The following is a 556,526-nucleotide window of genomic DNA, read 5'->3' as shown; positions in this document are numbered from 1 at the left end:
TCCGGATTTTGAGTTTTACTACAAATATAAATTAATTTTTCTACTTGAAAGCTTTTCTCCCAACATTTCTCATAAATAATCAAGCGAGCATTGATTGACAGATCAGGCTTCCTAATATTGCCTTTCCCTTTTCTAAGTGAGCTGTTCTACTGACATTTTTGACAGATGAAAACGACTGCTTGCCAACATTGTCAATGATATGTCGAGTAAGAAACTGGGTTCTTCTATGTAGTTCTCTAGTCTCCCATTTTTCTTACTCTTCCTTTTCTCTTCAGTCATGGTTCAGATGAAACAATTGCAAATGACTAGGAATTGTCTCTCTTCCCTCTATTATGTTCGTGTATGCTTTGTTTAGTTTTGTAAATTCAGTTTTTATTAAATGGTATAAAAGATGCTACTACTCTGATTCCTGGTCCTCACAGTTATGACACCATCTTATCTAATTTGCTCTACCACTAGGAAGCCTGATCCCCAGGGCCCGAACCTCACTAACCTGACTCTATTTGGAAGAAGGGCCATAGGATATCATCATCACATCCTGGCTAAAAGTGACCAAATGGCCCCCTGGGATACCACGCATTGTCTCAAGGGCTGAATTATAGTATTGTGGTCTAATGAATTCTGGACTAGAATCTTGGCTTATCAAAGAGGAGTGGACATCTGGATCCTGAGAGAGTATATGGGGAAACTGCTACTCCTTTCTCCCAGCCTGTGTGCCTTCTGGAAGGCTGGAGTCATTCCCTAGATCCAGAGATAGACACTAGGTTCTGGCTGGGCAAAGCAGCATACTTCATGTTCTTGACCACAGTTCAGGGATAAGCATATTCTCCAGGTAAATCCGATAAGAATTAGCCTTTTGTAGCAATTACAAGAAAAGAAGGAAGTATTTCTGCTGAAGTTGTGAAGAAGAACAAAGTGCTGGAGGGGCACCTGGGTGGCTCAGTCAGTTAAATGTGTGCCTTCAGCTCACGTCATGATCCCAGGATCCTGGGATTGAATCCCACATTCGGGATCCCTGCTTGGCTGGGAGGCTGTTTCTCCTCTCCCTCTGTTCATGCTCTCTCTCTCTCTCCCACAAATAAATAACACCTTAAAAAAAGAAAGAACAGGGGCGCCTGGGTGGCTCAGTGGGTTAAGCCGCTGCCTTAGGCTCAGGTCATGATTTCAGGATCCTGGGATTGAGTCCCGAGTCGGGCTCTCTGCTCAGTGGGGAGCCTGCTTCCTCCTCTCTCTCTCTCTGCCTGCCTCTCTGCCTACTTGTGATCTCTCTGTCAAATAAATAAAATCTTTAAAAAAAACCTATCTTATTCACAAAAGTTCTTTAAAAAAAAAAAAAAGAAAGAAAGAACATAGTACGGGAGCTTCTGTTGGCCATATTTGCCACCACTTGAAGAAAATACGCTGTGAATGAAGTCAACTAGGAGAAGGTAGAGCCAAGGAATAGATTAATGCCTGATCGAGTTATCTGAACACTGCCCAAATTCGAACTATTCCCTTGACTTTTCAGTTATAAAATCCTTGTGCTTTGACTCCATTTACAAGCAGATCTAAAACAGGCAAATCTCATTCGTAGTGATAGGAATCAGATCAGTGGTTGCAAGAAAAAGTGAGAAGTCATTGACAGGGAAGGTATACAATGCAAGCTTGTCAAAAGTCACTTGACATGTATGTATGGATCGAATTCTGGACTCTATTCTCTCCAAATAATCTTGTGTCTGTTCTTGCACGAATACCACACTTTGATTATTGCAGCTTTCCAGTAAGTATCAAAATCAGTTCTTCTCAAAACGCATGTAAACTATGATAGGTGTTTTTAATTTCCATATAGATTTTAGCATCAGCTTGTTAATTGGAGAAAATTGACTTCCTAACAATATTGTACCCTCCAATCCATCAACACGATGTATGTTTCTATTTATATAGCCTTCCATAACTTCTCTCATCAATACCTTCTAGTTTTTAGTACACAGACACTGTACATATTCCTACTAAGTGTATCCCAGATACTTCAAGTTTTTGATCCTATTGTAAATGGTATTTTTTATTTCAATTTTTAACTTTTAGTTGCTTACACATAGAAACAATGCTGATTTGAGTACATTGATCTTTGTCCTGCAACAATGCTAAATTCATTTATTAGCTCTAGCAGTTCATTGGGAGGTTATTTAGGGCTTTTGTACACATGATCATGTTGTCTGTGATGAAGACAGCCTTCCTTCTTCCCTTTCATCTGTATACCCTTTATTTTTCTCTTGCCTCTGGTACAGTGTTGACTAGGAATGAGAGAACTCGTATCTTAGCATTGTTCTTAATCCTAGGGGGGAAATATTTTGTATTTCATCAATAAATATGGTGTTAACTATAGGATTTTCATGGATAACTTTAATCAGATTGAGGAAGAAGTTTTATCCCAGTTTGCCAAAAGTTTGGAGGTCTTGTTGCTTTGTCATATTTTGTTGTTTTCTCATAAATGGGTACTTAATTTTATCAAATACTTTTCTTCACACATTCATATAAACATATAATTTTTCTCCTTGCTTCTGTTAATGGGGTGGGCAATACTGATTGGATTTTCAAGACCTCTAAATACTATAGTCTATATTTCCTTAAAACAAGGACATTCTCTTATGTAACTATGTAGTACCGTTATCAAAATTAGGAAATCAGTATTGATACCATGATCTCTAATCTACAGACCTTATTACAATTCTCTCATTGTTCCACTATTGTCATTTTGGGGGGTCCAGGATTAAATGATCACATGTTGTGTAATTGTCATACCTCTTCAGTCTCGTTTAGCCTCTAACTGTTGTGCAGTCTCCCTTTTTCACTGTCTGATAATTTCGGAGAGTGTCGATGAGGTATTTTTTAAAATGTCCCTCAATTTGGGTTTGTCTGATGTTTCTTCATGATTTGATCAGGTTATACATTTTGGGAATGATGCAAAGGAAGGGATATTATGCCTCAATCCGCACTGCCGCAGAAATATGTTGTTTTGTCCTGTTACTGGTGATGCTAACTAAGGACTGCGACATTTCTCCACCATAAAGTTGCTATTTTCTCCTTGGTAATTATTCTTCAACTTATAGTGGAGATTTTTAAAGACTTAATAACCTGTTTCTCACCATACTTTTGTCCACTAATTTCATCATCCATTGTTTATGCTTGCCTGAAACAATTATATCTGTGATGGTTGCAAATAGTGATTTTCTTCCTTTCTTTTTTTTTTTTTTTTAAGATTTTATTTATTTATTTATTTATTTATTTGAGAGAAAGAGAGAGACCAAGAGAGCAGCCAGCGCATGAGTGGTGGGGGGCAGGGTAGGAGCAGAGAAAGAGGGACAAGCAGACTCCCCGCTGAGGGCAAAGCCTGACACAGGGACTAATCCCACAACACTGAGATCATGACCTGACCCAAAATGAAGAGTTGTCACTCAGTAGACTGAGCTACCCAGGCGCCCCCAAATGGTGATTTTCTAATTCCATTATTCCTTCTACATTTATCACAGTGTATTGGATCATGCCATATGAAGAACCTTTCCTTTGTTACCCACTTACTTATTTGCTTATTTACATCTAATGTATATATAGATACAGATATATCTGTATTTCAGTGTATATAATCTATACATACATACTGGCTATAGTATATCATACTATATTCATACATACATAGTATGAATTAATGTATTCTTATTTTATTTTATGGATTTTGGTCTATTATTGTCATTATTTATTTTGCTCAAATTGATCAAGAAAGGAGAAACCTCTTTTAGATAGATGCTCTGAGGGGCGCCTGGGTGGCTCAGTGGGCTAAGCCTCTGCCTTCGACTCAGGTCATGATCTCCGGGTCCTGGGATCAAGCCCCATATCAGGCTCTCTGCTCAGCCGGGAGACTGATTCCCTCTCTCTCTCCCTGCCTGCCTCTCTGCCTACTTGTAATCTCTCTCTCTGTCAAATAAATACAATAAAGTCTTTAAAAAAAAAAAAAAGATAGCTGCTCTGAAGGGCCTGGGTGACTCAAACAGTGGAGGGTCTCTGAAGGCATGAGGGTTGTTTCTACAAGCTGAGAGCAAGCCCTCTGACAGCCAGAAAGAAAATGGGGGTTTCAGTTCTCATTCAAAAGGAATTACATTCTGTCAACAAACTGCCTGAGCTTGGAAGAAGATTCTGAACCCCAAATGAGAAAGTAGTCTGGCTGGCCCTTGCTTTCCACTTCGTGAGACACTGAGCGTAGACCCATTTGAGCTGTGCCTAGACTTTAGGCCTACAGAAATGATGAGATAATAAAGGCGTTATTTTAAGTGGCTAAATTTGTGGGGGGTTTTGGTTTTGTTTTGTTTTGTTTTGGCAGCAGTCATAAACTAATACAGTGTTTTAGGTTCCGCTTGTGCTTTCCCTGCCCAAGCTCTGAAATCAGTCATCTTTTTCACGAACACTTCCAACAATGAGACAGCCAATAATAAGCTTGGCTAAGAAGACAGGAACAGACATTTCTCCATAGAAGACATCCAAATGGTCAACAGACACGTTAAAATATGCTCAATATCATCAGCATCAGGGAAATACAAAGAAAAACCACACTGCGATACCACCTCAGCCAGAATGGCTAAAATTATCAATGCAGGAAACAATAGGTTTTGGCGAGGATGCAGAGAAAGGGGAACCTTCTTACACTGTTGGTGGGAATCCAAACTGTGGCAATCACTCTGGAGAACAGCATGGAGATTCCTCAAAAAGTTAAAAATAGAACCACCCAATACCCAGCAATTGCACTAGTGAGAATTTCTCCAAAAGATGCAAACATAGTGAATCAAAGGGGCATGTACCCTAGAGTTTATAGCAGCAATGTCCACAGTGCCCAAAGTAAGGAAGGAGTTATATAGATACATATATACATATATGTATCTATATAACTTAACCATCAAAAAGAATTAAAATCTTGTCATTTACAATGACATGGATGGATGGAGCTAGAGTGTATTGTGCTAAGTGAAATAACTCAGTCAGAGAAAGACAAATACCATACGATTTCACTCATATGTGGAATTTAAGAAACAAAACAGATGAACATAGGGAAAAGGAAGGAAAAATAAAATAAGATGATGAAAATAGAGAGGGAGGCAAACCATAAAAGACACTGAACTCTAAGATACAAATTGAGGGTTGCTGGAGGGGAGGAGGGGAGGTGGGGAGGGGGGAAGGGGTGACTGGGTGATGGTCATTAAAGAGGACACGTGATGTAATGAGCACTGGGTGTTATATGCAACTGAGGTATCACTATATTCTAACTGGTAACTAATAATAAAGTAAATGTTAACTAAATTGAATTTAAATAAAGAATTAAAAGAAATAAGCCTGGCTATAATTTTACATATATGCACATATATATACAGTCCCTCAAACATGCAGGCACAGACATGCATAAATACTCTCTATAAATATGAACAAAAAGATAAACCCATCTCTATCTAGCTGTACATGCCTTTAATCTTTTTCTCTTGTTTAAACTTTCATTGTTTCGTTTATCAGTTTTAATGGTATACTTTATGTCTATTGCTTATGTAACAATTAATAAACTTATTTGATTTTCCTCTTTCTCTTTTCAAAGAACCATCTTTTAATTTCATTGATTTTCTCTGTTGTTTGCCTTCTATTTCATAGATTTCCCCTTTATCATTTATTTCTTTTATTTTTTGTTTATTTGCTCCCATTTTATAACTTCTTTTTTTAAGATTATGTTTATCTATTTCACAGAGAGAGAGAACACAAGCAGGGGGACTGTTAGAAGGAGAAGCAGGCTTCCCGCTGAGCAGGGAGCCTGATGCGGGGCTCGATTCCAGGACCCTAGGTTCATGACCTGAGCCGAATGCAAACGCTTAACGACTGAACGCCTATTTTATAACTGGTGCCCCTATTTTATAACTTCTTATATAGTGTCCCTATTTTATATCTTGTTATATAGCTCAAGTTTGAAATAAAAGATCTTTTTTTTTATGATGCTTTTAAAGCTAACTTTCCGTCTAGTCATTGCTAATCCCACAAATTTTGTTATGTGTGTTTTCATGATCATTTGGTACACATATTTTCTATTTTCTCTTATGATCTTTTTGGACTGATGACTAGAATATGTTTTTTCATTTTAAATTATTTGGGGTTTTGATATTTTAATTAGTAATTAATTTCTATTCCCATTGTAACTGCAAAACAGATTTTGTGTGATGTCAATCCTTTGAAATGGATTTAATTTTTCAAAGATAGATATATTTATTTATATATTTATTTGAGAGAGACAGGGAGCACAAGTCAGGGGCAGAGGCACAGGGAGAAACATACTCCCTGCTGAGCAGGGACCCCCCCCAATGTGCGGCTCTATCCCAGGACCTCAAGATCATGACCTGAACTGAAGGCAGACCCTTAATCAACTGAGACACCCAGGCACCCCAACACTTTTAAATTTTTTGAAATGTGTTCTATGTCCCAGCATGTGACTTATCTTGATAAATGTACTGTACACATTTCAAAAGAATATGTGTTTGTTAGGTGGAGTGTTCTATAAATATCAGTTGGGTAAAATTGATAGTGTGGTGAAGTCATTCTTATTTTTAATGATTTTCTGTCTACTTATTTATAAATTACTAAGAGAGGAAAATTGAGATTGCCAATTATAATTTAAATTTGTCTATTTCTCATTTCAGTTCTGTCATTTAGCTGTATGGCTTATAGAGCTATGTTATGAGGTACATACATATTTAGGATTGCTATGTCTTTTAGAGAAATTGATCTTTTGTTCTTTATTTTGTTCTTCATGTAAAATACCTTTATATTTTTGGCAATACTTCTTATACTGAAGATTGCTTTGTGGGATATTAATATAGCTACTTCATCTTTCTTACAATTAGAGTTTACACAATATGTTTTTTCATTATTAAGAAAAACAGCTTCATTGAGCTATAATTTACATACTGTGAAATGGACCTCTTTAAGGTGTACAAGCGGTTTTTAAAAAAAATATTGTGCAACTAGCACCACCACTTAATATTAGAATTTTTTTGCCACCTCAAAAGGAAGCCCTGCACCCACTAGCAATCACTCCCCCTTCCACCTAGTCCTTGGCAACCACTAATTTACTTTCTGTCTTTATAGATTTGTCTATTCTGGACATTTCCTATTAATGGAATCATATAAAATGTGACCTAGTTTGGCTGGTTCTATCATTTGGCATGTTTTTCAAGGTTTGTTCATGTTATAACATGTATTGATACTTTATTTGTTTTTATAGCTGGGTAATATTAGAACTATAATAAACTTTAAGTTATATTTTATGGATGGTATGAGTTGGAGTTCAACTTCATTGTTTTACATCTGAATATCCATTTATCCTAGCACCTTCTATTGAAAAGACTATTTTTCCTTAATAAATCACCTTAGTATTTTTCTCAAGATCACTTGACTACAAATGTAAAGTTTTATGTATTGATTATTTTGTATTTTAATAATTTATTAAAATTATTTATTTCAATTCTCTTCCATTGATTTGTTTATCCTTATGCCAGTATCACAATATCTTGATTATTATTTTGTCAGAAGTTTTGAAATCAGGAAATGTGAGTCCTTCAACTTTCTTATCTTTAAAGATGATTTGGCCTAATCTGGATCCCTGCATTTACATATAAGTTTTGGATAATTGTGATTTTCTGCAACAACAACAACAACAAAAAGACAACTGGGATTTTGATAGGGATTGCACTGAATCTGCAGTTGAGAAATACTGTAATCTTAACAATGTTGAGTCTTCTGATATATGAACATGAACTACCTTTCTCTATATTTGGGTCTTTTGTAGTTTCTTTTAATAATATTTTATAGTTGGGGTGTCTGGATAGCAAAGTCAGTTAAGCATCTGACTCTTGGTTTCATCTCAGGTCATAAACTTGGGGTCATGAGATCAAACCCCTGTGGGCTCTGCACTCAGGTTGAATTCTGTTTGAATTTTTCTCTCCCTCTGCCCCTCCCCATTTCTCAAATAAATATATGCTTAAAAAAATAACATTTTATAGTTTTCAGTATGTAAATCTTAAACTTCCTTTGTTAAAATATTTCTAAGTATTTTTAGTTTTTAAAGCTATTATAGATAGAATTGTTTTCTTAGTATGATTTTTGGACTATTCACTGATAGTGTTTAGAAGTAAACAACAGAAATAAATTTTGTATATTGATTTCATATCCTCCAATTTTGCTATATGTATTAGTTCTAATAGTGTTTTCATAGATTTCTCTTTTTTTTTCCCCCAAATTTTATTTAAATTCTAGTTAGTTAACATATAGTGTAATATTGGCTTCAGGAGTAGAATTTAGTGATTCATCATTTACATATAACATCCAGAGCTCATCATAACAAGTGCTCCCCTTTATACCCATCATTAGCCCATCCCCCACGCAGATATTTTCACAGGTTTCTTAGATTTTCTATATAAAGGACCATATCCTCTGTGAATAGAGGTAGTTTTATTTTTTTCCTTTTCAATTTAGATGCCTTTTATATCTTTTTCTTGTCTATCTTGGCTAGAGTCTCCAGAAAAAAATCTTAAATAAAATCTTTCTTTTTTTTTTTTTAAAGATATAACCTATCTTTTTCTTTAAACTATGTTTAAGGTAAATAGCATCATAATTGAATATTGTTATATTGATATGCCATTCTTGGCCTTTTAAATAAAAGGCCTTTTATTTCTTTTACATTTTACATGATTTTTTGGTTGCAGTCAGTAGTATGATGTTAAATGTGTTTTTCTAAGAAATCACAACTTTCAGCATCTGCTGATTTCCATTATGTAAATTTTGCCACCAGTGCTGGTCTCAAACTACCAACATGCTATCACTAGATGGAAAATTGAGAAAGGTATACATCATTCACTTTCATGAAGTACCATCTATCAGCTCCAGCACACCACTGGTTTAATACTACCATGTTTCTTGTTTTGTCTCCCTCCAATTTTAATTTGTTTCCTCCCCACCCCCAATTCTATGCTTTATTATAGGTTGAGTTGTCTTAGAATTCTATTCAATCTTTTCTATTGGACTATTATCTCTACCTCCACATTCTACTTTTTCCAGTAATTGCTCTAAGGTTTCCACTAGCCATATTTAATTTATCATAGCCTATCATCACATACTATTGTATCATTTCATGCATTACATAGGACCCCAATTTATAAAGGCATATTTCTCATTTCCTCTCCCTATCCTTTTTCTTCTTATTAATTTCTTGTTAATTCTATTTCTAAAAATGTGATTAATTACAAAATTGTCAGTGTTTTGGTTCAGAAAATCAATAATTTTTTATATAACTTAAAAATAATAAAATATATTTTATATTGTCCCACATATTAACCATTTATGACATTTTTTATTTTGTGTGTATTTGAATTTTTATTTAGTAGTATTTTTCTTTAGCCTGAAAAACATCATTTAAGATTTTTTTGTAGTATGAGTTTGTTGACCAAAAATTCTTTCAGGTTTGTTTGTCTGAGAATATCTTTATTTTACTTTCATTTGAGTGATCTTTTGACTGGATATAGATTTCTAATTTGACACATTTAGTTTTCTTTTGGCATTTTAAAAATGGTTTTCTATTGTCTTCTGCTTTGCATTCTTTCTTATGAAAAGTCAGTTGTATTTCTAACTTCATACCCCTGTATGTAATGTGTCTTTTTATTCCTCTGGCTAATTTTAAGAATTTTTCTTCATAACAATTTTTTTAAACCAATTTTCATCATGATATGCCTTTGTCTTGATTTTGCACCTTGGAGTATGTTGAACTCTTTAGATTGTTGGGTTAATATTTTTAATTATATCTAAAATTTTTCAGTTATGTTTAAAAAAAACTTTTTTTTTCTCTTGTAAGTGATAGATATGTTTATGGCATAGATATGGGGATGGTTTCATGGATGTAAACTATCTCCAAATTCATGAAGTCATAAACATTAAAGATGCATAGTTTTTTATAAGTACTTCATAGTTTAATAAAATATAAAAAAAAATCTTCTGACTCTTCCCTTTTCTGAGTAATTACACATATGTTAAACCATTAGATATTGTTTCTTGGGGAATTTATGCTTTGTTGTAGATTTATTAAAAATAGCCTGTGTTATAATTTACATATCATAAAATTCACTCATTTTAAGTATATAATCCAAACACATGATTTTGTAGATTTACAGAGATGTGCACCACTACCATGATTTAATATTAGAACATTTCCAACATCCCAAAAAACAATCCTGTACCTATTTACAGTCATTCCCCTTTCCTACCCCTAGAGTTAAACAACCGCCAATCTACTCTCTATCTAGATGATTTGTCTTTTCTTGACATATAAAATAAATGGAATCATACAATATGTATTCTTTTATGCCTGGCTTCTTTCACTGAGCCTAATATATTTGAGATTTGTTTGTTTTCTATCCGTCTTCTATCTCTACCTCAATTTTGATAGTTTCCACTGTACTGCCTTCACGTTCACTTTTTCTTTTTTTCCGTGCAATGTCTAATACATTAAGTCCAGTGACTTTTTTATTTCAAATATTTTAATTTTCAGCTCTAAAAGTTTTACTTGGGTCTTTTCTATAGTGTCTATTTCTTTTTTCATTGTATACCTGTTTTCCTTAAACTCTTGGTTATATTCATTATAGCTGATTCACAATTCTTATCTGTTGATTTAATTGTCTCTATCATTTCTGGGTCTGCTCCTATTGACTTATTTTCTCCTGGCTATGGGTCACATTGTCATGCTTCCTTGCAGTTCCAGCAGATTTTTATTGTATGTCTTCTATTGTGAATGTTGTGTTATTGAGTGTATGGATTTTGTTACCTTTCTCTGAAGAAGTTTGAGTTTAATTCTTGTGAGCAGTTGATCCTTTGAAGTCCCTTGATTTTCTTAAGGCTTGTTTTAAAGCTTTGGTAGGGCATTTGTAGCATAACCTAGATTGTAATAAAGCAGAACTTTTCTAGAGCCTTTACTAAATGCTCAGTTGTTCAAGAATGTCTCTCTACTCTGGCTCAAGTACAGAACTTCAATGTCTTCTAGTTCTGTGGAAGCTATAGTGGCTTTTCAGTTTATAGTTCCCTGGTAGTTGTCTTTGTCTGCCCTCATTGAGTGTCACCCTATGCATATAGAGATTATTATTTAGTCAAACACTTAAGGGACCCCGATGAAGATTTCTGGATTTATTATTGTGTGTAATTTCCATTCTTTCACTTTCTGTGGCACAATTGCTACCTGCCTCAGCTTCCCTAATCTCTGATCTGTCTTCTTAGCCAGTGAGACCATTGTAAGAAATCTCCAAGGTACCTATGCAGGTCAATGAAAAACAAAACATTGAGACCCAAGTCGTAACTACAAGTTCATGTCGAGATTTGTCAGTGTATCTCCCTCCTGTTTATATTTTTACCTTCATTCTCCAAAGATAAGCCATTCCTTTGCAAAATTATTTTTCTTCCAAAAAGAAATTATTTTCAGAAGGGGGTCACACTTGATTTAAGATAATTATTTGGAAAATATTTAAGTACACATGATTTATCTTAAAATACTTTCTAAAGGGAAATTGTATTAGCTAGATAATTACATAGGTTCAGCGTAAAGTCTTTGCAGCTTCCCTCTATCAATGCAGTAATAACATTAATGCTAATATTAGCTAATACTTAAATAGATAGATGATGTGCCAGGTAATCCAAGTGCTTTACATATGCTAACTTGTTTAAGAAACTATGAGGTAAATGTTATAATTACTCAGATGAAGAAACAGAGTTACAGAGAGATTAAGGAATTTTTCCATGGTCACACAGCTAGAATGTTTCAAATATATTCTGAATAAACTTTGGAGACGGTGCCTCTGTCCTGGGCAAAAAGCAGACTTCACTAGATGATGTAATCATTTAAATTTACAATCCCTTTTGATTGCTGGCTAAAAGCCCAAACTCATACTCATACCTAAGGAAGCTCTTGTCAGATTAAATCAACTGGAGTGCTGCCTGCATTCATTGTATAAGACTTGTATCATCATAAACATCCTGTAACTGAAGCCAGAATTTAGGAGAAGAGTACTCATTCACATCAACAGTGTTACTTGGATTGAAAAAGTTGGGATTTTTTAAAAAATTAGCATTACAATAGTTTTATTAAAGACATTGTTCATGTCTATTTAAATGGAAATAACATTCTGGGTTGGTTCACTGAAAGAAATTTTCTCTTTTCTTACAGGGTTGGAGGTTCAGAGACTTGGAAAGTAGTTCCTTTCTGAACTCTTGGCAGGAGACAAATCTTTCTTTCAGCACATAAAATCTCAATGATTGAATTGTGTGTGTGTTAAAAGCCCCTAGAAGAGACTTGCTCATCTTATTTGGTAGAGAATCTACGATAGAGGCAGAAAGTAGTAGCTAAAAGAAGAGAAAAAGAAGGTGCCCCTGACAAAAGTACGGATTCAAATTTGGGAAATGGGTGACCTGGGATATTTATACCTTCTTTGGAAAAGAAGAAAGTATTTTCTAGTGCATGTTGGGTTCGTGCACAACCAAACTAGAAAGAAATGTCACTTCATTGGGTGAAATCTCCCAGGAGCCAAGTTATGGTAGATTGGAAAAATGTATGAATTCTCCTAGTGCTAGCAGAGACACTATGGACCCCGATTTGCCAGGAATACCCAAAGCATCTCTATAGTGGCCTGAAACCCAGAGTATTCATTAAAAACTTTCATATAGTACTGGGTAGGGAAATGCCTAGTAGCTACAGGCAATAGTTAGGTTACAGAAAATTGGAAAATGTCTTGAAAAAGTGAGAAATGATGGAACCATGGTGCATCTTAATGTCAACTTGATGCATTTGTAAATTTGTGACATTACTAATCTATGTACAAAAGTAAATATAATTATATAATTATAAAATAAAGAAGTAAATTTCTAAGAAGAGCATGTGAATTAAAATGAGTTCAACATTTTATTTATTTATTTATTTATTTAAGGTGTGCACACTTTTTCGAACTGGTCTTGTCAGTGTACAGGGAAGCGCCTGGCTGCCTCGTGCCTCAACTCCACTCCCAAGGAAACCAAAACGCCTTCATGAATCTTAAATTGGAGGGGACAAAAAAGGGGGAAGCCATGATGGCAGACCATTCAAAATAGAACAGAAAGAACAGTTTTTAAGGTGAAGATTAAAAAAAAAAAATTTGGACTACATAATTTACACAAAAGCAATTTTATCACTCTCCTGTGTGGACTTGGGTAAGAACTGCCCCTTCTCAGAGAGAAATGGAGTGGCTTTTGGGAAGGCAAGGGACTTCCTGTAACAATGCATCTCACGATATTTGGAATGACTATTAAAAAAAAAAGTACAATCAAAGTCCTCGGCCACATTGTAGAATTTTGGGGATACTCGTTCCAACCAACTGCTGTCACCTTCACCATTCCAATTTTTAAATCCTGAGTTGTGCCAAAAAAAAAGAAAAGAAAAAAAATTGAGAAAAAGAAAACGGAAAAAATTTCAAAAACAAAAAACAGTAATTAAAAAAAAAATGCACACAAATAAAGCCATGCCAATCTTATATCGTTTTCTGTGCAAGTTAGGTTTTATCAAGAAAGGGTGTAACACCAACTAAAGTAGCAGTCCGCCTAGAAGCATTTGCGGTGGACGATGGAGGGGTTCGGAATCGTCATACTCCTGCTTGCTGATCCAAATCTGCTGGAAGGTGGACAGCGAGGCCAGGATGGAAGTGGAGTACTTGCACTCAGGGTGGGGGCGATGATCTTGCTCTTCATCTTGCTGGGCGCCAAGGTGATGATCTCCTTCTGCATCCTGATGGCAATGCCTGGGTACCTGGTGGTCCCGCCGGACAGCACCGTGCTGGCGTACAGGTCCTCGCGGATGTCGATGTCACACTTCGTGATGGAGTTGAAGGTAGCTTCGTGGATGCTGCAGGATTCCATGCCCAGGAAGGAAGGCTGGAAGAGCACCTCTGGGCAGTGGAACTGCTTGTTGCCAATGGTGATGACCTGCCCATCAGGCAGCTCATAGCTCTTCTTCAGGGAGGACCTGAAGTCCGCAGTGGCCTTCTCCTGCTCGAAGTCCAGGGCCACATAACACAGCTTCTCTTTGATGTCATGCACGATTTCCCGCTCGGCAGTGGTGGTGAAGCTATAGCCGCGCTCCTTAAGGATCTTCATGAGGTAGTCCGTCAGGTCCCGGCCAGCCAGGTCCAGATGCAGGATGGCGTCGGGCAGGGTGTACCCCTCGTAGATGGGCACAGTATGGATGATCCCGTCCCTGGAGTCCATCACGATGCCATCGTGGCCAGAGGCGTACAGGGACAGCACAGCCTGGATGGCCACATACATGGCCGGGGTGTTGAAGGTCTGGAACATCATCTGGGTCATCTTCTCACAGTTGGCCTGGGGTTCAGTGGGGCATTGGTCAGCAGCACGGGGTGCTCCTCTGGGGTCACACGCAGTTCACTGTAGATGGTGTGGTGCCAGATCTTCTCCATGTCATCCCAGTTGGTGACAATACTGTGCTCGATGGGGTGCTTCAAGGTCAGGATGCCCTTCTTGCTCTGGGTCTCCTCGGGCACACAGGAGTCCTTCTGGCCCATGCCCACCATCACACCCTGGTGCTGTGGGCACCCCTCGATGGAAGGGAAGATGGCTTGGGGGGCATTGTCACCTGTGAAGCCGGCTTTGCCCATGCGGGAGCCGTTGTGGACCACCAGAGCAGCGATATCGTCATCCATGGCAAACGGGGGTGGTGTAAACTGGTGGTGGCAGTGGCCAAGAGGCGAGGGTGAGGGGCCTGTGTTCGCAGGGTGGACATGGTCTCGGTGGTCTCAATATCTTATTTTTAAAGAGATTTTATTTATTTGAGATGGAGAGAGACTGAGAAAGAGCATGAAAGCGGGGGGTGGGGGAGTGGGGGAGGAGTGGAGGGAGAGGGAGAGAGAGAATCCCAAGCCGACGGTACTCTGAGCATTGAGCCTAATGTGGGGCTTGAACCCATGGCCCTGAGATTATTACCCAAGCAGAAAACAAAGAGTCCAACACTTAACTGTGTCACCCAGGCACCCCATAGTGTATGTACAAAAGTAAATATAATTGTATAATTATAAAATAAAGGAGTTAAATTTCTGAGAGGCATGTGAATTAAAATGAGCCCAATATTTTAGATCACTATAATTTAAAAAGTCATTTTCTGACAATCATAAAAATATTTTAAATTAATAGAGCTATTTTCTAAAATCTAAGTCAACAAAAACTCGCACTGCAATTTTAAAGATGGATTAACTCATCTGAAAATAGGGCAATTATTCTGTGAATTTTAATACATATACAAAGTCTGTTATGTACAGAACATGTACAGAAGCCAGTTACTTGTAATGCAGATCAAATCTGCCCAAATGAATTGAAAAACTTCATTTAGAACATAGTAAACAAAAAAGCCAATATTAGCCAGTATGTTATTGTTGAGATATTGTGAGTTTGGAAATTGTTAATAAAAATTAAATTACTGGAACTTAAATATATCTTTAAATTTTTAATATTTACTTAAAAGGTGTTTTAAAATTAACTTTTATTGTTTCAATCCTTGAATTAACTTTTCTCAGCAAGTAGGCATGCCCCATCTACTTATTTACTGGTTATTTGGGTCTCCTGCCAATTGGAGTATTTCTAAATGTGGAACATTTATACACACTATTCAGGGGTGAGCTGTTGGACTACAGCTGCCCATGTCTTCATGAAATAAGTATCAACTGCTCTGCCACACTGAAGATACAAGTGACAGGAAGTCTATTTTCTCTTTCCCAGGTTAAATTAAAATTGCTTAACCTCCTACATTCCAGATGAGAAGGAAATCCTACCATACATTCCTGGGACTCTCTCAATCTCTTTGCTCATCCAAAAACTGTTGTAGTTTCTCATCCAGCAAAGAGATCCATTTACTTTCACTTCTACCTGGAGAAGAACTTTGTGTCTTAAGATCTGCTGTTGCCTTGTGGTCATTGCTCCTTGCTGCCACACACTGTCCCTTTTAAGAGTCACTTGACAGTCCAGAGATGCAGGGAAGTTACCATCAACCAATTTCTACCAAGCTCGAGGTCAGCCTAAACTTTCAAAGGAGGCCACATCTGTAGGTGGCCTTGACCTAAGGTATCTTCTCTGGAATCCCTGGATATCATCTAAGTGCCCATGTAGCTAAGTCTTCTGTCCAGAGGTGCTATGCTTGAGCTGATTAGAAGGTCAGCCCATGATAGAATGTGCAGCAAATGTCCCTTCTCCAGTCTCAGAACTTCAGGGAGGCTGGGGAAGAGTTATCTAGTCTCTGTTCTTTACTAACAAGACACAGAGAGCTCACTCCATACCCTTCTTTAGGAAACAGAGCTTGCTTGTCTTTGAGAAGGGCCCAGATTATTATTATTTTTTTAAGATTTTATTTATTTATTTGACAGACAGAGATCACAAGTAGGCAGAGAAGCAGGCAGAGGGAGAGGAGGAAGCAGGCTCCCCACCGAGCAGAGAGCCCGATGCGGGGCTCGATCCCAGGACCCTGGGACCATGACCTGAGCCAAAGGCAGAGGCCTCAACCCACTGAGCCACCCAGGCGCCCCGGGGCCCAGATTATTTTTAATGGGAAGTACTTTCTCCACTGCCCTGATCAGTCATTCTACCCAGGATAATCCAAAGGAACTTCTGGCATCTATCTTGCTGAAGCAACAAGTAAATCATTTCTAGTACTACCAACAACACAATTCAAATCAGAAATTATATCTTCAGTGGGTTGCCTCATCACTTTTATAGTATTATGTGGTAAAGAATCTTTAGGTGGCTCTCTAATTTTTAAAATCTCTACTGTTTGCAATAAACTACTTATGCCATCTCTTAGGTAATGAATTTATGTAACAGTTGTCGATGTGACCTATTTTTGGCTTTCCTGGTTGGGTATAGAGCTGAAAGTTCAGTAGAACTTTCTGTAATGATAGAACTGTTCTAAATGTGTGCTATTTCATGTGGTAGCCACTAGTTACATTAGGTATTTGGAAAGTGGGACATGCAACTGAGAAACTGAAATTTTAAGTTTATTTTAAATAATTTAAGTCTAAATAGCACATGTGGCTAATAGCTAATGCATTCGATGGAAAGAGTATTTATTTGCCTTAATTACTCTTTGTGAAAGAAGTTAATCAAAATGCATTTCCAGAGTGAGCTTTTTCTGTAAATTCTGAGTTTAAATAGATTCCTCTTTACACAAAACAAAACACTTCTGGCATTTTAAAAAAATGTTTAAAATATATATTTTTGTTCTTTCATCAAAACAAATCTAATTATAAACTTTAGAACCAGATATTTTTGCTGGATAAGCCTTACCTATTGGCCTTTCTCTCTTACACAGTGTGGCTTTTATAAGTTAAACATTTGCAGTGGTAACATAAATAATTTCCCTCCAAAATTAACACACACTGAATTTTGAGTGCAGAAAGACATTCTCCACCCTCCTCAGCCCATCTTTCTGTCAACATAACCTGTCTTACAGAGCTGGTCTATGAATTGATTCTTTTACGAAATGTGATTTTTTTGCCTCTTAAGAATAAGACCCTACTGTGTAGAGAAATTGAAAATTAAAAATAAATGTGAACTTGTGTTATTTCTTTGGATTTACTATCTTTTTGACAACTTGCCTTCAACTAAAACAGGACTGAGTTTTGTTAATAGTCTCATCCAAAAGACTCAGATTTCTGTCCCACCCAAAATGCTAAATATATATGAAGCTTGATTGTCTTCAGTAAAAGGTATTTCAATTTACCACAAGGCCACAGTTTTGCCCAGGGTTATTTTTAAGAAACATGTTCATATTGGATAATTGCATCCTCTGCCACAAGGGCTAAAATTAGTTTCCAAAGATCCATTTTTCTTCTCTCATACTCACTGGGACCCCAGTCTCTGAAATTATTTTTTTTAAATGTCTGACAACTCCGGAATAATTCCAGTGTTCAAACATTATACATTTTCGGGTAGCTGAAAAGTGAATCTGCAAAGAAAATGATTCATTTTTGCTCTGTGACAAAAAGGCGAAGGAATTTCACTTGGAAAAACTATCTATATATCTATATTTAGGGAGTCTGATTTATGCAACTTGTAGTCAGTAGAAACAGTCTTTTAAGAAACAGCTGGTATACCTGAATCTTCTGTAAACTTGCTTTAAAAGCTGGTTCAGGAAGAACGTGCTTGCATAGAGTTACAAATAATTTTCTACTGGAAAGAAAAATTTCAGCTGATTTAAAGAATATGCTTTCCCCTTGACTGTCTACTATAGTGGCCTGAGAGATGAGCCGTGACTATAATAATTTATCCAAGACTTCAAAGCCACTGTAGAGTCTATGCAAGTATCATGTAAGATCATGCTTAATTTAAAATGCCTGCTACTGAAGAAGTAGAAGCATACATCAGAGTTGGCATCAAAAATGTACCAAGAGGGATATGTGAGCAAACAAATGCCAGGAAATTCAGGCTGATGCCTTAGAAGTTTTCTCCTGTGGGTCTGAGTATTAAAGAGAATTACATACTGGAGGAAGTATGCTTGTACCAAAAGGCAATAACACTGCATCACCAGGCTGGTCTTTGAGCCCAAATTGGGATTGATTAAATCTCTCATCCACACAATACAGCTGGGTAGGAGCAGATAAGAGACACATAGATATGCATTATTTATTTCTGTTGTGCTTAGCACAGTGGGATCTGTGCCCTTTACAAATTAACTACTTAGTCGCTGAGCTGGGTAATCCAAAGTCAGGGAAGGGTTTGTTATCTCTGTCTTCACCAAAGAAGCGACAGAAATAAAGGGGACTCAGATCACAGCATGAACTTTGCCTAAGGAAGGTGATAGACTTCCTCAAGGAAGCAATAAGATATGAGAACAAATCTCGGAGAATTGCTACAATCTCTGTCCCTAAAATATCTCAAACAATAGGACACCCACCCTTTGGTAGGGATGCCTTATTAAACATAGCTTCTTTGGAAATAGGGGCTGTCCTGCAACTCAAGTTGAGAGTTGCCCATGTGTGGTGAGATGTCCTGAGGTGTCACTGCTGTCTTCCATCCTGGGTGCTAGTACTGTGCTCCCTGCCACAGACTGCTTGGCAACTGAGCTGACAGAGCTCAATAATTCTTGTTGGATCAAATGGGTAAATGTAGAAAGAAATGAAGTTATCTACTGCTACCTATCAAAATTACCCTGTTTTTGGCAGCCTAAGACACAAACATTTATTATCTCAGAGTTTGTGTGGGTCAAGAATTCAGGAGTGGCTTAGTGAGGTCGTTCTAGCTCTTGTGAAGGTGTAGTGAAGAGGTTGGCTGGGCAGTAGAAGCAGAGATTAAGGTTCTCTGTGTTGGTAAGAGTTTGGACACTAGCAGTGCTTGGGTGACTCAGTTGGTGGAGTGGTTAAGTGTCTGCTTTCAGCTCAAGTCCTGATCCCAGGGTCCTGGAATCAAGCCCTGAGTTGAGCTCCCTGCTCATTGGGGAGCCCGCTTCTCTCTCTCCCTTTGCCCCTCTTCCCTACTTGTGCTCTCTCTCTCTCTCAAAAAATAATAATAATAATAATAAAATTTATCTTAATTACAAAAAAATATAAGTGTTCGGAAGCCAAAGGTGCAATTGTTAAGGATAATGAGTCAGGGACAGTGAAGCAACGGGTAGAGATCCCAAATTTAGATGTACTCAGAATTAAGGCCAGAGGAAATGGAACCATATGTGGAGTCTGAGCAAGGAGGAGTCAGAATGTCTAAGTGGAATGAGAAAGAGCAAGAGGTGAGCTAAGCAGCAAACACATAGTATATGACTTGGAACAAAGCGGGCAGGAGGCTAGATCAGCTGGTAAGAAAGGACACTAGGCTGGGAAGTACCAGCCAGAGCAATGTGATTTGGGTCTTTGCTGCCCCATGCTGGTGTTTGCTTCACCCGGGTAATAGGGAGAGGCTAACAGGACAAGATAGGCAGAGAAGTTGTTAGGAGGTTTAGAAGAGGATTGTTTTGACCTTGAGAGCCCTGCGTAGGTAGTTGCTTATTCACCTTGGGGTAGTTCTGCCCTGTTTCTCCCTTGCATTTCCATTGATACAAACTGAGTCCAGCTCCTGACCTTGCTGGAGCCTAGCTATGGCATCATGCTACTGTTTCTGTCACCATGGGATTCTGAAAATATTTATTTGCAACTCCTACAGATGGAACATAAAATCAATAAACATTGGGCTCCATCCCAGTCTTTGAAAATATGTCACCGTAAGAAATGTGTAGCGGAGCCTGGGTCGTTCAGTTGGTTAAGTGTCCAACTCCTGGTTTCAGCTCAGGTCACGATCTCAGGGTTGGGATTGAGTCTGCTTAAGGCTCCAGGCTCAGCACAGAGTCAGCTTCAGATTCTCTCTCCCCTCCCTCTGCTTCTCTCCCTGTTCATGCTCTCTCTCTCTCTAAAATTAAATAAAATCTTAAAAAAAAAAAAAGAAATGTGTATAGATCAATGGAACAGAATAGAGAGCCCAGAAAAAGACCCTCAACTCTATGGTCAACTAATCTTCGACAAAGCAGGAAGGAATGTCCAATGGAAAAAAGACAGCTTCTTCAACAAATAGTGCTGGGAAAATTGGACAGCCACATGCAGGAAAATGAAAATGGACTATTTCCTTACACCACACAAGAAAATAGACTCAAAATGGATGAAGGGGGGTTGCGAGTCAAGATGGCAGAGAAGTAGCAGGCTGAGATGACATCAGGTAGCAGGAGATCAACTAGATAGCTTATCTAATCATTGCAAACACCTACAAATCCAATGGGAAATCAAAGAGAAGAAGAGCAACAATTCTAAAAACAGAAAATCGATCACTTTCTGAAAGGTAGGACCTGTGGAGAAGTGAATCCAAAGCGATGGGAAGATAGACCATGGGGGGAGGGGCCAGCTTCCAGCAAGCAGTGGAGCAATGGAGCACAAAATCAGGACTTTTAAAAGTCTGCTCCACGGAGGGACATTGTTCCAGAGGCTAAACCGGGGGGAAGCCAATGCAGGGCCAGCGTAACCCTAGGTTCCACGGAGTCACAGAAGGTCCAGGGGTTTCTGTGTGTCACAGAGCTCGCAGGTATTAGAACGGGGAAGCCAGCTAGAGAGACAGAGCCGAGGAGTGAGCTCTCAGCTCGGGGTTACCTTGAACCGGTCGCAGCCTGGGTGAGCTCAGAGTGTGGCCGGAGGCCATGGAGACAGAAGCGACCAGGCGCTTTTCTCCAAGTGTGAGCAATTGAGTGCTTTCCCCCAAGCACAGCCAGAGGCCAGGGAGAAGGGGACAGTTGGGCACTTTTCTCTGAGGGCGCACTGAGAGCGGACCCGAGCTCTCGGCTCCTCCGGGCCAGAGACCAGGAGGCCGCCATCTTCATTCCCATCCTCCGGAACTCTATGGAAAACGCTCAGGGAACAAAAGCTCCCAAAAGCAAACCCGAGCAGATTACTTAGCCGGGCCCCTGGTTAGGGTGGTGCAATTCCGCCTGGGGCAAAGACACTTGAGAATCACTACAACAGGCCCCTCCCCCAGAAGATCAACAAGAAACCCAGCAAAGACCAACTTCACTCACCAAGGAAAAGAGTGGAATTCCAGAGGAGGAGGAAGCAAATCTTATCTGCATAAAATGACAAGGTGGAAAAACTCACCACAAAAAAAAAAAAAAAAAAAAAGAGCAAGAGGCAGTACCAAAAGCTGGGGACCTAATCAATACAGACATTGGTAATATGACAGATCTGGAGTTCAGAATGACGATTCTCAAGGTTCTAGCCAAGCTCAAAAAAGGCATAGAAGATATTAGAGAAATGCTCTCCAGAGAGATAAAAGCCCTTTCTGGAGAAATAAAAGAACTAAAATCTAACCAAGTTGAAATTTAAAAAGCTATTAATGAGGTACAATCAAAAATGGAAGCTCTTACTGCTAGGATAAATGAGGCAGAAGAAAGAATTAGTGACATAGAAGACCAAATGACAGAGAATAAAGAAGCTGAGCAAAAGAGAGACAAATACTGGACCATGAGGAGAGAATTCGAGAGATAAGTGACACCATAAGATGATACAACATTAGAATAATTGGGATTCCAGAAGAAGAAGAAAGAGAGAGGGGAGCAGAAGGTATATTGGAGAGTATTATTGTAGAGAATTTCCCTAATATGGCAAAGGGAACAAACATCAAAATACAGGAGATGCTAAGAATGCCCCACAAAATCAATAAAAATAGGTCCACACCCCATCACCTGATAGTAAAATTTACAAGTCTTAGCGAAAAAAAGAAAATCCTGAAAGCAGCCCAGGAAAAGAAGTCTGTAACATACAAGGGTAAAAACATTAGATTGGCAGCGGACCTATCCACAGAGACCTGGCAGGCCAGAAAGAACTGGCATGATATATTCAGAGCACTAAACAAGAAAAACATGCAGCCAAGAATACTATATCCAGCTAGGCTATCATTGAAAACAGAAGGAGAGATTAAAAGCTTCCAGGACAAACAAAAACTGAAAGAATTTGCAAACACCAAACCAGCTCTACAGGAAATATTGAAAGGGGTCCTCTAAGCAAAGAGAGACCCTAAAATAGTAGTTCAGAAAGAAACAGAGACAATATACAGTAACAATCACCTTACAAGCAATACAATGGCATTGAATTCATATCTCTCAATAGCTACCCTGATTGTTAATGGGCTAAAATGCCCCAATCAAAAGACACAGGGTATCAGAATGGATAAAAAAAACAAAACCCATCAATATGTTGCCTACAAGAAACTCATTTTAAACCCGAAGACACCTCCAGATTTAAAGTGAGGGGGTGGAAAAGAAGTTACCATGCTAATGGACATCAGAAGAAAGCAGGAGTGGCAATCCTTATATCAAATCAATTAGATTTTAAGCCAAAGGCTATAATAAGAGATGAGGAAGGAAAATATATCATACTCAAAGGATCTGTCCAACAAGAAGATCTAACAATTTTAAATATCTATGCCCCCCACATGGGAGCAGCCAACTATATAAACCAATTAATAACAAAATCAAAGAAATACATCAACAATAATACAATAATAGTAGGGGACTTTAACAGTCCCCTCACTGAAATGGACAGATCATCTAAGCAAAAGATCAACAAGGAAATAAAGGCCTTAAATGACACACTGGACCAGATGGACATCACAGATATATTCAGAACATTCCATCCCAGAGCAACAGAATACACATTCTTTTCTAGTGCACATGGAACATTCTCCAGAATAGACCACATCCTGGGTCATAAATCAGGTCTCAACTGGTATCAAAAGATTGGGATCATTCCCTGCATATTTTCAGACCACAATGCTCTGAAGCTAGGAAATTTGGAAAGAACCCAAATACATGGAGATTAAATAGCATCCTTCTAAAAAATTAATGGGTCAACCAGGAAATTAAAGAAGAATTGAAAAAAATTATGGAAACAAATAATAATGAAAACAGAACAGTTCAAAATCTGTGGGACACAACAAAGGCAGTCATGAGAGGAAAACATATAGTGGTACAAGCCTTTCTCAAGAAACAAGAAAGGTCTCAAATACACAACCTAACCCTACACCTAAAGGAGCTGGAGAAAGAACAAGAAAGAAAGCCTAAACCCAACAGGAGAAGAGAAATCATAAAGATCAGAGCAGAAATCAATGAAATAGAAACTAAAAAAACAATAGAACAAATCAATGAAACTAGGAGCTGGTTCTTTGAAAGAATTAATAAGATTGACAAACCCCTGGCCAGAGTTATCAAAAAGAAGAGAGAAAGGACCCAAATAAATAAAATCATGAATGAAATGGGAGAGATCACAACCAACACCTAAGAAATACAAACAATTATAAGAACATACTATGAGCAACTCTATGCCAACAAATTCGACAATCTGGAAGAAATGGATACATTTCTAGAGACATATAAACTACCACAACTGAAGCAGGAAGTAATAGAAAACCTGAACCAGTAAGGAGATTGAAACAGTCATCAAAAATCTCCAAACAAACAAAAGTCCAGGGCCAGACGGCTTCCCGGGGGAATTCTACCAAACATTTAAAGAAGAACTAATTCCTATTCTCCTGAAACTGTTCCAAAAAATAGAAATGGAAGGAAAACTTCCAAACTCATTTTATGAGGCCAGCATCACCTTGATCCCAAAACCAGACAAGGATCCCATCAAAAAAGAGAATTACAGACCAATATCCTTGATGAACACGATGCAAAAATTCTCACCAAAATACTGGCCAATAGGATCCAACAGCACATTAAAAGGATTATTCACCACGATCAAGTGGGATTTATTCCAGGGCTGCAAGGTTGGTTCAACATCTGCAAATCAATCAATGTGATACAATACATTAATAAAAGAAAGAACAAGAACCATATGATACTCTCAATAGATGCTGAAAAAGCGTTTGACAAAGTGCAGCATCCCTTCCTGATTAAAACTCTTCAAAGTGTAGGGATAGAGGGCACATACCTCAATATGATCAAAGCCATCTATGAAAAACCCACTGCAAATATCATTCTCAATGGAGAAAAACTGAAAGCTTTTCCGCTAAGGTCGGGAACACGGCAAGGATGTCTGTTATCACCACTGCTGTTCAACATAGTAATAGAAGGCCTAGCCTCAGCAACCAGACAACAAAAAGAAATTAAAGGCATCTAAATCGGCAAAGAAGAAGTCAAACTATCACTATTTGCAGATGATATGATACTATATGTGGAAAACCCAAAAGACTCCACTCCAAAACTGCTAGAACTTGTACAGGAATTCAGTAAAGTGTCAGGATATAAAGTCAATGCACAGAAATCAGTTGCATTTCTTTACACTAACACAAGACAGAAGAAAGAGAAATTAAGGAGTCAGTCCCATTTACAATTGCACCCAAAACCATAAGATACCTAGGAATAAACCTAACCAAAGAGACAAAGAATCTAAACTCAGAAAACTATAAAGTACTCATGAAAGAAATTGAGGAAGACATGAAGAAAAATGTTTCATGCTCATGGATTGGAAGAACAAATATTGTGAAAATGTCTATGCTACCTAAAGCAATCTACACATTTAATGCAATCCCTATCAAAATCCCATCCATTTTTTTTCAAAGAAATAGAACAAACAATCCTAAAATTTATATGGAACCAGAAAAGACCTCGAATAGCCAAAGAAATATTGAAAAAGAAAGCCAAAGTTGGTGGCATCACAATTCCAGACTTCAAGCTCTATTACAAAGCTGTCATCATCAAGACAGTATGGTACTGGCACAAAAACAGACACATAGATCAATGGAAGAGAACTCTATGGTCAACTAATCTTTGACAAAGCAGAAAGGAATGTCCAATGGAAAAAAGACAGTCTCTTCAACAAACAGTGCTGGGAAAGTTGGACAGCCACATGCAGAAAAATGAAATTGTACCATTTCCTTACACCACACACAAAAATAGACTCAAAATGGATGAAGGACCTCAATGTAAGAAAGGAATCCATCAAAATCCTTGAGGAGAACACAGGCAGCAACCTCTTTGACCTCAACTGCAGCAACTTCTTCTTAGGAACATCACCAAAGACAACAGAAGCAATGGCAAAAATGAACTATTGGGATTTCATCAAGATCAAAAGCTTTTGCACAGCAAAGGAAACAGTGAACAAAACCAAAAGACAACTGACAGAATGGGAGAAGATATTTGCAAACGACATATCAAATAAAGGGCGAGTATCCAAAATTTATAAAGAGCTTAGCAAACTCAACACCCAAAGAACAAACAATCCAATCAAGAAGTGGGCAGAGGACATGAACAGACACTTCTGCAAAGAAGACATCCAGATGGCCAACAGACACATGAAAAAGTGCCCCGCATCACTCGGCATCAGGGAAATACAAATCAGAACCACAATGAGATACCACCTCACACCAGTCAGAATGGCTAAAATGAACAAGTCAAGAAATGACAGATGCTGGCAAGGATGCGGAGAGAGGGGAACCCCCCTGCACTGTTGGTGGGAATGCAAGCTGGTGCAACTACTCTGGAAAACAGTGTGGAGGTTCCTCAAAAAACTGAAAATAGAGCTACCCTATAACCCAACTATTGCACTACTGGGTATATATCCTAAAGATACAAACGTGGTGCTCCAAAGGGGCACGTGCACCCAAATGTTTATAGTAGCAATGTCCACAATAGCCAAACTATGGAAAGAACCTAGATGTCCATCAACAGATGAATGGATAAAGAAGAAGTGGTATATATACACAATGGAATACTATGCAGCCATCAAAAGAAATGAAATCTTGCCATTTGCAATGACGTGGATGGAACTAGAGGGTATTATGCTTAGCGAAATAAGTCAATCGGAGAAAGACAACTATCATATGATCTCCCTGATATGAGGAACTGGAGATGCAATGTGGGGGGGTTGAGGGTAGGAAAAGACAAAATGAAAGAAGGTGGGATTGGGAGGGAGACAAACCATAAAAGACTCAATCTCAAAAAACAGACTGAGGGTTGCTGGGGGGAGGGGGCACAAGAGAGGGTGATGGGGATATGGACATTGGAGAGGGTATGTGTTATGATGAGTGCTGTGAAATGTGTAAACCTGGCGATTCACAGACCTGTACCCTTGGGGATAACAAAAATAAATTAATTAATAAAAAAATAAAAATTAAAAATAAAAAAAGATACGTGTAAAGAATTTCTCTTTTACTATTTTAAAAACAATTGAGAAAATCAGCAAGTGGAGTGGGTACTAGAAAATGTTAAGTAATCACTGTTTTTGTTAATTTTTTAGATGTGATAATGGTATTGTGATTATCTAGGAAAATGTCATTGGTGCTTAAACTTCTAGAGCCGTATATTGGTATCTGGATGCAGTCTCCCTAGAAGATCCCTAATTTTTAAAGATCTTGGTCTGAAAATTCTTTCCCATATTCTGACATCATGTATTTGACAACTTCAGATGGGGTACAGCCTTCGTCCTGATCCGTTCTCTTTTCTCTGCCTCGCCCTCCGAATCCGTAGCTGCAGCCAATCTTCCAACCTCTGACGTGGATATTTGTTTCTAAATGATGGTCTGGCTTCACTCCTTAGACCTGGTATTTGGTATTTGGCTCTCTATTCCTGGCTTTGATGTTTTGCTTCCTTTGTCAACTATAATATAAGCTTTTCTTCTGGCTATATGACATGAGTTTTCCTAATCTATCTTTGGACTTTATCTCATAGTTCGCGAGTGTGTGTGTGTGTGTGTTCCTTGCTGGATTTGCCAAGAATGAGGTGAGATCTTCACAGAGATGACCATGCTGATTTCTCTGAAGTCTGAAGTCTATCTGAAATATGCCGCTCTTCTTTGTGTTGTAAAGTCCATGTTTCTCCTTGGACCCCCCATTAGTTTTGTTTCCTATCTGAATGAAGGATGCTTCCTATACTTAACTTACTGGTTCAGCAAAAATTACTGAGACACACTGAGTCTAATGAATGACTAAACTTAACATTGCTTGTAAGATCAGCTCTACTTGTTTCTTTAGTATTAAGAAACATATAAGAAACATTAAGAAACATATTAATCCTGTGACCCCAGATACCAACTTCTGGATTCTATCCTCCTGTATGATCAAATTATGCCATAACTTCTAACAAATGTGTGTAGGTTTGCTGACTGACAGACAGTGCTTCATGGAGCAGCTGACTTGACAAACTTTTGATCCTCTCAGATCCAGAACTTTTACCTCCAAATGCCAACAGGCAAATTCATAGAAAGAATGGTCCAGATCAATCACACTGAGAGTAGCAAATTCTTCACCGAACTATTAAATAGTAAACTCAGAAAACCCAAGGGCACTATGGAGTAAGCAGTAACATCTCTGGCATCTGTATTAGCAATTTGCATTTGTACTTTCTTTGGCCGGAGAGAATTTCAAGCAGCCCCTGTGGGCTCACCCAATTCCAGGCTCACGCTTACATTGAATTCTGGGACACCGCCCCATCCCCCGATTCCAGTGAATACTGATGCTTGAAACAGCAAACACTGAGGCCCAAGCAAAGAGGAAATCTCTCATCCCTTTTTTACCCAGGAAATGGTTTGTATTTACTTGACCCTAATAAATTCAGTTACAAATATTCACAAAGTTTATTTGGTCTGTAACTCATTTTACTAGATGCTGGAATGCTGGAAAGAATTTGTAAAATTTTTTTAAAAATTTAAAAATAAGAAATAGTCCCACATTCTCAAGGTGCTTCAAGCTTAATAAAAATTTATACACATGATTACTATATAACAGAGAAAGGTAAGAGCTCTGGGAGAACCCAAAAAGACCCCAGGGGAGTTCACCGAAGGAGACAGTGGTGCAGAAAAGGGATGTGAGAGGCTGCATTGAGCACAGGCTGCAGTGATGAATGAGAGTAGTGGCAGCAAAAAGAGAGAGAGGGGTGTTCTTGAAGCCAAGGGTTGGCGAACTTGTTTTGTAAAGGGCCAGGTTATAAATATTTTAAGGTTTGCAGGTCACATCCAGTCTCTACTGTATACTTACCCTCTTCCTCCTCTGCCTTTTAAACATGTAAAAACTACTCTTAGCTGAGGGTGCTGAACAAAAGAGCCTGTAGACCAAATTCCTCAGGGCACAGCTTGCCAACCCCTGTTGTAGGCAGCATGAGCAAAGGTGTGGACGTGGAAAGCAAGGGTGTGTTTCCTACGGCTGAAGGTTATGGAAGCTTGAGGGGCAGGGGAAGTGGGAGATAGGAGAGGAAACACTGGTTAATCTGTAGAGCCTCGGAGGCTGGCTATATGTTCGTCAAGCAATAAAGAAAACTGGAGGTTTGCAAGCAAAGAGAAAAAATGACAGAGCTTCAGTTTTGGAAGATTAATTTGATGAGAGTATGCAGAAACGGAATATTGCGGGGGAGATGGGAACAACAAACAGGAAAAAGGGAACGAGGTGTGAATTAGGATGATAGTGACTGAAAGGGGGAGACAGACAGGAGGGGCAAAGCGCCTTTGTATAAAGGAAAGAAATAAGTGTATTATTCTGGAAAGTATATTCAAATAAACAAAGAATGGAATTATGAATGCAAGGCTTGGTAGAACCAAATGAATCATGAATACAGTCATTAGTAATATAAGATTTCACAATGTCACTGTCAAGCTTTACCCCACAAACTGGAATTTTGATTCTCGGACTGCTGAGTGCAGCAAAGTAATTTCCCATCAAATTGACACCTGGCCTGGTGAGATTCTCTTAGAGATCTATCTGATTGTCGTCCAAGGATTTATTAAAAACCATCTGTCATTGAAGATGGCCACGTCTCAGGAGAAAAACAGACAAGAGCCATGTAGGAAAATAAATTCAAGAGAAAAAGAAATTCAAATGCATTTCTGAAATATGAAGAAGAAAACAAATGAAGCCACATGACTAGAATTAATTCATAAAGCTAACAGTTCAGCTCCTCTTTTGCAAAACTGCAGAAAGAATGAATAAAAATTGAGACCTGACAAGATCTGCTATCTCCAAAGGCCAATCTAGCCTTCCAACCTTTCTCACAGTCTTCAAAGGATTTTCCCCAATAGAAGAAATAGAAACTAAGTGCCTGTGCCTTTCTGTCATCATCTAGAACGCACACCCACAGACACGCCTCGGTATAACTCTGTACCCGTCCTGGCATCCCACAGCTCCCTGAGAAGACTGCTCTCTATCAAGAGCAGAAAGAACTCTAAGGGAATATTGGAGGGGCTGAAGAAAGAGCCCCAAAGCTGCATATGTAAGAGGAAAACATGAGAGTGAAAATAGTTATATTGAAGAGATTAAACAGAAACTAGAAAGTGCTACAAATATTCTGTTCTCATGGGTATTTGAAACTTTTTCCTAGGACCTAGAAATGACTGCGTCTTCAGAGAAACAAACCAGAGCAGTCTCCTAGAAGGTTTTAAATGATTATTGGTTATTGTGATCACAATCTATAAATATTGGGAGATTATTCTCCTCAGGAGCCTCTTGGGCAGGCGACTAAAAATAAAAATTCTTAGAAAGACTTAGGAACTTCCTGTCCCCCACAAGTACTGAGTAGTTTGGGATTTCATTTAGTGAAAGTGGCTTCCTTTCACATATCAAGAAATTTCATGGAATAATTTTAATGAAGATTGGTTTTTTCATTTAGCCTATATGGCTAAAAATGGCCAACTTAAAAACAAACAAACAAACAAAAAAACCCATGTTTTTTCCTGTTGCTGTAGGCAGCTTGCAAGTCTGAAGCAACAGTACGAGCTCATTCCAAATGCAGAACTCTCCAAGAGTTATGCCTTTTATTTTTTTTTTTTAAGATTTATGTATTTATTTGACAGACAGAGATCACAAGTAGGCAGAGAGGCAGACAGAGAGAGAGGAGGAAGCAGGCTCCCTGCTGAGCAGAGAGCCCGATGTGGGGCTCGATCCCAGGACCCTGAGATCATGACCTGAGCCAAAAGCAGAGGCTTTAACCCACTGAGCCACCCAGGCGCCCCAGAGTTATGCCTTTTAAAAGAAATAAGACCACCTTCACTGTTGAAAGTATTGTGAATTGTGGGTAATGATTGACGAGGGACAATTTGTGCTCATATCCCAAAGCGTAAACTCCTCCGAAATCTTTGCAGGTCTATTCTCTCCTTTCAAAGAAGTTCATCTCAAATGAGTACATTCATTATTTTCTATTGAGTACACCTAGCCACCAATTACATGAACATGTATTATAAAAATAATTGCTTTTCATCCTCATTAACAAACTATTAGGAAGAAAAATGATGGAAAAGTCATTCAACATTGTATTAATTCTACAACAGTATTTCTAATGAATCCTCTTATCAAGTTATGTGTAGAAAAAAGCATTTCCCTCACCATTTTCTAGTGAATTAGCCAGCACTCAAACAAAAAGATAGATACCCCCGTCATGAACACATTACACAGCATTCCCCACGGACGATGGAAGACTCTTCAGTATCTGGGGGGGGGGGATTAAATCTCGCCCTCCCACGGTTCCTTCTCACAGGCTTTGTAGAAGATTTAATTGAACCTGGCACACCCTCCTAGATTTTCTACACAAAACTCACTATTTATTCCTTTTTGAGTCATTACAAGAAAGCTAATGCATCCTGTAGATTGCATGTGCCATAAAGCTGGAAAGAAAAGGAAGTGCTCTCAGACAGCTCCATAAACCCGCGGGGAGCAGACGAGGGAACAAAAGCCTTGCACCTGTGCTTTGCTCCAGCCCTTTCCCTCTGGTGGATCTGATTCCCCACCCCCACTATCCATCTGTTGCTACAGCTGAGCCCCAGTCATTTCCTGAAGGAAATGTTTATGAGGGTGCCACCTGATTGACTTTCACACCAGTTCACCCTACGCACTTTTGGATTGGGGCCAGTACGTCATAGTTGGGTTTCTATCTGGGGCGTCTGCTTATCCTCATCAATAATTTGGGACCAACAACATGATGTCCTAGTGGGTTGGTAATCTGAGAAGCTTCTCAGCTACCTTTTAAGTTCACTAGAGGTAAAGCAAATCTACTTGAATCGGTATTATTAAGTCATTACCAGCCACGTGCAAGAGAGAGGACACAAGCCAGCACAGGAGGAAGTGTCAAGGGGATCACGGAAAAGGACCCACCCAAGTGGAGAACCAGGGGCGGATTCCCTACAGGGGATTCAATGGAGGTCAAGGAGGTAGCAAATGATTCAGGGTTTGGCAGGTGGGATTCTATGAGGATAAATTCACAGCCGGCAACATGAGAAGAATTTGGGGGAGACTGTCACAAGCACTCCATTACCATAGTGGTTTTCAACTCAGAATCATGGAGAAGGCTTGTGAGAGCACATATAGTGAATTCCACACCTCCCCCACCCTTCCTGATGGAATAGTTTCTGAAGCAGACTGAGAAGTTGCATTTCTTTCTTTCTTTTTTTTTAAGTTTTTATTTATTTATTTGACAGAGACTACAAGTAGGCAGAGAGGCAGACAGGGAGAGAGGAGGAAGCAGGCTCTCCTCGGAGCAGAGAGCCCGATGTGGGGTTCGATTCAGGACCCTGGGATCATGACCTGAGCCAAAAGCAGAGGCTTTAACCCACTGAGCCACCCCGGCGCCCCGAGAATTTGCATTTCTAACAAGTTCCCAGGTAACACTGATGCTGGTGGTCTAGGGATTGTCCTCTAAGAACCCCTTGGCACGAATGGAGCCTGACTGTGACTGGCTGGCTAAGTAAGGAGTTTGGATCTTACTGTGTACTGGGAAGTGTTGCAAAGTTTTGGAAGAAGTTGAGGTGAATATGGGAAACAAGAGAGGTGTTTTAAGAGAATACCTGAGGGACGCCTGGGTGGCTCAGTTGGTTGAGCAGCTGCCTTCGGCTCAGGTCATGATCCCAGCGTCCTGGGATGGAGTCCCACATCGGGCTCCTTGCTCAGCAGGGAGCCTGCTTCTCCCTCTGCCTCTGCCTGCCGTTCTGTCTGCCTGTGCTCGCTCTCTCCCCCCCCCTCTGATAAATAAATAAAAATAAAAATCTTTAAATAATAAAAAAAAAAGAATACCTGAGAATACCTCAGAAAACAAAAGGACTTGTCACAAAAGATCCTTCCTGTAGGTGAGGCCCAGGATTTTAGGACCCTAACATGAATGTGGAAGAGGGACGAGCAAATTAAAAGAAATGGTGCAAATACCAACTCATTCATCTGCCCTTCCACGAACCTGAATTTCAGGACACATTTGCATAGGATTTGACAAAGTCATTTACTACTAAAGCCTCTAAGCTAGTGGCTATCAAAATTTAGGGCAAGAGGCTCACCAGAGATGCTCATTAAAAATGCAAATCCCTTTCCCCTATATATTCAAAAGAACTCAGAGGGGCTCTAAAAGATATCTGTACCCCTATGTTCCTAGCAGCATTATCCACAATAGCCAACAGATGGAAATAAGCCAAATGTCTATCAACAAGTGAGTGAAAAATCAAAATGTGGTATACATTCAAAGGAATATTATTCAGTCTTAACAAGGAAAAAAAAACTTGACACATGCTGCTGTGCGGATAAATCATGAAAACGTTATGCTAAGGGAAAGGAGCCAGACACAAAAAGACAGGTATTGCAGGCTTCTGCTTACGCGGGGTATCCAGAGTAGTCTGGTTCATGGAGGGGGAAGGTAGCAGAGGGGCTACGAGGCACTGGGGAGTGGAGGAAAGGGGATGTTACTGTTCAATGGGCATGGAGGGTTAGTTTGAGATGATGAAAATTTCTGGAGATGGGTGGTGGTGATGGTTGCACATCCGTGTGAATGTATTTAATCCCACTGAACTGTACACTGGAAAAGTGTTCATATGGAAAATCTTCTGTTATGTATATACAGACAGATATTTTGTGTGTATGGATATAATCATAGTCTCCAGCTCTAGTACGTACCCACACATACCGTACACACACAACTCAAATGCCTGAGGCAGCCCTACAGCTGGAGATTGTGACTTCGCTGGTCTTGGTGGGGCCCAGGCACCTGCACCTAGCCCATGGCATCCCAAAGCAGGTATTGGAGGAGAACCTCCATCTCAGCTCTAGGGAAAAACAGCTCCTTGAAATAAAGTCTTTTGTGAGTAAGAGGGTAGGGTTCCACTTTAATGGGAGAATTCTCCAGGTACCACTTAGACCAACCAGAAGATTCTTTTTCCTGCCTAAGGCCATAGGTGTCCATAACATTCCTCCGGCTAGAAGAAATCTCAATAGAAGCCCTCATCCAAGACTCTGCTCCCCATTAGAGGGCAGTGACATAGGAGGGTCACCCCTCCTGCAATTCTTACATTGCATGTGTTCTTTAATAACGCCTAGAAACAGAAACAGAAAGAACAATATAAACACAGATGATAAATTTTGTGTACTTGCTGCAGAATGCCTGAATTTTATGCCTTGAACTTTGTACGATTATTGACTGTCTGAGAGCTCTCCACAATGAGTATTAATTAATGTGAGGCAGGAAACAGTCTAGCAGGAAGCAGAATGGAATATAGATGAGGATAATGGAGGTTAGAGACGCAGAAACAGGATACTAAATGTGAGCTGGGCTCTGCATTCGGACCAAAATGGAGATACCACCTCAGCGACTTTCTGATGATTTAAACCTGGAAACACAGAGATTATTTATGTCCAGCCTGAACTTGTGCATTATATAATTCTAGTGTAACACAGATTTCTCCTGTGAGACTCTTTCTGAATTGAGAATTATTAGATCATATGGGATTCTCCAATCATGCCAATTAATGATTTAGGGAAAAGAACTCTGAGTTCTAATGGAAGAAGAAAGACAGGAAACAAAAAAATGAAAGAGGCTTAGTATGTAAATGATTGGGCAATAAAGCAAAAGGAATTTTTTTTTCAATTTTTTAAAAAATTTCTTTTCAGCCTAACAGTATTCATTGTTTTTGCACCACACCCAGTGCTCCATGCAATCCTCTCTAATACCCACCACCTGGTTCCTCCAACCTCCCACCCCCCCACTCGCCCTTTCAAAACCCTCAGATTGTTTTTCAGAGTCCATAGTCTCTCATGGTTCACCTCCCCTTTCAATTTCCCTCAACTCCCTCTTCCTCTCCATCTCCCCTTGTCCTCCAAGGCAAAAGGAATTTTTAAGTGTTTTTTCATAACATGTGATAGATGTGTGATATGAGGGTTAATGCTATGTGTCAAGTTGGCTGGGCCTAAATATTTGGTCAAACATTCTGGGTGTTTCTATGAGAATGTAAGAGGAAGTTAACATTTAAATCAGTGATTTTTGAGTCAAGCAGATTGTCCTCCATAATGTGGGTGGGCCTCACACAATCATGTGAGGGCCTGATCAGAGCAAAGACAGACCTGTCTCCGGCCAAAGAAGATTCTCCCACAGATTATATTTGGTCTTCACCTGCAATGTTAGTTTTTTCTGGTTCTACAGGACTCTGCCAGCCTTTGGACTCATACTTCTAGGTCTCTAGCCTGTCAACCTCTCCTGCAGGAATAGGAATTTTGGAATTGTGAGTCCCCATAATTGTGTAAGCCAATTCCTTGTGATTAATCTGCATATATACATAGATCCATACATAGATATATACATAGATCCGTACATTCATACACAGATATACAGATGCTATTGATCTGTTTCTCTGGAGAACCCTGACTAATACAGGTGGTAGGTAAGATCCATGAATGTTTCTAGTAAGTTAGGAGATGTAAAATGTATGATTGTGCTGGTTTGACATTCTTCTCATCAAGAGGTGAGATACAGGTCCCCTTGAACCTGGGTGGGCTTGTGACTGTTTTGTCCAGAAATTATAGCAGAAGTTCACCATGCAATGTCTGAATATCAAAGCCATGCAGCCTTCTCCTTTTTCACTCAACACATGCTATTGGAACCCGATGGGTCCATGCAAGTATTCTGAACATCCCAAAGCTGCCATGATATAAATTAGCTCAAACCATGACAAGAGACCTTATCTAGCCTCTCTGGGGACAGCCCCAACTGAGCTCAGCTTTCAAGTTGTCTTGGCCCAGGTGCCAGAAATGAGACTGAAGAAGTTTCTAGATGATTCTAGCTCCCACTTATTAAAGTCTTCCCAGCTGAGGCCAGACGCTGTGATGCAAGCCACATCTTTTTGCTGAGTTCTGAATTCTTGGTCTGCAGAAGCCATGAACTTAATAAAATGGTTTATGCTACTAGGTTTTGGGGTGGCTTGTTAGGTAGCAAGAGATCATTAGAACAATGGCACCTACTGTTTTAGGATGTATAAATGTCACTGATTTCTTTTTTATGTATCTATCGTATCTATTGCTTTATTTTAGTGAACATTAAGGAGTTTATAAAGATTTTCTAGGTATGCTCCTAACCTTGGCCCTCTAATCTAATTCTTATTTAAATTCAGTCACATTTTCTAACTTAGGAATCTTTAAGAATATGATCTTGGCAGAAGAGGAGAGAAACCTAATTTAAACTAATATATATTTGTTGTTGTTAGCAAACTGAAATAGTTAATCCCTATTTTCTGTTCTTTTCAACTTTTCTTTTTGTTGTATTTATGAAATGAATTTTTAAAGTGCATGTGATTACTACCAAGGAAAGTTAGCCAATCTGGTGCTGATGCTACTTGCATTTGGAAATACCATCTCACTGTCTATTTATCTGGAAGAAAGGAGCATAGATTGTTAGTGGGTTTTACAGACCCAACTGATCTTGGCACTTTCAGCTACAAAGATCATCAATCTTCTTCAGTGCAAGAAATACCAAGTCCTGTAATATGCAAATTTGAGCCTAAAATAGCTAAGAGAAAATAAGTCTTTAAAAGCACATATCAACTACTGTGGTAAATATTTTATTATCCTTCAAAGTGTAGTTACATAACAATCAGTGGTTTGTAAGAGTTCCTTTAAGTTAAGTTAATTCAACTACATTCATAACTTTTTTTTAAACATTTTATTTATTTATTTGACAGGCAGAAATCACAAGTAGGCAGAGAGGCAGGCAGAAAGAGAGGAGGAAGTAGGCTTCCCGCTGAGCAGAGAGCCCTATGCGTGGCTCATAACGTTTTTATAGTGTGTCTGATACTTGACTGGACCAAGTGATGAACATTTGAAAGTTGATATACAGAGGGGCACCTGGGTGGTTTAGTCGGTTAAACATTTGCCTCAGCTCAGGGCTTTCTGCTCAGCGGGGAGCCTGCATCTCCCTTTCCCTCTGTGGTTCTCTGTGGCTTTCTCTCAAATAAATAAATAAAACATCTTTCAAAAATAAAATGCAAGTTATTATATAGAAACTGACCTTGTGAATCTTTTACCATAATGAGCACAGTTAGATTTGTTCACTCAAAACAACTACTCAGTTGTGCTTGGTGGAAAAGTACATTCATGTGAAAATCTAGGAGAATGACCTCTGAGTCCACAGAGCCTTTATGTCAGACATAAAGGAAATACTTCCCTAAGTGATGGGAAATGCATGCTCTCATTTCTTTTTCTAAGACGTTCTAATAGTTTCAACTTGACAGGGTCCTTTCTGTGTTTTCAGCTTGGTTGGTCACAAAACAAGGAAAAGCAATTCAAAACAAAAATACACTCCCCACAGAACTGGCTTATTCTGGATCTGGGCTCTTAGACTGGATAGCTTTGTATTATTTTGAAATGTTATTGAATTTGTCTCTTGCTCTAATTTAAAAATTTTATGAAAATGACTGCAGTAGATTAGTAAGCAAAATAGGCCAGGCTACACAAAAACTTCTTCTTCTTCTTTTTTTTTTCTCTCAGTTTTGTTTAATACTCTGAAGTAAACTTTCTTTCTGCCTTAACTTTCTGAGTAGCCTTTCTTTCTGCCGACTCTTCATATAAATAACTGGGTCCTGGGAATTCCGCCTCCCTTAGGATCTCAGTGGTCTGCAATTCTCTGTTTCGTATCTCACTGCTGTGATTTCCAGAAGCAGGAGGTGCCCAAAGAAGGCAAAAGAAAGTGGGATTTTGGTTCCCTACTAGCAGGACTACAGCACTTCCTGACCTCGGCGGCTGGAGCCTGGAGTCCTTGTCTCTTGCTAGTAGGTCCCTTTTCAGTTATCTATTGCTGTGTAACCAACTTTCTCAAAATGCAATGGTTTCCGATAATCATGGTTCCTTCATGGTGAGGTGCCTCCATGCTCCTTGTTCTCACCCCAGTCCACCTCTTCCTCTCTCTTTCTCCCACTCCCTGCTTCACCCTTCCCCTCCTCCCTCACATGGGCTCATTCTTCCGGGCTAGCTGCAACATGGTGGCTGGGTTTCTCATGCAAGAACTTTCAGAGTAGATGGGTTTTTTTTTACCTGGCCTCTGGCTTCCTCAGAGAGGGTGTTCCAAGGGACAGGACTTGGATGCTGTTAAATGTGTAAGGACTGGGCTCAGAAACACGCACAGCATCACTCTGGTAAATTCTATCGTTTAAAGCAGTCGCAGAGTCTGCCCAGGTTCATGGGAGAGGATATAGACTCCACCTCTCTGACTGTCAAAAACTTTAAGGCCATCTTCAATCTGCCATGACTCCCCATCCCCTTCAACAACTGGTAGGAGACCTGCTGTGTTTGACTAGAACTTTTCAAGCAACTTGATACAGCTGTGCCTGACCCCAACCATGTCCATGCTTTATTCAACAGATCCATGCACCAGTGCTGAGGACTGCCCAAACCTTTCTCATGAGCTTGCTACACTTTTTGGGCACAGTGCTCCAGCTGCCTAAATGCTTTCACAAGCACAGCCACTGTGGACAGTGTCCCCAGTCATGCACAGTCTTGCCTCACTCTCTGTAACCAACATCTCTGTGTCTGAGTTTTAAGAGAAATATTTTCTTAAAGTGCATCCCTTCTTCCACTAATGGTGTCATTATGATGTCTGATTGGTGTCTGAGGACAACTGCTTAATCAACAGACCAGACCAAGTACATATCAGTTTGCTGAGGCACAGTTGTGTCTGTGTGCACATATGCATTAGATGGCTGTGCTGGGGATTACTGCAGTGCTTACAGGGAAAAAAAAAACCCAAAAAACTAGGGGATATCAGTGATCACATAATGCTACTATCTGTAGTGCTTTACAGTTTTCTAACAACTTTGATATACTACCCCATGCAGTTCTTGTGATTTTGACAGTTGGTATTACTGTTAAGAACAAACAAACGAACAACACCACCACCAACAACAAACCCCAACACTTTTGGGGATGTCTGGGTGGCTCCCAAGAACAGTCTGTTGGGGATCTGACTCTTAATTTCGGCTCAGGCTATGGTCTCAAGGTCCTGGGACTGAGCCCCGTGTCGGGCTCTGTACTTAGCCGGGCATCTGCTTCTCTTTCTCTCTCTCTCCCTTTGCCCCTCTCCCCACTTGCATGCTCTGTCTCTAAAATAAATAAATAAATCTTAAACCAAACCAAACCAAACCAAACCAAACCACCATCTCCTTTGGAGAAGATATAAATAATAACAGCACATGCAACGGTCTCCTTTATCTTCACAGCTATTACTCATTCATTCATATTTATTCATTTATGCCACAAATATTTATTGAGCATTGGGCACTGGAGATAAAATGGTGTGAGAAAACAGATGTGTCTGTTCTCAGGGAGCCTACAGTCTACCAGATTGATGTTAATTAAATCATCTCACAAATGAGTATGAATTTAGAACTGTGATCCCTGTCTGGAAGATGAAGTCCATGGCGGTTTGAAAGCAACAGGTGGCCTACTCCCTGAGGGCATGGCCGCTGACCTGACAGCTGAGGAAAGAGGAGGCATTTACTAGGGTAAAGGATGGGGAGAGCCCATGTTCCGGGTGGAGGGGGCAGCTTTTGGGAAAGCGTGGGGTTGGTGTGGGGGAGAATGGTTCCTCCCAAGAACTGAAAGAAATGTACTGTGCCTAGAGCACAAGCCCTGTGGGGTAGGATTAATACTAATCCCATTTTACAGATAAGGAAAATGCAGACCAGACTGATCATACAGCCAGGAAGCGGCAATAGCAGACCTCGAACAGAGTTCTTCTCCTTCCTCAGCTCCCATTCCTCCCTGTACGGCTTCCTGTTTGAGACAGATCAATGTCAGGCCCACATCCGAGGGGCATACAAATGTAGCACAGCTAGGGCGGCAAACCTACCTCCAAGGCAAGAAAGCCTGGAGTTGCGGAAAGCCTGAGCTGAGAATTTTGAGTAAGGCCGCTGAGCTCCTGTGGAGAGCTTGGAGAAGGAGAGCAGTTCAAGAAGAAGGGGGGGAGGCGGAGGGGAAGAAAAGGAACAAGAGAAAGGAGGAAGAGGAGGAAAAGGGAAGAGAGGAAGCAGGTGAAGGAGAAGGGGAGGGGGGGAAGCAGCAGCAGCAGCAGCAAGAAAAAAGAAAAAAAAAGTTGGGGGGTCTTGTTTTGTGATTAGGATTCTGAATTTAAAACAAATATAGGTCGGGGCACCTGGGTGGCTCAGCGGGTTAAAGCCTCTGCCTTCGGCTCAGGTCATGATCCCAGGGTCCTGGGATCGAGCCCCACATCGGGCTGTCTGCTCCACGGAGAGCCTGCTTCCCCCTCTCTCTCAGCCTGCCTCTCTGCCTACTTGTGATCTCTGTCTGTCAAATAAATAAATAAAATCTTTAAAAAAAAAATTTAAAACAAATATAGGTCCATCAGTCCACTAATCCAGTCACAACTAACTATAATTCTAGTTTATGAGCAGCCTAATTTGTCACACTTTTCCTCCTCGGTGGTCTTTACAATTAGGATCCATGTTCCTCTGAATAAAGCATTTGCACTTTTGTCTCCTCTGGAAGGTAGGGCTGAAAGGACTCAGTGAGGCCTCCAGTTCCTATTCTTCATAAAATGGCAGGTCTTCCAAGTGTGCGGTGAAACCCAGAGTTGGGTAAAGCAAAGCCCATCAGCTCCACCAGAGAGTGATCAGTTAGGGACTTGGGAAGTGGGAAGAGCTAACCATGGGATTAGAGATCCTTAAACGGTGATGGTTAAAATGCAAATCTCCACGCTCTATTCCAGTCCTATTGAATCAGAGTCCCTGGAAACAGGGTCTGGGAAATCGAATTCTTAACATACTTCCAAGGGACTACTAAAGGATCTATAACAGGGAATGAGATCAAATTAAAAGGAAGATGCTCCCATCTGATGTCAACCATAGACAGTACCCCAAATAAAATTACTGACCGAGCTCAGTCAATCCACAATATACATTATATGATACATTATAACAAAGTGTTGTTTTAATCCACTAAATTTGGGAGTGGTTTTCTCTGTAGCCATAGAAAACTGAAACCCAACCTCGGTTTCCAGTTGGCAGGCAGTTCTTATAAATCTCCAAAGACTCAGAGACTCCGTATGTGGGTCTATAATTTTCATTACACTGTTTCCAGGATCACTGTGGAAAAGAAAACAGCATAAAGAATAGGGCAGGAGGGATCTCTCTGGACCAGTCCTGAAAATGGGATGTATTGCCTCCATCCACATTTTTTGGGCCAGAACTCACTTACATGGCTACACTGAAAGGCAAGGAAGTTGGGAAAGATAGTCCATGAAGAAAGGAAACGGATACAATGAACAGCTAGTCAGTCTCTGTCTCCTGAACTGTTCCTTGTGAATTTCTTTCTCCTTGGGTGTAGGGGTAGAAGTAACCAAAGTAAACAAATATTCAATGTATTAGTGTCTTCTTGTTCAAACAGTCCTGTCACATTGTATTTATTCTCCCTTCCCCTGACCATGACCAAAATGATATCCGGGTGTTTGAGGCTGGGAAATGGGCAACCTATATAATCTTGTGGCTTGGGAACAAGGGAGCCTCAGATCAGGTGGCTTTCAGAGAGAATTCTGGTTTGCATCTAGAAACTGAGCCTCTCCCCTCACAGAGTCTGGACCTGTTTGGCATTTATGGATGTTATGCTCTTAACTTCAGAGCTGAAGTTAATGGTTTAGCCCGTCTCTGCCTTTGCCAACCTCTTAGATAAAACCCATGATTGCCTGTAGTTCAGAGACCCTCTTAGAACGTCCATGTCCCCTCAGTAGGGACACAATGGACACAATGGAATATCTGCCTTCCAAACTCCCCAGACCTTCATGCTTCTTATAGGATGTGGAGACTATGGAGCCCGTTGGCTTGGATCCATTAGCTTGGACATAATCTACAAAGAACTGTAGGAATCCAGTGTGGATTCACATTAAGTACCAGAAAATCAAACACAAGAACAACAACAACAGACTCTGGGGACTGGGGACTGGGATGGAGGGTAAGGAAGGGAAAAGTCTTTCCATTTAGGAACTCCTCTGCATGGCTTAAGTTTGAAAACTCACATGCAGATAATACTGTAATGAGAAAACACAAATTTTGAATTTCAAAACAAAACAGAGGCATCCCCGTCAATAAGGAAATGCTTCTAGAAGATAAAAATCGTTAACTCAAATAGCCATCTCTAGAGGCAAAAATGAAGTAAATGTATAGATTCTGACTAGGAGGCGTATCCATGATAGTGTTAGGTGACAGAGGAGAGTTAAAGAGCAACAGACGTAGGACGCCCATTTATATGAAAATTATACATGTTCACACCTAGAGTGATAGGTCATGTGTGTAAGGACCCCTTTGTGCATCCAAGACAGAGGTCTATGGGATAGGCCTCCAACAATTTGGAATGGAGAGAAGGGAAGACTTCTATTTTTTCTATTTCATGCTTGTCTCTCTTTTACTTTTTTAAAAGACAAACACATACGTCTTAGTTATAACTTTTCAATGTGCGTTTGCCTTCTGGCATTGTCTCCTACAAACAGTGTAGTGTGCAGAAGTCAGGCCACCTCTTTGCACCTCAATCTGCCTGTCCTTGCATGGAACTTGCAGCCACTCCCCAGCAGTATGAGCAGATGACAGGCACCGATGTATCCCCGCGGCTTGTTGGGCTTCTCTACAAATTGCCTCCTTTCCCTTCTCTCCTTTCCGAGTGAGGAACGGCAATCTGGGTGACTTGGGAAGAGGGGTGGGTTAGGGGGTGGAAAGTTGGGGGGTGGAGGGTGGAGGAATGATTCAGACAGTGTTTAAAAACAGCCCTCGATGCACATGTATGCCATCATCAGCTCCTAGATAACAACCTTCCCCTTTACTGCAATTTTCTTCCCACGCCCACTGCCACCCATTCTCTCCTAGACTCCTCTTTGTATTTATTTTAACCCAACGTTATCTGTATAAAGTGCACGGACATTATCACAATGTTCCAAGATGAAATAGCCCTGTTTTCATGCTCCCCCAGGTCATCCCAATAGGCAATGGTGACGGCTTGACCCAGGAAGCTTCTGGAATACAGACTTGACTTTGTAACTTTTTCTCCAGCGCCTATACCATGCCTGACACATGGTAGTTACTCAATAATATATACTGAATGACTCCTAAAAAAAAAACATTTCTTGGCCCTTTCCATAATATTCTGATTGCTCCTATGCCAGGACCATAGCTAATTATGATAAAAAACATTTTCAAGAAAATAACACATCTAAAACATCTAAGACATATTTGCTTATTAATACAAATGTGCCTCTAATTGGTCAAAGTTCAGACTGGGGGGTTAGCCATGTGGGGAAGGAGGAAAATGAAATATTTCCAAGTCATTGCATTTTTCTTCCTATAAGTACTGGCGACTTTAAACAAAGCCAGTCCCAGGGCTCCAGGATTCTTACTTTTGGTAACTGTTCTGAGCGTTCCTTGTTAGTCTTACCTCTGTGGAAAAGAGACTGGGAGGGTGGTATTTGGTTGGGACCCAAATCCAATCCTACTTCAGTCATGGGTCATACTGCTGGCCTCAAGTACCTGAAGAAGATACCTATCTGTGCAGAGAGAAAAGTCAGACAGTTTCGACACTTTTCATTGCCATAAGGATTTTAAACCCATCCCCAGTACAGAACCCTGGTAAGCTAGATTGGACTGCATTGATGATGCTCTGTGTCAATGGTAGGTGTAGACCTTTGGAAAGCGGGCTGAAAGCTTCTTCCTAAGACTTGACCTCCTGGTTTTTATTTTATTTATTTTATGAATTCATTGATCTGAGAGAGAGAGAGAGAAAGAGAGCATGAGTAGAAGGACAGATAGAGGGACAGGCAGACTCCCCACGGGGTGGAGAGCAGGGAGCCTGATGCAGGGCTTGATCCCAGGACCCCTGAGATCATGACCAGAACCAAAGTCACACACTTAGCCAACTGAGCCATCCAGACACTGCTGACCTCCTGTTTTTAAATCCAGAGTCCTTGAGAGGAGCTACAGTACCACTTCCTGCTGTCTCTAAATTTTCTTCCCTACAGCTGACTCTGGAATTGCTTGGTTTGCCTTTGTTAACATGACAATAATTACAGTCATTTCCATTAATTGCTCCCCATTTGAGCCTAATTGCCATGAAGTACAATAAAAATTATGCACATCATTCAATGTGCCATATTAACTTCAGACTTTATTTCACTCCAAAATTAGATTTGGTTCACTTTCACATATTACTGCTCACATGGTTTGGTTATATACACATTTTTAAAATAAAGAATAATGTATATCAACAAGCCAAATCAATGAAACCAGTAGGGAGCCACATAAGGAACTGGGACCAAGAATAGAATGTTGTCCTCTGTTTCTCTCTCTGGAACTCCTTTATTCTTCTCTTCTGACACTCTTCTTTGTTTCCCATGGACAAGGTGGAGGATCCTTTTTCACAGGGGGTTCCTAAGTTTGTATGACCTCCATTCAACTGACCAGCCTCTACTGGCAGCTTTCTTTGAAGTTCAATTCTAAATTCCCAGGAGAAGTAGTCTGGGTAACCCAGCCTGGTTGACTATTTCTGGTTTAGTCAACTGTGGCCATTTGATGGGGTAAAGTAGTTCAAGAAGAGCTTCAGAGACTCCCAACCTGTGGCTGGGTGGGTAAGTGTGGGGGTGGAAGGAACTTCGACTTCCATGAGCCTTCTGAAAATTGGGAAACTGGGTGATAAGGAATAGAACCTGTCTCTCAGAGTGTCGGCGAGGTTGCAAAAGGTGTTGCAAAAAGCAATGTTCGTAGAAGACCTTATACATTTCTGGCATATAGAAAGCATGAATATAATATTAACCATTATTGTTGTTACTATCTCTTTGGGTTCTGAAACTATTTTGAGGTTGGGGAAAGATAGATAGATAGATAGATAGATACATATATATATATTTAAATCCATAAATTCCACGCCCAAATTTATACAAATAACCCAGGAACCTCTGGAAATCATCTCAAAAAGCTGTGTTTATTTTTTCTCCAAAAAACTCTGAACAGCGGCTGAGGAATCCTCACAAATTAGATCCAGTTTTGGAGAGCTTTGAAAACACAGCATGTAATATTTCTCTAATCCAGCAGAGGGCAGGCTTCCCAAAGGTAAAGACTTGCAAGCCATTGTGCTTTTCAAAAAAACAAAGGTGATTTCAAAGAGAGCAGACTGTTGACTTTCAGAAATTCAGTTACTACTATTGCCTTCAAGAAATAAAAGAAATAAAAAGCATCAAAATATTTTTAAGACTCAGCAGAATTCCTGGCTGTGACTACAACACCTTCTCGCCACACAAGTTTGGGAAATAAACATTAGTGTCCCCATCCACTCCTTGTCTCTGCTCCCTTTCTCCCTGTCTTCCTCTTCTTGTCACCCTGTCATATGAAAACATTTTCAGGAAAAGTACTTGTTATTAAATTTTAAAGAAATTAAAAATCCTAAAAATTTCAGTTCACTGCAAACACAAGGAGTGCCTGGGTGGCTCAGTTGGTCAAGCATCTGCCTTCGGCTCAGGTCATGATCTCAAGGTCCAGGGATCAAGTCCCACATAGGGCTCCTTGCTTGGTGGGGAGCCTGCTTCTCCCTCTACCTCTGCCTGCTGTTTCCCCTACTTGTGCATGTGCTTGTTCTCTCTCTGTCTCTCTCTCTGTCAAATAAATAAATAAAATCTTTTAAAACATACACAATAAAAAATTTGACTGTTACTGGGGCACCTGGGTGGCTCAGTTGATTAAGTGACCGACTCTTTTTTTCCACTCAGGTCATGATCTTGGGGTGGTGAGATTGAGCCCCACTTTGGACTCCACACTCAGCAGGGAGTCTGCTTCAGATTCTCTCTCTCCCTCTCTCCTCCCCACTCTCAAAAAAGAAGGTGATTGTTACTGAAAGTGGCATTTAAATTTTCAGATGCCCTTCCAGAACTCATATTTTAAAAAGGTGGAGAATTCCTTGTTGGAAACAAGGGTATTGAAGACAGACAGGTCTGGGTTTAAAGCCTGGCTTGTTTATATACATATTACTGTCTCTGAGGCAAGTTATTGGCTCTGTAACCTTGGGCAATTTACTAAGCTTTCCTCTCATCTGTAAAATGGGGATAAATAATAGAACCTATGTTAGGGTTATGTGAGGATTAAAAAGGATAATGCACGGAAACCACAGAGTGTTTAGCATGTAAAACACATTTAATAGTCGTTGCTATTATAATAAAAGATTTCTTATTTTAATTTTTTTAAGTTTATTTATTTATTTTTTTCAGTAATCTCTATACCCAGCATTGGAGCTTGAACTCATAGCCTAGATATCAAGATGCCCACTGTCTTCCAACTAAGCCAACTGGGCACCCTTTCCAAATTTAAAATTTTTTATTCCAGTGTAATTAACATACAGTGTTATATTAGTTTCAGGTGTGCAATTTAGTGATTCAGCAATTCCATACATCACCTGGTATTCATCACAACAAGTGCCCTCCTTAATCCCGATTCCCTATTTCATACATTTTTCAACTCACCGCCCCTCTGGTAACCATCAGTTAGTTCTCTGCGGTTAACACTCTGTTTCCTGGTTTCACTTTTATTTTTTTCCCTTTACTTATTTGTTTTGTTTCTTAAATTCCACATATGGTGAAATCATATGGTATTTGTCTTTCTCTGACTTATTTCACTTAGCATTATATACACTCTTGCTCCATCCACATTGTTGCAAATGGCAAGATTTCATTCTTTTTTTAATGCTGAATAATATTCTATCGTGTATATATGTATATACACGATACCACATCACCTTTATTTACCTGTCAATGAACATGTGGGCTGCTTCCATACCCTGGCTATTGTAAATAATCCTGCTATAAACATCAGGGTGCATGCATCCCTTTAAATTACTACTATTTTGGAAGTAAATATCCAGTGGCATGATTGCTGGATGGTAGGGTAGTTCTATTTTTAGCTTTTTGAGGAACATTCATACTATTTTCAGGAGTGGCTACACCAGTTGGGATTCCCTACAGTGCAAAAGGGTTCCTTGATCTCCCCATCCTGGCCAACACCTATTGTTTCTTGTGTTTTTTATTTTAGCCATTCTGACAGGTGTGAGGCAAGATCTCTTTGCAGTTCTGATTTGCATTTCTATGATGATAAGTGATGGTGAGCATCTTTTCATGTGTCTATTGGCCATCAGGATGTCTTCTTTGGAGAAATACCTGGTCATGGCTTCTGCCCATTTTTAATCAGATCATTCGCTTGTGTTTGTTGAGCTGTATAATAAGTTCTTCATATATTGTGGATACTGACCCTTTATTGGATAGGTCATTTGCAAATATCTTCTCCCTTTCAGTAGCTTGCCTTTTAGTTTTGTTGATTGTTTCCTTCACTGTGCAGAAGCTTTTTATTTTCATGTAGTCCCCCTAGTTTGCTTTTGCTTTTCTTTCCCTTGTCTCAAGAGACTTATCTAGAAAGAAGTTGCTATGGCCAATATCAGAGAAGTTACTGCCTGTGCTCTCGTCAAAGGTTTTTATGGTTTCAGATCTCACATTTGAGTCTTTAGTCCATTTTGAGTTTACTTTGTGTATGGTGTAAGGAAGTGGTCTTGTTTCATTCTTTTGCATGTAGCTGACCAGTTTTCCCAACAGCATTTGTTGAAGAGTATGTCCTTTTCCCATTGGATATTCTTCTTGCTTTGTCCAAGATTAATTGACCTTATAATTGTAGGTTTATTTCTTAGTTTTCTATTCTGCTCCATTGATCTACATGTCTATTTTTATGTCAGTACCATACTGTTTGGATGATTATGACTTTGTGTTATAACCTGAGGTCTGGAATTGTGATGCCTCCAGCTTTGCTTCTCTTTTTCGAGACTGCTTTGGTTATTCAGGGTCTCTTGTGGTTCCATGCAAAGTTTAGGATTGTTTGTTCTAGTTCTGTGGAAAATACTGTTGGTATTTTGAAAGGGATTGCATTAAATCAGTAGTTTGCTTTCGGTAGTATAAATACTTTAACAATACTTTTCCTTCCAATCCATAAGCATGGAATGCCCTTCTCTTTCTTTGTGTTATCCTCAAATTTTTTAATAAATTATTTTTTAAAAATATTCTATTTATTTATTTATTTTTATTTGACAGACAGAGACCACAAGTAGGCAGAGAGGCAGGCAGAGAGAGAGGAGGAAGCAGGCTCCCTGCTGAGCAGAGAGCCCAATGTGGGCTTGATCCCAGGACCCTGAGTTCATGACCCAAGCCAGAAGGCAGAGGCTTTAACCCACTGAGCCACCCAGGCGCCCCTAATAAAGTATTTTTAAAAGACATTATTTATTTATTTATTTGCCAGAAAGAAAGAGAGAGTACAAGTGGGAGTTTCAGGCAGAGGGAGATACAGGCTCCCCAGTGAGCAAGAAGCCGATGTGGGGCTCGATCCCAGGACCCCAGGCTCATGACCTGAGCCAAAGGCAGGTGCTTAACCAACAGAGCCACCCAGGTGTCCCTTTCATAAAGTAGTTTTTACGGTTTTATTTTTAAGTAATCTCTACACCCAACATGGGGCTCAAACTTCCAACCCAAAGACCAAGAATTGCATGCTCTACTGATTGAGCCAGCCGGGTGCTCCACCTTGTCTTGCATTTTTTTTCCATCAGTGTTTTGTAGTTTTCAGAGTACAGGTCTTTCACCTCTTTAGAGTTAAGTTGATTCCTAGTTACTGTACTATTTTTGGTGCAGTTGTAATTCTTAATTTCTTAAGAAATTTGCAGTTCTTAATTTCTTTTCTGCTGTTTCATTATTAGTATATAGAAATGCAATAGATTTCTGCACCTTGATTTTGTATCCATGACTTACTGAATTCATTTATCAGTTATAGCAGTTTTTTGGTAGAGTCTTTGGGTTTTCTGTGTATAATATCATCTGCAAAAGTGAAAAAGTTTTTCTTCTTTACCAATTTGGGTGCCTTTTATTTCTTTTTGTTGTCTGATTTCTACGGCTAGGACTTCTGGTACCATATAGAATAAAAGTGATGAGGGCAGACACCCTTGTCTTGTTCCTGTCCTTAATGGAAAAGCTCTCACTTTTTCTTTCCTGTTAGTATCATGTTAGCTGGGCTCTTTTTTATAAATGGCCTTTATTATGTTGAAGTATGTTCCCGCTAAACCTACTTTATTGAGGGTTTTATTGTGAATAGATGTACTTTGTCAAATGCTTTTTCTATATCTACTGAGATGATCATATTTTTTATCCTTTTTCTTATTGATGTGATGCATCATATGTTGATTGACTTGCAAATACTGAGCCACCCTTGCATCCCAGGAATAAATCCCACTTGACTTAATAAATGACTTTTTTAATGTATTGTTGATTTTGGTTTGCTTATATTTTGTTGAGGATTTTTTGCATCTATGTTCGCCAGAGAAATTGGCCTGTAATTCTCTTTTTTTGTGCGTTGTCTTTATCTGATTTGGCATCAGGGTGAAACGGGCATCACAGAATGAATTAGGAAGTTTTCCTATTTTTTGCAATAATTTGAGAAGAATAGGTATTGACTCTTTTTTAAATGTTTGGTACGATTTGCCTGTGAAGCTGTCCGGTCCTAGACTTTGATTTGTTGGGAGTTTTTTGGTTACTGATTCCAACTCTTTGCTAGTAACTGGTCTGTTCAAATTTACTCTTTCTTCCTGCTTCAGTTTTGGTAGATTGTATGTTTCTAGGAATTTATCCATTTCTTTTAGGCTGTTCAATTTGTTGGCATATAGTTTTTCATAATATTCTCTTGCAATCGTTTTTATTTCTGTGTTTCTTATTTCTCTCCTTTCATTTGTGATTTTCTTTATTTGAGTCTTTCCTCTCTCTCTCTCTGTTGATAAGTCTGGCTAGAGCTTAATTAATCTTACTTTAGTAAAAGGCGAAAGATTTATGTGATCTGAAGAGTAATCTTACTGATCTTTTCAAAGAACCAGCTCTGGTTTCATTGATCTCTTCTATTGTTTTGTTAGTTTTTATACTATTAATTTGGTGCTCTGATCTTTTTTTATCTCCTTCCTTCTACTGGTTTTAGGTTTTGCTTGTTCTTTTTCTAGCTTCTCATGTGTAAGGTTAGTTGGGGTTTTTGTTGTTGTTGTTGTTTTGGTTTTTTGGGGTTTTTTTTTTTTTTTTGCAACTTTTCTCTCTTCTTGAGGTATTGCTATGAACTTCCCTCTTAAAACCACTTTTGCTGCATCTCAGTGGTTTTGGACCTTTGTGTTTTTATTTTTGTTTGTTTCCATGTAGTTTTTGGTTTCTTCTATGACTTCTTGGTTGACCCATTCATTATTTAGTAGCATGTTATTTAACCTCTAGTTATTTGAGGTCTTTCCAGATTGCTTCTTGTGGGTGATTTCTAGTTTCATAGCATTGTGATCAGAAAAAATACATGGTTTGAATTCAATATTTTTGGAACTTGTTGAGACTTGTTTTATGGCCTACTATGTGATCTCTTCTGGAGAGTGTTCTATGTGCACTTGAAAAGATGTGTATTCTGCTGTTTTAGGATGGAATATTCCAAATACATCTGTTGGATCCACCTGGCCCAGTGTGTCATTCAAAAGAACTGTTTCCCTGTTGATTTTCTGTTTGGATGACCTGTCCATTGTTGTAAGTTCACTCTTAACATCCCCTGCTATTATTGTATTAATATTGGTTCCTTTATGTTTGCTATTACCTGTTTTATATATCTGGGTGCTCCCAAAATAGAAATTTTATTACAGTGTCATTATTTTAATAAATTATTATATTGATATGATGCTATATTACCTTCTTATTATGTTTTCATAATGGTCCCATTTTATCTCATACATGTTAGGCAATTTCTGGAGTGTTGCCTTTATGTCTGAACTGGAGGAAGGGAGCACATTTTAAATGGAACACTGACATATTAGAGAGAACACAGAAGAGAATGGATGGGGATGTTTCTAGAAATTATCATATGAATTGAAAGAGTTGTGGCTATTTAAACTTGAAAGTGTAAGATTTACGTGGAATGTAAGCACTATCTTCAAATACAGAACGGCTGAAGGAAATCCTGACTGAGAGGCCTGGATAAGAGCCTAATCTTCCAGAACAAGTGAGTTGTGCATTTGTTTCTGTTAGCCACCAGAGGGGAATTACCATCCCTGCCTCAGTTCATGTTTATTTCTCAGCTCGGGGGTTCTTGGAACAAATGTATTGACAGAACCATGGTTCAAATTCTCAAGGGAAACTTCTTTCCCCAGAGCCCAGGCCAAGACAGAGAAGCATCTTTTATTGTCTCCTTGAGCCAGTGGATATGTTTTTCCTGATTCATCCTTTCACTGTCAGTATGGTCCTTGCTTCAAATTCTGATCATGATGCCTTTCTATAGCTCTAATATTTTATAGTTTGAAGAGTTTCTCTTACGTGAACATTTTCTTTGATTGTCACCAGAGCTCTGTGAAATACATAGAGATTATCTTCCCCATAACAATTTGTTTAAGGTATAGGTAGACAAGACAGGACTAGAAATAATGTGATAGGCTGGATCATATGATGCTAATTCTTTAATGTGAATTACACTCGTTCTCAAGAGTTTGCCATACTGCCTTCAATGTCAGTATGCTAAATTCTTTGGTTGTCCCTTTTGGATGCTATGGATCTTTAATATAGAATCTCTGCTCTTACTTGGCATGTTTAACACACCTTAGAGAAGAAGATTAGTGTAAGGACTCTGGTAGCTCTTTATTCCATTCCATGGCTCAAACACTATGTCTTTGGTATTTTAGTGCTAGATTATAACCACAATCAGTTACATTTAAATCACTGGACTAACTCAGAACAAGCATATTTGGAAAATAGTAGCTGTGAGAGAGACAAATTGGGGATTGGGCCTGATCTTTCAAATTGTTGTTACTAATGTAAGGAGAGTAGGGACAAAATTTTAATGACCAACCAATTAGACTAGAGCAGCAATAATTACAGGGGGCCAAAAGTCTTGAGGTCCTATAAATGTAGGTTCATAAAGCAGCTTTCAATGACAGCATATAAATTCCTTTCCACCCTCTTTTTTTGTTTGTTTGTTTGTTTTAAAGATTTTATTTATCTTTCAGAGTGAGAGAGAGAGGGAGAAAGAGCACAAGCAGGGGTAGCAGCAGAGGGAGAAGCAGGCTCCCTAATGAGCAACGAGACCAATGTGGGACTTGACCCCAGATCCTGGGATTATGACCTGAGCCAAAGGCAGATGCTTAACCAACTGAACCACCCAGGCTTCCATTTCCACCCTCTTTTCTATCTTCAATCCCAGGTAACTGCGCATCCATTATAGAGGCCAACATGCTATGTGAGGACATAAGGGTTGCCCTAATCATCCGCCAGCCTCTTTTTTTTGGAGTAGTCTTCTCTCTATAGGAAAGAAAGTTTTTCTGGCCCATCACTGAAAGAAAATGTCTTTAATTTATTTCTTCCATGTTTATTTCACATAAAGGCTCTACGTCCTCTGGGATCACTAAATTTAACCTCAGCTTGCTTAATGGAAACATTCACTGAAAACACTGTATTGGCCTAATTGTATTAATTGATCACATTTGTTCTTTCCATAAACACCACTGCATATCTTCCCTTAGAATTTACAGAAAAACATTAAAATAGCCAGAAATAATGAAATGTGCAGAATAAAAGAGCCCATTCTGGTTAACAACAGCCAACAAATCATGCCAAAAGCCTTTTTACTCTCTCTGGCCTAGCACTGTACAAATATGATTGTGTTAGAAAGTGCTAATAACTACTAATGATATCATCTGTTAAGGTGAATGCAAGATGGGATGTACCATGGTAGGAAATAAAAAGGTATTAAATCTCATGATTTTGGAAGGAGTCATGTGATTATGATGTGATTTCCAAGACAGTCATGTCTTCTGAGTGGAAAGTTATCAGAAACAGCATATTGATAAAAGATTTTGGTCTCATACAGTATACATGTGTAAATACTGTGAAAATGTCACAGGGATGGTAAGTACAGCTCTACTACATTTAACTCAACGGAAAAATCCAACTAAAACATTAAAACAACAATTACTCCCTCTGATGGCTAGAATTTTTATAACAGAGAGGGAGGATGACTTCAACAAAAATAGCTGGATTTATACAGTAGGAGCTCAGCCAGCACTTGAGCATTCCTCCACACAAACTCACCACCTCAGTGTTTGCCAAAGCCTGCCTTTTCTCTGCCTTGATCCCGAGTGAATTTTTGAAGTTTGTGTAGGAAGCTCCCAGATTTCTGGTTTCACTCCTATTTTCAAGGTAACATTCCAGCCCTACTCAGATACTTCTCATCTCTCAAGAAAATTTATTTCTACCAGAGTGTGATGTTGGTAACAGTTTAAGTATCACCTTTTTACCTGTTCTAGGGGAATCACAATTTAACAGAAATAAAAATTCTAAGTTAATCGGGGAGCAGAACAGTGTCTAGTGTGTGCTACCTTTCGTGTAAGAAAATATGTAATAATCTACTTTTATTTTCAAAAATAAGCAATGAAAGAATGAGACAAAAATCCAATAAAATAGTTACCCATGCAGCACAGGAGGAAACTGGGTAGAAAGAATAGGTACGAAGGCAAAACTTTGCTGAATCCTTTGTTATGTGGGGTTTTTTCCTTATTTAAAAGATTCTATTTATTTATTTGATAGAGAAAGAGAGTACGAGCACGGGGTGGGGGGGCAGTGGGAGGAACTTCCTCCCCAATGAAGGGCTCCATCCCAGGAGCCCGGGATCATGATCTGAGCCAAAGGCAGATGCCCAAACAACTGAGCCACGCAAGCGCCCAGTGTTACATAGATTTGACTTTGGAACAGAGGTGTGCTAGAGCTAAGTCACACCAACTAACAAGAGCCAATTATTAAGTTGGTAAGAATTCTATCAAACAGCCATCATTAAAAATTAGATTATATGAACTTAATATTAAATAAATTATATCAAAATAAAGATAATAAACACTAACAACTTATCAATCTCTAATTATTTCACTACATTTTACTATTATTTACACTACCGTAATTATTGTATCTGTATGGTAGAAATACATGGTGTTCTACTGTGCTCCCCCCAAACTCTGTATTCATCACTGTATTCAGTGATGTAACATTGGTAGCTTGAAATCAGTCATGGTGGTAATATTTACACCATAGAAATAGGCAAAATCAGCGCTTTTATTCCAGGGAACCAGTTGTTAAATATTTATCAGCACACTGTTGCTTTGGAACCATTTAATATTTTATATAATTTAAATGTAAAAGTAAATTTTAAAAAGAGTAATCAATAAAAACAAAAAAAACCAAATTTATCGAATATATATTATTTAGCTACCATAATATTCAAAAGAAAAGTTATTTCAAGGGCTTTAAATCTCTCTCTTTTTTTAAAAGATGTATTTGTTTTAGAGAGAAAAAGAAAGAGCGCACGTGAGCAGGGCAGTGGGGCAGAGGGAGAGGGAAGGAATCTCAAGCAGACTCCCCAAGGAGCACAAAGCCAATGCAGGAATTTTTTAAAAATGAACATCAGTGAGCTGTGCACAATTTCAAGTAGCCTAGTACAGGTATAATTGGAGTCCTTGGAAGAAAGAAGAGAGGTGTGGGAAAGAGAAGTATTTGAAGATATCATGGCCAAAATTTTTCCAAATTTGATGAAAACTATAAACCATAGTTCTAAAATGTTCAATGAACTACAGCCACAAGAAAAAAATAATACCACAGCACATAGTCAAATTGCCCAAAACCAGTGATAAAGGGGAAAGTTTTTAAAACAGAGTTTGAGGGGGGGAAAAAAAGCACATTATGTACTGAGGGAAAAAAATATCTTTCATATACCCTCTAGTCCATGAAATTTTCTCATTGGAAATAAGGTGAGCAAGAAAGTGAAGAAGTATCTTCAAAGTGCTGTAAGAAAAAAACTCTCAACTTAGAATTCTATATTGCAGTAAAAATATAGTGAATAGATCTATCATTCCCAAAGTTTACTCATACATGAATCTTAATCAATCCTCTTTTATGCCAATCTTTGCCATTCCCTCCTCCTGCAACCCCCCGCAATCATTGATCCTTTCTCTGTCACTATAGATTAGTTTGCCCTTTCTAGAATTTTATATAAATGGAATCAGATAGTATGTATGCTTTTTGTCTGACTTATTTCACAAGGCATAATTTTTTCAGCTTTCTCCATGTTGTTGCATGTGTGACTGATTCACTCTTTTTCATTGCTGGATTGTATTCCATTTTATGAATTTACCACAATTTCGTTATCCATTTGTTCATGGGACACTTTGAGTTGTTTCACTTTTTGGCTATTACAAATAAAGCTGGTGTGAACATTCCTATATGACACATGCCTTCTTTTAGGTTGAATAAGTACCTGGGAATAGAATGGTTGCATCATATAGTAGGTATTTATTTAATATTTTATGAAACTAACGTAAAAGCTGTTTTTGAAAATTTCTTCATGATCTAGTGAGATAAGAATAATTATTCCTCTCTTTGAGATGAGGAAATTGAGTTTCAGAGATATCACGCTGGTTTGTTCAATGTTACTCTGCCAGTGAGTAGTAAAATAAAAAAATAAACCTCGTTCTCCCAACTCTATACTTAGAGAGGCTTTTACCAGACATCTACATTCTTAAAAACCTAAAATCTCACCACTCATCTTAACAGGATCAATACATTGTTACAAGAGAAATAGGAAGTTGGATACCTGCTGTTAGGACCATGCTTCAAAAACTTATTCCATGAAACTTTAATCTACAAGATGATGTGTGAACCAAGGGTTCCATGGTCAAAGAAGTTGGGGAAGGCTGAACCCATTAACCACCCCCTCATGTAACTCATCCTTCACACTGGAAGATGAAGGAGATGAGAAATTCTATACTAACAAAAACCATTTTTATAAGTATTTTCTAACCATTTTTGGGAATTTTTTTTTTTTTGCCTATGACTTTTTACCAGCTAGAGCTTTTAACTCCTATCAGGCTATTATAAAATCTATAATAATAAAAATGCCTTAGAGATGTAATAAAATTTAATGAACTTAGAGTTAGGACTTGTCAGTAAGAACAACAGTACGGTCCCTTTCACCTGGCTTTTCAGGCATCGTGAAAGAAACAAGTAGAGCCACAAGTCTTGGAGAGGAAATACTCTTGCATCCAGGTTCTTGCACTGATTGCCTAGACACAGGGATTAAAATTTTTATTTTTATACTGAATTAAAATCTATTCAGGATTTTTAATATCAAGCTGAGTTATTCTCTGACATTTTGAACTTCCCTAAACAAAGACAATTTTTACATCCAAGCCACTTCAGAGTTGATGAACAAAGTGTTGAAACTGGAAGGGCATATCTTTTCTAGGGTGCTGCGTCTTACGGGGCCGCATGCCATGAAGCAAAGTGGAAAGTTAAGAACAATTTGTTGACCTCAACTGCCTTTTCTCTGCAGGAATGAAATTCTATTAAAAACTATATTCCAGGCATATTTGTGCTTTAGGAACAAGACATCAAATTTTTATCCAGACTGCCCTGATTGTTTCTTGAAACTGCCATTGTCCTTGTTTTGACATGTAACTCCTTTATTTGTTAAAAGAATTTGCCCCAAATCAAAATAGAGAGCACTGCAAAATCTAGAAAGAATTCATTTACCAATTCTCCCTGATCACCTACATTGTCAGTGACTTCACGGAGTGATGGCCAGCGGGCAGCAGAATGGCAGAAGGGGGGGGTAGAAAGAAACTCTCTATGCAGGTTATTCTCCATTTGCTCCTGTGGACCCATTCTCTATATTCTCCAGCCTGTCCTGTGCCTATGGAGGCTGACCTGCATGGGTTGCATCCCTCCCTCTGACTTCTGATGGGATCAGCCAATGGGAAACAGCCAATGGAAAACAAGGGACCCCTTCTGTCACCCCCGTGCACCCTCTTTCCTGGCTGTGCTCAGCTGGGCTTGCCTCCTCTCCCTCACCATGCTTCTGACAGGTGACTGCCCTCCCACAGCTCTGCAGCTCGGTTCAATTCCCCTCCCCTGACCCTTCCAGGCTAAGGGATGGCAGTGGCTTCCCAGTGTTGCTCATCCTAGGGTGCCTCAGCATCCCTTTTTTTTTCTCTTGACTTCTGTCAATAGTCCCTTTATTAAAGTTCACCAGTTCTACCTTTGAACGTGCCAATCGTTTCCTGTCTGAATTCTGACACATACACCTGTTCTGATGTTAAAATTAAAATTCTAACCGATTTTTAAAATATCATGTTATGCTTTGGCGCACGTGGGTGGCCCAGTTGGTTGATTTCAGCTCAGGTCGTGATCTCAGCATCATGAGATCAAGCCCCGCCTGGAGCCCCATGATGGGCTCCGCACTGGGCGTGGAGCCTGTTTGGCATTCTCTCTCCCTCTGCCCCTCTCACCCCCTTTTGAACAGGGGTGCTCTCTCTCTTAAAAAAAAAAAATCATGCTATGCTTGAAAGTTGTGACACAAAAGTCTTTCAAATTAGACGTCCTGTTTTGAAAGGGGAATTTTTAAAAAATGTAAACATTAAACCTAAGTTAAGTTATTTCATACTGAAATGGTAAGTCCTAACTTTTTCTCAGTGGGTTTTGGGAAAGAATTTTAGTTACTCCGACTGACTGTCAAGTGTATCTTGCCTTCTGACTTTACAGAGTGTGCTCAGGAAAAGTTCTAGGACATGCTGGCCCCAATCCAGGCCACCTTCCCACCCCTACCCATGCTTGCAACTCCTCTGGATAAAGGACAGTTTGTTGCACTGCATCTGAGCTACACCTGATAAACTGGGGCAAGCCAGAGAGCTGGTGCTCTCATACTCCATAACTTCTTCCAATTATTTTTTTTTTCCATTTCACCACCTATTCTCTTGCCTACTCATTTCCATTTCCTGTAAGAATGACTTGTTGTCTTTTCCCTTCCCCCTTCCCTCTTGTCACTCAATAACCCAAATCCCAAGAGGCTCTAAGTCTCAACCACATGGATTCCAGCGCGTAACGGTAATGTGTAACTAATGGGAGCTAACGATCTCAAGTTTGCAAATATTTTAATTAAAAAAATACATTTGAGTGAATTCAAGCTTCCTCCCTCAAATAATAGAACTCTCAATCATCTGAAATCCATAATGTTTCCTTGAGTGGGAGGGAAAGATGTGGAATTACCGCTAATGTATCAGGAATTAAACGTCACGGTCAGTCTTGCCTCTCCATTACTGATCCACATTTAATAGCTCTAGCCATTACAAATAATTGTAGTGTTTTACTTCTGCACACACAAAAATTGTTTTTGATTCATTAAAATCTGGGCATGCCTGTGGGAGTGTCACATATTTAAATGTCATCCATCAAGTGAGTTGTATTACAAAAAAGGTTAAGCACAGCTGCTCCGGGGAACAACTAAGACAAATCCCATTACTGTAGGAAATCCCCGGTGAAATTTGAGAGAGAAATTCTCTATTGTAATAATTACATTACTACACGCATGGTCTTGAATGGATCCTGTCTTACCTGCTAAAAAGATCATCTCCTCTCCCACCCCTTTCAACATCTGCTTATCGAAGCCCTTTTTTTTCCCTATAGCATCTGAAAGAATTCCATATAGACTAAGGTTGTTAACTTGCCCCATTATGCTTCCTCTCTTACATTCTCTCAAGTGAAACAAAGTAAATCGCCCTATTTAAAAGTAATTTCTACCCCCAACCTGGGGCTCGAACTCATGACCCCGCAATCAAGAGGTACCATGTTCTACTGACTGAGACAGCTAGGTGCCCCACCCTATTTTCAGTCTTTTGAATTCATCAGTCCAGACTTTCTGATGTTGACATACAATTGTTTGAACATAGTGTGTATGTTTACATTAATTTTTTTCAAGCAAAATGCAATTTAATGGGACCCAATATTAAAATGCTAGGTCATGTCTGCACCCACTGTGCAAAGGAATATGCTAAGACTAGAGATACATATGTTTTCTATCTTGTGGACTGGGGAACTGAGCCTTTTGTTGTTAATTGAGCTGTCATATTAAAAAAAAATTATTTACTTATATGAGAGAGAGAAAGAGAGAAGACGAGTAGGGCGAGAAGAAGAAGGAGAAGCAGGCTGCCTGCTGAGTGCAGAGCCTGATGCAGGGCTCCATCCCAGGACCCTGGGATCATGACCTGAGCTGAAGGCAGACACTTAACCGACTGAGCCACCCAGGTGCCCTTGAGCTCTGTGATTAATATTTCTCTCTCCACCTTTGATTTTAGTGGCTTTGACATCTTAAAAGAACTGGTGGAGGTGAGGAAATGGGTGAAGGAAAAGTTACAAATAAGCTAGTGGAAAATGTCTTCACCCTTATTTTGTATAATCACCTGCGTACATGTCAACTCATTACCTACAGTTAATTTGTTTTTAAATGATAAATTTAGAGACTACTAATAAATGTTTCATTTTCACAGGTAGAGCTATTCTTCTTCTCGGTATTCAAGAGGAACCTCCGAGTCTTAAGCTTAAAGGCGATTAGGCAAATGGTTTCCAAACTTGAGTGTGCGGTTTTGTTTTCTCCACAGGAGGACGTCAGGCACTAGAGTTCTGAGGACTTGTTAGGGCCTGACTTGACTGGCTGCAGCAGAGGCCTGCGAAGAGCCCACTCTGTAAGGAAGGCTCTGGCTGGGGAAGGCCAGCTAGGTGGCGCCACTGAGCAGCAAACGCTGGGAAGAGTCTAGGGAGGCAGACAGGACACAGAACAGAGCACGTAGTACATCATATTACAGACTGGAGGTGGTTGTTAGGCACAGCAGTTCACATCAAAAAGGGCCCGCAGAGCACGTCCCCACAAGAACATGGCTATGAGGAATCTGGAAGGAGCAAATTTCACAAAGCTACATACCCAGCTGGGAGCACAGGGGACACTAGGCCCTGGAGCATATGGTAAGAGAAAGACAGGGCCAGTCTTAAAGGTATTGACACCCAGTGCAAGAACCGGAAGAGACCTATTTGCAGAACTGGGAAAAAAATTGGAATTGGGGCTCAGAAATAGATCTTGTTATCAAGGTGGGACATGAGGGCAGAGTAAGAGAAGCAAGAAAGCTAGCAAGGCAAAATTCAGAGTTTCACAACAGGACTCATTATTTCCTTCTACTTAAAGTCTGATTTGATCCTAAAAGAGAAGGCAGTATCTTCAGACCTGCAGAAACTTCTTCTCCGGGCTTAAAAAATCAGTTCCCTGACCTTGTCTATGACACTTAATATTAGTCAGGATTCTTGAAAGGAAGTGACAGAAATCCAATTAAAATTAACTTGAAGGGACCACAATAAAAGGAATTTATTGGTTCATGTAACTAGAAAGCACAGGGGTAGACCTGGCAGTTATAAATACTGCTGGAGCCTTTACTTCTACTCATATCTACCTAGGGGTAGGTTGATAGATGTTTTATTGACTAACACTTGGAAGAAAAACAGTTTTATGTATGTACATACATATAGAAGCTTATTGTAAATTTTATTAATACAAAGGACTTATAAATAATAAAATATATAATACTCTTCACATAAATTTGATATAGCTACTTTTTTCTCATAGAATGCTTTTGTTGATTTTTGTCAAACTTTGGCACCTATAGCCAAATGCAGTTGTTTTTAAAAATACATATACTTCTGACCTGGATGTTAGTTGATATTTTCAATTACAGGAAAGATAAAGCTGTAAACTAAATTGTGTCCCCCACAAATTCATGTGTGTAAGCCAGTTATGGACCGACTGTTTGTGAAGACACAATGGGAAGTCTGTCATTTGCAAGCTGGGAAGGGGAGCTGGCACTTTGATCTCAGACTTCCAGCTTCCAGAACTCTGAGGAAAAAAAAAAATGTCTGTTGTTGAAGTCACCAGTCTAAGGTACTTTGTTTCAGCAGCCTGAACAGACTAAGAGAAACCCCTAACCACTAACATGATTATATTTGGAGATTAGGTCTATAAAGAGGTAATTAAGGTTAAAAGAGGTCATAGCAGTGGGCACTAATCCTACAGAATTTGTGGCTTCATGAGAAAAATAAAACATCTTTCCTTTTCTGCATGTGAACAAAGAAGGGATTGTGTGAGCTCATAGCAAGATGGAGGCTTCCTAGAAACCAAGAGAAGAGGTCTCAAAATAAAACCTATGTTGCCGGCACATTGATCTGGGACTTCCCAGCCTGCAGAACCAGGAGAAATAAATGATTGAGTTTATGCCACTCAGTCTATAGTATTTTGTTTGGCAGTTCAAACCACCTATCCAGATAAGAAAGATGAAAGTGAAACAATAAATACAAATGTGGGAACTTCACTCTTTTTGCAATGAATGACTTCTTTGCTGAATCAGACTATAGTTATTGAATACTAGAATAATACTTCTTCATTTCTTTCTGCTATTTATAATATAACATCTTTAGATATGGCACACTTTTATGTTTAATCAGCATAACATTTTCTTTGTAACTTTGTTAAATCTAGAGACAGAATTAGCCCTGTAAACTAAGCCCTAGTCCTAATCTGGACTGCTGTTTGTTTGTTTATTTATAATAATAATAATTCTTTTTTAAAGATGTTATTCATTCATTTGAGAGATAGCGCGTGAAAGAGAGCATGAACGGGGGAGGGGTGGAAGGAGAGAGAGAAGCAGAAGCAGACTCCCTGCTGAGCAGGAAGCTCAGATTTGGGGCTCCATCCCAGGACCCTGGAATTATGACCTGAGCAGAAGGCAGCCGCTTAACTGACTGAGCTACCCCGGTACCCCATTGCTTGTTTTTTAAATAAAGTTTTATTTGAGCATAGCCACATTTGTTTATGTATTGTCTATAACTGCTTTTGCACTGAATTTTCTTAAGTAAGTAGTTCTGATAGATGATATGGTCTGCAAAGCCTGAAATGTTTACCATTTTCCCCTTTACAGAAAATATTTTGCCAATCTCTGTCTAGAAAATCAACCCAATAATAAATTAAGCCTTGATTTGTAGTGTTTGTTAATTTCTATGGTGTAAATATTCCAACCATGCTGATTTCAACCTACCAAGGTAAATGTCATTTATCCCACAGCATTGGGAGGAAATGTGTAGTAACACACCATTATGTAGTATTTCCATCATTTAGGAAGCAAAAGCCATAAATAACCCTGAAAGCATAGATAATAATAATAAAGGTAGTAAAACAATGAAGAAATGATGAGTTTTGATATATATTCCCTTTGTATTCAATACTATTTATGGTTTCTATTAATGGTAAGTTTCATATCATTTTTTTAAAATAATGACTCTCTTCAATGAATGACTCACAGATTGCATGAAAACTTAACAGTTGGCTCTCATAAGCCAGTTTGAGCTGGTTTCAGCACACCATTATATGCTTCTTTTGGCATACTGACCTCACTCTCTTCTTCTGGCAACAGACTCCTTCTGGCTAGAAAGTTGACAACTGGCTGCCCCAAGCCCACATCTTACAGCCTATCATAACAAAGATATAAAACTCCTGACCCTCAAACACATAAATTGTATTAGTCCCTGGACCAATTACTCTGGATAGAAGACTGGGGCAGATACAACGACAGATAATTTCACTAGGATCATAGAATGAGGGAGGAACTTGTTCTTTTTTGTAAAAAGTGGTTCTAGGCATAGAAAAAGAAACTAAAATTAGTTCCTTGCAATCCTACTTGTTTAACTCCAAATGCTCGTCAATGTTGTAATGTGGTACCAAGAATTAAATACAATACTTGATTGAGTAATGTTCGGGACAAAATACGAAGGAGAGAAGTACTGCCCTAGATGTGTTCATCATTATTCTACCAATGCAGGCCTAACATGCACCCCCTATCTCAAAATCTATTAACTCCTTTAATCTGGCTCATGGTGACACTTTAGTCCATATAAACACCCAACATTTTTCTTAAGATCTGCTCTTAAGGTATTTTCCCCATGATCAAGATTTGAAAACAAATAAACAAACAAAAGGCACTGAACATTCTTTTAGTCCCAATGTGGAAATTCACATTTCTTTTCTCAGTTGTTATTTATTTCAACCTATTTTATCAATCACTTGAGACATAATATTTTGATTCTGTTATCTGGTATGTCATCTATTTTCACAAGCTTTATTTTGCTTGTAAGTTATAATTATTTGTGATTTCCATGTCTTCATTTCAGTCATTGTTAGTTCTTTAATAGCAGAGACTCCTTTGAGATACTACTGGAAGATTCTATTTTACATTGCCATCTACCCATTAAATAATAATCTTTTACAGTGAGTATTTAAATAATTACCAATCCAATCCATGTACCATTATTGTGTTGTAAGTTCTGTATTGTGCATAAAGATGTCAGGAGGGGCCAATGTCATAAGACAATTATATTTAATTATTTGAACAATAGTCTAGAGGAATTATCATGTAATTAATATGATTATTATTTTGGTTTTTTTCCAGTAACATTTTTAAATTTTTTAATTTTTTCAGCATAAAAGTATTCATTATTTTTGCACCACACCCAGTGCTCCATGCAATCTGTGCCCTCTCCAATACCCACCACCTATTATTTTGTTTCTTGTGAGAAAAAATAGGATTAGCATTTATGATGTTGATTATGGGTCTAAAGTACATCATGGTAAGACCTATATAAAGTCCCTTTCCAGAAGATAAAAATTTAGATGTAAAAATGAGAGACCATATCATGATATTGTCAAATTTTCATGAGGCATTCTTTAATAAAATATAGTGAGGGGCGGGGCGCCTGGGTGGCTCAGTGGGTTGGGGCCTCTGCCTTTGGCTCCGGTCATGATCCCAGGGTCCTGGGGCTCGAGCCCCACATCGGGCTCTCTGCTTAGCGGGGAGCCTGCTTCCTCCTCTCTCTCTCTGCCTGCCTCTCTGCCTGCTTGATCTGTCTGTCAAATAAATAAATAAAAATCAAAAACAAAACAAAACAAAAAAAACATAGTGAGGGACTTGCTCATTGAAACTGCCTAAGATAAGTTGACAATGTCTCCACAGCTCACTATTTCTGCCCTATAGTTCTTCATAAAGAGGAACAAATATCTCCATTCTTTGTGGCACTTGCTTGTGTCATGGAGTTCATGTGTGTTTGTGAGCAGTAAGGGTTATTGTTGGCAATGGGTAGGGAGTGGGCTCCCTGACTACATGTATATTCTGATGAAGAAATTCATCCATAGGAAAACATCTTAAAATAGTTTGAATAAAATCTGTCGTTGTTAACATTGTCTTAAAGAAAAACAAGTATAGTAGAAAAATTATTAAAATTATTTATTTCTTTAAGAAAATAAAAGGGCAACTTTTTTTTTTTTTTTAAAGGGAGAAAACCTTGAGCAGACTCAGCCCACAGCCCAACATGGGGTTTGATCTCATGACCCTCAGATCATGACCTGAGCCAAAAATAAAAAATTGAAAGCTTAATCAACTGAGCCACTCAGGCACCTTAGAGGGCAACTTTGATTTCTAAAATTATCTCAGTGATTTTAAAAAGAATCAAACTTGGCATAGCCAAGGGAGAGAGTGGGTTGGTGTAAGGTTTGGGGGTCACTCTTATTTGACAAAGTTCTACAACCAAACAGACCCCAGAATTGGACTAAGTTTCCTCCTGGCTGTGCACGGTGACACCCCTCCTTTGAGACAACAGGCGTCTGTGTCTAGCTTGCTGAGGAGAGAGGGTCACAAAGTAGCAAGAACTTTACAGGGAAAATGTCACAATCATGTGTCAAACTAGCATCACGCCTCATCGGGTGGCACAGACCGACTCTTGTCCGTCTTTTGGGATCGCGTCACTTGCTCAGGTGTCCTTCACTTTGCATCTTTTCACATGACCTTTCCAGGTCAGATATTCTCACAGTGCTTATGTACCTACATTGGTCTCTAAAGCTGCTTCCCATTGTCTTGCTTTCTTTTTTCTTCAAAGATTTTATTTATTCATTGACTTGAGAGAGAGACAGAGTGAGAGAGACAGTGGAGGGAGGGGGCAGATGGAGAGGCCGAGAAACATGGGCAGACTCTGAACTGAGCGGGGAGCTCGGCGCCTGGTTCGGTCTCACAACTCCGGGACCGTGACCCGAGCTGAAAACAAGAGCAGGACACTTAACTGACTGAGGACCCAGGCATCCCTGCTTCCCCACTTTCTTTCTAGTTGAGATAATTTCTGGTAACTCTGTCAGCATTTTGCCTTGGACAGCCTCCCATCTGTCTTCAGTCATGTTCCTTCGTAGGCTCAGACAATGGATCATGCATACATTTCCCTTAAACGCTCTAAAAGCTGCTTTCTCAAAAGTCCAGGGGAATGCTTAACCACTTGCAAGTTCTCCCCTTCCTTATCACGACTATGTGATTGGGCCACTTTCCCTCATGACTCCTGTCACTTCCCTATCCTTGACCAGTCTTCCATGTTGTCTAAAAGTACAGCCAGTGTATCTGTTTTCCTCTTTGTTTTTCCTACTCTACCAGAGGAGAAACTGCCAGCAAGCTGGCCAAGGGTGTATTAGATGCTCCTTTTTAGGTAGAATAGTATGTCTAGAAGAAGGATGATACTTTCCAGCCTTCCATTACTAAATATAGCCCCTATGTTCTTCTGAATTTCACATGGTTTTATACTTACTTTTTTAAAAAAAGATTTTATTTATTTATTTGACAGACAGAAGATCACAAGAAGGCAGAGAGGCAGGCAGAGAGAGAGGAGAGGAAGCAGGCTCTCTGCTGAGCAGAGAGCCCAACGTGGAGCTCAATCCCAGGACCCTGAGATCATGACCTGAGCCAAAGGCAGAGGCTTTAACCCACTGAGCCACCCAGGCACCCCGGTTTTATCCTTTCTTGACACAGCTCTTTCTTTGGATGTTTTTTCGAACTTAAAAAAAAAAAAAATCCCTTCCAATACCTTGTTCCAAGTGACAGTTTTATTCCTTTGGGACTTTGTACACCCATAGGATTATATTTACTTTTCTCTGTGAAGGATCATATTCATTTTATCCACTGCCTATGTTTTGTGAAACTTACTTATGTTTACATTACCAGCATGAATAAGAGTGCCTGACACATGATAAGTTGTCAATAAAGGCAAGTTGAATAGAAACAAACAGGTACAGACACATACGAAGCCTTAACTAATTTTTAAGACTTGTTTCCCAGGTGTATTTTCTGGACAATAATTGGGCTCTTTCTTTACTATTTCTCTTTTCTCTCTATGTCATGGGCCTACCTTTTATCAGTCTATTAGTTCTGGAGTTTAAGTTTGCAGTCCTAATATGTGCTTATAGTGTTACTAGGATTCAGAATTACCTTCTTCTCCTCAAAGAGCAATATAGCAATGACTTCAGAGAGCACTAAAGAGAAAGCCATGGTGAAATTTCATTATAAAACAGAGAAAACAGATTTCCATGATTCTTTTAAGAAAAACATCATTCTTCGCGTTATCACATGAGATATGTGCCTGGTTTTCAGGAGGCTGTCTTGCCTGAAAGAAAGAGGAAGGAAGAGGAGAAAGAAAAGTGTGAAGACTCGAAAGTTTTATTCTAAGATACAAATAAGTTACTGTGGACCATGTTCCTAAGAGAAAGCTACAAACAACTTTTATAGGAAAATCAACAAGAACCTCATTGAAGATTCAGGAAGAGTTGATTGTTCCTACCTACCTAAAGAAAAATGACATTGCGGGCGCCTGGGTGGCTCAGTGGGTTAAGCCGCTGCCTTCGGCTCAGGTCATGATCTCAGGGTCCTGGGATCGAGTCCCACATCGGGCTCTCTGCTCAGCAGGGAGCCTGCTTCCTCCTCTCTCTGTCTGCCTGCCTCTCTGCCTACTTGTAATCTCTCTCTGTCAAATAAATAAATAAAATCTTAAAAAAAAAAAGAAAAGAAAAGAAAAATGACATTGCAATGCAGAATAGAACAGATGTCATTTTACATTTAGCAAAGAATAAGTCAGAGAGGAAACAAAAAAAAATGGTATTTTAAGATGAATTGAGGAAGGGAAGAAGGACTGAAAGGAGTAGTGGAAATATGGCAAGTATTTGGTCTGAGGATCATGTCAGAACTCTGTTTTTTTCTTGTTCCTTATCAGTGAACAATATCTTTTAGAGTTCACATAATTTTACAGAACAATTTTCTAGGAAAGCATTTGGTTTCAGAGCAAATAAATCATCGGAAATACTTATATGATTCAGAGTGAACTTCTAAGTTCGTAAATGAAGAAATGTCATCATTGTGCCCGTGAGTAAATTTCATCTATTAATGACGATATAGTCTGGTTATTCCTGTCTTCAACAATTTTTCTTTCCCATTATGACGTCCGTGGGCATTGGCAGAGCTCGGTCCTTGACTTTAACTCTTCCTTCCTGCTGCACTTTCTTGGAGGTCTCCTTGTCACCCCCAGACTTCATCATTGCCCCCCAGACTCATACCCACTACTTCCACACCCATAACTGTGTTATTGATATTTCCTACTTCCATGTCATGCTGTGACCTCAAACTCTTGGTCAAACTCACATCACGTCTCTCCACCCTGCTATGTGAGCTTTTCTTTTCTTTTTATAAAGATTTTATTTATTTATTTGATAGAAAGAGATCACAAGTAGGCAGAGAGGCAGGCAGAGAGAGAGAGAGAGGAGGAAGCAGGCTCCCTGCTGAGCAGAGAGCCCGATGCGGGACTCGATCCCAGGACCCTGAGACCATGACCTGAGCCAAAGGCAGCGGCTTAACCCACTGAGCCACCCAGGCGCCCCTATGTGAGCTTTTCTTTTGGCAGGTAGGGAAGTCATTGGGAAATTAATTGGTAAACAAGGGGCAGATAGCAGATCCTGCCATGTTCAGATGGGGACTTAAATGACAGATGAAAGAATCCTCCTCTCTGTTTGAGGACTGCCTGTTCTGGCCTTTGATCCTGAGTGTTGGTGCTATTTCTTCTTCATAACTCTGACCTGGTAGGTCGCTTTTCTTTTACTTTGAGGTCTTAAAACTACCCAGGACCAACCAATTAGTCTGATCTTGCCTGCTGATTCCTTGCTTGGCTCATAAGTCAGTATGCTACCATTAAATAAAGAAAAAGAATATATTACATATGTTTGTATATTCACAGAATATTTCTAGTAGAATATACAAGAAATTAGCAAAAGTTGTTGCATCTAAGTAGAGAAATTAGGTAGTTGGGGCAAGGAAAGAGAGACTTGCTTGTCAATTAAACCTTATTATAGATTTTAAGTTTTTATTCTTCTCCTCTCCCTCCTCCTATTTCTTCCTCTTCTTTTTCTTTTTCTTCTACCACTTACATGTATTATGTACTTTTAAAAATTAAATGAAAAACTACATGCCTAATTGTTAAATGGTCATTCTTTATTCAGTGAAAAAATAACTGAGCATCTCCTATATGTCAGACACTACTGAATAAGTAGAATTGCCATATAATCCAGCAATTCCACTTCTGGGTACATAACCAAAAGAACGGAAGGCAAGGACTCTAAGAGACATTCATGCACTGTGTTTCTACCAGCATATGAGTAATCACAACAGACAGAAAGTGAAAGCCACTCAAGTGTCAATCAGTAGATGAATGGCTAGACACAATGTGGTACATACATACAATGAAATATCATTCAGCCTTAAAAAGGAAGGAAATTCTGACACATGCTATAACGTGGATGAACCTAGAGAACATTATGTTCTGTGAAATAAGCCAGACACAAAAAGACAAAACCCCATATAATTGCGCTTACGTGAGGTACACGTGCAGTCAAATTGATAGAGACAGAAAGTAGAACAGCAGTTGCCAGGGGCTGGGAGGATGGGGGAATGGGGGGTTATCACTTACTTGGTGCAGACTTTCAGTTTTGCAAGATGAAAGGGCTGTGGACATGGATAGTGGTGATGGTTGCACCTCAGTCCTTAGTGCCACGGAACTGCACGCTAAAAATTGGTTAAGAGAGTACATTGTATGTTGTGTGTGTTTTACCACAACTTCTAAAAAAGTAACAAGCTAATTTCACAGAGTACAAGTAGTGTGAGGAAAACAAAATAAGGTGACAGGAGAGGAAGTAATGGCGTCAGTTCGCAGAAAAGGCCTCCCTGAGAAGATGGCGTCGGAATGAGACGGAAAGGAAGGCAATGAGCTGGCCGGGAGAAGGTCTTGGGCAGCAGAGCCGGCAGAGCAGCAGCCGTGTGAGGACTACCAGGAGGGAAAGAGCTTTGTGTGTTTGAGGGGCAGAAAGAAGGTAAGACGAGGCAGGGCAGGTCTTGTACAGGCCTCACCACACAATTCAATTCAGCAGCTCAACACTGTCAACTGACCATACTTACCTCTTCATATTGAGGGGTTCTAATCACTCTTACGACTCCTTACCCTTCTTCCAGGATCATCAAGATTGAAATTTCTTTCTAATGAGTTTTCTCAAGAGTCTAAAAATGGGAAAATGTGGAGGCCTGAGGCCAGAAATGATCCCAAATGTCCTGAATGTAGGCAGACAGTGGGTACCAATTTGACTCAGCATTGAGTTTAGGCTCAGAGGCATCTCTGATACTCAGTTTCCCCCTCTGTTAAAGGGGTTCATTAAAACACCTTCCTTATAGCATTGTTATGTAGATCGAATTAATAATGAATAACTAGTTATAAAGTAGTGCTACTTATACATTAGTTATTATTATGCTGTTGATTTTCTGGTCCTGTCTTACCTCTCTTAAGACTGGTTCTAGGGGCACCTGGGTGGCTCAGTCATTAAGCATCTGCCTTCAGCTCAGATCATGATCCCAGGGTCCTGGGATCCAGTCCTGCACTGGGCTCCCTGCTCAGCGGGGAGTCTGTTTCTCTCTCTCTTACTCCCCCTGCTTGTGTTCCCTCTTTCTGTGTCTCTGTCAAATAAATAAAGTCTTAAAAAAAAAAAAAGACTGATTCTAGCTATCTCAAGGGTTATGAAAATAAAATTAACAAATAGTTATAAAAGAAAAGATGTGACATGGGACAGTTTGAAGGGTACCCAGAGAGGAGAAATGGCAGGATATAAAGTATCGACTCTGGCAACTCTAGAAAGTTTGGGCTCTGGAAGGGCAGACCCTGGGCACCACACATCACACACATGAAGCCAGGCAGTTTGTCTCCTCTGGACAATTTGCTGAGATCAGGCTGTAGAAACCTGGGCTTCTACTTTTCTGTGATTTGCTGCTGACAGAGAGGAGAACGGCTTAAAAGAAATGAGCTGTTGATATTTGCGCCTGTTCAGGGAATGAATTTTAAATGTATCAAGGAACTTCATTGGTGGGGGAAACTGAGAAACATTAGTATGGATGAAGGTAAAAACCTTTTAGTCCCCAACATTTTGACTACAGAATAATGTTTTGGGGAGTTAGGTAGTGCTTTGGCAATTTTTCAACATACTGTAAATTATCTTCCCAATTTCTGTATTAGCCCCACCTAGATAATCTTTTGAACTTCATACAGCATGAATGATTAAATTGTCATAAGACATGTCTAAGATCATTGTCTACAGAAAAACACCTTGAGCAAGATGTACTTGGATACACTCAGAACATCTTGGGCAAGAGATGTGCTTAAAGTACATGCGGTGGCACACAGCTGACTCTTATTAAAATGTAAGTCCCGTGAGGCACAGGCCATATCCTCATTGGCCACTCTTGTATCTGCAGAGCTTGTCACAGTGTCTGGCACATAACAGGTCACCAATAATATTCGTTGAAAAAAATCAGCAGGTGAGTTAATGAAATAAAGTATAGGCAATTCCTCAAGTTTCCCAACTTCAAAGAAGAGTCATTTTTCTTCGGAAAATGGTGGTTCGGATCACAAATTTATTGAATAAATGCCCCTCATTTCAAAGGATGTTGACTACTCAACCAGAGGCTGCCTCAGGATTGCTGGGGGCACAAAGGACAGGCCGGGTTCTGCGGGGAAGAGAAATCTCTAAGTACCTGGTCAGAAGAGCTCTTTTCACTTGGTTTATACACGGGGAATATGTGTAACTTTGATTTGACAAAATTTTGGCCACTGAATTTAAAATGTGAAAAAACACTGCTTTATATAGCTGACCCTGAATGATTTAATTGGGCCATAAGCAAATAGACATTTACTAAGAACTGTGTGAAATAATGATGAATAAATAAATCTATATGGAAAATTGTACAACATTCCCTGAAACTTTCCTACCTCTCTTTTCCTTTGACGAATGTTGAAACACCAATTATCTTCTTGCCCTGTGCTGCCTTCTAGGCATTTCCTAGACTTCTCTCTACCACTTCTGATTTGTTCTTTCCATTGAAAAATAACGAGTCATGAGTTCACATTCCTTTAGTGTCTGTTTTCCATTAAGTAACAATGAATGGTAATAAGTTTCCCAAGTCCCAGTAGATGAGCTACTAATCCTAAAAAAAAATTAAAAAATAAATAAAATCTTTACCAGAAAGTCCTTAAGAAATGGTTCTTCTAAACATGGATCAGATAAATATTTGGGGCCAATTTCTCAGAGCTCTGAAATCAGTCCAGTTGGTCAGTTGCCCAGAGTGTGCCTGGATAGCCTAAACTATAAAGCAGCCGTCTTAGAGGAATTAAACACCTCCATGTATCAGAACTCTAACCTCTCTACCCTTGAGAGAAAAATGTTCTCATCAGAAATCTTTTGCACAATTACATTCTTTTCTAGGGGTGAAACTATTCCTTACATTTTCCCAGTGATAACAATCCCACCTATTAACATTATGATTGTTTTTGCTAAGATGATATAGCTCAGAAAAAAAAAATGTCTTTGTAAAGGTTCCCAGGAAACTAGAATGTTGGCAAGATGTCATTGGGAGCAGCATGAAAATGCTGGGCAGTGGGAGGAGGTGGAGAGGGAATTTTGTAACAGGATTTCAGTGCAGTCAAAACAGTATCCACTATGCAGCTGAGGTTCTGTGAAGGCTGGAGAAAAACCTACACCAGAGACATGGTTTCGAACACACAAGGCAAAGGCAAAGGCAAAACACTGCCAGGCAAAGGCGGCTGGCTGGACTGGAAAAAACAGCAACACATAAAGACCGAGACATGAACTCGTGGAGCTAAATAGTAATTAGTGACTGGATATTGAACAAAGACTTAATTAATATTCCCATGTTACAAAAGAGCACCTGCAACACACTGCACACTCAACCCTCTAATGAGCATGAATTCATGTTGTGCTCTTAAGAGAATAAGAGAAATTGCTCCTGTCATTTGCTTTATCGATGGTTGACAAACGAAATCTATGTTGTCTGTTTTGGGAGGCTTTTGTTGTTTTTGTTTTTGTTTTTTGTTGCTTTTTTTCCTGGCACGGTTATTTCCCAGGCCTATTAATCACATTCATCTCTGGCGAGAACATTCTCTAACTATACAGATTATCATCAGGGAGTATTTTTCCATCTCGTATTGTATAATTCAGAAGGTGCCAATTTGATATTACCTGAACAACAACAACAACTAAGGATCCTTTTTCAATGGAAGAAACATTACTTTCCTGATTGTTAACATTCACAGGTAGTTAAACAAAAACACACTGATCATGAAGTTCTGTTTTTAAACACAAGGCACACTTAAACTAGAGATTATTCTATTATTATCTATCATTTGGGACAAGTTTTAAAGGCATCAAAAGCCACGTATCTTTAATGTGAATATTAAATTTTGGTGAATTAGCATTTGCACCTGAACATCTTTATTACTTATTTTATTGCTAATGGCCTTTGTTGACGTATAGTCATTGAGACTTAGCACAATACATTAAAAAGTATTTCTCACTTTAAAAAGTGAGAAAATGGATTCAACATCAACAATAACTATCTTGAACAATACTTTCAGGACTTTTTGTCAAGTAAAAAAAAATGTAACTATAGCAGAAAATAAAGCCTTGGTAAGAGAAAAGAAAGGAAATAAGAACTATAAATTCACTAATTCCTAAAAATATCTTTGGTTTGAAGTAAACATATTTTTTGTTAAAAAAAATGACAAAACCAAAACATAATCATTTAATCTATTTTGGCATAAATACTATAATCTAGTTGACACTTTGAGGGAAATTTACAATTATACTATAAATAAACTATTAAACTAATGAGAACAAGGACTTCTAGGAAACAAATAGTTCTTAATAATATTAAACTGCTTTTAGAAAGCATGATAGAATAATGTCCTCCCAAAGATATTCATGTCCTAGTCTCTGGAACCTATGAATATATTATCTTTCAGGGCAAAAGGGACTTTGCAGATGTGATTAAGTTAAGGTTCATGAGATGGGGAGATTATCTTGATTACACAGGTGAGCTCAGTGTAATCACAGAGGTCCTTGAAAGAGGGAGGCAAGAGGATCAAAGTCAGAAAGAAAGATATGACAGAGGAACCAGAGGTTGGAGTGGTGCTCGTAGAAGATGAAGAAAGAAGGGGTACGATGCAAGGACTGTAGGTGGCAGAGGAGACAGAAAGGGCCAGGAAACAGATCCTCCCCTGCAGCCTCTAGAAGGCGAGAAGGACACAGCCTTTCTGACATTTTCTCTGCAGCTCAGTAAGTCTCATTTCAGACTTCTGATCTCCAGAATTGTAAGATAATGCATTTGTGTTGTTTGAAGCCACTCCATTTGTGGTCATTTGTTACAGCCCCAACTGAAAAGGAATACACAAAGCCTATGAAAAAACTGAAATTTTCTCTGTATTCCTACTTCCCAGTGAGAGCCAATATGGAGTTCTTCTGCATGATATTTACAAATACTTTAATAACATGCACTTTTCAAAACTGGGGCTCCGCTTGGTGCAGCGGTTCTATCTAGTTTGATGCTGGGTTTTTGAGGAATTTTTTTACTTATTATTTTGCCACTGATGTTTCTCTAAAGCCCACATATGAATTTTTACCATTAACTTTTGGTGGAAGGGGCTATGTGTGCGCAGTAGAAGGGGACAGGTAATTGTAGAGTCTGTCTTAAAGTGGCCAGTCCAATTGGTGGATATTTAAGGTGACTTTTTCTTCATTTTTTTTTTTTTTACTACTCTAGGAAGTATTTGATGAACATTCTTACTAATCAATAACAACCTAAACTAAGAAGTTCAAATGGAATGCAGTAAAAAATGTGCACAGTAGAAGGGGACAGGTAATTGTAGAGTCTATCTTAAAGTGGCCAGTCCAATTGGTGGATATTTAAGGTGACTTTTTCTTCATTTTTTTTTTTTACTACTCTAGGAAGTATTTGATGAACATTCTTACTAATCAATAACAACCTAAACTAAGAAGTTCAAATGGAATGCAGTAAAAAATGCTAACTACCGCTCCATTGATAGAGCTTCATGATTATTTAAATTGCTACCGTGGTATGTTTCTATTAGTTTCTTGTTAGTGATCTTTGAGAAATTTCTGGCCTCTTTATTACTTCTTTAATGCATCTTACATTTTAAGGTCCCTTCCAGATGCTCATTTAAAGATTGCATGCACACCAGGTATATCAGTGAGGTTTCTTGATATCAAAAACAGACACATTGATTATGCAGAATATAATTTAGTCAAAGAATATTGGGTAGCTCAAAGAATGGCCAACAGAGTTGAAACTAGTTTGCATGCAAAGGCAGCTTTGGAAACAACTCAGCTAGCACCCCAGCCATAGCCATGTTAACATACTAGCCCTACATCAACTTCATTGCTGAGCACTCATCAACATTTCTATACACAGATACTGAATTCAGATGTAGGCACCACTGCCACTGTCTCTTCTATTCCTCTTCTTCCTTCCCCATTTATGAAATGGACATGGCTACCAGAGCCACTGACTCCAAACAAGGTTTACTCTGTCCCTGTTTCTTTGGGTCAGCCACTCCCTTTTAAAAAATCTGGGCATGGGTTGGGAGTCAAGATGGAGGAGAAGTAGCAGGCTGAGACTACTTCAGTTAGCAGGAGATCAGCTAGATAGCTTATCTAAAGATTGCAAACACCTACAAATCCATCAGCAGATCGAAGAGAAGAAGAATAGCAATTCTAGAAACAAAAAAACAACCACTTTCTGAAAGGTAGGACCGGCGGAGAAGTGAATCCAAAGTGACAGGAAGATAGACCCCGGGGGGAGGGACTGACTCCCCGCAAGCGGCAGAGCCCCGGAGCACAAAATCAGGACTTTTAAAAGTCTGTTCCGCTAAAGGACATCGCTCCAGAGGCTAAACCGGGGTGAAGCCCACAGGGGTCAGCATGGCCTCAGGTCCCACAGGGTCACAGAAGGATTGGGGGTGTCTGAGTGTCGCAGAGCTTACAGGTATTAGAACGGGGAAGCCGGCTACAGAGACAGAGCCAACAGTGAGCTCACAGCTCGGGGACATCTTGAACCGGTCGCAGGCCCGATGAGCTTGGAGCGTGGCCGGAGTTCAGGCAGACGGGAGTTACTGGGCGCTGTTCTCTGAGGGCGCACTGAGGTGTGGGGCCTCGGGCTCTCGGCTCCTCCGGGCAGGAGACCAGGAGGCAGCCATTTGTATTCCCTGTCCTCCGGAACTCTACGGAAAGTGCTCAAGGAACAAAAGCTCCTGAAAGCAAACCTGAGCGGATTACTCAGTCCGGCCCCAGGAAAGGGCGGCGCAATTCCGCCTGGGGCAAAGACACTTGAGAATCACTACACCAGGCCCCTCCCCCAGAAGATCAACAAGAAATCCAGCCAAGACCAAGTTCACCTACCAAGGAGTGCGGTTTCAATACCAAGGAGAGCAACAGAATTCCAGAGGAGGAGAAAGCAAAGCACAGAACTCATGGCTTTCTCCCTATGATACTTTAGTGTTGCAGTTAACTTAATTTTTTTTTCTTTTTAATTTTTTTTCTCTTCTTCTGCTAAAATTTTTTTAACTTTTACCCTTTTCTTTTTTAACATTTTTAAACTAGTTATCTAATATATATATTTTTTTCTTTTTATACTTTTCTTTATTCGTTTTCTTTTTTAAATTCTTTTCTTTTTTTCTTTCTTTCTGAACCTCTTTTTATCCCCTTTCTCCCCCCTCACGATTTGGGATCTCTTCTGATTTGGTTAAAGCATATTTTCCTGGGGTTGTTGCCACCCTTTTAGTATTTTACTTGTCCATCATATACTCTTATCTGGACAAAATGACAAGGCGGAAAAATTCACCACAGAAAAAAAGAAAAAGAAGCAGTACCAAAGGCTAGGGACCTAATTAATACAGACATTGGTAATATGTCAGATCTAGAGTTCAGAAAGACAATTCTCAAGGTTCTAGCCGGGCTCGAAAAAGGCATGGAAGATATTAGAGAAACCCTCTCAGGAGATATAAAAGCCCTTTCTGGAGAAATAAAAGAACTAAAATCTAACCAAGTTGAAATAAAAAAAGCTATTAGTGAGGTGCAATAAAAAATGGAGGCTCTCACTGCTAGGATAAATGAGGCAGAAGAAAGAATTAGCGATATAGAAGACCAAATGACAGAGAATAAAGAGCTGAGCAAAAGAGGGACAAACAGCTACGGGACCACGAGAGGAGAATTCGAGAGATAAGTGACACCATAAGACAACACAACATTAGAATAATTGGGATTCCAGAAGAAGAAGAAAGAGAGAGGGGAGCAGAAGGTATACTGGACAGAATCATTGGGGAGAATTTCCCCAATATGGCAAAGGGAACAAGCATCAAATTTCAGGAGGTGCAGAGAACACCTGATAGTAAAATTTACAAGTCTTAGTGAGAAAGAGAAAATCCTGAAAGCAGCCCGGGAAAAGAAGTCTGTAACATACAATGGTAAACATATTAGATTGGCAGCAGACTTATCCACAGAGACCTAGCAGGCCAGAAAGAGCTGGCATGATATATTCAGAGCACTAAACAAGAAAAACATGCAGCCAAGAATACTCTATCCAGCTAGGCTATCATTGAAAATAGAATAAGAGATTAAAAGCTTCCAGGACAAATAAAAACTCAAAGAGTTTGCAAACACCAAACCAGCTCTGCAGGAAATATTGAAAGGGGTCCTCTAAGCAAAGAGAGAGCCTACAAGTGGTAGATCAGAAAGGAACAGAGACCATATACAGTAACAGTCACCTTACAGGCAATACAATGGCACTAAATTCATATCTCTCAATAGTTACCTTGAATGTTAATGAGCTAAATGCCCCAATCAAAAGACACAGGTTATCAGAATGGATGAAAAAAACAAAACCCATCTATATGTTGCCTACAAGAAACTCATTTTAAACCCAAAGACACCTCCAGATTTAAGGTGAGGGGGGATGGAAAACAATTTACCATGCTAATGGACATCAGAAGAAAGCAGGAGTGGCAATCCTTATATCAGATAAATTAGATTTTAAGCCAAAGCCTATAAAAAGAGACGAGGAAGGACACTCTATCATACTCAAAGGGTCTGTCCAACAAGAAGATCTAACAATTTTAAATGTCTATGCCCCCAACATGGGAGCAGCCAACTATATAAACCAATTAATAACAAAATCAAAGAAACACATCAACAATAATACAATAATAGTAGGGGACTTTAACACTCCCCTCACTGAAAAGGAAAGATCATCTAAGCAAAAGATCAACAAGTAAATAAAGGCCTTAAATGACACACTGGACCAGATGGACAACACAGATATATTCAGAACATTTCATTCCAAAGCAACAGAATATACATTCTTCTCTAGTGCACATGGAACATTCTCCAGAATAGGTCACATCCTCGGTCCTAAATCAGGACTCAACCGGTATCAAAAGATTGGAATCATTCCCTGCATATTTTCAGACCACAATGCTCTGAAGCTAGAACTCAACCACAAGAGGAAGTTTGGAAAGAACCCAAATACATGGAGACTAAACATCATCCTTCTAAAGAATGAACAGGTCAACCAGGAAATTAAAGAAGAATTGAAAAAAAATATGGAAACAAATGATAATGAAAACAGAACGGTTCAAAATCCATGGGACACAACAAAGGCAGTCCTGAGAGGAAAATATATAGCGGTACAAGCGTTTCTCACAAAACAAGAAAGGTCTCAAATACACAACCTAACCCTACACCTAAAGGAGCTGGAGAAAGAAAAAGAAAGAAAGCCTAAACCCAGCAGGAGAAGAGAAATCATGAAGATCAGAGCAGAAATCAATGAAATAGAAACCAAAAAATCAATAGAACAAATCAACGAAACTAAGAGCTGGTTCTTTGAAAGAACTAATAAAATTGATAAACCCCTGGTCAGACTTATCAAAAAGAAAAGAGAAAGGACCCAAATAAATAAAATCATGAATGAAAGAGGAGAGATCACAACTAATACCAAAGAAATACAAACAATTATAAGAACATACTATGAGCAATTCTACACCAACAAGTTTGACAATCTGGAAGAAATGGATGCATTCCTCGAAATATATAAACTACCACAACTGAACCAGGAAGAAATAGAAAGCCTGAACAGACCCATAACCAGTAAGAGATTGAAAAAGTCATTAAAAATCTCCAAACAAACAAAAGCCCAGGGCCAGACGGCTTCCCCGGGGGAATTCTGCCAAACATTTAAAGAAGAACTAATTCCTATTCTCCTGAAACTGTTCCAAAAAAAAAATAGAAATGGAAGGAAAACTTCCAAACTCATATTATGAGGCCAGCATCACCTTGATCCCAAAACCAGACAAGGATCCCATCAAAAAAGAGAGCTATGGACCAATATCCTTGATGAACACAGATGCGAAAATTCTCACCAAAATACTAGCCAATAGGATTCAACAGTACATTAAAAGGATTATTCACCACGACCAAGTGGGATTTATTCCAGGGCTGCAAGGTTGGTTCAACATGCGCAAATCAATCAATGTGATACAACACATCAATAAAAGAAAGAACAAGAACCATATGATACTCTCAATAGATGCTGAAAAAGCGTTTGACAAAGTGCAGCATCCCTTCCTGATTAAAACTCTTCAAAGTGTAGGGATAGAGGGCACATACCTCAATATGATCAAAGCCATCTATGAAAAACCCACCGCAAATATCATTCTCAATGGAGAAAAACTGAAAGCTTTTCCGCTAAGGTCAGGAACACGGCAGGGATGTCCATTATAACCACTGCTATTCAACACAGTACTAGAAGTCCTAGCCTCAGCAATCAGACAACAAAAGGAAATTAAAGGCATCCAAATCAGCAAAGAAGAAGTCAAACTATCACTCTTTGCAGATGATATGATACTATATGTGGAAAACCCAAAAAACTGCTAGAACTTGTACAGGAATTCAGTAAAGTGTCAGGATATAAAGTCAATGAACAGAAATCAGTTGCATTTCTTTACACCAACAACAAGAAAGAAGAAAGAGAAATTAAGGAGTCAATCCCATTTACAATTGCACCCCAAACCATAAGATACCTAGGAATAAATCTAACCAAAGAGGCAAAGAATCTAAACTTAGAAAACTATAAAGTACTCATTAAAGAAATTGAGGAAGACACAAAGAAATGGAAAAATGTTCCATGCTCCTGGATTGGAAGAATAAATATTGTGAAAATGTCTATGCTACCTAAAGCAATCTACACATTTAATGCAATTCCTATCAAAGTACCATCCATCTTTTTCAAAGAAATGGGACATATAATCCTAAAATTTATATGGAACCAGAAAAGACCTTGAATAGCCAAAGGAATATTGAAAAAGAAAGCCAAAGTTGGTGGCATCACAATTCCAGACTTCAAGCTCTATTACAAAGCTGCCATCATCAAGACAGCATGGTACTGGCACAAAAACAGACACATTGATCAATGGAACAGAATAGAAAGCCCAGAAATAGAACCTCAACTCTATGGTCAACTAATCTTCGACAAAGCAGAAAAGAATATCCAATGGAAAAAAGACAGCCTCTTCAATAAATGGTGTTGGGAAAATTGGACAGCCACATGCAGAAAAATGAAATTGGACCATGTCCTTACACCACACATGAAAATAGACTCAAAATGGATAAAGGACCTCAATGTGAGAAAGGAATCCATCAAAATCCTTGAGGAGAACACAGGCAGCAACCTCTTCAACCTCAGCCGCAGCAACATCTTCCTAGGAACATTGCCAAAGGCAAGAGAAGCAAGGGCAAAAATGAACTATTGGGACTTCATCAAGATCAAAAGCTTTTGCACAGCAAAGGAAACAGTGAACAAATTGAAAAGACAACAGACAGAATGGGAGAAGATATTTGCAAACGACATATCAGATAAAGGTCTAGTATCCAAAATCTATAAAGAGCTTAGCAAACTCAACACTCAAAGAACAAGTAATCCAATCAAGAAAAGGGCAGAGGACATGAACAGACATTTCTGCAAAGAAGACATCCAGATGGCCAACAGACACATAAAAAAGTGCTCCATATCACTCGGCATCAGGGAAATACAAATCAAAACCACAATGAGATATCACCTCACACCAGTCAGAATGGCTAAAATTAACAAGTCAGGAAATGACAGATGCTGGCGAGGATGTGGAGAAAGGGGAACCCTCCTACACTGTTGGTGGGAATGCAAGCTGGTGCAGCCACTCTGGAAAACAGCATGGAGGTTCCTCAAAAGGTTGAAAATAGAACTGCCCTATGACCCAGCAATTGCACTACTGGGTATTTACCCCAAAGATACAAACGTAGTGATCCGAAGGGGCACGTGCACCTGAATGTTTATAGCAGCAATGTCCACAATAGCCAAACTATGGAAAGAACCTAGATGTCCATCAACAGATGAATGGATAAAGAAGAAGTGGTATATATACACACAATGGAATACTATGCAGCCATCAAAAGAAATGAAATCTTGCCATTTGCGACAACATGGATGGAACTAGAGCATATAATGCTTAGCGAAATAAGTCAAGGGGAGAAAGACAACTATCATATGATCTCCCTGATATGAGGAAGTGGTGATGCAACATGGGGGCTTAAGGGGGTAGGAGAAGAATCAATGAAACAAGATGGGATTGGGAGGCAGACAAACCATAAGTGACTCTTAATCTCACAGAACAAATTGAGGGTTGCTGGGGGGAGGGGGGTGGCAGGAAGGGGGGTGGGGTTATGGTCATTGGGGAGGTATGTGCTTTGGTGAGTGCTATGAAGTGTGTAAACCTGGCGATTCACAGACCTGTACCCCTGGGGATAAAAATATATTATATGTTTATTAAAAAAAAAAATCTGGGCATGTATTTCTCCTGGCTAAGCATCTATTAAGGCTATGACCTTACACTCAAGGGAACCAAGAAAGAAATTCTTCCACATTTTAAGATTCTACAGTGGGAAACAGACTCTGTCTTCTACGAAGTCTCAAAGTACATTAAGTCTCCAAAGACAGAAGAGGGTCTTCAGATACTAGGTAGATAAAAAATAATCACATATGTCAGCTACATATGATAGTGGATCTTTGGCTTCTTGACTTTTTCTCCAAAGGACTGCAAGACTTGGTCGAATCTGTGGTCTTATCCTTCTTGGTCTAAAATTAGAAGGTATGGTAAGTCAAGGGAACCAAGAAGCATATTTAATCACAGGAGAGACTTCCAACACTATTTTTTTAACCTTGATTTATTGCATGTTTCAGATTACAACTCCTCGAATATAAGAACATATTGTGTATTTACAGATGAAAGGATATACTGTTTTAAACATGCTTCAAAATTGTATGGAAGAATGTTAAGAGGATGAAGAGTAGATGAAATAAGACAGGTCATATATTGATAGTAGTTGAAACTGGATGATGAACATTGAGAATTTATTAAAATATCCTAATGTTGTATCTATTTGAAAATTTCCATGAAAGAATAAGGAAGAATAAATTGTGTAAAGTCATATTTATTCAGGCATATATATATTTTATATACAAATGTTTCATATATAAATAAATATATATTAAAATATATAAATATTTTTAAAATATTTATTTATTTATTTTTAGAGAGAGACAAATAGTATGCATGTGGTAGGGAGAGGGAGAGAGAATCCTCAAACAGACTCTGCACTGAGCACTGAGCACAAAGCCCAACTTCAGGTTCAATCTCATCACCTGAGCTGAAATCAAGAGTCAGATGCCTAACCAACGAAGCCAACCAGCTGCCCCTAAGCATATATTAATTTCAGTCATTTTATGAGGGCAAAGAAACCTTGAGTGGTTTTCCAATGAAGAGTTCATCTATGTCATTTCTATGGTATCATCTTATCTTATATGTCATGATCTAGGAACCATTTGGCTTTCACTTGGAATGTGATGAGATGGGCTTGGTTATTCCCTATGCCTCATTCTTCCATATGCTTGAAAAAGTGAACGTATCTCTAGCTTTTGAAGGAAGCAGACTGGCTTTCTGTCATTCAAATTTATGCCATAAATTCTAAAACTTTACTCAACATACTTAAGTCTTTCCATTTTTAAAAACTAGAACTTCTTTCAAAAAACAGTGTTCACAAAACTCAGTTTCCTCCACACATATCTATTCCAATGCCCATTCCAAGAACACCAGTACCCAAGCAATTTTAAGTGTTCTCTATGGGGAAAATATCCAAGTTTCCTACTCTTTTCTCCATTTCTCTTCAGATAGCATTGCAAAAAGATCAATTTCTTCCTTGTCATGGTCACTGGCTTTCTAGCACAGGGATTTTATAACCTAATAGAGAAATGAACATTCTGTTTTTTTCATTCTGGCTTGAAATTTGACACATACTTTTACCAGAAGAAAGTATTTTATACACATTGAAGAAGGGAAAGAAGTCATTTAATCCTCTTGTGTTTTCTTTGAAGAGAGAAAAAAATTAATTTGGGTGAGGATGATGCTCAGGAATTCTGATGAAAAACATTTATCAGTGGACAGAGAAGTGAACAGACTTTTAAAATTTCAGTACTATTTCCCGGCCTTGTTTTTAATATATTTTGCATTTGATTAAGAATGTGGTAGGCAGGGTTGAGAATTTAGGATTTTTTAAAGCAAAACTGTCAAAGGCTGAGGTCAATCTATAAAACTCTATAGAGGAAAAAAAAAAAAAAGGAGGAAGGAAAGGAGAAAGGATATACCAAAATAACTGGCAAGAATGCCTCCCGGTATGAATGTCTGCAACCTTATATTCACAAAGTAAAAAGCATTTTGAAGAAACTCCATCACACATCAGTTAATCTCTGAAGAAAGAAATCCAGAGATATAGCTGCCCTCCGGTGTGTACATTTCCCCCCTGAAACTGAACTGGTTTGTATGCAAAGGCAAAGTCGGTAAAATGATGAAAGATCAGAATGGGAAAGAAAAGGAGAGAATTCAGAAATGTCACAAGGTGGTAAAGGGCCTATGGAAAACCTCAGCGAACATTTAGAATTTTGCATTTAAACTAAAATGCATGTAAAGGACAAGTTAAACAGTCAGAAAGGTCACAAAAAATTACGCAGTTTGGACAGGTGGGGAACAGAGTAGAGCTAATCCAATCTTGATCTCCAAGACAGATGAAGGTATGATAACAAATGCAGTGGCCAAGAACAGGAGCATTGCAATCAGACACATGGGACGCCAGCAGCTGTTGGCTATGTCATCTTGGGCAAGTTGTTCAACCTTTCAAAAATACCGATTTACTTTTTTTTTTTTTTAAAGATTTTATTTATTTATTTGACAGAGAGAAATCACAAGTAGATGGAGAGGCAGGCAGAGAGAGAGAGGGAAGCAGGCTCCCTGCTGAGCAGAGAGCCCGATGTGGGACTTGATCCCAGGATCCTGAGATCATGACCTGAGCCGAAGGCAGCGGCTTAATCCACTGAGCCACCCAGGCACCCCTGATTTACTTTTTTATAAAATGGGAAGAATAACTTTGCCTAGGGGCGCCTGGGTGGCTCAGTGGGTTAAGCCGCTGCCTTCGGCTCAGGTCATGATCTCAGGGTCCTGGAAGTCCTGGGATCGAGTCCCGCATCAGGCTCTCTGCTCAGCAGGGAGCCTGTTTCCTCCTCTCTCTCTCTGCCTGCCTCTCTGCCTACTTGTGATCTCTCTCTGTCAAATAAATAAATAAAATCTTTAAAAAAAAAAAAAAAGAATAACTTTGCCTATACTATGTGACTGTTTTGAAGATTATATATAATAATGCTTAGAAGATTCCTCAGAGAATAGTAAGGCTTCAATAGAAGTTATTACTTTTTTTCTATTATCATTATGTCTGGTCTTTACATTGGCCTCCTTCTTGTTTTTAGCCCACCCCAGGAGTATTTGTGCCTTGGGGCATTTGCATAGTATGTTTTCTTTGCTTATAATTTTTACCTCCAGATGTCCCTGTAATTCACTCTCCAAATCTTTCACAATTTGGTACAAATGTCATCTGACTATTTAAAAATGGTCATCTGTCCTATTTAAAAGTGCAAATAATATTCTGCGCTCTTTTCTCATTCTGATTCTCCTTACTTTACTCTACCTTTTCTCCAAAGCAGTTATCACTTTCTAATGCTGTAAAATCGATCTACCTATCTAACCTACCTGCGTACCTACCCACCCCTCCATCCTTCATCATTCATTCCATTATCTATGCATTATTTTCTCCTCAGTAAAATAGAAGTCCACAAGGGCAGGATTTTATTTGATTATTTTTATTGATGTATGCCTAGCATCCAAAACAAAGTTGGAACATAGAAGGGGCTTCATAGATTACTATTAAGGGGAGGAGTGATCAGCTTTGTCAAATAAAGCTATCCTCAAAGTAAAACACTACTCTATTCTCTTTTCCTATCCATTGGCTTTTGGGGACTTAGTTCTTCAAGTTTGCTCTTAATGTTTATGTTAGCTATACTGCACTTTTATCTTCCATCAGAAATGAGCATATAATAGGCTAGTCATCCTTTAAATGACCATGCCTTGGGGCAGCTTGGTGGCTTGGTCAGTTTGGCAGTCAACTCTTGTTCTTGGCTTGGGTCTTGATCTCAAGGTTCTGAGTTTAGGCCCCACATGGGGCTCCAGACCCAGTGTGGAGCCTACTTAAAAAAGAAAAAAAGGAAAGAAAATGCAAATAACCATACCTCATTCACTCTTCTAGTAGGCTACCATTTTTCAAAAACCACTTACTGCATTTATTGACTTTCTGAATTGATTACTAGGGAAAAATGGTTGTTGCTTTTCTATGCGAGAGAAAGAACAAGTCATAGGAACCCATCTGTACATGGCCACCCTTCCTTCACTGCCAAGAGAACTCCAACTTTCTAGCCTTATAATTTAAAAGATGAGAAATACAGGGAAAAGATATCCCTTTTAAAGGACTTTGGATTAGGTAGAGAAAGGGAGATGGAAGGGAATAAGATACAATTACAGGAAGGCAATAACAAATGCCAACCATTTTTAGATTGTTTACTATGGTCCCAGAAGCTGTAACTAACAATTAAAATATATTACTTTATTTAAAGTTTCTCACACCAAACCTGTCATGAAGTACTATGGTTATCACTATTTTATAGAAGAGGAGGTGAAGCCTAGACAGCTTCAGTAACTCCTTTAAGGTCACATGGCTGCAAGAGGCAGAGCCCAGATGCAAAACCTAACTTCTCTGACCCCTGAGTCTATGCACAACCACTGTGCTATCTGTATGTTTATGGAGGACGGAAAGGAGAAATTTAGATATATCTTTGGTAGAGAGCTAGGGGAAGGTATTATTCCACCTGAGGCAATTTTATTTCAACAACAACAAAAATGCTGGTAGTTTTCCTATTTCAATCATTCATTCATTCATTAGTCATTAATTAATTAATCATTATGTACTGAGAACCCAAAAAGTATAAGGCACTGAGAGATACTTTGTATGGACACAAAAGCATATTAGACATTGCCTCCAGCTTCAAGTTAGAGAAATAAAACACAAACTTAAAAAAGGTAATGATGAAAAAGAAATAATAGCTTAATTCATTAGAGCAAGTGTTGGTGAACTTTTTTGAAAAGACCCAGATAGTAAAATATGTTAGGCTTGTGAATCATATGGTTTGTGTGGTAACTACTCAACTCTGCCAGTAGAGCACAAAAGCAGCTATAGACAAAGCATAAATAAATGAGTACAAATAATGTACAATGCATAAATAAATGGCTGTGTTCTAATAAAACTTTATTTACAAAAGCAGTTAATGGGCTGCAGACAATGTTTTGCCAACTTTTTGTTAGTAAAATTCCAGAAACAATATATATAGTAACTTTCTGAATGAACTTCTGGGATATTAGGAATTCTAGGAAGTTCCGATATGGGAGAAAAAGTCAAGTCAAAGAAGATGTAAATGGGAAGAGACAGAGGAGGAGGAGGAGGAGAATCAGGAAACAATAGTGTCACAGAAACCCAGGGAAAGGGATGTGTGATTCGTTATGGTGAAAGGGATTCATTATGGCTAAGGAAGACTTCATGTAGGCCTCAAAGTATGAGTAGGAATTTTGAAAAATGGGAACATCACAAGAAAGACATGTTAGGTATGGTTGCCCATTGAGCATTTTTTGGATGAATCTGTAAAATAAAGATCTATGGGGAAGAACATAATTTTGCGTGGAAGCAAAACTGACTCTGAAGAACCTGCATTTGAAAAAGTTCAGGGTTGGAGCGCCTGGGTGTCTCAGTGAATTAAGCCTCAGCCTTTGGCTCAGGTCATGATCTCAGGGTCCTGGGATCAAGTCCCACATGGGGCTCTCTGCTCCATAGGGAGCCTGCTTCCTCCTCTCTCTCTCTGCCTCTCTGCCTACTTGTGATCTCTGTCTGTCAAATAAATAAATAAAATCTTTAAAAAAAAAAAATGTTCAGGGCAAATGTAGATGCCAGCCCCTTCCTCCTCTGCGAGGGTGGAAGGCCTTCTTTTCCACCTCTCTAACTCAGAGAGACTGACTGCATCTGACTTCCTTGTTGCCCGCCCCCCAACCTGAGCCCTTGGGGGCTTCCCCGCACTCCCCCCCTGCCCCCTGCCCCCTGCCCCCGCCTTCAATTAAATGACAGACAATCCTTTCTCTCCATGTTTGTGTCCCTGAGCAGTCAGCTTTACCATGCTGTATTTTAGACAATCTATATTTCTTCATCTTAGTCGGTGGGTTTTGTTGTCCTAAGTGTTTTTTCTTTTTTTTTTCTTTTGATTTTCCAATTTGTTTGAGGGAACAAATAACCCAGATAAATAATACCCCTAGGATTTTTGCTTTTTGTAGTTATGTGATTCACAAGCAATTATTTTGTACAATTACAGGATGTTAGCACTAGAAAGTCTTCCAAGATCATTTAGTCTAATTCATTCCTTTTACATTAAAAAAAATAATAATAAGGCACTTGGGGAGGGTATGTGCTATGGTGAGTGCTGTAAGGTGTGTAAACTTGGCGATTCACAGACCTGTACCCCTAGGGCTAATAATACATTCTATGTTTATAAAAAATTAAAAATATTATTTAAAAAAATAAGGCACAACACAGGGGAAGGGAATCCCAAGACCTCACAGTTCTTACCACTCTAGATAGTTTTGTTTTGTTTTTTAACTTCTTAATTAATCTCTTTATTGGGAAACTCAAAATTGTATGCTGAAGTATAAAGCAAAGGTAAGTATTATAGTTACTGAACAGACATGTAATCACTAGAACAAAAACAGAACAACGCCAGGCCCTTCTCAAATACAATCTCTTACCTCCTTCTTCAGGCCACCAGTAACCTGACTTTTTTAACTGTGCTAAAATACATGTAACACAAAATTTACTCTTTTAAGTGTGCGGTTCAGAGACACTAAGTACGTTCACACTGCTGTGCCACCACGTCACTGTCCATGTCCAGAGCATTGTCATCATCCCAGACTGAAACTCTGTTCCCCTCAAACAGTAACTCTTGGGACAGTATTGATAAAGAATTTCTCAACTTTCCTGGAGCTCCAGCCTTTCCAAAGATAAAAAGGTTTTAAAGCAACACGGATTTGTGCACCGATCAGTCAAAGAGAGACATGTGGGAGTAGAGAATTTGAAGCTGCTTGAGGCTGTTTTTGTAGTTAGAGGATTTTGAGTGTCTGTGGTAGCTTTGAAAGACAATTAAGGCTGAATCTGATACTGTTTTTATGTTGGGGAAAATGAGACACGAATCCAAATGCCTCGCGCTGGGACATGCCAATAAAATACTTTTCCAGGAGCTCTCTGGAATCAAGAGCGTAGGCTACACAACGTACTCTACTCACAAGTAAGGCTTCCCCTTTGGGCACTAAGGTTAGAGCCACGACCCCTTAGTAACTGACACTAAGCCAACTATGGCACAATATATCTCACAATTTAAAAACAGAACTCCCGTTCCCAGATTCCCAACCTTTTATTGCTCTGAATGAAGGAATGGAATGTTCACAACTCCCCCCTGCCCAGCCTGAGTAGTTTTCATCACAAATAATAATCGTTGTTTTTCTTTTGCCAATCACACAAATGATGGAATTTTCTCTCCTACTTATAAAGTCTCGGAGCAGAGAAAGACCCAACCAAGGAGGAGGTGAGTGAGAATTCCAGAAGGTCCAAGAGAGACGATCACTCAAACTGGGACTGGAGATGCCAGGTAGAGGAGGGAGTGGGCAGAAGTAAGTGGACCTGGTGGCAAACACCATCCCCCTCTCACACCCATTCCTGCCAGGGCATGTGTTTTTAGGGGAAACATAGTTATAGTGAATACCAAGGGTAGCCTGCAGTCTGAAGACAGGGAATAACCAACTGCACATCATATTCTTGTAATACCATTAGTCTTAGAGACAACTATACATATGTTCATATGCAAAGAATCAAGACACCAATCCTGTCATTACCATGACAACGTTGTTCTAAAATGCTTTCCTTCTGCATGAATTAAACCAAGGTTACAAACCTAACAAACAATGACAGACCCAAGACAATTAAAGGCCACACCCATGCTGGCTTGAGAGACTGTGTCCCTGTGTTGGACTCTTCCAAAAACTAAAGCCTCCCCTTCCCAGGTATCTGAGGACTTGATGATCTCTAGGCTGAAGTAGTTTGATTGCATTTGAATGCCTGAGGAAAATGGGAATTCTGTTGTATTTTAAAAGGAGTTTCAATTGTTCTGTTTACCTACAGAAAATGCCTGGGGTTACCACTTTCTTCATTAGTATTAGTAAGTCTCAATATTTTAAAAATAAAGATTACCTCTGCCATTCCCCAGGACACTCCGTTTCAACCTTAATATCATTACTGAGTGACCATTTCTCCTATACTGTTCATGTTTTACCAGAATCCAAATCTTGTTGTCTTTACTTTTTTTTTTTTTAAGATTTTATTTATTTATTTGACAGAAAGAGACACAGCGAGAGAAGGAAACAAGCAGGAGGAATGGGAGAGGGAGAAGCAGGCTTCCCACCAAGCAGGGAGCCCGATGAGGGGCTCTATCCCAGGACCCTGAGATCCTGACCTGAGCCGAAAGCAGGCACTTATCGACTGAGCCACCCAGGTTCCCCTGCCTTTACTTTTTAAAAAAGATTCTCACATATGTTCCCCTTCATGTTGCACTGCCATGATCCCTTCATTCACCAGACCCATTGTAATAACCTCTTGCTTCTCCTTCCTTTATTTTTCAGTATTTATCAGACTTCATTACTAGAGTTTTCTTTCCTTGGGAAAAGCAACCAATCCAAACCTCTAATAGTATTTTCTTTCAGCCTTACCATGTTTAAAGCTTGTTTCTAAACCAGTCTTCTCTTGCCTCCTCCATATTCCATCATTGATATCATCATCATCATTATCATTATCATTACCGGTGTTATTCATTTCTTCTTCATGTGACTCAGATTTTGGCTACTCAAGCTAGCAAGGAGTCAATTTGGGAACAATATTTTCAAATTTGACATGGAGGAATGATGGTCTTCCAAAACCTTTTCTCCTGAGAAGAAACAAAAATGCATAACAAAACTCTAATGCAACAGAAGTAGTAGTAAGGCAGCTACATTGCTAGAACAAGGTAGTTTTTGCAGGCAAAACTATCAGCATGTAGCTAACTGGAGACCTAATGGGAAAAGATGAGTCAGTGATGTTTAAGAAGACCTTGGTGTCAGAATAAGGTCTTCATGTTTATAAACTTGGGTTCAAATAATCTTCTCTTTCTAATTCATTGTTGCAGTCACAATCTTGATATTGCAGTTTTCCTTACTTACTTCAAAGTCTTAAAGACTTTGCTAACCATATGAAGGCAAAAGGCATCTATGATATTATAATATGATTCATCAAGAATAGCAATTAAACCACCCTCCACATATCTGATGGTCAGGCTTGGAGGACTCTGGGGTCAAGTCTTTGTTCTTTGGCATGCTGAGAGGTTTTGACAGGTAATTCCTATTTCAAGAGGCATCCAAGTGCTCAGCTTTGAATCCCATTATGGAAAATGCTTATTTATCAACAATCAGATGATCATTTTCAAATATATAGATAATCATTTCCTTTACAAAGCAGGCAGAGTAATCTTTTAAAAACAGAAAGATGCTTCTGTCCCATCACTTTTAAGAAAAGCATCAAGACCTTGATGTGGAATCCAGGGCCCTCTCTACCACTTGCTGCCTCTTTCCCTCCGCTCTGGTTACTCTTGTCTTTCTCCAGTTCTTCCAATGGGGCGGACCTCAGAGCTCTTGCACACTGACTCCTCTTGTCTAACTCTTGACCTGGCTAACGTTTACTCAAACTCTGGGTTTCAGCTAAAACAGGACTTCTTCAAAGGGGGCTTTCCTGACACCCCCTTCCCCAATCTAAGGCACTATATTTAAATTGTTTCATTGTAGCTCATTGTATGCTTTCTTTACATCCCTTAACACAAATCATAATTGTAAACTATTATACAATTCATAGAACAAAGTCTATCTCCTTGTATCGTTCAGATTTTACCAGAGAAATAGCACTGCCCTGAGTAACATCAAAAGTCAAATTCAATCCAAGGGTTAGACCTTACACAATTGTGGGTGCTGATGAAGTAGTCTATGAAAGGTTGCTTGCCTTGCCTCGGTGGTGGGTCTGAAGTCTTCACGGGTCTATAGGTTTGGCAGTCAGGATGAAATTCTAGGCATGACATGGAGAGAGCAAGGACAAACAACTCAATGAAGACAACTCAAATCCACGTTCATCTCATACTACCTTTGTTTTAGTCTGTTGCTAAACTCTGTTGCAACAGAAATATATTTCCTACAGTTCTGGAGGCTGGAAAACCCAAGATCAAGATACTAGTGGTTTCACTGTCTGATGAGAGTTCACTTCTGGTTCACAGATGCCACCTTACCTCTGTAAGTTCCCATTGTGGAAGGGATGATGGTGCTCTCTTGGGTCTCTTTTATACTAATTAACACCCAAATCTTCATCCCCCAAAACCATCATGTTGGGGAATTTTGAGGAGACACATGCATTCAGCCTGTAACAACCTTCATGATAATGTGGGAAGCAGGCAGAAGAAGCTGGTACCCTCTGCTGTGGAGAAGACCATGTATCTGGCCCAGGACTCAGAGAAGCTGGAAAAGGAGATGAGGCAGGAGCGGCAGGAGCTGCAGGCTGGCTGCCCAATGACAAGATGAGCCAGCAGATCCATGACAATGTGTATGAGTGCAACAGTGCCTCACTTGACACCGGCTTTCAGAGCTGCTACTTCCCTCTCCTCCTCCCTTCCAAATTTCGACATGATGTTTCTTATGCCCAACACTAAACCAAAACCACACACAAATGGGAGATTCTGAGAAGCATGGTTTCAGTTGAACGAAGTTGACACAGTACAAAACTACCCCATCCCTTATTAGTCTGTAAGTACCGTGACACCAGGGAATATATTTTGTATGCAGCACTTAGAATAACTTTCAAAACACAGTAAGTCCTGAATAGGTTGTAATTCAAAGGATACATTCATTAATGAACAAATTTTATTCTTGTCTATGAACAAAATGAACTTGTTCATTTAAAAAAATCATCCTGTGAATTAAAATTAATTCAGGACTTAATTGTGGGTTGCAAATTGTAATTGTGAAATTAGCAAACTTTGACTAGGATACTATTTTAGCAGGGCATTTAATAAATGTAACCACTGATGGTAGCCTAATAATTAGTGCAAACAAATTTGTAACTACCTAAAATTGTTTTGGGAAGTAAATATAGTAAAGTAAAATTAATTTTAAAATGTCACTACAGGGGAGGTCTGGGTGGCTTAATCAGTTAAGCGTCTACCTTTGCCTCAGGTCATGATCATAGGGTCATGGGAGCAAGTCCTGCACTGGGCTCCTTGCTCAGCAGGAGCCTGTTTCTCCCTCTGCCTGACTCACTCACTCTCTCTCTCTGGCAAATAAATAAACAAAAATTATTTAAAATGTCACTACAGACAAAAGGTGGTTTTTCCTCACCTTAATTATGATATACATACTTTTAAGAAATCAGAAAAAAATGACAATTCCTTAAAGCTTCTCAAGATGTAATTGGTGACAAAGAATGAGAATACCTTTTGATGACTGTTTAACACTCTGTTTGAAACTAGCCTAAATGTCAACAATTGCGTTGAAAATTAGGAACCTTTGGTGGGAAAGGGGCCACTCCTATTCACAGATCTTCTGGTACCTTCCAAGGAGCTGAGATATAAAAGGCTAACTGTCCCTCTCAATTTGACTATTGAAACCCCCAAAGATCTGGAGATCCCCATCCAGAGCTGGCCTTTGGCACACTTACTGGTTTTGAAAAGTCAATGTTTGACAACTTTTAGATAATAATTGTTGCTTAATTGTGCTTTGGCTTATAGGATACATTGAAGCCAGTGAATATACAATTTGCCATTGATGAAAACTGAAGAAAGTGTTATTGGTGATGTGTTTATTTTAGTAATATTTAGTTTCTAATTTTAGAAAACTCCCCTAAATTTTTATGATGTGCTAGTGCAGTGATTGAGGAGAAAAAGGAATCATATGGGATTTATCCAGTTTTAAGGATTTCAAAGAAATCCTTCAGCATGTCATTTTAAGCAGGTGAAGACATTTTAGGAAAAGTAACCTACTAAGGAAATGTGAGTTTTTGTATCCTCATTAGGCAAGTTCTAAACAGGGAAGGACCTGAAACACCATCAGGTTTCAAACTGTTATTCATTTAAGCATTCATTCATTGCACAAATAATTTTTAAGTGTCTATTATATACTAAGCACAGGTTAGACGCTAGGATTGCAACAATGAATTAAACATAAAATCCTTTGTCCTTCATTGGGGAGGGTATGTGCTATGATGAGTGCTGTGAATTGTGTAAGACTGATGAATCACAGACCTGTACCTCTGAAACAAATAATACATTATATGTTAAAAAAAAATCCTTTGTCCTTGTGGAACTTAAAGTCTAATGGGTGATTCAGTTAATAAATAATTTCACATATAACTACACAACTGTAATACAGTGTACAATGAGAGGGCTAACAAAGGAACCTAAATTTAGTCTGGGGTTCAGCATAGGTCTCCCTGAAGAAATAATAACTTATTTACTTTCTCAGATACTTAATAAAGCAAAGTGGCAAAATTAAATGAAAATGTTTCAATGGACAGATTTTAGCATTAGTTCTAATTCCATCCATCCATCCATAAAATAGATCCAATCTTTCTAAATAAATTATAAGCAAATTGAATGTAAAATTAGTTAAGAATAATAAAGTACTACATATTCCAAAAATAAAATGATCAGTAGCAGAAATCTATGTATTGTGAATGTTGTTCATCACACTAATATATTTTTTAAAGTGGTAATTTCAATGGCTTTAGAAAAAGCATTTTATAGAAAGAAAAATGCTTATTATTAAATTAGGAAAATAAAGAAATTTCTTAAACTAGTTAAAGACATTATTAAAGATCTCTCAGCAAATATATTTAATAATAAAACTTAAAGAAATATTTCTACTAAAGTCAGGAGACCACATCTACTTGACACTGTCCTAGATGTCCTAGTAAATGCAATAAGAAAAGAAATAAGTAGTACAAAGATTAGAGAATGTATCAGTTAGACTAAATATGACTCAATTTGTTGTGGTTTAGAAATTAAAAGGTGGACCACATTGTTCATTTCTGAAAGGAAGAAAGGAATTAGTCACTATTTGCAAATAATATGTTAATCTTATCAAAATCCAAGGCAAGGAACGGAAAAACTAATTCAATGAATAAGATAATTCAGCAGAATTTTTCTAGCAAGATAAAAAAGGCAACATGAAAGAACTCAATAGTATTTCTTTATATCAATTTTTTGAAAGACCAGCAAAAATTATAAAATGTTAAGAAATTAATTTTTTAAAAAGTTAGACCTTTATAAAGAAATTATGAAACTTTTTAAAGGACATAATACGGAATTTGAATAAATAAAGATTATTTTCAAGGATGAAAGGACACACTTTCATTCTTTTTTAAAAGATGTATTTATTTGAGAGAGAGAGAGAGCATAAACACGAGGGGCAGAGGGAGCAGAGGAAAAGTCTGAAACAGCCTCTGCACTTGGTGTGGAGCCCGATGCAGGGCTTGATCCCACAACCCTAAAATCAGGACCTGAGCCAAAACTGAGAGTCAGTCACCCAACCAACTGCGCCACCCAGGCACCCTGAAAGGACACACTTTCATATGAATATTTCATCAATGAAGCTATAAATTTATTAAGTTCCAATAAAAATTATTTTTTTAGCAAAAATTATTTTTCAGCAAGTCTAACAACCTGAATACAGAACTCATAAAAGGAGTCAAAGCACATGAATAGCTAAGGCAATTTCTGAACAGGAAACACAGCAGTCATACATTTCTTAAATCAAACACAGCAACTAAAAGAGAAAAAAGTGGTAAATTTGACTACATTAAAATTAAAATGTTTACATAGTTAAAGACACTGCCAACAACATTAAAAGAAATGCAACTGACTAGGAAAATCTTTTTGGTAATAATAATAACTAACCAAGGATTAATAGTTGGTTACAGTGAACATCATATTCAATGGTGAAAAACTGAGAGATTGTCCTCTAAGATCAGGACTAAGATAAGGATGTCCACTCTCACTACTTTTATTCAACATAGTACTGGAAGTCCTAGCCACAGCAATTAGACAAGATAAAGGAATAAAAGGTATCCAAATTGATAAGGAAGAGGAAAAGTTTCACTATTTGCAGAAGATAAAACATTATATGTAGACAACCCTAAAGACTCCACCAAAAAACCACTAAAAGTGATAAATGAATTTAGTAAAGTCACAGGATAGAAAATTAACATACAGAACTGTGTTACATTTCTGCACATTGCTAATGATCTTTAAACCTGCAAATATCAATATAAATACATATCAAAAGTAATGCTGAAAAAGAAAAGCAAGCTGTTGGTACATATAATATGCTATTTATGTGTAAAAAAGAAAACAATCCTATGTGTGTTTTATGCTTATCTCTTATATATGCATAGCATTTAAAAGCATAGGCATATTATACATGTACAGAAATATATGTACACGTTTTATATAGTAATATGTAAAACTACGTATAAATCTATTTGAGAGTAGACTGGAAGGAAATAGCACCTCAAACAATCAGAAGAGAGGGGTGTAAGGAACAGGAGGGAATAACCATGGGGACAGGGTTTAAAGGAGACTAACCTATAGTGTATGATTTCTTAATTAACAAACAAAAGACTGAGAGTCAATGAGACAAAATATTAAAAATGTTTAATTCAGAATGACCAAATAAGAGATTTCCTATATTACTCTTTGTAATTTTTTCTCCTTTGACTCTCAAAAGCACAATTTTAAAAACATACTTATAAATTCCTTTTCACAGTGTAAATATGCAGTTCAAAACGGTCAAAGTGTCTTTGGAATTTTCTTTTCTAAAGGTCCCTGATTAGAATAATCAGGCACCTTTCTGGTTGGGAATGGAAAGGGAATTAGAAGAGAAAGTCCAAAGGCCAAGTTCATTATGGGCATTCCCTGAGTTCTTTCTAGAGAACCGAAGCCTATGGTGTGGGGGTAGAGTAGGAGAGAGGTAGAAGAAAGCTTATCCCCAGAGCTTTCTTCCTGCATCCCTGTGGACTCCTCCATCTGGTGGAGCATAGAATGATGCATTCATGAGCAGAAAGAGTAAATAAGAAAGGAGAGAAAATAAGAAGCTCCCTTGAGGCTTAGGTAAGATGTTGTTGACAAGAAATATCACACTCTTTCTGGTAAGAGGCCAAAAAGGTAAAAAGCCATAATAATGTAGAAGAGAGAAGTCCACACAATGTAGAAGACTGAAGTTCTCCCCGCCAGATGGTCTTCTTGGGCATACCCATACATGCTAAATTTAAACGCTGAGTAACAACAGTAGATGACTCCACTCAGCATCCATCTTCTATTATTATAGGGTTACAGGCCAGAGAGATTGGGCTACTACTTTTTTTGAGGCTTCAGCACACTAAAAATGATAAAATTAAAACTAAACTTATGTAATTGTATTATAAAAGTGTTCCTAATTAACAATATTGCTGTTGATACAAATTATAATGAAATATAAGTATGCTAGTCATCCCAACTATAAATTATGAAAACACATCAATTCATAGTGCACTATGAAAGTCTTTTCCAATGGTGGGACAAAAAATGTAAAGGTCTATGATGAATGTCTTTGTCTTTTAACCCTAATAGTGTCTCTGTGACTGTATGTAATACTTCAGTAAAAGACAATGCCAAAAATCTTCAACTAAGTCCCTTCATGAATAAGGAATCAGGCCTAAGAGGCCTTCTTTGGCATCCCTCCCCTCTCTCCTTGTTTTAAATTCTTCTCCTGGGAGACCACTTGAGAGAAATGACTGGGTCTTATTAGTTGAGAGAATGAAGAGAACTAGAGCAGGGCTTTGGCTAAACCAGTAGAAACCTGGCACATACTACAAGTCAACTGGATGGAAAGGTCAAGTTCAGAAAGGATGACATAAAGCAGAGAGGGGCAGGAAGGTCCCCTAAGCCCAGTCAGGTAAGATGCTCAGAGCAGAGACACGTGCCTGGTCTAACTGCCCTACACGGAGCCTGGTGGCTCATGGAATGATGGTGGGATGCATAATGGGGGGGGGTGCTCAACTTTAAACCACCTTCTCTCTGCAAATCATGGTCTAAGCAGCACATTTTAGTCTCCTATTTCATTTTTCTAAAGATTTTACTTGTAAGGGTTAACAATAGTCATGTTCACATTTACTTTGAGAAATTGTTGAAATGCCCTCAAACACAGTGGTGGCTTCTTCTGGGACCCCTACCCCATGAAAACACATACACTGCCATCAAACTAAGCTTCTGACTTAAAGTCTGGGGAAGGAAGCAGCAAAGATCATATAGTTACACTAACAGTAGAGGGCCCAAAAAGAGGGAAGAATTAAGGAATTGTGAGGTCTGGACAAATAGAAACAAAATCTCAAGCCCTGGTCTGTGAACTGTGAGGATCCAGATACAGGGCACCAGCAGTTGAGGGTACAGCTTGGTATTCACCAAAGTTTCCCAATATTCCTATAGCTTAAGTCCAGAGGTGGTCTGAATGTTAGGACCTCCTGAGTAGGTGAAGGAACCGTACAATTCCCATAATGTATATATACATCTCTTATGAATGCATCCAAAATGTACACATCTCTTATGAATGCATCCAAAGCAGAAAATATACCACCAGGTCTATTAAAGGTGCTCTATTTTTAAAATATTATTAAAAGCATAATAAAACTCTAAAATATCATAGCCTACAAGGACTGTGTCTGAGCAGACTGTGAAATAATCTGATCAAAGAGTCTTCATGGCTATTTGTCTTTTGACAGTACTTTCCTCACGTGGAAACCCAGAATGGTACTCTATTACTAAGAATGGAAGAGAAAGAAAGGCCCAGGGCATCCCATTCCCAAGAGATAATTGATATGAGTTATAACAAAAGAGAAAGTGAATGAAAGCACAAGATGTTTTTCAGTCTTGGCTTTCTACAAGGTCAATAGAATTGTTGCATGCTTGCTACTTTGTTATTAGAAAGTGGAGGACATTCTCCTATTAATTTCCCCAAGTGAGTAAGAGAAAGTTGCAACTGGATGCCTCCCTGTATTGGGAGGCCTATAACATCAAGGAAGAGAAAAGAAACCAATTATGTTGCCAACATTTCAATTTGATGAACCTTTTGTTGTCAGTTCTTTCTAACTTGGGGAGATGGGATAGAGAAGTAAAGTGGGAGAGAGAATAGAAGAGCCTTTAGGGGTCTGGAAGAGGGAACGTTCATCTGCAAAAGTAGAAACCAATGTGAATTTTTGTGAATCTGCTTATAATTTAACATAATCTTAAAAAGAGAATAAAGCAACTTTGATGAAAAACAACAACAACAACAAAAAGCAATCTATTTAAATTAATTTGGACCCTGGTAAGAAAAAGATCTCCTTTGACCTTTGGTTTAAAATTTCTTAAAAAAGCAAAACAGAAAGGGAGGGGTGCCTAGATGGCTTAGTCAGTTAAGTATGTGCTTTCTACTCGGGTCAGGATCCTGAGGTCCTGGGATGGAGCCCCCCATTGTGCTCCCTGCTCAGTGGGGAGTCTACTTCTCCCTCTGTCTCTCTCTTTTGCCTGTGCTCTCTCTCCCTCCCTCACTACATAAATAAAATCTTTTTAAAAAGGGGCAGAGGTACCCCAAAAGGAAGACTACTTGCAGGGAAAGTTTCTGTGAAGAGTTAGTTGCTAGTCAGATTTTAACAGAAAAATCCCCTGAAATTTCTCAAGTTTCTTCCTCTGTGTCATTCTGGGTTGCTGTCATGAAACACAACCAAACCTAAGTTATAGCTGTCTTGGTACCTATACAATAACCACTGAAATGGGAAAAAAAAATTCATTTAGAAAAAGTACTTTAAAAATCCCTCTTATTCCTCAAAAAGTCAAAAATAGAATTACCTTATGAGTCATCAATTGCACTACGAGGTATAAACCCAAGGGATACAAAATCACTGATTCAAAGAGACACATGCACCCTGATGTTTATAGTAGCATTATCAACAATAGCCTCATTATGGAAAGAGGCCAAATGTCCATTGACTGATGAGAGGATAAAGGAGCTGTGGTATATATACAGAATGGAATATTACTCAGCCATAAAAAGAATGAAATTTTGCCATTGGCAATGACATGGATGGAGCTAGAGTGTATTATGCTAAGAAAAATACCATATGATTTCAATTATATGGGGAACTTAAGAAAGCAAACAGATGAATGTGGAGGGGGGGGCAGATGCACACAATAAAACAGACTCTTAATTATAGACAACAAACTGATGGTTACCAGAAGGGAGGTGGACGGGGGATGGGCTAAATGAGTGATGGGTATTACAGATGGCACTTGTAATGAGCACTGGATGTTACATGTAAGTGACGAATGCACTAAATTCTACTCCTGAAACTAATATTGTGCCATATGTCAACTAACTAGAATTTAAATAAAAACTTGATACAAACAAAATTCCCTCTTATAATTCTCAATTAGTGAGTTGAAAATTCAATTTAAAGGATTGATAAAAATGAAATCACCCCCAGTCACCCAGCATCAGAAAGAACTGGCTAACCACAGTTTTATAAGCTATAATTGTCAAAGAGTTGGCATTTTCAATAATTCAGTCCTAAAAAAACAGCCCCATGTTCACAACAAAAGACCCAAAGGCACTTGAACATGGCTCCCCCAGACAGGATAGCAGGTGGCTGCACACCCAGCCCTACGCAGGGAAGTCCAGTAGAGGGAGTTTCCGTGGCTTCTCCCCGACTCATACTGGCAAAGGGGTCAGTGTGCAAGGCTCAAACATGAAAGCAGACTGAGGGGATGGCTTTGAGGAAAGTGTTTAAACTGGCTGAAAGGGAATTTTCACATTAATCAGCGTGAGAAGATTTGGGACCATTTCCATCCCTTAGTTTATGCATTTCTATTTTTTTAAAGCCTCATAAACAAAAAGTTAGAGCCATGATGGTAAAAGATTCAGTTTTTTCCCCTAAGATGATGGGGGTTAATAGAAAAAAAAATGCTTCAAAGAGCCTTTCTTTAAAAAATTCATGAGATCACTTGATCTTTTATCAGGTCACACATTTGTTTCTTTGAGGTCATGAGACGATGTGTTGTTGTTATTATTGTTGTTGTTATTTTAAGAAGGTCTCATGCCCAGTATGCAGCCCAGTGCAAGGCTCATACTCATGACCCTGAGATCAAGACCTGAGCTGAAATCTACAGTTGGACACTTAACTGACTGAGCCACTCAGGTGCCCTGAGACTCTGCGCTATTTTGAAAACACTTAACTAAAATCCCTCTGGAAGCTCTTTTCCTCCATTCTCCCTCCAAAGTGACGATGGACAGAAAGAAAGTGGCTGAGATAAAATAGAAACATATTGCTGAAATTCAAATTCAAAGAAGATTCCATCTAGAAAGAGACTGCAGAAATCAATGAGACCAGTGGTTCTCAAATTTGGTTGCACAATAGAATCACCTATTTAATGTTATTCCAGACTTATTTCAACTCAGCTTTCTTAAAATACATCTTTGATTATTTCTTCTATGTCAAATCTTCTCATCTTTCTGTCTCTCCCATCTTACCACCACTGCCAAATTTAGTCATGGGAATACCTAGACTTCTAAGGACTGATTTTCATTCTCTATCCTATTTGGGACCAACAGCACTCTCAACTCCTTCTCTTTTCATATGAACATCTACAGAGTTTTTCAAGACTCTCCTCCACTTCATGGATGCTAGTGCTACAATATTTATTGCTTCTAATGCAGAATGTAATTAGTAGCAATCTACATTTGTTTTTGTTGTATTTTTAAGGTTAATATATTCATTATAAAATAATTTAAAATATTAAAACTTCATAAATATAAACACTAGATAATACACAGAAAAGGACACAGATGAGAAAACGTTCAATTGAAATGCAAAATTACCTAAATATTGTTTTCATGTGTATCAAAGTAGTGAAGACTCTTAATTGTGTGATGCTTAATGAAATGCAATAGGCATTTTTGGGAGTTTTGTGTAGGACTGTAGATTATTATCACACTTCAAAATACAATTTGACAATTTATGTCTGAAGGCTTTAGATTAATTTCCAAAACCTAGCATTCATTGCTAAAGGAAAAGAGTCAGCCATCTCAATTTGCATCTCTGTCTTTCCTTTATAAATTTCTGTTCCTTTGTCATAATAGCCATGACTCTGGGCATCCCATTAGAATTCCAATAAATGTTTTATGACTTTTTCTGGTCTCTATATTATATCACTTTGTGAGGTATGCATATCTTCTGAGTCTTCATCAAGGAAGAGTCCTGATTTTCACAGGCTGCAAACTGAGGACCGTAATAGCACCCACTTCACAACATTATGTAAATTAAGTGAATTTTTATGGGGAAGGCTGAGGTTGACTAGTTGGCTGGAAATTTTCTATCAGTTCACTCTGTAATTGGAGCCTAAGCTCTTGATTGTCTGGGAAGCAATAGTCTGCAGCAATAGTCTGTTTCCCAAATTTCCTCCCATAGCAGGGAAAAGTCATCATGGACAAATTACATACTGAGCATGCTCTGCTGCTGCCTGGGAGCATGATGGTGACCTTCTGTAAAAGAGGAAATGGAGGAAGACCGAGACATAAAGGCTACAGTTTTTAAGGGGAGACATTTCCCTGTTTTTGCTAGGGGGTGCCAGCACCAAAAGGCAATTGAGACTGGAAAAGTTACCCTGTTACTTGGCAGCTGATGTTGCGTGCATCTCCCAGCAAGAAAGTACCACTGAACTGTGAATTTAGCTGTCTTCCACAGACTGTCTCAGTTTTTAGGCCTTAGTTGCCATACTTGATGGGCTCTTCCTAGCATTCTTGGTCAAGGCAGATTTGTCCAACACAAAGGGCAAAGAAAGACACATTGTTGGATGCTTGGGTGGGTTGGGTGGCTCAGGTGGTTAAACATCTGCCTTTGGCTCAGGTCATGATCCCAGGGTCTTCTGCATGGAGCCTGCTTCTCCCTCTCCCTCTGCTTCTTGCTCCCCTTCACCATTCATGCTCTCTTTCTCTCTTTCTGTCAAATAAATAAACAAAATCTTTGGGGGAAAAAAGACACATTGTTTCTTTCCATCTATGCCATGTAAGCCCTATTTAACTTGGTTCAGTTAGCACAAAGTTGGGATTTTTCAAAAGAAACTTGAATTGGCAACCAGAAGCGGGGAATAAAAACAACTAACAAAATGAAAGCATACAGAATGGGCTGGTTATAGAGTTTCTTCTAAGATTTTCTCTCCCTCTCTCGCTCCCTTTCTCCCTTCCTTAGTTTTTTGTTTGTTTGTTTGTTTTTGTTTTTGTTTTTTTTCCTTTTTTCTTTTCTTCTTGATACTACCAAGCTGGTCCTTGGGAAGTCAAGGTTAAATAAGAGGCTTGACTTTCTTTCCCTATAAGCGGTAGTTGAGCCAAGCAATAGCTTTGCTGCAGCTTATAGACACTGAATCCTAAAACCATTTAAACTTCAATCCTAAGTATTCCATGTCTCATTTCTGCTCATTTTAGTCTGAGTCCGTCTTTGAGATTCTCCATATCCCTTCCACCTTAACTTTCCTGCAATATTTGCGGTAGCTCAGGAATGTGCTTGCATTACTCCTAACTGCCACCGGGTGGTATCTAATGCTGGATCCCATGGTTTACATATTTATTTTAAATAAGTCTGTGATGAAGTCAATTTTGCTTTCTCCATTAAAATATGCCCTTAAAATAGAATGTAAAATGTTTAACCATTCATCGATGACCAGATCTTACATAATGACAACAAACATTTGTATCGCGCTCTGTCATTGACAAAGTATGTTCACATCCTTTGCTTTCATGTTTCTGATAGTTCTTTAAGGCACTAGGGCAGGTATTTTTATCTGCCACACTTTACAGATGACGGAAAGGGTGGGTTATATAGGCCAAGATCACACAGTTACTGAGTAGAACAGGGATATAAGACTGATTGAATCCAGGCAACTTGTTCAACATTGCGCTGTAACGACACGGATAAAGAAGAAACACCAGGAACAGGTTTTAAAGCCCCAGTATTATATACCTTCACAAAATTAACATCCTCCTTATTGGTTTTAACTGTTGAGGTTATGTTCTGGGTGTGGCATCTACATTTTCTATGCGTTCTAGCCTTGAGACCCACAGAGCGCTCACCTGTCTACCTCACAGCTTTAGACAAAATGTTAATTGCCGTGTAATCTTCAGTTTCTCTGAGTTTAATATTCTTCTTTTTTGTCATATTTTGTACAATGAGAGGCTGCCTCTCTTCTTTATTTCCTTGAACAATAAGGATCCCTAAATATGACACATATCTTAAATGATATGTTAACACATGATTGTTTCTTCCTCAGTCAGGAAAAAAAAAACTCCCTAGTAACCAAGTTGCTAAGTTCTCTTAGGAAGCTTGGCTACTGTCAGTGAATGCTCAGATCTATCTTTTCTTCTTAAAGGATCCAAACCAATATTTTCCTTTTGGGGAATTTTATGATGATTTTTAAAAAAATTTTTAAAGTAGTTAAGATGTGATTTCCTTATGACCATCCACTAATAGATTAACTTGTGGCCAGCAAGTAAGATTTCAAGTATATTTTTTAAAAATAGTAGTCATAGCAATTTTTGTTTATTGATCACTCACTAGCTTACAGACATTCTGCCTCCCAGTTAAAATTTTTTGCAGTTTATTTCATCTTCACAAGACCTTTACATGGTAGATACTTTTATTTATTTATTTTTTTTTACGGTGAAAGAATTTATGTTTAAAATTAGCCAACTGGACTGAGTTTAGGCGATCCCAAGTTTGCTGGCATCCTCCAAAGCATCATAGTCAGAGGCTAGTGAAGCATATACCTTCTTCCCTCCATCAGACCTATTTAGGGTGTTGACCTTGCATAGACCATCTTCATAACCCATTTGATCTGGTGTTTGCTGGCCCTCACAAGTGTAATGAACATGGGTGTGCTGTTGTCTTCTATCTTCTTCATAACTGACTTGCTGGAGAGGGGAGCTTGATGGCAGAGCTGCAGTTTCTTGGACCGCCAGAAGATAGGTGACATGTAGATCTTCCGTGTGTGTGTGGGGGGGGGGGGCTGTGGACATCTTTCATTTTCAGCACCACTTTCTTGGCCTTTAGAGCCTTTGCTTAGGCTTCGGCTGTGAGAGGCATGGGGCTTCCGTCTTTGCTTTAGGCACCATCTTCTTGAAAATTCATAGATGACTTTACTATTTGCATTTTCTGGGTAAGGAAACTGAGGCTTAGAGGAGTTCAAAGCCTAAATTCAGAGTAAGTGATAGAGCCGGGATTTAAACCTGGATCTACCAGAACACGAATCTTAGGCTTCCTGACTTCACGTGTGCTTATCTTCAGGTTTCTCCGGCTTGAACATAAGTCAACCCAATTCTTTATTCTTCTAACTAATTAAAAATAAGCATCCCTATCACACTCCCTTTGTGTTTTCAACCATCACCACTCCACCTTTGCATGTTGCTTACAGTAGGGAAAACCCGTGCAAGGCAACTCAGGGGCAGTGGAGTCTAATAGGTTCATGCTGATGATTTTGCTCGATAATTCTAGGTTTTTAGAGGATTTTGATGTCAGAAATTCATTTTCCATATTCCCAAAATCTTAGAATGTAGGTGAGCAAAGATACCTCATGAATAAATGAAACCTCTATTTAATAGCCATCATTCCCCATTTCCTCCTGTCTAACTTAAGAAGGGAAGGAGGTTATCAGGACACAGTATAGCTTACAGAGTCTGAAAAGCTGAACAATCAGGCCTCAGGAAAGGCAGGACATAAAGGATCCCTGGGAATCTGAGCAGGAAGAGCGGATGGACTTTTACTTCACAGTGATGCAAACTGATGGTTCAGCATTCAACCTTCCTGTGTGTCTCCACTTAAGTATCAAATTCCAGAGACGGAAACAAAATGGTCCAGATTGGCCTCCTTCTAATTGCATATATACATGTATCTTCCTCTACGTGTGAGCACTAGGAGACTTTTGTTCAGGGGTGTTAGTCAGGAAAGACCAACCAACTAATAAACAGTAACAAAAACTCAGAAGTCCAAAACCTTGTTGGTCTGGGGGAAGCAGTTTCAGTGAAGAAGCCATATTGCATCAGGGAGTGAATGGGAAGCGACAAAACACGGACAATACAGGGAATGTGACTCTTTCAACAGGTCTGTGCAAAGGCAGCAAGATGTAAACTGACCATGTGTGGGATTAGGGGTAGGAAAGGCTTTTGTGAGTTTGCCTTTAAGATATGGTATCCTTGAATATCTTTGTGGGCTGACATGGGAGACAAAAATCAAGGTCATTAATGGAGCAAGTTACGGAAGAAGGTATGGAAGACTGCTGGTATTAGAAGCACGGGAGGAGAGCTTAGTTCTTAAAAGTAGGAGCTTAGCTTTGAAACAGTTTTCTAAATAGAAGTTTGCAGGGTGAGAGGAAAGGAAAGGTGTTCTAACGCATGGCCTCTGTTTCTCAGTGAAATAGAAGAGAAAGCGATCTGCAGACTGCAGGTCTATGGAGGAACGACTGAACATGGGTGGTGAATGTCCGTGACACTTGCTACAGGGTATGGTTCACTAAGACAGCAGAGCAAGGGAGAACCTTAGTCAAGCTTGAAGCCATGATTGCTGACTTTCCCACCTTCCTCCTGTTGCCTGGTTGTTTTCTGGTTTTTGGTTTTGGTTTTGGATTTTTTGACATTTTAATGCTTATTGGTCACTCTCCCAAAAGGTGAACAAAGAAAGAAAATACAAATGGGAAACAGAAAATGGGAAAATAGAAAATAGAAATGGGAAGCCAAATGTTGCAGATTAAGGTCCAGATGGCCAGACCTTAAAATTTCTGCCTAAGTTTTGGTGGGGGTGGAGGATAGGATGGCAATAGCAATAGCTTGTGAGGTTACCAATGGACCCCCACCATTCATGCGTCTCCATTATAATTCCCAGTTCATGGTTGCTGGTTACCACTCTCGGCGACACAGATCCCCGGCCCAGAGGATGGGACAAGAGCGTGGCCCATCCCCTCAGGTGTAACTTTATCCCACAGGAGCATTCCAGGTTGGCAGTACTTGAGTCCTTGGTATGGCCAAGGAAGGAGCAAGGAAGGCAGCTTGCATGGTCTCAAGGCAGAACTGTCATAACAGCCAATACTTATCTTCTACAGCTGCAAAGGATGCCATTGGCAAGATAAAAGATATATTGGGTTAAGGCCAGGTGATCCTGCATGAGATGCCAGACAAGATCTGCCCCCTCCGAGTCCTTGAAAACTGAGTGTCCATCCTTGGCTTCAGAATGACTGGAATCAAAACATCCCAGACTTCTAGGCAGCGCAACCAAAAAAGCAGAATTTCAAACTGCACTGAGATGGAAGAAGCCATTAGATGATGTAGGAATTAGAACCCCTATCCCACCATTTCCTGTGTGCCATTGGGCAAATTACTTATTCTCTCAGAGTCCATTTTTTTCATAAATAAAAGAGCAATTTTACCATTAAATTAAATATGTGGCTGAAAGCATTATATCGTGAGGTTGGCACATGTTATGTGCACAGCAAGTGCTTCAAAAACTGGATTATGACACCTAGCTTGATTAGAAGTTACAGGCAGGGGTCCCTCTTAGAATCAACTAGAAGATTCCTGCTAAATTCCTCTGTAGATATAATGTAATTAAAATTCAAAGTATAAAGGAGTTAACCTCTCTATCAGAAAAATTCAGCAGCAGCAACAGCAAAAATCACAAACTACAAACAAATAAACAAAAAACCAACAGGCTCTTAGCAATTCACAAAAGCAAGTCCATTCTCCTAAAGACTGAGAATTAGATTCGAATTGACAAGGACATGGTTTTTTGACAAAGCAATGAAAGTACATACAAAAAATATGCAAATGCTCCCATCAAACACCACAGTGACTACTTCGAACTACTGTTAACAAACCTTCCTACCTCAGTGCTATTCCTGTCCTTTCTATTCTTCTTTCATTAGTGACTCATGAAACTTAGCTCCAGTGAACTTGGATTCCTCGCCCTGTCTTCCTAGCTCTGCCTTGTTGCTCGTGTCATTCCATTCATTTAGAATTCCTCCTCCCATCCCTAGGTACAACCCTACCAACTTTCCCATTCAAACATGGATCAGATCTCACCTACTGTATAAAGCCTTCCTTGTCCATACCTCTTCAGAGTGACCATTCTCTTCTCCAAAATCCCAGGGTACTTCTCTTCTATAGAACTAATTTGTCCAGCTTGTAGGCATTTGTCATTCCTGTGGGCTGCTCAGCCTCTGAACCCTTTTCCTATGTTTGGAGGAAGTGGAGCCTGCCTCCTACTCTAGAAGTTGAAGATGCTTATACTCTTTCCAAGCCTCCTTTCCAGTTAAGATAAGGACCCATATTGGAGGCCCAGCCAATCAGATGCACTCATGGTACTCTGAAGAAGCAACGGGTGGTGGGAAGAAGCAGTGGAAGGTGACGCCCGTGGACACAAACCTATGTTCCATTTCCCGAGTCAGCGATGGCAGCAATTCTAGCAGTGGTGGCCGCTCCCCGCATTGTCTGTGCCCTGCAATGGCAGTGGCAGGGTCTTTGCACAATTAGCTCCAAGGTATGATCTGGGCTCTTATGGCTAATCATCTCTAAGCCTGAATCTCCAGTCTTGTAGGATGTCTGGGTCTAGAACAGATTTCAGCATAGTATAAAACAGGAAACAGCTTAAAATGAATGCAAGTCCTCGCCAAGAATTGTTCACTGCTTGTCTTTCTCCTTAGAATCTTGCCACCAGCAATATTCATAGGACTTCTTCCCCCATAGGTCTCTGTAGTCCACGGGGGGGACTTGTGACGTTTCTGGGTTGCTGTGTTTGTTGTTGATGATGGTGGTTGCTTTTTAAGATTTATTTATTTATTCATTTGAGAGCGAGCGAGCAGGGGGACGGGCAGAGAGAGAGGGAGAGTCCTCGATCAGACTCCCCATTGAGCATAGAGCTCGATCTCAGGACCCTGACATCATGACGTGAGCTGAAATCCAAAGTCAGCGGCTTAACTGACTAAGCCAGCCAGTTGCCCTGGATGTTGTAGTGCTTAAGGAAAATGCTGACATTTGGGAGGAAAGCAGAGATGCTGAAACAGTCTCCTACCATGAAGAACTGTCTGGCATCTCATGCCACTTGCAAATGTCCCCTGGGCATTCATGTAGGTAAAAATAAATCCAGTTCATAATTATCTGAACCTAGAATCTGACTCTGTTTTTTATATGAAAACAAAAATCTGAGACTTTTTGAAAGAAGATTGCATTTGCTTTGGAATTACCCCACGAGTCCTTCACTATTCAGGGTTATTACCTCGAAGGTGGCAACTTTGCTTGATGCAACATGCAAAGGTTCAGATTGTGATTGTCACTGCTGGATCTGCTGGCTTCTGCGATTAGTGCAAGCATCTGACTCCATTACGGATGCTCTCGTATCCTCCTGGCTGAACATTTGCATATTGAATACATGTTTTTATGTATTTCATAAATTAGCTCTCTTTTATTTCTCCTGTATTCTATAGGTAGGGAAGTACATTGGGTTTTTATAAAAGGGTTTTTGAATTTCATGATTGTCAAGGTGACACTCTAAACAATGTGTTATAAAAATGAGGTGTTTGATCTAATAAGGTTGCAAACCATGGCCCCAAAGCCCTCTCTTATTTTCCCACAAACTTCTAGCCTACCCCCTCCTACCAGGATGTTACTAAAAATCCACTGGTATAGAATTTAGAGTGTTGTGTTTTTTTTAGATAGCGTATTTTTTTTCTTGTTATATACATGAATAGCTTTAGAAAACAGCTCTATTCTTGCTAAGCTACAACCATAACATCTTGGTTGATATTGATTAAAGGTCTAATAGTCCATTTTAAATGCTGATAAAAGGGGGTGGAATAGGCTTTAAAACTAGCAGACTCCTGGGAACTCAAATCTGCAGAAACTTTATTGGGTGTAAAGGGCATATGGAGACCCAACCCACACTGTGCCCTTAATGACCACAGGAGGGAACAAACCTTTGCTTCAACCCCAGATGCTTAAAAGAATTTAAGTATAAATTGGCATGAGATTTGAAAAAGAAAAGAGTCTCATTATATCCTGCCTTTCTGTTATCAACCATCAAATTCCAGTTGGTGAACTTCTCATCAGAAAGAACTACTTAGCAGTCACCTCATAGTGAGACTAGAGAGACTCCTCAGGACAAGGGGTCCTCAATCAGCTTGAGTACTGATTGTGGATGGAGCACAGCTCTAGCCAACAGTGACCAGAGGTTTTCTAACCCGCTTTAGTGCTCCTCCTGAATGATAAGAAGTATGAGGATGGGGTTGTCTGAGTGGCTCAGTCATTAAGCGTTTGCCTTTGGCTCAGGTCATGATCTCAGTGTCCTGGGGTGGAGCCCCATGTCCGGCTCCCTGCTTCACAGGAAGCCTGCTTCTCCCTCCCCAACTCCCCCTTTTTGTGTTCCCTCTCTCTGTCAAATAAATAAATAAATAAATAAATAAATAAAATCTTTTTTAAAAAAAAAAGAACTATGAGGATGATACTAGGGAGAATATTTCTTGACATTAAAAAAGAAAAAAAAAATCCTGGGGCCCCTGGGTGGGTCAGTCATTAAGCGTCTGCCTCGGCTCAGGTCATGATCTCACCATCCTGGGATCAAGCCTTGCATCGGGGCTCCTTGCGCTATGGGAAGCCTGCTTTTTCCCCTCCCTCTTCCCCTGCTTGTGTTCCCTCTCTTGCTATTCCTCTCTCTCTCTCTGTCAAATAAATAAAAAAATAAAATCTTTAAAAAAACAAAACAAAAACCCAACATCTGGGTCTCGACATTTTTTTTAAATTAGTAGCTTCCTTGCTGGTGATGATCTTAGTCCTATTGTTTTGCCGAAGGGTGTCAGAAAAATGCTTTTCAAAATCTGGTCATCTTGGCATGCAGAAGCAGCATAAGGATTTTCTGAATTGAATCAACCTGTATGTACTTAAAAGGGGACCTAGGATTTTTAAAGAAGACTGACTTTTAATCACTTGGAAACTGTATGAATTAAGATGATTTCCAAAATCAACAGCCTAAGACTTCAGTTTTATTACTCAAGAAATAAATCCTCGACAGATGGTCCATGGGAGTGACACAAATGTCCTGGAGATTTTAATCATACAAAAGTGAATTGTAAAGCCCTACAAAGATGAGAAATATTTTAGGACAAGCTACTAATTGTCACAGCTACCTAGGAAATAATTTAGTACAAATTCACAAACTGTACAATGAATATACTGTGAAGCTGTAAGTTCATCCTGTAACAGCTACTTGCCGAAAAAAGGAAAACTAAAAAACGGGGGGGGGGGGCAATTTCTTAGGATGCTCATTAATAACTGATTTTTTAATGGATTTTACCTGTTTGATGTTGAGTCAATCAGATATAACCTGCGTGACCAAAAACAAACAAACAAACAAAAAACGTTCTTTTTTCAAATATGTCGCATTTATATCCTGGAAATATTTGCTCAAGAGGTGTTTTGAGCCACGCTAGAGAGCCTCAAAGAATCCTTTTATACTAAGCATTAACTCTTGCTTTGTCGTTTCCAGATGGTTGAGTCACTTGGTACCCCTCATCACCGTCCGGTTACCTCATTGTCTTTGTTCAGTTGCTAACCAGAAAGTGATCTGGTGCTTTGTCTGCATCTTCTTGTTTTCATAGCTCCCAGAACAAACTCTTTCTTTTTTGCTCTTGTCAGTTCTCTGAACAACTTGCAGCTTCCAAGACTGTGCAAAGCTGACTTTCACACGGTGAGGACTACCTGTGCCTTGCTGTGGTGCAGATGCTTCCCTTCCAGGAATCCAGCAACGCATGATCACTTGTTTTCTTGACTCACGTACTGACTCAAGTATTTATTATGCATGATGTTCGGGGGATGTTGGGAAATACAAAGATGAAGCCACCTCATCTCCAGACCTCAAGAAATTTACATTATGTTGCACAGGAAGGAAACAAATTGTGCTAAATGCTATAGAACTGCAGTGTCCAATAGCTTAACCACTAATTATTGATTACTGGCATTTGAATGTGGGTAGGTTGAATTGAGATGTACTGTAAGTATAAAATATGCACTGGATTTTGAAGATCCAGTGCAAAAAAATACAAAGCATCTCATTTTTATATTGATAATATGTTGAGGGGATAATATTTTGCATATCTTCGGTGAAATAAAGTACATAATTAATTTAACCTGTTTCTTAGCACTTTTTCTATGTGACTACTAGAACATTTTATAATTACATATGTGGCTAGCATTGATATGGAAGTTTAGAGGGAAATGGAAGAATACTGTGTGTGTGTGTGTTTGTGTGGGGGACGGGGTGTGGCAGGGGCACATACAGGGGAAGATGCTGATCAGAGAACCATCCAAGAAGGGGTAACACTTGAACTAGCTTTTGCATGTGCAGCGTGGAACAAAGACAATGCTGTGTAACAGGCAAGGGACCATCTCTGGCTCATATCTCAGCTCCTCTTAGAAGCTTGTTGACCTCTAACTCTTGATTTCTACATAAAAAAAAAAAAATGGAGCTGGTGATGCCTATCTCCTAAGATTGACCATGATGAGGATTATAATGAGTTAATGTATACAAAGAGATTAGTACAGTGCATAGAATAAGAAAAAGTCCTCGATAAATGGTACCTAAAGTTACTAGTCCATGGAATATCAGCAGGGATGTAGGATGATTTAAAGGATGTAAAAGTGACATTTCACATAAATGCCATTTCCTCAGCTACTGTGCTAGAGATGCCACCATTAAAGTCTTGGCTCTTCTTAAATCATTGCTTATAATCTGAGCGAATCTCAAATTCTACAGGAAGCAAAACAAAGATACATTTTCCAGTTGATTTTCACTGTCCCCGTTCCTTGCTAACTTTGTAACACTTTATAACATTTTAAATTTTTTAAAAAAAATTTTGTGCAAAGAAGAAGGCTGAAAGTGTTAGTGGGCTATTTTCTTTCTTTTCCCTGTTGATATTCTTGCTCATTGGACACTATTCGGTGGCCCACATCCAGCTTCATCATAATTATGGATGGAAACTAGAGCAGATTCCAAGAATGATGGGATTGTCATTCCATTAGGATACAGGAGAAAATCAGCACATCCCCAAGTTCCCATTAAAGCAATCCTTTGAGGGCTTTATGACACTCTGATACCTTACTGCAATGTCCTGAAAAACTAATATTAGACCACCACGCGGCAGGTTACTTAGAGAGTAATGGACAGAAGAGGTCACTTTAATTGCATATAGAAGCTGGTGTCTCTTAAGTGCTTACCACAGGGTTGATTGTTGTAAGTATGCCAGATATTCGCTCGGCAAATATATTCTCTTACCCATCCTGAGTTTCCAGCTTTAGGAATTTTAAAAGGACCTCTTCTAGAGGGGTAAAATCAAAGTCTATATGTGACTTGCTTCAAGTCAAACTCTATAGACCTCTGGCTTCTTATACACTGGGTTCCTGGTATATTTCAACTTCTTTCCCTCCACCCCCGGCTATTTGTTAGGAAAGCCAGAAAAGGGTGTCCATTGAGAACCCTCAATCACTTCAAAGCTGTGCTTAGTAATTGCCTTTACTGTTATAATAATTAGCATTTAATATTATTGAGCACTTTTTGTGCCAGGCATTATTCTATTTCTTCTAATCCTCATAACACCATCATGAATCACTTACTGTTACCCCTTACCTTAGTTTTTATTGTTGTTTTAGGAATTACCATAAAATTTAGGGGCTTACAAAAACAATAATCCTTTATGATCTCTTACGGTTTCTGTGGATCAGATGAAGCCTAGTGAATTTGATATATCTCTATACCATGAAGTCTGGGGTCTCAGTTGGAAGACTTGAAGGTTGGACCCTGGAATCATCCAAAGGCTCATTCTCTGACATGTCTAAGTAGTTGATGTTGGCTGTGGGTGGAGTTGTTGATTAGGACACCCACAGGTGGCCTGGGCTTCCTCAAAGCATGGTGACTGGGTTAGAAAGGTAAGTGTCTCACAAAAGAGAAGAGAGAGAGAATACACAGGTGCATTAGGCAGAAGCCTACTGCCGACTGTGACTTCACTGACTGTCACTCACTTCTGCCAAATTCTTTTGGATGAGGCAATTGCCCAGATTCAAGGGAAAGGAATATAGATCCTGTCTCTTGATGAAGGAATGTCAATGTCAGTTCATGAGAATAGCATGTGGGGCAGAATACACATCAGTGCAGCTGCCCTTGGATGGCTTTTGGAAAATACAATCTGCTACACACCTATATTTCATAGATGAAAAAGAGGCTTAAAGGGACTAAATTGCTTGTGATCATTCAACTAGTAAAAAGAAAGCCCAAGAGAGAAAGCTGCTGGTTTCCAGAATCTATTCTAAAATAAAAAACAAAAACAAAAAACTAAAACAAATCACTATGCTATTATATCTCCCACCCCGAATTCTTTATAGCTTTCAACCTTAAAAAAAAAATCTACTTTAACTACACAAATATTTACTTATTTAAACAGTGTGCCACAAATTTCATAAACCTAGAGCAGTGGTCTACGGCCATACCACCCTGAATGCGCCCGATCTCGTCTGATCTCGGAAGCTAAGCAGGGTCGGGCCTGGTTAGTACTTGGATGGGAAACCTAGAGCAGTGGATGATAACATGAATTCACAATAATTTTAAGGTCCAAGTTACAAGAGCTGAAGACTTCTCTCTTTTCTTAGGAATGTTTCCTTTTCTTTCTTACTATTTCTAAAGCTCCTAAAGATGCCTACCGACTCATCTTTCCTCCAAGCCACTATGTAATAGTTACCAAACTGTTTCCTCTGCCAGTGGTGGGACTTCTGAGAACATCAGGGAAAAGGGAGCTGGATCCTTTCCTTTCACTAGCTGCTGAGGGAGTCAGAGGGGAGCTGGTTTTGCACAGGGTTGGGAACAATGACCTTGTTTCAACTCTGGGTCACACGTTTTCATCTTATCTGGACAGAAGAGCAGTGTTGCCTTTCCCAGTGGTGGGGTCACGTGGAAGCCATCCATTCAACTTAGCCCCAACACCCTTCTCATTCTTCTATCACTGGTGTTAGTAAAACAAAATAAAACAACTCCCCAATTCCAGGGCTATCCAAGGACAAACAGTAATTCAGATCTCCAAACTCACTCCTGGAAGGGTTAGAAATATTCATCTTTTTCTTTTCTGTGAAAAAACTGCAACAAAATCTATAGAAAGAAGCTTAGCTCAACACCAAGCATAAACTCTTTAAGGACAAAACAGGGGTCATCCAATTATTGGGGACTTCACGGTTTCTGGGAAAACCGTGTCAAACATGACCAAAAAAGGTCTGGCAGACATTTACTTTTTACATATCTCTCTCAAAGAACTAGTGAGGTAGTTTTCCCAAAGCAAAAGAGGGATTAACCCAAAGACAAATTCTCTAACCAGAGCTGTGAAAACAAGTTTTCCCACCACAAGTTGGTCACAGCTATAGTTCTTCTTGTATGAAGGGAAATTATGCCTTAGACACAGCCCAGAAATGGGAACTCAGCTGTGGGAGAGGTAGAAAGCCTTACATTCACAGCTGGCCATCCTCTTATGGTATTAAGATAGAAGCAGCAGCAGAAGTAGTAGTAGCAGTAGTAGTAGTAGTAGTACTAGTAGTAGTAATGAAGAGGAGGAGGAGGGTAAGTAGAGTGGGCAGGAGTGGAGAAATAACATATTGAATTCTTACTAAATACTGGCACTGTGCTAAGTGCATTCAGAGTTCTCCCAACAGCTCTGTGAAGTATGTGAAATACCCCTTTTATAAAAATACCCCCTTTTTCAGATGAGGAAACTCAGACTTAAGGACATAGTGAGTTGTCCAAGGCCATATAACTTATAAAGAGGTGAAGCTGAGCATTTTACTCAAGCATTCTTATTCCTGAATTCTTATACTATTCTTATCAATTGTCTCCTACCCCAAATTTGCTGTTAGTTGTTGTTTTCCTAAGAAACCTAATTAGACCAAACTTCACTAAATACACACTATGTGCATAAATCTTCACTAGGCCCTTGGGTGATAGAAATGAAATAAGACCTAGTTCCTGTGATGAGAGAACCAGTAGTTTAATAAAGAAGACTCTATCCATGGTGTGAGGGTTCTCAGGGTTCTGTGGCAATACCGAGTAGAGAAGGATTTGTTCTAGCTCTGATGGAACAGAACCTTCTTGGAAAAATTCCAGAAGGTAATTTTTTGAGATGGTAATTAGCTTACAAATGCAAGTTTGACAGGTAAAGAGGAAAGGGATGGGGTGCCTGGGTGGCTCAGTTGGCTAAGTATCTGACTCTTGATCTCAGCCCAGGTCCTGATCTCATGGTCATGAGTTCAAGTCCCATGCTGGGGTTTGATGGAGCCCAATTAAAAGAAAGAAAGAAAGAAAGAAAGAAAGAAAGAAAGAAAGAAAGAAAGAAAGAAAGAAAAGACATTCTAAACAGGGGAAATAATATAAAGAAGAATAATTTTAAAAGAAGGGCTGGTACAAATACATGGCACAAGAGAGGACGACTGGGTTATTAGTAAAAAGTTATATGGTTTGGGTAAACCTCAAAGGTGGATTAGGAAAAGAGAGATGAGAAGCCAGTTGTGATGGGCCCTGATTGCCAACAAAAGAGACTGGATTTGTTCTACAGCCAAGAAGAGGCATGCAGAACCTTTTGTAAAGAGGTCTGAAAGAATGATATGGGTGTTTCAGAGGCCAGGCAGCTCCTATAACTCCTCTGATGGATAAGACTTCTGGATGCGCCTCGCATACTGCCAGGCTGGTTGGGAGAGCCTCAAGGGAAGACTACATGCACTGGGCAGAAATCCAGGGAGAACTTGTCTTTCATCTCCAGGTTTTGATTCTATTTCCTTGAGTTGGATTTTTGTGGCTTTGCCTTTCAGATGGCTCTCACTAGATATTTTCCAACGACACAGGAAAAGAAAGGCTGAGATTTGTGCTAAAATTCTCAACCAGAGGCCTAATGTTGACCATTGGTAGTCATTACTAGAAGGGACAAAGGTTTGCAAGGTAAAAGACATGTGTGGGAGGAGAGTAAATCTGCCCCTTGTCTGAAGGGGACATAGGGAAGGATGGGGGATGGACGTAGGGTTACTTCACTGTTGTGGCCTTTTCCCTGGGTCTTTGCAATAGCATTTGTTCATCTTTCCTAGTCTTAAGGAACTGAAGTGAATTCCTGTTATTCAAAGTATAAGCTATGAAGTTTTTCTACATGATTTTTATTCCTTTTTTGATGGTGAGATTGTCCTCACTGAGCTCTAGGAATAGTTGAGACCTCGCTAATTATTTCTGAGCATGGTGTGGAGTCCAGAAAATTGATGCCTGCAATGACCATATTATCTTTTTATCTTGGCTAATCTTAGAAAGCCTGAGCCAAGGACTCTACTTGTGCTTCCCACTAGGATAGAACAGGTGAAATCAGATCTCACAAGGAGATAAAGCAAGCTTTTTCATCTCATGAAAGATTTTTTTTCAAACTCTCTATAACTGACAAATGGTCTCATTTCCCTTGGGCCGCTATGTTTCCCCTTGAGTAGCTCTAGTATGCAGCTTGAAAGCTAATCCATAGATCAAAAGAGTTTTTGGTTGGACACTGAATGAGGGTAGTATAGAAGGCAAAGAGAACCACATCCAGAAGTTTAAGTAAGTTAAGGTTAATGGAGGACATAACATATACATGCTCACTGGTGTAAACTGTTCACCAACCAGAAGATAAACTCTTGGGTTCCACGGCCCAAGGAAAGTCAAGAGAAGAGGAGAAGTAGCAGAAGCACAGGTGGACATGAGGTCACGGGTGGGCCTAAGAGCCAGGGGGTGGTGACCTGCTCAGGGGGCCTAGACTTCCTGTTTAAGAAGTGTCTCAAATGTAGGGCACCTGGGTGGCTCAGTAGGTTAAAGCCTCTGCCTTCGGCTCAGGTCATGATCTCAGGGTCCTGGGATTGAACCCCACATCGAGCTCCACATCCGGCTCTCTGCTCAGCATGGAGCCTGCTTCCTCCCTCTCTCTCTCTGCCTGGCTCTCTGCCTACTTGTGATCTCTGTCCAATAAATAAATAAAATCTAAAAAGAAAAAAAAAAAGAAGTTCCTCAAATGTAGACACTTGACCTTATCAAATACAGGTCAAAACAGTGTAATATCTAGAGTTCTAGAGTTTTGCTGAAAGTCAAGGGAAGAAACATTCCATACGAGCCTTTAGCATATGTGCCAGACTATATCACCCGCCGTGCTCTATGAATTCATGGTTTTTTTGAGAATTTAAAAAAATATTTATTTATTTATGTATTTGAGAGAGAGAAAGAGTATTCACAGGGAGGGGCACAGGGAGAGGGAGAGAGAAACTTCAGCAGACTCCCTGCTAAGCTCAGGGCCCATGTGGGGTCGATCTCACAACTATGAGATCATGACCCCAGTGGAAACCAAGAGTTGGACTCTCAACCGACTATGCCACCCAGGGGCCCTTGAATTCATGCTTTTTAAAAAGGTTTTACAATCATCTTATAAAGGTGATATTATATTGCATTGTATTTTGCATCTGAAAGTTTCTAACATGTCAGTGCTATAATTCTATAGAGCCATCTTATTCTTTTCACTTATTTTAATGATTGGGAGCCTCAAGGAACTGAAGCGAGCAGAACCTCCTTGATGCCCCTGAGCCCTGAGTATGGGGAAGCTAAGGAGGTTCCCCTCCTCATTACCTTGGTCCCAGTCATAGAAGAAAACACCTGCAGCACACATTATTGTGTGTCAGTATTTAAGCTGCCTGTTTGGGGTCCTGCTGTCAGCACTGAGCTGCCCATCTTCCCTGAAGCTCTCTGTAGCTTGTTCTCATTCCCAGAGTATTTAAAGGTTGGTCTATGAATATTTGTTAAATCTACTAAAAATGAGTCTCTATGTGGTGGAGACAGCACAGATGAGGGTTGAGCTGAGAACATTCTAGCCCTGGGGAATGAATAACACTGCAAGTCCTGCCAAGTGCTCAGCTTGGACTGAGTTTCCTTCGAATCTGGTCAAATTTGCGTGATCTGACAGCTTCAGTGCAAAGGTTTGTGTGTTTCGGTGACTGTGGGTCCTCACGCAACCGTCTTGAGCAAATACACGAATTCTGTGTTGCCTACACAGGATTTCCAGCTCCTTTCCTGGATGAGGCCCAGAATAAATTTTTTTTTTTTGAATGTTCAAGAGAAGTTAGTTGGGCATTAAAAAAGAAAAAGGTCTGCATTTCACTCCTTCAGTAATGATTCACTGACCAGGCCTCAGGTGCCAAATGGCTGTTCAAGGCATGGGGCAGAGCTCTGAGTAAGATGGCAAGGGCCCTCCTCTCCCAGAGCCCATTGCTCCAGGTGGAAAGACGGTAACAAACTAGTAAATCAGCAAATGCACAAGATGATCACAGGTGGTCCCAAGTGATATGACAGCAATAAAGCAGGGCTGGGGTACAGGGGGTTTGATATGGGATTGGGCAGCAATTTCAGATTGTGTGGTCAGAGCTGGCTGCCAGAGGAAATGGCATTTGAGCTGAAGATAACGTACCTGCACGGAGAACTCTTACTGTGCCCCCTAGCTATACGGAGCTACTTGATTCGAGAAGAATTCCAGGAGGAATGGCAATTATCTGGATAACATTCAAGACTTTTGCTTAACATCAACAGTCTTATACATGGTTCATTATTCCGCAGTTCAACCAGCATCCTCTGAGGACACTGACTTTTACTTTTCTGAAAGGGCAGCCTGATTGCTCCTTGGTGGTCAGGAGCTTAGCTAGAATGACCTTGTGTTAGTTACAACCTTTTCCCTCCCTTCATTTTCCTTGCTATAATGATTTTTTTTTTCCTGGAAGATTGTTTTGTTTGAGGGCTGATGACATCAATGAAACTGATTGCACAAACCACCAGTGAAAATTGGTCTTGCTGCTTTATTGTGACATCTAAAGTCTTCTCTGTCCACTGATGTAGCCACTGAGTAGGGAGAAACACCCACAAAGTGGAAGCTGACGCAGTAGCAACGAGTGGCCTCTTGCTATTTAAAGATGCAGGGCATTTCTGAGCTTTTCGTAAGGGAATAATTAAATCACTGCAGGTAACAAAGAATTAATTTTGAGGGATATTAAGCACCCTTAATTAGCACATTTGAGTTTCGTTTTCCCACAGGGAAAATATTCTCATGGCAACTTGCCAGGTCAAAGCTTCTAAAACTTCTGCCTAAACTTAGAGCTGAAGTCCATTTTACAATGCAAATGAGCACTGAAAAAATCTTTTAAGCCAAATCATTCATAAGCATTTAGGTTCCAGGGCTTTGGACTTTGTTAATAATTCTGTGGCAACCACTGGGAGGCCTTCTGAAAAATAAATAGCTGGTAAATTCAGAGTACCCAAATCTTCTAATAACTCACATCTGTGCAGAGGATTTTTTTTTTTTTTTGATTGTTTTCTTTTTGTTTTTTTGGGGGCAGAATTTTGAAAGCTTGTTCCCTGCCCCCCTGACAAATTCTGATTATGCTATATTTTAATCACATTTTAAAGTTAAAGTGAATTTAGAGATCATAAAAATTCAAGACAAATATAAACATCTCAGCCTAGACCCATCCATCACATGAAGCTGTATGCTTACAACATCACAAGCAATTAGGGCAGAAGAAAGTATTGCAGTTTATTGGTCTCAAATTGAATTAAATGAGATCGATTAATTCCTTGGGATATTTATGATATGCTTCTCCTACCTAGGCATCAGTGCTGCATCAAATTTAATTTAACATTGAAGGAGGGCTGATCTGTTTGGTTATTATGTAGGTTAATGTATTTTTTTAATTTTTAGGGGGAATGATTTTTAAAAATATGTGTGCTTTCCAACTATGAACATTGCAGAGTTTAATTTAATGTATGTTAATGATTGCCAGGTAATGATTATTTTAGACTTGGACATGAACATTTGCTTTAGATGCACTTCTGAAGGCAAAACTAAATGATGAACAACTACTGCGAGTGAGTTACCTTTGAAATTCTACCCTACTTCTTGGATCCACATGTGAGAATGAACTTTAATAGTTAATGAGAGGAAGAAAGAGCACAATCATTTTAGGTAGTATCAGTTCTCAAAAGGTTTATAATAGAATGATTTCAAATGTCTGATTTCTCAGTATTAAAAATGTCACAAGGGGTACCTGGGTGACTCAGCGGTTAAGCATCTGCCTTCGGCTCAGGTCATGGTCTCAGGGTCCTAGGATCCAGCCCCATCTCTGGCTCTCTGCTCAGCAGGGAGCCTGCTTCTCCCCCCCCCCTCTGCCTGCCTCTCCCCCTGCTTGTGCTCGCTCTGTCTGTCAAATAAATAAATAAAGTAAAATAAAAGTCACAGAAAAATGTTCAAAGTGCCGGGAGGAAAGCTGATAAGTAACAGATACTGCCAATATAACCACGTGGCCTAAGTTCTTTGATTTTGTTCTCCGATGGGATCCTGTAGGCAGCTAGCAACGTCTTCCCACATGGCCCTTTGAACATTTCAGGACTTGTTACAGGATGAAGCAAGAAGTGATTTCTTTAAACTTTTAAATTTCTCTTCCATGCTTCTGACAGTAATTTCCTCCTGCTTTTTCCTCTCCATTTTTTTTCTCTTCATTCCTTCTTCCCTCTGCCCTCTAAAGAGTGTAGAAGTTTGAGACTGAGGAGGTCCTAAAATATGAGTGCACTGACTAGTGTTTTTTTTCTAACTGAAGAAACTTCTTCTTCTTTTTTTTTTTTAAAGATTTTATTTATTTATTTGACATACAGATCACAAGTAGGCAAAGAGGCAGGCAGAGAAAGAGGAAGCAGGCTCTCCGCTGAGCAGAGAGCCGGATGCAGGGCTCGATCGTAGGACCCTGAGATCATGACCTGAGCTGAAGGCAGAGGCCTTAACCCACTGAGCCACCCAGGTGCCCCCTAACTGAAGAAACTTCTTAGGGCGAGGCAGATTCTGGTTTTTATCCTTGCCCTTCTCTCCATAGTACTTTATGTGAATTCTGAAATATTCAAGGGAACTTGGAGGACATCATTTTCCAAGTGAGTTTCAGAGAGGAATACATTTTCCAATATCTGTAACAGGTAAATCTCTACCTGAGCACATCCCATGATAGGAAGTTCATTGCTTGATAAGGCTGCTGATTCATCTTTGTTCAGCTTTGCGTATTTCTTTTTTCTTTTTTTTTTTTTAAGATTTTTAATTATTTATTTGACAGACAGAGATCACAAGTAGGCAGAGAGAGAGAGAGAGGAGGAAGCAGGCTCCCCGATGAGCAGAGAGCCGGATGCAGGAGGCTTGATCCCACAACACTGGGATCATGACCTGAGCGGAAGGCAGAGGCTTTAACCCACTGAGCCACCCAGGTGCCCTGAGCTTTGCGTATTTCCTCTATGGAGATGAAATCAGTTTTACGGATATTTTAGCCTATTGTCCCAAGTTCTGCCCTCTGGATCTGCACAGAGCAAGTCAAATCACCCACACTTTGACAGCCTTTCCACTATTGGAACACACATATTGGAACCCAAAACCTTTTATTTTCCCATGGTGACTGGAATACATCTGTCCTCGTAGACTATTCCCTGCTCCACACACTTGACTAAAATTCCAGTTTCTTGACCTCCTCAAATTTAAATCTCCATAATTTCTCAAATTCTCTTTAGCTTATATCCTCCAGATTCCTTGATTGTAGAAGCTTCTTGGATCAAAACCTAGTCTCTTTACAAATTTCCACAAAATGTCAACGGTTCTCAGCAGTTTGGGCCTAACATGTTTATGGCAGCTTAGCTCATGAGGATTCGCACAGCCGGGCGCAGGGCCTCCGAAACCTTCCTCCGCTCCTCTGTCTTTCCCTTCCTTATAATGTCCTCACCCTCTCTGCTGGGTGAAAATCCATTCCAGTAATCCGGGCTGTGGAGAATTTAGCCTGCCTTGAAGGTAGATTATCTCAATAGAGCCTGTTCCTTCCCTGAAACAGTGCAACTTTCACTGTTGTTACAGTTTATAATATTAACTGCTTCCATTGAAATGTTAAGCACTTTGCGTGACCTTATGTTAATTTTAGTTTAACCCCATGTGGTAGATAGTATTATTCCCTTTGCTCATGGGAAGAAACTAAAGTTTCCAGAGGTTGGGTAATTTTTCTAGGGAAAACGTGGCTATTATGGGCAAAGCCAGCATTTCAACTTATTTTTCTTTAAACTCCAAAACTTAGCATACCTAACATATATATAAAATGTCCCTTTTAGATTTCCATACCCCGCATTATCCCAATTGTTATTCTCCGGATAAATTCTTTTTTTTTTTTTTTTTAAACCAAAAAAAAAAAAAAAAAAGAAAGAAAGAAAGAAAGAAAATTATTCCTTTTAAAGTTTGGTCTCCTAAAATACATTTAGTCCTCCAGGTGTGAAGATAAGGAAGTAATTAAGGATTACAAACACCAGCCAATGGATGTGCTTGACTTGCCCATCCATTGGTTTAAATGAAACAAATAACACAACAAAAAAGCAGAAAGTAAGAAGGAAAAGGAAAATCTACATAATCTCTGGTCCACCTTTTTTTTTCTTTCACCTGGACTGTTCCATCCATGTTGTTACCTATCTGACCCCTAGAGACATTTACTTTTATAATCTCTACTTTTTTATAACTTTGTATATTTTTGCCATCCATCTTGGATTTCATAGTAATGAAATGGCTGTAATTCTTCTCAAAGCAACTCAATAGACCCATGGTTCATGCTAATTCCTAACCCTGCTATGGAATGAATTAAAACTACTGTTTGACATGAAATAATTTAGCTAGTAAATGCATCTAGCTAACCACCCAGTCTCTACATCTACTGGCCATTCTGTTCTCTGCTTGCCTTTACATTTTAAATTTTACTTAAGAAGCTATATGCTATAAGGTTATTCATGTTCTGTAGAATTCATGAAGATTCTAGGATTTAAACTTCAAGAGTTTTAGTTTTTCTGGTGTCTACACAGCTGACAATTCCCATGATGCCTACTGTTAAAAAATTTTTTTCAGGAATATCTGGTCACTCTTTCTATGTCTGAATGGAAAAAACACCGAATTTCCCATAAATCGCTAGGCAAGTGTTTGATCATTCTGTAGGCAAGTTAATTTTTTTTTTTTAGGATTTATTTGTTTATTTATTTGACAGACAGAGATCACAAGTAGGCAGAGAGATAGTGGGGGGAGCAGGCTCCCCGCCAAGCTGAGAGCCCGATGCGGGGCTCGATCCCAGGACCCTGGGATCATGACCTGAGCTGAAGGCAGAGGCTTTAACCCACTGAGCTACCCAGGCACCCCTAAACTTTATTTTTTTAACTGATGCTCACAGAGGTCAGAAATGCCTGGGTGACAGGGAATTTCACTCAGAGATTTTCCTAATGCCTTCTATGTGGTTAAATACAGAGTGCTGTGTTTTGTTCAAGGTGATGTGATTAGATTTGAATCTTGTTCTTGAGTTCTAGGTCCATCTAGCCAACAGAAAGATATGATCCCTATTATGCAAATGTGAAACCTATGGAGATTTTGCTACACGCCTCAAGATAATGTCTTCATTAAAGAAAATGAGTGTAGATTTAGGATAGTTTTGCTAATCACAGCAAGAAGGTTACATATGCAGACGAAATGATAATAATATTCATAGGTGTGCCAAAATGGAATGGGTCAATCTGTCAAACAGTGAACTTCCTATCATCAGAGATGTTTAATCATAGTTTGGATAAGCACAGAGAGTGAATTGTATTTATTGGTATATAAGGCCACTTCCAACTCTGAATTTTTGTTTCTATATAAAGTCAGTAATTTCAACAGTTTAGGTTATTTATTCCTCTCATAATTTGAGATGACTGGCTGAGTTCTCTGCTTCTCTTTGATTATAAAAACCTTTGCATCATGAAAAGTAGAAGTCAGGCTGTAGCTAGTAAATGAGATGCCTTGCCTCCTAAATGCTGTTCATCTATACATACATGAAAATGGCACCATGGCGGACTATACCTAGCTGATGATATCTATGAAGTTACAGACGTGTAACTAAGGTGAACAGAATTCCTAAGTGGAAGTCCACAGTCAGAAAACCTGGTTGTTTCTCACTTACCTTTTGTTAGTTTCAAAGCACATGTGTCATGTATAAAACGTTGGTGGGATGCCAACATAGCACCAGTAAGTTAAAGAAAATTTCAAGAGGGACATTAACATTTAAAAAGATGTTGATTATTACAGAGAAGACAGAAAACCCAGTGGGTGATTTGGTTTAGCTAGGAATGCAAGAGTAATTGACGGTTGTCAGGATCAGAGAAGGTTTTCCAGAGACAGGAGCTGTCAAGGTCGGGGAGGGAGGAGAAAGATCTTCAGACCTCCAGTACTTGACATATTTGTAAGAAAGACTGTGAACATGGGAAAGAGCAGTCTTGCTGGAGAAGTTCCAGCAAATAATGTACATTTAATTTCTGTCCAGGTTACAAAACCTAACTAATGCCATAACCCTAGGCTAACTCCAATGCTCTAAGGTAAACGCTCTTACCCTTTTCTTAAGATGCCAGGAGATGCTGAGTTTTATGCATTGCTATGGGTTACTTGCATACCATGGGGATGAATCCTACTGCTTCTTGCCCAGCCCTCTTCCTAAATATCATGTGAATGAAAACCCAAGAGACTACTATCTGGACAGCAGAAAATGAGTGTAGATTTAGATTAGCTTTGCCAACCACAGCAAGAAGGTTATATATCCAGAAGAAATGACTGCAGAAAAAAAAATTGGCAATATTTCCATACTATTCCCAAAGAAAACCAATTTTCTTTGAAATTAAGGAGTTGTGGGGCACCTGCATGGCTCAGTGGGTTACTCCTTTGCCTTCAGCTCAGGTCCTGATGCCAGGGTCCTGGGATCGAGCCCCACATCAGGCTCTCTGCTCAGCAGGGAGCCTGCTCCCTACCACCCCCCCTGCCTACTTGTGATCTCTCTCTCTCTGTCAAATAAATAAATAAATAATCTTAAAAAAAATAAAATTAAATTAAGGAGTAGAATGTGTTTGGTTGAATGCTTAATTTTAGCACTGTCTTATACTTTAAGCAATAAATGAATTTTTCTGTATATTTTCGAAAACCTGCAGTAATCAAACATGTATTATGATCTAGGCATCATACTATAGAGTTACTTATATGATATGATCCTGGATAAAATACTGTTCTCACTAAAATAAGAAGTACGTGGGAGTATTCCTTTGCCTCATGCTAAAGGCCATTTGTAATCTAGCTTCTCAGCCATGTTTTGCTTGTCAGCAAATCCTCCTCACTTTTTTCTTTTGGTCATGCCTTTTCAAAACCTCCTCGTTCTTTGAAGTCCTATTCCATTTCTGCCTCTTCCTCAAAGCTTTCCTTGACCTCTTCAACACAGAAGGTTTCCTTCCTCCTTTGAGCAGGAAGTCTTTGTTATCTGCAGTCATGGGCATTTATCACACACCATCTCATGCCTTCAGGAGTGGTGCTGATGTGTAAGATCTGGCTGTTCATGTGAGTACGTTCTGCTCCCCAAGTAGATTTTGTGTTCTTTTTTGTAGAACAAGCCCTACGGTTTTGGAAATTCAGCTAAACTGGCTATTCTCCTGCATCTAAGAGGTGGACCCAGATATATGTGTGTGTGGGGGGGGTAAGAGCTGGGTGTGTGCCTAAGAATGAGAAGCAACGCTTAGTTTTGTTGATATTTCCCAGTTGCCTGGAAAAAAGAGGATATTAAAAAAAAAGAAAAAAGAGGGTATATTCTCATATGATATCTCATATGAAAGATCTGAAACACACTTTCCTAATCTGCAATGTAGGCAGTGTTACTCCCTACCCCCAACAAAAAATTTTTTCACCTTTTCTCTCTCCTTATCTCTTCCATTTACAGACTATTAGCTTTTTTGTTGAACTACAATCATGTCTGATGTGTAAATTGTATTTTGGTTTCCTGGGGCAACAATTAGAAGTATTTTCTGTAAAAGCATAGTGGCCCCCTTGGGAGGTGTTTTTATTGTGACTTCCACTGGGGCCAGAACTGAGGTCAGCAAAGTGTTCAAGACATGTATGCTTAGAGTGAAGTTTTGTATGGTGGGACTCCTTTGGATTAAAATAACTGCAAGCCAACCAAAAAGGGAAATTCACCATGAAGATATGAGACTGTTTCATGGAACCTAAAGATGAGAAAATGTTGACCTTTAGGTATCATATGGAAATAAGTCTCTTATGTTCAGTTAATTCTGCAGGTCTGCTTTATTCCTCTTTCTTGGTGCCCACTAGCTTCTGCTTTTTCTATCTATATGATGAAGCATGAGGCTAATAGCTTCTGAGGTTGAAATCCTACAGTCCAACTTATAGAAAAAAAAAAATGCCTGCCTTGATTCATGCCCTAATACCTGAAGAAGGACTTCAGTTACCATCTTGGGCCAAGAGTCCACCTCTGAACCAATAAAATATGGTCAGACATGAAATGGTATTTTACTATATTGTATTTCTGGGGTAATCATTGGATGGAGGGTGGTAAGAAGGGCCTGGAGCCTGCAGGAGATATGCTGTGTGGATAAAAGAGTAGAGGTGTGCTAACTGTACATGTGCATAGAGGAGAAGAATTTACAAACCCCTTTCCACACGTTACATAATGGGAGCCCCATGACAGTAGCGTAGCTCAGGCAAGACAGTCACTATTGGTACACAATCACATTACATTACAATTACACATTCACATTTTACATTCCAAGGGCATTAGCAAGCTTTCAGAAACTAAGGTAAACTTGTGCAAGATTCACAAATAAGCAGAAAGTTCTCTTTCCATTGTTCAACAAACTTACCTTTCAACATTGTTCCTGAAACCCCACCACCTTCTCAAAGGTAATGAATAGGAGAGTGACACTAACTTAGTTTGTCTTCTCTAGAAAAAAGAGCAGTTCCAGGGAAGTGTAATTTCAGGGAAGCAGGCAGGAGGGAAATGAAAAGTGAGAGAAAGAAAGGAAACATAAGGGAGTGAGTCACTGAGCTGGCCCCAACTTTGGAATAAGGTGATTGTTTCTTATCGAAAATTGTATATTTTCAGGGAGGCTGTCTGAAGCTACCCTAGGTGTCGCATGGACAGGGGAGGGAAAGGAATAAAAGTTAATCCACTAGGTTCTATTGTTCTTGGTCAAAGTTCATTTTCCAGAGCATTAACTTACCCACACTTCCTGTTGCATATGCTTAGAGACACAGCAGAACCTACTGGACAGCAGTAGTCCTAGGGTGGAAGGAAAGATACTGTTAGATCAAGCATAAGAATGATAAGAAGGACCAGAGGCAGCCATGAAGGGAGTCTCTCTGGCTCAGTAGACCAGTTTCCATTATGAACTGGTCTTCTGCCACAAAGGTGACAGATGACCTTAGCAACTTCCTCTCTGTGGCCTACAAGAATGCAGTTGATGCCAAGGCATCATCCTGAGGACTTCAGCAACATATCAACTAACTGTCCAGTCTCAAGTGGGAATGGTGATACCTACTCCTTGATGAAGACTTGCTTCAAGGATACATCTCCTGTGCTACTTGGGATTCAATCAATCCCCAAATTTATGTCCACGCTATTCTTCACATGAGTATGCACACATTTAATAAAATTATTTATTCAGATTTTTTTCTTCTCCTAGAAAGATTTTTGTGAGATTGAGTAGTTTGACTCATTAATTCAAGTTTACTGAATACCTACTATGCGCCGGCACTATTTTAAGGAAGAGGGATATAATAGCGATAGGCATGGGGGCACCTGGATGGCTCAGTTGGTTAAGAGGTTAACTGTCTGCCTTCAGCTCAGGTCATGATCCTGGGGTCCTGGGATGGAAACCCGCATTAGGCTCCTTACTCTGTGTGTGTGTGGGGGGCGTCCTGCTTCTTCTTCTTCCTCTGCCTGCTGCTCCCCTTGCTTGTGCTCTCTATCAAATAAATAAAATCTTAAAAAAAAAAGAATAATGATAGGCACAGATTTTTGCCTTTTTGAAGCTTACATTTTAGTGTATGTGTGTATGTGAGACTAATAAAGAAATAAGTAAAATATATGTTGGGTTACATAGTGATAATTGCTTTGAGTGAAAACAAAACAGGAAAGTTAGATAGGATGAGCGGGGGTGGGAGTGAGGCTGCTGTACCAGCGGGGGTGGGGAGTGAGGGCTGTGCCTTAACCAGGGTAGCCAGGGAAGGCTTCTTGGAGTAAGTAACATTATAGCAAGAGTAGGTGTGGATATCCAAGTGTGGGGCCTGAGTTGCAGAGAGAGAGAGAAAATCAAATGTACAGGCATTAAGGCATGCTGGATGTTTCCCAAGAAGGCCAGGGGTGACCAAAGCAGAGGAATGGAGAGGCAGATGAGAGAGAAGAGAGTAGATGAGGTCAGAGAATTAACATGGAGCCAAATTATCTTGGGACATTGAAATATCTTCAACTTTCACTTAGGGAGGGATGGGGGAAGCAGTAGGGCTTTAAGCACAGAAGTGAGCCGACTTCCATTTCAACAGGATCACTTTGGTTGAGAGCAGATTGCAAAGGGATAAGAGTTCAAACTGGGAGTCAGGAGGCTACTAGTGTGACTCAGGTGAGCAGCGTTGACTGGACCAAGATGGCAGCAGAAAAAAAATGATGAGAGATGGAGCTGATAGAATTTATTATGAATAAGGAAGGACATCCGAGGACATTAGAAATCAATCTTTAGGAAGATAATTCCGGGTTTTTGGCCTGAGCCAAGATGATAGGAGAAAACAATTTTAGGGGCGAGATTAGTAGTTTGGACAGCAAATGGCTCCTAGACATTGAAGTGGAGTTGCTGAATTGATAGTGGATTTAGGAGACTGAAATTTAAGGAGGAGTTCATGATTAGAGATATGAATAGGGAGCCATCAGTATGACACTGAAGGCCATGGACTGGGTAAGATCACCAAGTGAATATAGGTAGATAGAAAAGTGAAGGGGATAGAAGACCGACTCTGAGGTCATTCCATTCTAAGGGGTTAGGAAGGTGAAGAGGACCAACAAGCATACTCAACATACCTGGCCACAAAGTAGGAGGAAAACCAGAAGAATGTGGTTTCTGGAAGCCAAGATATGGAGGTGTTTCAAGAGGCAGGGGCTGAACAACTTGGCTACATGTTGCCAATGTCGGTATTGAGAACTGACGTTTGGTCAGCAACATGGAGATCACTTAGTGAGCTTGAGCAGTTCAGTACAGTGGAGAGGGGCAAATGCCCAGATGGAAGTTCAACAGAAAATGGAGGAGAGAGAAACTGTAAGGAATAAATATAGGCAATTCTTTAGTTTTGCTTTAAAGGGAAGGGGTGAAATGAGGGTGGTGGTTGGCGGGCCGGGAGAATAAAGAAGTGTGTGATAAGCGCCTATTTAAATGCCTCTTGGAAGTGTCCACTACAACCCACTGCCAGAGCCAGGCAGAAAAGGAATGATTATGAAAAAAATGAACAAAATACCCCGAGAACCAGGTCTACATGGGCCACTGAACTGACTGACCCCCATGGTTCACTGTATCAACGGGGAAATGTACTGTGGGAGTGAAGGCGTCTGGGCTAGGCCTTAGAGACCTAACACCATACAGGTTTCAGATTCAAAAAGTAGAAATAATGAATCTGTCAACTAGCAGAGTGGAGGCTCTCTACTGACCCATGTGAAACCGAAATGTGGTCCGGTGGCATTTTCCGAGAGGTTCCTTTAGAGTGCCAGTTTTAAAGAATGCTGAGTTGCGATCATCATCCTCATCCTCACTATCATTAGCAAATAGCACCTATGTGCCTAATTTCACCTACCGGCTCATAAGTTAAAATATAGAGCCTTGTTCCCTGGGGGGGGAACTGGTGTGGTGGTGAGCAGTAGTACAAGAGGCCAGAAGGCCGGGGATAGGTAGAAGGCAGGAATCTGGTAGAGGCCGACTCTTACCAAACCATCCCGCCCCAGTTCCTGATTTTCACCCTGCCTCTCCAAGCGCGGGAGTGCATGGCTCTTTCTCTGCTACTTCTTCCTCCTTTGCTCCTTGAGTCCCCCACTTCTTCTTTTGCTGTTCCCTCTCAATGCAGGGGTGGTTCTGAAGATCGGCTCCGACCCCTACCTGCCTCCCCACCGCCTGTAGGCGCGCGGGAAACGGACGGAGACCCCTGCCTGAAACTCCAGTGGGGGCAGGAACCGGCGTTCTGAGCATGTGCGAGCAAGCCAGGAGGCTAGGGCGGATTTGGGGGGCCTGGCCCGGGTCGCAATCCTACGCGCGGAGCTAGAGCGCGGGGATCGCAGAAGCGGCCAGCACTCCCGGGAGCCGAGCTTCTGCGCCTAGGGCGCAGCGGCTGCGCCCTACCCTCCGGGCGTGGGCGAGCTGGCCGCGTGTGCCTCCCTGCTTGACGCGTGGGCGAGCCAATCAGGACGAGCGGCCCAGGCAGCCATGTGACGGGCGAGGCGGCTCCTTTCCCCAGCGCGGCCAGAGGGAGGAGAGAACCGGGGCTCGCCGCGAGCCTTCGAGAGCAGCGGTCGCGGAGGCGGCAGCGGCGGCACAGGCTCGGGCCAGCCGCGCGCGCATCCCTCGGCGCCCGGCGCGGCGGAAAGCTCGGCGGGCCGCGGGAGCCCGCGATTGGAGTGGACAAAGCAAGATGGCAGGGATCTTAGCCTGGTTCTGGAACGAGAGGTTTTGGCTCCCGCACAATGTCACCTGGGCGGACCTGAAGAACACGGAGGAAGCCACCTTCCCGCAGGCTGAGGACCTCTATCTCGCCTTCCCCCTGGCCTTCTGCATCTTCATGGTGCGGCTCATCTTCGAAAGGTAAGAAGGGCTGGAGCGCGCCTCCCCTCCCCCTACACACACACACACACACACACACACTCTCTCTCTCTCTCTCTCTCACACACACACACACACACGCACACGAACCCGCGCGCGCACATTCGCGCGCACACGCACACTCGCGTGCTCTGTGGCGCACGCACCCGCGCCCCCAGCGCTCGCGCTCGCTTCTCCCAACCTTTGTGTTCGGGAGGGGGCTGCCGACCCCTCAGCCCGGCTGCCGTTCGGGGAGCCTGGGAGGATCTGGCTAGCCTACGGATTTCCTCCGGGGCGCCTGGGAGGGGCCGCGGAGCGTTGGGGTCGCCGTCCGCACTCCTCCTGGGCCGGCTCTCTCCCCGCCGCGAGCGCCGGCGAACAAAGGTGAGCGCCGGCCGGCCTCGGGACGCGGCGCGCTCGGCGGGGCTGGCCCCCCTCGGCCCCGCGGGCTGCGGCGCTGCCGGCCAGGGCTTCCCCGCCGAGGCTCGTCGCCACCCACCTGACAGCCTGGAACGTTGCGGACGCGCGGCCGGGAGGGCGGAGGGACCGTGCCCACTTCCAGTCCTTTCAGTCCGGCACGCGGATTGTCGCGACGGGGTTTCAGAAGAACTCGCCGGGGACTCGTGGGCTTCCGGCCGCTGTTTAGTTTCTGTCAGTGACCCCGAGCATCAGGCTCACCGTCCGGGGAGAGAGATGACAATAGTTTTCAGGCTCCCAGCACTCCGGGTCATTAGCGGTTTTCTTAAAAGAGGATCTGGCAGGACGGGTGCACAGCCTGCAACATGGTGATATTAAATAGAAAGATGCTTCCTATGAATAACCGTAAACTTTTGTTTTGTACCAGAGGCACTTAAAACATTTTCAAGAACTGTTATGTATCGTTTGTTTAATTTCCGGATTTGGTTAGTAGCTCCCTTGTGTCATGAACAAACTTGTGTTACTCTCACTGAATCAGGCTTAGTCACAAAACTCGATTTTGCGTGCTGCGCACTCCCGGCGAGCTATTGAAACAAAACCAGGACAGCAGCACGTAATTCTCTTCCTCAACTGGAAACCTCGCCTCCCCTTCCTCTCCCCTCCCAGCCCCCCATTCATCGGTGAAGGCTGAATTTCTTAGATCACAGAGTTGAGACTCCATTTCTCACGTCCACTCCACCTCTCTTCCCCAGCCAACTCACCCTTGACTTCGTTTCTTAAGCTTTTGCTGTTATTTTGTTTGCTGTGTCTGTTTGTCTAAAACCGCTGTTGAGGATGGCAAAATTTGTCTTTTGTGTCATTTGTTTCTGGAAATGGCAACAGAAAAAGCTTCACGGGAACAAAAAGTATCTTTTTAAGGAAGGTGTATTTTTCAGCGGGCGATATTGATGCTTCTGAAGGAAGTCAAATGTTCACATGCAGGGACTGAAATGCACAAAGGAACAGATTTACAGACCTATTTTAAAATGGTTGAAATCCAGCGCAGACATCTCATTGATCCTATCTAGCGCTGAGACTTACTGTGAAAAAGTGGGTGTGTTTGCAGGTTAGAGTTGCTTCTAGAGCAAATGTTTACTTACAGAAAATAACTCCAATCTAACTTTGCAATCTCTCCAAGAACAGCCTCTCAGGAACAGCAGGTTGTGCCGGGTTGAACCTTAGTAGAGGCTCCTTACACAGTTGTCTAAGAACATCTGATCACTTCTGCCTGGGCTCACTTGTAATCAGCAAATGCACTTGAAAGAGGTGTGTCGTCTTCTGTTTTAGATAACAAAAGCACATTAGCTAAACCTATATGCAGAAAGCTGTTTCCATTAGGCTGAAAAAAAGTAAATTTGTGCTTAGACTTTCTCTGCCATAAAAAAAAAAGTAAAAAACGGATATAATTTAAGTTGAAAACTGGAAGTTTGTTATTCCTCTTCCTGACCATTTTTTTTCTTTCTTTGCGCAATCCCATGACTTGACTTTGAGTTTATACAAAAGGGTCAGCTGCTTTCAACTATCAGTCACAGCGGAGGTCCTCATATTGTTAGGTAGAGAGTTTTCTAGTTTCTTTCAGGCCATTGATTCAAATAGAAGTGAATTTAATGGCCTGTAGGGAAACTGAAATTTTGTGATTAGTGTTCAGAATACTAATCCTTTTATGGCCCATATACCCAATGATGCTACTGACTTTTGGAAGGGTGTCTACTTTGTTTTTTCTTAGGGTATCGACAGCTCTGTCTTTAACCATTCAGACTCTCAAGTCTCTGAAAATCCAAGGGTATGGTTGTATCCAGAATTACAAGTTCTGCATGTTTCTCTTCTCACACCTAAATAACACATTCTGCCGTCCAACCTGTGGCCTGCATCTCAGCTTCCATCAAGGGCCTGAACTTGAATCAGCTGATATTGTTATCATTGGTGCGACTCATTTTTGGTACCTAACATGTTGTGCTTAAATCTTTGTTTTGCAGTATTCTGTAATGTATAACGTGACTTAAAGAAGCTTGTTATGCATCCCTTTGTAAAACAGAATGCTTTTATAATAGAAATAATTCCTTCCAGATTCTGTTCCTTTAAAAAAAAAAAATTATTTTTCACTTTTTCAGTGAGCCTGGCTGGGTCAATGGGGGCAGCATGCAACTGTTGATCTTGGGGTCATGAGTTTGAGCCCCACTTTGGGTGTAGAGATTACTTAAATAAATATTTTAAAACATTATTTTTCTTTGTTATTTTCTAGGATTCTATTCTTTTCATGCTTCTGTTGTCATTTATTCCAAAGCTGAGAGCGTATCTGAAATATCTCATTATCCAAGATCTTTATGTCCATTAAATGGGGTCTGTAATGCTCATGTTGAGTCCCAAATTGTGAATTTGCATACCTTCTCCTTAGTCTGACGTTTTTCTCTTTCTAAAGAGAAACACTAAAGAATGGACTGGATTGAGGTTTGCTCTGTGGAACAGGCTTATTTTTTTGTTTGCACTCCACTCTTGGGGTGTTGACAGTGGAGGCGTTGGTGGCCAGAATGATGCTGTGTTATGGTGCCATATGGGCAACAATATGGAGGCCCAGCATGGTTGGTTAAAAATGGAGCAGCCTAAATTCAGTGATTTTTGGCTGAGTCTGTGAATAGCCCTAAGCTTGGTGGTTTTTAGCATAGCCCGTATACTGTACTTAACTCTGTGTATAACTGGAAGGGCCACTGTAGATATTATTTGATTGACAAAGTAGAATCTGTTGTTTAAAAAAAAACACAAAACTTCATGCTTTCTCTTAGAATGAAAATTGTAGGGTATACTGTTAGGTAGTTAGCTTGATGGCAAAGAACAAAATATTATTTATTGTTTTACATTTTTAAAGAATTTTAATTTCAGTATAATTAATATATAGTGTTATATTAGTTTTAGGTATACAGTATAGTGATTTAGCAGTTCTGTGCATCACTCAGTGCTCATCATGACCAAAATATTATTCAATAATGTATCATTACCTATTGATGAATTTTTTTGATTTAGGCTTAATAAGCTGTTCTATGGAATTATGATAAATGCCTTCATCCAAATTCACTTTTTAGAATGCATTGCTGGGGGCACCTGGGTGGCTCAGTGGGTTAAAGCCTCTACCTTCTGCTCAGGTCATGGTCCCAGGGTCCTGGGATCGAGCCCCACATTGGGCTCTCTGCTCGGCGGGGAGCCTGCTTCCTCCTCTCTCTCTCTCTGCCTGCCCCTCTGTCTACTTGTAATCTCTGTCAAATAAATAAATAAAATCTTAAAAAAAAAAAATGAATGCATTGCTGTAGGGGTGCCTGGGTGGTTTAGTTGGTTAAGTATCTGACTTCATCTTAGGTCATGACCTCAGGGTCCTGGAATTAAGCCTCCCGAGTGGGCTCTATCCATGCTTAGCAGGGAGTCTGCTTCTCCCTCTCTGTTTGCCCCTCCCTCCTGCTCACATGCTTGCTCCCTCTCTCTCAAATAAAATCTTTTTAAAAATGTGTTGCTATAGTATTAATAAATGTTGGATTAAAGTTCTGCTGAATTTCTTTTTGGGAATAAAAATTCCTTGAGTTATTGTTGTAACAGGTAATGTTAATACACTTTCTTCCATGGGTTTAGGAGAGAGATCCAGGAAGTATGGATTGAGAATCAGAATGTTCAGATTCTAGTCAAACTTATCTCAAACTGGGGCAGCCGCCTAAGTTCTCTCTGCCTTATTTTCTCATCTATGCAGGTGAAGCAGATGGCCTTTGCAATCTAAGATTGCTTTTGTTCCCTCAATTATCCGATTTCTGTATTCCAGTATTTCAAACTTGCTAATATCTCATAAAACTTTGAGCAGGCTAAATGTCATTTTTTTGTAGGTGGAAGTAAGTCTTCTAAGAATAAGGAGATTTTTTTTCATGCAAGTATTTTAGTCAGTGGTTTTTGTTTCTTATATTTTTCAATTACGATTTGAATTAAAAGAATTATTTGGGCTATTATCCTACGTGATCCAAAAAGCTACGGTATTTTGGAATGATCAACAAAGACGATTCTGCAGAGAAAGTCATTGCTCTCTTTAGATAGACCCTAGAATCGACCGGGCACCTCTTGTGATGACTTGATATGAAATGAGATACTCATTCCTGTCAGGTTGGCTCTCAAAGTGCCAAGCTATGTGAGAAGTGTCACTATTCAGGAATCTGACACCAGCCAAATGACCTGCTGCCCTCAGTCCTTCAAGGAACAATAGAGTCTCAGTAGCATGAGAGGGAATGTCTATCCAGTGGGCTTTTTCTTATGGATTTACTTAGTAGCAACCTTGGATGAGGCTGGCTAGAAAAGAGGGGAAGGGAAAGGGAGGGAGAGAAAATGAACGAGAAAGTATTCCTGATGGTTAGAGGGGCGAGGGGAGGTATGAGGGAATGTCTGCCATGAAAAAGCAGACTGTCAGGTGAGTTTGATTTCTGAAGCATATTCCTGTAATGTACCTTGTAATGAAGAGACTGTTTTCATCCAATATATTTTGAAAGAATTTGTGACTGACCAAATGTTTCTGTCCCCTTAGAATTCATAACTTGCAATCCTAAACACCAAGGTGATGTTGTTAGGAGGTGGGGACTTTAGGAGGTGATTAGAGCCAGGGGGGTGGAGCCTTTGTAAATAGGATTAGTGCCCTTATAAAAAAGGCTTCAGAGAGCTCCCTGCCTCCCACCAGCCACTTGAGGGCACAATAAAAAGATGGCTCTCTGTGAACCTGGCAGGTTATTCTCACCAGGCACCACATCTGCTGATGCCTTGATCTTGGACTTCCCAGGCTCCAGAACTATGAGAAATAAACTTGTGTTGTTATAAGCCACCCAGCCTATAATATTTTGTTATAACAGCCTGAATGGACCAAGACAGAGTATTTGATAACAATTTGCATATGATAATGGTTTTTCTCATGCAATTGGTCTTGGATATTTAACTCTATAAATGTACGGGTTTCGCTTGTTAAGTATAGTGTGATTCAGATTAAAACTATGGACACCTGCTTTGCCAGACTGGCGTTAGATGCAAGAGTTGGGGTCAGACACAATAGGTTGCTCCTGTGGTTTCTGACTGGGAAAGGAAAATTGGATTACAGTGGATGCTTTGTTGGAAAACAACGGAAAATCAAAGGGATGGTATTCTTTGCAGATCTTTAGTACAGCTTTCTTATCTTGCAAAATAAAAGGTTTGCATTTGCAGGATGCAGTAGTTTAGCTGTTTGAAGGAGATTGATTTATGGATAAAAGGCATCACAGTACTCTTAATGGACAGTGCCTTAGAATGGTGAGGAAGGCAGGTGAGATAACTTTAAATTATCACAAATTATTTCATGTCATCAGAGATTAACAACACTAGCACTTTGAGTTCACTTACGACTTTTGAAAACATCTGAATTCTTCATGGATGGGGTTAGGTTTTTTCTTTTGGATTCTAGTTTGTAAGTGGTTTCTCTTCAATGATGTAGAAAAGCAGGTGTCAGTGGAAAGGAAATGGGGTTTAAGGTGAATTTCTTCTATCAGCACACCTGTCCCATGGCTTATAAGAGATCGCTGTGCTGTCCTCAGGCTCTGTTCATTTGTTTCACTTACCTCTTCACACTCTGTTGGGAAACCTGAGAATCTGGGCCCATTTGGCACTACTGTGTTTATTAACTTCTAAATATTTATTACATGTGCTTAAATTCGCTCTTCTATCACCAGGCCAAACTAGAATTTCTAAAGCGTTTTGTCATCTATTTCTTACAAAGTCATGACTCTCAAACTTTTGTTTTATTTTTTTCCCTCCCTCCCATCTTCATTTGATCAGTTCATTTCTTAGACACTTTTGAGTCGGGAAAATGGGGTTCCAGATTTTGTTTGCCAGTAACTAGTTGTGTCATTTAATGTTTCTAGGGCATTTTTTTTTTTAATAAAAATAAATAAACAATTGCTTCTTTGTAGCACAAGGATCCTTCTATACTAGTGATGCCCTGAGAACACTTATTCTTAACTAATATTTTATCTTTTGCTCTTTGCCCCTCCCCCCTTAAAACAAACAAACAAACCCCGATTTCACAAACTCTTTCTTTGTCACTCTTACCTGCTCTCATAATCTTCACAGATTTCCTACACCTATGCTTTGGTTTGATTGAACCCGAAATGGTAATTCTCACAATGTCTTTTTGGGTGGTGGCTCATTAGTACTTCTCTGCACAATTGAGTGCCAGGGTACACAGTCTGAAGCTTAGGACTTTGTGCTTACCATTTTTTCCCCTTACATTTGACGATTGTGAATGACTGCAGTTTTTAATGAATAAGTTTTTAATTTTAATTTTGAAAGTAGTAATAGTGACTAATATGTGTTTCCTAATAGGAGTTTATTACTTTATATCATCGACTTCATTTAAATCTCTCCTAAGACCCGTGAGGTAGACATTGAGTTTCCCAGTATTTCACAGATGACACTAAGGATTGAGACTTTAGGAGTTGTACCTAGCTTCACACAGCTTAAAATAGCAAAGTAGGCATTTGGAACCAGGTTTCTTGATCTCCTAGTAATTTTGATGATCTATTTTATTTTAATTTTTAAGATTTTATTTATTTGAGAGAGAGCACAAGCAGGGGAGGAGCATAGGGAGAGGGAGAAGCAAGTTCCCCGCTGAGCAGAGAGCCTGATGCTAAGGTCTGTCCTGGGACTCTGGGACAATGATCTGAGCTGAAGGCTTAACTGACTGAGCCACCTAGGTGCCCCTGGTGATCTATTTTAAAGCAAGTATCATGAGATGATGTCCATATACCACAGTTCCTTTAACCAGCCTCCATATTGTTGTTGGATATTTAGGCTGTTTCCAGTTTGTGTATATAAATCTCTCAACTCTTGGAAACATCCTAAGGAACGTTTCCTAGAAGTGGCATTTCTAAAACTCAAATGGTAAATATTTTAGGGTTATTGATAGACACAAATTTCCAGATTAGTATCCAGAAAGTTTATATTCGCTTGTACTTCCTTATCAGCATGGAAAGTATTATCATTTGAAGAAATTTTTGCTTTGCACATTGAGAAAAAGTTACTGTTGTATGTTTTGTTATTCATGATGATCTTATTTCAAATATTTACTAATTATTTGTATTTCACTTTCTGTGAATTCATGTATCTTTTCCTATTGGGATGAGCCTTCCAACTTTTTTGGTAGGAAAGTGGTGGCTTTTGAATTTTTTTTTTTTTTAAATGCAGAATTGTCTTGTTGTAGTCTGTTTCTTGGGTCTTCTATTTACACTTTTTGTTTCTTTCTCCCATAATCTGAGTGATGATCAGGCAGAAAGTGTCCCAGATTCTACACAGTGTAAGGGCTGCAGTCAAGAGGGTGTATGATATCCTGACTTTATTATGGAGGATAAGGCAGAGAGAAAGGGCTGGGAGGAAGTTTGAAGGACTAAGAATGAATGGATTTTTATGAAGGCAAACTCAGAGATAGAGCCTAAACTCTTGTATTGTTTCTCTGAATGTTTGGTTAAAAGGGACTTTTAGACACTAATCATTAGGGAAATACAAATGAAAACCACAGTGGGATACCACCTAAAGTCTCAATCCTTAGTGTCATCTGTGAAATATTGGGAAACTCAATGTCTACCTCATGGGTCTTAGGAGAGATTTAAATGAAGTCGATGATGTAAAGTAATACTATTATTACTTTCAAAATTAAAATTAAAAATTTATTCATTAAAAACTGCAGTCATTCTCAATTGTCAAATGTAAGGGGAAAAATAGGATGGCTGCTATATAAAGAAAGAAAGAAAAAGAAAGAAGGGAGGAAGGAAGGAAGGAAAGAAAAGAGAATAGAAGAGAAGACAAAGAGGCAGGAGAGCAGACAGGCAGAAACAAGCAAGTGTTGGGGAGGATGTGGTGAAATTGGAACCCTGGTGGGAATATAAAGGGGAGAGCCACTGTAGAAAAGAATATGGAATATCTTCAAAACATTACATATTGAATTATTATGTGATCAGCACTCCTACTTCTGGTATATGCCCAAAAGAATTGAAAGCAGAGTCTCAAAGAGATACTTGCACACTTACGTCCTTAGCAACATTATTCACCATAGTCAAAAAGTGGAAGCAACCCAAGTGTCCATTGACAGATGAATAGATTAACAAAATGTGGTCTGTATATTCAGCACAATATCATTCAGTCTTAGGGAGGGAGGAATTCGGACACAGGCTAAAGCGTGGATGAAACTTGAGGACATTATGCTCAGTTGAATAAGCCAGTCACCAAGACAAACGTATGAGGTACCTAGGGTAGTCAGATTCATAGAGATGGAAAGTCAAATGGTTGCCAGGGGTTGAAGAGAGGTAGCAAGGGTGACTTGCTGTTTCATGGGTATAGAGTTTCATTTTTATGAGATGAAAGGAGTTCTAGAGCTGGATTAGATTGGTGGTGATGGTTGCTTCCTGCTCCACGTGAATGTACTTAACGCAACTGTACACTTAAAAATGGTTAAGATGGTAAATTTTATGCGTATTTTACTACAACTAAAAAGAGCAGAAAAATAAAGAAGATTCACTGACTTAAAAAAAGTCACTGGAAATAACTGGTTTCATTTTCTGGGCTTGACAGTTTTCTAGTTAGGAGCAAACATCCCAGTCCTCTTGATTTCATATTCATTAAGCACTGTTTTGTTTTCATGTTTGTTTTCTTTTAAAATGCATAAGCCACTTGCAGACTAGGAGAGCCTTTCTCTCCAGAATCACCTGGCATGGTTCGTGGGGAGGAGAGGGGTGATGGAAGGAAAGTTAAAGTTCAGAGGACACTTACATACCCTGGGCCTTTTGGGATGGTCCTTCAACCAGACAGCTGCCTGCAGTCCATGTGTCAATATGACAATTTAGTGATAGTAAATTGGCAGCTGCAGAAGAGAATACAGCGTCTTTAGAAAAGCGCACTGCACAGTTTCAGAGGATTTAGCTCTAGGATTCAAGTAAAGGCATCCTAGTGAGTTCACAATCCGTTTAAAGCAAACCAGGATGATAGGATAAAATTCTAGTAAGACAAGTGGCCTAGGCCACAGATCTATCCAATGGAAGCTTTTCTCGGGAAGATCAGATCCCACCCTCTTCTTGGTCCCTCACTTTATTTTTTTAAAGATTTATTTATTTGACAGAGAGAAATCACAAGTAGACAGAGAGGCAGCCAGAGAGAGAGAGAGAGGGAAGCAAGCTCCCTGCTGAGCAGAGAGCCCGATGCGGGACTTGATCCCAGGACCCTGAGATCATGACCTGAGCCGAAGGCAGCGGCTTAATCCACTGAGCCACCCAGGCGCCCCGGTCCCTCACTTTAAATTGACATTGGCTTTATAAGCAAATAATTTAAATACTCAAAAATCTGAACATGATTTTACTCAAATGCTGCATACTATAAGGTAATCAGTAGTAAGCGTAGGCAGGTACCTATTACTGAAAAGTAGTTTTCAAAGTTTATGCTAATGCTTGGTCATTGTACAAAACACTGCCTCCTATAATTCATCTCAGAACATTTTGGCATTTTGTTTGTTTTTTTATGAGAACTTTCTTTTTCTCCCTATTAGCCTTCAAAATGGACTTCTCTTGAACTACTCCTGCTTCTCATTCCTGCTTTTGCCTTTATTACTTCAGAATTGGATTGTGGAGGTTGTTTTGGCAGGGGTGGGGTTAGAGATATGCAGATGGTTTTTCATTACAGGAAGGATGCATTCCTTTACTAGGTAAGCTTGTTCACACAATGACCTGGAGTAACATTTGCTGGTGACTTGCCAACCTCTACATAAATGTCACATCTTACCTTTGAGGCTTTCAGGTTTAAGAGCTATTGTTGTTGTCCTGATGCTGTGATTGGGATTCTGCCCACCCCGCTAACCGCTCCTCTAAAGCCCCTCCCCCTGCTTCCTCCCTCCCCTTTCTCTTCTTTCTCTCTTCCTCCTCTCCTTCCTTTCTTCCTTTAAAAACACAAGCAGGTCTTGAGTAGCTCAGTGGTAAGAGTGGGGGTGGGGATAGAGAAAACCGTAGAAAGTCTTGTCTAGGGACACTTGGGCAAGCCTCAGGGTAAAAGCTGCCAGCTAAGTGGCTCTGTAGATCTTGTCTTCATAGATCACCATTACAAAGCAGAATAAAGTGACTTGGTGGTTTAACCAGAGTGGCAGTTTTGGACACAGCTTGAGTGAAGGGAAATTGAGAACCAGGCAATCCGAGCTTAGGCATTATGGGCATTAAGAAAATATAAGGGCTCTATTGCCAGGGGCTGTGTATATCTTTGAGGATTTGGGTAGACTCAAGGGTGATAGTACATTCAAACTGTTGCTGTTTTGGGGCGCCTGGGTGGCTCAGTGGGTTAAGTCTCTGCCTTCAGCTCAGGTCATGGTCCCAGGGTCCTGGGATGGACTCTCTGCTCAGCGGGGAGCCTGCTTCCTCCTCCCCCTCTGCCTGTTTTTCTGCCTACTTGTGTGCCCGCGCGCTTTCTCTCTCTCTCTCTCTGTCAAATAAATAAATAAATAAATAAATAATTCTTAAAAAAATAAACTGTTACTGTTTTATACATTTATTGCAGTTAATTACAAATGTACTTTCTTAATTCCGAGAATTAAGAGGAAAATGGATGGGATATTACAAAGATTATGGAATTTGGGTTAAAATCCAAACAAACACTGCCCTTTATCAGCTGTATAGTAGTGGATAGCATATTATCTGAAATTTGATATCCTCACTTGGAAAATGGGGAATATGCCTACTTGGTGATATTGGAAGCCCATCTGGGAAAATCTATTTAAAGGGGTCTCAGTAAAAACCTGTTCTTAAAAATACACATTGTATAAAGAATAATTGATACCATAGTACAGTGTTTAGTACTATGAGAAGTAATGTTCTGTAATGTGATTTAATGTGTTAGGTGTGTGTGTGGGGGGTGGAGGTTGAGTTGAGGGGTAGAGAGAGGGTGTAGTTTGTGGGGACAGAAGGACCTGTTTACATATTTGATCCTGAAACTGGAAGATTTACTTGTTCTGTTGAAGAGTAAATATTTAGGGTTTTAGGCAGGCATGGGAGCCCTAATCTCTTTAGCACTATGCCTATTTAGGGAGGAGAATGCTTCTTAGCCTCTTCTTCTCAACTGTTAATATTGATGTGGTTTTAGGCCAGAGATTTGCTTGTATTTGATGGCAGAAAACTATTTCTAATGGTGGGATTTTGGACAAGTGATGGGTAGCTTTTTACCACTTGGAGCCTGAAGCTTTCTTGGGGGTAGGTGGTGGGGAGCAGGGTTGTGCCTTTGGAGAGGGCCCAGGACAATGGCCTTTCTTGGACTGAAGTTTTCTCAGGAAGCTCCCTTTCAGTGGAGGGATGTCTTATGCAAAGATCCCAATCTCTCCCTCACTGCCCCATCTGGTCCGGATGGTTCTTTTTTATTGCACATAGACTCTAGGGAAAATTGATTGGGTATCCAGTTGCTGGCAATGGCAAGTATCACATTGGCCATTTTTATTGATTTAAGGACCTGGGCTGAATTCTGGACATGTCACGTACAGCTACAGATCTAGGAGCAAAACACTGATATATTTTCATGTTCAGTTTACAACTCAGAGGGATGTTGTAAGGATTAAATGAGATAATGCATTCGTTGTGTTTAGAGCAATGCCTAGTTTATAGAAGTAGTTTCTCCTCGTTCTTCAGGTTTATTCAAGATGCACACACATGTCCTCCTGACTCCCCGAAATCGCTTTCTGAGTAATTGTTGGAGCCCTGATTTCCAGAAATGAGGATTTATCATTAGATTTCTGAAAACCTTCCCTGGCATTACCTTTGTGTCATGAACATACACAGTAGACCTCTTCTTTCTTTTTTTAGTGGTTGGGTTTGGGTTTTACTTTCCCTATTATCTTCTCCTCTGTCTCTCTGCCCCTGACTCACTCTCTCTCTTCCCGTCTGAGGAAGATTCTGGATCTTCCAGTTCTAGTTGACAGCACACAACCCTTCACAGGATAGTGAAGACCCGGGCCATGCCCTCCTCACACTCATGTAATGCACTTTGCTGAGATTGAATATTTATCGCTCGGAAAAGTTTTTCTTCTAAGAAGAGGCTCCCCGAAAAAGGAAGCCTTGAGACTGATAAGTCCCAATTTCTTTCAGAATTGTAAGCCTCATGGATTGTCTTTGATCCCTATTCAGAAAAAATTCAGTCTAGCATCCCTGGGATCATATTTATGAAAATAACAAATATATGCATTTTTTTTTCTGGAAGAGAAACAGCACCCGAAATTTGAACTTGCATTGGTGTGAACATGGCTAACCTCGCCTGACCAAATGAGTTGAGAAAGCGGTTGCAGCTGCTTTCTACTATAGGCACTTTTCTGGCTCTGAACAGCTTAAAAATAATTTGTAAGTAGTTTGCTGTATCAATAATTTAACAAGCCTGTTAATTTTTTTAGGCATTGATAGAGGGTATCTTAGGATGATCAAATATGACATTTGTTTTGGGTTGTCTTTTAAATGAGGAAGTAAGGCAAAGACACAGTGCTATCGAGTGACAAATTACCCCAAACTCCTATTTTAATTCAGTAGTAGTTGAATAGAGTCAAAGGAAAGGAAACGGAAAACTCATTCACTTAAAAATAAATGGGTCTGTTGTATGTCAGACCCAGGTGATGTACCAGAACGCGAAATGGTGGTGGGAGACAGGGTGCATTACTTTTAGATTTAACAAAGAACAATAAAATCCACTAAAAGTTGATCTGCTTTTTACTAGCACCATGTGAAGCTAGTTCTAAACACAGAATGGTAGAGTGTAAAAAATACCTCTCCACAGGGTGCTTGGAGGGCTCAGTCAGCTAAGTGCTCCCGTCATGGTTTTGGCTCAGGTCATGATCTCAGGGTTGCGGATCAGGCCCCATGTTGGACTCTGCTCTCAGTGCTGAAGACTCTCCCCCTCTCCCTCTGCTTCTCACCCTGCTTGTGCTCTCTCTCTAAAATAAATAAATAAGATCTTAAAAAAAAAAAATACCCCGGAATGCTTGGGTCGCTCAATCAGTTAAACGTCTGCCTTCAGCTCATGTCATGATCCCAGGGTCGTTGGATCGAGTCCAGCATTAAACTGCTTGCTCAGTGGGGAGCCTGCTTCTCCCTCTACCTGCAGTTCCCCCTACTTGTGCTCACCGTCTGTTTCTTTCTCTCAGTCAAATAAATACATAAAATCTTAAAAAAAAAAAAATACCCCTCCTCGTCAGGGCACACTGACTGCCATTGGCCCTTTCTCCAGCCTTTTGGAACCCCCCCCTCCAGATGCTGTTTCAGAGCACAGATGTTCTGACAACCACACTTTGAGAAACTGGCAGAGCTAAGAGGCATCCCCTCCCATTTCATATTTTAGGATTCTGAAGCCTACGGAGATGAGGTGACTTGTCCTGTGCCACCCACCTCCGTCCTGGCCGGGCCTGGTGGCTCTGCACTCTCACAGTGCCGTTGCCGAGTGATCGGCTGGTTTCAGTTCCTCTGGGGCTCTCCCAGGAAACGCTACAGTCCAGGAAAAGCTGGAACGGTTGTTCAGCTCACCTGATTGTTAAACCCATGCTGGTCTGGTCATCAGCCAGGGCTGTTCTCATGATAAAAATGGCTACTCTGTCTCTCCCTGATGGTGAGCGGGTGGGGGAGTGGTGGAAAGCAGCTTCCCTGGTGATTGAGAGGCACTGCCTGCCCACCGTCAGTTACCACGTTTCATGGCCTTTTTATTCCAGGTGACTGAAGGGCCCCCGTGGAGTGTAGGTTGGAGCTCTGGAGGGCAGAACTCCGTGTACAGACACCCGGGGCCAGCTGTTGGTGTGGCGTTCCCTCCCCAGCGCATGCATCCTCTATCATAAAGCGTATATGCAGCGTTTTGTTTTCCTTCCCCTTGCACCCAGGCTTCAATGGCTGCCTGCGGGATTGTAAAGGCACCGGGGAACCAACAAAAATAGATGTACCGGTGGCGGGTTTTCACCAGCAGTTATTTCTGAGGAGCATTGGCAGTCAAGTGGTTTTCTATGCATGTACTTTGTGTTCGTGGTTTTGTTGAGTCTTAGGCTGTGTGATGCTCCCTTCTGCTCGTGTTAGGGACCTGTGGTGTATTTGACATCACTGGGCTCTCAGGAGTGAACTCTGCTCACTGTTCACTGCAGTGAACTCTCTCTTAAGAGTTGAACAAGGGAAGTGTTAAAAAACGTCAGTGCTCAGACATTGCTTTGCTCAGAGGTCTGCTTTAGCTTGGGTCTCTAGGCAGGTAGTGGGGCTTTTGAGGCAGCTCCTGGGCCTGCCCACCCCCCATCTGCCAGTGCAGTGGTGCAGAGTTAAGCCATGTAAGTTTGGGTGCAGGGCACCTATGTACTACTTTGAGACCACAGCTTATCATGCTTTCAGTGCTGACTCCCTTTTGCTTAGCACTTCCATACCTTCCGTTTACCCCTTCCTCTTGCACAGACAAAGACCCTCCTCTGTGTTCAAACCTCAGGTAGCCTGGGCAAACCGAATCTCTTGGTCCTGAGCTCTGGAGTTACCGGCTGTTCTGTTACCGCTCACATGTCCCAGGGCAATAGCAAGTTTGGTGCAAATCCATTTAAAAGGATAGTTACCAAGAGCTGTCAGCTCATACTTTGCTTATTTAATTTTGGGGGCTTAAAAAATATGCAATAGATAATATGGAATAAATGTTCTTTTTGTTTTTGAAAATAACTTCGTGGTTTTGGACTTTTTTTTCTGATTAAAAAAAAGAAAGAAAGAAATAGAACTGGTTAAGTTCCACAGTTGCAGAACAGAGGATTATTATTTGGCAGGAGTTGAAGATGTAAACATGTTCCAGTAAAAGCAGAACCAAACCTGTTTAGCCTTTCTCTCCGTCAGTCTCTGTTCTCTTTCCCCGCCAGTGTCTAATTCTTTACTCAGGGGTCAAATCTAAGGAATGTCAGTTCTTTCAAATTGTCTAAAGCTTTTCTGAATTGGATGCATTTGGCTACTAGAAACTCTTATGCCCTACTTAAAAAGCCAACCTAAAAGAGGCAGGGAGCTGCTCTGAATGGGAACTGCTAAAGTAAGTAGTGTATGATAATACATTTTGGGAGTTGACACAGATTATACTTAATACTTGCCGGTGGAACGAACCACAGTCCTTTTGGCTCTGAGGTTCAATGTTTGAATTTGTGGAGCGAGTGAGACCGAGAGAGAAAGGGGGAGAGAGAACACACACACACACACACACACACATACACACACACTACACACGCACACGCTCTGCCATGTGTATACAACAAAAGGGAGCAAAGAACCCTGACTTTGGCTTAAAATCCCATCTTGGTGGAACCCTAGTCCAACAAATACCCATTAGAAAGCCCTGCACTCAAAGGTGCCGTCGTCACTTGCTTAACAAACATTCATACAGTGTTGTTAGAAAAGTGCTTCATTTTTCCTGAAACAAGCTTTTTATTCTTTGCAGTGTGAAGATAAGAGGCAACCCTAATTCTTATTCTATACATCAAAACCCAATGTTCACCTGAAGGTCATTGGTTCTTTATGAAGGACTTTGGTACTTGCCACCAAGTGTGCAAGTGTGTGCATAGGCTTGGATAAGTGCGTGTGTTTATGTATAAAATCTGATTAGTATCTGGTTATAAAATTGAATAAATTAAATAAATTATTTGGAAAGGAAAGAGCAGGTGAGAAAGTGAGAGAGAGAACCTCTGTCAAAACACTCCTTTTCGGGACGCCTGGGTGGCTCAGTTGGTTGAGCAGCTGCCTTCGGCTCAGGTCATGGTCCCGGCGTCCTGGGATCGAGTCCCACATTGGGCTCCTTGCTCCACGGGGAGTCTGCTTCTCCCTCTGACTCTGCCTGCCACTCTGTCTGCCTGTGCTCGCTCTCTCTCTCTCTGACAAATAAAATCTTAAAAAAAAAACAAAAACAAAAAACCCGCTCCTTTTCTTTCCCATCTTATGTAGTGAGAATGTTTTACAAGGATATGCATTAATAAAGGAACAAAAATATGGTATTTTTACCTCCTTTTTTGTAAGAGCAAGTTAAGGATGTTAAGCAGGGGATAGGCAAATAAGTTTGTTGAAATGCTTCTGTATCCTGTTTCTTGAATGTGGAAGGTTTGAGATTTGTAGTGTGAGACAAGGAAAGCAGAGCTACCATATACTTGGGATTTGAAAAACCCATGTATTTCAAATACTAAGTAATTACAATCTAAAGATGCTGTATTTGTTTAGAAAATACCTTTTTTTTTTTTTTTTTTAAAGAGTGAGAGGTGGGTAGGGGCAGAGGGAGGGTAAGAGAAAGAATCTTAAACAGGCTTCATGCCCAGTGTGCAGCCCTGAGATCATGGCTTGAACTGAAATCAACAGTCGGATGCTTAACTGACTGAGCCACCCAGGTGCCCTGAAAATAAGGTCTTTAAGACTTGCTGTGTTTGTATTTTTAAAATTATAATCACCCTAAACACATGTAACTTTTAACCTGCATTTTTTTTTTTTTTTAGTTAAGTCCATCTTTCTATTCAATTTGTTCATTTCTTTTCTTTAGGAGTACCAAGTATAATATGTTAGATTGCTTTAGTTTGCCCTTCATATCCACCTCTCCTCTAGAATCATTTTAATATTTTTTTCCATGTGGTTCTATTAATCTTCCTCTAGCCTATGTGATAGGTATCTCTTTCATTCATGCTTATTCTGTTTATTCTGTTGCTTTTCATGTTTAATCTTTTCTTAATCTTTACCTTCTCTTCTATGGCTATTTCCATTTCCATTTTTTTTTTTTGGGGGTAGTTTTATGATCACTTTTCTGAACCCAAGTATCTCTTCTTTGATTTTATTTCTTTATTTCTCCCCCCCCCCCACTTTTTTTTTGTGGGGGGGATGCAAACATATGACCTGGAAAGTCTTTAAAATTTTTGTTTGACAACATCCTATATTCCTGGGGTTATTATTTTCTGTTTGCCTTCTGCTTCTTACTATTGTGTGATTTTTATGCTTATGTTGTTCTAGGTCCTACACATGCCCTTTAGTCAAAAACACAGAAAATATTGGATGATTTTCTGCTTATTTTATAAAGGAGAGAGTACCATAAAACCTGCTTGTTAAAATTTCTTATTGTTTTTGGACTTATAACATTATTGAATTGTTTTCTTTAAAAATAATATGGGGGCACCTGGGTGGCTCAGTCAGTTCAGTGGCTGTCTCTTAGTTTTGGCTCAGGTCATAATCTTGGGGTTGTGAGATCCAGCCTCCCACTGGGCTCTGTGCTCAGCAAGGAGTCTGCTTGGGATTCTCTCTACTTCATCTGCCTTTCTCCCACCTGCTCTCACTTGCTCTCTCTAAAAATAAATAAGTAAATCTTTAAAAAATTAGCATGTTTCATTGATGAAACTCAGTATTTTGTGATTACCTTTTCATATGAGTCTGAAATGTTCAAATGACCTTAGCACTACAGTTGTGTACAAGTTCTCCAGATCCTTTTTGAGCTCTGTGGTATAACAATATTTTTTCCAAATTTTGCATGGTAATAGAATGGGATAATGGGATTTTCACATTAGTTTTAAATGGGACTTCTGAATTTTTTCTCCCCTGTTTTGGAAATGTAAGACATAATGTACAGTGAATCTCTTGTTACAGTATTATCTTGGCAGTAACTATTTGTTAATTTCTTATGTATTTATTTGTGGATTTTTAAATGTTTCTATGTCTAACATGATTAATTATGCTATAAAACAACTAGTATTTGGAACATTTTAACATTTAAAAATGTAAAACCTCTTACTCCATTTAAAAAATTATTTTAAAAATCTTAGTGTTGTATATCTTTATCTCTTAAGAAACTCCCATTGCAGAAAAAAGCAAAAAATTTTCATTTTCACTATTTTCTCAATTCAGCTGTCTTCCCTAGATGTGAGTAGTATTAGCACTGATATGTATCTTTTTGCAGAAACTTTTCAATGCATCTACCTACCTACCTACACACAAGGAAATACAAAGTTTAAAACATGAATGATATACTTTAAGTCCTGTTCTGAAACTTTTTTTTCCACTTAATATTACATCTTGAAGATTTTAAATGGTTGGCGGATATAGAGCCATTTTATTCTTTTTATCATAATTGCATGATATCCCATTGTTTGGATGTTACATGATTCTTTAACTGTTTTTCTATGGAAGTTATTAGAAACAATGCTATAGCATCATTCTTGTACAGAACTGTTTTTACTCAGCTGTATTTCTATAAGCCAACATAGAAGTAGAACTTCTAGGTCAGATGATTTACAAAGTTAAAATTTTAATACATGCTGCCAAAACCTTTTGAGAAAAATTTTTATCAGTTTACCAGCCCCCTCTCCCCAACCCTGAATGAGAAAACCTCCCCATCCTGGTGTAACTTGCTGCAAATGTGAAGTAATTTTGACAAACTGCTTTATCTATAAAGAAAATAACTTTTTTATTTTACTTTTCTTTTTTAAAATTAACATATTATTTGCTTTAGGGGTACAGGTCTATGATTCATCTGTCTTACACAATTCATAGTGCTCTTCATAGCATATTCACTTCCCACTGTCCATAACCCAGCCACCCCATCCACTCCAGTAACCCTCAGTTTATATCCTGAGATTAGGAAGTCTCTTAGGGCTTGTTTCCCTCTATGGTTTTGCCTTGTTTCATTTTCCCCTCCCTTCCCCTATGATCCTCTGTCTTGTCTCAAATTCCTTATATCAGTGAGATCATATTGTAGTTGTCTTTCTCTGATGGACTTATTTTGCTTAGCGTAATACCCCCTAGTTCTATCCACATCGTTGCAAATGGTAAAATTTCATTTTTGATGGCTGCATAATATTCGTGTGTGTGTGTGTGTGTTTGTGTGTGTGTCTGTGTCTGTGTATACACACTACATCTTCTTTATCTGTTCATCTGATTCATCTGTTGATGGTCATCTAGGTTCTTTCCGCAGTTAGGCTGTTGTGGCCATTGCTGCTATAAACGTTGGGGTTCATGTGTCCCTTTGGGGCATATTTGTACTTTCGGGTACCGTATTTGTATCTTTGGGGTAAATACCCAGTAGGGCAATTGCTGGGTCATAGGGTAGCTGTGTTTTCAACTTTTTGAGAAACCTCCATACTGTTTTCCAGAGTGGCTACACCAATTTGCTTTAGCTGTTTCAACATGATGGCATATTCAAAGAACAGCATGTTGGGGCTCTGGCTGGGAAGGAATTTTAATATCTGCCACGAAGACATTTTCACTTTATTTTCTTTAACCAGAGAAATGGGAATAATAACCACAAGATACAATGAGAAATTCACTGACGTTTGTCATTGTGAACTTTGTGGCCTCTAGGGCAACAAATTTTCATCTCCTACTTTTACACTCTAACTCTTTGCCATTGGCTTACTTAGCTAACAAAAATGGTGAGTAGTTTTGCTACATTCTTTACAACAAATAAAAGGCAGTCACTGGTATATTAAATGTTATTATCTTGTGCAAGAAATCGTGAAGGAGGAAAGTTTCTCATATGAAGTTTCATAATAATTTATTATCTGAGTAGTAATTACCTTGAATTACCTTGTAATTCATCTTCTTGGACAGAAAAACTTTCAATCAGCAAATAACAAGTGAAAGTTCAATGAGTAAATGAGGAATCTAGAACTCAAGAGAAGATTTAATCAGTAGAACTTGGTTATATTCCTAAGGATAGCTGACTGTCCATAACATCCTACCTCCTAGTTACCATGTTAGCTCATTGTGTCTTCTTGTTTAGGGAAAGGATCTGTTCTTAAACCTGCGGAATGGCACTTGTTAAAATTTCTTGATGTTATATAATATTCAAATATACAAAAAAAAACTTAAAAAAAAAGTAATGCTATGAACATTCTTATTTCCGCCACCTGAAATTCAATGATTAGCATTTTATTGTATTTTTTCTTTACACACACAATAAATTGCAGATATTATGACACATCACCCTTAAGTACTTGAACATGCATTTTTTGCCTAAGAAGAAAGATATTCCAGGGTGGCTTTTATTTATTTTTTTATTTTTTAAAGATTTTATTTATTTATTTAAGAGAGATACACAGCAAGAGAAGGAACACAAGCAAGGGGAGTGGAAGAGGAAGAAGCAGGGTTCCTGCAGAGCAGGGAGTCTGATGCAGAGCTCCATCCCAGGACCCTGGGATCATGACCTGAGTGGAAGGCAGATGCTTAACAACTGAGTCCCCCAGGTGCCCCCCAAGGTGTCTTTTAAAAAGTAACTCTTTGAAAATGAATTTTACATTGTATTTTATGAATACAATGAATTCATACATTGAATTTATGTATTTTTTTCTTTTTGAAATGTATAGCTTCAAAGAAGTAGAAAAATTATTATGGACAAGGTTAAATTACAAGGTAAAGAAGACCATAAATTTAGATTCAATGACAAAATTTAATGACTGTATAAAAAATAAGGCTAGAAGTGATACTTCATTGAAAGATTTATAGGTGATTATATGCGATATTTTGCTTCATATTTCATGGAAGTTTTGTCCAAGGGCTTGAGCTGGTAAACCATAAGTTTATGTGAAGTAGCTAAGTAGTTATTCATGAATAATATTTCTTGGCTTTAAAAAAAAAATCAATGCAAAGCACATAATGACTTACAAATCAAGTTGTTGGACTCATTTACATCAGGCAAACATTTCTCAAGATTACTGATTCCTGCCCCTGGTGTAGTGTTTATAGTTCTGTGGGTCATGTTTGGTCTTGAAGCACAGTGGCTTCCAGTCTCCACATCAGACAATCAAGATATAGTTACCCCTCAGAATGCACGTTCGACTCATCGTTGCTCTTGGCTAAGTAAGCCTAAGGCACTGAGCTGGAAAGGATTTGAATTTTTAAAATACAAGTTAGTTAAATAAAGGTCACAAATCGATATCACGAGGTTAAGATTATAGACTAAAAAAATTATATTTTATAATTATTATTATTCCCATTTCTCAGATACAGAAAGAAAGTAGCAATAGAAGTTAGATCATCTTCCCCAAACTGATTTTTGGACAGAAGGACTCTTAGCATCCAGCTTTTGCATTAATTGTGCTCCTCTCTAGACTCCTCCTCCTCCTCCTCTTCTTCTTCTTCTTTTAAGATTTTACTTTTTATTTATTTAGAGAGGGAAAGAGCATGAGCGAGTGAGCAGGGGGAGCAGCAGAAGCAGAGGGGGAGAGAGAATCTCAAGCAGATTCCATATTAAACAAGGAGCCTGACTTGGGGCTTGATCTCATGACCCTGAGATCATGATCTGAACCAAAATCAAGAGTCAGAGACTAAACCAACTGAGCCACCCAGGTGCCCCACAAATCTTTCTTTTACTTATCCTCCCATTATCATCACTGTGCCCTGTATAATTTTTGGGAAGGAAACTGATAAGGAAAAAGTCAACGCATGCTTATTTTGGAAGTACTGTCAAATGGTAAAATATGGTATCTAATGAAAACTGAAATTCCCTCCTCAGAGATGGCCATTTGCATTTATTTTCTGGAAAATTTTCTGTGCATATGCAACCATCCCTATCTTTCTATAAATGATATTTAATACAAACTATATATACTCTTGTACTTTTTCACTTAAGTGATTATGTGGACTTTTAATGTATATATGTGTGTGTGTGTGTGTGTGTGTATGTAACATATATAATACACACAATATATTTATCATAATTTGTTTAACCTGTCCCCCATCATTGTGTCTTTAGGTCATTTCCAATCATATGCTATTAAAAGCAATGCCACATGGCTCTTTTTGTACATATGTCTTTGTTTACATTGGAATTGCTTACGGATAGATTATTAGCGTGAAGTTGCTGGGTTATTTTGAATTTTGATAGGTATTGTCAAGTTCTCTTAGGCAGTTGCATCTGTTCATATTTCTACGAATTAAGGAAACTTTCTAATAATGACGTGTGACTGAATTTTCAAATGATTGCCAGTTGACTATGTGAGAAATGGTATCATTTTTTTTTTTTTTTAAAGATTTTTTTTATTTATTTGACAGACAGAGATCACAAGAAGGCAGAGAGGCAAGTAGAGAGAGGCGGGGAAGCAGGCTCCCTGCTGAGCAGAGAGCCTGATGTGGGGCTCGATCCCAGAACCATGGAATCATGACCTGAGCCGAAGGCAGAGGCTTTAACCCACTGCGCCACTCAGGTGCCCCAGAAATGGTATCATTTTAATTTACCTTATTTTTAAGTGAAATTAACACATTTTCATATATTTAAAGCTGTTTTTAGTTTTCTATGGATTATCTGATGGTTTTGTCTTTTGGGGGAGTCTTTGTTGTTTTTTACAGACTTCTATGCAAAAATAAATCAGCTGTCTTTCATGTATATTATAAATATTTCTTATGTTTTTAATATGTCTTTTGACTTTCAGTTATGATTTTGGGGGGGGGTGGTGCTGAAGACTCTAGTTTTTATGGGGATTATAATCACTGATTGCCCTTGAGAACATTTTCTCTTGAGCTAGTCAGTTTTCCCAGGAAGCAACCCTCCTACCTGCCTGAAGGCTGTGAGCCTGCTGCGTACATTTTGAGAGCAGGGCAGTGAAATGGAACTGGAGGTCCTATTTGGTTTGCAGATTTTCACTTCGTCCAGTTTTGGTCACTGTGCTTAATGTCCCAAAGGTCAGATCCTCTGTGACTTAACCATCTCTCCTCTGCTGGGCCTGGGGAGAATGGTCAGTTTGCATTGAGGTCTAAATCTGTTTGACTTGTTCTTTGTGCACACTTTGGACTAGTCCTTCTGCTCCAGAACCTCCAGAGGTATCCAGTGCCTACAGTTTTTGAGTGTTTCTGGCATTCTCTACTCTGAGGACTCTCTGCTCAGAGTACAGACAGCAGACCAGCAGCCTCCATCCATATCCCCCGGGAGCTTCTTAGAATGTAGTCTTCAGGCCTGAGTTCAGACCTGGTGGGTCAGAATCCACACTCTGGGAACACCAGGTCTTTCTTGTGCATGTAAGAGAGTGGGAGGTCTTTTTTTTGACTCCTGCATTCACTTGTCTACCTTTCATTCCAACATCTGGGTTGATCTCTCACCTGTTACTGTCGTCTTTCGTCCTTTTGGAAGTTTACCTTGTTCATAGTGGTTTTATTGGGGTTTCAAGGGTTTCAAGAGGGCTTAGAGGTTAAAAAAAATATTTACTATGTTTAACAAAAATTCTCTCTTCTACTTTTTTTTTTTTAAATGTTTGAATCTTTGTTCCTTGTTGAATGATTTCATTTTTCCTTCTAATTGGCTAGCCAGTGTCTTAATATGATTTATTAAGTAATCCGTCTTTTCCTCTGATTTGAAATCTTGCTTCTATCATATGCTGAATTTCCATTGCATTTGACTTTTTATTGCCATTTTATAATATCTCTTACTACCTGGTAGTATTCATTCCTGTCCATTTTTAGAAGACAAAAATATAAAACTCTGAGTTAAAATAAGTGATTTATTTCCCATTTATTTGATCTTCATTTTTATTCAGTCCATTTTTATGTTTACTTATTCAAAATGATAGGGTCATCAACATGTTCTAGTTTCTAACTAGATTTTTGACATACACAATGTAGATGTGCCTTTTCATACCCACACGTGCGCATGTGTGCACACACACACAACTTTTTCTTACAGATTTTATTTTCTTACATATGACAAATGGGAAGTCTAGGACAATTTGATTCCTAGGAGAATCTGTTTCTTCCCATCTTTTGGGAACACTGTTAAATGCAATAGAAAGTTGTACTGCATGAATGTGTGTGACAGGCGGCTTGTGAGCTCTGGTTACCTTTCCTCAAGACGGACATGTTAACTGCTCACTGAGGTCTTCACTAGTGGGCCTGCCCAATGCCTCTTGCATTTGAATTCTACCACCACTTATTGGAGCTGTGACTCTGGGTAAGTTAAAGAATCTCGCGGATTCTGAGATGGAGATAATATTAACCTTTCAGATAGTTAGGATTGGAGATAATTGCAATAAAATGCTTAACCAAATCCTTGGCGCATGTTAGGGACTCAGCCAATGGGTTCTGCTTCTTTAGATTTGTGAGAAAAGAAGACGTGGATGAGTCTTTCAGAGTGTTTTAATCACAAGGAGCATGGGACTGCTCATTCCAATATGCTGGTAGAATAAAAGTGTATCTAGAAATCTTCCCCAGTGTCTTTGCCTTAGAATACGTAATGGAGTCTCAGTTGTGTGTTCACGGGAGGAAGAAACGATACAAGTTAACAACAGTAGATAATATCTTAAGCCTGTATGTCCGAGAACTCATTTGACAATTACCTTTGTCAGATACAGTAGAAGTAGAGAATTTCATAGCTGGAAGAGAACTTTGAGATTACAAAACCCTTTAATTTCACAGATGAGAAACTAGATCTGGAGGGATAGTGACTCACTCAAGATCACATGGTGGTGTGAGCTTAGCGGTGGAGGTAGAATCAGAAGACAGACACGGTAGCTCTTAGTTCTGTGGTTTTCATTGACTTTTTATTTTTTTTTTTAAATTTAATTTTATTTTTTCAGAGTTCCAAGATTCATTGTTTTTTTTTTTTTTTTATGATTATATTTGCAAAGGTCCTATCCAAAGCTGCTGATGTGCCTGAGAAACCGATGTCTGGGACCCCCATCAAATGTGAGGAACGGTACATAAGCTTGGAGGCATAGAAACACTGTTGAACTTCTGCTTTCTCTCTTGAGCATTTTTAGAGCCAGATACTCTCCTCTGACTGACAGGCGCAGCTTCAACTGTGTGAGACTGGGGTGCGGGCCAGGACATTTGGGGTGAGAAATAGGACTGGAGCAAGAGTAGATACATGCTTACGTCAGAATAAAACGGTAAGTGGGAAGCCTCAGATAAGCACAGTTGGTGGGGGACAGAAGTACTTGTATACAAGTCCTGGGTACCGTGTGGATTCCATGTCGGAAAGACAGGCAGGAATAAAGCCTAAATGCATACCATGGGCAAGGGCAAGATGTTAGAAAGTCAGGCTTGCTGGTGGGATGTAGCAGGAAGCTGGTAGGAAGGACTCATCCCTTCAGCAGAAGCTGAGCACTAACCTGAGCCCCACACTGAGAGGTGCCGGCAGTAGGGATCCTGTCCTGGAGAGCATGTGGTCTGGAAGGAGCAGTTACTTGAGCAACTGTTTTGCCTTTGCTCAAAAGGCTTTTGTGTATTAGTCAGATGGGGTCAGCTGTAGCTGGTTGGGGTTTCTTGGTGTCAGCATTGAATGGAGAGAATAAGGCAATTTCTGGGCAGTTCCTGACTGGTCATTAGCTTCAGGTCTGAAGCTGGCCTTTAGGATATCACACGGCTCTCAAGCTCCCGTAGCTTTGCTCTGTAATCCTACACACTCATTTTGCTTTTGACTTTAGTGTGGAGAAATAAATGCTTAATCTGTTATATAAATTAAGCAGGAATAACACTGAAATCATGGCCAAGGCTGAAAGGCCGGTTGTTTACCCAAATACCGATTCACTTATTGAGCTAATAAGTCATTCATATGTAAATGTGAACATCTATTCTCTTGGGTCTTGAGGAATTTGAAATAGTACCCCCATGAATAGATTTGATTTAGAAGTAAGTTTGGGTTTAAAAGTTATTTCTCTTCAGGGAAGAACAAGTTAAGCTAAGGTTGAGTAGACCTAAAGAAGGCATTAAAAGTATGTTTCAGAGACGTTCAAAAAATTCTGTGATGGAGGCCTTAGAAATTTATGAATTATTTTGATTTGTAGAATTCATAGGTAGAGCATGAAGTGTTGAAATAAATTAAGGCATTTAGACTTAAATCATAGTATTTTGGGGAAAAAATTAAGTGAGGTTTTAAGTTTGGACTTAGGGAATCTTCTATAGGGTTTATATAGACTTAATTGAGATGAATTCAAATGAGTGTTAACATCCCATTTGTTCACTGGATTTATAATTAGTTATGGTGGATTAGACCAATGGACTTGGAAGTCACTGGGAGAAAAGGCACCAAGAGACAAATGAGTAAGTCTGTGCTGTTGTTGAAGTCATTAGCCCGGTGCAATTTGCTGCTGTACCATTCTCACCCAGTTCAGGAATGTTGGATTCCCAGAAGAATAACACAGTACAAGTTGTGCCCTTAGTTTTCTTTTGCGCGATGAGTCATATTTTGAGTGGTCTACCTTCTGTTCCACTGTAGTGCATAATTCATGCAAAAAATCTGATTTCAGCTGTGTCAACTTCAAAGGGTTGCAGTCGGGTATAAATCTGGAAGGACTTGCTCAGCGAAGAGTTTCTGTTTTTCATTATACAACTGGAGATTCAGACTATCTTTGATCAATTTAGTGGCAAGGAGCCAAAGCCAGCTTTTCAATTTGCCAGCCTTATTTAATTAAGCCTTTTGTTTTCCTTGAATCTCAAGAAGCTCTCTGGAATGAAGGCTGTGTAAATTCGACGTAACTATCTGGTTTATCTTTGTAAGAGCTAATCTTTAAATTAAGATAAATATAGAAGCATGTGATGATTGGAATAGTTGCTAGCAAAAATATTCATTTATTATGAAATTTTTTGATGGTTTAATCGATTGTAAGCTCCACCATAGCCCAAGAGATGGTGGGATTGTGTCTGTTGCATAAACATTCAACATAAGATAGTTTGGATACCATTAGAAGTCTGAAAGCAGGGGTAAAGAAAAGCAGGGATAGGTTAAAAAAAACTTAGTTCCCTGGAACAGAAGTGGTGCCTGCAGTGTTGTCCAAACAGGAGCAGTGATGCTGTGAGGATTTGTAATTATGGCCAGTATTTATTACAGCTGTGCTATCTGCCAGGCACTGTTCCTAGAGCCTTCCTGGATTATCTCATTTAATCCTCACATAAACTCTGTAAAGTAGGTACTACTTTTACCTCTTTTTTATGGATGTGGAAATGAGGCTTCTGAAGGTTCAGGAATTTGTCCAAGATCACACAGCTTATGTTTCTCTTATGGAAACTGCGCCCAGCATTGTGCTTGGTGTGAACAGTGGAGGCTCTGTACACATACCAGTTGGCTGATCTTGGGTGGGCTGCTAGTTACTCAGGGTTCTTTGAGCTTTGACATCTTCTTCAAAATGTCGGAAAGAATGGAGAACTTGCTTCCCAGGGTTTTTGTGGCAGCTGAATTACATAATGTATCTGGAGGTGCTTTGTAAACTAAAAATTATTATCCAATAAAAATTATTATCCAAAATAAGGTATTGTGGTGAAGAAGAAAGCCTAAGGAAGGAAGGCTTAGATTTTTTTTTTTTTCCCACTGAGAAAACAGATTTCTTTCTGTGTTGGTTCAGAGTTGGCACTGGATATGAGTTTTCCTCCTTCCTTTGTGAAACACGTGAATGTCCTATCTTTGCCATGGTGGAAGACAGGATCAAAAGATAAAATTCTTTTTTTTTTATAAACAATGAATCTTGGAACACTGAAAAAAATAAAATTAAATTAAAAAAATAAGTCATAGGCATAAAGCTTTGTGATCTTAGATTAGGTAATGGTTTCTTAGATATAATTCCAAAAACACAGGCTAAACAAAAAAAAATTGATAAATTGATCATATCAAAATTAAAAAATAAGATTTTATTTTTTTACTTATTTGAGAGGGAGGGTGTGAGCACATGAGCAGGGGGAGGGACAGAGGGAAAAGCTGAATCTGCGCTGAACAGGGAGCCCCATGATGGAGGCTCCATCGCATCCCAGACCCGTAGGGTCACGACTTGAGCCGAAGGCAGATGTTTGACTGACTGAGCCACTCAGGCTTCCTCAAAAGGTGAGATTCTTATCCAGCCATTCTAGCATTTATGAGCATGAGGAGCTCCCTGAACCAGGTGTACCAACATAATTGGTTATAGTGAAGTTAGAGAAAGGAAGGTAAATCTTATTTCTAAATTTATGGACTTCTAGAACTTCACTGGTCATGAGAGTCACCTGGAGGGCTGCAAAAACAGATGGCTGGAATTTCTCATTTATTTTTTTGAAGGTTTTATTTATCTATTAGAGCAAGCACAGGTGGGAGTGGGGGAGGGGCAAAGGGATAGGGAGAAGCAGGCTCCCTTAGGAGTAGGGAGCCTGATGCAGGGCTCCATTGTGGGGCTGGATCCCAGGACCCTTAGATGATGGCTTGACCCAAAGGCAGACACTTAGCTGACTGAGCCACCTGGGTGCCCCTGGAATTTCTCACGTAGTAGGTCAGCTTTAGAATTCTATTCCAGTAGGTTCCCTGGTAATGCTGCTGGTCCAGGGACCACACTTGGAGAATCACTGGTGTAGAATTATCTCTGTGCATTCAAAATATTGTACCACTGTGTTCATAGCTAAAAGTTAAGCCCTGCTTATTAAAAGCATAATCAGGAGAAAATTCTGCATGTCATTTAACACAACAGAAGTACTGTTGTTTTTAGTACTAGGCTTTTCACAAATCTTAAGTAGAGAAGAAAACAACTCTCTATTTTAACCACACCAGTGAGGTGATAGGTTCCTTTGTAGACATGTAATGATGAATTGTCCTAAGTTGAACACTGTGCCTTAACAGCTGAAATCCTTAACTATTTGGTGATGGTGTTTCGGGGGGAGAATTTATAGTCACCTGTTTTCAAGGCAAGTATGTGTGTGTGTGTTTTTTTCCCCTTCAGAAAACAACAGGGGCTTCAGTGTGTTTTCACCTAAAGTTTCTCTCGTTTGAGGCATTCAGCCTATAAGGCTCTTTACACGTTGGTATTTGTAGCCATATGAAGAGTCGTCAGAAAGGACCCCGGCTCTGGCTCTAAGAGATGTGAAGAGAGGCTTTTTCCTACAGATAACATCCTTGAAGGCTGAAGTAATGCTTCAAGATCCCTCACAGTGAAGTAGAATGCATTTTCTTCATGAAGTCAGTGACCGAAGACAGCATAGAAAGTGATAGGCCAGCTTTCATTAGGTGGTTTCTATTTCAGCCGTTTGCCTCATACTACAGTGCCGGCTTATGAAATTGGAGGAAATTAAAATATCCTTTGGTGTCATTTAAAAAGGAGGAAATTAAAATATCCTTTGGTGTCATTTAAAAATCTTAACCCTTAGGGTACTTGGGTAGTTGGTGAAGCGTCTGACTCTTGATTTCAGCTCAGGTCATGATCTGGAGATCGTGAGATTGAGCCCCATGTCGGGCTCTGTGCTGGGCGTGAAACTTGCTTGGGATTCTCTCTCCCCCTCTGGCCCTCTCTCCACTTGCTCACACCCTCTCTCTAAAAAACAAAACAAAACAAAAAAACCACAAAACTTAACCCATAAGCATGAAACACAGACAGACACACACACGCACAAAAGACACACTTCCTTGCTTTACAAAGATTAATAGGTTTTATTTTTTGAGCATTTTTACATTTACAGAAAAGTGAGTGGAAAGTACTGAGTCCTCGTATCCTCCCTCATCTCTGCCCCCGACCCTCTGCAGCTTTCCTCCTTAACATCTTAGAGTACTTTTGTTAGAGCTCATGAGCCAGTATCAATACATTATTTTATTTTATTTTATTTTTTAAAATTTTATTTATTTATTTGACAGATAGAGATCACAAGTAGGCAGAGAGGCAGGCAGAGAGAGAGGGGGAAGCAGGCTCCCCGCTGAGCAGACAGCCCGATGCGGGGCTCGATCCCAGAACCATGAAATCATGACCGGAGCCAAAGGCAGAGGCTTTAACCCACTGAGCCACCCCGGTGCCCCATCAATACATTATTTTAACTAAAGTTCAGTCTTTATTGGGGTTCACTCTTTGTTTCATCCATTTTCTGCATTTTGATAAATGTATAATAACATGTATTTATCACTACAGTATCGCACAAAATAGTTTCATTGCCTTAAGAATCCTGAGCTCTACCTGTTCATCCCTCCTTTCCCCTGAATCCCTAGAACCACTGATCCGTCTTCATAGATTTGCCTTTTTCAGAATGTCGTGTAGTTGGAAATCATAACAGTCTGTGGCCATCTTTCACTTAGCAATATGTATTCAAGGTTTCTCTATGTCCCTCCCCTCCCCCTTTTTTTTGTAAGCTTCTTAAAACTTCTTTGGAAGTAATTTCAAAACAAGAGCAGTGAGAACAGCACAAAGAACACTTGTATACTCCTCACCCAAGTTCAGTGTGAGTTTTTCTATTTGCTTCATCTCTTGTTCTTTCTTCACATTCATGCATATCATTCATGTTCTACACCAGTCACCTCCGAAGAAGGACCGTCTACACAATCACAGTAGTTACCATATTAAAAAACAAACAAACATCTCTATCCAGTCTCCTGTCTGTATTCCAGTCTGTGAATTGACCCCATTCTGTCCTTACTGTATGGAACATTCTTTTTTTCTCTAGTACAGTATCCAATCTAGAATGATCCCCAGATTTTACTTACTTTTCCCAGCTTTTTTGAGACATAACTGATGCATGAACTGTGTAAGTTTATGATAGACGTTGTTACAACTTGATATATGTATAGACTGTGAAATGATTACCATGGTGTTGGTTAACACGTCCACCTCCATGCTTTTTTGTCGCTTGATCATTCATTTCTTTTACCTTTGAATAATATTCCATTGTCTGGGTTACCACAGTTGATATGTCCATTTACCTGTTGAAGAATATCTTGGTTTCTTCCAAGTGTTGGCAATTATGGATAAAGCTGCTATATAAGCATTCTTGTGTAATTTTTTGTGTCGATGTAAATTTTCAACTCTTTTGGACAAATACCAAGAAGCATGATTGCTGGACTGTATGATAAGAGCATGTCTGGTTTTCTGAGAACCTGCCAGAATGTCTTCCCACATGGCTGTACCATTTTGTATTTCCAGCAGCAGTCATGAGAGTTTCTGTATACCTCCTCACTCAAATTTTGGGGTGGTGTTAGCATTTGGATTTTAGCCATTCTAAAAGATGTGTAGCAGTGTCTCGTGTGTTTTAATTTGCAATTTCTTAATGACGTATGAGGTGGATCATCTTGTCATATGGTTATTTGACTTCTGAATATCTTTTGGTGAGGAATCTGTTTAGAACTTTTGCTCATTTTTTAATTGGGTTGTTTTCTTTTGTTGAGTTTATTAAGAGTTTGTTGTATATCTTGGATACTGGTCCTTTATCAGATATGTAGTTTTGCAGAGATTTTTCTCTCTGCCCGTGGCTTGTCATTTCTTTCTCTTCACAGCGGTTTGTTTGTTTGTTTGTTTGCAGAGCAGAGGTTTTTAATTTTAATGAAGTGAAACTTACCAATTTTGTCTTTTGGATTTTGTTTTTAGTCTTAAATCTAAAAAGTCACCTCTGAATTAAATATCACCTGGATTTTTCTCCTGTGTTATCTTCTGGGAGTTTTATTGTTTTTGTTTTTTACATTTAGGTCTGTGATCCATTTGCAGTTAATTTCTATAAAAGGTTTGTGTTCATCCCCCCCCCCCCCTTGGATATGGATGTCCTGCTGCAGCACCATTAGTTCAAAAGACTGTCCTTTCTTTACTGTATTGCCTTCGCTTCTTTGTCAAAGATCAGTCGACTGAATGTGCGTGGGCTTATTTCTAGGCTCTTTAACACCTTGCTTTTTAACTGTAGATTTGTAGTAGTTGCATTGGGTCTCTCCTGTTGATTCTTCTTGACTCAACTGCTGACGCTCCTGCTTCTTCGTGCAGTTAGCCTGTCACTCCTCCGGGCGTTCCTTGTGATGCAGTGAAAGAAGAGGCCAGTATTTCACTTCTCCTTGTCTTTAGCCACTTACTTGTCACAAGCTTTCGTTGTGAAAGTCAAATCTATTTTCATAAATGAATTTAATACATTCCACACAGTCCTCTTAATGATTTTTATAGGATGGTTTCCAGGGATGAACTGCATCGGAAAAGTGAGGGATGCCTATCTGGATAAAAGTACTTTGTGTCTGTCTGTTGCCTCATTTGTAAGATGGAAATAATACTCCTCTTACATAGAGCAGGGTGGTTTTTTTTTTTTTTTTTAAATCAAATCACAAAATATTTGTGCAAACACAGGAAGAGGAAGGGCAGTGATGATCCATTTGGACGACATGGTTTAGTTTTTCACTTTTCTTTGTCTTCATTTTATACTTTCCCCTAAGAAAACCAGTCGTTTCCCCTGGTTTTCAGTTATACCTGAGAACTTTACATAAAAAAACCTGATCTGTGCGTTGTAGACAATTGATGAATTTCCATTGCAGAAGTTTCCATCCTCTTGCATAATCATCAGTACCTTTTCCTCTTCCTCCTTTTCCCTCCTCCTCCTCACCTTGAGAACCTGACTGGGGGAAAGAAGGTGAGGGGCTTGTAAGGCTGTAATGTCATAGTGAGATTGGTTAGGTACAAAATATTGTTTGGAAGGACATCTATCAAGTATAAGCCCCCAAACATGATTTCATCGTTATAATGTAAGATACTGTGATAGACATGATCTGCTTAATCTGTTGCTTATCTTTATAAGTCTAATAAAACTTTAAGCAGCTTATCTGTCTATGTGCTATACAGTCTTATGCTTGCTTTAGGCTTGATTATTCAAAATCTACATTTAGCTGCTTCTGAAAATATATTTTTTCCTAAAGCTTCTTACGTTATTTTTCTTTTCCCCAGCATTATTCTGTAGGCCACCTAAATTATAGTGAGAAGCCCATGCCATTCATAAAGTCTGTGACATTTTCTGTGTACATAGGGGATGTAATATACATTAATACATAACAAATATATTAACCTTTTGCATTGATGTCTGTCTTAGGTGGTAAGTTAATGAAGAACAGGGGTATGCTGATAAATTTCATAAATCATTGACAAACATAGTTTAATACTCTGCAGATGGTTTCACAAGTCATGAGAGAATAGCTTCTGTAAATAGATGTTATTAATATAGAAAGATTAAGAGAGGCAACAATAGGAGTTTGGTTGAAATGAATGTAGCCATTCTGGTTTTCTTTTGCTTAGAGAGTACATGATATATGTTTTTATCCTTTGCTTTTAATCTGTTTAGGTCTTTATATTTAACAAGTTTCTTATAGGCAAGAAAATTGCCTTAGTTGGTTCTTACTATTTTGAAAAATCCCGAAAATCCCTGTCCTTACCTGGGTGTTGTAGATAATTTACATTTAATATAATTATTGATATGATTGGACTTAGATATACAACTTATTATTTAATGTATGTCTCTTCTGCTGTTTGTTCCTGTTTCCCTTCCTTCCTGTCTTCTTTGGATAATTTGAATCTTTTTAGTATTTCATTTTTATTTATTTATTTATTTATTTATTTTGGGGCTCTCTTTGGAAAAAATTTTCTGGTGGATGCTTGAAGGTTATTATATACATAAACCATCACAGTCTACTTGGAGTTAATATTGAACTACTTAAAGTAAAATGTAGAAATCTTACAACCGTGTAGGTGCCTTTTTCCTCCCCACTCAACTTTATGTTATAGTCATGATATGTATTACACCTATCTATATTGAAAACCCCACCAAACCATGGTACAGTTTTTACTTCCAACAGTCATACAGACCTTAAAGAATTTTGGGGAGATGGGCATTTATATTTACCCATTAGTGTATTATTTCTGTTGTTCTTTACCTGGGGAAAACCCTAGTTTCTTTCTGGTGTCATTTCCCTTCAACCTGAAGCACTTCCTTTAGCATTTCTTTTAGAACATGTCTGCCAAAAATGAATTCTGTTAAGTTGCTTTGTCTGAAAATATCATTATTTAGCTTTCTTTCTTTTATGATTTTATTTATTTATTTTAAAAGATTTTATTTATTTATTTCAGAGAGAGAGCACAAGCAGGGAGAGCAGCAGAGAGGAAGAGAGAGAAGCAGACTTCCTGCTGAGCAGGGAGCCTGATGTAGGGCTCGATCCCATGACCTGAACCAAAGGTAGACACCGAACCAACTGAGCCACCCCGGTGCCCCTCATAATTTTATTTTAAAGTAATCTCTACACCCACTGGGGGGCTTGAACTCACAACCCGAAGATAAAGAGTCACATACTCCATTGACTCAGCCAGCCAGGCACCCCTGTTGAGCCTCTTGAAGTAGAATTAAGGAATATAGAATTCTTGCTTGGCAGTTTTTTTCTTTGAGCACTTTAAAGATGTTCCATGGCCTTCAGGCCTCTCTCATTTCTGATAAATCTTCAGTCATTCTAAATTATTATCCTCCTGTATAAATGTGTAATTTTTCTCTAGTTGCTGTAATTTTTTTTCTTTAGCTCTACTTTTTAGCAGTTATTTGTGAGTATCTAAGGGTGGTTATCTTTGTATTTATTTTTGGGTTTATTCAGTTTAGTGTTTGTAAGCTTCTTGTATTTGTAAGTTTGCCTCTTTTAATAACTGAAAAGTTTGGGATATTATTTCTTTGAATAGTTTCTCCACCAAGCTTTTTCTGCCTTTTTTCTAGAACTCTGGTGACATAAATACTAGAAGTTTTAATATTTTTGTCTTAGGTCCCCCAGTCTGCTTTTTTTTGAAAAATTTCTTTCTTTTTTCTTCACATTAGAAATTTCACCAACTCTTCAAGCTCACTCACTTCTTCTGTTATCTTCATTCCTCTTTTGAGCCATTCAGTGAAATTTTATTTTGGATGTATTTTTTTATTTCTATAATTTCCAGTTTTTTTTTTTTTTTCTTCTAATTTCGAATTCTCTGGTGAGAACTTCTATCTTTCCAATCATTCTATATCCTCATGGAGGATATTATTATAGCTGTCCTCTGGGTCATCTCAGGGTTAGAATCTGATTGTTTTTTTCCCTTGGGAACTGGTTGTGTTCTCCTACTTCTTTGTATGTGGGATGATATTGGATTGTAGCCCAGACATTGTGTATTTTATGCTATGTAGATTCTGGGTCCTGTTCTAATCTTCTGAACAGTGTTGTTTTTTATTTGTTTTTTGCAGGTAGTGAACCCAGTTAAATTCGAACTGCATTTCTGTCTCACCTCCCATGGGTAGTGACTCTAATCTTAGTTCAGTTTTCAGAGCCTTTGCTGTGCCACTTGTGGTCTGTCTTGTGAATGCACAGCTCAGGGTAAGGCCAGGAACTGTGCAAAGTTTTGTGTAGAATTAGGGAATTCCTTTCTGTATCTTCTTTCTCTCCATGATTCCCCCCATACTCTAGCCTGCAAGGGTCCTTTTTCCAAGTTCCTCTGATGGGAAAGGAGTTTCATTTGGAGTTTTCTCTATTCACACTGTTGCACTGCTTTGGAACTCTGTGACTTTGTCCTGGTATAGGACAAAGCTGCCAGAATAAAATAATAATGATAAAAACCTGGCAAATTTACCCCCTTTTAGGTCACTCTCTACGTTTTGACTCTCTTCCACCATTCACCTTTTTTGGTTACTTTTCACAGTTCTCAACTAGATGGGTTTTTTGTGTTGTGTCCAGAGTTTTTACTTGTAAAAAGCAACAGAGAGAAGTTGTAGTGTGCTTAGCGCCCCCATAAAGGAACAGAACTCTTCTGTTTTGTTTTTTCCTCACAAAGAATCTCTAACCTCAGAGGGGAGAAAGCCTGATGATAATGAACATGGTGCCCATATATTTTCCAAACGAGCTAGCAATGAAGATCCGTATTTTGTGAATGAATGACAGTTTGGCATCAAGGTCACTTAAAGTAGTAACTTCCTTCCTTTCACTATTTTGTGAGATGCAGGATGTCTTAATACTATGTAGAGGTGGGTGACATTCTCTGAGAGGAAAAACTTAAGTCCAAAAGGAATTGGGAGGGGGAGAAGCGAACAGCGTTGGTGAGGTGTGTGGTCTGTGGGTAGCTGCCAGTCGCACCAAGGTTGGAGCCCACGAACTGACTCCAGCTAAACGCCACTATCCCCTTATTTTCCCAGAGGGCTGTTTGAAAGAAAGCAAAGTTGGCACATTTATCAAAGAAGATTATAAGGAGGAAAAGAAGATTAGGTCAAAAGTATTTAAAATTAAGGTGAGATTCTTCCTTCCTTGAAAGTAGGGTTTTAAGTCCACATTTGGCTGTATTTCAGCACGAAGGTAGTCTTGCAGTGTTTGTTTACTTTAAACTTAGTCATTTTAGAGTGACAATCTTAATTTCTTTACCCTTGACTGTAGAATGGGGCAAAAGAAACTCCTATAATTCTGTCACTTATGTTGGTATATTTCCTATACTCTATTTCTTCTTATTTAATCCTGGGATTTTTTTTTGATTGTGAATGTGATAAATGCTTATTGTAAATATTTCAAACAATAAGAAAGTATACAAAGTAAAAAAAAGCAAAAACTGGCTCCCAGGCTAATTATTCTTTTTGTTTTGTTTTGTTTTTAAAGATTTTATTTATTTATTTGACAGAAAGAGAGAGAGAAACTGAGAGAGGGAACACAAACAAGGGGAGTGGGACAGGACGTATCGGGCTTCCTGCTGAGCAGGGAGCAAGATGCGAGGCTTGATCCCAGGGTCCTGGAGACATGACCTGAGCCAAAGGCAGACGCTTAACCCGCTGACCCACCCAGGCATTCCCCAGGCTAAGTATTCTTAATAGTGTTTCAGGAATTTTCTAGTTTCTTTTCTTTTTAAAAGATTTTTAAAATTGATTGAACTCACAACTCCAACATCAGGAGTCACATGCTCCACCAGCTGAGGCAGCCAGGCACCCCTTCTAGTTTTTTATTGGGAAGGGGATATGGTTGAAATTTTGCCATGTTGACAAACTCTTGTCCTGTCACTTAAGATAACTTTTTTTTTTTTTAATTTTTATTTTTTTTTTTTTTAAAGATTTTATTTATTTATTTGACAGAGAGAGATCACAAGTAGGCAGAGAGATAGAGAGAGGAGGAAGCAGGCTCCCCGCTGAGCAGAGAGCCCGATACGGGACTCGATCCCAGGACCCTGAGATCATGACCTGAGCCGAAGGCAGCGGCCCAACCCACTGAGCCACCCAGGCGCCCCTTAAGATAACTTTTTTAACCTAAGGATTTTCATCATTTTTACACATAATTTAAAACTCTTCCTAAATTTAATTTTGTTTTAATTCTTTTTATTTTATTTTATTTATTTATTTTTTTTAAGATTTTATTTATTTATTTGACAGACAGAGATCACAAGTAGGCAGAGAGGCAGGCAGAGAGAGAGAGAGAGAGAGAGAGGGAAGCAGGCTTCCTGCGGAGCAGGGAGCCTGATGCGGGGCTCGATTCCAGGACCCTGAGATCATGACCCGAGCTGAAGGCAGCAGCCCAAACCACTGAGCCACCCAGGCGCCCCATAATTTTGTTTTAATTCTAAAAATTCTGTATCCCAAAGGTGTAGATTATGTATTTCGAAGGCTGTTAACTGAATGTTAAAATTTCCTCTCATTCTTCTTCTCATTCTTACTCCCTGGTGGGAGTCAGGAGTCACGCTCTTCCTTCTTCTGTGGTTCACAACTGTCTTATGCATGAAATACACATGCGGTATTCTGTAAAGGATACTTCACTTTTTGTCCTTTTTCTGAATATATGTAAATATTTTTAGAAGATACTATTTCTCCATTTGTTGGAAACCCCTTGCAAACATAATTTTTCATCACTGCAACATTTCTGTTCTCTTGAAACAGTATTTCGGTTGCATTCCATTTTTCTTGTAGTACTTTTAAAACAAAGGAATAGTTTTTTTTTTTTTAAACAGGGATATGTATTTTTAAAATTTTAAAAATTGGAATATCATTGACACACAGTGTTCCATGAGTTTCAGGCGTACAACTGGGTGATTGGCCAAGTCTACAGGTTATGCTCTGTTCACTATCGGTGTAGCTCCCATCTGCCCCCACACATCTCTATCCCAATACCACTGAGAAATCGTTTCTTAATCAACCCCAGCAGCCTCTCAGATCCATATTCTCTGAAACATCTGATCGTTTCTAGCCATTTTGATAAGATAACTTGTGAAAACACCTGGCCTGGCCCTTGGAATGAGGTCATTACTTATTTTTACTCTTCGTCTCTTTATTCCTTTATGCTTGGGCTGCTCACCCACTGGCACAGGGCAGCTGTGAAAGGGATCAGTTCTTCGAACGCCGCTAACCAGTACGCCTTACAGTCCTACCTCGAGCAGGGTGCTTGGTATTAAGTGACTGTTGTCTCTGCGGTAAGGCGTCTGCATCTGACAAGACACCTGTGATGAGTACTTAAACCTCACAGTGTAAAATGCAGAGGAGGTCCAGTTATTAAGATGTGAGGAGAACACAGCTGTGGAAGGGATGGAAGAAAGTCAAGTAGTTTGTCCCTGACAAGCAGGTATTGCTAGGACCGCTCACACCTCGGGCGACTCCTGCGGTGGCCTGCGCTGCCCCTCTCAGAGCCACAGCGGCCTCATCTCTGCAAGGAGAATATTATTAGTTATTTTCCAGGGTTTTGTGAGGACTCAGTGAGAACCCTGTGCATGTTTCCATCATCTTCCACCTTCTGGCTGTGATTCTTCGTCACTTGTCCATTGTGGCATTTCGGCCATTGCGAATCATTACCTCTCGTTTGGTCTTTCCTGATCCTTTCTGGCTAGGAGGTCAGCGCCCAAGAAGGCAGAGACGGGTCTGTCTTGCTTTCCAGTAGATTCTGCAGGGGAGAAATACTTTTCTTCCTTTCCAGGTTCTTTGACTAGCTTAATAATTACATTGACATAAGGTAGATAAACAGGAGAAAAACAAATGTAATTTTGTCCTTCTGGGAGCTCATAAAAAGATGAGACTCAAAGAAGTGACGCACGTCAGCAGCTTTTTACCTTTTAGGCAAAGAAACAATACGTTTGTGAAGAATTAGTGAGTCAGAGGTGTTTGGGCTAGGGGTAGTAAATTAGTGAAGCAGTAACAAGATTTGTTTATACAACCTTGTCTGCCCTAAACACTCTCTCTCTCTCTCATGTTAAGGATGTGTCTCTTCCTCCTGGGACAGGGAGGTGCTTCAGGGTCTGTGCACAGAGGCAAAAGCACATCTGTCACTTTCCTGTGGAAGATGTAGTGCCTGCTTTCAGGGGGACAGAGGAGGTTAGCGTACCCTCTTCGCACCGCCTGCCTCTTATGGAACTGTAATTCAGAATAATCAGTATGTTGAAATGGGATATTAGGGAGTACTGTATTTTGTTCCCCTTCAATTCCCGGTATTTACCTTTGTGCTTTTTGTAGAACTCGGGGGTTAAGAGCCACAACTCTCCGATTCCCTCTGCCCCCACTTTTTTTGCTCTTTGACCCTAGGCTCATTACTAAACCTCTCCATCCCTCAGTTGTCTCATCTGTAAAATGAAGACAAAAATAGTGTCTCTCTCAGGGAGACTGGGTGGCTCAGTGGGTTAAAGCCTCTGCCTTCGGCTCGGGTCATGGTCCCAGCGTCTTGGAATGGAGCCCTGCATTAGGCTCTCTGCTCAGTGGGGAGCCTGCTTCCGCCCCTCTCTCTCTGCCTGCTGCCTCTCTGCCTATTTGTGATCTCTGTCTGTGAAATAAATAAAATCTTTAAAAAAATAGTGTCTGTCTCTTTGGATTCTTATGCAGATCAAATATTTTATATTAGAACATGCACCTAACATGCCGTAAATGCACATAAATGTGTGTTAAACAAAAAGCGGTTTCTCAATACCTCTTACATAAGATAATGGGTGGGCCTTTATCAGTTATCTCTGGGAAGCTGGGTGGGAGAGGCATTGGCAGACGCTGAGCTCCCCGGAACATTGTCATCCTTGTGCTTGGATTCAGTCACTGCTTTGGCACGTGGTGCTTCACAAGGAGGACTGAACTCTTGCGGTAAAATGCACTTATTTGCAACATACTCACCAAGAAATACAGCTCTTTACTTGTTATAGTTGGACTGTCAACTTTCTGAAGTTTATTTCGGGCAAGTCAGTTCTAATGACTTACTGCTGGAACAGTAAAATATATCCCTTCTACTCTAACCCTCTCTGACCTTTGCAGTCAAAGCTGAAGTGTTTTGTTTTAGGACAAGATAGTAGGAGATCACCTGGGTTTTCAGTATTGCAGTGCTTATCCCGACGGAAGTCAGAAAGGCGAGTCGGGTGCAAAAATGCAGTCTACTTTTCCACTTTCAGGTTGTACCTGTTTCCTGGGCTCGGCTGGTGCTTCAGGGTCTGTGCACAGAGGCAAAAGCACATCTGTGAAAACCGTCAAACAATAAAGATAACAAAACAAAACAAAATAAACTGAACAAAACCAAACCTCGCAAGAGGACAAAAGGCCAGTCCTTCCTCATAGATCTTAAGTCTGATTGCAGCCTCTGAAGATATTTTTGTGTTTTGGACATGATGTCAAGAGTACTGAAATTTGACGTTGAGAAAATTTAAAAAAGCATTTCTTTCCCCAAAGTAATTGCAACTAAGAGGTACCCATTGCTTTCGTGTTCCCAGTGTGTTTTCACATATATTCTCTTAATCTGTCCTATAATTCTTTCAGGAGAGCATTATTATTGTCACTTTGACTTTATAGTAACCTTATTTTATTTATCTGTATTCACCCGCTGGAAAAATTCAATAGGTAAGATAGGGTATTTAGCAAAACACAGGACTCCATTCCTGCCCTGTCCCCCAACCACTGAGATTGTGCTCCTGAGGTCGCCAGTGTTCATGCCTGTTCTTCAACCTGTACACTTTGCCTTGACAAACACACACAGCCTTCCTCCCATCTCCAAGCTCTCTGTGAAAGCTAGCACCACATTTGATATGCAAAACGGTGCTCCTTTCACTTACTGTGTGTTGTAAAGATTATCTCATGTTGGGGCACAGAGACCTGCCACATTCTTTACACCAGTTGCTCAGTCTTCCACTTTCTAAGAAATCTCCCACTAGATAACACCGAGATTATTTCATTCTCCGCTCTACAAAACTGCTGCCGTGGGTCCTCTTGCACATAGATCATCTGACTCGTGTGCAGTGGTGTTAGTATAATCGTTTTTTAAAAATTACTTCGTTGACGGAAGACTGGAAAGCCATAATGTTCTTTGCAGTGCCATAAGATAGTAAGATATTATGTAAAATAAAAAGATTGGTGCTGTAGTAGAGATTTTCTTATCATAGACTCGTATAGTGAAGTGATTGAAGAACAAAGTGGTATGAAAGGGGTGTCTGGCTGGCTCTGTCAGCAGAGCATGCAACTCTTGATCTCAAGGTCATCGGTTCAAACCCCACTTTGGGCGTGGAACCTACTTACAAAAATTGGTAAGAGACACCTGGGTGACTCAGTGGGTTAAGTTTCTGACTCTGTTTTAGCTCAGGTCACGATCTTAGGGTCGTAAAATCGAGCCCAGCATTGGGCTGTGTGCCGAGTGTGGAGTCTGCTTGTCCCTCTCCCTCTTCCTCCTCCTGCTTGCATATGTGCTCTCTTTCTCTCTCAAATAAACAAATAAATAAATTCTTTAAAAAATGGTAAGAAAGCATTCGATTGTAGGAGAGGGGGTCTTGTCTTTTGGGCCCACACTCTTGCCAGCCCTGGTACACCATTCCATAGCATGTGTTGAATTGATAGTGGGTGCATCTCTTTATTTCTCTGCTTCTTGCCTGCCTGCTCATAGAGTTTCTGTGCGAGTCCCATAGCATATGTAAAAACATATTTTTGAAAACTTAAACATACTGCCTGTGAGATGTTATTTGTAAGAGTACTTAGTTATCTCACGTTTCTTAATTATTTCTAGTTGTGGCCCTAGATTGGAGAGGAATCCAGCAAACACAATCAGAAGACATGTTCCATGTTGGAATTTTCTAGATTCGCTGGAGGTTTCCATTGAAATTGTAAAAGGAAAACTATACTTTCAGCCTCATTGCTACTGAGTGGATGTTGATGGACCCCATCTAATCGCTCTCTGACAATTTGGAACCATAATTATCAACACTAATTAATGTTCATTCAGCAGTGAGTTTTTTAAAACTCTTAGTTGTATTCTGTTCTACAAATCCAGAAACATGTGTGCATGTACATGCATGTGGGTGTGTGTGCTGACCTGATGCTGATATCTATAGTTTTCTTATTGCCTCTCAGGGTGAGAGCTGTTGATTCGTGCCAGCAATACACCCGCCTCTACAGGGCTTCTATCCAGTCTGCTGTTTTTAATCCAGTGTAGGCAGAGAAATCAGACCTGGATATTTCATAATTGTGGCCAACGTAAAAGTAAACTACTATGAATCACAGTCTGAAGGACGCATAGGTAGCCTGGGAAAGCTTTCTCTGAAGAGAGCCAACTAGAATGCTCTTTTGGAGAAGAGAAGGTATGGCAGACAAAGAGGCTCTTCTCAGTATGAAGATAGTGACTGAGTTAAAAACAATTTTGTCTAGTCATAGGAGAAGTCATTGACGTGGATTTAACAATTCAGCAAACATTGATGGAATACCTTTTACGTACTCATGCTTTATGTGGGGCAGCTAGCAAACCATGAACAAATACAATGTGTCAGGTGCCAATAAGTACCATAAAAATAAATAAATAAGGATGTAAAGAAAGAGAAGGAAAAGGAAAAAAAAGAAAAAGGAGGACAGATACGTAAATATATGTATATCGGATTGGGAGTACTACAGATGAACTTTTATACAAGTAGTCAGAAGAAGGACTCTTTTATTAGAGACCTTTGACCAGAAACCTAAAGGAGGTGGGAGCAGAGGTGGGGGGTAAAAGCAAGTGCAAAGGCCCTGAGGCAGTACCTCTATGAGTGATCCACAAAAAGGAGGGGGTCAGTGTGGCTGTGCCAGGTAAGCCCTGTGGAGAGTAGGAGGGGAAGTGTGTGTGGCAGCAGCTGAGTGTGTAGGGCCTCTCACAGGGCTCTGAGACGACTGGCTTTTGTTCTCAGTGACACAGCAAGCTATTGCTAGGTTCTGAGCAGGAGTTTTGAGTAGCAATGACATGAGCTTTCTGACTGGCTGCATCAAGAGACCTTAGATATAGGGAAAGCAGTTAGAAGGGACACATGTGAAAACAGCAGATGACAGTGGCTTTGAAATATCAGAATCCAAGGATGCCTGGGTAAGTGGAGGAGATAGTTAGGGAGGCCCATATGAATAGTGATGGCAAAGTGCAATGGATCTTAAATGAAGGTTTCTGGTGGTACCCCCACCCCAACCCTGCACCCTGAGCACTTCCCAGTGTTCTGGTCAGTGTCTTCCTGTCCCGATTTCTTCCCTGCCAGAGGTTAACCTCCAGACAAAAACATTTAACTTTAATCTGCAGACTCCAGTTTTATAAACATCACAATTCTGAAAATAATCTTGTTGCTTAAAAGGTTTGCCAGTATTGGGACACCTGCGTGGCTCCATCGGTTAAGTGTCTGCCTTCGGCTCAGGTCCTGATCTCAGGTCCTGGGATTGAGTCCTGCATCCGGCTCCTTGCTTGGCTGCTTCTCCTTCCGCCTCCTGCCCCTCCTGCTTGTGCTCTCTCTCTCTCTCTCCCAGCTGACAAATAAATAAAAGTCTTAAAAAACAAAACAAAACAAAACCTACTGCCAAAAAAAAAAAGAGAAAGGTTTGCCAGTATTTAAAATCCCATTCTAAGGTTATCAATACCTTCCTTACTGAATGTATTGATGTTTTTAAATTTCTAGTTCCCTGCCCTCCACCTCTCTTTCTCAGAACTGCTCTTCTGGCTTCCACAATTTTGGAGCTTTTTAAAAAAATTTTTTTTTTTTTTTTTAAATTTTGCAGCTTTTAACGCTGTTTTCATTTTTTTTTTCTTTCCCTGACCCTTAATGAGTGTGTCCACCAAAGTCATGTCCTCCACCCTTCGCCGTTCTTTTTAAGCACTCTTCTGGTGAGGTCATTACATTACTTCTTTAGTTTTAACCATTCTTTGGCAGGGGTCGCAGAGTCCCTCCTCCAGCTCTGACTTGTCGATTCTGTGTTGGACTATATTTTATTAAAACTGATTTCTGTCCCCATTTCTCTTATGGTGCTTCTATTCTTCTTGTCTCAAAATAGAGCCCATCCTGACATATTTTTCTGCTCCATTTCTTTTCCAATCTGTTTTCAAATCTTATAGATCTTTTTTTTGGAGTGGCTTTCCGGTTTATATTTTCTTCTTTCCGCATAGACACTACGGCCCCAGCATTACGGCTTTACGCACGGACTCCAGCCATAGCCTGTAGTGGCGAATTTTGCTTCCAATCTCTCTGAGCTTGAGTCTTTCTGGCATCATAGCCATAATTCATTTAGCAGATATTATTTACTGAATGTTTATTATATGCCAGGCACTGTTGGAGGTGCTGGGGATATGAAACAAGCAATAGTCCTGCCTTCAGGAGCTTACCTTTGAGGGTGCGGAGGAAACAGTGAGCCAAGTATGTAGAGAAATACATGCATTTGGTGGTGGTGGTGGTGCTCAGGGGAGAGAAAAAAGGCAGAGGAGGTGCTGCGGTAGAGAGTGCTCTGGGAAGAGGTTTGTAGTTTAAAATGAGGTGGCAAGGAAGGGCTTCCAGGGATGGTGACTTATTTTACATTTATTTTAAAAAATCAAGATAGAGGGGCGCCTGGGTGGCTCAGTGGGTTAAAGCCTCTGCCTTTGGCTCAGGTCATGATTCCAGGGTCCTGGGATCGAGCCCCGCATCAGGCTCTCTGCTCAGCAGGGAGCCTGCTTCCTCCTCTCTCTCTCTGCCTGCTTCTCTGCCTACTTGTGATCTCTGTCTGTCAAATAAATAAATAAAATCTTTTAAAAAATATCAAGCTAGAGTAGATTTAACGCAAACTTTTAACTGCTGCAGCAGATTCTGAGTGTTCAAGTCAGTGGTGTTAAGGTCATTCACACTATTGTGCGGTCATCACTGTTGTCCATCTCCAGACGTTTTAGTCTCCCCAGACTGAAACTCTGTACCTGTTAAACAATAACTTTCTGTTTACCTCTCCCTTCCAGCCCCTGGTAACTACCATTCTGCTTTCTTCTATATATAATTGATGATTTGGGGTACTTCATGTAAGTAGAATCACACATAGTTGCTTTTTCCTGCCTTGCTTATTTCACTTAGCACAGTGCCTTCAAGGTTCATTCATGCTGTAGCATGTGTCTTTAAGACCAGGTAATATGTTGTATGTATAAAGCACATTTTGTTTATCCATTCACGTGTTGATGGACATCTGGCTGTTACTACCTTTCCACTCTTACGAAGATGTTGCTATGAACTTGGGTGTACAGATATCTCGTTGAGTCCCTGCTTTCAGGGATTTGGGCTATACACCCAGAAGTGGATTTGCTGGATTGTATGGTAATTTTATTTTTAATTTACTGAGGAGCTGCCATATTATTTTCCACAGGGGGCACACCATTTTACCTTCCCAAGAAGGTAACTTTTGAGTGAAGACACAGCGAGGTGAGGGAGCAAGCCAGGAGGGTTTCTGAGGAGAACACCCTGGGTGGAGACAACTCCACTGGGGAGAGCCCTGAGGTGGCAGCATGGCTGCCATGTGCAAAGCTTGGTAGGGAGGCCAACGTGACTGAAAATGAGGGAAGACGAAAGAAGTAAAAACTGAGGTCACAGATGGAACAGGTTCCAAATCATATAGTGCCTTGTAGGGCCGACTAAGGACTTTGATTTTACCCTCAGTGGTATGGAAAGCCCTCAGAAGATTATATCATATTAATCTTTCTTAAGTCCTTCTATCATCATGGCCACAACACTATCTTAAAAATCAGTAAGGCTTCCTAAACAGGTAGACTTCAGTCCAAATTGCTGTAATTCCAACCTGTGTAACCATATATCCTGTAGCTTCCTGTTAGCTTGTTCATGTGTACACTAAGGCTTACATCCTCTCCCACTAGTCATATTTGCTTGTGCTTGTGTGGCTCACATGCTTCCTTCGATGTGGAATTTCCTCATTGTCTTCTCCGCTAGTTCCGTCCTTTCGTGTTTTCACTGTGAGCTCTTTTTTCACTCAAGAGCTTGTTGCCCTTACAGTCACTGTTTTCATTTAGTACCAAGTTACTTTTGTTTCATGTTTTTATCTCCAGTTAGGTGATAATGACCCTATCAAGGGTCATTTATTATAGGGCTTTAGTTTTCTCATAGTAATAGGATAGTAACAAGCAATTGTTATTTATATGTATAAACCCTCCCCCACCCAAAAAAGGATAAGCTGAGGTGGCCACGCAGCACTTGTACAGTAAATGTTTGTGGATAGGTTGATTCTCTACTTGCCAACGAGCATATTGTGGTAGTTCATATAGGTGATAAAATTAAATAGGTGCCAATCATGCCTGTTTCACTAGGTATCTAAATCAGCATTTTATTTATTTATTTATTTTGAGGGGGTGCAGGGGGGAGAGGAAGAGGCAGAGAATCTCAAGCAGACTCCATGTCCAATGCAGGGCTCCGTCTCACATCCCTCCAAGCATGACCTGAGCCTAAATCAAGAGTCAGTTGCTTAACCTACTGAGCCACCCAGGGGCCCCTAAATTAGCATTTTAAAGCTAAAACCTAAAGGACTATCTTTTAAAAATTAAATTATTTAAGATTTTATTTTATTTCCAGTGTGATACTATCTTTATATTTGTTGTACCATTTTTTGTTTTACCAAAAAAATTCAGCTTGCCATCATGGAAACTGAAACCTGCCAGTGACACACTCATCCAATTATTAGAACTTCAGAGAAAAGCAGTGGATTAGGAATTCCTCATTTTAATTTTATGAGTTACTTAAAAAATTAACAACATTTTGCAAAGTTTTAAAACATTTGAGACAACATTTGTTTAAAAACCACATCACATACTACAGAAACTGAGTTCTACTCAGTGTGAGTTTTTTACTAGCTCATGTCAGTTCATGCTTTCTAACTGTACAGCCTTGGGACCAACTTTGGACCCTAGGTATGTGCCATTATTTTGTGTTATAATATATGGCCTGGAAAGGGTTTGGTGAGTTGTTATCAAAAGGAGCAAGTCCTTCTGTGGCAGAATAATTAAATCATAAGTATCCAGCAGGCACCAACGAGAATAAAACATTGTGAACATTTTGCCAGTCAAGGTCATTTCTTTTTCATAAGGAGGTAGAACACCATGGAGAAAATTCATCTTCATCTTCAGTCTCAGACCCTTTCCCATCCTCCAGTTCACTACTATCAGGAATTTAGTACCTCTTCTCCTAATCAGTTTCTTATGCTTTTGCATATTAAAGTGTATATTCATAAATTAATAAATTCCCTATTACTAGCATTTTAAAAAATTATCTAAATGTTATTACAGTTACCTCCAGAGAAATAGAACTAACAGCCTATCTATAAATAGATATTTAGAAGAAGATCTCTGTCAATCTATCTATTCATCTATCTTTCTCAAGAGCTTTACTGTGAGAAATTGGTTCATGTGATTATGGAGCCTGGGAATTCCCACGATCTGGAGTTGGCAACCTGGAGACCCAGGAATGCTGATGGTGTAAGTTCCAGCCTGAGTTTGAGCCCAGGGGCAGGAGAAGACCCATGTCCCAGCTCGAAGACAGAGCGAAAACTATGCAAGTGATACAGTTATCATTGTATAACCTGTTTCTCTGAGGCATTCTTTGATAGGGATATAAGTTATTTGCTTTAGCTAGTGTATAGTAATTCTGTTTTATGAATATAGTCTTTTATTTATTCATTTACTAATTGTTTAATGAGTAAATGTTTTTTTACATCTCTGAGTGTATAGTAAGGACTCCCTTCAAAGACTAGTACCCCTTGGCTATTGGCTGTTAATTACAGAGTCCCTCACAACTGAGTGGTCCACATTACGGTATAACAGATGGAGAGCGACAGTCCCGGTCATTGCGGGAGATGGCAGGAAGGAGCACAAAGCCCAGTGGCTGTCTTTGGAAAGCTCTAGGTTCAACTGATGAGTCCGATTTGCCAGATTCATGGAATAGACTTCATAGGATATTTTTCTCCTACTTTTGCTCCTTCTGATGCTGTTCACCAGCTGATTCTCTTTGTCTTAGTTCAAACTCTTCAAAAAAGATCTGACTGGAAAGCCAAAAATAGAGTAACTTTCACAAGGAATAAAGCATTTTTCCATTTAAAGCAGATTTGAGCCAATTAGAATGCTAACTGTTCCTCTTGCAAAGTTTTAGTGGCTAAAACTTTAGTCTTGTTTTCATTATTGACATTCTTGTTTCCAATTACATACATGACCAAGGTTATTTTTTTTCCATCTTTTTTTAATTTTATCCTTTGATTATGGAATATTGCCACATACTGATTTTTTTTAAATTCAATTAGCCAACATATATTTTGAAATTAGTTTCAGATGTAGTGTTCAGCAACTCATCAATTATGACCTAGAGTATAACAATGTATATTTTCCCCAATTCATTACTTTTCAAAATATTACCTTTGAAATGATTTCAAACTTGTAGAAAAATTGCTAAGTAGAACAAAGTACTCTACCCTCAGATTCCCCAGTTGTTAATTTTTTACTGGATTTACTCTCTGTGTGAGAATGAGAGAGAAAGAGTGAGATCATTAGTCTTTTTTTTAACCTTATAAGAACAAGCTGCTGACCTGATGTCCTTTCTCTTCCAAGCACTTTCAATGTGTCTCTTCTCGGTACGAGGATGGTCTACACAGCCAGCACGCGGCCCTCCAAATGACAAAGCCAGCTTGGGTCCGACCCTCCCATTCAGTTTGCCGTGCCAATGCCATAAACTCAACAATGGCTCTTTTCCTTTCTGGTCCTCAGAAGTCTGTATTACCTGTAATTCTCATAGCTCTCAAGAGTCCTTCAGTCTGGAAAATTTCCTCAGGCTTTCCCTATCTTTTGTACCCTTGACAGTTTTAAGAAGCATAAGCCTTTCATATTGTAGGGTTAGGGTCTTTCTGATATTTTCTCCTGACCAGACTCAGTTCATGTGGTTGGGGTGGAATGCCACAAAAAGGATGCGGGGTTCCTCTCAGGGAGCCGTGTCAGAGGCACACGATGCTGGCCTGTCCTGCCACTGGTGATCTTGACCTTCATCACCTGGCTGTGTTGGTGTGCCAGATTCTTTTCAGATTAAATTTACTATTTTTTTTTCTTTGTAATTATCAGCATTTTGCGGGAAGGTTTCCTAGAATTTTGCTAGCATCTTGTGCTTCGTCAGATCTCCACCCCTCCGTATCCATGGACAACTCCCGCCTGAAACAGCCACCCCTGTGACAGCTGTCACAGGGTGCTTTCTATTTCTGTGATTTTTAAAGCATTTATTAGCTGGCATTCTGCTCTAAGAAGGATCTTTCTCTTCCCTTCCCTCCCTTCCTCTTTCCCTCTCTCTCTTCTTTCCTCCTTCCACCTGCCTTCCCTGAGAGAGTTCTTTGGTATTCATAACTATTAGAGATGTCATATTTGATGTTCTTGATGCTGTGCTTTAAGCCCTCTGGAGAATAGGTACTAGGTAAATTTAACACACCTGTAATAAATGAGCTGACATAAGAGGTTGTGCCCTCTATTCTTAGTTGCCTATTTAAAATTGTAGCACTGAGCCTGAAGACACTTCGTTCTTGGTTTTTCTGTTTGCTATCATCCGTCTTTTCTGATTGACCCTGAGCTACTGTGTCCCAAGTATTTGGTAGCAAAAAGAATATGACCTGTACCTGAGAAAACACAAGAGCTGATAAATCCTTTCTCGATAACTGATGGTTTTGGGAAACATTGATTTGCAATAAGGTTGTGTCATCATGGGGTGCCTGGGTGGCTCAGTGGGTTAAAGCCTCTGCCTTCGGCTCAGGTCATGATCTCAGGGTCCTGGTATCGAGCTCCGCATTGGGCTCTCTGCTTAGCTCTCTGCCTACTTGTGATCTGTCTCTGCCAAAGAAATAAATAAAATCTTAAAAAAAAAAAAAAAAGATTGTGTCATCAACTAGAATAATACCATATCTTGAGAGTACATAGTATAGCAATCTATAGGAGACTCGGCAAAGTGCATGTAAGATAGCAGTCTTCTTCTTCTTCTTTTTTTTAAAAAAGATTTTATTTATTTATTTGACAGAGAGATCACAGGTAGGCAGAGAGGCAAGCAGAGAGAGAGGGGGAAGCAGGCTCCCTGCTGAGCAGAGAACCCAATGCGGGGCTCGCTCCCAGGACCCTGAGATCATGACCTGAGCTGAAAGCAGAGGCTTAACCCACTGAGCCACCCAGGTGCCCCTAGCAGTCTTCTGAATTGATACAGTTGGGTTGTGCTAAGTTAAAATTGACCAGTAATACATAAAAGGTCCGATTTCCTGCATCCTCAAGCCAGTACATTCTCTCAAGTCAAATTCACTTTCTCCCTGGATAATGCACGAATGGACCCTTCCAGTCTGGCTCTGAACCATCTCTCCTCCTTTTAAGCTTTTATTCTGCCACTTAAGTATCATCCACATATCCTTTAGATAACTTAATGTCTCAGATCAGGTTGCTGTTAAGTGTTTTCAGATTTAGGGGCCATTTTGCTTCTTTAGGTGATGTTGTACTCTTAGGTATCTTGGGTTGATTTTAGAGTTTATTCTTCAGATGGGAATTAAACTGGCTATCAAAGAGTTCAGATGAACTCACTCTTGGTAGAGTCTTCTTTAAAGATAGATTTTATGCCCTTATTTGGTTCCTGAAAGCCTACCTACTGGTTGACCAAGTATTCTCCGTTATTGATCACAAATTCAAACATTTTAAAGCAGTTTTGCCCCAAATGGTATTCCTTTACTTCTTATAAAACAGCAAAATCACAGAAATCAACAACCATTTTCTCCTTTTATTGTAAAATCACTTAAAAACCACCTTTAAGTCCATCCCATTAAGATAACTTGTTTCATTTTTTAGCACGTTCATATATCATAACATTTATTTTCCAATTCTCTTCCCACATTTATTCCAGTCTTCGTATTGGAAAATAATACATCTATAAACGAGGTAACATTTAGAGAGAACAGTAATGTCCAGAGAACTGTGTTCACTCCTTTTCCCTACTTGCTTATGTGGTTTATCACTATTTCTTGTTAAATCAATAGTCACTGTATATATTTTCATCAATGTGTAAGTATTATTCTGTAAAACCAAGAACTATGATTACATTTCCTTCCTTGCTCAGCTTTTTGCCTCTTTTTCCTGAGGTTTATGATTTTAAAATTTATATTGCTTACTTTCTCCACCATCAACATGGCCAACTTTTATTAAGGGATTAAAGTGCCAAGTAATTTCTAAGTGGTTTGCAGTCATTGATTAATCTGGTCCTCACAACAACTTCTGGTATGAGAATTACTACAGCTGAGTCTGAGGAATAGAGATAAGCGAAGTAAATCGTCCAAGGTCATACAAGTGCTAACAGGTGGAACAGAGATTTGAACATAGGCTGCTTGGATATGGAGGCCATGCTCTTGGTCACTCTCCTCTTCTCTCTCTCCACAGATTCAGCCAAAGTACTAAATTACTTGTTTCCTTTGTTCTTTTTGCCTTTCCCAATCTGGACTAATTGATTCTTCTAGGTCTGCTACACAGCTACTTTCTTGATTTTTTTTTTTTTTGATGTTAATTATTGAGTCTTTTGTTTCTCTCCTGGTTGGATCCACTATTTCCTGGATCTTGTACCTTCCTTTTTTATGGTTTATGTCCACATTTTGCTATCATATCAGTAAATAACTTTCTACAGAAGGATGCTTAAAAAGTAAATGTCTGGGTTCTTCTTCTTCTTTTTATTTGCTTTTTCAAAAAGATATATTTTTAAGAATGTTTACATAATCTCCATACCCAAAGCAGGACTCAAACTTATAACCCTGAGAGCAAGAGTTGTATGCTCTCCTGAAGGAGACAGCCAGAAGTGCCTTCCCTTTTATTTGCTATATATCTGTCATCTCTCATTGAGCAGATAGTTTGGCTAATTCAAAGTTTCTGAGCTGAAAATAATTTTCCTTTGAAATTTTAAATGCATTTCTTTGTTGCCTTTTTGCTTACATTGTGGTTGATGGGAAGTCTACCAGTCTGATTCTGTAACCTTTGTATGTCTTATTGCTTGTTCTGACATTTTTGCTTGGACAAGAGTTGGTTTTCCATTATGCTGAGAGTATTTGTCGGTCCTGCCAGTCTGAGGATTTAGAAATTTTACCTTTCTGCAACTTCTGGTGTTATTTCTTTGAAAATATCATTCTTTGGTAGTCCTGGTTCTTTTTTTCTAGAACTAAAACTCTTTCTAGTTAGCTGGAGCTTCTCACTCCTCAGTTTCTCTTATTTTTTTTCTTTCATATTTAAAGTTTTATTTTATTGGAGTATAATCTCCCTACAGCAAAAGTCACTTCTTTTATTGTATAGTTCCTTAAGGTTTGACAAATGCATACAGTAGTATAACCACTATCACAATCAATCAAGATACAGTTTCCACATTAGCCAAAAGGTAGAAGCAACCCATGTGTCCCTTGATGGATGAATAGATAAAATAAACAAAATGTGGCATATATAGCTATACTATCTATCTTAGAACAATGGTATATTATTTATCCATAAAGAGGAAGGAAATTATTTTTTCTTCTTTCTTTCCAAGTTTTTATTTTAAATTCTAGTTAGTTAATGTATAGTGTAATATTAGTTTCAGGAGTAGAATTTAGTGATTCAACATTTACATACAATACCCAGCGCTTATCACAAGTGGCCTTCTTAATCCCCATCACCTATTTGACGCCCCTCCTGCCCCCGCCCACTTCCCCTCTGGTAACCCTCATGTGTGTTCTCTATGGTTATGAGTTTGATTCTTGGTTTTCCCTTTTTTCCCCTCCCCATGTTCATTTATTTTGTTATCTAAACTCCACATATGAGTGAAATCATATGATATTTGTCTTTTCTTGACTGACTTACTTTGCTCAGCATAATATACTCTGGTTCCATTCACATCATTGCAAATTGCAAGATCTAGTTCTTTTTGATGGCTGAGTAGTATTCCATCGTATATATCTACACCACATCTTTATCTGTTCATCAGTCGACGGACATTTGGGGTCTTTCCATAATTTGGCTATTGTTGATAATGTTGCTGTAAATATCGGGGTGCATGTGTCTCTTCAAATTAGTATTTTTTTTTTATCCTTTGGGTAAATACTCAGTGCAATTGCTGGGTCATAGGATAGTTCTATTTTTAACTTTTTGAGGGACCTCCATACTGTTTTCCAGAGTGGTTGTACCAGCTTGCATTCCCACCAACAGCACAAGAAGGTTCCCCTTTCTCTATATCCTCACCAACACCTATTATTTCCTGTAAGGAAGGAAATTCTAATATAAACTACAACATGGATGAAACTTTACAATGTATTCCTAAGTGATATAAGCTAGTCAGAAAGGACAAATACTATGAGTCCATTATATGAGGTACCTCAAGCAATCAAATTCATAGAAACAGAAAGTAGAATGGTACTAGGTAGGAGAGGGGAGAATGGAGATTTACTGTTTTTAATGGGCACAGAGTTTCAGGTTTTTTTTTTTTTTTAAGATTTTATTTTTTTATTTATTTGACACAGAGAGATCACAAGTAGGCAGAGAGGCAAGCAGAGAGAGAGGGGGAAGCAGGCTCCCTGCTGAGCAGAGAGCCCAATGTGGGGCTCAATCCTAGAACCCTGAGATCATGACCTGAGCTGAAGGCAGAGGCTTTACCCACTGAGCCACCCAGGTGCCCCCAGAGTTTCAGTTTTATAAGATGAAAAGAGTTCTGTAGTTGGATGGTAGTGATGGCTGTTTAATGATGTGAGTGACTTAATGCCATAGAACTTTACACTTTAAAAATGGTTAAATGGTAAAAATTTTTGTTATGTGTATTTTATTAAAAAAAGAAAAAGGCAGGACAGACTTAGTCTCACTTTTGCACTCCCAATTCCTTCTCTTATATTTCTTCTCTTAAAAAATTCTTCATGTATTTGGTCTACATTCTGGAATATTTCATTGACTTTTTCTCCCAGATCTATTAATTGCTTATAAAATTTCAGCAATCATAATATTTTAAATTTAAAAGTATTTTCATATTTTTTGGCTTTTTTCTAAAGGACCTTGCTTATATATTATGCATAGCATGTTTTTTTGAATTTCTATGAGAGTACTACTTAAAATTTTTTATAGTTCTTTTTTATTTTCTTTTGCTTCTTCTAGGAAGTCAGTTTTGGGGGATTTCTCTCTTTCTCTCACTTTTATCTTGCAGTCTTTCCTCAAATGTTTAGTTCTCTCTCTTGTTGTCCCACATATATGAGATGGGCATATTAAAGGTAATAAGCAGCTGTGTGTACATGAATGAAGTCTGTTGACTTTTTCAAAAATAAAATTTTATTTGAAAATAGTAAACAATAGAAAAACTATAAAGATAATACAGAGAATTCCCATGTATCCCAGCGACTGTTTCCCCTATTTCCCCCATCCCTTGCCTTTTCTTTCTGTGCCCACTCTTCCCTTTTCCTGGTTGGGAGAATCTTTCTTTGCCTCTCTGGGTGTCTTGGGGCCCGTCTCCTTGGCCTCATGGGGTCTCCTGGGGGCTGTCATATCCCTGGTTGTTTATCTCCCTGGGTGCTTGGGAACTAATCTGAAACTGGCAGTAGTCCCCCCTCCCCCTCAGCCTTAGCATTGGTGGGCCTGACAAGGAGGCTGGGATTTATGTCCATAGCAAGGGTCTGCTTCAGCAGATCCTTGAATCAGATGATGTGCCCCTTATGGTATTTCTGCAGGGTGGAAACTTTGATGGCCTCCATCGAGGTGCCCTGGTGACAAACTACCAACTGTATTTGGAATTCACCATTGTTTCCACAGGCGTTCTTTTTTAATCAAGGAAACAATCTAGAAGACTACATTGCACAATTTATTTTTAAGTCAGAAAATCTCTTGTTTGAGCCACATGCCTGTCATAGAGAAACAAAGGGCATACATCTTTTTATTCCTCAATGTTCTCTTTCATGTTCTTTTATGTGAATAAATAATTATTGCTCTTAGTTTATAACTCACTGATTCTGAATATAAGCTTTGGGAAGGCATTCTCAAAATGAGTTTTCTAATATTGGAGAGGAATACTTCAACCTTATTAAAAAAATTCTGATTAAAAGGTTTTGTTTTAATTTTAACCTTTATAAAAATGCATTTTACTTACAGTATATGGGTATATATAAGGACATGCACACAGTGGTACTCTGTCAACGTGTTACACTTCATGATGCTCTCATTGGTGAAAGGCAGGGCTCAGTAACTAAAAAAGCTAGAGATGGGACAACCTCCTTAAAGGCTTCTTGGGAGGCAGGCATTCTGATTTCTAGTCCCAGACCTTCCATGTATTGTTGAACACTAATATGTAAAAATCAAGGAATGTCAAGAGGGCCTTGACATTTCAAGAGTTGTATTAGACAGCCCTGGACTGGAACTCACAGGTGGTGTAGTCTCTGCCTTAATCTTGTATTTCAGTCTCTCCACAATACCTGCAGCTGGATAAATTCTGGTTGAATGCTTCCAGTGATGAGTATTCTGGTTATCTAGTTATCTACCGTTGCATAATGAACCACATCAAAACTTAGTGGCCTCACACCAAAGCTTATCATTATTTCTCATGGTCCTGGGCTTGAAAGGCTCTGTTGGGAGGTTCTTGGTTGGGTTTCCTCATGCAGCCAGAGTTAGTAGGAGGCGAAAACTGAAGATAGCTGAAGGCTTCCTTGAGCCACACATTTGACACCTGGGCTGGGAAAACTGACAGCTGTGAGTAGTGGAGGCACCTCTCCCTGTGGTTTCCAGACAGTTAGCTAGGACATTGTCATGGCATGATAGTCTCATAATAGGTAGGTGTTGGCCTTGGTAGTTGGCTAACCCCGCGGCTGTTCTGTAGGACGTAGACAGTTTAGTAAGCCTTGGGCCCAGACACTGGCACAGCGTCACTTTTGATGCATTCCATTGACTAAAGCATTCTCAGAGCCTCCCATACCTGAGCAGAGGGACCACAGACCCACATCTCTCGAAGGGAGGAGAATCAGAGATTATGTGTCCATCTTTAATCCAGCCACCACAGTGAGAAATTCATTACCTCTTGAGAAGTATATTGGATTTGTGGAGAGCTCAAGGTGTTTAGGCAAGAAGACATCTGCTTCTCATATGAGAAGTTGCAGAAGTTACAAGGTGATTTAGGCCTGTTGGATTATTCCATCCTCTTCTTTAGAAGCCTATATTTTAACACACACGTGTACAGACATATACACCCACTAGCTCGGTTAGGCCCAAAGGGAAGAAGCATGTGTACTTTTCTCTAGGAACCTCCTTTTCTCCCATCCTCTTCCCCCACCTCCCCCAGAAGACACCCAAACTTCAAATTAGCTTCCTTGGTAATACTGATGATTTCTTTAAATTACAGCACTGAGGATTCATAAACAGGTAAAGTATAAACCTTGCCCTTAAACAACTAGAATCAGATATAAAATAAAGTGCGTGGAAGTGGTACGTTAGTGCTGTGATCAGTTAAGGAGGGTGCATGGATGGCGGGGGGCAGTATTGCTAGGCAGGAGTTAGACAAAGTTTCAGGGAGAAGTGAAACTTCTAGCTGGTTTTAAAAGATAACAAGAATAAAAATAGTAGTAGTATAACATTAACTGAGCTTTATGGGCCAATGCCGTTTATGTATATTAAGAATTTTATGTATATTAACTCATTGAATGCTCCCAGTGACTCTGTGAGGTAAGCATTACGTCATCCTCACTTTATAGCAGAGGAGACTGAGGAATAGAGGGTAAGTCATTTCTCTGAAGCCACACAGCCTGGTAAGTGGCAGGAATTCAGCCATAGGCATTCTGGCCCTAAGAACGTAGCAGGTGGGAATGACGGGCTCTCCGGGAAAGGGTTCATGTTGGAACAGCTGGGGTGCAGTGTGAGGGCTCCAGACAATGCTCTTAGCTGCCAGATCTTTTTCCTTCCTCCCTAACCAACCCCCTTCTCCTGCCAAGTATACTTAAGGCAGTTTCCATTCCTTTAAAAATGCTGCGAAAACTACCAGAAATGTCTTCGCTTTTCTTAATGCTTTTTATATTCCTTCTCTTGAAGCCCTGTTTGAGGCCTTTCCTTTTAATGGGGTATTTCTGACGACTTCAGGTGTTTTTCTTCCTTTTCCCTTCGTTCCTTCCATTGGATACCTCATTATTGTGTGCCTACCATGTTTCAGCCCCGGGTATGCTGAACAAGAGCAAGAGCAGGAAGAACATTCTAGACCATCTACTCATTATACCAAAGAAGGAGAAATTAAGGTGTTCTGAGGTATTGTGAGGGCCAACTTGAAGCATCAAGAGATTTATGATCTTTATTACACTGGAATCCATGTGTGTTCATTGCTGCCTTTTAAATTTTTTTCCACCAATAGTAGAATGCTTAATATTTTGGGAGCTATTTATACAATGGAATACTATAAAGCATAGGGGAGAGAAGATTTTTCCTTCTTCCCTTCTAGGTTCTTTAACTGGCCTAATAATTAAATTGATGTAAGACGATGGGTAGGAACAAAATGTAATTATGTTTATATGGGAATTATACAAAATATAATTTTATATATATGGGCACCCCAAAGAGGTGAGGCTCCCTGACAGGCAGTTGTGGCTTATATGCCATCTTGAGCTAAGGAGAAGTGGGGAGGGATCTGGGACCTCAAAGGGGAGAAAGGCAATTCACAGAAAGCTGGGAAGAGCAAATGTTTGGTAAATTAATATTTTCCATGTGGTGAAATTAAATCTTTTTGATGTAAACAGTTCTGTTTGTTAATAGCTTTCTTTCTGGTACAGGCCCCCTACCTAAATTCTTTTAGGCATTTATGGGGAGGTAAAAGACTGTGCTTGAGTCTGTTGGGCCTTGACTGTCTTCTTGACAGCACTGGAAATGAAGGTACTCTGGTATAGACCACATGGATAAATACCACAAAAATATATAGTTTTTGTATGTTTCCTCGCTGTGTTTTCCAGAATCAGTAGCTGTTTCAGGATATAGTGCTTTCCCTGATTTCAGATTCCACAATCGTTGAAGTGTAGAGAGTCAGCCCCACTTAAGGGCTTCTGAAATTCTTTTTTTTTTTTTTTTTAAGATTTTATTTATTTATCAGAGAGAGAGAGGGGGAGAGAGCGAGCACAGGCAGACAGAATGGCAGGCAGAGGCAGAGGGAGAAGCAGGCTCCCTGCTGAGCAAGGAGCCTGATGTGGGACTCGATCCCAGGACCCTGGGATCATGACCTGAGCTGAAGGCAGCTGCTTAACCAACTGAGCCACCCAGGCGTCCCAGGGCTTCTGAAATTCTTGACTCCTCTTCGTGGTGAGGGCCCTGATGTTTGGGCCAGAACACCATGCTTAAGCCTGGTTGGTCCAGAGAAAGTCCCATGGTTGGGCCGTGCAAGAGGCCAACGGCAGCAACCTACTTATCCAATTGGGGTGGCACTGGGGAGTGGCAGGGATAAAGCTCTGTGGCTGAGTCATGCAATGTGGGGCCAAACCTGGACCAGAAGGCTGTTAGAGACCATTGCTGGGGTTTTGTGTTTGATCTCCCCGGGCTGGTTATTTTTAGAGGAAGTAAATTCTGTTGCTATGGGGATTTCCAAGTTGGCAAAGGGCCAGCAGAGAGGGGCTGCAGGAATCAGAGTGCTGGGTTAACAAGGGTGAGTCCCTGCTGAGGTGCGTGGTTCACTGTCTGTGGACAGGTCTCCGTAGTCCTGGGTTTTGTTTCTGCTGCTGCTATTAAACAGAGTTTTTTGCTGGAGGTACTTGCATACCAGCTCCTTGCACCCGAGATTTGCAGTTGTTGCCTCTCTTTCTTGGGTTGAGTACTTGGTCTTTGCAAGCAGTGTCTACAACACTTGTTGCTATTACCTTTTGTAGATGGCAGTTTCCCGATTCCCTACTATCTTTAGGGAAGAAATGACTGTAGAACACCACTGGGAAACATATCTGTAACTTCTCTATGATTCCTGACTTTGTTCCCCCAACCCCCTCATAAACTTCCAAGGGGTTAATTTCTGAAACCTCAAGTAAAAACCTTGAAGTCATTCATCTGTCTTTTTTCTATAACCTCTAAGTATAGGTTTCAGTTTAGAGATATTTCCCTGGAACAAACATCTCTTTATCTCTTACTATGTCTTCTCTTGTTGATATCTGGGAAATTGTTTTAGGTATTTAGAGTCACTTAAAATTAAAAAGCTTTTCTAGATTAACAAGGCAAGAGGCAACAAATGTTGGAGAGGATGTGGAGAAAGGGGAACCCTCTTACATTGTTGGTGGGAAGGCAAGTTGGCACAACCAATTTGGAAAACGTGTGGAGATTCCTTAGGAAATTAAAAATAGAGCTACCCTGTGGCCCAGCAATTGCACTACTGTGTACTAACCCCAAAGATACAGATGTAGTGAAAAGAAGGGCCATCTGTACCCCAATGTTCATAGTAGCAATGTCCATAATAGCCAAACTGTGCAGAATACCCTTCAACAGATGAATGGGTAAAGAAGATGTGGTCCATATATACAATGGAATATTACTCAGCCATCAGAAAGGATGAATACCCAGCTTTTGTGTCAACGTGGATAGGATGAAGGAGATTATGCTGAGTGAAATAAGTCAAGCAGAGAAAGTCAATTAGATGGTTTAACTTACTTGTGGAACATAAGGAATAACATAGAGGACATTAGGAGAAGGAAAGGAAAAGTGAAGGAAGGGGGTGGAAATCAGAGGGGGAGATGAACCATGAGAGACTGGACTCAGAAACAAATTGAGGGTTTTAGAGGGGAGGGGCATGGGGAGATGGGTGAGCCTGGTGATGGGTATTAAGGAGGTCACGTATTGCATGGAGCACTGGGTGTTGTATGTTAACAATGAATCTTGGAACACTGCTTCAAAAACTAATGATGTATTATATGGTGACTAACATAACACAATAAAAGTAAAAAATTTTTTTTTCTACTAAAACCACTTGAGACTTTTAGAGCATTCTTTCATATTGATAGAAAACAACAACAACAACAAAATTCATGGCAAAAGGTGAAAACCATTTTATAAGGTGGAGGGATGTTCATTGTGTGCAGCAAGCAGAGTTTTTATAGCTCTCTGGACAGACTTTGCTGCCTCTTGCTGCATCAACAGAAAGACTCTGAGCTTACTAGTCTGATCTGTTAGAGGAATGGTAATAAGCCGTAGTCTAGCCTTTCCTCCTACAACTTTTTTTTATAAAGATTTTATTTATTTATTTGACAGACAGAGATCACAAGTAGGCAGAGAGGCAGAGAGGAGGAAGCAGGCTCCCTGCTGAGCAGAGAGCCCAATGTGGGGCTCGATCCCAGGACCCTGAGATCATGACCTGAGCCTAAGGCAGAGGCTTTAACCCACTGAGCCACCTGGGTGCCCCCTAAAATTTCTTTATACTAGAACAGAAAACAATTTGTTCCAGCGTTGCCCCTGAGAAGATATGTTTTTTTTTTTTCACCTTTCTGTCCATGTTTCTGTGTGACTCACAAGTTAAGAACACCTGTTACTTGGTGATGTGTCAGGGTTGAGCCATTTTCTTGGAATGTGAGTTCCATGAAGAGCCTAATGCCTCTGAAGAGTTTGATTCAGATGGAATCCTGATAGCATTTGTGTGGAAATCACACTGTATGATTTCTGAAGGTGGCTCTGCTGGGTCTGGAGCCGTTGCTGTCTGCCCTCTCTCCAGAGGACATGCAGAATCAGCTGCACCTCAGAGGCAGCAGTTTTCTGCCTGTCCTGTGTAGACAGCAGCTTTCTACCCTGTAATTTTTGTGATCTGTTCCTTAAGAAATGCAGCACGAAACTCACTTGGGTGTTGGAATGCTCTGAGTTTAAGTCTTGTCCCTGCCACTTGCCAGTTGTCACCACCTTGAACAAATTAGCCTTTCTGGGTCCCCTTTTTCTCATTTGGAAAATGGGGTTAGTAGCAGTTAATGTTTTACCTGGTGTACAGAATCCAGGGTAATGTATGACTTGCTGTAAGTGGGTCCCAGTCTGTGGTCATTTCTTCCTTCCCTTTATCTGTAGAGGATGAGTTCTGACTTTAGATACAACTTGGATGAAATCCCATCCAAACTAGCTATGTGCATTGTGAACTTTGGCAAGGTGTTTAACCTCTCTGAGCTGCGGTTTTCCAGTCTGAAAAATGGGGATAGGTAGACATAGCGCTCAGTGGTGTTGAGAGGCTTTGTGATATATTGAACGAAGATGGCCTAGCCTATGAATCTGGTAACTGACCCACAAACCGTTTTTCTTAGTAACACACTTTCTCTGTTAGCCTTCTTTCCTTCTCTCTCTTCCTTTGTTTCCTACTCTCTGTCCCTGTTCACCCTTTTCTTTTTGCTTTTAATGCCTTGGGACTTTGGCTGTGAAGTGGAGCTGGACCAGCAGCTGAGGAGTGAGTGAGGCAGTAGTTCTATGAGAGATCAACTTGCCACCTATCCCAGCTTTGTGTTCCCTTCGTCCTCGTATGAAGAGCTAGGGCTAACACACAAAGTAGAAAGCAGTCTGTGCTTTCCACTGCACTGTTATTCTCAAGGGCGATATCTTAGAGCAACAGATAAGGAAAAGGATAGGATAGCAGCTTACAGTGTTCTCATCTGTCCTTTTCAGTTTGACCATGTCATTAGAGGAGTTTGGAAGAAATTTAAATGCTTTTCTAAAAGCTTTTTGACTTCTTAGTTACTAACAGTCATCACAGTCTATCAGGCCCATTTTGTAAAGCAGTATTTGCTCCTATGGCCTTAAAAATTTCCCAAGCTATCCAGGAGAGACAGACCTGTTCCCTTGTCCTATATCCCTTTCTTGGGATGTCTCCTTTCCTTTTTCCATTGCTGCCAACTGTTCTAAGATACTTTTCAGAGCTGATACAGCTTGTTTTTCTATATTTAACTGGATAAAACCATTGGTAATCGCTCTCTCCTTTGTTGACTTTAGAAAGCTCAGGATTGGGCTAAAGGAAAAAGGCATAGAGGAGATAAATACTCTTCAGTCCTGGGGGGCTACACACACGCACACATATACCCACAGATATACACACATTACATAGTCTTATTTATTGTAACCTGAGGATATGGTATATAATTACAAATTAGAGTGACTTCGGGGAGATTTACTTATTTATTGGACAAGAGTTGATTGCTTTGCCAGATGTGTTCTTCAAAGCCATTGAAACAGATATTGTTGAATGGAAGAGAAGAATCTTCCTCTTGGGTCAGTATATATATATATATATATATATATATATATATTTATATTTATATTTATATTTGTTTATTTTTCGGCAGTAACTTCAAAGGGAAACAGTAGGTAGTAGAAAGTAAAAATGAATCTGTTTGTAGTAGAAATCAATTTAGTTAATAAGAAGAATGAGAACAGAAAAAATGAGAACCTTCTAGAACAGTTACAGAACTTGAGGGACCTGTGGGATCATCCGGTGCTTTAGTTTCATAGTTGAAGAAACTGAGTCATAGTGAAGTAAATGAGCTGCCAAAATATCCTGACTGACTTTGCAGCATCATCAGAACCAGACTGAGGCATACCTGAGTCCAGTTCTGACTCCCTCTGTCCCTGTGCATGGACTCCAGGAATGGATGTGTGTCTGCCCACATAGGCATGTGTGATGGAAAAATAATTTAAACTTCTTTGTGACTGATTTCTGATATCAGAAGCTGGAAAATAGGAATACAGTGAAAATTTAGCATTTTAGACTTTTTCCTTGAATAACCGTTAGAATTACTTTTGCCATGAATATGAATTCATTTGATTATTTTACTGAATAGTTAAGTTGTGTGTACTTAAGTATTTCAGGAGAGAGTAAATCCGTAATTTTGTAAATGAGAAAGGACAATTATATATTTTTGATATTTATATTTTTAACGCACAAAAGCACAATTGTATTGCCTAGGTTAGTAATGTCTGTTCAAGCCCAGGATATAAACTAATGATGTAATTTTTAATAATTGAACCATGGGGTCACTGTGGGGAAAACTTTCTAATATGAACATTCTTTTAAAATTTACAGATGATGGAGCACGTGGGTGGCTCAGCTGGTTAAGTGTCTGACTCTTGATTTCAGCTCAGGTTTTGATCTCACAGCGCAGAGTCTGCTTGAAGATTCTCTCCCTCTCCTTCTGCCCCCCACCTTGCCACCCCCCCCCAACTCTTGCACATGCTCTCTCTCTCCTAAATAAAGGAATAAAAATAAATAAGTAAGTAAATAATAAATAAATTTACAGATGGCCTTGCTTTACTATCTTTCAAAACATTGGAATTCTGATCACCAAAGGGAGGGGAGTTGAGGTGGAAAGTGGAACCCACTCAAAGTTCATGTTCATGTAAAGATGTCAGTAAAATAATGATTCTCTTGTTTTCCTGGGTTCCTGTTTCTCATGCTTTTGTCTTAGGAGGAAAGTAATTGGCCCTGTTAAAGGGACGGCTTGACAAGTAATTTTAAGAAGCATGCTTTGAACATGACTAGCAGCAGAAGGAATGCAATGTTGTAGAAGTCAGGATCAGTAGGTTCCAACTTGCTTGTGAAATTGGACTACTATTTTTAAGAGTACAAGTTGTGCCAAGAAGAGAATCTGTAATGAGGCAATTTTGTTGGAGAAATTGTACCATAGCTGACATTACTCTCCAGCTTTCAGGGATCTTATCCCTGGTGACTTTTTTTTGTGTGTGTGTGTGTGTGTGTGTGTGTGTGAAACACCAGCTCGTGGAGCTGTCTGTCTCTTGCAGTTTAAAATAATGGAAAAGAAATGAGGAACTCAAACACATTTTGTTGGCTAATCTTCAAGTGGAGCTGGAACTTCATCTAGCACATGTTTTTATTGACTACTTATGCTATATTTTGAAATTTTAAGGAATGGGCCAAGTCTTCTGTTTTCAGTCGTTGAGATTCCCTTGCAGGTACAGTTTCCAGAATATTCATAATCACCCACATTTTGACTAGAGGTTGACCAGGCGATAATGGGGTTATGAGGCCTGGTCCATGGGATGAAAATAGATTTGAGATGTCATAACATTTTACTTGTAAGTTAAAGAACCAGACTGACCCATCATGGAATAAAGTCAGAATGCAAAGGAATTCTAGAGATCACTCAGGAGAGGTATCTAGCTTCTGCTTGAATGTATCTTAATATCAGGCAGCTAAATAATAATAGTAACATTATATATATATGATATACTATGAAATACTATATAATAAGCATTATTGTTATTTTAATGTCAATAGTAATTAGCTGCAATAGCAGCTGTAATGTTTTTGAGTAGCTTTGTGCCATTTCATGTACCACATATACTGTTTTATGTAATCCTCTAGTAACTGTATGATAGAGCAACTGTGTAGCATTTGAAGGCACAGATTCTGGAGTAAGACCATCTGAATGAATCTGAGCTCCATATTTGTTTGCCATGTGACCTTGGGAAGTTACTTAATCTCTGTGCCTCAATTTCCTCATTGGTAAAATGAGGACTGTAGTATCTACTTTTTAGGGTAGTTTTGAGGATTGAATGAATTTCTTTGTGTAAGAGCTTGGAAGAATGCCTGACCCAGAACTGTTGTGGGAAGTGTTTATATTTTAGAAATGAAGAAACTGATAGTATGTTATTTGATGTGTGACCTTAGACTTGAAGAGGCTGGGCCTCAAAGCCAAGTCACCAACCCGTGAAGCCCCTACCTTTTCTTGACCTTTAAATACTGCTCCTCCTGGGTTATGGCAGCCCGTTTCATTTATGTGCAGTTCTTGTGGATTGAATTCTGGTTGCTTTTAACTCTGTGCTTGTGATCTCAGGTCTATCAAAATATAGTACCCTGTCCTAAAAGATGAGGAAAAGACAAAGTGCAAGCTTGCTGTTTTCCTGCCCCTCATTACTGTTAGCTAATGGGCTTAATGTTTGATAGGTACTGTTTGGACTCCAGATATTTTACGAAAGTAGGAACACCTGGTTTGGAAGTTTCTCCTATGAGTCCAAAGGAACCAGAACTGGCTCTCTTGTTTAATTCTTTGCCTGATAAAGGTCAAGTCCAGGAGGATGCTTGCCAAGGTTAAGAGCATGCTGAGAAATACATGGAATGGGAGTGGTTGTAGTGGAAGCAAAGTGCTAGCTCTAGTTTTAAGGAGGACGTTTAGGCCTTTAATACCTCTTGCTTTGGCTACTGGGGCAAAAACAGTCTTACTCTCCATGGAAAGGAAGAGACACAGGTGTCTTTTTGTTGCTGCTAAAGATCTTGCAGTATTTTCCATTGGAACTGCGATTAATTTAATATTAATAAACATATTAATAAACTACAGAGATTGTATGAGCATGAGAGATCTTCTTGATTATCTGTTGGAAGATAACCTTTAAAGTTTGGGGGGGGGGAATGTTCTTTCTGCTTCTTATTTGGCATGTGTATATGAAATAGTGTTGCCATTAATTCCTTTAAACTAAATTAAAAAAAAATTAAGATGTGTGTCCTTTTTTTAAAAAAAAAAAGATTTATTTATTTATTTTAGAGAGAGAGAGAGAGAGAGCAAGCATGGGGAGGGGCAGAGGGAGAGAGAAAATCCTGAAGCAAACTCCCTACTGAGTGCGGAGCCCAACATGGGGCTTGATCTTAGGGCCCCGAGATCATGACCTGAGCCAAAATCAAGAGTCGGCCACCTAACCAGCTGAACCATGCAGGCGTCCCAAGATGCATGTTCTGGATGCATTGAAGTGGCATGTCAGTGTAGGACAGCAATACTGGAGAGATTATAATTATGAATACTTCTTCAGTGGATGCTTTTTTGTGCTATTAAAATACATAAACATTTTAAAGGACATTAAAGGATGCATTGTAATTTAGTCATTGTTCATTTATTCTCAACTGGAAATCTAGTCATGGGTCCAAATCTGAATATTTGGCTTTATTTTCCCATCTCTGTGCTGTGGGGCAGAGCTGCCTGTACTGCATGATCTGATCGTCTCATGTTTGTTTGCTTAGACTTGTTGGACAATGTAGTCCTGGAGGATGGGGAGTACTGCATTTGGTTCCCCTTCTTAATAATACCACAGGTTCAGGGTTTCATGAAATTGTGGTTGGATTCATTATGTAGTAAGATCATGATTAAAACCCTTCCTCTAAGAATGTAAAAACAGTTTTTTCTGTATATGAGAACTGATTGTTGTGCTCTTTGGGATTTCGGATCATTTCCTAGTCCTAAATGACTTGCTACATACTCTGTGGGGAAACTCTATGTATGTATTTGTCTCTTTCTCTTCCTGCCTCTTGCCGTCCCCCCCGCCCCCAAATCCTTTCCTGTCTTTTGGTGGCTAGCATGTCCCAGAGCCCAAATCTGGGTACCCATGGTAGATGTTCTGTATTTGTTAACTGATCAAAGAATAATTTTATGTACATCATAAATATGGGAAAATGTTTTGGCGTTGGTTGGTATTCACTAGAATGCTGGCTTTGGTAGCATTTTTTCAAATAGTTTTAGTGACCATGCATCTTAAATTACAGAGGCTTGGCGATACTATGCCAAGTAGAGGAAAATATGCTGGGACGTAGGGAGATTTCTTTTCAAAGGGATATTGTCTTAAAATTTTAAAATAAGAAATAGACATTAATGTACAGCTTCAGTTACATTCTGTGGATGTATTTTGGAAAGTCTTTCAAAACCATTCCCTGGTGCTACATGAGTACAATTCGTTTATGTTTATGGAAAGCATTAAAATATTTTCTATTTCCTATAGACGTTTTCTATTTCCATTTTCTACTGATTACTAAATTAGGTTTGACAGAATTGGTTCAAGCTCAACTCTTCAGGGAAATAAATTTGATCTGATAGACAAAACTCAGGAATAACAAAGCTATACAGTCATAACATTGGAAAGCAGCTGAGGAGATCTAGAGAGTTTTCAAAGCTGGGATCTACAGACCAGCCTAGATGCTCATACTCCCTGATAGCGTGGTCATTCATAAGCTAAATTTTCTAATATGTCAATGTGGGGCAGAAGGGAAACAAACCCTTATTTATTCCCCATTGATTTGGTTCAAAATTGGGGCATATTTTTTCTCTTTTTTATCAGAGAGAGAGAGAACGCCTCCTCCGTAGGCCTGATAGATTTATCACAAGGATCCCACGAGATAAAAAGAGTCCAATCAATAGTGGCTTTGAAAAACTGACAAGCGCCAGGTGCAGGAGGAGGAGGAGGAGGTGGGAGAGGTAGAGGTGATGATGATAGTAACAGAGCTTTGAGGGAGAGTTTCAGCAAATTACTAATGGGACTTCTTGGGCACATTTGAACAGAGGCACTGTCAGATGACATTTCTTGGGTTCTCACTAAGTCAGAGGTGAAAGATGGGGTGTTGTCATGTTAAGCTAATAAATGACATTAGTAAGGCCAGAAGTTGAAAAGAATTCGGCCTGCAGCTTGGGAGCTCCCCCACGGAAGGTTTCCAAGGTCCACGAGCCAAGACATCACTCATCTCTGACAGGAACAATGGAAAGATCTAAATTAAAAATGGAATAGCCTTCAGAAACCTTCAGGCCCTAAGGGGCTTCACTGAGCATAATTTTCTTTGAATGGAAATAGTTTATAATTTCTTAGAAGCAATTTTTCAAAGGTAAAAAAAAAAAAAAGCTAGGCATATAGAGATTGTTCCTCCCTTTCCAGCTCCGTCAGCAAAAGTCAATTTTGGTAAGTATGTTATCTCTAAGGTTTCTGTGCTGAACGGTGATTGATTTGAGAACACAGTTGGAGAATTTATTGCGAGAATGGTGTGTGTGTGTGTGTGTGTGTGTGACTTCCTAATTTGGAGTCTTGTTGACAAATTGGAAATTTTGTAGCAATGTGTTCTGTCATAGCTACATAGCATTGTTCTTGGCACTGAAAAGGAGCCACAAACCGGGGGTGAGGCAGGCACAGTTGGCGGGGGGACTCTAGTTTGCATGTAATAGCTTGACAAAGCCAGTGGAGACCCAGGCCCTTTCTGTCTTTCTGCTCTGCCATTGTCAGTGTTTGCTTTTATCTTTAAACTATCACCTCTTAATCCCATTATGGTGGCCACTGCTCCAAAAACTAAGCCTTTCACAACAAGCAAGGAAGAGGAAAAAAGAGGCTGAACGGACAAATAAACTTTTATCAGGGAGGAAACTTTCTCAGTCCCTTCCACACCCCCAGTAGCTGCCAGGGAAACAGAAAGCAGATAGTTGGAAATAATATGATTTTTATGATCGTCTGAGATCAGTCAGAATTCCTGGGTAGTCTTCCCAAATAAAAGAGGTGTTTTGTTTGTAAGGAAGGAGGGGTGGTTTGTTGGTGGGGGTCCAACATTGTATACTTTATGGCATGTGCCAGGCTTTCAGAGAAGGGAACAAGTGAGTCAGGGTCTTCAATGATCTCACTACCTGATTGGGAGGGCAGGGACACTAAATGACCAAATGGGCATTCCAAGTGAACTGTGGAATATGAACAGGCAAATGCAAATGCAATACTGTTGCAAGAAGGTTTGGAGGGGGATGGAGAGGTTCAAGAAAATCTTGGGAAAAGATAACCTTGGAGATGGGCACTGAAGTTTTCAACAGGTGTAGATGGGCAGCCGGGCTCTTCAGACCTGCAAAAATAAAAAACCTAGGGTTTGTGTAGCAGGTGTATGAGGAGAGTAACCAGTAGTAACAGTGGAAAGCCCAAACATGCCATGGTGGTGGCTGTATTCCCATTAGACAGTAGTAGACAAATGAAAGTGACATCATGGGTTCTGGATGCCTGCCTGGTAAATGCCAGGTGCTGTGATGGGTGTTTCTCCATATAGACTATCTTCTTGGGTGGATGTGCTCATGTTTCTCTCCTTTGTGTTCTGGTCATCAAAGGGCCACTCCCAACAGCATTTAAAATAGAACTTTGGGGTCGCCTGGGTGGCTCAGTTGGCTAAGCGTCTGACTCTTGGTTTTGGTTCAGGTCATGATCTCATGGGTCCTGAGCTGGAGCTTCACTTCGGGATCCGTGCTCAGTGGGGAGTCTGCTTGAAGATTCTTGCTCTCTGCCCCTCCCCCCACTTGTGCTCATGTGCACGTATGTGCTCTCTTTCTCGCTCAAATAAATAAATCTTTAAAAAATAAAATTAACTTTAAATTCATGTGTGTTTTTGAGATCTGTTGTTTGGCATCTGTAGGTGCAGGTAGTATTTTTTTAAGTTAAAGGAAGTCCCAGAGGACCTCAAATCACAGATCCAGCTTTCTTAATGGGATGTGATAATATCCTGCAGCTTAATGAGCTGTGGTAGGCTTATAATGCTGGTGTTTTACATCAGCTTTGTTTTGAATGATGTTTAATAAACCATACCAAGTTATTTTTGGTACAGTTAGAGCAATCATCGAGTTAATTTTTCCGTATGGAAAGAAACTAATGAAAAGCAGTGGGGATTGTGAAACTGATGGAGCAAAGTCTCAGTCTTCCCAGCAGTGTCCATCCATGTTACCCAGTGCTGCCACATACTGCGGCCAAACAGGCAGGACTGGAGACTGAGGTGGAAAAAGAACAGAGAGGCCCAACTGACCGCTCAAAGAACGGTATTTGCAGAAGGAAAAAAAAACCCTGTGTAATAAAAAGATAAAAAAACAGTGTTACTGCTACAGTACTCAGGGGATTGGATTGACCATAAGCCCAGTGAGTGAAGGGGCCTCCAAAAACTCGATGTTAATAATGTCTTCTGGTTGTTGACATTTGGTACTAGAATGAGAAAGCTGATACTTTTATTTTTCTCTGAGTTACTATGAGACCCTTTGGATGTATACTGTAGGTATATAAACACGATCTTTCATGCATTTCCCTGTAAAAGATTTATTTTAACATAGTTACAATGCCATTATCACATCAGACAGAATTAATTGTAACATGTTTTTGTACACTATTAGCAAGATACTTTACCATATAATTTACATGTATATTATATACATAAACTCTGTCTACATCCCTGTCTGTGTAGACATTTACCTGTAGAAAAGAAGATTCAAGAACCTGACATGATTTGAATGTTGGAGGATTGTCACGTGGCAGAAAGTGTGAGATTTGTTGTGTTTATCCATCTTGGTTGGGAAGGCCCAGCTGATAGAGTTATGGAGGGGGAATACCTGGGCTCACTTCCAAGGAATAATTTTCTGAGAGCATTGCCCATGGGCGAAATGGGCTGCTTTAGGTGCAGGAGAATTCCTTCTTTCTTTAAGACTGGTCTCTTCAGGGCGCCTGGGTGGCTCCGTGGGTTAAGCCTCTGCCTTCGGCTCAGGTCATGATCCCAGGGGCCTGGGATTGAGTCCCGAGTTGGGCTCTCTGCTCAGCAGGGAGCCTGCTTCTCCTCATCTCTCCCTCTGTCTGTCTCTCTGACTATTTGTGATCTTTCTCTCTGTCAAATAAATAAATAAAATCTTTAAAAAAAAAAAAAAGACTGGTCTGTTCAAGTCTAAGCTAATGCAGTGAGTGGTTCTCAGGCTGCATCATGCCGCAGACTTACCTGGAGGGCCTGTTAAAACCCAGATCGCTAGTCTCCATCCTCACAGCTGAAGATTTGGTAGGGCTGGGGTGAGGCCCCATGATTTGCATTCTTAATGATCTCTCTGATGCTGCTAGCCTGGGGACCACAGTCTGAGAAGCACTGGGCTAAAACATGCTGTTCAAACTAGGAATCATTTGTGCATAGGAATCATTTGGGGATTTTGTTAAAGTAGAAAATCTGATTCAGTCGGTCTGGGGTTGGGCCTGGGGTTCTGCATTTTTAACTTTCCCCGGGCAACACCAGTGACTAGTGCATGGTGCTTGAGTAACAGGACTAAAGATTTGGCTCATCGGAATGACGATGCCTGAGGAAATGTCAACATCCAGAGAGCAGTTAGACCAGAGAATATCATTCTGAGCTCCCCTGAAATTATTTTATTTTGTAAATCCCCAAAGGAAACAATGAGAAAGTTGAATTTTGCTTAAAAGTTTTTTTTTTTTTTCCCATGGTAAAACACCCTTTTATTACAATTGTCATACCATAGTTACTAACATTTTATGACCCTTCTTTGCAGGTCTTTAAGTAAGAACTCATTTAACTCACTCTATAAGCTTTGCCCCTCGGAAAATACCCATTGATTGAATCTATTCCTGAGCTTTAAATGGAAATGACCTTCATGTTCTTTTATTTAATTGAGCTCTGATATTTACTTGCAGATTTGGTTATTTCTCATAAATGCTCCCACCAAAGAATTTTGAGGGTTTAATACCATTAATCTCACTCACTGGGCTTTCTCATGATGCCACGGGGGTTGTGGTCATAGAAGGCTCATAGTATATCAAGAGAGTGCTAACCTTTAAAAAAAAATAACAAAGATCTGTACCCATCGTTGCATAATACAAAGTTGCATTAAGAAACTGGAAAGGTCTTTCATGGGGAAATGCTTGTTTCTTCCTCAAATGCTGAGTGCATTTTTCTTCTGTTTACTCCGTGTGAGTAAGCTGTGTTTTGCCTTTGCTGCCTTCAGAGTAGTCTCTCCACCCCTTATCTGAGCTTTGTTTCTCATCTTGTGAGCTTCTGTTTCTTTTTAGGTTCAGGTTTTCTGGCAGTAAGGGGATATTCTCACAGAATCATGTGCAGATCTTAGACCAACTGAAATGGCACAATGAAGACCTCAAAAAAGGAAAGCAGATGAGTAATAGCTCTTTAACCTTTTGATGTGTGTTCTTCTCACACAAAGGGAATGAAACCAGCATTTGCCCACCTGTGTGCCAAGCACTTTACACTAACATTTTATTTAATTCCTATACAAGTCGTGTACAAGTCTGGTCCAGGTGGTCTAATTTCATCACAGGAAAATCGACTCAGGGTGCTGAAATAATTCTCTTCCTAGCTCCCAGCTAGTAAGTGGTCCAATCAGGATAGCCTGTCTCCAGAGTTGCTCAGAAAGCCGCTTCTTTCTATATGATGAGGCTTCTTAAAATAAACAGCCAATTCTTTGGAATGCAGATGTTTCCACATCATGTACCAGTGGGGTGACAGCAGAGGGTTTTGAGTAGGAGAGCAAGGGAAAAAAACTCTCCTGGCCAGTCAGTGCCTCTTAAGTTTCTTACCCAGCAGCCACCGACAGACCTTGTATCAGCTGTGCTAAGAAATCCAATGACCATGACGTCCACTTGGCAGGAGCATCCTCAGATGGAAGATTTTGAACATGTGAAGAACACTCTGTGCTGATAATGGAGCTATCATCTCTCAGCTACAAACCCACCCTTATCATTTTATTTATGGTGTTGGGACTGAGGCTCTAAAAACCGCATTTCTCTTTTGCCAGCTTTCTCCCTGTAATTTGTGCCAATACCCTGGAGGGAGGTGGCATGGCTGGAGGAGGGAAATCAGACATGCTTATCCTGTTTACCTCCTTTCCTGAAAGTGTCACCTCAGCAGCAGTACCCCCTGCCCCCCAGTAGAGATGGTTTGTTTTCAGAAATTGATTGTGGCTTCTGACTTTGCTGGGCATTCCCAGAGGTAGCTACGTTGTGCCCCCTCCAGGACATCAGTCCCAGGGGGAACTGCCGCTTCCTCGGGGATCTGGGTCACCTCCCCCAACCTGTACTCTCTATTCCCATACCCCTGGCGCTGCTGACTGTTGTTGCTTCCTCTGTGACATCTCAGGGTTGTCTTTGTGTCTTCTAGTACTCCTATACCAATATAACTAGTTCCTTGGAGTGAACTTTCTCTAATAAAATAGCTTGTGGTTTCTGTCTTTCTGACTCGAGCCTCACAGATACACACCTTCTTAGGGAGAACGTCTGAGCTCTGGCAAGTGTGGCACGAACACACACTGCCTGAGACACACACTGTCCGTCACTGACCTAAGGCAGGTGGGCGGAACTCATGGAGGGACTTGAGGGATTTGCAAACAGATTTGGTAGGTTCACATTTTCACGGCGCAATTCAGTCCTGGGATAGCATGGTAAGTATGAGAACAGAACATGAAATGGTGGCCACTGGAGAGGAGCTGTGTGTTGTAGCATCAGTTCTGACTCTAGGTTTGGGAACGGCACTCTCTGGGTCTCAGTTTTCTTACCTCTACAGTTCTTAGGTAATACTAATTACAAGGTCAAATGAAGTTAAGAGAATTAAGAGTAATTGTTTTAAAAAGAAATAGGCCTTGGGACGCCTGGGTGGCTCAGTTGGTTAAGCAGCTGCCTTCAGCTCAGGTCATGATCCCGGCGTCCTGGGATCGAGTCCCACATCGGGCTCCTTGCTCGGCGGGGAGCCTGCTTCTCCCTCTGCCTCTGCCTGCCATTCTGTCTGTCTGTGCTCGCTCTCTCCCCCTCTCTCTCTCTGATAAAAAAAAAAAAATAAAATCTTAAAAAAAAATAAATAAAAAGAAATAGGCCTTGAATTAAACTGCTAGGATGATCCAATATTGTAATGCTGTCATTAGACTTGGTCTTTGGGTGCTGAGACTGTAGGAGTCTGTAAGTGACAATGGGCAGGGGCTCTGGGAGATGATGGAGACCAGTCACTGAGTACCTGTTCTGTCCTGCACTGTGCTCAGTGTGTTACACATGTGGCCGTTCAGCTTTTGCCATTTTATAGTAGACTGATTTTGCTGAGGTTGGGAGTCATCCATCTTTCTTTCTTTCTTTCTTTCCCTCCTGCCTTCCTTCCCTCCCTCCCCCTCTTCCTTCTTCCATCCCTCCTTTCCTCCCTCCCTCCCTTCCAAAATTTCTTTATTTGAGAGAGTGAGAGAAAGAGTGCACACACACAGGGGAAGGGGCAGAGGGACAGAGTCTCAAGCACACTCCGTGCTGAACTCGGAACCTGGTGCACAGATCGATCTCACAAGGATGCGATCACAACCCAAGCCAAAACCAAGAGTTGGACACTTAACCCGACATAGGTACTCCAAGAGTCTGTTTTCTTAATCATTCCTTATTACTGTCAGTATGTGAATGATGCTACCCTTCATTCTGTCTCATGTGTGAAACAGACACATGATATGTAAGTGGTATTAAAATTTGTGTTAAGCTTCAAATTCATCTGGTGGAAGTGTAGCATTGTGGTTGATCACGAACTTAAATGAAAACTTTATGATACTCTCCTTCGTGAATTGCTGGCCCTGTTTTCAAATTCTGTAAAGCCATCGTGCTATTAGCGATCCACAATCGAACTAAAGGATGCTATCCTAGTTTGCCTGCACACGTTCCCAGAAATCTTCAGTGGTAGATCAGAAGTAAAACCAGGCATCATCTGGTGGTGATCGATGGCCAGATTTTGTGGGTTTGAGGCACCAGTGGCCAGTCCTGCGGCATTGATATCGAGGCCAAACGATCCATGAAGTGTGTGTAACCAGCTGCAACCAGTCAGAGATGTTGGGTGGGAAGAAGAGAGGTGTGTGCTGGCCTGCACATCTAACCCCTTAGTGTACAATTCAAGTTATGGAAACACTGAAGTCATCGTCTTCTGTAAAACAGTGGCAAAAGCAGTTTGCTTCTCCCTTAGAGACATTTGGGATGGTGACTGAGATGAAGGTTGAAAGCCCATGGTGCACTGTGAGGCACCTGGCACACAGAGTAGAATGAAAGGATTAATGCATAGAGGAAGGCTTGGAACTCTTCCGAATCTCCCATTTGGCTTAGAGCCAGTCTTGAGACAGATCTACCAGTGACAAGGTCCCGTAAGACCTTGAAGGCTGGCTGCTTGCAGTTCTATTTGCTCAACAAGTATTCTAAGGAAGATGAGTGATCAGGGGTACTTAGATCCCCATCACAGAGAGGACAGTGACAAGGAAGGTATCCGTTAGAGTGCTGGGGGGTATAGTTGCAGGGAATTACGAGGCTCTCTGGCCGAGCTCTTGATTGGTGAGATGTGTCAAAAGCTGACAGACTGTGCTGAAAGCAGCAGTTAGAAATGGAATTGCTGAAATTGCAGTCAATGAGGTAAAGAGACAGAGCTGATGGAGTGACAGATTCTGTGAGGGGGCAGTTGTATCCCTCCATGGGAGGTCCACAGAGTATCATTCTTATGTACGAAGAAGTGCAGGTGAAAAATAACACCTTACTCATATGTGGGCAATATTCTCAAAAGAGGGATTGACAGTTATGGTAATTTTATCAGTATCAGAATGAAAATATCAGCTTAGTGGTACCATATTAAGGACTTTCCTGACTGCGAGGGTATTTTCATATATAAATACACACTATACAATTTTCCTTACAGATATCTCTAATGCCTTTTATTATTTTTTGCAAAATACAGGGGCATATTTTTAATTAAGACAGGACTTTTTACGAACTTTATCTTTAAAGGTTTGATACTGTGCTTCTTGAATAGTTGCAGTGAGCTTATAATGAAATAAATGTCTGACATCCAGAGTTTTTGTTTTCAGAATTCTGGAAATACACACCAAGGAGAGGCAGTTTTGACATTTCTCAGGTCAGCTTGGGCTTTCCAAGGATCTCAGTTTGCAGCCGATGGCACCTGCTGGCCTTCCAGTTTCTGATCTGCACCTCTGCCGAGGTTGGTGTGGACTAGATGGGCAGATCCCTTTACCACAGCTATTTATGATTTAGCTGTAACTTTTAGAATGGTTCTTGTGATTTTTTAAATACCAACGAAGTCTCTGCCAATGATTATTTATGAATAAAAGCAGCTATTGTCTGAGAGTCTCTTTCTTTCTTTCTTTTTTTTTTTTTTAAAGATTTTATTTATTTATTTGACAGAGAGAGATCACAAGTAGGCAGAGAGGTAGGCAGAGAGAGAGAGGAGGAAGCAGGCTCCCCGCTGAGCAGAGAGCCCGATGTGGACTCCATCCCAGGACCCTGAGATCATGACCCAAGCCGAAGGCAGCGGCTTAACCCATTGAGCCACCCAGGCGCCCCTGAGAGTCTCTTTATTTCTGTAAAGAATAGGATAAGTTAGATTCAGAAAAGAATCCTTAAAGGTCTAGGAAAACAAAAATTCAAAGTTAGAAAAAGATGGATAAGGAAAGATTTATGGGATCCAGCCTGTTTATTCTTGAAGAGAGAAGAATGCAGAATGGCTTAATCAATGTTTTGGGGGGATTTGAGGAGGTTTTGACCCATCTCTCCAGAGGGCTGAGAAAAGAGGAAATGGGTTTACATTTCAGCAAGAAAAAATTATGCAGGAAGAATATTTTGAGTCAAACATGATGAAAAACTAAAATAGGATACCAAAGGAAGATTTTTCTTTTTTTTCTCCCTTTTTATTTTGAAATAATTATAGAGTCACAGGAAATTGCGAAGAAATGTACAGGAGGGTTTCATACCCGAAGGAAGTTTCTGAATGATGTCTTTAGAGAAGAAATCTGGCTTGGAGAAAGAAGACTAAACCAAGGGACATAAGAAGCTCTTTAGTTTAGCGGCTCTTTTATGAATTTTTTGCCATTTCCCATTGCAGGTTGCCAGTCAGCACTGACTAGAGATCCTCCTAATGTGTAAAATGTATGCTTCTTACAATGAAAATTTCAGACTAGCCAGTTGAACCCTGTGATATGAGGTTTGTAATCATTCTTTCAATGTTCACACAAAATTTGCCAAGTCGATTTTACAGTTTCCATTTTATAAATGCCCTTACCAAGGTTCAGAAATACTAAGCAGCTTTCCAAGATTTCATGTTCAGAGCAAATTCACTAGAGATATGGGTTGGATATTGGTTTGTTCTAAAGGAATTTTCCTTTCTACTGTGTGATGTTAGAAAATTGTCTTCTGCATGCATACCCTGTGTGCCATCTTCTCCTATCTCTATTCCTTCCCAGTTGGTCTCAAGATGTCAGTGACTTTGGGGCACCTGGGGGGCTCAGTGGGTTAAAGCCTCTGCCTTCGATTCAGGTCATGATCCTGGCTTCCCGGGATTGAGCCCCGCATCAGGATTTCTGCTCAGTGAGGATCCTGCTTCTCCCCTCTCTCTCTGCCTGCCTCTCTGCCTACTTGTTATCTCTGTCTGTCAAATAAATAAATAAAACCTTTAAAAACAAAAAAGATGTCAATGACTTAGATATATTTTCCAGCATGAGAAGGAGTCTAATTATGGCTTTCATTATATAGATGAGGAAATAGAGAAATTCTGTAGTGTCTCCTTTCCAGTTGGTCTCAAGATGTCAATGACTTAGATATGGGCAGGAGTCTAATTATGGCTTTCATTATATAGATAAGGAAATAGAGAAATTCCTTAGTGTCTCCAGGCAGGGGCAGAAGCAACTTTCTTCCTGTGGTATTTCGGAATTCTCAGTATACTTAGTCAGTATTGGTAACATTTTTCTTGAAGTAATTTCAAGCAGTTACATAGTTTTGTATCTTTTGGTGCCCCCATTGACTTGAGTTTCATCCTTTGTCTACTTGACAAGGTACTGAAATGGCATTTTATTTTTATTCCACCTACTGTTCTCTTCCTTGTCTCAGTCACAATGGAGTCCTTTGCTTGAAGAACTCTATGGAATTAGCTGGTATGCAGCTGTCTTAGGGCTTTCACATTCAGTTTTTGTGTCATTAAGGTTTTGAGTCTTTCCTGGCATAGAAATTTTTCTGTTCATCTCTATTTTAAAAGAATTTTATTTTTTACGTTTGGTATTTGAAATCTCATTTTAAGATGTAGAAAAATATAGAAAAACATAAAAAAGAGTGTTGAAGTAAGCCACAATCTTTTTACCTGGCAGTAGGCATGATTAACCTTTTAGTATATTTTCAATTTCTTTTATATGTCAGAAATTTATATGTATCAATAAATAGTCACCAGATAAACATTGCTTTACCTTCTGCCTCTGAGCATTTTTTATGTTATTAAATATTGATTGAAGACATTTAAAGTAAATATAAAGCAAACATACATAAAAATTTAAACAATACAGAGAAGTATAAAAATGCAAACCAATCTTATTAACCCAAAAAGATTATCACCATTAATAACTTTTCACTATTCTCCCTAATAAAAGTGTTTTTTAAGTAAACAAATATGATAATACTTGTTTTGTATCTTGCATTTTACATTTAACTATTATGTCTTGAAGCTCCACAAATCTACCTCGTTTTAACCACCTTATAGAATTCCGTTGTATGGATGTGCTATATTTCATGTGTATCCTTCGGGTAAATATTTGTTTCCTGCCTTTCTTTTTATTTCAAGCAATACTTCAATAAACTTTATTTGTAAAAGTGCCAGTATATCTGTAGGGTAAATTTCTAGCAGGATGTGTAACTAGTAATGCCCACAAGGGCTTAGGCATTTTAATAATTTGTTAAGTACTGGTAAATTCAATTTCTAAGATAGTACCAGTTTGGATACCTGTTAGCAGTTTATGAGAGTTTATGAGAGTTTTTCTTTACTCTTACTAGCTTTGAAATTTAATTGAATTTTAAAAATTTGCAGATATTATAGGTGAAAATGACATGGTATCTTTGATATCAGTTTCTGAAACTGAGTGTGGAGGATCATCTTTTTGTGTTTATTGGTCATTGTTACAAATTTCTTTATTTAATCACCATGAGCAATTTATTGGCATTCTTGCTTCTCCAAATCCTCAGCGATATTTTACCTTATCAGACCCAGCCTGAAAGTTGTAAAATGGTATTGTTGCAGTTTTCTGGTGGTGCTGAATATCTCTTTATGTGTTTATTGATATTTCTGTTTTCTGTGATTGCCTATTTTGCATCTTTTGCCCATTTTTTTCTACTGGCCATCAAAAATCTTAAAAAATACAAAAATTCAGGATATAGAAGAGTCTAGAGATTTTCCTATTCAAAACTTTATGACTGATTTATTTGAAGCTTTGGAAATATTACCAAGGGTGATCCACAATTCAAGTGGTAAAGATCAAGAACATGGAACAATGGATAATTATCCCATCGTGACATGAAGAATTTAATCATTCAGATTCATCTTTGCTTGAATCTGTATTGTGGTAATTGGACTTTGACCAGAGTTTTGTGCTGTCAGAAAGGGTCTAATGGCTATTTCCTTAGAGAGTCTTCACAACAACAAAAAGTAGGAACACTTAGATCTCTGTTACGACTGAATACCATGTTATACAAGGATATGTAATTTCTTAGGAGACATTCAGAAAAGGAAAATAAAGAAGATTACTAAATATATACAGTGTGATCTAATTTTTCATAAAAATACAGTAAAGAAGGTATAAAAATACATAAAGTGTATGGGGGAGAGGTAGCAAAAGAATGCTCAAATACCAATAAATATTCATCTTTGGGTGATAGCATTTCTGGTGATTTTTAATATTATTAGGTGTTTTTTGTTACTTTTATGCTTTCTGTACTGTACACCACTTTTAAGTCCACAAAAGTTACAGAAATGAAGGCCCAGTAGAATTTTGGTGCTTAATAAGCATTTCTTGAGCTCTAGGAGAGCATGACTTTTATACAAGTGGTAATTGTCTTGGCCTGTCCATAATTCTCTTTTACCCCTAAGTTCATTGTATTTTTATGAACTACACCACCTTTATCCACCTGAGTTTTGTTGCCCAACAAAGGAAACAACAAAAGAAGTATGGTGCTAAATTATTCTGCTAAAACATAGTGATTTTTTATTTTTCAGATTTTAATCCATTATGTGTTTTATTTTATAGCTGTCATTCCAGTGTATATATAGCTTGAATTGTTTCCTGTATAAAATGTGCCATTTTTGTCTGGCGACTTTCAATGTTTTCTCTTTATATTTGGTTTTCATCAGATTGGCTATGATTTGTCTAGGTTTTCTTTGTTTCAAACTTATCTTTTGGGGTTCTTGAGCTTCTTGAAACTGTATATCTTTTATCACATTTGGGAAGTTGCAAACTATATTTTTTTCTAATATTTTCTTTTTTTTACCCACTCTGTCTCGCTTTTTCCCTAAAACTCATATTACCCATATATTAGCCTTTCAAAATTGTTCCACAGTCCTCAAAGTCTGTTTGTTTTTCCACTGTTTTTTTACCCCCTCTTTTCAGATTGCATGGTTTCTATTGACCTACCTTCAAGTTCACTGAATGTCTTTCTATGTGTTTTCCTCAAAGTGTGGGTCATATTTACTTTGCTTTTCATCAACATATTAGATAGTATCCTGGAGTTTGAAGGTTAAATTGTGGAGATTCTAGATTTTTTTAAAATATTGCCCTGAAAAGTGTTGATGTTTTTTGTTTACAGGTGATTTACTTAGTTGGATTCAAATTGTAGTCTGTCATGCCTTCAGTGGACAGTGGCTTTGGCCTCCGTTCAATTCTTTAAATCTTCGCTCCTGACTGCTTTCAGTTTACCTTGTATGTACATAGTTCAGAGGTCAGCCAGAATCATGCTTGGTTATACACAGAATCAGGGATTGGTTTCTCTGGCTTTTCCCCTTTCATGGTTCCCTCGTCAGTCTCTGATTTTCCCAGGCTCCTTCCTCTGGTTCCTACAGTTAGAAAGAGAGTGTGTTTTGCTATCAGTGTCTCATCTGGTGCTATGACTGTGTCTGTTCTCAGGGGAGAGCTGCAAAATAAACATAAATAAATAGACAGGGAACTTACTCTCTGCTGGTTGCTTGCTCCTACCCTGGCTTATTTTCAAAGTCTACTTGCTCTTATTCATTCTCCTAAGTCCCTAGGTAGTTTAGTTAAGGGGGGGAGCGTTTTGATTTGTATGTTGTACAGAGTTTTTAAAGATGAAAAATCAGTGTATTAGAACCTCATTCTGTCACATCAAAAACAATTTCTTTTAGTCTTAATTGTGGATTTATTATAGCAAGTCAAAGATACATAAAGATATAGACAAATCCCACAATGAGGCACTAAAGCTAAAGAAAGAAATTCCGCTCTGGGTGCCTGGGTGACCAGTCAGTTAAGCAACTGTCTTCGGCTCAGGTCATGATCCCAGAGCCCTTGGATTGAGTTGCACATTAGATTCCCTGCTGATGTCTGCTTCTCCCTCTCCCTCTACCTGTCCCCCCTGCTTGTGTTCTCTCTCTCAAATAAATAAATAAAATATTTAAAAAAATAAATTCTGCTTATCACCTTTTTATTTTATTTATTTTTTTTAAAGTTTTTTTTTTTTTTTTTTTTTAAATTTGACAGAGAGAGGGAGATCACAAGTAGGCAGAGAGGCAGACAGAGAGAGAAGGGGAAGCAGGCTCCCTGCTGAGCAGAGAGCCCGATTCGGGGCTTGATCCCAGGACCCTGAGATCATGACCTGAGCTGAAGGCAGAGGATTAACCCACTGAGCTACTCAGGTGCCCCACTTATCACCTTTTTAAAGTTGTCTTTTCAGGGCAACCCTCCTATGCTATTGGTGGGAATGCAAGCTAGTGCAGCCACTCTGGAAAACAGTATGGAGGTTCCTTAAAAAGTTGAAAGTAGAGCTACCCTATGACCAAGTAATTGCACTATGAGGTATTTACCCCAAAGATACAAATGTAGTGACCCGAAGGGGCACCTGCACCCCAATGATTCTAGCAGTAATGTCCACAATAGCCAAACTATGGAAAGATCCAAGATGTCCATCAGCAGATGAATGGATAAAGAAGATGTGTGTGTACACACACACACACACACACACACACACAGGAGTATTACACAGCCATCAAAAATGAAATCTTGCCATTTGCAATGACATGAATGAAACTAGAGGGTATTATGCTAAATGAGATAAGTGAGTCAGAGAAAAAAAATATCATATGATCTCACTGATATGTGGAATTTAAGAAACAAAACAGGGAATCATAGGGGAAGAGAGGAAAAAAATAAAACAAGACAAAACCAGAGATGGAGATAAACCATACCTTCAAGCATAGAAAATAAACAGGGCCGCTGGGGTGGGGGTAGAGTAACTGGGTGATGGACATTAAGGAAGGCATGTGATGTAATGAGCCCTGGGTATTATATAAGACTGATGAATCACTGACCTCTGCCTTTGAAACCAATAATACATTACATGTTATTTAATTGACTTTAAACTAAACAATTAGAAAAAACCACTGCTATAGGAAAAAAAAATGTCTTTTTAGCAGTAGAGATAATTAATCTACAGTTTCACATTTTTTCTATGCTCTATCTCTTTTTCTTTTTTTAAAGTTTTTATTTAAATTCCAGTTAGTTAATCTACAGTATTATATTAGTTTCAGGTGTATAGTATAGTGATACAGTACTTCTATACATCACAGGTGCTCATCACAGCAAATGAATGCCTTAATCCCCAGGACCTGTTAGACCCATCCCTCCACCCACCTCCCCTCTGGCAACCATCAGTTCTCTATAGTTAAGAGTCGGTTTTCTTGGTTTGCCTCTCTTTTTCCTTTGCTCATTTATTTTGTTTCTTGAATTCCACATATGAGTGAAATCATATGGTATTGTTTTCTCTGATTGAGTTATTTCAGTTAGAATTATGCTATCTCTAGCTCCATCCGTGTTGCCGCAAATGGCGAGATTTCAATCCTCTTTATGGCTGGTTATACTTCATTGTGTAAATATACATCTTCTTTACCCATTCATCAGTTGTTTTGGGCTGTTTCCGTAATTTGGCTATTGTAGATAATGCTCCTAAAAGCATTGGGGTGCATGTATCCCTTTGAATTACTATTTTTGTATTCTTTAGGTAAATACCTTGTAGAGTAATTACTGGGTTGTAGGATAGTTCTGTTTTTAACTTTTTGAGGAGCTCCATACTATAAAAAGAGAATTTTTCTAAGTATTTTTTAACTGAAATCTTTATTGAGATAGTTATAAATTCACACGCAGTTTTAAGAAGTAATACACTGGGATGTCATACACTCTTAATCCAGTTTCCCCCAATGGTAACATTTTACAAAACTATAGTATAATGTCACAACCAGAATAATGATAATGATATTTATAAAATCTATTGAACTTCTTCTCCAGGTGTACTTATACTCATTTGTGCATGTGTGCGTATGTGTGTGTGTGATTTAATTCTATACATTTACATCATACTTAGGTTTACGTATCCTCCATTGCAGTCTTACAGCTGTTTTGGAAAGTGCAGGAAATGCTAGAGTCAGAAAGGACTGAAGTCTCTGGCTATGTTCCGCACTGAAGGTTACATGGTGTTAAGTGGTTAGAACTGATATTTGCCCTCTACACATTCATTTATTTTTTTAAAATTAATTTCCTTTAACATACTGTAAACATTTTGAGTGCAATAATCACTTTGTATTTTGTTGTACCTTTAGCCATACCACAGCCCAGAGCTTACTTTGGTGCTCTGTGCAGAGATGTTCAATTCCTGTTTAAAATACAAATACGTATGGTTAAATATAATTAAAAAGTAGAAATATCTTAGGTATTTCCTCTGCTTTTAAACCAAGACTAGTTTTTTTTTTTAAAGCTCCTACCCTATTATGTTCCCTTGCACATATGTTCTACTACATGAAAGTACTTTATAGATGTTTGATCTTGAGAAAGCAGTGTTGCTACCTTTGATAAAGTAATTAGGTGAGCATTTCCTTATAAAGGTAATCATCAAAGTTTGAAAGAACATATTTCCTTTTAACTATTGTATTTGTAGGTACGCCTCCTACCCCCACTTCCATCTATCTCTCTGTCCCTACAAACCTGTGAAAGACCGCTTTTTTTAATTTATTTCTGTTAGAGGCAGCATTGGGGGAAAAAACCCTCAAAAAACAACAACAAAAAGCTTTTCTCTAATGAACCATGATGCTAGGTAACAAAATTATGGTAGCTGTGTCATGGGTTTTATTTTTTTTTTATTTTTTATATTTTTTAAAGATTTTATTTATTTATTTGACAGAGAGAAATCACAAGTAGACGGAGAGGCAGGCAGAGAGAGAGACAGGGAAGCAGGCTCCCTGCTGAGCAGAGAGCCCGATGCGGGACTCGATCCCAGGACCCTGAGATCATGACCTGAGCCAAAGGCAGTGGCTTAACCCACTGAGCCACCCAGGCGCCCCTATCATGGGTTTTATTTGATGTCTCATACTCTCTCTGAAGAAACAAAATGCCCAGCAGAGATTCACAAAGTCTTCGGGGAACAAATGCAAAATAAAATGTCTATATTTTCTTACTCTTAGGGATACTCAGGAAAATAAGCATTGCTATGGTATATTCAGAGGTGAAACAATCATCCTCTGCATTGCAACTCTAACTCTTTAGAAGATGGAAAAAAGACCATGTACTGGGACAGAAGGTTGTTAAAAGGATGATGGCGTATTCAGAAAGGAAATTTGAACAGTATTTTAAAAGTTGTGGGACTGGAGAAGATGAGGGAAGGCAGGGGAGAAATTTGACGGGGAAGAGTAGAAAGCAAGTTGATGTTGGCCCTTACACCAAATTTATCTTGCCATTTTATCTCTTTTCCCCACTCTTGCTGGTCCTTGTATTTTTTCACACTCCAATCATAAGGAGGAGGCAGAAAACTACAAAGCAGGAAACTTGGTCAAGAAAGCAAGTTCTGGACTCTCCTTTGTGGGCAATACCTATCAAACCTCATTATTTTCCGTAAGCTATCGCCAGAGTTCCATGATTATTATTCATAGTGAAGACCTAGAATGAAAAAGATTACATGTTTCTTTAAGAATGTAGGGGCATGGGTAATATGTCTTAGAACATATTTAGAACTTAGAACAAAAAGAATTGAGAATGCATGTTTGGGGGAAACTCCAGATTCTAGAACACTTACATACTAAGAAAGGATATTTTTTCTAACTTGGTCCCAGAGAGCCCAGCAAAACAGATATTATATCACATTTTCTGTGTATATCTTTCCTGGGTTAGGTTTGCATGTACAGTCTTCCATTTTTCTGTTTGAATAAATGTCTTCTCTTTAACTTCAAATAGGACCCAGTGAGATATTAAGTGGTGTATGTATGTAAACTTCATTGGTCCCACCTAAAAAAAATTCCTTTGTCTGCTATTCTTTAATCTTGTCAACAGATATTAAAGAAACTTCATGATCTGTTTTGTACACTCATTAGTGATTGGATTTGGCCAACATTAATATGGGTAATACTTTTCATCTGGTATTATATTATTTTGTATTAGTAGAAAATGTTAAATGTCACTACTTGAAAGAACATTCACAAAACCTTATTTCTGGAACATTTAGGCTAAAACAACTCTTAAAGTTGTAAATGTGTAAAATAAAAAAAACCTTAGCGATGTCACCCTACCTTTGGGGGCCCATGCCCTTTCCTTCTCATTCGCATATCAGACACAACCAGAAATGAAGCTCTATCTTCCCATTCTTCTTAACATAGTCATTCGTGTCGGATAAAACAGTGCAGCAGATGGTCGTAATCATTTCAGACTTTTCAACTTGTCTGGGACATCATGCTGTCTGACATTGTTCATTACTCCATATGAGAGAGACAGAAATAACCACAAAGTAGGAATTTTAAGAAGCCATAAGGAATTGGTGCTGAATATAGTGTGCTTTGATTATAGAAGCAAAACAGCCAATTTTATGATGTAGGGGTGATCAAAGGTACATTTCCCATGTGTCATGAGATGGTTAGTAAATACTTTCTCACAGCAAAAATGTATGAACAATGACAATTGCTAGCCAGATGTTAGTAAGAAAAACATAAATTATATCATTTAAAAATGATGGTTTGTTTTGCTTCTCTATTTTACTTATGTACTTGTCTTTGTCATTTGATGGTCTTTCTACCTGTTCAGTCTCAGAACTTAAGGATCAGGAGATTTACATGTTTTTTTACTGTTACAGCTGGAAGACTAAAGGAGAGAAAAAAGTTAAATTGGTTTTGTAGTGACCAACATATGTGTGGCAGTAGTGTCCACCCAGCCTTTTATGGGGACAGCTGAGTATTATGTAATGAATTGGTGACGTTAAGAACAGTTATAAAAAAAGTAACTTCTTCTGTTTTTTTTTTTTTTTTTAAAGATTTGTAGCCAAACCATGTGCCATAGCCCTCAACATACAGGCCAATGGACCACAAATCGCCCAGCCAAATGCCATTCTGGAAAAGGTCTTCACTGCAATTACAAAGGTATGATTGTCCTTTTGTACAGTGTGAATTATCGTGACCACCATTCTCAATCTGAAATCATTTAATCCCTTCTCTCCTCCTGGGTTTGAGAACGAATGGCCCAGCCTTGTGCTGGAAATTAAGCTGGGAAGAAGCTGAAGAAAAGGAGACGTGTTTGAGACCTGTTTGTTTCCTCTCCCATTGATTTTAGAAGCTTGTCTGTAAAGAACAGTCTAGATTGGACAGTGATCAGTCTAATTTTGTGCCTCTAATTCTGTGACATGAAGCAGGACGTATAACAGTTGGATGGGATTTTGTGGAGCTGGCTGGGCAGAACTGAGGACTATAATGAATGTACAGGGATACATACCTTGGAGATATCGTGGGTCTGGTCAGAGACCCCTGCAAGAGTCAGATGGATATTTAGGTTTCCCAGTGCATATAAAAGTTATTTTCCACTGTATAGCAATCTGTTAAGTAAGCAAGAGTATCGTATCTAAAAAAAAAATGTAGTTACCTAAATTAAGAAATACTTTATAGCTAAAAATGCCAGCCATCATCTGAGCTTTCAGCAAGTTGTGACCTGTTTTCTGGGTGGAAGTTCTTGTCTCCATGTTGATGGGTGCTGACTGATCAGGGTGGTGGTTGCTGAAGTTTGGGGTGATTGTGGCAACTTTTTAAAATAAGACAGTAATGAAGTTTGCTGCATTGATTGATTCTTCCTTTCACGAGCCATGTGTCTGTAGCATGAGTGGCCCGTGTAGCAATGCCTTTCAATAGCATTTTACCCGCTGTTGAACTTCTTTCAAATTGGAGTCAGTCCTCTCAGCCTCCACCCACTGCTTTATAAACTCGATATATGTACTACTCTAAATCTTTTCTTGTCATTTCAACAATCTTCCCAGAGTCTTCACCAGGAAGAGATCCCATCTCAAGAAATCACTTTCTTGGTTCATTCATAAGAAGCAATCTCTCATCCAGTAAGGATTTGTTGGGAGAGTGCAGCAATTCAAATAAAGTACTAACAAAAAGGTTTGCAATATTGCCAGAATGACCAAACCATGAAACAGAAACACAAAGTTAGCAAATGCTATTAAAAAAAAAAAAAAGTCCCCAATAGACTTGTTCGATGCAGGGTTGCCATAGACCTTCAATATGTGAAAAATGCAGTGATCTTTGTGTGTGAGAAAAAGAACCCATCTGCTTCTCACATTGTCCTCATGTTCCTGTAGTTTCGATACTTAGCAGATGTAAACATGAGGGAATAAATGGAGGACGGGAAAGTTGCAACATGAAAGAATAAAGGACGGGACTGGAGAGAGAGTTCTAAGCTATAGATTCCCTGTGGAGAAAGTAGGGGAAGAGGTCGTCACTGTGGTGAGTTAAAGTCCAAAGTAGGGGCAGGAGGAACAGAGCAAGGCCAGGGGAAGATTGGCGCCTTAAGAACAAAGAAGGGAGGAGAAAGACCAAGCCACAAACTGTCCAAGGCCATGAGGAAAGGAAGCACATCACAGCACCCAAGCATCTTCTTACTCGTATCTCTCTCTTTATCTTAATCTGGTGGAGATGAGAAAGGTCAGGTGGGGTGTAACATTCTAGGAGAAGTGTCGTGTGTTTGTACAGTAAATGGTTCATTTTCACTTTTTCATTTTCCCGGGAAAATTACTCAGGCTTCTGAAATGTGGTTTGACAGCGTTAAGCAAGTTTTATTCCTATTTTGGTATTTGTATCGTTAACCATTGGTATTACTTGCCTCTTGTCTGAAAACTATTCAGCTATTCAAACATTTTTGTTTATCTTATGGTCTTCTGCCAAGATTCACGAGGATTCTCTCCTCTGTTCTTTTAAAAATGGTATTTTTCCTGGAGAAGTAGAAGAAAGCACTAGGTGCTTTTCATATCTCTGCTGGGAAGAAGAGAAGAATGTATGAGATTTTTCGAAGAACTCTTCTTCTGGAGTTTTATGGGCTGATTTTAGATTGCCAAGTTCTAACCCTAAGGGGCACATATCTTACGGTACTTAAAGGAAGAAAATACTAAGAAAAAACTTGTGTTTTCATGTAACATATGAATTTACTGCAGGAGACACTTCTTTCCCTGTGAAAAAGCAGAAGTGTAGGAAGTTATCAGGTTTTTAAAATGAGATTATAATATACTTTGAATTATAAAGTGAATTATAATTCACTTTGTGAACTCCTCTAAGTGCATAATAAAATGAGTTTTCTACCCAAATGTGATGTATCCCTTTAGAAATTCTGCAGTGGACATTTTATTCCCTTGCCTTATGTTTATTATGGTTACTGGAGAAGTTTCCTCTATAAAGGTAATAAAAGGATTTTGCAGTCAGGTTGACTGCTCTAGAGAATATTTGCTAATTTTGAACATACTCTCTTACTTTCCAAGGTGGTTCTGTTGGGCATTTTTATGTGATTAGAGCAGAAACCTCATGTCTTAAACATAAATGCAGCAAAATTTGGAACAGTTTTTCCCCTGAATTCTTTATAGTTGTCCAGTGTTATTTCTGATATGAGAAAGTAATGGGTCAGGTGACCAGAATAGAAGGAGTAGCACTCAGAGGGTCTCAGCAGTTTTCATGTATGTTTGAGTGATCATCCCAGCAACTGGCCTTGACCATGATTTCAGGTCACCTTTGGAGAAGGGCATGGTTACCGTCTTTCAAATGTGTAGGGATGCACTCTCAAAACTGTTAAAATAGAGGCGCCTGGGTGGCTCAGTGGGTTAAAGCCTCTGCCTTCCGCTCAGGTCACGATCCCAGGGTCTTGGGATCGAGCCCTGCATCGGGCTCTCTGCTCAGCAGGGAGCCTGCTTCCCCATCTCTCTCTGCCTGCCTTTCAGCCTACTTGTGATCTCTGTCTGTCAAATAAATAAAATCCTTAAAAAAACCCCTCAAACCATTAAAATATACTCTGTATAGGACTGGCTACATAATTTGTGGGGCCAATGCAGAATGAAAATGTGGGGTAGCCCGCATACCTACCCTTCTCTGGCCAGGGGTGGCGAATTTGAGACAGGCTTCTCCCCTTTTCATGAGCCTACTACCCCAATCCATGGTACAGGTAACTCCCAACTGTATTGCAGTAACTACACCAGGACACACTTGGTACCTGGAATGGGGTGAGGAGGAGACCTGTCCCTACTGATTCACCCACCAAATACACAGGGACGTGCCAGCCTAGGGTGCAGATGGCTCTCTCCGTGTCCCACACTGAGATACTGTGCAGTAGGCACACCCACCTCTTGCCCTTTCCATGCTTGCGCCAAGGCAGCAGTAATCACTAGGCAGAGTGGGGAGGGGGAGGAAGCTGGGGAGCTTGGGGAGCCAGGGAACAGAGAAATGAGTTCCCCAGAACTTGTCAATGGGAAGTGGTAGGACTGTGTATGAGCTAAGACTGAGCTCCTGACACATGTTCCTCTGTCCCACTGGACTTCATATACAAAATACCAGTCCTGTAACAAAATTATTAAGAATTTTGAGATAACAGCCATAGAACTTGAAACCCCAACTGTAGGTCTTTCTGAATATGCATCCCTTTGTGACCACACTGGTCACATGATGTGACTGTGTAGTTCTCATCTCTGTAATTATCTGATGAATTTGAACCCCTTTTTTTCTTTAAGAATCTTTCCTTTTGAGGTGACATCTGTTTGTTTCTGTGTATATCTGGTATAAAAAAATTTGTGTGTGTTTGTGTATTTGTTCATTTATATTTATTTATTACATTTTGGGGATTCTCGTGCCATATTATTGGCATATATCTATAATCCTAATAGCTTCACTTTTCCAATCAAATCAATTCGTGAGCCACTGAGGGAAAAAATATATATATATGTCAGCTGTGAAACCAGGTTTTATGATCCAGAGAAATCACATCATCATCCACTTTTGTTATGTTACCCGGTATTTAAAAAATTGTAGGCATATGTTTCTCCCTCTCCCTCTGCTGATCCCTCTGCTTGTGCTCTCTCTCTGTCAGATAGATAAATTAAATCTTTAAAAAACAAAAGGAAATTAAATGAAACAAAAAAGAGCTAAAAATAATCAGAAATGTAGCTCAAGCAGATCCAGCATCTGAAAAAGCAAAGAGAATAACTATTGAAAGATATAATTCAAGAAAAAATTTTTAAAGATTTTATTTATTTATTTGACAGAGAGAGACACAGCGAGAGAAGGAACACAAGCAGAGGGAATGGGTGAGGGAGAAGCAGGCTCCCCGCCAAGCAGGGAGCGTGACATGGGGCTTGATCCCAGGACCCTGGGATCATGACCTGAGCCGAAGGCAGATGCCTAACAACTGAGCCACCCAGGCACCCCCAAGAAAATTTTTCTAAAATGAGATTTATTTTAATATGTTAATGAATATGTAGTAGAAAATGGAAGTTTTAAAACAAGTTTTAATTACTGGACTTGAAAAATAAAAGAACGAATTCTTTGAGCAGTCAAGCAAAAAATCAAATCACTTATTTAAGAAAAACTATCACCATGACTTTGGTCTTCTTTATAGCAACACTTCCAACATTTTCAAGGAAAATGTGAACTAAGAATTTTATGTTTAGGCAAATTGTTTTTATTCTTGTTTTATTATTAAAACAAAACAGGTTTTGTTTTTAAAGATTTTATTTGGGAGCACAAGCAGGTGAGTGACAGGCAGAGGGAGAATCCGGCTGCCCACTGAGCAAGGAGCCCGACGCAGAATTTGATCCCAGGACCCTGGAATCATAACCTGAGCCAAAGGCAGACACTTAACTGACTGAGCTACCCAGGCTTCCTAGACAAACAGATTTGAACATGCAAAAATTTGGGGGAATTGTTCTCATGAGTCCTTTTGAAGAAACTATTATAATCATTTATTTTAGCCAATGAAGAGGTTACTAGAGTGTTGTTAAGGTTTGAAAATATCTAAAGTGTTAAATGTGAGGGTTAGGATGACAAGACAGAATGTAAACATTATATGCTCTCACACTGTAGGAGTGATGCAACTAACAGTATTTGAGATGAGGAGGGGGGAAAAGGCGGGAGGTAGAATAAATTCACTAATTGCGTAGTCTCTAATAGCTGGGAGTCAAAGCAAATCAGTTTAAGCAGCCAAATCAAGTAATAGAAGTATAAGCATATTTAACAATACAAGAGTAAACTGTGAAAGAGATAAAAATTATTGTCTAATGTTGGGTGGGAGGGGAGAGGAAATTTGCTAATTTTAAATATTGCTCATATAGAATTATTGATTGAAAACAAACAGAAGAAGATATTACAATTATGGGTAACACCTAGAACAAAAATTACTTACAAAAAGGAAGTAAAATAAAACCATATTTGGGGGCGCCTGGGTGGCTCAGTGGGTTGAGCCTCTGCCTTTGGCTCAGGTCATGATTCCAGGGGCCTGGGATCGAGTCCTGCATTGGGCTCTCTGCTCAGCAGGGAGCCTGCTTCTCCTCATCTCTCTCTCTGGCTGTCTCTCTGCCCATTTGTGATCTCTCTGTCTGTCAAATAAATAAATAAAAATCTTAAAAAAAAAAAAACCATATTTGGTTTGCCAAGATTAAAAGTTTTTTTTAATCAAAACAACATAACAATTAATTTGACAGAACTATAAAGAAACTTATCAGTTATATCAATATATGTAAATAGGTCCACTCATCTAATAAAAACTAATTTAGGTTTGGGTCACGTAGCTGATAAGAGATACCTGATAAGAAAAAGTAATTACAAATATTGAAAATAAAAGTATGAGTAACAGTATATACACAAATACAAATAATAAAGTAGGATTTTTATTTTTATATAGAAGTGGAATTCAGGCTAGAAAGGATTAAGTGAAAAGAAGAATTGGCTTTTTCTTGCCAAAGGATACAATTCATAATAATTATGAAGTGGTTATGACTAATATGCATTGTCACTGTACCCATATACTCAAAAAAAGAATGAAAGAAGAAATAATTTAATAGCAAGACATTTTAATTTACCTCTGGGTCATGAAAGATTAAGTGAAAAAAATGTAAAACAGAAGATAGAAATTCTAAGAGGCATAATTAATGAGGAAGATTTAAGTGGTACATTTAGAACCCTGTATTCTGAATATAAAGACCATACTTCCTTTTGAAATATCTTTTAAATACTTACAAAAATAACCTTTATTATATATATACAACTGTAATAAATTTTAAAAATAAGTACAACTTGGGACGCCTCGGTGGCTGCGATTGAGTCCTGCATCAGTCTCCTTGCTCTGTGGGGAGACTGCTTCTCCCTCTGCCTGTGGCTCCCCCTGCTTGTGCTTGCATGCTCTCTCTGACAAACAAATAAATAAATAATCTTTAAAAAAATAAAAATAGGCATGACTTAGTAATACTAGAATTCAGAAAACAGAAAATTCCTTGCTTTCTTAATCAACTCTTGGATAAAAATAGAAATTCAGAATATTTGGTAACAGAGGGGATGAAGACATCACTCATCTGTACTGTACCAAAGCAGTACTCAGATGAAAACTCAAATTTCAACACTTACTTAAACATTAGAAAAAGAACCACAAAACAAATCAAGGCAAGCAGAAGGCAGAACTTAGCAATAAATGCAGAAATTGTGTTAGCAAAGCTATAGAATTGAAAATCAATTCAAAAGTAGTTTTATCTGTAGAAAGTTAGCTAACGCAATTTTAAAAAGCACAAATTTACAACATAAGAATTAACATAATAATCAACAATTGCAGAAATGGAGGAAAATAAAAAGGATGTATTTTTATTAATATGACAAAGAAAATATAAAAACTTGGGTAAAATGGAAATTATTCTAGGAAAATATAACTTACCAACTCTGTGTGTGTGTGTGTGTGTGTGTGTGTGTATGTGTGTGTGTGTATATTTGTGAATTTGCTGAGTCCCTACTATATTTTAGATGAAAAAGATACTAAAAATTTCCTTTTTATTTATAGAGCTTACATTCTAGTTACATGTTATTATCTAACTGCCTATTTGAAAAAGTAAAGGAATCAAGTGAAAAGTTACCACAAACACCACCAGAAAAGATACTATCCCTAGGAATAAATGTAACAAGGATGTGCAAGGGATGTGAAGAAAATTTTCAAACTGTTGAAGGATGCAAAAGACAAATTGGGTAAAGATGCCCGTTGTTCCTATGTTAATTTCTTGAACATTTGGAGTAGGGAAGGCTCTTCTTATTATGACCCCATATTCAGAAGTTATAACAGAAGAAACTGATAAATTCAAACATGCTTTTTAAAAACTTCAAATAAAAAACAAGCAGAAAACCCCATGACGAATTCTAAAACACAAAGACCTTGGTACAAAATACGCAACCTATGTTATAGACACAGATTTAACTGCACTAACTAATAAATGAAGAAATCTACAAATCAATAAAATACCCACAGATCAAGAAAAAAATGTGCAATAGATACAAAAAGATTGTTCATAAAAAAGAAGCATAAATGGTTTTTCTTGTTTCATAAAAAGAGGAAATCAAGTTAAAAATATACTGAGACATGACTTTATATCAGACTGGAAAAAAAAGTTGAGAAATCGGATACTGTACTCTTTTGGCGAGGCATTGGGAAATGTTGTGGGTACTCTTGCTTGTGAAAGTATAAATTGGGAAAATTATTAGTGAGGGTAACTTTTCAATATCTAAAGCAGTTGCAAATGCTTAGGTGTTTGATCTCCAATATTTGCTTCTAGGAATTTATCTCAGTGTATGCCTGTCTAATGACCTATGACAAGATGATTAATTACAACATTGTTTGTAGTAGTGGAAGTCTAGAAGCACCTTAAACATCTACTAACAAGAGAGTGGATAAGTAAATTATAGCATATCCCGACAGTTCCACAAAAGAAAGAGGGCATTCTTTGTTTTGATATGGAAATGTTCCAAGATACATTGTAAAGTAAAAAAACCCAAAGTTCAGAAAGATACATCTAGTATGCAGCCATTTGTGTGACAAAGAGAGATGTGAGAGTACACATTCAAATTTACTTATATTTGCATAAAATAACTCTGAAAAAGGAATTGATTTAATAACTGGTTAGCTAGTAGGAAGGGGGAGAACAGTAGGAATAAAATGGGAAGGTGAAACTTTGCGTAGTTGTTAACTGGTGAACCATGTGAATGTTTGACCTGTTCAATAAGCTGAGAAAACAAATTGAAATTAAAAGTTGATTCCTGTAGGAACATGGTATAGCCAAGGTATGTAGCAGGATGTGAATTTTTTGTCTTCACTATGTTTTAATTAAAATAGACCTACAAGGAAGTGTAGATGGTATCATGAGTACTGACAGCAAAAACATGTCAAAGTACACACCTCCCTGAAAGCTGGCAAAGGACTCGCACAGACCAAAGCCCAGCACATTTTATAACCTCCGTCATAATACTGGAGGCCACTTGCGGTATTCCCTGTGTCTCGGACATCTTGAATTGCTTGAGATGCTTTGAAAAGGCCTCATAGGTACATCCTACCTTTGTAACTTGAGGGTGCTCCGCCTGCCTCCTTTATCCCATTTTTGGTGATTTCCTCTGGTCAGTAACATGGCATTTATAGTAAAGGAAGGCTAGGACAAATAAAGGAATGGACCTCACTCTGCTGAGTTTTGTTGTGCGGCAGGACACGTTCACATAATTGCGGGCAGGGTGGTCTTTAAGCTCGCCAAGAGAGGGGAGAGAGGTAAGAAAGGGGAGAAACGAGTGTTTAGGGAGTCTTAGACATGTTGTTTACATTTGGTCATCACCACAGTCCTGTTTCGGTGGATAAACAACCCTGACAGGGGAGGGAACCAAGGCTGAGAGGCGATTAGAGTAAGCGGTTGAACCTGGCTGTCGCCTCCTGATGCCATAGAAATGAGTGGGAGACAGACTGGTCTCCTCCGATGGCGAGCCAGAAAGAGGGTCTCTTCCCTGTTCGCCAAGTTGGTGTCTTCAAGTGATGCGCAGTTGATGGGAAGGTCTGATGGGGATCTGGTCAAAAGGAAGGACCAAGACGAGGGATAGAAGGGAATGTGTGAGCCGCAAAACAGAGAGAAGAGGAGGAAAGGGAAGACAGGTTTTGTGGGAGAACTGGTGCCTTAGGCTGAAGTGAGGTCTGTTGAGATTACTCCGCTTTTTTGTCTGCCCTACGTTACCTGGAGGAGTGATCATTGGGTTTAGCATTTTTTTTCTTCCTGAGAAAGTGAAACCTTTGAATGATGCCTCTTTGCAAACTCATCCCAACCTAACTCCTTTCCTTGAAGGCTGAGGGCGCTGACTCAGCCAGTTGCCTGTTTCACTGCATCTCTGTGCTGATAAGAAGTGCCAGCGTTAGAGCGAGATTCATGTGTTTCAGTGTTGTTTCCTAATGAGTAACGTTTTTTAATCCTCAGTGGTTATTTATGTCTGCACTACTAATGGAAGGTCTAGGTCCTCAGTAGTAAATACAGAAAATTTCAGTAGCAGGTAGTAAATTGGCGGGGGATGGGGATCTCAATTGAGACAAGGGCAGATGCGTTTATAGTGAAGATGAAAATGATCTTGCTGGTGCCTTGTTTCACAGCATCCTGATGAAAAGAGATTGGAAGGCCTCTCCAAGCAGCTGGACTGGGATGTTCGCAGCATTCAACGCTGGTTTCGACAGAGATGCAACCAGGAGAAGCCAAGCACGCTGAGGAAGTTCTGTGAAAGCATGTGAGTTGCTGTTTTCCTTTTTGAAAGAAAAACCCAAGTACTCTTCCCATCCCTGAGGTTAAAAATAGAGGCTTCCTGCAGGCTCCAGAAGCCCCTAAAAAGGATGCCACCTGGTGGAAAAAGAGTCCACCCCAAAAATGGAGGAAGAGTAGTTTGTAAGAATTTGTGATTTCCACTTTGGCCTCAGTAAATGAAGTTCACTTTCTCGTGGAGTTCCTACGCAGTCGGCGGATAACAGGGACCTGCCGGGGTGTTTTCAGGCAGCCATCTCTGACACAGAACGCTAGAGGTCATTACTGTAACAGTTGCCATTTTACGAGAGGGGACTTTGTCAAGATGTTCTTTCCACTGGTGAAAGCTGAGATGTTAGATGTATTATCAGAGAGTCGGGACGATGTCCCACATTCCTGGAGATTTAAGAAATAACTCTATTATATTCCTTCGGTGAGGGTCATGAAGCATTGCTTTAAGGTGGGGGATGGAATGAAGTTCTCTTCCATTTCTGAAATGTGAACTTTATGGTGTATCAATTATATATCAATAAAGCAGTTAAGACTAATAAAAGACTCTCCAAGAACTAGCACCGTGCTGTTTTGAAATAGTGACACTCAATACACTTACCTACGGGAAAGATAGAGAAAGAAATACTGAAGCACTGAGCACATTTCTAACAAAGGGAAGATACTGGGCCTTGAGCTCATTGGTCCGTTTGGTCTCCATCCTTTGGGATATGACGGTGCCTTTGTCCAACAGGTCTGTCCTTCGGGAGCTTTTTCCTGACCCCTGGTCTTTGGAACAATAGTGCTGTCCTCGATTGCTCCCTTTGTCGCAGGTTCTTGCTGTTTGGGGTTGGAGGTGCCTTTTCAGCTTTAGCTTTCAATTATGCTGGAAAAGTATTTTAGCAATTGCAGCCTAAAACTTAAAGGAGTTCTGGGAGAAATGAATTAGAGACTGAATAATATCCTAAATTCCTAGGGCTGGATAAACATGGGGAGCGTAAACAGGATCTTTAGGAGGTCAGAATATTTATAAAACCTGGAAAAACAACCCAGTAGATAAAATCTGCAAAGCCCTTCCTATAATTGAACGCCGTGGCAGCTTATGGAAGAAGGATTTATGCATCTGGGCTCCAGATCAAAAGGTAGAATTGCTTCCTGGCCTTGTCCCACCATACATGCCGAGGGCCTGGGCTCCGTTGGGCTGCGGGTCTGAGCAGGGGTGAAGCTGGGTCTGGGTGCAGGAACCACATGCTGAAACTCATGTGCCATCTTCCTTTCCTCCAGCTGACTTCTTTGGTAGCTCAGTGCAAGTTCTTTTAGATTATACTGAGTCCACACCAGTTTCCTTACCAGTGTGTATAAGAATTCATCACTACATCTTGTTAAAATGCAGATTCTCTTATCAGTCTGGGATGGCAAATGCAGTTGCATTTTTCACAAGTTCCCAGGTGATGCCACTGGTCCATGAACCACACTTCAAACAGCAGGACTCCACACTAGACCAGAATCTATGTCTTCTCCCCGAATTCTCCCTGAATCTGCATAGTTATAACCAGTTAAAAATATTTCTAAATGATTGCTAAAGACATAGCAAGTGAAGGCACAATGGGGGAAGGGGGAGAGGTGGTACTGAAAGTATCAATTATGATCTTTTTCCTCAAGAAGTTTATTATAATAGTGTCCAAGAGCTATGACAAATACCTGAGTATATGTATATCAGTGGTATTACAAAACAAATAGGTGTGTGTGCTACACAAGTGGTATGGACAGTCAGTAACTAACGATGAGAGGAGAAAGTTCAGCTGTGGGCTAGGGCGCGTGGCAGGGCTGCTGGGACTAGCACTGAGATGGTACTGGTGGCCGTGGACTTCTCTGTTGCAGAGGACCATGCCGATCGATGAACTTTGTTTTGAACCCCTCTTCTTCCTTAACCTCTGGAGTCCCACCAGATTCTCCTGCCTCCCCAAGGCCTCCTGTTTGCATTGGTTATTCTGCATTTTCCCATTTTCTCGACTGGGCTTCTTCTCTACATTCAGTCTTCAACCTCTTATTTTCCCCACTCTCCCTTCCATCCTCTGTGCAGAAGTTATTTCCTCTTGCCGGGTTCTTCCAAAGTCCAGGGTCCAATGAAGAGGTTTCTTCTGAGGCATGGCTCTGCTTTCTCCCAACTGGCAACTCTGACTTGCTTCCCCTTCTGACTTCCCTTCTCCTATTGTTTGCATGCCTCCATTCTGTTTCATGCCGGAAACTCAAACCAGTCATTGACCGAGCTCCATTAGTTCTTTGTAAAGCCACTGCCATGGCCCAGATCTTAATTACTCTCATAGCTCTCCTTATTGTTTATCTCACACTCATGGATTTCTTTCTACAGAGAAATTCCTGAAATGCTGCTATCTTCATCCTTCATCCTATGATTTTTCTGCAACTATAGGAGAAATTATTAGGCTCCTTAGCCTCTTAGCTAGACTCTAGCCTTTATGTGTTTGGTATCAGTCACCCAAAAGACCCTTTCCTTCCAAAAGGTGGTCTTTTCACTGTCCATACTTTGTTCACCCCTGCCCTGGTTTTGCTGTTTTCCTGGCCTGTATACCCATATCCTTTGCCTTGCCTATCTATCCCCTACCCATTCTTCAAACCCCAGGCCCTCTCAGAAATGTGGCATGACTGTTGAGTGTCTGGAACGAACACTACTTCTTTTGAATTTTTAGAGTCCTCATTGTAAGTACGGGTAATTTAATATGGAATCACATGCTTTCTCATGTGGTTATTTAACTTTTCTTAACTTGTCCATATATTTTTACCCTAATTACATAATACTTGCTCCTTTAGGGCACAAGAACCACATCTTGTTTTTCTTGCATTCTTCGCCTTTCCCACCACATATATCCTGCTGAATAAATATTGGTTAAATGACTGTAAGTTACAGTGGCATTATCTTGGAAGGATTTGCTGATCTAAGTTGGCACGCTGCCTCCCCAAATGAAGAGTGCCTATTATACACTGACTTAGCCTAAGATTTGTCTAGGAAAATTATCAAACTATGGAAAGCTCCAATATTACAAAGAAAGAAATCCAGAGGAAGGAATGGGATGGCAAAGGGGAGCATTTAGATAATGTCACAAGGAATAAGGCAGAATTATATTGGTCATTGTAAGTGTGTTTGTGTGTTTTAATTATTTGCTCATCAGTATAAAAAAATGATCTAGAATAGTTGTTCCCAACCAGGGTCGCACTGTGTAATCACCTGGTGAGCTTTTGAAAATGCACACATGCGGCCCTACCCTGGGTTGTCTGAGTCAGCGTAGTAACCCAGGTGAGGTTTGGACATGGACGTCTTGAAAGAAATGCGCTTAGTACTTATGACAAACATTCATGGTTAAGAAGCACTAATCTCTGAAAAGAGAGGACTGCTGTTCAGAGATGCTAAAAATCACATTAGGGAGCAAGACCACGCAGATATGGGACTTGAAGGTCTAGGGCCCAACTGTACAGTTTCTGTCATTTCTCTGTTCTATCTAAATCACTATTTTAGAAAATAGAGTGTCTTCAGGGGAATTGTGTTCCATCTTTCAGCGTATGGAATGGCAGCAAGATGCATGCCAAACAGTGCTTGTAACCATCTGCTGGCATGTCCAACTTTTGGCACACCCATTTCGTGCAGATGAACTGAGTAGAAGTTGTTCAACAAGTAATGTGTTGAAACATTGACATGCTTTTCTCCCCCCTTCATGCTTGATGTCAGTCATTCCCAGCTGTGTTCGTTTGGATGAATTTTCTTCCAGAAGCATTTAAATCTTTATTGGCAACCGAAAGGGAGATTTTCAAGAGGGAATAAAGAATTTATAAAAATGAGGTACCCTGTGATACATTTTTCAGAGGAGCTATTTCTACATGGGAGCCGTGGAACTGGGGGAACCATGCTTTGATGCTACTGAAGCTCTGCCTCCCCACCTCCAACAGTTGCATCAGGATAATAGGAAAGTAAATAATATCTGCAGTAAAAAAATATCCGCAGGATGAAACAGGAAGGGGCAGAGATAAATGTTCAGAATAAATGGCTTCCTTCTCATTTGTACCCTACCTGCGTTCATCATTTTAAAATATTGTACTGTGCATTTAATAGCATCTGCCTGGGAGTGAAAGTTATATATGGCTTTTGCTTAGGCAGTCTCCACCTGACTGGACAGATAAATCTCCCACACGATAACCTGAAGATATAGGCCAAGGAATATTACACTTTACAGATTAGCACTAATTTATGTGGATCGGCATTTGCTCATATGGAACCTTGTTGTAGGATGAGGACCCAAGATTGTCTTTCCTTTAGGAATTTCAATTTAGAGTTGAGACTGATTAAAACTACTTGCAAATGCTACCAGATTTGGATGCTTCTGTTCAGTGGCAGCAGACTGACCAAAATCTGGGCACCTTTTGAAATTGTGACTTTGTTTCTTCAAAGAAGCCCTGTGATCCTAATTGGTGATTCACTGAACTAAGGATAACTTAGCAGAGAGAAATGAGAAATGAGTGGTTTAACGCATTGTCCTCATACTGCCACTCATTCACTGTTTTATTATTTGGTAGATTTTTACTTGGTCAAATCAGCAATGCTGTCTTGTAACCTCAATAAGAAAGTGGAGCCTAATAATTGAGGGGGAAAAGAACAGGGCTGCATGGGCAACAAGCTAAGTCTCATATCCCTTTATTTCAGATCAGCCTTTGACCTGAACAAATGCATGGTGAATATATTCAACAAGTTGTCATTACCCAGGCACCTGTTTGCCAGAGAACTATTTGTAAATTGCTGTAGAATCTTCCGTATGTTCCACACTGGCGAAGGACACAGTTTTGCCAAAGAGAAACTTCAGTTTTGATTATTTCCACCATCAGATCACAGCGTGAACATTATTTACCACCAAAGTTTCCCTGAAGACAGATGCAGTGTTTGAAGGAGTGAATAAGAAAGTATTATCTTCTAGATAAATGGTATCTTCATATTTTTAAGTACTGGGATACATGATCAGCAATGAGTTCATGCTGATCATGAATCTGGAAAAAATTTAATCATAGAATTGGAATACAACCTTTTAGGTTTTTTAAAATTAATTGATTAATTTTCTTAGAGAGTGAGAGATCAAAAGAGCAGGAGCGATGGGAGAGGCAGAGGTAGAGGAAGAGAGAATCTCCAGCAGTCTCCCTGCTGAGCACAGATTCCCACATGGGGCTGGATCCCAGGACCCCGAGATCATGAACTGAGCCAAAATCGAGTCACCCAGGTGCCCCCACCTCTTAGTTCTTGAAGAGCACAAGGTTGAGTTGGTTTTCTGCTATTGTCATGATAGTGGTCGTTTCTCATTAATTCAGAATAGCCCTTAGACCAATGAACAGCATCTTGTCATCCAAAGTACATAGTTACAGGCCAACTTACTGTTCAGATTTGATTGAATCAGTGAATGTCTTAGTGTTCGAGTTTATTCTTGACTATTTTATTTTATTATTTTTTTAAAGATTTTATTTATTATTTGACAAAGAGCGGGAACACAGCAGGGGGAGTGGGAGAGGGAAAAACAGGCCTCCCTCTGAGCAGGAAGCGGGATGTAGGAGCTCCATTCCAGAATCCTGGGATAGGGACCTGAGCTGAAGCCAGAGGCTTAATGACTGAGCCACCCAGGCGCCCCCTATCCTTAACTATTTAAAATGGTTTTAAACCTGTCAATTGTATTCAGGCCAGTTTTAACTCTGGAGCAGAGGTCAGCAAATGTTTCCTGTCAATGGCCATAAAGTAAATACTTTAGGCCACAGGAACCTTGTCACAGTTACAACTGCTGTTATAGCACTTAGACAGCCATAGACCAAGCAAATGTATGTGGCTATGTTCCAACAAAACTTTATTAATAGATACTGAAATTTGAATTTATCATTTTCGTATGTCATGAAGCATTCTTTAAATTTTTTTCAACCATTTAAAAATTTAAAAGCTATTTTTAACTCATGGGTTGTACAAAAACAGATGGCAGGCTGGATTTGGCAAGCGGGCTATAGTTTGCTAAACCCTGCTTTGGGATTACAGTACTCTTAGCAGTTCTTTCAGAGTTTTAGGAAAGAGAATGTGGTCTTACAGCACACGCCACAGTCATCCATTGCACAGAGTGTTGCCATATAATAGAAGCATTGGAACGGTTCTGTAATCAGTATGCCCATCTCTACTATTCCTGGCACATGGTGTCTTGACACCGAGTGGTTGCATTTAACTCAATCAGGCCCTCTTTGAGGTTGTTAGTATTCTCAAGATAGTATTACTTCCCCTACAAAAATTCTGAAGATTGATGAACAGTGTTATAGACAGTCTGCTCTTTTGCCTTGGGTAAGCTTTTGAAACCTTTTCCCTCTTTCTACTGCAGACGTACTGTCTGTGGCATGTGAACTCAGGTTTTCCATTTAGATCAAGCGATCAAGACTCTCTCAGTTCTTCATGGCATATGGCAAGGCCTCCCATTCATGGGTACTGGCTAATTAAAGAAAGCAGATTTTTGCTAAAAATATCAGAGAGGCCAAACTTGGGTCAAGCTGGCTGCATATGAGGTCCTGCTAGTCAGTTTTCTTTAAATCCTACATTGGTCAAGGCTCTGTAGATAATTTTTTCCAAGAATTTTATTCAACATGGAGTTGGATGGAGATGAAAAGAACAGAGGAAATAGGGGATAATTGAATTTATTAGGCCTCATGTTCTTATTTCAGTCTTATCTCCCATTTTTGAATCTATATGCCATTTCTTGTTGTTTAATCTTTTTTTTCTTTTTTTAAAGATTTTATTTATTTATCAGAGGGAGAGATGGGGAGAGAGCGAGCACAGGCAGACAGAATGGCAGGCAGAGGCAGAGGGAGAAGCAGGCTCCCTGCTGAGCAAGGAGCCCGGTGTGGGACTCGATCCCAGGACGTTGGGATCATGACCTGAGTTGAAGGCAGCTGCTTAACCAACTGAGCCACCCAGGCATCTCTTGTTTAATCTATTTTAAAAGTTATTTCTCATTTCATTTTATTTTATTTTAAAAATTGTATTCATTTATTTGACAGAGAGAGACAGAGAGAGAGGGAACACAAGCAGGGGGAGTGGGAGATAGAGAAGCAGGCTTCCTACTGATTAGGGAGCCGGATGTTGGGCTCGATCCCAGGACCCTGGCATCATGACCTGAGTCGAAGGCAGATGCTTAATGACTGAGCCACCCAGGTGCCCCAAGTTATTTCTGATTTTAGAACAAAATCATGAAAATCATTACAATCATCTTTGATTATAGAGGATGTGTAAAGGCGCACATTATGTTCCTAAAGTTTGGGGAAAAAAACACTCCACGGCCTACCACCCAGAAGTACTTTAGCTTTTCCTACTTACTAGGATTATGTTTTATACATGTGCCTGCACAAATTTACATAGATGCTGTGTATCTAAGTTTGGTGCCTGCCCTCCTTGAAATTTCTTTATGGAATCTTCTATATAAGAAAGCTATAGGAACATTATGTTTTATGCTTTACCTTTAGGATCTGTGAGTCATGATTCCCTTTGTATAGTCAGTTGTGCTATAACATGACATACACAATCCTAAAAATCCTAAAAATGGCCGCACTGTGCAAAATTGTACAACACCACGGTATAACACAAGGCTTAGGAGAAAAATGAGTCAGGGCACAACACTCAAAAACTTCATCAGGGGCATTAAAAATCAGATGGAGACCTAATAGAAACAGCACAGTGTTATACATGGTAAGTAGTTAAGAAATGCATAAAGACTATAATAAATATGGTATTTTACCTTGAAAAAGACAAGTTTGCTTGGAAGCTGGTGCTGGTGTGTTGGGCTAGCTGCTATAACAAAATACAACATACTGGGCACCTTGCCAAACAGAAGTTTCTCTCTCGTAGCGCTAGAGGCTGGCAGCCCAAGGTCAAAGTGTCTGAGGGTTGGTTTCTCCTGAGGCTTCATTCCTTGGCTTGCATATATGGCGGCCTTCTCTCTGTGTTCTCACAGGGTCTTTCCTCTGTGCGTGTTTATCCGTGGTGTCCCTTCCTCTTCTTATAAGGACACCAGTCATTTTGGAATAGGACCCTACTCTTATAAACTCATTTAACCTGAATTGCCTCCAAAAGGCCGTATTTTCAAATATAGTTACGTCAGGGGTTAGAGCTTCAACTTGAGAACAAGCCAAAGGTCAGCCCATAGGGGCATTGGGAGAGTTAGTTACAGCTGCTGAGTTTCTGTGATGCAGTAGAAGGGGGATCTGAAATTTTTTTTTTAAGATTTTATTTATTTTATTTTGTCAGAGAGAGAGAGAGAGAGAGACAGCGCGAGTGAGCACAGGCAGACAGAGCGGCAGGCAGAGGCAGAGGGAGAAGCAGGCTTCCTGCCAAGCTAGGAGCCTGATGTGGGACTCTATCCCAGGACACTGGGATCATGACCTGAACCAAAGGCAGCCGCTTAACCAACTGAGCCACCCAGGCGTCCCAGGGGATCTGAAATTTGAGAGAAGACTTTGATAGCAGGTGGATGTGTCCCATAACATGTAAACTGAGGTCACATGGAATGTTTGAGGGGGGTTTGTATGTGTGTGTGTGCAGGTGTGTGTTTTTTGTATTTCCTACAAAATGGCTCAGGTCAACTCAGCACATTTCTATGTTCATCCAGTGTTTCTGGCAAGTGAAATCGTGCATAAGCCAATATAAAATTTGTGCTGTGCTCACCTAACAGTGCAGGATACTCGTTGTTTCACAACCAGCCTTGTACGGCGGGACTGACTACATAGGGTAGTGGTGGAGGGGGGTGAGCTCTGGAGCCCAGGCAGTCTGAGTTCTAGCCTTCCCTCTCAGAAGAGTTTGTGGGATATTTGAGAGAGCTGTTTGGCCTCCCTAAGCCTCAGTTTCTTTATCTGTAAAATGGGCCTATTGGTAGTGCCCACCCCGTAGGGCTGTTGGGAAGACCTTATGTATTAACACATGAAATGCTTAGAAAGGTTTCTCATGCAGAAGGGGGTCATAAATTCGAGCTACCATCAATACCACCACATTGTCTATTGTTAGGCAAGTTGGTGTCACAGGAGCAGAAACAAATAGCTGGTCGTCTGTCATAACCATGGGATGGGAGAACTGTCGGCATGTTCCCTGGTAGAGGCAGCTATGGTGTGTGTTGTTCTGGGAGGAGGCCTTCAAGAAGATGCACAGAGAACAGGTTCTTAATTTAGAACGAAGCTCTTTTCTTCTGTGGAACTCCAAGGAGGCAGCATCACGTGGATTCGCAGGCCTGTCAGCTTGGGCTTTACCTCCACACACGAAAAGGAGGCAGAATCCATGCGAGTTCAGAACGGCAGACCTTTGGCTTGCTGCTGTGGAGCGACGTGACAGAAGTGGATGAGAAAAGGTGTCCTACTTCAGCAGGGATGGATGCCCACTGTGCCGCTAGAAGCCAGAGCTTTTGAAGCACCGCATGAGAAATGTCAGAACACACAGTGAATATCTTTGAACCACAGAGATTTAAAATCTGCCCAGGTGATTCTGAGGAAGACACAGCTTGCCTCTCCCAGTGGGGAGAAAGGAACAAAGCCTGGAGCATAGCGGGGCTGGCCTGAGTGGAGCCACCTCTGCGAGGGCCAGGATGGTCCCACCAGCCTGAGGAGGTCGCCATGGCTTCTGGGGATAAGAGTTTGCGACTAAATGTTATACTTTTTGGTTACCTACCAGGTGAAGGGACCACAGAGGCAATTGATCGAGAACAGATTTGAGGTTGGGAATCAAATATGCCGGGTTCATGTCCAGACGCAAGCTCTTAGTTAGTGAACAATTTAACTTTGCTAGGTCCCAGGTGCCTCTTCTGTAAAGGAGAAATAACTCCTATTTATCGGGTCATTCTGGAGATTAAATGAGAGGGTATAGGTATAATGTGCATCTCTTAGTGCCCGTTTCCCTTTCAACTGGGTTTGCAAAGTTGAATAAGCAACTGTTTCTTTCTTTCTTTTTTTAAAATTTTATTTATTTATTTGACACAGAGGAAGAAAGCACATAAACAGGGGGAGCGGCAGGCAGCGGGAGAGGGCAAAGCAGGTTCCCCACTGAGCAGGGGTCCCCACACGGGGCTTGATCCCAGGACCCCAAGATCACAACCTGCTCCGAAGACAGATGCTTGACCGACTGAGCCACCCAGGTGCCCCGAGGAAGCAATAGTTTCTGAGCAATAGATTCTGCATATTAGTAAAGTTGTTAGTACTTCAGGAAATATCACCTGTAAGTGATAAGGTTCTTTTCTAGAGCCTTCCCGTTGTTGCCTCACCTGTGGGGTGTTCTGGGTCTTGTATCGTAATATGCCATCAGGAGAACCATATTTTAGATTGTTTGAGAAGGAAGCACATCGTTGCTCCCTCTAGGGAACCCAGTCGGCTTCGCCCTCTCTTTTTGTTCTTTTACCCCGTCCCTGCTTCTCTCCCTCCCACCTCCTGCTGTTACAAGGGCAGGTGCCTTCTGCTTCCTCCTGGCTAGTCACCCTTCGGTGATTAGCTGGTGAGGGCCACAGCCCTTTTCAAAGAGTGGACAGGAGGCTTAATGGAATACTCAGCTATTAATAATTGGACTGTAATTATCTTAAAACTTGATACATTGCACATGACTCCTGATATTTGAATATAGCACCTACTAATACAGGAGTGAAGGTGTTTGTGTGTAAGATGGGGGTAGACACCGGACAAAGCAATGGGAGGCCCAGCTGTTCCCCTGCTAAGTTCCCAGGGCTTTAGGGGAAGCAGGTTTTAGAGAGTTACATGTAGACTGTCCCAAATCTAAATTCATAAATGAGCCCTCTATGAGATTGGAAACTTAGCTAAGCAATTAAGGCCAATTACTTTCATTTTAAATGCAAGTCGAGCTGCTGACATTGTCTATAGGGCTGTCATATTTTAGAAAAATCTCTTTAAATCTGGCCATTATTTCTTAGTACCATCTCTTAGCAGTTGCCAGCTGATGAGAAGCTGTGTCTTGCTCTTAGGGCTCAACTGTGTAGACAGATACTGCTGCTGCTCTACAGAGCATATGATGGGAGTGAGGCCGCTGGTGCAGCTTCATACACAGGGTGCGTCCTGGTCCACGGGCAAGGCTAGCCGCAGAATTGGCAGGAAAGGTGAGTGCGCGAGACTTGGACATATTACTTAATCCTACTGGGTTCTGAACTCCTGTATTTAGCCACGGATGAAATAAAATTGTGTATATTCATCTTCTTTATGATCATATAACATCTAGTCTTCTTGCAGGTGTGGTGGGCACCTGATGCTGTAAGCGGCCCAGACCCCAAGCAGGGAGAAAGAAGGCTCATGAGGTTCACGGAGTTTATGCTTTCTTCTGGGTATTTTAATGGGGCTTTGACCGTTCATCCTCACCACCACCCTTTGTATTATGTTAGGTATCACAAGCCCTTCTTAACTCCTGAAGGAACGGAAGCAGGTAGAGTAGAATAAGTGACTCAGCGGCACTCAGCTGGTTAAGTGACAGAGCTGGGATTTGTACCCAGGCTTGCTCCAACCCAGGGGCTTGAGGGAGGAAGCTCAGGACATACAGAGCAAATACAGAAAGGGGCACTTGGGTGTTTTCATCATTGTCTCCTCTCCTTTCCTTTCCTTTCCCTTCCCCCTCCAGTTTGTGAAAGACTGGAATTCAATTCCCTTGCTCTCTTCTTGGCCCACCAGTTGCACTTCTATTTATTCTCCGCTACAGCCCTTCACTAGGAGACTTGTGATTTTCACTGTTTGCTTTTGCCTCCGCTATTAAACTGTCCAGCACCTTGACTGCTGGGACTGTCTTATTCATCTTTTCATCCCCACAGGTCAGCACAATGCCTGGTGCTTTGTAAGACCCCAATAAATGTCTGCTGAATGAATCAATTATTTAGATTAGGGATTGATTAAACCTCTAGGGACTGAAGGGCTGAATTTAATTAAGAAGCACCTCAAGTTTGATGTCTTTCAAAGAGTCCTAGGAAGATCCAGGTGGGAGGGAGGGGGATAAGAAGGGCCTTCTGGCAGAGGTAAACTTGCTGAATTTTTAAGGATGATTACACTGGCCAGGTAAAGATAGAGAATGAGGGTGCCAAAGGCTGCCCCAGGGAATAGAAATTGCCTGGAGAGCAAGATGGACTTGAGGAAGGTCTGGTCAGCATGAGTGGTGGATAGGACAGGAGACACCAAGAGACAGGTGTGACCCTATTGCCAAGTGCAGGCACTGGACAGCTCCTCCTACGCTCTCCTGCCTACGTAATGAGGTCCGCCCGACCTTCCACTTGAAAATGTCTTTGCCTTGCCTGCATTTACAACATTCATGTTTACTAGGGCTTGGCTCATTGACGAATGCAATTGGCTGTTATTACCAGTGCATTATACCAACGTCTGACTCCGTTTGAACCCTTTAATTTTTTTGTTGAAAGAACACTTGCTCATTAAACATCTATGTAGTAGAGATGATTTTGAGTAGCCACCTTCTGTGTTCCTCATGATGTCTGTCTTCCAGCCTTTATCTTGTCCTGTGAAGAGGATAATGTAGTGCATAGAATCAGCACAATGACTTCTCCCCTTTGCTTTCCCACCTCCCATACAAACATGCAAAAATTAAATATCCAAAAGAAAAAGAAAGAAAACTATGTTACATTCTTACCTCACTATTAGCTGTATCGACTGTGTCATATTTTGCAGAGAAAAAAATCAGGGTGTGGGACCCATGATAACGGGTAGCATGCCATTGACTCAGCATTCTGCAGTCAAGGTTCAACATTAAAAAAAAACAAAACAAATCAGGACATGCAGTCAGAAAAACAGGAACGTGCTTATATGGTTTGGAGCAATTGAATATTAGCAATCAAGATCGTCCCAGAAAATCTGGAAAAAAATAATGCACCCATAGGAGATAATTCGCCTCAATTTCCCAAATGGTTACAGAGGATGTTTATGTGGTAGGGGCTGGGTGCTGGGGAATTTAAAGGTAAAAAGGATAAAATTGCTGCTCTCTGATAAGAGTGTGGGAGGGGAAAAAGCACAACAATTTTGAAAAGAGCTGCCGACAAATCTAGCTCTCCCTGGGACCTGGGCTGAGTCATTGTATTGTAACGAGTACCTCTGGGTTAGAAAACGGAAGTTGAGATAAGTAAGAACTGGCCAATGTAAACAGCATCTTGCGAATGCATTTTATGATGATGTGGGGACAGAATTAATATTGAAGTACAAAAAACACTGAATTTTATTTATAGAATTTTTATCTTTCAAACGAACAGTATTTGTCTGTTGATATCCTTGGAATAGCCAAGTGACCATCCTGTATTGGGATTCTGCCAGAACTTCCTACACTGACACGTATACCATCAAGCCTCATTGTGTTTATTATTGTTCTGGGTGCTAGGAGAGTCATTGTGCATGCAAATTCCTTACTTATGGGGGAACTTAGTTGGTGATCCAAGTAAGATTATTTGGTGAATCCAGCTTTCATCCAGAGCCCTCAGTGATCTTCCTTTTCTGCCTTTCTTCTTTGTGGGTGGGAGGGTGGGGGCTGGGATAGGTGAGGGGTTAGAGGGGTAGGATTCCTGTGAGTGCTTTCCAGCTTACATCCGGCTCAACCCAGTGATGGGAGGCTGGGATACTGTTCACAGGAAGACATTCTCAGTGTGTGGGGATTGTGGTCCATGCTGTGACTGGTGAGATCTGAGAAGCTTCGGGCTGCTTCTGTAGCATGGTTGATAAGCCTGTACAGATCTCAAGAAATAGCTAAATACAGAATTTCCTCCAAAGTTGTTCCTTCCATGTACTTTTCAGTGGATGCTCTTGTTTTTCTTCTGTTACCCACTGAGATGGCAGTTCTCAGTGAATATTTTTCTCTCTCATCATGAATTTTAGTTGTGGAAATGCATCCAACTTGAACAGATTTTCATTCTTATTCTGAAATAGGATTTGAACCTGTGTGTATCATTTCAGTTTGATTGATTAAAAATAAAATACTGTTTTATCTTAAATTACGAAGGGTTCATATGAATCCTGGGTAAACCTCTGGTGTATTAAAATCTAAAAACCTTTCTTGGTTCATGGATTTAAGTGTTCTTATTTCTGTTTCTTTTCAGTATTTAGGTGGTTCAATAAGCAATTTTTTGAGCATTTACTACATGCTGGGTTCTGTATCACATGCTAAATGGAAATTAGGACCTCTTTCCTTTTTTTGATTGATTTATTTATTTTAGAGAAAGAGAAAGAGTGAGAGTGCACACATGTGAGGGTTAAGGGCAGGGGGAGAGGGAGAAGAGAATCTCCAGCAGACCCTCTGCTGAGTAATGGAGCCTAACATAGGGCGGGACTCGATCTCATGACCCTGAGGTTATGACCTGAGCCCAAACCATCAGTTAGATGCTTAATGACTGAACCACACGGCACCCCAGAACCTCTTTCCTTGATGGATAAATGACAATATCTCTTTCCATCACCCTCTAAACCCCAATTTCCATAACTGTAGAACAGGGCTAATAATCTTAAAAACCTGTTATTTTAGTTATAACAACTAAAATAATTCTTATAAAGCACCTTCAATATGCCTACCACATTGTAAGAATTCAGGAAAAGTAATTACTTTAGATCAATTTGCATTTCTGTGTGCTAGAGGCTGGCAAAATGAATTGAATTCCCCACCTAGTCAAATAATATCATTCTAAGTTTGCTTAATACCCTAGGGTACCACACTACCATCATGTGTTTTATCCAGTGCTTTATTTCTTTTAAATCCCCAAATATCTGAAGATGTAATTACTTGGTGGATGTGATGTGATGGTTTTGTTGAAGGAACTAAAACTCATCATTTTAATAATTAATTCTTGAGTCTCTATAAGAAAATCTTCTTGGTGGTTGGAGTAAGAACATGGATTTCTGGCTTTTAAAGTAGGGTATAGTTTGAAACTACAGTCTTATTTGTCTAGAACAGCAGGAGGTGGAACTCATGGAGAACTAGGAGGTTTAGATCTTAGGCAAAGAGGTCAGGGCACACAAGGCCCAGCTGGCACAGCAGTCTAGGGGACCAGTCCTACTTGCCTATCTCTACCACTTATCAACTCGCCCAGACTCAGTTTCTTGAAACTTAACTAATCAAAATAGTACTTCAGATTGAAAAATGGGGCCATAACATTGTTCTGAGCATACAGGGCATTCACGCCTTAATAAATGTCAGCTTACGTTATACTAATGATCATTAGTAGTGCTGCCATAATTAACACTGAGGCAAAGAAGGGGCTCCTCTGCATGGATTCACTCTTGAACAAGCTTTACCTTTTTTTAAGAATTTCATGAGGATTTCTAAGAATGGCTTCTACTGCTAGGTGGTGGTGGCATGCTTGTTCCTGCCTTTGCTTATGTTGTCACCACCTCTAGATTCCCTACCCTCCACTCCCAGTACCTTTCCTGCTGCCTTATTGTCTTGACAGATCTCTGCTTAACCATCAGATCTTTGGTCAGCTTCATTCAGCAAACTATAGGCATTTATTAAGTGACAGATTTATGCCAGGCACAGGGCTTGGTGTCTGGTGGAGAGCAGATCTGGAAACAGATCATTATGACTTGTGTGACCTCACCTACTCCAAGAAGGAGGCACGTACTCCGATCTCTTTTTCTCTAAGTAGAATGGACAAGTCCCACATTTGTGTACTCCTTTAATAGTAACAGTAAGAGTTCACCGCTCTTACTTCTATTTCTTTCTTTTTTTTTGAGAGAGATAGTGCACAAGCCGGGGTGGGGCAGAAGGAGAAAGAGAATCTTAAGCAAACTCCGTGCTCAGGTCGTAGCCCAATGTGGGTCTCGATCTCACAACCCTGAGATCATGACCTGAGCCAGAGTCAAGAATCGGATGCTTAACTGACTGAGCCACGCAGGCACCCCACTTATATTTCTTTTTTTCTGCTAGCCTATCAAGTTCTTCATTGCAAAGAGAACATCTTATTTTGAATACCCAACATCTGGGATTGTCACTGCATATGGAAGGTACCCAGTAAATGTTTTTAGGACAAATTAACACATATTTTGGGGTTAATGACCTTCTAGGGGTTGTTTGCCACATTTTTGTTTCATGTATTGCCCAATTCTATTTTGAGTGCTTACTGTGTGCTAGGCATTCCTTTAAGTCCTTGAGACACAGTTTGCATTTCACTGGGGAGAAGATAGTAGATAAATAAGTAAAACATATAGGACAGCAGTTGGCTCAGAGTACTGTGGAGGAAAATTCTGCTGAAAGAAAGATCGGGAGTATTTGTGGGTATGAACATTTACAGGGTCTAAACCCATCAGCTGGCATGAACCTGTTAGGATATGAATCGACTGCATATGAATGAAGTCATTCCCGACAGCATGGTGTTTGAACTAAGGCCTTGAGGAGGTGAGGGAACCTCATGCAACAGAGGAGAAGCAATTGCAAATACCTTGAGGAAGAGTGCACCTGGCCTGTGGGAGGTCTCAGGTGTCTAGGGTTGACACCAGGCGAGGTAAGGTGGTGGGCAGATTGTCCAGAGCCCTGTAGACTCATGGGAAGACTGGGTGTTTTACTCTCAGGATGGAACTCTTGGAGCATTTTGGACTGAGGAGTGATGCAGTCGATTCATATCCTAACAGGTTCATGCCAGCTGATGGGTTTAGACTGGATTTGGGGGAGTTAAAGCAGGAGCTGGAACCCAGGCAGGAAGCTTCTGGGATAGGAAGCAGGCAACTAGCGTCACGCACATTATGGGCTTGTGGCAAGTCCAGAGGTCGCTTCTTTTATTTTAACGAAATAGGAAATGGCAAGAGAGCATCAAGGGAGTAGGAGGTATTAGAATTTTTCGGAGAGAAGAGAAAGTGTAATATAATTGTCTAGAGGTGTATTTATCAATTTCTCTGGCTGGAGTGTGTCTGCACGTGGGATGGTGGGCAGTGAGGGCAGTAAGGGACATGTGTAGATTGCCTTTTTTAGGAATGAGGTGTCAAGAGAGTGCGGTCACCCATAGGTTGTCCTCTCTAATCAAAAAGTTGCTGGTTTGGGGGCACTTGGGTGGCTCAGTTAGTTAAGCATCTGCCTTCAGCTCAGGTTGTGAGCTCGGGGTCCTGGGATGGAGCCCTGCCTCTGACTCCCTGCCCGGCGGGGAGCCTGCTTCTCCCTAGGCTTCTCCCTCTGTTCCTGCTTGTTCTCTCTCTCTCTCTCTCTCAAATAAATAAATACAATCTTAAAAAAAAAAAAAAAAAAGGTGCTGGTTTGGGATCAGCCCTTGCAAATGCAGTGAGTGGCTCCTTAAAGGAAAACTAAGCTCCAAGTGCAGGTTTAGATCCTTGCCTAGGCATGTATCAGACCCGACCATGGCAACTGGTGTTAACCAGTGTTAGGAACTGAATGGTTGTGTCCCTCCAAAATATATATGTTGAAACCCTAAGCCCCAGTGTGATGGTATTTGGAGGCAGGGTCTTTGGTAGATAGTTAGCTTTAAATGCAGTCAGTCATGGGTACCACATTCATTGGTACCTATGTGATGGGATCATTGCCCTTAGAAGAAGAGGAGATACAGAGTTCTCTCTCTCTCTCTCTCTCTCTCTCGGTGCTCGCACCAAGAGCCCACACGCACACACAAATAGATAGTAGCCATCTGTAAGTGAGGAAGGGGTTCTTGAATGAAAACTGAATGTGGCCACCCAGTCCATGTTATTTTCTGACAACAGCCAGAGCTAAGACAACCAATAAGCATTTGCTCATTCTTTATCATTTCCACATTCATTGTTTACAGGAGATGTTTGCTAGGGGAGGGAGGGCCAGTCACTCGCCTCCTTCAGTTGGTCTGCAACTTTGGAAAGACCGAGGGGACAAAACTGACCCATGGAGCCTACTTTGCATATGGTTGCCTTTAAGGAAAATGTCCCCATCTTAATAAGCACTATTGTATCTTTTAGTTCATTATCCTGTGAGCTGCTGAGGTAGTAAATTCTTATTAAATTGGATGATGTTCCATTCCAGACTCCCTTCTGTCCTAAGAAATTCTGTACCACATGCTGAAAATTCTTAAGCTATCACATGGATTTCTCTTGAGCTTTGGATGATTTGATGCATTAGATATTTTTATTTAATTTATGCTTTTAATTTTAAGAAACACATCCAGATATGCCTGCAGCTAGCCAGCCAGTTTTCTAAATCTGCATATTAATAAGAGAGAAGAGAGAGGGGAAAAAAAGGCAGTGTTTTTTCTTTCCCCGTTTTTTCTCTTTATAAGCACATTGTATCCCCATAACGGGTATTAGATCCAACTTTACACCTTTAAAAATAAGGAATTCACTAGGAAGACAATCAAATAAGCAAATCAAGAACTATAAGGAATGCATTTTCATAAAATCCAATGAGTGTAACTTCTTTGATACTTAAAACTAATCTATGCCTCTGATGATTATTTCAAGTAAAATCCCCTTTTTACCTAATATTATTAAATGTTTAAATGTTTGCAAGATCTGGTTTAATGACTCAACTCAAATAAAAAATTATGTGTAAATATAATAAACTTTTAATCCCACTAGCAAGAAGATCATTTTTTCAGTTAATTTTAACTCTTTGCTATCAAGATGCTAATATATGCTCCCAGGAAGAGAGAACAGTGTAATGAATCTCCGTGTATCCATCATACAGCTTCAACTGTGATACACATCCTGCCATTCCCTTAAACTGAAAGTCATAAAAGTTACAACTTTAACAGATAAAACTGTAATATATGGGATGTGGGTACAAGATAATATACTTAATTAATATGCTTCGAGATGAAGCCTCCAAACTAGAGCCTGCCAAGATTTGAAAGTGGCCTGATTGTTTCCGCATGGCCTCAAGTTCACAGGGTTTACCGATTCTTATTGAGCCGTGTCCTTGCAGGTTACGCTTTGGTAAGAAGTAACTGCTGAGAGTTCTCTGCACAGTGTGTCCCAGCATCCCCCCCCCCTTTTTACCTCACACATTTTGTCCCAGCATCCTCCCTAATGCCTTTTTTTCCCTCTGCTTTTACCTCTTTTTCATTTCTTCCAAGTCCAGCTCAGGTGCCTTCTACGAGGTTTCCTCTGATCACCCCACCCCTTGTGGCCCCCGTGTCAATCCCTGCCCGCCCCCCACCCTCTCCCCCCCACCCCACCCGGAGTTCCTGAAGAGTCCTCTCTCCCTGCCTCTGCCCTGAAGTAGAATCTGAACTGGTCACCTTGGCCTGCAAGGCTCTGCATTGTCGGGATCTTGACTGTCTACCTCTCCGACTTCATCTCCTCTCACTAGGCTCCAGTGACATCCGTGCGCTCTGCCTGCCAAGCCCATGCCTGCCTATAGGCCTTTGCACTTCCTGGCCCCTCTTCCTGGAATACTTTGCCCCACATCTTTGTCTGGCTGCTGCTCCTGGAGGCCCCCCACCAAGAGCCCCTTGCAGATCACAACACTGCTTTCTTTCCAAGAAAGAGATACTATCACTTTTGTGGTATTCATTTTCCTTTACTTTCAGTCTTAACCGTTTAAACATGTATTCCAAAACAACATAGGTTCATTTTTTGGTCTGTTTTTAAACTTAATAGGAGTAGAACCATACCGTATGTCTTCTTCTGTGCCTTGCCTCCTTTGCTCAGCAGCGTGCTTGTAAGGCCTATGCGTGCTTCTCTGTGTAATTTTTCCATTTTCACCACTGTATGGTATTTCATGGTATAAACATACCACAGAGTTCTCTCTTCCAACACTTTTGGATATGTGTGTTGTTCCCAGCCTGGCATTAAGAACTAATGCCAGGGGCGCCTGGGTGGCACAGTGGGTTGAGGCCTCTGCCTTCGGCTAGGGTCATGATCTCAGGGTCCTGGGATCGAGCCCTGCATCGGGCTCTCTGCTCGGCAGGGAGCCTGCTTCCTCCTCTCTCTCTGCCTGCTTCTCTGACTACTTGTGATCTCTCTGTCTCTGTCAAGTAAATAAATAAAAATCTTAAAAAAAAAAAAAAGAACTAATGCCAGGAGTATTCTTGTACACATATATCTGGGCACAACATTATGAATTTCTCTACTGTGTAAATAGGAAGAGAATTTGGGAATGTGTAGGTTAACCATAAATTAATGTTCCAACTGGGACATTTATTTTTATTTAAAAAAATTTTTTTATTTTAATTTTTTTTTTTTAGTTTTTAAAAATTTTATTTTATTTTTGTCCTTATAATTTTTTTCTTTCTTTTTTTAAAAAATTTTTAAAATTTATTTTCAGCGTAATAGTATTCATTGTTTTTGTACCACACCCAGTGCTCCATGCCCAACTGGGACATTTTTGTGTGGACCAAATGCTAAATTTGACAAGATTTCAGGAAAATAGGTAATGACGGTGATTTTCCCAGGCAAACTGAGATATTTGGTCCTGTATTAAAAGTATATCTTCAAACTTAGAGATAATATTAATATATTTTCTAAAGGAATTGTATGCATTTATACCCCTACTAGAAGTGTACAAGAATTTCTGTTGCTCTACATCCTCACCAACACGGTACTTTTACATTTTGTATTGTTTACCAGTCTTATTGTGGTTTCCATTTGCATTTCTCTCATTGATGAAATGGAGTTGTGAAGTATGTTTACATATTTTTTTAATGAATCTGTTTGTTTTTTAGCTTGGCTTCAGTTTTTTAGCTTGGCTTCAAATCCCAATGCAAGATTTTAATATTAAGTAAATAAGTAAATAATTCGTATTTTATTACTATTTTATATAGAACTTTTTCTATTATTAGTATATTTTGGATGCAGCGATGATTTAGAAATATGTTTTCCATTTTCAGATATGTGGCCATATATAAGTTATTTTAAAATGATTTTTAGCTCAGGGTAAATGTTTATGCTCCATATGATTTTTCTCCTTAGAAATTTATTGAGATTGTTTTAAAGTCCACTGTATGATAAATGTTTATAATGGTCATTTGTATGGTTTAAAAAAGAATGTGAATTTTGTAATTGCTGGTTATAGTGTTATATATATTTCTGTTTGGTGAAGATTTTAATCATGAGCTTCAACTCTCCTGTGTTCTTACTGATTTTTGAGGGGGGTGGAGAAGGGGTCTACTTAGTCTGTCAATTGCTGACAAAAATGTTGAAAATCTGGTATGATTATGGATTTCTTTTTTTTTGTCATTCTGTCAGTTATTACATTAAAAATATTTTAGGCTATGCTTTTAGTATAAGCATTTAAAATTACAATGACTTCCTGATATATTAAATGTTTTATTAATACAAAGTGATTCTCATATTTAATCATGCTTTTTACCTTACAGTCAATTTTGTCTTATTAATGTAGCTACCCCAGTTTTATTTTAATGGTTATTTGCATAGTGCATTTTTTTCAAATTTTTATTTAACTCTTGTATTCTTCTGTCTTGTTTCCTGTGAATAACATATGGTAGGATTTTGTTTTAATTCTGTCTGAAAATATTTGTTCTCTTTCTTTCCACAGAAGCTTAACCCACATACACTTAATTATCACTTTTAAATGCTTTTAAATCTCCATCTTAGTTTGTGCTGTCTGTTGTTTTGTTCATTTTGTTTCCTTTTCTCTCCTTTCTTAACTTACGCCCTTGTATTTTTATGATTCCATTTTTCCTCCTGGTTTTGAAATTATAGGGTCAATTTTGAATTATTTGGTAGTCACCCTGGAAATTATAATTAGTTTACCTATGTTATCAAAATCTAATGTTAATCTACCGTTCTTACCCTCTTTCCAGAAAATCTGAGGTGTGTATAATACTTTTAGCTCCTATACCCACTCCTGGTTTATGTCATTTTTTTCATGCCTTTTATTCTGTTTTTGAGGCTTACAGACATTATTCATCTTAACGATCCTGGAGTTAATGTTCTTTTTAGATTCGTACACATATTTACTATTTTCTTTGCTCTTCATTCCTTTTTGTACTCAGACCTTCCATCTAGAACCACTTAATACCTGTCTGAAGATACTTGAGGCTTCCTAGAGATGAAATCTCTTAGTTTTTGTTGTCTGGAAATAAGTATATTTTGCCCTCATTCCTGTAAGTCTTTTTCTCTGAGTGGAGAATAGTAGACAGGCAGTTCCTTTCTTTCCTCACAGTGGTGATTTCCTTCCATTGTCTTCTTGCTTACATTGTTCCTATAAAGAAGTTGATTTGTTGATATAGAGAAGTTGACAGTAAATCTGTCATTCCTTTGAAGGTAATGCCTTCCCCTCCACTCCTTTACGATTTACGACTTTTCTCTTAGTCTTATTCTGTCTTTCTGTACTTTCAGTATGCAATGTTATAAGTGCAGTTTTAAAAAAAAATTATTCTTTTGTTTTTTTAAGATTTTATTTATTTATTTGACAGAGAGAGATCACAAGTAGGCAGAGAGGCAGGCAGAGAGAGAGAGAGAGGTGGAAGCAGGCTCCCTGCTGAGCAGAGATCCTGATGCGGGGGCTCGATCCCAGGACTCTGGGATGGTGACCTGAGCCAAAGGCAGAGCCCTTAACCCACTGATCCACCCAGGCACCCCTAAAAAAAATTATTCTTAAGATTCATTGGGCTTCTATGGATTGTTTTCTCATCAGTTCTGGAAAATTTCTCACCATTACCTCTTCAAATATTGCCTCTTCCTTAACCTGTCTCTTTCTGCTTCAACAATTAAATGTAATTTAGACCATCTCACACTATCTTCATTGTGTCTTAACTACCCCTTGGCTGAATGCTAGATATTATCTAACAGAGTTGTTGTTGTTGTTTTTTTTTAAGATTTTATTTATTTATTTGAGAGAGAAATAGTGAGAAAGAGCATGAACGAGGAGAAGGTCAGAGAGAGAAGCAGACTCCCCATGGAGCTGGGAGCCTGATGCGGGACTCGGTCCCGGGACTCCGGGATTATGACCTGAGCCGAAGGCAGTCGTCCAACCAACTGAGCCACCCAGGCGTCCCTCTAACATAGTTTTTAAGTCACTCATTCTCTTATTAATCCTTTCAAATTTATTATTCCTCTCCTCTCAGTTTTTATTCTGGCTATAGTCTTTATTTGCAGAAGCAGTCTTTTAAAAACCTGCTTGGTGACTTTTTATAGTTTTCTATTCTTGGCAGGTACATTTCACCTAGTCTTTTCTTTACAGAAAAAAAACATAATTGTTCTATAATCTGTGTTTGATAGTTCCCTTATTAATGGGTCTGTTACTGATGGTGATGTATGGTACTTTTTTTTCCCCTCTGTGTGCTTTAATTTTGTGCTTCTCTTTGTTCTTTTTTTTTTTTTAAAGATTTAATTTATTTATTTGACACAGAGAGACCACGAGAGAGGGAATGCAAGCAGGAGGAGAGGGAGAGGGGGAAGCAGGGAGCCTGAAGCGGGGCTTGATTCCAGGACCCTGGGATCATGACCTGAGCCAAAGGCAGACGCTTAATGCCTGAGCCACCCAGGCATCCCATTTTGTACTACTTTTTGTTCTTAAAAAAATACTGGTGTGATTCTTGAGGCCTAGAATTTCATCGCTTATGCATCAAACATTTTCAGCTGCTACCAGTCTAGGATCACCTTAAATGAAGTCCGTGGTTCAAGATTATCAGGACCACCAAGGCATAGAGAACTTAGGTTATAGTCATTTGACCCCAACTTCTCATCTTCTCATGGAATTGTTTTCCCATTCCTTTTTTTTTTCCTCTTGGTGCCAAGGTGACATCCCTGCAGTTCTCAGAGTTAAGGGTAAGAATAGGGTTTCTGTATGGCTCATACTCATCCTATGGATGCAATCTTTTGGGTCCCAGCTTAACATGGACATTGCCCTCTATAATATTCCCCCATTTGGGTGGGCTCTTGGCCTTGATTCTCCCCTTTCCTCCTTAAAGCTGCCAAAACAGAAACCTACATTTATTGGCTATGGCAGATACCCTCGAGGTGAAAAGAACTGTGATACTCTTTAAGGTGGTTTTTTGTTTTTTGTTTTTTGTTTTTCTAATAGCTTCTTACTATCTTGTTACTTTGGCTACTTTTAGGGATTTTTTTTTTTAATTGAGAAGTTTAGTAGTTTTTCCTAGGTCGGGGTAGCAAGAAATTGGTCTGAATAGCTAAGTCTGCTATTTCTAGAAAAGGAAGTATTAGTAAGACCTTAAATCTAGTATTACCTACTGAGAAAAAAATTATGTGTGCTCTGCATGCAAAAGTTTTGAATGTCATAAAGGGTTTTAAAAACCAGACTTTTTTGTACATTTTATGTGATATATCATTTTAATATTGATGTAAAGTTAAACAAGGTCAGTTTGGCCTTGTATCCAGTGTGGCTTCCAATTTTAACCACAGCAATTTCCTAAAACTGCACACGACAACTTTCCTAATGAACCAGTGAAATAGCCTTCTCCACCAAGCACCCACAGGGTACAATTATGGTATTAGAGAGGTATTGAGGGACATGGCCATTCAAAACATGGAAGATATAAATCTGCCTACCCTGTTTTCTTGCTTGTATATTAGGCAAAACCTCACAAAAAGATTTTTGCCTAACATGCACCAGGAAACAATGCAGATAGCCTCGCTCTTACAAAGTAATATACAGGCAAATGTAAATTTAATCAAATTTAGCTGGTTTGGGAAAGGCTGGTTATGTGTAGCACAGATTGATCAAGTTTGTAGTGTTAGGTACAAAATCTCTTAGAGGATGGGAATCTTGGGTAAAATTTTGCATCTTAGAAATATACATTAGTGGGCACCTGGGTGGCTCAATGGGTTAAGCCTCTGCCTTCATCTCAGGTCATGATCTCAGGGTCCTGGGATAGAGCCCTGTATCAAGCTCTCTGCTCAGCAGGGAGCCTGCTTCCCCCTTTCTCTCAGCCTGCCTCTCTGCCTACTTGTGATCTCTCTCTCTCTCTCTCTGTCAAATAAATAAATAAAATCTTGAAAAAAAAAAGAAATATACATTAGTGACAACATGGTTTATGAGTTGGTAGAGAAGAGAAGAAAGTAGTCAGGTATGAGTGAGTAGCATATGGGGACTGACAAGCATGTTCTTCTGGTAAGAATAGAGACTTCCCCAGGAAAGAGTTTGGGAAATGAGCCAACTAAAAGTGGTACAAGAGAATAAATCACTTTAATTCTGACATTTGACATACCCAGCCCTAAGTGGATGGGGGCAAAGCCCAGCTGCCACTAGTTTTTCAGCCAACCATAGAATCTGGTTAGCCTCTCTTGCTTCTTTCCCATTTACTTTCTCTTCTGACTTTGAGGAATGGGCTGCAGTTGAACCAGATGCAATGACTGAGACCTCATGGGTGACCTCCCGGGACCTTAGACCGCACCGGTCATTAGGCCTCAGGGAACAGTTCCAAAATAACAGCCCTTAATATTGTTGGGTTCTTTGAACTTTGGGAATAGGATAAGGAGCACAAAGTAGGACCTTCAGAAGACTGGATTGCACAGAATCTGTAGTTAGTTGAAAGGCTGAAGGATTAGCTTATTAAAATAATTATGTGGTTTCCCAGTCAGGTGGGTCATTATTTGTCATCCATGGATATGGAATGCATTCTCTGAGTCAACATAATGAATGCTGACTCTGTGCTGGGGAGTTTGTAGGCACTGTGCATATTTCCTCTGTGGTGATTATTTTAGCAGCCTTCTGCCACCAAAGTCAATAAATTCAACATTTAGTGAATACCGAGTATGGGCCAGGATCTCTACTTAGGTCATCTTAGTTAATCCTCACAACACTCCCATTGGGGAGATGATTTTGTTCTCAATTTGGAAAGGTTAGTAGTGTGTGTGTGTATACACATATAATGAGAGCCAGAACCTGTATGACTGATGCTAATACCTTGCTTCTTGTGTACTTTTTATGTATTGAGATTGTAACTTTAAAAGTGAATTTTAATGGAATTGAATTCCTAAGTATTTCTAACAAAGCTGCCTTTAGGGTTGACTTTCTCTCCCTACAGCTGCCTTCAAGATATTGCTTTTTTTTTTTTTTTTTTAATTCTTTCTTTTATTGTGGAGTCACAAACATAATGAGTACTCCCAGTAAGCAGCAGTGAGACTCTATCTTTAAAAGAAAAATGTTTTTTAGGTCTCTCACCTCCCATTGTTTTTGGTGTTTGTCATAAAGAAAATAGACCCTTCACAGATGGTTTTTCGGTTGTATGTTCACAGAAAAGTGTCACAGTAGAGTCTGCCTGTATGGCCTGTGTGAGAGAGACAAATATAGTGATATGATAGCGTATTAGCTCATCCATGTCCAAATCATAAAGGCACATGTGCCGAGCTTCTGTGGGTCTCACCAAGACTAAATTTGACCACATATCCCAAATTCTTTTTACACAATTTCCCCATTTCACTGAGGATCTCTCCCTTATCATAGAGTCGTATGAACTCTTCAGTTTATACCAAGAACTCTGTTAAAATGGTGTGATGTGATATCGGTCACTTGGGGTTGGACAACACTCTTTGAATCAAAATCTATTCACAGACTTCAAGACATTATTTCATTGATGTGGGAGGTGCTAATTGGCAATTTGCTATGGAGAATTGGGGGCTAGGTCTTTCCTTTTTCCTACCGTACACATTAACAAAAATAGCTGCAAGCAATAGTTTTTTAGTTTGTTTATTTTTTGGTTTTATGGCATAAGGTAAAGTGGTTTAAAGCAGGGCTTAAATGATTTTCCTTTGAAATGGTTGGAGGAAGTAGAAAATATAGAAGTAAATACCCCTAGACCCATGGCTGCATTCCTTGTCAGTCTCTGGGACACTGTAAATGGAAGCAAATGGCGGAAAAAGTTACCAGGATTTTAACTCCTGTATGAAGAGTTTAACAAAAACAAAGGTCAGCTCTATCTCTACTGTTCTACAAAAGGTGGTTGATCCTCCTAGTTGAAGTGGTAGTGAGTGTGCAAGAGGTTTGTGTTCTTTGACATGTTTCAGGAAATACACGACTCACTGCCTCTCTGGGGCCCAGCTACTGATAATGGTAGAGGAACATGCTTGTAGAGTCCTGAGCAGTAGTACCTGCCTGAGTCTGGGTGGTGAGATTAAAACCAGATTCTTGGCCACTCTATTACTGTGTTATTTCCTTCCTTTCGTAAGTATTCACCAAGGACCTGTTGTGTGCTGGGCACCAGGTGTGGGAGAGACAGTAATGGACAACATGCAAGGAACTGAGTATTGACCCTGAAGGAACATTGCGTTCTATATTCTTCCCCTGTCTGTGTCTCTCCACTGCTAAGTGTGACATATTGGTTGAGTGCCGGTCTGCAAAGTCAGCTTCAAAGACTCTACTCAGTAGATGTGTGGTGTTCACCGAATCACGTTGGCTTCGGCAAGGCTCCCTTTCTCCATGTATACTGTGGGTGTAAGGCAGGTCCTGCGGGTCAAGGGCTTTTCTCAGGGCCTGTGGTATAGCAAGGCTCCATGGATATGGACTATACCTGCTCTTAGTGTAGTCATAATGTTAGGATTATAGTCTGGCCTCCGGGTTTGAGGAAAAGGTAAAGGGAAATAAATTGGAAGAATGTGGTTGTTAGGCTTGAGAGAAGAAACAGAGGCTCATTAAAATACAGTTTCAGCCCACCTAGGGAAGAAAGTAAGGTTGATCCTTTGCAAATTAGGACTGCATGTGTCCCTGTATAACTTCTGTCCCCTTCCAGGCATTCTTTTACTTTGACTTTTTTAAGGTTCAGATATTGGATGGTTAGAAAGGGAAACACGCTGTGTGATTCACCCAGGATCTTGTACCATGTTAAGCACAATTGTACCTGAGCCGGGGAACCGAACGCAGGAGAAAATATCTGTAGAAAATATCTTTGTAGAAAATATCTGTATATTGGATAATCCTTCCCAATATTTAGCCTAAACAAACAGTTGCAGAAAGGCATTTGGGTCCTTTAATATAAGTTATCTTGAGTGCTAGAGGCAGGTTAAGGTACTTTCAAAAAAAGAGGAAAGGAAGCTTACCATGTATAATTTCTGTCCTTGTAGATATTCAAAGATGACACACTGACTTACAATTCAAGAAAATCAGAACTAAAACAACATTCCTTTCCTTTTGTCCATTACAAAATGTTTTAGAAAAAAAAATTTGTAAAGCAGTCCATTTATTTGATGAAAGCCATTGAATTGCAGTGAAAATGAGAAGACAGATAATGCAAATCAGATTTCATCTAAATATGTAAAGGAGGCATCCATGTATTTTTTTCCTCTTTATGTACCTTTAGGGAAATTTTAAAAGGTTGTCTTCTCCTAAAAAATAGTGAAGACCATGTTTATTAGAAATGTTTAACTGTGGAGCTACCCATCAGTAGACATGTAAGCAAAATGATGATTTAGGGACCATTCCATTTTGTCATTTTTATTTTCCGTATTTTTGCACAGTATCATTGGACTTGAAGTTGTGAAATCTAGGTTCAAACTCTAACTACCATCCTAATCACTACATGCCTCTGAGGAAATCACTTATTCCAAGCGAATTTTCTGATGTAGAAAATGGGAATAACATTACATATTACAGGGGGTGGTTTTGAATGTGAAATAATACAGTATGTCACATTTCTGTGTACATTCTTCGTATGTTGGGGTGCTTGATAAATGTTAGTTGAATCTGAAGCAGTATGTCTTTCAATTTTGCCTTCTCTGTGCTGGATGCATATTACCCTTCTCTATGGCTCTCATGATACTGTGTGAACAGTTATATTCTGTGGAGGCTGCTACAATGTTATTATTTATTATTTGGTGGCTGAGATGCATCAGCGTAGATGATAGAGATGGATATGAAAACAGTGCTGCTCCCTTGTCTAGGGCCCCTGTGCACAGTGAGTGTTTCCTTGGCCTCTGCCTCCATGCAGAGCGCTGACTGCGTTAAATGTTCTCTCTTATTTTTTTCTGGCCAGAGGTAGTAGCCGCTGTCTGCTCCCAGCTATGAAAACCCTCCTTTGCCTTCTGGACGGGGTGCAGTTTGAGAAAAGAAGCTGTAGTGAAGGGATCTATGGGTTGGGAATTTGCAGACTTAGTGTGATTTGTATAGAATTATTGAAATGAACTTGAATTGTGGGGAGATGAGGGTGTGCACGTTAGCCTATTTTTTTTTTTAGTCTCATTTTTAAAATGCAAAAGTAGACTATAATGATAGTATCATAGTATTACTGCTAAAATTTACTGAGCACTTATTCTGGGCAAGGTACTGCTCGCATGGCTTTATTTTTATTTTGTTTTTTAAAAATATTTAACTGTGGCAAAACACACATAACATAAAATCGTAACCATTTTTAAATGTGCAGTTCCATGGCATTAAGGATATTCACGTTGTACAACCGTCGTCACCACCCATCCCAGATCTCTTTTGATCTTGTAAAACCGAAATTCTGTCCTTGTTGAACTCTGACTCCTCATTGTCTTCCCCCAGCCCCTGGAAACCACAACCTTCCTTTGTGTTGCTGTGAATTTCATTAGTCCAGGTACCTGATACGTGTAGAACCATGCACAGTATTTGTCCTTCGTTGACTGGCTTATTTCACTTGCGAAATGTCCTTGAGGTTAACCCATGTTGTAGCAGGTGTCAGAATGTCCTTCCTTTTCAGGGTTGAGGGATATTCCATTGTGCGAGTGTAGCACATTTTGTTTATTCGTTCATCCTTTAACAGACACTTTGGCTGCTTCCAGCTCCTGGCTCTAGTGAATAATGCTGCTTTATGCTTGGTGTATGAATACCTGAGACCTGGCTTCCACTTCTTTTGGGGACATAGCCAGAAGTAGAAATGCTGAATCGGTTGTAATTCTATGTTTAATGTTTTGAGGAACTGCTACACTGTTTTAAATAGAGACTGCATTATTTTATATGTCCACCAACAACGGACAAGGGTTTCGGTCTCTCCATATTCTCACCAACCCTTGTCTTTCTTCCTCTCTCCCTCCCTGCCCCCCCCCCCCCTCCTGCCTTCTGTCTGTCTCTCTCTTTCATAGACATCCTAATATATGTGATGTTGAGGGCTTTATTTCAAATGTACTAACTTATTTCATCTGTTAACATTCTTAAGGCAGGTTATATTGATTTGAAAGGAGAGAACACCAAGGAGAGTTGGCTAATAAGCCCTGGAGCCAGGATTGAGTCTAGGCAGGATGGTTCTGGAGCCAGAGCTTCTACCACCGCTATCACAGCCTCTCTCATTAGACAGTCATTGCAGCATATTAAAATGATAGATAAGTATTTGTGCTGACAGCTGGAGCTTTTCCCCTAGCTCCAATCCCACACATGCCTGAGAATCAATCTCTGATAATCTTTCCATGTTTCTTTCCAAACATGATTGTATTTATATGCGTATATATATGTGTGTGTGTATATATGTATGTGTGTATACACACACACACACACACACAAATATACATTTGGAATTTTTTTAAGATACTATTTATTTTTTTGAGAGAGAGAGCACACCGAGGGAGAGAGAGAAGCAAACTCCTGCTGAGCAGGGAGCACAATGCTGGGCTCTATCCCAAGACCCTGGGATTATGACCCGAGATGAAGGCCGATGCTTAACTGACTGAGCCACCGAGGTGAATATATTTTATATATATATATATATATATGTAGTTTGGGGTTTTTTTTTGAGATTTTATTTATTTATCTGACAGACAGAAATCACAAAGTCAGAGAGGCAGGCAGAGAGAGAGGAGGAAGCAGGCTCCCTGCCAAGCAGAGAGCTAGATGCAGGGCTCGATCCCAGGACCCTGAGATCATGACCTGAGCCAAAGGCAGAGGCTTTAACCCACTGAGCCACCTAGGTGCCCCATATGTAGTTTTCAAAGGGTTCATGGTTTACACTTTATTTTGGTACTTATTTTTCTGCCCCGCTAGTTAATTAAAGATACCTTTCTAGGTTAGTATATATAGATGTACCTCATTCTGACTAATGACTGCATTTGGCAGAAAGTTGATTCATTTATCATTTTCTTATTGGCATAACCATTAGAAGGAGGGCTTCAGGGAACATTCTTTTTTTTTTTTTTTTTTAATCATTCTCTTTTTTTTTTGGTAATCATCCTCATTATATTTTTTTAAATTTAAATTCAATTAATATATAATATATTACTAGTTTCAGAGGTAGAGGTCAGTAATTCATCAGTCTTATATAATACCCAGTGCTCATTACATCATAAGCCCTCCCCAATGTCTGTCACCCAGTAACCCCATTCCCCCACCTGACCACCCCCTCTGGCAACCCTCACTTTGTTACCTACAGTTAAGAGGCTCTTATGGTTTGCCTCTCTCTCTGTTCTTGTCTTATTTTATTTTTTCCCTCCCTTCCCCTATGGTCTTCTGTTTCCTTTCTTTGATTCCATGTATGAGTGAAATCATAATGGTATTTCTGTTTCTCTGACTGACTTATTTCGCTTAGCACAATACCCTCTATTTCCACCCATGTTGTTGCAAATAGCAAGATTTCATTTATTTTGATTATGTATATATACCACATCTTCTTTAGCCATTTATCTGTCGATGGACCATCTTGGGCTCTTTCTGTGGTTTGGCTATTGTGGACATTGCTGCTTGAAACATTCGGGTGCATGTGGCCCTTCGGATCACTACATTTGTATCTTTGGGGGTGAATAACTAGTAGTGCAATTGCTGGGTCAAAGGGTAGCTCTATTTTCAACTTTTTGAGGAACCTCCATACTGTTTTCCAGAGCGGCTGCACCAGCTTGCATTACCACCAACGGGTTCCCCTTTTTCTGCTTCCTAGCCAGCATCTGTCATTTCCTGACTTCATTTTAGCCATTCTGACCTGTGTGAGGTAGTATCTCATTGTGGTTTTGATTTGCATTTCCCTGATTCTGAGTGATGCTGAACATCTTTTCATGTGTCTGTTGGCCATTTGTATGTCTTCTTTGGAGAAATGTTTGTACATCTTCTGCTCATTTCTTGATTGGATTATTTGTTCTTTGGGTGTTGAGTTTGATGTGTTCTTTGTAGATTTGGATACCAGCCCTTTATCTGATAAGACATTTGCAAGTATCTTCTCCCATTCTGTTTGTTGTCTTTTTGTTTTGTCAGCTGTTTCCTTTGCTGTACAAAAGCTTTTTATCTGGTGAATTCCCAATAGTTCATTTTTGCCCTTGTTTCTTTTGCCTCCTTGCCACAGTTTAGGTCAGAGAGGTTGCTCCCTGTGTTCTTCTCTAGAATTTTGATGGATTCCTGTCTCAGGTTTAAGTCTTTCATCCATTTTGACTTTTTTTTGTGTATGGTATAAGAAAATGGTCCAGTCTCATTCTTCTGTATATGACTGTCCAATTTTCCTAGCACCATTTGTTGAAGAGACTATGTTTTTTCCATTGGATATGCTTTCCTGCTTTGTCAAAGATTAGTTGACCATGGAGTTGAGGGTCCATTTCGGGGTTTTCTATTCTATTCCACTGATCTGTGTGTCTCTTTTTGTGCCAGTACCATATTGTCTTGATGATTATAGCTTTGTAATGGAGCTTGAAGTCCAGAATTGTGATGCTGCCAGCTTTGGTTTTCTTTTTCAATATTCCTTTGGCTGTTCAGGGCCTTTTCTGGTTCCATACAAGTTTTAGAATTATTTGTTCAATCTCTATGAAAAAAGTTGATGGTATTGTTTTTTTCAAAAATTGTATTTAGTTATGTGACAGAGAGGGAGAGAGCGAGTCCACACAAGCAGGGGGAGCAGCAGAGGGACAGAGAGGAGCAGACTCCCTGCTGAGTGGGGAGCTGTATGCAGTACTAGATCCCTGAGCTGAAGGCAGGTTTAACTGACTGAGCCACCCAGGTGCCCAAAGTTGATGGTATTTTGGTAGTGATTGCATTGTATGTATAGATTGCTCTAGGTAGCAAAGGCATTTTAACAATGTATTTTTTTTCCAATCCATGAGCATGGAACATTTTTCCATTTCTTTGTGTCTTTGCAGGAACCTTCTTATGCGCATATTTCATGTTAGTTTTTTTTTGGCAGAATAAGTTCCTAAAATTGGAACTTGTGGGTTAAAGGTGATGGATATTGGGGAGGATATATGCTATGGTGAGTGCTGTGAATTCTCTAAGACTGATGATTCACAGACCTGTACCCCTGAAGCAAATAATACATTATATGTTAATTAAAAAATATATATAAATATACACATAGATGTGTGTGTGTGTGTGTGTGTATAGAAAAAGAAAGCATTCTTTAAAAATGTAATAAATAGTAATAAGTAATAATAAATAGCCTGGGTGGCTCAGTGAAAAAAGAAAAGTAAAAATAAATAAAACATATATACACACATTTTCTGTGTAGTTCTCAAGTTAAAGGTCACTAACACAGCCCAAGACCTGAATGAAGACCTAGCCAGATGGAAGAACTTGCCAGCCTCAGATTTGTTAAACATGGGCAGTCCCTGGGAGAAGACTCGGGAACTGAGCAGACGACTGGAACCCAGCCTGGGAGAGGTTTCAGTTGGTCAAGGCTAGCTTAAGAGTCCAACAAATCATTTAAATATGTGATCCTGTGTGTTTATCCAACTACCAAGAGCTTTCTTGTCATGACATTTCTTTCACCTGGGCAACTGGAAGAGGTCAATTGTCATGCTTCAGAGGATTGGAAGAGTAAAGTCTGTTCTTTTGTTGGAAGGGTATGGATTAATTGGATCTTTTGGTTATTTCTAGCTTAAGCTGAGTCACTAATTTAAATAGGCTATCATATAAATAATGTTATCAGAGTAAAAATAAGTAAAGTAAAAATATTTGAATTAAACGGCTGAACATATATACACCTATGCGAATGAATGTGTACATGTATGTATGCACATGTGTGTATTTTAATACAAGCCTCCTGAAGATGTTTTTAAAGTAAAATTGATTGCTTTTTCGCCCCATTATATTAGAATATATAAAAATTATAGAATTTTGGAACATAAGAAAGTAAAAATGGGGGAGGAATGTTTTAGTACAATTAAAGAATTTTCAATGTATAATTTTATGTTTTTCAATATAGTTGTGGGACCATATTGCATATACAATTTTATCTCCCACTGTTTTAAAGCACTGAACTTGAAAGGGTACTGAGTTAATGACCACCATTGGGCTAAGCACCCTATATTCATTAACTTGTTTAAGTTTTACAGTGCTCCTGTATGGTAAGTTTTGTTTTTGCTCTCATTTTATAGTCAGAGAAATTGAGACTTCCAGAACCTGAGTAACTTCCCCCAAATCCATAACCATTTCCTAGTCTGGTAAAAAGAATGAATCAAGATAACTTCGTGTGTATTCTCTACCTAGAGAAGGATAGGTGTGGTTTGCATGATGTCGCTTCCCATGTTATGAACATCCCCTTGGCTTAAATAGCTATGTAATGTGGCATGTAGTGGATGTCCTAAGAATTATTTTCTTATACTGTTACTATCTAGATCCATTCTTAATGTAGTTTTTCTTATTATTGATGTCTTAAAACCATTCATAATGGCTCAGGTGTTAGGTTCATCTCTGTGAATCATGAACATCTCTATGTATATTTTTTCCCTGTATTTTGGAGTGGCTTGGGAATAGAGTCCAGGTAATTTAATTGCTTACTCAAAATAGCTAAACTTCTAAAAAGATAATGATGATCTTAAAATTACTCATAAATCTTTACATAATATTGCTAGTGCTATTTTCCATTGTCTCTAGAAGATAGCAAAACCTAAATGACTTCATCATCCACAGCATGAAGCTTCACATTGTCCCTAGAGGAAAAATGATTTCTTTACCAGCAGCTGTGAAAAATTGACTGATAACATGAGAGTTTGATACCCAGGTTGAGATTATTGGCATTTAAATGAAATCACACTCGTAAATTATTTGGATTAACAGTGATACCAGTTGACGTGCTGCTTATCATTGAAATACTCTGTAATTCTTATGCAACCACTATTCTTCTTCTTCTTCTTTTTTTTTTTTTTTTAAAGGATTTTATTTATTTATTTGAGAGAGAGCAAGAGAGCACAAGCAGGAGGAGCCCTAGAGGCAGAGGGAGAAACAGGCTCCCTGCTGAGCAGTGAGCCTGATGCAGGGCTCCCAGGACCTGGAGATCATGACCTGAGCCGAAGGCAAACACTTAACTGGCTGAACCACTCAGGTGCCCCTGCAACCACTATTCTTTTTCTTTTTCCCTTTTTTTTTTAAGATTTTATTTATTTGTTTGACAGAGAGAGATCACAAGTAGGCAGAGAGAAAGGGGGAAGCAACCACCTTGAGCAGGGAGTCCGATGTGGGACTCGATCCCAGGACCCTGAGATAATACCTGAGCTGAAGGCAGAGGCTTAACCCACTGAGCCACCCAGGTGCCCCCACTGTTCTTAACATTATCTGAAACTCAATATAATTTACTCGGTAAAACCTTCACTGAGGAAAATTGATCATTTTTCATATTAGACCTCCTTTCTTTCACAGTCACTTAAATTGTACCATTTTAATTATTGGCTATCGTAGTGCCCCCAGTAACAGATTTCTTCCCTATTGAGAGTGTTTATTGGAATAATTTTATTGTTATAAAGATGCATAAAAGCAGATTCCAGAAAAAAATTTTTTTTTTAAAGATTTTATTTATTTATTTGACAGAGAGAGATCACAAGTAGTCGGAGAGGCAGGCAGAGAGAGAGAGAGGGAAGCAGGCTCTCCGCTGAGCAGAGAGCGCGATGCGGGACTCGATCCCAGGACCCTGAGATCATGACCTGAGCTGAAGGCAGTGGCTTAACCCACTGAGCCACCCAGGCGCCCCAGAAAAAATTTTTAAAATTTGAGACACTTGAATTCTGAGAAGTATAATTCAGAAGGAATAGTAATGTAGGCTTTCTGAGCTGTGCTTAGATTTTAGATAGAGGGGACCATGGAGAGAGAAGTACAAACACTTTCTAAAGGAATAAAGTCCTCCCCAGGGATCCCGCAGTGCTGGACTACAAAATGGCATCAGAATAAGGAATACCAGGGTTGAGGTATTCTTTTAAGAATAGGGCCACCCAACTCTTCACTTTGTGTTGGCACTTGTCAAGATATCACATCAAATATAAGGGAGACAATTCTGATGAGACTTTAGATTTTGAAGAGAAGGGATGAGACGAGAATAAAATAAATACCCCGAATGAAAAGAATGTGTGTTATGTCAGGCGTTGTGCTAGGCACTCTATTTACAAAAGGTCCTGGGGCTTCATGTGGAGTGAGAGGGCTCTGGTTGTTATCTTTTTTTAAAGATTTTATTTGTTTGTTTGTTATGTATTTATTTGAGAGAGGGCACGCATGGGCGAACAGGGGGAGGAGCAAAGGGAGAGGGAAAGAGAGTATCTTAAGCAGACCCCTCACCCCCAACCCACACCCTCAACTAGTACAGAGCCTATGTGAGATCATGACCTGAGCCAAAGCCAAGATTTGGATACTTAATCAACTGAGCCACCCAGGCACCCCGGTACACACACACACACACACACACACACACACACACATATTTTTTTTTAAGATTTTATCTATTTATTTGAGAGAGAGCGAAAGCGAAAGAGATCGCAGAAGGAGAGACAGAAGCAGAGTCTCTGCTGGAAGGAGAGCCCAACTCGAGGCTTAGTCCCAGGTCCCTGAGCTCATGGCCTGAACTGAAGGCAGACACTTAAATGAATGAGCCACCAGGCACCTCTCCCTCCCCCGAAGAGCTGTATCTTTAAAGACACAATGGTGTGATGTTTCCGGCCAGGAAAAGTGGATTGAGTCTTGACAGGCAAAAAGTAGAGAAAGGGTAGAAAGAGTATTGTAGGGAGGAAAGAGCAGGTGCCAAGACACAGCCCAGGAAAACCCTGGAGAGCCAGGGTTTTCCCACTGGTTGGAACTCAGGCCTCGGGAAGGGAGGTGAGGCTGGAGAGGCAGATGGTGCCTTGTAGAGAGGGTGATGATGCTTGTCAGTAGAAGTGATGGTTTGTAAGTATATGTGTGTGCATGTGGGCTCTGTGCATATTTAGATGCCTGGGTGTAGGACTTTTGGCAATTTTACTTAGGCTAAAATTGCCAGGAGCTGTGCTGTGTTCTTAATGTCACCTAACTGAATCTTCACAAAAACCCACATAGAGGTACATGTAGTATTTCCACTTAACAAATGATGCTGAGGAATTGGGAGGTTGAAAGAATTGTCTACAATTCTACAGCCTGGATGTGTGCCTGTGTGGCTCAGTCAGTTAAGTGTCCAACTCCTAATCTCACCTTAGGTCTTGATCTCAGGGTTGTGAGTTCAAGCCCTGCTTTGGGGTCCATGCTGCGTGTAAAGCCTACTTAAAAAAAATAAATAAATAAGTTAAAGAAACAAAAACTATACTATAGCCTGGATTTGAACATAGGTCTTTGGAATTTGAATCTTTTTTCCCATGGCTACAATAGAAATTTTTGAAATTTAAAAGTAATATAAGAAAAAAAAACTAGGGGCACCTGGGTGGTTCAGTTGGTTAAGTGTATGCCTTTGGCATAGGTCATGATCCTGGGGTCCTGGCATCGAAACCCATGTTGGGCTCCCTGCTCACTCTCCCTCCTCTGCTTCTCCTGCTTGTGCGCGCGCGCTCTCTCTCTCTCTCTCTCTGTCAAATAAATAAATAAAATCTTTGAGAAAAAAAAAGTAATATAAGAAGCAAAACAAATAAGAAAAAGGTGATATAAATTCATATCCTCCCCACATTTGTACCAATAAACAGTTTTTGAAAGTATTTCTATTTCCCATCTCTTTGTTAATATGATATATTTTAAGTTAAGTACATTATATGAAAAAATGGTTTTAATTTTCATTTACTTAACTATTAGTAAATTAAGTGGATTTCTTCCCTGAATTATTTATGTCCTTTGTTGTTGTTTTTTCCTATTGGAATAGTAATATTTTTCTTTTTAGATATAGAAGATATTAGTCCATTTCCTGTCATTTGTTATAGGCCTTTTGGCTGTAAACAATTTGTTATAATTAGGAATTTTCTTCCTTTTTTTAATGTTACAGAACTATGTAGTTTATCTTGATTTTTAAGAAAATTATCTTGATTTTTTTTAAATCAATAAAGTCTCAGTTCCCCTTCAGAATCTGATAAAAAAAAAATCCCCTCCCCCCCCAAATTTATACATGTCTCCTAACTGCATAAAATTTCCAGTTGTTTGGGCACCTGGGTGGCCTACTCATTGAATGTCTGCCTTTGGCTCAGGTCACCACCCCAGGGTCTTGGGATTGAGCCCTGCATTGGGTGCCTTACTCAGTGGTGAATCTGTTTCTCCCTCTCCCCCTCCCCCTCCTTGTGTTCTTTCTCTCATGTATGTCTCTATGTCAAATAAATAAAGAAAAAAAAAATTCCATTGTTCATGAGACCCTAACCTAAGTTGGACTTCTTGTTGTAGTACGGAAATTCTAGTTGCCTTGCAAACTTAAGTGAGCACTAACCGTTCTTGTGTATGCCTTGGGTTTCTGCTTTATGTGCCAACAAGCTTCAAAAATGGTGTTGCAGGTTACTTTTAGTTGTACTTTCAAATTTACCAGTTATCTGATATTCCTGTTTTATTTTAAAACCTTCAAACTCATTTTAGAGCCTGTGCCTTTAGGCTGATCTTAATGTTTATAATTATTTCATTTCATACACAGATGACTTCCTGAATATTTTTCCTATAATAAAGAAAAAAAAACAAGCTATGTGAAAATACTCTATTATACTTACCAGAGTTATTTCTGAGGCAGTGGTTATAAAAGTTGCTGAGTCCCTTTTTGTTAATATCTTATGCAAATCACTTTGTGTTTGCTTGCTTCATTTAGTGGCTTATTCATAATAGGAATACTTATTATGTAGCAAGCAAGGCAAGATGAATGGCGAAGAGTCATTCATTCAAAACTAGTTACTGTGTTCCTGCACTGCCTCAGGCCCTGTTGTAGTCTCCAGAGACGCCGCCTGCCCGCTGGGGACAGAGCACACAGCCTCTCCCCCTGTGGATCTTCCGCTCTCAGCTCTCAGACTGCACACTATGGAAGTCCAGGCTCCAGGATTCAGTGCGTCTGGGATCCCCAGCAGGTCACTTCATGTGGCGGACCCTTGGTTTTCTTCTTCATCAAATAAAGAAAATAATATAAACTCAACATTAAATAGCTCTGTCCTGTGCTACAGAATATTGCTCAAAGTAGCTTTCAGCAGCTTTTGTGACATTTTGTGACAAGCCCTGGGCTGTATCCCGGTATCCCGGTAATAGAGTGAACCAGCATTTAATGGGGGAGGTTGAGACATTGTAATCGCATATCTTTTCTTATACTCTTTAGTTTCTCTCTTCCCTTCCACCCCTCCCCCCAACCGCCTCTCCTTCTTTATACTCTCCTTACCTGTCTGTCCATTTCTGGACTCCTCAGAGCATCTAGAATCTAGCTCCATGTGCTCTGTCTTCACATAGTTCCACCTTCTCATCTTCCAAATAAACAGGCCCTTTACCCTTTGGCATGCACCCCTGCTTGTTTCTGTGTCTGCTCAGCCCTGCTCTTTTCCCTTCCCCCACTACAGTTGTCCTACCTGTCTTTCAGGGCTCAACCCAAGCCCTTTTATTACCATGAGCCCTCTCTACTATTCTTTCTCACACAAATTTCTCCAAAGACCTTCCCCGTGCCCTTCAATACTAATGATCAGCACTACCCAATTCAGCCATTAGCCACTAGTCAGACTTATTCCCTGCTTGTTTTATGTATCCTTATTGTTTGTTTGCTTCCCAACTAGACCTCCCATTTATGTAGGGTATGCTCAGTGAATATGTGGTGGGTTTTGATTGACTCAGGGTGAGCCCAAGGAATATATTCTCTTACTTCGAGATGAAAAGAGCTGCCTAGTGCTGTTTGGGGGCTTTAAGGATACAGGCTACCAGTTAGCAACTGACTCTGAAGCTTGGTGAGGCATTGTTACTGAAGTGACTATTGCCCTCTCTTGGACTTTAAGCACTGGGCTTACAAAGACGGGATTCCCCTGAGGTGGCCCTGTTGGGTTGTCTGATTAACACTTTCTGGTTGCAGAGGGAGTCCCTGCCTTTTTAGGGAGTATCTTGTTAAGTAAACATCTTACATGAGACTTCTAGGTCAGGACCCGAAATGATCAATGTTGTCTCAGTCCCCCGGGGTATGTTTGTGAGGACTGGTAGTCAAGGCCAGGAGACATCCCACAGGAGTCAAGATGCTGAGGAGAGGGCAGGCTACCCATATATGAGCACCCTTACTTTCAAGTCGTTCCATAGTTGCTTTTAGGAAAGTTTGCTGGATCCTGTTTGTTCGGCTCTCACCAGGGGAAGCATCACACCAGAGAACAGGAAGAAGATATATTTACATGCAGTGCTTCAGAATAGTTCCCCTCTAGTCCGGTCAGGTGCTGAGATCTGGGAGAACATTTTCAGTCTGAAGGGAAGAATTACTGTTTCGTCTGCAATTTTAGCCCACACTTTTCTTCCCTGTGCTTTCTGATGGAGAGTTCTTAGACCAAGGTTAAATTAAATGCCTAGGCTTTTGGGACTCTCAGAATCACTGAATGAAAGAGTGTAAATGCCATAATTGCAGTTACTCATTTCTCCTTTACTCCTTTTTCATTTTCGTTTTTAGTCCTCTATCTCCCTGACATTGTATTATTTATAAGACTAACTTTAACTCACTAACATGAATAACATAGCATTAAAACATTAACTTAAATTTAATGTAAGTCTGGGGTTACTTCTGAAGAGCATCTCTCATCAAACATTATTCTTACACATTCAGATATATTACAGAGAATGAATTTTAATGGCTTGAATTGCTATCAGGCTCACCTTTTTGAAATGCAGACATTAAATAACATCTCCTAATGTTTGAGTCATGTGAATATTCCCTTATAATTGGCAAAACAGCTAGTACTGCTGTTTACACAGTTATTTAAGATTTCCTGGAGGAGATGAAAGAGAAGAATTTTATGTGTGTTCCTTTTGGCAGACTTTATTGTTCCACGTAAGGAGTCTTACGTGAGCTTTGTGTTTTCTTCCAGACGTAAGGGAAAGGTGCCCCAAAGAGAAATACTTACAAAATTGCTTTTATGAGAACTGACAAAATTCTCTATTTATTGATAAGCTTTCTCACATCTGGCTAATAAACTTGGATTCTGTTCATGGATCACAAAAAGAAGAAACTCTGTTGTGAAATAAGTGGGTTTGATTTTGAATCTCAGTGAGGGCATTCAATTCACTGTTGATCACAGAGTTGTGTGAAATGAGATCTTAATAGGCTGGGGGCTAGATTATAAAGAGGAGTTTAGGCCCTTGGGCTAGTTTTTACCTAACTTCCTGGCCTCCCTCAAGAATGCTCCCTCAAGCCCCCTGGGTGGCTCAGTGGGTTAAGCCTCTGCCTTCAGCTCAGGTCATGATCTCAGAGTCCTGGGACCAAGGCTGGCATTAGGCTCTCTGCTCTGCCTGCCTCTCTCTACCTGCCCACTTGTGATCTCTCTGTCAAATAAATAAATAAAGTCTTAAAAAAAAAAAATGCTTCCTTCAGGGGAATGTAGATGGATGGCCCCCGAAGAACACAACTGAAGTGGAAAATGTGAAGTTAAAAGAAAAACTCACAATTTCTTTCAGTGGCTTGCTTTCTTGCCTTTATTTACAGAATGATTGTTTCAGCACCTTGTCCATGTAAATACACAAAATTTGGAGCTAATAGCAATGCTCTGGAGTTAGGGCAACTTTTTTATTTGCATATTTATTTTTGTTTGTTCTAGTAGAAAATTTGAATTTGAGATTTTTTTTTTTTTAACCAAAGCAAAAGTGATAGTCTACCTGGTTTCTTTATAATACAATGCTCTATTCCCAAGTTTTTTGAGCTCTAATAGCTGAGCATTGAATTCTGTATTCTAACTAATCACTGACTCACTTTCATACTCCTGGGAAATTCGTTCTGTTGTTTTCAACAACCAGATACTATAGAGGGGGCAAACCCTTGGATATAAGGTGGGTACCCCAGTTTCCAGTAGGATAAAAAATATTTAGGGCCACCCTGAATACATGAACTTTTGGAGGTATAGTAACATCACATGTATGTTAATAATATATTAATTAATAATGTGTTATTGAGAAATGTCTCTTCTATTCACTTTCATGAAATAATTTATTTGAAGCCTACATTTGTATCTTTGATATCATGTCTTTAATGTTGCTGGAGCTACTTTGGAGTCCTCTAGTACAATGTGTCAGAATATAGTCTCTTCACTCCCATGGACTTTCTTCATGTTTTTGGTATCCATGTGTGAAATTATTTCTATATTTTATTTAAGGCCCTAGCACACATTTCAGCTTTTTTTTTGCTCTCTATTTATAGGTATATATTGGAGATCTTCAAAATGTAACCATTTTCTGTACTGTTTTGTAAAGATTCTATTTTTAAGTAATCCCTATACTGATGGGACTCCAACTTACAACCCCAACGTCAAGAGTTTTGTGCTCTGTCAACTGAGCAAGCCAGGTACCTCCATACTATTTTAAGAGACCTTTAAAAGGCTTGTTTACAATGGCATTGAATATGAATAATTGTGAAGTGATAATCCTATAGATAATGAGCAAGTTTTTATGAAATTTCTTTGTTTTCTTAAAGTAGCTGATTCGTCAGCTGTCTTTCTTTTTTCATTTTTAAAAATTTTATTGTTAGTCACCATACAATACATCATTAGTTTTTTTTATGTTTTTAAATTTTTAAATTTTTTTATAAACATATGATGTATGATTAGCTCCAGGAATACAGGTCTGTGAATCGCCAGGTTTACACACTTCACAGCACTCACCATAGCACATACCCTCCCCAATGTCCATAATCCCACTACCCTCTCCTGACCCCCCTCCCCCCAGCAACCCTCAGTTTGTTTTGTGAGATTAAGAGTCTCTTATGGTTTGTCTCCCTCCTGATCCCATCTTGTATCCTTTATTCTTTTCCTACCCCCAAGCCCCCCATGTTGCATCTCCACTTCCTCATATCAGGGAGATCGTATGATAGTTGTCTTTCTCTGATTGACTTATTTCGCTAAGCATAATACCCTCTAGTTCCATCCATGTCATTGCAAATGGCAAAATTTCACTTCTTTTGATGGCTGCATAGTATCCCATTGTGTATGATTGTGTGTGTGTGTATATGTATATATATATACCATATCTTCTTTATCCATTCATCTGTTGATGGACTTCTAGGTTCTTTCCATAGTTGGGCCATCATTAGTTTTTGATATAGCGTTCTCTGATTCATTGTTTGCGTATAATACCCAGTGCTCCATGAGATACGTGTCCTCCTTAACACTCATCACTGGGCTAACCCAGCCCCCTCCCCCCCCCGAAACCTTCAGTTTGTTCCCATAGTCCATAATCTCTCATGGTTCATCTCCACCTCTTGATTTCCCCCTCTTCACTTTTCCCACCCTTCTCCTAATATCCTCCATGCTTTTCCTTATATTCCATAAATAAGTAAAACCATATGATAATTGTCTTTCTCTGTTTGACTTATTTCCCTTAGCATACTCCCCTCCAGTCCTATCCATGTTGATGCAAATCATGGGTACTCATCCTTTCTGATGGCTGAGTAATATTCTATTGTACTGATAGACCACATCTTCTTTATCCATTCATCTGTTGAAGGACATCTCGGCTCTTTCCACAGCTTGGCTATTGTGGACATTTCTGCTATGAACACTGTGGTGCACATGTCCCTTCTTTTCACTACATCTGTATCTTGAGGTAAATACATAGTAGCGCAATTGCCAGGTTGTAGGGTAGCTCTGTTCTTAACATCTTGAGGAATCTCCACGCTGTTTTCCGAGGTGGCTGTACCACCTTGCACTCCCACCAACAGCGTAAGAGGGTTCCCCTTTCTCCACATCCTTACCAACATTAGTTGTTTCCTGTTTTGTTAATTTTGGCCATTCTAACTGATATAAGGTGGTATCTCAGTGTGGTTTTGATTTGTATTTCCCTGAAGGCTAATGATGTTAAGCATTTTTTCATGTGTCTGTTAGCCATTTGTTTGTCTTTTTTGGACAAATGTCTGTTCATGTCTTCTGCCCATTTTTGGACTGGGTTATTAGCTTTTTGAGTGTTGAGTTTTAGAAGTTCTTTATAGATCTTGGATGTCAGCCCTTTATTTGTAATGTTATTTGCAAACATCTTTTCCCATTTCCTGGGTTTCCTCTTAGTTTTGTTGATTGTTTCCTTCACTGTCTAGAAGCTTTTTATTTTGATGAAGTCCCGCAAAAACAGACACATAGACCAGTGGAACAGAATAGAGACTCCAGAAATGGACCCTCAACTCTATGGTCAACAAATCTTTTACATATCAGGAAAAAATATCCAATGGAAAAAGGCAGTCTCTTCAACAAATGGTGCTAGGAGAATTGGACAGCTACATATAAGAACAAAACTGGACCATTCTCTTACACCATATGCAAAGATAAACTCAAAATGGATGAAAGACTTCAATGTGAGACAGGAATCCATCAAAATCCTAGAGGAGAACATAGGCAGTAACCCCTCCGACATCAGCAAGTGTAACTAACTTCTTTCAAGGCACATCTCCAAAGGCAAGTGAAATAAAATCAGCTGACCTTTTTGTGCATCCCAAACTATCATTGATTGAGATTATTTTGGATTTGTGTGTCTTCATTCAAAGAATACTTCTTTGTTTAAAATAAAGCACTTGTGAGTTCTCTGTCAATAAGAGACTGTTCAAGGACTTGAATATATGGCAGCCCTCTCTATTGGGAGGAGAGAAAAGAAATCCTCAGTATATGTGACACAGTAATTAAACCAAAGATTTTCTTCTTTTTTGTACATCTACTGGCAAAATTGATTATTTTCTTGTTATATGTTCCTACACATTTTTTAAGGTAAAAAAAATTTAGTTGCAAAGATGTGATTTATTGGAAGAATATGGACTTTAAGCCAGTGGTTCCTATATGGTACTTGTAAGACCTAAATAGTTATTATGTGGCAATCCAAGATACCATGCCATTATAGAAAAGGAAACTACAGAATTTAATGGAAAAATAGATCTCAATTCCTAAACAGTACAGAAAGAAAAACTTAAAACTTTGCTTAACAGCATTTTCAGTCATCTTCACATCTCCAGTGTGGCTCTGTCTCTTGATCATAATTTCCATTTCAAATAGTCCAGTATTATAGTGATATGACATTGAAAAATTAATACAAAATCAGGGCATTTTCTTGGGATAATTCTCCCCTCTTGCCCTTCCCACAAGAGAAGCAAGTGTCAGGAGAGGCTGAGGAGAGTAAGTGGGCAGCTTGTACTGACAGTCACTTGACATTTGTATGGCTCTGTAATTTTCAAGGAACTTTTGTGAGCATAATGTAATTGGTCTCAACAACTCTGGAATGTACACTTAGGAGTTAGATGGATTCTCACCTTTTTATCCCCTTTTCCTTTTCTTCTCCTCTGCTTTCTTTTTAATCTTTAAGGAAACTGAGGCTCTGTGAGGTTAAGCAAATTGATGAGATCACCTTGTAGCAGGTAGAAAAACAGAAACCAGGTGGCTTCTCTGAGGAGAGCAAAATTACAGGACAGATACACTGTGGTTTTTGTTTCTTCCCTTCCCGCAAATCCTGTTTCTCATTCCTGTTCCTTCTGGGGACATGTAAAGCATCGTTGCGAATGTGTTTTAAGTGTGATTATCCTAGAGATGCTTCCTGTGAGTCATTACTTGGTGAAGAAAGGCAGTAAATTCTTTTCCTTTCTGTATTTTCCTCTCCGCATTTTCACTCTTGCTAATAATGAGTGTGCAAGTACACTTAAGAACAAAGGAGACATCAATATAGTTTAAAATGAACACTGTCAGAATAAATCTAACTGTGAACCCACAGGGTTTTTATTATATTGCTCTGAAAGACTTCTGAATTTAAGTAGTTTGTTAATCCCCCTCCCCAGATTTTTTTGGCTAAAAAACATTGTTGTCTAGAAGTAATTTTAGGATGACATAATTTGCTAGTTAGTATTCATCTGAGATCTTTGTAGCATTTGTTTGAGACTTTTATATGTAGTTTTACGTACAATACAAGTTTCTAGATAGAGCGGGAGAACCGTATGAAACCTTCTGGGTCATATAGTACCCACTTTATTGAGAACATTGTCTTGAACTTTACGTGTGACACCTGATTGGCAATCTTGGATAAATTTAATTGAATGTTGCAAATATGGAATTCGGAGTATAAGGGTGACGTGAAGCTGATGATACAGAGGTGCGCTCTTTCCCTTTAAAGAGGTTAGGACACTTGTAGTAAGCATAAGGCAACAACAAAAGTGGCTCTAAGGCAAAGGAGAATTAATCAATGCAAAAAGGGATTTCTAAAGTAAGCCCCTCAGAGTTTAGTGGGGAGGGTGGAGGTCAGGTTAGGAATATCAGGACAAGCCTCAGAGTTTGGGATGGGCTCTGGAGAAAGCATGCTGTTTAGGTGATAAATGGAGGCTTTCAGTGGAGGAGATGGTGTGGGGGTATATGTGAGAAGCAAGGACTGAGTTCAGAATGGCAGGAAGAAAATAGAGTAGGGGATCGTGGACCCGGCACTTTCCAAAGAAGAATGAGTATAATTGTGACCATTAGGTGAATTTCAACTTTCTTGTGGAATTTAGGAGAATTTTCCTTTCCCTTAAAGGATTTTTAAAGAAGGAAGGAAAGGAAGAGGGAATAAAGCTAGCTGTGTTTTGAACTTATAGAGATATTTAGCTATGTGAACAAAATATGTAAAGCCTATGATGGTGACTAGCACCTTGCTTCTACTGTGTGAAACTGGATCTGACAGAGAGGAGGCTCTCTTATCCAAAACTCTCTTGCTACCAAGGACTGTGCATGCAGGAGGTACACAAATCTCTACCTGGCTCTTGGCCTGTTTCTCTCCAGCCAATCTTCTATTATCCTTCAAGGGTATACTTCCAGCTTCCTTACAAATTAATTTTTGTACTTGGTCATGCTTTAATGTGTGGTTTGACACAGGGGTATTTGCATTTTTATAGCTGGTCACTCCTTAACCAAAGTTTTTTTTGTCTCTAGTAGTCGACTTCAAATACTGGCAACATAACTGGTGTGGATTTGGAACCAGAATGGGCTTTGAAGTCAGATTCACCTATATTGAAGTCTGGTCTCGCCTCATAGCAGCCTTTCTGGAACCCACTGGTCATTTAGTGATGCTTATCTCATTGGATTGTTGTAATGTTTGTAACTTGCACATGGAGGGCTTCTCTTTCCTTTTCTCCCTTCTCACCATAAGCATTATAAACGATAGTGGTGTCAGGCTAATCATGGGTTTTAACTTATCCAACTTCTCACCTTGTGATTAGGAAACAACCACACCTCTCTTGAAGTGAGAACCACAAAGTCCATGTTGCTGTGCAGGCTTTTTTCACATGTGGCTTCGGCCTTGTGTTTCTGCTACTCTGCCACTTAACATCTGAAGCCTGAAGACACCTCAGTAATATTTAGCTCACGTGGCTTCCTGAGTTGGGATCATTTGTATATTTATTCCATTTTCCCCTTATGACTGGAGGTTTTTTTGTTTTGTTTTGTTTGAAGATTTTATTTATTTATTTGACAGAGATCACAAGTAGGCAGAGAGGCAGGCGGGGGTGGGGTGGGTAAGCAGGCTCCCTGCTGAGCAGAGAGCCGGATGCAGACCTCGATCCCAGGACCCTGAGATCATGACCTGAGCTGAAGGCAGAGGCTTTAACCCACTGAGTCACCTAGGCGCCCTTGACTGGAGGTTCTTGACTATATGTTACTTGAAGGCATCTTTCTGTTTCCTGTGGTATCTAATACAGGGTCCTGTACTCATTAAATTTGGGGCTTGAATTAAATTGATCTGATGCCTTTATAATGCTTAAATATAAATAGTAGCCAAGTCCAGTTCATACTTTTTTGTAGCATTGGGCAAAGTTAACCATCATCTCATCTGTTTACCAATATACTACAAAATACCTTCAGCATGTCTAGAAATATCCCACCCAAACAGATCTCATGGATTAATTTCCTCTCCTCTCCAGAGCAAATGTGGAACTTATTACCATGACATGTGAAGCTTGTCTATCCGTTTCTTCACACTCCCCACCGCCTAGTACTTATTACACTTCAGCCTACGCCCTATGATTCAACCAGGCAGATTGGCCAAATGTACTCCCCTTCACAAAGGTAGATAAAAATATCCATTGTCAGCTGACAGAACAGGTGGCTTTCTCTTACCATCTAGAATTCCAAAGAAGATGTCAGCACAGTCTCCCATAGAAGGTCATGGCCTAATCTGGGAAACAGTTTTGAACCAGCCCCCAGTACAATGTGGCTCTCAATTCAGAATCCCTATTCCTCAATAAATCTTTATTTCTCAATAAAGAACCTCTGTGTCTTTTCTTGATATTAACTTGTGATTTAAATTAAGGTTAATTTGTTATTTCTTGGCAGTGTTGCATGCTCATTTGCTGGTTGCTTGTTGATCTCTGCTTTCTGAAGACAAAGACCAGCAGTGAATTCTGATTAAATAGTTTCCTAGCACAGTGCTCATACAGTCCAGCCATCTCATTTTATAGGGGAAGAAATAGAAAATTCTTAGGTAGACACCAATTTCTTGGCCTTACCTTAGTACCATTTAAAAACAAATTTATTTTACAGGTCTTCTATTTGTGTATAAGTTTGCGGTTTAAAATATAGAAATAGATTATTTTAAATGATTCTAGAAAAGGAGGCATAGATGAAGTAAAATTTACTGCCCTTCTAAGCCACAAAGTCATAAATACTTTAAATGAAATGCCAAGCCAGCAAAGTTGATTTAGACAGGGTTTGGGGAGGCAGTCAGTATGCTGTGTACATACTTTGATAGTAAGAGTGAGACAAAAGAAGATGGTGGTCATCAATACCAAGGGTACTGAATAATATAAGCATTGGTTGGTACTTTTTCCCCCTTTCATTTAACAAGTATAAGGAATTGATTTTCAGAACTTTTTTTTTCAAGTCAAGTGGTATATTAAAAATTAGTTTAGCAAAACTTAAAGAACATGGAAGTATTTAAGAGATATATCTATTAATACAGTATGTACTCGAGACATATCTCAAGTGCTACTTGAGAAAAGGTACATAAATTGTGTATCTGTTACGATACTTACTCCATATAATTTCAGTATCTTCACTGAATGCACGAGTACTAAAATATTAGCCCATTGCTAAAAGCAATAACTTTAATTAAATCCAAGTCTTTATGGCTTCAATAAATTTAAAAAAAAATCACCCACATCAACAGACCTACATATGTAGACTTTTTTACAGAGGAATATGTAGTTAAATAATATTTTCCAGTATCCAGAGTTATATAGTGCCAGTATTCAGAAGGTTTACATTAAGAATTCAGATATGTTGTTTGCTCCCAGGGAGCAGAGAATAAATAATATCTGTCCATGCAATTCCTTCAATGGATATAAATTGACTTGAAATCATTAATCTCACAAGTTAACACCAAGAACAGGGTAAAATCTGATCTAGTAAAGGTCAAAATTGTGTTATTTTCTGTGCATCTGGGGATGGAGTTTGGGGTTTAACCTTGATACTCACTCATTGGGATCTGGACAATATTTGACTCCCAGCCACATCCTCTCAGACCTGAACAGGTCAGCAGCATTCAAGAAGAATGTTTCCTATAACACTGCAATTCCAGGGGAACTCTTTTGGGCACTGAACTATCTCTTAGGCAGCATGAAAGCCATTACAGATTATTTGTTCTGTGAATTTACATTTTTTGAAATTTGTAGACAGTTTGCTTCTGTGTAGTTCAACATTCTTGAGTAGTGAGCTGGTAACAGCCGTCTTCCGTTCTATGGACGGAGACACAGAAGTTCAGCCTCTGACTTCTCTATTACTTAGCTACTGCTCGATGACTTCCCCCTTTGAATATTTAGGTAAAGGTTGTGACACCATAGCATTTTTTCTGAGTGTCTTATCATGTTGAGAAAGGAGAAGTAAAATGTGTCCAAAGGCACACGGTAGGTGGGAAGGGTATGGATTCTCGCTCTGTATTTGAACAGCTCCCTTCCCATCAGCCCCCTGGAGTCACCCTGAGTGACTTAGATGGATGGCTATTTGTGTTTTCTCTTGGTAGGTGAGGGATTCAAAAAGAGCTTCAGGGTACTCCAAAGAATATTTATAAAAATATATGGAGAACAAGTACAAGGAATGATAATCAGCAGACATGTAGGTAGGTCAGTATCTGGGCATTGATTTTTAATTAGTTAAAAAAAAAATCTAAGAATGATTTGGTTAAATGGTACTTTGATTTTACCAGAGATTTTAATGTTTGTGGATGTGCCATATTCACTGAAGTCCTCAGCACCCTTTTACCACCTTCTCCCACATATATGGCCTTTTAAGGCCCTATTCAGTCACAGATATCAGTTAGATAGCTGCTTGTATGTATAGCGTCTGTGATGTGTTTTGTGAAGCAAAGCTGGTCTGCGGCTGTTGACCTCATTCCTAGAGAACCTTGGTCACTAGGAGACTGAGCCAGTAGAGGCTCAGAATGAGAAGATTTCTCAAACCAGGTAAGATTAGGAAATGTTGTTTCGGCAGGTGAGCTTCATCTTTGGCTTGGTTATGTTCTGTCAGGTCTAGTGTTTGTATCTGTGTCTGGCTGTACACCTTTATCTCAGCATTTAGGGCCCAAGATAAGTAGTGAAACAATAAACTTTCCTGGTTTGTGTGGTGGAACTGTGGAGAACCGTCATTAGATATGGTTTGGAAGGAAAGTGGAAAAAATATGGTAAAAGAAGTCAGATGTGTTTAAGGGAATCAGTCTCTCAGAGAAGTCAACAAAGATTTCAGTATTTTTACATCACCTGAAGCAGTTCTTGATTAGAGTGCCTTTGCTTCTAGACCTTTCGCTTAACCCTATTTTCCCTCCAGCTGGAAAGGGGTAAGCAGTATGGCTGCAAAGAACATGGCTTCACAAAGTGCTGATTCTACAGAGCTAATGTGTTTGAAAACATTGGTGTGGTATCATATTCGTGTGTGTGTGTATAGAGTGTGTCTAGACCAGGAGGTGGCAAGTATGGCCAGTTGAATCTGGTCTGCCTCTGCTTTTGTATGACCTGTGAGGTAAGAATTTTTTTTTTTTTCCCCGTTTATAACTGGTTACATTTTAAATGGTTGTATAAGTTCTTACATAATATCTTTCATTTTGCCTGTTGGCCTACAAATCCTAAGTATGTATTGTCTAACCCTTCCAGAAAAAGTTTGCCAATGCCTAGTCTAGGGAGTGATGTCACAGGCATCTCTCCTGATTTTGATTATAACAAATTAAACAAATACCTTTTTGTTCCACTCTTTTAAATTGTTTTTCCAAGGTATTAAAACTAGCATACTTTAATAGAAATGTCTCTCTCTCTTTTTTTTTGCAGTCTTTGCAGGAGCTAATGTAGGGGGCACAGCATTAAAAAATAAAAAAATCAATTAGTAGTCCTCACAATATATTTTGGGAGCATAAAAGGAGAATAGAATTCTAGAATGCCCTCCATGTGAAGCTGTTGGCTCTAGAGCTCATACTGAATGGAACATTTACTTAGTGTTTGCTTCCATCATGGAATACTTGGGGCACCATTTTCTCTCTTCTTCAGTGTGCAGTGCTTTAGAACACATCAGAGAGAGAACCTAGTTGTGAATCATTCTCTTGTGATAGGCAGCCAGGGTCGGCAGTCCTGCATTCAGCCAGAGCTGAAGTATTGTCATTCGTTTTAGCAGCTTTATTGAGGTATAATCTATGTACTGTAAAATTCATCCATTTTAAGGGTACTGCTCCATTATTTTTGGTAAATTTACAGAGTTGTACAAGCATTGCCATCCAATTTTAGAACCATCATCCCACAAAGAATACTTGTGCCCTTTATTCTCACTCCCTACCCCCTTTTTCTCTCAGCCCCAGGCAACCATTAATCTATTTACTGTCTCAATGGATTTGCTTTTTTCTGGACACATCTCATATAAATGGAATCATCCAGTGTATGCTTTTTTGCGACTGACTTCTTTCACTTGGTGTAATGTTTTTGAGTTTCATATATCTCATAGCATGTGCTAGCACTTCATCTGAACGAATAGATCCCATTTTATTTATCCATTCACCAACTGAGTTGACATTTGAATTGTTTGTGTTACTGACTATTGTAAATAATGCTGCTATGGACATTTACATACAAGTCTTTGTGTGGACCTGTTTTCATTTCTCTTGAGTTAGAAACCTAAAAGAGGGTTGCTGGACTATATGGCAAATTTATGTTTAACTTTCTTCTTTTTTGACTTAAATTTATTTATTTATTATTATTTTTAATTATGTATGTTTAACTTTTTAAGAAACTATCAAACTGTTTTCTAAAACAGCTGCAATATTCTCCGATTCCCACCAGCAGTATATGAGAGTTCCAGTTTCTCTGTGTTCTGGAAAACACTTGGTAGTGTCTTTTTGATGATAGCCATTCTACTGAGTATAAATTGGTATCTCACTGTGGTTTTCATTTTTATTTCCCTCATGAATAATGGCAAGTATCTTTTCATATGAGTATTGGAGGTTCATATGTTTTCTTAAGTGAAATGGCTGTTTGATCTTTTGCCATTTTTAAGTGGGGTTTGTCTTCTTAGTGAGTTTTAAGAATTCCTTATGTATTCTGGATATAAATTCGTTATCAGCTATATGACTCAAAAGCATTTTCCCAGACTGTGGCTTATGTCTTTTCTTAATGGTGTCATTTGAAGGGCAGTGTACTTTGAAACGTGAATTGTGAGTTCATGACATGAAAGTGGGTTCCAGTATTTTTCCTCATTTTAATTATTTTACCAAAACTGAGGTTTGTAGGAGCTTGTGGAGCTCTGGCAGTGAATCGGCAGTAGGGTTGGTGATAGCATCACACCTTTGGGAGGTATTCGTATTTTGGATACCCACCCGGTACTGGAGCTCTAGCCAGCTCCGGTTCACCTGATTTCTCTATCTGTTCACATTGCAGTTTCCATTTAGGGTGTGGCTCTCCAAGGTGACTTTAGGACTTCGGTAAAGGAGAAGTAATGCTGGATGACTGATTTCATCAGGAGGTATACCGCCTCAGGGTTTTATCTCTTCAGGCCAAGGAACAGGGTCGCTCCTTTCCTCCTCCTACCTACCTGCTCTCGGCACTCATTCCTTTAAAAAATCTGGTTTCCTCTCAAGATTCCCCTCTGTGATAATGTAAAAAGTGCGATGGGGGTTAGGGGGGAAAGTTGAACACAAGAATTAGCTGTAGAAGTCTCAGGAAGCAGTTAGGTGGCACTCTTAGCCAGTAGATGGGAGGGTTTAGGTATGGGTTAAGGGCATGCATATGCCACTTAAAACACATTGTGAGCTCAGGCAAGCTGCTTGATCTTTTCATATTTCCTTCCACATCTCTCAGGTGGGAGTCATGTTAGCACCTACTTGGAAGGATTGGTGATTTAGATCTCGAAAAGTGCTTAGGAGTGCACCTGTTGGCAGTTCCCCAGTAGGTGGTTGCTGTCATTTTTTTTTCTCATTGCTATTGTTAAATGTTCGATGGAGTACTGTTGTACAAAAAGCACAAGCTTCCGCGTCAGACATCCTGGAGGACATCTTGAGTTCGGTTCCCAGCTCTTCTATTTACCGGCTGTGCCATGTCCCACAAGCTCTGTTTGCCCTCTTGGCCGCAGTCCCGCTCGTTAAAGGGGCAAATACCAAGTGCCTGGAAAAGCTGCTGTGATGGAGCAAGGGGAGTTATACATGCTGCTGCACTTCGTGGTGGCTGGACAGCAGTGAGTGGTCAGTACATGTTTTTGGTCGTCACCTGCTTGTTCTTGATTGTATGGAGGCGCAGTGGTCAACAGTGCCAGAGAATCCTATAATCTTCTGCAGAGGGAGAAAGCGCAGCACGAGTGGGGAAAAAAGAGGGGAAGTTTTGCAGAGAAGTGGTAAGTGAGATCTTAGAGGGGAGGCTGGTCTTGGGCAGATGACAAAGGGTAGTCAAGGCAGCAGGCCCAGATCTGCTGTTTCAGGAGACACAGACATTGAACTCCTGGGGACAGCAATCTGAGAGTGGGCGTTGATTACTGAAAGCCTCGAAGGCTAGACTCCATTCATAACAGTATTTTGAGAAGTCTTCTTTTAAGAACCTCAGTCTGTTGAGGGCAAACCTCAGTTTGCCCTCTATGAATGGGCAAAATCTTAGAGGCAGAGACCACTCCTAGGGACACTAAAAGTTTTAATTATTTACCCATTTAGAAAGAAGTCCTACTGTCCAGGCTTGGTTCTGAGAAAATCTGCATGGCGCTCTTTCACCAAAGACATGCTTGCTTTCCCATCTATCTCTTCCTTGGCAGTGCTACCCCAGTTAGCCTGAGGTTCGACGTGAAAGAGCGTTTGTAATGCCAGGAAATAAAAATACTCTGAAGCATGCAGTGGAACAGAGAAAGAATGTATAGTTATGATGTTAGCGGTTTTATCCCAAATATGTACAACTGATGACAAGAAACCACTTGAGAATCAATCAATTTGCCATCTGAATGTATTCTTCTGCCTTGAATTACACAGTATCGATGTCCCAGGAAAACTATAAATGTATTCTTTTTCTGTAATTTGAATTGTTTTCTTATAACATATTCCATCCTTGACAAGATGCTTTGAATGACTGATTTGCTGTAATAACTAGTGGTATGTTTCTTACTGATCACCTCCCACACCCTCCAACGTTCCACTCCCGTGCCTTCCTTCTTTCTTTATATTTTCAAACTTACCAAAAAAAAAAAAAAAAAAACCGTTTACCATGAGCCCTGGGTGTTATACGTAACTAAGGAATCACTGACCACTACCTCACAAACTAATTATGTACTACACAGTGATTAACTGAACATAATAAAAAACACATTTATGATCAAAACTTTGATAGTGTGATACATATTTTTGTAATAATCATTCCTTGTTGTTTTCCAAAGTGTGAACCTTGATATACCTTTACTTACCCTTTTTTTATTTAAAAAGGAAAGAGAAATAATAAGACTATAGTTCTTTCTGATAAGGGTTTGGTTATGTCAAGAGAACTTTAGCCCCAAGTCATGTTCATTTCAAAAAGATTCCGACATAGGCCTGGCATGCTGAATTATTTCCATGAGCTCTGACTCCAGTATCCCACTAACAAAGCACAGGGAACTCCAGACTCTGAATGGCAGCCCTCTTTCCCCTTGTGTTGAGCAAGTGATGCCATGTGCATTTCTCCCTCCTCTGTGTTAGATTGGGTACACTACTGGGCCCAATGGAGCTTTCTCTTAAATTTATATTCTGTATGGTCTGCTGTATCCCATGACTCTCTCACCCAGCCCACCCAGAGAAGGGACAGGATGTGATGCCATCACTATCTTCTTCTTCTTCTTCTTCTCTTTTTTTTTTTTTTTAAGATTTTATTTATTTGACAGAGATCACAAGTAGGTAGAGAGAAAAGTGGGAAGCAGGCTCCCCGCTGAGCAGAGATCCCGATGTGGGGCTCGATCCCAGGACCCTGGGATCATAACCTGAGCAGAAGGCAGAGGCTTTAAAGCACCGAGCCACCCAGGTGCCCCGATGCCATCCCCATCTTAAGAATTCCAGATCTGCCGTGGAAAGCCTCCATTCTCCAGGCATGTTTCCTTAGTGATACATGGGCACAGTGACCCAGAGATGAAGGTTACTATTCGGATATTTTCGCAGACAGGGAGTGTGGACAGAGGATGTGAATGACTCCTTAGATTAGGTAATGCTTCCTTAGGTTTGCTTCTGTAGCCGCATCAAGAAACTCCTTTGTGGATTGTCAGCCACGACTTACTCGTATTTATAGTCCCAGCATCTTTTAATATGACCTGAAGTTTAGTCAGCCTTCAATATATTGTTCTTAATGAAAGGGTTTCTGTTTGTTGGCATCAAGTTGAATTTCTTTGATTTGAATTCTCTCCATTTTTGCTGGGTGGGCATTCTTCAAGAACCAAGCAAGAGTTCATTAGGCTATTAGAAAATGAGGATGAAATTTTACCCGGGAGAATTCCATGTGTCAGGAAAGCAGAGAATTCTATCATAGCAGATTCATATGGTTTAGAGAATAATGGGAGATTAAAATCTCCCGCCCGTCTCTGCCACATATAAAAGTAAAGCACTTAGAGCACAGGAAGTGAACTAGTAACCTCAAGTGGCATCCGGCTAGCAAGATGTATTTTATTTGGTCTGTGTGGTGTTTTATTTTTAATTGAGTTAATTGCCAGTGCTAAAAGAAAACAGATTTCATAAAAAGCATCTGGAAATATCAGATGGCCATCTTTCTCTGAAAAATGGGAAAAACATGGTAATACTTGAGTTTGCATTTTTTCTTGACATTGGACTGGCTCTTATTTCAATGGGGTATTGAAATTGCCATAGCCTTTGGCCCCATCTGTCCCATTGCCAAGAAACTGAGCACCAGCAGCCATTCATCCTCATACTCAGAACTAAGCCTGACTTTCTTTTTCCTTATTTGCTTGACTTACCTGGTCCCCACAGGATTAAACTTGAAGATCTTGTTTAGAGCCTTTGGGTTTAAAGGTCTCAGCTGATGACCCTGAAATCTGGATATTTACTTTGTGGCTATAAAATATATGCGTACAAAGGAACTTAGGAGTCTATGAATAAACATAAACTCGTTTTGTTCATCTGCACATCTTCAGTGGTCGATTTCTCTGCGTATCCTATCTTATTTATAACACCACATTGCCATGGAAATTCACTGCTGTACTTTCCACTTTCCAGCTCTCCTAAATTTTACTCCTAACATTTTCAGAGCCGCTTGTACAATGTGCAGATTTAGTGTAGTAGCAATCTCAAGTGGTTTTGTAACATTAAATATTAAATAACTTTAAAACTGCAAACAAGGGAAAAATAAGAAGTCAGCCAAATCCTGACACATACATTTAATAAAGAAGCAACAAAGAGTCTCTCTTTTACATGACCTGCTGCTCAAACACTGGAGTAGAATCAGGGCCTCCTCTACACTTGTATACTGTGATTTAGTAGTCTGCCTAGCCATGGGCACTGGCCCCTATAGGTAATCATAACACTTCACTGAGAAATCATTTATTGGTTGCCTTTCATATGCCTGGTATCTACACCTAGTAATGGTGTATACAACTTTGTATATAACTCAGCCTAGTGGTTGTGTTATGGGACACGTGCTATGTGTCTGTGTTGAAAGGCTACTCTGTGTACGTTACAAGGATCACCTCATTTTAAACCCCACGCCTACCCTTTGAAGTAGGCGTTATTGTCTTCCTTTTTATTGATGAGGTTACAGAGGTTAAGAGAGTGCCCAGGGTCACACAGGCTGTATGAAACTAGGGATACAGAATTTCAGCCCTGGCCATGTGAACCCAGCCTCCCTAGTACTAGTCCTGAGTAGATCTAAGATACAGAGCTTTCCCTCAGAGCTGAAAATCCATCTGGTTGTTGGTCACTTAAAAGATAATTAGAATGTGTATTCTTTAACAGTAGAGCAGTATATTATGGAGACAAACACTTCTGCCTGTGTAGGTGGAGACCAGAGAAAACTTCAGAAAGGTCACAGTAAGTTTAGTCGGGTAAAGAGGAAGAGCAGTCCGTCCCAGGAGAGGAGAAGGGTAGGAGACAAGTTACTGAGGCCTGAATGTGAATGGGCTATTCATGAGATGAAAGGCAGCCTTGATACCTAGGAGATGTAATATTTATAGGCAATACATGGAGACAACTGTGTATTCATTATTTCCAAAATTAGGGTTAAGATTAAATCAAACAAACAAAAAGGTAGAGTTCACGTACAATGGATCAGGAATGAAATTTGTTCAGGTCACCCTAAAGAGGCGATCCCAGGCTTGATCAGGGCAATATTTGATTAGCCTCTCTCAGCTAAGGGAAGGATAGGGGCACAGAGACATGATTTCCCTGTTGTAGAGGACATTCCGAGATGCAGGTTGGCTGAGTATGGTATAGCACTGAGGGGGAAAGAGTATTGGCTTCTGGAAAGACTTGGTTTCAGTGGAAGTGCCTCAGGCCATTTTAAGATCATCAACTTTTCTTGTTCTGTTTCTGTGTATTATAACTGGTCTGCTGATTATACACTGGAATTCTTTGAAGATTTGCCTATAGGAAGAGAAGCTGTCATGCATAACAAAAGAAATATTCTGGACTGTATGACTATTCTCTTTCTCATGATTAATCAGTTGATGCCTTGGCTTAAATGTCTGTCTGTGGAATTCAGTGAAGTCTAGCCCACCCTGAGAGAAAGAAAACTAGATGTGCTGCACTGGGGCAGACGCTTGGGGAGGAGAGTGGGGAGTAGGGATGAAGCGAAGGGAATAAATGAAAGGAATGTTTCCAAGTTAGAACTTTGAGATTGGATGACTGATGGGATAGAGCGGTTGAGGAGAAGGAGGCATGAAGGATAGGATGCTGAGAGGATAATAATGTCCTTGGCAGAGATGGAAGGTAGGGACAGATTGGATTTCTGGAATAAAGATAACACACGTTTGATTTTGAAGTTTGAGTCCATGGTGCCTGCGTTGGTGGAGTGTTCCGCCTTTTGGGTGTCCGGAGGCATGAAGCTGGTTAGATGTAGCGACTGCACAGTAGAGGGGGAATGGATGAGTTCAGTTCCAGGGAGCATCTGGAGTGAAAAGGGGCTGAGGATGGAAGCTGAGGTGTCACTGATGTCAGAGAGGAGCACAGGCAATCTGGACCCAGAGGCAGGGAGGCAAGGAGCGGGGGAGAGATGCGCGAAAGAGCAGAGCAGCAGGGATTTAAGCAAAACAGAATGGCCAGTTTTGTCAAAGGCTGTAGGATCAAAGTAGAAGACTTAGACTTCAAAGCTTCAGAGGTCCAAGAGACCTTAAATAGGTCTCCTTGCTTCCCCAGAAAAGAGTGTTCAGGTTGTTCAACATCAACCTGAGGGATCTGGGTGTGATTACAGTGTTTCCACTGGGACAATCTCATGCTTGTCCCATGGTCTCTTGTTTCTTGTTCCTAAGAATAGCTTTGCTGTTAGTGTGGAATACTGTGTAATCCCAGCTGGTAGGAGAGATTATGATGGTGCTTCAAAAGTGGGCAGCTCATTCTCCCCTCATCCCCATGCTCACAGGGAAAAGAGGGTCCTACTTATTTATTACACAGGGTGCTGCCTTGTGACTGTAACCCACTCCTTACTCTATCAGTCAGCACGCAACTTGGATGGTATCAGCCAGTCAGCCAAGAATCTCACTGTGTGTGTTAACTGGGCTCGGTTCCGTCAAACGGCTTATTCTCCTATGCAGGAGTGCGGGTGACTGACTTTTTGGGGAAAAACCTCAGTGATGACAGATTGTTAATCCGATTATGTCTTTTTCTGTAAGAGAGGAATGAGCAAGAACATCCTCCTTTCCAGGTAGAAGATAATAGGTCAGAAGTCTGTATTTGTTTCTGGCTGGAGGATCCTTGACGTTCATGGATTTAACTTTTATTCGTACGTACGTATACACATACATAGACCTGTATGTATATACACATAGACATATATTTACATAATATACATGTGTGCGTGTGAGTTTACACATATACACATACATCAATGTCTATATCTATATGCAGAAATACATATTCTTCACAGACAATTTAAAAGTCCAGGAGGAGAATGTGGCAGCGAATAGGCTAAAGGAGTTGAGGGATGAGAGGCGGGGTGGGCATAGGCAGAAAAAAAGATTAAAAAGAAAAAAAGAAAAAGGTCCAGGAGGTAAGATGTGCTTTTAAATGTTTGCAATGTTTGCATGGGGAGAGTGGTATGTCAGGGCAAATAAATGACGAATGAGCCCAGTCAGCAACAGGCTCCATTCCTGTCTGTCTCTTTCTGTTTAATCTTTTTTGCCCCTTCCCACTGAATGCTTGCAATTCTGATAAATAGATATTTTACTCCCCAATTTCAGATGAGGAGACCAAAGCCATTTTATACTAGAGTCACAGGCAGGTTTTAGGCATAAGTGGAGGGGCCCCACTGGTATTCCTGAATCGGATCTGCTCAGCCCCATATCCATTTATGAGAGGTTTATTAGAGTCTGAAACTGACACCAAACGGGGGTAGCAAAGGTCACACTCGTTTCCTTCTTAAATCAAAAGTACATACATTTTGAAAACTTCAGTAGCATTAGTTCCTGTTTTCTGTTTTCTTATACGATCCCAACATCAGTGCTGAACAAATAGCTCTTTGTCTTCAGTCTCCTTTCATATTAAAACACACACACACACACACACACACACACACACACTATGAAAGCACTTGATGTTCAAGGAACACATAGCATGAGTTTGACTCTAGATGATGATAAATATTTGGCTGTTTTGCTTCAACCACATGCTTAAGAAGCATGATGTTTGCAAGTACATGCTCCAAAGTCCTATCGACTGAGTTTATTTTTAGCAACAGTGTAGCAACAGTGGAGCAAACTTGGTTTTATTCCTTTTTTTGATCTTTATCCTAGGCAAGTATTTGTCTTTTTTCTGATTTCCACAAATCATGGCCATTCACATTTGAGTACAAATGGACTTCTTAAGCTCACAATCGTAAGTTGAGTCTATATTCAAGGGAATTCTGGGAGCAATGAGAGATTTTATAAGAAGAGTAAATGACCTAACAGAAGTGTAATTTGGAGACCCTGATTTTTGGCACGTGTCTTTTGTGCAGATTGCGGGGGACTGGCACTGGTGTGGATGAGGGACAAATGCCAGCGACACTGAACTCTAACTTGCCTGGTATTTGACAAGAGAAGTCAACCCGGAGAGAAAAGGATAGACCCCAGTACAAAATTGAAGAAAGAATCAACATAATTTAACTGCTAAGTAGAGCTTATGAACAAAACATAAGAAAAAAACATCCAGATCAAAGCAGTTAAACCCAAGAAGCTGAACACAGTAGACTTAGAATTAAGTATAAAATGCAAATGATATTTCCAATGGCACTTTGGCCCTAAAAGTACAAATGTAATGACAGGAAAAGAGAACAATTAATTATGATGCTGAGGAAAGGCTGCTTGCTTGGGGTGATGACATGAAGCAAGTCCTTCATGGTTTCCAGGTGTGGGAGAAGGGAAAGACAGTCATTTCATGTTTTTACTGAACCTAGTTCTTATTCACACTCTCTTTTTTCTAATGAACTATTTTAAAATACAGAGACTGAAATAACAAGGACCCACTCTGCTCTCTCTAATCCTGTTTTAACGGATTAAAATATTACAGAAGCAGCTGAAGTTCCCTGGACGCCCCTCTTTGTTCTCCACCCTCCCAAGAGCATCTCTAACCTGAATTTGGTGTTTTTATTCCCTCCTTTATTTTTATGGCATGCATATATATGTATGTGTGTGTATGTATAGGAATATATACATATATATGTATATAAACACACACACATATATAAATATATACATACATATATATATATATTTTTTTCCCTTGAGAGAGAGAGCACAAGTAGGAGGAGGGGCAGTGAGAGAGGGAGAAGCAGACTTCCTGCTGCGTAGGGAGCCTGATGTGAGCTTTGACTCCAGGACCCCCAGATCATGACCTGAGCCAAAGGCAAATGCTTAACTGACTGGATTTAGTGAAGACTATTCTGCTCAAATTAAGTCCCCATTTGACCTGACAATGAAAAGTGAATAGGTTTGACTTACTTCCAACCTCAGTGACTTTGCATTGGTAAGTCTGTTGCTTCTCAAACAGAAACAGCTGAGCCTTTAGCAAATGAGGAAAACCATTTGGAATGACAGAGTAAATTATTGATGGGAGTAGCAATAATTTCAGGAAATGTTTGCTTTGAGACTAAAACTCAAGTCTGTATAATCAGTCCATGGGACAAATAACATCTTTTCTCCTAACTAGGGTATTTCATTGGACTCTAAACTAATCAAAGTTTTGAAAGCAAAAAAAAAAAAGTTTTGAAAGCTATTATGGGAATTTAGATTATATCTCAGAGTTTCCAAAAAATGGCAACTTTCATCTCCCCTTTATTTTGCTTTTTAAGATACCTGGGACATTTTCCAAACTACAGTCAATTTACTTTTTTTCCTAGTTAATGAACATCTCTATTGTATGCAGGTAATAAAGTTAGTATCCCAGAGACAGCTTGAAAGGAGAATACTGACCCAAAGGTCATGTTACAACTTAAAAAAAAAAAAAAAGAATTCTCAGATGAAAACTATCAGTTAACTAAGACTTAGGTCAATCCCTCACCCACTTTCACATACTGTACCCTGAAGGTAAAGAAAACTAAAACTAATCCTTGGATGGAGGCACTTTGGCTAAAAGCCTGTGGAGCAAGAGAAAAATAGGTCTGTATCTGCATCATTAACATGAGTCATTGATGTCTGAGGGCTTTGTTAGACCTATAATTGCCAATTAATTAAAAGGCCTTACTTTGTTCTACAAATCAAAAATCCAGCCAACCAACCAGTCACCCAGAGTTCTGAAATCTGTAGGTGGCTTTGTAAAAAAGTTAGGTGTTGGTTTAATTTCCAGAAGTCTTTATTTATACACTCCTGAACATCATTCTGCCTCCTCAGAGGACAGGCTGTGTGTCAGGTATCCGCTGAGTATTTTCTGGAACTTAGGATGTGGTCATCCATTTCCAGTCTTGACATTAAGGCCAGAGGGCCACAAGATATAGATGGAGACTAGTGTGAAAAACAGGGACACACGTTTTCCTTCACCAAGTTACTGAGAATGTAGGGGAGTGGCACAGTTTTCTGGACCCCAGTGTTCTCATCTGTAGAACAAGGGTGTGGATGGACTCTCTAGTTGTTAAGAACAACCCCAGTTACAAAGAAATAAAAAATGGGGGATGGAGACCTCCAATTTGTGTACACAGAAATATGTTGATGTTATAATGAAACACCGGCAAGACCAAACACTTGGCTTTGGTGAGCTATTATCCCACTTAGAATAAGCAGCACACCAGAATCAACACCAATTCTGACCAGGATTCTGGCTAAGTCATTGCACTCGGAGGGCGTGATTTATATACGCAGAGAAAGGAAGAGACGACAGAGTGAGTCTTACTTGCCCTCTTGCCTTAGCATAGAAGAAGAGCTGAAATGGGGGTGGGCCGCTGTTAGAGTAATTCCACGGGTTTTGTGTTCATGTGCTGAGAGAGAGTAAGCTATGGAGGAAAGTTGCTCATAATACAAAAATAAGCTTTATTTTAATTTTGTATTAAAGTAAGGAGATTTAGTAGTGAGAAGCATGGTCTCTGGTATGAGCCTGCCTGGATTTAGATACCAAATTCACCACCTGCTACCTGTGTTCTTAGGCAAGTTACCTAAGTCCCCTCTCCTTACCTGCAAAATGGAAACGACAGTGGCATCTGCCCGTATGGTTCTCATAAAATGTAAAAGAGATACCACATACAAAACTCTTAACGATGGTACCACACATAAAGTAAGTGTTCAAGAAATGCCTGCTCTAGTCCTTATTAAAAAGTAGATGGGCGATCCGCAGAGAACCTAGGAAGTAGAAAGACAGTTCACCTTGTAAGGAAGACTTGCTATTGAGCTTGAAACCACAATTACTTCACTTCAAAACTTGGTGCAGGTGAACATGTCAGATATAATACAGAAACCCCTTGGAAGGGTTTTAGAAGTCCAGTTGTACTTGACTGAAGAAGTGACAAAATATGAATATGTTTAGGTTGTAGCTTTGTCCCTATCTTAGAAATGTCATCAGCTCTGAGTTTTTAGTAGAAAAACAGGAATTTAATCTACTTTGTACTTTGAGGTAAAAGGGTGGGTTTATGTATTTTAAAGTATCACTATAATAAAATCTACACTAATGTATTTCAAAATATATCCTGCTCATTTATCATAATATTACTTTATTTGTAATAATTTATAAGATATGGTGGCATGATTTATATTAAAATCTTAAATTTTATGGAAGGAAAGATAGAAGCTGTACTTCTCTTCATGTATTTGATAAGAAATGAGTTAATCCTTGCTTGTGATAGTTTAGATGACGGAACGGTTAAAATGAGAAATGTCTCAAAAATAATGAATTCCATACTATATGCTAAATTTTTGTACTCTGTGCTTTAGTTTTATACTCAATAACAATATTTTCATATTTTTCATGTACATTATTTCAGTGTTGACTCTCTTTGATTCCAAATTACTACTATGTTGATAATTTTAAAAATTACATTAGCAGGAGTGCCTGGGTGGTTAAGTCGGTTAAGTGGCTGCCTTCGGCTCAGGTCATGATCCCGGGGTCCTGGGATCGAGCCCCCCTTTGGGCTCCCTGCTCAGCACAGAGCCTGCTTCTCCCTCTCTTTCTGCCTACAGCTACCCCTGCTTGTGCTCTCTCTCTCTGTCTGTGTCAAATAAATAAATAAAATCTTTTAAAAAATTGCATTAGCAGTATTTGGCATGTCTTCCCCCTTTCTTATTTATATTTTCACACAGTTCCTAGAAATAGTTGATAACATTATTAGATTATGGACTACTTTGGTTAAAATAAACTTTAAAATACATAAAGGGAGTATACCTATACCTTTAATAAAAATTCAGATGTCAGTTTAGAAGCTGTTCTTTGCAAAACACAATGTTTGCTTTCCGGAATACAAAGATAAATAAGGCTCCGTTTTACCTACTTGGAACTCACAAGCAAGTCAGAGGTTTGTGGCTGTAATCAAGGATGAGGTAGAGAGGTAAAGGACACACCATCGGAGAGAGACTTACGGTGCTTCCAGTGTTGCAACATTTGGAAAAGGTAGATTCACAGACTAACTAGCATTTGACATAAATCCTGAAGGAGGAATAGTATTTCAGCAGGTAGAGAGGATGATTGGCTAAAATGGAGGATGGCCCCCGGGTAATTACTGTTGACGTTAGCTGACAAGCTCTGTATTATTTTAGCTGCGCTGGTATTGAATAAAAGCACGAGTGCAGTCCTTCCCTGTCTCCAGTTTTGCAGGCACCCAATTTCTCTTGATCAGGAGAGAGAGACTCTTCTCATTATGTGGTGTCCATTAACGTCCCTTGAATTAAAGATATGATTTTAGCTGAATACACTTCAGTGTTCAAGAGTATTCAGTTCAGGAAGAGGTAGCATCCCATAATGGTTAAGAGCTAGGATGCTGGAACCAGCCCGCCTAGTTTCCAGGCTTGGCTGTCTCCTTTATTAGCTATGTGACCTTCAGCATTTTCGTAAGCCATTTGGTCCTTGTTTCCTCAGCCAAAGAAAGGGAGAGCGGGCATGATTATTATAGTACCTACTTTGGTGTTTAGAATAGTTTCACTAAATGACTTCCTATCAGTAAAGTGCTCGGAAGAGCTCCTGGTATAGGAAGTACGCCATAACTGTTGTAAGCAAAATGGCCGCCTCTGCCTGCCTTGCTCTGCCTAGGACGGTGTGCTGAGTTGAGCACTGGGGCTGCTCTGGGTGTTTTCCCTGCTTCATTTTCCTACAGCTGAGGATCCTGGTGCCATTCTTGACCCCTGGCAGGAAGACACAAGACATCAACTCTCCCTACTTTCATGGCACATTTTATTCGTCTTGATTTTGACAAAGAGCCCTTTCAGCCTTGTTGTCTAAGGACAATAAACCAGATTCAGTGGGTGGTCGTTTTTACCAGCATTCCATTCTAATTTTCAGGTTTGATGGATATAAAAGGTTTCCATGTCCAAACAAATGTAGCGGAACACATTGACTTCTCCAGGCAAAAGAAGTGCACTGTAATTCTGTGGAATTGGAGAGGGGGCTTTAGAGTTGCTGCTGGTGTCCTGGTTTTGCCACCTAGCAACAGTGTAGCAACTCTGCCTTGGGCAACCTAATCCCTAGGTTTCTGTTTCCAGTAGAGGTTGCTACCATGCTGAGTCTCCTCTGAGGGAGTCTTTCTGGCATCCTGGGGTGCTTCTGAGCATTGTCCACTGACAGCTGAGCATCCAGCTTTTTGATTCTGCTAACCAGGCTGACACTTACTTTCTCCGTTGCAGACCCCAAAAGAGAGGGTGGTGGTTCTCGCTCCTCTTTTCTGTGGCCTTGGGAACTGATGCTTCACAAAATGCCTCTTCTGCCTGTTCCGTGCTACCTTCATGCAAGGCACAGAGGTTATTTATTTTCACCATCTTTAAGCAGGCTTTAGGCTTTTAAGAAAACCTTCTTTAACTATATTTCCATTATTACCGTAACAACAGTGTCTTTTGAAATTTCTCTGTATGAATAAGTTTAACGCTTCCCTTCTCCATCTCTGCTTTCTAAATGAAAATCCTTATGACCTAAGGATTCATCCCCTGGTTATTGTTAAATATTTTATATGAATTACATTGTCCCCGAAGGGCGATAGCATTTAATTTGCCCATGAAATTTAGGGCAATTATGTTGCTAACCCCAGTCGTTTTATTCCAAAATTAGGCTTTTTTTTTTTTTAAGATTTTTATTTCTTTATTTGACAGAGAGAGATCACAAGTAGATGGAGAGGCAGGCAGAGAGAGAGAGACAAGCAGGTTCCCTGCCAAGCAGAGATCCCGACGTGGGACTTGATCCCAGGACCTTGAGATCATGACCTGAGCCGAAGGCAGCGGCTTAACCCACTGAGCCACCCAGGCACCCCCAAAATTAGGCTTTTTGTATTGTAAAATAATTTTTGTTTGTATCTTGATGGGTTGGAATTAAGCTAAGTAATATTTTAGTAGAGTTTAGTAAGTACGGTATTTTCAGAGCCTTGGTCTGTGTGAGACTGCTTTTCCTGTTCCTTCACAACTGAAAGGCAGTTTGGCTGGCAGTGGGTATCTCTGACTGAGTCTTCTCTTTCTTTTGTAGGTTAGTAATACAGGGGACAAATTGAAGTCCAATTGGACATTTATTTCCTTGATGGTAATTTATTTTCATTTGATTTTTGTGTTGACTTGGTTTTGCTTTTATGCCTGGTACTAAAGAATTTTTTTTTAAACCCAAGGATTCAAACCTTCTGTCAGAATATGGCTTTGACTTGATATAATTTGAAATACAATTTAGTCCGTTTTTTTCCATTCAGATTTTGTTTTTTTTTATACAGTCTTTGATTATTCTATTTCAGTTCTGCCGTCGTGTTTTCTCAGAAACAACTATAATTAGACTTGATTTTTCTGGTCCTTTAGATCTAGTCTTCTTTCATCTATTGGTTCCTTTCTCTGGTCATATGGGGCTGTTTGTCTTCTACATCAATGATTTGATTTTACATAGTACACATCTCCATTTTTCTCTCTCCCCCATGTGGGTAATATTCTCTCCCTTCATTTTTAGAATCTTTGTACTGGAAGTTTATTTCGCTTCGATTCTCTTTTTATCATACCCGGTAGTCATTTATTGGCTTTCTACTCTGGTCTTTAAGGGACATGTCTTCTTATATTGTATTATCAATGCCAAATACTTTTCTAAAAATTACATCTGGTTCCTCTAGGTAGTTGTTTTTAGCAGACAGGTCTTTCTTTGATGCTCCAGCATGCTCTTTTTTCTTTACGTATTTATGCACTACTTCTTGGTAGACCTATGTTGACATTTAGCTCTTACTTTCATTCCTGAATTTGGCAATATCCACCAAGACCCCGCTCACAGAGAGGGTGTGGGGATTGCCCGGGGCCCCACGCCCTCTCTGCCGTCCTTTTGTTTGCTGTTCAAAGTCTTTCAGATCTCAGACCTTGTAGCAGTTGATGTTTGCAGGCCCTGGCCTATTTTCTGTGGTCTAGAAGAGTTTTGTATAAAGCAGCAATGGCTAATGCCTTGTTTTTCATACTCTCTGTAGGGATTATTAAATGATGCTAACCCCCAGAATAAATACCATCACGGGTCATCTTGTCTCTATATCTGCCTTTCTACAGCTGAAACCCTGGGATGCTACATATTTCCCTTTATTCCCACTTACCGTTTAAAAGTAGCAGTCACTAACCGATAGGGTGGGGGGAACTCTCCTCCTGCCCCAAAAAGCCTCATGACGGAGAGGAGGTTTCTGACCATACAGATTGTTGCATTTGTATCCGGGATGGTAGAAAGCAGAGAAAGGGAGATACGCTAAGATTTTCCTCCTTCCTTGAGGATTCATAGCTTGTTTTTCTCTGCCCTGAATTACATCATTTTAAAAATCTAATTTTATTGTTTTTTCCCTGCTGTAAAATTCTCTGATTCCTGCTATAGGTTGAAGGCTATATATCTCTCTCTCTATATCTATCTATCTGTGTGTGTGTGTGTGTGTGTGTGTGTGTGTAGAGAGAGAGAGAGAGAGATCTATCTATATGCCTATATATGCCTATATAGATATATCTAGCACAAAAAAGGCATATAGATAGATCTCTCTCTCTCTCTCTCTCTCTCTACACACACACACACACACACACACACACACACACACACTTTTTTTGTGGTTGTGTGCATCTTTATTTACCTCTTGTTTTATAGGTATTTTAGTGGAAGGTTGGGGGAGGCTATCCATCAGGAGGCTGTAGCTAGACATCATTTAAAACTGTAATTTATATGAAACTACACAAATAAAAAAAAGTTATTATGCATGTAGCAGAATGCTTGAAAACTTTGCTTCCTGTAGGTATTTTGTGGAAATAAACTCTGCCTTGTAAATATTCATCACATATTGTTATTCAAATGATGGAGGCATTGGTGTCCTGTGTTAGAACCTAGATCTTCTGAAAACTGGGTCAATTTAGTGAGGAAATAAAATGCAGGTACATTAAGTGATTATAGGTATTCCAATGGCTTCCATAAAGTTTTTATTATACATAAAAATTGCCTGATCACTGCCTACTAAGAGAAGAGTTTTAGAGCTGAAACAGCTGTTATAAATCATTTAATCTGGGAGTTGCGAATTCAGTTGCCTTCAGAGGCCAGAAAAGTGACCCGCATATGCATGAAGTAGGTTGATTTAATATATTGGGAAGCGGAAGAGACTGGAGACAAGTGGAGATTACTTGTGCCATCAAATCCTTGGGTTGTATTACCAAAAGAGTGTAATATAAATCCACTCCCCCATTAGAGAGGTGAAACTGAGGTCAAGGAATAATAGATTTGCCCAAAGTTTGGAGATTCTGTGTGTCTGAACCAAAACCAACTACATAGTTGTAGTGCCCAGTGCAAAATAAAATGGGGAGTCTCTTGTTCAGCAATTATGAAGAATTTCAAGATAGTTCCAGCAAAGCATTAAAATCAAGTGTAGGACCCTGTTGTTGTCACTTACGGTTCCTGGTCTGATCTAGAGTTTATATATCTAGACAGAAAGAAACATACCAGCACTCCCATCCATAACCACCAAAAATCAGTAATGGAGAAATGGTTAAAATCAAGTCCTTGATACTATAGAAATTGAACCACCTTTACCTACAAGAGGGCTTTTCTGTATCATTTGCAAGTTTTTATTCACTTATTTTACTGCTTCCATCCATTTTATCGTTTCTTCCTGAATTCAGGTTTTATGAATTATTAGTTGAAGATTTTCAACCCTGAAGTTCAAAGCTCTTCTCTAAATGTTAGTTCTGGTTTGAATTCCAAGGTGTTTGAAAGGTTAGCCAGCCTAGGATTGAAACTCTAAGGGACACTTGTGTCTGCTGTTGGGTTTAACTCAGCCCTCAGAGACCCCTTATTCTTTTCCTCTTACCTGCAGAAGCTGTCATTTTATTTTTCAGAATATTTTGTATGAAATCTGAATCCTCTCCTAAAATCACCTTTTCTTCCCTTCCCTCTCCACCCCCTCTTTTATTTTTATTTTTTTTACCTTATTTGAAAATTTTACATGGCTTGCAAACACATTTAACTATTTACCTCCTGACTGATTGAGGTTGACTAGTCCCTTGTTGTGTTCCTTTATAACTTGTAAGCCATAGAACTACTAACAGCATAACCTCAGAAATGCTAATGAGTGAAACTTAGCCAGCTTTGAAAGGTATAGCTATTCACGGTCAGAAAATATAAGAAATAATATTGGGAGTTGAGTACTAGGGTAAGCCATACCTACATATAATAAATAATTTATATAAAGTCTTTATATTTACACAAAGTCTTATGTACATATTTTTAAAATTTCAGGTACCTCACACTAAATATTTCACTGTAAATCCCCTAAAAACAAGGTCATTCTCCTACATAGACTGTAATACATTTCCCCCACTCAATAAATTTAACATTTATATAATACTGGTGTCTAATTTAAGATTCATATTCAATGTTTTACATTGTCCCAATAATTTTTGATATTGTTAAATGACACTTCCTAATCTATAGTCTGTTTATTTTCTGTGGGGACCACTTTACAAAATCTTTAATTTTGATATCAAATGCATGAATTTTCTTCCTAAAGAAAGGTCTTAAAGTCTTATTTAGAAGTTTTTGCCTATCCCCAAATTGCATAGATGTCTTCCACCAATTTCCTCTGTTAGCTTTATAGTTTCACCTTTCAGATTTAGATCTTTTTTTTTTAATTTTTAATTTTTTATAAACATATAATATATTTTTATCCCCAAGGATACAGGTCTGTGAATCACCAGGTTTACACACTTCACAGCACTCACCATAACACATACCCTCCCCAATGTCCATAACCCTACCCCCCCTTCTACATCTAAGTGTGGTTTATCTTTCTAGGGGGTAAAAAGTAGGGATTCAACTTTTTTTTTCTCCCCTGCTAGCATCACCACTGTCTACAGAAAGTCTTATATTTTAAGGCTTACACATTGAATCATCTAAAATTGAAAGAGAACCAAAAATGGTTTTCCTCACTAAAAAAATGAAAGTCTAACTAACAGCTAGATACACCGTTTGGGGTGGTGTAAGGCTGTCATTAGCGGTCGTGTATTGGGTGGATGACTTAGATTCCAAGTGGGTTCCTTTAGCAACATCCACAAAGATGTTGGTAAGTATTTGTTAAAAGATGAAGGAAAAAAAATCTTACCTGATTTAAAAGTACTAAGGCTTTTGTTTTTAAAACAAGTATGAACTTCAGTTAAGTCAAGCTGTTTACTTAATATCTGAATTAGACAAGGAATTCAAAACAGTCTTATGTACCTTTGTATTGTTGAACTGTATTCTTTCGTGAGTGATTAAAAAGAGGAAATGCATATGTTGGAGAGAGATGAACAGATGGGCAAATACAGTAACTGGAAGAAAATTTGTTATGAATTATTGATATTTAAGATTTTGCAATAAGGCATCCATATGAGTGTGGATGTGTTCAGCTAACACGGAAATTGCCCATTAAACTTAATCCCTGGTTGGAGCAGTTGGGGGAAGGGGGGATTTAATGGACTTTCTTTCACTCACGTGTTGCAGAATACTATGCTATGAAATATATAAACTGAATGTCATAGAATGTTTTTTTAAACTTCTACAGGTGGAGATTTTCATTTTCCCTTTATGTATTTACCTATGGAGTCCGGTTCCTAAAAAAGGTAGGATCTGCCAAGCTACTTTATATAATTCTTACATAACTGTAAGCCTATATCTCATTTTTTGTGTGTGACATAGTAGTATTTTAAATAATCGTAACAGGCGTCCTAAGAACATTTGTGCATTTTTCTTTGGCTTATAAAAATATTTGTAGTTTATCCTTTATAGTAAATATTTTTTTAGGCATATACCAAAAATATCTTTGAAAATAATTTATTTTGCTTGTGATGTTACATGTCCTCTGACTATTGTACTTGTTACTTATTAGTTCTGGGCATTAGGAGCATTATAAAATCCATCTGATGCTTTGAAAGAGGTTGAAAATTTCCATGTCACACAACTGAGAAATATCAGTTGTTGCAGTGTGTGTTATCATTATAATCTTCAGCAACAAAAATTATGTTTTAGTGTCTTGCATAGCTATTAACTAGGCAACACCAGCTGCTGGTGGAAAATGGAGTTCCTTTCATAGACTGTGTTTCACCTCCTGGTCCTGTGCTAGTCCTATGTATGCTGAGGCACCTTTATCTATGAAAGTAATTCTTCAAGGCTGCTATAACCTTTTTCTTGGTTATTTCAGTGCTGAATGCTTCTGCTAATGAGTTAGACTGCTTAAATTCAAGTCTTAAGAAGACCGAGCTTCTCTTAGTCATGCACATACTAATAATACTGATTGGCACAGAAGCTTGGAAATTATTTTGAAAAAAGTTTATAATATTAAGCTTTAAAGTGAAATCCATTTTATCTTTAGTAGAGAATTTTTCTGAAGTAAGGCATTGCGCCAAGTGTCATGTCTTACTAGTAAATTTTCATGTAAATATTGATGTGAAAATTTGCAAATGAGTTTTTAGTTTTAAAGTCTGAGTTATAAGATATTATCTGCCTGTGGCAAATTCTATTATAAATCGTGGTTGTTTCCCAATGTTATATTTCCCTAAAGGGATTATTCTTTTTACTTGTTGTCTTTTCCTTTTGTAACTATATTTATCTTTCACTTACTAGGGCTACCTGGCCCAGAGGCTCCTTGAGTAGATTTAAAAGAATGAATCCCATTCTGTAGGCTGAGTATGAACAAATTCTCAACTGGGGTACATAAATGTGGTGGAAACTGCCTCGTTTGGAGCCCTACTGTTCTGGTTTTAAAATTCACTTATGTGGAGAGAAAATGGAAAGAATGACTTAGGGTTCCTGTGCTCACAACCTCACTACCTTGGAAAAGGAAATAGCTCGGGGTGGAATTTCAGCTGACAAGGGAAAGTTGTGTTTCATGGGAATGGCGAGTTGCTAACTGAGGTCCAGCTTTGGAATTCATTTTGGGTTCTGTGGGTGAAGGGCTTTGATGGAAAGCAAGGAGAGATGGTGAGAGCCGGGAGCACTTTTTTTGCCCTTCTGTGGGATACAGTCTCTTTAAGCCTTTCTACAGCAAGCCTGGCCATCTGTCATCAGAACAGGAAGCACTTTGAAGCTTAGCTCTGCTTCTGTCCCAACAGACTGAGGGGGAAAAAGAATAGTTTTTATCCTCCAGTCCTCAGTGGCTCTTTAGAAGGCAGTAAGAGGGTCTGTCAGTGGAATGTTTGCTTGGAAGTTGATTTTCCTTAAATTATTGTGGTTCCCTTTCTTTTTCTCTTTTCTCTCTCTTTTTTTTTTGGGGGGGTCTTTATTTGAGAGAGAGAGAGAGAGTGAGTGAGAAGGGGGAGGGACCGAGAGGGAATCTCAAACAGACTTGGAGCTGAGTGCATAGCCCAACGCGGGGCTCCATCTCATGACCTTGAGATCATGACCTGAGCCGAAATCAAGAGTGGAATGCTTGACCAACTAAGCCACCCAGGCACCCCTATCCTGATTCCCTTTCATACTGTATCTAGTTACAACAAATGCTTAAAAAATGAGAAGAGTGGTGCCTGGGTGGCTCAGTGGGTTGAGCTGCTGCCTTCGGCTAGGGTCATGATCTCAGGGTCCTGGGATCAAGCCCCACGTCAGGCTCTCTGCTCAGCGGGGAGCCAGCTTCCCTTCCTCTTCTGCCGGCCTTTCTGCCTGCTTGTGATCTCTTGTCTGTCAAATAAATAAATAAAAAATCTTAAAAAAAAAAGAGAGAGAGAAGAGAACTAGATGTTTTTCTCTTGTCAGATTATTTGCATTTGGGGTTTCTTCCTCTAATACTAAGAAGCTCTCAGTTTTGGTTGAGTCTGTAGTTTCATGTTAGTCATCATGTGTGACAGAAAAGTGCACATAGTATCCATGGGACTGAAACAGCTGTGAGGCCTTCTTAAGCCATCTTGTCCAATCCTCTTATTTCACAGCTGGGGAAGCAGAAATCCTGGCAGGGTAGGTAGCATTTCAGAGGTCACACAGTTAGTTTATTAAAAGATGAATCTGAAATGAAACATGCACGGCTGTCCTTTAATCCAGTACTTTCTCTACTCTGCCAGCCTGTCCTAACTTCAGCATGATTTCCAAATGACTTCCTTCTTTGGTTAAGTTAGCTAACTTGACCTCATGTAGTCATTGTTACCATTTATAGAACCTTAAATACTTACCTTAATGGATATTTAAAATATATTTTCTGTTAACTTTCTTGGAATGGACAGTGTGTTTGCCCATCTAACCTAAGAGGAAAAAAATGTATATTAACAACATCAGAATTAATCAAAACAAGGTAATTCAAATTTTCACAACACTCTAAAGTGTTTTCAATAAAATAGCAGGGCAATGAACCAGTTTTAAGAGGTGAGAGGCCACAGGTGCTTCTTACTCAACTTTAAAAATGTTGATTCTTACATGAGCTATTAGAAAAATGCCTGAGCACCTTGCACTGGTCAGTTTTTTTTTGCCTTTAGGTCAAATGAACCTGATGCATCTCTTTTCTAGGGTGGATTAAGTCACTCAAGAACCCTTTCTACCCTGACTTTCTGTTAAAGATTCAGTTAAAGAGACGTTTACTAAATGCAAAGTACCATGCACCCGCAACAATAGAGAGAGAGTGTTAAAAAAAATAAAAACAAATTGATTAACAAATAATTTTAGGAAACCATAAAATTTTAGACATGAAAGTTGTCCTACATATCATCTGAACACCTCCTTTTATAGATGACGCTAGGCGGTATCAATCTCTACTGTGAGAATAGCTTTGGTTTTCTCTGTCATGTTGAAATACATTCAGGCTGAACACTGAAGTTTTATTAAATGCTGTTAACTTTTCCAATTTGAACTGGCTTAATCCTACAGGGAGAATACGCATATTTCTCTGGGTTTACCACATCATAGTAGAGTTTCAGTGCGTAAATGTGACTGATTCAAGTGCCTTCAGTTTTAAAATATTCTTTGTATTTAGAATACATATAAACTAGATTTATGTCGAGAAACATCTGTGCTTCGTGTGGGTCCTATGAGAAGGCGATACCAAGAAGAGACTAAATGTCTAAGAAATTGATTGAGGGAAGTGCTTATGAGTGAAAATGGGGAGGGTGTTAGGGGAGGCTGGAAGAGCCTACAGGCCTCAGTGTAAGACTGATCCCCAATGTGGGAGAGAGAGAAGGAAAAAAGGTTGGGTGAAGTTCTAAGACCATCATGCCTTTCTAAAGAAAGTTCACTTGGAGAGTTCCAGAGCCACAGTCTCCATCAGAGGAGAACTGTGTTTCTTAGAAATGGCCCTACTTCAGTATTCCTCTTGTGCTCCGTCATTGGCTGCAGGCAGCCTGTGGCCTTCATGCAAGTGCAGCTGTGGCCCTGGCCACTTAGACACCCAGCAGTCTGAGATCCAAGAGGCACAACCTCATGATTGCCATGGGTGCTTTATATTTACAAATATTCTAGCTATTCTAGAGCAGTATATCAAGGAATAAGACTCTGTGTGACATAGTAGTTATGTATTTACATGCAAGATACCTGGAAGCATAGAGTACTATTTATCATACTTTTTTTTTCATTTTTAATTAACATGTGTCAACTTAATCTCTTTTATGTCATATTTCTTGCAGTTGAGATGTAAATGCATCTTTGGAGGCTGACTTCTTACATGAGTTGGGTGACCATACAAGCTATCTTAAGGTCCGAAGCAGTTGCCTCTCCCTTGTGCTCAAAATGACCCAGTTTAGGAACTAAACTCTATCATCACATATGACTAGCTCTATAATAAAAAATGAAATAATTGGCCCTGTATTTTCAAAATTTCTAGACATCCTGTAAAGTATGTGTGTGTTCATTTATATGAAATCAATAAAATGTTTTCTGTAATTTCATGATGACTGATAGAAGAAGGAGCCTCCTATTTTATAGTGACATGATAATGCTCAGGCATGCACATGTTCTATGTTATAGGTTTTCTGCTTTCTCAGCCTAGAACCCCCTTTATAAATAGCACTAACTTTGGTCATGAAACAAACTCTAGAAGGCATTGACCTTACAGACAGGTCAGTGAGCTGTTAGGTAAAGTGATTGCTAGATTAGTAGGAAATAGTTATTTATTTATTTAAAAGATTTTTATTTATTCATTTGACACAGAGAGAGAGAGATCACAAGTAGGCAGAGAGGCAGGCAGAGGAAGAGGGGGAAGCAGGCTCTCTGCTCAGAGAGCCTGCTGAGCAGAGAGCCCAATGTAAGGCTTGATCCCAGGACCCCGAGATCATGACCTGAGCCAAAGGCAGAGGCTTTGACCCACTGAGCCACCCAGGCACCCCAGCAGGAAATACTTAAATAGTTGGAAGATAGGCCCATCTCAATAGTCTGTTCCCATAATTGCAAGAGACAAGCAACTCTGCCCATAAATATGATTGGCAGAGAAAAGGGCTTTTCAAAAGAAAACCCAGAATTCGTTTAGGTACTCTGAAATTATTTCATACAATGTACTCATACAAATTAGCGCATTTTTCTAAACCCTGAAAGAAACCACATTCAAGCCTTAAAAAACAGAGTATCTCTCGTTTGGTGTTACCTTTTATCTCTTTTATAAATGGAGGTTTGTGTTCGATGGAGTTATTTGAATAATTTTCTTTGAGTTTCTTTATTTGTTTAAAATATAGTGTCACAGGAAGGCAAGGTAGATATGTGTGCAACTAGAGTTTAGGTCAATATTTTTTTCTTACAATCTACTTGTTAGGTTAATATATATCTAACTTTCTGATTTTATGGTACATTTTATATCAATCCATTTTGTACACATGCATGTATATAGTTAAATACATGTTACTCAAATATTACCTTATCTAACTTCTGTGTCAGTCAGGGTCTCATTATAGAAGACAAAAATCACTGGAGTTATTTTTAGGAATGACCATAATATAAAGGAACATTAACTGGGAGAACCACTAAGACTGTGTTACTCTCAAGTAATTGATCTGCTATTTCCTACCACTCTGCAATGAGATAAGGAGCTTGACCTGAATGTAAATCAACTCACTACTTCTTTTTTGAGAAAATCCATCTGGGAAGAAAAAGTCAGCTAAACTAAACAGTGTGCTAAGTGATGTAGTTAATTTACATTCTGGTGAAAGAGTAACAGACATTGCAAGGACTGGCACTCTCTGTACATTCCTGGATGAGCAGTGCCCTGGAGGTACCATGGAGATAGTAATAGTGGGAAGAAGCTACCTCTTTGAGCACCAGGGGTCATGGGGAGTGGGTGGAGTTATCAGAACCTAGAAGCTTGGAGCTAGACATCAAAGAGGGAATGTTGACCAGCTGGAATCGGCAGGACTGCAAGGAGGCTGGTTGGGGAATAAGGAAAAACTGCAAGCGGCATGAACTGTGCCGCTGCTGGAGTGCACATGCATCGCTGGGGGTGCAGGGGAGGAGGGCGGTGGAGAAGTAGTGGCCAGACCAGGAAGCACATCCCATCTTCCTCTTGTTGGCTTTTAGACTCCCTCTAGAGCTTCTTAGAAGCTCAGCTCCACAAGGTACCAACTCCAAAGAGCCCGCTGAATTGGAGTCTGCTGAGCACCAGCTCTGGAGGGGAAAGGCAGTATCTTAGTAAGTAGCCCAGACTTCCCATGGTGCTGCATTCTCTGATGTACTCTGACAACTCTCTGTAATTAGTTACTTTTAAAAAAAATATGCAGGGGCGCCTGGGTGGCTCAGTGGGTTAAGCCGCTGCCTTCGGCTCAGGTCATGATCTCAGGGTCCTGGGATCGAGTCCCGCATCGGGCTCTCTGCTCAGCAGGGAGCCTGCTTCCCTCTCTCTCTCTCTCTGCCTGCCTCTCCATCTACTTGTGATTTCTCTCTGTCAAGTAAAAAAAAAAAAAAAAAAAAAAAATGCAAGTTGTCACATATTCTGTTGGCTTCATGACTAACTAGGGGGTGAAAAGCCATCATTGAAAACTAGTATGTTGGCCAAATGAGCACTTTGCCCATTCTCTTAGGCTGTCTCAGTCTGCTCAGAATGAAGGCATAGTTCATTATTCATTTGTTTCATTATTCATAGTTTCATTATTCATTTGGTACGCTTTTCCAACTTCAACAAGGCCACAAAGTGTTGCCATGGTATCATACTTCAAGATATACTCTTGCTTATTGGTTAACTTGGACTCTTTCTAAAATCAAAAGAGCAGAATTATCATTCTACCTGTCTTGACAGTGAAAATAAAATTTGTCTAGCTATTAGAATATGTGCCCATTTTAAATTTTGTTCTTTGTGTTGTTTAAAACATTTTGAAATTGCTTGGAGTATGTCCCTTGTTGAAGGAGGCTTGACTTTCAGAGTTTTACCTAAGTTTTAACTTTCACCTAATGGCCCCATCAGATAATTTTGTAAGAATTGCAGATGACATAGAATATGAACATTGGGACTAGACCCTGAGGATCAACCATCTCAAGTTTCTCATTTTACCAAAGAAGAAACAATTTCAGAAGGATGAATTGACTTGCCTGTGGCAAAAATAGAAGCCAGACATGTGGTCTTTAGAATTTCTGAGCCTTTTAAAACAGCAACAACAAGAATAATACTTAGAAAACAAGTTCTAAAAATCTAGCAATTCAAGTATACTTATTTTTTAAATTTTAAATTTTTTTTTATTTTTTTAAAAGATTTTATTTGTTTATTTAACAGACAGAGATCACAAGTAGGCAGAGGCAGGCAGAGAGAAAGAGAGAAGACTCCCTGCTGAGCAGGGAGCCTGATGTGGGGCTTGATCCCAGGACCCTGGGATCATGACCTGAGCTGAAGGCAGAGGCTTTAACCCACTGAGCCACCCAGGCGCCCCTAAGTATACTTATTTTAATTCGTAAATTCACTTTATTAGGAAATAAAAGTCACATCACTGTGGGAGAATATTAAGAGAGAGATCAAGATTGAAGTGGTAGTTTTGGCCCTGCCGATTGTGCTTCATTGCACCACTGCTCTCAGATACCTCGTTTTTCTCATCTGTCAAATGAGAAAATGATGCCTTTCCTGACTTCCTTGGCTTTTCGTGTAGGATTGCTGTGGAAGCCATAAAGTACTTTGAAAGTATAAGACATAACACTCATTATTACTGACTGAGAAGTGGGTTCTGTTGGGGGCTGTGAATGCCTAACTCTTCCCATAATGAAACTTCTTATTTTTTTAAATTTTTAAATGTTAAATTTAAAAAAAATTTTTTTTTGACATGGAACTTTTTAAATGTGTTGCTGCCACTTTCTAGCCAGGTAGGATCCTTTGTCGTGGCCTTGCTTTGATACTTACAAATAGGTAAATGCACTTTCTGGGATGGAAATGATCTGGAGTGGCCTTGGGATGTGGTCCTTCTGTGATTCTTGTGCATCTTCCTTTTCCCTTCTACCCACATGTACCTTCTTGAATATTTTCTGATTTCCCCCTTACCTGTCATTTGTCCTTGTCTTTTGCTTTGTGGCTGGCATTCTAACCGGGGAGAACATTCTGAGGCCAGTGGGAAGCTGAGGAGAATGTGATACAGTGCGGACCCAGAAGAAGTAGTCAGAAGACTGGATTTGAGGTTGAACTCTGCCATTTATCAGTTTTACAGTCTGAGGAAGTGACTCGACCTCTCTGGGACTTAATCGCTACATCTCTAAAATCAGTGATGTGGACTCATATAACATTTTTAGAATTCATATACCATAATACACTGAAGAACTTGAAAGAGTCAAAAATTATGGCAAACTGGTATGACCTGTTTAGAAAGAAACATGGTGATGCAGAATGATAACCATATGTATGTTCACAGACTGTGAATCAGCAGTTCAACTCCTGTGAACATATCCTGAGCAAAGAATTATACAGGGGCAAAAAATAGATGTGTGTAGTAATTTATTACAACTTAAAAATATATATATGCATATATATATATAATATGCAATGCAAATTATAGAAAATTCAAACAACTAAAGCAATCTTAATGTTTAATGTTAATAGAATTTTTAAAATTATTATCAAAATGATAAAATAGCATATACTCAATTAAAAATAATTATAAAGTAACCATGTTATTTACGGTCCTAATAAAATATTTAGTAGACTTTTACATGAAAATAATTACCATTTATATAGATAAATGGAAGGTAAAAATATAGATAAATGGAAGGAAAAAATGGAGATTCCTTTTAGAAAGGCAGAACTGTGGATAGTTAATTTTTTTCCATATGTCTTTACTTTTTTCTATTAAAAATATTAGTTCTGAGTTACGGGCATTTGAATGGAGATAACTGTGTATCACTTTAGGTATACGTGGGTTAAAAAGAGCTTCTAGCTGTAGCTTTTAAAAAGGAAAAAATAAAAAAGTTGGATTGCACTTAAATGGCAAAGAGATACGGAAATTTCATATAAAAAGAAAAAAATCTAACTGTGCTTGTTTGCCTGGTCCTCGCTGCCCCAGTCCCTGAATTTTCTCCCAGGAGCCCCTTTATGTGATTGTCTTGACCCAGATGTCCGAGAATGTCCTAGTACTGACTTTTGAAGGAGCTTTTTTAATCTCTAGCGGGATTCTGGGGAGATTGAAGCTCTATTTCCATACCAGATTTATGTGGCTCATGTCAGGAAATAACTCGGAATTCCTCTTTCCATTAGCACTCTCATAATGAAAGTCCCACCCTTTTTGGTGTGGGTTAATGACTTGGAAACGCTGTTGCCTTAGTGCATGGCCAGGATGAAAGTTTGCATCCCTGGAAATAATCACCTCATAATCAAAGTCATGACAGCTATGCTGCATTGAATACTCAGTATGGGCCAGACATACTGATCACATAATGTTCGTTTCTCATGTGTTGTGAAACATAACTTCTCATCCACTAAGGCTAACCAAGGATCAGTCATTTGTCCTAGGTTACAGAACATGGATGGAATTTAAATGGAGGTATCCTTAACATTGTGGCTTACTTGAATCCAGACTTCATTACTGACTCAGTGGATCTACTGGGCTGATAAGGACTGACCACTTAACAAGAAAAAGCAAAGGCTGCGTCCCATGACTGTATTTTATATTAAGACTACAGTGATTGTATTCAAATAGCCCAGATTAAGCATTATTCTTCCTTCCCTGTATCTACTTGCAAATGAAGTCACCTCAGTGAAACTGAGAATCTGTGGCTTGCTGCTTTCTTGGTATTTTTGGATTGCAACAGAAATTGCTAATTTTCAGACTGGGTCTAGATTGTCCCTTTTAACACAAACCTATGTAATTATGCAATTCAGTTTTTTCTACCCTCCTGTGATACGTATTTACTTTCTAAAGTGTGACTAGCAAACCAGTGGTACACTATTCACAGAAGCGTTGGAATAACTCAGTACGCTCTACTCAGTATGCTCTGCTGTTAGGGGAATGTGCATTAGGTGAAATTGTTCTTTGCCTAGGAAAAATTAACAAGTTCAGACAATAAAACCATCTCATCAGCACTGAGGTTACAGCTTATGGTTTGTTTTTTTTTTTAATTTAATGAGATGCAAGGGTTTAATTTTGGGTGTGTATAATTTTCTCTAAAGAGCATTGAAAAGCCTTTTTCCCCAGGTTGTCTTCGCTATGTGTTCAGGCTTTGTCTTTAAGGAATGACATCTCACACCAACGGCTTCCTGCAGGCGGTGAGGCAGTAAGATTTCAGGACTTGAAGGAGCTCCTGAGGCTAAGTGGGTTTTTGTAGGAGGAGGAGAGAATGCTTGTATGGATTCCCAAGTACAAGTGACAAGTATTACGACGTGATACTTGCTCTTATGTAATTATCTATACAAGAGTTTGTGGATTTGGTGCTTGAGCAAACCATGAATCTTACTTTTTTTCAGTTAATAAAATGTCAACTTTGTAGAAAGTCTAAAAATAAAAAGCTAGCTTCTATTTTAGAGGCTACTGAAATAACACTCATTTACATAAGATGCTCATTATGAGACAGTCCCCTAAAGGCATAGACTTATCCTTCTCAGAAGTTTAGAGGGCTGAACTTAACTGTGAAAAACACTGATCCTCATTTATATGCTGTAAGGAAGCTGGCGCTACAGGCTTCCTCTGGCCGAGGGCAATGCCCGAGAACTGGATGGCATTAGGATGCCTATCCTGTTTCCACAGGGAGTGGAAAGCTAGTCACTCTCAGAAGAGTTCAGGTAATTTGATATGAGATATTGATCCCTGTATCAAAATCTGTACCTGCACATTCACTCTGCATTAGCTGAATCATCATCTAACATAAAGAAAGATCCTTTACTGAATTCGACAAGAAAAGAGTTATTCTTACTAAGGCTTGTTTTAATAAAATTTGAGAGTTCATGGGTTTTACATACTCTGGTCATCATAATAAATCATTTTCCTCATCAACTGTAATGAAACAAATCAGATGTTCATTGCTTAAAAACAATAGCATTCTGGGAGAAGTAATGAGATGTTCCACTTCTGCTTCTAAAACTGGTGTTCTGTCTCTTCAGGGAAGACCCAGTCTTTTCTGTGTGTTGAGGGTTGGAGTCCGGGTACTTAGGACAATTATTCTGATGTGGAACAGAGCAGCGGGCGTCCCAATCAGAGTAGTTCTGTGCTCTGATTATAGCCTCATGTGTGTCTCCAAAAAACTGGTTCAGAGATCCTCTGGATCCTGGGTCAGCTAGAGTATGCCGTAAAGTGAACATGTAGTTTAGTGTTTTGCTTGGTTTTGTGCCTTTCTCCTTTATTAATGCACACAAGAACAGGCAGTGGCCTCTACAGGCAGATTTTTTGAGCAAAAGTGTGGTACTGGTACCATCCACCTTTGAATGGCTATCCCAAAGCACAGAGAAGATAGCCATTTTGTCCTCAGGGAATTCAAACTTCCATAAAGCAGTGAGCAATGAAAACCTTTTTCTAGGCAAAATTAATTATAAAACCCTAGTTTTATAGGGGGAGTGGGTGTGCGAAAGAGAGACTGCTGGAGTGCCGGAACTTTTCTAGATCTTGATCTGGTTATGGTGACGTAGGTGCGTATATATGTAAACATGTATCGAATTTCTCTGAACTTAGATTTTATTGTATGTAAGTCATACTTCAATTTAAAAAACTTAACGGTTTTTTGATCATCCTAGAGCTGCCATCAGTTACTGTGTGTTGCTGAGTGGAAATGTGGGCACAAGGCAGCTGAGGATCAAAGGCTCTTATTTAAAGGGCATTCCATTCATGGTTCTTTCTAGAACCTCTGTTACCACTGGGAAATACTGATCTCTATTCATTTGTTCATCCTTTCATTCAGTATCTACTGAGCATCTGCCCTTTGATAGGGATTACTCTAAGCATCATGGAAAAAGAAATTAGTAAGACAGTCCGAGTCCTTGAACTAATGTTAGTATTGTTCTTCCCTTCCCTGGGATCATTGGTAGCACAGGAATTTAATTCAATTTAGATAACATTTATTAAATATCTACTATACCAAGACAGAGTGACAGATATAGGATGGGGAACCTGTGGTCCCTTCCTCTGAGGACCTTATAATATGGCAGAGGAATTAAGATTTCTCTATAAATACTTAAAGTTTATGATAAATGACAGAAGTATAGGGTTCTTCCTGAGCATGGAAAAGGAATACAGTTGAGGGAATTGAAAAACCCTTGGAGAGGTCATATTTAGTTTGAACCCCAATAAATGGTATGACATTGATATGGGGGGATAATGAAAGCATTCTTAGATGGAGAGTACAGAATGGGAAAACTGGAAAAATACAGGGTCTATTTGAGATTACAGAAAGGAAAATCAGAAAATAAAAAACTGGAAATGTGTTTGGGAAGGACTTGGCTTGCATTAGAGAAAAGATGGCTTGGTTCCCCTGCATGTCCTCATTGTAAAGATACCTGGTATTTGTTTGGAAGGGGGCATCTTTCCTCGTCCCTGACCCCAATCTATAGTCTTTCATCTTATTAACTAATGGCTCTGACTTTTCTCTATGTCTTCTCTGCGTTCCCTGCCTTTCTTCTATATACTCAAATTGGTGACTGGATGGGAGTTGAGAACTAAAGATAATGGGGGGTCATTTCAATTACCTCCACCTTCCAGCCTCATCCATCTATGAATTACATCCTCAGTCCTTGCCCCCAGATCCTGACCACCAGATGTTTACATTCCTATTCCTATTACCCCACCTCAAGCAACATGACTGCTCAAACCACTGTCCTTCCCCAATAGTCCCGCTTTACCCTTCTCTGCCCCAACATCCTCACTTTCAAATTCCAGGTAAGTATCATATCTACCAGAGTGTCTTCTCCATTTAGAAATTTAACTAATTTATTCTTATTTATTTACTTGTTTGTTTATTTTTATACAATTATTTTTCATTGAAGTATGATTGACATGCCAAAAAGTTGGACATATTTAGTACATACAACTTGAAGATAACTGTTTCCCCATGAAACCACCACCCTATATGATGCTCTAAATTCCTCCAGCATCTCTAGAAGTTTCCTCTTTTGTCTTAAAAAAAATTTTTTTTTTTAATTAGAGAGAGAGAGAGAGAGAGATAGTGAGAGAGAGCATGAGCAGGGAGGAGAGGGAGAATCAGGCTCCCCACTTATTTCCAGGGAGCCTGATGTGGGGCTTGATCTCAGAACCCTGGGACTCTGGGACCCTGGGAGCCCCTCATGGATCATGGCCTGAGGCAAAGGCAGATGCTTAACTGAGCCACCCAGGCATCTCTCTCTCTCTCTCTCCCTCTTTTTATTTATTATTTATTTTTTTATTTTTTAAGTAGACCCCACACCCAGCGTGGAGCCCAGCATAGACCTTGAACTCATTATACCAAGATCCAGACCTGAGCTGAATTCAAGAGTCAGATGGTTAATCCACTGAGCCACCCAGGTACCCCTCCCTCTTTTTTTTTTTTTTTTTTTAAACATAAAATCTATACTCTTAAAATTTTAAGTGTACAGGGTGCCTGGGTGGCTCAGTGGGCTAAGAATCTGACTCTTGATTTTGGCTCAGGTAATAATCTCAGGTTTGTGAGTACAGTAGATCTTTAAGACTATTCATTTCACATTAGTAAAACTATGTACTCTAAATTCCTCTTTCCCTGAGCCCCTAGTAACCACAATTCTACCCTCTACCTCTACTTACAGAAATAAGATCACATAGTATTTGTTCTTCTGTGTCTGGCTTATTTCCACTTAGCATAATATCTTCAAGTTCATCCACATTATAGCAAATACCAGGATTTCCTTTTTTAAGGTTGACTAGTATTCCATTATATTTATATACCACATTTGCTTTATCCTTTCATCTGTAGATAGAAATTTAAGTTGTTTCCTATTTTCTGTTTCCTTTGCCATTGTTCATAACACTGCAGTTGAGCATGGATATGCAGATATCTCTTTGAGATACTGGTTTCAGTTCTTTTGGATGTATACTCAGAGATGGGGTTGCTGGGTCATATAATTTTCTGAGAAATCTCCATGCTTTTATCCTTAATGGGTATACCAACTTATATTCCCAACAGCAGTGCACAAGGGTTCCCTTTCCTCCACATCCTTGCCACCACTTATCTTTTGCTTTTTTTTTTTTTTATAATAACCATACTAACAGGTAGGTGATACCTCATTGTGGTTTTGATTTGTAATTTCTGATGGTTAATAATGTTGAGCATCTTTTCATTTACTTTCTCTTTGGGGAAATGTCTGTTCAGGGCTTTTGCCCATTTTAAAATCTGGTTATTTGGGGGCTTTTTGCTACAGAGTTGTAGGAGTTCCTTATATATTTTGGATACTAACCCTTTATCAGGCATTTGATTTATAAATATTTTCTTTCATTTTGCAGGTTGTCTTTTCACTTTGCTGGTTATTTCCTTTGTTCTGTAGAAGCTTTTTAGTTTGATGTAGTCCCATTTGTTTATTGTGCTTTTAGTGTCCTAACCAATAAATCATTTCCAAGGGCAATAGTAAGAAGCTTTTCCCCTAGATTTTCTTCTAGGAGTTTTACAGTTTTTCTTCTAGGAGTTTTATAGTTTTCAATCTTATTTTTAAAGATTTAATCCATTTTGAATAGACTTTTTGAAGGGTCCAATTTCGTTTTTATCCATGTGGATATCCAGTTTCCAAGCACAATTTATTGAAGAGCCTACTCTTTCTCCATTGTGTATTTTTCCCTCTTGATTTATTCTTCTGCCCTTCCTTTCCATAGAAACGGCACTGAACAAGGTCCCCAGGTTTTCTGCTAATCATCAGCATTTCTGATAAAGACAAAAGTTGGAAGGGGGACTGTCCCCCAGCCTCGGTGTTTTACCACTGCTCCAATTATTCTTGTTCTAAGCAAGCTGGGTACATTATTATCACTGGGTTTACTTAGAATGACCTTCTTCATCTTTACCCAAAGATGAGTCTTCATTCTTCACAGATCCTCCTTACTATGGAAAACCTATAACTTATGGCTCTTTAAAACTCTACTTTCGTGCATCCTATATTTTGTAAGGCTATAGAGTGTGTAAGTAAAGCAGCTAGCTTGGCCTGTGAGCCATGGAAAGTGTTTGATTAATAGGGGTTATCATCGTTATTATCATACAATATCGTTACTCCTGCTTAAGTAGTAGGTCTCTTATCCGTGTGTTCTCAAATTTATTTCCATCCAGTTCTATAAGCAGCTCAAGACAGGGCTTCATACCCCAGTGTATTTCCCCATAGTGCTTGATATCCTGCTGAGAATACAGGGAGAGTTTGAGTAATGAAATTAAAAATGTGCTACTTTGCTATTTTGTAACAATTTTGCTTTAAAAGTTTGGAGAGGGGTGCCTGGGTGGCCCAGTTGAGCCTCTGACATCAGCTCAGGTCATGAGCTCAGCCGGAGTCTGCTTCCTCTCCCTCTCCCTTTACCCCTCCTTCTGTTTGTACATGCACACACTCTCTCTCTCTTTCATAAATAAATAAGTAAATAAATATCTTTAAAAAATAAAAAGTTTTTGGGAAAAGAACTTAAAAATTACGGACTGAAAGCAAGATTAGAGAATTTTTTAAAAAAGATTTTATTTATTTACTTTTACAGACAGAAATCACAAGTAGGGAGAGAGGCAGGCAGAGAGGGAGAGAGAGAGAGAGAGAGGAGGAAGCAGGCTCCCTGTTGAGCAGAGAGCCCGATGCGGGGCTCGATCTCAGGACCCCGGGATCATGACCCGAGCTGAAGGCGGAGGCTTTAACCCACTGAGCCACCCAGGTGCCCCAAGATGAGAGAATTTTTATCATTTTTTTATTAGTGGTTACACTCTTTCCCAATATAGGTTTGGCAGTAAAATTAAATAAAATTAACTTCTAGAGTCAAGGCCCCTATTGCTCAAGGCAATTAACTGGTAATAGTCTAAGAATTATCTCCATAGTGACTTGGATACCAGGGGGCATTTAGTAACCACAATGTAAGTAAACATAGTCTGTTTTCTTAGCCAGTAACCCTGTTGTGAGTATCAGCTTCTCCTTTGTGGATGTGTGCTTCTGTCCATGGCAGCTTCTTGATTAGGAGGTTAAAAGTAAGTGATAAAACATCATAGCACAGAGTTTCGTATTAGGGTGCATGGTGTTCAGCGTCAGCAGACAAATTATATTTGGCACCAGCTATCTGATACAAAGGGCAGAGGTTGTAGGTAGACTGCACTGCTCTGTGCACGTGCGTATTCAGGCACCATTGGCACGTGAAGCATGAATCAAGAAGCAGCTCTTTTTTCACTTTGCTCCTAATCATGGCTCCTCGCAACCTAACCAAAGTATTTTTCCTTAAACTAGTTGTTGAAGCTGTAAAGCAATTGATAAAGTGGTGCTTTACTAGTTATCTTCATTTCATGTGAATTATGAAAACAGGGCTATGTAAAAACGAAATTAATAAATGCTGTGGGTACAATTTGATTCGGGTCTTATTGACCTAATTTGTAAGATCCTAGGCAGGGAAATGATTTCCCACTTGCTTCTCCTTGTTATCCAGTACTTTTCACCCCACAGAGCAGACTCCTCTGGTTGATTTCTGTGGAGTGCTGTAAGGGTTGATAAGCATGGAATGTGGTCAGCAGAGACTGGCAAAATTCAGATTACCAGACAATGACACAAAGAAAAACACAGTTCTGTAGATCACTTATGTAACTTAAGTAGCCCTTTAAATGAGAGATAGAAGTTAAAAATAGAGTTTAGATTTTGATACTGGTTGAGTGTTATGATCATCTCTTATTAAGATGTGATATTCATATATTCATTCATTTAGTAAGTAGATGCTTGTAGTATGAAATTAGCTTTCTAAAAAGATAGGCCTTGTAGAATAATATTATGCAAAAGTTTTGCCTAATCGCTATTTTTAGATATCACGTTGGAAATGTTATTCTTTCCCCTTTAAAAGTTTCTCCTGTCGTATACTTGAATTAAAAAAAACACACACTAAATATAACATTGGAGTTTTAATCTTCATATGCTGAATGTGGCAATTATAGGCCAAGAATTTGATAGAAGTTCAAAATGGACTCCCTCTGAATAATAGAGAAGTTGTCATTGTTAGAAAAAGTCCTGTTTTGTGGTTCCATTAATTTTAAATCTGTTTTGTCTGCTAAGAAGAAGTATTTTATTTAGGGGTTAATAATTTAGCAGTGAATAGTTATGCCCGACTGTTGCTGGTTCAAACCTTTAAGCACAGATAAAATAGACTTTAGATATGGGTAGTAGCTTCTTAGGTTATTTTAAGACTTTTTTTTTTTTATTTGTGCTGCAATATATTTAGGATATCCTTGCCATTTTCCACATTGTGTTGTCATAGCATTTGTTTCAAGGAAGAGTAGTGTTCTAGTAGATTATTCCATCCTTCTAAAATGCATGACATCCTGTTAATTACCATGTTAAAGAGAAAATGTTCCAGGAGTGGTCCTCAAACTTGAACATACCCCAGAATCAGCTGGAGGGCTTGTTAAATCATGGATAGCTGGGTGTTCTCCCCCAGAGCATTGATTCAGTAATTTGGGGTGAGGCCTGAACATTTTGCATTTCCACTGTGTACCCACGTGGTGATGATGGTGATGCTGGTCCAGGAATCTCACTTTGAGAACTACGGTGTTATATATAGTACAGTGCCCAGAAAGACCAAATATTCACTTAACATGTAAGTTTTCTGTGGCTGCTGTAACCACAAACTTAGTGGCTTATAACAACACAAATTTATTCGTTTACACTGCTGGAGGTCAGAAACACAAAATCAGTTTCTCTGGGCTAAAGTCAATGTCCCGGCAGAGTACGTTCCTTCAGGAGGCTGGAGGGAAGAATTTTATCTCCTTGCATTTGCAACTCCTAGTAGCTGCCGCGTTCCTTGGCTTGTGGCCTCTCCTTCCTTCTTCAGAGCTCATCTTTCCAGTCTGTGCTTCTGTCATCATGTCACTTTCTCCCTTTCTGTTGTCAGATCTCCTTCTGTCTGTCTCCCTCTTCTCAAGACACTTGTCATTATAGTTAGAGCCCATCTGGATAAACCAGGATAATGTCCCTGATCCAAGATCTTTACCTTAATCACATCTTCACGTTGCATTTGCCATACTAGGAAAATGGACTCATCTCTCTTGATCTCTCAGAAAATATTCACTAGCGTATCCAGGGAGAGATACCTTTTGGCCCATCTAAAGTTGGAGTCGCTCTGTGCTGCCTCTCATAGGAACCCGGACGTGATGAGCAGGTGATAATACACCTGCTTCTGCAATAAATGTTCATGGAAAGCCAGGATAGCCAGGAGGTGTTCTCTGGGAGAGCCTCATGTTCCTCATCCTTAAAGAACTTACAGGTTAATAGAAGATATGACTTGCTTGCGAGTACATTTAGCATCCGGCAGCCCATGACAAAAGTACTGTAATAGCAGTACAAGCAGACCTGTAAGGTTAGAGAAGGAGGAAGGAGAACTGTTACAAGATGCTCAGGGAGGACTGAACTAAGGATGTGGTTTTGAGGATGAAAGAAAGGTTAAGGAAGCTTCAGCTGATGACAATGGGCAGAGGTGGTGAAGGAAAGAGCAGTGTTGGGAAAGAATAGGACGTGGTAAGGCCGGACTCTGTGTGTGTGTGTGTGTGTGTGTGTGTGTGTGTGTGTAGTGTTTGTGTTCAGGGGCAGGGGGGGAGGGGAGACAACAAGTGTTATGAGGATGAGAGGAAGATGGGGCAGGTAGGTAAAGGTCATGACTGGCTTCTGTTGAGTAAGAAGGAATAGAGGTGACAGACCACTGAACTCGAGCTGGAGCAGCATGAGGAATGAATTAGAAGCAGTGAAGACAGGAAACAAAAGATCTGTGTTGGCCACCGCAGCAGTCCTCATGTCCGGCGTCCCTGGCATTGGTCCAGGCTGGAGAAAACTGGCTCTTGCACATCAGCTGTGGATTTTCGTGTCAGGTGTGCCCCAGAAAGCTGGCGGAAGGTCAGTTTCAGCCAGGTAGAGCATTTCCTCCTCGGTGTGAAGGCTTATCCAGTACTGAAGAGGTGACGTTGAATTGTTTAAAAGGAAAAGGAGGAGACAAGCAGAATGTTTTTGATGTGTTTAAAAGTTGCTTTTAAAAGAGGGGAAAAAAGGAAAAGTTTAAAAAGATTTCTACTGTTTTCCAGAAGAATGACTACTTATTACCTGCCCAAAAAATATAGCTGTTTTTGCTGTTGTGTTTTCCATAGGAATAGAAAGAACTTTTTTTTTTTTTTTCCCCAATTTAGAGTCACTAACTAAGCAAGAGGGGGAAAAAGATTGAAGGGATATACACATTTCCATGAAGGTGGTGAATACTTTTTTTTTTTTTAAGAGACAAAAACTGCTCTTTACATTTAAAAAATGTTATGCTTTGTACATAATACAAATAAATTTTTTAAAAGATTTTATTTATTTATTTGACAGAGAGGGATCACAAGTAGGCAGAGAGGCAGGCAGAGAAAGGGGGAAGCAGGGCTCGATCCCAGGACCCTGAGCTCATGACCTGAGCCGAAGGCAGAGGCTTTAACCCACTGAGCCACCCAGGCGCCCCTCAAATAATTTTAAAATGTACTTCAGTTGTTTTGCTACTATCAGAACACATACAAAAAGAAAAAAATATATACTTGAGTTGTGTGATATTTAGAGAAGAGAAGGCAGCTTTCAGGGAATGAGAAGGAAGGCTATTTCAGCCATGGCTCCCACACACTCCTTCAGGCGACTCCGTGTGCTGGTCTGTGCTCAGTCCTGGATTGTGGTATTTAATTTTTCTCCCTGCCCTCTGAGGTTGGTATTATTATCCCCATTTAAAAGAGAGAGCAAACCATCTCAAAGAGGTTAAGTAACTTTTAAGTGGCAGAGCTGGCATTCGGCCCCAGGTCGTGTGATTTTTCTCCCACATTTGTCACTGTTAAATGTCCTCATGGTAAAAATAATCCATCTCAATGTTTGGTCAGATCCTAAAAAGCAAACCTATTCACTGATATTACATTATGTCATCATTTGGATATTCTACAGCAAAGAAGGATGGGAGAGAAATGATAAAATACAAGAATATTTTTAAAGTGTTTAATTTCTACTAAAATTATATAAGCATATGGTTTCCAGAAATCCTATTTTTGTCTTTTCAACAGATAAAAGCGTGTAACTTACTGTACTAGAAAGTAGAACATTTCACTTTGTAACAGGAGAGATCTGCTTTTCTGCCCTGGTAGCAAGTCATTTGTTTGCCGGTGGTAGACAAAAATGATGTCACCCCTTCCTGACTTGGCTAACTCTTGCCGATCACATAAGTCTTTGCTTAGGCTCGCCCTCTCTTTCCTTCCCCTGCCTCTTCCCATGCCTCAGCTCCCTCTGGGCTGTCCATCCTGTCTCTTTCTCCCCGACCCGTCACGCTACCCCCTGGTGGATACTGACACGCTCAGTTGCTGGACCTGTCACACAGTTCCCTGTGTGCTGCCCAGGCTTACTGTCAGTGTGTCCAGGCTGGTTCCTGAAAACAGATACTGAATAAATTGTTGTTGAACAGGTCAGCTGTTTGTGCAGGAGGTTGACGGCTATGCTACGTTAAGTAAGGTGCATTGAGAAGTGAGACACATTTCCAAAACAGAGAAGGGGGGAAAAATGGGAAGGGGAACATTCTTTGCCTTTTAAAAAAGGAGCTGCGGTTCCACATACTAAGGATGTTTCTCGTGAAACAACTGAGCATTTTGGTAGGAGAAGAAACATCCTGGTTTTTCCATTTTCTTTCCTGCAGGCATTGGCTCTGGTGTCTCACTAAAGGAAGGGAGGGACAGGAGTCGCAAATGCCAGTGAGCGTCCGGTAGTCCCAATAGAGAGCCAGAGAGAAAAGCGCCCTCCTCTCTCTTACCACCTCGGTCTGTTCACCGTCAAATCTCAAAAAACTGGCAGAGCTAGTTTACTTCTGTGGTCCTCCCTCCTGCTCTGATCACTGATGGTGGCTCGTCAGTGGCTAATTCCTTTGCAGTTCTTTGGCGCTACCAACAAATATCAGTGCCATCCTTCAATGAAATAGCCTACCTCCTGAAGTACTTTAAGTCAACACCCAATTAATTCACAGAGAGATCCTGGGGCAATTTAAAATATCTGACCCCTCGCCTATGTATCCGTTCCAGAGGCGGTATCCAGTTGCTTTTATCTACTTTGTCTGACTTGCAGGGATTTCTGTGAATGAGGGTTTGCCAGAAGTCTGTTTACGAGGGCTGTGCAGATGGCAACTATGTGGTGCATTAGTGCGACCCTTCGGTTACCATAGAAATCTCTTTCACAGGATTTCTGGACGATTTTGAATGGGGGTTTTTATTTTTCCTGGTACCAAATAAGGTCACCTTTGTAAAAACATCAGTGGTCATTCATTGCTTCATAGCCCATTTTTATCACGATCACTCTTCGTGAACACCATAGGTAACAATACTTTCTTTCTGCTTTGGGGACTGGGGTAGAGGTGGCGTGGGTGGGCAGGAGTGCGGTGTGCCTGGAAGAGCCCGGATGGTAAGAGAAAGGCAAGTGAGGATGCCAGGGAGAAAGGGTTTTGTTTGTAAGGGGCAGGGGGAGGTCTTCCTGGGAGGCACGTGTAATCTGTACAGCAGGTCTCCTCAAGCTCGAACACCGAGAATCCGACTCCCTAAACTGCCTTACCTTTAGCAACACTGAGAAGTTGGAGTTGGGATACTCTATGGTGAGACCTGTTGCAGCAGCGCGGGTTTGTCCAATTCCCAGCTCCATTTCCAATGAGGGTTTCGAGTCTTATGAAGATAGCCCCTTCTCTTCCTCCTCTTAAGGATAATCTACGAGGGCCATACAATATGTTTCTCTTCCATAGCCATTCACACTCACGTTAACTATCTCCTCCATCACCTTTGGGACAATACGAAATTAGTTCTGTGAATTCCAGGGAAGAAGAAAGAAGGAAATAATTGGCGCAGGGTTTTTTAAGCGACTCCAATCTGAGTTTCATCTAACATATCTAAGCCCACGTCCTGTTTCCCTATAAGTGTCTTTTGAAAGAATGGCTTATATCCCAGTTATCAGGCAGCTCATAAAACAGCTGTTTTATGCCCTCTTCCTCTAAGGACTGATCACTTATCAGCTGCTGAAGCATTTTTGTGTGGTATACTGTTGCTTCCAAGCTCCTTACACATTATCTCATTTTTTTTTTTTTTCTGTAGCTTCACAACAGGCCTCATATAATTAGCCTTTGTGAAAGACCTGTTAAAAAAGTGGCTATCTGCTGACAGGCAGTGATGATGTTAATGGCATAAGAGAACTTGATTCAAGGAAACCGGTCATTAGGGTCAGCCGTTCATCTATGGCCAGAAGCTTCATTAATAGGAAAATTGCCACTCTTTGCTGCCAGTCGACCTCTGGATTTTTGCCTCTGCTCAGGTTGATCATCAAAACGTTGTCTCTAAAAATGGAATACCATTTAATGATTAGGAGCAAATTTATGAATAACTCTAATAAATTTAATTTTAAGAAGTGTTAGTTTAGCAACTAATTTATTGCTTTATTATAGGAATTAGGCCATGTAGCCATTATCTGGGCTTGGGTCCTTTATTTTCAACAGAAACTCCAGCGTGTTTAAAAAACTCCATAACTCGTTAATGGTCTTTAAGTCCTAAGTCCTTACCTGCTAAATGAACAGGTTGAGATATTAAAAGAAGGGGAAAAAAATGAATTGCTTATTTTTTTTTAGTCATCCTTTTATTAGTTGCATTGCAAGTTTAAATAGACCTGAGCACTTACAAATAGGTAAAATGATGGGTAAGTTTACTACACAAATAAATGAGTAAAAGAACAACAATAAAAAACCCCATCCCAATTTATTATTACATAAAAACAGCAAAGTGTCCACCCCCCGCCCCATTCATTAAGCACGTAGGGAGCTCCTGGGTCTGTCTTAAAGGGATCACACTGTCCCTGTTTCTCTGTCTCACAAACATACAGATACACACTCTTTCACGTTCATTCACTTTCATGCCTTATAAGAGTCAATGAAGAGTCACGTTGGAAAGATAACTGTGATACCTGTTTTAATTGTGTCCAGTGACCGTCTCCTTTTTTTCCACCTAATATTGACAGTATCTAAGACATCTCTGAACAGTCAGCCTTTATATGTGATGTATATTCAGATTCGTGGAGTGACTTACAGGAAGTCTGATTTCTTTAAAAGTAGCTGTGCAAAAGTATAATCAGATTGTGGGAAGTAAGGTAAATACGAAAGAATTTTTTTTTTTAAGATTTTATTTATTTATTTGACAGTGAGAGATCACAAGTAGGCAGAGAGGCAGGCAGAGAGAGAGGAAGGGAAGCAGGCTTCCTGCTGAGCAGAGATCCCGATGTGGGGCTCTATCCCAGGACGCTGACATCATGACCTGAGCCGAAGGCAGCAGCTTAACCCACTGAGCCACCCAGGCGCCCCACGAAAGAATTTTTTAACAGAATTTTTATTAGGATTAAAGAAGATCATTTCAAGGTTTGCGAATCCCTCAGAAAAAATAATGAAACCTACTAAATTTTCTGTTTATAAGTGACTATTTTTCCAGTGAAACTCCAAGAGATTTAAACCCTAGGAGGGCACCCCATGGGGCTCACCACAACTGCCATTTCCAGTGGCCGCTCCACTTTATAGATGGGATACATTTTCAGCCGGATGGATCTGACGGAGATAATGGCTCTCTTCACTGCATCAGGGAACCATTCATAAAACAAGGCCATTCCTGTGAAGGTGGAATTTTCTTCTTCCTGTGATACAAAGAAGAAGGATTATAGTTCTCCTTTGAAAGAGAATATTTGAAAACCTGTCTTAAAAATTATGTGGCCTGAGGACGTTTTTGTGGTATGCTACAGTAGTTTAATTGTCTTAAATATTTGTGAGTCATTGTTTTCTGTTGCTTCTTACGTCCTTAGGTTTATCCACTACACATGACTATTTTAAAATCTCCCTCACTGTTATTTGGCTTCCCTAGTTTTATCACCAATCCAGGATATCTCTGCTGTGGACTACTGCAGCAGAAAAGTGGTATCTTCTGCCAGAAAAGCTAACAACTGTGACAGTAGAATTCTGCCAAAACCAATAAGTGAATTGGAACTTACAAGTCCCTGCTTTAGCAATATGCCTGGGACACAGAAAATATTTCTCTTTATAAATAGTTAGAATATCATCGACTTGGAAGTGGTGGTTCGGTGGCCTTTTTTGGCACTATGTGAATATTGGAAAGAAGGGATACTGGGATGAGATGCTTCTCATTATCAGCCATTCTGTAATACATCTCCCTCAATACATCTTCCTAATGAATTTTAGAGTTGAAACCTTTGGTTTTAAATTATTAAGCACTTAAACTAATAAACCCAGATTCTTCATGCATCTCAGGATTCACAAGCTATCAGAGCCTAGGGAAAGAAATTACAATTTGAGATGGTAATATCATACAGAAGGTTAAAAATTATTTAATTTGAATTTGGTGTGAATCATTGGAATAGTGTTGCTAAAGTCAAGGTTATGGGTACAGTCAGTCTACTGTAACAGTCTGTGAATGGCACATTTTCAAAATGTATGCCATAACTCCCAAGGCAAGTCACAGGCATATGGAAGAATCATGGTGGCCGTACCAGTGCAAAACCAGCTCTAAGAATGCTCTGGCCCTCAGTTAGTGGTAGAATTTTATGTGGAAGTCTATTTTATATTATGACATTTCAATTTTTGTTAATTGAAGATGGGTAGCGATCCCAATGCTTAGCTCATGCTTTTGTAGAACACGTTTACAAAGCACAGACTATATATTCTTAATGATAACCTCAAGGACTCTGTGGTAGATGAAGGATCTGAAGGCCAGGGAGGTTGATGTGACCATGGTTCGTTCTTCACACATTCTGAGCACAAGCAGGGTCTTAACTTAAGGCTGTTAAATCCTAAGTTAGGTGTTACAGGCTACCAGATGGCAACCATACCCTCTCAGTAATCAGGACCGGGTGCATTTTGGCCTCCATGAGGGAAGTAGTATGTTTGCGTTTGGGCTTCTTGCGTTTTAGTCCAATCCAGGTTGATAGACCTTTCCTTCCAAATAGATCCTAGAATGTTAGGAAGAGAGATTCTGCCTTGATGGTGGTGGCCACTTATTCTGAAGTGGTCATTCACCCAAAGATGATGATACTACTCATACTCAATTGACTTGTGTATGGAGTGAGAAATATGTGAAAGTTTTAAAGGGATAAATGTACACGCAGAAGTTTCCAACAAAGAAAATTCTCGGTTGTGTAGGTTTAGAATGGAGTTTGGAATTCTGTATTCTTCCTACAGAGGGTGTGTTTTCATGATTGACCCTTAACTCCTCTAGCTTTAGATTTCTCTTCTTGTAGCAGGTGAAAGACCTGGAGTTCTGTTTACATATACATTAAAAGGAAAAAGAACCTAGGGCACCTGGGTGGCTCAGTGGGTTAAAGCTTCTGCCTTTGGCTCCGGTCATGATCCCAGGGTCCTGGGATCAAGCCCCACCTCGAGCCCCACATTGGGCTCTCTGCTTGGTGGGGAGCCTGCTTCTTCCTCCTCCTCTCTCTCTGCCTGCCTCTCTGCCTACTTATGATCTGTCTGTCAAATAAATAAGTAAAATCTTTAAAAAACAAAACAAAACAGAACCTGTCTCAGCCTGGACAAACATTAAGTTTTCAGAATAGATAAAATGTAAAATGAAAAGAAAAATCAAAAGTACAATGAGTCAAAGTTGAGGAAAATAAGACTGAAGAGGCTAAATTCCAAGAACTTCTAGAGGTGCAAGAGTTCTTTCTAAGCTGTATAATGCCAACTGTTTCACCTGTTCACTTATTTTACTATTGCTGACCAGGTGTCAGTACTTATTTGTATATGCTTGTATATCTTATCACAGTATTGTAACCTTCTAGAAAAATCTGTGAGCTTTTTATATTTCATACATTAAGATAACTGAAGAAGAATTTAGAATAATTCTCATTAAAAAGTTTTCATGAATCACCAGTTTATGCTTGATCCCTTGTGATAACTGAATGTACTTTCTAAGTGGAAATGTCAGGTCATTGGCAGAGGCATTGACTAGTTGGTAATTTCCCTAGAGGAGCTATTCCGAACTTCACCATGGTGGACAAGCTGTATCATAAACTAGTGTTTACGCTAATGGAGAAGGAAATTTTGATAATGCCTTCTCATTTTATCACTTTGGTAGCTCATGTTAAAGTACTAAAAGAGTATGTATGGTATGTCTGATGTGTTCAGACAGAGCAAATTGGTAAACATGGAATAGAGGACAGAGGGGAAGCCAGTGAGGAAAAAAAAGAGAATTGTCTTTTGAATATTTTCACTAATTGTTAGCAGAAATGACTGGAGAAAAAAAGAAATTAAAGAAACAATTTGCTTTTAAAGTCATATGACCTCCCTTTTCTGCATTCTTGTTTTTTTTTTCTTTTTTCTTTTTCTTTTCTGAGTACTGACTGTATTCCTAGCCTCCTGAGACATTGAAAACATTTTTGGTTTTCCAGCCAAACCTGGATACACATGAATTGACAAACAATGTGTAATGTATTTATAACATATATTATATTAAATAGATATGCTTCTTCTTCTTTTTTTTTTTTTTTAAGATTTTATTTATTTATTTGACAGAGAGAAATCACAAGTAGTCAGAGAGGCGGGCAGAGAGAGAGGAGGAAGCAGGCTCCCTGCTGAGCAGAGAGCCCCATGTGGGACTTGATCCCAGGATCCTGAGATCATGACCTGAGCCGAAGGCAGCGGCTTAACCCACTGAGCCACCCAGGCGCCCCTAGATATGCTTCTTCTAAGAGCAAAAGTATTCTGGAAGATATAATTTGAATATCAGTGTGTTGGATTTTGAAGACATTTTGATAGTTAATAGTATAATATGGCAGAATTTTGATCACTTGAAACAAACTAAGAAAACCCTGGGTATATAATCTCTGCCAGTCAGCACCTATTTCTTTCCTAAACCTTCCCTTGAAACTTTTTTTTTAATTCTTGAAGGGCCTTGCTTTCAATTGTTTTTAGGGAGGCCTTGATACCTCTGTGTTGTTGGCTGATAATAGTTTGTATTAATCTTCCTAGGATAATTGGCCGTTTTTTTTTTTTTTTTCTTTCAACTAAGTAGATGGTGTTATCATTAAGTAATGGATCCTTAATGTTAAGAGTTTTGCAATTTGGTCAATGAGCATATGGGAGACACAGTGTACACTGTTAGCTACCATTCTTTTAAAACTAGTTGTGTGGGAGGGAGTGACTCATCCAATGGCTAATGTCTTTGGGAGGACCATCTGTTGGATGAGGTGTTCAAGGTTTGGCCAGAAAAAAATCCATGCTGCCATAGCGATTTCCCCTGGTAGGAGTTTCTATGACATGAATTATCACAATTAAAAACACTCTTCATTGGTTTTTGTCCTATTTGTTTTTAATCTCAGGAAGAATTTCAAAATGATCAATAGTTGTTATTGTTAGAGAATTAATCAAAGGATGTATGTGGAATTTGCCTTTGACACAGATTATGGTTTTTAAAATTTAATTAACATATAGTGTATTACTAGTTTCAGAGTTAGAGTTTGATGATTCATTGGTCTTCTATAACGCCCAGCACTCATTACATCATGTGCCCTCCTCAGTGCCCATCACCCTGTTACCCCATGCCCCAACCCCACTCCCTCCAGCAACCCTCCGTTTGTTTCCTGTGCTTAAGAGTCTCTTCTGGATTGTCTCCCTCTCTGATTTCATCTTGTTTTATTTTTCCCTCCTTTCTCTTATGCTCCTTTGTTTTGTTTCTTAAATTTCACATGTGAGTGAAAGCATACAATAATCGTCTTTCTCTGACTGAGCTATTTTGCATAGCATAATACCCTCTGGTTCGATCCATGTCATTGCAAATGGCAAGATTTCATTTTTTGATGGCTGAGTAATATTACACACACACACACACACACACACGTATACCACACATAGATTATGTTTTAAAGTAACAGTGCCTTTTTAGTCTCTTAAAAAAAATACTATTGTAGTCACCTTTATATTTGCTTGGGAAGCAAAAATATTCCTCTTTGAGTTGGAACACAGCAAATATGGGGTGAAATCTAGAGAAATATCAGGAAGTTTTAAATCCATTTAGATTAATAAACAGTTTTAAAGACTTGCTGTATGCTAAATTCTGTTGGTGCTAGTTTTATAGAGATAAAAAGAATACCATCTCTGTTCCCAAGGGGCTTACTTTGAGTCTGAAAGGATAGATCAGCATAGCCAACTAAGCATGTGTTTGTAAGGCATGCGTAATTCATCTGTACTCCCTTCACATTGTGAACTTTTTCCTTTTAGCATATTGTACATTACATCTAAATGTTACATAATCTGCTTGCCTGCCAAATTACAAATGTGGATTACTCAGACCAAGCTATAGGAAGTGCCACTGGACTTTAACACTGTATATTCCCTAGACCCCTTCTGGATGTTTTAGCCCCTTTTGAAGGAGTCCCACAGAAATTCTGGGGGTGGGGGAGGGGTGTGGAGTGTTGCTGCACACAGAGATCTGCTGTGGACCAAGCTGCATAATGGAACACAGACCATGTTTTTTGCTCTTATCTAGACCTTACAACATAGCGTGTTACAAAAGGCATAGCCTAAAGAAATGCTCTTCTTTTAGAGCAATGTAACTTCCTTTTTTTTTTTTTTTTAAGATTTTATTTATTTATTTATTTATTTGACAGACAGAGATCACAAGTAGGCAGAGAGACAGGCAGAGAGAAAGAGAGAAGGAAGCAGGCTCCCCACAGAGAAGAGAGCCCGATGTGGGGCTTGATCCCAGGACCCTGAGATTATGACCTGAGCCGAGGAAGGCAGAGGCTTAACCCACTGAGCCACCCAGATGCCCCAGAGCAATGTAACATTTTTAAGGGCCGTTTTCTGATACCTCTTCATCTTGACATGAGGTGATTAGTAACTGGATATAAGCCCCCTCCTTGTCACCCTATCACCATCAGCCCTGCAACCAGCAATTATGGAATAAGCATTCTTTTACAGGACATTCATAGTTAATTATCTGGAAGGGACCTAAAGCTATTCTCTAGTAAACCTTTGTAATTTTGCAGTGGCCATTTTGGAACTTTGAACTGATCGATGTAGTATGTGGTATGATACAATGCTACAGTTAGAAGTGGGCTGAGCCATTTTGCTGGACTGTAGTGTTGGTTCTACTGTTTACTAGGTGTGACATAAAACAGATTACTTCTCTGTGTTTCTGTTTCATTATCTGTAATTAGCTAGCCCTACCTTAAAACCCTTATAAAAGTTAAATGAACAATGCCTAGTCCATAGTTTACACTCAATAAACATCATAATATAAAAAAATACAGATAATTCTGTGCACAAGTTATCTACTTTAGGGTCTTAGAGGGGATGCCAGGGAAGTAGATTTGACTATCCCATGTAGTAGAAATTTGAGGTCCTTTTTGCCTTCATCTTAGTGTGGTGGAACTCATTCGTCCTTCTGTCTAAAGGGCGGCTCTTATTTCTTATTTTCTTATTTCTTATTTTCTAAGAAATAACCTGGTAGTGTTTCCTATTATTCCCTTATTCACATCAGGTGGTAAGTCATCCTCTCTGGCTCCTGCTCAGTGCTAGGCTCCTGACCCCACACAGAAGAGGAAACTCTTTGCTGAGGCATAGGAGCCTGCACTTCTGGCAGGAACCACTGTGCCCAGGATTGGGCGTGCTCAGCCTATTAAGGGCTTAGGTGAGAAAAAAACTTAAGGATGGTGGTGTAAATAGCTACACAGATTGAGTGTTTACATCTTTGCCTGGCACAGTGCTAGAATTTGTGTAAGTATTCATTTATTTCTCACAAAATCCTATGGGCAGATAAGGAAAGTGAGGCACAGAAAAGTTGAGTAAGTTGACCACATTCTTAAAGTTTGTGGTGGAGCCATCATTTGAACTCAGGCCTTCTAGTCTCAGAGCCATGCTATTAACCAGGGAGTCCCAGGCCTTCAGATTAAACTAAACTAGTCCCCGGCAGAAATGCTTTTGTGAATTACATTTGTTGTGCTGGTATCACCTTCTGTTGGGAAACATTATGAGAAATCTTGTAAAACCTGTCATTGTGAAGATTATAAGAATAATATCAGGATATTCTGTGTCACAGAGTATCTTCTTTGCAATGGTTCCTATGAAAAATTTCTCTCAGTTCTTTATAATGAGAATAGGTAAACATCCTGAGCAAATTAATCTCATTTTATTTCCTAGACATTATAAACTTCCCGTTTCAAGCTAATCACTAGAAAGCTAATAATTGTATTTATAACCTTCCCTTGGTTTGTCATTATTGGTTTTGTCAGCCTTGCTTTAATTTGTCACTGCCTTTCCTTTTCTTTTCTGTTTTATTTAATTCCACATTTAAAAAATTGTTTTAAAATTCAGATTATACATGCACATGGAAGTAAGCTCAATGGTATGGAATAGCATAAAAAGGAAAAATCTCCTTCCCTCTGTCCCATGCCAATTTCTACCCCTAGTTTTTAAAGTACTTCTTGAATATGTAGAAGACATTTTATGTATAAGCAGTATATATGTGCATTATTTTAAGCAATAGAATCATGCTAATATACATTGTTCATCACATTATTTTAAAATTTCTATTTTAGGGATACCTGGGTGGCTCAGTGGGTTAAAGCCTCTGCCTTCCGCTTGGGTCATGATCCCAGGGTCCTGGGATCGAGGCCCACATTGGGCTCTCTGCTCAGCGGGGAGCCGGCTTCCTCCTCTCTCTCTCTGCCTGCTTCTCTGCCTGCTTGTGATCTCTGTCTGTTAAATAAATAAATAAAATCTTTAAAAAAATCTCTATTTTAACTAGAGAAATTATCATAAGATTTATAGATAAAAGTTAATACTAACCCCAATCAACATTTTTCATCTCTCTGGAGTACGCAGTGTGGTATCTTAATTATAATACTATTTTTCCATGTTGTCTGTTTTTGGTTTTTTTAAATCACCTGTACAATGAACTCTTTGCAAACCTGGACTGTGGCTTTGGTCATTATAGTGTCCCTGGTACTTGTCACAATGAGCACCACAGAATGAGCTTTCAATAGACAATGAAGGCAATCACCCAAATGAGGGAACGTATAGATGAAGAAATGAATGGTGCTTCCTTTGTACAGAACATTCTGTAAAAGAGCCAAGGTTGAGCCTGAGCGTGGCATTATGATACAAAGTCAAGAAAACACATTATTTCCTACTTAATAGAAGAGAAAATTCAAATGGAATAAGAATATGGAAATGGCTTGTTTGGAGGGAGCATTTGCTCTCTCTGTTACCAGTACAACAGTGAGGGCATATGGGTCCTTAAAGGACTTTGGAATAAAAATGAAAATTCCTGTACATGTTCACATGGCTGGCTGGGAGTTTCCCTCAGCAAAACATTCAACACATATCTACTGAGCAGCCTCCATGTATGAAGCACTGTGGGGACATTACAGTCAAGTTAGAGTTTCAGCCCTTAAAGCATCTACAGATAAAAGAGTCTAGAACGGAGTGCGTGGGGGGCTCAGTGGGTTAAGCCACTGCCTTCAGCTCAGGTCATGGTCTCAGGGTCCTGGGATTGAGCCCCAGAGAGCCTGCTTCCCCCTCTGTCTCTGCCTGCCTCTCTGCCTACTCATGATCTCTGTCTGTCAAATAAATAAATAAAATCTTAAAAAAAAAAAAAAAGAGTCTAGAACCTAGCTTTACCCTCTTCTCTTTCTCCTCTACCCTAAATAAAGGAGCATTGAGAAAACCCTCTCTATGTAACAATGGCACCTGATCATCATCTAATGAGGTTTTCTCTCCCCCCACCCAGTTTCTAAAAATCTGTCATTTTTATGAGGTTCCTGGTAATATTTTGTAACTAGCATTGCCTTGTTACAATGAAGCTTTTCTTTCCTTTTTTTTTTCTTTTTTTCTTCTGAGTGGTAGAATTGGTAGACAATTAAGGATGTTTGTCTAAATGTTTTTAAACTATGTTCCAAAGTCTATAAAAGAGTATAAAACAAACATGGTAAGGAAGAATTTGTTCATAAAATTTTGAGCACTGTCTGTGACTTTTCAGATATGTTCATAGGAATTGGAAATCTTCAACTAGCACATCTTCTCTGTGAGAAAAGTAATAACAATGCTGTTGTCTTCAGATGTCCCCTTTCTCTTAAAGATCCCATAGTCCGTCAGTACCACACTGTCTTTTTTCATTATTTTCTTTTTGCCTCAGTTTCATTCTAAATCCTTTTGAAAGAAAAACTTACCTGTGCCTCTTCTTTTTTTTAAATAGGTAAGTTGGTTGCATTATGGGATGAAAATACTTGACCTAGAGTGATTTCAAAATTGACCACCTCTCTCCTAGAGTACATGCTTTTTGGATCCTTTGAAATTTGATGTTTAAACACAGAGGCATGATCATTTAAAAATGTCTCCTGATTTTAATGTAACAGAACAAAGAAGGGTGCATTTTGAGTCCAGATAGTAAATGTGTGGAAGATTTCTATGTGGAGTACAGGTGGGGTGCCAAGGGTTGCATGCGGTCAGGGCAACTCTCTCTGAATGGCTTCTTAGCTTCAGCAGTCCTGGAGTATCTGTGTCATGGGAGGAGGCAGGAAGGAAAAGAAAAGAAAGGAAAGGGAAGGGAGAAACCAAATAAAATGCAACTACAGTTGTATCATAACCCTGAATATGCTAGAAAAAATGCTTATTTAAATTTGCTCTTATTGATGTCCTTAATTATATTTTTAAATGAAATGAAGATCAAGAAATCATTTCAATTAAGCATGCAGGATTACCTGTTAGACTATCAGCTGGAGAATTATGATGTCTATTAATTATAAGGAATTTTTCAAGTACCAAATGTACCATTGGTAGACAGGCTCTAATTTACAAGTTATAGGCAGTGAGTGGAAAGGAGCACTGTGGTCCGTGCTTTTCATCTCTTAACTGACAAAACCTTTCTCCCAGTTTGGGAAGATACTTTACATTTCTTATCTTCTGCTTGTATTCCCTCCAGTTATTCATTAGTAGTTCAGAGAGTTATTGTTCCCTGAGAGCAAATTTAATCCTGACATTTTCACTCCTTAGACTGAGAATTAGGTTTGTCTTTCTAGCATGCATCTAGGGCAGGCAGTGTAAAGTTATCAGGGCTATTTAACTAAGAATCACCCGCACCTTTGAAAACCAGAATCCCTGAGAGCCAAACACACAGCGTAACAAGATACAGAGGAATCAATACTGCAGGCTTCCCACAGGGATGCAGTACAAATGTCTGCATAGACAGCTACATGCAGCTGTACTTGATGGGAAGAAAAAAAAAAATGTTACATTGGCAGTGCACTTGGGCTCCTTTCTTCTGACCGTCTTTTTATATTATATTGCTTAGGATCAAAGGATAGTTTTCAGATTACTTTTATCATAAGATTTATGCAAATAGATTGGTTCACAGATAATATTGCTGTTTCTTCCAAATAGAAGCATTTTGCTCTCTAATAAAATAGCTGGCTTAAGCATCAGGACAGCCTATTACAATAAGCGAAGTCTCAATAATAATTATTTTCAGCTGAGATCCTGGAGTCCTTGTGTCCCATTCAGAGCTCTCTCTGTTTTTGTTAATTGTTTTTTTAATTTTCTACATTTTTTTCTTATTTCTGTGACCCCGACTTTTGTTTTTATTTTTGCTAATTAGAATGTGCTTTTTCTTACCAACTTAACAAAAAGCATTCTGGAGCCAATGCATTTCCCCCGCTTCTTTATATTTTATATTCTATTAAGTGATTTCTAGATTTCACACAGTCATTTTTGTTGGCTAGTACAATTGTACCATTAAATAATAGTAAACAAAACAGTGGGAGGCGGGCGTGGATATTGTAATAGGAGGAACAGAGCTGGTGCAAGGCTGGCTAAAAGGCAGTGTCTGAAGGGAGCAGCTGAACTAGCAAAAACCCTGAGAAGAAAGGTAGACTCAGAGAGCTGGGTGTCCAGCCCAGGCTCCCTTGGACAGGAAACATGGTATAAAGTCTTTGGAGCCTCAGGCCAAACAGGCTGACACATAGTAGATACTTGATAACTTCTGAAATATGCCATGTGTACTAACTGGTCAGGCATAGCCAACAGTAGCAAAATAAGGTGGTTGTGGACTTAAAAGAAAAATCCCAGTGATAAATGAAAGCCTGAATTTGGATGAGAATGAAACATATTGGTAGGATTTTTAGTTTCTTGGTAAAGATCCGGCTTACTTCAGTTCAGATCTTTAGGAAGTTGGTATTATTTCACATTTATTTAGCACTGTGTGGTTTTCTTTGAAAACTTGATGCTTTGGGGGCTGCTTCTATGTATTAATGCTTCTGTTCCACCATTCCATTAAATACTTGCAGAGTATTTTTTTCCCCCAAAGTAAAATGTGTTAGTACTTTTAAAAAATGCATTATTAGTTTGGTTGGTGATTCCTGGCTTTTGGACTTTTGAAATTCTATGTAAGGATTATAATTTTAAAATAATGCAAGAGATCATAGGAAAATGTGACAGCAGTCTAGCAGTTCAGAACTGGTATTAGAATGCAGAATTTTTAAAACAATTGTAATTTTAAATTCAACTTATTTTCTGTATAGAGATTTTAGGACCTATGTATAATTAATTTGTGTCAACTTTACTCTCATGCATATATACATATATCTATACATATATCTATATCTATAGTATAGTTCATATTGTACCTTGCCTTTTCACTTATGTGGCAAGCATTTCCCCATGTCTTTAAATAATATTTGAAAATATTATTTCAGCATTTAAATAATAAACCATTGTATGGATTCACCATAAGCTATTTAAGTATTCTTGTAGTGGTGTATATATATATATAGCAAACTTAAAAAAAGTTTGGCTATATATATATATAGCAAACTTAAAAAAAAATCTCTAAATCTTTCTCCAGTCTTAAAATTTATTGAAATCTTTTTTGTCTTTTAGAGGGTTTGGGTCAGTTCATTAAGAAACACACACACAAAGAAGGCTGCTTTTCAGTAACAAGTTACTACTGCCAAATTCCCTTCTCTCCTAGCAACCACACACATCTGCAGAGACAAAGGATCCTTCTCCCTTCACATGGGAGCTGTGGGTGCTCCCTTCAGCCAGCTGGAGAAGTGGGAGGCCATTGTGCTTCACCCCTCTGAAAAGCAGCTGCTGCCTCTCAGAGCCCATTCCCCCGGCCTCTTAGCTAGACACAATTCTGCCAAGGAAACAACACCTGCCTCTCATGCAGCTGGGAGGCAGGACAGCAGTTTGGTTAATACACACACAGGAGAATTGCTGTGGAGAGTGCCTGTTGGGGAATCTCATCAAAAGGAAACATGAGGCTTTCCTTATCTCTTCCTGCTGCCCACCACGTGGATATGATGGCTCTAGCAGATTTCTTGAACCTTAGGGACTAGGCGCACACCCTATGAGTGGCAGAGCAATGAGTAAGGAGGAACCCAGGTCCCGGTTTTTGTGAAACCATGATATGAGTCCCGAATCCCTTATTTTCAGACATTTTATGTAACAAATGAATGCCTCTTAAGTCCCTGTGACTTCGAATTGTTCTCTCCTCAGCAACTAAACCTAACCTGTAGTTGCCCATTATCTTTTCTGAGATCTGTCCAAATGCTTATACAAGAGATTTCTTGGCAGAGGTGAGGAGAATGGCTAATGAAAAGATGGTTTTTACTGGTAACCAACACAGGTTCTACCAGTGCTCATTTCTCCTGAAGTACAGGAATCTCTTACTTAGAATATGATCATTGTTTTTACTCCAGCAATTGGGGAAAAAAAAAAAAAATGAAGGCAGAAAATATGCTGGGTATGATAAAAAAAGAGTTATTGGAAAATTTATTGCCATTTACCTGAGTTCTTGCTTAGCAATAATTGTAATAAGAGGTCACCTTTACTGACTGAGTACTTTCTGTGTGCTTGGCACTATTGAGCACTTTACGTTGGGAGATCCCGTGGAACCCATAACACCCACAGGGGCCTGTGATGTCCCCTTTAGCAAACGAAGAAATGACTCCCTAACGCCCTCCCCAGTAATCCAAATCCCCCTTATCTGCTCTCCCTTTTCTCTGTAACACTCACGGACTTCTCACCTGTTGTATAATTCACTTTCTCTGTTGGTTTATTTTTTTTTGTTGTCGGTCTCTGCACAGAAGAATGTAAGCTCAACAAGGCCAGGAATCTTTGTGTGTTTACTGCTGTCTGCCACGTGCCCACACCAGGGACTGACATGCAGCCGTCACTCAACAAATTCTCACAGAAATGGAATAGAGAGATTGTGTGGGCGCTCAAGGCATTCTACTCTGAGTTATGCTATATGGTCTTCCAAGGGCTTGGTTTTTCTAACATTTGATAAAAGGCTGTTCTGAGCTAGTTATTAAATGACTTGGAGATTCTAAGGTAATAGTCGTAAAAAATGAACGGTTGTGTTTTTTGAGCAGTTTTAGCTTTAGAGAAAACACGAAGAGTTCCCACCTACCCTTTCTCTCCCCACTAACCCCATTTCCCCTATTATTAACATTTCCCAGCAGTGTGGTACTTCTGTTACAGTTAATAAGCCATGGTTACTTAGGGACTTTGTGTGGTACTTTCTGTGGGGTTGGATAAATGCTTAATGACCTGTATCTACCATCATAGAATCCTATAGAGAAGTTTCACTTGCCCCCCAAACCCTCCGCGCTGTGCATCTTCATCCCTCCCTCCCCCTTCCAGCTCCTGATCACCACTGCTCTCCTGCTCATCTCCAGAGTTCTGCCTTTACCAGAATGTCATCTAGTTGTAAATTACAGCATCTAGCTTTCTCACTTTGGCTTCTTTCATTTAAGCAATATTCGTGTCAGGTTCCTTCCATATCTTTCCGTGCCTTGATAGCTCATTTCTTTTTAATCACTGACTAATATTCCACGGTGTGGGTGTACGACACACAATTTGTTGCTCCCTTCCACCTGTTAAGATTTTGATTGCCTCCACATTCTGGCAATTTAGGAATAAAACTGCTTTTAAACATTGTGAACATAGGTTTTTAAATCATTTGATTATTCTGAAGAGGGTGATTGCTTGATCCTGTAGTATTTATTTTATGCTTTTTATAGTAGGACTGCATTGACAACCGACACTGAGAAGCCATTTAAATATGAGCCAGGAATGAGTAATACCGAGTTTCCTTTTTCAGACTCTCTTCTCTTGAAGAGCGTCCTAAAACCATATTCCAATACTATGTGTAAAAGACCTGACAGATGAACATAAAACGTGAATACACTATTTCCCAACTCAGTTCTTGTGTTTTTCATACTTTGTAATACTCACAACTCCTATCTTGTGTTTATATTGTACCACATCACACTAGTTAAAAAGTAACTTACACACATTCAGTCATCTTTGTTAATTCCCAAAAAATAAGAACATGTTTCACAGAAGCATGGCAGATATTTTCGCATATGACCTGGATAAGTCTCCTCTGTTTTCTGCACGGTATTATTTTATTTCTTTTTGTGGTTTACTACAAAGTGGAGAAGCTAAGCAATGTATTGGGACTGGGATTGGGATTGGGACTTTCTATGTTTAACAGTTGGCTTAGTCCATGCTACTTTAGTGGCATTCAGAAAACCTTGAAACAGGGAAACCCAGACCTTATCTAGCAATGTGCTACATCAAGTTCTGAAGCCCACCGAGGATGAAGAAATGGCAGGACACATCCCACTTCTGCTGACCGGGCTGTTTTGTAAGTAATGTGACTGTTCTGGTTGCATGAAGAGGTTTTCTGTCATGCTTTTATGTATCTAACCTCGTCCTGCCTCTTGAGCAACCCCAGGCTTGCTTCCTTGTCACGTACCTGCCTTCTTACTCCAAACATGAACTATTGATCCCACACTCTTGATATATTTTGTGCATGAAATAAGTTATCAGAGACTTGACTGTATGTGTTACCTCTTTGTGTAAAATTCTCTTTTATCTGATAGCCATTTGGAAATTTTTCTTTTTTTCTTTTTTTTTAAATGAACATATAATGTATTATTTGTTTCAGGGTACAGGTCTGTGATTCATCGGTCTTACACAATTCACAGTGCTCACCATAGCACAGACCCTCCCCAGTGTCCATCACCCAGACACCCCATCCTTTGCACTGCCCTCCCTTCCAGCAATTCTCAGTTTGTTTCCTGAGATTAAGAGTCTCTTATGGTTTGTCTCCCTCTCTGGTTTCCTCTTGTTTCATCTTTCCCTCCCTTCCCCTATGATCCTCTGTCTTGTTTCTCAAATTCCTCCTGTCGGTAAGATCATATGATAATTGTCCTCCTCTGATTGACTTATTTTGCTTAGCATAATACCCTGTAGTTCCATCCACATTGTTGCAAATGGCAAGATTTTGTGGGGTTTTTTTGATGGCTACATAGTATTCCATTTTGTATATACACTACATCTTCTTTATCCATTCATCTGTTGTTGGACATCTAGGCTCTTTCCATAGTTTGGCTATTGTGGACATTGCTGCTCTAAACATTTGGGTGCAGAGGCCCCTTCATATCACTACATTTGTATCTTTAAGGTAAATACCCAGTAGTGCGATTGCTAGGTCATAGGCTAGCTCTATTTTCAAATTTTTGAGGACCTGTTTCCCAGAGTGGCTGTACCAGCTTGCATTCCCACCAACAGTGTAGGAGAGTGCCCCTTTCTCTGCATCTTTGTCAACATCTGTTGTTTCCTGACTGGTTAATTTCAGCCATTCTGACTGGTGTGAGGTGGTATCTCATTGTGGTTTTGATTTGTATTTCCCTGATGCCAAGGGATGTCGAGCACTTTTTTATGTGTCTGTTGGCCATTTGGGTGTCTTCTTGGAGAAATGTCTGTCCTCTGACCATTTCTTGATTGGATTATTTATTATTTGGGTTTGAGTTTGATAAGTTCTTTAGAGATTTATCTGATATGTCATTTGCAAATATCATCTCCCATTCTGTCAGTTGTCTTTTGGTTTTGTTGACTGTTTCCTTTGCTGTACAAAAGCTTTTAATCTTGATGAAGTCCCAGTAGTTCATTATTGCCCTTGTTTCCCTTGACTTTGGCAATGTTTCTAGGAAGAAGTTGCTGCAGCCGAGCTCAAAGAGGTTGCTGCCTGTGTTCTTCACAAGGATTTTGATGGATTCCTGTCTCACACTGAGGTCTTCCATCCATTTTGAGTCTACTTTTGTGTGTGGTGTAAGGAAATGTTTCAGTTTCATTCTTCTGCATATGGCTCTCCAATTTTCCCAACACTATTTGTTGAAGAGACTGTCTTTTTTCCATTGGACATTCTTTCCTGTTTCATCAAAGATTAGTTGACCTTAGAGTTGAGGGTCCATTTCTGGGTTTTCTGTTCCGTACCGTTGATCTATGTGTCTGTTTTTGTACCAGTACCATACTGTCTTGATGATTACATCTTTGTAATAGAGCTTGAAGTCTGAAATTGTGATACCTCCAACTTTGGTTTGCTTTTTCAACATTCCACTGGCTATTCGGGGTCTTTTCTGGTTCCATATAAATTTCAGGATTATTTGTTCCATTTCTTTGGAAAAAGTTGATGCTATTTTGATAAGGATTGCATTAAATGTATAGATTGCTCTAGATAGCACAATATTTGTTCTTCCAATCCGTGAGTATGGAACATTTTTCCATTTCTTCATGTCTTCCTCAATTTCTTTCATGAGTACTCTATAGTTTTCTTAGTACAGGTTCTTTGCCTCTTTGGTTAGATTTATTCCTAGGTATCTCATGGTTTGGGGTGCAACTGTAAATGAGATCAACTCTTTAATTTCTCTTTCTTCTGTCTTGCTGTTGCTGTATATAAATGCAACTGATTTCTGTGCATTGATTTTATATCCAGCCACTTTACTGAATTCCATACAAGTTCTAGCAGTTTTGTTGTGGAGTCTTTTGGGTTTTCCACATAAAGTATCATATCATCTGCAAACAGTGAGAATTTGACTTCTTCTTTGCCAATCCAGATGCCTTTTATTTCTTTTTGTGGTCTGATTGCTGAGTCTAGGACTTCTAGTACTATGTTGAATAGCGGTGGTGATAATGGACAGTCCTACGTGTTCCCAGTATTAGGGAAAAGCTCTCAGTTTTTCCTCATTTAGTATGATAGTTGCTGTGGGTTTTTCATAGATGACTTTGATGATATTGAGGTATGTGCCCTCTATGCTTACACTGTGAAGAGTTTTTATAAGGAAGGGATGCTGTACTTTGTCAAATGCTTTTTCAGCATCTATTGAGAGTATCATATGGCTCTTGTTCTTTCTTTTATTAATGTATTGTATCACACTGATTGCAGATGTTGAACTAATGTTGCAGCCAAGGAATAAATTCCACTTGGTCAAGGTGAATAATCCTTTTAATGTACTGTTGGATCGTATTGGCTAGTATTTTGGTGAGAATTTCTTCATCCATCCATGTTCATCAGAAATATTGGTCTGTAATTCTCCTTTTTGATGAGGTCTTTGGTTTTGGGATCAAGGTAATGCTGGCCTCATAAAATGAGTTTGGAAGTTTCCCTTCCATTTCTATTTTTTTGGAGCAGTTTTAGGAGAATAGGTTTTAGTTCTCTAAATATTTGGTGGAATTCCTCTGGGAAGCCATCTGGCCCTCTTGTTTGTTGGGAGATTTTTGATTACTTCTTCAATCTCCTTATTGGTTATGGGCCTGTTCAGGTTTTCTATTTCTTCCTTGTTCAATTTTGGTAGTTTATACATCTCTTGGAATGCATCCATTTCTTCCAGATTGTCAAATTTTCTGGTGTGTAGTTGCTCATAATCTGTTCTTATAATTGTTTGTATTTTTTTGGTGTTGGTTGTGATCTCTCCTCTTTCATTCACGATTTTATTAATTTAGGTCCTTTCTCTTTTCTTTTTGATAAGTGTGGCCAGGGGTTTATCAATCTTATTAATTCTTTGAAAAAAATCAATGAACCAGCTCCTAGTTTCATGAATTTGTTCTACTGTTCTTTTGGTTTCTATTTCATTGATTTCTGCTCTGATCTTTTATTATTTCTTTTCTCCTGCTGGGTTTGGCTTTATTTGCTTTTCTTTCTCTAGCTCCTTTAGGTGTAGGGTTAAATTTTGTATTTGAGACCTTTCTTGTTTCTTGAGAAAGGCTTGTGTATTGCTATAAACTTTTCTCTCAGGACTGCCTTTGCTGCATCACAAAGATTTTGAACAGTGTGTTTTCATTTTCATTTGTTTCCATGAATTTTTTAAGTTCTTCTTTGATTTCCTGGTTGAGCTATTTATTCTTTAGTAGGATGCTCTTTAGCGTCCATGTATTTGAGTTCTTTCCAACTTTCTTCTTGTGGTTGAGTTCTAGTTTCAAAGCACTGTGGTCTGTAAATATGCCAGGAATGATCCCAGTCTTTTGGTACTGGCTGAGACCTGATTTGTGACCCAGAATGTGATCTATTCTGGAGAATGTACCATGTGTACTAGAGAAGAATGTGTATTCTCTTGCTTGAGGATGGAATGTTCTGAGTATATTTTTCATGTCCATCTGGTCCCGTGTGTCATTTAAAGCCTTTATTTCTTTGTTGATCTTTTTTGCTTAGATGATCTGTCCATTTCAGTGAGGGAGGTGTTAAAGTCCCCTACTATTCTTTTATTATTATTGATGTGTTTCTTTGATTTTGTTATTAATTGGTTTATATAACTGGCTGCTCCCATGTTAGGGACATAGATATTTAAAATTGTTAGATCTTCTTGTTGGACAGACCCTTCTTGTTGGACATACCCTTTGATGTCCATTATCATGGTAAATGTTTTTCCACCCCCTCACTTTAAACCTGGAGATGTCTTTGGGTCTAAAATGAGTTTCTTGCAGACAGCATATTGATGGGTTTTGTTTTTTTTATCCATTCTGATACCCTGTGTCTTTTGATTGGGGCATTTAGTTCATTTACATTCAGCGTAACTATTGAAAGATATGAATTTAGTGCCACTGTATATTTCCTGTAAGGTGGCTGCTACTGTATATTGTCTCTCTTCCTTTCCGGTCTGTTAATTTTAGGCTCACTCTTTGCTTAGAGGACCCCTTTCAATATTTCCTGTAGGGCTGGTTTGGTGTTTGCAAATTCTTTTAGTTTTTATTTGTCTTGGAAGCTTTTTATTTCTCCTGTTTTCAGTGATAACCTGGCTGGATATAGTATTCTCAACTGCATATTTTTCTCATGTAGTTCTCTGAATATATCATGCCATTCCTTTCTGGCCTGCCAGGACTCTGTGGATAGATCTGCTGGCAATTTTTTTTTTTCTATGCTTTTCTGATTTGGTCTCTCCAGATAAAAACCAGCACTGTATTATTCACCTAGCCCTTACCATTCAGGGTCATCATTGATTCCTTTTTGTGTTCAAGATAAGGAAAACAAAGTAAGCAAAAACACATAGGCCTCTGTTAATTAAACAGAGTACCGGAGTCTCTGGGACTGCCTCTGTTAATTAAACAAGTATTGGATTACTTATCTGTTTTGATGTGCTATAATCAAGATAATAGGCTAGGCCTTCAAATAATTCTGTTGAGGTGGGAGGCAGAGAAGTAAGCCGATATTTGCAGCAAAATAGATATGTGTTTTGAAAGAAATATGCATGGACTTCTGTGAAGCTTGTTTGGGGGAAGCATGAACAGTCATGTGTGACTAGAGCATAAGGTTTGTGTTTGGTGGGGCCTCATGAGCAAGGAGACAGAGACGTGAAAGGACAAATCTGAAAAGGTAGGTTAAAAACAGGTTGTAAATCTGAATCTCAGTAAGGAGTCTGGGCTTTGTGGAGCAATTGGTGTGGAATCAACAAATGTTTTTAAAAGAAGAAGAAGTCAATTTGGATTCCCATCTGTTTTCTGACTTTGTCCTTGACACTGCATTTCTATCCCCTTTATTCCTCCTCCGATGTTCCCCATCTTGCATACGGACATCACCATCTATAGCAGTCAACCAAGTGGAGATCCTCAGATTGTCTTCACTTCCTCTTCACCTTCTACTTCATGGCCAGCACGATGGTATATGCCAGTGGCTTTCTATGGCATGGAACTTTCATTCATCTCCTGCTCTCCATTTTTAGCTTTAATCTTTTATCAGATTTCATGCTATTAAATTGCACTGATTATTCTTCAGTATCCAGAGATTAGGTAAATTGTTGCCCTGGCTTGCTTCAGCTAATGAGGGTGAATATTATTAAATCTCTTTGCAAGCTTCAAGGTGTATATGTGACGTGCTTTTTTTACAGATAATGGAAGCAATATTAGTGTATTAGAAATTCATAGGATGGGTACTATGTACCATTAAAATCTCTTCTTGACTTTATATGTCCCTTGATGTTCCTCTCTATTTATCATTTTATTTAGGATTAGGTTTGGAGCATATAGTAAAAATAAATAAATAACAGTGGCATAGACAAGGAAAAAGTATTATTTCTCGTGTAAAGTAAGCTTGGGTGGAGATAGAGTCAGATATGATGGCTCCATGCAGGGACATTAGGTCTTTCTGCTCCAGTACTCTAGTGCACAGCTTACATTTCAAAGATTATTTCTGGTACAAAATGGCTGCTAGAACTCTGCCTGTCATGACAATGCAACAATATTCCCAAAGAAGGAAAAGTGAACAGTTGAAAAGTTGCTTGCCCGTGGAGTCATCTCTCATTAAGTATCCTCTATAGACATCCCACATACCATTTTCCCTCTGGAACTGAGACACCGGGCCCCACATAGCTGCAAGAATGTTGAGAAATACCTTCTTTGTATTTGCCGGGAACCATATACTCTTAAAACTGGGGGTATAGGGAAGGAAGGGGAGAACAATGTTGGTATAGGCAACTGGTGGAGGAGGACAGTGGCTCTGCTCAGGATGGATAAGACTCTCTTTATACTGGGCAGGATAAGTCTGTTATTACTGGTACTGTTGGGTATCTCCTTCAAGACTCAGCTATTAATGCTGTGGAGCTGCCATTCCAGAAACTATAAAACAGTAAGATTACTTTATGGTTTCACTTTCTACTGCCCTACTTGTCGAGTCATGTGAAGCATCAGATACTCAGAACCCAAGCACCATTCTATTTTTTTTTTTTAAAGATTTTAAAAATTTCTTTGACAGAGAAAGAAAGAGAGATCCCAAGTAGGCAGAGAGGCAGGCAGAGAGAGAGGGTCCCCGCTGAGCAGAGAGCCCAATGTGGGGCTTGATGTGGGGCTTGATCCCAGGTCCCTGGGATCATGACCTGAGCCGAAGGCAGAGACTTAATCCCCTGAGCCACCCAGGTGCCCCCCCCCCAGCACCATTCTAAACAGAAAGGTAGGAACACACAGAGCAGCTCAATTAAGCAGGGACCAAGTGCTTTTCCGTGGCACGCCTTACTTGTTATGTGATATACTGTAGGTATTGTAGGTTCCAGTGACTTGCTTTGGTACGGGGGCTCTCAATCTGGCAGCAGCTCAGTCATCTGGGGAGCTTGGGAACCATACACATTAACTGGGCACTGACCCCTTGAAGGTTCTATTTTAATAAGTCTGGAGTTGCGCCCAGCAATCTGCAAGTTAAAAAGGAAAAATAATTGTGATCATGGCCCTCGTGAATTGACAGCACTTGATAATAAAGATTATTTTCCTTACATATTTCTCAGGAATATCATTCACTGTATAAAGGTATGTGCTCCTGGGTAATTCTGAGACATAAACTCGGAAGGTGTCTTGAGTGGCCTGAGAGGTTTGGATCAACCTAGTGATTGTATGAGAAGGTATAATAAAGAACAACAGATTTTTAAAAAGACTACAAGGATTACATGTACTAATTGAGCATACTGAAGGATTACGTATTCATTCTATGGTGTCTTTGATGTAAAAACACACCTTCAGAATCCTGATTATATGCATGAAGTCTCTTGTGAATTCATTTCTCTATTACCCCTTTTGTGGTTGTCTTTTGTAATCACAGTATGTCGTGATTGGAGTAATCTAAGGCATAAAATCAATGACTTTCATTCCTAAGACGTTTTTACTTTTAAAATTCTTGCCTCTGTATTGCTTCAGTTACATAAAACCTGGTACGATGATCGTTGTGACCATTTTAGTAAGCAGAGAATTGAAACAGAAAATCACACGATTTTTTCAGCTGACAGCATGTCAATTTAAATGAGGAAACAGGTCCATGCAAAAACAAAAACAAGAAAACCAGCAAATTTTTCTGCAGTGTTTTTATTCCCTGTCACTCTCCCAACTTGCCAGAGTAGGCCAGTACTGTGAAGGCCTGAGTCCCAGTGTTGGCCAGCTTCCCCCCATTACCCCTCCTTCTCCTCATCTCAGCTTTCTTTCCAGGAAAGTCATACAAAGAATTAGTAAGGGTGCAACTTGATACTCACCAAATGGCACAGAGAGATCTAGAAAGCAGCAGTGAAGTCACTGCCAGTTAAAAGCTACCTGTCCCTCTTTTTTCTCTTTTCCATGCGCCCCCCCCCCCAACTGGCTTACTTTATTTACATATAAATAAAAGTAGGAACTAGAAGGTAATGTAGGCAAGACAGAATAGTGGAAGTTATAATGACAGAATGATTTCCTTCAGGGTTTTTACTTTGAGTGGCACCCAGTCTGGCCACTCTATCAATGTCATCTCTGACATTTTATATCCCATTCCCATTGGATTTTTCTCTCCGTAGTCTTCATCATATATAACATTGTGTGCATTTTTGCTCCATTGTCTTATTTATTATTAGTCTCATCCACCAGAAAGTAAATTCTATGAGAGCAGTGATTTTCTATTTGTTTTGTTCATTCCTAAATCCCTGGTGCCTAGAACACGGCCTGGCACAGAGCATTTGCTGGATAAATTAATTTTGCTGCATGATTAATGATAAGAATATATTAGAAACTTAATTGTTCCAGCATTCAGTTTATTTATTTATTTTTAAAGATTTTATTCATTTATTTGACAGAGATCAGAAGTAGGCAGAGAGGCAGGCAGAGAGAGAGAGGAGGAAGCAGGCTCCCTGCTGAGCAGAGAGCCCGATGCGGGGCTTGATCTCAGGACCCCGGGATCATGACCCTAGCGGAAGGCAGAGGCTTTAACCCACTGAGCCACCCAGGCACCCCTATTTTTTTTTAAAAGATTTTATTTATTTATTTGACAGAGATCACAAGCGTTCAGTTTATTTTTATGCCATCATTAAAGTGGTGTCATTTCAACAAACAAAACCTTAAACTAAGAAAATCCACTGTACAACTCACCTAGTTCCATCTTGTTATTATAATTTCTTTTAATTTTTTAAGTCCCATCTTATTATTGGAGCTTGTTACCGATACCGATTCTCCATATGTTTAGACTGTTTTTAATTATTTCCTGTCTGAACTAACTAATTTTCCTCTACTTGAGTGTCTTCTTAGTTTTTCTAGGGGCAGAATCAGTCAGTCCCAGCATTAAACAGTTTACTGTTACTGTTTCTACCTTGTATTAAATATCACTGCAACAGTATCTATATATAATACAATTCTGTTATAATACTATTAAGTAAAAGATGTATGTTATTTCTATTTGAAATCAGTGGTATAGGCAAACAGAGTGGCCCCACCTTGGTTGAACTGCCATTTTGTTGTTTATGCAGTAAAACTTAAATTGACCCTGCCCCCCCCCCCCCGACCCAGGGGAAACCAGTCCCAGGTAACAAAGTCCAAATACAAAGGTGGGTCAGGCCAGGTGGAGGTATTCAATCAGTGGGGGCGTATACTGTCTCCTAGCTACCAAGGAGTGTGGTCCCCGCCTTTTGGGGGCCTTTTGTGGGACCTAGCATGACTGTGCAGCTTTCTCTGTGTGTTGCAATCTCACTGGCCACCTGTTTGTGGCCAGGCTCAACCACATGGCCTTTGCGCTATAAAAGTTAGTTTGTGAGGCAGGGAGGGGTCGTCCTCTCTGTAAGGGGCGACCCCAACCGGTCTGTTTGAGGGTCCCTTTGATTCTTGATGCTTGGCGCAAAATAACACTTTGCCTGACCTTCGCTTTGTATCAGTCTCGCTCCTTTGACCATGGATCCATTATTGGGGGACCCAACATTGGGGACCCAACACCGGGCACAATTCTCTCAGGCTGTTGTTCTAGAAGCAAAGGTAAGTTGATGGATTCTCACTCAGTTCATATTATAAAACATGCATTTACAGAATTGGTCACTGGCAATGTTTAAGCACTCCAAATTGCGATGTTCCTTCGGACCTGAACATACATTTATAGTGGCAAAACTCCTTCAATTAGAGGATCTTAGAAACTCTAATTGAAGACCGAAAATACCATTGTCACTTAATTCAATGATGCATCTGTTAAAGGCTAATTAAATCTTAGCTTGATGTGAGATAATACTTCCTGATGATACAGAAGAGTGTGTCTTCTCAGCTCGGTTACTTAAGTTGTTTGTATTGGAACAAGTAAAATGTCATTGTGGCTGTTTCCTATTTAAAGATTACCTCATGTATGTTTTCCCGAGTCGCGGCCTCTGGAACTGTAGACTGGAGTCATGATTATTTGTATACCTTAGCCTGGAAGCTGATGGCTCCAGCTTGGTTCATCCTATGGCCTTTGTCAGCATTGCCATTTTCCAGTACAATAAATAACCTTGTTTTTCACTTGTTTGCACCGGCAAGTTCTGTGATTGATAGTATTTGAGCCTGAAGAATCGGGTATTTGGCAAGTAATAAGTAACAACCTCGTGAGAGCATTTACCAAACTACAAGAAAGTAAACATTGATGGGTTAATATTATAGACATCAGTGAATTAAGAAATCCATCAGGTCTTGAAGTAAACAAAACAAAGAAGCATTTCAAAAATACAACAGAAGATAAAAAGGAACCTGCTTCTATTTGCATGGAAAGGTTGGTCAGCGATATAGCAGGGCTACTTGGCATATAGTGATATAGGGCTACTTGGCAGTCTTGGTTTTGCTTCCAGGTAAACAGAGAATTTAAGATTAATTTTCAGTATCCTGCCAATTTCATTAATCACCCAGCCTTTCTATCTAGTTTACTTTAAGAGCTTTCTTTATTTGTGGAGAAAAATAGCTTCCCCTCTTTTTTCACTACTGCAAATTTGTACCTCTTAATCCCCTTCATCAATTTTGTCATTCCTCTCCCTGCCCCCTGCCTCCCCCCGCCCCCCAACCCCATCCCTCTCTCCTCTGGCAAGCACCAATTTGTTCTTTGTATTTATGAGTCTTTCAGTTTGGGGTTCAGTTTGTTCGTTTGTTCTATTTTTTACATTCCCACATGTAAGTGAATCCCATGGAATTTTCTTTTGCTGTCATATTTCACTTAGCGTAACACACTCTAGGTCCATCGATATTGTCACAAATGGTAAGATCTCCTACTTTTTTATGTGGGTGAGTAATGTTCCATTGTATGTATATGTACCACTTCATCTTTATCAATTTATCTAGTGATGAATACTTAGGTTGCTTTCATATCTTGACTGTTATAAATAATGCTATAGCAAACATAGAGGTATTTCTATCTTTTCAGATTACTGCTTTTTGTTTTCTTGGGGGTAAATACCCAGTAGTGGAATTCTTGGATTGTATGGCATTTCTATTTTTAATTTTTTTGAGGAACCTCCATACTGTTTTCCACAGTGGCTGCACCAGTTTACATTCCCACCAAAAGGGGGAATGTGACTTTTTTGCACATCTTTGCCAAGACTTGTTATTTCTTGTCTTTTTGATACTAATCGTTCTGACTGGTATGAGGTGATAGCTCATTGTGGTTTTGATTTTCATTTCCCTGATGATTAGTGATGCTGTACATCTTTTCATGTGTCTCTTAGCCATCTGTATGTCTTCTTTGGAAAAGTGTCTGTTCAGGTCCTCTCTGCCTATTTTTTAATGGGATTTTTTTTTTTAGGATTGAGTTATATAAGTTCTTCATATATTTATGTTAACCCCTTACTGGATATGTCATTTGTGAATATCTTCTCCCATTCAGTAGGCTGCCCTTTTTTGTTTTGTTGATCTCTTTTGCTATGCAAAAGCTTTTTGTTGTGGTGTAGACTGATAGTTTGTCTTTGTTTTCCTTGCCTGAAGAGACATAGCCATAAATATATTGCTAAGGTTGATGCCCAGGAGATTACTGCCTATGTTTTCTTTTAGGAGTTTTATGGTTTCTGGTCTCACATTGAAGTCTTTAATCCATTTGAGTTTATTTTTTGTGTGTGATGTAAGAAAGTGGTCTGGTTTCATTCTGTTTTCCCAGCACCATTTATTGAGGAGACGTTCTTTTTCCATTGTGTGTTTTTGTCTCCTTTGTTGTAGATTAATTAACCATATAAGCATAGGTTTATTTCTGGGCTCTCTATTCTGTTCTAGTGACCTATGTGTCTTTTTTGTGAGTGTGTGTGTGTGTGTGTGTGTGTGTGCCAGTACCATACTGTTTTGATTACTATAGCTTTGTGATACATCTTGAAATCTGGAATTGTGATACCTCCGGCTTTGTTCTTGTTTCAAGAGGAAAGCTTTGTCTCATATTCAGCAAACCACTGTTATATAGCTGGTTCAGGCCTCTGATATAATTCAGTTGCATTGATATATCCGATTTATATTTTGCAAGCCTCCATGCCCCCCCCCCCAAACATGATTATCCAGTTTTGGAAGATCAGAAGCTGGGAGGATGGGCAGGCTTGATCAAAATCAGAAACTGATCATCAACACTTAACTACATAAAAATCAATTCTTTGTAATTAACTCAGCAAATCGAAAGACAATTTCTCTATCTTACTTAGAAGATAAATAATATACAAGGATGTATCACTCATTTAAAGGCTATAGTTTAATCACTTGTCCTCTTAGTATTGAATAATGGTTAACTGAATAGTGAGTTCCCGTCTGAATTTTAATATATGGAAGTAGCAATAAGGAAAGGGGGGGTAATCGTTTTCCTGAATTAAAATATCATCCTCAAATTTTCATCATTGTTTAATTTAGAAAACTTAAATCTTCAGTACCAAACATAATATAAAACTTCAGCCTCACAGATGCAGGACACATTGCAAAGCAATTACTCCCTTTATGACTTTCACTCAAACATCATAAAACTGGACAAAAATGAGCTTTTTATTATACCAATTACTAATAATGCTCTCATTGTGTTTGATAAGAGTGACTTAATTTTGTCAGTGAATCAGAAACTCTGAATTGTAGTGGATAACTGGAGTCCTTTCAGAAAGAAGACGAAGGGGTTCTTCCTCTTATTGGGTTTCCATTTGTGGGGTGTTGGAGTCTACCACATGATCAGCGCATGGAAAACCAGGATTTGGTGTTGGAAGAAGTAAAAGGTGGCCGAGGGAGTGGCGACATTCACGGCTTGAAGGGCTCCTAAGGATTACGCAGTCCATCTCCAAATTCCTACAGATGAGCAACCAAAGGGATGAATTAACCCACCCACTGTCACCTGGCTGGTGAATGGCAGACTAAGGCCTGACAGTGGGGCTCTTGGGTCCTTTCTGAGTCTTTCTTCCCTATAATCTGTTTTTTCAGGTGTTGGGACATTACAGAACTTTTATTTCCCTACTTCTAGATTGCCTTGCCTTTCGTGAAAGTGGTGTTCTCTATTAATGTAATTGAACATTGCAGGTATTTGGCTGCTTTGCAAGCATCCGATTTTTCCATTTTTCTACAGCATTCTCAAATAATGATGGCATGATGCAATTTGTTCTTCTAACATCTTCACTCGTGTAACAGATGTGTCTTTCGTGGCCATATATGGCCATGTCTAGATTGAAGAGTACTGGCAGATTAGGAGTTTAGAAAGCATCGAAGTGGCTATACTTAATATGTTTGGATTCATGATTCACATAACGCGGCCTGTTCCATGTAGGTTTTCAGATATAATGCATAGGCATGGTGACAAGATAACCTTAAAAAGCATAAGAAAAATCAAGCCTGAGGTGCCCAATATTTTTGAGAGAGAGAGAGCACAAGCTATGCCTTATCACCCTTTTCTTTTATAATTCCTTTAAAGTGTTCTCAAAATGCTGATTCTCAAGTAGATAGACCCTAGCTCAGGGCAAATTCATTAAAAAAAAATTACTTGTGAAAATCCTGACGTTACCTTCAGGTTTTTTCATAACCTATGCTGTCTCAAGGGATAACCCTTATTCTCCTCCCACGGCTGTGGATTATCTGATTAAATTTTGTATATCACCACCTTGATGAAAAGAGTCTTCCCTCCTTAACCTTATTTAACTCTATGCTTTTTGGATTCTTGGAACTAATTGTGGTGTATGTTAACGGCTGGGGAGAATAGAGGTGGGGATGTAGCAAAATGAGTATCAGATACGGTTGATGTGACATTGCAAGTGCTAAACATTGCTTATTCAGTGAATTAGATTTGGGGTCTTTCCAGTATGTGTATCTGTTGCCATATGGTTGGTCAGGAAGAAGACTAAGCTGCAGCGGGAATGCAGCACAGAGACCCAACAGTACAGTGGCTTAAAGAACAAGTTTGTTTCTGTCTCGTTTAACAATCCCAGTATGAGTGGCCTAGGCTAGCAAGGCTGCTCTGCTCTAAGTGGTCTTCAGAAACTTGGTGTTTTTTATTTTGTTGATTTGCCATTTTTAGTTCAGTGATTCTCAAAATGTTTTCGTTTTTGGTCCCTTTTACGAGTATACAGGATTTTAAAAGAGCTTTTGTTTTTATTAGTTATGTCTATCAATATTAATTAGGAATTAAAACAAATATAAATACATTCATTAATTATTTAAAAATAAAAAGAATAAATCATTACATGGTAACACAAATAGCATTCTAAAGAAAATAACTTTATTTTCTAGAACAAAAACTAGAGATTTTTGCAGTCTTCTAATATATGGTTTAGTAAAGGAGAGCTGTATTCTTATCATTGTGGCTACATTCAGTCTGTTATGATGTATTAAGATAACCGAAGAGGTAAAAGATCTGTACTCTGAAGCCTATGGAACACTTATGAAGGAAATTGAAGATGACACAAATTCACAAACATCCCATGCTCATGGATTGGAAGAAACAAATATTGTTAAAATGTCTATAGTACCCAAAGTCATCTACACATTTAATGGAATCCCTATCAAAATACCACTAGCATGTTTCACAGAGCTAGAGCAAACGATCCTAAAATTGTATGGAACCACAAAGGACCCTGAATAGCCAAAGCAATCTTGAAAATGCAAAGCAAAGCTAGAGGCATTACAGTTCCCAACTTCAAGCTGTATTACAAAGCCAGAGTGATCCAGAGTGGTATGGTATGTATGGTACCGTCTCAGAAACAGAAACGCAGATTAATGGAACAAAATAGAAAACCTGGAAATGGGTCCACAACTAAATGGTCAGGTAATTTTTAAAAAGCAGGAAAGAGGGGAGCCTGGGTGGCTCAGTGGGTTAAATAAAGCCTCTGCCTTTGGCTCAGGTCATAATCCCAGGGTCCTGGGATCAAGCCCCACATCGGGCTCTCTACTCAGCAGTGAGCCTGCTTCCTCCTCTCTCTGCTTGCCTCTCTGCCCACTTGTCTGTCAAGTAAATAAATAAAATCTTAAAAAAAGAAAAAACACCAAATAAAAAGCAGGAAAGAATATCCAACAGAAAAAAGACAGTCTCTTCAACAAATGGTGTTGGGAAAACCAGACAGCGATATGCAAAAGAATGAAACTGGACTACTTTCTTACACCATACACAAAAATAAATTGAAAACGGATGAATGACCTAAATATGAGACAGGAATCCATCAAAATTTTAGAGGAGAGCATAGGCAGCAACCTTTTGACCTCGTCCACAATAGCTTCTTTACTAGATATGTCTCTAGAGTCAGGGGAAATAAAAGCAAAAATGAACTATTGGGACTTCAAGATAAAAAGCTTCTGCACCGTGAAGAAAACAATCAACGAAAGGCAACCTTGGGAGTGAGGGAAGATATCTGCAAATGTATCTGATAAAGGTTAGTATTCAAAATCTATAAAGAACTTACAAACTCGACACCTAAAAATCAAATAATCCAGTTAAGAAGTGGGCAAAAGACATGAGTAGACATTTTTCCAAAGATGACATCCAGATGGCTAACAGACATGTGAAAAAATGTGTAACAGCTCATCAGGGAGATACAAATCCAAACTACAATGAGATACCACCTCATACCTATCAGAATGGCTAAAATCAACATAGGAAACAATAGATGTTGGCAAGGATGCAGAGAAAGGGGAACACTCTAAAACTGTTGGTAGGAATGCAAACTGGTGCAGCCACTCCACAGTATGGAAGTTCCTCAAAAAGGTAAAAATAGAGCTACCCTACAATCCAGCAATTGCACTATATCCTTTGCACCCAAAGGATATAAAAATACTGATTTGAAGCAAAAAATGCACCCCAATATTTATAGCAGTGTGATCAACAACAGCCAAATTATCCATCAACTGATGAATGGGTAAAGAAGTGGGGTGTGTGTGTGTGTGTGTGTATGTATATATGTATATATTTACATATATGTATGTATGTATTACTCAGCCATAAAAAAGAATGAAGTCTTGCCATTTGCAACGATTTGGATGGAGTTAGTATAATGCTAAATGAAATAAGTCAGAGAAAGACAAATACCATATGATTCTATTCATATGTAGAACTTAAGAAACAGAACAGATGAACGTGGGAGGGAAAAAAGCAAACCATAAAACAGACTCTTAAGTATAGAGAACAAACTGAGGGTTGTTAGAGGGGAGATGGGTGGGGAGATGGTTATTAAATGGGTGATGGGTATTAAGGAAGGCACTTGTGATGAGCATGGGGTGTCTGTGTAAGTGATCAATCACTAAATTCTACTAAATATGTTAACTAACTGGAATTTAACCAACTGAGCCACCCAGGCGTCCCCTAACTGGAATTTAAATAAAAACTTGAAATTAAAAAAATCTGTCATGGTGTGCTTTTTTTTCCCTTTGGTTGAAGAATTAGAAGAAAATCTGGGCCTCACAAAGTTATGTAGTTAGAAAAGGCAGAAATATCCTAACACTGTTTTTCAAAAAACTGTAGATAATATTCTTTAATACTACACCAAAGCTCAGCAAGAATGTCGGTGAACTTTTTGTGCCCATTGATCGATCTTTCTTTTTTACCCACGTTTGATTATTTAACTTGATGCACTGGTCATTTGGAAATTCTTGGTTCACCGAGGGGTACAGATCTTATAAATGTTGACATGTCATTATAAATACCAAAAATATTTTTTTAATGTTTTCACTGATCTCAGAAACTTTTAACTAATGGGAAACTGTTAGGAGTATAGTAGACAGTGCTAATACCAAAATACTAATATTTGCTTGAAAGCTTGAGTTTTATCATTGGCAACAGATACTGTTATTTGATTTTCTTAAAGTAACAGGCTCACTGTGTTCATTTTCAAGAAAACATCTATAAATACTCAAGTCAGAGTAAACAAGTCTTTGTGGGGAAAATAAACAGCCAAATATTCACTCATATTTCATTAAGTTCATGGTTTTGTTTTTTCATGTTTTCTCCACCCTCATGTTGTTGTTTCTCTCTGTCCTGAATAAATGGTAGAGATAGAAATAAGAAGAGTTTTCTGTATGTGGTAATTGTACTTTTATTACTTTTATTACCAGCTCTCCATTCCTGGTGGGGCCAGTAGCCTCTAGGAGGGTATGCAATGCATGGGTATATGGCCTGCATGAATCCCACAGAAGTTTAACCTTCTTTTAATCACTAATTAGAACAACAGTATCCAGCCCCAAATTTTGGAGTAATTCATCTTTTCACAGGATAAAAAAATGAGGCTTCTTTCCCTGTGTCCTGATGTGTCCATTAGGAGATCTTGATGATAGAGTTCTCTTTCTCCCTCTCATCTGGTTCAGCTCTTACTTTTGTTCCTTTTCTTCCTATTTGGCAAAACTGTATCTTACTCATGAAAGCCAGCTTTTCGATTTGAAAATATTATGCAGGGAGATTAATGACTCCCACTCAGCTAGGATGTGGTTGAAGGAAGCTTGGATCTGGTCCTTGGCCACAATGATCTATTCTCTTTCTAGCGTTTGTGAGGTTTACGATTAGCATCTCACACAACGATGAATGAAATGACAGATAGATCTAGGCATTCTGTGGACATCAAGAAGGGGCCCAATAATAACGAGTTTACTTTTTTAAAATCACTTTCCCCTTTTTGCTGATCCACATTGCTTGTATTTATAAGTGCTGACCCATATCCTGCTGCCTTCTTTGTGCTTATAACTCTCCTTAGAAGGTGACAACTGATTAGGAAAATCCATACCCAAGAACTTAAAATCACAGGAATACATCAGAGACACTTTTTTTTTTTAATTTTATTTATTTATTTGGCGGAGATCACAAGTAGGCAGAGACAGGCAGAGAGAGAGGAAGGGATGCAGGCTCCCTGCTGAGTAGAGAGCCTGATGCAGGGCTCGATCCCAAGACCCTGGGATCATGACCTGAGCCGAAGGCAGAGGTTTTTAACCCACTGAACCACCCAGGCGCCCCTCAGAGACACTTTTTAAACGTTGAGAACCAATTTATGGACTCTGTACTTTAAAGAGAATCTGTAGTTCAGTGGAGAGGAAGATCCACCAGAAGACCCACCAAAGAGTATACAAAATGATCTCCGAAGGCTGCAGAACAGCAAACTAGTGCCTGAAAAGTTGATCAAGAGGCAGGAGGGCAGATGGGGGAGCTGGCATGCTGGACAAGATGCCTTCTAGCTTCAGCTACTATGATAGCTCCTAGTACCTCCTCATGGAGCTCCTCTCCCACTTCCCCCTCCAAGCCTGTGCTAGGTGTTTTTTTAATGTACTGTTCCTCTGCATCCTGTGTTCACCCCTGCTACAGCCAGTTGTGACTGTTGTGTTTATCCAGATGATACGTTTCCAGAGAATGGAGAACTTGTCTGTTGTATCTTCATGTCTGACAGAACACCTGATTCATGGTAGCCACTCACTAAATACTGAAAAGAGTGAGTGAGTGAGAGGGTGCAGTAATATTGGCACAAAGATACCAGGCCAGGGGCAGATTGGTTTAGAAGTGGTAAGGAAGAGCTAGATGGGGTTCTTCACATGGGATAGGTGGGTAGGTAGCCAAGTGATTGATCATCATTGTGATGATGCCAGGCTTATTCTATGTCATTTGCTCATCTCATTATTTTCCTTTCTGCTTTCTCTTAGTTGAAAATTTATAAATTATTAATAATTTGTTTATACTTGAGATATCACCATCAACATGAAAAGACTCTGAAGGCCGTTATTTGATCTACTAGGTTTTAAAGTTAATTTGGATTACTGAATAATGTGAGGATGATAATATATGACTATGTTCCTAATGTTCTTTATAAATATAGAGCAAAAGTGTGTGTGGTTTTTTTGTTTTTTGCTTTTTGTAATGAGCCCTGTTAAAAGTACATGGACTTGGCTACTTTTCATTATTCAAATAAGACCTGTCCATTGCATAAAAAAATATAACTGCAATATATACCTGTGTAATTTAGTGCTGATACACAAACATTAAAAGCAAAAGTGGGCACCTGGTTGGCTCAGTCATTCAGCATCTGCCTTCAGCTCAGGTTGTGATGCCAGGGTCCTGGGATTGAGCCCTGCTCTCTGCTCAGCGGGAAGCCGGCTTCTCCCTCTCTCACTCCCCTGCTTGGATTCTCTCTCTTGCTGTGTCTTTCTCTGTCAAATAAATAAATAATATCTTAAACAAACAAAAACAAAGGTAAAAGTCATCTGAGATAGTCATTACTCAAAAAAGGAACAAAGAAGGAAAAGAAAAATGAGGGACGCCTTGGTGGCTTAGTATGTTAAATGTGTGCCTTTGGCTCAGGTCATGATCCCAGGGTTCTGGGGTTGAGCCCCGCATTGGGCTCCTTGCTCACGAGGGAACCTGCTTCTCCCTCCACCTGCTGCTCCCCCTACTTGCGGACTTTCTCTCTCTTTGACAAATAAATAAATAAATAAAATCTTAAAAACAAAACAAAACACATTACTCAGCAATAATCAGTAAGTAATTTCAGTAAATACCCTGCTAGATACATTGCATATATATGTGTGAGTGTGTGTCTGTGTCTAATTATGTATCTACTTGAAAATCAGGAACCCTGTCTATTCTGTTTATAATCTAATTTTAATTTCATGTGTGACTATTGCCTCTTACATTCCCTTAGGTCACCTGATACTAGCACTGCGGTGGGATGCAGTCCCCCTTTGACAGTGTTCCACATCAGATGCTCTGCGCTCTGCTTTCTCCAGAGGGGCAGAGGTCTTTTAGACACAGGCAGGTACCACCTAGAAAATGGGGGAGTTAATATGGAAGTCTCGTGCAGTGGGGGATGAGAGTGGGTGGATAAATGCCCTAGCCCCTGGCCCTGTGTTGGGACAATTACGAGATCCGTGCTGTGTACATTCTGCGGAGCTCCCCAGTGGAATTGAGATGCGGTTGGTTGCCTGGAGCAGTAGGTAACCAGCTTGTTCTGCAAACCATACTGGATGTTCTCATTTATCTATCCCACCTTCTCTGTTTTCCCAGTTCTGTTTTCTGGGATCACCTCTCAAATAGCTTTCCACCCACATCCTCGTCTTGGTCTGTTCCCTCAAAATCCCAACTAAGAACATACCAGCGTCCTATTACTGAACAATCAGATTTACTTCAATTTCTCATTTCTAGGGAAAGAATTATACTGGAAATCCATGTGCAAATGCCTTAGATATGGATGTAATTTTTTTTTTCCCAATAAAATTTGGGTCAAAGAATATGCTGATTTTAAAGACCAAATAACTTTTTAGGAAAATTACTCCAGTTTGTAGAGTGTTGATTTCCTTATATATACTGATGACCCCTTTAAATATTTTTCAAACTCAGATAAAAAAAATTCTGTCTAGTTCTAGCCTGTAATTTTTATATGTGTTTTGGGGCACATGCAGTTTTGTTTAGTATGTTACCTGCTTGTATCTTCTCCCTGTTTTTTCCATCAAGTATTTAATGTTTAAATATTTTAATCGACTTTTATGGGCTTTTTAATGTATTAAGATACTAATCAATTGCTGTATGTTATAAATTGTTTATCTACATTATCTTTTAACTAATTTTGGTCTTCTTAGTAGCCACTCTCTTTGGTCACATTCCCAAATTTTACACTGGCCTGCCCATGTCTCTCCCCTTGTGTTGATATTTTCACCATTTTCCCCTCCATCTAGGTCTTTCCACCTCATTTTCTTTCACCTTCTCTTTCCTTCATCTGGTTTCTTTATTCTTGATTTCTTTTCCTAACATGGAACTAATCAGTCCCTTCCTCTTTGTAGTGATTCTCACTAGGTGTAGCGAGGAGTCCACACCAAATCCATGGAGATAGCTGGCTTTTTAAAGCTTTCTGTTCCCTGCTTTTGAGAATTACAGCCACAGTTACTGTAGGGTATGTGTGAAGTCCCTCGGCGGAGCAGAGGCTGAGAAAGTGGAGAACCACTGACTAGAAGGTTGTAGAAGGCATGGAAATGCTGTTCACATTGCTCTCGTCTTTGTTTCTGTGATAAACCCTCATAGAGACCTGGTGATCTCAGGGCCCATCTCCAAGGAAATCCTTCTATTTATGAATGTTTGGCAGCTCTGCAAATTACCTTCTAAATTGATTGCTGAATGTGCTGAAAACACAAGCTTGACCAGGTCTTGAAGACCAACATCTTTTTTAAAGCCTGATCAATATAAAAGGCTGCTTTCTTTATATAATGACATGAGGGTCAAGTCCAAATTACATATGCACATCATGAGAGCTTTCAGAGTTAATGCAGATGCCAGTGGGGGTTGGGGGGGACTCAGGGGAAGGGTCACCACTCTGCTTTGCAAATTTATATTCACATATCTACTGACCCAGGAAAGGAGGAAAGGGTATGGTCTTGCATTCTGGGGAGTACCCCAGACTGCTCGCCACTGACCAGCAATACCCTCAGGCTGAGAGACTTGGGGCTTTATTCTTTTCATCCCAATTTATTTATCAGTATTTTTACACATAAAGCCTGAAATATTTCTTTGCATTCTGAGTTATTTTACAGTGTGTATTAAAAATGTAGCTTATTTTGAATAGATTTGATTTTATATTCATTTAAATGATACAATTGAAGGTTTCTGAAAAGAATTTGCAATGTTTATATAATAACATTAATGTAGAAATTAACATCAAAAATTGCACCTAAAAGGAAAAATAAGCAAAGATATTAAAGAGACAACCACAGTTGCTATGACTAAACTTTAGAATTCAATCTCAGCTTCCCAAAACCAAGGTGAAAAGATAATAACATGATAATGTAATTCTCATTTGGTAAGAGGAAACATTCACAGAAAGGAAGTATTTTTTTCCCCTTGAATTAAATTTTAAAGGAAAAATATCGTGGATCTTACACATTCGACTTCAGGTAAACTAGTGGTAACCTTTCTAATATAAAGTTCTTTACAAACATGGAAATACTTTTGTTTAGTTTATATCTAAAAATAAATCCTCAGTATAATCCAAAGGTATAAGGTTTAAGTGTCACTCAGTGAAAGTGTTTTCAGTGAAATTAGTTTCAGTGTAGTTCAGGAATCTAGGTTTCTGGCATTTAAAACACAATCCAAGGCTCTGTATATTTGGTACTTAACCTCTGTGGAGGCCAGCATGTCCCCTAGAATGTATCCCTCAACTGTTCATTGTCTTAACTGGGCTTTTTGAAAGCCATTTAAGAGTGCGGATAGGACCCGTGAAAAGATGAGATTTGGCCTCCAAGATGCTGTCTTTGGTTAAAAACCCCAAACCTTTCACATCTTTGATAAGTCAACAGCATTTTTTAAAAAAGATTTTATTTATTTATTTGAGAGAGAGAGAGAGAGCAGGAACAGTGTGTTGTGTTGTGGAGGGGGGCAGACTCCCCACTGAGCAGGGAGTCAGACATGGGGCTCAATCCCAGGACCCTGGGATCATGACCCGAGCCGAAGGCCGATGCGTCACCGACTGAGCCACTCAGGTGCCCCAAGTCAACAATATTTCTTTAATACTTAATGTGATTGATGTTCGATTTGTTAAATCGAAAGAGTTATGAATTCAAACAAAGTGTTATTCATTTAGCTACAAGTGACTCCTGATTCTTGGGAAAAAAAAGTGTATGTGTGTATATGTATATCTGTATTTACATTTAATCATTTAATACTTGCCTGGTTAACCAGACATTCTTTTCCCTGGCCTTGGCTTCAGGCTCGGCTATTACTTTAGGCTTCTTGTGACATGAGAAGCATGAGGGTTCTGAGGTAGCTGGCTTACTTGTTTTGATTTTTTTTTTTTTAAGATTTCAATTATTTTTAGAGCATTTTTTGTCCACAATGAGATAGAGGAGCAGATACAGAGATTTCCATATACCCCTCACACATGCATAGCCTATCCCATGACTGAATCTCCCACCAGAGCAGTCCATGTACTATAACCGATCTACCTACCCAGACACGTAATCACACAAAATCAGTACTTTACATTAGAGTCCAAAAGACTTGGACAAAGCCTCCTTGATTTTTGATGATTGATCCATCCTCATGATAGGGGGCATAGAAACTGAAAGGTAGATTTGGTGGGTTTTTTTTTTTTTTAAAGATTTATTTATTTATTTATTTGACAGAGAGATCACAAGTAGACAGAGAGGCAGGCAGAGAGAGAGAGAGAGAGAGAGAAGCAGGCTCCCCGCTGAGCAGAGAGCCTGACGTGGGACTCGATCCCAGGACCCCGAGATCATGACCTGAGCTGAATGCAGCGGCTTAACCCACTGAGCCACCCAGGCGCCCTTGGTGGGTTTTTTTTAAAACTATTATTTTGAAGGAGTATGTCAGATGGAACTTTAAAAAAACAAAAATAAGACCGAACCCATCTTATTCCAGATGGCAAAGTAAGATGATCAGATCTGACCTATTTTTATTAGTTCTGTTCGTGATGAAACCTCTACAGAGCAGCAGATGAAAGAAGATACCTGATAAAAGAGCACATTCTCTACTTTTCTCTTAAAAAAAAAAATCATGTATCTTAGGCATATATGGTCAAAATGCAAATGAGAACTATAAGATGACCCCTCCTCCACCATGCACGCACGCACGCACGCACGCACAGCACTTCTGACCTCCATCCTGGTACTGGGGATGAGTTTGCTTGGAGGAAGAAGAGCCACAGAAGCCTCTTTTTGGACACCGTGTTATTGGCGGATGCGCTTGCCACAGAGTTGTGTCTCAAGTGATGTGTCTGGCAGCAGATGTGTGTAATATAATGAAAAATCCCATTATACATTGTGGTTTAGATGGAGAGTGTTAGAAGTCATTTCTTACCCACAGCATTGTGGTCTGTCTCAGTTTTGTTCAGATGTTTCATGAGTCGTCTTAATTTGAAATTAGTTGATGTGGTGTTTAATAACTTTTAAGCACGTTTGTAAAGAATTGTCCTTAGATGCTATACTAGCTCTGGCTGTCATAACAGAGTAGCATAAACTAGGTAGCTTAAACAATGGCTATTTATTTCTCACATTTCTGGAGGTTGGAAGGTCCAGATCAAGGTTTAGCAGGGTGAAGGTGAAGGCTTCTGGTGAGGGCTCTCTTTCTGGCTTACCTGTCTTCCTGATGGTCATCTTCTCAGTGCTGTCATCACATGGCCTTTCTTCTGAGCATGAGGGAGAAAGAAGAAGATATATCTCACCTCTTCTTCTTATAAGGCCACCGGTTCTTTTAGGATTGTGATCTTATCCTCATGATCTCATTTAACCTTAATTACCTCCTGAAGTCCCTATCCATATACCCCTGTTCCCCAAATATGCAAAGCCTGTCCTGTGATCAAATCTCCCAGCAGACCAGTCCATGTACTACACTTGATCAACCCACACAGACAGTCACACAAAGTCTGTAGTTCACATTAGGATACAAAAGACTTGGACGAAGCCTCCTTGATTTTTGATTGATCCATCCTCCTGATAGGTAGTATGAAAACTGTATGGTAAAAACTGAAAAGATTCCCAGAAATATGGAAAAGAGAAAAATTGTTAAATTGATTATAAGAAAAGATCGCTTCATGATATCAATTCAAATAAAAGAAGTTATACCTAGTATATTATAAGCAATTCAGATTCATACACCAGTGTTGAACTATAAAAAATTAGGAAAATCACCTTCCCATGGACTTAAGTTTTCTAATCTGTACTTGAGAAAGATAAGATTTGTATTTGTTCTACCTGTCTCATAGGGTTTGGGAGGCACATAACTTGAGATCCCAGAAAAATGTGGTATGTGTATAGAAGGTGATATTCATACCTTATGTTGTCAAAGTGAGAGGTATGTGTGAGCTTGTGAAAGAACTTCTCATTCAGTTGTTTGGCAAATAAGCCTGCTGGCTGAACTGGGACCCAGTAGTCCCTCAAATTCATGAGATTCAGGCCTTTTGTTCCTGTCTCACATGGGCGGGGTCCACTGAGAAACCAAGTCTCATCCAGTATTCGTGCAGGTCAGTCAAGTTTCAGCACGTAATTGAAACAGGTCTAGGTGGTGCACATCTGAGGCACACAGAGAACAGCCTGCGTGTGAGGGAAAAAGAGAAGCCAAGAAACTCATAGAGGAAGGAAAGTTCTAAATAATGAATTTTTCTAGGTCACTGGGAGTCAGACCTTTGTTCTCCTTCCTTTCACTGGAAGGAGTAGCCACAGTGGGAGAGATTCCCACTTCAGAGGAAAGCTCACACATGCCTGGAGGCTTGGGACTGATCGATTCAGGAAAATGCTACATGGTTTGTCATAGGCCTTGTGTTTAATTCTGGATTCCTTTTCATTAGCATTCAGTAAATGAATGCTGAACTGTCAGCTTGGGTAGGTGCTGGGGGCGTAAACATGTGCATAGGATATACCTTTCCTGCCAACCCCTGGGACTTTCAACTAATTGTCGAAATGCTAAACAGCTTTATCAGAAAAAGGGTAAAACCTAACATTTGTACTATACCTTAAAATGGATTTTGGTATGTCATGGCCACATTTAAAAAATTATGTACCTGTGTTTAAGTTATTGATTAAAAATAAATATGCTAAGCGAAATAAGTCCATCAGAGAAAGGCAATTATCATATGATCTCTCTGATCTGAGAAATTTGAGAGGCAGGGCAGGGGGTCGTGGGGGTAGGGAGGGAAAAAATGAAACAAGGTGTGATCAGGAGGGAGACAAACCATTAGGGACTCTTGATCTCAGGGAACAAACTGAGGGTTACTGTGGGGTAGAGGGGGAGGAATAGGGTGACTGGGTCATGGACATTGGGGAGGGTATGTGCTATGGTGAATGCTGTGAATTTGTAAGACTGATGATTCACAGACCTGTACCCCTGGGGCAAATAATACATTACATGTTAATAAAAAATAAATAAAATTAAAAGAACTCCCCCCCCCAAAACAAATCTATGTATGTTTATATCTGTATTAAATAGAAGAAAAGACCCAAAGACCCAAAGTGGGCTGTAGGTGAAATGTTAATAGTGATAAAAATACACATTATTTTTCATTATTTTCTGTGTCTTCCTCAAAGGACATGTGTTTATATATGATGACAACACATTGAACTTTCAAAGCCTCCAAAGTATTTTTATACATGCTCTCTCATCTGGGCCTCACAATTACTCTGAGGTAGATCAGTAATAGACATCAGTGTTATAGGTGGGAGAAAGGGAGGAGACAGGCACACCCCTCAGGCACCCAGGATGTTACATGCAGTGAGATTACTCCATGTGTATGGCCAAGTGGCAAAGCCCGGGAAATGGAAGGTGAATCAGTAGTGCTTTAATGAAAGGAGAATGGTTTAGGGCAAAGAGTGGCTTTTTACCTCAGTCTGGTTCCCTAAACTGATACCTTGTTCCGTTTTTACAAGACTCAGAGGCCGGGGGCACAGTTTGGTTTTTTTTTTTTTTTTTTTAAAGATTTTATTTATTTATTTGAGAGAGAGACAGTGAGAGAGAACATGAGCGAGGAGAAGGTCAGAGGGAGAAGCAGACTCCCCAAAGAGCTGGGAGCCCGATGCGGGACTCGATCCCGGGACTCCAGGATCATGACCTGAGCCGAAGGCAGTCGTCCAACCAACTGAGCCACCCAGGAGCCCCACAGTTTGGTTTTGAGACCGGCGTGTCGGTTTGATTTTCAGCTCTGGGACTGCCTAGCATTTAACCTGGAGAGTTATTTCCAACACAGGGCCTTATTTTACCTCTGTATAAAATGAAGCAAATACTACGAGCTCTTATCAGGATAAAAGGAGTTCATGTGCAAGAGCCCAGTCTCGAGCTCAACAACTATTTAGTTGTTTAAAGAACAACTAAAGAACAGATCATGGGGAAAAACCCTAAAAAAAAAAAAAAAAAAAAAGAAGTGTGGATGCAGGGCTGTCTGAGCAAATCTTAACCAATGTCTTCATCCTCATTGGTGAGGGCTGACACGGATGACGGGTGACAGTACAGACGGCTCTAAGGGAGACAAAGACCTTATTCTACTGCAGACAGCGGCAACTTTTATTAATCTCATACGGTATGGGACAACGTAAGGAAGGAGGTTAGGTCCTTGTAAGTACAGCCAACATGAATCTTTCAATGATAATGTTATCATTTTGAGATGCATAAACATGGACCAGGTTAAGGATGGGTGATTTTTTAGTAAGAAACATACAGATGTATCCCAAATGTATGTAAATGTACACCGCGAAATGCTGATAACTCTAGGTCAGAGATACAAACGAATTATAAAGTGAATAATACAGTAATAGGAGAGCGTTTGTGCTGGTATTCTTGGATTGTTCAGCAGCCTGTTTAAATCTAGACCAGTCTCTCCCTGCTTTCTATAAATGTTTGGAATCCCTGTGTACCCTTCCTGGTTCTATTTGATTTTACAGTGTTATCAGGCAAGTGATTGCTGTCAAATGAAGAATGATTGTTTTGTCTTTAAAAGACCTTGCCCATGAGCTAGGGGGTGGAGTGTGCTGTGAGGATTAATTCCCTGGGGCCTGGATTTAGTCTGGGCGGGTCTACTGTAATCAGTATACCCGCGCCTGTTACTTAACGGCTGGTCAGCAACGCATGAAAGGATTGATGGATAATGTTGCTTTGCAATGTTGGGTTGGAGGAGTTTCAGAGTAGTTTGCACCAACTGTCAGCATTGTTTATTGATAATAGTGAGATTGATGATTTGCATCTGGTCTAAGTGAGACCCCTAAAAGGCTCTGCTGCAGAAGCTGGGTACATAGTAGGAAAATGTCCATGTGACCAGTAAAATACAAAAAATACTAGTGGGGACTCTCTTACAGAAGTAGCCTGAAATACTATTGATCTGGGAAACAAAGGCAGAAGAAAAAATATTAAATTTCCTTACTACCTACCGCCCATTGACATTTCCTTGAAATAGGCGGAGTGACATTCCTCTAGGGACTCAACTGCCTCGATGTTTACACTTTGCTAAGGGCAGAAGGCAGTCCTAGCCCAGTTCCCCCCTCCCCAGGATCCTGTAAGCCTACTTTAACATATAAAAATTCTTTTGGAAACTTCTTTATGTTGGCAATTATCCCTCAAGCATATGACCCACCAGTATACATCTGAAGGGTCTCATGTCTAAGGTTTTATTAGACAGTAATAAATGACCTTTTCCCAACAATAACAATAAAATGAACTTTCCTCAAAGTCCTGGAAATCTTGTTTCCAAAATTCCTAAGAAAATCATGCTATCCCCTCCCAGCTTGAAAGTATATAATCAGCCTCTCCTCATGACCCTGGTGCAGCTCTTCCTGCCCATGGGGCCTGTCTTCATGCTTTAATAAAACCGCCTTGTTTGCATCAAAGATGTCTCAAGAATACTTTCTTGGCTATTGGCTTTGACACCTAACGTCTTTCCTACATCATTACCAGTCGAGTTCAGAAGATTACCCAGAGAGCATGTATAATGGAATATTAATTGCTTTAATATCCTAATTCTAATTAAAGTTCTTCAGTTCTTATACAGGTAGATTATTGAAATCCCAAATACTGGGGACAAGAATCTGTCCATAAACATCTCTTATCCTGCTTCATTTCCAAAACATGTAAAATGTGTTTGTCATTTTTTTCAGACCCCCTGGTTGTGGAATACAAGGCACTGCTGGTACAACTACCCCTATCAGGTAAGGAGATGTTACATCTGGGTCTTTACACGCACAGGGTATCTTCCTTAGGTCAGATTCATGGTTTTAGGCCCCTGCCTCCATTCCTGCTGCTTGTTGCAGACTTGGCCTCCTTAAGGGAAGTACCTTGTCTTCTCAGTGAAGTTCCAAATCAAAGCTCAATTGCTTTAGCAAGTGGAATAAGCTGGAAGGTGCATTTGCTGAAGAGTGAGATACAGTCAGTTCAATAGCTGGGGGATTCCTGCTTCTAATAGCTGATCTATGTCTAATTACCACAGAGGAGAGCCTGAAGACCTGAAACCAGCAAGGGTCTATCTGGACAGCGAGCGCGCAAAGTTCAAGTGTAGGACTATGGCAGACAGGTGGAGTTCAGGCCACTCTGTGGCTTATGAGCAACCTCTAAATACATATATCAAGTACCATTTTCTTGAGCATGGAAAAACAGGCTTGTATGATTATAGTAGACTTAAAACCATCATCAGCAATGAGATGAAAATTACATCCCAGAAAGGGAGCATTTCAGATCCCTGCCTCCAACATACCTTTGCCTCTGTCCATGAATTCAATAATATTAGCATGTGTTGCATCCCTCAGATCAATTACTATCTGAATGTCATAGCTGGGTCTTTTCTTGTAATTTAACTGAAAATTTTATGGAATTCCAAGTTATTTGGAATATATTACATAAGAAAATCAAATGCAGCAATGTATTTTGGTGATAAAATAGAGAGGTATATATTATGATAGGCACTTTGGATTTTTTACTTTAACTTCCTTCCATTCCTTGGGTTGTCTTTTTAGAGGCATTTGGTCTTTTGGGTATGTATAAAGTTACTGGGGAGCAAGCATGCTCTGTACCTTCTCTGTCACACTCCGTGTTGCAACTGGCTAGGGACCGGTTTGGAAACTCCTTGGGTTGGTTCAGGGCTAGAGACACATTGAAATGGAATTCTAGCTTACATTTCCATCTCTTTCATGTAGTTTATTCAGATTGGAAAAGAATGTAAACAAGCAATATGACCTGGTTAGAGAAAGCTGAGCATTCCCGGCTTTCTAACAGAGACTAAAGCAACATTGAAACCAATCACTTACTGTGCTCAACTGCAATTCTCGGGCTCCACTGCTGTTTTACTATCTTACCTACTTGGGATATTGTCATTATACCTCTCTTTGTGTCCTGTAATAGCATATTGAGTGGAAAAATCCAAATATATCTAGAATTCTATTTATATATCTAGAACCTTCTAAAAACTGTAACTCACATGTGGAGGTGGCAGCTGCTCCAATGCACTGCATTTGTGAGGTAAATTCTGTCCTATGAACACCACTGAGACAAACATCACATGAAATGTAATACCTACCCTTTATAATGATGATGTAATCTGAAATAACTTTCACATTTATGGCTGGAGCTAAGGAATTGCTTTTTTCTGAGATAATTAGTTGCTGGGGCAGTGGCCCAAAACTGTAGTTGCTGACCGTTTCACAGACAAAACTAGAGATTTAACATGAAAATTTGAGGGTCTGGTAGATAGTTATAGTTAAAAATAGGAAACATTAGTGTGCCTGTCTAACTCAGTTGGTAGAGCACATGACTCTTGATTTCGGGGTTGTAAGTTTGAGTCCCATGTTGATTATAGAGATTACTTAAAAATAAAATAAACTAAAATAAATCTTTAAAAAAATAATAAAGCTTTGTGCAGTGGCAGTATTGTAGCCAATGAGGTTTATCCGAGGCGCGATTATTGCTAATTAAAAAAATAATAAAATGGGGGTGCCTGGGTGGCTCAGTCAGTTAAGCGTCTGCCCTTGGCTCGGGTCATGATCCCCAGGTCCTGGGATTGAGTCCCATTTTGGGCTCCTTGCTCAGTGGGGAGCCTGCTTTGTCCTCTGTCCTTCCCCCTACTCTCGTTCTCTCTCTCTCTCTGTCACTTTTTTTTGCTCTCACTCTGCTTTCTCTCTCTCAAATAATAAATAAAGGCTTTAAAAAATGATAACAATAATAAAATAAAAATAAGAAACATCATTAGCATAGAAGGAAAGATACTGTGTGGGGGGATTCAGATCAAGATTGTCTTCTGCTAAGACATCCTTGCTTATAAATGAAGAATTTGGCATTAGCCCCCCAAATCTAGAACTAGTTCATGATCTCTCATAGGAACAGTGGTCAGCTTTGATAAACTCTGTATTCTTAAAAAAAAAAAAAAAAAAAATCAGCTCTTTCTTTTTGTATGTGTGGGGGGAAAAAAGCATGTAATTATTATGTGTGTAATTAGAGTGCCTTGTTGGTAGCTATGTTTCCATAAGTATACAGATTACAGTTCAGAGTCAGTCCCAGGCCTTAAGGGTACTTTTTTTTTTTTTTAAGATTTTATTTATTTATTTGACAGACAGAGATCACAGGTAGGCAGAGAGAGAGAGGGAAGCAGGCTCTCCGCTGAGCAGAGAGCCCGATGCGGGGCCCAATCCCAGGACCCTGGGATCATGACCTGAGCCGAAGGCAGAGGCTTTACCCAGTGAGCCACCCAGGCGCCCTCTTAAGGGTACTTTAAAAGACAGATCATGCTCATGAAGCATATTTATTATGTCTTTAACATGTATATTAAATAACTGGACATATATTTAGTTGAGAGTAGTCGTCTGTTGCAATTTTATTAAAGGCACACTGCTTCTCGTGTATTAGTATATATGTAACTTATTATATGATGATTTTTATATATGTGTATTTATTTTAAGTTTAAAATAATGGAAAGTGGCTTTAGTTGGCCCTGTTTAGTTTGTCATAAAGAGCCCAATTTGGGAATGAGAACCCCTAACAGGGTAGTCACAGAGCCTCACTACTCGGAAGACTGGTGATTGACCTTTCAACCCAAACCAACTGCTGGCAATTGCCAGTCAACTATACCATCTAGAAAATGATGGTACTAATTCCATAGGATTTTTATGAGAGTCAAAGAAATTAACATGCAGGTAAGCCTTGTCAGCTGCAGAGCATTCCTTGAATGTAGCAGTTTTGTAATGTGATGCTCTTACAAACTCAGTGGTTTCTAAGATGTGCTCTCACTTGTCTTCCTAGCCCTCCATGGCTTTTCCCAGGTGGTGGTGCAGGAAATCTCATTAAAACTGAAATTTAACCTTGGCTCCAAAGGTCCTAAAGCCAGTGCCCTATTTTCTAGATTCATTGCTGCCATGTGTCTGACCTGAATACCCGTCCCTTACTGCTAATGCCTGCAAATTTTTAAAAGGACAATTCAGTGGAAAATATATGCTCCCTGGGGTGGTGCTGAGTTTGATAAACACACTGATACTCATTGTCTCTCAGAGCTTGGGTATCGCTGGTGGTACAGCATCCTGTACCCCCTCACTGTTGCCAAAGCTCAGTGGGAGGGACAAATGTTTTCTTTAGTGCCAGTGCGTAAAGCTGGTAGACTTAGTAGTTAAGTGAGTGCCAGCTTCTCTGGAAAGTGATTTGTTATGCTTCTATTAGTTCACAGAGCATTAAAGTTTCAATTGTAGTTACTGTGTATACTGTTACATTGTGGATAGCTTGGAGATGATGCATTTCAAAGGTCTTCTGGTAAAGTAAGATATTTCATTATAGCTTAGTAAATACAATAAATATTCCTGACTTCTGCTGCCTCCCTGAGCCCCTCCCCATTCCTGGACCTCTGAGGCAGATAGAGCAGGTGTCACCTCCATTTTACAATAAGTAAATTAAGGCCCAGATTTTATACCTACTGAGCTATGGAGCCAAGACTTGGTCTCAGATTTCCTGGCTGGGGGCCTAGCCTGGTATTTCTTGGCAGCTTCCTTTTTCCTATGTCTTTTAATAAATATTTTTGAGTTACCTTTTTTTATATTTACAATGTATGGAACATTTACTAATACCAAGAAAGCTCTGATTAATGCAGAACTTGACCTCCATGACCCATCTGACACCTACCTCCATTGCCCCTGTACTATGGAATTTCACAACACTTTCCAGAGTTATTCTTTTTGTGTATGTGGTTGGTTTTGTTATTGTTGTTTGTTGTTTGTTTTTTGGGTTGTTGTTTTTTTTCAGGTTGCCTAAGGAATCTTACAGATACTTATATCAAGGAACTGTAAATCTTGTTGTTAAAATAAATAGTGAATTGGGTACCAAATGTTCCTATTCACTGACACTCTTTTGCTGGGGCTGTAACAAAACTTAAGGCCATCCCACTGCAAATCAGAGGCTTGCTTCAAAGCCCTTCTTCTCCACAGAAAGAATGGGGCTGGGATTCGCGGAGGCATAACACCGTGTCCCTTTGCAGCCCTGAGCTTGAGATGCTGGGGACACAAATTGGTTTCCTATTCACTATTAATCTTTCCTTTTTTTCTTTGATCCTCAGCCACTCACAACTGACCTTCACTACTATTATATCCTGGAGCTGTCGTTTTATTGGTCTTTAATGTTTTCCCAGTTCACTGATATCAAAAGAAAGGTAAGAGTGGTTGGGCTGTGAAACGCTTGCAGATGTGTGTGCTGGGTGGCCCCTGGCAGATGGGTGTCGAGTCTCAAAGGTGCTCACTCCTGTTCTCTGACAGGGCTAGCTTAGTCCTGCTTTCTACGTTACCACAGAGAGGTCCTTATTTTGCCTGTGGGGCTTTATGTTTTTTTCACATCGGCTCTTCCCTCCTTCCTCCAAGTCTGGTGTTCTTTTCTCCGTGAAAAAATATACCAATGAATCCAAACAGCAGCAATTTCTCTCTGTCTGATTCACAGAGCCCTCTGTTCTTCAGATTAAATAAAGAAGAAAAATTGTATCTGTAGCCCTTGGGAGAGAGTAAATTCTCAGTGTCCCAGCCCCATGAATGAATTTTTCCTTAATTAGAATTATCCAACATCCAAATACATCATGAAAATACAACTTGGCTCCCTGGACTGTGGTCAGCCTCCACCCATCCCCCTCACCGGACTGGCTTTTGCCGTGGGTGCCTTGAACTCCTCAGTGTTCAAACCCACCCCTTCAAGCTCTCATCCTACCAGCTTCTGGGAAGAATAGACACTTCTGGCTAGCTACTGCTTGTAATTTTTCCATCATACCATTTTCTCCAGACTCCCATATTTGGATCATTCCTTCAAAGTCGTCTTCGGGGCCCCGCAGCTCGGTACCTCATGCGCTCATCTGTGCAGGGTCTAGTCCTGGATGACAGGACATCATCTCCGGGATGATCAGCTTATATCTTTCAGCCTTACCAACCATAACTCATGTACCAAGAGCTCCCAAATGTTTCTCTTCAGCCCTGGGTTCTCTCTAGGTCCACACTTCCACAAATCTAGGCATAAGTTATAGTAATATGTTCTTTGTATTTATTTTCTCATTTAATCTTCCCATCAACTCCAAGATCCAGTTCAATCATTTATTGTTTATCCTCATTTTGTGAATGAGGAAACTGAATTTTACTTGCAAATTATTTCCAGCTGAAGACATGATCATCCCCTAGTCTTTTGGTTCTTCCGGGAAGCGGAAGTCACACAAGCTAGGGTTTTCCTTTGCCCTCCTCTTTGCTTCTCCTTATACTTGAACTCTTAATATCATGGACACATTTACCTAGAGCCATCGCGACTTTTTTGCTTAATCTGTTGCAGCAGCCTTTTAAATAGTCCTCCTATCTAAACGGCCACCTAAGTTATATTTCTAAAACCTTCAGGACAAAGCCAGTCAACATGATTCAAAGCTACTTCTCCAGTCTCATCACCATCCTCCAGCCTCCCCCTCTGACACACACATATATCCCAGCAAGAGTATCTTCTCATCACTGATCGCACATAATTTTTTTCATGCACCTTTTTTTTTTTTTTTTAACAAGACCTTACCTTGGCTAGAATATACCCTATTTCCCTCTTCCCAAACCCAGCCTAGTCTAATCTCTTCTTTGAAGGCTAATTCAATTCCTCCAGAATTTTTGACCACTCTTTCTTCTGGGTTTAGTTTACAAGTGCCCAATGTGTACATGTTCTGTTTTTTAACTATATTTATAGCCTCTGAGAGAGAGTAAGCTTTCAGTGTCCCAGCCCCATGACTGAGCTTTTCCTTCATCAGAGTTATCTAACCTCAAAATACGTCATGAAAATAAAACATTCTTAAATGAACTGTGACCTGGTGGCCTGCCTCTGTCCCTTCCCCAGACTTGAAGGGCGAAAGAGCAAGATATGTTTGTCTTTGTGCCATGGCCATCAGTGCACCTGCTGGTGATGAGGATCAGTAAGTTTAGGGTGAGTGAGTAAACAGACTCATCAGAATGTCTTCTGACTTACTAATGGAATACCTTCCAAAGTCCTCTGCAAACAGAACTATGTGTTGTCAAGGAGCACAAGACTGGAACAGTGTAACTTCCTTGGTTAGATCAGTAAGCTGCTGCGTTACCACGCAGTATCCAAGTGGCTGCAGAAGAACACGTACGAGCCTGTGGTCCTGCTACCTGTGGCCCCTTTCCTCAGGGGCATACCGGCCTCTTTCCTCCAACACAGGCTCTCTGGGCTGTCCCAAAGCTGGCTTTCCTTACCCTGTGTGACTGCACTGCCTGCCTGAGATGTCTGTTGTTTGATTCTCAGAAAGGGCTGATCCCTGTGAGAGCTGGAGCTTGGCAGAGCAGATAACTCATTGACAACTATCATTTGTGGTTCCTTCCTCATTGTACCATGCTGGGTCACTTTCTGGAAATGTTTAAAGATACCCCAGTAGTGGTAGGCCAGTCAGATTAGATCTCATCTGTCTTACGTGAAGAACCTTCTTCATTCCTGTCCTTAGTACTTGTAGACGGATCAAGTCCTCGTGCTAGGCACAGTGCTAGGCTTATTGTGCCTTTTACTCCTTTGTTTTTTTAAACCTTTAACTGTGGTAGAAATACAAAACATAAGATTGTACCTTCTTAACCATTTGAAGTGTGCAGTTCAGAAGTTTTCCACATATTCACACAGTTGTGCCACCAGTTTCCAGAACTCTTTCCATCTTGCATAACTGAAACTCTGTACCTGTTAAACCATAATTCCCCCATTGTCCCCTCCCCTCCGGCCTCTGACTGCCACCATTCCACTCTCTGTCTCTGTGTACCTCATATAAGTGGAATCGTACCGTATTTGTCATTTTGTGGCTGGCTTATCTCACTTAGCATAATATCGTCGGGATCATCTCTGCTGTAGCCTATGTCAGAATGTTCTCCCTTTATAAGGCTGAGTAATATGCATTTTGTTTTCTTTTGTGAAGCACTTTTTTCCAGGTAGCTACAGAAAAAACTTGCATTAAAAAAAAGGAGGGTTGAATATCTTCCCATTTTGTAGCTGGGAAAATTGATATATAGTGAGTCTATGTAAATTTTTCAGGGTTGTGCTGTGTGGGAATGAATTAGAGCCCTAATTTACCCAGCGAGTTTCTGTGATTTGCTCTGAGATTAGACATGTAAGCAATTCTTGTATTGCCTTGCCTTGCTCCTGACATTAGAGGTAGTAACCCTTTTGCAGCTCTTTGCCATTTTTAGTGGTTTCTCTTTTGCTTACTGAGAATTAGCTGTGCCATCTAGAGTCAAATAGATTAATAAAAGCAAGACTATAACTGTACTCGGCTCCTAATCCCAGTGAGACATTACATACCGAAAGTCACCAAACCCCTTCTGTTTGCTTGAATTTTCTCAACGTGCATTTAACATGTATTTTCAGTGAGCTAAGAGGACTCATAAAGTCTTCATTTTTTGAAGTCAAGTGACCGTTAGCTAATAGCTGTCATAAGGGGATCATTTTCTAGGGTTGAAGTGTATCATGTTGTGTGGTTTAAATATATCTTGCCTCTGTGTGGAAACCACCTATGTATAAGAAGAGTGATTTTACAGTGAAATTCGTGGAACTGATCTCAGGCTGGTACATATTTTCAGTGTTTCACAATGACATCTCTGTTTTTTTCTTAGTAAACACCAATAGCCTGTTTTAGACACATGTCCCCTCTCCCTTCTTCAGCTGGTCAAAGTACCTTTGGACATTCCTGGTGCAGTTGGTTTTTTCTTCCTTGCATAGAGTGGGAAGTTACTCAGCACAGGTTTTATTTTTTTTTCTATTTTATTTTATTTTATTTCTTTTCAGTGTTCCCAAATTCGTTGTTTATGCACCACACCCAGTGCTCCATGCAATATGTACCCTCCATAATACCCACCACCAAGCTCACCTAACCCTCTACCAAAACCCTGTTTGTTTCTGAGTCCGCAGTCTCTCATGGTTTGTCTCTGTCTCCCCCTCCTATTTCCCCCAACTCCCTTCTCTCCAGCTCCCAATGTCCTCCGTGTTATTCCTTATGCTCCACAAGTAAGTGAAACCATATGATAATTGACTCTCTCTGCTTGGCTTATTTCACTCAGCATAATCTCTTCTAGTTCTGTCCATGTTGATACACAAGTTGGGTATTCGTCCTTTCTGATGGAGGCATAATACTCCATAGTGTATATGGACCACATCTTCCTTATCCATTCATCCTTTGAAGGGCATCTTGGTTCTTTCCACAGTTTGGTGACTGTGGCCATTGCTGCTGTGAACATTGGGGTACAGATGGCCCTTCTTTTCACTACATCTGTATCTTTTGGGGTAGATACAAATTGCAGGGTCATAGAGAAGCTCTATTTTTAATTTCTTAAGGAATCTCCACACTGTTTTCCAAATCAGCACAGGTTTTCACAAGGAAGGCCTTTTTCCCCATTGCCATCTCTCCTTAGTGAATCGCAGCTCTCGTGTTTCTCCTTTGCATCTTGCTGACTGTCACTGCAGGTTCTTACTGTTCGTCTCCATCGCGCTGATGCCTGGAGGATCTGCTGTGCCGTCCATCAGTGAGGATTAGTCCAATATCTTGGCTGCCAGATACATTCCCTATCTTGTATTATCCCTACCAACTATTAACTGAACCCTATAACAACAGCCTGCCTCCTCACTATAAAATAGAGAGGTTCGAAGACATCTATCAACGACTCAGGATGGAGGGCTTTTCACAGGGTTTGAATAGAAAGTTGTAAAGAATGTTTCTTTGGTTTCCCTCTTAAATGACAAGGAACTTGAATGGCCATTTCAAATAGGGGCCAGAATTTATAAATGTTGAATCTGAAGGCATGCCTCAGACTGTTAAAAATCAATAACTGAAGTGAGGTTTAGAAATCATTTTTTGTGACTTAATGAGTTCATAAGTCTTTTAAAGTAGCTTTTATATTGATAAATGCTTTTTCCCTAGAAGTATCCTAGTATTGCCAATCTTTTTTTTTTTTTTTTTCTTAGTTTCTCTGTTTCCAAATGCCTCTCTCTTGATCCTTTCCAGGGTTGGTACTTATTTGGTGAGTGATGAGACATATTATTATTAACCTTTCCAGAGGGAAAGGACGGGCCCAGATGTAGTCATTTGGTATAATGGACTTATAATTTAGATGTTCTATTATGTGCTACCATGATATTTTGAGAATTTTATCTTACTTACCTTTTTCTTCTTTCTTCCCTCCATTTCTTCCCTTTCTTCCTGTTTTCCTTCCTTTCTTCTGTGAACCCAAAATTATTAAGGTATCTTATTAAAACAACAGGTGTACTCTCAGTATTCAGCAATACTGGAAACATCTTTTATATCCCAAGGTTTAATTTTTATTAAAAATCTGTTCTTTAGCACCTGTTCGCAATGAGTGTTTCTCGTGCACATCTAAATTTTCCAAGAGAAACTAATAAATGTGGTGGAGCTCGGAACAGTTTGCTCATGTCTAAGCCCTCTGTCCCTTTTAACTAAGCTGCTGTTTGGCTCAAAAACTGGGCTCTTGGCCAATAAACACTGCTCGTGTTCAGAGTCCTTGTAGGAAACCATCCATGGCCAAGTTCCAGGGCCCAGCTGGTTAAGTCAGCTGGTTGCTTTTTTGGTCTTTAACCTGAGAGAAAAACTACATCCTGTAGAAGATTCCTAACAGAGAAAGGTATGATGGTTAAGTTCAGCAAGAAACTTATTGACGGGCTTGGTTTTGCTCTCTGGTAACTTTTGCAGGGAGTAACTGAACCGTTGCTACAAGTAGGGGCTTGCCTGGCTCCAGATCTTTACTGCTTCAGTTAGTTTTAAGGTGAAAGAAAATACATGCAATAATCTTCCTTATAAGGAAGCAGGATGGCGTGGAATTATATGAAGTAATATCCATGAAAACTGATATAATGCTTGATGAATAGAGCTTAGGACATTAACTAGCACATAATGGCCAAAATTTGGTTGAATCAACACATAGCCCTAAACCCAGCCAACAAACAAAAACCCCCAAAGCTATTTTTGGTTAATTAAAATTAGCAAAAATAATTAGAAAGAAGAATTAACTTAAGGTTGACAACCTTTTACTTTGCCTAGTAAGATTTTAAAAACGCCTGCTACTTATCACCCTCAATTCATAAAGGAAGGGAAATTTTAACATTTTAAAGGAGAAAGGACACCTCGTAATAAAGGACAGTTCTTTAAATTTATCTTTATGAAAATGTTATTATTTTTCTCAGTTCTAGGCCGGGGAACAATTATGGGCATTTTGGCTTAGAAGTTAAAGACTTGGGCTCTGAAGTCCATCTGCCTGCTCAGCACCCTTCCTAATGTGGAATTACCTTGAGCATGTTACTTTACTTCTCTGTGCTTTGGTTTCCTGATCCAAAGAATGAGATTCATGTAATCTAATTCATGGGGGTTTTGTGAGCATAAATAAATAATACATACTCTTTGAACAGTGCCTGGCATATAGTAAATGCTCATTTGATTCACCAAATATTAACCCCTCTCTACCCCCAGGTACTTGTAGGATTGTACTTCTCAGCCTTGCCCCCTTTTACGGTTAGATGGGGCCAGGTGACTGGTAGGCTGGGAGCAGAATTGACTTGAGTCACTTTGAGGTATTTAATCAGTAGTGAGACCTTCTAGTGTCTCTTTTCCCCTGTAGTATTGTGATGGGTAACATCTGAGATGGGGGCTGCTGCATCGGCCTGGGTCCCTGAGTGACTGCGGTGAGCAAAGTACCAGCACTCGCCCCACCCCCTGCCCAAGGTAACATGCAGTGTATAAGAAACAAGCTTTTGTTTTAAACCACTGAGGTTTTAAAGGCTTTGTTTTTGACCTGGAATTTTGTTTATCCTGACTAGTGCAGCTATTGCTAATAATATGGCTAATTATCATTTCCTTGAATGATTTGGGAAATCATATTTCTAGATCAGCAGTTCTCAAAGTGTAGTCTGTGGACCCATGGAGGTCTGCAAGGTGAAAACTGTTTCCATAATAATACTAAAATGACATTTGCCTTCCTGACTGTGTTGAAAGTATACTCGTAGTCCAGAAGTAAGAGTGGGCAAAGTTGCAGGCAGCATCCCTAAACGGTACTAGTAGCCGTATTCTTCACTGCTACATGCTTAGGAAGAGACAATGTCAGTTAAGAAGTTTTCCAGGAGAAATTGGAAGGGGAGGTGAACCATGAGAGACTATGGACTCTGAAAAACAATCTGAAGGGTTTGAAGTGGCGGGGGGGGTGGGAGGTTGGGGTACCAGGTGGTGGGTGTTATAGAGGGCACGGATTGCATGGAGCACTGGGTGTGGTGAAAAAATAATGAATACTGTTATGCTGAACATAAATAAAATATAAATTAAAATAAATAAATAAAGAAGGTTCTCGGTGAAGCATTGAAAGTGTTAATTTTATTTACTCTCTATTCGTGAGTATACACTTAAAAATATCTTGTGTGATAAAATGGGAAGTAGGCGTAAAGAACTTTGGCTGCCTGACATTGTCCAATAGTGTCTTGAGAAAAATCACGTGCACTTAGTGCTTTGTGTTGTGAGCTGAATAAGCTGCTCCTTTTCTCCTGTAAATCTCATTTTTACTCAGCAGAATGACTGACAAATTGTGGTTATTCCAACTTGTATATTTGATAGTCATTTTTTTTTGAAAATGCACAAAGTAACTTTGCCAAACTGTTTCAAGAAGAAAATTGACGTTATTTGTTGTCAGTGATAAAACTCAAGCTGTCATCAGGGAAATACAAATAAAAACCACAGTGAGATTCCACTTCACACCAGTCAGAATGCCTGAAATTAACCAGTCAGAAAACAACAGATGTTGGTGAGGATGTGGATAAAGGGGAACCCTCCTATACTGTTAGTGGGAATGCAAGCTGGTGCAGCCACTCTGGAAAACAGTATGTAGGTTCCTCAAAAAGTTGAAAATAGAGCTACCCCATGACCCAGCAATTGCACTACTGGGTATTTACCCTAAAGATACAAATGTAGTGATCCGAAGGGCCACATGCACCCAATAGCCAAACTATGGAAAGAGCCTAGATGTCCATCAACAGATGAATGGATAAAGAAGATGTGGTGTATACACACACTCATGCACACACACGCACACACACATAGGAAAATTATGCAGACTTCAAATATGTAATCGTGCCATTTGCAACAATGTGGATGGAACTAGAGGGTATTATGCTAAGCAAAATAAATCCATCAGAAAAAGACAATTATATTATCGCTTCTCAGCCTTTTGGCTAAGATCAAGTGTAGAAAAAGACAATTATCACATGACCTTACTGATAGGAGGAATTTGAGAAACAAGACAGAATCATAGGGGAAGGGAGGACAAATGAAACAAGAGGAAACCAGAGAGGAAGACAAACCATAAGAGACTCCTAATCCCAGGAAACAAACTGAGGGTTGCTGGAGTGGAGGGGGGTGGGAGGGATGGGGTGAGTGGGTTATGGACATTGGGGAGGGTGTGTGCTATGGTGAGCACTGTGAATTGTGTAAGACAGATGAATCAGAGACCTGTACCCCTGAAACAAATAATATATTATATACATACATATATGTGTATATATGCATATATATACATACATTATATGTTAATGCAAAAAAAAAAAAACCCTCAAGCCTTCAAGCAAAAATTAGATTTTTGGAAGACCCCTGTCCACCAGTGAGATCTTGATAATATCCCAATCCTTAAAGACTTACCTGATGAGTTTGGTAGGGATGTTGATAAAAGTGGTTTTTAAAAATATTAACTCGGTGAACCAGTATTTTCCAGGTGACTAATGCATGATGCTACAAAGTCATACATGAGTAAAATATCCATTCAAAGGTCAAGGCAAACCAAAGGAATTAAATGTAAAAGAATATGAAAAGGGTATTGGTATGGTTTTAGATTCTACATTGTACTTAACCTTTAAGAATATCCCACTTGTCAAATTCGCATACAATATCAAAGAAAAATGTTCATAACTATGTGAAAAGACTGTCAAGATACTTCTCCCTTTTCCAACTGTTTGGTGCTAGATTTTCCTTATATACTTCAACTAGATAGAATAACTTAGGGCAATAATTTGAATGTATCAGCTGTTGAAAAGAATCCAGCTCTCCTGTCTTAAGCCAGACATCAAAGAGATTTGCAATAATCTCTTTGCCACTGCCACTGTCCTCACCATTTTTTTTTTAATTTTGGAAAATATGTTATTTTTCAGGAAAATATTTATGTTCATTAACATGTAAGAGATTTTACTTAAATTAATAAATGTTTTTCAAATTTCTCAGTTTTAATGTCTAATGTGACAAAGGCTAAAGAGATATATAGCTCACATCAACAAACACTTTTTGATGTCCTCAGTGATTTTTGAAAATATAAAAGTGTTCTGAGACCAAAACCTCCAAGAACTGCTGGTGTAGATTACTTAAGTATTTTCTAGAGCAAGGACTTCAAGGACCCCAGCTGGTATTAGTGTGTCCTTTCTTAGTTTGAAAAGCTAGGAATGCCTGGGTGTTTTAGTTCATTAAGTGTCTGCCTTCCATTCAGGTCATGATCCCAGGGTCGTGGGATCGAGTCCTGCATCCAGCTCCCTGCTCCACAGAGAGCCTGCTTCTTCCTCTCCCTCTGCTTGTACTCTCTGCTACCCTCTGCTACTCTCCCGGCTTGTACTCTCTCTCTCTCTGGCAAACGAATAAATAAAATCTTTAAAAAAAAAAGCTCAAATCATGCCACAGGACACCCGGGATCCCAAGAAGGGTGGAACGCGACCTGGTATTGTCTCTCCATGTCACCTTGGAGCTGCTCCTTGGAGACACAGTTGGGCAGGCCCCTTGATGTCTCCTTCACACTCCTGTGTGTGTGACTGGAGTAGCACCACCTTGCCGTCCAAGCTCTGAGGCACATATCCCAGACTCTCAGGCTTTACGCCTGTCCTTTCTCACTATTGTGTCTTCACATGAGAAGAAGGGAAGAAGAGGCGGCTGATTTTATAAGCTAACCACCTGTGATCAGAACATTGCAACTCACTGCTCTGTGCAGGCTGGAGAGAGAACAATGGGACACTGTCGCCTGGAAAAGGAGTATGCTTTATGGGGCAATTATACAGGTTTTTATTCAAAGGCTGCCTTAACTAGTGGCTTCCTCCGGCACTCAGACTCCCCGGGTGACTTGCCAGGGAAGGGCTCTTAAACCTATTTCGCTGTCACATCCCAACACCCAGGCACTGGGCAGTCGTGGGGCTTGGCAGTGGTGTGCAGGGGGCGACAGCCAGGAGCCTCTTCTTCTTGTGTGGCGCATAGGGCCGCAGCATTGCTGCACTGCAGGGAGACCCACACCCCAGGATCTACGCCGTGCTGCTGATCTATGGTTCTGGGTCTTTAGGTCCAGGGCCTCTGGAGTCCCTCGTTCTCCCAGGAGGTGCCATTGGCACTTGGAAGGTTCCACTTTCATGGGGGAGGTTCAATCATTCAGCTTCCTCTGAGGAGTTGTTCTCAAGTCATCCTTGATGTCTTGGGAGAACACCCACTGGGGTCTTGGGAAAACACCCACTCCGGTTTATCATAGCTCTAACTCTCTCCCCATCTCCAAAATTCCCTCTGTTTCTACCCGCATAAATACCAATAGACCGACTCCCACATCCTTAATTTTGGCCTCCTAAGGAGGGGCGCCCTTTCCACTCACAGCTAACTCTGTATCTTTGCTCTTGGTTCCCTTCTCTTCCTGCCTTTTGGGTATGGACTGTGTTCCATTTGTTAGTCTCTCACTTCTGTGTGTTTTCAGAAGTGTCCTTTCTCTAGGACTCCCTTCCTCACAGTCCTCATTTCTCACATCTGTTTCTGAGCAGCCGTCTGCCACATCGTTAGAGATGGGCTGTGGAGTCACATGCAACCCAATACAGGTCTGGCTCTAGCCTGTTCTTTTGTGTGACTTTGGAAGAATTACACTGCATCTCTGTGCCTTGGTTTCATTATAAAATGCAGTTCTAATAGTACTTACTTTAGGTGACTAAATCACAGTGTCAGACAAAGCCTTTGGAGCTTGAGAATTAATGGGCCTTATTGGAAGGTAGATGGGAGTTCACCAGGTAGTCCAAATGGAGTGGGTCTTGGAGAAGAGAAGAGATACACCAGGGTTCCAGCTACAAAACAAACAAACAATAACAACAACTACAACAACAAAGAACCTGCATGGCCAGAGCTTGCATGGGGGCAGGAAGAAGCTTGACAGGTGAATTCTGCTGGCAGAGTTCTGGCTATTTGTGAATTAGAGTGGGGAGTTCCAACAGCTGAAGGGACTAGGAGTTATATGACAAGAGATAAGGCCAGTGGGAATAGTAAGCGTTCCTCTGAACCCCTTCTGACAACTGACAGCATCACCCTGACTTGGCTGACCTGAAGAAGACATTTTTCATCTTCATCTAAAGCACAAAATTGAGTCCTTGATTGCCATTGTCATTTTGTGTATCAAGGGCTTTGCAGTAAAGAGGAAGGTGATGACTTTTGAGTCCTGGGATGTTTCCGATTTTACTCGAGCACAGTCTGCCCCCTACTGATCATTCTGGATGTTTTCAACATGAATGGGTTTACTTGATACCATTGCTTTTGTCCTCAGGGATACTGAAAGGGAGAGAGAATAAAGTTTGAAACCTGTGCATCAAGTATATTTAAAATCTCTCAGAAGTGACCCTCCTAGCATTAAAAGCTGTACAAGTTAGTGTGAGTAGGCAAGTATAATTTAAACGGAGCCCAGAAGGTTATATAAAAGGCCTCTAACTCCAAGTACTTGGGATGTGGCAAGAACTACCAGTGATGAAAATTTCTGAAGACCCAAAGTTCAGTGAGGAAAAAACCATATGTATACAATTAAGAAAAATATCTATGTCACTTGAAAGCATGGTGTATTTGGAGAGTGTTCTTTTGACGGGGAAAGGAAAATCAAGTGTGGAGGAGGACTCCAGAGAGTTGCAAATTAATGTTCTGCCCTCTGGCCAGGCACCCTGGAAAGGAATCAGTGGCACTATCTTACTATTTTCTGTTGTAGAGATAAAATTTTATTGTATCCTTTCCATAGTAATAGAATCAATTAAAGATTAAATATTAACTAAATAATTCATAGGAGACAAGATTATGAGTTCTTGATCTTGAAATGCTATCATAAATGTTACACAGGAGAAAGATTGGGTAAACACTGCTTATGCGGCGGTTCTTTATTTCACTTTATATATGTTCCCAGAAGCTATAAAGTAATAGTACGTCTAGCAGTAGGGAAAGTAATAATGCCTGCGGACAGACAGCTTTTGTTTTAAAAACTGGTGAAAAAATTCCTTGATTTTCAAATTTTCTTGAAGTTGTAGTTGTGATTTTTCATGAGAATTTTAATAGCTGTCTGCCAAAACTTTTTTTTATAGTTTATCTGAATTTTAAGAGTAATATCTTATTGATTACTTACTAATTATTGAGAGTAATATCTTACTGAACAGCTATGAAAATTAAATCTCTTATAAACCTTTATCTGAAGAAAATTTGATGAAGTTGAACATGACACTATGCAGTTGTCACATCTCTGATAACATGACTTAAGTTTCCCAAAATATGTCCTTAGATGGGCTCTAAGGTCAGGGCCATCAGACTTTTCTGTGAAGGGCAGGTAGTAAATATCTTAAACTTGCAGATCACACAGTCTCTGTTGCAAGCACTCAACTGTAGGAAGAACACTGCGATAGACATTAGCTAAACAAATGAATGTGACAGTGTTCTAATAAAACTTTATTTACAAAAATAAATGGAGAACCAGATTTGGCTTGGGGGTCATATTGTGCCATTCTCTGCTCTAAACTAGAGTGGCCTAGATGTATGTATCTGCTGAATAGTTAGGATGTCAGATTTGAGATCGGCTAGTAGAGGTATTTAAATCATATCAGTACATATATTTCGAACATTTTGATAGTAGCAATAGTAAGTTTGGACGTCTTTAATCAATTTCTTAGCACGCAGCTTGTTTTTAGAATGCTGTCCATATGCGACAGTTCTCTTCCATAAAGACCTCAGTCCGTATATGTTTAGTTCAAAGGTAGAAAAATCTAGTCTGTTGGGGAAAAAGTGTTGAAATAAATGTGACTATAGATTTAGTGTAAATGAAGTTTTATTCATAGATTGAAATTTAGAGAAGGGATAGCTGAATAATATCTGTCAGAACTACTCCATTTTATAATTGAACAAATATTTCTCAAATCAATCACACTTTTTTATCCCTTCCTACGTTTTCCTATGAATATTTACCCTAACATACATAGGCTGTCCATGAGAATGACAGTGAATTCAAGTCACAGTTTTTGAAGAGCCTTGTTACTTGAAATACCTTTTTTTTTTTAATGGCACATTTAACCAGTTCTCTTTATAGTACACCAATATTCGAGGCCAGCTAAAAATAAAATAGCCAAATCAATTGAGGAAGACTGCAGATACCCAAAAGTTGACATTTTTAAATACCTTCTGTGAACTTTTCACGCCATGCATGAGTAAGAGAAAGGTATAATTTTCCTCAAATTACCTAATATGGGGCAAATCAGAATCAACTGATTTCTGTAAATCATCATGAATATACTTTTACTTCAGTCATCATCTCAAGACCAAGATGGTTTTTCAGTCTCTTGTTTTTTAGTTCTTTAAAAGGCAGAGATAGAGATACATATATAGAGATATATATATGTATATACACACATATGGATATATATTTATGTGTTTTTATTTTTATTTTTATATTCATGCTATTTATTAATCAGGACTTAAGCTATAGCCACAGGTTGAGAACCTATTTTTCATATTCCCTCAAAGGAAAATGTACCTGTGGTTTTTCTTGCCATATGTAAGTTGTGTCTGAGATCCTCCTGTCTCCATCTGTGCATTTGGGCTGTGGTGGAGATGAGCCTACATGGCCGCTGTCCCCTGCACATTGCCAGCACATTGCCACTTCTTGCACAACTTGCTTCTCCCCAGCTTTCTGAGTTTTACCCTCAAGCTGCAAAATCCCAAGTGAAGAGATAGGAAGACAGTGTTATTGATCTCTATGAAAATAACATGTTATTCTATAAAAAGTCACACAACTTTCTAGGTACCTTGAAGGTTCAAATAAACTATTTAAAACAAAGTAAAACAAAACAAATAGACCTGAGAGATGTGAACTGTTGTTGTAGTTGCCATACAGTGAAATCATTTTTAAATTACAGTGTTGCTGGGTTGCCTGGGTGGCTCAGTCAGTTAAGCACCCAACTCTTGATTTGGCTCGGGTCATATCTCAAGAGTTTTGAGATCAAGCCCATGTCAGTTTCCGTGCTAAGCAGCGAGCCTGCTTAACATTCTCTCTCCTCTCTCTTAGACTCTCCCTCTCTGTTCTCTCTCTCTTTCAAAAAAAAATTTTTTTTATGGTGTTGTCTGTCCATTCCCTTAGAGAATTTGAAAATTTGTTAAATGGGCAACCTGGTGATAATTACCTCATTTCTAATCAGGTAATTTTCTATTATAAGTTTATCATATTAATTTTATTTGTTAAATTCAGGAAAGGTAATCCATGTCATTTGCATCTGAGAAGGAAGTCTTTTCTTTGCCTTGTACTTTAGAAATATTTCATACATATTTTTTTTAAATCTCACATGTCTTCTCTTTATTTTTTAAGTTTTTCATTGTGTTATATTAGTCACCATACAGTACACCATTAGTTTTTGATGTAGTGTTCCATGATTCATTGTTTTTGTATAACACCCAGTGCCCCATGCAATCCATGCCCTCCTTAATACCCATCACCAGATTCACCCATCCCCTTGCCCCCCTCCCCTCTAAAACCCTCGGTTTGTTTCCCATAGTGTAGAGTGTCTCATGGTTCGTCTCCCTCACTAATCCCCCCTGTTTCATTTTTCCCTTCCTTCTCCTAATGTCCTCCATGCTATTCCTTATGCTCCACAAATAAATGAAACCATATGATAATTGACTTTCTCTGCTTCACTTATTTCACTCAGCATAATCTTCTCCAGTTCCATCCATGTTGATGTAAATGGTGGGTATTCATCCTTCTGATGCCTGAGTAATATTCCATTATATATATGGACCACATCTTCTTTATCCATTTGTCTGTAGAAGGGCATCTCGGCTCTTTCCACAGTTTGGCTATTGGGGGCATTGCTGCTCTGAACATTGGGGTGCATATGCCCTTTCTTTTTACTACATCTATATCTTTGGCGTAAATGCCCAGTAGTGTAATTGCTGAGTCGTAGAGTAGCTCTATTTTTAATTTTTTGAGGAACCTCCACACTGTTTTCCAAAGTGGCTATATCAACTTCCATTCCCACCAACAGTGTAAGAGGGTTCCCCTTTCTCCATAACCTCTCCAACATTTGTTGTTTCTTGCGTTGTCAATTTTTGCCATTCTAACAGGTGTAATGTGGTATCTCAATGTGGTTTTGATTTGAATTTCGCTGATGGCTAATGATGATGAACATTTTTCATGCATCTGCTAGCTGTGTATGTCTTCTTTGGAGAAGTGCCTGTTTTTGTCTTCTGCCCATTTATTGGCTTGATTATTTGTTTTTTAGGTGTTGAGTTTGAGAAGTTCTTTATAGATCTTAGATATCAGCCCTTTATCTACAGTGTCATTTGCAAATATCTTCTCCCATTCTGTGGTTTGCCTCTTTGTTTTGTTGACTGTTTCCTTTGCTGTGCAGAAGCTTTTGACCTTGATGAAGTCACAAAAGTTCATTTTCACTTTTGTTTCCCTTGCCTTTGGAGTCTTGAATGAAGTTGATGAGGCTGTTATTCCCCTCTAGGATTTTGATGGATTCCTGTCTCACACTGAGGTCTTTCATCCATTTAAAGTTTATCTTTGTGTATGGTGTAGGAGAATGACTCTTTACTACCCATCTACATCTAAATCAGCTATCACTTAAAATCTTGGTCTTGTTTCTTTTTTTAGAAGGTTCACAAGTGTTTTGCTTTATTTGTTGCTAAGATTATTTCCAAAAGAAACCATATGAAATTATGAGTACTTTATCCAGCAAATAGAAATTTAGAGAACAAGTTCCTTATTGTTTTCAGTGGGTTTTTTCCCCCCTAATGAGAAGTGAGTTAATTTTGCTTTCATAAAAACCTGTACATCATGATGAATTTCTGGTGCCGCCTGGAGATAGAGCATTATTTCCAAGAGTCTTTGCATCCCAATCATTGCAAAGAGAGTTCCATCATACAGAACACAGACTTCTGTTTTAATGAGGGTAATCCTTCTGGCCTTTTACCACTAATATTTTATTTTGCGAGAAATTCCCATGGAGAACTGAAGTAAGGATGCCATTTCTCATTCTGACATTTGGCAATGGAGTCCAAGTAGCTGGAATTTTACATGCATCCAGGAATTTCTGTTGTGAAACCTACACAGAACAGACTAAGAGGGTATTCTAGGTTCTCTAAATGCCATTTAATATGTAATAAGAAAAAAACAGTATTATCTTAACAGATTCTGGTATGAAAATTGGATGGCTCTTCCTTGAATCCTTTCATTTCAGACTCGTTCTAATTGACTTTGAGTCAAGACTACATCTGATTTCTTTTTTCCATCTCTAATAATTGATATAAGGACAGCCACTGGAATGGGAGCTGAGATCAGGGTCCTTATTAGGCAGCAAACATAGAAGGAGCCCTTGATGGTGACTGTGAAGATGTCCAGAAACAATATGGCAGAACAGCAGAAGGTGGGGGACACCAGTGAAACTGGTGATCAGACTGGTCTGTTTTGAATAAGGTCTTTGGAATCAGTCCTCAGTTTGAGTGCCAAGAAGAAATCACAATATTTCTACTTAATTGCTACCACCAAAAATGCAGGAGAACATTTTCAACCTAGGATGCTAAGGTTCCTGCAGCTAAGCCCGTGCCTACCTACACTCCAGTCATTTTCAGCAATAACAAACCTGAGGATCAGTCATTTTCAGCAATAACAAACCTGAGGATGGGAGTTGTTACCCTGCCTTGATAGGGTCCAAGTTGACAATTTATTTAAAAATGTTATTTAGATCAAATTTAGTGCCTACTTAAAGGTATCAAGGTAAGGAGATACAACACATAAAATAATGATTGTATGGCTTTTATTGAAGGTGTTTATATATATATATATATGTACATGCACACACACACATACACATACATACATACACACATATTTGTTCTCTTTCTTAGTTTCATAATATGCTTTTCATTTGGCTAATTTATTTGTCTTTAATGATTAGCCTTATTTTTCAATGGCTTCGAGTAGATCACCATTAGGGCCGATGTTGGCATTTAAATTCCAAAGAAGTTCAAGTATACTCTGGAAGAAATAGATTTACAAATAAGAGCAAAGGAGCACGTGGGTGGCTCAGTCAGTTAAGCATCCAACTCTTCATTTTGGCTCAAGTAATGACCTCAGGGTCGTGAGCTCCACACAAGCCTGTGTGTGGAGCTCTGAGCTCAGTGGAGAGTCTGCTTGAGATTCTCTCTCTCCCTCTGCTGCTCTCTCCACTCATGTGTGCATGCTCTCTCTCTCTCTCAAGTAAATAAATAAATTTTTAAAAATAAATAAGGGTAAGAATATTAGTAAATGAGAGACTGTATTTCTAAGCAACAGAAATTCCACATCATAACAAACCATGTCCAGATGGCCAGTAGATGAATCAGTGTCAGAGAAAGATGATCTTTTCACATGGGCTGACCAGCAGCTCCACATGAAATAAAGGTGGTGCATTTATCATTACTTTTGCCAGTTTCTTTTTCTAATGGCTACGGGTTCAAATTTAGGGCTTGTGTAGGATTCATCAGAAAAGCCCCATATTAGGGTTCTTATTTTCCCTTCCCAATGAGCATTCCAGGAGAAGGATGCAGAATCCTCAGCCACAGTAGTTGGAGAAGTAGTTCTGTTAGACCTTTGGTGCTGCCCTAAAGATTTTCCTAAAGTAGAGATCCAACTAATATCTTTCTTTGTTTGAAACTCTGAGGCAATTTCTCCCATAGCTTCAAATTCTCTGGTTTATATACAAAACACCCTTTATGATCTGCCCTTAATCCTGGTGTATATCACATTCTTCATAGTCACTGGACCCCTTTGTGTCTCTGCCACTCTATAGTGAGCTCCCAGAGGGTAGGAAATGCATCTTGTTCATTTTAGTATCTCCATTAAGAACTTGGGAAATACTTGTTGAATAACAGAAGAGATGAATGGAAATATTGCCGTCCTCTAAGATCTAACATGGCTGTGTTTTTCCTTCCCTAAGGACTTTGGCATTATGTTCCTGCATCACCTTGTAGCTATTTTCTTGATTTCCTTTTCGTATGTCAACAATATGGCCCGAGTAGGGACCCTGGTCCTCTGTCTTCACGATTCAGCTGATGCTCTTCTAGAGGTAAATCTTTCCTTTCATCTTTAAGAGTTCAAAATCTAGTATTCAGGAAATCATCAAGACCATCAGTTCTTCTATGTTATTGTAGATGGCCCTGGGGGGAAGATAGTATGTGACTGATTTGAAACTGCAAAGTGTTTGTTTGTAAGTTAAATGGGTAAAAGTGAGACTTTAGTCCATACATTTTTATACAAAGAATGTTCATCATCTTAGTATTCTTTAATTGAATAATGAAAACCTTTACTATCTAACACTTAAGAAATGAATGTTTTAGAATTGGAAAATCATTACTTGAATAAGTTTTGTTTCTGGTATTGTAAGTTTCACACTGATATATCTGGGAAGTACATATAACTGAATTTAGTGAGTAATGGTAGTTGTACATCCTGATGAAATTAATTAGTCATAGTTTTTATTGCCAATATACGTATTATCCTAGTATGTTTATAGTGAAAATTATATTTGAATTCTAAAGTAAATATAAAAACTGTGTCCTCTGTATGTATAAAGAAAAAGTCCTTTTACTTTATGCTAAGACATGTATGTAACTGGTGAAAGATAAACTTACCAGAGTAGGAATTTCATGTAGAAGTGGGTCTTAGAATCTGTATTCTGAGTTTTTATTTTTGTTGGCCCACACCATTCTGCCCCTTGAAGTATCTACTGTCACTGTGAATGTAGAGGCGCTCTCAAATAATGATGTATTATTCAGTACAAGCAGAAATTCCACATGATACAATTGAATCTACTATAAAGATGATTAATCAAGATTTGAAATATACACAGCACTTCCTTAAGAACTCTGTTCCTTATAAGGCTATGAAATAGAAAAATAGTCCTAACAGGCTATGTCAGATGATAGTATGGTGTTACAATTTTTAAGTGGTTCTAGCTAAACTCTATTTAGCATATTTTTTTAAAGGAGAAATATAGTTTTGTAAGGGCAGTCTCCTGCAAACCAGTTATCATTTGGTTAAATCCTAAGTATACTTGAAAGTGGAGATTTATACAGCAATATGCAGTTTTGAAATCAACCCTGTACTGTCTACCAACTTTAATGCATATGGAAATGGCTGGTTGAATCTTTGTCTATCACTTTTATCCAGAAAGGAAAAACAATCCAGAAATGCAAGCCATGTGGCTTAAAGACAAATATTCTTTATCACAATGATTTTCTTTACATTATACAGTAATGCTTGAGAATATCCAAATAATGAGATATGTCAGCTATCAACTATTTGAAGTGGGATCTATGACCTAGGGATTTTAGAAAAATTACATGTTTGATGCTTTTTTATTGAATACTGTTGAATGAACATAAGAGAAAAATGGTTTACCTAGGCAGAAGGAGGCAGAAGATGCTTTTCTTCTTTCCTACTATAATTCATGGTATCACACCCAAAGTACTCATGAAATTAAAAGTTCACAATCCTGGCTTCTTCTCAGTTAATAAGTATTTTTTTTTTTTTTTTTTTAAGAATCCATTTCTCTCACCACTCTGTGTTTTACTTAAAGCTACAGAATTTTAGCTTCTATGGATACTGTCAACAGTCCTTTCAAGTTTGACTCAGCTAATTTAACTTTCTGAGAAGTAGAAGATAATGTTATAAATTCAGCAAGACATCTTCAATTTCTAACCCTATGTGTGGGTGCATGTGAATTTTGTGTGAAAATGTAAAAAGAGGTGATCAAGCAAAATTGTGTTTTCTGTGTCACCTATTGTTACATAGCATCATCTACTTAAAAATGTGTAGATGGTAGGGAAAGGGAGGTAATCTCTTCCCTAATTTATAATATTAAAAGTGGTCACTTAAATTACTATCATAAATTATTAGAGTAATTCTCACAGACACTTGGAACATTAGTGACTTTCATCTAGAAAACGACCCATTAATGGAACTTCGAAAATTATACCTAAATGGATTCATTGAAATAACATGATCTTGACATGTTCTATATTTCTAAATTTATGAGAATAAGCCAAGAAACTGTCTCCCAAGAATATTCCTTATGCCTGTTTAAGGAAAACCTTTCATTCTAAGTAGAAAAGAGAAAACAATGCAGAAAGGCTCCATATATTTTGTATAAAGCTTGTGGCCTTAGTGTTTGGGACTCATTAGACTTTTAAAGGATTTCCTAGCACTTTGTATTTGACCTGTTAGGCTGCATTCCTGTGTTGGTGTCTTTGCCTTGCTGATATCCTCCATAATGCAGGAATTTTCTTATTTTTCTGTTTTCCTGAGATCAACCATATAATTGAATTTTTCAGGTTGCTGAACGTTTTATTAAATCTGTGACAGTCCGTAGTTTTACTTATAGCTAATGTTGCTTTTCACTGAACTTATGGGTAATTTATAAATACTGATGCATGATGCATGACATTTCAAAGGAGCAGGCAATTTTATGCATCTGGTAAGTTCTATCTTATAGGAGACTCATGCATATTGAAAGAAACTTTTCATTTACCAGTTTAACTACATTAATATATCCCATTCCTTCCTTTCATAGGCTGCCAAAATGGCAAATTATGCCAAGTTTCAGAAAATTTGTGATCTTCTGTTTGTTATGTTTGCCATGGTTTTTATCACCACACGACTGGGTATATTTCCGCTCTGGTGAGTATGCCAGTCTTCTTTTCCGGCAGAGCCGCCCCTTTTGCTTTTGAATTTCATTCCAAATATTTAGTGAGCAGCTTAAAGAAAGGGGGGGAAGGACTCAAGAAATGGCTTTGGTTTCTTCTTCCAGAAATATTGTATCCTTTCCTCATCTTTTCTACAGGATAGTGAGAGAAAGGTGTGCCTTACAGGAGTTCTGAGACTGCAGAAAGCTGTCCGCCATTCTGGGGTGCAGTCTAGAGTATGAATCAGAAACTCTTAGCCATGAAAGTTTGCATAAATAAAGGAAACACCGTGTTGCAACCAGTTACATAGCAGGGATCCTCCTGTACCAGGGGTTTACAAAGCCTCGTCCCTAGACAGGTAGCAGCAGCATCACCAAAGAGCTTGTTACCAGAGGAACTTCCTGGTAACAGACCTACTGAATCGCAAACTTTGAATTTGGGTCCCGGCAGTCTGTGTTTTGATAAGCCTTCTGGTGGTTCTGCTCCATCCACATTGAAGTTTGAATACCATGTCCTGTGTAATTCTCTTCCTCAGCTGTATTGAAAGCTAAAACAGAGGGAAGGTATAACCTGAAACTAACCCCTGAAATTCCCTTTGGCCTTGTAACGTCTGGATGTCTTTTGTTTTGTTGAGTGCTAAAGAAATAACGTGACTGATTTTGGTAGAATTTGACAGTCCTTTTTATAGAAAATAGGTCCAGTGTCATTAATCTTTTTTTTCTGGAAGGCTCTTACTTGAACTAGAAAAGAAATGAGCCCTCTGTATCGCTTAAAGTCTACCAGTGATGGCAGATTTTTTCCCCCGATTTTAAGAAATTGATTTGAATGGGAAATTAAAGCAATGGAAATTGGGAAAAGCTGAGAGATGAAGGGAGGCAATAATAACTTTCCCCAGTAGAAGAGTAACCATAATAAAGTTGGGATTCTTAAATGAATATGTCTATCACTGGAATGCATAAACAAATTACTAACACACACACACACACACACACACCCCTTCTGTCTGAGACTCTCAGCCCTGTTTTAGACACTTACTATGAAAATCATTTCAAGAAACAACACTGTGTGTTAGCAACAAGAATTGTTTTATATGCTTGTAGGTAGGAAACACATGTAATTTTGTGTATAATGTATCTGTAATTTTTCAGGATTGGGTGTCTTTCAACGTTATTAAAACAGAACTTAGTAGTAAGAATTTAAATAGATATAATGCAAACAAAGTCCAAGACATATTTCTCCAGAGAATAATAGAGTTTTTCTTACCTAGGGTTTTTGAGAACCTGAGTTTTAAAGGAATAAGCATCACTCTCAAGTACTTTGATTTGTGTACTTCCCTTAAAGGGTAGGATTAAAATTAGATGCACCCCCTCTCCCCTCTAGCTAATGTGTAAAAAAGCTCTTTAGGTTTACACAGCAATGAGTTGCCTGGAACATAGACTGCAGAATATAGAAATTATGCAATGCTACTAATAAGATAACTTGTAGGTATGTCCTGTGATGATGCCAGAAACCAGCCACTTAGAAAAATCCTTATAACCAAATACAAAGCAAGAACTTACATTGCAAATTTGTAGGACTTCTACTACCATGCCCCTGCATGAGGCCAAGTTTTTTAAGAGGCAACTTGCAGAGAGAAATATTTTATTGTTTGTAATACAATAAATAATTTATATACTTGATCCCATTGTAGTGGTACACGAAATGAATGAAATCCTTTTCAGTGTGTTAAGGAAGATGCATTGGTGCCTGGATGTCCTTTGTTTCCAATTCCTAGAGCAGAATGGGTATTGTCGGTGTTTAAAATTATAGTGTGAATGGGGCACCTGGGTGGCTCAGTGGGTTGAGCCTCTGCCTTTAGCTCGGGTCATGATCTCAGGATCCTGGGATCGAGTCCCACATCAGGCTGCCTGCTCAGCAGGGAGCCTGCTTCCCCCTCTCCCTCTGCTGCTCCCCCCACTTGTGCTCTCTCCTTCTCTCACTCTCTGTCAAATAAATTCTAAAAAAAAAAAAAAAAATTATAGTGTGAATGACAATAGCAAGTAGTGTTTTACATGTTTTCCTTAATACTGTGAAATTATTTTTTTAAATTCCTTTTAGATTAGGAAATCCTAGAGTTGGGAGGGACTACAAGGGACTACAGGGTACCAGCTTCAGACTCTCCTCTCAACCCCTCTGCCCCAGATAGGAATTCTGTCATTTTCCCTAGTCCAGGAGTATTGCTTCAGAGGTTAAGGGAGAAATCGTTTTCTTTCTTCCTTCCTTTCTTTCTTTCTTTCTGGGGCAAAATTTCTGGTGCAAAATTTTGGTTTATTAAAGCATGGGGGCAGGATCAGTGTACAGAAAGAACTGCTGTGAGAAATGATTTCCTAAACAGAAACTTGGGTCTTTTTAACTTGTAAACTAAAGGTCCTTAATCTGTTTAGAAACCCCTGAAACAGTATAAAAAGCATGTTTGTGTATGTGTATTTTTTTCCTGTAGGGGAGGGTGCATGGCTTTAGGAGATTTCTCAAGGATATCTCTGGCTCCTTCCCCTCCTCCAAAAAGTGGCTTTGGGGAACAGACTAAGTGTACCCTGCCACTTCAAATTGAAAACTCTTAAGAACGTGAAGGTCTCTAACATATCATCTGTAGGCTTTCTTTTCATCAGAAAGCATCCTTAATCCCTTCAATTATTCCTGCCTGTTGTTTGCTCTCCTTTGTTCCTGAGAATTCCTCTTCATGGTGTTCCAAATGTGGATTGCCTGGTACAAAATATAAGAGAACTATAAACAAGTCTTATTTAGAATGCATTTCTTTCTTTTTTTTTTTTTTTAAGATTTTATTTATTTGCCAGAGAGAGAGAGCACACACAGGGGGAGTTGCAGGCAGAGGGAGAAGCAGACTTCCCACTGAGCAGGGGACCACCACCTCCCGCCCCACCGCCCAGTTCAAGGCTTGATTCCAAGACCCTGGGATCATGACCTGAGCCAGAGGCAGACAACTGACTGAGCCACCCAAGCACCTCTAGAACTGCATTTCTTTAATGCAGCTTGTCATCGCCTTAGCCATAAGCTACTTTGACATTGTACTGTCGGTGATCTGATACACATCGGAGCTCCTGCCAGACTAGATCTCCCTCATCCTAAATTTATCTCATGTTTGTTTCTATTATGATTTATTCATACACCATTATATAGACTGCATGTATTCATAATGTTGTTTTCAAATATTTTAGCCCAGTTAGGGTCTTCTGAACTACATCCTGTGCCATACTTATGCCTCCCCCTTCCTGCTATGTAAGCAGATGCTTTTCATGCTTCTCCCAACTCACTGAAGGGAAAAGTTAACCTTCAGTCTCTCAACCACCAGTCTGTCGTTAGGATTTTACTTGTTACTGTCTCATAACTGCCCTGTCTTCATGCCTGCTTTCTTTCCTCGCATCCCCACATTTTTAAAGGTGTAATCAAAGAGGTCATCAAAGGCAGAAGCAGGGGAGAAAAGATTCTGAGGTCCACTGGCATGACTTGATTTTAAGAGACATTGGCTTCTGGGTCTTCATTTCTGGGCACCCACCCCCATCTGATTATCAACAACAGTGAGCTTATCGCCCAAAATTTCCAGTCTTTGCCTTTTCTGTATTGTTTAGGTGTCGACTTTTACCTTCAATATACCACCCTTTTAAAAATGTATTTAGTGAATATGCATTAGGTACTTACTGTGTCACCAGTAAGGGGCCGGGTCCTGAGAATTCAGTTCAACACAGGTCCTGCCTTGGGACACTTTGCAGTTGAACCCTGATAGGTTTATAATTCTGGTTTATAATTTTCTGGTTTATAATCTGGGGGGTGGCTAGAGATTACAAATTATTTTCTGAACGTTTTCTGGAGGTAAATAAGATGACTGGATCGTCAGTGTTAAATAGCTAAGTGGAGCGTACTAAGGAGCTTTGTCAGCTAAATAAGCATTATCCTACATGGAGGTTGTGTATGTGAAACAATCAGTGGCTACTAGAGGGAAGGTGCTAGAGGTCTATTGGACTTCAGTTCTAACAAGCATTTTATAAACTTCTTTCTCCTTCGAGTACTTGTGCTTCAGGTGAAAGAGGAAACAAAATTATTCTCTATGTCCTCTACTTTGTTTAGTTTTCAGTCCATTCACTTTGGAATCTCCAGCAATATCTTCCAGGTTCCTTCTGCCTATACTTGTGTTCCCACATGAACCACCAGAATTTTTGTAATTTGTGGGTTTAATAACACTTGGCTCATTCTCTACAATGTCTTCAGTTCATGTCTCACCAAGACAGCATCCCCCATGATTAGCCTGTTTTATTTAACTCAGTGTACTTAAAATAATATCATTTTAACATGTAATCAATATTAAAAATTACTGATATTTGCATTCTTTTCTTGCACACCAAATCTTTGAAATGGCGTATGTGTTTCATGTTTCTGCATCTACTCAGAAGTCTATGTATTTTAGCCTTTATGTTGTGGTTGGACAGTCAGTGATAAAATTCATTTTTGAGGTTAAACCCATCGTCGTAAGCTGTTATCATTTTCATTGATCTGCATCTGTCTTTCCTCAACTCCATTTCTTTGTAATCCCTGAAATTCTTAACAATATCCCCTATTTTATAAAGCTATGGTTTCAACTGGCACAGAGTAGATAATGCCCAGTATCATTGTACCACGCATCACAATGCATTTCCCACAGTGGGGAATACTCAATATTTGTTGGGTGCATTAAGTACTCTTTCCTCCTAAACAATCTCACATCTGTTTTCTTTTTTATTTTTTTTTTTAAGATTTATTTATTTATTTATTTGACAGAGAGAGAGATCACAAGGCAGAGAGGCAGGCAGAGAGAGAGAGAGGAGGAAGCAGGCTCCCCGCTGAGCAGAGAGCCTGATGCTGGACTCGATCCCAGGACCCTGAGATCATGACCTGAGCCGAAGGCAGTGGCTTAACCCACTGAGCCACCCAGGCGCCCTCACATCTGTTTTTCTTAGTTCAGCATTTTAAATATTCTTAGTTGAGCATTTCTTAGTGGAGCATATGTAGTAGATAGGGGCGTTTTCCTACCATATTACACAGAGAAAATCTGTTCATTTAGTCAATGATTTACCGCATTTCTCTGGACTCTCTTTTCCTGACATCAATTCAATTCAGCAAGTACTAAGTTCTTCCTCCAGTACGATACTATCTTCTTTAAGGATTAGACTGTAAAGCTGTTGATGAGATACATTTTTGGTAGTTACATAAAAAAGTAATTTCAAAATGATTGCCTCTATCCTTCTGGCCCAGCCAAGACACCATATTGTAAGCTTCATCATCCCCAAACTCATACATTAGAATATGAAAACAAAAAAGGAAAATCTACTAAGATCCTGATAGTGAAGGAAGTATCATGGTGCAGTCAGGAGAAAAACTCTTACTTCGGGTCATGGTCCCCCTCCCTGTGTGTCTGAAGACCAGGGGTTTAATTTTTTTACATCTATGTCCCCACCAGGAAGGTAAGAATAATAGTAATTGTTCTACCTACCTTACCGGGAAACGTTAAGAATCAAACGAAATACTGCTTTAGTTCTATAACTACAAAGTACTTTGTAAATATTCAGGATTTTTAAAAATCTATTATTAAAAATGGAAATCCCCTTGGGGCACCTGGATGGCCCGGTCAGTTATGTGCCTCCATTCAGCTCAGGTCACGATCCCGGGGATCAAGTCCCTGTTGGGCTCCTTGCTCATCCAGGAGCCTACTTCTCCCTCTGCCCGCTGCTAACCCCGCTTGTGCTCTCTCCCTAACTCTTGCTACAACAAATAAATAAATGACTAAAATCTTGAAAAGAGAAAGGGAAATTCCTATTATGGCCAAGTAGCTAGAAATTTTTATTACATTTTATAGCCTCCAACTAGTCTAGATTAAGGATCCATAATTGTAGACCCTTTTGAGATAAAATTTTAAAATGCTGTCTCCAGTTACGAGATTCAGAATATGTTATTTCAGTCACTTCTGTTTTCAGTTCTCAGTGAACATGTAATACCAGATATGCACCAGGTTGCCTTATTCCCTCAAATTTCAAGTGACAATACTGATCCTGAGCCACCAGAAGTGACCATTATTATTTGTAGAATCTCACAGGATTTCATAAAATGCAAAATGTCAGGCTAGTTCTTTCCTACGAGTCCCAGATTGATAGATCATTTTCCAGTGATGAATGGGCATACCACTATTGCCAGAACCTCTTTCTTATGAATAATGACTTTCCACTTCTCCATTCATGTCCCACCAAATGCTAACCCCTTGGCTACAGGAAGGCGAGAGTCAAATACGTACCTTCAGTAGTCTGCTGTTATTCAGACAGAAGTGTGTAACATGGTGGTTTTCTGTGCATCTCTGTCCTGCAAGGTAGAATTATTTGCTGTTTTGTATTCTCTGAAAGTTTCTGCAGTTAAAAACAACCCCCCCAAAGAAAGTTACAGAAGAGCCTAGATCATTCTTTTACCATTTTCCATAATAAGATTTGAAATTCACCCAGATGGTAGGGGAATATCATCATCTTCTCTAATTTAGTGTTCAAGACATACTTTACCAAAGTAGTGTGGCTTATATGCTTTTCTGAATATCTGATAAGATTAGTCTCAGAGTTCACAAATTTGGAGAAGCTGGGTTTTTGTTTTCACTTTTCTAAAATCCATTGACAGATTTTTCTTTGACATTTTCCTTGCTTCTGGTCTGTGTTAAATATATTTAAAGGTTATTAGGTATTTGGGTATGTTTTTAATACATGCAATTGACATCAATTAATACCTTCCTGAGGTTGGGTAGAGATGGATGAAAACAATGTGTTTAAAATGTTTTGCCTCTTTTCATGTGAACATAATAATTTTCATATAATTTCAAGATTAAAAGGTTAGACCAGGAGTCAAAAAACTATGGCCTGTAGGTCAAATCAGCCTCATTCCCTGTTTTTCTAAATTAAGTTTGATTGGAGCACAAACTTGCTCATCTATTACATATTGTGTTTGGCTATTTTCTGCTACTATGACTTATAGTTGGGACAGAGTATATAGCCTGCTAATCCTAAAATATTTACCAGCTGTTTCTTCACAGAAAACGTTTGCCAACTCCTGGACCAGGCCATTAAGAATTAGTCTGATAAGTTATTTTAAAAAAAAAAAAAAAGGGCAGTGGAGGAGAGTGATGTGTTTGTTACATGTATTCAGCCTTTCGATGTTCTCTAGAAGTATTGTCTACCTTAGGCAAAAAACATGCAGGTATTCTTAATCTTGTATGTGAGGTGGGCAGATTATGCTCCCAATTAAGTAAGCTTTTTCCTTTGGTGACTTGAATCAACAGCAACAAAAAATGCAGTATCCTAGTAATGCTTTCGGCATAGAATTAGTGTCTTAGGCATTTTTTCCTCCTTTCCGATCACTGCAGAGAACGCTTTGCTAGGAGAAAGAGAGAAAAAGACAGATTGTTTGGGGCACCTGGGTGGTGCAGTCAGTTAAGCATCCAACTCTTGGTTTTGGCTTAGGTCCTGATCTCAGGGTCATGTGATTGCCCCATGTCAGGCTCTCTGCTCAGCACGGAGTGGGCTTGTGATTTTCTCTCCCTCTCCCTCTGTGCCTCATGTTCATGTTCATGTTCTGTCTCTGTCTCTCTCTCTCTCTCAAATAAGTAAGTGGATCTTAAAAAATATATAACGGTTATTCAAAGTATCATAAAATTCTGTATAGCCATTTCATCTGTTTTAATCTGAGTATTGTAAGTGAAGTCTAATGCCAAGGTCAGAGATTTGCAAATTCTATATTTGATCAAGAATCTCACTGATTTGAGAGTGATGCTTTGTGGAAAATCCTGTAACAGATGAAGAACCTGTATCAGCTCTTTCGTTCTCTTATGTTATGATAAGGTGCAGCTGTGGACCAGGCTGGTTCTCTCTTCCAGCACTCACCCTCACCTCCCTATTGTGGTCCCCAGATCTCTCCTGCCTACTGGACACTCTGTCCGTGCTAAGTCCTTTTCCAAGAGCTCAGCTCTAGACCTCCTTGTCCCTTCCCATTGCCCACTTCTCAGTCTAGACCTGTGTCTGCGTCATCCCAGAAACCCTTCCTGCAGAATCCTGGTATACAGAGCTCTGTGCCACTGTTGGGGGAGGCCATCCTGGCCATGTCCTTTCATTCTCAGAACTTGTCAGTACCTCTGGGACTGCAAAGTAGTCAAGGAGATGGAAGCACAGTGCCAGTGGCATCCCTGGAATCATCCTATTTCTCATGAGAATATGACATATCTTGTTTCATTAGTTAACTTTATATATCTTTACGACAAGGAAGCAAGCACTTTAGAAATTCCTCATAGGCAAGGAGGAATTTATTCTTTGTAAATCTGTTCCGTGCATTTCACCATGGGCCTGCTGTGTGGTAGGCACTGTGTGGGTGCTGGGGACATAGATATTGATTAGGTCCTGAGCCCAGGAACATCCGGCACTGGAAAATCATTAATAAATAGTTGTTAAATGAATAAATAAAATTCTAGAATTTCCCATGCAGTTTGGCGCAATCACGACTGAGACTTCACAGCCCACATGTGTCTTTCCTTATGATACAAAATAGTCTGGTCAAAGAAGACAAAGATGGCAGTGACTCAGTAGCTCTCAAAAGTGGGGGGATTCCAGCCATTGAATTGTTTGCTCAGACAGAATTTATAGAAACAGATTTGTGCACTTGTTATTATCTGCCTTTGTCCACAGCAGATAATAAAACAGAAATGCTTAGAGAATGCTAAATGTTCAAGAACTGGAAATAGAGGAGTTAAATATATATGTAAAGAAAATCATAGCACAACTAAATAGATTGAAAATGCAAGCAGTGACTAGGAGCCTGGTTGAGGGCGGTATGGGGATGTGTAGCATGGTGACTCTTGATAAATGAGGCACAAAGAGAAGTGGGAAGTGGTCAAAAGGTTGCAGGGCAGTGTAGGGAGGGAGCAACTGTTCAAGAGAAGGAGAGAAAAAAAAAACTACATTTCCTCAGAAGACTGTCCTGACATGGTAATTAATTCTGTCCAAGGGCCCTGGACAGTTGTGCCCAGCCACCACCAGGGACCCTTATCCGCCTAATATCACTGTCAGGCAAGGTACCCAACGTCAAATTCATAGCAAACACCACGTTTCCTAGAGCAACTTGCACCAACCCAGCTTAGCTGTCTTAACTTCCTGTTTTTGAATGTACCACATACACCTAATTTTTATACACCCTGGTGTCTTAGACTGCTTTGTATCTCACACAGCCCTAACCCATGCCTTAAATAGAGTCATCAGAAAATAAATGTTTTAATTTGTTGGTTGCTAATACATTGTGTCATGATCTTTGAGTTCTATATTCAGTATTTAGGATAAAATGTTATGAGAAGCATTCACTGAAATATTTATTAAAATTTGGTTGAAGAAAGGATTCTGAATACTTTCCATTATTGAGCCCACATAAGAATAGCCAGGTAGAAACAATTTTAATTATATAACATTTTTAGGTTCCTTTTAAATTGAAATATATACATAGTAAACTGTATATAATGAGATGGACTAGCCTGTTAACTCTAACTTTACTGCACTGTAGTATGTGCTAATCAAATAAGGAAATAGGGGACATTATTTCCCAAAATAGCCTCCTGGGAAGTGCTCTGGGTCACCTGTGTTCCAGTTGAGTTTTCTGTCCTGTTTCCTGCAGTGCTCCGCAATCATAGCTGGGGAGGGGTAAGAATATTAACTTGAAGCTGTACAAGATTATAAACCATCAAATAATAGTAAAATATTTTTCAGTGACTTATTAGCTTTTTGGCTAATAATAAGTGAACAAAACAAATTAAAGAGAATTTTCTGGTGATCATGAACTCAAATATTTAACACGATTAACACTAATATTTAACATGATTAATATTAACATAAATATTATGTTATATGTTAATTAATATTAACATAATATTAACATAAATATTAACATAAATATAATATTTAACATGATTAACACTAATCAAGGTGTTAGTCTGCCAGATTGTTCTTGTTCTAATCTCAGGAATGTATGAGGCTGTTTTATCTCCTGTCTGTGGCTAAAGGGCAAACACCTTGGGAAAGCCATGGCTATTTTCAGTTTGTATTGAAGTGCCATGTGAACACATCCCATCCCGTGAAGCGCTGAAGGGATTTTTCTGTGTGTGCAAGTCTCTTAAATCACCTCTCTTCTCCAGAATACCACCTTACGGGAAAAGCATAGCTTGCAAAGTCAGCACTTTATTTGAAAGGGTCAAAACCCTCTCCTTCTACATTATATCTACAATCTCTTTCAGAAACAAGGTGCTTCATAAAATAGGTGAAAGCTGCTGCCCCAAAGTATAGAAGAAACAGAGCTTAAATATCTCTCTCAGTCATGAATTATTCATGGAGCTTGACCCCCTTTTCTGTTCCTGGCCACATGATTGCATTTATTTCAACTTGTGTCCCTCATCCCATTCGAACATTTAAGTAGAAGTGGGAGTCCCCTACTGTCAGTGGTCATCACGTGACATTTTCCCCATGCACTGGTCTGATGCTGTTGTTTTACTAATCATTCATTTCCTTGTCGCCCTTGCGATTCTCTCAAGACTGAGCTCCTAAATGCCTGGGGCTGTGCCCTATACCTTGTATGCTCTAAGTGTGCTGGTTTATCTTACAGTAGATCCCTATGATTTGTTCTAAGTCTTCATTTGGAATTTACTTTCATAAAGGTATTCACCCCAGATGGGTAGTTGGTTGACTTATTTACTAATTTCAGTATAACACAGTGTCATTCTTCTCTTTTCTTTCTCTCAAAATCAGGAACAAATATTCGGAATGCTAGAACAATGCTTATTTGAGCCCACATATCTTAACTAATCCTCCTACCATAACTTGCCCACCACGGCACGCTATCCCTCACAGCTACAGTTGGGGACAAGTTCTATTTCAGGCATAGAATGTTGGAGACGAATTTGAGTGGCCCACACTGGACATACTGACTTATGACTCTTCTCTTTTTATTTTTATTTTATTTTTTTTTAAAGCTTTTATTTATTAATTTGACAGAGAGAAATCACAAGTAGATGGAGAGGCAGCCAGAGAGAGAGAGAGATAGGGAAGCAGGCTCCCTGCTGAGCAGAGAGCCTGATGCGGGACTCGATCCCAGGACCCTGAGATCATGACCTGAGCCGAAGGCAGCGGCTTAACCCACTGAGCCACCCAGGCGCCCAACTCTTCTCTTTTTAAATTGATTTCTATCTGTCCTTCAAGGGTTTGGGTAAGATGATGAAATTTTGCCTTATTCAGAAAATAACTGCATGCACAACTAGGATCATTGCTTATTTTTATCTTCTGGCCTACTTTTTCTCATACAAAAAGGTGAAATAAAGTGGGTGCTCCATCATATATAAATATATCTTATATATCTCTCTAAAAACTACTTATATCCATAAATATTCATTTGCTATAGATAAATATTTATACTTATATCTTAAGTAAATATATTTATAGACATTTATTTTATTTGTATATATTTCAGATAATGAAACTTCTGCTTACTCTTACCAATATCAAATAAATATCACAACAGCTGCTTCCATGAGTTTATGGGGCTTTCCTTTTTAGTAATTAAGTAGTAGTGAGACTATTGATTACTGCCTGCTGCAAAAGAAGTAAGATTGCATGATACATTTTCTTCATAAATTGCCCCTAATGGCTTTGAGATTTCAGATAAGGCAATTCCATTGCATTTGCATGAAAAGCTAACCGATTCATTAAAACTGTATTTTGCTGGTACTGTTTGTACCTGGAGAGTTTTGGTGCTACAGACAAGTCTAAAATGGGCACAGCATCACTTCTAACCATGGTCAGGATATGTTTCCCCGGGCCAGTATCCGGAGCACCTTGAAAATAGCCAGTAGTTTTCCAAACCACTTGAGAATGGATCCAGACTATTTTCCTTTAAGCAGAATGGGAAGAGAGGTTAGTTTTCCTTCTTCATATTAACACCCTGTCCCTGTTCTGGTGGGCAGTGATGACTTGCTTCTTCTGGTTCTGAGAACATCTGAGAACGTCTCAGAGTGTTCAAAGTGATGCAACTCCATTTCCGAAGAGGGAGAAAAATGTTTGATGTTCAGGTATATTAGTTAGTAGTGTCATCCTGTAACTAAATGAATATCTTGTAGTAGAAGAACAAAACATGAATTTATTTGTTCTAAGGTATAAGTGGCTGAACTTCAGCAGAGAAGAAAGACAAAGCATGTTTGTATTGAATTATTTTAGAAATAAATAAAGCCTCTGATGCTTATGAAAACAGCTTGAAAGTAAATTAAAACATAAATGGTTGGTGCGGTGAGGAGTGATAGGGGCCTCACCCAAGAATCTGAATTGAAATAAACACATGTGATAGTCACCTTGTCTTGTGCCTAATGTAGCTTATCCTCAGGAAGGTTTCTCAGGCAACCTTTTTGAACAAATCAGAAAAAAACCAACTTGACAGTATTCTATTTATTTAACCTATGTTGTTCAGAAAGAAAAGGAATTCGTGATATCAAATACTACAGGGAAGATCAAGGCAAATACCAGTCACGTGAACTGTGCATGTGCTCTTGATCTGAGAAATGAGAGAATTGGAATACCAACAATCTCTTCTAGCTCTAAAATTTCTTCTTATTTTAATTAACATTTTAAAATGCCTTGGTTTTCTAATTTCACGTTACAAGTGAGTTGGTGACTTCCAGTGAGAAATTTTCATAGAGTGATCCCCACAAGAAATCCTAAGGGGGTGGAAGGTGACAAGTAGGTGGTGGACAAGAAGAGATAGATGATTTGCTTAAAAAGTTTGCAGTGTATAGAAAGAAAGAAGATGATCATTAGATTGAAGACAGTATCACATGAAGATTTTTATAGAATACTGGACATCTGTGCTTCCTTTTAGAAACAGAAGAGAGAGTACTTGTAGGTGTTAGTGAGGTACCCATGAATTATCAAGAAGAGACTCCTGCCCTTCAGAGAGCTGAGGGAAGGGAGGCAGTCATCCACTGTTGGTTCTAGTTAGGTGACTTCTCAGGTACCATGACTCCTTGAGTCAAAATAAAGGAAGAGATTGAGGATACTGATGATGGAGACTGAGCAAACTGGGCCTCAGGGATTAACAGCCATTTAGAAGGAAAGTCTTCTGAAAATAGGAAGCTTATCCTTCTAAAGTATGAGGTACAGAGAAGAGAGAGAATATAAGACTGGGAAGGAGGTATATGTTGCAAGTGACAGACACACATATCTGATATAGTTTCTTCTTAACAAGAAAACCATGGTCATACTTGACAAGACATGAGAATTTCATTGGGATTTGGGTGAGAGGTCCCGGGAAACAAGAACAGAGCAATGACAGGACCTCATGCTTTTTGAGCCAGTGATCAATGAACTTCCATCACTTCCCAAGGGACCTTTATCATTTAATACCAATGACTCAGTTTGTGTATTGTGTAGTGACTGTCCAAATTGGTATATCTCTTTCCTGAATGGATGGTAGCAAAATTCTCCTGGTGTCCTTGGGACCCCAAACCAGTAACCCAAGCTATTTTATGTTCTATAAGACTTCAGAGGAAACTGAATGCCAGAAAAGTTAAGCACTTGCCCAGAGCCACAGCGAGTTTTCATCATGGACAAGAATAGAAATATATCTTCTGTTTTCTCCTCTAGTGTTCTCTGCTTTAATTCATTTTACACAGCAGTGTAAAATGTGAAGAATAAAGCCCTGAACTAGGCTAACTTTGGCTTTAGCCTTGCTCTACCACTGACCTTGGGATGCCTCAGTATCTCTAGGCCTCAGATTACTTACTGATAAAGATTTTCCAATTTAAAACCTAGGTCTAAAAGAATGTGCAGCTTCAAGGACCAATTGAAGTTAAGTACCAAAGGTTCTGGCTACCTGGGAATTTATTAACTGGTTTCCAGTAGTTAGGGGATTGTAAGACGAAAGAAAAGTTCATCACGACAAGAAAGCATTTAGTAATAAATTAACCAATTTAAAAATTAGTGCCTTCTCCAATATTCCTGTGTCATGTCATTAGTGCCTTCCTCACCAAACTAGTGCGATGGAATTAGAGTACCAGAGCAATGAAAGTCAGTTGCCAAGTGAAATTGTACATGATATACAATATGCAGGATCTCATGAGGTCAGTGAAAGTGATGTCAGGGCTCTGCTCAAAACATACTCAAAACAAACCAAAGAGGAGTTGGCAAGACCTCTTAACAACTGGAAAAAGGAAAATCAGCAAGAATGGTGACATGATAGGTACTTCAAAAAGGAAAGACAGGAATTTAAAAGGAATATGAGAGACCCTTGGGGAAATGTTGAAGCCCTCAAATAATTGTGAATTTTCTGTAAAATGGTCATGTACCACTACCACTCAGTTTTGGAGGAAATTATACAACCCTCCCAGTCAAAATTCATTCATTTTTAGTTCTAAGAATTAGAACATAGTTGCAATTATAACCCAAATTTGATTAAACAGAAAATAAAATATTTCATGAATTTTACTTCATTTCTCAAAGTAAAATCTTGATTGACCTGTTTTCTGTGAAATTTACATTCCATTTAAAGTGGATTCACTTTGTTTTTTAAATTATTTCCTTTTTGAAATTTTTATCTAAGTTCCAGTTACTTAGCATACAGTGTAATAGTAGTTAGAGTAGTAGACTTTAGTGATTCATCACTTACATTCAACACCCAGTGCTTATCACAAGTGCCCTCCTTAATCCCCATCACCCATTTAACCCAGCCCCAACACACCTCCCCTCCAACAACCTTCAGTTTGTTCTCTATAGTTGAATCTGTTTTATGGTTCACTTAGCTCTTTTTTTTTTTTTTTTTTTTTTTTTTTTTTTTGCCCCATGTTCATCGGTTTCTTTTCTTAAATTCCGCATGTGAATGAAATCATACAGTATTTGTCTTTCCCTGGCTGACTTATTTCACTTAGCTTAATATACTCTAGCTCTATTCATGTCACTGCAAATAGCAAGATTTCATTCTTTCTGATGGCTGAGTACTATTCCAGTGTGTGTGTGCGTATCACAAAACTTTTTTATCCATTCATCAGTCAATACATTTGGGCTCTTTCTGTAATGTGGTTACTGTCTATAATGCTGCTATAAACATCAGGGTGCATATATCCCTTTGAATCAGTATTTTTGTATCCTTTGGGTAAATATCTAGTAGTGCAATTGCTGTGTCATAAGGTAATTCTATTTTTAACTTTTTGAGGAACCACCATACTGCAGGGTGGTGCACCAGTTTGCATTCCCATCAACGGTGTAAGAGCTTTCCCCTTTCTCCACATCCTCGCCAACATCTGTTGTTAATTTTAGTCCTTCTGACAGGTGTGGTGTGGTGTCTCATTGTGGTTCTGATTCATATCTCCCTGATGATGAGTGATGCCGAGCATCTTTCCATTGTGTCAGCCATCTTGATGTCATCTTTGGAAAGATGTCTATTCATGTCTTCTGCCCATTTCTTAACTGGATTATTTGGGTATTGAGTTTGATGAGTTCTTTATAGATTTTGGATACACTAACCCTTGATTGGATATGTCATTTGCAAATATATTTTCCTGTCCCAAAGGTTGCCTTTCAGTTTTGTTGATTGTTGGATTCACTTTAAATGCCTTTGAATAGGAGGACTTTCTTGCACACAGAACGTAAAGTTAAGTATAGTGTTTCTCTGACTTTCTAAATCCTGTCTGCATAACCTGGTACTAGCACAAAGCAAGCGAAGGAGTGGGGGTGGAACAGGTGGGGATTGTTACAGCATGGATAGCCATCTACTAGCCAGGGAGTAGAGGGAGCTTGTGTGTTGGGTCAGGAACTCAAGTTGGCGTGACCAGCCATGAGATCCAACCTGTGGAGGAAGTTCAGATTTTCTTCATGGTGTTAATTTTTGTTTTCCTTTCTGAGTTTGCCTTGTGTTTTCACATTGTTTACCAGAGAAGGAAACAGGGGTCCTTCCATCTTCCTCCTATTAGAAAGGGCTTAATAGATTCCATTCTTTCCTGACCAGGCAGAGAAGTGCTTGGAGTAGGGAAATACTTGAAAGTGGAATGTTTAACCCAGATGCAAGAGATGCATGCTTTCCTGTCCATGGATGCAGAACAACTGAAAAACATAATTTGAAAGTAACCAATTGGCTCAAATTAGTGAGTGTACATTGATTCTCTTTCCTGTGAGAGCTTTTCCTTTAATCAGCTTAATTCCCCAAATCTCATGGGGAAGTGGCAGTCAAGATATCTTTCAAGGCAGTCCGTCTTGCTGTTCAGATGAAAGTCTTTTTCTAACCAATTTCTACATTGCCTGGCAGAGAATAAAGCTAATCCTCTTTTGGGATTCTTACTAGCCGTGTGAGAATTAATTCTAAGGGTTTCAGGAGATGGTTATGGTTACTGGCTTGGAACACCAGGGGGATTTTGCTCCTGCCCATTCAGAGCAGATACACCACTTTGGGCAATCACAAAACAGTATACAAACTGAGTTGTTAATGTTGATGGTCAAGGTTTCCAAGAAGTGCTTGCAGCTCACAGGCCTTTGGCTGAGAGTGTAGTGTAGAAGTTTTCCCTCTTCCCATTTTGGTAGCAACATCTAAATGATGTGTGTCAGTTGGGTCCCCTGAGAGGCAGATCCTGAGATGGAATTCGGGGTGTCAGAGTTTATTAGGTGGTTATGCCTGTCAAAGATAAAGAGAAGGTAGCATGAGTGGGGCAGGAGGAATTGCCAACCATGACATAGATCTGACAGCCTTGGTCTGTCCACCAGACAGCTTCAGAGCAATGATTGCCTGGGAGAGGAGTCCTGGGTAGGGAAGAAATGAGCAGTCCCTAATGCCCTGCATATTCAGTTCCTGGCTAAGAGAGAGCTCCCAGGACAAAGCCCAGACACCAGGTTGGATTCTGAAGGCACTGCTGCTGCTGGAGCTAGCTGACTGCACTCCTCACAACTGATGGAATTTCTCCCTTAAAGGGCGACCTGGATGGCCCACCTCCTTGCTTTAATACTGAGCCATAAATACTGAGCCGTTCAAATGAACAACTCCTTTGGGAAGAAAAGACCCACACATGTCAAAATGGCAGCGTTTGGCAGTCTGTCATTTATAAATTTGAGTCATCAACAGGGTTCATCAGATTGTATTTAGAGAAGACACATTGCTTTCTTATAAACTTTACTTTATTCTGAAGAACAGTGATGGTAAAGAGCCCATCCTTTATCAAAGAGTTTGGTTTAAAAAGTTGCTTAGCAGTAGGGTAAAACAAAACAAAGAAGCAATTAGCTTTATATTTAGTGATCTATCTATATGCATTTGGAGCACATTTCTGGAATAATTCAAAAGGGCCAATCCATTCTATGCCTCCTGCTGCTAAATGAATGTGGGAGTCAAGCTGCTATTTTCACAGTGTAAGACATTTATTGTTGATAAAAAAAAAAAATCTCCCACTTATACATAATCAGTATCCTGGCAAATGACTCTGTAGAATTTCAGATCTTTAAGTATAAAGCAGAAAACTCTTCAAAAAAAAAAAAATTAGACCTTATGATTTAAAAATCAGTCAACCATGGATCAAAGTGCTTAAGCACGTTCATTGGTCTCAAACTGACCAGTTCTTTACCAAGTATGTGTTCTTTGGGTTGGCAAGACTGATCCTTACATGTCGCCCCTCCTTGTTGGAATAGTGTAGCCCTTTGATTTTTCGGTCAATACAGGACTATTCAGCTCTGTGCCTGGCTCATTCACAGCTCTCAGTGTTGATGCAACTCAATGTTATCTAATGAATAGATAACATTAATGAATGTTAATGAATATCTCCCCCACCCCTGCAAAAAAATACATACAATCAATCAGTAGCTAACTCCATTGAGGGTATGATAGATTTAGGCCTATAAATTATTATACCCACCTCAGTCATTTCTGTTTCCTAAAAGTTTATACAAAGTTGGTCTGCCCTTTATGTGTGTTCAGGGTAAGAGGCAGGTGATACTCTAATCTGTTTCTTCCAGTTAGACCCAATGTGAACACGTTTATAATCAGACTGATTCGGGCCCCTAAGAGTTTGATCCTTGGACCAAAATGTTTTCTGGGCACAGAGTAGGAGGTAATAGTGAGACCTTGTCATCAGTTGCACTTAAGAAATACTTTCTCTGGGCTGATAGAGCTCAGAAGGGAGATGTAGGAAGGCTAAATAACTCGATTCCCTGCTGATAGCTAACCATCACCCAGTATATCACAAAGCAAGGTGAGAATGTGTTCACTCTTTATAAGATGCCCAAGATGGCGCCAGGGGGCTCTTGAGGATGTAGACTAGGGTCACAGACTTATCCCTCTCTCCCATGCACATCGTTGCCAGCACAGTCAGTGAGGAGACATTTTTCCTAAGTATGGAAGCCCTTTGCCATGAAAACTGGAAAACACTTAGAACAACAAAGCCGATATCTTGAGCTGACCTATAAACTGAAGGTAGGCATTTATACCTTGATGATTTTGGTGCCTTTCCACCCCCCTTATTCTCAAAAACTAAATGGAGAAGTTTTAAAAGTGGAGAGGTGAACATGTGTTAAAATCTGTGAGGTCTTCCCCCCTCCCATTGCTTTCTGAAAATAAATCTGGAAGAAAGTATTTAGAACTTTCATCAGAATCATTTTAGACATTCCCTCGTGGGTATTAGATCAAGGTATTCATAAGTCATTCGCAAACATAACTCTACAACAGGGTTTCTTAACTTCAGCACTAGTGACATCTGGATCAGGTCATCTCTTTGTTGTGGAAGACTGTCCTGTTCATGATGGGGTGCTCAGCAGCATCCTTGGTCTCCATCCACTAGAAGCCAGTAGCATGTACGAGTATGCAATTATGACAACCCAAAATGTCTCTAAACATTGCCGGTTATCTCCCAAGAGCAAAATCAGCCCCAGTTGACAGCTACTATTTTAACTCAGTGGTTCTCAAAGTTGTTTAGAGGGTGAAGACCTAGAAACAATGATGTTTTATAGAACACCATGAGACTTTTATCATCTTTAAAATGTCTCCATTCCAATTCTGAATGATTTTCCTAGCAGAAAATGGCTTGATGATACATAGATATAGAGAATTATAATCTCCAGTACACATGCCTAGGGTATGTCAAATTAAGTATGATTAAGTTTTCCTATATATCCTTTAATTTTAACTTTAGTAAATGACAGAAGTTTCCAGAAAACTGAAACTTGAGGATTTTTCTCCCTATAACTGGGAAAGGCAAAGTTCAGTTTAGCTGTAGAATTTCATGTTTTCAGCTAGTTATAAGTTTCCTAAACATTGACTATTGACAAACTGTGATTTGTGCCAGAACCACATACTATTATTATTATTTTCTTGCTTGTTTTCTTTAGTAGATTCACTTCTTTTTACTTACGGTTTATTTTGAAAGATGTAAACATACATGTTCACATAAATACGTAACTATTAAATATTCACCTCACACCTAAAATCGTCTTCATACCATACTTTGAAACCAGAGATCTAGTCAGACATTTATAATTTATTACCATTTTATGTGGGGCCAGAAGCTTTCTCTGAAGGATTTCTCAAGTTTCTAGTGCACATGCAATAGAAATCCTTTAGAGAAAGCTTTGAATTAAAGTGTTATGGCATTATGTGAGCCTTCTTCCGGCCCTACATAAAATGGGGCAAATATTTGTGTGAATATGTATGTTTACATGTCACATAAATGTCCTTTTTAAGAATTTTTCAAGAGTGAATAAGATATAAGAATTCTTTTTTTAAAGATTTATTTAGGGGCACCTGGGTGGCTCAGTGGGTTAAGCCTCTGCCTTTGGCTCAGGTCATGATCCCAGGGTCCTGGAATCGAGCCCCGCATCGGGCTCTCTGCTCAGCAGGGAGCCTGCTTCCTTTCCTCTCTCTCTGCCTGCCTCTCTGCCTACCTGTGATCTCTCTCTATCAAATAAATAAGTAAAATCTTTAAAAAAATAAAAGATTTATTTATTTGAGAGAGAGCCAGCACATAGGCAGGGTGGGGGGGTGGAGACTCTCCCGCAGCTCCCTGCTGAGCACAGAACTTGATGGAGCTGAAATCAAGATCTGGACGTTTAACTGACTGATCTACACAGCTGCCTCAAGATACAATGATTCTTTCAAAATAAAGCATAAGTAAAAAGAAGTGAATCTACTAAAGAAAACAAGCAAGCAAATGATAATAGTATTATTATGTTAGTTTTTAAGAAATAAGATAAACTTCTTACCCTTAAAGTATAATTTAATTATAAATCCATCCCTTACAATGGAATTGTAATATGATGGACAATTTATATCCATGCAGTAAATACAAAAACAGAATGTGCAGGGTGCTATTGGAAACTAAAGAACATGTGATGGGGCTGGGTTGAGGGGTAATCCCGGAATAGCATTTAGAGACTCAAGATCTTAGGGGCATCTGGGTGGCTCAGTGGGTTAGGCCTCTGCCTTCAGCTTGGGTCATGATCTCAGGGTGCTGGGATCAATTCCTGCATGGGGCTCTCTGCTCAGCAGGGAGCCTGCTTCCTCCTCTCTCTCTGCCTACCTCTCAGCCTACTTGTGATCTCTGTCTACCGAATAACTAAAGAAAAATCTTAAAAACAAACAAACAAACACACACACACACACACACACACACACACAAAAAAAAAAAAACCTCAAGGTCTTAGTTAGGTCTGCAAGGAGTATTCCTGCTTTCCTGAGGCTCATAAAAGTAACTCACTTGCTGAAGGTCACAAGAGTATAAATGCAAACTTGAAGCCTGTGCCCTTTTCATTACACAGGGATCATGATTACCTAGCTCTAGGAAGATGTATGCATGTCTGGCGATTTCCCCTGAGTTACTTACCCATAGCAGACACTGCCAATCTGTCTGGGCTTCATTTCCCATTAGGAAGACTGAGTCTCAGGTCAAGTTAAACTGCCCCATGTCTCTAAGAGTCCAGAACCCTGACAGTCTTCTTACTGCCACACTGTACTGCCTCCCAGGAAAAGATAAAACAGAAACACACAGCCATTTCGTACTTACCTGTCCCCTCCCCTAAGTGAACACTCTTCTTCCCCCCTTGAAGCATACCCAGGGCGCCCAGATGCTCGTGATGCGTCTGCTGCTCTAGTGAATGCCGGAGAACTACTGCCAGGGGAAGAGGCAGACAGCTGTCCACAGACCTCTTTGTACCGGTTATGATGTGTGGTTTTATTACTCAATATAGTAAAATATTAACTAGAAGTGTAAAAACATAATGGCTTTTTCTGAAACGATAAAAATTAAGTTAAATGCATTGTAAAAAGTAAGAAGTATCTAAAAACTGCTGTTGGATGAAGTGTTGGTAAGACAACTGTAAAAGAACGAGAGGCAGATCATAAAAATCCAGAGGGCTTCTGCACGCTGATTCCTTCTGTGGCTTTCAGTTTTCTGTTTTAGACTCTCTCATTTGAGAGTGATAGAGAGAAAGAGAGGGAGAGCGCAAGCAGGCGGAGCAGAGGGAGAGGGAGAGAGAGAATCGCAAGCAGACCATCCTCTGACCGTGGAGCCCCACTCGGGGCCCGATCTCACGACCCTGAGATCATGACCTGAGCCGAAAACAAGAGTCCGACGCTTAACTGACTGAGCCACCCAGGCGTCCCAAAGTTTTCCATTTTAAAGAAGCCCAAAGTGGGAATTGTAGACATTGCATTTCAAGGATGGTGAACGCAAGAAAGGTCCACCAGGGAGCCCATATTCAAAAGGAAAATTCTATGTCAAAAAAATTGGTGAATGAAGGTGCATACACACACAAAACACACACACACATACATATACACACATACACCTTTGTGTGTGTGTGTGTGTGTGTGTGTATATATATATATATATATATATATATATAGCTTATAGGTACATATGAATCATTGTAATTAGTGTCCTCTTTAAGCTACTTTTTTAATTACTTAAACTGTTACTCCCAGTTGTATCAGGTAATAATGACAAAGCAGTGTATATGAATGTACATGTGCACACATGTGTCGTTGACATGTTCAATGTGCCACTGAACTCACATTGGCCAAGGAAAGCTCTTGGAAAGCTCTTTCCCAAAGTTCTGGAGGTTGTTTTTTAGAAAAGCCTTTGAAATGAGATAATGTGGAAATCATATTGGACTGGCAATTAAGAATCTTGATCAAGTTTTTGTTCTGAGATTTACTTAGTGAGCCTGATCAAATCGCTGCTCTTCTCCCCACTTTTGCTACGGGCACTGTAAGCAAGGATAACAAAGCTTTCCTTGGCCAAGAGAGTCTGTGCATATCAAATGAGAATGCGTGCAAAAGGGCCTTGAAAGGTTTAAAATACTGTATAGCACTGTGCATAGCTTCTTTGAAAAATGGTGGCTCATATGTGCATGAAGACATTAATAGCAGGCTTTCGATGGGGTACTGAGGCAGAGAAGGATTCTTTGAGGGAATAAGGCTTAAGTCAAGAAAAGATCTGACTTTCTGGAATGAAACAGAGAAAATTACAAGTAATTCAGCTGCAGCATTTAATCTGTTAGAGATGAGAATTCTCTCCTGATAGCCAGCATTTTCCTTCCAGGCTTCCATACTGAGATGGCGTGCAGGTGACAGCATGAAGGCCATGCCACTAGCTCCTGACCCACCCCATGAGCTCCTTTACCCTTGCCTTGCCTTGCCCAGGGAAGCCATCATTCTCTTACACTACCTTGCCTGTAGTCCTTGTAGGTAAATGTATGGGTCTGACACTATGCGTGAGTGAATTAGTCTAGAATTTGTCTAAAGGGATTATTGGTGGCTGCACCATGGCTTTCTCTCTTCCGCTATTCTCCTGTTCCCTGTGAAGAGCTATTGCTTCCTGTGTCTGTCTACCTTGACCTCTTCTTGACCTGATAGCATGCCAGCCTCTTAAGAGGCATGAGCAATTGTGACAGAGACCAGACTGAGTAATGGGGTGACAGCATCTTCCATTAGAGCTGTACTCACTATGAATGCTTCTGTAATCCATAAGAGAGCCTGAGGAAAAACACAATGAAAACCTTTCAAGACTGATTCAATTAAGAGCCTCCCAGGAGAGACTGAGCACCAACAATGGAAAATTCAATATTGAGCTCATAGAAAGACACTTCATCTCATAAATGTCCTTTTTTCTCTGATGTATAAGGAAAGAAACTCTGCAGCAACCTTTAGAAAAATGTGGCATTTGGTTTTTGAAAAAGATCTACCTCTTGTAGATTCTCTAATACCAATATTCATAGGAAATTCATTAGCGGAGATGTGCGATTATAAAAGGAATGGCCGCAGTGTCTAAAGCCAATTGTTCGGATGTGCTGTTGAAATCCAGCATGAAATTATCTGTGTCTGTAACCCTAGGCAAAGCTGAAAAAGAAGAGAGGCTGTCAGACTTGATCTGGTAGTGTGGTTGCCAGTAGCTCTGTTCTTTACCCTGTATGTGAATAAAGGAATATATAATGTGCAACCTCTTTCCAAAAAATGAATTCAGTATTAAGCAGCATTCAGGGAACAAGCTGTTTTTCTTTGCCCTAGAAGTAGATCATAATAGTTTATCAGCATGTGTACAGTTTACAAAGGGCTTTGAGCTTATAGGAAAATATTCAGTAAGATTCACTTTTGCAGCAGGAGCAAAATAGACTCAACAGGTGGATGTAAATTATCGTTGATGTCTTCAGGTGTCTAAAGGTGTGATAATGGCATTATGGTTAGGTCTTTTAAAAGAGTTTGAAATATTTATAGATTAAATAATATGGTATCTGAGATTAGTTTCAAAATAAGTCAGGATGGGTGAGGGGAAGGAGATATGGATGGAAACATGCCCACCATGAGTCGATCATTGATGTAACTGCTGATGAGTGTGTCTGTAGGTGGTGGATCTTTCTACTGTTTTATTTTTCCTGGGGTATCTATTTAAGTTTTCAGTAATGACAATTAAAAACCAAAATGTGAAATTTTTTGAAATTTATAGACAGGATGAGAGTCTCAGAGTATGAACTGAGTTTGACTTAAGGAAGTTGAGTGTGGAAGTCAGATGACTTCTGCTAAATCATTTGCAAGGGGCTCATTACAGCTGACCAACAAGAGGCATGAATCAGCTTTACTCTGAGATGCCATATTGACAGATGGCGTGAAAATTTTAAATGGCAGATGGTGGTGATTATTAAACAATAAACAATGGCAATTTATCAGGAACCAAAGAGAAAATAGCTACTTTTTGTTCTTGGCAATGCATCTTAATTGTCCTTTGTTATGTAACCAGTATTCTAGCAGGCTGGCAGGTGTGCGCTGCTCACACTGGGGAAGTTTAGAAGTACAGCAAGTTTTAAACTCTAGCTTAATGTTAACTATTGTTCCCCAGAATAGAACTTGAGTATATTAAATTAAACAAATACTCCATTGAGGGATGGACTTCCAAGTAAGCATAGTACAGAGCATTTTAACTTAGAATTTGCATCTCAGATGTTTTCATGGGTTATGGGTCAAGGTAAATTTCATAAGTTTCTGACCAAGCATAAATTATCAAAAACTTACCCAGGCTCAGGGCTAACCACCAGGGCTATGAAAATGTATAGGACACCCCTGTCACAAGGAGCATGTGCGCAGTTCTGGTATTGGACAACAAGCTGAAACCGACAGTGGGTGGCCAGAAAGAGTCAACAGAGGTACAGAGTTTTGCCATGGGGCCTCAGGAGAAGTTCTGATTAATCCTGAGAAAGTGATATTTGGGCGGGATCTCAAGGAATAAATAGAGCTGTTAACTTCTCAAAACCAGAGAAGGAAGCAGAACATCAACGAACACAATATGAAATGGAATACAGGGTATTCAGAAAATAGTTTCCAAGGTTAGAGCATATGGTAAAAATTGAGTATATTTTCCTAAATTTACACGCATGCCACAAGATGGGCTCCCTGTGAAAGGCAAGTAAGGTAAGATCTGAGAATATCCAAGTGTCCAAAAGATTCATGTTCTCTAACTCGAGCAAGTTAAGAAAATGGCAGATGGATTCTCCTGCATTTTTAAATTATTTTTTCTTTTGCTCTTATTATTAATTTTGTTTATCTGATTTTTACTTAATTTTATTTTTGCCAAGCACAAATAGTCAAATCCTCATTTTTATAGTATAGAATGCAACGGACTCCACTGTCTTGCAAGATAGGAAGTGATGGGAGAGAATGTGGGAGAAGAGAGGAAATTGCAAGAGCCAACATTTAGAGGGATGTGCTTTAACTCTTCAGGTCCAATTAAAAACCTGATTCTGAGAAGTTCAATTTGGCAAAAGAAAGAGAGAAAGAGGGAAAGATTACTCTTGCATCCTTTGTCAGGATTTATGCCTATTTGGTGCCTAAGGAGGGAAAATCCCATGGACTTTCAATCATCTACACATTGCTTAAACCATGCAGAGTTGGTTCATCACAACAGGTAAAAATAAATATTGACCAAACATGGTTTGGAGGAAAAAAAAAAATGGGAAGGAATTGGCTTTACTTTCTTAACTCTTCCTAGGTAGCTTGAAATTTCTAGATGATACAGGTTGCCTTCAGAATTAGAAATATTAAAGCCATTCTATTTATGGAAAAATTCTATTTATCCTACAAATACTTGCAGACTTAGTATTTGCCAAACACTCTGCTAGGCACTGAGACCAATAAGGAAAAGGTAAATATTTCAGTCTCTGCTCTTTTGAAACTTCCAGTCTAGGGAGGCAGATGTCAATCACACCCTTTTGTTGGTATTATGAAGAAATATGGGCTGCTGGGAGGATCTAGCCTACTCTGAGGGTCACAGAATAAATCCCCAAGGGATGAACTTGATGCTGCCATTCAAAGACTGAGTAGGATCTGCTTGACCACTGGGGGGGCCGTGCACCTACTTGGGAATTGAGGAAGTATTTCAAAATTGTTCACAGTGGTGGTCTACATTTTTTAAGTATGAGTATTCTGGATTATCTAGATGACCACCTCCTGACCAAGTACTGCCACATGACTTCTCTGCTCACATTGTCTTTGTCTGTGGTCATCTTGCAACAAGGTCTGCTGAGGGGACTGGTTGGAAGCTTGTTACAGAGACAGCCTATGTCTCTGGTGGTTTAATATTTCTAATTCTGATGGTGGTTTCCAAGAGAGTAGTAGCAGCAGTGGTAGACAGAAAGAAGTGTGTTCAAATCCTGGCTCGATCGCTTCGTTCGTATGACTGGCTTAAAAACCTAGTCACTCTAACCTCTTCTGCAAGGTTTGAAGATGAAAACAATTTTTTATCTCTGGAGTTTTGAGGGCTAATAATAGGCATAGTAGTGGTGTCGTTTACAGTAGGGATAAGTGTGAGGGGGGAAATAGGAACCTGGTTTTGAAAGTGACTCCTAAATCCCCAGGAGGAGGTGCCAAGGAGGCACACTTCAAAACTGAGCCGGGAAACCAAAGCAGAGAATTGTAAGCGTGGTTTTGACTATGCGCTCATTTGTTTCACTAGAGTAAGGTGGTAACGAGACCAGAGTTTATATAGAAATAAGGGAAGCTGTGATTTCGGGACCACAGCCCCTGGCCCAGGCAGCCACACTTTAAAAGGGATGTCCCTGTCCGTATCCAAAGACTGTGGATGTGACTGTGCGGCAGGAGCCAGGGAGCCGTGGCAAGAGTGTCCTCAGCATCAGCCCCTTGGGGCAGGTGTATGTAAATGACACGGCAGTCCCAGCGGTATACAGTTGGCATCTGAAAACATCTGTCTCCGTGCCGTATGTATTTCAGAGGGTGAGCACGTGCTGGGCAGCTCCACAGTTTGGTCTGAGGACCCAACTTCAGGCGGAGGTTTAAGGGAAAAAAATGTGAGCTTTGACTTGCCTGTCATTTGTCTTACTCTGCAGGGGTAGAAACAAATCACAGTGGATAATGATAAAAACGCAGAGCGTTAGCATTTCATTGGCATTGCACTTTTCTTCAATTCTGCCCGGGTTGGTGTTCACTTGAAACAGCTTCCAAAGTCATTTTGTATTAGCCTCAAAGTGAGGTTTCATTCCCTTTATTGCCTAACATTCTAATAATTTTATTTTCAGGGGCCTAATGTCCTCATTCTTTTCTCTGTTGCGTATCTAATGCTTTTGCTAAAACTAAAGTCTTCACGGTAAATAGGCCAAAAACAATTATCAAGGCACAGTGCACTGAAAAGTTATGCCTCTGGGCATACATATTGCAAGGCAAGCGTGAGGAGCGGTCCTGTTTTGTCTGTGCTTGTAAATCAGCATATCCAGCAGGGATGCTCTAGGCTGCTGAAGGGAGGGGGGCCAGGCCTGCTGCCAGTTTTCTTGGAATGGGAACCAATCAGGCATTCCCCATTCTTGACACCTAGTGTACTGTGGAATTCATAGGTGCCTTGGCAGATCCAAAGCAGGTGAAATGTCCACTATCGTTGCATCCTTAGAGCTCATGCTTTAAAGTAGAAAGCAAGGGAATCTGGGGAAAGTTTCTAAAATGACATAGACACACCTCACAGGACAAGTTCTGGGAAGAAGCCAGGCACAGGAAACCACTGGTACCAGCGCCCTGAGAAGGAACAGCCATGGCCTCTTCCAAGAACAGAAAGAAACTTGGTGGACATGAGGAGGAGGGGTAAAAGTTGAGTTTGGAGAGGTCCAGATCCAGGACTTTTGTGAGTCTTGGGAGGTGTTCAGGATTTTATTCTAATTGGAGTGGTGGTGATGAGTAGGTTTAAAGCAGGATAGAGATTCTGACAGGTGTGATTGTCCCTAAAACCTCTTAACACCACTGATACAGAGAACTAGGACAGCGTTCTCCTATGACACCTGTCTCCTCAGAATGGTTGCTTATTTGGGACTTTGGCTACCTTTCCAGGTGGACTGATTTTCCCATTTATATCTTATAGGAGGGCATAATTCGCCCTCATCTCAGGCTACTTAGGGCGAATCTGACCCTCCCAGTAAGAGAAGTAGGGTCATGACATGGCACCTCTATGTCCTCACGTACTTGCCATTCCAAGGGGGAGTAACTCAAGGAAGGCGAAGAGACTAGCTGGAGCCTAGTATGAGTGGCTTCTCAAAAATTAACATGAAAATCTCCCTTTATCCAGTCTCTTTCAGTGTTTGAAACATAATAAGCCCAGTGATATATCTTGGGCAATGTGGTGATATTGACTAAATCGAAAGGGGAATATCTTTGTCAAGTAAAAATCATTGTGAACATGTTCTCTATAGCAGCATGGACGTTAGGTGACCCGAGTCATCATAACTAGGTGATGAATCACAAACATTGACCAAGGACACTCCATGCTAGATACCTAAAAGGTTAATGAAGTGTGTGCTTAGGACACAAGCAGGGCCATGAACATTTTAAAAATATCAGCAATAATTAACTGATTCCCAAAGCCAAAAAAGAAAAGGAAGTTTTAGGAGTTTTCTTACCTGGTTTTGTGATTGGGAATCATTTTTGATAGAATTCTATGTGGGCAAAGATAAAAGCACCACCATCTTTTATGACTTTGGGCTTTTTCATCCACCCATATAGAAACTCTCCCCACTCTGCATCAGGCTCTGTTTGTTGTCTGAATGAGTGTACAAACTCATGCTCTCTTCAGAGGACAATTCCTAAAAAATCCTGGGAGGTTAAACTTATCCTTCGAAGGATAAGCAAGGAGCTACAAAGAGTGAGGTCCTTGAGTATCTCCAAGTTGGGGTAGTTTGAAACCTCAAACATTGGGAATTCTTATACGCAGGACTCTATCCTCCTTGTTAATTAACACAGGGGAGGAGAACAAAATTTACATTTCATGCATGGCCTGGTAAGTATCATTCAGCCCCACATAATCAGAAATGACCCATAATCATCATGTCTACTGACAGCAAAAATGGATTGTAAAAAGTTACTCAGAATTGTTCATAGGTTAAAAAAAAAAAAAAAAAAACAAGTATAGAAGGGAGATAGAGAACAAAAGAAAAAAAAAAAGCCTCCTGAATTGGTTCCCAAACTTAATTGCACATTGAAGTCATCCAGGAACATATTAAAGATATCAGCTCCCAGGCTCTACCCCAGACCATTGAACTTATTAGTCTCTGGAGGGTGGCCATGGCCATCCGTACTCTTCATACTCCCCGGGGAAGTCAAGTGAGCAGCCAGACTAGGATCTAGCCAGCCTGGAGAGCAGGCTCCTTGAAGTACACAGCACACAGTGGAGAAACCAGGTTTCTGGATTCTACAGATGATGGGGGATTGGTTTTGCTTTGAAAAACCCCATCCCAATTCAAAGCTGATTTTGAGCCTTCTCAGTCAGTGTTCTCCATTGTCCAAACTCTGGAAAATACATACTCCAGAAATCATATGCATGTTTATCCATTAACCAAAAATATCTGTTAAAAAAAAAAAAGGTATTTGCCAAACACGTGTTGTATGCTTCACCCCAGACTCTTCCCCTTAACGTTGGGGGCCCCCAGACAGTCTTGCACTTGGAAGCTCATCCATCCACCATCAGGTTCCAAGCCTGATCTCAGTCTAAGAAGAACTGAGCACAATAATCTGATAATAATAAGCCTTTCTGGCTTCCTAGGATTTTTCTTCTCAGATTTGTTTTCTCAGTACCATCAGGAATGCCATGCTAAGGATACTGACTCATCAGGACTGAACCCTAAAACCAACAGCTATGGCTCCTGTCCACATTCTACACCATCTGTATACCCTGGGCATTGCTCACGGTGTCCAGCTCTGGTCCTGAAGACTCAGCTTTGCCTCTTCCCCCTCTAACTGTGGAACATAAATAGGTGCTTTTGAACTACCTTGAAAGGATATTTTCTTATATAATCACCTTGAAAAAAAATTTACAAGTGTTTTTTCTAATTATGACAACAATGCATGTATTTGTAAAATATAGAAAATGTTTTATTTTAAATCCTAGAATTAGAAGTAGCCAATGTGAATACTTTTGAATATTCTTTTTAATTCCTATTATACATGTGTGTATAAAATGTAGATATATGAAAATTAGGGATCATACTATGTATAATTATAATTATTTTTCACTTTCATTACATTGTTAGGATTTTCCCATTCATCAGATAGAAGACAGGATTTGAATGTATGAATAACATTCCACGATACAGATATACATTTTTAACCATTTATTTGTGGGAGAGTTTTTTGCCATTAAAAACAGTAGTGCATGGACATCCCTGAACTTAAATTTCTTTAAAGAAATAAGTTAATAATTACAGGAATAAGTTTATGAGGATGAAGAACCATTTGAAAATATACGTAAGGGGTGCCTGGGTGGCTCAGTGGGTTGAGTGTCTGCCTTCAGCTCAGGTCACAATCCTGGAGACTGGGGATCGAGTCCCATATCTTGCTCCCTGCTCAGTGGGGATTCTGCTTCTCTCTCTGCCTCTCACCCCACTCTCATGTTCTCTCTCTTACTCTGTCTCTCAAAAAAAATAAATAAATAAAATCTTAAAAAATAAAAATAAAAATATACTTTAGGGGCGCCTGGGTGGCTCAGTCTGTTAAGCATCTGCCTTCAGCTCAGGTCATGATGTCTGGGTCCTGGGATGGAGCCCCTCATCAGGTTCCCTGCTCAGTAGGGAATCTGCTTCTCTCTCTCTCTCTTTCACTTTCTTTCTCTCTCTCTCTCTCTCTGCCCCTCCCCACTGCTGGTTTTCTCTCTCAAATAAATAAATAAATAATCTAATAAAAAAAATTCTTTATATGTATAGCCCGATTTTCTAGAAAGAGTTCACCAACTTACACCCCAACTGGCCACATGTGAGTGTTATTTCACTTTAGGTTTAGAAGCACAGTGGTTTATCTTCTTTTTTTATACGCATTTGGTGATAGCTTAAGTCTTATCTCTTTTAATAAATGTGTTAGTCTGAATTGTTCCAACTCCTAGCACATCGGAAAAAACACAACGAATACTCGCATACTCACCTGCATCCATCAGCTGTTAGCACCTGCATGGCCTGTGGCATTTCTTTACACACACTGCATTTCTCTGGTATTTGCCGAGTCCCCTGCAAGTAAGCTGCAGACGCCATGACACATCGGCCCCAAAACCTGGCATACTTATATCTTGTTTTAATGCTGTGCGTATTGGATTATAAACACAGTGGAACATTTCGCCCATTTTCCTAAGCCATTTGTGTTTGTGTTGCGTTTGCGAGCTGTCTGGTCATGTCCTTTGCCCACTTTTCCCCTGAGGATGTGACACTTGCCTCATCAGCCTCTATGATGTCTTTGAGTGAAAGTTACCTCAGATGTTACCCAAATGCCCCTTAAACCCTCTGCGGGGGCGGGGGCTAGGCCCTGTACACACAGGGAAGCTTGCTCTGTGATTTAAGGTGTGGCTGTGGCTATTCTGTTTGGGGGAGCGGAAGCCTCCTTACTCAGTCTGTTGACCGTAAGCACTCTTCCTGATCAGGGACTCTGGGAGGCAGTACTTGAGGGTGAATGGATAAGCACGACGAAACACTCAAACTGGCAGGAACACATAGAGTATCTTGTCCTTTCAGTGATGTGATTGTTTTGCCTTTTAGTTGAATTCCACCACCTTCCACACACACACCCTCTGTATACTGTCTTTTAAGTATTTGAAGATGAGTCTTACCAAATAAAACCACTATGCCTGGGGCCACTACTTTGATACGTTGTTGGCAGCGGGGATTTCTGCAGAAGAACTCTTTGCTCTCCAGCTCCTGAGCCCGCACACCCTCGCAGAGGGGTGGGCCTCTGGAGTCAGACCAGGAGGGCTCCGGGTTGGCTGCATGGCGCCTTCCCTCTCTCCAAGGCAAAGGCTTCACATCGCTTCCTTCCTCGGTGAATTGTCTGAATACGCACCCGCTCTGAGCTTGCCAGCCACCAGGTCCCAGCAGGCCAGTTCCCATCCTGACAATGACGGCGGGGCCGGGAAGGAGCTCTCAGGGGCCAGGCCCTGAGCTTTGCACAGGCACTTCTCTCCCGTGTTCGAAGGCATGACTATTTGTCTTGTGGCTCTCTTTTTATTAGTGTAACATTTAATCCCAGAAATGTGGTGGTATTAAATGTCAGGCTGAGTTTGTGTAAGGCCTAGCCTTCATGCAAGATGCAGACAGGAGTAATGCCTCCGGGGAGCGCTCGCTCCTCCTCTCGGGCTCCCTTCCCCAGCCATCCGCTCCTTCTCCATCGTTCTGCCTTCTCTCCCCTTCTCCACTCTGGCCCGTTTCCCCCGCCCCTCAGGACATGATCGGGCGGGTGTTGTACCCATGGTTTCCAGGAGCTCTCCCGTATCTCGCAAAATGCATTTGTTCACAAAACCATGAGATAAGAAAGTAACAGAAGGTGAATGCAGAGGCCAGGTGGGTTTCATAGTTGACAGCCGTAGCTCCAAACATACCAACAAACCCATATGGCAGGGACAGAAGTGATCACATGTGCTATTGATGTGTGTTTAAGTTGACCCCTCTACCCTCTCAGGATCCCCCCAAGCATGATAATGAGTGAATCGAGAGAGGTGCCTGGTTTGTTCACATGTAATAAAATGTGACTGTCCCTGGAGTGAACACTGTAAACAACCCCTCCCAGAGAGGGAGGGACTCTGGCCCCGATGGGGTGTCCTTCTCTTCCTTGGCCTCACTCCTCCTCATTACGCCCAGAAAGCAACCTTTCTCCCACTCACACGAAGACCACCAGCCTGAGGGGGCCGGGGGCAGCCGCTGGTGCCACCACAAATGAGGGCTGCCCATTCCCATCTCCTTGTCCAGAGCTGGAAGCTGGGGCTTTGTGGAGCAAGGCTGCCCCTCTGTGCTCTGAGTGGAGGTGGCTTTCGGGGAAATCCACGTGGCTCTGTGAAAATCTGCCCTCTCTGCCCCAGTTAAGACCTTTAGTGGCTTCTGTTAGCACTTAGCTATCTGTCATCATTCTCCAATGGCTTTCTCAATTTTAACTTAAACTAAATTGATGTATGTGATTCTGTACACATTACAGTTCAATATCTGTTATAGAAATTTTATGGGATCTGAAAAACCACAAAGAAGGGGGGAAAAAAACCCAGTCCCATATTTCTGAGGTAACCGCTATTCGAAATTTGGTATCTTTGTTTCTAACATTTCGTGGGCTTAAAACTACATCTTTTGGGGCGCCTGGGTGGCTCAGTGGTTAAGCCGCTGCCTTTGGCTCAGGTCATGATCTCAGGGTCCTGGGATCGAGTCCCGCATCGGTCTCTGTGCTCAGCAGGGAGCCTGCTTCCTCCTCTCTCTCTCTCTCTGCCTGCCTCTCTGCCTACTTGTGATCTCTCTCTGTCGAATAAATAAATAAAATCTTAAAAAAAAAAAAAACTACATCTTTTTTCCTTACCAAAATGGGATCATTCTGCACACTGTGTTTTATAGCTTTGCCTTTCTCATTTAACATTGTACCGTAAGCAATTCTTCTATTTCATTAATGTTCTTCTATTACATAATTTTATTGGCTACAGAGTGTTTTATCCTAGGAAAAGGTCATTGTTTATTTATGAGCGCCCTATTTTGGGACATTATTTAGGATGTTCCAAGTAGTGTGCTGTTATAAATAATATTTAACTGAACATCCTTAAAGCTGAATCTTTTCACAAATCCCTAATTACTTCCTTAGGACAAATGTTTGGAAACAGAATCACAGACTCAGGAGATGTGCACGTTTTGATATATATTGTAACCCTACCCAAAAAATACAGAATGCCAATTTGTATTCCACCCCCTGCTCCCAACTAGATTATAAATTCTGTGAAGTACACTAATATAGACCTCCCTCCCGTAGTGGGGGCCAGTACGGGGCATGGAGTACAAACTTAATAAAAATAAAATATTAATTCCCCTTAATTCTCTTGGTTCCTGAATAATTAACCAAGCTTCCCTTGCTACCTTTGCTTGCCACCATGTTATGCAAAAGACGGGTCCCACTCAGCTAAATATCAACGATAGCAGTGACCCTGATCAGAAAACCCGATTACCTCAAAACCGATACTAATGGCCAACATACCTGGTGAGGTCCCAGCAATAAGTATCAGCTTGAAAGAATCTGGGGGCTTTAATATGGATGGGAAGCTTACTGCTTACCATGATACTAATCACCCGTTATTACAAATGAGTTGATTACCTTCCTAAGGAGAACAGGACTCAGGATGTGGCTTAGGATGTGTGATCTGGCATCACAGGTTACCGTCCTAGAACACGGAGCACTGCTGGTTGATAGGGTGTAGACTCTCCAATGTGAGCCAGTCTTGTTTCAATAAATAAATCAGGGCTTTTTCCTCATATGAAAAACCTCATTCTTCCTATTCCTCCTTCTCTCCCACTGCTGCGCACCATTCTGGAGTGCTCGTTTCCATGAGCTACAGCCACTGGGCATTGTTTCTGAAGAGCCGCCATGTTTCTCAAAGATGTTGTTCTCTCCCTTGCTCTTGTTTCTGAGACCCAATGTCCTTTTACCAAGATCTCTGTGGTAGCATCTTGCCCAGCATCCCCACATACCTTCTCTCTCCTGATGGAAGCCATCAGCCCAAACACAGTTTTTATGAGTTTCTTCCTAAAAGCAAGGCCTTAATCCAGTTCCGCACATCCCCCATCCCCAAATCATCCAAGACATTCCCTTGTTTTCCACTCGAAGTTCAAACTTCTCTTCCCAGCAAGAAAGACCTTCCACTAAATCCTGCCAACTAACGCTCCTTCTCTCACAACTGCCTTTCAGGTACAGTTTAACTATTCATGATTCCTTATGTACACTCTTTGCTTTTTCAAGTTCTAGAAGCCTTTGCTCAAAATAGTCCCTTTGCCCGGAATGTGTGTTATAAGATACTCTACCCTAACAATCAATGCATTTGTTTTTCTCCTGTGCTTATTTGTAAGCTCTTTGAGTATAGATACTTAATCTCATCCATCTTAAAAATCCTTCTCAGGGATATAGTTGCATGGGTTTGTGAAAGGAGACCCAGGATGTCTGGTTAAATTCAGAGATGTCATTTTTTGGTATTGAACATAAAATAGAGGAATATAGTGATCATGGGGGGTGGGGAAAGGTAAGAATATTGGTTTTGACCCTGGTGTGTGTCCAGTGGCATCCAGTTATAGAGTCTGTGACTCAAGTCTTTCACACAGATTGAAAACTAAAGAGAGCAACATCATACAGCCGGTTGTTGGTAGCTTCCAGCCCTGCTGGCTTGGACAGGAATGTGAGCCAAGGGCTGTGGGTATATTTCCAGGGACAAGTCATGCCTAGCCATGTGTGTCCCTGCTGCCCGGTTCCATGAGGAACAACTGAGGGTGTGCGAGCAAGGAACGGGCACGAAGCTGGCAACCAAGGCTTAGCCTTGTGCTTTCTAAAGAATTCCTAGAGCCCTTGTATTCTGATTAAAATGCCTCAGTGCTGAAAGCTAGGGCTGTCCCCGCTATTTCAGAAGCCTAGAACCAGTATGCAGAGGTTTGACTTTGTAAATACGACAGATTCTCAAGGCCTTAAGCCCTTCATCGGTCCCTTCCTAAAGATGAGGTAAGCTATATACATTTTGCCTGGTTTTCTACTTGCTTACTCCTTCTCCCACCACCCCCGTATTTCCAGAAGTAAAGCAAAACCAAACCTTTTGTGCTTTCTTGACCTTCGTTGTCTGGTTTTAAATTCAGAGAAACAAATGTGACTCATTTGAGAAGAATGCCTCTATACACGTGGGCTTTCTTATTCATGGAGAAGATAATCAGAAAAAGTAAAATTTTAGGTACATCTAAAAACATAAGAATTTGTATGGGTATTTATGTTAGAGTTTAAAGAACCTTTTGTAATCATCTTATCCAAGGTCTTTATTTTGTAGATGAAAAAAAAAAAAAAAGACTCCCAACATCGTAGCACCAGTGAATCAAGACTGAACATAGAATCCAGGTGTTCTGACTTACAGTTCAGAGATAATACTCCATGCTGTTCATCCCTTTCTGAGGAAGCACGCTTCCCACCCACACTCCCCAGCTTGTCCATTCTACTGAAGTGAGTCCAATAGTTGACATTATTTCAATTCTTTTTTTAGCCAGAATGCTATGATTATAATAAGTGCTTTTGTTCACCAATTGCCTTGTTCTTGTTCAATGCATATAGTTTCTTATTTGTTATTTTTCTTTCAAACTTTTGAGGCCTGCAGAAGCAAATTTTTCTTATCTAAATCTTTTCATTCACTCCACTAGAGGGTTTTTTTTTCCCCTTTTCCTCCCCCTTCCTCTTATGTGGGGGATAGAGAGCAGTTATTTGCTTGTGTTCCTTTATTTTTCAGCCTCTTCCAACTTCCAACTTCTAACAGCCTCTTACCAGCTCCTATTTACTCTAGGGAGGCAATTCTTTGTTTCATTCTCCAGCCAGTTAACATGGTACATACTGCATACCCTCAACACTGTAGGCCTGTGATACATGTCTCTTTGCAGCAGCATTTCTAAAATTTTCAGAAATATTTCCCAAAGATACATTAAAGATAGAATCCTAGCAGCATTTAAATAAAAACAGAAAGAGATTAAAAAAAAAAATGTGTTGGTAACACTTCCCAGAGTTGAGGTTATTAGAATCCAGTACAATGTGACTAATTCCATGTATAGAAATGCCACACATCAAATCATGTTTCCACACACACGGATACTAGAAGTGAGATTTCGTACAACCTAGGTAGGAGTCAGAGACTAGGTCCTTCTTTCCTCTCTCCCCCAAGCCCTGTCTCTACCCTCCCTCTCTACCTACAGGCAAGGGGAAGGAGTTGGCATGGCTTAGAGTGGGGAGGAGTAGGTGGCAGTCAGGACCAGGACACCTATAGCAGGGACCATCCTGTAAGCCAGAGTTTTCCAGAGGGTTGGGAAACCAGGCATCAAACACTGAGGGGACCATACAAAAATATGTGGTCCAGAAAGCTAGAAGTAATTATGGTCCGAGTCTCAGAGCTAAGAAGACGTGAGATGTGAGAATAAGGATGTCGGTGAGGAAGGAAGGAGGAGGGAGGATCTCTTTTTCAGGAACAAGATACTCTTTAACTTACCATTTGGACCTGTTAACCAGTAGGTGCCTGCTAGGAGAGAGGGCCCGTTTTTCTTAAAGGACCAGAGGATGCATGTCTATTTTTTCTTTAAAAATATACAATTAATACTTGTTCAGTTTTGAGATTTTTTTTTTCAGTGGTTTCAGATTAACCTATTATCTGATTCATTACTCTAGGAAAACTTCTTGATAAGGCAGCAAGTTCTCACAACCAGGCTTCTAGGCAGATGAAGGTAGGGCTGATGGGAAGTTCTGATACTTGTGGTACACACACAGTTTCTAAGATAACGCCGACTCTCTTCAAGCTTCTCAACAAAATGGGGAGAGTTGGATCCCTGAATAATTAGTATGGAGATTCTCCCTAAGCCAAGACTCTACTGGAACCTTCTCAAGGGATTTTGAAGAGGCAGGAGGACAGCATTTCTCCTTGTCTTGCTAGCCTGCCAGCCCAAACATGATGTCTTCTGATCCTCCCTGTTAGCTCTTTTGGGGTTCAAGGTTTTATGAAAAATACACATCCTCTGTTTGATAAATTTTTTAAAAAGAGAAGGAGAACAAGAGATATATGTTTAAATTAAAAACAGGGTACCTGGGGGCGCCTGGGTGGCTCAGTGGGTTAAGCCTCTGCCTTCAGTTCAGGTCATGATCTCAGGGTCCTGGGATGGAGCCCCGCATTGGGCTCTCTGCTCAGCAGAGAGCCTGCTTCCCCCTCTCTCTCTCTGCCTGCCTCTCTGCCTACTTGTGATCTCTCTGTCAAATAAATTTAAAAATCTTTAAAAAAAAACAAAAACAATAACAAAAATCAGGGCACCTGGATGGTACAGTTGGTTGCATGTCTTACTCTTGGGTTTCAGCTCAGGTCATGATCTCGGGCTCCGTGCTTAACGCAGAGTCTGCTTGGGATTCTGTCTCCCTTCCCTCTTTCCCTCTGCTCCTCAACACATCTCTCTCTCTCTCTCTCAAATAAATAAGCCTTAAAAGCAAAACAAAACACTCCAGTATTGTGACTTTGTATAATTAAGCTTTTGCGATCCTGGTCTCCTGACCAAAAAGGCAGTATCATATCTGACCCACTAACTTTATAGGTTATTCATGAGACTAAATCTAATAAACATGAAAATTCTTGGAACATCTTTCCAGTGGAAGTATTCCTATTATCCAAGTGCTCCTAAATCATTCACTTGACTAGATGGTGACATACCTTACTGATGCTTTTTCACCATTTATCTCTGGAGATGCTCATTTTAAATCTCCATATCGAAATCCCAGCACACAGGCATGCATATGGGGCTGTGTTCTTCATGTCATTCTCCAGGGAAAGTGCAGACCACATCACTAGTGTGGGCTGCGGTCAAGGGAATAACCACAGGCCTAGCACACTGCAGACTCCTCTGACCTAAAGCCCTTCCTGCACAGAGGTTGCTATTTAAAAAGCTAATGAGGAAATACAAATGGCCCAGGTCCTAGCCACTACCTGAAATGGAAAACCAGAATGGGAGATACTCATTCCCAAGAAGCAGGTAACTCCAGCAGCCTGTGTTCCTGTTGTAAACAGCCACCCCAGAAAGGACATCTTCCCGCAAGGCCACTAGACCTTCCCACTGCACATCCTGCCCGAACCCAGTTGGGTCCCCACAGGATAAGTTCAGTGAACTCTAAGAATGGTCAGGCTTTTCTACTTTCCCTTAGTTGGTTAGACTCAGAAACTTTGAAGGTAAAACAGAATCTCACAACCTAGAGTCCCACTCTCGTATGCATTTGGCCCTTGTTTTCTCTCACTGCTACAAGTACTGTTCAGAGCCCCCAGGGGAAGGGAAATGGGAGAAAACAGCGGGGAGCCCATGGCTAGCAGTCCGAGTCTCCTGCTTCACCTCGGCCTGGGGTGCTTCCCTGTCACTGGTCCTGCAAGGAATGATTCCCTACAAGGGACCTGAGCAAGAAGGTGCCCTTACGGGGAAAGAGTGGACAGGTTTGGGGAAGTTTCAGAGCCTGGTCCATCCTAACCCTGTGGTGGTGGGGTGACAGTTTTAGACTCTTTTAGAAAACTGGAAGGATGGTTTCCTGGAATCTGAGACTCTTAGACGTCTGCCTGTCGAGCAGGCACAAAGTATCTCTCCCCCTTTCTCCCATTTTTAGAGCAAGACCTTTGCTTTTATATCTTGACTATCTCAGATACATGACAGAGTAATAGTGAAAGGCATTATATGATGTCCAGTCAGGAGATCATTCCATCAGGATTTAAAGTTTGAATGGGGTGGGCCATGTGGGAAAACCAGTTAAATAAACTAAGTATGTCATTTAAGCAAGAGGGACCTGTTATGGCTAACAGAAAGTAGATGATGGACCCAAGAGGTTAAAAAAGGAGGTTAAAAAAAAAAAAAGAGAGAGAGAGAGGAAAAAAAGAGCAGGGAATGACAGGCCATAGGAAACACAAATGTTAAAAGAGCAGGTGTGTCTGTGTACTTTCCCTGTGGTAACATGGCAGTGGTTGGCCGTATGCCCGGGCCAAGGGTGAAAAACTAAGGAAAGATCTGGGGAGCTGAATAAAGACTGTAAGAATAATAGAGCCTGAAGGCCCAGACCAGTAGTCAGGCAGGTTCAAATCCCAGCTGGCCCCCACCTAGATCTGACCTTGACATAGTTATTTATATTCCTTGTGTTTCAGTTTCTTTATCTGTAAAATAGATAAGGGATAGGGATTAAATGAGCCCTTGTAAAGCCTGAGCCCATTTCCTGGCATATAGTTAATACTCAATAAATCCTAGCTAGTACAAGTATTCCCACTATACAGGGATCTCACAGGGATGTTGAAAAGACTAAGTGAAACAGTATGTGTAATATGTATGGCGCAGTGCTCAACACACAGTAGTAGTAAAGAACCGCTATAGAGACCCACGCCAAAGTCCGTCTTAAGGGGCATAAAGGCAACAAAGAGCTGGGCAGAGGGTTGAAAATAAACGTGCTGGAAGCAGGATACATCCTAAAGAACTTGGCCTTGGCTAGAAACGACTCAGATTGGCAGATGAGTAACACAGACATGCAGACCAGCCATGGAGGAGTTGGGAATTCGGGCAGATGGCAAGGGAGCACCAAAGGCTAATTTTCAGAAAAAGAGCTGCCCCAGCCAGGAAGTCCCCACTTACAAGAGTATAAGTGACTGATTCCTAAGTCTGGCTAGGCTCGGACCGAAAACTAAAAATAAATGAATTAACCCCACCATGTCGTATCCAGATGGGAATATAGCAATGCTGGCTATGTCCATTGCCAAATGAAAGATGGATGGTTTATCTGTGTTCAACTTTAGCTTCACGTTAGAGAAATTATTTCTCTGTCTGCTATAGACTTCATGAGTCTGTTGTCCAGAATAATTAGGTACCCAAGCTACAAACTACCCAGAGCTATCCTAAAAACCTTGCCAACAAACAATAGTGTCTTACAGGAGCCTGAGCTGCTGGGGGGCTGTCTTGTTAAGAGGAAATTGTAAGTGTGGTTTTAAGCCTTTGCAGCCTTGGCTCCCCAACACTTGACAAGATGACTCTTTAGGCCGGGAGCATTTATTACCTTAGGAAAACCAGGACAGAGAGGGATTACTTATCACAGTGAATTAATTATGAGACTCTTTTTTTTTTCCAAGTGTTAAGTACCCAACATTTCTGTTCAGAATCAATTTTATTTTATTTTTTAAAGATTTATTTATTTGTTTATATATTTGACAGACAGATCACAAGTAGTCAGAGAGGCAGGCAGAGAGAGAGAGAGGAGGAAGCAGGCTCCCCGCTGAGCAGAGAGCCCAATGCGGGGCTCCATCCCAGGACTCTGAGACCATGACCCAAGCCGAAGGCAGAGGCTTTAACCCACCGAGCCATCCAGGCGCCCCTCAGAGTCAATTTTAAATGCTTTTCTATCAGCATCTATTTTAAAAGGAGTAAAACATGCCAACAGATTCTTGGACCGTCTTTAGGTCAAATCTGTGTTTCATTTATGTTTTGGGTAGGTCCAAAGGAAAATATATGCCAGAGAAATGCACATTCATGAAATATACTGAAGTCTGTCTGGGAAAGCAAAACCAAGACCATTCAAAAGCTCTGAAGTAAAGAACACCCTAATTTGGACAAAAAGCAAATTTTACTTTGTAATCTACACTCACTTGCATTATTCAGCTTTGCTCAAAGTGAGACTGTGACCCCGATTCTCCTAGAGAAGCAGTTTTGGCTCTCTTTGGATATTAGACACAGGTCCAGTCATTGTTGTGGATTTTATACAGATCATTCCAGAAACCCCCAACCCAGGGCTCAGATGGAGATCTTTGGTGGGGCTGAAGAGAATGAGTGAGGCAAAGCCTGTGGCCACTTGGTCAGGCCCGGGTTCATCATCAACGTCGACCCATAACTCATCCACAAGATGAGAGTACTCGGGCCTCTGGTCTTTAATATCTCACGCACCGTTATATGGCCCTACCTCTAAATTACTGGAGAATTTTTAAAGTAAGATTAGAGTCAAGAGTGAGCCTATTCTTTAGCCTTACATATCAAAGATAACGAACATTAACTTTGAGTTGTCAGTCATGAGAATGAAGAAATGAAGCATTGGCTACAGCTTTCCCAAATGAGACGCAGAGGAGATCTTTCTATACTGTGCTATATTATGAGACTTGCAGAATTCTGAGGCCTGAGATAGCAGATGTCACACTGATGCTTAGAATATAAGTCCTTAAATATTAAAGTCATATTAAAATGAGACTATTGTGCTAAAGAAAAAAAAAAGTTGTAAACTTTCCTTTGGTGTATATATCCCTGGCTCTGGAGAGTCTATACAGTGTTTCTGTGATGATTTAAGATGAAGAATCCATTAAAGCTAAACATGAGCACAGATAAGTATAAGGCATCATCAAGATAAATTCTTGTGATTCATTAAACATCCATTAAAATAACTCATCAAGGCTAATCTGTTCGGGTGGTAAGTGGTGCTTCTGCTCATCCCCAGCAAATCGCAGGGAGCTCAGCTCAGCCCTGCAGGCATCCATCTTCATCAGGAATCGTGCAGGAAGACCTAACTGCAGGCTAAGCCTCCTCATTGCATTGTTCAGCAAGATTCTTAGAAAGGGGAGAGTAACCCACAGATGGAGTGATGTGTGTGTGTGTGTGTGTGTGTGTGTGTGTGTGTGTGCTGAGAGCCACTCTTCAGCAGATGGTTCTGGCAGAACAGACCTATTTGAGCATGTTTTGCACGTGTGTGATGTGCCATCTAGTGGTTGAATGAGCCTAAGTTAATGAAAAGGAAAAGGGTCCTTTGCTGGTCCCTTTCTGGCACCTTTGCAAACTGTCCACCACGTGATTTGAGCAGGAGCAGGAGGTGTGACACTGTAGGCTATCACTTGGGAAGGGAAAAAAAATTCTGTTTCTTAGAAGCCATGTGTTGAACCCAAATAGTTGTAGGGAGGGGAAGCACTGGTATTATAGTAATTATGGAAGCCAGAGGTTGCAAATTGGTGGCATTTGGCCTACAGAGTACTTTTCCCATTTTATTTTATGAGATGTAATTCACCTATATAGTATATTGCACAACTGTTCAGGGTATAGTTTGATACATTTATTTGTAAAGTTTATATAGGTATAATCTGTGTCATTACCACACAGATCAAGACCTGGAATATTTCCAGCATCCCGAAGCTTCCCTCTGTCAAGGCTTAGAGATAGCCCCTCTTCACAACTCTGTCACTGTAAATTCACAATAACATCAGGAAAGTAGATACTCCTAACCCTAACCTCCAAGGAAGGATAAAATCCTGTACTCCCCATTTCAACAGTTTGCCCAAAAAGGAACAAGTTTCTCATCAAACACTCTGCAGCGAATCAAAGACCCCCTTCCCTGGGTTTGCTGCTTTTCAGAGTCCAGGTGCCATAATGAGATCTCTCCCCCAGTCTAAATTGTTTTTCTTACCAAGCTTCTCACTGAGAGATAGATCCACTCGGTGCACTGATTGTATTTTCCCAAGTGTCTCTGCAGGCACCCAAGTCAATTTTCAAAGCAATCCCATTTCTCGTGAGCAGTATCTCAGAGGCGCCACGGATTGTCATGGCAAAGCCTATGAATTCTGATGTAGCATTTCAGAAATTAATGCGACTGCCATGTCACCAGTGACTGTATGACACCTGCTCAAATTAAGTCAAGCAAATACTAATGGTGAGAAAGTCTCTCAACCTGTAATCCAGCAAAGGCTAATTTCTAACGAATAGCATAATGCAATCATTGTTGCTATTTCTACAGGACCTCTTTCTGTTCAAAAGAAACTAGATTCCCTTCTGAATGTCCAAACATACAGTATGTCAGGAAGCAGAGCTAGTTCTGAAATAAAATTGATTTATTCCAGACCTGCCTTTGTACATGCCTATTTAATTGATTACGAAACAAACACACAATCAACCAATATGTTTCCTGAGCATGTTACTTCTGGGTGTTTTGTGAGGTGCTGGAGATAGAAAAGCAGAAGACGGATGGGGCCTCCCTCACTGCCCTGGAGTTCGACCTTGTTTAGATTTGCTGGCCTCCGGCTTGCAAACTGACATTTAGAAAGATGGCTATTTCTTGGGATAATAAACAAGGATAAAATACAGGCTTATCTTAATGTGCTCCTCCTTTCAAATAACTTGTATTTTTTTCTAATTATTTGTGATATATTTGGAAAAAATGAAGATTGTAAAGAAGAAAATACAAAATTCTCTAATGCACCAAAAAAAGCCTATAATGGCATTGTTTAATTCTTCTCAAGGCATTATAATTTTCCGTTTTTCTATGGGGGGGGGCATGTAGTTACAATTGCAGTTGGCTTTGAACAACATGGATTGGAACTGCACGGGTCTGCTTATACATGGATTTTTTTTTCAATAAATACAGTACAGTACTATAAATGAATTTTTCTTATGATTTTCTTAATACTTTTTTTCTCTAGCTAACTTTACTGAAAGAAGACAGTATATAATATATATAACATACAAAATATGTGTTGACTGTTATAGGTAAGGTTTCTGGTCAAGAGTAAGCTATTAGTAGTTAAATTTTTGGCGAGTCGAAAGTTACACATGGAGTTTTGACTACATAGAGGGTTGGTGCCCCTAACCTGTGTTGTTCAAGGGTCAATAGCATTTATTTTATGAAGTTGAGGTGATACTATGTATTTTGTTCTATCATAAGAAACTCTTGAAACCTGTTTAATATTTGAGTGAGTTCATAATTTCTGGAATAAGAATGAAAACTAATTTCTTAACCATTCCCTACTATTGGAAATTTTGATTGTTTGTTGTTTCTAAAACAGTTACAGAGGTTTAATGTTTACGTATTTGAAATGAAGTCTTTGACTTTCTGCCACACTCAAGGCCAGAACTTTCCAGATAGTGTTAAATAATACTGGTGATGCTAGCTGGCTGTGGTTTGTTCCTGATTATAAAGGCAGTAACTGTGGTGTTGTTAAATATGAAGGCAATGTCTGACTTGAGTTGGGTAAAAATCGTATTAAGGAAATCCTTTGAGTTCTAATTTTTAAACATCAACAATGGGGAATTGAAAATTACCAACTGTCTTTCAGTGCTATTGAAATAATTAGGTTTGTCCCAGTTTGGCCTATGGGTGTAATACATTATATTAACAGTTTTCCTAATATTGTCCCCTTCCACCAGCATGAATTCTACTATACTGAAGACTAATATACTTGTAATGAATTGTCTAATTTAATTCCATATTACTGATTTTGAGATTTTAACATCCATGTTTATTGTATATTGTTCTTGAGAGACAACTAGTGTGACAGGATCTAGATATACTCTGTGCATTTCATTCTGGTCTGTAAATGTGGGTTGCTGAAATTAGGGTCAGGGAGCCTGTTTGTGTCTATTATTCACTCTCCCTTTTTCTTTACTTCTTATCCCAACTGCACATTGAGGGTTTTTTTCCCTTTAGTGAATTGACAAAGTACTCCTCTTAACCTCTCTCAAAGCATGCATCGCACTCTTTCATATATTAAAATTTTCTGTCTGTTTTCTGTTCTTACAAAGGGGGTCTTTGTCTTACGAGTTTGCCCCAGGTGGCTGCCCATTCTGCTCTTGATTGTAGGTTACCAAGAGAACTAATTACCTCGAATACTTTTGCCTACCTCATATATACACGATTCGTTATATTCAAGTAATTAAAAAAAATCAATCCAGGTGCCTGGGTGGTTAAGTGTCTGCCTTCGCCTCAGGTCATGATCTCTGGGTCCTGAGATTGAGCCCTGCATCAGTCTCCCTGCTCAGCCCAAGTCTGCTTCTTCCTCTTTCTCTGCCTATCCCCCTGCTTGAGCACTCTCTCTCAAGTAAATAAATAAAAATAAAATATTTTCTTTTTTAAGGATTTTATTTATTGGGAAGCCTCGGTGGCTCAGTCAGTTAAGCAACTGCCTTTGGCTGAGGTAGTGATTCCAAGGTCCTGGTACTGAGTCCCCGCATCAGGCTCCCGACTCTGTGGGGAGCCTGCTTCTCCCTCTGCCTGCTGCCCCCTCTGCTTGTGCTTGCACGAGCCCACCCTCTCTGACAGATTAATAAATAAATAAATAATAAAAATCTTTAATCTATGAGAGAGCGCGCACAAGTAGGCAGAACGGCAAGCAGAAGGAGAGGGAGAAGCACGCTACCTGCTGAGCAGGGAGCCCAATGCGGGGGCTCGATGCCAGGGCCCTGGGATCGTGCCATGAGCCAAAGGCAGACGCTTAACCGACTGAGCCAACCGGTGCCCCCAAAATAAAATTTTTTAAAAAAATCATTCCAATATTTATCTCAAGCATCATTTCACAATGATATTTTTCAATTGTCAATTCTTTCCCAGAGGAAGGCTTATAAAATTAAGTACATTATAGGGTCTCCCCAACTGGACTGTAAACCACTTGAGGACAGGGATTGGGTCTTAAGTGCATTCTGACCACTGCTGTGCTACGCATAGAGTTTAGACTTATTAACGAGTGTCTCTGGAATTAATTAACCCTTTCTTTCCCCCTTGCACTATAATGTTATCGAATAGTATTCCTCACGCTTACTGAAGGACCAAAAGCAACTTTGAAAACAAAACAGACCTTTTAACAAGTAATAAGAGAGAGCGTCACAACCAAAAAAATGGGACGGAAATGAGCGGAGGAAATGACAGCAGGCGAAGGAAGAGCTGAAGCACTTGGCTCAAGCTAGAGCTTAAATAATGGATGTTATGACACCAGGGACATCATGTTATGACACCAGCGATGACTCTTCTAAGTACCTGGTCCGACTTCAGACCATCCTTGCAGGGCGGATCTAATTAGTGGGTATTGCTGGCCTTGTGCTTCTGGACGGCAGTTGACGCTCCTTGGAAGGCAGACAGAAAAGTTGTGTTCCATGATTCTTTTCTCTTTTTCCTTAGGGTGTTAAATACCACATTATTTGAAAGCTGGGAGATCGTTGGACCTTACCCTTCCTGGTGGGTTTTTAATCTGCTGCTGCTGCTAATACAAGGCTTGAACTGCTTCTGGTCTTACTTAATTGTAAAAATAGCTTGCAAAGCTATTTCAAAAGGCAAGGTAAGATGAAACTTACTACTTACTGTTTCTGATACATCCCAGAAAATTGTGTTTTTTGCTTCTTCTTAATCAACAAGAACACTATCATTTTGAACTTTATGAAATCTTATATTTTTTCTTCATAATTTAGCATAAGCTCCTGGAAACACAAACCAAAATTTTGTTTTTCTTCTACTTAGTTAATTTTTTTAAGTTTGTAGCATTGGTTTGCTGATGATTCCCACTGATCTGCATTTATAATTTTAAACTAAATGATATGTTATTTGTCGTGGTCTTTCTTTCCCTCTGTCTCCCATGGTTCTTCTCTGATTAAACTTGTGCTGAACAGAAATTTAATAACTTCTTTCCTTTTATGATGCAGTATGCCCATTTATGATTTTTCCAATAAAACTTAGTTAAATCTCTCTGTTTAAATATGGACTCATGAGGCTGATTCAAATAATGTTTCTTGGGAACAGTGACTTTTCCAGAATGTTCTCTGTGATATTTTCTTACTTTCATTGTTTATTCTCTTCCTTCTGCCACCCTGGAAGGCTGGAAAGTGGAACCCTTTACATGTAAGTTCCTCATACCTCTCTCTCTCCCTCCTTGTTCCGGGTGCCACGTTAGCCTGTTGGAGGGCACTCAGAAAAAATGCTTTTGTTTCCATGCGTCTTGTTCTAGCTAATAAGTTGGCACTGACCCGAAGCTTTCACTGAACTGTGGCTCCCACCAGGTGCAAGGGATACTAGAAACAGCTCAGTGAATAGTGCCCTTTGCAAGAGCTTGCATTCTGCTAAATTTTGTACCATCCAACAGAAGGAGAGGAATTTTTTTCATCAGTGTGTAACATGTTTGCTAAAAAAAAAAAAAAAAAACCAGAAATAGACAAAAGTGAAGTAGAAGAAACAAAACTAAATTGGGGAGAGGATCACCATGGACCAGAATGGAGGCCTGAGCGTCAGTTCTTGCCCCAGTCTGCCCTGACCACCCTGTCCTCAGTGAGGTAAACAGAGCTGGCCCCTTCCATGGGACTTGGGACATCTAGTCGCGTACTGTGCAGCCAGTTCTCAGTATCAGCTCTTATATAAATCTAAAATATTTTGATCAATAAAATGTTCAGAGAGAAAGTTCATTTTTCCTCTGTGACCTCTTATTCTTTAAAATGAGCACTTGTAAGCACTGGGTGTTCTACATAAACAATGAATCTTGGAACACTGTGTCAAGAATTAATGGTGTATTGTATGGTGGCCAACATAACACAATAAAAAAAAATGAGCACCTGTATTTCTGTTAAACGCTCCTTTTCCTCCTCTGGATACAAATTACATCAATATGCACAGTGCTGTCCTCATGGTAACAGTAACCAAGGACAGGTGGATCCGATTACTTGTATCCTTACTGCATTGCTCTTTCCAGCAGACACAGTCTTACCAAGAGACGATTATTAATCTCATTGCAGATGCCAGGCTTCAGAATATCTGCCCTTGCTGTTCACCTAGGACAGTTAGATTCATCTTGGCCATGGGTTAAGAATTCTGTTTTTCTATGGGTTACTTTGAGACCTTCTAAATTATTCCTTTCCTTCAAAATGACATAAGCATCATTTTTTTTCCAAATAAAATTAAAGATCATCTAATCCAAGCATGTAAATGTAAATTGATCACTCTCTGAAACTGGAGTTTTCTTTCCTATTACCAGCTTAATTTATGATTAATGGATGTCTCAATGTTGTGGGGCTTTACTCTCATGCTGTCTTTGTGACCCATGTTTATTAGGTTCAAGTACCCTAAACAATTCAGTCCCTTTGGTCTTTCAGTATCTAAATAGTCTTGGAGACGGTCCGTGTGCATTCAGTCTAATCTGAGGGGCATTGGAAAGCAGTCCATTTGTACCATTTTTATTTGGTTGTTTCTGGTGAGAAAGGAGCAGCAGTTCTGAGCTCTCACGCGGCCTCTTCCCCACCCACCTAACAGAGATGACGTTGTCCTGAAGCCACAGTGGTTTCTCCAGTGGGCGGCATGGGGGGCACAGGGAGGACGTGATGTGAAAAAGCCCCCAGTTCATTCGGATACACCTCCCAGGAGACTGCCAGCGCACTTCTTAGAGAAAGACAGGCAGCTGGATTTGGGGAAGCTTTGAGGAAGCCAGGCCACCAGGCCTCCAGCTCCCTTTAACCACCCATTGCTCTTTCCAGCAGACACAGTCTTACCAACTTACCAACTTACCACCCGACTCAAAAAACAAGTGAGCAGGGCTCAGTTACTCAGAGGCCCTCAGGCATGGTGGGTAAAAATGCTGACCTTAATTTAGACAGATGGAGTAGGAGGTTCAAACTATTTTAATTTTAAAAGCAGTTGAGTGTTTTCTTAATCTCTCCCTAAATTACTTCCTTGCTAGACTATGACTTTGTCCTTTGTAATAGCACATATGCTGGTGCCTGAGCCTGCTATCCTCATTACATAATGAGACTGGGTAGAGGATTGAAGAACTCTGGAATGATGGAAGTCCAGTTGTGATGATCTGGTCAGTAGATTTTCTTTGGGAAATCTACTTTTAAACTAGATTTTTAAAATTTTTAAATTTTTACATTTTTAAAAGATTTTAAAATTAAAATCTAATTTTAAACTAGACCTCACCCAGCAGGTTCCGAAAATGCCTCCTGCCTCCATGAGTTGTTATATAGTATATAAAACAAAATTTCTACTTAATTTTGGCAGACAGGAGAGAAAAATTAAGTCGTAAAATAATATATTACAGAGCCAAACAAGAATGATGCTTTAAATTATCTGAGCCTGTGTATCCCCATTAGTGCAGCGAATCCTTTACAAGATTCTCATGGGGAATGTGATGTGTGAGAGTAAATTGATCCATTTGTACCAAATTCCTATAATACCATTCCAATTTTATAATACATCACTTTACCAGTAAGAGTGGGTTTCAGGATCTAGTACATTCTCACTGTGCAAAGGTCCCTTAATGCCTAGGCCCCTGTAATACCTAAACCCACCTACATTCCATTCCTCAATAACTGACTTCCTCACCCAAATTGCATATCTCCCCTGCAGGAGAACTAACTATTACGGCAGTGTACCTGTCCTCTTAGATTTTTCACGTTTGCATCTGTTTCCCTTCATGGATGATTACGCGTACTCTTCTGACCATGCCATACCTTGATGATTCCTTAGGAGCTGGTTACACGCACCTTCTTGTATTCCACAGGTGTCCAAGGACGACCGAAGTGATATTGAGTCCAGCTCAGATGAGGAAGACTCCGAACCTCCAGGGAAGAACCCTCACACGGCGACCACCACCAATGGGACCAGCGGTACCAACGGGTACCTCCTGACTGGGTCTTGCTCTGTGGATGATTAGTTCCTCAAAACTACAAGTCCCGAACAAAGTGAACTGTTTGTTCCTGGAAGTATTTAATAAGTTGCAAATGCAGTTCCTTTCATTATATCTCAGCACCAGAAAAAAAAAAAAAATTAGGATTATCAAAGCATTTTGAATAGTGCACTGCCATATGTCCTGTCTGTGAATGAAGAAGAATTACCATTCTCTCTACGTAGGCATGCTGTATGTGATTGACACAAGGGAACAGTATTTGCATTTGTACTGTCTTAGAATATTATTTATATTTCTTTTTTGTTTGTAAATCTGTGGACAAAAGAGGGTTTCCTCATCCCTTTTACTCTCTGGGTTCATGACAGTGAGGGAGATGCTCCATGTGCTTCTACCCCTTTCTATTGCTGTAACTCAGTTGGATAGGAGTCACAGCTTACCTTGTCACTTAGAGCACGCAAAACCCAGTGCAAAATTCTCGTACTGCTCCGAATAGGTTTGCTTTCTTTGTGTTACTGTGCCGGTTTTGAAATTGCCTATATAGCCTCAGTGACCATTTTCCCTGTATAAAGTTTCAGCAGGATGAGCTAGGCTTTTTAATTGCCACTCTTCATGGTCGATTTGCACAGCTCAAATTAAAGACTATGGTTTTTTGAGAACTTTAAAAAATTGTTTTGTATTAAATTGCTATGGAATAGGCATCATTTCTTGTGCACACGGCCAGGATATCCCCAGTGAGTACAGTAGCCAGCTGGAGATGAACTTTGTAGGTTACAGAGGTTTGTGTGTGTTTGTGTTTTTGTTGTTGTTGTTGTTTTTCCCTCTTATGAGGTCAGTGCTCTGGCTCTGAAGGAGGACCTTTGCTTAAGGTCATAGTTAGAGACAATGAAATTGCTCTTACTATTGGGAATTTGTCCCGTGCTCTGAGAATAACAGAAAGAGAAAGCGGATTTTAACCAGATTTCAGCACTACCCCTATAATTGCCACAATCTCCTGTCATGTCATGAAAAAAAAAAAAAGAAGCTAAGTATATTTTGGCGCAGCAAAGGAACTTTGAACAGCTGGCAAAGGTCAGCCGTAGCCCAAAGCGCTTTTTTGCAGCCAGCATTCGAGGAAGTGCGCTATCTAGTATTTGATCTTGGTGTTTGGATTTTTCTGAGCAAAATAAAGCCAATGGGAGAAGGACAATTTTACTGTTTGTCTTTTCTCCTTAAATATGACCCAGACTGACTCTCCTGTTGCTAGAAACTGAGCGGTGTTGCACCTGAAGCCCTCTGGTTTGCTTCTTTGAAGACTTGTTCGGTTTCCAGGATTTTTTATTCAAACGGAACTATTTCCAAAAAAAATAATTAAATTCTACTGGACTATGGCAATATCAGCAATGAGAAAGCTGCTGAAAATAAGTTGCTATAGTCTCCTGACACAGCAGTGTTATTTATGTATAAATAAGAAAACCATTCACATAAACCAAAGATTTTATCTCTTCCCTTCCAACTTTTAGTAAGGGGGAATAAAAAGGTATTACAAACACTTATTTCATAAACAAAACAAAACAAGAGTCTAACACCGCCATGTAGTAAATAGCATAAATGTGTGAGTTAGGGGATAGTAAAGACCACAGCATCAGAAATACTAAGGAGTGCATGTCCTACAACCATTCACATTCGATTCAAACTTTTGAAAAAATTGAAATAAATCTTTGTGCCCACAATTTGCAATCTCTGAGTTAATAATTAAGATAATGCCCCCAAACAGAAAAAAACTCATGCCGTAATATTAAATCTTTCCCCACCTATATATGAAATAGTCTGTTTCTGATAAGGCCCATAATGATAATTAAAGAGCCTTAGACATATGTCTGCTTGTTTATTGAGAAAACGAAGCAACTAATTCTTCTCGTAAAACCTTGTTACTTTATTTCACAAAACAGGGGTATGTTTAGGAGTGTAATTTGTGGATGGTTTGGGACCAGTCATAAAACATCAAAATTTCTTGTTAGTCATCTGAACATCTGCTAAAATGCAGATATATAAAATGAAACAGCATATTACAGCTGAAAAATGTTGAGATGGTGCAAGTTTCCTTTCTTACCAACTAAACTATGGGGAAGAAAAGTGAATTGTACCTTGCTGTAGTGTCTGGGGCAAGTCTTCAAAGGGAGAAATAAACCAGAGAACCACCATGTGTTCAAATTCTGGTCATCTAATACTCTACCACAGAAGAATAATTTCAAAAGATTGGCTCATAAATTAATGGTTTGGGGCAGTTGCATGGAAAGACGTAAACCAAGTCTGTCCTTAGCAAAGGCAAATCTAAGCAATTTTTTATTTTTCCCAAAAGTCCCTTGGAAGGAGGACTGAGAACACTCGGAGCTTCAGTGACCAGTGACGTTCACTTAACACAGTCCCCTATGTATCTATAGATTTTTATTTCATTTTGCATTTTAGGGCAAAGAGTTCTTTTTGATTAATCAAAGTGGTGTTTGTAGACCTGTTAAGATGCAAAATAATGTATTTCTTTCTACTCCTTCCCCTTATCATGGTGGCATGATAAGACTGAGAGAGAAAAATATGTGAGATATCTTATCTTCTACTTGTGCCAGGCCATAGCTTTGGAAGTGCGTTTTGTATATGCAGCTGTAGGTTACTGACAGTGTTGTTTCCCATTGATTACCTTAGCCCGTGTTGATAGCTCCTTCCTCCAGGTCATATTCAAACCCTTCCAGGATACCAAGGGGTGTGTAGGAAGAAGTCTAGAAAAAGTAATATTTTATTCTCTAATGCTATATAGCTTTTCTAGATCTCTTAGTGGAGAAAAAAAAGTAGAAAACAAGTAGAATTTGGCCGTGGGTCAATAAATGATATGACAGTGTGTGATCTATGTATGTACATTTATGTTTCTCCAAAACATAAAACCAAAAGAGCACTGACTCATCCTTATCTATATTCTTTTCATAAAAACTATCCACTGTATATAAGAGAAACTTCCCACCTCCCTCTCAACTTCCTGTTCATGCCACTCACCCAGATGAGAGTTGGTAGGATCTTTTCTCTTGCCTCAGGCTAAGATCACAGAGGACCTAAGGTCAGCATATAAGCCAAATGTAGTTCACATTTCCAAATTTAGTGGTACACATATGGAGAATTGAATAACTGTCAGTATTTTGGATGATTAAGCTGAATGTTGGGGAAAATGCATATAGGTGCTGTTTCACCCCAAGGTTTTGTTTTCATCCAATTCCTGCCGGGCTGCTAGACAGATGGTGTCCTCAGGTACCATCAGATAATGAAACAGGTATCAGAGAATGGTGGGCGAGGAAGAAAGGTAGACTCCCCAAAGAAAGCAAGAAGTTGGATGAGAGAAATCACTCTTTAGTGAGATAAAATCAGACCATGTTTAGCCAAAACGGTGGGTGATCCTCAGAATGTCTCATTCTGTTGCCAACTTGCATTCTGAGTATTTGGTAGAGGTTGGGTTTGAGTGAACTACATGCTTTCACATGAGGCAGGAAGGGCCTGGATCTCCCACTTCTTGTGTTTGAACCTCATCGTTATTTGGGCTGATGTAAAAAAGGAGATTTCAGTTTACCTGAGTCTTTGCAAAAGAGCTCTTCTGAGAAGCCTTTATGGACCCCCATGATTGTTCCCATTCTGTTTTTGTATTGATAGTTATTTTTGTCCCTTTCTCAGAATGTTAATGCCAAAGTTGCCTGAATATTTGAGTGTTTTTTTTTTCTTAATTTGAAGCATACAGAATAATTCCAAAGGTGTTAAGAGATTCTGTTTGTTTGTGTATGTGATGATGTCATTAATATCTGGAGAGGCTTCAAGAAATCCTTTGGAAACAAAAGGTTAAATGTTTACATTTCCTGTGATAGTTGAGGTCTTAACGATACTAATTAGCTTACCTTTTTTTTTTCTTTGTCTTTGGCTGATTCTGCTCTGTAGATAAATAGTGTCCCTGAAATCTTTAGAACATTCAATTAAGAGAAAACCAAATTAGGTCAAACTCAGCCTGATGAGAAAGTGATGACGAGCCGCTTCAGTTTTTAGGTAACTCGTGTGGGACGAGAAAATGCAGTTAGCTCTGGCTATTACACTTGCTCTCCAGCATATGCTGTTCATGAAAGGAATACCCTCAGTAATCGTAACAGTCGTTGGGGTCATGCATAATGCCGCAGATAGTAATTGGTACAGGTTCACTGTGGCCACAGTAGTTCTTGATGGAAGCCGCCAGAGAAGGACCCTGTGGTCCGCCTTTATGTACACAGTCCCCTCCCTTCCTCTAAGGGACACTCAGTAGACGCCGGGGAGGACTATCCATTTGTTCACTCTGTGCAGTTTTAACGTCTCTCATATATATTCAGAGGGAACATCGCTGATGCTGGTTTTCATGGAGAAAACTTGATTAGAGGACATAAAGCATTATAAGGAACAATTTGTAAGCTCTGCAGACACAGAAAGAACAACCTGAACCTTTTCCAGGTCTTTGTAACTGAAGTTCAGCCTTGAAGCCTTTGAAAGGAATGGCTTAGCAAAGGGCCACAAGCTAGGACTCCCATCAGCTCAAAGAAATACAAGTCTCTGCAGCCAGATGGCCTGTCGTTTGGCATCTTCACAAGACCGGGTCTTCTCAAGATTGCCAGGAACTGATGGGAGGGGTCAGTTAGCCCAAGATCTATCTGTTCATCTCATCCACCCACATTCCTCTCAGCCTCCTGGAACTCTTGATAAGAAGAAACCAAAATATTGTCACTTATCTGCCATCAGCTTCCCAACAGACTTTGGATCAGTGGTTGACCACACTTCTTTTCTCCGACTGATTCCATTTTTCTTAAAAAGTATTGGGCCTGTGTAATCGTGTTTACCTCCAGAGGCTCATGAAAGCTTGGTTTCCTGTTTTGCTGTATGTTGCATGGCCTGGAAACCAGGGACCACAGCTGTTGGTATGATTTCTATGTTAAGTGAAAAATTAGACTCAGATCATCTTTTTTTCTCTTGGATCTACAGTAATTTTTCTAAACTGTCGTAAAACTGCCCTTAAAAAATTAGAGGCTTTTAAAGATTAGTTACCAAAGATAAATGAGCTCTATAATAGCAACAGTTCTGTGGCAGTTCTGGGAGTTTAACTTAGAGACTCATTGAAGATGGAATACCCCCTCCAAGTCTGATTTCCAAAAGTTTCGTAAAGCCTCTAAGCCTATGATTCTCATCAGCTCTTGGTGTGCCCATAGAATCAGTTACCTCCATAGCCATTTGTGGCCAAGCAAAGGGGGAGAGGGTTCGTTGGGGATTTGATTTTTTTTTTTCAATTTGCAGTGAGAAATAGGATAGGTGACAAAAGCTTAACTTGTTTTCTTAAGACAATTCAGTGCTTGAGCATCTCTGTCAGAAATGGAATGATGTACTGTTAGCCAATTAGAATTATTTTATGTATTGTTACTGTGTTTTGCTGATTTTTATATGAAAATATAATTATTCATTCTTGATCTCTGGAAGCAATCATTATGAGGATCATTTTACTTTGGAAACACTTTTCATAATAAAGATAAGTATTAGGAGTCAAGTGTCAGTGACATTTTCTCTAAGCGCTCTTGGGCTGCTGTGGGTAATTTGTCTCATCATCCTGGACAGGATTTATTTCAGGACACACATCATCCCTAGTTTCTTGCAAACTTTCCTTAAATCCCAGTTATCATTTTGATTACTGGAAAGGTAGTATTATATTTATATGTCATATATATATATATATATATATATATATATATATATACACACACACACACACACACATATATATAACATACAACATATATCTCTCTATCTTGTCAGGAATTTAGCTAAGCTATTCCATAGTATTGCTGCCCCAGTATCCATTTTGTTTGCAAGGTGCCGTGCAGGGACCCTAAACTGACCCTAGCCTCTCAAACAGATGCACACCCTACAGGGCAGCCCTGAGACTCACAAGCAAATGCAAGTCCCTGATATGACCTCCCCAGTAGCCCCTGTGATCAACAGTCTCCCCTTCCAGTGCCTTGAAGGCCTTACATTGCCTCTAATAAGACCACCATGGGGTTTACCAAAATCCCACTCTTTCGCATTGACCCATCCAGCCTTAGCCCAGGAAGCCCAAAGCAATCTACTCACAGATCCTAATGAAGGAATGTGCCCCAAGCCCTGTCCCAGTCTTCAACCTGCTGTCACAACCCTTGTGGTCCTTCGAGGCAAGCCATGTGAATAATAAACCTATTTCAAGTTCTCTTGTGGTCTCTTGCTGAGCTTCAGTTCACCATCTGACACCATGTACTCCACTTAATAAATATTAATTCAACATAGTTAACACATTCGTTATATATATATATATATATTGTACTATCTCTTTGGAAATTAAGATATAAAAGCTTTAATGTTACGTTTATGTGTAGTGCTTCTTTCTGGAAAAATATTAAATATTATTTGTAGAGATAAGAGTTCACATAATCAGACTGCACTGATTTTTCCAAATCATGACAAGAAGCTCTTAGGACAAACCATCCAGAGCAGAGCACACCCAGACCCATCACTGTCAGCATATGTACAGCTCAAAGGAGCTTGACTGATATGTTCTCTGAGCCCATGCCCTCCTTTGTTAGGGCTTCTTTCCCTCTTTCTCTGCATTTCCTATGTAACACTGTCTTCCCTGGCTGCTCTTCTGCTCTAAGCTTATGTCATCTAATATCTCCAGAGCCATAAAATAGCACTGAAGTTCAACCAGATACCCCACTATCCTCCCACCAGTATTATGGAAAATAAAGCAGATGCCCTATTAAAAAATCTTACAAATACTATAGCCACCCCCAACCACAATCTGATTGCAAGCATGAGTTAACCTAAGAAACTACCAAAATTCCTCCAAGGCAGAGAAAGATAGGCTACAGGCTACTATGCCACTTTGGGAAGCCATGAACTCTTCCAGTTCTGTAAGCAAAGTATCATCTCGCAATTAGCCATATCATGGCTCAGCATCTCCGGGCCCCTGACTCCTGGGGCTTCCACATTGAGCTTCGGCACATGGTATTTCTGCCCCCAATTCTGCTTCCACCAACCCTGCACTTGCTTCACCAGGAGCAGCAGCCACAGTACCGACAAGAGTGACAGACGGCATGACAGTCAGCCATGAGGGTCGGACACCTGGATCTATCAGGACGCAAGGTGATCCCTCAGAACCAATGACTGTGGTGACCGAAGCCTGAGGGCCACACTCTTGATTCTCCCCAAAGCTGCTGTAGCACAAGGAAACAAAGTTTCTATCATTCATAAACACCGAAGTTAAAAAATTATATACATCCTGACTATCTATCTAGACAGGAAACAGAAAGTCATCGTCAGATGATTCCTTTAAAGAAACTTCAAGAAAAAGACTGCTGTCAGAGGAGTGGGCAAGATTAGGAAAGGTAAAGCGCCCAGAGGCCAGCAAGCTTGGGGAGCCGTTAGCACCCTAGGCTGGGACCAGATGGCAATGAGAGAGAGCCTCAGTGCTGTGGGCTGGGGAGCAAAGACGCTGACACCTCTCTCCCTGCTTTCTCATGCCTCCGCCCCCATTGGCTGAACTCAGTTGTCGGTGGGAACCACAGAAGATGTAGGTGGTAGGGGTCAGTCCTTCACTAGATAGAGCAGAGACCTGGTGGGAAGAAAACAGAGGAGCCCGCATCAGGTTGGCGTTCCTGCGTTCCCACCTGCAGCCTGGCACAGAATGGCACACAGCAAATGTTTGTGGGAGAAACAAATGAACCCACTTCCGAGAGCATTGGTAAGATGCGAGCTCTTAGCAGTTAACCTGCCCTCTGTTGAGGAAGCAAGATGAACGTGAGAAAGCACTTGGTCTCTGGCTCTGAGCTTGGCATTGCTGTTGTGTGTGCTGGGGGCGCAGCTTCTCTCAACACAGCAGCCGAGAGGCGTTGTGGCCGCACTCAAGTTAGAGAAGCCGTCTGTGGTACCAGCCTCCCAGACCCAGGGATAAAGCACATCAGGGGAGGAGGACGGAGGCCTGAGGCTGGAGAAGTGTCTAGAAACAGAGAAGAACTGAGGAAAAGGAGCTGAATTGCCGGAGCACTCATGAAACAGAATCGTGAAAGCTCTAAGCTCTGGTGCTTGTGACTAATTTTTGAAGCAATTCTTTACCCAAGAGGCTGGGCTGTTTTTTTAACGTAATGAATGATGAAAATATTTGTATGGCCAAAGATAACTTGAACAACAAAGGCTTGGGTTCCTGACTGCATCATTTGATCACTTAAAAATATTTATAGAGGGCCCACCAGGTGCCAGGAATGGCTATGGCACGGAGGACGGAAGGGTAGAGAATACAGATACGGTTCCTTCTTTCACGGGACAATCTAGGAAGAGAAAGAAAACACAAAACAAAGTGCCGAGTGTTAAGTTGCTGGGTTACTTGAACACCAGCAATTTATTTTCCCCAGTTCTGGAGGCTGGAAGTCCAGTCAGCAGGGTTAATTTCTTCTACAGCCTGTCTTCTTAGCTGGTCTTCTCACTGTGCCATCACACAGTCACTCCTCTGTGCATCTGTCTGTGTCCTAATCCCTTCTTTTAAGAATGGCAGTCATCTTGGATTGGGGCTCCCCCTGAAGGCTTCATTTTACCTTAATCACCTCTTTTCACCATTGATGAAATTTTTATATTAGTTTCATTTTTTTTCAACAAAAGGGACACAACAAAGTTTCCAGGGTATTGTAATTTGAAGAATGTTAACATCCTCTATCTTCTGCAATAAATATTGATTCTATGCACTCTATTTCTGGAGCTTTTAGGGATGTGTACGCAGAATGCATCAATGGAAAAGTTACCTAATTATCTCCCTAAAAGCCCTGTCTCCCAATACAGTAACCTCCTGGGATACAGGGGCTAGGACTCGAACATGAATTTTGGGAAACATAAGTCTGCCCATCATACAAGGTAATTTCACACAGTGACGAAGAACAAAAGTGATGAGGAAACAAAGTGATCATATGGTGACCTCCAGGGCTCTTCCAACTCGACGGTCTTTGACACCTCATGGACAGGTGACTTGGGCTGGGATCTGACGGACAGGAGCTGCTCAGGGCAGGATCTTAGGTGGTCACAGACCAGGCAGTGGGGGCCGGAAACACAAAGGCTCTAAGACAGGAATAGACTGGAAGTTTCGAGTTGCAGCAAGAAGGCCAATATGATGAAGCAAGAGAAACAAAGTGGAGAGTGTGGGTGATCACATTCTAAAGTTTAGGAAGGGGCAGATCACGTAGGGCCTGTGTCCCACGGTGAGGAGAGCAAGTGTCAGGGTAAGAGTGATGGGAAACCCTTCAGGGATCAAAGCGGGGGGGCAGCAGCACAATCTCGTCTGTCGTCCTCTTTGATGAGACAGAAACCATGGCCATCCGAACCATGAAGGAGAAAACCACTCCAATTTCGTGTGGGTCAGTGGTGACTTCAGGGCTGTGCTGGGCACTCCATAACCAGGTGGAGTGATGAGCACGTGGAAGAAATAAAGAACGAAGGGCTACTGAGGCTTCAATCCACAGGCAATACACTAAGTCTGGGCAGAGAACGAGAGGTGGAAGCTTTTGCTGCAAAGATGCTAAGACCCGGGACAGGAAGAGCCTCCACGTTTCCTCTGAGGAAAGCAGCTTGAAAAATATGACCGATGGGCCGCCATCAGCCAGGGGAGAGCCTTCGGGAGAGGGCAGACTTCCTGACTGAATGGCGTTCTTTGTTGTTGTTACTTACTGTTCGAACCTTTCTTTGTGTGGTTCCAAGGCCGCTCAGGGCCGGCATATTGATGGATGACTGACATTTCCAAAACACCCCTCTGGGGGAGGCGTGCATCCAGCAACCATCCTTGCTGTTGGTAGGTTTTACCGCTTCTGAGTGAGCCTGCCTGGTTTTGCAGAAGCTGCAAATCAGGGTTTTATTCATGGGTTTATTTATTTGGGTAAGCCACGGCCAGGCCTTCACCAGCACGCCTCCACCACCTGTCATCCGTAACAGGGATTGTGGCTCGGGAGAGTGAGTGACTTACTTTCTGTCACCCAACTAACAAGTGGTTGAGTTGAGATTTGACCCAGACCTGACTGATTTCAAAACTTAGACCTACCTTTCCAGTACCTTATGCTTCTTCCAATATTTACATTTGTTTCTGAAGACAGCTGCTTTGAGTCCTACTGCATTTCAACTGGCCTTGGCTTTTTCCATATCTACCTGCTTTCATTCTCCTGATAGATCTCAGACTTCCACCCCTGTAGTCTTTATCTCTAGTCCCCATCTTGTTGAGATTAGATTTCAGGGCTCTCAACTACACCAGCAGCCCTTCTTTGGAAAGATCCTCAATAAATCTTCTATGCCAATGACTGAACTCAATTGTCAAAGTTCACTGTCTTGTTCCAGTTCACAAAGCACACACCTCCTTCTCCAACCTCACCCAAGGAGCTTGCACGTGCCAAGGTATAAGCCAGAACACAGGTTTAAAAGGCATCAGTGCAAGCAGTTCAATAATGCAGTGCATTGCAGACTAGAAGGAGAGAAGATATGTAGGTTGTGAAACTAGTTCTTCAGTGGTTTGGATTTTAAGAATGGGCTGGAAATCTCATAGGAAAATATTCCTAGGGGGTGAGTGAGGGATGGGGTACTACAGATGAGGAATGTCTAGGAAATAAAACAGCAGTCACCAGCCCTCCTTTTGGGGAGTCATAGCAGTAAGTTAGATTCATCAGGATTAAACTCTCGGTTCCTATTAATTTTGTTCAACCAGGACGCTAGTAACTACCCAGTCAGCCAGCCAGAAAACAATGTATAGGATGCTAGGCCAGTTGGAGCCATATCACCAAAGATGAGCTCAAAAGGGTCCCTAGAGTCTTTAAAAATAGTGTTCTCTCTCTCTCTGTTGAAGACACTAGACTATTCATAGAACAGAACTCTGACATACTATATACCCACTACCATTTCTTGGTTATTCACTTGTAAGTCATTTCTGAGGAGGTACAAAACAGTGTATACCATGTTAGCTGCAAACACACAGAACCACAGCACTAATGAATTCAATAAAATGCACATCGAAATTAAGTCAGTGTGTGCACTGAGCACAATTCTCCATGAGCCAAGTGTGGGGCATTGTGAGAGATACAAATAAGCCAGAGGCAAAGCTGTGAAGAGAAGGGGCTCTCCATCCAGTTAGAGAGGCTGATCACAAGCAGTGATTATCTTAATAAATCAAGGGGCACTGAAAGAAATGATACTTATTCTGTTATGCAGATCAAAGTCTATGACAAAGGCAAAAGGTTTTTGACAATGATAATTACTCTAAAGACATGACATTATCATTATCATCTTATCAATTCTATTGTTAGGATAGTAATCACAGAAAAGTTCAGAGGAAGGAGAAGTTGTTACAGAATCAGATGAGAAAGACTTCAAGGTGAAAGCCAAGAATGAATTTGGATGAGTCAAGTGGGAAGAGGAAGGACATTGGCGACAGAGGGCATGGTGAGAACCAGGGAACACGGCCATTAGCATTGACTCTGCCTCTTTGTAGCCTGACCACTGATGCCCTTCAGTCTATCCTCATCCCTCTCCACACCTCTTGACCAGGTCCCGAGTCTGTGGTCTCAGACGAGCTGTGCTATGTTACATCTCCAGCACAGTGGCCCCACTGCCTCAAAGGCCTTTTACCTCTTTTCTGTAGAGGTAACTCTCATATGGCCTTCAAGATTAACCCAGGATTCCTCCTCCCAGAAAGCCTTAGTTGCTTGGAATGTGGTGCTCTTCCTAGAGAAGAAAAGGGCAACCATTGAACTCCATCAGAGTACTTATCACACTCCCCCTCGCTGGACTGTAAGCAACCTGGGGGCAAAGAACTTGCTTTTTCTATCTGGATCCTTAGCCAACACATTTGCTACATAGTTAGCACTCGATAAATGCTTGTAGAATGGATGTCTGTATTTACAGAAATAAGAGTTTCAGGAAGATAAAGAAGTTTTGGAAGGAAAAAATGAGTTAACGTCTACATTTTGAATTTGAGTTCATGAGCTCGTTCATTTGGAAATACCTACCCAAAATTGGCAAGATGGACTGTAACTAGGTACCATCATTACTTCCATTATTTCAGATCAAGAGCTGGGTGCACGAAGAGAAGTAGAACCTTGCCTTGGGCTCAGATTCTGTAGGCAGCAATACAGATAACTTGGTCAGAGCTCTGAGGCATTTCTTCATTGCCTGCTAAGGCAGAACCTTGGGACATCCCTCCACTAGAGGGGTAGAGGAAAAAGCTAAGTCAGCAAAGAACTCTGAGATAACAAAGATAGGAAGAAATAGAGTGTGTTAATGAGAATTCTCAGCCTCCCTCTGCCTCTTTCTCTCTTCCTTCCCTTCTCTTCCTGGACTGTTCAGTTCCAAAGCTCTCAGATGGGACAAAGCAGAGCGGATGTTTCTGCCAGGTGAGGGACATGTGGTGGCCCAGAGTGGAGTGCTGAAGGCCACATGGGCTTATGCAAGTCTGCAGAGGAGGGTAGTACAGCCCGGAGAATCAGCGTGGGGTGCAGAGGGGGCCCAACATCAGTTATCAAGCCTAGCCGGGATGACGAGGTCATGCCTGTGTGGGAGGCCCCTGGATGGGAAGTCAGAGAATGGAAAGTCAGGGTGGCTGCAGTAGGAGAACGGCTGTATGCAGGGGAATGGAACAACAACTGCAGCCAACTTCTTACTGGTAGGAAAGGGAATTTTATATATGGAGCAGAAGAATATGGAATAAGTATAGTATTGGATTAAAATTATTATAAGCATCCATGTAAAGTCATGGCTTTTGATATGTAGGTAGATATCAATGTAAGTGCAGAGGTAAACATATCTCTGGGTGTATGTGAGTGTATCTCAATACATTCCCAGCTGTCCGCCCGTGACTCCCTGGCCAGCGCAGCGAGGACCCCAGGTTTTGGTTTTTAATCCATCCTAAGTCCTAAGTCCATTTTCCACTAAAAGGTACCAGCCTCCTGAGGAAGTGGCTGAATCTTGGGCTGGGCAGGATAGCACAGGCTGAAAGGGAGGATTTTTTGGAGCCAGGAAACAAGAAAGTGCGCAAAGAATGTTGGGGAAATGGTTTAAGGATGCAAAACCAAGTTGTAGGGCCTCTCACTGGCCAAATCTGAGGCACTTTGTGCACCAAAATGAATCATAGTAATTGATTATAATGCACTGAATAACAAGGGAAACGGAATTCATGTAAATTAACAAATGAATAAACTGAAAGTTTAAACTTTAAACTGAAAGGAACGAGGTATTTGCTTAGTTTCATGGTACCTCCCCCACAAAATATTTATTAACTACAAAGGTGAAAGTAGTCATTTCACAGCCAAGAAGCCTGGCAGACAGCATCCTAATCAAGTAAATGTCATCAGTAATGGGACAAATGAAATCCCGAGTCACTTGATTGGATGCAGTAAGAAAGTGGCATCGCTTCTGTGATACTCCTGCCAAAGATGCATTTATCAGATCTATGCAAATTGAGGGGCATTCTACAAATAATTAATTGGTAATCTTCAAATGTGTCAATGGCATGAAAGTCAACCAAAGACTGAAAACTTCCAGAGCGAAGGGGACACTAAAGAGACATGACAACTGAATGCAAAGCAGGGTTCTGAATTGGATCCTGTTGCTATGGAGAATGTAATTAGGACAATTGGTGGAACTGAGGAGTAGATTGCGGTAATCAATCAATGTTAATTTCCTGCCGTTGATGGTTGTATTGTGGTTTTGTTGAAGAATGTCCTTGCTTGTAGTAAATACACGCTAAATACTAAGATGTAAAAAAAAGAAAAAAATTCTGTGTCCTGAACTTGCAATTTGCCTGTAACTTTGAGATAATTTTTTAAATCAATATCTTTGTTTTCAAAACCCTAATAATATCTCAAGAAATCTTCAAATATTTAGATACAATAAGGACTCTTTTAAAAAATGAGAATGCCATCTTTAAGTTCCAAGAGCAATAAAGTAATAATACTAAATGCCTCCCTCAGCCTATTAAAGGGAAGTTTAGTGAAAGAAGAAAATGCGTTAGTTAAAACTTCTCAAGAATTCAAAATTGTTTCAGGTACCTGGGTGGCTCATTCAGTGAAGTGGCTGCCTTCAGCTCAGGTCCTGGGATCGAGTCCTGCATCAGGCTCCCTTGCTCAGCAGGGAGTCTGCTTTCCTCTCTACCCTTGTCCCTGCTCGTGATCTCTCTTGCTCTCTCTCTCTCTCTCTCTCTCACTCTCACTCTCAAATAAATAAGCTTTTAAAAATCTTTAAAAAAAAATTCTAAATTGTTTGGTGAGTAGTCATGTTAGTTTTTGCAAGCTTTTGAATTATAGTAGTTGTATTCATCAATGCTTCACAAGTATAATAATCATCTTTAATAATGCCTTGTTATGCCAAAATAAATTAAAATGGTAACAGTAATAATAAACAGTGTTCATTGAACATTTATTCCGCATACTCCGCTATGAAGCATGTGATATTTTTACTTTCAGTTTGCATATCAGAAAACCAAAGTGAAAAAGGGTTGGGGAATATCCCCCAGGACACCTGGGTGGCTCAGTCAGTTAAGCGTCTGTCTTCTGCTCAGGATCCTGGGATCGAGTCCCACATTGCTTGGCGGGGAGCCTGCTTCTCCCTCTGCCTCTGCCCCTCTCCCCACTTGTGTACTCTCTCTCTCTCTCTGACAAATAAATAAAAATCTTAAAAAAAATAATTTCCCTCAAATAAGCATACTAATGTATAACCAACTTTTGAACCCACATTTTTCACACTCCAAAGCCTAATTATTAATTCCTACTCTCTGCTGCCTCCCAGAGAGGCCATAGGGAAGGGGATTTTAGGGAGGATGCCAGAAGCCTGGACTTGGCTCTAGAGCCTCCCACTCCTTCACTGTTGACTCCCAATCCAACCCATCACTGAGTCCTGCTGGTTCCATTTTAAAGCTCTACCCCTTTCTCTCTGTGTTAGTTAAGGCCTTGCCATTTTTCCCCTGGTTCCTGGCAGCAGGCCCCCTCTCTTTCTGATTCTTAGCTCAGTCTTTTTAAGAGTCTCCGTGCTGTTGTCAGAGCGATTAGTCTACAATGCACACTTGAATATCACAATGTCCTTAAAACTCTATATGGAAAAAGACTCCTATATGGCTCTAATTACCTTTGGGTTAAAGTCAAAACATGGCGCCCGAATCTTTCGCTGTCTAGGCTCTGTATCACTTCAGCCTTACTAACTCTAAGGTCCCATGCCAAGGTCCCCCATGCTGTGTGCTCAAGGAATTCTTGTGGGATTTATAATTCCCCGAATGCACCAACACACACTAACGGACAATATAATATGTGCCCCCCAGCAGGTGTGACCAATTCTCACCTGTGTTTTCCGGCATCTCCCCTTTCCCAGTCGGGATGAGCTCTTCGGAATTCCCATCACATCTCTGTACAGACCTCTTTTATATAATCTATCACAGTATTATGTGTCCTTCCTTCATTGTACTGGGCTCCCTGTAAGAGGGATTCAAATTTATTTGTCGTTGGACACCTCATTATGCCTGGATCGGAGAGGATGCTGCGTGAAAACCCCACTGAATGAGTGAGTGAGTGAGTGAGTAATCACCAATGAATTACCAATTGTATAAAATGCTCCGGAGATGCGAAAAGACAGAAAGAGGAATTTTCTGGAGAACCATTTCCGGTTGGGGGAGAAGCTGACTAATGGGTGAAATAACTTGAAGACAGAAGGGGAAGTGTTTCTAAGCACGTACATGGAACTGGTTGGCTGAACCTAAGTTCTGAGTAAACGGGCTTCAAACCTTGTGTGCCCTCAGTCCCAGAGGTATGCGACAGCTTTAACCAATACATCAGTTTCTACGTCCAAATAGATAATGCAGGCACATCATACGAAATTCCAAATGTGTAAAACTCCCTCTGGTCTCCATGTCCATCTCCAGCCCCTCAGCCCCGGGTACAGAAGGCACCACAATAAATAATCACTTGGAGAGCTTTCGTTTTCTTTCTGAGGTTCTATCTTCATACCCTGGCAGTGTTATAGGAAATAACTATAAATTGATGATTTATAACATGGATATATAACCAAAGTGGAAAAGGCAAATAAATCCCACAGGTGACATTTTATTTACATGTGCAAGGCTGTCAAACTCCTATTTTGCTCTGGAGACTAAAGCAGACCTAACCTGGATATTCCGATGTGCATATTAACTGAAATCTCTAAGACTGGCCCTAGATGAGCTTAGAAAAATGGAAGTAAATGTACATGACTATTAACATAGGTGATCAAATGAAGAGATAACATCATTTGGTTGTAAAATATTCTTCTTGTGCTTTTTTTTTTCAAAGTTAAAGCCATCAATCATTGCTGTAGGATGACTTGATTATTAATTAGTTGTCCATTAGTCTTCATTTCCTATGGCTTATGAGGGAAAAGCAAACGTATGCTAATTTGTCTGAGGCAATTCAGTCTATTTAATTTCATCTTTATTCTCTATTAACGCCTGGAGATTTTAAATTAATATATATGGAACTGGGACACGCACGGTGACAATTCACTTAAGCACATTGAATGCAAGTCTAGTGTGTGTTTACAAAGTCACTTATGACCCTTTGGACTTCAATTTAAAAAGCAGGTTATTCTTTATGAAGCGGAAAGTGGTAAAAAGGCTTATTTTGTGCAGCTTTAAAAACCACAATATAATTAATATGAATCGAGCATAAGAGTTACCTCAGATGCTACAGATCAGGCTGACTGTTGACAATCCCGGTATCCCTGTGTGCCTCTCTGCTCCTGTTACAGCGTAAAACACTCATTAGCGCTTCTAAATGAGAAGGATTTTTTTCCCCAACCTGAGGGTTTAGGCAAAGTTACTTTTTTTTTTTTTTTAATGTATGCATTAAGGCAAGGCTTTAGAAATGTATTTTTCAGCTTTGGGAAGATATGGAAATTAGGCACACTAATCACTGTAGCAACCAGAGACTAAAAATAAAAAAGCAATTTAGTCAGAATGAGATTGCTTCTATGCTGCTCCCTGAGGGTGATGGGTAGGAGTGGTGTCATGTCTCATAAATACTGTCCATGGTTCTCAGGGGCCTGACATGGCCACGGAGACGGTATCTGTAGTCTGTCAGCTCAGACAAGGCCTGGAGTCGGCTTCGTCCAGGACTCAGAAATGGGATGGCCCCGGCAAGGTATGTCAGGGTGCTTAGATGTGGTGAGTTACGGGCAGGCCTCTCTGTCTGACCTCCTGAGCCCTAGAACCCGGCAGTGCGGCCCAGCCCTCCTGCTCACTCTGTCACTGGGGACACAGGCCAGCTGCCCCAAGCCCACGGGCTGTCCCTTTACATCCCTCTTGCTGGGGAAATAGTGAAAATTCTCTTAGACATGCTCAGCAAAGTTTGCAAAACATAGCTCATCTTAGACTCTAGCTTTCTCAAATGTATTCTTAGCATAAGACCCCTCTTTGATTTTATCTTTGGTCCCAAGACTCTTATCTCATCTCTTTCTACCTTTTGAACCAACAAATCTACAAGCAAGTTCTCTTAAGTGGTCCTTGGGGATTCTTTTGATTCCTTCTCAGTTTCCTGTTTGTCAAGGCCATTTTTAATAAGAGTGTCAGAGATTCTCAAGTGCATTTGGGCCATTTCCCATTTTAGAGTTCCTGCCCAGAAGGTCACACTTATCTTCATCCTCAATGTTTTGAACTCTGCTTCCTGAGAACTGAAGATAGAGGTCTGCCCATAAGCAACCTTGCCTGTCTTGTCAATGGAAAGGAACTAGCTAATGAGGTCACTTTTTCAGTAAGGAATCCAGTGAAATGAAAACAAGTATTTATTGAACAGTTCCTTGCTCCAGGCACTTTGTTATAAAGAGGAGGCTGAGGAATGTGGGAGGCAGACCATTAAACTAATAATTTCAATACAATGGAATAAACGAATCGAAAGAGGTATGTGCAATGAATAATGGTAGACAAAGGTGAGAGTGTAGTGTCTGGAGAAAATGATACTATCTGGACTTTGGAGAGAACGCAAAGTCAGCTAGGTTGACTTTGACTCTACATAAAGGTAGAAGGAACCTGCATTGTGCAAAGCCTGGAGGTACAAACTAACAAGGCTGGCTGACATCATTTCACTGATCAGTTTTTCCTTTTAAAAAATTAAAGTTAGTGTGACTGTTACTCTCTCTTAAGTGTTATTTGTCTTATTTTGTTTTTAAAGCAAGGTATGCTTGGTTCAGATGTGAATATTATCCAGAAATGTATGCCAAGTAGGAGACTTCCATAGTCTCAACTGTCGGGGTATGCTATTGTCTATCTAGTGTATGTGTGTCCAGATCTTTTTTTCTTATATATGTACCAAACTAGAATCATACGTATTCTTTTGCAACCTGTTTCTACGTCAATATGTATAAGTAAATATTTTATACTCCATCGTCAATTCTTGGGTATTTTGTATCCCACTGTTTGGGTTGACTGGCAATGTAATGCAGTAACTAAACATGGAAGTGTTAGAGTCAGATGAATCCCAGCTACACCACTACTAACTGCACGACCTTGGGTAAGTCATTTAACCATCCTGTGTAACCAACATGAGTTCTCTTCTTGGTGAGTCATAGAAACTACACCAGGTGAGTTGTCACATAAGGAAATATTATTTTCAGCAAATAAGGAGATCATGGGGCATAACTTCCGAAGCCATGACTCCCAGGCAAGGGTGAATGGGTTCCTATATAAAGGCAGGCATAGGCTGCACGTGCACCTTAAGGCAACATTGTATGTTATACAAACGAGGCTTGCGCTCTTCCTTGGGCAGAGATTTTAGGGTAATAATGAGATAAAGGTCACTGTTGTTCATCCCAGAGGTCACTCCATGGTCCATCTGCACAGGTGCGAATGGGGGGGTTACCTCAAACTGGTCTGGGTGGTCTGAGCCACAAGAGCTCTTCCTTTGGGCAGTTGTTATTGCCTGAGGGGTAGTTTCAGTTTCCCTTTTGGGATGTCCTGCCTGTAGAGTCCTTTGCCTGAAGTAAGAGATAAGCTGGAAAGAAGAGCTTAAGGAAAAATGTGAGACAAGGTGGGTGGGTACAAGCAAGAGAGCAGTAAGGTTAGGTCTCGGGGTTTAGTGACATCTGTGCCCCAGTGACCCTATGTGTATTAGAAAGATGAAAACAATACAGATCTACCTCAAATTATTGTCATGGGGATTAAATAAGTTAGTACTGTAAAGCAGTTAGAATAGCACTGGACAGGTGGTAAGTCCTCTAAATGTGAGCCCATATTACCATAAAGGATTTAACTGGGTTGTGATACTGTTTAATTAATGTTTATTGAAGTGTAGTTGATACATAATGTTACTTAGATGTACAACATAGTGTGATTCAACAAGTTTATATGATGTGCTATGCTCACCACAAGTATAGATCCTAGCTGTCCCCATACAATGCTATTATAGTACTATTGACATACTCCCTATGCTGTGCCTTTCATTATTGTGCCTCATGCATGTTGTCACTGGAAGCTTGTACCTCCCACTCCCCTTCTCCCACTTTGCCCATCTCCCCACTCTTCTCCTCTGGCCATCATCATCAGCTTGTTCTCTGTATTTATGGGTCTGCTTCAGTCATTTGCTTGTTTGTTCATTTATCTTTTAGATTCCACATATAAGTGAAAGCATATGGTATTTATCTTCTCTGCCTGACTTATTTCATTTAGCCTACCCTCTGTCCATAGTCCGTCCATACTACTGAAAAGGCAAGATCTCATTCTTTTTTATGGCTGAGTAATATTCCATTGCATGTGTGTGTGCATATACATTCACACCACATCTTTATCCATTCATTGATCAATGGATATGGATTGCTTCCATATCTTGGCCATTGTAGATAAAGCTATAATAAGCAGAGGGGTGCATATGTCTTTTTGAATGAGTGTTTTGGTTTGGGTAAAAAGCTAGTATTTACTGAACCATATGGTATTTCTATTTTTAATTTTTTTGAAATTACTGGATCATATGGTATTTCTATTTTACTCGATCATATGGTATTTCTATTTTTAATTTTTTGAGGAATGCCGTACTTTTAATCACAGTGGTTTCATTGGTCCCTAGTGACAGATGTTTGTGCCATTTCCAATTTTTTACATGCTTTGGCATCTTAAAGAAACCTCCAAGGCAAGTTATGAATTGCCCTTAACCTCTATTACATTCAAGCTCCTGTGTCTTTCTGAATTAGCAATACCCAAAAACTGCTTACAAGCACTTAACAAATGTTACTGTGTCATTGACTCCTCTCAGAGGCAGTGGTGAATGGGTTGAGTGGAGTATGGTGAAGTGGCTTTCAGGCTAGACCCAAGGGAGTCCACTGCGAGTTTTCTCTCTGCAGAGATGCCACTCCAGGAATACAAATGCTATGCATAGACAGGGAAAGGAAGCAGGAAGATCGACGTCTGAGACGTCAGTCAATGAGTCAAGTTGGGCACCTGGGCTGGAAAGAAGCCAGAGAAAGCATATAAAAGACAGAGACAAACCTGAAGACAAAGAACTCAAAGGATGCCTTGGGAACCAAACATTTTAGCGTTCCTTCTGTGAGATGCTACACTTCATATAGTTCTCATTTACCTGTAGATAGAGAATGATGTTATTATCAATGCCAGTCAACGACAGGTTGCCCCAAGATAGGCCATTTGACGTGAAGATGATTTTGAGTTAAAAAGTACCCAAAAACCCCACAGATTCAGGAAAGCTCTTTACCTTCCTCCACTACTGCATAAAAGAATTTAGACAAAGGAGCTGCTTTAGAAAGAGAGCTATCATGATAGTTAACTACATTACAATATAAACTAGGGATGGCAGACAGGGAAGAACCTGAGAGGTCCTATTTGTTCAAAGTCTTCTCCTTGTCCCACTGTCTCTGGGTGGCCTAGCAAGCATTGATTTACCAAACATTTACTCTTTTTTTTTATTCTTCTTGAAAATTCCATTTTTTCTCTTTGAAGACTCACAGTCTTGCCCTCGTCACCTTAGTTCAGAATGACACGTATATCTCATTTTGCCTGATTGTCTTTGGAATTTCCTTATGTGGCCTTCCTGTACATATGCTAGTATTAAATTTGATTTTCTCCTGTTAATTTGTTGCATGTCAATTTGAGTCTTACTGTGGCCAGAAGTACCTTGAAGAGTGCAGGAGTTCTTCCTTCCTCATAATATTAAACTACAAGGCTCTTCTCACTCATGCTCGCACAGGAACTCAGCTCCCTTCTGCCAGTCTCCCTGGACCATATCTGGGAGTCAGGGGAAAGGGGTTCTCGGAGGTGCAAGGACAAATGTACTCATGCCCAGGTGCCTCACAAGTGACAGCCTCTGGTGCTGGAGACACCCTAGAGAGCCCGATTGGCTGTTTGTTCCTCCCCAACCAGCCACCCCAGGGTGAGAGTACTTTGCTATGTTCTTTGGGTCAAAAGGAAGAATGAATCTCCAAGTCTGTGTCTAAAGTCATTAGAGAATTAATTCTTTATTTCTCTCCATAAACTCAGTCTCTGCCAGAGTTCCAAACATGTCCCCTGAGGTTGAACTGGGGCAAGGGAGAGGATGGCAAGTAGCAGCCTTGCCCTCCGTCATCTTTTCTGCCTTATCTTTTTAATCATTCAAGAACAAATATTGACTGACCATTGTAATGAATTTAATGTAAAACTAATCCCGATTCCCTGCCTTCTCTGTATCAGGGGCGAAATCTCCCCCACCTCCATGAATCTGGGCTGGTCTGTGAAAGGTTTTGGTCAGCCGAATGTGGCTGAAGTGATGACGTGTCAATTCCAAGCCTGCACCTCAAGAGGTCTTGGGTGCTTTTACTCACTCTCATCTCCTCACCAGACCCTTTGAACAGCTCTGGTTTGACTACTGGCTGAAGAAAAATCGCCTCAGCCTGCAGCCAACCATCTGCCCAGCAGAACCTCGAAGAGCCGTGCTAGCAAGCCCAGCCAAGATCAACAGTGTGTGTAGATGACCTGCTTTCACATGAGGGATCCTGAGGAGACCTGAAGTACGACCCAGCTAAACCACACACCTGTGAACCAAGGAAAATCTATGCTATTTGAAGCCACTGGGTGTTGTTTGTTACACAGCATCACTGAAAATGGATAACTGATACAAACCTCTTTCTGATCTCCAGAATCAAATTTTTTTCCTTCAGATTCAAACACCTCTCTGAAAAGTTTAACAAATAGCCAAAGTCTAGTTTTCAGGCCAGATTCAGCCCGGATACCCTGCTGCCCTCACAGCCGTCTGTGAGGAGGGTACTGCAGCCACAAGAAGGTATTTTAGTTTAGCAGATGTCAGAAGCCTAAAGGAAAACTAGTCAGCCTGCTGGGAGAGACACACATGAGGACGATGGGGGCAGCAACACCCTACCAATCTTCAATAGGGCCACGAAGATCCCAGTAAGTGTGGTGTGATGGCATATTCTGTGCAAACCAGCAAGGGAGGCCGATCTCCCCACTTTGAACAGAGCTAGAGCTGAAATAAGACCAAGAGCCTGGGAAGTCAGAAGGAAGGCTCTGAGCTGCCCCAGGCCCTCGAACCAAGGCTCCAGCCAAGTTGATCTACAATCTCTGGTGGCCGGGAAGCCGCCCAATGGGTATCCGAATGACATATTAACTTCAGTTTTTAACCTGTCTCTACATGTCTTTCAGAATGCTGAGTGGCCTGATCTGATTCTCACCCCTACTTGCTACTGCTCCATGTTGGAACCCCCAGTGGTAAATGCCCTTGGGAGAAGCTAAGAGGAGAGCGCTGTATGAATGATGATTCCCTGACTATGGAGCACTCTTCTCCATCTGATTGCAAGGCAGCATCTCTTCCCCCCTGACTCCTTCCTCTTCATTCCTTATTTCTAGGGACTTTGAAGGAGCCTGCATACCTAGGGTAGATGAATAGAGTTTGCCTACCCTGAGCAGCTCTGTAATGTGCCACTGGCTTCTCCTGACAGAGGTCCTCTCAGACTGGGGGCCTGCCAGTCATACCAAAGGTGCCCACAGCCCAGCAAATGGCCGCCAAAAGGCAAATGGCCGCTGAAAGGCAATAAGACTTTAGCTGGAAATCTATGGATTGACAACTGGGTGCAGAGAAAGCAATGAATAAGTTTCTGGTAGTGGATTTCTAGTTTACTGTTTACTCTTTTGAGTAATAATATACAAGAAAGTGAGGATGAACATAGGAAAACCCTCCAAACTTTAGTTTGGCCTCTTGGAGGGAGAATGATGGTTCTGAGAATGAGTTCTGAGAATGAGGGTTGAGTTGAGTTAGGCCCTGTGAGGTGGTTAATGTGTCTTGCTCCCCATAGACTTTTCTAGACATTTTCCTACTATGGTCATAGTTCTGTGAGTGTGGTCCTAATTGTTTGGTACCTGGCCCTGGGGTCATTTGATTTGGGGGGAATAGTGACTCCGTGTATGTGTGTGTGTGTGTGTGTGTGTGTGTGTGTTAGATAAAGAAGGGGGTTGGGGGCATCAGCGCTCAGGATTGGTCAGTTTGCATATCAAAGTCACTCTCACAGGCAAGTTGTTTGTTATCTCCAGGAATTAGCTAACCCCAGGAGGGGCCGTCCCTCCTTAGGTCTGAAAGGCCCCAACATGCCAGAACGTCATGAAATAAAGAAAATTTTAAAATGTGATAAATACAGTAGGCCAGGAGACTGGGCGTCCTCGGTATCTACCCCGAACACCCGAATTATTGGGACACTTGATGGCTTCTGGGCCTCCTCACAAAGTCAGGCAGTTTAGGACTCAGTATTCTGCCCTCTAAGTGTTTACAGAAGTCATTCTCAACATGTCAGCCCAGCTCTCTTGACCCAGATCAGTTCTTTGCTTTTTCAGGAAACAAACGGGATGAAAGTGCTGGGCCGGGACTTCCTCCTCAGGGTGTTTGACAGGGACTGACGCACTCTAGGCCCTTTGACTGCGGGAAGTCCAGGACACACCCAGCCTTGATTGTACTTTCTCGAATGCTGAACGCCGGAGCATAGGTAAAAGGACAGAAGGAAGAACATTCCAACATGAGGGACCCACTGACAGATTGCTCGGTGAGTAGCTCCGTGTGGTTTTGCGCCTGTGGGTGAGAGGGCGGCCTTAGAGGGCTCAGTTTATATATTAATGGGTTTAAACTTAAGGAATTTGAGACATTCTGAGGATAAACGTGTTTAGACTTTGGACCTGATACAAAAGTCTTATGGCTTTTCTTTGGTTCGATTGCAAACAACCCTTTCTAGCAAATGACAGGGCAGGTTAATAATTGTCATCTTTTATTCTCATATGGTTGGAACAACTTTGAGTGGGTATAGCATCATATTTGCTTACAGATGTGGCTGTTTGGAAAACATTCTGAAGACAGATGCCCAAGGGACCAACATGGTGTGGGGAGCAGCTACCCAGATGCTCAGAACCCGCAGGCAGCTTAGGGCTCTGTGAATGAAGTCGGGGCGGGAGGTTTTGGCATTTTTCTCCACATCCTGTAGAGTCCAGAATTGTAAGGCCTGCAAATGGAAGGACAGGCGCCCCCACCCTGCCTGGCCTCCAGTGATTCTCAGACTGGTCTCCCAACATGTGTGTTTAGTTCTGGGAGTGTTATCAAAAACAGAAGATGGGTCAAGAGTCCGAAGATGGTATGAGGTGGTCAACAGAAAGAGCAGAGATGAAATTTAGGAAATAAGGAGCAATTAAAATAAGACACGTGGCCAGGGGTCGAGGGGGGGTGCTCCTATACTGTGGACATAAAATAATCTAGAATCATCAGGGTGTTAGCTCAGTAAAGGGTGGCAGAAAACCAAGATCGCTCACATCAGAAGCAAGGAGTTGCATTCATCGCTCAAGTATTTTATCAAAAAAACCTTCCTAACAATAACAAACTGTAGAAAAGCAGATAAATGAGGGCTGCAGGAGAGCCATAAGGAAGAGCGGCAGGGGATTACTGGTTACATTTTTGTTTCCACAATGGACAAGCACAGGTTTAAAGACGGTGGAGCTGTCAAGGCGAGCCCACAAAATGAGTTCATGAATCAGAGGGGCTAGAGGAGATGAAGAGCATTGACTGGTACTATTAATAACGACCGTGTGATAGCAGGTTCTGTCTACTTTCATTTTTTAAATGCAAAAGTAAATATGTGTCTAACGTAAAAACGAATTCCAACAATATAGTTGTATATAGATTCTAAGATGGAAAATTCTCCCCCTCCGTTTCCTCCTTCCCAATCTTTTCTTCATTGGGAAGCACAGACAATTAAAAAAAAAAAAAGTCTTTTATCGTTCATGTATTTGCTGTGTATTTTTCTCTCTCTGCATTTGCTCCCTTACCAAAGGTTACCGCCTTTCCTTTCTTCCCACCGATACCCTGATGATGTTTTTGCATGGGGGTGGTTGAGCAAGGCAGGGATGGGGTAAGTGGAGGCAAAAACTCGACAGCAACAGTCACCAAAGAAGAAAGTCAGGACCACATGAAGAGTGAGATAGAAGAGAGAGAAAGTAGGACCAAGTTAAGTTAAGGGAGCAACACAAACACAAACTAGTAGCCTGATGTTCTTTTCAGAGGCTGCCTTCAGATCAGGATCTGGGAGACATGTTTCCTTCTGAGCAGCCCCCCAAGAGAACCTGTCACCACATGTATGGGTCAGCCTCATGCTCCCTGCTTAACGTTCTTAGGGGTTCTTTTCCCTCAGCCGAGCCGTCTCCTCAGGGACTCCCATCTTTATCCACAACCTGAAGTTTTCTCTCTGGGTCCGGTGCCATCGAAGGTAGTCTGGGAGTCAAGAGGAGGCCGATACCCAGCCCTTCGGCCAGAGTTCCCAAATTTTCTAAAGTCATGGAATCTTCATTTAAATTTGCAACTTTCATTTTCAAGGGTTCACATTGATTTCCTGGTGCAGTTTTAGCTTGTGCTTGGGGAATAATGTTGTAAGAAGATAAAGCTTCAGTTTGGCGGCAGAATAAAACAAAGGAATGGACTGCCAATGAAGGCTTCATGAAACACAGGCATGGCTTCATGAGGAAACCAAACAGAACCCAAAGATTTAACCCATCTGCAGAATGTTCCAATCCATCCCTATGGCTGCATGGAACATGATTAATTCATAAAGCCTTAGCTTAACTATAGTTTTAAGCTGATCTGCCCCAGGGGGTCCATGTATGAAAATCAGTGGTTACACGAAATTCATTGGGAAAAACATGGTCTCTTTGTTTCTACTAATCTAACTGAAATTTTAGAATTTACTTCAGAGGTACCTGGATGGCTCAGTCAGTTAAGCATTTGTCTTTGGCTCAGATAATTGTCCCAGGGTCTTGGGATGTAGCCCTGAGCTGGGTGTCAGGCTCCTTGTTCAGCAGCCCCCCTCGTGCCCCCACCTCATGCCTCCCCATGTCCCCCCCATGCCCTCCCTAATGCTCATGCACCCTCTCTCTCTCTTTCAAATAAAAAGAAAAAATCTTTAGAATTTACTTCAATTCTGAATATAAGCAACAGACTTCGGTACTACCACAATGTCTGTGATTTGTAACCCAAAAAATCATACCTATTTTTATATAATATCACAGGGGTTGCAATTATCTAGAAATATTGTATATATTCCATGTGATTTAGAAATTTAAGTTATTCTGAAGACTTGTTATTTAGTATGTTAATTGAATAACACATGTAATTTTTAAATGCTTTTTTATAATTTTTTTATTTTTTATAAATATATAATATATTTTTATCCCCAGGGGTACAGGTCTGTGAATCACCAGGTTTACACACTTCACAGCACTCACCTTAGCACCCTCCCCAATGTCCATAATAAATGTATTTCAATATAATGTTTCTTTTGTAACCCTATGCTATTTTCTTGAATGCATTTTAAAAATATTCTGAGTAAGTATAGATTTCACAACACACCCAAAAGAACCACAATACCCAAAAATATTTTAAAATCTCTTATTAAGTTCATGCTCCAGTGACCAAGATAGGCTAATAGCTGTCAGTGTCTATGCTCAAATTATTAGTTACCAGGGTAGCACAAAGATGGCCTAAAAGTTGTGTAGGCTTTTAACTAATCTTAAGCATGTCAGAACTTATTTGAGGAAGGTTTTGAAGTTGTTTTTGCAAAGGAACATAATTGGCTCTGGGCCTTGATGTCTCTGAGTTTAGCTTCTATACCTACAAAGAAAGGAAGGAAGAAAGAAAAGGAAAAAAGAAGCTCAGTGAAATTTTCAAATCCAGGTGCAAGGCAGTAGACAGGAATCGAACTATCTCCATATGAAATGATCCAACCATTTTTCTTCAAAATCAGCCCTTCCTGTGAAATAAAACCATGGAAATCATGGGCAGATAATAGGCTGTAACCAAGTTTAGGCTTTTACTCACTCTGCAGTGTCCAGGTAGGAACCTGTCAAAGCAGGCATTTTGGACTCCATATAGTCTGTCCCTTCCCGTAACACCATCAGCTGCTGAAGCAGCACCAGCCAGTCGTTGGGACACCTCTTCCAGCCACCTCACCTGCCAGTCTGGGCGGCTCAGCCTGGGTCATGGGATGTTCACTTGCGCTAAGACAGAAGATAACCGTTACAATGGTCCATGACTTCTGAGGGATTCTGGTGCTTTGCACAGATAAGGAGGCAGATTGGGTCTGACCACATAGATGTCCTGTGGCCCACAGCATCCCTGAGATAGGTGATATGTCCCCCACGTCTCACAGGCCTGTTTCCTCCTCTGGAAAGGAAGAAGAGGAGATATGGAGTGAACTATGCTTTTTAGTGTTCTGTTCTGTTCTTATGATGGTCTGCCGTGGGGATTCCAGATCTCACCTAGATAGTCCATTGGTTAGCGGAGCAGTGGTTTGAAGTATTATCCCCTGTGAATCAGGATTCACAAAAAACAGTACCGTCATGCCTGTCATAGGAAAGACATCAAACAAAAGCTTATTTGATTAAATATAAATGGAATATCACCGTTTATTTGATACTCTGAGGGTATCACTGTCCAAAAACTTTCCATACTGCCATCTAGAATAGAAATGGACTTTTCTAGAATAACAGAATTTAACCTTCATCATTCAAATTGTGGAAAATCAGAAAGAACAGCTAGTCTGGGGTTGATACATTCTGTACTGTTTAGAAGTTATTCCATGATTATTCCATGTGCCCATGACTTTGCTCCATTTTTGGTGACGACAACGTTTATACAACAGAATTTGCTTACAAAAGCTGGGCAGAAATAAGCTTTTTAGACTGAATGGGAAATGCCTGTGTATACCAATTTTCTTGGTGAAGGGGGTTTTTTACGGGCTCAAAAATGTCCCAGATATTCCATCACTAGCCTGAACTTCCTTTATCAGGGAAAAAATACATAACCTTTTTCCTAATAATTAATGAGCCCAACGAGAGACAGCATGTTAATAAAAATTCCTACGGAGATGTAAGATCAACAGTAGGTTCTTTTCCTGGAATGAGTATTTGGTAAGGGTCAGGTATTTGAAAATTCAGTGGGTGGGGAAAGAACACCAAATATCTACTTTCCATATGATTTTGACTAGAGAAAACATTCTTGTGTAGTTGATAACATTAGGAAGCCATTTGTACTGATCATAACACTTAAAGGTAACTATTACTCTGAATAAACCTAGTGCAATTATACTGATTAGCTATTTATAAATATATTTATTTCTGGTAGTTTCTCTAATTGATTAGCTCACTTAATATTTCTAATCACGGCTCTGCCCTTAACTAATGAAGTTACTTTCAGCTCTTTGGTGCTTAACTATAAAATAAAGGGATTAGACTTTAGTGATTTTCAAGCTGTTGAAAGGTGATGGGGCTAGTGTGTGCTCCATGGAATCCCTCCAGTGGCCTCTCTGGTGGATGAAGTAGGATGCGAAGGAGAGGTGAGATCCAAAGGGATCGAAAGGTGACATTGATCCAAAGCCAAGGTCAAGAGATTTCATCACCTCAAAGTAGACCTGTTCCAAGATTTTCTGAGCTCTCTCTCTGTCTCTGTCTCTCTCTCTCTCTCTCACACACGCACACACACACACACACACACGCATGCGCGCGCCACGCACGCACATGCATGACAAGATAGTCCTGGGTTCTGCTTTGATATTTATGCAAGTCTTTTCTTCACAGATTTTGTCTTTAGGTCTGAGTAGATGGTACATGAAGAAAGGTACACAGTGTCTGTTTCGGTCTTTTATTTATCGTTGTCACCTTTATCGCAGGGGAGATCAGGGTTTGTCAGGGAGTGTCAGGTACATTGCATACGGGGTCAAGATAAAGATCCTCTCCCATTGCTGTGATAACAACAGCCTGCGGTCCTCTGATCATCAGGTTAACAACAACAGAATATATTGAGCGGCTTCTGCACTAGCGTGTGCCTGGACATCCTGGAATTTGGTGAATGGGTTATAGGTATACCTGGGACGTGAACCTTGGCAATCCTCAAATTGACAGGATGTGGCTTGGGGGCGCTGCAGAGATCACAGGCCAGTTTCCTCTGCCTCAAACCACTTTGTCCATTTACCGCACACTGTCCCAGTACAACTATCATTTTCTCTTTTTTTATTATTTAGTTTATTAATCTTAAAAATATTTATTTGCTTGAAAGGGAGTGAGCACATAGGGGAGGGGCAGAGGAAGAGGAAGAGAGAGAGTTGTAAGCAGACTGCACGCAGAGCACAGAGTCCAATGGGGGGCTCGATCCTAGGACCCTGAGATCGTGACTTGAGCCAAAACCAAGAGTTGGATGCTTAACTGACTGAGCCACCCAGTCCCCCCTCCCCCAGTGGTGATTTCCTAAGTGTGCCATGATGTGAGAATGTTAGGAAGTAATATAACAGGAAGTTAACTTCCAAAATCTAAAACTGGCAGGCCCAGGGTCAGCTGAAGCATAAGCTATACTTTGAGCGGCCTCTGCTTGAAACTATTGAGTTTGGATGACTGGGGAAGGACAGGGACTCTCCACTTTCTCACAGGATCTCCAATTCCCCCCCAAATCAACTGAGTTTTGAACTGGCCTCCTAGAACTAGTCCACTGGTGAATGTACTTTAAAATAGAATAAGGAACATTTTGATAGCTTGGTAAATAGAAAAATTCTCACCTGGTTCTGCTCATTTCTGCCTTGGCTAGGGGCAAGATTTCCCCTCCAAGCCCGCATCCTCACACATGAGGTCTGAGGTACCCTGTTCTCTCCTAGGACTGCCGGACACAGACTCCTCAGGTGATGGGGCTAGTGTGGGCCCGTCCCCTAGGGACAGCTCAGCTCACAGTCCCTTCCCTGCTCTCCTGGCTCTGCTGATGGTTCTTCTCCCTCCTGCTCTGAAGCCTACCAAATCCTTTAATCCATGGGTCTGCTTTGTCTTCTCCCAGCCCCAGCCCTTGGCCTCATAGGTTTTCAGAGCAGAACTCACTCACTCTGCAAACAGACGTTCTAATCATTCTCTCTTGCACGTGGGCCCCTGGTGTTTGTGTTGGGTCTTTGCTTCTGTTTTGCTATGGGCTGGAAAGCGAGGCAGATAGAACATTACATAAAAAACTCACAATTTAATACTGTGAGACATTTCTAAATAAATCAAATAAGAAAGCTAAAGAACTTATAAAGGAAATCATAAAATTTTATTGAACATAAAATAAGATTTGAACACATGAAAAGACTTACTATGTCCTTGGATGGGAAGTCTAAATACCATAAAAAAAAGCCAATTTCCACAAATTTATATATATATATATATATATATATATATATATATATATATATGATGCAATTCCAATTAGGATCTCAACAGGGTTTAAAAAATGTAATTAGATAAATCTTCATATGGAAGAATAGATGCCCAAGTATAGCCAAAGAAATTATGAGAAAGAAAAAACAGTTATTTAAAGAGAAATCAGAAGCAAAGTGTTAAATGTCTCTATAACTTAAGTAGTGAGTTCATAATGGGTATCATTTTTATTATCTGTATTATTATTATTTTATGAAACATAAAAATGTTTCATAATTTAAAAAGTTAAAAGATTGTGTATGAGTTAGAACTATGCTCAGCTGCACATTTCAAATTCTAAAAATAAGAGTGGCCTTAAAAAATTCTATTATTTTATTTCTCTCACACAGAACATAAGTCCAAAAGTAGAGAGCTAAGGGCTTGTGTAGTGGGCCCCAGGACCATCAGGAACCCAGGATCTTTATCTCTTTCTGCTCTACTATCTTAGCACAGGGCGTCTATACTCAATTTTACCTTATGGCATCAGTCATCATTTCTTTCTTTTCTTCAAATTTAAATTCAATTTAATTAACATACAGTGTATTGTTAGTTTCAGAGACAGAATTCAGTGATTTATCAGTTGCATACAGCACCCAGAACTCAAGTGCCTTCCTTAATGCCCATCATCCAGTTACCTCATCCCCACACCCACCTCCCCTCCATCAACCCTTAGTTTGTTCCCTATGGTTAAGAGTCTCTTACAGTTTGTCTCCCTCTCTGGTTTCATCTTATTTTACTTTTCCTTCCTTTCCCCTCTGTTCATCTGTTTTGTTTCTTAAATTCCACATATGCGTGAAATCATATGGCATTTGTCTTTCTCTGACCGACTTATTTCATTTAGCATAATCCCCTCTAGTTCCATCCACATCATTGCAAACAACAGCAAAATTTCATTCTTTTTGATGGCTGAGTAGTATTCCATTGTATATGAATACCACATCTTCTTTATCCATTCATCTTGTCCTTGGACACCTGGGTCTTTCCATAGCTTGGCTATTGTGGACATTGCTGCTATGAACATTGCGGGAACCATCGTTTCTTGAAAGTTCAGGTGTCAGGAAAGAAGAGGAAGGAAACTTCACTGAAACCCCACACAAAACTCTCGCCCATGCTGCCTTGAGAAGCATTTAGTCACATGGCTTCCCCTAAGGGAGAGACACTGAGAAATAACTTTATGCCAGGGGCGTGAGCCCTGCTCAACATATACCTGTTTTCTTCTCATGATACTTCTATGTGATTTGTGAGATGTTATTCGGTGATATGGGAAAAAAATAAAAGGCTTAAGGGGAACTTAGTGAAAGTGTTTAGTGAACAGAGGAGCCAATAAAAAAGCTAAACGGTCTTAAAATGTTCCCTAAAACTTTCCCATTGTCCCGGTAAGGGGAGGAAGGAGGACTTATAATATCAGATCATTCCTATGCCAAGTTATTTTTATGGAACTAAAAATGGCTTGATTGCCAAATAGTGATTTTACTCTCATGACTCGGAGGAGAATCATTTCCTCTAGAGAGCCTACACCTAAAACCCACTGTAGGGATGTTTTGCTTGCTCTGCAAAGATGTTTAAAATCTGTAAATTATTTGCTGCAGTTGTTTTCGGAAAATATATTTCAGCGGCCAATCCTTATTTCAGCTTTTTGGGACAAATTGGAGTATCTGGCCAGCGTGGGCCACATTCCCTGGGTCCAGAGCAGTGGGGGCAGCTGTCTGTGCAGCTTGCCCCCCCCCACTCCCACTGCTCACTCATTCAGATGCTGACAGGTGCCTGCAGTCCCATGATTTTGCCAACCTTGCTTTAGGAGTTAACAATGTCTTTGTAAAGAGCTTTGCCCCCTGACCACTGTCCTTGAGCCCAAGGCGGTTTCAATGAAACCTCCTGTGTGTCTACCAAATCCTGCTCTGGCTTTCTGTGCTCAGTTCAGAGGGAAGTGAAACCACTGCATGAAGACAAAGGAATTTAGCATCTATAGAATGATTGTTTTCCTATTGCCTAGGTATTGGTTCTTTCCAGCCCTGAAGGTAGAGACCTGGTCAGGTCATTGCTTTAGGTCCTTTCCTCCTCCATGGCCCCATGTCCTCTGCTGGCTACTCTGCTTGCATCAGACACCGGGTCCTCCCGTGACAACTGAAAGGTGACCTTGGCCCTGAGGATTCATGGATGTGAACCTGCCGGCTGTGTAGTAGGTGCTCAATGAATGAGAGTTCTCAGTGCAGTGCCCAACGGAGCGCTCCTGGAGCACAGAAGACACAGGCTCATCAGATGAGCAGAGCTACAGCACGGCACTTGTTTCATAGAGAACTTTCATCCTCTTCTGTAAAATCTCATTTTATTTTTTTTAAGATTTTATTTATTTATTTAAGAGACTGGAAGCAGGTGGGGCAGAGGGAGAAGCAGACTCCCCGCTGAGCAGGGAGCCCAACTTGGAACTTGATCCCAGGACCCTGGGATCACTACCTGAGCCGAAGGCAGATGCTAAATCAATTTAAAAAATGCAATGAGGTAGCATACCTCCCAGATGAAAACTCTGAGGGAGGCCTCTGGGGACCGTTCTACCACCCAACTGAGCTACTGTCTGTCAGGAAAACTGCAGAATTCATTCACATTTACTCTGTCCATCTGAACACTTAAAATCTATTGTCATCAGCATCTACTTTTACAAATATGATTTTCAGGAGGACATTGTGGAGTTCTGAATTAAATGACAAAAGCTTTCCCTTGGAAGTCTTATGTCTGGAGGCTAAATTCATATAGAAATGAATTTCTAAAGGTTTATTCCTACATGTATAAAAGTTTGGGACAACAAAAATGTTCAACTCCTTGTTCCAACGTTCTTATTACTAGAATAAATGAGATACAGAGGGACTAGGGAACATATTACTAACTCATTATTCACTTACATCATCATATCTCAGCCCTCCTACGATATTCACTTTAATGAGTTTGGGTTTTGACACCCAGGCATAGTGTTGTGAAGTTTGGGAGGGGGACACAGAAAATGATGACTCAAGATACATACTGCAGAATGTACTCTGAACCATCCTGGGAACAAAAGAAGTGACAGAAAGTTAGACTTCAAAGTCACCCCACTGCTGAGTCGTTGCCTGGGGAGAAACAGACAGACCAGCTTTATTTTTGAAAAGTTCTCCAAGATAGTTCACAGCCAGGCGTAAGAGACTTAATCTTTATTTTAGGAACTCACCCAAAAGGTGTGCATCCCTGTAGCTGCACGATCATTGACAGTGACAATCATCATTGCGGAGCATGCGGAATTCAGAGGAGTTCTATTTTGGACGTGCTCATAACCCGTCTGTGCATCTTTTCTCTTTCAGTATAATAAAGTGTACAAGAACCTAAAGGAGTTTTCTCAAAATGGAGAGAATTTCTGCAAGCAGGTCACATCCATTCTTCAGCAAAGGTACAGAGCGCACGTTTGCAAAAAACGGTTCTTCCTCTTTAGTTGGAGCTAGCGATATGACTGTTGGAGTGATTACAAGCTGTCCTACTTTCCAGAACTCGGTGTTATATTTTGGTACTTGAGAGACTGATTTGAAGAGTGATTCTCCTCTGTTGCACATTTATCACTGGGGTACCATAATAATCAAGAAACAACAGGAAGTAATTCTGCGTGGGAAGGCTCAGTCAAGTTTCTTTTGACTCCTCAGACTGAGTTTATCACCCCCTCCTGAGGCATTCCTTGTGCCTGCATGTCCGCCATTATTGTACTTCCCACACTGATGGCAATTATGAGCTGACATTTCTGTCCCCCCGCTACAGGGGAAGGCTTGTTCATCTTTGCGTCCTGAGCTTTGAGAGTCTGGGCTTTTGACTTCATCAGTAAATGTCTGATGAATGAAAAGCGACCATTTTTCAGTATCACCTGGTCTTTTTTTTTTTTTTTTAAGATTTTATTTGTTTATTTGACAGAGATCACAAGTAGGCAGAGAGGCAGGCAGAGAGACAGAGAGGGAAGCAGGCTTCCTGCTGAACAGAGGCTCAATCCCAGGACCCTGAGACCATGACCTGAGCTGAAGGCAGAGGCTTAACCCACTGAGCCACCCAGGCGCCCAGTATCACCTTGTCTTAAGACTAGATGTGATATGTGTCAAGTTGGTGACTGTGCTAAAATGAGCACCCCGAACTCAGTCAAGAAAGTCACAGAAGTTCCTATTTTGAGTTGGGCCACTAAGGGTCTCCAAGCCATTTCCCCACATCTAGACAGCTCTATAATAAACAATTCTAAAAAGGGCTCCAGAAGAGACTGCATATTCTTTTAAGGTAACCCTTTCAAATTTAAAATAATTGCAAGTGTAGTAGACATGGGCCAATGGCCGCCTGCGTTAGTAGAACGACAACAGAGGAGAATATTAGCATCATCGGAAACCATACATGAGGCCAAAGAAAGATACAGGAAAGCTCAAACAGGCATTTATTAAAAGAAAAAACAATTTCCCCAAAAGACCCACAAAACAAAAATAGGTTTGTCAAACAGAGTTGAAAGAGAAAAAATTAAATTAAGATGCTTCTGTAGCCAATTGCCTTGATTCTATGAGAGGAACAGGGAGGACCAATCTGAGAGGGAATCTCTTCCGTAAGAATTTTTTTTTTTATTTTAAAATTTTTATTTTAAAATTTATTAATTTCAAAAGAAATTAATAAAATATGGCCAGTTAACCATTATACAAATTCAACCCATTAGCTATATGAGAAAGCACTTCCCTCCTGCAGATCTGGAAGCATCTGTAAATATATTAGCCATGCATATGACCTGGATCAGAAACATCTGGGCTTTGATTATTTTGATGCACCTGTGTTCAAAATTCGTCCCCAGTAGAGACCTATGAAGACAGAAGGCAGGTGGTAAAAAATGCCTCACAAACTGACTCAACAATGAACAGAATAAATCTGAGGCAATCACTGCCCCCAAACTGCCTTATTGCTTTCTCTCTTGAAGTTGCTTCCTCGGGCTACCATCTTTCCTAGACTTAGTCATGCACAAAGCCTTCCACCCACATTGTTCTACAGCGTCAAACAAGCTCCAGTGAAGTAAAAACACTTGGGTAGCTAAGAATATTTTGCTCCATGGTTTTACCTTCTTGTGGAGCAGAATTCAGAATCTGAAGATCTTTTTTTTTTTTTTTAAGATTATTTATTTATTTGATGGAGAGAGAGAGAGAGAGCACAAGCAGGCAGAGCAGCAGAAAGAGGGAGAAGCAGGCTCCCCGCTGACCAGAGAGCCCCACTCGGGACTCAATCCCAGACCCTGGGATCATGGCCTGAGCCAAAGGCAGATGCTTAACCCACTGAGCCACCCAGAGGCCACCTAGAATTTGGAGATCTAAAGAATACTACTGGTTAGCAAAATTACATGCTCTTTTCTGGGATAAAAACTACATAGTGTAAATACAAAAGGGGAATCTAACCTGACCAGCAAATTTATGCTAGGTATTAGGTCATTTATGCATTAGATGCATTTTGTAAAGCTAATTAATTAATTAATTTTAAATTTTAGGTAGTCAATATACAGTACAGTATTGATTTCAGGAGTAGAATTCAGTGATTCATCACTTACGTACAACACCCAGTGCTCATCATAAGTGAGCTCCTTAATACCCCTTACCCATCTAGCCCATCCCCTACCCTCCTCCCTCCATCAACCCTCAGTTTGTTCTCTGTTGTTAAGAGTCCCCTGGATTTTTACCGTGTGGCTGGGACCTCTGCCCACCCAATCAAGCCTAACACCTGGAAGCCATCCATGACCCCTTGTTCTATCTCATCTCATGACCACGTCTTCCTCTTTCTCTCTTAACCACCTTTCATACCTGTAGCTTTCTTCTCATTTAATGGCCTCTGTCATTGTTCTGGGGGAAAAAAAAAATCTCTTAACCTAGTAGGTGAGGATGAGGTCACAGTTTCTGAGCATGTGCCTTTGTCCTTTAAATCCAATGTGTGATTGTGTTAAAGTGAACCCTATGACTTTGACATCAGGTATTTTGGGAGCTGCTGTGTGTTTCTGGCTAAGTCAGAGTTGCTGCTACAAACAAAGGGAAACTGAAACCACTAATTGGACAAAAGAAACTAAGCATGACCATGAATTGCAGAATTTCCAGACAAAATGATGTTTCAATAACAACTGCACTTTTTGATCATCACCAATTAGGCCAAATTGGTAGGCAGCTGAGCTTGGCAGTGCAGCATTTTCTGGACTTAAAGCTTGATTGTGGTGCTGTCTCTTGTAGTCACATGCTAATGTGGACTTGCCATGCAGAACTACATTGCCAGGGCTTTGTAAGCAAGATGTCTGGAACAGTTGAGTATCCAAGGACAGTAGAGGCCCTATTCTGGTAATGTAAGTGTAATAATAAGAAAATAAACCCTTAATATCTTTCATTTATTTATTCACTCGATCTGTAAGTATTTACTGCATGTATTTTATGGGACTGATACTCTTAGTTCAAAGAAGCCCCATTTGCTCCTTCATGATAACTTTTAGAATGCTGGCCTCTGGATTTGTCTTCAAAATTGTCTATGTCATATCCTTCAATGGAAATGCTTACACTCTGTATTCCAAGAGTACCACTGATTTTCCTGATGGGGTTTCTCATTACTTGTCTATACTCTAAGTACAGGATAGTTTTTGTAAAGGGTACCAGCTTTCTAGGTATTTTTCTAATAAAAGGGAGAGGGATCATTGACTTATATGTAATAAATCTACCCATTTAAGAGGAAAGTATGACCAGCACTCATCTCCAGATGGCTCATGGGAAACGACTTTTCATTCTTTGTATATCCGTTGCATCTGTTGAGCCACTAGCAGTCACTGTCCCCCTTCATGAGTCCTTGCCATCCCTCCCACCAACTTCACCATCATGGATTTGTGCATGCTGTGTCCTCTATCAGGTAGACGCTTCTTCACCTTGGTTACCAGGCTCCATTCAACGCAGTCTTCACAATTTAGTTATCCCCTCGTGTGAGCCTTCCTGGACTCCAGTCCCATCTCAAAATGGTACCCATCAGAGATGCACAGAACCAGTGCTCGTCTCTGCGCTAGACCCTACTGCCCTATACTGTCAGAGTCTGTTCACTTGCCTGTCTCCTCCACTGGAGGCCGAACTCCTTGAGAGTCTGTGTATCCCAGGGGACCAGCACAGAGCCTGGCACAGAGCAGGCATTCAATAGACGTTCACTGAGTGAATCAATGTGTTAATGTAAGAATGACTTCAGGCACTCAGAACTTTTAAGAAGTTGAAGATAGGCTATTTCTGAGGTGCAGTAAATAAGTGTGTCCAAGAAATTTACTCACATGGTATATAGAATATTCTTTTGAACAAAAGCTAGAAAAGAATGACAAAACCCTGGGAGACACCATTTATCCAGCACAATTTCCAGATCAGGCACTGTTTTAGATTCCTCTTATACTTGTTCTCCTTTACTTTCTTAAAATTCTCACAACTCAATGCACTGTGAACGTACTCTGGTCCATTCCTAATATACAGGTGAGGGTGTGGGAAAGAAGATACAGTTTGATTTCTACCCAGCTCATCGCAGGCTTGGTGTAAGGGCATCTGCCAACTGAGCAGGCAGTTTGAGGCACCACCAGCCGTGGGTGTTCCAATGTGTTCAAAGGCCCTGGTCCAGCTCCCTTCAGAGTCTGGAGGTCCTCTGTGGGAAGGAACATCAGCAGCCATTAAGCCCAGTAGCTTTTCTTTTCTTTTTTTTTTTTAAGATTTTATTTATTTATTTGACAGAGAGAGAGAGAGAGAAAGTGAGAGAGTGCGAACAAACAGGAATAGTTGCAGGCAGAGGGAGAGGGGGAGAGGGAGTAGCAGGCTCCTTGATGAGCAGGGTGCCTGATGCAGGGCTTGATCCCAGGATCCTGAGATCATGACCTGAGCCAAAGGCAGATGCTTAACCCACTGAGCCACCCAGGCGTCCCAAGCCCAGTAGCTTTTAAACCTGGTAAGACAGAGGTGTATGGGAGTCCTCAGGGACCCCTTCAGGGAGTAAGCAGAAGTTAGATGTGGAGGGCTCAGCTCCCTTGTCACAATCACTCCCGTTATATCCAGAATATAACATTTCTATGAGATGGTGAGATTCTGTATAAAACTTTGTTTTCCAGCTAAAAAGTTTTGAATAGTGCCCTTTTTGTCCATTATACCTGCCTTCCCCCATGACAACACTTCCACCTGACTCCATGGACCTCACTTCGTTCCAGAATGACCAGGCAGGGAGAATGTGAAGTCTAGAGCTAGGGCAGCTGTCACCCGCTCCCTGGGCTGGGAGTGGGTGGGAACTGAGTGGGTGTCCCGAGTCTGGCTCTCCCATTTCAGCTTCTCATACTGTTCTTAGCAGGCAGAATTAAGGCAGTCAATACTGATGAAGTGGGAGTTGTGGGCTAGCCAAAGAGCCCAGCTGCTTGAGTAACAGAGCTTCTATGTAAAAATGTCCTTTAAATGTCCTCTAAATAACTGACTTTTAAAGATAGCCTATTAGTAAGACAGGCTTGTGACTGTCTTTTAAGAGGCAGACTGCTAAGGCTTGGGGACAAGGCCAGCACACCAGCCCCCAAGCTGGAAGCTACTGCTGGTAGAAAATAGGCAACAAGGAATAGGGGTGTTTATGAACAAAGATTTCAGATTACTAAAATGCCTTCTTAACTCAAAATGAAGGGATGGCTCTGTCACCTGCTGTTCCCAAGCTTGAGAAAGCTTTGGTTCAAGTTTAATTAGTCTCTCCTAGACACAAGAGCCAGCTACAGTCTTTTTCTTTTCTTTCTTTTTTTTTTTTTTTTAAAGAAGATTTTATTTATTTATTTGACAGAGATCACAAGTAGGCAGAGAGAGAGAGAGAGAGAGAGAGGGAAGGAAGCAGGCCCTCCGTTGAGCAGAGAGCCCTACGCGGGACTCGATCCCAGGACCCTGAGATCATGACCCGAGCCGAAGGCAGAGGCTTAACCACTGAGCCACCCAGGCACCCCTCTTTTCTTTCTTTTTTTAAAAATCACTTTTGATCATCTTAATTTTAATAGAAAAGGATACACTAAAATGGATGACATGGTCACTTCTATTCTTAAAGTTTAATTTGTGCTCTAACATATGGAATCTGATGCCATATATTTTTCCTCTCTCCTTTCTTTCAGAAGTGTCATTTATTTTAAAATCCAAGACAAATGTTGGTCTTTGTCTTACTGGTTGGTCTTCATTATTACTAATGAAAATTTATTGACCTGCCTCCACGTGCTGAGAGGAAATTATGAGAATATAAATGGATTAAAACTCAATGCATGCCATTTTCCTGGTTCAGGATCTTTGAGGCTCACTGGAAAGTTGTGAGTCTGAGTTACCCATTGAAGTACATATATATACATCATCAATTTCATATGTGCCAAGACAACTGCTTGGAGAAGAAATCTCAACTATAGGGCTAGAACATTAAGCACCGTGTTTTTAACAAGCTTGTTTCTGATTATTTTAATGAGGTAATGAAATTCTCTGTCTCAGGTTCACTCTGCTCTCTTAACTCCCTTTTCGTGCCAGGAGCCATGATGAAAGCAGCTCCCTTCGAGGACTGAGAAGAAACCAATGGACACATTGCCATCTTTGCCTTGGCTTTCCCAAGGCATCTTTCCCAAGGCTGCACATTGCCATCTTTGCCTTGGGAAAACCCTGCTGTCAGTTCATTTCTGTTTAGCAGGAATTCTCAAAGGAGATACAGACACACACACACACACACACACACACACAATTAGACCATCAGCGCAGACGAGCCCACGGCAGTGTCTGTTTCAGTGTATAAATGATCTGACTTGTAAAAGTAAAAGCTGTCTCTCTGCTTGCCATGGCTTCTTAGAGCAATTTTCTCTGAGGAGGAATTTACCCATCAACCCCTGTTAAGATACAGGCCGTGGGCTGCCAGAGCCGAGGAACCTTTCCTTGAGTAGACAGGGTCACCAGAAAGAGAGCTCGGAGTGTTACACTCCTCTTGTACCCACACCCATCCTTCTGACCCCACTGGCATTGCATTTCCTTCGGACTGGCAGGGTGAGCTGCTGAGGAGTCTGAAATGGTCATTAGGGTTTAAAATGCAAGAGCAGATGTTTGCAACCTGCTTTGCTTGATGAATTTAAATGCCGGGTCTAAAATGTTATAGGGTCACCATCCTGCTGCAGGTGGAGAGGCAGGGACACCGTGTAGTGCTGTTCTGAGAGGCCGTGTCCACCTCTGCCTGGTTTCAGAGAGCTACGCTGGGGACAGCTGATATCATAGCTCCCTCCTTTCTGCTCTCCAGATCTAGGAACATAACCTAGGACCTGCTTAAGGCAGGGAACTGCCTCCTTCACATCTGGGAACATAGGTTAGGATCACAGCGCCGCTTTCAGAAGAGGCCAGGCCAAGCTCATTTGTCTGTGCTGAGGCTTCTGGGAATCCTTTCTCTGGCTGCTTAGCCACCAGAAGCCACGGTGATTCAGAACACTGACGGCAAAGGTGAAGTGAGAGGTGGTGTCTGTTTTTTAAAAAGTACTTACCTTTGTCTTCCTCTGCAATTCTCCATCTCCAGCCTCTTCCCCACCGTTTCAGAAGCAGGAAACTGGAGTAACCAAGCAGGTGCTTTCTCGAGCCAGACTGCCCGGTTTGTGTCCCAGCTCTGTCCCTTCTTCCTGTGTGAACTCAGACAAGTTAACAGACTAGGCTGTGCATTGGTGTTCCCCTCCGATAAATGGGTAGAGTACGTGTGCCTACCTGAAGGGAGTTACCATGGATTAAATGAGGAAATACACCTAAAACACTCAGAATGGTGCCTGGCATGTTGTTAAGTGCCCAAGAAATGTTGGATGTCATCTTTCTTTTTTTTTTTTTTTAATTTTTTAAAAAAGATTTTATTTATTTATTTATTTATTTGTCAGAGAGAAAGAGAGAGAGAGAGTTCAAGCGCACAGGCAGGCAAAGTGGCAGGTAGAGGTGGAGAGAGAAGCAGGCTCCCTGCCGAGCAAGGAGCCCAATGCGGGACTCGATCCCAGGACCCTGGAATCATGACCTGAGACAAAGGCAGTGGCTTAACCGAGCCACCCAGCCTTCCCGGATGTCATCTTTCATGTGCAGACAGAGCACAGGTCGAGCATCAGCCACATGTCACAAAGGATGACAACGCCTTTGCATATGCAGCGTTTCTCTTTACACACAAGTATCTTAGAAATCAATTAATTAATTGAAACTCTGTAGGCTGGTTTCCTACGGCACTCAAGAGAAGGCCCACAGAAGTACTAGGACTGTGGAGCAAAGGTGACTGGGCTCAACACAGAAATGAGCGATTGCCTCAAAGCCAGCAGGACCCTCCTCCTTTCTGGACACCAGAGCCCAACTTTTTCCCCCAGGTGAATCTGATTAAGTCAACAGTTTAAAGGAAAGCAGCACTTCCTTCTGGCAATTGTCCTCTTTATTTCTGCTTGGCCTCTGGGACTCCTTGTACAGCCTACCAGAACATTCTGAAAGTGAAACCGAATTCAGAGGAAAATCCTATGCCTGTCCTGTTAGAAGCCATTCTGAATTGTTCTGGAGCCGATGGATAAGCAAATTGTGGATTCTTTCCCCCGTACCTCCTATCTCTGTATATTTTGGGGGTGTTCTGAATGTTTAGAGATCCTTGGGGTACATAATAATCAGATTAGAAAAATTGCGATTTAGTAAGAATTTGTTGGGTGCCCAGCACTGAGCTGAGCAGTATGCATGCTTCACTGGATTTCATGCTTTCTGTGCTGCTTCCAAGTCAGAGTGGAATGCTGGAAAAGAAAGTCCTCAAAAGCCCTCCAGGCTAGGACTAGGGTTTGCGTCTCGCTGCCATAAGGGCTAGAAAGCAGTGTATTTTGACGTTAGGGCTGAGCAATGCATCAGGACAGGAATGCATCTAAAGAGTTTAAGCTTTTTGAAGGTGGGAAACAAGAAAAATATAGCAGAGACCAGTTAAAAATTCCAACCAAGATCTGATGGGAAGTCCATTCAGTGATTTATTCATTCAAGACATATGTACTGAGTACCTATTACGTGCCTGGCACTGTTATAGGTCTAGAGCTATAGCAGCGAACAAAGCAAATTCTGGCCCTTGAGGAACTTACATTCTAGGTCTGTTCATAGACTTGTTCCTAGAAATACACAGTAAACACCTGATAAGATAGTGCTACCTTCTAGGACGTAGATACAGCTGTAGGGGGGTAGCTTCTGAGGTAGTGCTGTTTGGGGTTTACTTGAAGGAGATGCCATGTGGTTATGTAGCAGAAGAACTACCCAGCCACAGCATGTGCAAAGGCCCTAAGGCAGGATTGCATTTGGTCACTAAGCAGGAGCATGGGATGACTGGTGGGAGGGGATATCAGAGAGGAGCCAGGTGTCAGATTATGCAGGTCAATCCAGCAATCCATCTTGCTGTCCAGCTCTTCTTAGGCTTGGGTCATTTGTACATTTTAATCACCGTAACACCTCTTGAGGTAGGTCTGTTTATTCCCTTTTAGCAGTGCCTAAGGCCATTCGGAAGCTGGGGTTTGGGCTCCTAGAGCGTCTAGGTCCATCAAGGTGATGTTCACTCCCAGCTTGCTGCTGACCAGCATTCTCTCTCTCCATCAACTGGAACATATTCCTAGAGTGCAGAAATTTTTTTTTAATGCAATGAAATAGCTTCATTATTTTAAAATATTTGCCATTGCCATTCCTTATCCTTGGGCAAGTTCTGACTCCAAATGTTGTTTTCTGCACCTAGGTCTTAACATGCATCCTACAGTGGCCTTCTTTCCTGCAAAACGTGGCAAAAATAACTTAGAATACAGCTATACTAAGAGGGAAAGCTGAATAGAAATTTAGCATAGGCCAATAACCTCTGGATTCCATTTCATAAAATAGAGCGATCATTCTCTGTTTTGTCCATAACACTGAGTCCAAATTCACTGCTCTGAAAAAAATACAGGTATTAAGTTTAGTGACTAGGGAGTTCTGGGATTGTTTTTCAAATGAAGTGAGGTCATAAATAATTCTAAAGATATGTTATAATAAAAATAGAATTCAAAGGCTAAAATATATGCAACAACAACACAATAAACAAGCCCGTTCTGGTCCTAGTTAAGAAAGAAAACAATACAGATCGAACTTAATTTCCTACACTTTTATTATCTTCAGTGAAAATGAGAAGATGAATAAGAGTATGTTGTTATTTTATCTATAGATGAGCCTGTAAGTAGGACACAGTAAAATCAGTTTAAGATAACGGTGATTCAATCTATTCAAAAGAACCAAGGAGTTTGCTTTTGGAGACATGCCCAGATTCCCTACTGAGTCTTGTCCTGCACACAAAGTAACAGAAATCCATTTTCTAAATCTGGTTTTGTCCACTTCTGTCCTTTTCCATTGGGAAGCTCCTTCTTGCTTCTCGTGTAGGAGTCGCTGGGTTGAGGGGAGCATGTCTCCTCTTGCTCTCCTCTCCCTGCCATGATCTGTGCTCGTCCAGTGGCATCAGTGTACTCTGAAAAGGGGGAGTCATCTGGCAAAAATGTCAGTTTGCCTGCTGTGGTCAAGTCTCCCATTCCCTTAGATAGAATGAATTTAGTTTGCGCCAACCAGCGCCAAAACGACAGATGCCCTACGCTGTTAGGGAATGAGTAGATCATCGAACGAGGACTGAGTCTTGGGGCACTGGCAGAGCTGTGGCTTGGATGCCCAGAGTTGGAGGCAGTTGGACTCAACTATTACAGCTGTGGTGCTTTTGGAAATATGCGTCGCAGGGTCCTTCTGTTTGCACCGCCTAAAGCCTGGAGCCCTCGGTACCGCAGAGTGAACAAACCTGGAGGCAATATGCCATCTCCTCTGCGTGGGTGCCTTGGTCTTACCAGAATTGCTCATGGCTAAAAGTCACCATCTTGAGGAAGTTCCTAAACTCCCTTTGGCGGCTGAAAATAAAGTCTAAGGCTACAAAAAGACCAAGGAGACCTTTTGCTTCTTCAGAAACTTAAGACCTGGAATGCTATTAAAAACAAAGATCTGTGTGGGGCACCTGGGTGGCTCAGTGGGTTAAAGCCTCTGCCTTTAGCTCGGGTCATGATCTCAGGGCCCTGGGATCAAGCCCCACATCGGGTTCTCTGCTCAGTGGGGAACCTGCTTCCCCCTCTCTCTCTGACTGCTTCTTTGCCCACTCGTGATCTCCCTCTGTCAAATAAATAAAACCTTAAAACAAACAAACAAAAACAAAGATCTGTGTATCTCAACAAATGAGAGCTGGAAATGGCAAAATGAGAAACCATCATCATATCCAACATGGGGGACCTCCCGTCATCTATAATGAGGACAACAGTGGAAACATCCCTGGAATTACTCTACTTAATGTAAGCAAACTGAACATTTTGGAACTTAATCCTGGTGGACATGGGGGATGTTTCCACATTTGTACTGAAAGCGATTTCCTCGAGCTGGATGATCTGGATGACACTTGGCATAAGGCTCTCTCCCTCAAGAGGAACTGTCACCTTCCCATGCTCAAGAAGCTTGATACACATCTTAGCAGAACCTTGAAAAGCCCAGAGATCCAAAAGCCCTCCAAGCACTATGGAAGAAGATGCATCACAGAGTCCTGAAGAAGAATCCGCTGAAGACCCTGAGAATTCTGTTGATGCTAAACCCATATGCAAAGACCATGTGCCCCAACACCATTCTCGCCAGGCCAGGCGTCACAAACTCTGAATGGGTCAGGTGGCAGCGGTGCTAGAAGCCAAATCAGAATAGAAGGGGGTCCTGTGGTAGGGAAGCCTGTGGTAGGGAAGAAAGGAAGGAGGCTGTTGGTTTTAAGGAGCAGAAGAAGGCTTTGGTGGGGAAAAGGTTGCAAAGATTGCAGTGACAAAGCAACAGCTGAGAAGCCCACAGAAAAGAAAAACCACCATCAAGACAGGAAGCTCGCGCATAAACCTACTTGTATTTCTTGTGTAAATATTGAGCCATTTTGGACAGCTAATTTTAAATAAAGACCTGATCAAGGGCAGTGAGAAACAAAACAAAACAAAACAAAGAAAGCTACTTCTTGGTTAGCTTCATCATAATTTATCACTTTATTGCCCACTATTATAATCCAGAGCTAATCTGATGGTGTTAATGTCCCAGAGCAAGCAGGAAAGTCTTCTGTTCCTGACTCCATAAATTGGTTGGCTAGGGCTGACATAACAAGGTACCGCAGACTGGGTGTCTTAAAAAACAGCGATGTAGCATCTCATAGTTCTGGAGGCCAGACGTCTGGGATCAAGTTTCACCTGGGTCGGTTCCTTCTAAGTGCGTGAGGAAGAATCTGGTCTATGCTGCTCTCTGGCCTCTGGTGGTTTGCTGCCCATCTTTGGGACTCCTTGGCTTGTAGAGGCATCACCCCAGTGTCTTGTCTTCACTTCCGCATGGCATTCTCCCTGTGTGTGTGTCTCTTTCTATGTCCAAATTTCCTCTTCTTATAAGGACATGGCCATATTGGATCTGGGCCCATTCCAATGACCTCATCTTAGTTTGGCCATCTGAAAAATCCCTATTTCCAAATAAGGCCACATTCATGTGATCTGGGGTTAGGGTTTTAACATCGTGGCAAGATGGGAAGGGCATACAATTCAGTCCATAACACTGGTATGCAAGAAGTTTAAATAAAAAAACTCCCCCTTTGTGGGCTCTTCTAGGAGATCCTTAAGGATTTCACCTAAGGACTGAAGGGGATCCTTAGAGTAAACACATCATCTCTTCCTTGTGTAGACATTGCATTGTCAGCCTGAGCTCTCCTTCACACGTGTGTGTGTGTGTGTGTGTGTATGTGTTTGATATCTGGTCAGAACATCCAATCTACCAACTATCCCTTTGCTAACAGGGCAAACTTGGAGATTAACTATGCCAAAGGACTTCAGAAACTGGTAATCAAACTAAGCAAAACATTACAGAGCACGAAAAAAAAGTAAGTATATGAAACAGGTAAGGTAAAATCATTCATAAGAGTTGTAATAAGTGACATATGTTCGAGGCCAGCTTCCTCTTAGAAATGTGACAGGTGCGCAGCGTTCAGCCTGGCTTATGATTTCTTGGGCACTTACTGTGTGCCAGGCATGGCGTTAAGTACTTCACAGATACTCCCCTTTAAGCCTCTCAACAACCCTTAGCAAGTCTTATTATTGTCCCAGTTACAGACCAGGTCTTGAGGCTTGGAGAGTTTTAAGAAACTTGCCCCAGTGACACAGATAATAAGTGTCAGAACTGGGCTAATCCGGTGTCCTTGTGATTCGTAAGCCCATATTCATAAGAAGCCTCAGTGATGATATGTTCCTTTGGAAGGAGTGCCGTTAAGTTGGAAGGTCTTGGAGTCAAGGAGAGTGAATCCCGCTTTATCTCGACTCCATGACCTCCGACAAGTAACCTGGCCTCCCTGTGCCTTGATTTCCTCCTAAGTTAGATGGAGTACTGATATGAGTTGCCTGGTGCATGGGTGTGCAAGTCTGGACGGGGGAGGTGTAGATTATATGAGATCTTGTATGTGGAGATTAGTTCGTTGGGTCCTGAAAAACTGGTGGTTTGCATTTTCCTTAATCTGTTTTGGAATAAAGTTGATTTTTTTCTTTTGGGGGAGAGAGGAAAGATACTGGATATTCTAAAAGAGATTATAAAAATGGTCCATTAATGATAATTGGTTACCAAGATTCTTGACCAATGCTTGCAGATGTCACCCCTAGCTGGTAGGTGCACGGCAAAGACCTCTTGGACGGTGAGAGAGAGAGGGACAGAAAGAAGCCTTCTGGAGCTCACAATCTTTCTTCTTAGAAGGCATCCTCTGTAAAAGCAAATAATGGCTTTGTGACTGTTTGGCTTTGAGCTTGACTTTTAGGAGAGTATTTTAGTAGACTGTGAAGCAGCCGGTATGGCCAAATGGTTGAGTATAGACTTTATTGACACTGCCCAGATTTAAATTCTACCTCTACCCTTTATCAGGTGGGTGAATCAGGGCAATTTATTTTACCTCTCAGTGTGTATTTAAAATGCAAATAGAACCTATCTCATATAATTGCTGTGAGGATTAAATGAGATAATACAAGTAGTGTGTTTAATATCTGGCATGGAGTTCATTATGACTTTGAGTCTAATTACACCCTAAGGAATGAGAGGGCTAAGGGTGCGGCGGTATGGGTCTTATGTATTGAAATCCCAGCATCTGGCGTAGATGCTCCCAGAGAGTTGGCATGTCCAGAATGTTCAGTTAACGAAGATTAGCACAATGATATTTAATAATAAACATTAACCAGACTATTACCTATACCCCAAATCTGTGTTGTGTAGGTAACCTGAATTATTTCTATTTTAAGAGACCAATTACCTGAGGGTCGGAGAACTCATGTGATCTTTCTAAGGTCACATAGGAAACAGAGACCCCTCTGAGGCTGAAGTTCTAGGCTTCCAGCTCTGCTGCTCAGTTCCTCTGAGGAGCAAATGTCAGATTCTCTTTTCCAAAGGGTGTCTGAGTTCCTGTTTAAAAAATCAACTCTGGGATACCTGGGTGGCTCAGTCAGTCAAGCATCTGCTTTTGGCTCGGGTCATGATCCCAGGGTCCTGAGATCAAGGCCCACATGGGGCTCCCCACTTGGTGGGAAGCCTGCTTCTCCCTCTTCCACTCCCCCTGCTTGTGTTCCCTCTCTCACTGTGTCTCTTTTTGTCAACTAAATAAGTAAAATCTTAAAAAAAAAAAAAATCAACTCCATGGAAATTTAATTTACATGGAACAAAAAGCGCCCTCCTTAAGTATATGGTTTGATCGATTCTGATAGGCATATACTATATCTGTATATAGTGTCTATAGGTGTATACTATATATGTATCTAGTGTATGTAGGTGTATACTATAGATGTAGCCCCACTAAAATAGAAACATAGACATTTTCATCACATCAAAAGATTCTTCATACCTGTTTGCTGTCCTTTCCCCACCTAAGCGACCACTGATCTACTTATTATTGATACAGATTCATTTGGGGCTTTTTTGCAATTTTCTATAACTGGAAGTCTATACTAAGTAGTCTCTAGTCTCTGGCTTTATGCCTGGCTTTGGATATGCAGAAAATCTAGCATCCTCTGGTCTAGCTATGTAATTCTCTGACTATAGGGTGCAGCCCAAGTCACTTGGAGGCAAAACATTGCACCATCCTGATTTCAGCAGGGGCACATATCTGTCCCCACCCCTCCAGCAGAGTCTACACACACTTCTGTCCCTGAGGTTTATGGATCCAATTGAGCTTATCCTTCTGACTTCTGAAGGCCAGTGATATGGGCTGCGGTGAGCTCTCCCCTTTCTGTGGGAAAAAATAGCATCACACTTCTTAACCCCCACCATGTGCCATGAGGGGGAGGGCAGTGCTCTCCTTTTGCTAAATGGAGACACTGCTTGTAAGACGACAAAATGTCTGAGCTGTGGTCTTAAAAACCAGCAGGGAGCAGTAGCTGGACCCCAAACCCAAGAGCAGCATGGGGGACGTCCCAGGGCTCTTGGGTCCTATGCCATTTAACTTTTCTGAGCCTAGCTCGGTGTGCCCACTGGTGAAATGAGGATCCTGAAAAGGTGGTCTTGAGGCCTCTCTCCCCCTACCCAGCCCACAATCTCCCGCCTGTTCTAAATGCCTGCTCACCCTTGGCTACTTTATGTCCCTGATTTTCTACAGACGTGAAATGGAAGATGAAAATTGAAATGGAAAATGACGGAGAAAAGGCTGTCTATGTAATGATTACAGTGCAAATCAATAAATTGGCAGAATTAAATCCCATGGACACAGTGAAATAAGATTAGGAAAATGAGAGCAGTTGTTGAATGAATCAGACGTGAGGCTGTATTGCTCAGACTTTACCGGGAACATGACACCCACTCTTGTGCCCTCCTGTTTTGCCCCCAGCTGTCTCGTCAGTGCCTGGACCTGGGTCTCAGAGGGCATGAAATCAGCGGCAGACCTGCATCAGTGAGTGGTGTTCCCCCTACTCCCCGCTTCCCACTCCCACTCCCCTCTCCACCACTTACCCCAACCCCAGGGGGAAGCATAAAAACTTAAAGTGGGCATGCCATGAAGATCCTGCTTCAAACTTGCCCTGAATAGGCAGACTGGAACACACCGTTTTATTTCCCCAGAAAACAATTTGGAAAGTAGATATAAATCCTAATACTATGCTTGTGTGTCTTTTATGTTCTATTTCTAGAAAACTTGGCAAAGCAATTGAGTTGGAAGCAATAAAACCAACTCATCAAGTCCTGAGTATACATGAAAAGAAGAGAAAATCAGTGAGTCAAATCTCTCTTAAAGCAGGATTTCTGTCTTTGATCCGAGAAATGAAAGGTGATCGAAAATGATGCTAGCTTTCAGGCATCTGTCATTAAAAGAAACAAGAGCTCAAGATCTATGTACAAAGGTGTTTGCTAAAGCATTGTTTGTCATAGTGAAAAACTAGAAACCTCTTCATCATCCAAAAATAAATTATGGTAAATTCAAGCAATGGAATATTATGCAACCATTAAAATCTTATTACAGAAAAAAATGAATGACATGGAAATCTTTTCACTATATAGTGTGAAATAAAAATGATCTCAATTTTGTAAAGTAAAATATGTATATATGAATAGAAAAAAAAATCTGAAGGAACCTCCCAAAAATGTTAGTAAGAATTATTTCTAGATAGTGGTGTTTGAGGTTATTTTTATCTCATAATTTTTATATTTTTATATTGTATTTTATATTTATATATTTTATATATTTATTTATATATTTTATATTTATTTTATATTTTATATTGTATTTCAATGACTAGATATTCCTTCTGTAAACAGAAGAATTATAAACACAATTCTTAAAAAGATTTTTTGTGTGTGTGCTTAACAGTTTGGGATTGGGTAAAGGCAATAATAGAGTCCTCAAATACTCTTAAAATTGGAAAAAGGAAAAAAAAAAACCTATATTCTTTCAGGAGCACCTGGTCCTCTTGTCTAGCATATTCTCTGGTCTTCCTGTATCCTTTTCCTTCCAGAAAGGAAGGAAATCTGTGCTTCTTTTTCTTTGTGTATCATACAGTCATTAAGCACTTTAAAATCTATTTTCAGGCGACATAAAGGGGTGTTTAATAAATGCTGCTCAACTCTGATAAGGGTGAGGTCATGATCAGAATTGGTTCAAGGCCAGGTGCAAGTTAGAAGTTCAGAGACAGTCATTGGTGGCCCTTGTGAAAGGAAGCGGTGGTGGCTAGGGGTGGGTTCAAATGACCACAGCCAGATAAAGGAGGTCCTAAAGGTAGTAAGTTAGTAAGATGGGGGATCTATAAAAACCTGATGGAAGAGAAATGATACAAAGCATTTTTATTCAAATTCATTAAACTGAGTCAGGAAATGGAATTGATGTTTGTGTGGACGTATATGTGTTTTTATCACAGTGGAGGTTCTACTGAGGGCTGGGGTAATGCGGGAAATTTACACAAAAATGATCATCACTAAGCAATATAATCTTCTACCTTTGCAAACCAACTTAATAAAAACCAAACACCAGTCTATATTTCATTAATTACAAAATATTTTCATACCCCATAATAATATGATAATCACTAGCATTTCTTTAGTACTTACCATAAATTAGGCACAGTGACTCGATCATTATCTTAGTGCTTTGGATAATTAACAGCATGATCCCTGGTCTGATTTCATAGCCTTTATTCAGCATTGCCCCTCCCCACTGCACCCCTACCACCCCAACCCACTCAGTCACAGAAGATAAAAGATGAGAATTCTTTTCTTCAGGGTGCCTGGCTAGCTTAGTTGGTAGAGCATGGGACTCCTGATCTCATCGTCATGAGTTCAAGCCCCACACTGGGTGTGGACCCTAGTTAAAAAAAAGGGGAGGGGGATGAAAATTATTTTTAAAGTGAACTAGTTCCATATTTCACATAGTCAAAAGTGACATCATGCACGAAATTATTTTCATTGTATTTGTTACAATAAATTGTATTCCAAATTTAATGAGCTGAACTAAATAAAAGAACAGCATTGTTAGATCTCAGTGCGATTGAGTCATGGCTGATCTGTGGGCTTGGGAAGAAACATCTATGGTCCAAGAAAAAGAAGTCTTCCCCTTAGTTAAATCTGTTCTCCTTGGGTTGTTGTCTAGACGCATTTGGATCATTACTGTTACCATCCCTTTGGCTGTTCAAGGGCAGAAGAAAAGTTAATTATGATTAAGAATTCAATATCTTTGAAATTGCAACAGTGTTCATTTCGGGGGCAATGAGACACTTGGTAAAATTAGCACTACCAGGACTGTTAGGGATTGTCGACGTGCTAAAGTTTGGACCACATGGAATGATGCTGAGCTAAAGATGTGCTGGGACAGAAAGGGACACCAAACTATCCAAGACCCGCTCCGGGCAGATCACATGCACTGGTGTTTTTACAATTTTTTGTGTAGTTACTTAGTTTATATGCAGAAATAGTTATTTTTACCAAATACATTCAAGCTAAATCCTGTCAAGAGATTTTGACATGGGGAAAAGATAGTTCAGCTGCTCTTCTCAGGATACATGTCCACTGTAGGATCCTGAAATTCCAATGGGTAGTGATAGTGAATATGCCAGAATTCATAAGCCAGCACCATGAATCAACAGAAAGACTGAAAAAAAAAAGTCATTTTTCTTTTTTTCTGTTCGCAGCTTGATAACGAAGTTGAAAAGGCAGCAAATCTTGTCATTGGCAACTGGAATCAACAAATCAAGGCAAGTATTCAAATGAATGTCTTTTATGTAAACTCAGTTTTTAGGACTGAACCTTTCTGCTTTTGTACGAATGTGATTCTGTGTTTTTGTGTTAGTATTTCTAGGTGCTAACCGAAGAGAAAAATGTTTCCTCACCTGAATTATTCTATAGATATATCTTTCAACTAAATCAATAGAAGACCAAGGCTCAAAATATGTTTACTAGTTATAGCTAACATAACATTTATCGTGTGCCAAATGCTATATATTTCTATATTCAGTCACTGCAACACACACACACACGCACCCCCTCCCCCGCAAAACCAAACCAATGTGGTATATCCTGTTTGACAGATGGGTGGGGAAACTGAGACATAGGGAGGTAAATAATCTTCCTAAAGCCGGTTAATTGTTGAACCGAGAATTGTTACATTGTTGGGTTCCAGAGTCATGGCTCTTACCCATCCCACTACACTGACTGCCTCTCTGTATAATCTGTAGCTTAAGGTAAGTGACAAATACACTCTGAGTTTTGGATATATCATTTGTGGGAGGGCATTCATGATCTCTGTCTCACTAGTGAGAGGAGTACTGTGAGGGGTGAATAGCCATATGTAGGGGGGAATACATATATTGATTCCACAGATGTATATGGTCCACTTCCTGTATTCCACACTCTGCTAGGGCATGATTCCTATTTGTAAGTAATTTAAAATGTAGTTGGCTAGATAACATATGTGCAGGAAACAGTAAATGAATTCTAGGGAGAAGAATTATGATCTGGTGTGAGAATTTAGAGCACATCAATGCAAGTTCTTACGCAGAGAGAATAACAGATGGAACCCATATATATGTAGAGAAGATAATTCTAGAACAATCCAGTTTAGGAGGAATTCAAGTTGAAAGAACTAGAAACCAGTGGAGAGGAAATCTGTTAAGAAAACCCAGGGATCCACTTTGAGAGAACTTGTGGTCCAAAAGCTGAACTCCCTTTTCATCTTCAGAGTATCCGTACCCAAAGAGAACTTTCCCCGGTAGACAGCTGCTAGCAGCAAATAACCAGAGAGATCCCTCAAAAATAGGGAGCTCAACTCAGTCCTCACTGTTGCCTTTGAAGCTCCTGCTGAAATCAAAGATTCCATAAGACCAAAGAAATTAATAGGAAATGTTTGAGGGGCGCCTGGGTGGCTCATTCATTCAGTGTCTGCCTTAGGCTCAGGTCATGATCCCAGGGTCCTGGGATCGAGCCCCATATTGGGTTCCCTGCTCAGTGGGAAGCCTGTTTTCCCTTTTCCCACTCTCCCTACTTGTGTTCCCTCTCTCACTGTCTTTCTCCCTGTCAAATAAAAAAAAAATAGAATCTTAAAAAAAAGAAATGTTTGAGATAAATGAATTTCTATACCCACTAGTAGTATTGGTAAAAGAATGCTCATGAGAATCACTTTTATAATAAATGTTTAATCAGAGTCCAGTAATTTGGTTTTAGTTTTGCTCTTGATTTTGTGAGATTTCTTAAACAGAATTTGGTTTTTAAATTTTTATTTATTTATATTTTAAGTTGGTTCCACGCCTAGTGTGGAGCCCAGTGTGGGGCTTGAACTCACAACCCTGAGATCAAGACCTGAGCTGAGATCAAGAGTCAGGTGCTTAACTGACTGAGCCAACCAGGCATCCCAAGCAGAATTTGTTTTTAAAAATCCATTCTCTAAATATTCAGCTTTCACAGAAATTCAGAAATTCCAGTATAACGAACCAAAAGAGAGAAACTATACCCAGCAGCCATAATTGCTTTCAAGAAAAAAAAAGCATCTTTTATTATTTCCCATTTTCCACCAAGTAATTTTTCTAAATAAAATGATTTTATTTTTTTATGAAGAGTGACAGAGAAATTAGAGAACATAAAATTCCTGAGCTCTAATGATTTTCTCTCCAGTTACAACTGAAGTGTTGCAGCATGTCAGTAATGAAGTGCACTCTATTGGGGAGACAGAAATGGAAGCCTAAAAGGATCCAAAGCTCTTCCCTCATGCTCTCCTTTCTTTGCAGGCATGGGACTAACTGGAGGCAGAGAAAGAGGGTTAGTGAGCATCCTGTTTCCTGAATTCCCTTTTGCCAAGGTTTCAGAGGTTGAGAGACATTTGGAAGGCTTTGCCTCCAATTCCTAAAGAGAGAGGGAACTGAACTTTTTGCTACATTATCTGGTTTTGCAGTCCTTGTGATTTTGACGTGCAAAGTTAAACAGTCTTTCAATCAATCCAGTTCCTGAACAGGCTGAATCCAACTCAAAACAATTTCTGTCTTCTCATTGTATCTCTGGAACATCATCTTTTTTTTTTTTTAAACATTTTATTGGGGCGCCTGGGTGACTCCGTGGGTTAAAGCCTCTGCTTTCAGCTTGGATCATGATCCCAGGGTCCTGGGATCGAGCCCCGCATCAGGCTCTCTGCTCAGCAGGGAGCCTCCTTGTCCTCTCTCTCTGCCTGCCTCTCTGCCTGCTTGTGATCTCTGTCTGTCAAATAAATAAAGAAAATCTTAAAACAAAACAAAACATTTTATTTATTTATTTATTTGTCAGACAGAGATCACAAGTAGGCAGAAAGGCAGGCGGGGGGCTCGGTGGAAGCAGGCTCCCTGCCGAGCAGAGAGCCTGATGTGGGGCTCAATCCCAGGACACTGGGATCATGACCTGAGTTGAAGGCAGAGGCTTTAACCCACTGAGCCACCCAGGTGCCCCTGGAACATCATCTTCTTGGTTGAAACTGTGTAGAATAGGAACTGACCACCTCGATGATAACCCACTTTGAGGTTTGAGGGACCAACAGAGTAGGAGGATGTTGAATGTGCTTCTACCTTCCCAGCCCACCCGCGCTCCTACTCCCCACACCAGTACAGGCCATTTCACAAAATGCCAGGCAAACACCCACCTCTGAAGCCTTTGCATCAGATGCAAAATCGCCCTTTTTCTGTAAGTTTTAAGAGAGCATCTTAAAACAACCTCAGTTGTGGCCCAGGTTGATTTAAAAGAATGATACAGGTGGTCTTCCATGTCTGCTGTGATGTTCTTATGGTAAAGCTATTCCCTTCATGATGCTAGCTCGAACAATGTTTTGGAGGCTTGGGGGCCTTTGTGATTTGGAGAAATGCATAACCCTCTTGAGTGTACTCAATATAATGAAAAATATCCAGTGGTTTCAGCACAAAATGTTAGCCTCTGTGATATTCCAAGCAGATTTTGAGGTGAGGGCAGAAACGAAGAACTAAAATTACACAATTGTTTAAGCCAGCACCTGAACATGACTTGTTCCAGAACAGAAGAGTTTTTCTCTTGATATCAGTTTCTCATCCCTTTTTGCTTTTTGTATGTTTTTGACTCTAGGCCAAGAAGAAATTAATGGTTAGTACCAAGAAGCATGAGGCACTTTCCCATCTTGTAGAAAGCTCCAAGCAAACTGTGACGAAGAAGGAGAAGCAGAAGGTAACCTGTCATGACCAGCTGTGTGCATGTGGCTTGGAGAGGGTTGAATCTTCTACTCTGAGCTATGAATACAAGAGAACTGGCTGACTTTGTGCTCTGTGTGGGGTTTCTGCAGAGCTGATATGTGGCAGAGCCTGAGAGGGATTCTAAATCACCCCTGGTCCACATATATTTTTAAAAAGGTATTATTGACAGATGATAAATTAGACCAAGGGTCTCCAGATTTTTCCATAGGGACCCTAGTAAATATCTCTCAGTGCAAGTAAGTAAAAACTGTATGTATATATAATGAATTATCATGTACTTTACCAATTTGTGTACCATCTGTAGCACTTTATATGTTATACTAATGTGCTATGAACATTATAAAACACAAAAAAGTACTTGAGGCATGAAATAATATTTTAAGTGATTAGCTAATCATGACGTCTTCACGTGATCACCGAGTGACACTTCCAGGCAAAATTTACACCAGGGCAAGGTTCAGCCTTCACCGTAGTAAATGTAAATTCATATTTCTTGATAATTTTCAACTTTTTGGTTAACTCCTTTTCAGATTTCATCAGACCATCCCAGTTTTTGCCTTTTCCTGTGGGTGATGACACACTCATAACCAGTGGCAGGGGAAGGTGTCAGCTCTGACATTTTCTTGTGGCTTTTTCTTGTGCTTACATCAGTAGTACTAATGTCAGTCTACATCTCAGAAGTCTTTTTGAGACACTTGTTAATTTTGTGTGTGTAACCTAATTAAAGCTAGATGATAAATCTGCAAATCCCCGTTCCCCAGACACATGCGGATGGCCACGCATCTCAGGACACTGAAAGGGAAGACATTTGTGAGGGCCCATATCAGCTTCTTACATTCTAAGATCCCCACTGTCCCTCCAGAGCCCATAACTGTCCATGGGTGGGCACCAGTGTCAACTCAGGATGTTAAATCAGAGTAAGCTTGTCTAGGCAGAAAGGAACACAAATAATGTTGGAGATATGCTAGATTATCTCGCACACCTCATACAGTATGGGTTCCAAATTGGAAAGCTCTGAAATAGTCGGTATCTTCCCCAAAAGATGAAGCCTCCCTATGAAAATGCAGGCCGCACCCCCACAACCCAAAACATTCTTAAAAGAAAAAGAAAATTGTCATTGCCAGTAAGGCTGTCATTTCATCTGAAGAAACTATTAGATGAATAACTCAAACTCATTGTTAGCAAGATTTGACAACGTTCTTATTTCTTCACCTGTCAATCTTCCCAGTTTGAAACGATCATTAACAAGTATTGAATAATGAAGCGGGCTTTTGAGGAGGCCAAACCACAGTGTGCCATAATGCTGAGCAGGAGGGCCTGACACAGGCATGGGGAGCCCTCATTAGAAGCTATTCTTTATTGACGTCAAGCAATAACAAAGAGATAAGCGCTGGGCGGCTAAATGGTAGATTTCCTCTTCCTTCCCTCATTAGCAGCTTCCGTGGGAGATGGAAGCCTGTGGTCTTTCTCTGCCCTCCTCTGCCTGATCCTGTTACCATGGGACCTTGACTCTCATGATATCAAGAACACTAGCATCTTCATTCTTTATCTGGTAGCTTTTTTTTTTTCAGCCCTAAGGCTAAACACCTAAGGCAGCATTCATTCACTGCATTTCACAGAGAACTGCCCATCATCTCCAACCTGAACAGAGTGGGCTCTGACCTGCTCAGCAGTTCTTCCTGTTTTCCCTCTTAGTCCTTGTTCTCAGTAGAGCTGATCTAATCTCCATTCTTCTCACATCTCCATCCTCACTACCCACTCTCAGTGACTGACTATCTTGCCTCCTTCCTAACAGAGTAAATCGAAATCGGCTCAGCCACCTGCTTACTAAAGTCAAATGTGTGGTGGGACAGACCAACTCTTCATCGTGTGCTTGGATTCCCAGCCCATCCTGCCTCTCAGAGATGCTTCTCTTGATTGTTTTCCTTTTGCCTGTATCTTGGACATACCCCTCTCTAATAATTGCTTCTCATCAATCAACATATCCTTCCCCACCCCATCTTGGGAGAGTAGGAAGAGTCAAGGAGACACCTTGCTAGGCCTCTATTTTTGTTCCTCTCCAGATTTTTATCTTCTTTCCTTCTTTCTATGATAAGATTTATTGAAAGGGTTGTCTGTGCTCTGTCTCCATTTCCTCACCTACCGTTCAGTCCTCAATCCATACCAATCAAGCTTTCCCCATCATTCTATGAAGAGTGTCCCTGCTTGGAAAACATGTCATCCTTGTTGCTAAAGCCAATGTGTACTTTCCAGCTCTTATCGTACTTAACTTCTTGGAAGCATTAAGCATTGTTGACGTCCTCCTTCTAGAAAATTCTCTTAACTTCAGCGACACCTTACTCTTTTGGTTTTTCTTTCTGGTAACTTTTTCTTAAACTCCTTTATGGACTTCTCTCTTTCTGCCTGATCTTTATATATTGCTTTTCCTGATGATTTCTCTCCTGGGACTCATTCTGTTTTATTTGGCATTGTATTTCCAGTGCCCAACATAGTAGTCTCAAAATTGGGTACTCACTAAATAACCCGTGCTCAATAGATGTGCCCTCAAGGCTTCTTCTACCATATCCAGGCTGATAATACTCAAATTTATGTCTCCAGTCCAACCAGTCTCTGAAATGCCTCTTAGTACCTCAAACTCAACATCCAAGATTGGAACCATCACTTCCCTCTACCAAAAATGTTCTGTTATTCCTGTTTTCTATATCTTTGAATATTACCATGTAACATATCATGGTTCTACCTTCTAACCCAAATACTTCTTGAATTTTGCTACTAGTGCTTCCCCCCCAACCCCAACTGCTCTCTCCCAGACCACCATCACCACTACTTGCAGCTCTTTGACAGACTGGTCTCTTGGCTTTCTGTGTTGCCTCCTTCTATCTCTTCCTCATCTGCAAGCCCACCTGACTTTTCTGAAACTCGAATATGAACATATCATTCTCCTTTTAAAGGCCATCAGAGGCTTCCTGGTGACCTCAGCTAAAGTCTGAACTCCTTTATGTGGCCCTAAAGACCCTCCCTGACTTGACCTTTGCCAAGCTTTTCAGTATTATTGTTGTTCTCTCTCAAACAGCATGCTCCAACCTCTCCAAAAATTTTATCGGTATCATGTTATGCTCTTTTATCTCGCTAATTATGACTCCCATTTTAGATTCATTCACACAGTTATTTCTGTGAGTACCCATTGTACACCAAGGCTCAACTTACGTGTCATTTTAATTCCAAGATTAGTTTAGGTACCCCTCTTGGTGCCCCAGTGATACCTAATACTCATATCATTCTGGGATCTATCACATGGGATAGTGTTGGCCCTGTGGGTCTCTGACAGCAGGGGAAGACTGTCTAGTTTACTTTCTAGTCCCAGAGCCTAGCACATGGCACATTGTGGCACTCAGTAGATGTTTGATGAATAAATGAGTGAGATGTTTGTTCCAAGAGAAAGAAAAGAAAAAGCATTCAGTATTTGACAAATTTTATTAAGTTTTCTGAGAATTTCCTTAAATAAGAATATGAAAGTCTACCATTCATCTTTTATATCTATTTGGGGTTATTTGTTGTAAATTTGTTTAACGGAAACTTCTAGTTGATATAGCTAGATAGTGTTGGCTGGTGAATGTGAGCAGTCATCTCAAAAGTGACTTCCTTCTCGTTGCTGGGGGATGTGAGCATTCTCAGTAAGAATCTAAGGATGATGATTTAGCAAAGTATATCCAAGGCACACTTTCAGCTTTTTCACAATACTGTTATCAGGTTAAAATTCACAAGCTCATGTTTCTACAGATAAATGCGGTTCATTACACTTGATATACAAAACCAGATGTGTCCTGTGTAAGTCATACATCAGAGCTGAGGGACAGCTGAATGGCTAGCATATCAATCAGAATAATTGAGTGGTGTTAATATTCACCACTTTGGATGAATGTTCTTCATTACTAAAACGTTAGTCAAAATGTCCTTAAGCCTAAAGAAGGTCATTTATAAGAACCTTTGTCTCTGTCCTTGAAACTCCTAGATTGCTTAAGCCAGAGGGATCTTTGGTGCTCCTTGACCTGTGTGTTGAGGACCATTTGTATCAGAATCGCCCTGATGGTAGTGAACTTCAGATTTCCTAGTCCCGTTCTAGAATGGCTGGATCAGTATTGCCACCTGTGGGACCCTGAAAATCTGCAATTTTTCAAGCACTCAGGTCCTTCCTAAACATATTCAAGTGGGAGAACCATTCATGTAATACAATTTCCTTTGTTCCCCAAGATTTGAAATTACTTGTCTGAACATTTTGAGAATCAATTTCAGGGACCCTGGTGCAGAGCGTTTTGTTATCACTTTGATTTTCTAGAAGCCTTCACAATCAGAATGGCCAATTTTGGTGGCTGGCAGGAGGGGGCTGTTTGTGAACTACAGATCACTGGGGAGCAGCATGAGCAGAAAGCACCTGGCAAGCAAGCAGTCCACAGCTTGTAGTGGACGTTGGCCTGCGCCTCAGGCTTTTCACAATGAGCCAGTTCTAAACTTCCGGGCTTGCACAATCTTTGCCTGTCCTCGAAAGAAATGCTGGGGCACAAGAGATGCCTGGATGGCTCAGTCAGTTAAACGTCTGCCATCAGCTCAGGTCATGATCCCAGGGTCCTGGGATCAAGTCCCACATCGGCTCCCTGCTCAGCCAGGAATCTGCCTCTACCTCTGCCTGCTGCTCCCCCTGCTTGTGCGCTCACTCTTTCTCTCTCTCTCTGACAAGTAAATAAATAAGACCTTAAGAAGAAAAAGAGGAAGAAGAAAAGAAATGCTGAGGCACAGAGGATTTACCAAATGAGAGTGTTGGGTCCATAGTCAAAGGAGGGAGACTGATACAAAGCGAAGGTCAAACAAAGCTTTATTTTGTGCCAAGCATCGATAATCAAACTGACCGATCAGGACCGTCTTTTGCAAAGAGGTGACCCCTCCCAGTCTCACAGACAAAACTTTTATAGAATAAAGGCCATGTGGTTGAGCCTGGCCACACACAGGTGGCCAACTGAATTACAATTCACCCTATTTGAACTATCCTATCACTCTGGTCAGAATTGGCGCCCAAAAGGCAGGGCCCACATTCTTGGTGGTTAGGGAGGTGCTTTCCTGATTGGATGTCTCCACCTGGCTTGACTCATCCTTGTATTCTGGGCTCTGTTACCTCCCCCTGACCTGACACGTTCTAGTATATGGGCTCTGTTATCAGGGGCTGGTCAGTCATACTTTACTGGTTTCCCAGACTTGTTTCTAAGGAAGTTCCTCTGGGGGGGCAGGGTCAATCTAAGTTTACTGCATAAACAACAAAATGGCTCTCTCTGGCTAAGCAGGCCCTTACAAGAGTACAGGAATCATTAGTAGATGACAGTCGAGATGCGCTTGCTTTCCCCCACCTGTCACTTGGCCTCCTCCTTGATTTGACCAACATGAACACGTCACGTCACACTGAAGGACCTCAGTTTCCTTATGTGAACAATAGAAGGAATCATATCGACAGACCCTTAAGTTTCCTTTCAGCTCTGATATGCCTTTTCTCTGAGAAAGAGCTTTGATTTTGTCATCTGTAGTTACTGCGGCTGACTTTAGCTGGGAGATGAGAACCAGATCGTTGGGTTGCATGTAATCCTTTACCTGGGGTTACCAAGGGCTTTGATAAATGTGTTAAGGAATATGTGGCCCTGACGTTTTCCTTTAGCTCCTCAGTAAACTGAAAAAGTCGACGGAGAAGTTGGCAAAAGAAGATGAAAACTACTACCAAAAAAACCTGGCTGGCTGTGCTACCAGACTCAAGTGGGAAAACACACTGGAAAGTTGCTACCAGGTGAGTCCTGTGCTGGCATTTTTCTCTTCTTCCATGGAGCATTGTGAGATGTTGAAAAGGAAGGTCAGATCTACAGTTACAGGACCGGATGAGCTCTGTCCTTGGTGATGATCCTCACTCATACTGTGACATTAGGCAAACCACGTGACTTCCAATCATTTCTATTTCCCCATGGATCCATTAACCAGTGCTTATTTACTGAGGATCAGTGGCCAGCTTCTAACTCTCAGTGGACACAATAGCTCGCAGCTAACTTCAGAAAGTGCTGTCGAAGTGCAGTGTAAATTAAGGCTTGAGAACTTGGTGCTCAGAAGTGAGCTTTAGGCCTGAGAGCTGTTTATACACAATCACTTAATGGAGTTCTTTGTATGTGGGGCTTTGTGTCGGGCCCTGGAGCAATGATTAAAGAGAACCATCTAGCCTGGGAGGTAAAAGTTTAGCAGCAAAGATGTATAAGGAAAGTATTGTGGCAAATCATCTGATGAAACTTAAAAGGTATGAACAAGCAGATCACAAAAGAGAAAATCAAATCACCGATAGACATATGAAAAGATGCTCAATCATTTGGCAAAGATTAGAAAGTGACAACATCGTGTGTTGCCAAAGGAGAATTGCTGGGACACAAGAGTTCTTATACCTCTCCAGTGAGAATTACTTAATAGTATCTAGTAAAACTGAGATGTGCATGTAGTTACAGCACGGCAGTTCCCCTCCTAGGCATATATCTGGTATACATCTGTATACCAAGGGTGATGTGTAACAATGTTTACTGCAGAATTGTTTATAACTGTATGATGAGAAAAAATTGTGCAGAATCCTCATACCTATCAGTAGAGGAATTACTCTCAAAATGTGCTCTAATTTAGAAAGTAGACTAATATCTAGCAATAAATATTAATTAAAACTATATTTAAACACAAATTAGAGGCACCTGGGTGACTCAGTTGGTTAAGTGTCTGCCTTTGGCTCAGGTCATGATCCCAGGATCGAGTCCGCCTGCTTCTCCCTCTCTCTCTGCCCCTACCCTCCTCTCGAGCTTTCTCTCTAGCTCTCTCCCTCTCTCAAATAAATAAATAAAATCTTAAAACACACACACACACACACACACACACGGGGCGCCTGGGTGGCTCAGTGGGTTAAAGCCTCTGCCTTTGGCTCAGGTCATAATCCCAGGGTCCTGGGATCGAGCCCTACATCAGGCTCTCTGCTCAGTGGAGATCCTGCTTCCCCCCATCCTCTGCCTGCCTCTCTGCCTACTTGTGATGTCTGTCTGTCAAATAAATAAATAAAATCTTAAACACACACACACACGCACACACCAGTTAACCACAAAAGCATGATGTTGAAGGAAAGAAACATGCTATTTATACACTGTGTGTAAATTAAAGGATTTAAAAAAAAACCCATGCCCCAACCTACAGTGAGTTTTTATGTGTGTGTTTGTAGACTTACACATATAGACTGCATCTGTGTTGTGTGAGGGAGATGGTGGGAATTGAACTGAGCTGCCATGTACATTGACACAGCTTGTGGACAGCCTGGCAGAGGACAAAACAAACCCAGCCTCAAAAGTTACTCCCACTATGGTCTGTCTGAATAGCTTAGCTCTCTACTTTTTAAATCAACATAAATCTGACCCAGTGAAATAATGTTCAACTCTGAGCGCTAAGAACACGAATGTTTTGGTTTCTTTTTTCTCCACATTTTAAGTTTAAGAAAATGTTTAAAGCGAGATACAGTTGCAAAAATAGGCCATCAAGACGCACTTTGACTAAGCACAATGATGTGGGAACGATACAGGTGCTGCTAGGGACAGACACGGCCCCGAGGACGTTCACTGCGTTACGTTTTGCGTTCATCACAGCATCATGAAGAGGATGCCATTTCTTTCCCAATTTATAGTGAAGGAGTGGAGACGTGAAGACACTCGCCCAAGATGGTGACAGGGTTTAACGTAGCAATCTGATGCCACGGGCTTGACCGCTGCTCTCTGCTTCTGCACAGGCAAAATTCGAAGGGCCATATTTAATCTCTCGCTGTTCCACTTTCAAGGTAGGATAGATGCAGAGTTAGGGAGGAGCAGGGAAATTAAGGAGAGAAGAAAACTAGGCCAAAGAGTAGAGGAAATAAGGATAAACCCTTCTTTAATTTACGCCTTCAAACATAGGGTCCTGGGACTTTCCTTGCTTCTGCTCAATAGGTTTTAGATGAAGATGACAAGAAAGGGCCAAGGATTTAATTTTCAACTTTGTATTAAAGCTTGAAATCAGGTAATGTGATGCCTCCAGTTTCATTTTTGTTTTTCAACATTTCCTTAGCGATTCGGGGTCTCTTCTGATTCCATACAAATTTTAGGATTATTTGCTCCAGCTCTTTGAAGAATACCGGTGGAATTTTGATCGGAATGGCATTAAAAGTATAGATTGCTCTAGGCAGTATAGACATTTTAACAATGTTTATTCTTCCGATCCAAGAGCATGGGATGGTCTCCCATCTTTTTGTGTCTTCTTCAATTTCTTTCATGAGTGTTCTGTAGTTCCTCGAATACAGATCCTTTACCTCTTTGGTTAGGTTTATTCCTAGGTATCTTATGGTTCTTGGTGCTATAGTAAATGGAATCGATTCTCTAATTTCCCATTCTGTATTTGTCCATCTGAAACCTGACTCTCCAACCTGGCCTCTGGTGTTGCCTCACCCTCTGGAACTTCTCAGTGGACCTGTGGCTTTTCCACAGAGGCTGGCTTCCTTGGAAGCCCTGTAAGATTATGGGAGAGAAATTGCTGTTCCCATTCCATCTTCCAGATGCCCTTCAAGGGTTAGGAGAAAAATACTTAACCTCTGGGTCTGCACTCTTCTCACCCTCTACATCACAGGAATGGGGGATAATTATGGCTCCCACCTCGTACGGCCACCAACATGTCTGATGTAGCCAACATCCAGCTGGCTTTTAAAATGTCTTAGGTATTGCTATTACCAGCTCCCTTCTCAGAGGCTCTTACCAGCTCTCCTTCCTTTTTCTCCGTTTTCTTTTTTCCTGTTAGGGTCCTCCTACACCTCTCCTCCTGACCCACTCCCTTTCACCAGCCCCAACTTTTATATGAAGACATCATAGAAATTATCTTTTTTGTTTATAAAGTCTCCCTGATGGTGACAAGATATACACTTATCTCTGTTTCAAAAGATGACTTTGCAGGCAAACAAAAGCACAGACTTAACTATAGAGAACAAATTGGTGTTGCCAGAGGGGAGGTGAGTGGGGGTGGGGGGGCACGGATATAATAGCCAAAGGGGATTGAGGGGACATTGGTCTTGATGAGCACTGAGTAATATAGAGAATCACTGAGTCATAATATTGTATACCTTATTCTAGGATAACGCTGTATGTTAATTATACTTGAATTTTTAAAAAAATCTCTTTTAACTGGGCTTTAAAAATATTTAAAACTGGTTTTTTAAAAAATTAGAATCCAAGTCCCATGGAGAAACTGCTCAAAATGAGAATCTCTGTAAGGAAAAGAAAGATTTCCTTTCACCCTTCTTGTATCTTGGTTTATTGTTCCCACCATGCCAGAGGTCAATATCGTGCCCCACCTTGCTTTCAGTTCTCACACTTCCCTCTTACCTCAGTTCCCTTACAGCTACCTTCTCCCTAGAGCCAGCTCAGCCCTGTAAACTCATTGGAGGCTACTTCTGCCAAGTCATCCTTGCCTGGCCCTACTTTTTTCTTCCCTTGGCTTGTATGCATTCCATCTGCACCACCAAGTCACTAACTCACATGTTACACTGTGTGTTCTAGATCTTCTGTTGTTCACAAACTGAGGAGAAGAATGTTATATTCATGAAGACACATAACAAAAGTGGACTGAACTGCATTAAAGGGGGATTTTATTATAAGTGTGTGAGGTGGAAATGTGACAAGCATTGTTCAGTTTCCTTTTTCCTCTTCCTTCTCCCAGGACCATTCTTCTGTAGAAATGGGGTATAAGAATTCATTTAGACGTCCTATAATGTATCCTCTTACCCCTTCTTACTCTCCAAATTGGATTTACAAGTTCTTTCAGGAAGCCTTCATTGTGCTCGAGTCAGTGTACCAGACGCTAAGAAATGTCAAGTTTCAAGTGAGGTTAGGAAGTAATAAAACCAGTTCTACAAACCATATGTCAATTAGTCTTATTATTCATACTCATTACCATGCTCAAGGTACATTACCTCTCTTCCAAGAACAAAAAATTCAGTTGGTAGAAATAATCTACAATTTATTTTGAAAAATAATAGCCATGCTACTAAGAATTACCAAGAGCCAAATATTTGTTTCCAACAGTAAGTACTCAAGGAATTCTTGTAGAGAGGCATTTGTATAAGTGTCAAGAGCATTAAAGACGTTCACCTTCTCAATAGTGTTCCTCATCTGAACCACAATAATCTGAGTGATTATTTTCATAGTTCCCCCAAGGGTGGTAGTGACTGTCTCTCTAGATGTGGGGGGGGGGGGGCGGGCAGGGGCTGGGGGCGGGGGCAGTGGGTGCCTCATATAGCATACAATGGATGCCTCAAGACAGTAGGGCTTGGCTGTCTCCCAGAACCCGTGGTGAAAAACACAATTTTCTTTCTATAAATTCATCTTGAGGAAATAGCTGAAAAACAAACCAATTCCTTTTCAAAATACATTAAAAGCAAAAGGGTGGAAACCATTCAAATGGCTAGCCTTAAGGGGATGACTAAATGAATCAACTACGCTGTATGCAGTCCCACACAGCGGACTCTATTAGATGGTGTTTCTGGAGACAAACAACAGGAGAAACCACTCTTGTACAATGTTAAGTGAAAAAAACGGGATACAAACTTGAATAATTTCCTAGGTAACTAGAAAAATATAATTGTACATACACGCACACCTAGATGGACTGAAATACATCAAAATGCTAATGGGTTAGCTCTGGGTAGAAGAATCATAAATAATTTTGAAATTAGATTTTTTTTGTGGCCCCAGCTAGCGTGCTTGTTAAAATTCTGAATCCTGATCGCCTGCCTAAATGGGATGAATCCGATGCTCTGAATGATTTTAGGAAGGGGTCTAGGTGATGACTGAGCATGCTAAAATTGGAGAGTTCTTGCTCTGGAGAGAATCTGGTATTTCTTTGATCAGTTTTATTCAAGCAATTTAGATGAAAATTAAATCCTTCCAAACTCCTTGAGTAGTACCAACTGGAAGACCAGGACTACAGGACTGAGGAGAATGAATAAAGGATGTGAGTTAGCGTGGGGCTGGGCCCCAACCTGTCTCCAGATCTGCGGTTCCCTGCTAGCTCTGACCACACTCTCATATATGTGCTATTGTAAAAGCACAGGAGGACAGTTCGAGATCCTCCTGAGTATTTTGCTTCTCTACAGTCTTTTTTATACCAAAAGAATAAGATCATAGAGAGCAGTAATTTACTGAGATATGGATTTCACCTTTGCACAGTGGAGTATATCACTGCCTCTTTTCATGAGGAGACATAGATCATTTTAATGATTTCCCTGAAATGTAATTAAAATCTTTTAACCATTACCATCTCCACCAAGAGATACTGGTGATTCTAGTCTCAGTTTGATGCTTGGGGTTCAGCCTGTGTCAAAATAAGGAAACAGTGGCCCACCAGGTTACAAAGTGTTCCTAAAACCTGGCCTAAAATTTCATAATTTCGAAGTTGATCAGACTTCGGGGTTCTGCTCTTGTCAAATAGTCTGAATGTATATTCAAGGTATGGATAAGGATTTTACTGGGCTTCCCATTCCTTCTCTAGAACTCACAGATGCTGGGATGCCTGGGTGGTTCAGTCAGTTAAACTTTTTGGCTCAGGTCGTGATCCCAGGGTCCTGGGATCGAGTCCCACATTGGCTCCTTGCTCAGCGGGGAGCCTTCTGCCTGCCGCTCCCCCTACCTTTGTTCTCTCTCTGACAAATAAGTAAAATTTTAAAGTAAAAAAAAAAACAAAACTCACAGATGCTTTTCAAATGATCTCTTTTCTCCCTTTATTATATGAATGCCAATTAACGCACAACATCAGCCTATATACCTTTTGGGCCAAAACAGCCTGCAGAAACTATGTGAGTTAAACCAATCCTAAATCAGGATAAACAGGACACACACCAAATGACATTCCTGTACTGGGAACCTACCCCACGGTGGCCTGGAAATGACATCATCAAAAGGCATAAATTGACCACTACCGCAGGCTTTCTTGGGGTGTCATTGCCTGGCTGGATGCCTTTAGCTTTGCACAGCAACTGGCTCATCTTCTGTCATTTTCCATCCTTTTCAGAGTATCCTGGAGCTGGAGAAGGAAAGAATTAAGCTTTTATACAATAACTTGAACCAGTACACCCAACATATTTCTGTTTTTGGCCAAACCCTGACCACAGTGAGTAGTCAAGATTTCTCTGTTTCTGATGCACACGGCAAGAATCGGCAGCAAACATTGTTTAGCAACCTGATTCTGCTTTCTTGGCATTGCAGTGCCACACGCAAATTCACTGTGCCGTCAGCAAGATAGATGTGGAAAAAGATACCCAGGCTCTCATGGAAGAAACTGCGGTTTCATCCACAGAAAATAAGTCCGAGTTCCTATTAACCGATTACCTTGTAAGTATGGAAGAGAAGGAAGTTCCCTTGGTGGGGAACCTTGTTCATAGGCTGAGGAACGTATTTGGAAAACACTGGGCGCGGTTGCCAAGGAAATATCTTGTTTTGTGTATGAAAATATTGATTTTTTCATAGTTGATATATATAAAACAAAAAAACGAGGACGTGGTTTACAAGCTGGGCAGTAGAAATATGTCTTTGGTGTCCTCTGAAAGGGAAGAAAGTCAAATGGGATTCTAGACTGAATCTTTATGCTCGGTCTCCTAGAGTAATGCCAGGAAGACGTGTTTTAGGACCTAAAAATAATCACTGTATAGCCTGTCGGTTGTCTGTTGCTGCATAGCAATTACCCCCAAACTTAGCAGGTTAAAACAAGCATTTATTATCTCACAGTTTCTGTGGGCCAGGAATCCAAGTGTGACTTCCGTGGGTGACTCTGAGTCCCTCACAAGGCTGCCATCAAGGACTGCCAGGACTGCAGCCAGGCTAAGGCTTTCCTGGGAAATGACCTGCTTCTGAACTCACCCACATGGCAGATGGCAGGCTTCTGGTCTCCCCCCCTACCTGGTGGCTGCAGATACCAGCTCCTTGCCATGTGGGCTCTCTCCACCTGTGGGGCATTCACAAGAGGCCAGCCTGCTTCACCTGGAAGCTAGTGACCCAAAAGAGACAGAACTAGAGTGTCCAAGAAGGACATAAGCTAATCTCAGAGGTGACATCTCTTCTTATTCTATTTGTCAGAAACAAGTCGATAAGTGCAGCCCCATAGTACAAGGGCAAGTCAGTAAGTGTGCGTGGAGGGGATTGAACAAGGGTAGGACTCCTGGAAGGTGGGGATCATGGTCAACATTCTTCACGGTCCTTGCCTTTGAAAACTTCACACCATATTACGGAAGCCTATTTTGAGGGCATTTGGGTGATTCTGTTATTATATGAAACTTACTAAAAACTGATCAGTGGGCCTGGTCAGAGCCTAGGCACTGCTTTGTTATCTGGGGGGAAATTCTTTGTCTTCTTGGGTCACACCTCAAGGATTTTGTCCTCCGCTCCCCTCTTGTTAGTCTTAATTGTACTGTTCTAGGAACTGATCATTAATTACCACCAGCAGCAGGAAGAACTCCTCTGCTGTATTTCTTCCAGACTTTCAAGGTCCAGATTGAGAAGGGTCATTTCCACCATATGGAGAACTAGCCTACTGGTCATGGCCTCCTATAGGCTTAAAAGTGCAGCTGAATCCAACATCCCAGGAGTCCTGTTCAGGGAACAAGAGGTGAAGGAGGAGGGAAGGCAGTTAGGTTAGGCACGACAGTGGCTCTGACCAGCTCCCCGCCACCCCAAACAGCAGTAAGTGGCCACCCATTTCTTGAGTTAAATCTTTTTTTTTTTCCTACCCTGGAAAAAATTAAGTTAATTAGCAATAGCAATGTCTGTTCCAACCAGAAACAAATGTAGCGATGGGAGTAGAAAGGAAGTTAAAAGCGCTCTTCTAGCACCTGGATAGCTCAGTCGGTAGAGCATGAGACTCTTAAAAGCGCTCTTCTTTTTTTTTTTTCTCCGTCTTGCCAATAGTGTAGGCAACCCCTGAGATGGGAAAATGTACAATAAAATACATGAGTCATTTTCTTATAAAAATGCCCCTATTGACTAAGTAAATAGTAAAATAGGGATCATTCTTCTTAAAAATGTGTTTAGGCTTCTAGCGAGATGTAGGGAGGCAACCATGACAGTTTATCCATAACTGACATGCCCATGGGAATATTTGGTTTCTATGGAATGTCAGTGCACCAGAGCTAATGACTATATATCTCTTGTCTAAGAGAATGGACTGTATCTCCAAATGGGTAAATGGGATTTCCTTGTTATCCTCAAAGTAAAACATGCCCAGAATCTGCTTTTATAGACATTGGCAATAAGCCTAGACTGGTTTATATCTAGTTGCCAAGAAATGTACAGGGACTAAGGTAAGACAGGAGAACAGTCCAAGTGCAGATATAGGGATGACCAGTGTGAAAATACTCGTAAGGTTATTATAAAGGCCGTGCTCAGAAGCTTGCATCTGAAGTTTCAAGTTCCACCTTCAATATTGATCTTTCAAAAGTCTTTGGAAGAGAAGGACAAATTCAAGAATGTTCAAGGATAGCAGTATACTCTCTCCTTGAGCTGTGCCAGCAGCGATCCACTTCTGGAAATATACTTGTAAACTACATGCATCCCCAACAGCCCAAATGAAGTCTTGGCCTGCCGGGGAGCTGGAGCCAGAGCCAGAATATAATGTGCATTTCTCCAGCGAGGAGGGCCTGACGGGCGGAGTTAGGCACTCTGGTTTGGGGGCTGTTGGGCCGCAGGGTGGGGTGGCGGTGGGCCGGGGTGGGCATTCACAGGAGCAGATGGGAAGGAACACTGGGATTCAGAGATCCTGGGTTTCAAACTGTTCCGTTTGTGTCTTTCTTTATTTCTCTGTCAGAGGGAAAATAAGACCAATCTCACAGGGTTGTTGCAAGGATCACATGTAATAATGATATCTACTTTTATAATATACCATTCACAATATGTAAATAAAATGTCTGTCTCTACCTTATTATTCCTATAAAGGCTATTCTCTGTGTTATAAATCCTCAAGCTTTGTGACAGTCTATCTAAAGCTAATCTTTCCACCAACAGTCAGGATGCTCATTTTTCTCCTTCTGTATCAGCAAAGTCCTGACTCCTCTACTTCTGTCTAAGGATGTTAGTGTCCCTCAGTCTCTACGAGGTCCTGTCCATCTGCTACCCTCTACTTCAGCCACGTCTCCAACCATCCCTGATGTCTTCATTTTTTTTTTTCATTCAACCCTTGAAATAATAGATGTGAAAGCTCAAATATTGGTAACAGTTTCTCACATTTTATATGACAAAATCCCTTCTTCAGCCCATAAATCTGGCCTAAACTGCCAAGACTACTTTTCCTTCCACTGTGTTTGCTCAAGCAACTGGTCTGTGTATTGTTCCTGATGTATCTCCCGCAGCCTCCATCTGCCCTTTCTTTGTGCCATTTCTCCTGCCCCGAGTACCCTTTGCCCTCCTTCCCCTTGACCGAGAAATCCTGATTAAGTCTTCTTAGCCTCCTTGAAACTTTCATGCCCTGGCGCTTGCTGAATCACGCATTCCTGTCTGCACCACTCATGAGCGAATGTGGCCTTGAATTGCTAGATCTCTTAGTGTTATGCTTCAAGGCCTGACTGAATCATAGTCCCATCTGGGAAGAGTTCATACATCCCCAGTAGCTCATACATCCCCAGTAGCCAGCCAGTACAGAGCAGAGCACAACAAACACCGGTTCCACTCCTGACAATGTCCGGGCTCCCAGCAAACGCATCATGCGACATTTGGACCTTGAAAGAACTCTAACTTGAATCAAGATTAATAGGGAGCAGGTGCCTGGGTGGCTCAGTCAGTTAAGTGTCTGTGTTTGACTCAGGTCACGATCCTGGGGTCTGGGATCGAGTCCTGCATCGGGCTCCCTGCTCAGTGGGGAGTCTGCTTCTCCCTCTCCCTCTGCTCCTCTCCCCACTCATGCTGTCTTCTCTCTCTTTCTCTCAAATAAATAAATAAAATCTCTTTTAGAAAGAAAGATTAACTGGGAGCCGTAAAGTATCCAACAAATAGATTTACTTACCAAGAAACTATGAAATAACTATAGTAAGGCTCTTTCTCCAACGATAATGTGTTCTATTATAGAAAGTGCTCAGCTGTGTACATACAAGTTGTGGATGAAGAAGTTTTCTTATTAAGCAGGTCGAGAACAGATGGAACAATCTAGAAAACCAAAAGTTATCCTGACTTTATTTTTTTTACTCGTTTTCTTCTGTCAAGTTAATATTAAATACATTGTCAGTGAAATTCTCAGGGCAACTGGGAGTAGCAAACCTTACTTTTTCTCTTTCAATTGTTAAGCATCTTTTTTTTTTCCCTAAAGGAAGAAGATCTTAACAGTGCAATGAATAAAGAGCGACAAGAGTCTTCATTAAAATCAAAACTGTTGAGACTGCAAAAAGATATTGAAAAAGCCTCAAGAGACCAGGAAGGTGTGTAATTAGATCTGTGAATGGCCCGATCAGGGAAAGTGTTCTTTCTACTCAGGGGTTTCATTCAGAGGTAGGGCGAGTCCACCTTTGCTAACTGGGGCAGGGATCACCTCATTTAAAGATTCATATGTCAGACCTAATTTGTGTGAATCAAGAAAAATGAGAAAGAAGACAGGAGAGCACAAACAGAATGAAAATGACATTTGGGTCTATTTAAGAGCGCTATCCAAGCACTGTGTCTCCAGAAATAATAGCATTGTTTCTGAAATTGGCTGGAATGAGGGACAGCTTGCTTGCTTTAAAACACCGTAAACCTCCTTGAGCACACGGGTTAAGTTTCCTTGTTTATTTCTTTGTAAACGATCCTTCTGAATGAGTGAGGGATGTCAGAATGGGAAGCAGCTCTAAAGCGATGCGGGTAATAAAAACAGCCCCGCGCTCGTGATTCTGGTGTGTGGACCTCATTTGATGTGGACCAGAACAACACACTGAAATGTAATCCCTGAGTCGCTGAATCCAAGAGGGTGAAAAGTTAGAAACTACCACAGTGAGGGAGAGCCCAACACTGCGATAGTTTGGGGAACCGACCACGCACCGGGTCCCCAAGGAGGATTCACCAAGCTCATCTTGCAAAATAACAATCAAGATTCTTTTTAAACACCAGAATTTCTCAACTTTCATTAAATGAGGGTACAGGCCACCCATTCAGTCAAAGTTAGTCACAGCCTCAAAGAGAAAGAGCCTCGGCCGCTGGGAAATCATCCTGGTGTCACTTCTGGGCTCAGGCTCCCCCTGCACGTGCCCCTGTCAGCTGTGTCCTCCCAGGACAGGAAGGACAGCAGTGACTGAGGGGACGGTTTCATTGTCAGGCCTGGAACGCATGCTGAAATCCTACTCCAGGGACGCCGCCTTCTCAGACCCAGAGAGCCAAAAAATCACAGCAGCCTTGATGGATGAGGTAAATATTTGCAGCATCCACGTTCCTAGATTTAATGATGAAAGAGTTATTTTTAGAATGCTGTTTTCTGGGTCCGGTTGACCTCTGCTTGCCTTTCTTTTCTCATGACATAGAACAATCTAGTCAGGGAGCCTCCCTAACAAGCCGTTTAAGGGATCTGGAAAAATTCAACTACTTAGACATGTTTGCTTTAGTGTCCTTCCAGGAAACCAATTGTGCCTAAAATAGAATTCCCCAAAATAGAATAATTCCATCAGGGTCTGGAAACCAGGTGTACATTAACCCCGTTAAGAGACGGGATTAAAAACACAGGGTCTGCATTCAAAAAGGCCTGTATTTGGATCTCGCTCTGCCCTTCCCAGGGACTTGGGACAACTTTACTTTTCTCGGTACCGACCTCAAAGGGTTATTGTGAAGATAAAGTGTGAGCTAGAAAGTGCCAGCACCGTGCACAGAGGAGAGCTGAAATCCTGGTAACTACAAAGAGTTCATTTCCTACTTACCGGTCAGCTAACATCAGGAGCTTCTGAAAATAACGGAAGAACGGAAAGCTTGGCCACAGAGAAGGAAGAGGGGAGTCTGGAGTGTGCAACAAAAACTTCTGAGGAAAAGGGAAAAAAAGTTTAGAGACTGAGGTGGTTTTGAGGGAAGGGGAGGTACTGTCAGGAGAGGGCAGGGAGAGGCATCTCTGGGCTTTTTTGCTGAGGGCCTGCCCCACAGCAGCTCCCGGGTGTTTGTGGGGGGTCATGGGCAATGCCCATGGGCTGCTTCAGAGGTACCCACAGTGAAAGGGAGGCCAGCAATGGCCTGTGGATTTTATGTAGGAGTGAAAATGAACAGATACTATGAGCTATGTGTGCTAGATACAGGTTTTCTGCTGTGAAGAGAGAAAGTTGACTGGGATTCGTCTGAGAAAAACTCAGAAAGAGATAGAAAATCTTCAGCCATGTTTTGAAGGAAACAGGCAGCTGGCACGTTGTACGTAGTCTGACTGACTCTTGTGAAAGCCAGGTACTTCATCCCTCTGTTCAAACAGGCAGTTTCGGTCGTTCTCTGGGGAAAGGAGACAGATACAGCCAGGTACAGTTGAATCTGTTTTTTAGCAGAGGCTTCCTTTAGTGGGGGAGCTGTTGTACAGGCCTCACGCTCTCAGAGAAGAGAAAGGCCCTGAATTCTGTTCACTTGGGAGCAGAGGTCTAACACACTTGCTGGGACACATGGCTGCGGGTCCTACGAAAATAGAAAGCAGTCCATAGGACATTTTCTGTGACAGTGCGAAATGTTTGGTTTACGAATTCTATGCAAAGGCTGTTTACCGAAATAGAGTCCTATGGAGCATTTTGTGATGGTCTGAAGTTGTAAGTTTATTTCTTTGGTGGTTCTTGCATAGAATTTTGTTGTCATCATTACCAGCCTAGGACATGCCCTGAGATATCTGGGTACACGTTGGCCTGATTCACACAGCGGAGGGTGCAAGGTTGGAGAGGGTTCGCCTCCTGAATTCATGGTGTTTATGACGGAGCCAGTACAAACCTTCAAGTATTTGGATGCCAAATACCTTTGTAACTTGGTTACACACCACTGCATTGGGTGGAGGGAGACTGAGGATATTGGTAGACTTTGTGTTCCCCAGGCAAGGTTTCTTACAGGAGGAAGCTATTTCATTTAAATTCTTCCCAATTCATTATCTCTTGGTCCTTCAAGTGCCATATTTGAAGCAAGAATGTTGGCAAGGCATGTTCTATGAAAAATTTTTGCAGAAATTGAATGTAGAGTAGACATTGCCTTCAGAGGTGGGAAGGAGCACTGCAGAGAGGTGGAAGGAGACTTGCCCTGTGATGTTCTCAGATGCAGACTAGGTCTAATGGTAGATGGTATGTGATGGGTTTCAATTTCACCTTAGGTTAGCCTCCCCGACAATGCAGTGGGTCATTCCCCACCGGTCAGAAGTGTTCAGTCCATGGTTGTGGTCCCCTGGTAAGGAATGCAGGGTTAGGAATCCCCATGCTGGAGGTGTGGAAAAGGGAGGAAATGATGGTGAGGAAGAGATGGGATACGCGGGCTCCTTCCATTGTTTAGTTTCCAGTTATCCTGACTGAACACAGCTTGACCGAGAAGCTATTATGAAGTTTCTAGTTCAAGGTCAAATGGAGAACTAGGCGTATACCTTTAGCTTCACTTATTTGTATACCCAAATAGTCCAAATATTGTTTCCAGTTTCCAGAAATGTTACCGTAAACTTTTTGGGTAATATAAGACCTCACCTCTGTAGGAAAAACAGTAACAGCAGCAGCAACAACAAAACCCACTTCACACCATTTTAGTTGGATCCGATCTGATGCAAGTTCAGTTCTGCTCACAGTACCAAGCACTACGTTCAACGGCCTTTCTTCAAAGACCTCCAAAGCTCTGCCTTCTGCAGTCAACACTTATTCCCTTTCTCACTCCTCAACAGTAAATTGAGTAAAGCTGTCTGTTGGCACAGAACCCTCATGTGTCTAGCTTTCCAGTTTATCCTGTTCATAAGAGTCCGGAATAAGGTGCACTCAGCAACCACGGGTTTCCTTTGAAGTGCTTAAAGGTCCACTTTTTGCTCTCTTTAGCATTTTCTGGGCCTATCTGCATGGACTTTTCTAGACCTCTCTGTCGTCTTGGGAGTTTTCCTGACATCCCTCTACCCACGCAGCTCTGCCTCATTTTCTAGAAATTTACTCACATGTCCAAATGATGTGTCCACAGACCAATTTGAAACTAGACCTTTTGCAAGCAAATGCCTACAAACTGTCATCGGTGTTAGCAGAACTTGAGCAAAGACCTCAACCCAGCCATCCCTGTAGTAACGCCATCTTCAGGTGGAAAGAAAAGGTAAAAACTTAAGAGATGGATTGTAATTTCCTGACGGGGCTTGCTGTAAGGAGTGGCTTCAAGTAGTACTAGGGAGGAAGAGGCTATTATGAATTCTATATGGCATAGATCTCAAATCCCAATTGTGGAATTTTAAGATAATTTATTTTTATTCCTTTTAGTGCAGTAACAAGAGCTCATCACAAACGAGTACTTCCTTTGCAGACTAAATATGAGGAGCTAAAAACACTTTGGATTCCTTCTTCTTCCTCCTCATATCTTAACTTTATTCTCTGAGCAGGCTTTTAGAGTAAAATTTCATATGGACCTAAATTCTGAGGTAGAGGAATGATGGTGAGCGCATGAAGGCACAGGAGTCGCTCCTCCTTGAAGCTGTTTTCCATTTACTGTCAGAAGGGGGAGCTGTAACTATCTTGTGATAAAGGGCTTGTCTTTCTCTGAGACTCAGGACTCCAAATTGGTCTCAATCACTTCGAGTCCTGGCAATTTCACTTGCGTTAAAGCCGATTAAAGTTGAATGTAAAGTTGAAGTAAAGCTCTGAATGTTATTATTTAACCTGGAGCTGCAGGTCAGAATTGGAAACACGGGCTATAAAACGCTGAAATGGTCTAATTCTGAAAATACTATGGCTTCAGAAACAATTAAGGTTTATAGAAGAGTTTAGAAAAGTATTGAATAACTTATTTATACTCTCCTTCCCAAAATTCAAAGACAAATTCCCGAGGTAAAAAACTGTGGAGGAGTTAAACTTGTCAAAAATATTTTAGATGAATGTGTTGTTAAAATGACTTTTTTTTTTTTTTTTTTTTTTTACTATCTAAACAGCAACAGACACATAGTTATGTAAAAATATCTCGGCCTTTTCTTATGAAGAGATTAGAGAATGTTGTGAGCAGGACATGTCCTGGTGGGCAGAGAATCCCAATTTCCTCATCTACAGGTAATCCCATGCCCACAATAATTTGGGCCTAGGTTCTGTTGGTAAAGCACATTGTGACATTTACATTTTATTTTCAGGGTCACATGGGCATATATCAGCACACACAAAAAATGCATTTCAGTTAGGACGGATTGATTTGTTAGCATTTGTAGCTCTCTGTGCAGATGTAATCCAAAAATGTGGGAAGGAGTCAAAAAGCGGAGGGTTGGGGGAAAAAATGTATGCCATAAGAAAGGTCCCTTAGATGACTGGCATCCGTGTTATTCAGTTTGCAATTTGCTGTCCATACATTCACCCTGAACCAGTGTGAGAAACTCTGTCTCCACAGTCTCCTCCAAAGGTCCATAAAAATCCTGTCCTTTTTGTGAGAAACATGGTGATCCCAAGACCTACCTCCTCCCTTTATTCAGCTCCTGACCTTAGCTATTTGCCAGCCGGCACCCCCCACCTTTCACCTTTCAACACTCACACGTACAAACTCGAACACATTCTCTCTCTCTCTCTCTCTCTCTCACATACACACATTCACACACACCCACACACGTCATTGTCCCCTCGTTTAACTATAGTTTCCAAACTCAATTCTCCAGTTTCTTGATGAGAAGTTGGCAAAAAAATTCCAGGAAAACCCAGGATGTAATGGTTCACATGGTATAATAAAGACTTCTCATCACTTTAATTTAATACATAATACCAACATTACTTAATTATAAATAATTATTAATTTTATTAATAATATTAATTAGTAATTTTATTATTATATAGTAATATTTAATACATACTACCATATGTATTAGCTAACTGATGTTGGTAAAGAAGTTTATGTGGGGAAAACAATTTTAAATTATCATCTTTATTATTTTTTTCTCCAGACTTATTATGTTCTAAATTATCATACAGCTTTTGATTATATCATATACCTAGTCCGTACACATAGTAGTGTGTCATAAATGGTTACTCTACCAAGGAGTGAATACTATGTGAAATTATAAACTTTCCTCTTGAGAAAATGTCAGCAGATTTCGGCTCTGCACCACACCATTCAACCACTCAAGAGCTTCCCATTCTGTTCCCATCTTGCCTACCGACACAGCATTAGTAATTATAACTGAATCCAACTTTCAGCCTCTGGTGTGGCCCAGCTCGGCAGCGGTCTTTGCAAGGCTTTATATTCTTTTCAAGCCAGACAAGATGATGAATTAAATTTGGAAAAAGGTAAGAATCATTTTCAAATAGTTTGATTGCCTTCCCATGGTGAGATCTTTTACTTGAATAAAACTCCTTACAAGTTACTACAGCCTTACAAGTTACTACAACATCAAATCAACTCAGGATTATAATCACCCTTTTTGAAAAATAAAGATAAGGCACACCAGAAATAAAAGTCACATAATGAAAATAGCTAATATGTAGTCTGCGTTTACTCAGTGCTAGACATCGCTGTAAGCACATTGTCCATTTAATGTTCATAATAGCCCTTTGAGGTAGGTATTATTGTTTATTCCCATTTTCTTTTAAGAGACGGAGGCATGGAAAGGTTAAGTACTTTGGCTGAAGTTACAGGAAGTGATAGCACTGGCTTTGAACTCAGAAACCCAGAGTCACGCTTCTTATTACAGCCCTAACGGAGTAGAGTGTCAGTAATGGAAAGTTATTGCAAAGGTAGCCCCACCTTTTTCTTTTCAGAAAGGTAAACACACAGGAATGTGAAATGATTTCCTCTCATGGCTTAGGGTAAGTGTGAGTTCTAGAAGCCGGGTCAGAGAACTTCTAGATTAATGTTTCTCCCACTTACCTCTCAGAAAAGTGGTTTATGGCCAATCTAGGAAATGACCCCCTTCTCTGTGTCACAGATTTTTGTTGAACATGGAAAGGTGTGCTGTCATGGGTTACCCTCAACATTAAATAAGAAAAAGTCACTAGCCTCAACTTTCTTTTCTTTTTTAAAAATATTATTTATTTATTTATTTGACAGAGAGATGACAAGTAGGCAGAGAGGCAGGCAGAGAGAGGGGGGAAGCAGTCTCCCTGCTGAGCAGAGAGCCTGATGTGGGGTTTGATCCCAGGACCCCAAGATCACGACCTGAGCAGAAGGCAGAGGCTTTAACCCACTGAGCCACCCAGATGCCCCTACCCTCCACTTTCTTTGTGTGTCCAATTAGCAACCATATTTGGATGTTAAAGCTAAGGCAGAGATCTGGAAATGAAAAGGTGAGTGAGAAAGAGTTGTGTTGTAGTAGAGAGTTTATTACCTACAAGCAGGAAATGGCGCCCCAAACCAACAGGAAGTCATGATGGATTTTGCAGTCACACAACAGGAACACCATGTACTTGCTATTGGTTATTGGGTGCTTCCTTTTCAGACTGCCAGCCAGATTTCTTCCAGGAACTACTTTTCCTTCTAGGTCAGAAATTAAAAAAAGATAAGAAAAAGGGAAATAAAGAGTAGGCCCTCTCCTCCCTTTATCTTAAATCAACACTGCCTTTATTTAAAAGTTGAAAGTGTTCTGGAAGTCACTTTGTTCCTCATCATGTCATCCTAGGGTTACCTACAGCAGTAGGAAATGCTGTATTCCCACTTCCTGTGTGAATAAAAAACACATTTCCCAGATGCCATCTAGACTCCAGGGCCTGGGTTTGAGATCCATAGTCACACAATAAATTGATTCTCTTCTTTGCCTTCAGTTCTGATGGCAGCAAAGTCTACTTACACTTTATATCATAAGTGGATTCCTTAAGTAAACAAAACCATTGGAGGCTTGGGGAAACCGGCAACAAAATTTTAAATTATTTGTTTGAATCTCTGTTAGCAGACTGTGTCGATATGCTGACCTGAGATCTGCTGGCCTGACCGAACTCAGTAGAGGTAGAACTTAGGCTGAGAATGATCTCCAATAAGAAAAGTGATTTATGAGTGAGCTGGGAAGGAAGGGGGTGGACACTCCTTTGCCACAGAAAGAAAATAACTGGGGAGGAGAATGAATGAAAGATAGACTGAAAAGTTACCTCAGAAGGATGCTCAAGGTAAAGGAGCTCTTAGATCCTGAAGGAAGATGATGTTTCAGCTTTGATGTATAGTCAGCAGCCAGAGTGGAAGGACTTTCTCCCAAGAGAGGGTCTTAGCCAGAGGATTTGAGGCACCAGGTTAAGCTTTAGGGTTCCTAAGATCAGAATAGTGTTTTTTTTTTAAAAGAAAGAGAATTAGAGAAGGGCCATGTGCTTCTTAGCAATTTATGTATTTGATTCATTGCTTTAAAATGTATTGTCTTCAAATTGATATTTTATTAAAGTAATCTACATTGCTGAATGAAGGGGTGTCATGTTTCTGTGCAAAGCTGTGAGTTGAACTTTGGACTATAAAGCTGGCTCATGTAGTGGAGAGAAGCTCTTGCGATCTAAAGAAAAGTCTGGTAGCTGAGACAAACCTTATAGTCACCATACCAGACTTTCTCAGTCACCAACATGAGAAACCCTTAAAACACAGACATGGAGAAAGAGTTTGATGACAGGCCATAGGCTATATCCAGAGTAAGCCATCCAGCACAAGAAGGATGTAGGACCCAACGTGATTCTATTCTTAATGAAACTATTTTATGGCATAATTTGGTTGTCCATTACCAAATTCTTTTTTAATATTCTCTGCATTATGCCTACTTCATACAGAGGTGTTCAATAAATTTTGCTTCATCTGAATCACGTACAGAGAATGATGCTCCCAAGTAACTTCTTGAAAGCAGAATCTCCTTCCAATTGTCTTACCCACTGGGTCTGGGCATATACTTAAATGGCAGAGCACCCTTTGTCTAACTAAATGTGCATTTTCACAGGCGACATTGTGACTATATACAGGAAACAAGAAGAAGGATGGTGGTTTGGTTCTCTGAATGGAAAAAAGGGCCATTTTCCTGCCGCTTACGTGGAGGAGCTCCCTTGAAACACTGGGAACCCCGCTACGCAGGCACAAGACAAGATTCTGAACACACTGCCTTCCTCTGTCAGCCGTCCAGGGCCGTGCAAATAAAGACAAATGTTGTCATCTTTACAAATGGAGAACGGAGTCTTACCTGTGTGTCACCACACGTTATACTCTTGCTTATTTGCTTGAAACAGAGTCAGAAGATGGAGAGCAGAGGGAGGCAGGAAGGAGCTTGGCAGCAACTAGAGTTTTCAAATCCCCAGAGACCCTAGAGATGCCCCAACACAGGGAGAGAGACGGAGCTCAGATGGTTCAGCCACTTGCCTGAACTCACGCAGTTTTCTGGTAGCACCACAGAGATTAGGACTCAGGTGTCCTTTTTGTCTGGGTTATGTGGCAACAGGCCCAGAGTAAGCCTGTGGAGGGGTCAGGCAGGGCTTAGGGGGCAAGGAAGAGCAGATTAAGAAGGAGATGAAGAGCTCGGCAGAGCCTGGCAGGTCAGACCCCTGGGAGGGAGACCCAGGTTAGGAGAGGGTAGAATAAAGAGTTGGGAGCTGAGGCCAAGAGGGAGGGTGCTAGAGAAGAGAGGTCTGGCTCCTAGGCAGAGGAAGTCGGTGTAGACAGAATGGAGTTCCATCCTTAGCCAGCAAGCTTCTGAGGAAGTGGTTTCTTAGATACCCCCTGTGCACACCCAGAACTGCTCTTAGAAGCAAGGTCAGGTGTGAGTCAGAGATGGCTTGGGATCTGAGAGCAAGAGTAAAGTGGATAGGAAGCAGGAAGGAGACAGTGCCCGAAATCTCTTGCCTCCTTGTCCCTTTGGAAACTTCATATACCAATTTAGAGATAAGAAATTTGCACTTCCCAAGTAGGTCATTATGAAAGGAACACCCTAAGCAGCTCCTTAATGAAAGGAACCTTAAAAGCTAATGAGATAGAAAGTTCTAGAAACCAACATTTACTGTTAAAATGGAATATTTGCTGCTGCTTCCCCAGATGCCCTTTAATGGGAAAAAATTGGGGCTGAGAGAGGGTAGGACACCAGTTTTTCCCAAGGGGAACATTTTATTTTATTTTATTAAAGATTTTATTTATTTATTACAGACAGAGATCACAAGTGGGCAGAGAGGCAGGCAGAGAGAGAGCCCAATGCGGGGGCTCGATCCCAGGACCCTGAGATCATGACTGGAGCTGAAGGCAGAGGCTTTAACCCACTGAGCCACCCAGGCACCCAGGGGAACATTTTAGAACGAAGAAAAGTGGTATAGCAGCATCTTTTAGAAAAATGACCTAAATCAGCCTGGAGATCACACTCTCCTGAATGGAGGGTTGTAGTGTTGATAGAAGCATCCAGACATGTTTACTCTTGTTCCAAATAGCATGACATTAGAGTAATTAAAATCCATTTCATTACTCTAGTGCCACCTACCTCTTCTTTTTAAATTTATTAAATTTCACACTTTCAAAAAGGAATTTTCCAAACCAAGGTACGTATATTTTTCATACTCTGCACCATTTCACTCCTACAGCAGGATATAACGAACAGATAGAAATATTTATAGATGTAGATACCAGACCTGAAGGAGCTCCAGTAAAATTTGTTATGTGAGACATAACTTATAACCTAGAAGAACAGATCAGAAGTTTTAATGTCATCCTTAATGGTGTACTAATGAAGGCTTTCTACATGTAGAAAGTTGGCTGAATAATAGGCCATTAGACCATGAACAGAAAATTGGAATTTATATTTCTTCTTCATTTTCCTTCTTTCCATTAAGCCCTGATGTATAAAATATTGCGTAGCAATTGACTGCAGTCTACAACGGATCATTTGTGTAGAAAAAGTGATGATAATGGTGGCTGGGCCTGGGAACTCACTGGAAATAATTTTCAAAGAAAGATGCTCCTCTACTTTTGTAAATCTGTTTACCTTTGTGAAAACATAAATGATTTTCCTGTTTCGTAACATTGCTGCAAATTCCTTTTGCGTCTGTGACATATAAATTTTAACATTCAAGAAAATACTATCATCAAACTATACATATAAATATAGTTGGGTAGCACAGATATGTGAATATCTTTTTATTAGGGCAAGAATTTTCTGATTGGACATGTGGGAATGGCATCCCTTACATTTAGATGAAAATTAAATGTATATTGCAAAGATTATTGATGTATATAAGTCTTCCATACAGAATAAAATAATTTTTAATATTAATACTTTTAAACTCTTAATTAGGCTTTCATAATGACATTCCACTGTGCAGTTTCATATGTCAGGAAGTTTTTAACAACATCAACAGCCTGAAATATAAGCAGTCTCTACTGCTTTGATTCTAATGCACTTTTTTTGTTCTAATTCAGGCTGATTACCCACCAGAGCCAGATTTTCACTGAAGACATCAGAAGACCTTATTCTACTTTATCTTCTCTCTAATAGAATACAAGCTTATATATCTATCATACTATCAACCAGAAAGATCTATTCATTTCATTCTTTTTGCATTTTCAATTACCCATAATAATTAACATTTATAATGACAAAAAGCACTTTAATCACTTAAAGTGTCTTCTGATCTATCAAAAAGTAATATAATACCCAGTTTGGGGTAAAGTCAATTTTATTGCATAGTATTATAAGGCTTTAACTGATGAGTAATTTGAGTATAGTGTAACTTTGTTCTTCCCTCCAAAAAGCCCCCACCTCTCCCAAAGTCTTGATGGCCTTGGTAGGTAATCAGCCTGAATTAGAGCAAGAAAAGTGCATTAGAATCAAATACCATATCCTATTGTCCTTTGCAATGTTACACAGAAGAGTGGATAACCCAGGGAAGATAGGTTTCGAGGCGGGACAGAGGGCAAGATAGGTGGTACTGGGACTTGGACCAGGGTTGGGGACAGGGTGGAGAAGAGCAGAAACCTTTTGCAGAGGGAGTGCAGCTACAAGGATAGAGCTACATGGATAGTGTCAGGGATCCCGGGATGCTGTGATCCAGAGTGAGAGCCTCCCACTAGGCAGCACTGGGGGGTGAGAAATCAGCAAGTCAGAGAATCCAGGCTGTGCTTATGCAAATGCAAGCTCAGTTTGGGGAAACTAAGAGAGGACGTGTGGGTGCCTGCTGCTGGGAAAATCTGCCCAAGGGGGAGAGCCCAGTAACCACTCACCTGCAGGGTCATGGGAATAGGAGGAGAGCAGCTTTGGCCTCAGGTTGGAGTAAATAGACCTGCCCAGAATTAAACAGTGAAACACTCTCGGAGGAAGTGTGGGATAAGGAGAAGCTGACCTGGGAGAGGAAGCAAACTACACTGGCTACAGAAAGACCTTGGCTCCAGAGCTGAGGACTAATGCTGGAGATCTGGGGACGCAAAGGGAGTCACACCCAAGAGTGCCTCGAAGGGACTGGGGCCTGCCTTGCCAAGTATTTACCATTTGCCCTGGCAAATGTGTTGCTGATCTCAGTTTCAGCTAGCTTGTAACTTCAGTTTTTTGGTAGCTGGGGCAAATGCCCCAGTGCTTACCCCAGAGATTCCCCAAGGGTAGTAGTGCTAGAGCCAGCAACACTGATGTAATCTTGGATCGAGTTAGAAATGCACATTTTCAGCTCCCACTTCACACTGGTCAAAACTCCAGCTATCTGTGGTTTAGCAGGCGCTCCTGGTGATTCTAATGCAAGTTTAAGTTTGCGAACAACTGCTTACCTGAATGAATCCTGAGACTGGTGTCTAAACAACAGCAGAAACTCCAGAGAAGGAGCATGGTTGAAGGAGAAATATATGCAAGGAGTCAGCTCTAAAAAAGAAATACCCCCTCCTTTGATCCAGCAAGTTTTTTAAAGATGAGTGGTATTGGGGACTTTGTTGAAGAAGTCTTTCCCCAATATAAGGGCTGCTCTACCCAGGGGTCCCTTTTCCTCTTCTTTCTCATATTCACCCTTGGCGCAGAGAAGAAGGAACACTCTGGACTACATTATACTCTCTCAAAAAGAGACTCTTCTCTTTCTCAGCCACTCACTTGATAATCTCATTGGCAAGGAAAGCATGGGATGGGTCATCTCTTGATACTAGAGAACAAGAAGCAAACAGCTTTTCCCTCTCAGTCCATTCCTCTGTGCTCCCTACTCCACCAACCAGGTCTGGAAGTGGATAATCCTCCTTCTAACTTGTGATGGGAAGGTCAATGGTAGCCTCACATGACGCCATCGATGACTATGTCTTTCACCTCATTTCCTCTCATCATGCAGGCATTTTATCATCTCACATCATCACCAGAAGGTGTACAATACAGGAAGATATTTTCAAAGAGAAAGACCATAACTTTTATTCACATACCTTTTATTATGGTATGTTGTTAAAATTGTTTAATTTTATTATTAATTATTTTGTTAATCTCTTACTGTGCCTAATTTATAAATGAATCTTTCTCATAGATACGGTGTATATCAGGGTCAGTACTAGCTACGGTTTCAGCATCCACTGGAGGTCTTATCCACCCCCATGGATAAGGGGGTGACTACTACATTCTGTCGGTCAAAATGATTAACATTGTTACAGACATTCATTAACAAATTTGGGAAGGGGGAATGCATTTCTTTTGGGTAGATACCTAGAAGTCGAATTGTTAACTGTGTATTTAATTTTTATCCTCCTGTGTTTTTAACTTTAAAAACAATCCTACAAGTTGTTTTCCAAGGTAGCGATGTTATTTTGCATTTCCACCAGGAATGTATGAGAATTCCAGATGCTGTATAGCCTTGTCTGTACTTGATATTATCAGTTTTTTACATTGTAGCCATTCTAGCAGGTGTATTTTAATTTCCCCACAGTTCTAATTCATATTTCCCTAGTGACTAATGATGCTGATCATCTTCCCACGTGCTTGTTGACGATAAATTCACCATTCTCATCCAACTCACTGGCAGATCTTCATGAATAAACATTTCCCAGGTTGTTGCTTGCGTTTGGAATGGTTGTTGCTTACCCATATATAAACTTGCCAGTTTACATATGCTTTCTGTGGGGCAGAATAGCCCGGGCTTCTCACATCACCCTTGTCAAGGGGAGGGTCTTTCAACTAGATTTGGAAGGGTAAATAGAACTTACTATACAGAGTGGTTGAACATTAAAGATCTATCACTTAAATTCTAGGTCTTAAAGACAAGTCCTTTTCCTCAAAGAGCCCCCAGTCTCAATTTTGTAAGGGCAACAGACCAGTTAAAAAACACAATACACTGTGATAGATTCTATAATAGGGCTACATCAAAAGGAGTATGAGAACATTGAGGAGAAGCATTAATCAGGATGAGGAGGTTGGGGAAAGTCAGCCGAGGAGCATACAAGCAAAGGAGGAAGGTGGAGTGAGCCACCGGAAGTTGAGAAAGAAGGCGCTGCACTTCACCACTGGAAAATACACATGTACGATATTCATCATGCTCTAGGTCACAGAGCAAGCCTCTAGAATTGTATGGAAATTACTAAGAAAAGGATAATTTAAAAGCCATCTGCATTTAGGGAGCATGTACATATGTATGCCTGCATACACTCAAGCACATGGATGTGTGTGCACACACACGTACACATGAACATCTAACTAGGCCATGGTCAACGAAGAAATCTTAATGGAAGTTAGAAAATATTAGAAATAAAAAACAAGAAAGCTACTACATAGTAAAACCTGTAGTTCTAGGAAAGCAGCTTAAAAATGCTATAGGGAAAAGTAGAAAGGCTAAAATGAATGAACTAAACATCCTAATTATGGATTTATAAAAACAACAGCAGAATCAACCCAAAGAAAGAAAAGAAATAACAAGGGAAAAAAAAGAGCAAAAGTTCATGAAACATAAAGCAAAATAAAATACCGAACAAAGCTATGTGTTGGTCCCTTGAAAGGATTAATAAGTTGAGCAAACCTCTCAATAAGTTGAGCAAGAGTAAGAGAAAAATGCATAAATAAATGTTTTTTATAAGGAAAAAGTGGACATACTACAACCACAGCAGATATCTAAAAGCTAAAATTATATATTATTAACAACTTTAAACCAATTAATTTGCAAACAAAGCCAGCCCAAAAGACAAATTTCTCAAAAAACATGCATTATCAAAACTCATTTAAAAAATAGAATAATTCAATAATTTAATTACCATTAAAGAAATTCAATGAGTAGTTTAAAAACTTCCTACAAAGAAAACACAAGCCCAGAGAGTTTTATAGGTGAGTTCAAAAATAGTTAATCCCATTGAGACTTTTTCAGGAAATAGAAAAAAAGGAACACACCCAAACTATTTCAAGGGTCTAGGACCTAGGATAAGCTTGAGGCCAAAACCAAGGTTAATATACAAAGAAAAATTATAAGCCAATCTCATTTATGGCTGTAGATATAAAAATTTAAAATAGAATATTCACCAAATCCAACACTATTTAAAAAAAAATTACATATCGTGGCTAAGTTGGATTTATTCCAGGAAGGCACTGTTGATTCAACATTTTTTCAACAATCTATTGATATAAATTAGCATGTTGACAGATTAAAGATGAAAATCTATATAGATGCAGAAAAAACATGATAATATTAACAAACATTCATGTAATTACTTTTGATTAACTGAGAATAGAAGCAAACCTCCTTGGCCTGATCAACAGAAAAGAAACTGGCAAGACTTTAGACGGCATGCTTAAGATCATGTACCATGATGAGACCACATCTTAATTCTCAGATTTTTCCACAATACCATTCTGATGCTTGAAAACAAAACTTTTCACAAAGCAATTTAGAGTATTCAAGATTTAGCATTATAGAGATCACATTCATTTGAATCTCAAATATTTCCTCTTTCCAATTAAAGATCTTTTCCTCAGCTGCTTCCAGCTAGCTGCTGAGAGAAAGGGATAACATGTCTAAACTCTAAACATTGTTCATGTCGTACCACATCATACATTTTTGTACTTCTCACCAGGATATATTTATGATACCAAGAAAGGAACTGATTTTAAATAGCTTATATTTCCTCTAGTTTACTTAAAAAGTGGACTCTATTTCTACTTAGATCAAACCCTTATCTTTATTCAGAAAGAATCTTATTCTTTATTAGCTTGTCATTAAGTCAAGAATTGACTGCAGTGGGGTGCCTGAGTGGTTTGGTCAGTTAAGTGACTGACTTTTGATTTTGGCTCAGGTCATGATCCCAGGGTCCTGGGATACAGCCCTACATCAGGCTCCCTGCTCAGCAAGGACCCTGCTTCTCCCTCTCCTGCTCCCCCTGTTTGTGCTCTGTCTCTGTCAAATAAATAAATAAAATCTTTAAAAAATAAAAAAAATATTAAAGGGGACTCTGAGTACAAAGAAGAGACCAAAAATGATGAAGACAAGAAGAAGGACATGAAAAACATGTGCATGAGTAGCTCACAACCTGAGCCGAAGGCAGGGACTTAACCAACTGAGCCATCCAGGTGCCCCATCTCTCTCTCCTTCCCTCTGCCACTCTCCACACTTGCCCGCTCACTCTCTCTCTCTCTCTCTCTCTCTCTCAAATAAGTAAATAAATCTCAAATTGAAAAAAAAAAAAACCAATTCCCAGTAGGGCGATCTTTACCATCTAAAAATGGCTGAACATTGTGGCAACACATGCAGGTATTGTTGAACACAACACAGAACTAAATGTCTTTGTACAGAAATTTTCTGAGTTGGAAGAGAAGCAACACTTTGTAATCTTTCTTAGCTGGGAAATTGAAAATTTTAATCCATTAGAACATTTTAACATATTTTGTGCCAATTCTTTTTTTTTCTTAACTTAAACAATTTAGTGATTGAGTTTAATTTTTAAAGATCTTATTGTTCATGTGATTACAAAGTGTGCACTAGGTTAGTCTACTGCTTTTGACTTCCATTTTAATCAACGTAGCTACTCATGCATATATTTTTCATTAAGGAAAATCTCTTCTCTTTTTACCTCATGTTATTATTTCCATATCAGGAAGATTTTAAATGGTTAAAATTATTTAAGTTTTGAAATATACCTTCCTAAATGTATAAAAAACAGCAAACTTAATGAAATAGCTTGCCTTTCATGTGCATTTTTATTCAAAGTGAAATTTCCATAATGTATGAACTTTATAATTTAAGCTAATGTGTTAACGTCAGTTCCAGAATATTCCTGGGTTGGCACATAGTGACCCTCAAAAATTAAATTCTTTATATTTGAACAGATAAAGACTCATACATAAGTCAATAGCCCTCCATCTGACATTTCCATAAAGACCTGGGGTGATGACTGCAGTCTACAGGCCTAGAAACTGCTCTTAATGAGCCATCCAGCCCCAAAAGGCCAGGTACTCTGCTCATTGTTTCCTCAAGATCTGAAGCCGTTTTATCATCTTAGTGAAGCCATTTCCCAAAGATCCAGACAAATCGTATTCCCCTACTTTCAAGATAGTTTACCTTTTTTTCCTCTTAATCATTATACTTCTATATAAACACAAAGGCTAAGTTATATTATTGAAGTTCAAGTTTGTCTAGAATCTTTGTTAAGAAATTTATCTTCACATATTTCCCTACACTATAGCACAGAAATGCACGAGGTGTCACCCAGGCAAAGCTCATGGACTAGGTGTCAGATTGCCTCCTAGATTTGAATTCCAGTTCTAATGCTTACCATCTGTGAGACTTGAAGTTACTTAAACTCTCAGTACCTTGGATTCCTTATCTGTAGAACAAGATTATGCATAGTATCCACCTCATAGGCTGATGAGGAAATACAAATGAGTAGATATGAGATATGAGAAGGGCTTATAAGAGTAATGGAGACATAAATGTTTTTTAAAAGTAATACCATTGCTCTAAGGTGGCAGCCCTAACCAAGTCCAATGTTAGAATGAATCAACTTCCCAGCTGAGAAAACATCACTGTAAAGTACCATGGCTTAAGGCTATTTGTTTGGTATGCTAGTAAAGTTCTCTTCATGCATTTGTCTTTGGATCCCAGCAGTAAAGCTGGCTCCTACACTGTCCTTTTGGGACTGGTCTTGTTTCCCAGATCTTGCCCTACCCACGCCCTCAAGTTAGAAGTGAAGCATGGGTGTCCTTGAAGACAAATGGACCATAAGTGGAAGGTACTCATTTCTTCTCTCATCCCCAAGCTTTATTTCTGTAACTTGCCAGTGAAAGGAACCCTTCAGAATTCCTTGCCAAAGCAACCAGCCCATTGTCTTCACTGCATGTTTCAAAACATTATATCATCAAGAATTTGTGGTATGAGACATGGTCTTCCTCTAGTTTCAGCAAATGATAATCTTTCTTTAAATTTGATGTTTATTCCTTGTAGATATATTTCAGGTAGCAATTCAGCAAATGCATACTCACTATAGTAGTTATCTATTTTTTTTATATCAAATATCTAACTTTCCCTTGGAGAACTATAGCATCCCTACTCTTGGCTCTGTTACTGAGGTTAATCTACCTCCACTCCTGGGCTTTGGCAGGGAGCTAGTCTAATCCAAAGCATATACTTTATTTACCCCCTGATCACCAGTGATTAGTTCAGGGATTGGGACAAGCTTAAATTGCTGAGGTCTCACCTTACAGGCAATACAATGGCACTAAATTCATATCTCTCAATAGTTACCCTGAATGTTAATGGGCTAAATGCCCCTGTCAAAAGACACAGGGTATCAGAATGGATAAAAAAACAAAACCCATCTATATGTTACCTCCAAGAAACACATTTTAAGCCCGAAGACACCTCCAGATTTAAAGTGAGGGGGTGGAAAGGAATTTACCATGCTAATGGACATCAGAAGAAAGCAGGAGTGGCAATCCTTATAACAGAACAATTAGATTTTAAGCCAAAGACTATAATAAGAGATGAGGAAGTACACTATATCATACTCAAAGGGTCTGTCCAACAAGAAGATCTAACAATTTTAAATATCTATGCCCCCAACGTGGGAGCAGCCAACTATATAAACCAATTAATAACAAAATCAAAGAAGCACATAAACAATAATACAATAATAGTAGGGGACTTTAACACTCCCCTCACTGAAATGGACAGATCATCCAAGCAAAAGATCAGCAAGGAAATAAAGGCCTTAAACGACACACTGGACCAGATGGACATCACAGATATATTCAGATATATTTCATCCCAAAGCAACAGAATACACATTCTTCTCTAGTGCACATGGAACATTCTCCAGAATAGACCACATCCTCGGTCCTAAATCAGGACTCAACCGGTATCAAAAGATTGGGATCATTCCCTGCATATTTTCAGACCACAATGCTCTAAAGCTAGAACTCCACCACAAAAGGAAGTTTGGAAAGAACCCAAATACATGGAGACTAAACAGCATCCTTCTAAAGAATGAATGGGTCAACTGGGAAATTAAAGAAGAATTAAAAAAAATCATGGAAACAAATGATAATGAAAATACAACGGTTCAAAATCTGTGGGACACAACAAAGGCAGTCCTGAGAGGAAAATAGATAGCAGTACAAGCCTTTCTCAAGAAACAAGAAAGGTCTCAGGTACACAACCTAACCCTACACCTAAAGGAGCTGGTGAAAGAACAAGAAAGAAACCCTAAGCCCAGCAGGAGAAGAGAAATCATAAAGATCAGAGCAGAAATCAATGAAATAGAAACCAAAAAAACAATAGGACAAATCAACGAAACTAGGAGCTGGTTCTTTGAAAGAATTAATAAAATTGATAAACCCCTGGCCCGACTTATCAAAAAGAAAAGAGAAAGGACCCAAATAAATAAAATCATGAATGAAAGAGGAGAGATCACAACTAACACCAAAGAAACACAAACTATTATAAGAACATACTATGAGCAACTCTACGCCAACAAATTTGACAATCTGGAAGAAATGGATGCATTCTTAGAAACATATAAACTACCACAACTGAACCAGGAAGAAATAGAAAGTCTGAACAGACCCATAACCAGTAAGGAGATTGAAACAGTCATCAAAAATCTCCAAACAAACAAAAGCCCAGGGCCAGACGGCTTCCCGGGGGAATTCTACCAAACATTTAAAGAAGAACTAATTCCTATTCTCCTGAAACTGTTCCAAAAAATAGAAATGGAAGGAAAACTTCCAAACTCATTTTATGAGGCCAGCATCACCTTGATCCCAAAACCAGACAAGGATCCCATAAAAAAAGAGAGCTATAGACCAATATCCTTGATGAACACAGATGCGAAAATACTCAACAAAATACTAGCCAATAGGATTCAACAGTACATTAAAAGGATTATTCACCACGACCAAGTGGGATTTATTCCAGGGCTGCAAGGTTGGTTCAACATCCGCAAATCAGTCAATGTGATACAACACATCAATAAAAGAAAGAACAAGAACCATATGATACTCTCAATAGATGCTGAAAAAGCATTTGACAAAGTACAGCATCCCTTCCTGATCAAAACTCTTCAAAGTGTAGGGATAGAGGGCACATACCTCAATATGATCAAAGCCATCTATGAAAAACCCACCGCAAATATCATTCTCAATGGAGAAAAACTGAGAGCTTTTCTGCTAAGGTCAGGAACACGGCAGGGATGTCCATTATCACCACTGCTATTCAACATAGTACTAGAGGTCCTAGCCTCAGCAATCAGACAACAAAAGAAAATGAAAGGCATCCAAATTGGCAAAGAAGAAGTCAAATTATCACTCTTCGCAGGTGATATGATACTATATGTGGAAAACCCAAAAGACTCCACTCCAAAACTGCTAGAACTTATACAGGAATTCAGTAAAGTGTCAGGATATAAAATCAATGCACAGAAATCAGTTGCATTTCTCTACACCAACAACAAGACAGAAGAAAGAGAAATTAAGGAGTCAATCCCATTTACAATTGCACCCAAAACCATAAGATACCTAGGAATAAACCTAACCAAAGAGGCACAGAATCTATACTCAGAAAACTATAAAGTACTCATGAAAGAAATTGAGGAAGACACAGAGAAATGGAAAAATGTTCCATGCTCCTGGATTGGAAGAATAAATATTGTGAAAATGTCTATGCTACCTAAAGCAATCTACATTTAATGCAATTCCTATCAAAGTACCATCCATCTTTTTCAAAGAAATGGAACAAATAATTCTAAAATTTATATGGAACCAGAAAAGACCTCGAATAGCCAAAGGGATATTGAAAAAGAAAGCCAAAGTTGGTGGCATCACAATTCCGGATTTCAAGCTCTATTACAAAGCTGTCATCATCAAGACAGCATGGTAATGGCACAGAAACAGACAATAGATCAATGGAACCAAATAGAGAGCCCAGAAATAGACCCTCAACTCTACAGTCAACTAATCTTCGACAAAGCAGGAAAGAATGTCCAATGGAAAAAAGACAGCCTCTTCAATAAATAGTGCTGGGAAAATTGGACAGCCACATGCAGAAAAATGAAATTGGACCATTTCCTTACACCACACACAAAAATAGACTCAAAATGGATCAAGGACCTCAATGTGCAAAAGGAATCCATCAAAATCCTTGAGGAGAACACAGGCAGCAACCTCTTCGACCTCAGCTGCAGCAACATCTTCCTAGGAACAACGCCAAAGGCAAGGGAAGCAAGGGCAAAAATGAACTATTGGGTTTTCATCAAAATCAAAAGCTTTTGCACAGCAAAGGAAACAGTTAACAAAATCAAAAGACAACTGACAGAATGGGAGAAGATATTTGCAAACGACATATCAGATAAAGGACTAGTGTCCAGAATCTATAAAGAACTTAGCAAACTCAACACCCAAAGAACAAATAATCCAATCAAGAAATGGGCAGAGGACATGAACAGACATTTCTGCAAAGAAGACATCCAGATGGCCAACACACACATGAAAAAGTGCTCCATATCACTCAGCATCAGGGAAATACAAATCAAAACCACAATGAGATATCACCTCACACCAGTCAGAATGGCTAAAATCAACAAGTCAGGAAATGACAGATGCTGGCGAGGATGCAGAGAAAGGGGAACCCTCCTACACTGTTGGTGGGAATGCAAGCTGGTGCAGCCATTCTGTAAAACAGCATGGAGGTTCCTCAAAATGTTGAAAATAGAACTGCCCTATGACCCAGCAATTGCACTACTGGGTATTTACCCTAAAGATACAAACGTAGTGATCCAAAGGGGCACGTGCACCTGAATGTTTATAGCAGCAATGTCCACAATAGCCAAAACTATGGAAAGAACCTAGATGTCCATCAACAGATGAATGGATAAAGAAGAAGTGGTATATATACACAATGGAATACTATGCAGCCATCAAAAGAAATGAAATCTTGCCATTTGCGACAACATGGATGGAACTAGAGCGTATCATGCTTAGCGAAATAAGTCAAGCAGAGAAAGACAACTATCATATGATCTCCCTGATATGAGGAAGTGGTGATGCAACATGGGGGCTTAAGTGGGTAGAAGAAGAATCAATGAAACAAGATGGAATTGGGAGGGAGACAAACCATAAGTGACTCTTAATCTCACAGAACAAACTGAGGGTTGCTGGGGGGAGGGGGGTTGGGAGGAAGGGTGGGATTATGGACATTGGGGAGGGTATGTGCTTTGGTGAGTGCTGTGAAGTGTGTAAACCTGGTGATTCACAGACCTGTACCCCTGGGGATAAAAATAGATGTTTATAAAAAATAAAAAATTAAATAAAAAATTGCTGAGGTCTATCATGTAGGGCCTTAACCTAGAAAAACAGCTAAGCAATTGGATCCTACTAATATAATTTGAGCTCCAAATCAAGCTAGGTCCACAAAATAAAAAATTGAGTTTAGATATGATTTTATATATTCATTTAAATGTCAATATATCAACAAATATGAAGATCTGCTTAGGAAAACCGTATTTTTTTGCTCATCGTACTGTCCCTGTTAAAATACTACCTTGGGCCAAGCCCATGACAAAATAGGAGAGGACTTTGTTAGGCACAAGCCCCACATGCCTCTCTGGAAACCAAGGAGCTGACGGGTGCCATTTCCCTCCCCCACTCTTCAGCATAAACACAGAGCCACCTGAGGGAAAGCAAGTCAGCCTGGCCACTGACTACCTAACTTGCTTACACTAAGCCCCCCACCCCACACCATGCTCTGGTGGGACTGCCCTTTTCAGTCAAGCTTGTCTCAGTCCCAATGCAGCAGGCCCCTCCCCCCAGAAGATCAGCACAAACCCCTAACAACACCAGATCTCCCATCCAGAGTTCTGCAGGGCTTCAGTTCTCAGTTCTGGTGGAGAGGGGGTCAGGTCTCATTTTGCAAGTAGAGTAGAGCACACCTTGTTAAAACTCACCACAGTCAAGCCAAGGACCAGATACTGCCCACAGTAGTCAAGGAAAACCTCTGCAGACCACTGCCCTAAAGGACAGAGAAGCCAAAACACAACAGTGGAGTGCACACAGCATATAATGTAGATACTCTGTGAAGAACCAGGCCCTGGGCACTACATCACCTATTCTTCATAAGGCCATTCCTTTAGGGGTAGAAGACCTACTGCTTTTCCAGCATACAGAAGAAGGCAGAGACTTAAATCAAATACCAAGATGGAGAGCTTTAACCCAAATGAAAGAAGAAGATAAGGTCATGGCCAGAGACCTAAACAAAACAGGTGTAAGTAACATGCCTGATGAAGAATTTAAAGCAATAATTATAAGGATACTCACTGGGCCTGAGAAAAGAATAGAATACATCAGGGAGACCCTTACCACAGAGATAAAAGAGTTGAAAAAAGAATCGGAGATTAAGAATGTAATAAACGAGATTGGAAACAGGCTTGATGCAATGAACAGCAGGCTGGAAGAAGTAGAGGAATGAATTAGTGGCCTAGGAGACAAAATAATGGAAAATAATAAAGGTGTATAAAAGAGAGAAAGAATTATGCAACATGAGAATAGACTTAGGAAACTCAGTGACTCTATCAAATGTAATAACATTTGTATTAGAGGAGTCCCAGAAGAGAAGGAAACTTGGACAGAAAATTTATTTCAATAAATAACAGCAGAAAACTTCCCTAATCTGGGGAAGGAAACAGACATTCATATCTAGGAGACACAGAGAATGCCCTTCGAAATCAACAAAAGCAAGCCAACACCTAGACATATTCTAATTAAAATTTCAAAATATAATGACAAAGAAAAAAATCTTAAAAGCAGCAAGACAGAATAATTCCTTAAATTACAAGTGAGAACCCATAAGGGTAGCTGGAGATTTCTCAACAGAAACTTGGCAAGCGAGAAAAGAATGGCATGATATATTCAAAGTGCTGAATGGGAAAATCTGCAGCCAAGAATATTCTATCCAGCAAGGCTATCATTCAGAAAAGGAGAGATAAAGAGTCTCCCAAAGAAAAACTAAAGGAATTCATGACCACTAAACCAGCCCTGCAAGAAATATTAAAGGGGGTAGGGGATGCCTCAGTTGGTTAAATGTCTGCCTTCAGCTCAGGTCATGGTCCCAAGGTCCTGGGATATAGCCCCACATTGGGCTCCCTGCTCAGCAAGGAGCCTGGTTCTCCCTCTCCTGCTCCCTCTGCTTGTGCTCTCTCTCTCTTTCAGTCTGTCAAATAAATAAATAAAAACTTAAAAAATATATATATTAAAGGGGACTCTGAGTATAAAGGAGAGATAAAAAATGATGAAGACAAGAAAGAATCAGAGAAATTCTCCAGAAATAAAATGGCAATAAATTATCTATCAATAATTACTTTGTAAATGGACTAAATGCTCCAATCAAAAGACATAGGATATCAGAATGGATTTAAAAAAAAGAAAGCCATCTATATGCTGCCCTATAAGAGACTTATTTTAGACCAACAGATACCTGCAGACTGAAAGTGAGGGGGTGGAGAAACATTTATCATACAAATGAAAGTCAAAAGGAAGTTGGAGTAGCAATACCTATATCGGACAACCTAGACTTTTTTGTTCTTGTATTGTTTTTAATCCTGCTTTGGTATTAGGGTAATACTGTCTTCATAGAATAACTTTGAATGTGTTCCCCCTATTCTATTAAATAATAGAAATCTATTAAATAAGATTTTAATAAAGATTTTCTTCTTCCTTTTTTAAATATTTGATAAAATTCACCAGTGGAACTATGTAGTCTTGGACTTATCTGCACTGAGAGATTTTTGCTCCCCACTTCAACTTTCATTCTTGTTATTGGTCTAAGATTTCTCATTTCTTGGATTCAAGATTCATGATTCGATTTTGGTAACTCACGCATTTTTAAGAATTACCTTAAATTTTAAGAATTACCTTTTTTTCCCCTCTAACTTATCTGATTTGTTAGTATATAGCTGTTTATAGTAATCTGTTATCACACTATGTATTTCTGGGGTACCTGTTGCATTGTTTTCTAGTTTTCATTTTGGTTTTTGAGTCTTTTTTTCCCTTAGTGTAAAGCATTGCCTATTTTTTTTTTTTTTTTTTTTGAAAAACTGGTCATTACTCCCAATGTTATGTCATTGCTTATTCTGATCTCTAGTTATTTCTGATTTTTATTATTTGGTTCCTCTACTAAACTACAGTTGTTTCTTCTTTTTCTAGTTCCTTGGGGTGTAATGTTATTTCAACTTTTTTTCTTAATATAAGCATTTACAGCATAAATTTCACTCTGCTGTCTGATTTTGCTGTACTCGATAGGTTTAGGAAATACTGTTTTCTTTCTCATTTGTTTTGACATATTTTGATTTGCTCTTTATTTGGCCCATTGCTTGTGCATTAGTGTGTTCTATATTTACACATTAATATTAAAAATAAAAATGTAGGTTGTACACACTCCAATCTCTAGGGCAGTTTATTAGCCTTTATCTCTGCAGAAATAATATCAACCAATGATTCCTAAAAGTGGTCTGGACAATAGGATGGATCAGTGTTAACATTCCCACCAACCCACAGCATTCTTCTCAGATAAATTCTACTGCTACATGATAGTGAGCAGAGCTCTGAGCTAAGTCCTAGACAGGAAAGGCAGCTGAGGGGAAGTGCTCTGAAACTCTCTTCCTACTCTAACTAGATAACTGGCTGGAAAAATACCCCTAGACTTCAGGAAGTGGCAGAAGGAAGTGGAGGCATGGAGGCCATTGTTCCATGGCTTTTAGTTGTGCCCAAAATATTCTGAACCAGTATTGTGTTTTTCCATTACAGACAGCATACCTGAATACAACCAACTTCACAAGGAAAGTATAGTGACAAAAATAGAACATTAGAACAAGTTGACATTTGAACTCTAGTCTCTATTGAAGACTCCAATATGTCAAACTTATATTCAGACCACAATTAAACAGTATAAATGTTATAAAATGGAAATGCATTGTAAACTTTCTACATTTGGGTTTTCAAAAATATGCCCTTTTTGAGTATCTTAGCAGAATCCTGCCAACCTTCTGAGGTGAAGGTTTGCCCTTCATTTTAACTATAGATTCCTTTTGGTGTGAGAGAAAAGTATTCTTTCCTTTATGAATAATAGTAGATAGTAGTATTTATTTTGCCAAGTACATTTCAAAATTTGCTATCCTTAGGTTGGACCCACATTCCTAATTTTTTTATTACTAGTCTGTGGCCTTAAAAAGCTTGGAGGGGTGCTTGGGTGGCTCAGTCGGATAAGTACCTGCCTTCGGCTGCGGTCACGATCCTAAGGTCTGATCAAGACCCACATCAGGATCCCTGCTACTCTCCCTGCTTGTGCTCTCTTGCTCTCTCTGGCAAATAAATAAATAAAATCTTTTAAAAAAATAAAAAATAAAAAGCTTTGAAACCAATGAGACACAGTGTCAGTTGTACAAATTCCCATTCCCAGGCTAGCCTTAAATTACCCATGCCTGCCATTTAAAAATATGTATATACACACACATACATACATACATACATATACGTAGTATACTATCTCTCACTTTAGAAAGGACACATTTGACTTTATAAATTTTATTTCTTAAGATTTTAATTAAAATAATTTAAAGAAATATACCACATAGAAATGTTAGAGAAATACAAAAGAATTATAGGCAAATAATGGATAATGAGAATTTCTTTAAAAGAGATACACAATGATAAGAAAAAAAGAGAGAGAGATATACAATAGGGAAGAAAAATAAACAGTTTTTATATACTATTCATACATTAATTATAAACCATAGCAGTAAAAGCTTTCCGAACATTGGCAAGAAAAGCCGAGAAATTGTTGGTCTTCCTTACATTCTCTTGGAATTCTGTCAGGCACTCAAGATGAGGAGAACTATCTGACACTAGGAGAAAAAAAAAAGATAATTTGAGTGAGGTTTTTTTTATAGAAGAGAAGTGTTTCTAATTTAGATGCTTTCATCTGATTCAAACATTTCAATTCCATTTTACTGAGATGCTTTGAGCACAGAACAATAGATACACTTGATTTTCATATCCTAAACTATCTTTGGACCTGCTCTTTGTTTAATCTCTAAATATTAAAATCTTAAGTACTACAATCTTACTTTAAATGTAAACAGATGGTAGTCAAGGGATTGAGGAGCTTAGTAGTAAAGAACAGAATGCCATTTCCCATCATCTTTCTATACATTATATTTTGACTAAACTATTTTAATAGGTGTGTGTGTTGTTTTTTTAAATGGTTAATCAGTTTTCTCTGTAAACCTTTGGCTTGGCTTTTAGTTTCTGGTCACTACATCAAAAAAGAACAACTTTCAATGCCAGCTTTTAATAACTTATAATTATGGGGAAAATCTAAGCTTTTTAAAGTTTTCATTAGAAAATGTGACTGCTATTCTAAAAGTGGTAATTATAGGGTTTACTAATCACATGAGACACAAGTCACAAGTAATAGTACAGTTCTCACATGTAGTTGTATAAAATGGTACGTCTTGGGAGCAAGTCTCCAGTGAGGGTGGTCAAAGGAAAGGAATGATCCCGCTTTCTCTCCCAACAATTTGGGAGAGATTTTTCCAAGAAGAAATTCGACGATGCCAGATTTCCAGCTTTGGTTGAGATTGTTTAGGAAACAAGGACCATGACCATGAGGGAAAGATTAGCAAAGAGCACTAGGGTCAAAATCACACTATAGATTCTATTTTAGTACACTATTAAATACTGTGGTACTATGTAGCAAGAGAGAATATACAATTTGGAGAACACTAAAAACCTAGGTATGTGGTTTTTTTAGTTTGCTTTTTAAAATTTAGCTTTCATTGAAAGATATTCACTGAGAGAGAAAAAAAAAATCTGTACATGAATTAGATTCCTAAAATAAAGAAATCCCTGAGAATGAGGACCGAGTCACCAGGGTACATCAGGGAGACAACTCAGCAGTTCTCCTGAGTGCTTATCTGCTGTAAGTGCCTTTAAGCTGAGAACACAGGTCTAATGAGCTGAGAACCATTTTCCTGAACTCCAATAAATGAAAAGTTACTTTAAAGGGGGCATTAGAAGAATAAAAAAGGAGATAAGTATATTTCCATTCTCTTCTTGTCCCCCCTACTATCAATCATATATATTCCCCAGAAATCGATGACCTTCTTTCTGGTCTGCTGGAGAATCAGTAAATGAGCTACATTATCAATGTATGGGATTTTTCAGGAGATGGTAATATTTCTTAAATTGATTTTTGAGAAATAAATGATTACATTCTGATGACTTAGCATTTGCTTTTAAAATCACCTACTTGTATAAATTATAATATTCACATTTACATGGTTATATCCTTTACAGCTTTAGCTTTAAGTTCTTTAAAAGGCTAATTCCCACTTGTGTATGAAGTGCAGTGATCTGTGGTCTTTAAGACTTTTCTGCCACTGAGGCACTGCGCCATCCTGAAGAGAAAGTACATATTAAGGATCCTACATAATAACTGTAAATCACTACTATACTCACAGCCTTTAGAAGACAGTATCCCATGAAGCAAGACTGGCAAAAAAGCACCACCTTGTGGGAATTACTTTCTGTCATATTACTCTGTATGTGGAATCAGAGAACATTTGAGGATGCCACCCTTAAATGCCATTTAAGAGATAGGAATACATACCTTCATACTCCCTGGCTTCATTTAGGTGGAGGGAAAACATAAATGGGTTCTCAGGATGCTTAGGGTCAATATTAGTGAATATAAACTGTAATTTATCACCTGAAAAGAGAGATTAAATTATTTGGTATGAGAACATTTTATCATGCCAAAGCTTTCCATGGAGATGAGCCTTCTTACCTCTGTCCTTAGTATTTATATGCTAAATACACACACACACACACACACACACACACACACACACAAGTAAACCAAGCCTCCAAATGTACAAGTTACAAGTTAGTTTTAAATGAACTATAGTTTAAATGATTTTAAAAAGCATGAGTAACGAAAGAAAACAACTGATAAATTGGACTTCATCAAAATTAAAAACTTTTGTCCTTCAAAGGGTACTACCAAGAGAGTAAAAAGATAATCTACAGAATGGGAGAAAATATTTGTAAATCATATCTTTGACATGGATTTAATATACAGGATATATTTTAAAAAACCACAAGTGAACAGCCAAAAGAAAAGCAACCCAATTCAAAAATGGACAAAAGGACTTAAATAGATATTTCTCCAAAGAAGAGATACAAATGGTCAGTAAGCACATGGAAAGATGGTCACCACCACTAATCACTGGGGAAATGCAAACCAAAAACCACAGTGAGCTATCATTTCACACCTACCATTAGAGTTGTAACAAAACAAGAAAAGAAGAGTGTGGATAAAGACATGGAGAAATTAGAACCCTGCTGGTGGGAATAGAAAATGGTGCCTAAGCTGAAGAAAAGTTTGTCAGTTCCTCCAAAAGTTTAAATCGAGAATTACAATAGGACCCAGGGACTCCATTTCAAGGGGTATACTCAAAAGAACTGAAAATAGGGACTCAGGTAACTTTGCCAATGTTTATAGCAGCAGTATTCACAGTAGCCAAAAGGTGATAATAACCATGTGTTCACTGTTACATGACTAGATAAACAAAATACAGTATATACATACAACAGGTCATACAAAAAGTGATGAACTTCTGATATGAATCCAACATGAATGAACCTTAAAAACATGCTAAGTCAAACAATCCAGATGCAAAAGAACAAATACTATATGATTCCACCTATATGAAATACTTGGAATAGGTAAATTTATGGAGACAGGAAATAGATTAGAGGTTATCAGGGGCTGGGGGAGGAGGAATAAGAAATTATTGCTTAATGAGTATATAATTTCTGTCTGCAGTGATGAAACATTCTGGAAATGTGGTGATGGTTACACAGCACTATGAATATAATTAATGTCAACAAACTGTATGATAAAAAGAGTTAAAATGCCAAATTCTAGGTCATATAGTTTTACCACAATAAAAAATGTACTACTGAACAGATTTAATCTGACCTTTTCTACATAGTAATCCAGTCTTAATGAGTTTTCCAAAAGACATCCAAATGCTCCCAAAAGAGTAAATGCCCATTAGAAATTAAAAATGGCAACCACAAAGTAGAAACTTACATACATTTTAATTTTGCTCTACAGCATAATTAGGAAATCTCATTTTTAAAATGGTTTTAATTACAAAAAGTAATACTCAGAAATTTTGAAAAACATTTCTTACATTTGTATTCAAAATGAAATAATTACATTAGTACAAGAGATTTCCTAAAAAATACTTATTTACTTATTTAAGAGAGGGGTGGGGAAGGGGAGAGGGAGAGAGAATCTTAAGCAGACTGCACTGAGCAGGGAGCATGACACCTGTCACGGGGTTTGATCTCACAACCCTGAGATCATGACCTGAGCCATAACCAAGAGTCTGTCACTTAGCTGACTATGCCACCGAGGTGCCCCCCAGTACACCAGATTTTTAAAAGTGTTAATAGTAATGGGAGGGATACATGCCAAAGAGAAAAAAGACTTCCTAAAATAATGAAGGGTTTAATTTGGGTTCTCTTCTTTAAAAAACATTATTTCCTGACTTTGGGGGCTATGAGAAAGTTCTATTTTTAAATCTAAAATAATTTTAAAGCCTTCTTGTTCAAAAAAGCACCTCAGGATGACAGTAAGTCTCCAATGAATCAAAAATTCAGAGTTGAAATTTGTATTTCCCTCTAATCAAAAGGTTCGCATTTTTATTAAAAGCTTATTCCAACAGGTGATGGGCCAGAGAAAAGACTAATAGATATATGAATTGAAAGCCCAGACAAAGAGATATAATTAAGTATACAGAAAAAAGGTTTACCTTTCCAATAATAACCAAAGAAATGCATTTAAAAATAAATGCTCCAATATTTTCTAGTCAACTGCCAAAAAATCAAACACAAACAGACTTTAAAAACTACAACTCTGACAAGAAGACAATGAAGTGGGTACTCTATACATTGTAGAGAGTTGTGCACAAAAGAATTAATATGGCAGGCCTGATGCTGTTATCATTAAGACTCTTAAATAAAAGGCCTGCTTGCAAGATGGTCGTTGGCTAGTGTGTTGCCCGCTGCCCCCCAACCACCCCAGGTTTGAAGAGTCACTAGGAAGACTCATAGGACTCTCCACAGGGTCATACTCAGGGCTATGATTTATTACAGTGAAAGGCTATGGCAAAATCAGCAAAGGGAAAAACATATGAGGTGAAGTCCAGGGAAAACCAGCACAAGCTACACGAGTCTCTGATGGGCTTCCCTGGTAGACAACACTTTACAGGTATTGTCACATTCAGTGCTAAAGGAATTAAGCGCAGTGATTCTGTACTTGATCTTAACTCTGCTGGGTTAAGATTCTTAAAAAATTATGCCTGAAAAAGTGTTTCTTTTAGACTTTGCCCCAGTGCCTTTTTGGGGCTGTTTTTGTTTTTGTTTTTTTTTTGTATCCTCTTGGCAATAAATCTGAGCCATGAATAGGACTATATGCAGAGCCCTATAAGTCCTTCTAGGGAATCACCAAACCAGACAGTGATCTTGGGGACTGCTAACACAATGAACAGTGCTATAAACTGGCATGTACACTACATACAACAGCTATTAAAATATTTACATGCTTTAACCCAATAATGCTTCTCTGGGAATTCCATGGAAATTATACAAAAGAAATGGAGAAGTCTGTATTCATTGTAGTACTTCTAAAACTGAAACACAGGCAGAATCCAAATATTAAGTTAGAAACAAACCTGTATTAAATGAGATAAAAGACTGGCTAAATTAAGACACATTAGTGGAATGAATTATTATACCACGATTTTAAAATTACCATAGGAAGGCTATAGCAAATGGAAAAATGCTAATCATACAATACCAGTAAGAACAAGGAACAATCATGCCAAATATACATTTATTAAAATACCGGATGATAAATAACCAAGGCATCAGTAATGATGTTAAGATGATGAAAAATTTTTTAATTCTTTCCTATTTTCTAAAAAGTTAATAATGCTGTCATTATTTTCTTTGACAGCATTTTTTAAATTCTCTACTTAAGATATACCTTTCTAATCTCTTATGTTTTACTTACATTAATATACATACCATAAATTTTACGAATTTCTAGTCCAAGTCGATCTTTATATAAATCTGCAGATTTCTGTAGTCTTTTCAACCTCTCTTCATTAGCTTTGTTAGCAGCAGAAATAGCTAAGATTAAAAAAAAAATACATATATTTGAATATGAAATTTTTTTAGACGAAGAGACTTTACAGCATAAAGAATGTGCCTAATGGTTCCTGGCAGAGAATGTGTGATCAATAACTCTGTTACATGAATTATACTATGCCTTCTCCAGACAAATCTTATTTAGTGAAACGGTCTCCCACTCTGCTTAATTAAGCTCCCATATCAATTGCATTATGGTTCTAGTTTTAAGAGAAATCAAAAGGACCTTTAAGTAAAACAAGAGAAAATAAAGCCCACTTAGCTAACTTCACACGGCTTCCTTGCCGAAATGAGTAGCTGGCTATGCCCGCAAGATATGTTACCCATTTTTAGTAATGAACTGGAGTGAAGGCAGACATACAGAATTGTGAACCATCATCACTCTGAAATTTAGGTTAATGTTTTAAATATGCGTACAACTGGAAACTTACTTTCCTTCTTCTTAGCATATTCCTCCTTAAGATCCTGAATATTTGAGGTCAGTACTTCCAGTTCTTGCTTTTTGTCTTTTATTCTAGCAATCAACCTTAACAAGTTATCTTTTTTTTCTTGAATGACGCTATTCTGCCTGCAGATTTCTGTAAGAAGCACAAAATGTTAGTTAGAATATATATAGTTTGCTCTCCAACATCTATCACAGATAAGGAATACTGACTTTATCATAAGATCAATAATGTTTTAATTGATAAGTGCTTCCTAATGGTTCAAAAATTATAAAAACAGAAAGAAAAAAAAATCCTATTCTTTTCTATTTGCATTTGAAAATAAAAGACCCTTGCAGCTTTGCTTTTCAAATAAGTATATAAAGTATAAGTATATAAAAACAACCAAAATCTGGACAATGCTTTTACACAGCACTTTGAAGAAACAGTTCATTCTAATGTTATATTAATGATTTTGGAAGATACCAGAAAAACAGAAAGAAGTGTCAGAGGAGAGGGAGGGAGACAGAGAGGAAGGAAGGATGAAAACTCATTTACATTGATACTAAACAAAACATCCAGGAATAATCTAGATCAAGAAGTATGTAGGCCCCATAAGAAAAAAAGGGGCAAAACCTGTCTGAGACATGTATTTGATTTGACCTGGATATATGGAAAGACATTTTATGCTTCTAATTATTATAAAGATGTCAATATTTCTCAAATTCATTTTTTTTTAAGATTTTTATTTATTTACTTGACAGACAGAGATCACAAGTAGGCAGAGAGGCAGGCAGAGAGAGCAAGGGAAGCAGGCTCCCCGCTGAGAAGAGAGCCCGATGTGGGGCTCGATCCCAGGACCCTGGAATCATGACCCAAGCCGAAGGCAGAGGCTTAACCCACTGAGTCACCCAGGCGCCCTCCAAATTCATTTCTATATTTAATGCAGTCCCAATGGAATTTGGAGGGAAGGGAAAGGGAAGATCTAGAAAAGTATTATAAAATTTATCTGACGAATACACAGGTGAGAATAGTTAAGGAAATATGGTAAGAAAAATAATGAGGATAGAGACCTGTCCTATTAAAATTTAACATCTGTGATATCGGCACTTTTAATACAATAGTGGGGTACCAGCTGAAGAAATGACATACAGTTTAAACAAAAACAGCATTCCCAAACAAACACTGGTGGATTTAAGAAATTAATATGAAAAATGAAATATAAAATCAAGTGGTAGATGGTTCCCCAAACTGTGCTGAAATTCAAAATAAATTCCATATTTATTAAATATTTAAATATAAAATGAATTCTTGCAAAACCTAAAAGACGGTATCCGAATATAAAGTTAGTTCTATGGGGAAAAAGATCTTTTGGGGGCACCTGGGTGGCTCAGCTGTTAAGCATCTGCCTTCGGCTCAGGTCATGATCCCAGGGTCTTGAGATCGAGCTCCACATTCAGCTCCCTTCTCAGTAGGAAGCCTATTCTCCCTCTCCCACTCCCCTACTTGTTTCCTCTCTCGCTGTAGATTTAGATTTTTAAAATCTAAAAAAAAAAAAGAGAGAGAAAGAAAGATCTTTTTATTCAAAGGCAAAAAGAAATCAAAGAGAAAGACATACACTAGCTACATAAAAGTTAATAAATGGGCAAAAAAACCTTACATTTGATTCAAATAAGCATAAAACTCTACTATATGCTAGGAACTTTGTTCAACACCTTATATTTTTATAAATTTACTTCAATTTCACTATAATACATTTTGAAGGTCTAATTTAAAAGAGGAAAAAGCAGTTGGCTGACTTGCTTAAACCTTTATGTGCTAGGATACAATAAATAGTAAGACAAAGATTCAAACTCAGGACTTGATTTCAAAGACCATGCTTTGAGCACTAAATATTCTCCCCCAATTGTTCTTAATCTAAAGAAGACGCAAATATAAATTCCTAAGACAAAAACAGACAAAGGAATAAACAGAAGAAATGTAGACTGCAGATGGTTAATAAATATGAAAGACAATTTAATCTAAATAGTAATCCCAGAAATGCAAATAAAGCAATGACATACCAATTTTCATTTATTATAATGTTTACAAAAATAATAGCTAGTGTTGAGAAGAATGCAAAATATTGGAGTTCTTGTGGCATATTTTTGACATTGCAAAACGAGTCTTTTTTTTTTAATTTTTTATTATTTTTTATTTTTTTATTTTTTTTGCAAAACGAGTCTTAAGAATATTCATGTCCTTTGATTAGTTATTTCATTTTTACAAGTAACCTTAAGAAAACAAGATATGTGAAAGTATTTATACACAAAGAATTGTTTTCAGTATTATTTGCAATGGTGAAAAACTGAAAACATCCTAAATGGCTAATAGGTAAGGCAGCTTAGAAAGTAAACACAGGTAAAAGGCCAGCATATAGCCTACCACGGCAAGAACAACAGGAAAAATATGGAGAAAAACAGTCAAGAGTACTAACCCTACCTCCAAAGAACTAAGGAACTCCAGCTTTTCAAACCCTAGCCTATGATTTCCAATGGGAAAACAAATTCATTTTTCAAATAACTGGCATTTACACATCAGCACAGATGAATCTCAGAAGCATACTGTTGAATTTAAAAAAGGAACAAAATACACACAAAAATGCCATTTATATAACATTCAAAAACACAATACTAAATATTGTGTCCTATAATACTCTATAATGTTACCTTCTGGAAGGTGTGAGAAGAGAAAAGTAGAGGTGCAAAGTTCTATTTCTTAAGCTGAGTTGTAGGTACACAAATGTTTATTAGTTTTATATATGTGTGTGTATAACACACACACACACACACCCACAATACATTGTTTTACTGGTATGAGGGATTGCATAAAGAAGTTCAATCTAAAAAAAAATCTCTGTGAACTATAGCTTACGATTTTGATACTCCAAAAACATCTCAACCATTCGTTCTTCTTCCTTTAATTTCACAGACAGCTTTTCTGAAAGAGAAGTTGGAATTGAAGTTTTAATTCAGCTGAAAAAACTAAAAAGCAAGAACAACAAAACAGCATGTTACAAGTTAACCTCCGTTACCTGCACATGCTTTGATGGAGTCTTTGTAGGTATCTCTCAGTCCCACCATCTGACAGGAAGTGTCACTGACACTGCTTTTGAATTTATTCCAAAACTCATTTATGCTTTTATCAAACAGTGCGAGTTCGTCCTCTATCATTTTGGGAGAAAATGCTACAAAACAAATAGAACATCGTATTTCTTATGAGTTACTGAAATCAAACCAGGCTCATCTTCTAATCAATCCTATTTTGGCAGTGTGACCTTTGCTAGAAAATAGTTAGCAGCTTACTTTTAACTCTAGAAATTCCCGGGCAGATCAAGCCCCCTGGGCTCAACCACGGTTCAAACTCAAGATTCCAGGAAGGACATCTTTACCTCCTAGGGATCCGTCAGTAGTGTAACTGCACAAGACACTCGCACAGCTCTATGACCTTGGGGAAATGATTCTGACCCCGTTTTCTCACAAGTAAAATTGGTAACTTCTACCCAACTCTGAGCATTTGAATTCCGGCCTGCATGGCCAGGTCCCACACGGACCGCCCCCTCTCCTAGGAGAAGACCCCACAGGAACCCGGCCTCTCCCTCCCTCCAAGGTCAGGAAAAGGAGCGCTCAACAGGCCACGGGAGTGGGAGTTTAGTGGGCTTGGTCCAGGAAAGGTACAAGTCAGCCGCACTCTCTGCGCCTTAGGGGCCTCTTTTGTAAAACAAGGTCCGGTAAGGCGGCAAGCTCCCCCAGTTTTCTGTATCGCTAAAACTCTCCCCCAAACCTAAAACCTTCCCGGACGGGCCACAAATCTCTCGTTGGCTGAAACCCGGAACCTGTCAGCCTCACCGCCGCCCACCCCGACGAGTCAACAAACCGAGCATTTCACAGACCTCCTTCCCGAAAATAAATCCCGCGCAGAAACCCACTTTCCCTTAGAGCGACAGGCGGATCCCGAAGCCCTAGATCCCACCTCCCTCATCTTCTCCAGGATGTCGGAGCCCCGCCACCTACCCACAAAAGACCCGAACCAATTCGAGAAAAACCGAGTTTCCAGAACCAAGTCCGGCAGCCGCGCTGACTTTCGTATTTCAAATCTTAGGGCGCCTTGCTCCTCCCGCCCCCGGGGCGTCCATTCGCCTTTGGATTGGCTGATAGCTACGCTTTTCATGAAGGGATTGGTTGATCTAGACCTCCGGTATTCTCGCGAGAGGATAGGGGAGAGTGCATTCTGGGATTTGTAGTTTTTTTCCTGAGACACAGCGGACTCTCTGCTCTGCTTGGTAAAATACTGATTAATAGCTCCCGGAGGGACTTGCCCCAGCACAAGGCATTCATCATTTTCAAATAAAGCCTTCTGCAACAAATTTAAGTATTGAACTTTAATCGAAGTCTGTTGCCAAATACATTCCCCTTTCTGTAAATCTAGAGTTAATTTTAAAAAAATAAATAAATAAAGCTAGGGGCGCCTGGGTGGCTCAGTGGGTTAAAGCCTCTGCCTTCGGCTCAGGTCATGATCCCAGGTGGGATGCAGCCCAGCATCTCGCTCTCCGCTCAGCGGGGAGCCTGCTTCCCTTCCTCTCTCTCTGCCTGCCTCTATGCCTACTTGTGATCTCTATCTGTCAAATAAATACATGAAGTCTTAAAAAAAAATAAAGCTAATAAAAATACCATTGCTTAATCGGTCTCCTCATTTAATAACTTTTCATTGGGAAGTGATTGGAACATTACTGTTTGTTGGCTTCTAATATGAACCTTTTTTTTAAAGATTGTATTTATTTATTTGACAGACAGAGATCACAAGTAGGCAGAGAGGCAGGCAGAGAGAGAGGAAGAAGCAGGCTCCCCGCTGAGCAGAGAGCCTGATGCGAGGCTTGATCCTAGGACCCTGGGATCATGACCTGAAGGCAGAGGCTTAACCCACTGAGCCACCCAGGCGCCCCTAATATGAACATTTCTTAAGTCTCTGGTTTTGACCATGTGAAACAGAAACAAAGCGCAGTACCTAGTACTGGTATTACTTGCCCCAGCAGAAACTCAATGACACAAAACTCTTTATTGACAAGTTTCTTGGTATCTACACTCTCTGATAGTCTGTGTTGCAGATAAAAGTGAAAAGAAGCAGGGAAGCCAGAAGTAATTCAAGATTTTTAAACTGTGATATTTGTAAGATAGTGATGCTGTTGGCAGAATGGAAATCATCTTCGTGATTGTTTTGGTGTGCTGAGGGAGGGGTGATGCAGGGAGGCAGAGGCAGGAGAGGATATTGTTGGGAGATCCAAGTGTTAATATTCCTTAGGCATGTTACTTCTTTAGTTAATTCAACAGTGGCTAACTGCTCCAACTCTGTAGTAAGACTGCCTGAGTTTGAAATCCAGGCTCCATCATTTACTAAGTTTGATGTTGAGTAAGTTGCTTGGCCTATAGGACCTTAGTTTCCTCATCTGTAAAGTGAAGGTAACAATAATAATAACACCTTCTTCCTCCATATACCAAATCAGAAGACTAAAAGACGTAATAAATGTAAATACCTTAGAAGAGGTCCCTCTAAGTACTCAAAGTGGTTTCTTGTTTTTATGATTTTATATCCCACCTATGCAATAGACTGTCATATTAAAACACATATTCTTTCTTAGAACAAAATCCAAGTTGGTAAAGAAATAAGAGAAATTCTTGCAATTGAATACTCACTTTAGCTAAGGCAATGCATATGGCTCCCATTACAAGAAAATCACATTACTTGTTGAATTCTGACCTTAAGGAAAGATTCATTCTGCTATGTCTGGAAAAGTATAGAATATATTCCTTCCACTCAATCCAAGTTGAATTAGCTAGTTAGGTGTGGTTATTTAGCATTATCCATTTAATAATTTGCCAATATTGCTCAAATATAACAACTTCAGTTTCAATATAATGGATACTAAACTTCAAACAGTAGTCTGAAAACATTTTTAGTGATTTCTTTAAGCCATTACTATTTCAAGATAATAAATTATTTCCCCAGCTTGGAATAATGTTTGGATCATCTCTTTAATGCATTCCTGATAGAATCTGGTAAAACACAACTGATCTATGAGCAAAATGGAAAAAAAAGTTTATTAGCAAGACTGTGAGATATTCACCACTGACACAAGGCTACAACTATATCTCTTAGACAAAGATGAACATTTTTCAGCTGATTCATTTTTCTGCCTTCTTTAGTGGATTACTCCTGCTAAGTTGACTCCAATTATTACTGGGGGGAAACATCCAGATAGGCCTCAGAATAGATTCTTATGGTTTACAGAAGATCTCTTCTTTTCTACTCTTCCAGCTTCTCTAACAATATTTTGGAAGTCCTACTAGAATGATACATTGCCATCTTGCAGAACTTCAAACTGGAAGGAGCTAGAACTCTAAGAAAATCATCTACGATGTTCCTTGAAGACCAGAAAGAGGCACAAACTATTCAACTGGAATTTTCTAAAGAGGATGAACAAGATATAGGGAAGCTGTACTGGTCATGAACTCCAAGTAAATGAAATTGATTCACTATTTGCATCCTTCTTAAAAAAGCTGAGGATGAAATAAAAAATAGGAAAAGAACACAGAGTAAATACACTTTAAAGAATGAAAATATAAATGGCTTGTATTATGGAATTAAAATTATGATTTTCATCTCTGACCATGGTGTGTTTGTGAAAATACACAAATGATTATAGGCTGAAAGGTCTTTACTACTATTTTCTTTCATTATCATTAAGGATTCAAACACCAACAATAAAACATAGGTTTAAGTAACGTGCTCAGGGGTTCCTGATATTGGGTACTCTATTCCAAGAGCTAATTAAAACCAACAAAATCAGGACAAATCATTATCAACATTTAACACATCACAACATAAGTCAGCTTCCATCCTAGGGACTATTATTAATAATCTAAAACATACAGTTTGCTGTAATAGCTCCTTTCATTTCACAGATATTTATCCAAGGACTTCTAATTTCTCATCATATTTATCTTAAACCAAAATTGTATCTATTGGCATCTCAGAACTTGAGCTGAATGAATAATGGTACTCATTTCTAGGGTTTTCACTGATCCAGATTAGTGAATATAGTACTTAACAAGATTCATGGAGAGGTGCCAACTGGACCTCCAGCTTGATGAATTATGTACGGGACCTTGGACTGGAGCAGTGGCTTTCCCACTGATGTGCAGACTTTAAGGCAGCCCCTGGGTGTCCATTGTCTTTTGTTCTTTCTCAGGGCTCATCCCCAACCAAGGAATGAAGGAGAAACTTCTGTGTCATTTGTCAAAATGTTCCTCTCTAGAAGAAAAGGTGAATGGTTTCTCTCTATTCCACCAATCATAGCTAGAAACAATCAGTTTTTTCTTTCTGCTCTGCACAGCTTCCTTGACTTTAAAAAGAGAAAAGCAGAAGCTCCCACATCACAACTCCATACAATACCACCATCATCACTATCATCATACATACCTGCCTTTCATTTCAACCCAACCAGGAGCTTTGGGGTGTCTATATGTGCCCATGTATTGAGAGGGGCACTATAATCCCTGGGATATATGGTCTGTAACCCATGGCAAGGGGTCGGGGGGGGTGGGGGTTTAGGTAGTAAGAAGTAGACACCTATTTCCTGTCTGGGTGTTTCTGAGCCATGGTTATAGGAGCCTTGGTCAGATTGACTGAAAACTCCATTGCTCCTTCCCTGAAAACTTGATTCTCTCTCCAATGGATGAAGGATCAAGGGGTACAAGAAGAAAGGTAAGTGCCCTCTATGGCACATATCTTTGCTGAGTAGATACTTTCCATCTTGGGGGCAAAACTCAGGAACTCCAAGTAAATGAAATTGATTTACTATTCACTATATTGATTCATTATTAAAATGATACCAAGAAATGCTATGGTTAAGATTAAAAATGTTCCACTTTCCTGAATATAAGGATCCCTTTATGACATATACATTTATACTAAACTCCCCAAATCTAGCTAGTACTTGTACTTGCAATATCCATTCATTGAGAAAATTAAAAGTGGTAAAAAGTTCCTATGAGTTCTTTGGGAGAGGAAAGATCTCTGAGCAGATTCCAGGTTAAGAACAGGTAATAGAAAATGCTTGAATTCTAAAGACTCTTGAACAAAAATATTAAATTCTCTAGATCTCTAAATGGCCTATGTCAGGAGTGATGGGAAAAGATGATTCAAGAAAATGTCCCTTAGGATAATTGCTATGATCAAAGCACAGTATATCCAAAGTGGAGTCAACCTTCAGTGTCAGATTTCACCTGGAGGCTTTCATTTCCTCCCTAAAATTTAAAAAAGGGCTAGGGCCTTCAGCATGGTGGAGTGACGAAGTCACCAAATCCTTTCCCCAAAAAGCAACTACAAAACTGGACAAAAATATCAAAAACAACCATTTCAATGTCCTGGAAATAACTCAAAAGCTTACAAGGAACCAAGAAGCATTTACTCCTGAAAAAATACTCAAAAACAATTATTTTGAGTATTAAAAATACTCAAGAACATTAAGTCAGAGACAAAAGGCTACATATTATATAACTCCCATTGCATAAAATATCCTTTGCGTAAAGTAGCCAAATAAGGCAAATCCACAGAGACAGTTCAGTCTTTTCTTTGAGCTGGGAGTGGAAGCAAATATTAACTGCATGAGGGCCTAAGGGAACATTCCACAGAGATGGAGACATTCTAAACTGGTTTGTGGTGATGGTTGCAAAACTCCATAGAAATAACTGAATTATATATTTACAATGGTGAATTTTATGATATATAAATTATCCCTCACATTGTTCATTTATACCTCAAAATCATTAAATTAAAAAATATGGACATCAGCACTTCAAAGAAAAGAAAGTGTACACTTTCCAAATACACAAAAGACATTCTATATAGTAATAAAGATTCTAATGTACAGTAAAATTTGGGAATACATACAGTAGGTATTCTTTGGGCCATCTATAAATAGGAACCCAGGTGAAAAGTGTCTTTCCCACAAAGATGTTATAAAATGGCTGGGTCAAGAATGCTTCTTTAAGATGGAGAAAATATAGGGTACCTGGGTGGCTCAGTGGGTTAAGATGGAGAAAATTATATATAATGTTTATCTAAGGAAAAAGTAATATGCTTATGTTTGAAGAGAATAGAAGAATAAATAATCAGGAAAAACCTAAATGAATCAGAGTGAGAAAGCTTTAGAAAGAACTGAAATTATTCAACTACTGGAATTAACTGAAAAGAGGGCAAACTGTATTATGAAGAAAATAAATAGTACGGCCCAATGGGCCGTTCTGTTGGGTCCTTCGGTGATCCAAGGGAAAGTTCATGATCATTTCTAGAGAAGAATGAACAATGAGACAAGTGGAGGGGTACCTAGGAGATCAAAAACTGGGTCACTTAAAATACTGTCATCATGGAATGCTAATATTCCTGGAATCCTAGCTGGAATGGAAGTAATTATTTTCTAAAAGTCACTAAGGTCTCCACTCAGTCTGAAGTAAATCCATTTTACATTACACAGTGACACTGGAGAGATTCAAATACAATGCAAGTTATTTTACACCAGGCGGATGAGTTTGTTGTGAAAGGATAATGACCATGCACAAAGACATAAAGGTCAATACCTCCAAAATATGGTTTTGTTTACTACAACTGCACCAGCAACACAAGCTAAAGTCATATACCTCTGAATGATGTTGAGTTGCAGAGAGCACTATACCTTAGAGATGAATGGTTCAGTTTATGATAAGAATATATCTTGTGGTTATATATTTGGCATGTAGAGCAAATTAAAAAAATTCTAGCTTCTGTCCTACAGGTTGCAATCTAAGTAAAATAGGCAGGATTTTATGCCAATCAAAACCCCAGGAAAAACCTAAATGAATCAAAGTGAGAAAGTTTTGGAAAGAACTGAAATTATTCAACTACTGGAATTAACTGAAAAGAGGGCAAGAGTCCAGAGTTTTGAGACTGGCTATAGTATGAAAAGATTTTTAAAAAGTCATTAAGAGGAAGGAAGTCATTCAGACAAACAAATCATCCTAGGCAGATTGGAGTACTGAAGATAACTCTGAAGAAACAGGAAATGAAAAGATCCAGGGTGTAGGCACCATGGAAATTAGATGGGATTCCAGTGAACCTTATGCTGTACTTACCTCACTTGGGTCAGAGATTCTAGTAAGAATCTTGTGAAAGCTGTGGCCTTCTTCCAAGTAATGTGCACATGCACTAATATTTTGCATACCATTTCAGAAAGTTTGATGATGTCAAATTTGGGTCTTGGCCTCGTGGTCAAAGAGATTCAGCTAATATTAGAACCAAATCACACACTCTTAAAATTTTCTTCCACTCAGAAGTGCTTTAACTGTCACGGCAGAGCTCTAGTCCTTGAACAGAACATGGAGGAATTAAATGGAGAGTCCTACCACAGTGGGAAGAAAAGGTCTTGATCCTGAAAAGCTGGTATTTGTGCCATTTTCCTAAGACTCTCATTATGAGGTGGACATCTGGCTTGATTCTAGGATGTAGCGGTGAAACATTCAGATTTGGTTCTGCTGTCTTGAAGTTATCTTTGGTCTCAGGGTACAGGCGAAGGTTGAAGTTTGTGACCAATTCAAAGACTGAACTCGGGTAAGTGTTTAGCATAAAAAAGAGAGAGGATGGATTTAGCAAGAGAAAGATGGATAGAGGGAAGGGGAGAGAAAGGAAGGAGAAAGAAAAGGGAGAGAGGAAGAGGCGGAGATGTCAGAGCTCAAAGGAGAAGTAACAATATTGGAGTGTTAAGACTGAATGTTATCACTTTGCCCTACTTCTACTCTGTTCAAGAACCTCATGACAAGAGGTCAACTCCTCTTTTACAAACTATTTGGCAAAGTAAGAACGACGAATGTTAATTAGAGCTAATATTTTGAGTGTTTCCTTGGGCCTTAATAAAGGGGGGTAAGGAGAATGGAAAGGAGGTTCCAAAGAAGGGAAACAAAAACACACCAAATCTGCATCCACAGGGAAGAAGAGGAATAGTACAGACCTCAAATAAGGGAGCCAAGGAAAAATGCCCTGGGGTAGAAGTTGCGAAAGTAGTATAACAGAGGGTCAGCTACACACAGGACACACAAGAGGGGTATGACACCCTGTATCATCACTCCTCATTCGTTCAGAGACAAATTAAGATGGAGTTTCTGTAATTTTATGTGTATAACAACCCCATAAGAAGCTTACTAAAATGTGCAGTTTTGGACCTCCATCCCGAAGAGTCTGTTTCCATAGTCTGGAAAGGGCCTGGGGATCTATATGCTGTGGCAGGAAACAGGTGGTCCACAGACCACACTTTGAGAAAGTCAACCTCAAAAGGTGAAGGATAGAGGTAGATAGATCTACCCTTTTTTGGATCTTGGACTGCATAGCTTAGAGGTGGGTTTGTTCCATCATTTGGTGAACCAATTTGGGACAGACCTTAATCTTAACAACTTTGACTTTGAAATAACTCAGTGTATGAGGCAGACTCTGTTAAAAACTCTATGTGAAGATTATTAGTAGCAAAAAAGAACCAATTCCCTGCCTTTCTTTCTTGCTGTGACCCACATGGGATAAGTAAGTATTGGAGAGTATCCTTAACCCAAGCCATACCAACTCTGATGGCAGCTGAGTTTTATATTATTTTTTATATTTTTATATTAAAATTTTATATTAACTGTTCTTTAAATTTAATTTAGTTTTATAATTATGTAAAATATTTACATGGTTTCAAAGTCAAGTCTAGAAAATAAATGTATTTAAAGAAGTCTGGCTTTTCTCATTCTCTTCACTCTATCCCCTTCTTTTCTTTGTGGAGAACATTTTATGATTATTTATTCTTCTATTCTCTTCAAACATAAGCATATTACTTTTTCTTTAGATAAACATTATATATAATTTTCTCCATCTTAACCCGCTGAGCCACCCAGGTACCCTCTATTTTCTCCATCTTAAAGAAGCATTCTTGACCCAGCCATTTTATAACATCTTTGTGGGAAAAA

General features: G+C 40.0%; 3 protein-coding genes, 1 long non-coding RNA gene, 1 other non-coding gene and 3 pseudogenes across 7 annotated transcripts; 5 read left to right on the top strand and 3 right to left on the bottom strand.

Annotated features, from left to right (window-relative positions):
- Positions 1-13,021: 13,021 nt before the first annotated feature.
- On the bottom strand, positions 13,022-14,840 carry LOC101689080 (annotated as a pseudogene).
- Positions 14,841-90,644: 75,804 nt separating this feature from the next.
- Positions 90,645-131,486, bottom strand: LOC123388012. The gene is made up of 3 exons (XR_006602556.1): positions 131,059-131,486; positions 126,951-127,009; positions 90,645-90,746 (listed from the first exon to the last, which is right to left on the bottom strand). It is a non-coding gene; the product is annotated as an uncharacterized LOC123388012 (long non-coding RNA).
- On the top strand, positions 113,283-113,388 carry LOC123388017 (annotated as a pseudogene).
- Positions 130,187-444,730, top strand: CERS6 (ceramide synthase 6). 3 transcript variants are annotated; one of them, XM_045066919.1, is made up of 11 exons: positions 130,192-130,562; positions 216,681-216,786; positions 226,316-226,446; positions 297,821-297,878; positions 363,843-363,893; positions 368,267-368,359; positions 386,461-386,589; positions 389,095-389,201; positions 435,689-435,845; positions 436,379-436,402; positions 439,047-444,730. In XM_045066919.1, exons 1-11 carry the CDS (start codon positions 130,393-130,395, stop codon positions 439,197-439,199), a joined length of 1,179 nt encoding a protein of 392 aa, XP_044922854.1. In that variant the 5' UTR covers positions 130,192-130,392; the 3' UTR covers positions 439,200-444,730. The 3 variants fall into 3 exon arrangements, with proteins under 3 accessions (XP_044922856.1, XP_044922854.1, XP_044922855.1); XM_045066921.1 differs by lacking the exon at positions 386,461-386,589 and having other exon boundaries at positions 130,187-130,562; XM_045066920.1 differs by lacking the exon at positions 436,379-436,402 and having other exon boundaries at positions 130,195-130,562.
- Positions 365,585-365,721, top strand: LOC123388025. The gene has a single exon (XR_006602565.1). It is a non-coding gene; the product is annotated as a U4 spliceosomal RNA (small nuclear RNA).
- An 18,228-nt stretch (positions 444,731-462,958) lies between the features above and the next one.
- Positions 462,959-520,530, top strand: NOSTRIN (nitric oxide synthase trafficking). The gene is made up of 16 exons (XM_004744010.3): positions 462,959-463,271; positions 473,298-473,383; positions 485,830-485,913; positions 488,884-488,946; positions 489,182-489,263; positions 491,669-491,731; positions 495,087-495,185; positions 500,910-501,035; positions 507,341-507,439; positions 507,535-507,660; positions 511,616-511,724; positions 512,594-512,682; positions 515,422-515,547; positions 516,374-516,488; positions 517,614-517,703; positions 520,316-520,530. The coding sequence occupies exons 1-16, from the start codon at positions 463,245-463,247 to the stop codon at positions 520,420-520,422; spliced, it is 1,491 nt and encodes a 496-aa protein (XP_004744067.2). The 5' UTR covers positions 462,959-463,244; the 3' UTR covers positions 520,423-520,530.
- LOC101689856 lies at positions 480,970-485,818 on the top strand (annotated as a pseudogene).
- A 17,807-nt stretch (positions 520,531-538,337) lies between the features above and the next one.
- SPC25 (SPC25 component of NDC80 kinetochore complex) lies at positions 538,338-548,618 on the bottom strand. Its single transcript, XM_004744011.2, has 7 exons — positions 548,514-548,618; positions 547,535-547,687; positions 547,375-547,440; positions 544,471-544,617; positions 543,917-544,021; positions 540,426-540,524; positions 538,338-538,659 (listed from the first exon to the last, which is right to left on the bottom strand). Exons 2-7 carry the CDS (start codon positions 547,671-547,673, stop codon positions 538,535-538,537), a joined length of 681 nt encoding a protein of 226 aa, XP_004744068.1. The 5' UTR covers positions 547,674-547,687; positions 548,514-548,618; the 3' UTR covers positions 538,338-538,534.
- Between the last annotated feature and the right edge of the window lie 7,908 nt (positions 548,619-556,526).

Source organism: Mustela putorius, unplaced genomic scaffold (assembly GCF_011764305.1).
Source record: "Mustela putorius furo isolate JIRA1106 unplaced genomic scaffold, ASM1176430v1.1 tig00003869_pilon_pilon_pilon, whole genome shotgun sequence".
Taxonomy (NCBI): Eukaryota; Metazoa; Chordata; class Mammalia; order Carnivora; family Mustelidae; genus Mustela; species Mustela putorius.
The sequence above is the reverse complement of the archived record's forward strand: the minus strand, read 5'-3'. Positions and strand labels throughout refer to the sequence as shown.

Coding starts and splice junctions, on each gene's coding strand:
- SPC25 (XM_004744011.2), bottom strand. CDS start 547,673: ATGATAGAGGACGAACTCGCACTGTTTGATAAAAGCATAAATGAGTTT. Junction 544,618..547,374: donor GTTTTTGGAGTATCAAAATC/GTAAGCTATAGT, acceptor TGCTTCTTACAG/AAATCTGCAGGCAGAATAGC. Junction 544,022..544,470: donor ATATGCTAAGAAGAAGGAAA/GTAAGTTTCCAG, acceptor TTTTAATCTTAG/CTATTTCTGCTGCTAACAAA.
- CERS6 (XM_045066919.1), top strand. CDS start 130,393: ATGGCAGGGATCTTAGCCTGGTTCTGGAACGAGAGGTTTTGGCTCCCG. Junction 363,894..368,266: donor GGTACAACTACCCCTATCAG/GTAAGGAGATGT, acceptor TTTGATCCTCAG/CCACTCACAACTGACCTTCA. Junction 436,403..439,046: donor GAAAGTGGAACCCTTTACAT/GTAAGTTCCTCA, acceptor TGTATTCCACAG/GTGTCCAAGGACGACCGAAG.
- NOSTRIN (XM_004744010.3), top strand. CDS start 463,245: ATGAGGGACCCACTGACAGATTGCTCG. Junction 463,272..473,297: donor ACCCACTGACAGATTGCTCG/GTGAGTAGCTCC, acceptor TTTCTCTTTCAG/TATAATAAAGTGTACAAGAA. Junction 489,264..491,668: donor ATGAAAAGAAGAGAAAATCA/GTGAGTCAAATC, acceptor TTCTGTTCGCAG/CTTGATAACGAAGTTGAAAA.